Below are 472124 nucleotides of genomic sequence, written 5' to 3'. Positions count from 1 at the left end.
CGACGCGACCACCTTTCAGCCCGATGCTCCTCCTCGGAGGGCGCTCCGGGTCTGGCTTGTTGGTTTCAACGCGGACAGGCCGCTTCGGAAGGGGCCGTCGCGGCAGGTTGTAGTCTCTCTCTCTAGGTTTCAGGTGCTTGCAACCGGACTGCAGCCTCCCAACCCCGGGCATCGACCGACCGACCGACCTTTCCCGAGCACTGCCGCGTGGGAGACGAGCGCCGGGGGATTCCGTAGTGCTTTAAACATTGATTGCATGTTTTCATGGAGAAAAATAGCTGGTTTCTATTAATGTATAAACAAAAAAAACCTTAATCCTTAATAGCTTCTTTCCACAACTAGTTTATTTTTGTCAGTTACAGTCCTAGATCTACTTACTGCTGGTACAGTTGTACTCTGAGATTCGTATGTGATACTCACTTTACTCACAGTTGCGCTGGGACAGCGGCTGCTGGCAGGCCCTGGAGGCAAGGGTTCGGGGGTGGCTTGGTCAGTCTCTGTGGAGGATGCTGTGGGCCGACCGCGTAATTTACGTTCCTGTCTACTTGTTACAAAGCTCCCTCCCCAGACACAGGCCCCCTCTCCACCTGTGCTTGGCCGACCAGCGGATTGCCGACAATCTGTGATACGGTAGTTTGTATACTTCCTTGTAAGCTGGGCCAAGGCAGCACACATTCCTGACTTAGTTATTCTTGCATTTATTAGCGTTTGCTATGTTAATAGCTACTAACTAGAAGTTAGGTGAGGAACCTGTGACGGACAGCTGTGGGTGTCCCAGCTTCTTGTCTTTTTGTGCAGTGGACATCTGGTCCCCCCCTCTTGTCAGGATGCGACATTCCGGCCTCGTTTGGGGCTTACACACGTCATCTGATGAAGGCCATGCAGGTTTGGCCATCTGTGATGCTTTGGTGGACATAGTGGCCCTTGAGGCTGGGGGACAGTGGCTTTCATTTTGAGATTTGGCCTGAGCTGGAGGCTTGACCTTGGGGCAGGGGAACGGGCGGTGGGTCCTTGTACACAGCTGCTCAACCACCCTCCTCAGGCCCCGTACACATTTCACTCCCGTTTTACGGGCCTCCCAAGCTTTGGCATCCAGGCCCCCGTTTTCTGTAGGAGAGATTGTGGAGAATACTTTTTTATGTAGGTAACTTTAAGACCATCATTACGCTGTGCGTAAAGAATGTACAGAGAAATTTGTAGGTATTTTTTGAAGAACAATTAATTTGTTAATGATATGTAGCTATTTAATTTTTCCCTTTCCTATTGTAATCATTCTTTTTTGGTTTGGAAAAAAAAGTTGATCTTTTTTTGTCGTAGATTTGTCTGTAAAAGTGCAGGAAGACAGTTCTTTTCCCGGAACACTGCGTCTGCATTCATAGCCACTCGTTTGTTACTGCGACAGGCTACTGAGCGTCGCCACAGGAAAAGGCCCCGCCACCCCGTCTGCGCACAGACGGTCACTGCAGGGGACTGGGCTCGGCCCTGACCTATCTGGGATAGGCAGGACCGGCTCCCTGGTTGGCCACTCTCCTACGTGTGTAAATCTGTAATATAACATTCTCTGTGGCCTGTTTTTCCTGGAAGAAGAAAAAAAAGGTTTGGCAGGCCATCTTTTTTTTTTGTACTTAAAAGTAGCCTTAAGAACAATAATAAAGTGCTCTTAAACCACAGGCTTGTGTGTGCCCCTCTGTCCGGGGCCCTCGGTGGCGGCCCAGCACCCACGCTAGTGCTCTGCTCCGTCAGAGCTGTGGCACGGAAAGTGGCATCTTGACCCGGACTTTGTGTTTTCCATCTGCTTGGCCGGAAGCCAGCTGTTTCACATGTCAGACTCGGGCTCCAGGCTGGAGACAACCACAGATGGGGGTGGGGGCGCAGAGCCTCAAAACCTGCTCTGTGGAGGACCCCCGAAGAGGGGGGCGAGGGCTGGTGTGGCCTCACGTCTTCTGTGGGACTCGGGTGCCCCACACAGAGGTCTGCTCCTGGGATCTTCCCCACTAGCCAGGGCTGGCCTGCGGGGAGCCTGCAGCCCTCCGAAGGGAGGGTTGGGTGAGGTACATGTGGGTTCCCCCCACCCCCCAGGAGTGCCAAATGAAACACTTGCCACACTGAGGAAAGAGACGAGCTCATGGAGGACGAAGGTTATTATTCAGCTCAGAAGTGGCGGGAGGGTGAGGAGTCCGGAGAAACACAGAGCACGCTGTTCCTGGGCACAGAGGCGACGTGTGGGTCTCCAGGGCCAGGAGCAGGTGGCAGCCAGCACCGGTCAGACAGTCTCGTCGTCGCTCATATCCCAGATCTGCATGGAGAAAGAGTGACCATCAAGGACTGGTGCAGCAACACCTCTATCTGGAATGACCCGCTGTGGACCTTCACGCTGCCTCCCCGACCTCGCCTCCTACACTCCCTAATGGCTAAGGGGCCAGTTCCCCCAATCTTGTCAAATGAAAACACACACACAGGACCAAGCCCTTGCCCCTCAGTGGCAGAGCGGGAGACTTGAACCATGCCCGCTGCAGAGAGGCTGGCCCTGGCTCACCAGCCCTGCTGACTGTCTAGATGTGACCCCACCCCACCCCCATAATCTGGAACATACACTGGCCCCACCCGGCAGGTCCTTGCTAAGTGGTGGCTCCAGCCTGCTGGCACCACCGTCTCATGGTAGCCATCAACTATGGATACCATGCCTGCCCCCAGCAGGCCTCTCACCTGCCCACGGTTGCTTGGGGCAGGGACAGTGGAGATTGCCTGTTTCTGCCCCGGCACCTGGCTATGTGTCTTTGGGGCGTCTCTGACCCCAGGGATATGAATCTGGGGAGACTTGGCCCATCCCCAACCTCCACAGCCTCAGGCTCTTGCCCTCCACCACCAGCCTGGAACCTGTTTTGGAAGAGCCCCAAGGCCAACAGGCATGGTCCCAGCATGCCTTGCACCCTTGGCTCCCTGGAGAGTGGGTCCCTCAACATATGCTTTCAGATTTTCAGAACTGGCTGCAAAAGGCCACCTGAGGTGCTGGCAGTACTGAGGGAGAGGACAGCCTGTTTGCCCGAGGCTGACGGGGAGGCGGGATGGCCTGGCCAAGGTAAATAGTAGCACCAGCTTAGCTTTCAAAGTCAAGGACGAGGAAAATAAATAGGATCGAAGGAAACGTCCTCTCTCCTGGGGAGTCGGCTGACTAGACCTGAGGTGGTGGGGGGCAGGTCCTTTCTCCCACCCTGCCCTCATTTCCACACAACGAGGGCCTTGGGCCAGGATCACAAACACCCCCATGCCCTTTGGCCTCCCAGCACCCATCAACGGATATACAGGAAAGCCTGTTTGCAGGACACGACTGCTCAGGCTTTCTAGCAGAGACTGCATTCGGAGCCCCAGGACAGGGAAGGTCCCTGCTGGGCCCAAACCATTTGTCATCTGCTCACCATCGGCCTCTAAGCAAAGGAAGGGTGGCAGTTAATGCCCACCCAGTGATGGCATCACAGGGCATGGGTTGGTGCGCTTCTATGCTGTCGCTAGAGTCACCACGATGGAGCGCGCCAGGCGGCAGCAGGTTTGGCCAGATGGTTTCGCAGATCTGCCCACTTCAGTGGCAGAGGGAGCTAGCTGGCTCCACGTGTGGTGGAATTCCCCCTTCCCACTCCCATTCAATGCCCACCCATTCCTGGAGCCCCATCCATCCCAGGCACCGGGCAGCCCTGCCAGGTGGGGACAGCAGTGGGAGTCCATGAGCAGCGCCAAATTGGGCTGTGCCAAGTGGGTGATTCCCAGAGGGGTGAGGTGGGGACAGGTAGTGCTAGCGTTATATGGAGAGAAACTCCATAAAAGCGGGAAGAGCAGATCTCGGCCTGCTATCACCCCCTTGTTCCTGGGGTGCTTTGCACTTGCACTTCTATGAGGGGTCCAGCAGGCCCCCTACAATGCCAGTGTCCTGCCCAGAGGCAGCTTTGCCCTCTCCCTGCCCGAGGCTCCAGCAGCCTTCATCTTACACCTCAGCCTGGCCTCCTCGGTGAGTGAGGAGGACATTAAATGTTAATCCTCGGGGCTGGCAAAGACCTCGTGAAAGGCTGCCAGGAGGGGTATAAATCGGTACCACATTTTCTACAAGGAGCGATTTGGCTGTATGCAGCACGGCTGCGAGCATGCTGTTCACACTCGAAGGCTCCTCCGCAGACTCAGCACAGCTAGTGCACGCAGTGGGCGTGAGACAGCAACACAGGAAAGCCCCCCCTCGCCCCCCACCGTTAGTGCACGCCTACATACAAACAGCGCCCAGTTACCACACAACGAAAGAGGAGCCCAAGGGATCGACGACTAAGGAGTGAATCAACATGAAATGGACAAAATTTGTATGAAAAGTTGTAAGAGTGCCGACTCCGGAGACGCCTGGACGTGCCAGTGTGGAGCAGACATGGCTGCCTCCAGCGCGGCAGCTCAGCTCTGCAGGGACCCATCAAGAGTTAGTTCCCAGGGCGGCGCCAACACCCAATGCCAGCTCAGGTTTACACAATCAACAAGCACGTTTTCGTAGCCAGACAGGCTGCTTCTGACAAGAGTATGGCAAGAAGTACATGTGCAAGAAAACCCCTGGGAAAGGAGAGCGGGGTATGGGTCCACTACCTGCCTACCGGCGTGCACGTACCCCACGTCTCTGGGACTAGAGGAGAGTTGGGTTTGCATAGTAATAGACAGATGGCCCAGTGGAGTAGAAAGAGTCCAGAAATCGAGTCTAAGCACTTACAGAAACAGGATTGCAATGCTAAAGGGCTAGGGAACCAAGCCAATGTTACCAGGTGGCCCAGAGGGGGCTTTCAGGGCGCCTCTTAACTTTGGAATCAAGTACAGGTTTGGTATATTGAAATAACTTTTTTTTTTAATCACCATAGGCACAAGTAGCCAAAAGAGGGAAATAAGGCAAATTTAGGACTTCATCAAAATCTACAACTTTTGGGGGGAGTAAATAATGAAGGTGGGAAGAGGGGGGTGGCACTAAAATGGATTGTGGTTGCATCATTCGTGTGAAAGGCGATTTAGCCATGGGGGTGGGCATGCTCTAAGATTGATTGGGGGGGGGGGTGACTGTGCAGTTCTCCTTGATATGACTGAATGACAGAACTAGTGGATTATATGGTATGTAAATTTCTTGCCAATAACACTGTTGAAAACAAAGACAACTTTTGTGCTTTACAGAACAGTGTGAAAAGATACCGAATGGGAGACAATATCTGCAAAGTATCTAGCTCCTGAGGTACTCATATCCAGCATCCATAAAGGACACAATGCCGTAATTAAAGGAAAACTTACCCAACTAAAAAATGGACAAAGGCTAAGGAAAACGAACCCATTTTAAAAATAGACAAAGGCTATGAATAGCCATTTCTCCAAAGAAGTTAAATAGTCAGTCAGCCCATGAAAAGATGCTCACTGCCACTATTCACTGGGGAAATGCAAGTCAAACCCACGATGAGGCACCATTTCTTTACAGGTTGGCAAAGATCAAGGAGTCAGATCCGCAGCATTTGGGAGGAGGAGGAAAAGGAGGAGGAGTCAGAACTACCTTAGATGGGTGGGGGTGGGGGTGGGGGGGACGTGAAATGGTGCAACCACTTAGCAAGACTGTCTGGTTAAAAATAGAGTTACTGTATGACCCAGCAGTTCTACTCCTAGAATAGGTAACAAACAAGTTATCTGCCAGCAAGTCCATGCAGGCTCATAGTACCCGATGTGGGGTTCCTGAGGCTGTTATCTTTATGGGAGCAGACAGCCTCATCTTTCTGACGAGGAGTGGCCAAGGGGGTTGGACTCCTGACCTTGAGGTTAGCAGCCAAGGCTGACCCGACAGCCAGCACCACCTGGGGTCCTTAGGGATACCCAAGAGAAAGGAAACTGCATGTTCCCATGGAATCCCCAACACACGTGTTCATAGCAACAGTATATTCAGAATAATGAGCAGGCAGAAGCAATCCAAATGTGCATCAACAAACGGACGGGCATGCTGTTTTATCTCCTTAGTATGAAAACCTCATTAGCAATAAAGAGAAATGAAGTCCTGAGAACATCAGTGAACCATGAAAACTTCATGCGGACTGGAAGAAGCCAGGCAGAAAAGACCCCTATGCTATGATTACCTGTTATAAGAAATGTCCAGAAAGGGCAGATTCATGCAGACAGAAATAGAATGGAGTCTGGATGTCTAAAAATGTTCCAAAATTTACTATGATGATAGTGGTAGAATAAAAAAAACATTGAATTGTACATTTTAGATGAATGTTACTTTATGTCTGTTGATACGTCAACCAACCAAACACACTGCCATAGAGTCCGGTCTGACTCAGCCACTCTGCAGAACTGCCCTGTGGGTTGCCTAGGCTACAAATTTTTTTTAACAGTTTTATTGACCCAAAGGCGTCTCGACCCAGAGGTTGAGAGCCGCTGCACTATGCCACGAGGGCTCTATAAAATAAAGCTATTCTAAAAAGGAAAAGAAAAAAGAGAGCCAAATTCTGCAAATAAACACAGAAGCAAATCAAACTCACTGTACACTCTAGTAGTATCACGCCAAAGCCCCAGCCCCACGCTGTCGAGTTGACTGCGGAGAACCTCTAGGGCAGAGCAGGGATCTACTACCGGGCTCCCCAGGCTGCAGTGTTTGAAGGAGGCAGCCTGCCATGGCTCTCTCTCACAGGGGACTGATGTGCTCGAAGCACTGACCTTTTGGTTAGTAGCTGAATGCGTAACCTCTACGCCACCAGGGCTCCTCTCAAAGAACGCAGTGTCATCAAGTTGATTCATAGGGCAGAGCAGAACTGCCCCTGTGGGTTTCTGAAGCTTTAATTACTGGAGCAGAAAGTCTCATCTTTCTCCCTCAGAGCAGCTGGTGGGTTTGAACTGCTGACCTTGAAGTTAGCAGGCCAACTCTTAACTATGCCACAGGAATTTCTTAGTAATAACATAAAACCAAAGCTAAATCCACTGTCACAGTAAATTCTAACTCATAGCAATCCTACATAGGGTTTTCTGAAACTATAAATCCTCCCGTGGAGCAGCTGGTGGGCTTAAATCAATATTTGGTCCAAAGCTTACCTGAGAATACAGGCACACGGAAAAATAAAATCAGAAAGACACATTTGACCACAGAACTTTGGCTGTAACAACTTAATTGGCATCTATATTCTAAGTATAAAAAAGAATTGTGAAGAATCCTAAACTCACTCAGTTGGCTATTATCAGTAGTAATAAGACAGGTTTTTCTGTATTCAGGAGGATGAAGCAAACATACACATGTCAGGCCTACTAAACATGAAGATTTTCAGTGCAAGAGGAAGGGGATACAAAGAAGAACCCTGTGACAGCAAACGAGAACAAAATGGCAGTGGCAAGTCCCTGCTCCCCGCGTTGCTGGCCCAGCTCTGGCTGGAGGAGTCGGGGCTGGGGCCCCCGCAGCAGGGCTTGCTCTGTCCCTGCAGGGGCCCTTTCTGTGGAAGGGAACCGGAGTATCCAGTGGTGCTCCGGCAAGAACCCTGGTGTCTTGGGCCCACAGAGCTGGAGGCAGGACTGCAAAACAAAGGAATCGGCTTCTTGGGGCACCCAGTGGCTAAATGTGGGGCAATTTGAGCATTAAACATAAAAAAGACTGCTAGCAATTAGAACACACTGAATTAAAAAAACAAATGCACCCAACAGCCCATCCTGGGAGGGAGGCAGAGAAAAGAAGAAAGCACCTTTTTTTCAGAAGAACACCAGCTTTGGAAAAAGTAGCAAGAATGATACCTGCTGCCTCTCAGTGGATCCCGACTCAGAGAGAGCCTGAAGAAAGGAGACCGTTGTGGGCACAGTTTCACCATTCTCCCACAGTGCACCTGGGGGGCTCGAACCACAGGCCGTGCAGCTAGCAGTCCAGAGCTAATCTGGAAAATCATTTTGCTATCCCCAGTGTAACAACGGGCACAGGCAGACTTGTCCAAGGTCACCCACACTGCCAGATAGAAGGACAGTGGGGACAGGGTACCTGTATGCTGCCTCTCAGGTCACTTCATCACAAAGGGAAAGGGCACCTTGCAGTGACCGGATCAGCACCCTTCAAGAGGGGGAGTGCCCCTGCAGGCTTCTGCATCTCTTTGGGCGCGCAGGGCAGCTAGCTTCACCCCAAGAAGATGAAGGACTGACTCAGCTGTGAGTGATAGCTAACAACAGGGTAAATTGCGATCGCCGTCCTACTAGGCACCAAATGAGCCCTCTAAGAAGCAGGAAGCAGGCAGGAAATCTTACTACTAACTAGAGAGAAGAGTCAGGAGTGGCGTGTCCTTTGGGCCCTGAGATTCCTGAGCCAGCTCAGGCGCACTTAACCTCCTTAATCCAGGAGATCTGGGACACCAGAGAGTGGCAAACCAGTGGCAGCAGCAAAGCCAAGAACCAGAGCAGGAGAAAGAGGAGTGCGTTTTTTTCAGACCAGAGCAAGTACCGTATATATTCGTGATAAGCTGGGTTTTTCAGCACATTTTTTAATGCCGTTTTTATGGTAAAATTAGGTGCCTCACTGGACATCCCCTTACAGAAGGGTCGTGGGGAGGAGATGAGCCAGTCAGGGTGCAGTGTAGCAAGGATGAAACATACAACTTTCCTTTAGTTCTTAAATGCTTCCCCCCTCCTTCATGATTCCAATTCTACCTTACAAATATGGCTAGACCAGAGGATGTACACTGGTACAGATATGAACTGGAAACACAGGGAATCCAGGACAGATGGACCCCTCAGGACCATTGGTGAGTGGTGATACCAGGAGGGTGGAGGGAAGGTGGGGTAGAAAGTTGGGAACTAATCACAAGGATCTACATATAACCCCCCTCCCTGGGGGATGGACAACAGAAAAGTGGATGAGGGTGATGTCAGACAGTGTAAGACATGACAAAATAATAATAATTTATAAATTATCAAGGGCTCATGGGGGAGGGGTGTGGAATTAGGAGCTGATACCAAGGGCTCAAGTAGAAAGCTTTGAGAATGATGATGGGCAACAAATGTACAAATGTGCTTGACACAATGAATGGATGGATTGTGGTAAGAGTTATATGAACCCCCAGTAAAAATGATTTTTTAAAAATTAGGTGCATTGGCTGATATTTGGGTTGGCTTATACTCAAGGATATACGGTAACAAGGTGCTGTGCCTTCAGGCAGGAGGCGGGCTTGTGAAATGGGGTGCCTCCAAGTACTTAATTGGGGAGCTCAGGCTGAGTGCCATCGGCTATGGTCGAGTGGTGTCCCCTTTGAGCATTTACTGGTAGTGGTATAAGAATTCTGTAACATTGACTGGCCAGGCCAAGAGGCCGAGGCCCAGGGACAGGCCTGCCTGTGGGCACAACAGAGATTGTCTTGACAGAATAATTGCATGCTGACCATTTCTCACCTAAATTGTAACCTGTTAACGTCTTTATTAAACCCATAAGTGGGGGTATGTTCTCTGAGTTGTATGACCACTACAATGAATCACCGAGTCAGCTGAGAAGTCGAGTGTGCTGTGGGAGGGATGGTAGGTGTCTGAAATAGCAGGGAGGTTGGAGGTGGGGGGAGAGAAGCACGTGTGGCCTCAGCTTCACAGGAACTGGCCTTGGGCAGCAGATGCTGCTGAGGGTGATTCCCTCCCGACTTTGTGGAGCAGGAGGATGGGCAGTGCCACACACCATGCTCCCCAGCAAACGTTCCCACCCAGTAAGCCCAGTGCCAGGCGCATGCCCAGCAGTGAGGGCAGGCGTGCACACAGAAACCTAGCCACCAGTGTTCACTGCTGCGCTGCTCACTGGGGCCAGGTGAGGAGAGCCAGACGCTCAACAGATGACTGGATGGCTGGCAGCCACACCGCGGAACACCTCTCACGGACACTTGCTCTCAGGGACCGTCAAGTCAGTTCCGACTCAGAGCGACCCTGTGATATATATGTTTAGATACAGTTACACGTATAAAACTAAACACTGTCCAATTCCGTAAGCCTCACTGTATAGTTACGTTCCTCCCGCTGTGCGACCCATCACCCAGAACAGAAGCTCCGCCTCTGGGACCCACGGACAACCCAGGCAGGGTCGGCAATCTGCCCAGGTCAGAGCAGTGGGATCGCAAAGTATCGGCCTTTCGTCTGACTTCTTCCACTCAGGCTCCTCCCGTATGGCGCTTGTCAGGACTTGTCTCTCTTTATGGCTGAGTAGTCTTCCACTGTATGGCTGGACCACAAGCTGCTACCCCACTTATTTATGGGTGGATGGAGATGCTGCCATTTTAACCACCATTTCCACCAAAGACTGGAATTGCCGGCCCACAGCTTACTTATCTGGAAACAGGCCTCGGTCCCAGCGTTGTGCACAGCCTCCTGCCCGACACTGTCATTCAGTCAGCGACAGCATCCCTGCGCCCTAAAGCCAGGGCTTATAGTCACGCCAACAGGGCACGACTGAGTTCTGGGGTGGAGGTTGACACAAGTCCAAGGTCTGATGTGGAGCAGGCTGGTTTTGGGTTCTCAACTCCCAATTACCCAGCGAGGTTCCAAAATAGCAGCAGAAGGCCTGGCCAACCACAGGGCGTGCTAGTCAGTGCTCCCAGCAGGCCGCGGGGAAGACGGGATTATTTCAGGACTCGCTGCAGGAAGGAGGGGGTGGGGGTGGGGGTGGGGATGGGAGATGGTGTGTGTGTGTGGTGTGTATGGGGGGATGGGAGGTGTGTGTGTGTGTGTGTATGTGTCATGGCAGGCAAGCCTGGGCCATGTTTGCTTTTTTCCAAGCTTCAAAACACATTTTTTAAATTAGGTAGTAAGAATACAGGGTAATTTTTGTGGCACCAACATACTTTCTTTCAATGTATGATGAATATGTTTGGCCAGCGCTTTAAATGAAGTGGTTATTGAGATAAATGGCCATGCTGGAGGCTGCGAAAATGGTTTCCATTATGCACTTCTTATTTCAAACCCCTTAAAAACGTTTGGAAAAGTCTCTCTTCAACAAGCCGCTTGGCCTTCTTGTCAGAGCGAGGGCGCAGAGCTCGGGGCTCGCCAGCCATGAGCACGCAGGGAGCGGACGCCATTCGGAAAAAGACAGGACTTTAAAACTTGCAAATGCAGGTGACCGGTATCACCGGCGAACTCAGGGCAGGCACGCGCAAGATTAAACCAGAGCGGCACTGGCACACGTGTTCTGCTCCCGCTACCTGGGTTCCAAGGGCCCCAGCCTTGTGTACAAAGCACCAGGAGCCAGCCGGCTGGTGGTCAGTGCACGCAGACACACGTCCAAGGGCAGCCCTGGGCATCTCTGTAGCCACAGCCCCTGAGCCCAGGGGTGCACAGTGCTGCTCTGGCGGCGGGAGGTCGCTGTGACGGGGAGCTGACTGATGAGAGCAGCTTGGGACTGAGAGGAGGGTGCTCCAGGGCAGAACGGGGACAGGTCAGCTCTCCCCCAGTGCCAGCTCCATCCCATTTTCAACAAAATGGCACTGGGGCAATCGGATGCCGCCTGGAGAACCTCGAATGGCATCTCACAGCATACACAGTCGCTTGAAGTGGGTCACGGCTCACAGGTACCGGGAAGAGCATTCTCAGACTGCACACACCACTAGGGAAAAGTGCTCCATCCGACTGCGGCAACATTCGAACCTTTCTCTCTCTTCAATATCGCATTAAGGGAATGGAAAAGTAAGCCAATGCCTGGAGGCGGTGTTGGCAATACACACATCTGATACAGGAGCTGTGGTCAGGAGACATGAGAGCTCCTGCCACTCAATATCAGGAAGACAGTAACCCGACGGATACGTCGGCGAAAGGTTAGGTCGCGCTAGCACACAAGACAGAAGGCCATCGAGTGGAGTCTGGCTCACAGTGACCCCGTCACTGCCCCCTGTGAGTTCCCGAGACTGTGAGTCTTTATGAGAGGAGGAAGCCCCGTCGTCTTCCTCCCACGTAGCAACTGGTGGTTTAGAACTGCTGATCTTGCAGGTAGCGGCCAACATGTAACCACTCCGCCACGAGGGCTCCTTACAGAAGATGGACACAGGAAACTAAGTACAGGGGAAGATGGCCCCATCCACTATCATCAGAGAAGTACCATGAGAATGACAAGGACGATCCTTACAACCCTCACAGGTGGCGTCCTGCTGGGGTAGCGAGTTAGGTCTTGGGCTGCAAACAGCAAGACTAGCAGTTCAAACCCGGCTGCTCCGGGGAAAGGGAGGACGCCGGCGCCCCTATAAATACGGCCGTCTCAGCAACCTAAGGGAGTTCTTCTCAGTGGGTCAGGGTCGCTATGAACGCACTCACATGGCAAAACACTAGCACAGCTGGCGACTGCAAGCGTGGCTGAGCCTGTGGGGCAACCTGCACTCTCACAGATGCTGATGGGCTCCAAAATGGTGCCATCACGTGGAAAACAGCTCGCCAGCTTCCGTGACCAGTTAGCACTTACCAGTGACTTATTAGTTCCAGTCCTAAGCATCCAACCAAGGGAAATGGAAACCCCGTGTCCTCACAAGTTCATTGGAAACGGGTTCCTTGCAGCCCCAAACAGGAACCAACCCGAGTGTTCAGCAGTAGAGGCGTGAGCAAACAGCACAGTCCCCTCCTGCAGTGAGCTATGCACACAAGAACATGCAGGAGTCTCCAAAGAGATTGTGCTGAGCAAAACCTGCCAGCTGGAGAGTGCCCACTACCCGACTCCCTCCATTCATCTGGAGAAGATTCGCCCCACGGGCCGCGGGCTGTGCCACGGGGTATCTGACTGCCCAGAGCTAACAGTCATTCGTTCTTTGGGGAGGATGGAGAGCCTATCTTTTGATTACCATGGCGGTTACACAAGTGTGCCTGTTTGCCAACCCCCAGAAAAGTACACTAAAAAGGAATGGATTTTACTGTTCAGATATTATACCTCAAGTAAATTAAACAAAAACACAATGACAATAGCAGAGAAACCTACCAAACCAAACTCACTACTATTGACTGGATTTTGGCTCAGGGTAAGCTCACAGTAGGACTGAACTCCCTAGGGTTTGCTTGGCTGCAATCTTTTTTTTTTTTTTTGAGTTTACTCTTTTACTTTCCTCTAATTTCTTTCTTTTTTATTAAATACTTTTATTGGCGGCTCTTCCATCGCATCGCGATCCATACATCCATCTATTGTGTCCAGCACATTTGTACATTTGTTGCCATCATCATTTTCAAAGCATTTTCTTTCTACTTCAGCCCTTGGTATCAGCTCCTCATTTCCCCCCTTCCTCCCTCGTGAACCTTTGATAAGCTATCGATTATTGTTTTCATATCCTACATCGTCCCCTGTCACCCTTCACCCACCTTTCTGTTGTTTGTCCAGTATATGTGCCGTATCGATCCATGGGCACTATTTCATAGGTATTGTGTGGAACTGTTGGCTCAGGGGAGGCAACTAACCTGGCCAGCTGTTGAATGGCAGATTCAACCCCTGCTTACAACTTCTATGTTCTCTCTTCACTACAGCTTTTGTGATAACTAGGTTCATTCTAGGTCCAGGTGGATGTCTTGCTAAGAGAATGAGAGAGCAGGTCTCCTGGCACCCTTTGCCTGGTCCTTTCTACAGCCATGCCCGCTGCTCTGAGAGGCTTCCTCAGCTTAAAGACTGCGTACCAAAGAAACAGCACTGGGCATGGAGAAGACAGGCCCAAGTTCAGTCTGGGTCCTTCTCCTCACTGGCTCTGCGATCTGCATGCAGCAAAGTTAACCAGTGCTCCTCTGTAAAATGGGTGTGCCCGTGTTCCCATCGATGAGGGCTGCCAAGGGCTCAAAGTTGATGGAACCCGTAGGGAAGCACTACTCTCTCCCTCGCACCAAACAGGTGCTTAGAAAGTATTGCACACATTTGAGTTGTAATTAGAATCCAGCTCTCCTTGAAGCCACAGGTACCAACAGTAGGGTGTGGGGGAGGCCCTCTACTCGGCCTCGGTCCTGGATAGCTGGCTGGTTCTGTAAGCCTCCTCGTCAGGGTTACCTGCAGATCCTTGGGGGAAACCCTTGGGGTCTGAGACAGTTTGTCGTTATGTGGTGTCATCGCGTGGGGCAGAGTGTGGACTCATTGGAAGCCCAGGTGACAGAGCAGAACCCCTCATCTGGGTCCTAGACTGTAACCTGTATGGAAGCCGATCACCAGGTTTTTCTGCTCCCAAAGAACTGCTGGGAGGGTAGAGTGTTTCCATGAGCAGCCGAGGGCGTCAGTGCTGCGCCCCAGGGCTCCTTAGGGCAGGGGTCCCCGGTCAAAACGGAGCTCTTCTTGGAGCCCGCACCAGCCATCCATTCGAGCACTCATTCACTGAACCGCCGTTAACGGAGGACGGAGGGACCCCTGCACTACGCTAGGTGCACACTGCCTGACCGTGATCTACAGAGAGGCAGCCTGCGCCCGGGAGCCCCCACTACAACATAGCTCCAGTGGGTCTGTGTGCCACAAAGGAAAATAAACCAGGATGGAGCTGTGGAAGCTCGGAGAACTGACTTTAGGAAGGGTCGGGGTCAGGCGGGGCTGTGGCGGGGCTGCGCAAGCTGAGATCTGACTGGTGGGAAGGAAGCGTCGGGGGACCCATGGCGAGGAGGGGGGCTCATTCTAAGCCACTGAGAGTAAGCAGGGAACGACATGACCCCACATGGGGGTGTTCAGAGAAATGGAGAGGAGAGAGGCAGAATCTATAGGCTGCACAGAATATTTAAGCTCCTAATCCTGCAACGTCAGCGCTATTCAAGATCTCACACAGTATCAAGTTCGCCCCTGGCACTGGTACAGGGAAAATGTGGCCCAGGGAGGGGTTGGGCTTTCAGGGAGGTCACTGGCAGCAGTGGGTCTGGAACCAGCAGGGTGTCCCAGGCCGCCCTTCCAGGTCACAGAGGCTCGGGCCACGCCTGTGGGCTTGGAGGTGAAGGGTTGGCTCTCCATGGACTCTACTATTGGGCTGTGCCCACACAAAACATTGACTCTGAAAACAGACATGTGGCGGCCTGGTGGAACACAAACATCCTCCCTAGGTGTGCGTGAAACTCTGTGCTTCCCTTGGGAAACGGAAGTGCTAGCTTCTATCCCTGCCGCCCTGTGAAAGAGCCTGGGAAATCACAGACCGAGCCGAAGTCAGGCACCTGCCCCGGGAAAACAATGCTGGTGGCCTGCGCCAGGAACGGTGCTGGAAGGGGCCACCAACTGTCTGTTGGCGGGAATGGATCCTCACCCCTACATTTACACATGGGGTACATGGAGAGCCCGAGAGTTAGGAGGGCATGGCCACACTCCCTATGTCTCCGTCTTCCGGCCACACGACTGACTCCTCTAACCAAGCCCACTGGGGCTGCGTTGCTCCTGAGTCAGGAAGACCCTCCTGGATGCAGTAGACTGGCCCCACAGGGTTTCTACACTGTCATCACTGGGCAGACAGACTGCCCATCTTTTTCCTGTGAAGCAGCTGGAGGGTTTGAACCACTGACCTTTGGGTTACTGGCTGAACGCTCAAATCACTGTGCCATCCGGCCTTCCTCCTTCACCCCTCACATGTTACTGAGGGATTTTCAGTTTCCTCCTGCGCGTACTCAACACACCTGGGATAGTACTTTCAGACTCCTCTCGCCCAGGGACCAGCTGCCCAAAGGAGAGGCTGGGAGGAATCAGGGAGAGACTGCAGGCCCCACACAAGGCACACACTCAGTGGGAAAGGCAGCCAGCCTTGGAGTCCCGCCCCCCAGCAGCTGGGAGGTTTGGGGGCACTGCAGGCTGGGGCGCTGGGGCTTGGGGACATCCTTGGCAGAGGCCTCCCCCCACCTTCCATCTGGAGTCACCTCCCCTGCCCCACCCCCCGCCGAGGGAGAAAAAAACAAACCAAAGGACAGGAACTCACTTTGAGGGGACTGGCAGAAATTCTGGGGCCCAATTGTCACGCTCTGATAGGAGAGTGAGGGGACAAGGCTAGCAGGATGCCTTCCAAGTGCCCGTGGGTGCTTTGAACAGGGCAGTGGGAACAGGCCCTGGAGTAGTTGTCCTGAGAGTCAGAACCTGGACTCCCCACCATAGTGCTCACTCTATACCCCGGAGCCTCCACTTCCTACTGGAGTACAGGGGGCTGAGCTGGGGGGCTCAGAAGTCAAGCCCAGTCCAAGGAGACACTGGCTGCTCACAGGGCTTCCAGCTGTCCCACTGGGGAGCAGCTCACGCTAAGACCTACTCTGTCTCCACTCCTTCCCGGTCTCTCAGTAGGGGCTTGGACACTGCTAAGTGTTGATGGGGACACAAAGATAAGTAAGGGGGGATGGTCTTGCCCTCAAGTATTCAGTCTGGCCGGGAGGAAGGTGCCCACATCCGATACACCTGGCCAATACACTTGGGCCCGGGTCGTAGAGGATGGAACGACAGAGTGACACAGGGGAGAAGTCCGGTGTGGACATTCCAGAAAGGAGGCCCCTTGGAAGGCATCCCAGAAGGAGGGCATCTGCCAGGAGGTCACCAGCAACTGAACAGAAGTGGGTGGGAGTGGCACAGAGGGTTGATAGAGGGAGAAACGGCATTTGGGACAGAGTGTGCTGGGGAGAGGTGGGTGCCAGCTGGCATGGAGGCTCTTGGCAGGAGAGATGGAAAGCCAAGGCAGGAGGTGCTGGAGAAGGGACTGAGACAGGGCTCCTGGCGGGTGCAGCCCAGAGATTCAGAGCAGGTATAAAATAGGGGAGAGTGAGTGGGACCATCAGGGACCGGAGGCTGAGTCAGGGGCTAGGAGGTGGGGAGACACGCCTGGGTCATTCAGGGCTGCACAATGCTAACAGTTGAGCAGGCCAGCGACGACAAAACTCCAACGTCCAGTCCCTGCCCAGCAGCACGCAGCCACCCACCATGGAGGGACGGGCATTCAGGGAGGGCTCTGATGCCTTCCAAATGGCCTTTGGCTCTGCGGAGCCTGCCTCACCCAGGCGGCACGGCCTGGCCTGTGGCAGAAGATTGGAGGGTAGATTCGGAAACTCCTGTTCCAAGACAAACAGCCTGCTGGGGTGACTGATCATGTCTGTCTTTACCTTGGCACTCTTGCGTCTCATACCTAAATATAGATACCTTTGCAGTGTGGGCACCTGCCCGCTGCACGGCCTCACTGTGTCCAGTGTCCAGTAGAAGGGCACTGTGTTAAGACGCTAAGTCTTTACACCACGGGTCGCAGGCTCTCTGGTTCCTTTCTTACACGTGTTGAGCACGCCTAGCCTGCAGGTAAGGCTGGCAGTCAGTCCTGCAGAGGGACACGCCAGGTCAAGTAGACAGGCAGTTGCCCATGGGGTGGGGGGAGACCTGGTGGGGTCAGTGGTCGGAGAGCCTGGGTGGTGTGCAAGGTTAACATTACTCGACTGCAACCCCGAAGGTGATGGTTCCAGTCCACCTGGAAGTGCCTTACAAGAAGGCCTGGCCATCTGCTCCTGAACAAGGCCGAGGGGCGGAGTTCCACTCTGACACACGTGCGGCTGCATGAGTCAGAGCTGCAGCAGTGGCAACTGGTGTACTGGCTTTGGAGGAGGAAGGAGCGCGGAGCCACAGGGCCCCAAGGCAAGTCTCCCCTCTGGTCAGTACTTTCCCAGCCCAGGCGGCCAGGAGCGCAGCTGGGCTGGGATTCTGGCCTTATTCTTCCCTACCACACATTTCTGATGGGGGGAACCTGGGCCTCAAGAAGAGCCCTGTTTCCCAAACTGGCCATCACTTGAAAGAGCTTACATTGTTATGAGTTTAAAAGAAAAGTAAGAGAAGTTCATTCCCCTCATAAATGTTTACTGAAAAAACTACTTTCCGTTTTCTAGTTTCGTTTCCCCCCATTCCTCTTTTTGTCTGTGTTCATTTATAAACAACAGACACTAGCTTCTTTGGGTAACAGAAAACACAGAACTGTGGCTTGAAAAAAATCAGATCTGTGTATTCCATGTCCTCCACTGCGCCTTCCTGGAAGGGATTTTCCTCACGACAGTTTGAGTCTTTTCAGACGAGAGTTTATGCATCAGTGTATGTGTGCAAGGGCCAATGCTTCGTACAGACTGACCGTTTCTTCTCCCCGGGTCCTGAACTTGCCTGAGATGAAGCCAAATTAAAGTTCATGGTGGAAACAGCATTAAACCCAAACAGAATTACAGAAGGCCAGGGAATGTATGGGCCTACTCTTTAAAAATCACACTTAAACATCACTTTATCTTTCTTAATAAATTATTGTACAATAGACCTACCAAAATGAAATCATTCCAGAAGAGGTTTACAACAGAAAAACTGCTAAGAGCTAATTTTCTCTGTTTTCATTGGCATGGCTTTTGCTAAAGTTAAGCGAACACATACACACACACACACACACACACACACACACACACACACGATGAAAGGGAGCTGGAGAGGGCCGAGGTTTGGGGGAGTGAGCAGCTAGTGAGAGCCTGAGAAAAGGCCCCAGCCCTCCTGGAAGCCCTGTGTCAGAGCACCGTCCAGGGTCATGGCGATGCCCGCACAGCCTCTGCCTTCTGCTTTGCCCAGAAGCCACCCTGCAAGCTGCCTGGCCTCTGGCCTTTTCTTCTCTCCATCTCCCGAGTAACCTAACCAGTTGGCTCGGATCTCACCCTCTGGGAAATCTGGCAAACAGGAACCTACTAGATATACAAGCTGATGCTGACAGGAGAGCTAGGAGGAGGTAGGAAGAGAAATGCACAACACTCAGGCATTCGACCCTACAACAGAAAGACAACAAAGCCAATTAAAAGATGGGCAAAGGTCTGGAAAGGACATTTCTCCAAAGAAGACATACCACTGGCTGAGCAATGTGTGCAGCGACGCTCGCTGTCACCAGGGGCAAGAGTAGAACCCCAGCCGGATGCTACTCCATACCCACCTGGATGCTAGGGTCAGAGACAGGGAAACAGCCAGGTCAGGAAGGACACGGGAAACTGGTAGGGTGTCAAGTGGTAGTCACTATGGGAAACCGCCTGGCAAACGAATCCTCAGGAAGTGAGACCCAGAACGGCACCGGTCTAGGTCTACACCCAAAGCTCTGAAGGCAGGGACTCCGGCAGACACCAGTACACACACGTGCACCACAGCACTATTCACAAGAGGCCGAGAGGGAAAGAGCAGCGTGCCCACCAGCAGACGATGGATAAACACGATGTGGTCTGGTACAGCCACACGCTGGGCGGCAGAGAAAGACCATGTCCGGGAACACAACTCATCATGACGACACCCTTCTGGAATAGCCCCCGGAATAGTTAAGCACCCAGAGACCAGTTTGTTGGTGGCTAGCAGAGGTTGGGCAGGGAGGACAGGGAGTGTCTGCAGAAAGGGTACTGTGAGCTCCTGTGTGGGGTGATGACACACCTGGACATGGATCATGGTGACTGATGGCAGCCCGATAGTGGATGCAATGACTGTCACTTAAATGGTTAGACTGGCAGGATCTTGTCTCAGTGTACAAAGCTTTGCTTCGTCGTGCTGCGTAGGGGATGCGCTTTCCTGAACAAACTGGCTGGTCGGCGGCAACCCGGCGCTGGGCAAGTCAACGCTGCCATTTTCCCTCAACAGCCTGTGTCCTTTTCCTGTCTCCATGTCACGTTTTGGTAATTCTCACAATACTTCAAACTTTTCATAATGAAATGCACACTCAATCGACTACAAAAAAATGAACAAACAACCAAACTGCCAGTGAGTCAATTCCAACTCACAGGACCGGCTCAGACCACCCTGTGGTTTCTGAGACTGTAACTCTTTATAGGAGTACAGAGCCTCATCTTTTTCCTGAGGAGTGGCTGGTGGTTTCAAACTGTGGACCTTGCAGTTAACAGCCCTACACATCCCCACTAGCTTTTACTAGGAGACCAAAATATTCACCTGCCTATGATGTTTATTTACTCTAGAGGTCTGGAACTGTGGGGGAAGTCAGATGTTTATAGACATCCTCCCTGAAGGCAGTCAGTCCACAGACTACATGGTAGGCTCCCCTCCCTGCTGTTCAAGGACAATGGACACACTGGCAGTCATGGATTTGGTTCCTGTAGGTGGAGTTCACACCCTACTGATAATGGAATCTATCAGTTGAGCCAGGGAACAAGTCAAACCGGCTCTGTGACATCCAAAGTTAGGCTGCCATCCTAAGTTAGGCTGCCATCCTGTATCTAGGATCTGTCCATCTTGCCACATGTATACCCCCAGTCCCTCCTCTTCCTAGAGGATACCCCTAGATCACCTCCTCCCACTACTGCATTACCTATAGCACAACCCCTTCCTATGACATATGTCTTCACCTGTAATTAGGGGCTTGCATGTCCCCAAAGAATATAAGAGCCTTTGTTAGCATTAAAGATACACACACTCTCCCATGTCCATGTGGACCACCAAGCGGGGCTGAGGTGAGCATGCTTCTATGAAATGTGTCTGACTCCATTATTTCAATATCTCTCTTTTTTTGTCGAATTTTAATAAATCATTTTATTGGGGTTCATACAACTCTTATCACAATCCATACATACATCAATTGAGTAAAGCACCCTTATATATTTGTTGCCCTCATCATTTTCAAAATTTGCCTTTCACTTGGGATCCTGGAATCAGCTCATTTTCCTTTATTTTTTCCTTCCCCCTCTCTCCCTGTTCCCCCCCCCCCCATGAACCCTTAATAGTTTGTAAATTATTATTTTATCTTATCTTACACTGCCCGGCGTCTCCCCTCACCCACCTTCCCATTGCCCATCCCCCAGAGAGGAGGTTACACGTAGATCCCCGAGATCGGTTCTCCCTTTCTACACCCCCTTCCCCTCCTGGTGTCGCCACTCTCACCGCTGGTCCTGAGGTGCCCGTCCATTCTAGATTCCCTGTGTTTCCAGATCCCTACTGCACTGCTGTGCATTCTCTAGTCTAACCAGGTCCACAAGGCAGAATTGGGATCATGATAATTGGGGGGGAAGAAGCGTTCAAGAACTAGAGGAAGGTTTTGAGTTTCATTGTCGCTACACTGAATCCTGAGTGACTCATCTCCTCCCCACTACCCCTCTGCAAGGGATGTCCAGCTGTTTACAGATGCGCATTGGGTCCCCATCACGCACTCCTCTCATTCACGGTGATGTGATTTTTTTTGCCCCCCACCTTTGTTGTTTGAAACCTGGTCCCCTCGGCCCTTCATGATCACACATGTTGGTGTGCTGCTTCCATGTGGGCTTTGTTGCTTCTGGGCTAGATGGCCGCTTGTTTGCTTTCAAGCCTTTAAGTCCCCCGGACGCTATATCTCTCAATAGCCAGGCACCATCAGCCTTCTTCAGCACACTTGCTTATGCACACGCTCTTCTTCAGTGTTTATGTGAGGAAGGTGATCACACAATGATGGTTTTTGTTCCTTGGTGTTGTGTGCTTCTTCTCTGTGGGCTTTGTTGCTTCTGAGCTAGATGGCTGCTTGTTTGCCTTCAGGCCTTTAAGACCCCAGACGCTATATATTTTTGATAGCTGGGCACCATCAGCTTTCTTCACCACGTTTGCTTATACATACGTCTGTCTTCAGTGATCATGTTGGGAAGGTGGGTATCATGGAATGACCATTTAGCTGGGCAAGGTGCTATTGTATTGAGGAACTATGCGTGAGGAGGCCCAATGTCCACCTGCTACCCTACTACTGAACCTATAAATATATGTACATAGGTCTATTTCCCCCATAATCATAAATATATTTACATATGTACATGTTTGTATTTAGGCCTCTATGTATGCCCTTTGCTTCCTACTCCTTTCCTCTATTTCCTTATGCTTTCCTCCTGTCCCATTACCATGTTCAGCCTTCATTCTGGTTTCAGTAATTCCTCTCAGTTACCTAGCCCTTGGTCACTCCCTACCAGTCCTCCCTTCTCTGGCACTGGTTTTGAACCACTCGCTGTTCCCTTGTCCCTGTGTTGGCCAACACCTCCTCCCTTCCCCTACCTCCCACGCTCTCATGTCCCTCCAGGACCGTTGGCCCGTTATTTTCTTCTCTCATTGTTTGTCTAGCCTATCTTGTCTAGGCGAACCTGCTGATATAGTAATATGTACATATAAATGCAGATGGCTTTGACAGCACCCAAGTGGCACATAAGAACATGGCATCGACAGCAGCAACACCGACATGCTGATAGGCAAAAAATCCACTATCATACAAAATTTACAAGAAAACAAAAAAGAAAAAAAACAAAAATACAGCAAAAAAAAAAGTCTGTTAGTAGTTTGAGGTCTGTTTGTTGACCTTTAGGTGTGTTTTCCGGATTCAATATCTTTCTTTTACCTCTCATGCGCTCTATGACTTTACTATAATCTTATTCTTGCTGTATAATTGTGCCTACTGGTCCGGTAATGATGCGTTAGGGGCTGGCTTCCCCTCAATATCTCTCTTTTACCTTTCATGCTCTCTATGACTTTATTATAATTGCACCTACTGGACCTGTAATGATGTGTTAGGGGCTGGCTTCCCCTGGCATGGAACCAAGTCTGAACTATCTCCAATTGGGTATGTGGGAGGGTGTCTTCCAAACGTAAGTGGAAAAATTCTAGTACCCTTTAGTTTCATTTATCCACAAACTTTTTGAAGCCCCTCATATTTTAGTATAATAAAATTATTTAAAGCAACAACCAGACTCAACAACCAGCCTCTCCCTGATTCCTCCCAGTCCCTCCTCCAAAGTTCTTTTACTATAGCTGAGTGGGCTCAGAATGCCAACCTCTCGGTAAGCAGTTGAGCACAAATGACCTGCCACTCAAGGGGGTCTTCGATGTCTGGTGGGGACTTTGTAAAAATATAGATGGCTCTATCTGTTGGTATAAAACTCAATATTTCACTTTCTGAATGGTGATTCTTGGGAAGATGAAATAAAATTGTGTCAACACCGTGTTTAGAACACGACCTAGCCTACAACAAGTCCTCAATAACTATTAGTTGCTACGACTAGACCATTTAGCTCTTGGTCAGCCTTCAGAATGCTACATTTTCAGAGTAGTTACCAAGGAAAACCAACCCACAAAATGTGCCGGCCATCTGAGAGCTCTTTGGGGTTTGAGGACTTTTAGGGATGGGTGAGGTTCTCCTCTACGGTTCCCTTAGTGTGTGGGACTGACTGGCTCGCCGTGTCCTCCGCTGAGCAGAGGGCTGGGCCTCACCTGGGGGACTGGGTCTCAGCCCGGTCACAGACAGGCACAGAGGCAGGTGCCAACCAAGGATCGCAACTACGATGCCTCGTGTCCTTGAGCTCCTGCCCCAACTCACACCCTCTCAGGTGGCGGGCCCTCACTCCCTGGGCTCCCCCTCTTCTGGAGGCTGGGCTCTGGTCATAGTGCCCACTCCCCCAGTCTGCCAGGCCAACTGGGCTTTCATCTCAATAGGACTAGTGTGCTGAAGGAAGGCCCTTCTCATGTTAGAGGGAAATGCATTATGGTTCATGAGGAAGAGCAGGAGAGGGACAGGCTACAGGGGGCAAGGGGGCCTAGGTAGGGGGTGGGCAGGTGAACCGGAGACTCAGAGGATAGGATGTTAAGGCCCAAACTGGGGAGAAATGGGGGATATTTCTTACATTCCTGTTTTCAAGTAAAGCAAATCATTACTTCATAATGCAGCACCCAAGTTTCTCAGGAAATGGCGAGAGGCACCCTAGAAGCTACCTCAGGGTCAAGCTACAACACAGGCCATTGGCTCTTCCCATTCAAAAGGTCACACTAGCTAGCGAGTGTTTCTTACATGTTTAGCGCACAGGGACTGGCAAAGCTAAAGAGAATTAGGCTGGCCTGCAGGCCCTGGGGCTTTGGGGCTTTTCTGCAGACAGCATGCTGCTGCTTGCCACCCCCCCCCCCCACAGCTGCTCTGACAAACGTGTGATTGTTCACAGCCGACACCGTTTAGTCATGTCTGCTGAGGTGGGAAGAGTATGACACCATATTCTGGGTTGGCTCGTTCTCTGTGGGTCATCCAGTTCTGCCTTTCACCCACCACCCGCCACCAGTCGGGAGCCAGGGAGAGGCATCGCCACACAGGCCAACAGCAACCCACCGACCCCTGAAAAAGAAAGACGCAAACGTGGTACAAAGCTCAACAGTTTAAACCTCCTTGGCAGTCCCCGGGGGCTGGGGAGAAGGCCTGGCAATCTGCTAGGAATGACAGCCTAGGAAGCCCTGTGGGGGCCGTGCTACTCTGTCCCCTGGGCCACTGGAAGCCAGAGTCAACTTGGCACCAACTGACGAGAAAGCAAAAGAGGAGAGCGCAATGGTGGTGCCCTGGGAGGATTTTTGTCCTCCATGCGGGAGACCCATGTTCGGTTCCCGGCCAAAGCCGTGCATGCGTAGCCTCGTCCTCTGTCAGCAGAGCCTGTGTGGTTGACTGGCAGCTAAGACAGACTATACTTCTGAAGATCAGTCCATGAAAACCCTCCGGGTCGGGCTGTCAGGTCGGAGTGGATTTCAAGGCAGCCAGCAACAAGCAAGAGACGCTTTGAATCTGTACAAAACCAAGATTGAGAACAGAAATCTGTGCCTTGTGAAATCATTACCTTTGAAATGAGGACAGCAAACAGAACCTCCCTTCCCATGGCCAGGGAGATGAGGAGACCACAGAGGGTGCCCGACTGGCACCGAGATGACCACTTGGGTGGCCTCCACACAGCCTGTCGAGTTAATGGTTCCAGCCGTAGGTAGGCAGGGAAAGGAATCAGGATGCATCCCAATCAGTTGGCCATTTCTGCCCAGATAAGGGCCATAAACACTCTGTTTGCAGTCAGAGTCGGGGGAAATGAAAATATCTTCTTTGGAACAAAACCCCACATAGGATGCAATAGCTGATACAGAAAGGGTGCCTGGAAGCCCTTCCCTATCTGTACACAGTTGAGTCTTTTATAAAGACGAAGCGCACCGAGTAATCGCTAGCCTCTAATCTGTTCTTCCCACACAGATCGTAAAGCAGGAAGGTAGCCTGTGGTTTCTCAGGCAGTTGGAGCTTGCTCTAAGGTAGAGAGGGTGCTCACACGTCCATGTGCTTTGCCCTCTGCGTAAACTCTACACGGTCACCCATGTAACTATCACGCTTATGGCTGAGAACCTAAGCGTTCCTCTCTAAGCAGGAGGGAAAGTCAAAACACAATGACACAGGGTCACAGAAGCCACTCTCAAACACACACAGCAAAACGTACAGCTGTTGTTTCGTGAGACATTTCCTCCTTGTAGCTTTTAACTCTTCTCTCTGATCCTTCCCCAAAGGATTCTGTGCTGTTTTTCATGGACACCACACCAAAAATCCTCGAGGGATTTATGTTCCTCTTGCCATGATCTTTGAGTTTGGGAAACAAGAAGTCTGCAGGGGCAAGGTCAGCGATGCGGGGTGCTGGGGTAGGGTTCCCACCCAAATGCTCCCAGAACAGCCCCTGCGACCCACAGGAAGAGCAATCAGGTGCACTGTCTTCCTGGGAAACTGTTCCCTGCAGCAACTTTTCTGGCCTTTTTCTTTCTCGCTAGTCTGGTGTTCCATTGTCTTAAAATTCTTTCCATTGTCTTAAGATTTCTTCTGAAGAAGCCCTGTACTTGTCCTGTGTCCTTCAAGAAAATCAGTCAAGAAGAGTCCTTTGAAATCCCACACAACAGTTGCCCTAACCTTCTGAGCTGCCTTCCCTGCCTGGAATTTAACTGGATCAGCAGATCCTGCCAGAAGTCAGTTTTTATCGGACTTTTTAGGGGAAAGTACCCTAAGGGGACGGGGACAAGTGTATGACTGAGAAAACTTCTCTGCAGCCAAGTACTGAGGCCAGAGACATGTGTAAACATGGATTGTTGGAAAATAAACCTATGGAACTCTGGTGGTTTAATGGGTTCCACACTGAGTTACTGACAGCAAGGTCAGTTGTTCGAACCCACCAGCCCATCTTCCAGAGAACGATGAGGTTGCCTGCTCCTGTAAAGATTTACAGCCTTGGGAAATGCTGCGGAGTTCTCTGTCACTGTGAATCAGGATGGACTTGGTGACAGTGGGTTGGGGTTGGTTTATGTATGACCTGGGAACCTAGCGATTGGCAGGAAGTTTAGGGGAAAAGAAGTTGTTCCCCAAAGACCCACCAATCATCAAGAAATAGCAAGCCACGTCCATTTGAAGGGGAATTTTCCTAAGAGGTCCTGCATGTGCTAAAAGGCTACAGGAGGAACACTTGGGCTGTGGGAACCAGTTATGTCACACACACAACTGAGCACACCCACTTAGAGCCACGCCCTCCGAATGGATGTGGGAGGAGACCTGTCTGGGAGGGAGGGTTATAAGGCCAAAGAGGGGGATTACAAGGCCTTTTCCAAACCCTGCCTCTCCTAGGAGGGCCATTCTTGTCTGTGAGACAGTATTAACCAAAATATTGACTTTACTCCTTAAAATCTTACTTTCACGTTTGTGCTTCTGCCTTGTGAATTCTTTCTGTACCAAGAAGCAAGAACCAAGGGGAAATATCTCATAACCGAATACTAGTAGTCTTACTTTACAGATTGCCCTCATTCTCCCAACACATACTGGATGCTAGGATGGTTCAACATAAACATGAGTCCAAAAATCTAATTTACCATGTTCTTAGAGAATAGGGTAAAAATATAAACATCTCCATAGATTCAGGAAACAGTTTGAACATTCATTCACAATTTTAATAAGACAGCAAATCTGTACTATAAAGGGCCTTCCTAACTGAATGAATTCCTTCAGCAAGGACCATGGGAAATGGTAAAACTTCCGGAAAGTTGAGAATAATTCAAAGAATCCACTTGTTATCAGTGCTTCCATCATCACTCTGTGGTGGGACCAAGACGACATAGTAAGATAGGGAAATTTTGCCTATGATTATCTACGTGAAAAATCTGAGAGAAATGTCAAATGATTGAAGTAATCAATAATATTGTTGGGTGTAAAAGTCAATAAAAAACAAGTCTTTGACTACACTTACCAATTTGAAAGTGTATTAGTGCTCGCTTCGAAGCACATATACTAACATTGGAACGATACAGAGAAGATTAGCATGGCCCCTGCGCAAGGATGACATGCAAATTCGTGAAGCGGTCCATATTTAAAAAAAAAAGAAAGAAAGAAAAGTGTATTCGAGTTAGGGACATTATTAATCACCCTACTGTTATTAAGTTAACAACTTAAAAACGACAAAATTCTACCATGGAAGGATTTCTTGAGCACAGCCAGAGCTTATAGACTCCCATACTCTGCCCGTAACTGTGGGAACCCAGGAAGCCAGGAATGGCACTTCCATCGACACAGCCCTCCAATGGCCCTGGTGAAAGAGGCCGAAGCTCCATTTTTACAGGAGGTTACACACTTTGTCCACATCAGGGGGTGGGGTGTCCTTGTTCAAATGGCTAATCCAGATATGGGTACTGACTGCATTAAAAATGCAAGCAGGTCGACAAATATCAAAAGGACAATGTAACAAACAAAAAGACCATCTGGGATTTGCCTATGAGAAAAGTCTGTCAGTCAGGATAAAGAGGAGGGGCTTCGTTTCAACTTTTCGAGCAGTCACTGTGATGGAAACGGAATTGCCCTATGGCCCAGCAGCGCCGTGACTGCTGGCCGTGCGCCCAAACGCAGTAAGAAACAGATCACGAACATGTCTGCTCATGGCAGCACAGTTCACAATAGCAGAGCCTGGAGACAGCCTACGTTCCCATCAACAGAACCGTGGATAAAAAAAATACACATAATGGAACACTACACATCCTTAAAAACAGGATGGAACCATGAGACACCTCAGCTGGTGGAAGGATCTGGAAGGCTTTATGCCGAGTGAAGTTAGTCAAACATAAAACCAGATCCTGTAAGGAGCCCACTGCGGGAGGAACAAGCAGCAGAACAGGCACAAGCTCCAGCTTGCAGGCCGTCCGGTCCTCTGGCCGTGGGCCAGACAGCCTGGTAAAGAGCCGGACCTGTGCCAATGAACCACACGCCATCCGCTCCCGGCAAGGTGAGTGTAGGTCACTTAGCCGGAGGGCACCTCACGACAGCTGGGGTCTAATAGCCGGGGGCGAGTGGGGGATGCTGTCAGCTGAGTGGTAGCCATGTGGATCAAGGGTGAGGTCCCCCGGAGAGGGAGGGAGCCCTGTTGGAGCGCAGGAGAGGGGAGAGGAAATGGGCAGGTTGGGCAAACATAGGTGCATGTCTGTTGGGGGAGGGGAGGGAGGACCCACCCCTAGGGGTTAGGAGAGACTGAGGATTTGGGAGGAACCATTAAGTAGGGAGGGTCTTTAGTGGCTAGAGTGGGAGGGCAGAATTGATCTAGGGCATCTAGAGGTAACCCTGGAACCCAGCCTGGGTGCCGCAGAACACTGGGACACTGAATCCTGACCTTCAGGGTGCATCTCATGCTCCAAAGACCGCATCGGTGGGACCCCAAATGGGAACTCCAGTGAGTGAACTGGACTCTGCTGCAGACACACCTGTAACCTGAGGACTTCAGGCAGAAAGCACACGGTGTCTGAGGTAGAAGAAGACAGCTGTACCAAGAGCGGTGTACTGTTGGTTGTCGAACAAACACGGTCTTGGTACACCATGCCCAGTATGCTGTATAAAGACCCGCATGGTCCCGGCAACCCAGTGACGGCCAGTCTGCTATGTTCTGCCTATGCTCATTTACATTAGAGTGTCCCTCAGAGGTGCGTCGCCACTGGGGCTCACCCCCTTGAAGCTGTGTTCCCTGTTTTGCTATTTTTCAGTAGATGAGATGAAACCCAGGGATGTTGAGCCTATAGGGAAAGAAAATATAACAAGAGTTTGGGGTAGGGAGATAAAGAATTGGGGGTGGGAAAATGACAAGAGGGAGATGCCAAGAAGTCTAGGAAGGAAAAGTTTATTTTTGATAACGTGTGATTATGTGATTATGTATGAAATTGTGCAATTATATTTGGCATGATTGAACTATGGAATGATATGACATATGTATCGTCTCCAAAATTACAGCAAATTAATTTTAAAAATAAGTAAAGTAAAGGAATGGATTTTGGGCTTGCACTATACCATAGCCCCAACTTAAGAACAAGCAGTTCCTACATTATGGCCCTGCTTGATACTCACCTTCGTGAAATGGTCACTGGAGACAAGGATGCTCCTGCACAGTGTGGTGAAGAAAGCAGATGGTGCCCAGCTATCAATCAGAATAGTGTCTGGGATCTTAAAGGCTTGTATTCAGACAAGCAGCCATCTAAGCAAGAAGTCAACTAAGTCCACACAGAAGTATACCAAGTCGAGTGATCCAAAGATGACAATTACAAAACTCAAATATGGTGAAGAGAAAAGCACAGAGTGAGAATTATGAACACCCAATTTGTGGAGAGCTTTGGGGGACAGTGAGAGCCCCAAACCCATCTGCAGAGCATCTGGTCAGACTGAGCCCCTGGCAGATCTGCTCTAGCCCCAGGTAAGGGTCCCGATCAGCCTTCCTATCGGGCAGAGACCATGGTAATCTCGATTATGTTGGATTGAACTCGACACGTGGCCAGTTGACCTTCCTATAGAGGTGACTTGAACTTGTTCTGGGTGCAAGTATCTCTTACTGGTTTGGTGACAGAAGTTTCTTCCCTGGCTTTTGATTATTGTTGGGGGTCTTTTCCTTCTTATGCATTATTAGTATTTTTGTCTGTGTACTATTATGTTTTTACCCTTACCAACTTAGTGTGGTTTTGTTATTTATTGGGTCTCCCAGCTGTGAAGCACAGGAAGAGTGGGTGCATAATGATAATGGATACAAAGGGATATAAAGAATAAAGGGGTTGGGGTGGCAGGAGATAGAAGGAAAGGGGATTTCAGGAGTAAATAATGAAGATGGGAGGGAGCAGGGAGCACCAGAACAGATTGTGATTGCATAAATCATCTTAAAGGTGATTTGACCTTGGGAGGTGCTCTAAAACTGATGTGGGGGTAAAATTCCCCGTGATATGATTGACCTATTGAATTACATGATATATAAATTACTTGCCAATAAAACTGTTGGGGGGTGGGGTGGAGAATTAACTGTGTGATTTGCACAGACGGAATAAATGTCCCTAAGTCCCACACCAAATCAGTCAGGGAGAATACAGGGTATGTGAGGTTTGTTTCTGTGTGGCCTTGAACACCTGCTCTTTGATAGATGTTCTTAGTGATAGGTAAGCTACAAAGCCACAAATCTGCCCCAGACTTGGAATGCACAGTATTTACTTGTAACGTCAGACCCGGCCCATTGGAAAGAAAACCTGCAGCTGGGAAGCAGGGACTGGGAACAATCCATCTGATCATGGCACCACAGCCACAACCCAGGCAGCGTTCCTGCAGCCCAACACCATCACAACACACACCCCTACTAAAGAGTGCACCGGGGACTTGAGATGATATTTCTCCAAAGAAGATCCTCGGCCAGTCAGCGCAGAAGTTCCGCAGTCACTAACTATTAGAGGGATACACATTAAAAACATCCTGCACCCACGAGACGGCTGTTGTCAGAAAACGAACTCATACACAACCAAAAGGAAACCAGCAAGTGTTGGTGAGGATACGGAGAAACTGGAACCCTCATCTGTTGCATGTGGGGATGTAAATGATGCAGCCACTAGAGAACACTTGGTGGTGGTTCCTGAGAATTTTCATACGATCCGGCAATACCACCCCAACTACATGCACACCCAAAGGGACGAAAAGGCCAACTCAGACAGGTGGATGCCCACGTTCAGTGCAAAACTATTCACCAGGGCACAAAGGTGAACCAACCCAAGTGTTCATCAACAGATGAACAATCAAAATGTGGCTTAATACGGTGTAATGTCATTCAGGCATACTGAAAAAACTAAACTCACTGCCACTGAGTCAATACTGACTCAGCGACCATGTAGGACAGGGAAGAACTGCTCCTTCCTGTGAGTTTCTGAGACTTGAATACTTGTATTTATTTATTTTAATAAATCATTTTATTGGGGGCTTGTGGTAGTTATATAATCATTTGTCAATTTGAGGATTCAGAGTGAAGGGGTGGAGTCTAATCTGTCAATCAGATCATAGCCAATGATGGGTCTGTGTGGGTATGCCTTCTCCTGAGAATTCTGGAAACTCTGGATTTTCCTCCTTGGGGGCGGGAGCAACTCTCTCTCTCTGCTCACTTCCTGCGATACATCCCTGAGGAGCAGCCCTGGGAACTGGAGAAGCCACGTGGAGACCCCTTCCTGCACTGAGATGCTTACAACACCATTGGTTCCAAAGACTTTCTACCCACTGGCCTGTGATCATACCACATTTTGCATCATTGCATGTGTTACATGAGTCTGAAGAGGACTTTTATAGATTGGTATCAGACATATGGGCTAATATCAGATGTATGGGCTTGCATTGGCCTGGGTTGGGATACCTTCTAAATGTACAATTACCCTTTATATAAAACTCTCTCTTGCTCTCTGGTGATCAGACCAGCGTGTGGTTGCCTTAGCTAGTACTCTGCCCCAACTTGTGAGCTACACTACCTGTGGGACACCCAACCCATGGATTGTGTCACTAGAACTTGAGGTTCCTTTGAGACCTGCTTCACCATGCTGCTGATGTGTATATCGCTTGAGCTGGGGACTGTTGGATCCTGTCGTCTGGCTGATTGCTGGTGACCTGTCCTGCTGTTTGCTGCCTGTGGGTTTTTATTTAATTTTGTTTAGTTTCTTTTTTTTGCAATTTGGGTGGAGTAGGTATTAACTCTCCTGGGCTAAGATTATTCAAAACAATTGTGAGGATGGCAGAGAACCGGGCAGTGTTTGTTCAGAGGATCATTATGAATCTGAACAAACGCAACAGCACCTAACAGCAAGGTTGTTTGTTTTTTTTTGCGGGGAGGGGGGGGTAGGAGTCACTGCTTAAGAGACACTGAGTGTCTTCCTGGTCATGTGGAAATGCATAATGGGGATGGAGGGGGCCTGGGAGTGCAGTGGGTGGTGCACAGGGCTGCTAACCACGAGGTCGCAGTGGGAAAGCCCCAACCACCCCACTGCTCCCCAGGAGAAAGAGGAGGCTCCCTTCCATCCTGTCCACAGGGGCGCCAAGAGTCAGAATAAACTTGAGGGCAACGAGTTTGGTGTTTTGAGAATGGTGATGGCAGCACAATTGGTGACCAGAAGTAAGGTCACTGGAACTTAAAAGTTAAGAAAATGGCCCTTTTGGTAATATATATTCTATCACCATGAAGTAAAAATTTAAAAACAACCCCAAAAAATCCCAAACCAGGTTGTATGTTATTAGAATTCTGCTTTTCTGAGAAAGACGGAGGAGCCGCTGCCGCCACCATTTTGTAGGACACTTTTACTCCTTTTGAGCGGAGACTTGAAACCCGGCCGGTCTGTTCTAGCCTGCAGCAGCATACTTAAAATGATAAAAGCACTTCTTCCAACTCACTGAAAATCACACAGTTCCCACGGCTAGTGCCAGCTTGCAGCCCGCGAGTGGCTGCAGAGAAGGGGTGGTGCAGGGGTGGGGGCCGGGGGAGGGGTGACAGTGGGAGTTCTGTGGTGGTGGGCAACCCAAGGCCCCTTCCCTGGCCCTGGCCAAAACCTGCCTCCGGGTTTGGGCTTTACTGTGCGAACTGGATTTAGCAACCACTGTTTTGACTGTAGTCAGAGATCCAGTGTGGTATAATTAATCTAACATCACAAGGTGAAGTTTTGTTGCCAGAGCTGACATTTAAAAGCCTTTGTTGCTAGCTCCGTGCCAACACCACCAGAGTGCTTCCTTTCTAGGATGTGAAAGGAAATCAGCACCAGGCAGTGCCGTAAATCAGGTCTCGGTGGAACCCCGCCCTCTCCACAGCACAGCAAAGTTTAGGGCTCCCTGAGGGACAGTGGGAGCAGATTTCCCCATTATTCTAAATCAAACACTTCGGTGAAATTCACCTTGGTCTCCAGGTACAATGGGCTGTTCTGGTAACCAGTCATGCAAGTGGCAAACATTACAAATAACCCTCCCCTTCCCTCTCCCTGGGCGGGGATACAGACTCCATGGCCAGACCCTGGACATGGTGAGTGGGTCCTTACGACAGAGAGAAGATGGCCTTCGGCTGAGAACTGTGTGAAGATTATCCTTACAGAATTCAACATTCCCACCGCTCTGTTCCCATCCTCGAATGAGGCCAGGTGGAAAGGCCCTAATTTTAACTGGTAGGCCAAAGATTTTAAAAACAATGATCCTGACTTCCGACTGGTCTTTCCAATGTGGAAGTGTTCCCAGGATGGCTTGGGCTGGGCATTTATAAGCACTTCCAGGGGAGCAATTCCTCAGCAACACAAAACTATGTTGATGAGGCACTTGATCCTGTGGAAACTCATTGTCCAGTCACCTCTGACTCAGGGCGCCCCAGGTGTGTTAGACTATACAGCCCCAGTTATGTTACGTAATCAGGCTCTATGGGATTTTTGTAACTGCATTGCTTAGAGGCAAACAGGCTGGATGCAGACATCACCCGAAAGGGCCAGACAATGCTGAGAATCTTCTCTTACTTGTCTGTTAGTGATCAGAAGGCTAGTTCTTGCTATCTCTTTAGTCAAGAGAGACATCCTGAGACTGACATAAGACTTTAAAAATGTATTGTTCTGTCTCTTGCTCATGGCTGAGAAGTCTTTCCTCACGGTTACCTGAAACCTGAGTTAATATAAAACATCCCTATGTTTCTCCTGAGGGTGTGAGTTCCGAAGTAAAAAGTATATATTCTCAATCTATTGGTGTTCAAATGGAATACCATTAAGAAGCCACCTCCTTGCTCTTAGTCTCCCCGCTGGTTAAGCCTTCAAAAATCAACTTCCCTTTTTCTAACTCGGGGTTGGTGAATTGGCTCTGCTGCTCCAGGGCACATGCCCTTCTTAGCAGTGACAAAGAGAATTGTGCTACAGAGAACTGTCAATGGCTCATCTGGGGGAACAGGTCACTGGGCCTTTCTCCTAGGTGCTTCTGGGTGGACTTGAACCTACAACCAACCTTTTGGTTAGCCCAACCACTCAAACAAAACCCAACAGATTCACTGTCAACAAGTCAATTCTGACTCATAGTGACCCTACAGAACAGAGTAGAGCTCTGTCCCCATGGGCTGCCAAGACTATAACTCTTTACAGGAATAGAAAGCCTCATCTTTTTCCCCACAGAATGGCTGGTGGTTTCGAACTGCTAACCTTGAGATTGGCAGCCCAATATGGAACCCACTCTGCCACCAGGGCTCCTTCAGCCAGTGACTCTATGAGGGTTAGCTCCTCAGAAGAGCCCTTCAAAGTATCAGCATGTCCATTTTACAGATGTGGTGACCGGCTGAGGGAGGAAAGGTGAGTAGCCAGGGCTTGAGGGCAGGGCTCTCCTATTTAGAGAGCTGGTGCCTTGGAAGCCTGACTCAGAGCAGCGTCGGCATGCATCTTCCTGCAGCCCAGTTCGTGCCAAGCGCACAGGAGGGAACAATGCACATTCAGCCAGCTGCCTTGAAGCTGGGGTTGGTTTACACTGATACTTTATAGTCGTGTGGAAGTGAGGTGGTACGCTCCAGAATATGAAAAAGCACTAGATTTTAAGTCTGAATTCCATAAAAACATACCTATGTCTGCCACCTTGGGCGTGCATGGTTCCTACGTCCACAAGCCCTAAGAATCCCTTACCAGCAGGCCCAGATAAGCCTCAGGGGAATCATACGCCTGCCTACTTATCAGTAAGCCCCGAGCTCCTTCAGGAATCCCCCCGCATCTCCAAGCACACACACTCATGCTCCAAATCAAGGCAGACTCATCTTGTGCTCGGAGAAAGCAGGGGAGGGATGAAATAGTGAGAAGCTCCTAAAATATACGGTGCCAGGCTTTAGGCTCTCAGGGGTTCCTTGACATTCCATTGCAGAGTTTATGAATTTCTGCTGTGTTGGATTAACGCTTCACTAGGAATGTTCCTGAATAGAAAATAACGGAGAGAAATAAGCTGACTGGGCGACAGATATTAGGCAGAAAGACAGCTGTCTATCAAGACTAACCTGGTCACACTGGGATAAGGTTGGGTTCTGAGGACGGACAGATCAGAAGAGGAACAAGATCCATCACTTAACCTCTTTGACCCTAAATGTCCTAATGTCCTTTCCGGTAAATGGAGGTGAACAATGGCAGCGGCCCCAAGGGGAAGATCAGTGACCTATAAAGTATAGTACAATACACCCAGGAGCCCTGGTGGCACATACGCTGAAGCGCTCAGCTGCTAACTGAAAGGTCAGTGGTTCTAGCCCACCAGCAGCTGGGCAGGAGACAGAGGCAGCAGTCAGCTTCCATAGCGATTCCAGCCGGGGAAAGCCCTGAGGTAGCTCTACTCTGCCAGACAGGGTTGCTAGGAGAATCAACACAACGGCAATGACACAGCCACACCTCTGCAGGCTCGCCATCATTTCCTCTATTTCGCTGAGCTTTGTGGATGCCCTTTCACACGTGTATACAGCCATGTAACCGCACCGCAACCACTCTCACTTTGGGTTCTTCCACTGCCCCCGGGGCAGTTGAGACATGTGGAAAAGAGCTGCCAGTGCGCCATTTCTCAAGTAAGAAATGAACGCTCTGAAAAGGGGCAAGTTTTATCATGTGCCTTCCTTTTCTTGGATTAAAACTAAAATTTAAAACACATCAGATTCTCAGGCGGGAAAGAAGCCTTTCTGACCGGATACTCTTGGCTCCTTCTCTTGTTTGGAATACGCTTCTCTGGTCTCCCAGTTACACCCACATATGCCAGGACCCACGTCACATCCGCCTGTTTCTGCACATATTCCCCACGAGCTCGCGAGGACAGGGCATGCCACGTTGCTTTGGGGGCAGGCCCTGCGGAGATGAGAAAGGGGCCATCTGGGGGCAGAGTCTTGTGTTAAACTGAACAAAACTCACTGCCATCAAGTCGATGCCAACGCCTAGCGCCCCCATGGGACGGAGCAGAACTGTCCCAGACTGTCACTCTGTGAGGGAGTGGAAAGCCTCTTCTCCCTCAGTCCACAGCTCCACAAGCTCTGTGCTTGACTTGCCCCGCATGGCTCAGGCTGTCCCAGCCCCCCTTCCGGTTCCTTCAGCACTCTGGCAACAACACTGGGAGTGCGGTATTGGCATTAGCTGGCATCTAGCTGCTTCCAGTGTTGCCGGTTTCCCCAGCTCATTATTACTAGTGGCAGCTAACTTCTGGGCACTTTACAGATCTTAAATGCTTTACACCTATCATCTGCGATCTAGTGTCTGCTGGGATCACCTTCCCCCCACGGCCCCAAGAGTCCTGCTGCCATCAGACCCATGTTACAGGAAGGTTGGCAGTTTACAGTTTTCCACTCTGTGTCCACCAGCTGCTGGATGGACTTGGAGCCCCTGGCAATCGGCTCCTTAAAGATGACAGCTGAGAAAACACTATGCAAGCCCAGCTCTCCCCGGGGAACACACAGGGTGTGGTGAGAACTGGAACTGACTTGACTGCAGGGGAGTTGGTGTCTGTGCGTGTGTGTAGTTCGGGTCCCCCCTCAAGCCCGTATGTGTGGCCTGGAGCAACCACTACCCGTTCTCGATACTGACACGGCAGGCAGCCTCCCGTGGGCAGAGAGGACCCCATCTGGCTAATTCCTGGGGCTGAGAGTAGGGGAGACAAGGGGTGGAAGAGGGTGAGCGTTCTGACTAAACCAGGAGCTTTTGAAGGAGAGAAAAGACCCGCTCCCCAGTCCCAGTGCTGGCCACTCAGAACCAAGATCCACAGGACTGTTTGTCAGGGGTGTGTCATCGCGGCTGCGAGGTGGAAGGACAGCCTCAGAAGGGTGGCCTGTGCGTCCGGCAGTGCCTCGGCCCAGCTCTCACTAGGTGTCTGTCACCTGCCGTGGGGTTGGCCCCTGACCCATGGTGACATGCTGTGTGTCATTCACAGGATTTTCATTAGCTGTCCTTTTGGAAGTAGTCCTCGAGTGTCTCAGTCTGGGGGCTCCACGGAAGCCTGGCTAGCATCACGGCAGCATGCTAGTCTCCCCCGGCAGGAGCAGGACAAATAAATGAGGGGTGTGTGGGGTGGGTAGGGGACAAGGCAGGCGGCCGTGAACCTGGTCGTCCGGATGGAAGGTGAGGGTTCTACCACTGGCCCTGCTTTCACTACGGTGCTGATTGTTTCAGCCATTCCTCTGCAGGTCTGTGGGCCCATCCAGGGCAGGGATGGGGCCTTCCTCACACTTAACAGGTTGAATTGTGTCCCCAAAAGATATGCTGCCGTCCTAGCTCTGTACCTGTCAACATGACCTTGTTTGGAAATACTGATAAAGCAAAAACAAAAAATCTCACTGCCATCGAATTGAAGTCGACTCAGAGTGAGCATGTAGGACAGGGTGCAACTGCCCCTGTGAGTTCCCGAGGCTTCGACAGGGGTGGAAAGGTCCCTCCTTCTCCTGCAGAGCAGCCAGTGGTTCTGAACTGCTGACCTTGTGGATGGCCGTCCAACTTGTCATCACTACACCACCAGGGTCTTTAAAAATGTTCTCAGTCTCCACGGGACCGTGATGGAGTAGGGGATCCCCAAGGTGATCGAGTTGTCCTTGAGCCTTCAGAAAGCATAGCCCTCCCTCCCTACACCCTAACTCAGACACTGGCCGCCAGAACTGTGGGGGCTAGAAGGGCCTGTGGTTCTGGGCCACCTAGTGGGCAGTACTTTGTTACGGTAGCACTGAAAAGGTATTCCATGGGGTCGGGGAGGGGTGAGGAGAGACAATGAGCTGATACCAAGGGCTCACGTAGAAAGAAAATGATGACAACATATGTATGTAACAAATGTGCTTGACACATGGATGGATGGATGGATGGATGGATGGATGGATGGATGGATGGATGGATGGTGATAAAAGCTATAAGAGCCCCCACTAAAATGACTTTTAACAAAGTTATTCCCCGGGAGGGAAGGAGGTGTAGAAAGGGAGAACCGATCTTGGCGATCTATGTGTAACCTCCTCTCTGGGAGATGGGCAATGGGGAGGTGGGTGAGGGGAGACGCCGGGCAGTGTAAGGTAAGATAAAATAATTATTTATAAACTATTAAGGGAGCAGGGGGAAGGGGGAAGCGGGGAGGGAGGGGGAGGGAAAAAATAAAGGAAAATGAGCTGATTCCAGGATCCCAAGTGGAAAGTGAATTTTGAGACTGACGAGTGCAACGAATGTATAAGGGTGCTTTGCTCAACTGATGTATGTATGGATTGTGATAAGAGTTGTATGAGCCCCAATAAAAAGATTTTTTAAAAAGTTATTCCAGTTCTGTCCTCCCAAAAGCTAATCCACCTCTCCCCAACTTATCTAGGGCCCCATCAGGCACAGCAGACACTGCTAGCAACCATTAATAGCTCCTGTGGAGCAAATACTTACCGCCAGCTATACGGCAAGTCAAAAGCTATATAGATGGATTACCTCTCTCTCAGTCCTCCAAATGTGCTCTGAAGGAGCTCACTGTGTCATCCTCATGTGTCTACTGGATGAGCAAACAAAACGAAGACAGTGGCATTTCAGGCATCCCAGGGCTCTACTTGAAACTGCGGGAGAAGGAATGTGAACCAGGGTCTCCCAAGCACAGCAGAGTAGCTGCAGAGTTGAGGAGCATGGGTTTGGCCTCTGACTGAACCGGGTTCAAATCCCAACTCTGTCCCTGTTTAGCTGTGTGACTCTGGTAAGTTTGTGCCATTTCTCTGAGTCTAAAGTTCCTTGTCTCACAAGATTCTTGTGAAAATGAAGTGGCTTTAGGAGCAAAAGCCTCGTGTAGCTGGATGCCTCTTGGATTCTGACAGGCTCCCTCCTCCTCTTCTAGACTACAAGACTAACAAGGGCAGCGGTCCCAATGCTCTTTCCCTCTTAAAAGCCAAAGGAAAACTGAGGGTGACCTGGGTTGTAAACAAACAAACAAACAAACAAACAAACAAACAAAGCGTAAAGTGGCATAAACCCCCTCCCACTCACAGGCCTTGGTGATCGCAGCAAGTCAGGCTTTGAGGGCGAGTACGAGCTCGGGCCCACTTTCTCCCTCCGCACTGAGCAGGAGAGCGGGCCGCAATTGCTTCCCAAGTCGATCCCAGGAAGGGTAGCCGGGCAAAATCCTGGTAAGATTCCGTATCCAGAACGATTCCACCAAGGACACGCAGGGTCTGAGATAATTACCTTCACCCCTTTGCTCTTGTGGGTGCCCTGGTTTTATGTCTCCTGCCCTGGGGGCAACAACTCCGTGGTATACAGGGCTAGGATTTGGGCTGTTAACCACAAGATCAGCAACTCAAACCCAACAGGGGATCTGTGGGAGAAAGATGAGGTGGTTTGCTCCCGTGAAAATGTACAGCCTTAGAAACCCACAGGGGCAGCTCTACTCTCAGAAGTAGGAAGCAGGACCTCACTACCATCAAGAATGAACAGCAAGGAGTGGAACATGTCCTTTGGACCGCAAGATGCCCACACATTGAACCTCCTCCATCCAGAGATTGAGAGAAAAGAACAGGTGAATTGGCAGAACAGTGGCAGCAGCCAAATCAGGAACCAGAGCATGTGAGAGTGATGAATCCAGTAGAGCTGAGCACTTTACTTGTGGAGTAGGAGCCTCTGGGCACTTAACTGGAGGAGCTAAGTTAGCTGACCCTTGGAGGAAACTAACCACCTTTGGGCAGAGGTTTATGGTTGGAGTGGTGTGGCATTTGTATGTTTATCGGGAGCCATAAAAATGCTTTGTAACACTCTGAGCAGGGCAGAGGCCAAGTGGCACAGTGGCTGAGAGGCCAGTGACCAGAGAGAGAAGAGGCTGTCCTGACTGAATAATTGTATCCTGAGCATTTGCAACTTGCTAATTCCCTAACACTCCATTTACAGGATGAGTCATTTTGACACATTTTGTTTTCCTCAATGAAAATTACAGAAACCGTTTAAATTTACTTCCTACCATTTATGCCGAATTGACTCCATTTAATGAGACAAATATATATCCAAATCCATTTTCTTCTTAACCTCTTAATCGCAAAACTCTGTGTGATATACTTTTTCCTACGGATATGCATCAATTTGATGCAAACGTAAATTGAGTATTTATCTCAGTAAGTCAGTTTCATTCATGAAAGCAATACTAGTCATAAATATAAACATAGTCAAAAAGTTCTTAGAACATAAACATCAAATGTACAGACAAGCAGTACTGTGGACGGAGATGGTCATACTGACAGACCCAATCTCTCGAATATTATATAATATGAAATGTTATAAGCTTTATACATATAACCACATATTTAATAAGTTAATAGTGCACAATTGTTTTTAAAAGAAACCATGTGAGTTTGTTCATGTGTCCATTTGATGCATGTCTGTAGAAACAGGTGTATAAGAAATATCCGTCACCCTGTGTTAATAAACCCTGTCAGTGTGCGTAGTGTGAGTGGTGTGTGGTCATGTGATGCTCTCAAAGCCGGCGCAGAGCGCGGTGGGTGGGCCGTTGGTGCGAGCACTGGTGTGGAAGGTTGGAGGGTGGCGACTGGTCCCGGCAGCTGAGGCTGACCACAGGGTGTTTTCCTTCGCCCTTTCGAGGATTCAGAGATCAGATGACACCATCCCACACTTTTTAAAACCCGTTAATAGTGTGTGCCACTCTTGCTAAAACGCGTAGCTTTATTTTCTGTTTTGCTTTTTAAAAGACGATGGCAGAGTCTCAGAAGATGCAATCTTCCAAGTGCCTGTTCACTGGGCAGGGGCTTCGCATTCTGAAACAGCGGACACGTTGGAATGTGAAAGTAATCATTTCGGGTGCAACAATGGGCGGCGATGGTGCTGTGTTACTCTGGATGATTTCTTAAAACCTTGGTTAAAACTTCATTAGGATATCAGTGCAAGGCAACTTGGAGATCGATAGGTGGTTTTCCTTATTAACAAATGAGAATCAAGGTCAAGCGGGGTGGGAGGCTGTTCCTGTTGCCTAACTTACCGTTCACGTTCAATCCTTTCAGGAATATGGTTACAATTCTATCAGAGCCTCTCCTTTGTAATGAACTACATGGGCTTCTGAGCGCACGCGCAGCTTTCCCTCTGGGCTCCAGCACGCCCGGTGTGTCAGTCTGGACACGGGCCATGTGGGGAATGCCGAGGCTGTCAGACGTTTATTCCAGATGTCCATCCCTCGGGTTCTGGCCCAAGTCTGATGTCCGAGACGAGCAGGAACAACAGCAATTGCAACAACACCACACCAGGCATTTCCAACACCAACTCTCAACTCAGTGCCCTCCTGGTTTGGGTTCTAATGGACCTCCTAGCTTTAGTTCCTCTCCTCCCCGCTCAGTTTCTCTGCTGCCTGACTTGCCTCGTAGTGAGCAGCCCGCCCCACCAGGCACATGGACCTAGGATCAGGGAAGCCCCTTAGTTCCTTCTTCACCCTCATGGCCAGCCAATCCCGAGGTGATGTGAAATTCATCCACTCTAGCCTGTTCTTTGACAGCCACTGTCCTTTCCGACATGGTCTAATCCAGCGGTGCTCAACCTTTCTCATGCCGCGACCCTTTCATTCATGTGGTGGGGACCCTAACCCTAAAATTGTTTTTGTTGCTACTACTGTAATTTCCCTACTGTTTTGGATCGTAATGTAAATATCTGATAGGCAGTATGCATTTTCATCCTTACAAACTGTACATCATTAGAGCATAGTGATTCATCACAAAAGCAATTGTCATTCTATATTGTGAAATATTTATTTCTAATGACAAATCAGTGAAATTTTGTCTTGAAGCATAGTGTAGCATGGGTAACAGTCTTCACGCCAGGTACTCGTCTGTGGCCATATCTGCATGTGGGCGGACCTGCCAGGAGATGGATAGAGGAGCGGTGTCTGGGTTCCTATGACCATCGGAAATATGTATTTTCTGATGGTCTTAGGTGACCCCTGTGAAAGGGTCATTCGACCCCCCCAAAGGGGTCGCGACCCACAGGTTGAGAACTGCTGCTCTAAGCAGTCTTCATACCGATCTCCTTGAGCCACACTGCCCATCTTCACCCCAGTCTCCACACCAGGCCATTTCTCTGTCTCATGAATCCAGTCACACTACCCTACTCAACACTCTGGCTGTCCCCATGGGCCTCAGCACAAAGTCTAAGGTCCAAGTCTCTGGGGTCCAGGCCCACTGCTCACTCCACCCCGACCCACCTCTGCCCCAGCTCCAATGAGCTCCTTTCAGTTCAGATTGTCTCTGGGCTTTCACACATGGAGTTGCTTTGCCTCCGAATGTTCTTCCCTCTTTCGTTTTCTGTGGCTCTCTCGAGCCATACCTTAGACATGCTGCTGCTTCTGGAAAGCCATTGCTGACGTTCCCCAGGCCTGGCTTTGTCAGCTCCCTCTTCCCCTGGTTTTCTCTGGGTAATAAAGCCAATCCCCTAACAAAAATCCCCACCCCTAAACAGTGGCTGGTTTTCTCTGAAGTGGTTTGCCAGGCCTTTCTTCCCAGGCCCCCTGGGAGGATATGGCCCTCTGACCTTTGCGTCAGCAGATTGATCAGCTAACTGTGTGCACCTCCCCTGGACCGCAGGCTTCCCACAGTCTGTGAGTGGCTGTCTCACAACGGGGCGAGAGCTCCTTGCAGACAGGAGCGGTGTGTGTGTGTGTGTGTGTGTGTGTGTGGGGTGGGGGAGGGTAGTCCTCTCATCTTGGAGTCCCCAGGCCCTAACACTAACTGGACCTAACACTAACACAGGACTAACTGTGGTTGGCCCACAGTTAGTGTTCTTTAAACACCAGTGTCAGAAGTTGTGTCCTATGTGGCAAACAGAAAGGAACATGAGCTGCTCCTTAAACATGCCTCCCTGTTCCCATGCCTGCATTCTGGCCATTCCACACTCCACACTGTAAGATCGTGTTGCACACGCACTCCGCCGGGAAACCGCCGCTGACTTCCCGTAGCCAGTACTGCTCTATCTTGGCTTCAGGCCTCCACACATTCTTTTTGTCTCTGTGGCATAGGCCATCTTTAGCCATGCAAGATAGTGCACTGCATTGGCCGGCATTCAACTGTAAGCTCTCGCAGGGGAAAGGACCCATTTCACACACTTTTTAAAAGATCATTTTAAAAATATCGACATGGTGAAACTGGAAGCCTTTTGCTTTTGTTTTGTGAATTGCTCTTTGCATTTTAACACATGTACACATCCATGTAAGCCTAACCCCAATCTCCCTTCCTTTAGGTTCTCATTGCCTTGGGAATGTTTTGTAACCAGGAGGGTAAGTCAAGAAGTATGCTACTATCGTTCCAGATCATGCGCGCACAGGTTTATTCCAAACAAAACATTGTTAGCTTTTGTAAATGAGTGCTGTTGAAAATTCTGCCCTATCACCAACTCCCACTATTTGTGTAAATGGTCTCTGATCACGTTAAGAGTTTAATCGGTGTAAGTCAGTAATTCATGGATTACAGTCTGAAGTCAGCCTATACTTGTCTAATTTCCTTTTCTCAACAGTATTTAAAATTCAATACCACTGAATAAATTAAAGATACTATCAGCATCAGAGGGATGATTGATCATGTTCTTGATCACAAAATGATAATGATGTCTCATCAGAGGGATGATTGATCAGAGGGATCAGAGGGATGATCATCAGAGGGGTGATTGATCATGTTCTTGATCATAAAATGATAATGATATCTCTAAATTGGGCCTGACATATAAAAAAATGATCCTTGCCCTCAAGAAGTGATCACTGAAGACATGGGTGCTCTAGCAAAGTGTGGCGAAGAAACTGGAAATGGAATGGTGTCCACCTTTCAGGAACAACAGCATCTGGAGTCTTAAAACAAGAAGCCATTTAAGCACGGCGTCAGCTAAGTCCACACGGAAGAAGCACACCACCCCGTGTGATCCAAGGATTATAATGAATAGAATCCAAATCTGGAGGGAATGGGATCAGAGCCTCGACTGTGAACACTCCGTCTGCAGAAGGCTACGGATGCGAGCGGAAGCTCCACATCCATTTTCAGGGTCCACACGTGGGTGGAGCCTCCAGTGAGTCCCCTCTGAACACAGTCCGGGATGTGGGCAGCCTTGTCATCAGACAGAGCATTGTACAGCTGATGATGGCAGATGGAGTTAGGCTACAATGTCATTTCATCTGCCTTTTGACCCCCTTTTGAAGTTGTTTCACTTTTTAATCTTTTCTGCTTTCTTTTTCGGGTTTTTCTATGTTTTATCCAGTCGTTGTGTTTGATTTTTTGCCTCCTGTTTGTATGATTTTCTGCATGTGAAATCCAGGAGAGGTAAATCTATAGAGTCAGTAACTGGATTCATAATTACCTAAGGGCATGGCAGGGGAAGATAGATGGAAACGGTGAGCTAACAATGAGTATGAAAAGAAAATGCTCTCAGATGACTGCACAACTCTTCTTGATATGGTTGAACAACTGAATTGTACAATATGCGAAGTATATGCCAATTAAAACTATGAGCAAACAACGTGCTTAAACATGCCTCTGTGATCAGTGGATGGCTGCAGACAAGTCCTCTCAGTAATACCCTTCTCTTAGTCTCCTTAGGGTGCCTTAAAAATGTACACTCATATGATAAAATAATTGTTAAATTATCAAGGGTTCAGGGGGAGGGGGAGCGGAAAGGGAGGGGAAAATGAGGAGCTGATACCAAGGGCTCAAGTAGAAAGCAGGTGTTTTGAGAATGATGATGGCAACTTATGTACGAATGTACTGGACACAAATGATGTATTACGGATTGTGAAAAGAGTTGTATGAGCCCCTAATAAAATGATTTTTTTTAATGTACAATCGTAACAGTGGCTCCCAATGGGGTCTGCTGTTCAATTCAAGGCAGGAAGTCAGCTGTTCCATTCAAGGCAGGAAGTCAGCTCAGAAAGTTCTGGCGACAGTTTGGGTGGATTCCACAGAGGTCATCTTGATAAATTTTCTTGCAAGATACAAGATGATTGTGGGGCTTATTATGAAAGTTTTAAGAAAATGGAAAACTGCATTGGTGAGAAAAAGGCCAGAAAGTTGAATTAAAAAAATGAAACAAAGTCCTTATCGTATCAGTGCACCTGCTCATTCTTTGAGAGTGACAAAGGCTGTCCTAGGAGACCCTCCTTTGACCCATTATCCCACCACCTTCCAGCCTTGATTTTGCCCCTTCAGACTTTTTTTGGTGCTCAAACTTAGTGAATATTTAAAAGAAACACACTTTAAGTCCCCAAGGATACCCAAACTGCAGGGCTGATGCAGTACAAACCAGTGAGTGCAGTTCTATCTGCCTATCTATCTGCCTATCTATCTATCTATCTATCTATCTATCTATCTATCTATCTATCAGTGTTAGAGGGATGGAAATACTGCATTTAGAAGTGTATAGAGCTACATGGGGGGTATAAAATAGCTTTACCAAATGTTTTGAGAATGATGAGGGCAACAAATGTACAAATGTGCTTGACACAATGGATGGATGGATGGGTTGTGATAAGTGTTGTACGAGCCCCCAATAAAATGTTTTAAAAATAGCTTTACATTTTGACAATTGTGCTTATTAAAGTTTGCATTATTTTGTAGCAAGGCTTTTTTGGAATCCTTGTGTACTGTTAAGACTTGTTGAATAGACTCGCCAATGCTATTTCTCAGTTAAGACAGGGACATTCCGAGAAGTGGCAAGTTTTACCATGAGCCTTTCCTTAAATTAAAACTAAAGTTCACAATATATCAGATTCTCTCAGGAAGGAAGCCGTTCTGACCAGATACACTTGGCTGCTTCTCTTGTTTGGAATATTTTCCTCTCGTCTCCTAGTTCTACCCACATATGCCAGTGCCCACGTTCAATGTGTCTCTTTCCTGACAACTTTCCCCAAGTCCACATTAACCTCTCCCTTCTCTGAGCTCTCCTTGTCGATGAATGTAGTTCTGTGCTGCCAACTACACACAGCACTGTGAGGCACAACAGGACCAGGGGCCTACCCAGGAGCTATGCCATTCCACTCATGTGTTCCGTGTCACAGCTCTGTGCTATGACAGCAGCGCCATGAACTCACACCTGCCCAGTGAGGTGCAGGAGCACGGCCGTTCTAAATGCTTTCTTCACGTAGCCCCCGCCCACCACAGAAATGCAGAGGCCCTGCCCTTTCTGAGCTGTAGGCATCTGGCCAGCAAGCCGTGGCCTGACAGCACCACGGAGTCAGCTGGGGTGTAGCCGGCGGGTCGGATTCACGAGTGTGGGAGTGACAGTGGGACATGTGTCTGGACACCGCCAGCACAGCCCATGCCCCTCTCGCAGCAGGAATCGGGAGGGGACATAAACCCTGAGCATAGAAACTGCTCGCCGATCTGAAAATGGAAGGTGAAGGAGGTAGCCCGGGAAAAGAATTACAAATGTCCACTCTCAAAGTTACGTTTGCTCTGTGAAAACAGGAAGGAAATGTTTTGCTTAATAGGTGAGAGGGTGGCCCTTACAATCCCATTAGCTGCCCTCAAATCTGTGTGGTCCTGTGCCAGGTGTGGCGTCTTTATGAGCCTTGCTTCCCTTACCAGGAGCAGCCCTGGTGGCGTGGTGGCTACAAGACGGAACCAGAAGGTCAGCAGTTGGAAACCGCCAGCTCTCCTTGGCAGAAAGATGGGCCTTCTCCTCCCGTAGAAAGTTACAGTCTTAGAAACCCATGGGGATGTCCTATTAGGTAGCTAGTAGTTGGTATCAACACGAAGCCAGTGAGTGAGAATACTTCATGACAGAGGAGCTGTGAGGGTTAAGTGAGACCGATGGGGTCAGCAGTAATCACTATACCTGGCACACAGGACGGGTCGCTGCCTCTGAGCAGCCCCAACTCATGGCGCCCCATCAGGCTTCCAGTGGCTGGTTTTTCAGAAGTAGAGCGCCAGACTGTCTTCAGAGGCACCTCTGGATAGACGCTCCTAGCCCTCGCCCCCACCCCAACCCCTGCCTTTTTGCAACATCCAAGTCCAACCTTTGAGTTCGCAGCTGTCAGTACATAAAGGACTCACCGCTATGCTAATCCTTGCTGTTCTGTTCTCTACCCTTCACAAAGCATTTAGAACATGACGATGTTATCTCATTTGATCTTCGCAGAGCCTCTGAGATGGAGGCTTTATCGAAAGCAGGGAGAAGCAAAGCTCATGTATCACGGGTGACTTGGCTTTGTGATCCCTTGGCCAGACCACAACACCAGGGGCCCTTGACCCTGGGGTGCAACTCAGAGATTGGAACCAGTCTCTTTTACTTCCAGCATGTGGGCCAGGGAATGCGAAAGGGTCCCAGCACTCATGACCGCGGACGGAGCACCCTCAGAGGCCAGGAAACACTGGGTCGCTGGTGGGCGAGAACACAGCCACAGCCAGATCCCCCAGGGGAGTAAAGACTCCACGTGACATAGCTTCAACCAATTTAAACCGCTACACTTTAAGCTATCAACTCTTCTTGCAAGCCTAGCAGTCTCACTGCCAAGAACAACAGAGTTAAAAACACAACGTGATGAACAAGAGAGCAGATTCGGTTGTTGTCCTTGAGAATGTGCTGCTTTCAGCAGGAAAACCTGGGAAAGGGATGCAAAGACAAGACTGCCTCCCAGGCTGGCCGCTTCTGGCTGAGAGAATGCTGTTGTGGTGCCTACAGGCAGGGCACTCCCCTCCCTTCACCTTAAGAAGGCAGAGGCAGCTCTGGTGAGCTGCAGGTGGAGGCATCTTCTCAGGAGGCCTGGCCTGGCAACCCAAGGTCAGTGTCACTTGGGTGAAGGAGGCAGTGCTACGCTGTTCTTTTCTCCTGGGAACTAGTCGGTGGGCTTAGGGCAAACCAAACTCGCTGCCATTGACTCAAGCCCAATGCAAACTGCCCTGGTGGGTTTTGGAGGCTTTCAATCTTAATAGGATGAAAAAACCTCATCTTTCTCCCTTGGAGTAGATAGGTAGTTTCAAACTGCTGACCTGGTGATTAAGAGCCCAAGCAGTAACCCACTATAACACCAGAGCTCCTTGTGCGTAGAGCAAAAGAAATAAAACCAGCTGCTGCTGAGTCTGTTCCAACTCGTGTCCACCTCATGTGTGTTGGTGTAGATGGCCAGAACTTCTTTCTGAGGTGCCTCTAGGTAGAATGCCAACCTTCTCCTTAGAATGACATTTCATTCGTTAACTGTTTGCAGGTCCAGGGGCTCCAGAGACAGAGGAGAGAACCTCAAAGATTCATTAGTTGGAGCTCTACTTTTTTTTTTTTTTTAACTTGGGGCAGGGGCAAATGCACAAAGAGAACCAGGCGGCAATACTGTCAACTCGACGCTCAAGGATAAATGTCGGGAAATGTTCTGCTTGAAAGCTGGTGGTATCTATTTCAGGTGAGGCAGCTGGCCCCAGAGACTGCTGGTCTGCTGGGCGGGTGGGTGCCGCTCTTGGGCCGGATGAGTGAAAGATGATCCTGAAAGGGGGTAAGGGGATATGATTTCAGGCCCCTCTGTGCCAGGCACGAACTTTCCTTCATTTCTGCAGCTACCAGCTGGCTTGGGGAGGGGGAGAGAATGGCTGGCAGACAGGCTGGAGGAGTAAAGAGAGACGCTCTTGGGTGGGAGAGGGGAACAGGGGAGGCCAGGAGAGGGAGTCCTTCTGGGGTCAAAGAAATCAATTTGGAAAACTTTGCTTATAAAAATAGCAGCTGGCAAACCCTAGCTTATTTATATTATTCACCCAAGATCCTTATCAGGATGGGCAGCAGGAATTACAAGGCTCACGAGTGTCGGGCGCTGGCATCGGTTTTATGGGGCAAAATCTGAAATGTCTGCGGCACAGAGAGCCAGGGCCAATGCGAGCACTGGTCCCCAGCACCACCCTTGCCACGGGCTCTCCTTTTACAGAAACAGATAGGAGGTTTCTGGAACGCTGGCTCCAAAGCGAGGCAATGAGCAGATTCAGAGTTTCCCAGTGAATCACATTTTAAAATTAGAGACACATTTGGGGGAGGGGGGTGGCAAAAACCCATGACCCTCAGACTAAATAAAAATCACCCTTAATCTCACAAACTTTAAAATGCCACTTAGAAGGCCATTCCAAATGCACATGAAATGCAAACGGTTTGTTAGCAAACACCCATGCTAAATGGCTGTGCTGGGATCTGCCAGGCAGGAGCACATAGCGTGGCATTTCCAAAGAAAAGGGCACTGACCAAGCAAGCTGGCACAGGAAACATCCTCCCCTCCCCAACCCCCCGGGCATTTGGACGAGTGTGGGAAAGGGGGGGGTTGCCTGGCCCTTTAAGTGCTATCTAGACCTGGAACAGCACTCGATGCCAGCCAGTTCCCCTCTGAGGAGATCTTTCAAACCCTGTGCTTAGAAGCTCCAAGCTGCTGGTCATGTGGTGCTGCGTCATAACCGGTTATTTATTTAACTCACTTGAGAAGGGGAAAGGAAAAAAGCAGCAAAGCCATGACCAGAGTGCGTTAATAAAACAAGAACGAGTTAATGCATTTCAAGCTCTCTGGAAAGTTAAAGGCCTGCACAACCCAAAGGATTGTTATTTTAAACTTTAAAGGGTGTTTGCGCAGGGGCTCTGCTTGCTTGGAAAAAGCCTGCCTGTATCCTTCTGCTTACACGCAGGGGGCTTCACAGAACCGTGGACAACAATGGGATTAAAAGATAAGGGAATTTCCCGGATGCTTTGAAGTCTGCTTATAGATTACTGGGCACCGGTGGTCACAGGCGCTTCGATTCTTACCAGGTGCACAGTGTCGGTCATGGTCTACTACAAAGCTTGCTTTTAAGCAAGAAACAAATACACTTCTAACATTTATTACAATGTTGGCTTTCTGCAAATAACGTACGGGTGCCAGGGACAGAGGAGAGAACGGAGGAATCGGAGCTGCAAAGGCACTCTGCTCTTTAGATACGGTCTCTCAGACACTGGTACTGCAGTGAGGCCTGCCCACTGCCAACGCAAGGGAAGCGCTTCTGATCAGTACCTGCCGTAAACCTCGGAGGGCAAGAAATGGCAGAGTCAACGCGTTTTTGAGAAAATACTTCTTGTTGCACGCCACGGTGTAGTAGAGGCTGCTACTTAGCCTAACATCGACTTTCCCCTTTGTTCTTTCACTGGTGGAGCTTCTCTGGTTTTCATTAGCAGGGGACGGCAGACTACCTTTCCCAGCCTACCTGACAGTATAAGTGGCCACATGAGTAAGTGCTGGCTAACGGGATCCGCGGGACCCAGGTCCCGTCCTTTCGAAGGAAACGTAACCTGTCTGCCACTTCCCCTCTTTGCCCCTTCTCACATTCTGGACAGAGACCGCACTGCTAAGGTAGCGTTTCAAGATGGATAGTCCCTTCTAGATCAAGGCTGTCCACCAGAACTTCTGTGCTGATAGTCACGGTGAATGCTTGCTGTCCAGTACATTGGCCTCTAGACACAGAAGATGTTGACCCTGGAATTTCAGCAGTACAACCAAGGAAATACATTTTCAATTTTATTGGGATTAAATTTAAATAGCCACACACATCTACTGGCTACCACGTTAGACAGCACAACTCTAGACTGGAGAGAGAGAGAGAGAGAGAGAGAGAGAGAGAGAGAGAGAGAGAGAGAGAGAGAGAGAGAGAGAGAGAAACAATTCTCTCTGTTGTGAAGAGAGAAACAATTCTCTCTGCTTGAGCCACCGTATTTTGGAGTCTCTGCCCCAGCACCTTAGTCTGGACTTCACTAACCCACAAGCCTCGCTGGGCTCAATGATAACACACATTCTAGGGAAAGAAGACACATCTGTAGAGAGAGAAGCGTGGGCCAAAGAAGCTGATACAAGCTCACTGCAACCAAGATTTGTACAGGATTTTTTAAATAAAGTATTCTTAGATCTTTAAATTTTACCTGATATCTATAATCACCTTGTCTTGCTTGAATCCACAATCAATGCTCATGGAAGCAATAGTGAAGAGATCAAAAGATGTATTACATTGCATAAGATCTGTTTAAAGTGTTGAAAAGCAAAGACGTTACTCTGAGGCACAACGGGTGCCTGACCCAGGCCACGGCATTCTCTCCATCGCATCACAAGCTGTGAAAGTGGCCGTTGAATAAAGAAGACTGAAGAAGAATGGGTGCATTTGAACCGTGGTGCTGGAGAAGACTTTGAAAGTACCATGAACTTCTAAAAAGGACAAATCAATCTGTCTTGGAAGCAGTATGGCCAAAATGCGCCTTAGAGGCAAGGATGGCAAGAATGCATCTTACGTACTTTAGACATGTCAGAGACCAGGCTTTTTAGCAGGACATCATGCTTGGCCACGTGGAAGGGCAGCAAAACAGAGGAACACTCTCGATGAGTGGATTGACACAGTGGCTGCAACCAAGGGCTCTACCAGGAACAGTTGTGAGAATGGCTGAGGACTGGGCAGGGCTTCATTCTGCTATGCATGGGGTTGCTATGGGTCAGAACCGACCCGAGGGCACCAACCACCACACCAACGACCCAGGAGCCCACCCCTTCGTACCCAGGTCTGCAGAACTCCTACTCGGCCTTAAAAATCCAGTCTGTCCCTTGCGTAGCACTTCTCTTTTGCTTTGCCCGTTTTTACAAAGTTTGCATTTATTTCGAAGTGAAATATGGTTACAGTTTAAAAAGACAAATAATTCCAAGGCGTGTTAGGAAAACCAGCAGATCGCCATTTTCTATTCCTCATAGAGTTTGCTGATGTTTTTTAGCATGTAGCTCAGTATGCTAAAGTGACACAACTAAGGCAGATGTCTAATAATGCTGTCAAATGGCCTCGTGCCTTTTCAGGCTGAAGAATCACAGTATCTCCCATTCTGGTAAAGGAAGACTGAGCTTTCATTCACTGCCTCGTGTCCCTTCTCCATAATAATCACCAACCCTTGCCTTGTCCCATCCTTTCAACAAAATTGTAATTTTGGTAAGGTAAATAAAGTTATAAATTTGTTAAGTTAAACATCTTGTGTTGACCTTATTACGGCTACCCAATTGCTATGTCTAAGTGAGCCATATACTACACCAGGATTATTACTTTCTTTCTTGTACAACATTGTTTTCCCTAAGATACACACTAACAACTATCTACTTTTTGTTTGGTTTGTTTCTATGTGTTTATTGAGAACTAATGACGGACTATTTTGCCAATTGTCTAAGTTCCTAAATGTATCTTCAGACACATTAAGTATTTCATCAAGCAATTAATCCCATCTTACCAGTCTCTCTTTGGCCCTTCTGACCTGACTAAAGCGGTCCCAACTGCCACCCTGACTCTAAGTCTCTCTGACTTAGGTCGAGGAGTGCTTTGACTCTCTCCAACGGGAAGTCTTCATCTGCTGTATCACAGCAATTCCTCTTTCTTGTTTCATGTCATTGTTTTCCTGAAGCTCATCCGTCAATAATTTGCCACAAAAGGGTAAATAGATGACAAACATTTTGACGATCTTGTGTGGCTGGAAACATGACTGTATGTTTGGCTGGGTATAGAACTGCAGCTTAGATATTATTTCCCTTCATAGTCTGAAAACATGGTTCCGTTGATTTCCAGTCCCCAGTGTAGTTACTGAGAGGTGGAAAGGCATTCCAGTTTTTCAATCTTCGTATAGGCCAATGCTTGCCCGTTTTCTTTCCACTGTCTATCTTTCTTGGCTTCCATATTTTAAAATTCTACTATGCGCTTTGGGGCTGCCCAGGGTGTTCTGGGGGCACTGTTGGGCAAGCACTAGACTGCTAACGGCTGTTTTGTCTTAATTAGTATTTTCTTCTCTCTAGGTTCTAGTATCCAATGCAGTGGCGACACAGAACGCTCAGCCCACACTCTGATCAAGAATTTATTAAGGATGCTGACAGGTTGTATTCCAAGTGAGAAATGCTCAAGATAGAGTTATAGACGAGGACATGTTACACAGTTCTGTCAGGTGCATTAATAAATGCCCAAAGGGGCATACCACTCCATTGCAAGCCTCACCCCGGAGGCAGTCAGCTCCAGCTCTGTGGGCCAGCCAGCCCAGTTTCCCCAGTGAGACACCCCACTCTTGCCCTGAAGCACTCAGTTGTACTTGTTCCACGATGCTGGGAAGTCCACCATGCTTCCTCGCTGGCTCCTGGTGTTGCTGCTGCTCCTCTGATGTCAGAGAGGTCTTCTGGATCCGGGAGTTTCCCTGGGCAGGGATCTAGGGTCCAGAGGATGCCTCCAAGCCTGTCTCTCGCTGGTAAGGAGATCTCCCCTGCTTCTCAGAGGGCTCATTTTACACACAGTCGGATGGCATTCCAGGATTCTGTTCACAATGACTCACAGACGAATCCTATCAGCATCTTCCCTTACCTTCTTACAGGACCCGGGCAGGAACAGGTAGTTTGGTGAACGTTAGAGACTTTGGCTTGACGACAGCATTAAATTATTCCCTGTCTCTGCAACCCCAACGTTTAAAGCCACCAGGTGCTCTGAGGGAGAAACTGGGGTGTCTGCTCCTGTGAAGGCTCCATCGCGGAAGCCCTCTACAGGGTCGCTATGGTTCAGAACTGACTCGGTAACACTGGGTTTGGTTTGGGGTTTTGGCATCCCGGAAGTCAGCAGAATTCTCCAATCTACAAAATTATGTCTCTCCAATCTGGGAATTTCCCTTTATTTTATTCTGCTCTGCTTTCCCTGTTCTTTTCCCAATGGTGGATGTTAGACAGTTGGAACACCTAAACTGATCTACGAATTTGTGTATTTATTTTCCTCTCCCATTTTTCATTTGTATTTTCGCTTTCGGATTTTCTGAATTTCACGATGCAATGTTTTAAATCAAATTTTATATATCTGAATGATCTGTTTTTATGATTCTGTTCTTATCTCATGAATATAATGACTCTATCTTACTGAAAACATAAATGAGTGGGGGTTTTTTTTGAGTTAATAAAATTTTCCCTTCTACTGACAACAGCCCCTGGAAGGGTTCTATGGGGAGCTTAGGGGGCACGGAGTTCAGCTAGTGGGGGAGAAGTCACCCAGAAAAGGAAGCTGAAGCTGGCTGTGTAACTTGAAGCATGTGCTCAACGGCACTGAATTGTACAGGTACAAATTGCCGGATCGGTGTGATCTGTGTATCTTCCACACAACAAAAATGAAATCAATGAAACAAGCAACTCATCTCATTGTATAATCGGTTTCTCCAATCTAGTGTATCATTAGCAAAGACAATGGTCTCAGGTGAGGGGAACCAGCCATTCAGCATGCACACAGTATGGATGCCCAATGGACTCCACAGACCAGGACCAGGGAACTGATTGTATATGACATAAAACAAAAGAGTCATCACGGAACCACAGCTGGTGACAGGTGAGTTAGTTCATCACTGTGACAGGCAGGGCTAGGGAGGCAGGGAAAAACGATGGGAGATGTCCACTAGTGCAGATTCAAGGATTGGTTCCAGGGCTTTGACCACCTGCTACGTCGTGATCAGGGCATGACTCATGACCATGCAGCCCTGAATCACAGTCACCAGAACCTCAGCTTTGAACTTCAACGAGATGACGTATAGCTATATTTGGTAAATTATTAAAGGATATACTCAAGTTCCCAGTTCTCTGTGCAGCCCTGATGCCAAATTGCCCGATCTGTAGGCTAATTTAACCATTATCCATACGGCTGGTAACGGCCAGAAAGAACTCACGCAGCATCTGAATTTATGTCAAGACTCAAAATAGAGTTGGGGCTCCCACTTTAGGCTCACAGTTGGTGTGGTGTGCTTTCTGCTGCACGGGCGAGCTGATGACTCCTTTTAAGACAAGCGTCTAAGATCCCGGATTCTGATTTACTAGAGCACCCCATCTTCAGTAATTGTCTTATGGTGGTAAGCACGGCGTGGGGCCGCAAGAACGACTTCCCTTGTGGTTTAGCTACAAGCCTTCAAGTGGGAGCTCCAGCCTCTGTGTGTGTGTGTGTGACATGTTTCTGCCCTTAAGACATTTCAGCTTCAAGTGTGTGTTTCCAAGTGACTGAGGTGACTCCAAATCAACAGGATGCACAAAATATGGAAGAACTTCCCTGCCCAGTGAATCTTGAATAAAGCTTGAAGCAGCATGTTCTTGTATTATGGTATTAATGCACTGCTGTAACTGCTGCTGAATGATCTTCAGCAAAAACTCACTTGCATGTGATATTAAATGCATCATCTGATAATTTCTACACTGTGTCGAGTGCCTCTTTTCTTTAGAATGGGCACAAATAGACATCTCTTCCAGGTAACACTAGGTCCACATTCAGCTTTCCCAAACTGTCCCAAAGATGTCTCTCTTTTCAGTTGGCATGTATCAATTAGGTCCACACAAAACATTTGGTTTTGTTTCTTTTATTGGGTAAAAGTTCTCCCCTCCTCTTCTGGCTCCCTCATTTTATTTCATGCTGATTTGTGAGATAATTCAGGGAAGTCCCCTAGTTTGGATTTAACTGGCTGCTTCCTCACAGAATAGTTTACCTGGTTCCTCCTGGTCATTTCCTGAAAACTGGTAGCTTGGCCAACTTTTCAGTTAGCAACTGAGGGCTTAACCCTCTGAGCCACTCTGGACTCAGTGGGTTTTTGTAAATTCACAGAGTTGTACAGCCATCACCATGATATATTCTTAGAACAGGTTCATTATCCTTAAAAGAAACTTGCACCTGCTAGCAGTCACTCCCATCTCCTCACCCATCAAGCCACCAGCTTCTGGCAACTACCAATCACTCTCTGCCTCTATAGATGTGCCTCTTCTGGGCCCCGGCTTCTTTCACTTACTGTACTGTTTTCAAGGTTGCCTGAGTGCTTTTGTGCTGGACGGCTAACCTCAAGGTGGACAGTTTGAATCCACGTGGCAGAGCAGGGCAGAAACAAGGCCTGGCGATCTGCTTCATCCTCTGCCACGTATGGGTTCAACACGAGTCACCCAATGGAAGTGGGTTTGGAATTTTTTTCTGACCTTTAAAAATAAATAAACCACATTATGTTTCAACACTTGTGTTGTTTTAAAACATGAAAAGTCCTTGTGACACACGGCCTAGGGGAGACTTCCCTCGCAATAAAGGTGTACCGTTACAGGCGGCAATGCCAAGCACCACGTTCAGGGCAAGCTCTCCTTCGGGAGGGGGGGGGCATGGGATCAGAGAGGGGCTCAGGGGGAATGCCAGGGAAATGCTCCCTTTTTGTTCTGGTTGCATGATGGCACCCGAGTTTCCATTATGTCCACTGAGTCTTTTTCAGGTTATGAATTATTTCACAGTAAAATTAGTAGCTAAGATAATGTTCTCAAATGCTCTATCTAAAATCTTCAATGTACTGAGGGCAGAGCATAAAATGACCCCCCACTCCCAAGTTGATCACTCTCTTTATGGTGGCAGGTGAACTGGGGCCCTTGCCAGGCCTCATGTGGGCATAATATGGCTGGCTGTTCATGAGCCTGCCCTCTGTCCTCAGCTTGCTCCCCCTTCTCAGCTTTAGCCTGCACTGCCTATCCTTTCCTTCTGAGAACAAGCAAGCAGACCTTAAGCACTATTTTTCCAATGTCAGAATGACCCTGGACATGAACCCCTGTGGGCTTCCTGGGTAGGGGTGGTATAATGGTAAGAACCTTTGAGATAGCATACGAGATGTATGGTTACTAGTTGTGGGGCTTAGCCAGGTCACCAACTCTCCCAGGAAAAACTTTGTGGACCAGGCGCCATCTGTCCTGAATTCCTGCTCCGACCACTGTGAGCAAGGTAAACAGCGATTTATTAAGAACATCCCATAGAAATATTCTCCTACATGTCTGAGTCACAATGGGGGGAAAAAAAAGCAAATCCATGCCTTTACTCCTGAGGTCAATCTCATGTGGCCACCACCTTCAACCAGCTGTAAAAACCTCCCCATGAGCTCCCCCACCCACCTCAGAGTCAAGGCAGAGAGGGCTGCTCTAAGGGGTGTGGGGCCCCGGGCAGGAAGCACACAGGCTGCTCCCCTCAGGAGATCAGCCTAAAGCAGAGAAGTCAGCCTGCGAGAGATCATTTCCTAGGCAGCTCCTCCATCCCCAGAGTCTGGGAACAAGGTGTGAGTGCCCGATAGGAGCACACATCCAAATCATAAAAACATAAAACATTTTTTCCTTAAAATGATATGGGGTATTTTCACAAATGGCTATTAGATTGTTAAGACACAAATACTAAGTTGTACAGTATGGTCCGAGTTACTGAACGACAGAGACTGTTATGTAGTTTGTTTGACCTAGGGGCTCTGTCTAAAGAAACCCTGGGACTCCAAGGTCACTGTGAACTCCCAAGTCCTGCCTACGGATGAGATGCCAAGCCCAGTGGTCTTAGCATCCGTGCAGCCAGGATGGGGAAGGCTCAGTGCCAGGGGTTTCCAGGTCTCTGGGAAGACAGAGGCCAGTTAGGCTGCAGGCTAACCTAGGGCAGGCTCAAACACCTGTGATTCCCCCCTGGCCGCTGAGAGGTGGGGAGGGCATGGGCCACAGAAAGGAGAAGCATTGCAAGAGAGGAGAGGGAGGAGGGACCACGGCTGGTGTGGCTAGACTGGCCTGCTGGGGGCGCTGCAGGTCGGCTGCAAAGACAAGCTTCCATCTGGGGGCAGTGGGAACAACAGGCGATAGATAGCAGGAGGCTTCAAAAAGGCCACGGGAAAATTCCATCCTCACTGAATTCTATTTTTCCATGGATTTTTTTTAGTCGCCCACCCCCCTCCAATTTATTTATAGGAGTGATAGGGTAAAACACGGCCTTTTTAGATTAACCCAAGTGGGGGAAGTGGAGGGACTTGAGGGGGTTGAACATTGAGGCAGGTGGTCAGTTAAATCGCATGGAAGAAATTATATCACTGAAGAACAATTCACCTACCCTTACAAAAGCTGCGTGCCAAGCAGAGGCAGTGTTGGTCTCTTCCTCCGACAGCAGACCCCCACAGGGCCACTATGCTGAACGCTGGGCAAGCCATCATGCCTGGAAACAGGAGCCACAGCTCTTGATCATGGGCTTGGAAAGGTGCTGACTTAGAGGTCTAACTGGGCTACCTGGGAGTAAAATTGTCGGAGACGATAGGTTTGATTCTAGGAAAATAGAGAAAGAGGGAAGATGGAATGGGTGGTGAAAGGGTTCACATACCAAAGGGTTGACAGTTCAAGTCAGTCCAGGGGCTCTTGGGAAAAAGGCCTGGTAACTGACTTCTGAGAGGGCACAGGTCAACACACACCTGGGGTCACCATGAGGAGGAAGTAGCTCCACAGCAACTGAGTAAAGGACGTGATGACCGAAAACCCACACTCACTGCCACACAGTCAGCGCTGACTCTCAGCCAATAGGACAGGGTAGAGTGGCTCCCGTGGGTTTCTGAGAGCATACTCTTTAGAGCCTTTACAGGGAGTAGAAAGCCCATGCCAAGGAGAACAGTCAGCAACCCAACCCATAATCCGTTACTCCACCAGGGCTCCATACAGTACTCAGAGAGAACAATTGAACATTTGAATTGTATGATATGTAAATTATGTGCCAATAACACTGTTGGGGGGGGGCTACTTAGAAAGAGGGGAAAAAATAACTAGATTGAGAGTCAAGAGGCCTGGGGTTGAATCCCAGTTTGACCCTGACTCCCAGAGTGATTTTAGTTCAATCTTTAGTTAATTCTTCAAAGAAAAACGAAACCAAACCAAACTCACTGCTATTGAGTCAACGCCAACTCACAGTGACCCTGCAGCACAGGGTAGAACTGTTCCCGTGGGCTTCTTAGATAATAACTCTTTGCAGAAGCAGAAAGCCTTGTCTCTCCCCGTCGCGGCTGGTGGTTTCGAACTATAACCTTGTGGGCAGGCATTATGTGCTGAGACACACAGAGCAGTCAATTGCCAAAGTAGGTGAACCTGACTGATTCATTCCAATCTTTCTGTACACTGATAATAAAAGTCAAGTGTGTGGTTGACGTGAGAAGCAGTTACATCCACAAAGGGCTCTGTGTTATTAAAATATCACAATCTGGATTACTACTACGTAAATGTGTGCCACAGCCCTGAGCACTGGCAGAGACTTCTAGGGCAAAAGATGTCTTGTGTGTCAGAGTTGTTCCATGACGACAGTTCACACGACAACATCTAAAGTAAAAATTAAGCAACTGATGTGCTTCATATCTCGAGGGAAGAAATAAACTCACAGGAAAGACATCCAAGTGTGCCAGAGTAAGCGCTATGGGAAGAGCACCAGAGTGTAGAAAACAACATGCCTGGAACGTGAAGCACTTACGATTACACACGAAAGGTTGCATCAGAAATGAAACGGCTATCTCAGAAAGTCCTGGAGTTTTTAGTTTATTTTAAATTCAAGTGTTAGTTTTCCTCTCCAGGTTCCCATGCCAATACCAAACCATGATCCAACTGCTTTCCACTCACAGTACCCCTATAAAAGCTTTCTGAGACAATGAATCCTTAGGGGTGAAGACAGCCTCATCTTGCTCTCATGGAATGGCTGGTGAGTTTGAACTGCCAACCTCACAGTTAGGAGCCCAATGCCAGCCCACCTTACCACCAGGTCTCCTTTGTCCAGCTACAAGAGGTATGCTAATGTGTCCGACTGAACTCACTGGCAAAGCACTTGTGATTTTCACTCAAACTGGGTATCTGATTAAGTGAGGCAGGACTGGGGCTCCCTACAGGTGCTGGTGGCAGAAACCCTGAAGGGCTAGACCACTCACAGAAAGGTTGATGGTTTGAACCCACCCAGAAGTGCCTCAGAAGAGAAGCCTGGTAATGTGCTCCTAGAGGTCACAGCTTTGTTCTGCTTTGCACACGTGGGGTCGCCAGGGGTCGAAATGAACTTACTGGCACGTGGGTGAGCTTGGATTTGACAATGAGGACGTACACTGTGTATCACTCGCTCACTGACTGCCATAGAGGTATTCCGATTCATAGAGACCCGATAGGACAGGAGAGAACTGTCCTTGGGTCGGGGGTGGGGTTCCCGAGACTAACTCTTCACAGGAGTAGAAAGATTCCTTTCTCCCACCAAGTTGCTGGTGGCTTTGCATGGGGCTCAGCCGCCCACCCTGTAATCACTCTGCCACCAGGCCTCCATTCAGCTACGGGATGGATGATTTACGTAGTAGGGCTTGGTGAAGGCTCATGCAGGGATTATTTGATTTTTCCAATGGCTCCTAGCTAATGTGGTCTCTTTGGTAGCCCTGACAGTCGTCTCAAAGGGCTGACCGAGCAGGGCACAACCCTTCCCAGGCCAGGGTAAGCATGGCCCCAGCTCTGCCGGCCACACTGCGGTGCATGTCTTTGGTCTGGTGAGGGCGTGTGGGTGTGAAGAGGGAGGGAGAAGAAAAAGCACTCTCTCATCCTTGGGAAACTTGCAAAGTGACTTCTGTCAATGAGTTTATGCAAGCTCTGCCTCCACCTCCCACCTCCCCCTCACAGGTCAGCGAACCCATTCATGGATTAGGAAGTGACCCCGCAGCTGCAGTGTTCAGCGAGGCGGTGCCGTGGACCATGGAACATTCAGAGGAAAGAGGCTGCATCCTGTTTAACTTGGACTTGCCAGTACCAAACCCTTTCTCTGTGAGTATTTTGTTTTGTTTTAAAGAGTGATAAGATCCTTCCTCCAGTGGCTTTTCCTCTCATGGAGGGAGTTTGTCTCCACGTTCATGACATGATAGGCAGTGTGTCACTCCACCCTCCCAGAACTCACCTCTTCATCGTGACAGAGGCCCAAGTTCCTTACATGACAGGCTGCTGTGTGAAGACACCTCACACAAACATCCTGAGAGATCAAACTCACTTGTCACTCACTCCACAGGAGAAAGACAGGGCTGGCTGACGCTGTAAAGATTTACAGCCTCGGGACCCCCGGCATCGATGTGTTACATCAACTCCATGGCAGGGGGTCTATGGATGTTTCCATCTTACTCTGTTACGAGTGCACAAAAGGAGACGTGGGGAGTGGGCCAGCAGCCCCGGTGGTGCAGCAGTTAGGCATCTGGCTGCTAATGGTTGGAGACCCCCCGCAGCGTCGCAGGAGAGACGTGGCACTCGGTGGTCTGTAATACAGCTAAGGACACCTATGGGACAGTCCTCCTCAGTAACACAGTCACCAGGTGTCAGAGTCTACTCGAAGGCAGGGGTGTATGGGCTCCTTGTATGATACCATGTGAGAGCGAGGGTGCCCACGGGCTTCAGTGCCCACCTGCCCTCACGAGGGTGCGCCGGGCCCCTCGCAGTCTGTGGTGGCAAGCCCCTAGGTAACGGAGGCACGCCTGCCCATCCCGTACTGATGCACGCACACCTGTACCTGTTACAGCTCACCTCGTAAGCTCAGCCTCCTGTCTGGCATGGCATTGGATGCCGCCGGGAGTATTCCCAACTCTGCTCTATCCAGATTTGCTATCCGCCAGTTTTGTCCTCATGGGTAAAAACGGCGACAAGCAGAGTTTTAGGAACGTAAACCTTTGGGCCGGAGCCCCAGTGGCGCAGTGGTTAAGCACTCAGTTACGAACCGAGAGGCAGCAGATTTGCCACTTGCCAGCAGCCCTGGGAGGGAAAGCCTGGACAATGGGCTTCTGGAAGGAAGGGAGCACTGGGGGGTGGCAGTTCTATTCCGCCTCGGGAGGTGCCTCAGAGTCGAAGCCCATCTGGTGGCACCTGACAACAGCGACGCTAAATTGACACACCAGTCTCCCTTCAGCTGCACACTGTGCTTTGTACCGTGCTCGATGCCAAGTAGAAACGCCGGCTGCTGTCGAACCAGCGCCGACTCAGGGCGGCCGCAGGTGTGTCCGAGCAGCGGACCACATGCCACGGAGCTGGTTGTGATTGGTCAGAAAATAGAAGGCCGGGCCTCTCTTCTGAGGCATACGTTCAAACCGAGTGTGTTCGACCTCTCGGTGAGTAGCTGGGAGTTAACTGCTTGTTTCATTTAAGGATCCTAAATCAAAGCATGCTATAATTATGGTCTATTTTCATGGTTGTGAAATGTTGAGGTTCAGTTTTCTCTCTCTTTCAGCTCTCTGAACTCTGGGAAACAATACAGCTTACAAAGTCCAGGGGAGAAACATGTCAGTCCCATGTTCTGTGAACCCCTTACTAGAGTCTAGCTGTTTGCCTGCTAAGTCAGTGTGGAGAGAGCCCACTGCACTAAAGCAGATAACATCTGCCAAGTCCTCCGATTTCCTGTTTGGCTCCAACATCAATATAATAATAGCTTCTTGTAGATATTTTTCCTGCAGGACAGACAGACTAAGCTCCACTTTTAAATAAAAGGATTTGAGTGTAGTAGTACAGCCAGAAACGGGACTTCTGTGTGGCTCCTGGAAAGGAGCCTTCTCATTAGATTACTCACGAGTAGCAGCTCTGTGTGCTCAAAGCCACGTGAACCCAAGGGGCTGTGATGGCGCTTCTCCTCTTCCCTCCTAACCCCCCCCCCCGCCCCGAAGATGCATACCATCACCGGACAGGGCCCAGAAACCAACCCCAGCTTTGGCAGAGAAGGGACAGCAGGAATCTTTGCAGGCTGGGAGCTCAGTGCGGGTCTGATGAGTCTAAGAACCACAGTCTTGCTCAGCTCAGCTCAGCAAGCACCATGCTGTACGGTTCAGACGCCAGGCGAGCAGGACTGAGGCCCCCTCGTGTGTGTCTGTCTTCTCTTCCAGGTTTGGGACCTAGCAGGGCCGAGTAGTAAGGATGGTGGGGCGGTTAGAATTCATGTGGGAGGGCAGAAATAGCACACCTACAATTGCCATTGTTTGGGTTCTTTTTGGTGACAAGACAGGTTTAGAATAGTTCATTTTGAATTCTTAAATGCTACAAAGTAGAAGAAGGGGGTGTGCATGAGAAAAGGAGTCTCTGGCTGGTGCACATGGTGGGTGTGCTTGGCTGCTAACTGAAACGTTAGAGGATCGAGTCCACCCAGAGGTGCTTCAGCAGAAAGGTCTGGAGATGTACTTTCGAAAAGACAGTCCCTGCATAAGAACATGACTTTGTTGACATGCAGGGTTGACTTGACAGCAAATGGAAAAACCTGTAGGAAAGGTCAAACCCAAAATAATCCAGTGTACTGAGGTAAGAGGTAAGAACCATAGTTACCTTTGGGAGCAGCAGAAACGAAAACCTATGTCCACATAGAAACCTGTGCACGACTGTTTACCGCAGCGTCATGCATAATAGCCCAATAGTAGAAAGAACCCAAATGCCCAATCGATGGGTGAATGCATACACAAATGTGGTCTAAAGTCAAGGGAGCGCTACCTGGCCAGAACAGGGCATGGAGAACTGATACACGCTCCAGCAGGGATGGGCCTGAACACAGTGCACTGGGTGCTGTGTGGTGCCACACGTGCACAGGAGGCCAGTCGGCAGAAGCCACAGAGAAGACTGGTGAACGGGCTACAGGTGGGGTCCGTATAAGGCGATGGGGAGGTGGTGGCAAAGGAGTCTGGGGTTTGTTTGTATGGGGGGCAATAAAGATAAAAAAGGCAATAAAATTGGCTATGTCAATTATTACACACATTTTAAAATATACCCTAACAACTGAATTGTGCACTTTAAGTGAGTGAATGGTATGGTATATGCATTATATCTCAACAGACCTGTGGAAAGGGTGACCAGCTCCACACCACCAGAGGTTTCTATATAGAAAAGGATGCTCACCCCCGGGTTCATTAGACCACCAATCAAAAGACACTAGTCTTTCAACAAACTCTAGCTCTGAACTCCAGCTCTCAAGAGGGCTCTGAGGCAAGGCCAACTGTCCCCTAGGAACTAGGAAGCACACCATCGATCCACACACATCCCATGCCCCGCTGAGGAGGGCCTGCTGCGACCAAGCCACCTTCCATGAAGACAGGTCTGTGAACAAGAACAACAACAAAGTCCACTTCTTTGCTGCTGGCTCTAGAGTGAAGGACAAGAGGTCAAAGGGAAGAGATCCTAACCCAAGGGGAAGGTGATGAGTCTGAGGAGAGAGATGAGGTCTTGGAGTTGAGTCAGCGCAATAAACCCAAGCCCATTAGATCCTGGGCTTGGCCGTGTTTCCACAGCTGCTGCTGGAGCCGGGCCATTTCCCCTGCACACATCATCAATATATTCCGATCAGGAACTTTCCAGGTCAATGACAGGCACAACCAAGAGCAGCAGTGATGGAGAGGGGACCTGGGATTTTCAGGAGGCACAGCACAGCACCGCACGCGCCACCCCACCCGCCCATTTGAGAGGAGGCTTCCTAGAGTCCCCGGACTTGGTATGGTCTTGTAACCAGGGGGCAAAGGGAAGGTAAATGAGGTGCATTTGTCACCTACTATGTCCTCCGTGCAATGGTAGTCAGCACCTTACCACTTAGCACGGTTGCATCAGGGTGGCCCCCCTCCCTCCCCCTTCCATGATTATGGGTGTTTGCTAAGGAAGCTCATAGGTTATAAGCACTCCAGACACAGTCATTCGGATAGGACAGCCTCTTCTCAGCAGTGACCTGCTTGTCACTGAGGTAAAAAACTCTCTCAGTGCTGCCAGTGAATGCCCAAAGAACACACCACTCCACAATGAACCTCAGTTTAAAGGCGTTCAGCTCTAACTCTGTGGGTCAGCAAGCTTGGCTCCCATTCGTCCAGTTGACTAATGGGTCATACAAACATCACTCTCCATCACCCCGAGACCAGAAGAATTAGATGGTGCCTGGCTACCACTACCAACTGCTTTGAAAAAGGTCACATTAGAAGGGCCTTGATGGACTGTATGGGAGAAAACTATGGAACAGAATTCAAAATCATGAAAGAAATCAGTCTTACTGGTCAGACAGAGTCTGGTGGGACCCCCACGACTACGGCTGTTAGTTAGCTTTCAGGTTGAGAACTGAACTCACCCCCTCGTTAGAATACCCAACCATTTAAGATCAAAAGGGCAGCATTTGCCAAGGACAGAGTTCAGAGGGTTAGGAAAGGGGGAGGGCTAGAAACGGGAAACACAGGGATGAAGTAGGAATAGTGATGGTACATTGAAGGAACTGTAATAGATGAATTGAAACACAGGAGTGAATTGTTGAATGTACAAATGATTATCTTTTCTGTAAACCTTCCCTAATTCACAACGGAAAGTTAAAAAAATAAAGACAATATGACGTGGCTAGAGGCAGAGGCAGAGGCAGGAACGAGAGCCCACCTTACATTAGGCCTCAACTTGGGATCTGCATCCATGGCCTCAGAAGCACCACAAGCCTTTTCTGCTAATGACAGTAAGACAGTAAGACCAATGCCTAAGTCAGGGAAAAGCTACACAGTGTATTAGTTGAGATTCTATTTTTACTTCTATTGCAAAGAAATGATCATTTCTTTGTATAATATTCTAATAATAGACATAATCCACGAACTAATGACCTCACCACCTGCAAGGTGAAGTAAAAAAGACATGTGGAGTTGTAGATTCTTCTGGTAAGTCATGTGCACATCTATTTTACTAGAAACTATAAGGAGGCTGATCACTAAGGGTTACAGGGATGGTGCTGCTAACCAAAAGGGTGGTGGTTTGCACCCACCAGCTGCTCTGTAGAAAGATGTGGCTGCCTGTTTCCATGGAGATGTACTGTCTCTGAAACTCTATGGTGCGGGTCTACTCTGTCCGAGAGTAGGTTGGCATTGCCAACACAGTGGGTGGTTATGTGTATGAAGGGCCTTCAGCACGTTCATGGAAAAATGGAATTAAAAGATGGAATTTTTCCATAAACCCTGTAAAGCCCCCTTGTATATGCCCACGCACACCACACAAGTACACATATGTTCATGGAATCCCTGCTGGTATAAATGGTTAATGTGTTTGGCTGCTGACCAAGAAGTTAAGAGGTTTGCAAACATCCGGAGGCAAGTCAGGAGGAGGACCTGGTGATCTACTTCTAAAGAATCGGCCACTGAGAAGCCCGTGCGCACAGTTCTGCTCTGAACCACACAGGATCGCCCAGAGTCGGCGCTGACCCGACGGGAGCTGCTGTTTTCTGGTACGCACATACACACACAACAAAAAATGGAGAACTGGACAGCGAGAAGAAGTAATGAACTCTGACTTGGGAAAAAAAACAGGCCAGCACCCTAGGATTTTAACTTGCTAACGGGTGGCACGTTTGTGGGAGCCACTGAGCTCCGGCCTTGTACCTGCTCTGAAGAGCAGCCCTCACATAGCACTTAGCAAAGGCGCCTGCTTACAAATGCTTGTTGACGAAAACTGAACGCGACAGTGTGTAGGACGACCAACTATCGGATTGCATAAATAAAACTGATTAAAGAGAGCCTATTTTTCCATAACTGAAGACTAATAGTATCCATAGCTGAAAAGCATCGTGAGTAATTTATGACTTGTTTACACTTTTGGCATCAACTGGAATCATCTGTGAGGACCAAGGCCTCCTACTCGCTTGAGCTGCACTAGCAGGTGGTGGCTACACAGAGTGGGGGCGTGTGGGGGCGCGGGGAGCCCCGCCAGGCAAGCCAGCACACAGGTCGGGGATGGGCTGTCACCCTACGGACTAGGACTCCTAGGAAAGCCTCCCTGGACAGATTTGCGTAACTTGGCAGTGTCCTTGTGATGGAAATTCACCCGGGAGCAGGATTTCAAGTTCTGGTGAGCAAACCTTTCAAAAGTCTCTGTGTACAGTTGCAACCTAGAGAGAAGGCAGGGGGGCTTCCCAGTCTCCTTTTGCTAAGCTGGGATTTCAGAGAAGTAGGCCCCACACAGGGCGGTTTACTGATTCCAGGACACTGCAGAAGAAGGGGAGGGGGTAATCTGCCCATGAGAACCCACCGTTCCTGCACCTTCAGTATTCTATCATCTAGTTAAGCCACACAGGAGTCCCTGGGAGTTGCAAAGGGTTAGCAGGCTCAGCTATTACTTGAAAGGTCGGACGTTTGCGTCCTGAGAAGGTTTGTTGAGTTACTTAAAAAAAAAAAAAAGCAAACAAAAAAACACAAACGACTTTGAAACCCCCTGACGTGGAGAAGGCTAGATGTTGGCGATTTGTTGGCCGGGTTCCTTAAAACAACGAATCCGCCGGCCCATCCCCAGCATTGATGACCACCACTGATGCTTGGTGTTCTGCTGCTGCATTCCTCCATGGAGAAGGCCGGGTCTTTGTTGACACACATGACAACTTTTGGTCCAAAGGCCTTCCCTTTCCTCCCTGGAGACCTTGGCCGCCCCAGGGCTGCAGGCAGGGACCCCGAGGCCGGGAAGGTGATGCGGCGGGCTGCTTTGGGCTCAGCTATGGGGTAAATAGCTGGCTTTGCAAGTCATTTTATGGTGCTTGGGCTTGGGGCTGGCACCAGGCTCTGGGTTTTAAGCTCACGGCTGTCCCTTGGTGTTCAGCTGCTCCAAGAAAAACGCTATAAAAAGAAAATACTTTATTGCCGTGGCCTTTGACCCCTCAAGATGCACAAAGACAGTAATCTCTTGCAATATTTAATTTAAACTCAGTTCACCTACAGAAGAGATTCGTGCTGGAGCTAACCCATTCCACTTTTTAAAAAAGCACCAGTCTTCTCTATGGTGTCACTGTTGTGTCCTCTATGTGCCCACATGGTTATTTTATATATAGTGAAATGAGAATTGGCATCAAGCCCTTATGAACGAAACTACTGGCACAGACAGTGATGGAGCTTGCCATTCCATTAAGAACATTAGATTCCCAAGAAACTCCTTTGGCAATGTCTTCTGTCCACTAACTGAACGTGTGTGTGTGTGTGTGTCCGAAGAAGCCAATTCCCCCACCCCTGGCCCCATGTCAGGTAGGGCTACATTAGTCATGCAAGTCTTTAGCATCTCAGCTGTCCGCACACACCGCTTGCAAACCCATGTGTTTCCAAGTAGAACTGATCTACAGGGTTCCCAATGGCTAATGTTTTTAGAAGGAGACCACAAGGCCTTTCTGGAATGTATCTCTGAAGGCACTTGGTCCTCCGCTTCTTCAGTGAGCCGCCAGACAGGTTCACCCTTTGCATCACTCAGGGACATCCACATATACCCTTAACGAAGAATAAATTCAGATTGGCCAATAAGAGAAATAGAAATTGGGAATTACTTTATTTTTCTTCAAGTCTGAACCTGTGCATTTAAATGGTCTTATTTGCTTAATAAGTAGGATGAGTCATAATTTTCCCACCAGACTGATTAGGTCATGTTCAATGGAATGTGTGCATCTTTTCTTTGAAATTTTCTTTCTTTTTAAAAAAAATTTTATTAGGGGCTCATACAATTCTTATCACAATCCATCCATCGTGTCAAGCACATATGTACATTTGTTGCCATCATCATTCTCAAAACATTTGCCTTCTACTTGAGACCTTAATATCAGCTGCTCATTTCCCCCCTCCCTTCCCACTCCCCCCTATCTCATGAACCCTTCATAATTCATAAATTATTATTTTGTCATGTTACACTATCTGACATATCCCACCTGCCTTCTTCTCTGCTGTCCATCCCCCAGGGAGGAGACTATACCTAGATTCTTGTAATCAGTTCCCCCTTTCTACCCCACATTCTCTCCACCCTCCAGGCATCGCCACTCTCACCACTGGTCCTGAAGGAGTCATCTGTCCTGGATTCCCTGTGTTTCCAGTTGCTATCTGTACCTATGTACATCCTCTGGTCTAGCCAGATTTGTAAGGTAGAATTGGGATCATGATAGTGGGGGGAGGAAGCATTTAAGAACTAGAAGAAAGTTATATGTTTCATCGTTGCTACCCTGCACCCTGACTGGCTCATCTCCTCCCCACAACCCTTCAGTAAGGGGCATCCGGTTGGCTGCCAATGGGCTTTGAGTCTCTACTCTGCACTCACCCACATTTTCAATATGATTTTTTTGTTCCTTGATGCTTGATACCTGATCCCTTAAACAGCTCGTGGTCACACAGGCTGGTATGTTTCTTCCATGTGGGCTTTGTTGCTTTTGAACTAGATGGCCACTTGTTTATCTTTGATCCTTTAAGACCCCAGACGCTATATTTTTTTTATAGCTGAGCACCATCAACTTTCTTCACATTTGCTTATGTACATGTTTGTCTTCATTGATCATATAAGGGAGGTGGGCACCCATTGATATGATTTTTAGTTCTTTGATGTCTGATAACTGGTCCCATGTGGTCAGACAGGCTGGTGTGCTTCTTCCATGTGGGCTTTGATGTTTCTTAGCTAGATGGCCACTTGTTTATCTTCAAGCCTTTAAGACTCCAGATGGTATATCTGGTTGTAGCCAGGCACTGTCAGCTTTCTTCACCACATTTGCTTATGCACACATTTTTCTTCAGCCATCGTGTCATGAAGGTGTGCATCTGGAATGCCAATTTAATAGAACAACGTGTCCTTGCATTGAGTAAGTGCTTGAGTGGAGGCCCAATGTCCATCTGCTGCCTTAATACTAAACCTATAAATATATGCACATAGATCTGTTTCTCTACACTCATATAAGTATATTTACATAAGCACATTCCAGTCTTTAGACCTCTATAAATACCCTTTGTCACCTAGTTCTTTCCTCTATTTCCTTTTACTTTCCTCGGGGCCCACTATCATGCTCAGCCTTCATTTGGGTTTCAGTAATTTCTCTCGGTTACATTGCCCTTGCTGAATCCCTACCAGGTCACTCACACCCTCCTTGCTACTGATTTTGGATCACTTATTGCTTCCCTGTTCTTAGGTTGGTCAGCACCACCTCCTTGCCCCCTCCTCCCTCTCTCTAATGTCCCCCCGGAACCATTGGTCCCGTTGTTTTCTCCTCCAGACTATTCATCCAGTCTATCCTTTAAGAAAGGTTGTTTTCTGCCTTTGCATTCAAAGACTCAAACGTGGAACCAAAAACGAAGGGGGAAATGGAGACTTCTATTCCCCATTCCTGTGCTGCGTGGTTGAAAAGAGCTGAACGGAGTGCTCCTCCGAGCCACGTCCTATGTCCCTCAGTGAGGACGCAGCCAGGGTCGCCCCACTGTGGATTCACCATGGAAGAAAAGGTAAATAAAGGGTCTCTGCAGTTCACAGCAGGCTCTAGGGAAGATAAGGCATCCCTAGAAGAAAGATGGGGATAAAGTTTGGGGAAAACGGTCAGAGAATAAATACTTCTTAGGCTTGGATACTTCAGAGTTTCATGTTCGTTTTCTAAAATAATCATGGCACTTTTCTCACAGGGGACGCACCTCTTCTCCATGTCAGAGTTTCCACTGTTAATCACTTCCCTGCCCCGCCCACAGGAACAACACATGATCCAGGGTGGCCAATCACACTCTGCAACTAAGTACTTAGCAACAGGAATTAGTCCAGAGGGTTTGCATGTGACCCAAGTAAGGCTGCACAAAGTTCTTTCCTGAGGCTGGTCTATACAAGGTAGAAGATGGACGCTCACTTTCCCCGGGGCTGCTAGACTCTGAAGATGACTGATGCCCGGCTCCTCGTAGTCATGTGTCCTGCCATCAGGAAAAGCCTGTCCTCAGAATGCAGGCCAGCTCAGCGGGGAGACAGAGGAGAGTGAATTGAGGAAGTACTGATCCCAGTCTTTAACCTTGAGCCAGGGTCCTGTGGCTCGCCCCATACATTCTAGCTCCATAAGCCAAGGAATTCCTGGTGGGCTCAGGTTCCTTAGAGTTGGTCTCTCTCACTCAGGCTCACAAGGCTTTGTGCAAATATGAGCCTACTTCACCTTGGGAATTACATTGTGACTAATTTCTTTAGTGCCCAAGGCTCTCCAGGAGGGTGTTAATGAACACCACTCGCCTTTTATCTCAATTTTATGCTAAGGCATACCAAACCAGTTTAGATGATGAGAAAAACAAAGTGAAATGGATCAATTAGCGTGAAAAGAACAACGCATGCTTGTGTGAACAGCAGTATTACGGAAACGGGTTGCATGGAGTGTCAGGGTAGAATCTCACTCCATGGGGTTTTCAGAGGCTGACTCTTTTAGGAACGGATCGCCAGGCCTTTCTTCTGAGGTACCTCTGAGTTGACTTTTGGTTAGCAGTGCACCACCCAGGGCTCCTCTTACAATTACTGCTTCTACCCAGGAAGCACACTTCTGAGCACACAAGAGAGATTTGCATCTGTCTCTGAATATAATGCAGGACTTGAAAGTGCAGAATGTCCCATCCACATCTTCCTCCATGACCACTGATCAAAAGGAGGCCGAGAACTAGACAGGGGAAGAATCATAGCACAGCTCCCATTCCGCGTCTTCCTGTCCATGCGCTTATGTCCCGCCTCTTTGCCCTCACCCAGGGCTGAGCAGCTCAAAGACGCTGGCAGGTACAAACATGCTCCCTTTTAATTACATGACCAAATTGCTGCAATAACTGATTGCCAGTTAAATGATTATAATCAAGTGCCCATTGTGCACAACAATCATTTAATGACTGCTATCCGACAACACTGTAATAAAGAGAGCTTTAATGAAGAAAACTGGAGGAGGGCCAAGGTCTTATGGCGGTTTGCTTAAAGGGAAAGAGCCATAATCTGCAGTTAAGATGAAAAGAAGCCTTTCATCCAGATGCTGAACATTAAACAAGGGAATGGAGTCCCGTTTTGATCAAAAGTTACTGCATGCATAAAAGAAAGTAATGTACGGATTCTTCTTGGGAGGGGGGAGGGACAAAACAAAAACTCATATTAAGTAAATGTTTGTAATCATTTGCTTTGGGGAAAAAAGAAAAAAAATCTGATCTTCATTTTGGACAAGAATATTCACCTTGAAGAAAATAAAAGGCAACAGTATATGGGGGGGGTGTTGTATAAGCTTTTGAACATAGAGGTGCTACCTTCCATCTACCTTGTCCCTTCTCTTGGATCCTCTGACGGACCCTGTTTCTCTTTGGCTCTCACTTGGCTGGGGCAGGCCTGTATCTCTGGAAGGTATAATTACATTCTCACACAAAGTCCTAATTGAAAGGATTTCGATGATCTCAGCTCTCGCAAACAGTAGCTCTCATCTGAGGGATCGAGAAAAGAAAAGAAGAAAAAAAAACCCACTCAAAACAAAATACTTCCCACATAAAACTCAGACCGGGCAGCGACTGCTCTGCCGATACATGGTCACTGGCCAGCAAACTCGGCGGCTGCCCTTCCTAGAGCTGCAGCCATTTCCTTCGGCCTTGCGTAGCCTGGCCAGAGGTAAACAGCAGGCTCCGAAGCTTGCTGGTGGACTCTGGGAGATCGCAGAAGCGCCACGGTTAGGCCTGAACAAGGGAGCAGGAGGAACCCCCAAACAGAATGAAAAACCTTTCTAGATTTGAGTTCTCAATAGCATTCCCTGCGTCTGAGGGACAAAGGAGTAAAACATGACCTCATTCAGCCTGAGGCAAATGATGGGGGGTTTCTGTGCCCACAGAGAACACCCCAGTCCTTAGAAGTAGGGGTGATGCCACAGGGTTTTTAAAAGATCCAAGGGAAATGAGATTCCGTGTGTGTGGGGGGGGGTGGTGGGAGCTAGGGGGTGTTTCTTTGGCTCTTTGTAATGATTCAGGTAGTACCTGGTACTCTTGGGCTGGTGTTCTCTCTCTCTCTCGCTCGCACGCACGCACGCACGCACGCACGCACGCACGCACTGACTTGGGAGAAAGGACCTTCTCCTCTCTAGGACAGAGGACAGAAGCAACGACTGATTTTCTAAGACCATTTGGCTGAAAACGGAACTAAAAAAAGACATACGCATTCAAGAGTCGCTCTGACACCATGGTGTTAATCTAAGTTAAGGGCATCAACAGGACGTCCCCACTTTTGACTTGGTGCTACAGGTAGGTCAATTCGTGGACCCCCCCTGTCAATGGCTGGCTGGGGGCTGCATTGTGGGTGCATAGCTATACCAGCATCTGACTGATCTCAGGCTCCCCACAGGCCTACAACTGAATCCACACACGGGAGATGCCATCGGCTGAACGTGGGTTCCTGATTCAGGGGCTCGGCCAGGCACTACTACGGCATGTCCCCACCTCACCTCAACCTGCCTGCCAAACGCCAGCGTCCCATCCTGTCTTTCCCAGAAAGACTCTCACTGGCCTGGACAATCTAAATGCTCTAACTCCCGTCTTCTATCTCCAACCCCTCCAGCTCCCACCTCAAGTCACGTGCTCCCAGCACCCTGCTTTGATTTCATCACAGTGAGAATGAATGGCCGGCTGAGTACACCACGTCCCCTTTGTCCACGGAACTGAAATGGACGCACCAGGAAAAGAGGCCTTGCCTAGCCTGTCTCGTATAACCACGTGTGTGTGGTGCTTACAGGAGGGCCTGGCTTCATGGTTGGCTGCTGTCAGTTGCTGGTGAGTCTACTCTGACTCAGGGCAACCCTAAGTATAACAGTCAAAATGCTGCCCAGTCCTGAGCCATCTTCATTATAATTGATATGCTTAGAGTCTTCTAACCAAAGGAGCTTGCCTTCTAGGACTCTATCAGACAATGCGTAGGGGGCTTTCCAGTGTTTCTTGGTTCAACAGAATTCTGAGAAGACACAGTTGACTAAATCCACAGCACATCATAAATAGAATGAGGAAAGGGGAAGCTCGGGGCGGAATTCTCCCCTGTGGGAGACCCAGGTTCAATTTCCATCGGATGCACTTCATATGCAGGCACACCGCCTGTCAGTGGAGGCCTGCATGTTGTGATGCTACCTAGGTTTCTGCGGAGACTCTCAGGTGGATTAGGAAGAAAGGCCTGGTGATCTACTTCCCAAAATTAGCTCATGAAAATCCGATGAATCACAAGGATCCAATCCCATTGCACATGGGGTCCCCAGGACTTAGGACCGGCTCCACAGAAGTCAGCAACAAGTAGATAAAACAGCAAGGAACACACTGTGACACTAGGGCCTGGTGTACTTTAAAAACAAATTCTTGATTTACTATTTAGATGTCACATCAACTAGAAGAGGAGAGGGATTTGGAGGCAGAATTCACCCTTCTCTGAGCGTGAATGGCACCATGCACGATGCTGGATCCCTCTTGACTTACAGACAACCCTGCATCTTCAATTTATTCTCCTTGCTTCAAAAGTGTTAACCCAACTTTAAGCCCCAAATTACCATACACACTCATGTATAAGCTGAGTTTTTCAGCACATTAAAAAATAATTTTATTGGGGGTTCATACAACTCTTATCTCTCTCTATCTATCCTTCTATCTATCTATCTATCTATCTATCTATCTATCTATCTATCTACCTACCTATCTAGTGTGTGAAGCACATTTGTTACCATCATCAGTCTCAAAACATTTTATTTTTACGTGAGCCCTTGGTGTGAGCTCCTCATTTTTTCTCCTCCCTCCCTCACAAATCCTTGATAATTTATTATTTTTTTTTGCAAGTCTTATACTGTCCGATGTCTCCCTTTACCCACTTTTCTGTTGTCCGTCCCCCAGGGAGGGGGCTATATGTAGATCATTGTGATCTGTTCCCCCTTTCTCCCCGTACCTTCTCCTGGTATCTCTACTCTCATTAACGGTCCTGAGGGGTTTACCTGTCCTGTATTCTGTGTATGTGAATGAAACATGTTATCAATAAAGCATGTACATCAATGAAGCATGCATGTCAATGAAACAAAGCAAAAACCTCAAACCCACCACCATCAAATCAATTCAGACTCACAGCTACTGTTCAGGATAGAGTATAAGTGCCCCACTTCTGATTCCTCCCACTGAACAGCTGGTGGGTTTGAACAGCCAACTTGTCAGTTAGCAGCTCAACATTTTAAATACTGTACCATTAGGACTTCCTAAGTATATTAATCGTGACAGGGGAAACGATCAATTAGAAGAAATAAAACAAGGCCTAAGAGGCTTCTTTAGAGTGTTAAAAAGCAAGGATGTTACTTTGAGAACTAAGGCACACCTAACTCAACCCATAGCATTTTCAATGGCCTCCTCTGCATGTGAAAGTTGGACACTGAATGGGGAAGACGGAAGAAGAATCAATGCCTTTGGTTTATGGTGCTGGCCAAGGATACTGAGAGTACCACGGACTGCCAAAAGAACAAGTACATCTTGGAAGAATTACAGCCAGAACCTTCCTTAGAGGCAAAGCGGCGTGACTTCGTCTCACGTACTTTGAACGTGTTATCAGAAGTGACCAATTCCTGGGAAAGGACATCGTGCATGGCAGAGTGGAGGGGCAGCAGAGAGGAGGACCTCTGACAGGACACACTGACACAGGGTCTGCGGTGACCGGTAAGAGCACGAGGATGGTGCAGGCCCAGATGTGTTCCATTCTACTGTCCAGAGTCACTCTGAAGCCACTTGACGGCACCCAGCAACAACAACAAAGATGCCATCCCGCTTCCTTACCACTTACCATGTAAGAATAATATGGCAGCGGCAGTCAGGCTGTCCCCAGATATTAGAGATCCTTGGTTAATTACAAAGAGGAAATCAAGGGAAAGTGTGCTCCTGAGAAGAGTGCTTGCTTTTAAATCTGATGACAATCAGAGAAGTCATGGCAGGACTCCAGCGTTAAAAACCACGGACAATTTCAGTACTCCTTGATCTTATCACGAAGCACAATTAATCAGGAGAAACGGCTGCAACCAATTCCCACCATTTGGCATTGCAAGGGTCCAGCACAAACCAGGGGATGTTGGAGAGTGAAGAGAGAGTCAGAGAGAAGCGTGGTGAGCTACCTTCGACGATTACCGGGGAGGGGAAGCACTAAGGAGCCTGCCGAGAGTGAGGAGCAGCGGGTCCTCCCTCTGCTCACTCAGGACTGAGTGTTTTCCAAAGAAGGCAACGGGCTTGTAAAGTGAGTTTGAACGAGGAAAACAAACAAAAAAACTACTTATCACTTTACTGCTCTGAGAGTAACAGAAAAAAATAAAACAAGCCACTCTAACCAACCACTGAGTTCCAGGAAATAAGAGAAATATTAGCAGTTGGGGTTCTGGCTTGATACCTTGTTGAGAATGGACCTTTCTGGCCCAGGTAGATGGAAACATGTGGACATAAGATCTTGTAAAGCTGCCTGCCAGGAGGCGTCAACAAGTTTGTGAGAAAAGGGAATTTAAAAGTAATGGAATTTTTCCCATGAACTTTTTGAAATCCATGCCCCTTGATCGATTCTGATTCAGCATATCTGGGGTGGTAAGTGGCCTAGTGGCTAATCATCGGGCTGAGATTCGCAAGGTCCACAGTTTGAAACCACCAGCCACTCCTCGGGAGGAGGACTGGCCTTTCTACCGCAGCGACGAGTTACTGTTTCCGAGAGGAACCTCCCACAGCTGCTCTCCCTGACCCACAGGGTGGCGGGCAGCTGGCAGCGACACCATGGCAAGGAGTTCGATTTGGAGTTGGGGGAAGAAACCCTCGGCAGGGTGAACGGGAAGACTGGTTCACAGCCCTGTTGGCCACAGGCAAGAAGGCAAAGGTTAATAGTAGTAGCTCCTGGGATTCCCCTTCCTTAACCAAAGCAGGGTTCCACTTCTTCCCCATCTGACCTGACTCTCAGGCCATGTGATTCCAGCGAGGCCACTCCTTGGTAGTGGGTGGGGCACCATTCACTGAAAATGGTTCACGTGTTTGGCTGCTGACGGAAAGGTTGGTGGTTCCAGTTCCACCTAAGGGTGTCTTGGAAGAAAGACCTGGTGAGGGAGCGACTTCTGACAAATTAGCCACTGAAAACCCCATGAAGTAGTCCTGCTGTGATCTACATGGGGTTGTCGTGATTTGGAATGTGCTTTCTTCCACCTTCCACACCCTGAGATGGGAACATTCCCCAGACCTGCCCAACGAGAGTTACTCCTGCCCCTCACCATAGTGCCTGGATCATTAGTGGACCAGTAAAGCCAGGCATTAGCTAAGGCTACTGGGAACCAGGCCCTCTTTCTATTGGAGTTGCTAAGTTTGCTAATATAACACTAGAGCTATGTGGTAGTTACATAATCTGGCAACTTACAAAGGGGTGGGGTCTAGCCTTTCAATCAGGTCGCAGTTTGATGACCTCATTTGGAGGCGCAAAGGAGATAAATAGCTCACTGGAGGCCAGGTACACTTACTCCCTGTGAGACAGACATTCCTGCTTATAAGACACATGGAGCTGTGCTAGAGCCCTGGAGCTGGAGAGGCCATGTGGAGACCCACACCAGTGTTGAGATGGTTCCACTACTCCAGATCCACAAGACTTTCCACCCAAAAGCTTCCTGCATTTGGTATCATTGACTGTGTTGCATGAGTTTGGAGAAGAATTTATAGAGTGGTGTTGGACATCATCAGACTTCATCGGGCTTCATCGGACTTATGGACCTGTTCTGAACTAGACTGGGATGTTTTCATCCCAGTTATTCTTTGATAGAAAGTTTTCTCTTATACACATATAAGCATCTATGAATTTGTTTCTCTAGTCAACCCTGACTAATACAAGCTGCCAACTACTGTCTTGCTATTAAGAGAGAGTGCCTTCTTGGAACGAAAAAATGACAAGAAAAGGCAGGTAAAGAGGAGATAGAAAGGTCCTTATTGTTAGAAAATGTATTAATGTGTTTTGAACATTTGGATCTAGTGGTCCCCTAATGCTAGAACTCCCATGAATTTTCCTAGTTCATGAATAAATGAATGCTTCAAATAACTTAGGTCAAGGTAACTGAAAGAGTCCAACTGATAATCTTACAGTTCTATCCTAATGGAATTATCTTTAAAACAACAACTGCTTTTAGTACTTTTCTGAGCTAGCGCTCTCTCTCTAACAAAGGGTACAACAGTTACAATATGTGACATGCTGGGGAACAACCTGCATCTTGTCACACTGTCACATAGCAACTTCGTTTGATCAACGGCGAATGAATCTATGTGTTAAGGCAATTGTACTGTCAGGTTAATACAGACTGGGGACCTTATTAGAACCCTCCATCCTTCATATTCATGCTCATCCAAAGAAAAGTGATCTAACAGAATTCAAAAATTATCTAACAGAATCATTAATATCACATGCAAGTAAAATTTGGCTGAAGATATTTAAAACAAAAAATGGTTTCAGCAATACATCAACCCCTAAGGAACTGGCTGGAGAGTCAAGCTGGATTCAGGAGAGGATATTGAACATGAGATATCACTGATGTTAGCTGGATCTAGGCTGAGGGCAGAGAACACCAGAAATATGTTTGCCTGCGTTTCATTGAGTGTATAAAGGCATTTACTGTGTAGATTATAACAAATTATGGAAAACATTCAAAAGATGGTAATTAGAGAACATTTAACTGTGCTCATGAATAGCCTGTACATAGACCAAGAGGTAGTTATCCAAACAGTATAAGGGGGTGGGGTGGTACTGCATGGTTCAAAATCAGGAAAGGTGTGAGTTAGGGTTGTAGCCTCTCTTCATACTTATTCAGTCTGTCTGCTGACCAAGTAATCCCCGAAGCTGGACTATGCGAAGAAGAATGGGGCCTCAGGAAGATGGAAGAAGACTTCTTAACTTGAAATTTGCAGATGGTACAACCTAGCTTGCTGCAAAGGGAAGAGGACTTAAAAGACATACAGATGAATATTGTGTTAGTCTAGGTAGACTAAAGAAACGAAATTCATAAACACTCATATTTTATGAGTTTTATATAAAGGGGAATTGTACATTAAGCATCCCAACCCAGTCCAGTACAAGCCCGTAAGTCTGACATTAACCTCTATATCCAACATCAATCCACAAAGTCCTCCTCAAACAGAAAACACATGCAATGACACCGAATGCAGGAGGAAAGCCAAATCAGTGAACGTGTAAGCATCTCAGCGCTAGCAGGGGTCTCCAAACGGCTGCTCCAGCACCCAGGGCTGCTTCAGGGTAGGTCCATGTGACTTCTCCTCAGGGATGTCTCACAGGAAGTGAGCCTTGTCAGTTGAGACAGAGAACTAGCTAAGGCAGCCACAACTGGTCTGACCATCAGAGAGCAGGAGACTAGACAGGTAAGTCTCACTAACCTTTTATCTCTTTGCCCTTCAATTAATCCCACATGTGTTCATTGGCCAGGTTGGCACAATAAACCTTAACTCTCACAATACCCAAGACTATAGCCTTCTATCTGAGCTATACTGCAACATAAATAAAATGATCCTCACAACTAGGCCAACAAATTTATCATCATAAACAGAGGAGAGATGGAAGTTATTAAGAATTTCATTTCACACACTTACATCCACAGGCCCCGAAGCTACTCAAGACCTCTTTAAAGAGTTAGGAAGCAAAAATGTCTTTTTTTTTTTTTAAGACAAATCCTTCTCATATGCGTGTGAACGTTAGACAATGTGTAAGGAAGACAGAACAGTGGATGCCTTTGAATGACGGTGTGAGCAAGCAGTGTCCAACATACCCCAGACTGCCATAAGGATGCACAAATCCATGTCAGAAGTGCAGCCAGAATGCTCCTTAGAAGGAAGTGAGGCTGGTGAGCCTTCATTTCATGGACTTTGCACACATGGCCAGAGGGAACCAGTCCCTGGAGCATATCTTGTTTGGCAAAGTATAGGGTCAGTGAAAAGAGGAAGATTCGGAACAAGATGGACTGGCCCAGAGGCTGCAGCGATGGGCTCAAACCCAGGAATTATTGTGAGGATGGCGCCAGCACTGGCCAGTGTTCCGATCCGCTGTACACAGGGTGGCTGGAGTTGGGATGAACTTGACGTCACCTAACAACAGTGTCATCCTTTATCTGCACCTCCCCACCCCAGATTCAAACATGATATGATCCCACTTAGAAGAAATATCTAGAATAGGAAAATGTATAGAGATAAGCATTCACTGATGGTTACCATGGTAAGAGCGAGGAGGAACAAAAGGGGAGACTATTGTATAGGAAGTATTTCGTATCTATTTATGGTGACGAACACATGGCAGCAGATGCTGCTGATGGCTACACATGAGTAATACAACTGGTCTCACTGAATCAACTGTACGTGTAAAACTACAGAATTGGAAAAACGCTGAGTTACATACTTTATAGCAACAATAAGAAAATTTTGTGCCTAATATGTGCCAGATACTACACTAGGTCCTGGGGTTATAGAGATGATTGAGACATAGTCTTTACTCTCAAGGAACTCCAAAACGCTGAGTGACTCTGACTAGAGCAGCACATCCCAGCAGTGGAGGAGACCAGATGGGGAGGAAAAGGGACCCACAGAGCCCTCAGAAAGCGTAAAGGCTTGAAGAATGAGCAGGCATCTGCCAACGCAAGAGAACAAGTACAAGGGGCTAGTGTGGAGGGTAAGGGGTCCAGGGGTGAGGGAAGACAAGCCCGTGTGAAGGCTAGGCTGGCACTCGGCTGGAGGGTCATCTATGAGTCCCAGGCCATCCCTTGGGCCTTATCCTGAAGCTGAGGTGAGCCTCTGCAGACCCTGAGTAACATACTCAATTTGGTGTTATCAAAGGGGTGGCCTGCCAGCCACTGTGGAGGCTGGAGGGGACAGAGACCACAGGCAGGACTGTGCAGACTCCGGTGGTCTGCGAGAGTAATGGGAAATGGCCGTGGGGAGGCTCAATGGGGCGGAGACAAGTGGCTACAACTCTAACTTGTAAACCACTGAATGTAAACTCCCATGCAGACGGTTTGGGAAGAATTCTGGCCAAGGGGATGGCGTGATCTCAAAGGAGGACGAGTAGACAAGAGTACTGTGGTGAAGGGGAAGACATGCCGCCCGAGTGTCTACCCCTGCCCACCCACAAGGGTCAGCTCGACTCCCAGGGCCCCTCTGCCCCATTTCCTCTGGTGGCTCCTCTGTGCCAAGCAGGCCATGGCACCCTACACCATTTTTACAGACCTTACCATTGATGACACGTCTCCGAGTCTCAGCTCGCTCAGTTGTAAAGGGTGAATGATGACACTTACTTTGGGGGGAGGATGGACTAAGAGAAATGTCACAAAGTAAAGCAATAACTACAAGCTGCCACACTGCAGCTGAAGATGAGGCAGCGTGCTAAGAAACAAAGGCACACTCGTGCCAAGCTGTGCTTTTCACTTCCCAGAGAAGTCGAGAGCTCGCCGGTCATCGGATTCCGCTGTGAGCACTAGGCAGAGACTCCTGGCCGGGGGTGAAAGCCTGCAGATGAACACAAAGCCACTGTCTCGGGAGGCCGGCGGAGCTCAGGTCCAGCTCCAGGGCCGGGGCTGGAAGAGGAATCGCACGGCTCTGGACGTGCACATGCGGCTCTCACCCAGGCCTTCCTGAGCTCCCAGGGGCAACTGCATCATCACGCCTTCTCTAGTTTGGAAATACTCGGCTATGGTGCATCTGTGGCTGAGGGGGAAGAAAAATCACTAGCCCCATAGTTAGGTGTATTGATGATATCGTGGTGTTTACTTTATTCTTAAATCCAGACCCAAGCCATCTTGTTTGTGGTATTCCCTACTGCCCTCTTCAGCCAACCCACCTTCTGTTGACAAGTCAGGGCACAGTTACCAAGGGGCCTGGCTTAATTGAGCCATAATGCAAAACCCCAACAAGACCGGGCAGCTACACACGGCCTCAGCATTTCCATTCTCATCCCACCCACACTGAGTGCTGACTGCCAGAGGGGCAGATGTGCAGAGTTTGCAAACACTAAAAGAAAAACAGGAAAAAAACTCCACTTAAGGTAGTGGTTTCTAACCTACTTTAGATCAAAGATACTTCTTGAAAGTTAAGTAAAGCCATGCTTTCTGGCCCCGCCCCCAATATACATACATGTAGCATTTCATATACAATCTCTGGGCTGTTTATAAAAATTTACAACCCCACAGCTCAGTGCGATCCATAAGAATTCAGAGGAAGAGCTCACAGAGCTTGAATGATGGATGAGGTGGTGGCGGATTGGCGTCAAGCATTCTCCTCAGGGCCTCACTTGCCCTACGGCACAGCTGGCGGCCATGAACACCCACCTCATCACAGAAAGAGGGTACATGACGAAAGAAATCCAGAGCCCAAACTTGCTTCCACCTGGCAACCTGAGTAATTTTCTAGGTGCTAAGTAGTGGAAAAAATATTGCAGTTGTCAAGGGTTTTGTCTTGGATCCACAAGCATTGCTCATGGAAGCAGCAGTCAACAGATCAGACGACATGAGGTGTATTGCATTGGGTAAATATGTTGCACAAGACCTCTTTAGAGTGTTGAAAAGCAAGGATGTTACTTTGAGGACTGAGATGTGCCTGACCCAAGTCATTGTATTTTCAATTGCCTCACAGGCATGTGAAAGTTGAATATTGATCAGGAAGCCTGAAGAAGTGATGCGTTCCAATGAGGGTGCTGGCGAACAATACTGAAAGTATTATGAACTGCCAAAAGAACAAACACATCTGCCTCGGAAGAAGTACAGCTAGAATGCTCCTTAGAGGCGAGGATGGAGCAGTTTCATCTCATGTCCTTTGGGCAAGTGCTCAGGAAAGACAAGTCCCTGGAGGACAGCATGCTTGGTGACGATAGTGGGGCAGCGAAAAAGAGGAAGGCCTGTATAAGATGGCCTGATTCGTGGCTGCCACAACGGGATCACACATAAGACCGATTGTGAGGACGGCGCAGCACCAGTCAGTCGTTTGTTCTGTTGTACACGGGGTTGCTATGAGTTGGAACTGACTTGAAAGCATTTAACAAGAACAAGTATTGGTGTGTAAGAAGCCCTGGTGACTCACTGTGGTAGACATTGGACTGCTAACCACGAGACTGGTGGTTCAAATCCACCAGCTGTTCCCCAAGAGAAAGATGAGGCTGGCTGCTCTCAGAAAGTTTTACCATCTCAGAAACCCAAAGGGCGGCTCTACTCTCACATCTTCTAGAGTTGCTGGAAGTGGGAATTCACTTGATGGCAATGAACCTTGGTTTGATAGAACAGCTCAGTGGTAAAATTCTCACCTTCCATGGAGGGGACCTGGGCTCGATTTCAATGTAGCCACCACCTGCTTGTGTGACTGTGGTGCTGAACAGGCCTCTCAGCTAACATGGGCTAGGAAGAAAGACCTGGTGATCTACAATGGTCTGACCCTGTTGTGCATGGAGCTGCCGTGCGCCAGGGGCCTGCTCTATAGCTGTTAACAAGTAAATAAAAGTCGAAGAGCATGCTCTGGGGGTGAGGAGTGGGAGATGGGAGAGGTGTGGTCCAGGCTGAGAAAGCAGGTACGCTCCTCTAGGGAACTGGACGGAAGCCCGTTTTCTCCGCCAGGGTCTCTTCTACCCTCGCCTGCACTTAAGCAGAGATGACAGATTGCTCGGGTGACTCTGTACCAAATCCAAATGGTTAAAAATGATTTGCAAAATACCTTCCTAGATAAATTGAAATCCGAGACCTTTTTGAGCCCTGTCCAGTCTTACTTCAAAGGGCTAACCGGCCTGGGAGTCGTGCTCTTTCCTAGCGGAGTTTCTGAGTCAGAGTTCTGCCTGTCAGTCATCTGATGTCACTAGTCAAAGCTGAGTAAGCACCCCTAGGAAACAGAACACAGGTGTCCCCAAACACAAAACAACTCTGTCCAATTTCCCAGTTGGCAACTGTACATACAATTTTGTCTTGACACTAGAGGGTAAGGTTTTTGAATGTTTTATTTTAGATTCCATATCATTATGGCACAAACGAGTTGAAGGTGAAATGAATAAATAACAATAATGTACTAGTCACCGTTTTGTGCACTCAAGAGACAGTGCACTCAAGAGACAGTAAGGGTCCCTGGTGACACAGTGGTAAAAGTACTTGGGTGCGAATGGTAAGGTTAGTGGTTTGAACCCACCGGTTGCTTTGAGGGAAGACGTGGTAGACTGTTGCTGTAAGAGTGAAGTGCTGGAAACGCTACGGGGCAGTTCTACTCTGTCCCGTAACATCACCAGGACTTGGCATCAACCCAACAGTAAGGTTTCTCGTGTATGCGTTGTGTTTTGCTTATTGGTTCAGAGGGACATTGGTGAGGCACGGTTGAGACACAGAAGGTCTTTGTCCGGATGAGCTTATACTTGAGTAAGTTAATAATAAACTCGGGTAAATTCAGTACCATATGTAAAATAATACAGTTAATGGAATAAGAGTGGCATAACTGTTATTTTGACGTCCACTTTGCAGAGAAGGGAACGGAGGGGAGGGCAGCTGTTCACAGCTGTACAACAAGGAAGCTCTCCATGGGAAAATCATGTTGCAGTGGTGCTGGAAATGTTTCCCTGGCGCTTCCAGACAGATGGACTGGGAAGAAAGGTCTGGTGATGGATCTCTGAAAATCGGTCACCACAAGCCCTATGGGTCACAATACTCTGTCTGGACTGGCTATGGGGATGGCCAGGACCCAGCAGCAGGTTCAGACCACTGTGCATCAGATAGCCCTAAGCTGAAGGCTGACTTGGTGGCAGTTGACAACAATTCTTAATACAAGCGTTTGAGATGGGAATCACTGTCCCCAAATCTCACAAAAGGGCACTGAGGCTCAGAAGGCTTAAGTAACCTCTTAAAAATCAGAGCTGCAAAGTGAGAACGCTGGAGTCCAGGCCTTAAGCTCCCCAGTACTTTGCTTTTTCCATTACACCATACTGCCTTCCAAAAGATTCCCCAAGGAGCAACATTTTTCTCCCAATGGGAGACAAGGCCGTCACTAACTTGGCAATGCATATAGAAATGAGTGACTGTTTCGTGTCTCTGCCAAGCAAGTGTTCACACCCTTTGCAATAGGAATTGGACACAATACCTAATTGATCTGTAGCAGTTGTGCATTCTAGAGTTTGCTGATGAGTTTTCTCACCTTCTCCATATGGGGTCCACTACCGAGAGGGGAAATCATATTTATGTCTCATTCAAAATTTTTAAAGTCATAAATCGTTCAGGCCCTGGCAAGTTCCTCTAGTCCACTCTGATCATGTTTCCTTGTATAACAAGTCTTGGGATGTCTGCAGCAGTGTCTCGTGTTGTATGAACAGCAGCCTTGATGTGGAGCTCTTCTTCACGTGCCCCAGGGATTATCCCATTTTCCACATTAGTAATAAGCCGCAGACTTTAGGTTCTAAAACAGAGCCAGAAACATGGCCTAGACTCCAGATGCCATAAATATAATTAGAACTGAAATTTATTGCCCTCTGTGAGACACAAATGAGAAGAGCATACCAGCATCCAGGATTCTGGTCCAGGAAGCAAAATCGTAAGTAAGCCAACATAGGTTCTTTCTCACACTGAGGGGCTCCTCATAGCTATCTAACAACTTCCCAAGGCTCTCTCCTTCACATCCCTAGCTGCTTCCTTTTACAAAATCTAAACATACTACAGGAAGGGGGTTTGCGACAAGCTCTTTTTAAGAAAACTTCCACTTGGCTCTTGAACTTTCTGGAGGCGTTCTTTCAATTAAAAAATCATTTTAGCTTATAGGGACTAATTTGATAAATTTAAAAAATGATTTTTCTTTAACTACATTCTAAATCACTTCTAATTGTTAATAGAATGAATTCTACTCTTTTAATAGAAATTATAGCCTCATATTGTACTGTTTAGCATAAAAATAATTAAAATGGTATAAATATGTACATGTTTCACTGGAAGATGCTATTATAATGATAAAGATGAATAAAATAGATCTACCATTTATTGAGTACTTACTATGTGCCAGGCACTGTGCTAAGTGTTTTAAAAATCTGATTATTTGATCTCAGCAATATCCCGGTTACAGTAAAGGAACTGAACCTGCGACATACCCAAGTGATTCTGAGTGATTCTGCGACATACCCAAGATGACACACGAATAAGTGTGGAGCCAGGATTTGAATATAGGGATCAGACTAAAGCACCTATTCTGGAATAAAAAGTAAAAGTCCTTTCCTCAGAAAAAAAATTAGACAAAGAATTCCCAATGTCCCAGTAATTCAACTCCTGGGTATAGGTACTCAAAAGACTTGAAATCAGGAACTCAGACATACGGGTGCACCAATGTTCACTGCAGCACCGTTCACACTAGTCAAAAGGTAGAATTACCCCGGGGTTCATCAACAGATGAATGAATAAAAAACATGGTATATATCCATGCAGTGGAATATTATTCAGCCACAAAGAGACAATAAGTTCTGATACATGCTATTATGTGGATGAACCTTGAAACAATTAAGTGAAATAAGCCAGACATAAAAGGACAAATACTATATGACCCACCTTATATAAAATATCTAAGTAAAAATAAACAACAACAGTAAAACAAAAAATCCACCACCAAACTCACAGTCATGAAGTCAATTCCAGCTCATAGTGACCCTCTATCAGGTTTGTATGTAAAATCAGAACCCAGGTGAGGTAGTGGGTTATGCACTGGGCTGCTAACTAACTGCAAGGTGAGCAGTTTGAAACCACCAGCCTCAATGGCAGTGAGTTTTTGGTTTTTGAGGCTACACATATTATAGGAGCAGAGAGTCTAATTTTTCTTCCTCTGAGTGGCCGGTAGGTTTGAACTGCCAACTTTCAGTTTTAACAGTGCAATGCTTACCCAGCAGCACTCACCGCTAGGGCTCCTTATATTTAAAACAAAACAAAGCCCCCCAGTGCCACTGAGTGACCCTGCAGGGCAGAATAGAACAGGCTCTGTGAGTTTCCAAGACTGCAACCCTTGACAGGAGTCGAGCACCTCCTCTTTCTCCTGCTGAGCGGCTGGTGGTTAGCAGCTCAAGGGACCCCACGACAGCACCAGGGTTCCTCCCAAAAGAAAAACCAAACTGGCTGCCATCCGTCCTGATCCATAGTGACCCTAAGGAAAAAGTGCCCCATCTTTCTCCCTCGGAGCGGCTGGTGGTCTCAAACTGCCAACTGTGTGGTTAGCAGCCATTATGCTACCAGGGCTCCGGAGGCTCCTTCAGATAGCTAAAACTCCACGGAGACGAAAGACAAAAGCAGTCAGCAATGGACAGGATGAGTAGTCTCTCTTTCCTCTTCCCACTCCAGACAGCCACTGCTTCTAGCTACCTGCTGCTATCAAATCGTCCTGCATTACACGTGAGGTTCACGGAAATAGCTTTCTTTTGCCATGGTAGTTCACCTGGAAGCTATTTCATTAAATTGGATATTACAAGTCCACCTGGCACTCACAGGCCAGATACCTCATCCAAGGTCTCTCCAAGGGCGGATCCTCACCGATGGTGAAGTCAAGGCCCTAAGATACAGACTTAGGGCAGAAGAACTGTCCAGGAGTCCTAGCGTGCTAGAAAGATAAGCAGCGGCTCCTACACTGAGCTCCTGGAGGCAGTGGCCTCCAGTTATTGACCTTGAGTTGAAGTTGTCCCACTGGTCTCGGATTCCACATGTGAAAATGGAAAAGCACCGGCTAAGGTGATTTCAAAAGCATCCTTTAGGTTTTAAGGTTTTGTTTCTAGGTGATTAAATTATAGTGCAAGGCTAATCTTTCCAAGGGAATTCACATTCTAAGCACTAAATTTAAGAGTACCTGTGGCTAGCTTTGTAGGAAGCAAGATTCCTTGTGGTGCACTGGTTACAGGTTGGGCGCGATCTGCGTGGATGGCAGCTTCAAACCACCAAATGCTCTGCAGCAGGCAGACGGGGCTCTCAGCTCCCACAAAGAGCTACAGTCCTGGAAACCCACTGGGGCCCACTATGAGTCAGCACGGACTCAACAACAGGGAGCTTGGTGTTTTTGGTGACTTGCTCGCTCACAAGCCTTTGTTCAATGGTCTGAGTGATCTCCGACCTTTACTTCTGTTCCTCACCTGTAAAGGGGGCTCTGGGCGCCTGGCATCACCAGGCAATGAGATGGAGAAAAGGAACCTTGGGATTTCTCTTGAAGGCAATAAAGATGCTGTGAAAATCCCAAGCAGGATTACGGCAAAGCTCTTTCCGAATACAAAGGCTAGCTCCAAAATGAAATCTTATTTTGGGTTTCTCAGCCTCCATGATGCCATCTCTGACCGCAATCACTCTTCCCTTTAGCTTCTATTATTTCCAAAGAGAGCATATTTCCCCATGGACGCAGGACTGGCTTTGAGACCATGGCATGCTGGTTTGTCTTTGGACTTTTTGTTTCCCCTTCCAACATTCAACTCGGTCTGTCTGGTACCTACTCCTACTTCCTGGGTTTCCCATAAAGATTTGCAATCTTGGAAACCCTAAATAGGTTTGTTACATGTTGGAATCAACTTGAAGGCCATGGGTCTGGGTCTGGGCTTGGATTGCCTTGATAAGGAACTCTGGTGTGCAATGGTAACGTGCTTGGCTAACAGAAAGATGACCAGCCACTCTTTAAGAGGCCATAAGCAGCTTAGGAAACTGTGAGGCAGTTCTAATGTGTCATACAAGGTCCCTAACAGTCACAATCAACTCTATAGCACACAACATCACCAAGATAAATGGCTAATGGAACAGGTCTGGCAGGATGGCAAACTGCGACTATATTTCCCCTGGAGTCAATTGCTATAGCTGTTATTGGAACAAAGACTAGGTAATCCGTTACTTCCCCCTCTTTGCAATGGCTGCCAAGAACCATGGAGTTACATTTCCTGCTCAACTTTGGATGCTTTCCTTATTTTAAGTTTCCTAACAAAATCCCTCAATTTTGAAAACTGGCTCTTATCTTTTTATTCTCTTTTTTCAAAGTTTTGGATTAAATTATTTCTATGATTTTGAGTATAGTTCTCTGATTTTTAAGGTTTTGTATCAACTTGGCTAGGCCAGGATCCACAGTAGTTTGGCAGTCAAGACCTAGGAATTCCCAGGATGTGATCTAACACAATGTAGTCACCTCAAGAATGGGCTCGACTATGAGCAACCCATCGGTTGTAAGAAGATCAGGGTGAGATGGGACACCCTAAGCTCGCAGATTACAGCAATGCCCCAATCCACTGAAAGGACGTTTCCTTAGGGTGCTGTAGATGCCATGGAGCACCCTGCTTCTTGCTGGATCTGGGTCCTGCACCTGCTGCCTTTGATCTCCAGCTCTTTGAACTTGAGCCAGTAGCCTGGCAAGAGGCCTGCCTATCCTAGTCAGCAGGCTACCTACCATCTTACTCGCCCAAAACACTGAGAACAACTTCTGCAATCGTTAGTCTGTCATCCTGTGTTGAGTAACCCCTGCCACTATGTGTCAGGAGAAGCTTCCAGCTTAACACCCGACTCAGCAATTAGGAAAGTGCTGGTGTCTACAGCTGTGTGAGGAGCCCTGGTGGCAGAGTGGCTACCCATTGGGCTACTAACCACAAGGTCAGCAGTTTAAAACCACCAGCCAACTTTTCATGAGAAAGATGAGGCCTTCTACTCCCATACAGCATTATAGTCTTTGAAACGACAGGGGCAGTTCTACCCTGTCCTATAGGGTCACTATGAGTCAGTCGTGTAAGCCATCTTCTCGATATAAATTTTATCTCTATATATAAACATCAACGGTTTTGCTTCTCTAGAAAACCCAGCCTAAGGTACTCTCTGGGGTAGGGATGGCGAGTGGGTGGGAGGGGGGGTGATCAGATCGAGTATATGCACACAACATACAAATAAATATCCGTTGTGCTCCTAGAGTTAAAGGTCAGCCAAGAAATGTGTTGGGGCAACACGTATTTTTCTGTATGATATATGGGTATATCTTGTCTGTGAATCTCATTTTTGTCAGCATTACCTCCGATTTGGGGAAAATCTCATGTAACATTCCAGGAGATATTCAAAATGGCTTTCCTAAGTTGTAAACGATCATTGGTAAATACATCACCCCCGCTCCTTAGGAGAGGATCACCGTAGGAGAATGAATCTGAAGTGGGAGACATGATCAGCCAGAGAGAGGGCAGAGAGATGACCTTGTTGAAACCAGCCCCCTTTTTCGTCCCTTATCTTCGGTGTCAAACAATGCAAGAGCTTATTTGTTTCAACTAATTTTGTAGGTATTTGAGAAAAATCAGAGAACTGAGACCTAGTGTAAAGTAACCAGCTTAAGGTCAGAAGCATGAAGTGTGAAATAACAGCTTAAGATCCCAAGACTTTTAACCTCTCAGTGGAACATACAGCCCAGGTCAACTTCTAGGCTCAAGTTCTTTGGAAAATGCTAAGATGCCTTTCTGGACCACTGAACTAGAAACGACATTTGCCAAGAGGGACCAATTCAATTCTGAAACTTAAAACTTATTGTGCTGTTGTAGCAAACTGGAGGGCTATTTATAAAGCAAGGCTCCCGTTACACAAGAGTCACAGCATTCTAGGGAATACTTCTGTGGCAAAAATTCATAGGCTTTTGGGACATTTAATCTGCACTCACTCACTTAGAATCATGAGACAATTCTCAAAGTAGGGGATCAAATCAGTCATTCACCCAGTATACAAGGGTAAATAAAAAAGTATTGCTATAAAATAATAAAATCATAGAAAGTTATTACACACATACATCAAAATGTGAAGCTACTGGTCCTGCACAGATCTTCCATTTAGGTCTGAAGGTGGTGTTTCCATTTCTCTGACCTTTCCCTGCAGAATTCTGCGCTCTTCTATGTGCATCACATCAAAATAACACATTTGGCATCTTCAAACTGTGTTCCCAGTCAGTGTTCTTTGATGAGGGGAACAAAGGGGAGTCTGAAGGGACAAAATCCTGGTGGATGGAGGGTGGACAGAGTAAGGTTTCCCAATGAAATCTTCCTGGCCAGCCCGTGCGCTCCTGAAATCATGAGCAGGCGCATCATTGTGATTAAAAAAACCCCAAAACATGGAAGAAACACACCAGCCTGTGTGACCACGAGCTGTCGAAGGGATTAGGTATCAAGCATCAAGGAACAAAAAAATCATATCATTGAAAATGTGGGTGAGTGCAGAGTGGAGACTCCAAGCCCAATGGTAGCCAACTGGACACCTCTTACTGAACGGTTGTGGGGAGATGAGCCAGTCAGGGTGCAGGGTAGCAAAGATGAAACATATAACTTTCCTCTAGTTCTTAAATGCTTCCTCCCCCTCACTATCATGATCCCCATTCTACCTTACAAATCTGGCTAGTCCAGAGGATGTACATAGGCACAGATGTCAACTGGAAACACAGGGAATCCAGGACAGATGACTCCTCCAGGACCAGTGGTGAGAGTGGCGATGCATGGAGGGTGGAATGTGGGATAGAAAGGGGGAACTGATTACAAGAATCGACGTATAGCCTCCTCCCTGGGGGAGGGACAGCAGAGAAGAAGGTGGGGGGAGACGTCAGACAGTGTAATGTATGACAAAATAATTATCTATGAATGATGAAGGGTTCATGAGGTAGGGGGGAGTGGGGAGGGAGGGGGAAAATGAGCAGCAGATAGTAAGGGCTCAAGTAGAAGGCAAATGTTTTGAGAATGATGATGGCAACAAATGTACAGATGTTCTTAACACAATGGATATATGTATGGATTGTGAAAAGAATTGTACGAGCCCCCAATAAAATGATAAAGAAAAAACCAACAAAAAAACCCCAAACAATCCTTGGTGCCAACTTCAGATCTTTTTTTCACCAATGCAGTGTTCATTTTTCTTATAATTTCTTCGTAATAACTCCCAGTGATCATACCCCGTTGGGGCCCCAGGAAACAGTTGTAACCTTCTGAGCTGACCCGTCTACCTGCACTGAGCTGCTCCAGCGGACCCCCCTCAGAAGCCATGGTTCTGATTGGCTCTTCTGGAAGGCCCCCCACAAGACTAAGTGTATTATTGAGACTTGTCTGTATCCATCTGAGTAAATCTATGAACTGAAACATTAGTAGCATACTTTCTGATTAACCCTCATAAAGTTATTGGCTACTCCCTATGTGCTAATCAAGGTATGAAGTTACTTACAGTACTTGGCTCAATGGAACTCAATTTCAGGGTAAAGAAAAAAAACTAACACATGTGCTAACTCCTTTCCTTTACAACAGATAACACTAATTCAATTTATGATCATCATTTTAGAAATCATTTTATTGGGGGCTCATACAACTCTTATCATAATCCATCCATCCATCCATTGTATAAAGCACATTTGTACATTCGTCATCCTCATCATTCTCAAAACATAGAAATTCTAACTTTATTGTGCATTGGGTGAAGGTTTACAGATCAGATCAGTTTTCCACCCAACAATCCCCACGCGCTCCCCACGCGCTCCCCACGCGCTCCCCACGCGCTCCCCACGCGCTCCCCACGCGCTCCCCACGCGCTCCCCACGCGCTCCCCACGCGCTCCCCACGCGCTCCCCACGCGCTCCCCACGCGCTCCCCACGCGCTCCCCACGCGCTCCCCACGCGCTCCCCACGCGCTCCCCACGCGCTCCCCACGCGCTCCCCACGCGCTCCCCACGCGCTCCCCACGCGCTCCCCACGCGCTCCCCACGCGCTCCCCACGCGCTCCCCACGCGCTCCCCACGTGTCCTGCTTCTATTCCTTCTCCTTTCTCAACCTTTGGGAACGTTGTCCTTGAATAAATGTTGAGCTAAAACTTTTGATTCTACTAAGGTATGCATTCTTCCCTAGTGTTAATGCTTCCCAGGTGCTGTATCTACGGTTTGGGGGTGAGTTCATTTCTGGTCACAAGGATGACTAATGGCCATCCTTGGTGGTTCCATCAGTCTCGTACCAATAAGCCTGTTCTTTTTGATGACTGTGAGTCTGGCACCACCTGTTTCTCTCATTCTAGCCAGGACCTTCTACTGTTAGGCCTTTCAGAGGGGTTAGTTGTGGTTGCCAGGTACCATCTAAGTCTCGGGGTCATGACAGTTCATGTTCACATGGTCCGTTAGTCCAAGCTGAGTTGGGAATGGGCCTCAAATCATTGCCGCCGCCACCACCCTGTGAGTCGCCATGAGTAACTGTTCCAAGGAGAAGGACGCGTGACCTGGCATCTCTAACTCCTGGACTGGCAGTTACTGTGTAGTGAGTTGCCATGGGTCGGCTCTGGCTCATGGCACCCTTCCGGACAGAAGAATGAAAGACTCCCAGGAGTCCTGCTAAGTGCTTGGGGGCAAACTAACCAGTTGACGGCTGAACCAATCAGGGGTCCGAGGGAGAGAGCAGAGAGGTGTGGCCTTCTGCGCCTGTGAAGATTACAGCCTCAGGAGCTTTGTCATCCTCTGTCCGGTCGGTTGCTATGGCTGGAAGGGATTCCAGTTCTCTTTCCCTTGAAATTCCCATCTCGCTTAGGAAGCCGGCTCTCTATCTTGTGTCTGTCACCCTCACAGCTGCCATCTGCTGCCAGGGAATCAAAAGGCAGAGTTGCCCTATCACTCACTTCAAAGCAGCTGCTTATCATACCCAGTGATTTCCTGCCCCAGGAAAGAGGCGGCCTCTTACAGTTCTAGGATGCTGTGAGGGCTTGGGAGGAAACTCTTCTGACCTCCCCGCAAGGTGGACCCGACAGCTGTGGGGCCTCCACTCTGTAAACCTGGCATTTGTTTAAGCTGTTTTCTCTGGGATTAATCAGGGGAGAAAAAGCAGGAAGACGTCTTTTTCTTTTAATGGTTTTCACTGTCTTTAAACATTTTAATTATCGCTGATAAGTGGGTACAGCCCTTGTAAAAGGCTGCTTTGTAGAGGTGTGTTATTACTCCGCAGCAGGCCACTCGTGCACAGCCGACAACACAGGGCACTTGTCTGCCAGGGGACCTGCGGGCAGCACAGCTTTCCTTCCGCTCCAAGCACGCCTCCCGCAGAAGGCTCAGACCCAGAGCGCTTCGGTACCAATTACTGCATTGGCAGATCAGTTCGCCTCCGAGATCAATAGCAACGCCTCCTTATCTTTTAGAAAAGAGTACAGAAGCTGTGCAGAGAGGAAAACGTGCCGTAAACCAGGGTTAGATCACGAGTGTTCAGAGGGGTCCGACACGGCCACCCCTTTCTCCTGATGAGCAGCCGGGGTGGGGTTCAAACCACCCACCTTTCAACGAGTAGCTGAGCGCTTAACCCTGGCACCCCAGGGCTCCTGGTTCAGTCACTGATGGAGCTTTATTTAGGCACAGAGGTGGTGATGGAAGTGACTGGAGGACACGTGGAAAAAGGCTTCTTTTCTGCTCTACAGGTTTAGATGTCTTGGGGAAGACATGATGGAACACGTAAATTTATGATTGGCTTCATAAAACCGTCTCCATTAGTTTCGATCTCGCGGTAAAGACTGACAGAAAGGTCAGCTCTCTGAGCTAGCTGAGGTCTTCCTGACCTTCCTTAACACATTTGATTTGTCTAAAACTGCTGTTGTCTGTGGGGCAGCATAGTTGTAAACTTGTTGCCACAGTTCAATGATTTCGGAAGGTGTTACTTGTTTGGTTAAACGCTTGACTTGATTTGACCGACGACCTCAAAAGACACTCTAATGAGACCAAGACAAGTGTTGTCACGGAGAGGACTGTCTGCAGCCATCCACTCATCACAGAGACAGGTTTAAACATGTACTCTGGAATAAATCTGCTCGTGCATGAACTGGAACCCGACTGGGGATACTTCTTGATTTACTCTCATACCGAAATCAAAACAGTGGCTCTGAGAGGGCCTGCTGGACCAGTCAAATTCAAGGCAGAAGTCAGCTGAGAAGGTTATGGCGAAAAAAATTTTTTTTCAGAAACAGGTTATGGTCAGTTATTTAGAATTCCAAGGAAGTCATCGTAAATTTTCCTAAAGAACACAAGATAACTGATAGCAATGATGACTATAACCCCAGTCCAGGGGACTGAATAACAGAATACTGTAACAATAATAATATATAATCATAAGGGTTCTTGGGGGTTAGGGAGAGGGTAAGGGGGAGCTGATATCAACGAGTTCAAGAAGAAAGGAGATGTTTTTAAAATGATGGTTGCAGCAATTGGACACTATGGTTGATCCAACTGAAGTATCGATTGTTGTAATATCTGCAAGAGCTCCCATTAAAATGATAAAAAAAACAAAACAAAACACAGGATGGTAACGGGGGCCTATTACCAAGAAGCTTTAAGAAAACTGCAAATGCACTGGTGAGGAAAGGCCAGGAAGGTGGTACAGTACTGAGAAATCGTCCTCCATCACTGCAATGGAGCTGCTCCATTCTCCAAAGGTAGCAGAGGCTAGCCTATGAGAATTCCCTAGGAAAACCTTACCCTCCCTACCCTACAGACTTATTTCTATTCCCCAAACTCAAAGACCCCTGTAACGGACACTCTAGAGGAGGAGTCTAGATGGTGTCCAGGCAGAATCACCATGCGGTACTCCTGTTGTTAAATCTGCAAATTAAGATCCATGGGAAGCAAGCCAGAGGAGAAAGCAAGGGGACTGACAGGAGGGACCTGGAGGGAGGGGGAGGGAGGAAAGGAGGGCTGAGCAAACAACGCCATAAACAGAGCAACTAGGGAATGAAAAGCAACAACGAGGACGTGGAGATTCCGGTAGTGCTGGAGCAACAGCAATCTAGCTGAGAGGAATTCCTGAGAGGCAGAGGAAGGGCGAGCATGATGACGAGGAAGGTAAAAGGAAACAGAGGAAAGATGTAGGAAGCAAAGCTATGGATATAGGTAGAAACCTAGGTGTGCAGCTACATAAATAATTGACTCATAAAAACAGAGCTATTGGAGGGGGGAGAAATGAGGAGCTGATATCAAGGGGCACAAGTAGAAAGAAAATGTTTTGAAAATGATGGCAACTTATGTGCAAATGTGCTTAACACAATGGATGGATGGATGGATTGTGATAAGAGCTCTAAGAGCCCCCAATAAAATAATTTTAAAAAATAGAGGTATTGGTCTATGGACATATATTTATATGGCAAGACATTGAGGAAGTGGGCATACTTTGGGCCTCTGTTCAAGCCCTCCCTCAACGCAAGAACACTTTGTTCTAACAACCTGGCACTCTGTGATGCTCACTCTCCCCACAGGATCACTGGAGACAAAATGAGTGCATCAGCAAATGGTGAAGAAAACTGATGGTGCCCAGCAATAAAAAAATATAGAGTCTGGGGTCTTAAAGGCTTGAAGTTAAACAAGCAGCCATCTAGCAGAGAAGCAACAAGCCCACATGGAAGAAGCACACCAGCCTGTGCGATCATGAGGTGTTGGCAGAATCAGGTAATAGGCACCAGAAGACCCCAAACAAACAAAAAACATATTGTTGAGAATGAGGGGAGCCAGAGCAGGTCCCAAACCCATCTGTAGACAATTGGACATCCCCTCACAGAAGGTTCACAAGGAAGGTCTGAGTCAACAAGGGCATTGTACAGCACCGATGAAACACACAATATTCCTCTGGTTCTTTGAGGCTCCCTTACCCCCCCATTCTCATGATCCCAGTCCTGCCGTTCAGTTCTGGCTAGACTGGAGCATATGCGCAGGTACAGCTAAAAGCTCATGACATATCGAATCCAGGTCAGATAAACCCCCCAGGAGCAGAATTGGGAGTAGCAATACCAGGAAGGCAGGGGAAATATGGGGGAAGGGGGAACTGATCACAATAATCTACTCCGCACCCAGGGGGATGAACAACAGAAATGTGGGTGAAGAGAGACAGCGGTCAATATAAGATGTGAAAACAATAATAATAATTCATAAGTTATCAAGGGGTCATGAGGGGGAAGGGGAAGGAAAAGAGAGGAGCTGAAATTGGACATCCCCTTACAGAAAGGTCGTGGGGAGAAGATGGGCCAGCCAGAGTGCAGTGTAGCGCTGATGAAACACACAGCTTTCCTCTGGTTCTTTAATGCTTCCCCTCTACCCCAACTACCATGGCCCCAATTCTACCTTACAAATCTAGCTAGATCAGAGCATGTACATGGGTACAGATAAGAACTGCAAACACCTGGAATATAGGACAGATAAACTCCTCGGGGATCATAAAGTGGGGGTAGAAAGGAGGAACCGATCACAATGACCTACCTATAACCCCTTCCCAGGCAGATGGACAACAGACAAAGGGGTGCGGAAAGGCGCGGATGGTGCAAGACATGAAAATTTTTTTGTATATTATCAAGAGTTCATGAGGGTGGGGGATAAAATGAGGAGCTGATACCAAGAGCACAAGTAGAAAGAAGATGCTTTGAAAACAATGATGGCAACATATGTACACATATGCTTGAGACAATGGATTTTGTATGGATTGTGATAAAAGTTGTAGGAGCCCCAATAAATTTTTTTTTAAAGAGCTGATACCTAGGGCTCAAATAGAAAGTAAATGTTTAGAAAATGATGATGGCAACATATGTACAAATATGCTTGAAACAATTGATGTATAAAATGTTATAAGAGATTTAAAAGCCCCCAATTTAAAAAAAATTTTAAAGAAAAGGAATATGCTTTGAGTTCACCAAAACTGCCATTTTGAAGTTTACATTGAAGAGCTCGTAATTCTTCTGGAAAGTGCTCGAGAGAGAAACACCTTCAGGAGTACACAGATCTAGACAGAAGATTTGTCAACAGACAATAGCTTCCCATTTTGATAATTTTAAAGTTTAATAAAAGGCTTCCATAGTAACACTTTAAAACTTATCTTTGTATTATATGACACTGTTTCTGTGAAATGGCCGAGACATGAAGTAGAGTGTCAGTTGCCTAGAGCTGTGGTAGATGAGAGAAAATGAGGCTCCTGTCCTTTGGGAATATGATATTTGGGGGTGATGAAAATGTTATAACCTTAGAGCACAGTGGTATTTACACGGTTCTGAGGCCATATTACAAAACAATGTATATTTCATTTGGGAAAATTGTATGATTTGTTAATTATATCTTAGTAAGTTATAAAATAATAGTATGTACATTGCTATAGAGACTATAAACAGAGGAAAAAGAATTTCTGGGATAGATGGCTTAAAAGAATATCCTATGACAAGCTAGATATTTTAGTTCAACGTTTAAGAGAAAGGGGTGTGGAGGGTGAGGACGGCAGAGTCCCTGGATGGTATGAATGGGTACTCACACACCCAGCTGCTGACTGAATGGCCAGCAGTCTGGAGCTACCTGAGGCAGGCACGTCAGAAGCAAGCCCTGGAGATCTGCTGGTGAGAACCAGCCCTCGGAGTCTACGGGAAGGCCAGTGCCACTCAGGGGGCATCGTGGGTCAGCACTGCCTCAGCAGCTGGCCTTTGTTTTCTTTTTGAGGGGACTGGTAGGAACACACAGAGCGCCGGTGGCATAGTGGTAACGGATTGGACTGCAGTCTGCAAGGTTGGTAGTTTGAAACCAACAGCTCCTCAGGAGAAAGGTGGGGCTTTCTATTCCCATAAACACTTAGGTCTCAGCAACCCACGGGCGCAGTTCTATCCTGTCCTAGCTGGTTGCTCTGAGTCAGCATCGACGCGATGGCAGTGAGAGAGAGGGGGAGGGACACAGCAAAAGCCACATGAGAGGTACTCTGAGACAGGAATGACGTGGGACACTGAGTAAATGAGCCTGGTGACGGTGAGCGCCTGCAGGAGAAACCTACAGAGAGATCAGGCCTAAAAAGACAGTGGTGGGCACGTGAGCTAGGTAGGTTTGTGGGGCTGAAGAAAGCCCCCGCGAGGCCAATCCACTCTGTCTTCAAGCCCTCCTGGTTTTCAGGCCAACAGAGAGCGACAATGCATTCATGGTGCAATATAAGTATGCCCGAGGTCGGCATGCGCTCTGAGGGGAGTGACAGTGAAGAGTGGGCATGGAACACGGCAGAAGGGAAGAAGCGCCCTCGTGGGTGCAGAACTCAGCTGCCGGGACGGGAACCACTGCATCGCACCCCTTCAGCAGGGCTGAGCTTACGGTCTTCACATGGCAGGTGGGAGGCTCACTGGGAAAGGAGAGGAAACAAGCTCTATGAGGAATTGTAGGGCTTTCCTACTAAAGGGAAGGGAGGGGCCACTTCAAGTCAGTACCTTATTTATTGGAAATAAGAAGGCCCAAATCCACTGCCGTCAAGTCAATTGCTTCCTGGAAAAGCTCCAAAGCACAGTAAGGCATTCGAAAGATGCGTAGGGCCAATAACTCACCCTGAGAGGTGCGAACAGTTAGGTGTACCTAGCACTGTACAATGTGCGTCTTTTCCAGTGAGCTACCTCGTTAGCAGTTAGGTGTACATACTTGTTGATGTGGTGGTGAGGTGCCATCCAGTGGGTTCCGACCCACAGCGCCCCCATGCGAAACACAACGAAACACCACATGGCCCTGCGTCATCCGCATAAACAATTGTACTCCAGAGAAACAAAGCTGGCGATTTATAAATCAATCCTCAGGAAATTAGGCTGTCCTTCTCTGTGTTATGTTTTCCTGTAATTCTTGTCATTTCACAACAAACAGCCACCGGCACAGCCTAGTCTTGTTTACAGTTGTATTCTCTGGAGCAGTGCTATCCTATAGCATATTGTGTGACGACAGAAATGTTCTCCATCTGTGCTGTCCAATATGGTAGCTACTGGTCATATGTAGTTACGGCAAACTAGAAATGTGGTTAGTGTAACTCAATCTGCCCAGGGAAATATATGTTGCTTGTCTTGGGTCTTGGTTATAAGCTCCAACCCTCAGTCAAGGGTGGAGCCAACGCCATCAGAAAAATGCGTGTGATGAAAGTGAGGTCCTACAAATAGATTAAAAAACTGTGGTCTATACATACAATGGAGTACTACACACCCCTAAAACAGTGAGGAACACATGAAGCACATCACCACATGGGAAGAATGGGAGGAAATTGTGCTAAGCGAAGTAAGCCAAACTCAAAAGGGCAAGTACAACAGGTGTCCACTTAAAAGGCAAAGGGGCAGAGGGGAAACACTCCTGTATACATACATCCCTGGGTGAGGGCCAGGTACTATGGCAGGGGCCAGACCAAATCCAGGGATACATATGGCAGCCAACCAAAATGGAGGAGAAAAAAAAAGACATGGGTAGCGGGGGAACAGGGCACTAACCCACTCAAGGGGAGGGTGTTGTAGATCCACAGGAGAGGGAGAAAGGGACCAGACTTCAACCCAGTGCACCAAGATGTGAATGCAACATACTGGCATGAAGCAGGGAACCAAGAGAGAGGTCTGCGGGGCTGACCCCAATCCCAACTATATGAACACCCCCCATCTCCCGCCAGAAGAATTCACTTCAGAGGGCAGCACTGAAGCTACAGCTCAGGGAGACGGGCATGTCTGATCAGAGTACACAGGAGCAAACAAAGAGGGAAGGCAAGAGAGTGGAACACATCCCAGTCCACCAAGCCTTGAGGACAATATTCCTGCCCAGAGCAGCCAGTGCAGAGAGAGGACCATAGGGCCGGCCCCACCACGAGGCACAACATCCCTCACTGACCCATGGTGCTACGAGGGACAACACTGGAGGCACAGTGCAGGAATTGTGCCCAATCTGACCCCACCACAGCGGGGCAAAACGCTAAGGGTATACAACAGAGCAGCAAGGGGAACAGAGCAATGAAGTCCCTGGGGAATACCAAAAATAGACTTGGGGCTAGGGTGTGGCACCCCATCAGACTTGACCAGAAAACATTCCTAAATGTCAACAAACAAACCTGGAACTATTGATAGACTTTTCTTTTTTATGTCATTGGTTATTTTGTTTTGGTTTGTCTTGTTTTTGTGCTTCTTATTGTCTCTTCATGTCTATCTAGATAGGATAGGTGGGATAAACAATCCAAAGGAGAAAACAATGAGACAGAGGACTTGGGAGAGGGGAAGGCAGAAGAAAGGAAGTGGATGTTAACAAACCTGGGACAAGGGAACAACAAAGGATCTAAAACTGATGGCAAGGAGGGCGCAGGATGCCTGGTAGGGCTTGATCAAGGGCAATGTAACCGAGAAGAATTATTGAAACCTGAATGAAGGCCAAGCATGATAGTGGGGCAAGAGGAAAGTAAAAGGAAATAGAGGAAGGACCTAGGAGGCAAAGGACAATTACAGAAGTCTAAATAAAGGCATGTACATAGGTAAGTACATTAAATTGTAATGACAGGGAAATAGATCTATGTACATATATGTATATGTCAAGTATTAAGGTAGCAGATGGACATTGGGCCTCTACTTAAGTACTCCCTCAATACAATCAGCTACACTAGAGCATGTACATGGGTACAGATAAGAGCAGGAAACACAAGGAATCCAGGACAGATAAACCCCTCAGGCCCAATAATGAAAGTAGCCATACCAGGAGGGTAAGGGGAAGATGGATGGAGAAAGGGGGAAGAGATCGCAATGATCTACATATAACACTCTCCCAGGGGGATGGATAACAGAAAAAGTGGGTGATGGGAGACATCGATCAGTGTAAGACATAAAAAAATAATAATTTATAAATGATAAAGGGTTCATGAGAGAGGGAGGGAAAAATGAGGAGCTTACACCAAGGCTCAAGTAGAAAGCAAATGTTTTGAGAATGATGATGGCAAACAATGTACTTGACATGATGGATGGATGTATGGATTGTGGTAAGAGCTGTAGGAGCCCCCAATAAAATGATTAAAAAAATTAAGTAAGGTCCTGGATGGTCTCTCAGGATAAAATCAAGATAGTATCAAGAAAGGAGACGATTTTTCTAGGCAGAAAAAAAACAAAATCCAGCCATCAATTCTAGCTTACCTTCAAGGGGCTCAGCATCGTTCTAGGGAGGCCTTAAGCAAAAACACTGGTCAGACAGTAAGACAAGTACTATCAACAAAGAAAAGCTCAATTTAGTAAGAAACAACAGCCTCTGATGTCTCCTTTTTCCTGGACCATTCTCACAAAAGCCTTGGGAAGGTGGCTGGCCAGGGCCTGCTCCCGTAGCTTTCCAGGGCTGCCTTCGTTTTGGACTCTAGATGTGCCTGCCTGGGCAGTGCTCCACCCCTTGTCCTCCTCGTCACCAAGGGGACACTCAGACCTTAGAAGTCCTGACATGTGAAGGCAGGCAGAGCAGCCGCAGCACAGCCCACCCAAGGAAGGGACATACAATTGCCAATTCACACAATGCAATGTGAATTGTCTATTTTCATAAGGGCTACTCCAAGAGAGATTATTTGTGGGCAGAATGACTCATGGGAGAGCCAAATGAATTTGGCCCACAAAGAAGACAAAGAGCTTGGAACATCTCTAAAATGAGAAAAATTAGCCAAAACAGCTGCAGCATTTTAGGGTCTTTTAAATAGCCTCCTTCTGCCGATTTCTCCACTCTTTTCTAGCTGTTCTCTCCCGCTCGTTAAACACCGACTGAGGATTTGCTATTGTTGGCTCAAAGGGATGAAGCTGGGGCTGGGAAATATTCTTTCGAGCACACACATCTTTTTATTCCTCTGAGTTTTCTGATATTATCTGTGCAAAGATGACTCTGGATTACTCTGAGAGTGACTCTGAACCTTCTTGGCTCGTTTCTCAGTGGAAAAAAAAAAAGTTAATAAAGCTTGTGGACAGGCCTTTCCACACTTCAAGGACTTCAGCGTTCAGGCCACAAGGCAAGGAGGCCCACGCCCCAGTGTGTGCCTCTCCCTGGGCCAGTCCCTCACTCAGAGGACCACGCCCTCCCATTACTGTGCAGAGCGCTTTCCAATCTGAGCGTGGCTCTCTTGAAGCAAGCCTGCGTGGTCCAAACAGCTGCTAAACAAAAGGGCTGAGATGCGTCTACCCAGATGTGCCTCAGAAGAAAGGCTTGGTGACCTACTTCCGAGAAAGCAGCCTTTGAAACCCCTGTGGAGCAGTTCTTCGGCGACACACACAGGTTAGCCAGGAGTCAGCATTGATTCGACAGCAACTGGGCCAGGTTTCTCTTCAGGCATGGTGGGCAGTATCTGACAGGCCCGGCTTAGTAACAAAGGGAGGGTCATGGGCAGACCTCAGAGACCTTGTCAGTTCAGACCAGACCATGGCGATCCAACAAGTATTGCAGCCAAGCAAGTCAAACGAATATTTGGGTTCCCCAGTGCCTACGAGTTATAAGTATATTACGCTGCAGCCTATGAAGAGCACAGTAGCATTATGAAATATGAGACAGACACATGCGGTGACCATGTGCTGCTGGGAAATAGTGTCAGTAATGTCAGCCTCGATGCAGGGCTGCCACACATTTTCAATGTGCAAAAGGCACATCTGGGAAGCACAAAGGGTGTGCTTGTATTTCTTTCAAACCCTAGATCTGGATTTTATCAGATTGCTCACTCCGCTCAGCAGTACCTAGCCTGAGCCCCACTAGACTGACAAGGCACTTGCTGGGGCCCGGAGACAGTATGCTTTGTGAATGCTTGCAGGATGCACAGAAAAAAATACCAAATAGTCTAGAAATGCAGTCTCCTATCCAGAAAACAATTCATCTTCTTACTAGATCCAGTCTCCTATTCTTAAGAAAGACTCATCCCAGAAGTTAGTCTATTTTCAAAAGTGCTCTCAAGCCCATGTAAATAAGCTACTTTAGCTGGTTCTCCATTTCTAGGAGTCCTGATATTGTTGTGGTTTTACACGCTGGCTTGCTAGCTGAAAGGTCAGCAGTTCAAAACCACCAGCTGCTACAAGGGGAAAAAATGAGGCTTTCTGAGCCTGTAAAGAAAGAGTTACAGTCTCAGACAAACACAGAGGGCAGCTATGAGTCAGACTTGACTTGATGGCAGGCAGTGTTTTTCCATTCCCCAAGGACAGCTTCACCTTCCAAAGGATCAAGCAGGTCAGATGAGGAAAAATGAAGTGATTTTCAAAAACCTTCTAGTCTTTCCTCTTGCTTACTTTAGTGTCAGCTAAGATGTTTTGTGAGTTTCACCTTCTCATTTATTTTTTTATAACAGCTTTATGGAGATGCAATTCATCTATTCCGTGGTTTGGAGTGTTTTCCCAGAATTGTGTAATCATCAGCCTGGTCTAATTCCTGGACACTGTGACTGCCCCAGAAAGAAGTCCAGTGCCCAGTGCCAACAGATGCCCACTCCTCATTGCTCCCCAACACCCCCAGCTCCCAGCAAGCAAAAATTGGATTTCTGTCTCTATAGACTTGCCTTTGGACAATTCATTTACATGGAGTCTCATTCATTTCTTAGAGCATTTATGAGACTTCTGACGCATGCCAGCTCCTTTTCTAGGGGCTGGCATTTCAGACTTGAGTAAAAGCTCTAGTGCCCGTGTTTCCACTGCTCACAGTCCATCGTTACACTGGGAGATGCCTATGATGCCCTCTCTTGGGTCTGGAGCCACACTCATAGTAGCTCCACAGGCCTCTGAACCTATGACAAGATCAAGAGGCCCTTGATTTCAACAATACTAAGTGGGTGCTGCCCAGAACTGCACCTCTTGTGCTAACGGCTCCTAGGAATGTCTATGTTTATTCCTATTTCATCAGGTACCTGTACCTGACTAACCCTTTACAAAAGAGGTCCTCCTTGGTAAAGATTTAGAGATTGACTGATATTCACTTAAAACAATATGTATGCATCAGATTTTCTTTTCCTTTCCTGTAGGGTCAAAGGACTTCCCCCCTCCCCTCTGGGTTTCCAGTAGTTACCGCCCCCCCCCCCATCATATTGACTGTGCTCAGGATGCAAAAGGAGGCTGCCTGAGCACTCCCTGCAGAGTTTTCAAAATAAGGTTCCTTTCGGAGGGTGGCACGCCCTGAAGGACATCTGCCGTGGGCTGGAAGAGCTTCTGCAAAGCAGTCAGAAAGGTGCGGAATTTCCAATTTCAATCAGAGTGACAACAGAATGACCTCAGGAGATGTGTCCTTAACACCTACATAACTCGAGAAGACTGCCCATAGGTAGTAGCAGAGCCCATATGGAATACTGAAAGAGGGACCCCAATGTGCAAGTTATTTGTTAGTGTCTCCATCGCTGCCCAGAAACTAAACTGGTAAAATCAAGTATCTGGTCTCTTACTGGTACATGTGGTACCATAACTCTATAAGGTGATTTAAACATCTGATTATCATTTGTGCTCCTCTGTACATATGAATAGTGGCAGGCAGGACAAACGGAACTTACTAATGTATACATCAGTCTCTTGTGAGTTTAATTATTGGGAGTTAGCCCCCCAGAGTGTTCATGCACTAATTTCTGACCTGTAGAGGGAACAATTATGGACTCAAATACCTAACAAAGCAGTGATCTCGAGAACAGAGTTGGGACCAAACATATGTCAGGCTTGGCATTTAGAGCACCAATTCAACTAGCCTAGCTACTGTATAACAGAGGCCTGGTAAGAACACGATTCTGTGACTTTGGAAAACGTAATACAGAACCTAAAGTAGTTGTGACAATTACATGAAATAGCCCCAACAAAGACGCAGTCTGGGCTATAGCGCGAGCCCTCCAATGTCGGCCACTGCGTCAACATTGGCGCCATCGAAGAAAGGGGTCTCAGCGCAGTCAAGAGCAGAACAGGCCATCCTTGGATGCGGGACTCCCCACAGGTCCCAGCAAAGGCAGAGATCTGTCAATTGAGGGTCAGATAAAAACTCGATGCTGTTAGCATCAGTTAGCACCTCTTGGTCTCAGTTGCCGCTGAATAGCTTCGGACTCCTGGAAACTCTGTGTGCACAGCATAACTGTCCCATCGGGTTTGCAATGGCTGGTCTTCCAGAAGTAGAGCTCCAGGTTCCGAGGCACCTCGGGGTGGGGGTGGGGGTGGGGGTGAGGCTTGAACCTCTCACATTTTGGTTAGCAGTTGAGCACATTAACTATTTGCACTCCCAGCGACTGTAACCAAGACAACAGGGAAAACACTGTGCTGGATCACTCTTTTCCAGGGTATATGAACAGGTTTTCATTATACTGAAGTAAACTCAATCCTATTCTTCCTGCTTCCCCTTCCCTTGGGGTATGGCAAGTGAGCACGATGACTGGGATCTTTCAGCCTGTTTCTCTGGCTGGATGGACTTTGGGGCGGGCCCCGTGGCAGCAGTCAGTGACGGCCGATAGAGCAGATTCCAGGTTACAAGTTCACACAGCTGTCTTGGGAGTCACTGAAGGGCTTACCCTTTGCTTATTTGTACTTATCTGCTTCCCTGCCCATTTTCTCTGTCTGTCAGGAGGCAAAGGACACTGTGTTTCGTCAAGCCAGGCTTCAGGCCCCCAGAGATGTACTGACCTGGCCAGTCTTGGACTCAACGGCTACTCCAATCAGCAACTATAAAAAGAGCCACCGACTCCCATCTCTTAGGCACCTCCTGCGCTCACCCCAAGGAACCTGTGTCTAGAGCTGCTTTATTTTTGTGACTTTTTAACCAGTCTGGGTCTTCTCTTTGGCTCAGAGGCTCTGGCTGCCACACTTTAAGTGCATGACTTCTGTAGGGGAAAGGTTTCCAGGAGCCCCCTGTTTCAGCCTGCATGCTATGGACAAACTTCCAGGAACAGGGAGCACCAGGAGGCTCAGCTCTTATGGGAACGAACCCGACCCCCACCCCATATACACACACCCCATTTCCTGATTATTCCGTTGCCTCAAGGAAAGCATAGCACCTTCGGGCACGGGAACAACAGCGTGGTGTTTACTGAGGTCTACATCTGGTAGCAATTTGTTCAATAGCAACCAGCTTTCCCCCTCCTTTTCAAACTCAGTGAAACAACCCACAGGGGCCCATAACACCCCCAAACGGTTCATTTGTGCGAGGTTTAGACGGCGTCGTTTATGGTCCTAATTACAGATCTGGTTTACCGACAAGCCCCAGCAAGGTCAGGAAGCTTTCCCATGCCACGGATGCAGGCGGCAGTGCTGCGACTGACCGGCACCATCTGGTCCAAGAGCCAAAGCCACCTTCTGACCTCCACTCTGCCAGCTCCCTGACCACACTGGGGCCACGGCTACCAGAGGACTCCCCCACCCTCACCTCAGGAGGGGTGGCCCAGATGTTGTGCAGGAGCTGCAGAAAGGAGGCACTTCATCTTTACCTGAAGGCCTTCACTTTAGGTACTGCAGAAAATTTCTTTCTCTGGGCGTGGTGATGGAGGCTGAGTAGCTTGCTGCCTAGAGGGTTTGGCTTTGGCAGGTAAGGGCAAAGTCAGAAGTTCAAATCCACCACGGGAAAAGATGAGACTATCAGCTTTCCTGAAGATTTACAGTTTCAGAAACCTAAGTCTGTTCTACAGGGTCACCATCATTTATAATCAACTTGATGGCAGCAAGAACATGGGAGAAAGCCAGGAAACACATAAGAAGTACACAAGGCAAAGAGGAAAGAGATCATTTGGGGCTAGGGAGGGGGAGAGTGGGAACCACAGACATTTATACAAAGAGTTTAGCAGACCATGAACAACAGGCAGAATTTGGACATCTGGAAAAAGAAGGGCTGAGCACAATAAAAGGAAGGGGTCAGCATGCAGAGGGAAGGCAGCCAGGTGCCCTCCAACTGCAGGTATGACACAGAAGCAGGAAGCCAGGGGCAGAATCGGGGGATGCACGGACATGGCTAACTCTCTTTCTGAGGTAGAAGTCAAGTTCTCAGGTTAATTTGGTGTCTACTTATAAAATGAATATGCTGACCAGGTATCAATTTAAGCTGAATATATGCCCGGTACTATTCTTAGAAACAACAATCATTGATAGTGTTACATAAAAAGCTTGGAAAATTTAAATTTTGGTTAAAGGAAAAAAGTGAAGAGCGTTTTAGGCTTCTCAGTAAACTGCTATCTTCTAATTGCATTTTATGCCCAGAACCCACCTGGAGATCCCAGCGCTCCCTGGCGAAAAGGAAAGGTGCTAACACTCTGTCCTTGCTGTGTGTGTGTGTGTGTGTGTGTGTGTGTGTGTTTGTGCGCGCGCGGTGGTGGCTGCCATGCCACCAGTGCTCCAAATAACAGAAGGGTCACCCGGGGTCAGCATGTTGCTAAGACAGTCTAGGAAGAAAAATCGGGCATCTACTTCCCCAAATTTGCCATAACATAATATATTCCACAAAGAGTCACCAAAGTCAAGTCTTAAAAGTATAACAACTGGGTTTCCCTCCCCAGAGGAAAAATGAGCGACAACCAAAAGCACATGAAAACAATTAGTCCAACAGAGTAATGAATCTCACAAACCTCCGTCTCCTTGATCTGAGCTACCACTACCAATTGCTCTGCAGAGGATCCCATTAGAAGGTCCTGGACAGCACAGGAGAAAAGGGTGAAGCAAAACTCAAAACCATGAAAAAGATCAGACTCGCTGGTGGGATGGAGATGAGTGGAACCCTGAAAAACTGTCCCTTAGTCACCCTGCAGGTCTCCTACAGCTCAATGTTCAGCCAAACCATCGACAGGGCGAGAGGAGAATAACACCAGGGAGGTGCGCACACCTGAGAATAATCAACTATTTGGTATTAAAAGGGCAACATTTATCCAAGGACAACACTCAGAAGGAATAAGAAAGGGGGAATGTATACAGGAAACACAGGAAGTATGATTAATGATATTGATTGTGAGGATTATAATCAATGATATGAAACAAAATACATTTAATGAATTATTAAATAGAAAAGTGATTTGCTGGAAACCATCATGTAATTGTCAATAGCTACAGAATACTACAATACTACAGAAGTGGGAACAACGGGATCAAGATTGGGACACGTATATTCTTATGTTTGACAGGAAGAGCTTATAAGATTGACTTAGGAACCTCCAATCATGATGTGACCCGTGACTATGGGATCCTAGCACCCTAATTTCCATTAGGGGCCCACCCAGGCGAGTCCCTGGGGGCTGGCTGAAGGAGTGACAGTAATTCACCACAGTGCACTGTGTCTGAGGGTAGAGCTCGCCACACTGCTGGGTAAATGGTACGAAGGAATCCCATGGAGGCTGGACTTACTTGGAGACTCATAAATAGATTTCAGGCTTCCACTGTAACCCATAGCTTTCTGCAAACTCAGGGCCGAGAAATATAAGATCTACAACAGTAATCAAAAAGAAAGAAAACAAAATGCAGGATAAAAGAATAGAGATACAAACTCAACAGATAGGTGAAACTTAAAAATATGGGTGTGTGGCGGTGCTGGAGCTGAGGTGGAGTTGTGGTTGAAGGCTGCACCCAAGTACTGTTGGGAGCTGGGACCCCATGCTGGTCAAGTATCTGCTGGATTTGAACCTCTAACCTTTGAATAGCAGCCCAGCACTTACCTCACTGTACCACCAATCCCAGATGTGATCATCCCTTATCTGGAATATTTCAGGATCTTTCAATTTCACCGCACATTTGAGTAGGTTATAACTGTACCAGTGAGAACTAGCTGACATTCAACCATCTCAAGAAGTGGAATATGACCAAGAACCCATAAAAGAAGGATCCCAAGCTGTACTGAAGGCATGGACAAAAGACAAAGCTCCAAGAATTGATGGGATCCCCAGGGAAATCTGAATTGCAGTGTGAGTGTGTCACGGGCTGCCAGGAGAATCAATGTGTCTGTGGTGGAAGAGGTGCCGTCAGTGTGTCCTTGGAAGTGGAGATGGCAAGGATCTGTCTCATTAGGGCATGTTTTCAGGAGGGACCAGTCTGTGAAACGTGACATCATGCTTAGTAAACTGCAAGGTCAATGAAAATAAAAATTCCCCACAAGGCAAACTGATGAGGTCACTTAAGCATCCTAATTACTGTGAGGATGGTGTAAGACTTGGAATAACCTCTAGCACAGTGGTTCTCAACCTTCCCAATGCCATGACCCTTTAATACAGTTCCTCATGTTGTGGTGATCCCCAGCTATCGGAAATATGTGTTTCCCGATGGCCTTAGGCGATCCCTGTGAAAGGGTCATTCGACCCCCAAAGGGGTCACGACCCACAGGTTGAGAACCGCTGCTCTAACACAATGTGGAATTGAAGTGACACATGTAGACTTCTTTGTTTCCTGATCGTACAGGGTCTGACACGATTATGGAAGTATGTTGACAGTTTTGCTCTTTCACAGATACCATCCTGGCTTGAGGAAGTTTCCTTCGAATTCTAGTTTGTTGTGTCTTTTATTATGAAATGGTATTGCATTTGTCGAGTGCTCTTCCTGCTTTTAACAAGATGCTAGTATAACTGTGCGTTCTAATCTACACTTCAGGGCAGTGAGCTTTGGTAGGAATGTGGCTGTTGCCCTTTAGGGTGTATTAAAACCTTGTATTACATTGATTGACTTGCATATTAAACCAAGTTTTCATTCCTTGGATAAAAAAATTAACAGACATGTTTGAAAAGGATATAAAGCCATAGACACTCCCATTTACTAGCCAAGAACATTGGCACAGCTTAATGGGGCTGAAGACCCACATTTTCTACAACAGTAATTCTGGTCAAAAGTCTGTAACCCAAAGCAGAACATTCTCAATGGCAGAGATGTTGCCACCAAAGAAGCAAGAACTAGTTCTTAAGGGATGAAACAATTCTTACCTATTACAACAGTTTGTGGTCTTCCAAAGATCAACCCTACACAACAGAACCGTATTCGTTTGCATTACATTAATTAGTGAGTGGATTAATTAATTTTGAATTAACTTTTCTTCTTAGGAGGAATGATAGTGGGAAAAAACCCCCAACAAAACCCAGCAATAGTGCACAGGCATTCTCAGAGATATAAGATAAACACAGGAATGTACCAATCAGGATCCCTTACTAGTCCCCAAATCAGAACCACCACAAATACAAAAACCAGAAACGGTTGCGTATTCAAACTATGGAATGGTGCACAACAGTGAAAATGAACGCACTTCAGCCGCGTTCAGCGTGGGTCAGCTCCACAGGTTGACCAAGAGCTGCAGCACATGGGGCTCTGCAGAGCGTAGTTTCCCTTAATAAGTAGTTCAAAGGCAGGCACATGGAATTATACTGCTTAAAGATCCACGCACCACACAAAAACCGTGAAAAGAAGGAAATGACGTTCCCAGGGGTCTGGAGTACGCTCACCTCTAGGGTAACCAGGGGAGGGAAAAGGGGAGGTGGAGTAGAGGATAACACCATATTGGTTAATTACCCTGGGTCTTTACAATTATTTTTAGAATTTTACATAATGCTTATGCTTTCTTCTGCATAGAGGATTAACTACAACAGCAATCCAGCCCAGTGCCACCAAGTCCATTCCAACTCTTAATGACCTTCTAAGATAGAGCAGAACTGCCTCTGGGGTATCCGAGACGATGACTCTTTACTGAAGTAGAATGCCTCATTTTTCTCTCGTGGAGCGCCTGCGGACTTCAGCGTTCGCAGATCTACCCCCTCATCAACACACTACCAGGGCTCCCTACATGAGCATAGAGTATAAAAACCCAAACTCTCTGCCCCGAGTCCTCTCTGGCTCGTAGCGATCCGATAGGACAGGGTGGAACTGCCCCTGTGTCTCTGACACTGTTCATTCTCTACAGACGTAGAAAAGCCCCCTTTCCCCGCCGCATAAAATATCAGAAAGAAATAAACAAAACTCACTCTCACTGAGTAGATTCTGACTCATAGAGACCCTATAGATCCATAGAATGTTAAAAAACATTAAAATATAAAAGAAAAGGGGGTGGGGTGAGGATGTTCTTGATCCTTGCCATTCGGTTGGATCAAGTTATTCTTCAACTTGAAGAAGGTTGGGTGTGCACGCATTCTCATTTACACCACCCCCTTGGCATCTCGCCTCACCCAGCAAGAGGGAGTGAGTCAGAGAGCATTCCTTTGGAAACAAACAAACAATGAAACCCACACCAACATCCAAGCCTGTTGTTGGCAGCTCTGACTCCCCCGCATGTCCAGGGGTGTCAGAGGGGAGCTATGTTCCACAGGGTGTCATGGTTGTAACCTTTCAGGGGTCTTTTTCTCATTAATTGTACAGTCAAATTCTTAAGCATCTGAGCCACGAGGGACTCGTGGAATAGAAGGTATACCAACTTGCACAAGGGAGGCAACAGCTTTCTGGCAGGTTTCGTGCCGGGTGGGGACATGGGAGAGAGCACAGCACAGGACAGGAGCATAAACAGAATGCACACACCCACACTTTACTCACCTGCTGAGGAATGCCAACCAAGAGACAGCAATGCTCTTTTAAGAGTCACACTTCCATCAAGCAGTTGCATGTTTTACACTAGAAGGTGCAGTTGATTCATTTTGAGGAGATATCCTTCCACTGACTAAAACAGAATCGTTCATAGGGTCTTCTACCACGAAACCCCCTCCTCTGACAATCAACTAATATCAACCTAACATGAACTAAATTAACAGGCAGTGATTATATAACATTTAAATGGCAGACATTTATGGCCCGAGACCTATGGTATTATATAACCATAATGAATTAAATGTAAACAGTATCTAATTTTTAAAAAATTCACACCTTAGAGTTTTACACATTCCCTTGCTCTCCCACAGCTAATTGAGAAGCAATATGGATCCAAAACTGAGGTTTCAGAACCAAGAGCCAATTTAATTTTACAGTATCGCTATGTGGAAACCCCCCAACTTCAACACAAAGCAGCTGCCATGTTTGCAAGGGAGGTGGGTCAGCTGTGAAAATACAACCCAGAACAGGGGTGACAGGCAAACTGCACACACCTCCCCCAGAACCGTGGGTGCTCAGGAAGTCAGAAGTCAGGGGCTGCAGGGAGCTGGCTGGAGGCTCTCACCCTCCGCCTCCAAGAATTCCTCTCTGCTTGCGCTTCTCTCTCTGACTTCTCCCGTCCAACAAAACACACTACTTTATCTTATGGTTTCTTTCATTCGAAGCCATACACAACTGCCTGACAGGGCAAACGAACTCTTATGCCATCCCACTGAAGCAAGAGAATTCTTATTTGGGTGGGAGTTGGGGGGGGGGGCAGGGAAAGTAATGGTTTCATTGGACAATGTAATCTTTTCAAGTCTGAAATGACTTATTTCTGCTTTTTGTTTTGTTTTGGGTAGTTTTTTTTGGTTTATTTTTGTTTTAAATACCAACAACAATCTTACATAAATACCCAAAAAGCCTCAGACCAGGGGTTGGTGGGTGGTGGCTATGGGACTATTGTTCCTGACCTGTTGGTTATCTGTGGAGCCCGATATGGCCGCAGCAGTCCAACGAGGGTACCAGGTGATATCCAGAGATTACTTCACCTGGAGCAGAAGGTCCTCAAGGGCAGGTTACCTAAGAGGGTCCTCCTGCCTCCTCAGTCTCAATGTAAGAGCATCAGAGAGTTTAAAAGACACACTTCAGTCTATATCCCAGTTGAGGCACTTAGGTGCTACTGGGACAAACCAAATTGAAATATAAAGTTACCGACTTGAGGAAAAGACCAACGGCTGTACCTTTGAAGCCCTGTGAGTAAGCACTGGATTCTAGATGAAACTATGGAATCATTGCTAGTTGTTCCATGATGATCAAGGTGTGCTACAGGAAGAAGTCTACATGTTTAGCACATTCATGCTAACTTCAGGGAAAAGGACTGCGATGCGTGTTTTCTGAGAGTTCAGCGGGGGAAAATGTGGGTGTGCTGGGGTGTGGGAGAGAGGAGGAGAACAGGAAGAGGAGAGATGCGGTGTGGCCCAAAGTTCTCGTTGGATTTCGATGGGTGTTTATTTACAGGGAACCCTGGTGGTGCTGTGGCTACAGCACGGGGCTGCTCCAACAGCTCGATGGATGGTTTACATCCTTCAGCCCCAGAGACGACTCCAAGAGTGAGCCTCCTTAAGGGGCAGCTCTGCCCCATAGGGTCCTGATGAGTCAGAATCAAGTCGATGGCAGTGGGCAGGGGTATTCATTGCATTGGTCTTTCCATTTTTCTGAATGTTTAAAACGCTCAAAAAATATTCGGGGGGAAAAATAAAATAGTGAAGATGGAAATTTAAAAATTCAGACGCAGGTCTTAAATCTTCTAAGTACCTTATAATGATAAATAATATAGCATTTTCCTTGTTTCTCTTGTCCTAAAACCCTGAATCTAGGACAGCTAATGTTTTGCCTCTTTCCTCCTGGAAAGCATGCCCAGAAGGCTGAAGACCTCCTATGTTTATATTTTCTGACTATCTATGATTCAAATCTGACCTGAATGAGCAGAGCAGAGATCACTACTTTGAAAAAAGAGGCACAGTAGAAACGAAAGAGATTATTAAAATAACATACAAAGAATTCACTCCCATGAGCAATCATCAGCTAGGACCCGGCACCAGTCTGTCACACGTGCCCCAGAGAGAGGATGGGAAAGGCCCGAAAACACTGGTGTCCCCACTTTGTGGGCTCTGTGCTTGTTTTCTCTCCTTTTCCTAAAAATGACTTTGCTGAGATTTAGTTCACATACCATATACCTAACTTCCTAAAAGTACACAATTCCACGGGCTGGTCTATATTCAGAGCTGTTCTGCATAAAGCGGCTATACAGTTTTACATTCTCACTGCCAGCGTATGAGGGTTCTGATTTCCCCTCAGCTTCCAGAACACCTGTGATCCTGTCTGGTGGGTGCAGAGTAGTATTTAATTGTAGTTTTGATCTGTCCTTCCTTGATGGCTAATGTTGTCAAGTATCTTTTTTTTTCTTCTTTTACATTTTATTAGGGACTCATACAACTCTTACCACAATTCATACATATACATACATCAATTGTATAAAGCACATCCATACATTCCCTGCCCCAATCATTCTCAAGGCATTTGCTCTCCACTTAAGCCCCTTGCATCAGGTCCTCTTTTTCCCCCCCCTCCCTCCCCATTCCCCCCTCCCTCATATGCCCTTGGTAATTTATACATCATTATTTTGTCATATCTTGCCCTATCCGGAGTCTCCCTTCCCCCCTTCTCTGCTGTCCCTCTCCCAGGGAAGAGGTCACATGTGGATCCTTGTAATCAGTTCCCCCTTTCCAACCCACTCACCCTCCACTCTCCCAGCATCGTCCCTCACACCCTTGGTCCTGAAGGTATCATCCACCCTGGATTCCCTGTACCTCCAACCCTCATATGCACCAGTGTACAGCCTCTGTCCTATCCAGCCCTGCAAGGTAGAATTCGGATCATGGTAGTTGGGGGGAGAAAGCATCCAGGATCTGGGGGAAAGCTGTGTTCTTCATCGATACTACCTCACACCCTAATTAACCCATCTCCTCTCCTAAACCCCTCTATGAGGGGATCTCCATTGGTCGACACTTGGGCCTTGGGTCTCCACTCTGCACTTCCCCCTTTAGTATATATATATATATATACACATACATATATACATATACACACACATACACACACTTATATCTTTTTTTTTTGCATGATGCCTTATACGTCAAGTATCTTTTTATGGGCTTATTTTACTGGTCATTTGTGTATCTTCTCTGGAGAAATGTCTACTCAAATCTATGGCCCATTTTTTTTAATTGTGTGTGTGTTTTATTACTAAGTTGTAAGAGTTCTTTGTATGTTCAGCTTCATGCTTTCCAAAATAATAATTTTTTTTTATCATTCCAAAGGTTATCTTCACTTTCTTACTAGTTCCTTAGAAACACAAAATTCTTCATTTTGGAGAATGTTGGACTTTGATTTACCTATTTGTTAGGGGCTTCTCTGTTACACACTCATTGTAATTATGTGGAGTAGGAACTATTAGATCCTATTTTACAAATGAAGCCAATTAAGCCAATGAAGTTAAGTACACAGCCCAAGGTCCCACACATAGCACATGATCTGCCCAGCAAGGAGCAGCCCCAGTGCCTCGCGGGAAACGGGAGTCAGGATTTGAATGTGGAATGTTTCACAAACCAGGGTTCAGACTACTCAATCACTCATTGAGTATATGACTGATACTTAGAGAAACTCCTCCCCCTTCGTAAGAAAATAAGGGGGCTTTGGAAGCTCATCATTACAAAGTGTCTTATGAGGTTGTTGAATGCTGTCCAGTCACTTCTACCTCAGAGCAACGGCACAGGGCAGAGTAAAACCACCCCACGGGGTTTTCCAGGGAAGGCTCTCCAGTGGCACACTGGGCTGTTAACTGCAAGTTCAGCTGTTCAACCCGTCACGCTGCTCTATGGGACAGAGATGAGGCTGTCTGCGCCCATAAATGATTACAGTCCCAGAAAACCTAAGGGGCAGTTCTACTGTGTCCTACAGGGCCACCACGAGTTTGAACCAACTAGTCAGTAGTGGGTTTGGGGTTTTAATCTTCATGGGAGCACACGGTCGGGTCTTCACCCCACAGAGTTGCTAGTGGGTCTGAACTGTTCACCTTTCTGTTGGCAGCCAAACACTTAAAAACAAAATCGAACAAAACGTGTGGTTTCAGTGGCGTCTACAGAGCAAATTAGTTCCCTATTCAATAAGCATACACGGCTTATTCTGTCAGCAACCAAGCACCTAATCACTGCACTACTAATGCTCCCCTTACCAAGAGGTCGGGACTGTATTGTGAATACATTCAATTATGGCAAGAGTAGACTAGAGTTTATGAAGAAGCCAAAAATCTTGGACTCCATATACCACAACCCACATAAACACACACACACACACACACACACACACTATGAAGTATGCAAAATGTTCTTTTGAGGCTCAAATAGATGCAAACCTCAAAAATATTTCTAACAATGAAAGATACAATGAATAAAAGAATAAGTGAGAATGGTATTATCTTAAATGGTTTTAGTATATAAAAACAAACCACTTTTAAATGTTCCTGGTCATTCCTTATACAGTTGAGTCAAAATCACTGAATTATTCAAGCTAAAAGGATTTCATAGATGACTCATTCCCCCTCATTTTAGGTGGGGAAAATGGATGCACCAAATGTTGTTCTCACGAGGACATGAGCAGAAATAAAATTTTAGGCTGACTTGGCTCCCTGGCTTTATTTCTCAATATTCCCGCCTTTATAGCTGAAATCTCTGCTCTTGTCAAACGTCCCTCTTCTCTCCTAGAGGCCTCTCAGTGGATGACTCCATCCCAAACTCCTCTCCTGAGGGCGGAGAACTCTGCTCTCCACTGTCTACTCTCCATTTGGATCCTCCCCGAATACCACTTTATCGCAGCATCTCCCATCCGTGCAGCTAACTCACAGCAAATAAAAGGAACACATTTCATAAAGCAAGTTCAGTGGAATGTTGCCAAGCCTGGTTTCAAAACCAGGCTCTTGTTTCCAATCTAAGAATGAAATGGCTTTCTGCCTGTAGTTTCGGTGGCCCACTCCCACCACCTCCTGGATGAAGAGAGAAGGTCAAGGTTGTGCCTGGAGGGGCTGCTTCCTGAGGAACAATCAAGGCAGGGCAAGGCCCCTGAGGAGAACTCTGAGGAGAACTCTGAGGAGAACTCTGAGGAGAACTCTGAGGAGAACTCTGAGGAGAACTCTGAGGAGAACTCTGAGGAGAACTCTGAGGAGAACTCTGAGGAGAACTCTGAGGAGAACTCTGAGGAGAACTCTGAGGAGAACTCTGAGGAGAACTCTGAGGAGAACTCTGAGGAGAACTCTGAGGAGAACCGGCTTCGTGAGCAGGCCGGCTCTGTCCCCGGAAGGACCACTCGGCCCTGAAACAGCCTCCGTGCTGACCCGGGGTTTCCCACGGTTCGCCTTGGCCTCCAACGGCAGGTTTGCCTGTCATCGGAGGCCCTTGATGAAGCTGTCCGTAAATATCTGAGTGCTCTTAAATACAACAAAACAACAACAACATTGCCCACAGGAACCAAATCAAAACCAGCTGTGAGGAGGAGAGGCCAAAAACACAGGGTAAGTACAAAAGGCTCAGCAGTAACACTTGTTCATTGTGTTGTTTACTTTGCCGAGCACTAAATTACCATGCCAATGAAGTCATATCACACGACCATAATGTCTTTCATATGACGTTTACGTTATAAGAGAAGTGGTATCTTATTTTCTAGAATTCTGAATTCTGGCGTGCGTGCGTGAACCAGAACCTGAATTTCATTTCAGAGCCAACCCATCAGTTCGGTCCTGTTCATTTCTGTCAGCCGGTTTTATGACGTTACAACATTCAATGTTACATTTGGCACTAAACTTGCTTTTAAAATCAGCACTCATTAGTTTCCAATTCTCCAGAAAGTTCTGCTTAGCAAAAGCTTAACAGAAACGCAAACTGTATTAATGAACTACTGTAACTGCAATTCTAGAAGCACGACTGCCTGGCACAACATCAGAAACTGATACTATTAAGGCAGAGGAGTAAAACATAGCCTAAAATTAACTCTGGAATCATGGAGCTTGGAAATCTTCAAGAAGTATTTTAGGAAAGCTGGGCTATGGGATTTGGGAATCTCAATCCGTTAAGAATGTGCCCATCTAACTTACATTACTTTCTCATGAATGAGGCTTTCCTTTCTAGTTAGACCGAGTTTGAAATGTACTGGCACTTCTCATGACGCCATGCTGAGCCCATGGGTGGGACTAAGTGCCTATGAGCGCCGCACGCAAAGCACTGCTACAAGGATTCACGGTGGTGCAAGAACGGGCTTATTCTCAATGTGTTTCATCATGTCTCTTTGATCAGTGGATGGCTGTGGACAAGTCCTCGTAGTGACATGCAGGGCTTACTCTGGCTAGGTGCCTTCCAAAATCAGGTCCTTGTAAAACAGTGGCTGCAACAATGGGGTCACACACGAGCACCGTGGGCAACACCTGACAGCATCATCAAACCAGTGGATTCTGAGCAAATGTGCTGGGCCCACTAAGTTCAAGGCAGAGAGTTCAGCCCAGAAAGTTAGGGGGACTGTTTCTGGGGGATCCCAAAAGAACGTTCTTGATAGATTTTCCTAAAGGACACAGGATAATCATGGGGTTTCTTATGAAGAAGTTTAAAAATTTTTGAAAACTACACTAGTAAGGAAGAGTCCAATCCACCCTTATAAGGTACCCATCTTAATCCTTCAGATTTCTTTTTGTTCTGAAAACTCAAAGGGATGTGATTTGAGCCCTTTAAGGATTAAAACTGCTGTTTGACAAGGGGTAAATCACAGAGGGCAGAGTTCTCCATCCAGGGGTCGTTTAGACTTAGCAAGAGGGAAACACCATTACAGAGCTGTATAAAATAGATGGATGATGTGTTGAGAAACAAGGGTTTCACATTTTGATTACTTTGTTGAGTCAAGGTTAGTATGGCTTAGTAGCAGTCCTTTTTTACTTACTTTAGAACATGTAAACTGACCCATCTACTCACAGAATGAGAAACAGCATGAAAATGGTAAGTCACAGCAAACATGAAAAGATGGTTACAGTACCAAGAGGAATTACTGAAACCTAAATGAAGACTGAGCGTGATAGTGGGACAAGAGGAAATATAGGAAATATAGGAAAGAGCTAAGAGGCAAAGGACAGTTTTTTAAATCATTTTATTGGGGTTCATACAACTCTTACCACAATCCATATATACATCAATTGTGTAAAGCACCCTTATATATCTGTTGCCCTCATCATTTTCAAAATTCGCCTTCCACTTGGGTTCCTGGAATCAGCTCATTTTCCTTTATTCCCTCCCCATCCCTCATGAACCCTTAATAATTTAACCCCTCATTCCGTTCCCCCCTCCCTCATGAACCCTTAATAATTTATAAATTATCTTATCTTACACTGCCCAGCATCTCCCTTCACCCACTTTTTCTGTTGCCCATCCCTCAGAGAGAAGGTTATATGTAGATCCTTATATTCGGTTCCCCCTTTCTAACCCCCCTTCCCTCCTGGTATCCCCACTCTCACCGCTAGTCCTGAGGGGTTCATCTGTCCTAGATTCCTTGTGTTTCCAGTTCCCATCTGTACCGCTTTGCATCCTCTGGTCTAACCAGGTTTGCAAGGTAGAATTGGAATCATGGTAGTTGGGGGTAGGAAGCATTTAAAAACTAGAGACGGTTGTGAGTTTCATTATTGCTACACTGAACCCTGAGTGACTCATCTCCTCCCCACTACCCCTCTGAAAGGGATGTCCAGTTGTCTACAGGTGGGCATTGGGTCCCCATCACGCGCTCCCCTCATTCACGATGATATGATTTCCCCACCCCACCCCCCGCCTTTGGTGCTTGAAACCTGGTCCCTTTGTCCCTTCATGATCACACATGTTGATGTGCTACCTCCATGTGGGCTTTGTTGCTTCTGGGCTAGATGGCCGCTTGTTTACTTTCAAGCCTTTAAGACTCCAGACGCTATATCTCCCAATAGCCGGGCACCATCAGTTTCTTCACCACATTTGCTTATGCACACGTCTGTCTTCAACGATCATGTCGGGAAGGTGGGTATCAAGAAATGACTGTTTAGCTGAGCAAGGTGCTCTTGTATTAAGGGATTGCGCAGAGGAGGCCCAATGTCCATCTGCTACCCTACTACTAAACCTATAAATATATGCACATAGGTCTAGTTCCCCCATAATCATATATATATTTACATATGTACATGTTTATATTTAGGCCTCTATGTATGCCCTTTGCCTCCTACTCCTTTCCTCTATTTCCTTACACTTCCCTCCTGTCCCATTACCATGTGCAGCCTTCATTCTGGTTTCAGTAATTCCTCTCAGTTACCTTGCCCTTGGTCACTCCCTACCAGTCCTCCCATCCCCTCCCTCCACTGGTTTTGAACCACTTGTTGTTCCCTTGTCCCTGGGTTGGCCAATACCTCCTCCCTTCCCCTACCTCCCACACTCTCATGTCCCTCCGGGGTTGTTGGTCCTGTTATTTTCTTCTCACATTGTTCGCCCAGCCTATTTTATCTAGGTGGACCTGCAGATAGATTAATATGTGCATAAAACTGGGGATGGCTTTGACAGCACCAAAGTGGCAAATAAGAACATGGCGACAATGGCAGCAACACCGACAAGCTAACAAAAAACCCACTGACATAAAAAATTTAAAAGAAGAGAAATAAAAGAAAAAACAAAACAAAAAGACAGAAAACCAAAAAAAGCCTGTTAGTAGCTCAAGGTCTGTTTGTTGACCTTTAGGAGTGTTTTCCAGAGGAGTTTGAAGGGGTGCCACGTCCTGGCCCCACAGTCCATCCTTTATACTCCCTCAGGACCTCCTTGCTCTGCTTCCCCCGCCACTCCATTGCACGCCACCAGTGTTTTGCCTCAGCTCAGTCGCCACATCCCACATGTGTCTCCAGTGCTGTCCCGTGTAGGGCCATGGGTCAGTGCAGAGACAAAGGACATTTATAGAGGTCTAAATAAAGGCATGTACATATGTAAATATATTTATATATGAGGATGGGGAAATAGATATATGTGCATATATGTATAGGTTAAGTATTAAGGTAGCAGAAGGACATTGGGCCTCCACTCAAGTACTCCCTCAATGAAAGAATACTTTCTTCTATTAAATTGGCATTCTATGATGCTCACCTTACAGATACAATTTCTGAAGACAAAGCAGGTGAATAAGCAAATGTGGTGAAGAAAGCTGATGGTGCCCGGCTAGTAAAAGATATAGCGTCTGGCGTCTTAAGGGCTTGAAGGTAAACAAGGCACCATGTAGCTCAGAAACAACAAAGCCCACATAGAAGAAGCACACCAGCCTGTGTGATCATGAGGAGCCAAAGGGATCAGTTATCAGGCATCGAAGAACAAAAAATTGTATCATTGTGTGCTCACCTCCCTGATATGATCGCTGAAGACAAATGGGTACATAAGCAAATGTGGTGAAGAAAGCTGATGGTGCCTGGCTATCAAAAGGTATAGTATCTGGGGTCTTAAAGGCTTGAAGGTAAACAAACGGTCATCTAGCTCAGAAGCAACAAAGTCCACAGGGAAGAAACACACCATCAGCCTGTGCGGTCACAAGGTGTCAAAGGAATCGGGTATCAGGCATCATCAGAACAAAAAAAAAATCATATCATTGTGAATGAGGGGTGGAGTGCAGAGTGGAGACTCAAAGCCCATTTGTAGGCAACTGGACAGCACTGGGATATTCACTATACATGAAGCGATCACCAGTATTCATTTCCCAAGTTTTAAAATTATCCCAAACAGTAACTCTGTACCTATTAAGCAATAACTCTCATTGCACCCTCTCCCAGCCCCTGACCTCTAAGCTACTGTGTCTCTCTGAGTTTCCTTATTCTAGATATTTTACATACGTGAGAGCATAAGTAATTGTTCTTCTGTTAACTAACTTCACTCGGCTTGATGCATTCTAGGTTCATCTATGTCATAAAAAACCAAAATCACTGCCGCCGAGTCAATGCTGACTCATAGTGACCTTCTGTTGGTTTCCAAAACTGTAACTGTTGACGGGAGTAGAAAGCCCAGTCTTTCTCTTGAGGAGCTGCTGGTGGTTTTGAACTGTCGATCCATGCAGATCGCGGCCCAACACATAACCACTAAGCCACCAGGGTTCTCATGGAATATGCTCTAGGACTACAGTACTCTTTATGGCTAAAAGATATTCCACTCTGTATACGGTGTGTGCCTGTAGTCTCTGAATGTCTTCTACCAATTGCAAGTGCAGTTTTTCTGACCATAACCGCCCAGACTCGGTCAGATCCCACAAGCTCAAGGACAGAGTCTACCAGATTGCCAGCTCTGCAACAGGACTTCAGATACCAGTTGTGAGCTTGGGTCTCAAGCATTGCCACACGGCTGAGTTCCTGGATACAGATCCAATGTCCTCATTACTCCCTTGAATCTGATAATTTGCTAGAACTCAGAAAAGTGCTATACTTACGATTCTATCAAAAAAGCCACAAATCAAAGCCAGCATTACCAGGGACATTACACACAGGTTAAAACTTAGGAGGATCCCCAATGGGGCAGTCTTCACGTCCCAAGGCACACATCACCTTACCTTTCTTATCACCAATGTCTTTCACTCATCTGGATGGTCACCAAGCTTCAGGGCCCAGAGTTTGCATTGGAATTTTGTGTAGGTATGGTTGGCTTAATCATTTCCCACCTGATTGAACTTGGTCTCCAGGCCTCACTTATCCCTTCCAGGCCAGACTGATATCACATAATAGGTGTCTTGTCCAAACCACCCATCATCACACCCCTCAGGTAGTTGTGGTCTGGGTGCCTCAAAGATAACAAGGACTCTTCAATCACTCAGAGAATGCCAAAGGTTTAGACGCTATCTTACTGGCTTCTGGATCAAAGATCAAATTCTTGAGGTGAATGAATTCTTTACCCTACCACTTTTGTTTATTCATCTGAACCTAGGGTGACCATTAAGTCATTTTCACCTTTTGTATACTGTGACCAACGTCCAAGAGGACACTGCTGACAAGTACTTGTTTGAGTCTTCAACACTTGTTATTTTCCTTTGTTTGGATACAGAGCCATCCTAGTGGGAGTGAAGTAGTATCTGGTGGTTTTCATTTTCCTAAATGCTTACTACTTGCCAAAGGGAGAGCCGTTCACATCCCACCCACCACCTTGGAAGACAGGCCGAGAGCTCAGCTTCCCAAAAGTCACGACTGAAACCCCTGACAAGCTCTCCTCTGCCAACAAAGGATTGCCATTAAGTCAAGACTACCTGGCGACTAACAACATGGCCAATGATTTTGAACATAATTGTGTGTGTCCATTGACCATTTGTGTGTCTCTTTTGGAGAAATGTCTATTCAAATCATTTTCCCATTTTAAAACTGAGCTGTGATGGCTTTTTGTTGTTGTGTTGTGAAAGGTTGGCTAAAATCCTATGAGATAGGATTTCCAAATATATTTTCCAATTCTAAAGGCTGTGCTTTCATTTTCTTGATAAGACGGTTTGCTTTACAAAAGTTTTCAATTTTGATAAAGTCCTATTTACTGAATTAGATGATCCAATCTATTTGTTTTTGGTTGCTCCTGCCCTTAATGTTGTATCCAGGGACTCTAATTTTTTAATTTTAACATTACCAAAGACAATGACATTAATGAGGGATTTTAATATAGTATCCTCCAGCTTGTGATAAAAATTACTCTTGGAAATAGTCTCTTTTTTGGGCAATCTTTCTATATTGTCTATATTGTATCTCCTCATTACACTACATAGATTTGGATAATCTCTGTTGTCTGGCTAAATCAAATCAAGTGCTCTGTTCCCCATCTTCCACTTGTAATGTCATTCAGGCATTTTGACTGACTTACTGCCTTATTTAAGTAGTGCTACTACCTAACACAAGCTTGAGGCACAGTACCTTGCCCCTTAGCCTCTGCATTCCTTCCTCAGAAAAGGCATCTATTAGAGAAGACAGGCCACAAGTGCCAAAGAATATGGAAATATTTAACACCACCATAGCTTTTGTTTTCTCAATTAATTCAATGGACTAATGGAACATTCGAACATCAATCTCCATGACCCTGAGATCAGAAGAAGTAGATGGTGCCTGGCTACCACTATCAACTGTGCTGAAAGGGATCATGCTAGAAGGTCCTATATAGAGTGTTGGAAGCCGATAGCCATTAAGACCCTGGCCTCAGACACGTAGCAGAAACTTGGCCGCTTTCTAACAGCAAGGCTTTGTTTCCTGCCCAACTTCACCCCCACATTCCAAACTACGTGCTCAGTAGCATGAGCAGTTGCAATAACTGACCTTGTTGCCATTAGTCAAAGTACTGAGCACCCACTGAACTGCAGATATACCATATTAGGAACATAGTGATAAGTTCACCCGGTAAGCCTTGATTTGCATGCGGACGTCACCACGGACGTCTTTGAGTACTGTTGCGCACCCTTTGTACCTTATTGGGAACATGTGGCTGATTGGTTGTTGTATAGTGTGCGGTTGTTACACAGAGTGCTTCATTGGAATATGTGCCTCCCACTTCCTTCTCTGTTGTGAATATATACCCAGAGTTTTGGCAAAATAAACGGGCTTGATCAGCACTTGTCTTGCCCCATGTCTCTGTGTCTTTCTTCCATCCAGGTTCGTTGCCCCTCCGGGTGACCGCGTGAGGGTCTCGCTGGACGAGACCCTAACAATAGAGCTGATTGCATCCTTCAGTATGGATTACAACTCAGTGTAAAGAAGGCCAATAGGTAACATCATGATAAATGGAGAAAAGGTTGAAGTTGGCAAGGATTCTGTCTTGGTGAGATCCACAATCAATGCTCAGAGAAGCAGCAGCCAAGGCATCAAATGATGCACTGAATTATGTAAATCTGCTGTACAAGACCTCTTTAGAGTATTGAAAAGCCAGGATGTTACTTTGAGGACTAAGGTGCACCTGACCCAAGCCAGGGTATTTTCCAGTGCCCATGTATGTGAAAGTTTGGCACTGCGAAAGGAAAACAAAAGAAAAATCTATACATTTGAATTGTGGTGCTGGAGAAGAATATTGAAAGTACCAGGGACTGCCAAACAAACAAACTGATGTCTTGGAAGAAGTACGGCTAGAGTGCCCCTTAGAAGCAGGGATGACATGGCTTTGTCTTACATACTTTGGACATGTTGTCAGGAGACCAGTCCTTGGAGAAGACATCATGCTTGGTAAAGTGGAGAGGCAGCAAAAAAGAGGAAGGTCCTCAATGACATGGATGGACGCAGTGACTGAAAAAATTGGCTCAAGTATAGGAAAAATTGTGAGGATGACTCAGGATCAGCAGTTTCATTCTTAGTTACTCTTCAGGTCTGGATCAAAAGGTCAAAGCACCTACCCGAGGTCAAAGTTCAGAGGGTTAAGAAAGAAGTAGGAATGGAAGCAGGAAACACTGGAAGGAAGTAGAAAAAATAAGGGCACATTTAGGAGATTGCAAGGGATGAGCTGAAACAAAACGTATATGAATTGTTAGATGTAGCCTGATGACCTGCTCTGTAAACCTCCATCTAGTAATTCACAATACAAAGTTACTGGAAAACGCCATAAACTCATTTTCTTTAAATAAAGAATTGCCTTGCGACAATATGGATGGCCACTGAAAACACCAGAATAAGTACAGGAAGCCAGACATGCGTCCAGAGTAGACACAGCGATCAGAGGCAATGACAGGGTCTAGCGGTAAGAAGAATGGACAGAGACTGCTGCTGTCAGGGGCCATCGAGTGGGTTCCAGCTTCTAACGACCTTGTCCACATCTGAACGAAACACTACCCTGTCCTATGCATCTCACACGTGTTCCTATGCTGAGCCCGGTACTGTAGCCACGATGTCAGTCCAGCTACTTGAGGGCCTTCCTCTCCCACACTGCCCTCTACCTGGCCATGATGTCCTTCTTCTTCAGGGACCGGACCCTCCTGACAACATGCCCAACGTATGGAAAGCCAAGTCTCCTCACCCTTGCCTCTAAGGAGCCCTCTGGCTGTACAACTTACAAGGCAGATAGGTTTGTCCTGGGGTGGAGTGAGTATTGCTTACTGTGGTTCTGCTACCCAAGTCTCTGTAACTCCCACCTAATGATTGGGTGGAACTGTGCAAACAGAGCATGTATAACACTAATACGGGAGCTAGGTCAATTTTCATTACCAGTCCTCTGGCTATAAGGTTGAGCCAACGTGGAAGCAGCAGAGGGAGAAGCCCCATGGATCTTGGAAAAGCACATTCAAGATCTGTGGCTGCAGTAGTGGAGGTCAACAAGACGGGATGAGCGGAGACTACGGGTACCTTCTCCGCTTCTGGCCCGAGACTACGGAACTGTGCGACAGAGTGATGGGCAGGCTAGCTTCCGGACCCATAGAGGCAAAGGTCAAGGGACCACATGATTGAGAGGCTGAGAACTGGAGGGACACCTGACTGCTGGGTGAGAGGACCAATGACTGTATCCTCACTGTTCACTAAAACTGAGGTGTGGTGATCTATTACCTGCCCCCCATCCCCCAAAAACAAACCTCCCTTAACTGTGAGTATTGTCTGTGCGTTCTGTGTGGCCATTGCAATGAATTGTTGAACTCAGCATAGATGTAGAAAGGAGTGGGAGGAGCAGTTGGTGTCAGAACAGGTATAGAAGGATGGACCAAGGAGGCTTGTCTGAGCCCTGGCTCGTGGCAATAGAGAAGCCAGAGGACAGGTACGTCTACCTCCATGCTGTTTATTGCAGGGACCGCTAATGGGCATGAGGAACTGTAATAAAGTTAGACAGTGATGGTAATGATGCCACAACTATGTGAATATAAAAACCACTGAATTTTATGCTCTAAATAAGTAAATCTATGTGAATTATAACTCAGTATTTTTTAAATTCTTATTTTAATTATCTTGAATTCGGGTAACTCTAGGTCTAGTTAATCAACTGACTGCTTGTACTGAGTAGCAAACTAAAAGACTGTTGCCCTCTGATATCTTTATTCAGACTAGAACTTTCTACCCGCCTAATTGCCTACCTTTCCTCAGTCTTTGCAAATACATTCTCAAAAAATTTCCAATAATTTTTAGAAGACTTTTTTGGCAAATGCATATTTATAAACAAGTTATAGAATGTTACTGTCACATAATATTATCTGGTTGAATCTTACATTCTAATGTTGATTTATAAAGTAGCCCAAGTTGAGAACTAATGGCATATCCTGATTCTAAAATCCACTTCCACCAAGTTAATATTGACTAAGTGACTGTATGGGGTTAGGATGGAACCGCTCCTGTGAGTTTCTGAGACTTATGGGAGTCAAAAGCCTCTTTTTTCTCTTCGGAAGGAGCTAGTGGTGTCAAACCGTGGGCCTTGCGAATCCCAGCCTAATGCAATAACCAAAATGCCACCATTCTACTGATAAAATAAATAAGTTAGTACCTTTTTAGGAGTGAAGAAATTGGAATTTTTATCACAGAAAAAAAATCACATAAATCAAAACACTACCTTTACATAAATAAGTGTACTTTTAAAATATACTTGTTTTACTGAAACACACACGCTTTCCCCACAGTACTGTAAAATGGTGTAGGTGACACAGTTTTTGTTGCTATGAGGTTCTCTGGTAAGCATTTTAGTTGTCCTAGTTACTGATATTTAAGAAAAATAATCATCCTGTCTAAAACCCGGGTTGGAAACTCAAATACCTGTAAGAGTCATCAATGGAAGAGCATCATCAAGTGCATAATTTATCTATAAACTTTGATTCTTAGCCTCAACTGACCACTGGTATTCACAAATGCTTTCCCAGGGCTGCCATATTTGACTTTTCAAAGAAGCTCTAGAAATAGGGAAATTCAGAATTTCACATAAAACCAGTGATTTTTTTTTACATGTTGGCTGAATACAAAGTTTCCTACAGAGAGCAAGCCAAACAAAACACACCTGTAAGCCATATCTGGCTCATAGGCTAATCAGCTTACCACCTCTAATCTAAAATTTGATGTGTTAAAGGTTTATGATTCCAAAACTATAAATGTAATTTAATGGAAGAAAAATCTCCAAGAGAAAACTTTAATTTGTGGATGGAGCCATAACCCCTCCCTCCACCATCTGTGTTGTCATAACTATTTCCTCTTTTTAAATTTCCCCTTCTCTTCCTAAAAAGGCCACTAATCCAACTAAACTGCAAAGCACACCGGGTTACATGGAGGATTCTCTGCCTGTTATCCCAGCATATGCTCTCTTTTACAAAGTGAAATACGGGGTCAATTTCGACTTGTGATTCTTCTAGCTGACTCAGGAGAAATATGTGAATTATTTCTAGCTGGGTGGAAAAAAAATTCCCACAGCCAAATAGTCTAGTGATTGCATGGTTGAGAAGATCTAGAGGCTATTTCTCCCTTACCATCAAACTGTATGATACGGCTCCAAAGACAAATGGCTGCCACGGTCAGCACCAGGCTCGCAGTCCTGTCTGGAAACCCAATCAGAGGCCCAATCGACGCCCGGCAGAGATGCCATTCACCTTCTGAATCGGAATACAAGAGAGCTGGAGGTTCTAACTAGTGATCTTACCTGAAAGAGGGCTTCTACTGAAAAATCTACAAGATACCAAAGCAAATAATAGACTAAGTTTCGATTCTATGCCCAGCACTAGGGAATGTACTGCTTGCTGAACACCTGTGTATCTGAACATCTCAGGCCCAATCTACTCTGTTATTTCTGAAGAGCAGATGGCCCTTCTCCCCCAACTTGCTCAGTATTGGGTTGGCCATCTGCTCACTGACCACTTGGAGCCAATCCCAGTGGTCCAGCGGGAGCCTTATCAATGAACAGGGCCAATAGCAACATCGAACTGCCCCATTTCTCGGACGTAGGCAACCAATGAGGCTTTCCTAATGTCGCGGGGGGGGGGGGGGGGGCGGGAGGGGGGGGAGAGCACAAGGACAGCCTCTTCATCTGAGCAACCAAGGGAAAAAACGCTGAGCTGATAACATCTACCCATCTGTAGGAATGACCTGTTTTGCCCAGTGATCTGAATAGCTCCACCACCACATACATTGTTCCCTTTTCTAAGAACAGTGAGCAACTGGGGGGAAGGGAGATGATAAAACACAGTCCAAAACAAAAACAAACATGCTCAGTTAGTCCAGCTAATCGTGGTCTGAAAAATATTCTGAGTAATAAAAACGTAATGAAGGCACAGTAGAAAGAAACTAACACACAGTGGCCAGGCTTCCTGTGACCAATCCATACTTCCCTCAGAGTTGAATGACGTAATAAGTCCCTCAAGTCATGACTGGGAAAGTCATGCCGTGGGTAAGAGGTTCAGTAGCCTAAGAAGACTGGTGAAAATCTGAAATCCGGGCCAGGCATGGTCTTTGTAAAGACCAGGGGCGGAGTCCAATGTTGGACGGACTTGCATTCTGATGTAAGTGATCACAGGAAAATCAACCACCTGCCCTTTTATCAGCAGGCCCTGGACATTCAGCATATACTGGACAGTGGCCCATATGCAGCCACAGCCAACAGTTCAGGAAGTTCCTTCTCGGATGCCTAGCAGACTTATTTAGTCATCTTTTTCTCTAAGACCAAAAACAGCACAATCCACCGTGGCTTGCCTTTCCCAGACAACTGAGCATGGGCACTCTGTCCCCAACACAAAAAGCTGGTTCATTCTCATTCTTACCTCGGCAGCTTGGGTCTCCTGATGCAGCAATGTGAGACCAGTCAAGTCTTCTAAGAAGGAATGTGAAGAATTGAACACCTTCGCTAGGAAACTGAATCCTTCTCGTTCGTATTGGTCAAGGACCTGTAAAGGATTCATAGTGTCTTAAGAAAGGGCATGGATTTAAAATGCATATTTCAATATTTTTTTTCTGCTAACAAGCATAAGTCAAAAACATGGTGGTAGTAAGATAAGCCTAAAACTGGCATGAAGTCAGCGGAGGATAATACAATTTTGTAGGCAGAATACTAGGAGAGTTTAGGATTTATCATTCTTCCTTTTTAGGAAAAATGACTATCTGTCTAATCAAAGTACCATTTTCCCCAAGTATAGAAAGTTTCATTCAAATTCACTAAAAACAGTTCTACTTGCCATAACCAAGCACCTGGAAGGAAAAAGTCACTGGGTCCAAATAAGGTCAATTGGCATTACATGTGGACTGTGGGGTGGGGGGCAGCAACTGAGGTCCTATTGGGTTCTCCCTGTCTGGAACAAGTAAGAGTAAGGAAATCAAAATATGTTGGAAAACAATGTCTCCCTCCCTAAGAACCAAAGAACTAGATGTCGACTGCTGACTGTTCTAAACGAGATCTCAACAGAGTGGTGAGCTGGGGAGAGCGGAAAAAACTGTGGAACAAAACTCAAAATAACACACAACAACTAAGTTGATTGGTCTAGTGGGGATTGGAGTCACTCCAAGATGATAGCCCTTCTAGACAGCCTTTCAGACTGGAACAGAACTCTCCCCCGGGCTCACCTTCTAGCCGCACTGCAGTCGGGCCAGTAAGATCACTCCTTCCAACATTCACCCATATGAATTCAAAAGGGCAGCATGTATGGGGGGATAAGGTTTGGAAGGCGGGGAGCAGCAGGAAAGGAGGACCGTAAAAACAAGCAACAAATGAAGGCAGTGAGCAGAGTGCTGTTACACCATAAAGAGCAAAGTCGTGTGACAAATTGTGTCGAGGAATGGACATCCAATTTGTCCGTAAACTTTCACTCGGATCACAATAAAAAATGCTAAAACACCAAATCCACTAAAAGTTCTAAAAGAGCTGTATATTAGTACCAACTCGAAAGCTCACCTGGGGAGGGGGGCTGAAACTATGTGAAAGAAGAGTCAGGAAAAGTAATGGAAAGGGATAAAGAGAAAGGGGAAGCCCCAGGGATGGGGAAGTGCAGTCTATCAGCTAGCTAGATGCATTTTTTTAAAAGTTCATTTTAAATGATCAATTCCATCAGGAACTTCAAGAAAAGGTGGCCAAGTAATATATATAAACCAAAAAGCAGACTCGCTGGCATGGAGTCGCATGCTGACGATGAGCCTATAAGCAGGGCAAAACTGCGCCTGTTGGTTTCCAAGACTGTAACTCTTTATGGGGATGGAAAGGTCAGTCTTTCTCCCATGGAGCAGCTGGTGGTTTTGAACTGCTAACCTTGTGGATCGCAGCCCAACCCATAACTACTATGCTATCAGGATTCCTTAAATATATGTAAAGGTGCTCAATATTTTAAGTGGTCAAAGCAAAGAAATACAATTCAAGGTGATATTATTTCACACTCACCAGAACTAACATGGAAAATTCAGATGATACCAAGTGCTGCAAACACTTCTTCCATGGCAATGAAAGAGGAGGCAACTACTTCAGAAGTGGGTATTTCTATAACCTGTCCCCAGCAATCCACTCCCAGGCATACATTCAACACAATGTGCACACAAGTGCATCAGAAGACATAAATAATGTTCACAACAGCACTATACGTAATAGCCTCAAATCAGAAACCACTCAGTGACCATGGACAATGCAGGTTAAATAGGGGTATATTCACACAGAGGAAACTGTACAGCAATGAGAAGGAACAAACCACAAGTACATGCAATGATATAGAGGATTCTCACCAATGCAATGTTAAATGAATGAGGATAGAACCAGAAAATATTGTCCAGCTCAAGTTATATAATTTTTAGAGACAAAATAAATCTATGGTCACTTTATGAAAGACTTGTAACAGGAAGAGAGCATAAGGGAGGTGCCTGGGGTGCTGACTGATAGACCTGCTCCACAGGGTTTTCTTGGCTGGAGCCCTGGTAGGGTAGTGGTTCCACACTGGACTGCTGACCACAAAGTCAACGGTTCAAAATCACTAAGTGCCCCACAGGTAAAACACGAGGCTCTCTATGCCCGTAAAGACTTGGAGTCTTGGAAACTCACAGGGCAGTTCTGTCCCTGTCCTCTAGAGTTGGTAGGAGTCAGCATCGACTCCCTGGCAGTGAGTTAATTTTACAGAAGCAGAGGACTGGGCGTTTCGTTGGTGGCACCCATGAGTGCACTCAAACTACCAATCTTTCAGTGAGCCGAGTATAAACTGGTTGCCCCCTCCAAGGGCCTTGGGGTGATGGGTGTGTGTGTGTGTGTGTGTGTGTGTGTGTGTGTGTGTGTACACATGCATACATGAGGGGCTTCACCAGGTTTGCCAAAAAATAAAATGAGAAGCTATGGAGTTCTTCCACCAGTTTTAGGAAGACACTCTGTCTATATGTACATTTTTAATCACGTCCAGATACTTATCATACTTAGGAACTCAATGATCACAAGAACTGGATTTCAGAAAGCGAGCAGAATGCCTTAGAACTTTTCACAGAACAAAGAAGAATTAGATAAAGAAATACATGTTAAGATAACAAAAAACTAAAAAATCTTTCTAATAAAACAAATTAGAAACAAAACAAAAACTAGACATTAGAGACCAATCTAAGAAATCAATTATAGAGGAAGAGGGGTTTTCAAGGCAATAATACAAGTCACGGGGTGGGGGGAAGCTTTAAAAATTCTCCTTCAGAAAGTGAAAATTTATGAAAGTCTTCAATCCAGCAATTCCACTTCCAAGACTTTTCACACAGATACAGTTACACGAAGGCACCAAGTAGGCTGGGAAAGGGCACTCACTGATGGGGAAACAGTCTGAAAACAGCCGCCGGATAGACACTGCCAGTGGCATGTTCTGAAGGCGACAGGCTCTACATTACTGATGCGGATTGATTTTCAAGACACAGTAATAGATTTAAAAGCCACCTCCAGAACCTTGCCACAGTGTTTATATATATTTTAAAGGCAGATGGAGGAGAAGAAGAGGGGAAATGTACATAAGTATTTGCTAGTTCATGAATGTAATGTCTCTGGAAGATTACACACACACACACACACACAGCAGTTGTCTCTAGGGAGGGAAACTTCTACTGTACATTCTTTTGTAGTATTTGAATTTTTAAGGCCATATGCATGAGTTACTTATTTAATTGATATTGAACTTTAGTTTGGGACATCGAGAAAAATGATGAACCAATCGAAAACAGGTATCACTTCTCTAATCCCTCAGAGAACTGAGCAAACTGCTGCCTAAAACTCGCAAGATGGGCCACCCAGAACCCTCAGCCTGCGTGGAGCAGAAGTTCAGGAGGGGAACCCAGAAGGAGAGCGGGTACTGGTGGGAGCACTGATGGATTGCTAGCATGGACTATCTTGAAAGCCTAGACTCCAGGGGACCCAGCTGGGGCAAGGGTGAGGGTGGGAGAGTGCAGGGCCACACACTCATGAGCTTTACTTCCGGGAGCCCCACCAGGGTCTCACTGCGAAGACGAGAAAAAACTCCACTCCTGCTTCTGGCAGAGGAAGGAGAAAAGTAACTATTTTGAAATATGCCCAGAGTGCCCTGTTGGCTTAAAAAGGTACAATTTTCTAAAACTAGGCTCTACCACAGCCTGTCAGTGGTTGTGGACTGGGCTGTTAACCTCAAGATCTGTGGTTTGAAACCACAAGCTGCTCCAAGGGAGAAAGACGAGGCTTCCTTTCCCATAAAAAGGTACAGTCTTGGAAACCCACAGGGGCAGTTCTACCCGGACCTACAGGGCCTTTATGAGTCAAGACTGACACCATGGCAGTGAGTCTGGGTTTTTGGGTAACCCATACAGAAGGAGCCCTGGTGGTAGAATGGGCTATGAGTTCGGCTGCCAAACACAAGGCCAGCAGGTCAAACCCAAGAACTGCTCTGCAGGAGGAAAGAGAGACTCTACTCCTTTTAGAGAGTTACAGTCTTAAATCTATAGACAGTGCCTGCATTGGTTTCTTGGGGTTATGGTAGGGGGTGTTGGGGGGATATGGGGAGCTAATGATAGTGTACAAGGAGGAATAAAATGTTCTAAAACTGAGCAGTGCACAACTCTTTTAATGTATTTAAATAGTTGAATTGTATGATGTGTGAATTACATGTCAATAAAATTGTTTTAAAAAGAAATTACTGTCTTAGAAACCCGCAAGGCAGTTCTACCTGTCCTTCCTGGTCACTACGAATCTCGGAATCAACTCAAGGCAGGGAGTGTTTTTTTAAGCCATATAGGCGACCTGGTGGCAGTGTGAGTTCAGCATGTCAGTGGCTTCAACCCAGTAGCTGCTCTGAGGGAAAGCAGAACCCATATAAGGCTGCTATGAGTCAGAATCAACCCAATGTTAACAAGTTCATTTATTTTAACCCAGAGAGGGTTATTTTCATTCCCCGGGGGAAGTGAACCATTAAGCTGTTAGGTTTCCAGTAAGATGAAAGGAGAGATCATCTTGAAAAATAGGCAAAACTTTGGGGTAAAAACAACTGGAATAATGCCAGAGGTGATACTTTGTTCCCACCTTCATTAAGCTTCAAAGGTTTAGGCCTCTGTTTCCACAGAGGACCTCACAGTGAGGCCAGGCTGGCAGCGGAAAAACTAGCAGCCAGGACCAAAGAGGGTAGCCCCACCCCATCAGGATTACAGAAAGTTGACTGCTGGAGCATTATTAATAGCACTGGGTGAAAAAATATGTGGAAAAACGGAATCCTCTAGGGGCATATTTAATCTCTCAATTTTCCAGTGTTCTCTTTAAATGCTGGGGAGTTAATCTGTGTAAATCTAAGTGAATGCATCTTATGAAAATACAGGAATCCCCCCCCACCCCACCCCACACACACAACAGCTTAACCTAATGGGAAAATGTGTTTAAAACTATTCAAAAACCAATTAAAAATATTCTCAAAATGAATGTCAACACTGCAACAAGCTGTCAGTCTGCGTAAAACACGCCATGCCTTTAAGTGAATTATAGATCCACGTGTCCGAGAAGTATGCACATACTAAATCTTGGAAGGTTATAAATATTCTCCAGGCACTGGGCGAGCTTGAGCAATAGAGAAACACCAATGCCTCTTCCAGCAAAAAGGTAGACGCTCCCCTGACGCACACGTTGTCCACACCTGTCTCCTAAAGCTGGGCTCTCTTCATTCACAACACTCACGAACCCATCTCTCTGAATAAAAACAGAAGAACCCGTTTTAAAAAACACGAATGTTGTCTTATTGGGAATCTTCGCTTGCTCTTTCCTATTCCTTCGACCAAACCCATACACTCTGAGAGGCGCTGACTTTGTCCGTCACCTTCCAACTCCGGGTAGCTTTCTGGGGATGCTTGTCTCGGGGCCAAAGGCCCCAGACAGCACAAGGCAACAGTGTTTCCCTCATAGGCAGCAGGAGTAGTTTGCAAATATCAGGGATCGGATACCTATCCACAAACAACTTATCTATTTTTAAATAGGAAGGAAATGAACAATTTCTACAAACCTCTTGTTTCAAATCTCGTTTGCTTAGAAACCATGTTTACTCGTTCTTGACGATTTAAAAACACACATCGATACATCTTTCTCCAAAGATGAGGAGACCCTAGCCAAGTGTCTCAGATCTGGCAATAGGAAAATACGGCTGACAGTCGCTTCTGTCTTATGAGATTCCACCAAAGAAGGTTCCGGACACTGCCTTCTTACGGACAGTCACCGGTCACGTCTGCCAGGGCTTTGTTCTGAGTCAAAGGCCAAATCCTCTGTTTTCCACTCCAGTTGCTGCGGGAGCTATTCCAGAATCCCCATTTTGTATAATGAGCTGGAAGCAATGCTTATAAGACCAGGAAATCCCTTGGCCAGTTTGTCTCTTGACATCCTGGGATTTCCCTCAGAAAATAAAAAGGAATCACGGAATGGGAAAAAAAAAATCCAGTTTCAGCAGCCTTTAAAACACCACTGTCCCACCTCCAGTGCCCCAAGGCCCGCCCATGGGCCTCTCCCTGTGGAAATGCCAGTTCGTCTCTCACTGGCGCTCTCTCCTCTCTCGCTGCTGCTGGCCCCACTTATAAGTTTCCTTCTTTCTCGTCCCCGTGGAAGCTGTGCTTCATTGAAACTCAGCACGTATGACCTCTGGCAAGAAGCCTTGCTAACTCCACTCCCTATGGTCTCTTCCTCTCTTCTAACCCCTCCCCCTCCCCATGGCGCGGTGGGCTGCCTTGTCCCTCCTTGCTGATCAAGCGGTGATGGCATTTTCAAATATCAACCAGATGTCCGATGACCTGGTTTCTTTTTCTATGTATGTAAGTGGGAGAAAGCGGACAATGGGTGAGAACGTGACTTTATAGAAGAACATGTTATGCTCATCGCAATGACAGCTGATGCTGGTCATTTGTTCGATAGGATGCAGGCCGAACTCCTAAGAACAGGCTTTTTAAAAAGCACAGAGCTGAGTTCAAGACACGGAATAGTATGTCAAAAACGATAGCACTGATAAGGAGAATTACTGGCATGCTCAAAATAAGGACCAGATAAGTCTTCTGCTCTCTGTCTGAAGTCACTGAGGAGTACAATTATTCTTGGGCATCCAAATACAAATGGCACAAGGGTCCCTGAGAAGATGTGGAAGACATCCAACATCCGATAGCTGCGAAACTGAGGCAATTTATTCTAGAATACAAGTCCCAACACTTTCGTATTTTAATTGGATGTATGGTGCAACACATAATCGTACTAAATCGAAACAAAGAACGATGTCTTGGTATCATCACCCATGAGGTCAAGAGAGAAATTTGACTTGGACTTGGCGTTGACAGGTAGGGGAAGTAGTACTGCAACTGTGGGCAACCCTCTCCATCTCTGAGCCTGCTTATCCCTACAACTTCAGGCATGCCTTCTGACTTCCTAAAACAGACGATTTCCAGATTCCAATCACTGACAGAGAGGGCTTCGGCACACTTATTCATTTATGATACCACCAGGTTTTTTAAAATTAAAAAAAACTCTGCCATCAGGGTGCTACTGATTCCCAGCAACCCTATAGGGCAGGCTAGAAGTGCACAGGAGTTCCGAGCCTAACTGCCTAGGGGAGTAGAGAAAGCCCCGGCTGCCTCCCTCGGAGTGGCTGGTGGTTTCGAGCTGCTGACATTTTTGGACCGCAGCCCAATGCGTAACGACTAAGCCGCCAGGGCTGCCTTTACCACCAGCTAGAGCTTGGCGAGGGCAGGAGGGCGCGATGCCTGGAAAGCGGTGGAGGATGGGCCTCCGCAAATCCCCTCCTCTATGAAAGCAGATTCTAGCAAAGTCTGGGGAGAGCGTATTCGAAAGAAAAGCCCAATCTCTGAAAACAGCAGGCTTTGTGGCATTTTAACTTGTCTGGTTCTCACTCCTGCCTTGGACCCCGAGAAGCCTTGAAAACCAACATGCAATCCCAGTGATCTCTGGGTAATACAAATACTCTGGAGAGCTACACAACCTTACACTAAAAACCAAACTGACTGCCACCAGGGCTAAGCTGACCACGGTGATCCTGTAGGGCAGAGCGGAACTGCCCCAGAGGGTTGGCAAGTTTATAATCCTCACAGGAGCAGATTTCTTCAGGGACTTGCTGTCCTTTCTGTCAATAGCTCCCTGCCCCACTCAAGAGAAGATGGAAAAAGCTAAGAAGCTGTTGACGACTTTCTCTGAACCTGTAAAATTGCTCTTTTTTAACATCTATCACAGAAGTATAATAAGGTATTCTTAAATAATGTTTTCGCAACACTGAGTTGGTTAAAGACCCAGACATTGTACGACCAACAGATTTACAAATGGGTGCTCTAATTAATCTTTTTGGGTCAGAAAATTGAGGAGGGCTTATATTAAAGGGAGATGAATTGAAACAATACAAAGACGCTACTCCAAGAATAACTACATCCAAAGACATCAATACACCCATTCAAATTTGTACAGAGAGCCTGTTCTAGGTGCCAGGCTTGGCAGGAACGCGTAGGTGTCTGCCTAGGGTACACCTTTGGTAGAGGCGAGAAACAAATACCCACTGCATCTAGAACTGCGTTTGGTCATATTTGGACTCAGGTTTCCTTATGCACTAATATTTTGTTGGTTTAGATTTTATTCTTGAGTTTTTCACTGGCATTTTCATTAAGCTCTAAAAGGTAGGGGAAAAAGTTAAATAAGCGGCCCTCTAGCAGAGAAGCAACAAGCCCACATGGAAGAAGCACACCAGCCTGTGTAATCATGAGGTGTTGGCAGGATCTTAACAGGCATCACAGGGCCCCAAACAAACAAACCAAAAAATACTGTTGAGAATGGGGGGGGGGGGTAGGGACAACAGAGTAGAGACCAAAAACCCATCTGTAGACAATGGGCTATCCCCTCACAGAAGGGTCACAAGGAAGGGAGGGGTCGACAAGAGTGAAGTATAGCACCACTGAAACGCCCATGCCTCTGGTTCCTTGAGGGTCCTCACCCGCCACTACCATGATCTCAATCTTGCCTTCCACTGGGGGCTAGGCGGAGCATGCACACAGGTACAGACAACAGCTCAGGACACATGGAATCCAGGTCAGATAAACCCCTCAGAAACAGAAATGGGAATGGTGATACCAGGAGGTGAGGGGAAAGGTGGGAAGAGGAGAGGTAAAGAAACCCTGGGGGAAGTGAGACTGCGGTTGGTATATGAAATTATTAATGATTCATAATTTATCAATGGGTCATGAAGGTGGGAGTAGGGAGAGGGTAAAAGGGTGAGGTGATACCAAGGGGTCAAATAAAATGTAAATAGAAGAAAGAACTAGGAGGCAAAAGACATGTATAGTGATCTAAATACAGGCATGTACATATGTCAATACATACATAACAATAGGGATACATATCTATGTACATATATTTATATGTTAAGTGTTAAGGTAGCAAATGGACATTGAGCCTCTACTCAAGTACTCCCTCAACCCAAGAACACTTTGTTCTAATAACGCAGCATTCTGTGATGCCCACCTTCCTGACACAATCGCTGAAGACAAAGTGGGTGCATAAGCAACTGTGGTGAAGAAAACTGATGGTGCCCAGCTACCAAAAGATATAGTGTCTGGGGTTTTAAAGGCTTGAAGATAAACAAGTGGCCATCTCACTGAGAAGACAAAAGCCCACAAGGAGGAAGCACACCAGTCTGGGTGATCACGAGGTGCTGATGGCATCAGGTATCGGGCATCAAAGACACAGAAAAATCGTATCAATGTGAATGAGGGGAGTGGAGACTCAAAGCCCATCTGTAGACATTTGAACACCCCCTTAAAGAAGGGTCACAGGAACTGATGGACTAGTCAGGGTGCAGTATAGCACTGATGGCACATACAACTTCCCTCTAGTTCTTTAATGCTTCGTCCCCCACTATCATGACCCCAATTCTACCTTACAAATCCAGCTAGACCAGAGCATGTATACTGATACAGGTAAGAGCTCAAAACAGAGAATCCAGGACCAGATATTTATCCAGATAAATCCTTCAGGGCCAATAATGAGAGTAGCAATACCAGGAGGCATCTGAGGAGATGGCCACTTGGTTACCTACAAGCCTTTGAGACACTATATCTTTTGATAGCCGGGCACCATCAGCTTTCTTCACCACATTTGCTTCTGCATCTGCTTTGTCTTCAGCGATTGTGTCAGGAAGGTGAGCATGATGGAATGCCAGTTTAACAGAACAAAGTATTCTTGCATTGAAGGAGTACTTGAGTGGAGGCCCAATGTCCATCTGCTACCTTAATACTAAATCTATAAATATATGTACATAGATATATATCCCCATCATCATAAGTATATTTACACAAGTACATGCCTGTATTTAGACCTCTATAAACGCAAAAAAGAAACTTCTTTCTCCCTTAATTAAATGTAACTCACCAGGGGTGGGTTAAAATCAACAAAGTTTATGTAGCTACATAAAGTTTAAAAATCTACATAAAGTTTATATCATTTTTAAAGACCTCCCTTCATCCTTGAGTAGCAAAATAAAAATCAGGAAAATCTTAATTCTTAATATCCTTATGTGAACACAAACTGAAATGCCTACCAACTTAAACGCACACATAATCTATTATTCACCCATCTCTTTTTCTCTCTCCTCCCTAATGTACCTAACAGCAAAAACTCATGGGAAACATGCACTTCTCTACTTAATCTTCTCTTATCTCGTTAAATAGTCCAATGAGGCTTTCCACCCCCACCCACCAAAACCCCTTTTCCTGATGAACTAAGCTTGATGGCTGCACAACAGGATATATTTGCCAAACAATGCGTATAATGTCATCCATCCAAATAGAATTTTACAGTAGTGAATTAAACCTCAATCAAGCTATTGAATAAGAGAGCTAAAAAGAAGAGAGCTAAGAAATATAAATATGGCCACAGTACAAAAAGTTGTGTAAATGAAATGTATTACAGTGCCTCATCTTTCTCCCACGGAGTGGGTGGTGAGTTTGTATCACTGACCTTTCTGTCAACAGCACCCTCCCTCCCTCCTCCTCCAAATTGAGACAAATTATGGTAAGTTAGGTTCAGTATTTTAAACACAGAGAAGTCTTATTTGAAAAATTACATATTAAGTGGGTAAGTACTGGGTAAGTAAGTAACTGACTACTCAGAGGAACACTGAAGATGTTAATTATATTCTGCTTACAACAGATTCTGTATAAATATCCAAAATATATAAATGAAATGCCGAATATGAAACATTACCCTCTCTAGTGAGACTGAGTGGCAAGGAAGACATGAAACAAGAGCAGTGGTTCTCAGAGCTTCTAGAACACACCAGAATTGCCAAAAGCCACGTTAAAACATAAATTGCTGTGCCCTGTCCCTGAGTTTCCCCTTTGTCGGGTTTGGGTGGAGTCTATGGGAGGTACAAATTGTTACCGTGCTTGGCTGTTAACTGCAAGGTTGGAGGTTTGAGTCCACCCAGAGGTAGGTTGAAAGCAAGCTGGAATGAAAACCTGACAGAGCTCAACAGTACTGACACCCCTGGGGTGGCCGTGAGTCAGCACTGACCTGACTGCAATCGCTGCTGGTAAGAGGTTTGGGATGGGGTCTGTGAATGGGTATTTCTAACAGGTTCCCAGGTGAGAGTAGTGCTACTTGTCCTTGGACCATACTGAAAACCATTGCTATCTAAACAGGAGCACATCATCTTAAGAATCAAGTCATGAATTATACATTGTGAATGAGGGCGAGTGTGGAGTGGAGACCCAGAGCCCATTTGTAGGCAACTGGACACCCCCTCACAGAAGGGTCGCGGGGAGGAGATGAGCCAGTCAGGGTGCGATGTAGCAACAATGAAGCATACAACTTTTCTCTAGGTCCTAAATGCTTCCTCCCCCCACCCCCCACCGCCACTATCATGATCCCAATTCTACCTTACAAATCTGGCTAGACCAGAGGATGGACACTGGTACGTACAGACAGGAACTGGAAACACAGGGAATCCAGGACAGATGATCCTTTCAGGACAAGTGGTGAGAGTGGTGATACTGAGAGGGTGGAGGGAGGATGAGTTGGAAAGGGGGAACCAATTACAGTGATCTACATATAACCTCCTCCCTGGGAAATGGACAACAGAAAAGTGGGTGAAGGGAGATGTAGGATAGGGAAAGATATGATAAAATGATAATTTATAAATTATCAGGGGTTTATGAGGGAGGAGAGGTGGGGAGGGAGAAGAAAAAATGAGGAGCTGATACTAGGGGCTTAAGTGGAGAGTAAATGTTTTGAGAATGATGAGGGCAATGAATGTACGAATGTGCTTTACACAATTGATGTATGTATGGATTGTGATAAGAGTTGTATGAGCCCCTAATAAAATAATTTTTAAAAGAATCAAGTCATGAATACCATGTACACTATTCCCTTTAAATTGGATATGTTCCTCCTAAAACAATATTCTGGCTTATCTAATAGATCTACTCCATCGCATCAATAAAGTTGTTATGGTAAAAACAGTTTTTAATTCCCCTGCACCAGGAGCCAGCTTTCATTAAGAAAATTACTATCCTGAGTGACTTTTGTACAATGTGAATTTTGGTCCTACAAATCCCACTTAATTTTGAAATTCAGAATTAAGCAATATATAAGCACATATTTACCAGGCAAGCTCTATTAAAAAAATTTAGTCACCTGATCATTTAAATTTTTTTATACATTACTCTATGATCAATTTACATGTCACTGACAGCCTGAGCTAGAAATATCCCAGACACAGGTTGGTTTACTTATGGAGTATTTGGGGTAGGGAGGGAAGTCTACATTTGAACCAACACTTTAAAAATCTGGTGCTGACATCAGAACCCTATTCCCGAGAGCCGGTATTCCGAGCTGGGCCACAGCAGCCCAGCGGAGAGAACACCCTACACTCCAATCTGCCACCGCCCCAGTCCTTCCACACGCTGTCTGAAACCTGGGCCTGACAGTGGCGAGTTCTACTTCTACTTGAAAATACCTTTCAGCTTCACTGGTGCCTCCTCTTTCCTTGCGTTCCTGAATGGCATATTTTGATGGGTTTGAAAACTTGGGTTAGCTTTCTTTCTTTCAGTCTCGGGCTTACAACGTGCTGTTGACATGCCAAAGTGTCAGTCTGGCCATCACTGTTGTGACGTTAATGTCTTTTTTTTTCCCCTCTCACAGCTTTTAAGATTTATCGTTGCCTTCTGTTTCCTTCAATTTCATTATGTTGGGGATAGGTGTAGACTTTTATATGGAAAAGGGCTTCCAAAAGTTCATAGAGATTTTCCACTATCTTTTCATGCTATTTTTTCCATACATTTCTTAAAGTCCTACATATACTGATTTGGATTTGTTATGCTTTCTTGATTCTGAAGCTTGACGTCTTGTTTGGAAAATGTTCAGCTTTAATGTCTTCCAATATTGCTAGAGCACTGTTCTCTTTTGTTCCCCAGTACTCCAATTACACGAAAGCTCTGCCTTCTCACTGTATCCTCCTGTCTCTAATTTTCTCTATCGTATTTTCATCTTTTTGTCACTCTGTGCTTCACATTATGGTTTCTTCCAACATATGCAGGGGTACCCACCCCCAAAACTGGCATGTACATCCTGCCCCCAAAGCTATATATTTAAATTTTTATTTATTTATTTTACAAAACAACCTATCACCTTCAAAATATTCTTCCTTACACTTAATACACTTGTCAAATCTGTGATTCTGTTCTTGGAAACATTTTTCAAACTCATCCGTTTGGATGGCTGACAGCCCCACACCCATTTTTCACTTTGCCTCTTCTATGGCATTAAATCACTGTCATTTCTTCATTCGAAGAAACAAAAAGTTGCATGGAGTGAGCTCAGGTGAGTCAGGTGCATGGGGCAAGAGAGGCATGCTGATTTTTTGCCCAAATTGGCACACTGAGATGGCTGTGTGAGTAGGTGCACTGTGGTGGCAAAACCAGTCCCTCATGTGTCACCACTCAGGCCTTTCTTGGTTGCAGACTGTTAAGCTATCTTTTCAGAACCTCTAAATAGAAAGCTTGATCAACAGTCTGACCTGGTGGCATGAACTCCAAATGCACTACAAGTCGACATTTTCATCCATTCAGGAGACTGATGGACATCCAGAATAAGGAAAGTCATCCGTCAGCAGTTTACCCTTTTTGAAATGAGAAAATCATTCGAACACGAGTTTTCTATGAAAGCTGTGTTCAACATCACCACGGTCTCTGCATTTTTTCCTGATCAGGAAACAAAATTTCACAGCTGCACACTGTTCTCTTAAATCAGCCATCACAAAAAACAAGGTCTGTGTTTTGAATTCTAGAATTGAGTCAAATGCCCAAAATGTCAACAGTTTGAAACCCCAGTCACTATGTGGGAGAAAGATGGGGCTGGCTTTCTACTCCCATAAAGATCACAGTCTCAGAAACCCACAAGAGCAGTTTTACCCTGTCCAACAGAATCTCTCTGAGCCATCACTGACTTGTTTTTTTAATCAGGAATGTAAGGAATCCTGGTAGTGCTGAACTGCGAACTGCAATGTCAGTGGTTCAAATCCACCAGCTGGTCTGTAGGGAAAGAGGAGACTGTCTGCTCCCATCAAGGTCTACAGCATGGAAGCCTTACAGAGCAGGCCAACTCTGGGCTAGAGCCAGCTTGCTGACAGTGGGCTTGGCTGAAATTTGAAGGACTAAAGAGAGGTCCACTAATTCAGAATCAGATCCTTAGAAATCAGTCAATACAGTTATCTGAATGGAATATAAAGGGTGATAGAAGTAATTCTATGGAGGAAAATAATGGCATTGGATTAGCAAGAAATATTGTACCGGGCCCTCCAACTGTGCGTGTAGCCCCTATTAGTTACCAGTGAGTGGATTCCAACCATGCAGACCTTAGATGTGTAGCGGGCACCATAGAGTTTGCTGTGGCTGACTTGTGGGGATGTAAACGGGTGGAAGTTTTCTCTCAAGGAAGAACTGAAACCTCGATAAGGATTTATTTGGCAGACAAGCTCATTAAGCGTTTGCCCTATCCCGGGACTCCTCCTTGCATAAACATGTGGGTTTGAAGAATCGGGCATCCTGAATCTCTCTGCAGGGCACCCTGGGCCTACAGATCTGCTTCTAGGTTTGGACACTTAACAGCAGATTCCACCACTTGATCTAACTAAAAGATCAGACAATGTCCTGAAGCAAGAATAATGCTATGTCTGTCTCTACTGAATGTTTACGTGAGGAATACATTGAAAAGACCAACAGGCCTAATGACTAATTCTTACCAGGGCTAATTTTGGTTAATAAATGTCCATGTGTGCTAGCATTTGATCTGAGACTTGATTTCATGATAGCAGAGCATGATAATTCATAATCATCAGAAGCTACTGAATTTTACCAAAAGTCAATTGTACACAATTTTTACAAATTAAAATTAGTGAAACCAGCTCACCAATTTTAATTTACAACGGTGGTAAAATTCCCAAATGAAGCCTGTTGGAGCACAACCGCCAGGCGGAAATATGATGCTCCCGATCAAGCTGATGAACAAACTTGCCATCTTGGACCCTCCGAGGAAGAGGCTGTTTCTCTTCAGTGGAAAAACCACAGGAAGCTATGGAGACAGTCTTGGGCGTGGGCTATGCTGAGCCTGGGCGCCTGCCAAGAAATGCCATCACTCTTGCTTCTTGGCCTCGAGTATGCAATGATACCTAAGGTTTGTTATTCTGTTTTGTCTTTTAATTTTTCTCAGAATTTCCTCAAAACCACCTGGGCTGTCTGTGTATGCCACTCAAATGATGTCATTTCATATCTGTATTCAAAGGAATATATAGGAGGCAGCAATCCTGCTTCCTTAAGTAAATGCAAACCAGAAATATTTGCATTTTCAAAACAGTTCCATCTTGGTTTCTTTGCAGCTGCATGTGCCTTTCCTGAAATTTTTTAAAACTCAAGCTGAAAATTAACCAAAACGGGAAAGTGAATTATATTTGTTTTAGTGTCTCAAGAAAACCTTTTACAAGGATCTACATGTGACCTCCTCCCTGGGGGACGGACAACAGAAAAGTAGGTGAAGGGAGACATCGGACAGTGTACGATATGACAAAATAATAATTCATAAATTATCAAGGGTTCATTAGGGAGGGGGAGGGGGTAGCAGGGAGGGAGGAGAAAAAATGAGGAGCTGATGCCAGGGGCTTAAGTGGAGAGCAAATGTCTTGAAAATGATGAGGGCAATGAATGTACACATGTGCTTTACAAAATTGATGTATGTGTGGATTGTGATAAGAGCTGTACGAGCCCCTAATAAAATGATTTTAAAAAGAAAAATAAACAAATGCAAATAAAAAGGGGGAAAAAAGAGAGGACCTGATGCAAAGGGCTTAAGTGGAGAGCAAATGCTTTGAGAATGATTGGGGCAGGGAATATGCGGATGTGCTTTATACAATTGATGTATGTATATGTATGGCTTGTGATAAGAGTTGTATGAGCCCCTAATAAAATGTTTTTTTTAAAAAGAAAAAAATGCAAATAAAAAAAGAAACATATTACACAATAAAAAAAAACAACAACCACCTTTTAAACTCCCGCTCCCATGTCCGTGCTGGAGGACTCTACCCCCAGTGACCAGGCTAAGGATACTGGTTCTACAGTAAGCAGTGCTGCCGTAGGCAATGTATTCTTCTGAGTCCCAGGATTCCCTTTTAAAAGGAAAGCCACCCTTCCAAAGAGAGCCTGGAGGTGCTTATACAGAACACCTGTAAGCTGATGCCGAGGGGCAGAGGGGTGTTGCAGCACTTGAAACCCTGAAACCAAGCAGCTGATCTTCCTGGCTGGTCACACACCCTACCCTCCAACCTGCTTATAATCATGGCAAGAGAAAGTAACGTGGGGCAGGTTGCAGAAAGGCTAAACAGTGGAGCAGCCAGGGCCAGGAACATGGACTGCAATTCTGGGCTTCCCATGGCCCTGCTCCCAAATGCTTGAACCCATAGGGAACACAGTCAAGAAGCCTTTCCCAAAGTTTACCAGCTCCCCCAAAGTTGTTGTCCCGCCACTGTCTGCAGATACTTAGGGTGCCAGTAGCCTCTAAGAAATACAAAGATTCAAAGACACACACATCTGGGGACATTCAATCTCAGCTTCATCTGGGTTGATATTAAACTTCTGGATCAAGAGACTACTTGAAAAGCAAAAGGGGAAAAAGAAAGAAAAAATACAAGGAACCCAATAATCTGAACATATTACTATTTGTTCCACCTCGTGAAGCCATGCCCTTTTAAAAAGAACAGCTCCTCCTTTTTCCTTTCCTTTCCTTTCCTTTCTGTCACCTTCTAAGTTCACCAAGTGGTTTTGGGGCTGCAGATGATAAAGTGAGAACATTTATAAACGGAAATGGGAGAGGCACCTGCTCTCTGCCGGACAAAGGAGCAATCAAGAACACTCACTGAGCGCCAGCTCCTCCACACTTGGTACACTAGCGCTCGTCTTGTCTCCAAGGCCAAGAAAATGTCCTTTAGCTTGCTGGAAGGATGAGCTGCCTCCACCTCTCCCATCCAGGCTACCTCAGCAGGGGCCTGCCGCCCAGACACTCTCTGATAAGGAAGCCGGGCACTGGATTTTTCTCCACCCTTAGCCGACATGGCTTTGTTGCTGCACTAGACACACAGGGAGGTCCATCTTGCTCTTGCTTCTCCAAGGCATGTGGCTTGTCTTTTGTTGGCAAACTCCCACTGTGGCATGGACCAACATTTTACACCTAAGGAAACTGAAGTTCGGGATGCTGTATAACCTGTCAGAAGTCTCCCAAGCTGATGTTCATTTCCACCTTACCAATCACATCAAGGCCTCTTCCCAGCAAACAGACTGGCAAGGTCAATTGAGGAGTCATGGTCTAGACTCACATGTCATCGTATGCCCTGGTAGTGTTTTCTTATTATATATGTTCCATTCTGCAAATTGTTCATCCCTTGATTCATAACACAGTTTCTAATTACTTTTGGCTGTTTCCGAAAAATCAAACCTACCCTCAAAGGTCAAAAATTTCCCACTGCCAGGGCCATTATGAGGGAAAAAACAGAGCTGAAGCAATTTTCCAAGAGTTTGTACTGCTGCAGCAGAACTGGATCAAGTGCACAGCGCCCCCTGGGGGACAATGTTGAACAGGTCCATTCCTTGCAGTCCTTGGGCAGAGCATGTGGTAAGATGATTGCAGGACTCGTTTTTCCAGGTATCCATCCAGTGCTTATTGGAATATTCCCAGAACAGGAAGTAGCGAGAGGTTAGGCCACAACAGATGTCAGAGTGACGTTCTTATTACTCATCTGGCACAGCCCAGAGAGATGTGTATATGTTTTGTTTTACTTGTTTTTGTATATTATGCTGCCAAGTCGTTTGCACTCATTATTGGTTTTTTAAAACTATTTACATTATAATTGAACTCAGTCAGGTCCAACAGAATCACCAAGGAAAATCTGGATATGGGTATATTTTCAATTATCGTTTAACTCAGGAAATTACGAACTTCTTTAACAAAGCGTGGTATTGTACTCATGTTATACTCAGAAATGCGTGGTCTTAACACAACAGTACGCAATTGACACTTGCCTCAACCTCTCTTTTGCCACCTCCTTCCTTCAAGGAAAATCTGAAGGACAATCGAGAAGTGGGAGAAACTCAAGTCCCCGCTCCCACATTTACAAGTAACACAACAACATCGTCTCTATGGAGTTCCATCCCAAGAAAGGTCTTAAAAATATCTGCATGCTTCAGTGAATCCAGAGGCATTTGAAAAGACACACTGTCTAGAATTATGATACCAGGTAAGTTCTGAGTAAAAACGTTACTATTTAACAGAATCTTCAAAGTAGTCCTGTGGGGAGACCAGGCAGTTACCCTAATGACCGCCATTTCTCAAGACACGGTGGAATGGCCATGACCTTCTTATCAAAATGGCTCTCTAACTGGCACAGGAGGAGCCCTGGCAGTCTAGTGGTTCTGCTTTGGACTGCAACCCGCAAGGTCAGCAGTTCTAAATCACCAGCTGCTCCCTTTGGAGACAGATGGGCTGTCTACTCTCAGAAACTCAAAGGGGCAGCTCTACCCTGTCCTATCGGGCAGCTATGAGTCCACATCCACTGGCTGGAGGAGCGAATCGACAAAACTTGCTTTGGTCTATTTTCCCATTCACTGTTCAGAGTTGGCGCTGCTGTTGCAATTTAAAGACAATAGAGGAAACACCCTCCAATTTTAGTCCGATGGCCATAAATCCAAAATGTTTACACCCCTTTGGTCATGTACTTTGAACAGCAATTATATGTTCTAGAAAAGAAAAATATGGCTTTTCTTTGTTAAGATGAATTTTCCTAACAAAATTTTTACGATGAAAAATTCACTTAAACTAGGGGAGGTCAGATACCGCAGTTTATCATTATCATCACATAAAACATTATATAAACAGGTTGTAAGGACGATAACTTTGGGAATAGGATACTGTCACAATCTTTTATCACACAGAACATTGAGAGGTCCTTTAGAAATACAATAAAATCTTAAAACAAAACAAACGCGGCAGGAAAGTAAGCAAAAACTTTCACGGAGTTCCTGGCCAGAATGTGTCCTTTATAAAATACAACTCACTTTGATGAATTCCCAGGGCTTCTTGTTTTAAGATACTCTGGAAATTATCTTCCAGCACAATAAGAAATCATGGAAAAAATCAGCCAAAACCAAGGAGATAGGAAAGGCTGGAAAGAAGTGAGCTGAATAAATAGTCAGCATTGTAAGATTCGAGATCAGCTACCGCTTGCCGTTTGAAGATAAATCCTACCTCTATTCTGGTAGACAGAAGGCTTTCTGCTCATGTGTCTTAGCTGGCTGCCAGACGGTGAGCTCCCTGTGGGCAGGAGACTTCTTTAGAAATCCCTGCTGTGTTGCTCCTTAATAACCCACCAAACCACCCATTACTTTTTCTTACCATCCACAACATACCTAATCCATGGTGACCATTTGCCAGGAACTGGTTATGCCTTCTATGTGAGGGGCATTCCAGCCAACTTCGTATACCGGATTATAGCGTGTGTAACTGTACCACTCTGTCCAAAAGCATTTCGCTAGGATGTTCAGATGCCGTCTTATGCACATTATCTAAAACTACATCATGGAACAGGAGCTTACATGTTTGTAGAACTGAATAACAAGTCACTCAAGTGAGCTCATGTAAAGATAGGAGTATTTTAAAGACTATAGAAGGATGAACGGGCAGTTGCAAGGAAGTACTCGAATGCTTGCCTTCCATTCAGATTTGGATTTGATTTGGGGTCAATATATTTCAGGGTACACAGCCACCACATATCTGTCAGCAGAAGCTTGTATGTTATGGTGCTGAAAAGGTTTCAGTCGAGTTTCCAGACAAAGGCAGGTTAGAAAGAAAGGTCTGATGATTTAGCTTTGAAAAAATCAGTCAAGGTACGTCCTATGGTCCAATCCATAAAAGGTCTGGGGAAAGCACAGGACTGGGCATTTTGTTCCCTTGTGCATGGCATTGTAATGAACTGGGGGCCAACTTGATAGTAGCTACCACCAACATAGCATGCAACCTATTCATGTATAAGCATGCACATCCATAAAACATTTACTAGTTCACGCCGATGGCTCCCTTATTTCAAGAGTCCAGCAGTTAATACTATGTTGCACTCTCTCTGTGGTCCAAAGGTGTGGAGAGAATGCATGCATTACATACATAACAAGGAAAGAACAGATGACAAGTTAGGGCTCTCTGCCCACCGAGACCCCAATCAGTGTCCTCTACTGGTAGAGGGCGACCTACCCTCCTTAACTCCAGGAAGCCTATCTTCCTGGACTCCCCAGTAGGATGCAGTGGGCCTGAAGAGTGAAATGTCTGCGGTGGGGGGTCCGGGGTACAGTGGTGGTGGTTGGGGACAAGGGAGATGATGTCAAGGAGTCCATGTAGAAAACGAGTATCTGGAAACTGACTGTGGTAGCAATTATACAATTCTACTTGACATGATTGAACTATGGAGTGATATATGTATTAAATCCCTGGCCAAGAGACTATAGGATCTCCGATTTAAAAACAAACAAACAAATGAAACCTAGTGGTAGAGCAGGCCGATTTCCTCTTTTCTACAGTCCTCAAGGAGAGGCAGTGACTTCTGAAAGCCACCCAGAAAGACCTGAGGCTGAGGGAACCCCATCCTCTCCCAGGTTCTCCCCAAGGAGAGCTTGAGGATGCACACGAAGTGGAAACAGGAGCGCACGGGTGCCTTGCTAGGATTTTTACCAGCATGCTGAGGACTCCTGGTGGAACTGCCAGACAAACTGTGCCCGGGCCTTTCTCAGAGGAGCCGGGCTTACGATTTCCACCAGAGCTTGAACAAGGTCTACGACTCAAAATATTTAGGAACCACTGTGTCATGGGATGGGTTTGGGGAAAGGCTAACAATGAACGCCATCAATTCCAAATGAAAAGGAAAATAGTTTTTCAATAAATTGCAACTGTGTCTTGGCCAGTGGAACTGTCTAAACAGAACAGAGCCCTAAACTTGCTGGCCTTGGATACAAAGGGGATCTTGTAAGAAGTTGTGTTCACTAGGAATCCCTGCAAGGAAGACAAGAGAGCCACCTCCTCAGTTTCAGCAGCCACCAGGTTTATATCTTTTTTCCTGGTTTTTACTATTTTGGTAATATGAATTGAAAAAAGAAATACTAATATCACATGGGGAAGAACCCCAAGCAAAGAATTCTGAAATATATAGTGAATGCTTCCCCCCCCCCCCTTATTTGTTCATTTTGGATGCTGGTGCTAAACTTCCATGTGTCGAGATTTAAGAAAAAAATTTATACCACTTTTGCTTTCTGATGTCACTCGATTTGAAAATGTGCAGTATAAATTATGTTCCTCAAAATAAACTTTTTACCTTAAAAAAAAAAGAAATTGTGTTCAGGCAGGCTAGGTGTGTCCTTACAAACACAGGTGAAGAAACACAAACTTTAAGCATTGATTTGATGATCTTGGAAGACCAGAGGTCAGAAGTATCGAGCAGGGCTGAGTTCTCTGGAATCAGGAGAGGTTTGGGGCAGTCGTGGGCATGAGACCAGGGACCCCTGGAGGTACAGTGGTTAAAGTGTTGGAGCCCACCAGCTGCTCTCTGGGAGAAAGATGCAGTAGCCTGCTTTGGACATGAAACCCTTCAGGGCAGTCTTATCTGTCATTTAAGGTGACTGTGCCATGAGTTGGAATTGACTCAACAGCAGTGGGTTGGGTTTGGTCATGAAACCTGATGGAAAAAAAAAAAAGAAACCTGATGGAAGGTTCGGCAGCCTTTTAGAGCTGAGGCAGGGCAGATCTTCAATTAGGTCTTTCATTGTCTCTGCTTGTGAACAAACATCGAGCCCAGAAAGGGAGCCACACATCCCAAAAGACCTAATGTGATCACAAGGGCTCTCCTCCTCCTCCTCCTCCTTCTTCTGATGTCAACACCAGTCTCAAGAGTAAACAAAAGCCTTGATACTTGGTCACACAGAACTGGAGACATGTCAGCCATTGCAATTTCCCTGGGACACAGAAAATATTTCCCCCACTCTATGGATGAGGAAATTGAAGCAAAGGGAGAAATACCCGAGGTTTTTCAAGGAGGTGAAGAGCCAAGAGTTCTGAGGTTAGGGCTTGCAAGTCAATACTCCACACTGGCTCCAGCAGGATACTCCATCTCCTTTTGGGAAGCAAGCCATTCTGGACAATTAAGGCAACACCAGTTGCTAGGGCCAGGAGATGGGATACAGTTCCCACCACCCACCCGGACACTGAAAGGGAGACATGAGGCCTCACTGGGAAAGAGAACCTGAGGGTTACTCATCATTTTCCAAATCACAGATTTATGTCCCTTTGGGAGAAGGGAAGGACAACCAGGCAGGAGCCCAGAATTGAGTAATAGTGGCCACAGAGAAACTGTATGCAAAAATTCCTGGCACAACCTTTGGGGAGCTCTTCCGATTGGACTTCGGCCAGTCCTTCTAAAAGAATGAGATTTAAAACCCTATCAAATCCGATGAGCGGGAAGTACCCTTGATGTAGCACCACAAATTCCTCTGTCTCAAGCTAATTTTAAACTTACAGTAGGAATGGTGGAAAGAAATATCATCCACGTGTACCTATAGCTGCATGGATAAAAATAAAGTCAAAAAGAAGAGTAGAGATCAATGTCTGACAGTGAGCTGAGTAGGTGGAATCTTTGCTTCTATTCTACTTCAATACATTTTCTGATTTCTCTACAATTAAAATATGTGTGGAATATATGACAAAGTAAAATTAAGCCGCAGGAATATAAACCATTAAAGCTATTAGCTTAGAGTGCCAAAAGAGCCAGGGCTCATCTCAGCCAACTGACTCATTGAACAAAAGCAGCTGCAGAGACAGACAGTGGGGAGGGGGATGCACCTTGCTCAGGCCTTTGGCCAGTCGGTAAAGGAGGTAGGGCCAGAAGCCTGAAAACCCCGTCTTCCTGCCTTCCTCAATGCTACCTCACTGCAGCTGCCAGGTTGCTGCGTTAAGAAACCCCCGTGTGAGGCGAGAAAGAATCTCATGGAATTGTAAACATCCATATAGCACCATGGACTTCAACACATAGTATACCCCATTCCAAGTCAAGGAATAGTTTGAAGCTGAAATGGCACGCACCAAAGGGGCAATTTGTCAGGTGGTCTATAAGGCTCCATCACAACTGGGTAACTTCATAAGGGTGCTGAGTTTTCTTGCTTCTGGTTATTATACCGGCCAATCACTGTGTGGAATGCCTTTTGCCTCTCTCTTCCCTCTTCTGTGCCTCTGTCTTTCTAGAAATTTCTAGTCATCTTTAACACTAATTCAGAAGTCATGCTCTGCATGGTTTTTCCTGCTTTGTGCCCAACTTGACAAAAGCCAGCGGCTGGGGGGTACTCTCGCAGGGCCAGGTGGAGCACAACGCAGTGCAGGGAGCTCTGTGGAGCCCTGCGGTTATTTTAACCACCCGCCTGTATCTCTGGCATGCCACAGGGAAGCAAATGTCAGCTGGATAAATGGGTGCCTGCTAACTGACACACAGCAAAACTGGAATCTTTCCTTCCAAGTCCAGGGGCTGCTTCTCGGCCTGCCAAGCTCTTCGGCTACCAGTTCGTTGCTTTGGGACAGAGATTTTTCTTAGAGGAAATTTAAATAGCTGGGTTTGGTTTGGGTCCATCATACTCCTGAAGGGATAGCAGATGAGAAAAGGTAGGGTTATATCACAAGAATAGATCCGTGCACCGGGTGACAAAGGCAGAAAGACAGACCCATTGACTGTAGGGTGATGCCAGCGGGCAAATACTACTCATCCCTATACCAGTCTCTGCTGGGCGCCACAAAACAAGCAGGTACTGATGCACACAAGTCACATGGAGAAGCTTAAGCAGAAGCTCCCAGTTCACACAAACACCAGAATGAGTCCATTATTAAAGGCCTGCTAATCACGAACTGAAATCTCAAGAGCATGTTTCCGTGCACAACTTGCTCCGTCTGTGCAGCGGGCGGGACCCGGATGGCACACACACCACGTTTGGGGCCTGCATCCTCCAACAGTCTACTTTCGAAATATCACCAAGGTTGTGGGTGACAGAATTGGGCAACAAAAGCAAGCACATTCCACGCACAGTTTCCTCGGGCACAGCCTTGCTCCTAGCTTGGCAGCTGTGAGAAAAGTTTGACTTCTGGGTCCCACAGACACCAGAAGGTCCCTACTTATACTCCTTATAGAAAGAGAACACTCAAAATATTTCCATAAACACCTTCCTTCCACCTCCATCCCCAAGATCTTTTTGGAGTGATGAAAATGTTCTATAGGTTACTGGAGCAGAGGTTCTACCGCGTCTATGCTGCTTCCTGGAGACCCCCCTGCATGTTTCACAAGGGTTTTTGATGGCTGTTTTTGTTTTGTTTTCTCGGAAGCTGACTGCTAGTCTTTCTTCTGAGGCACCTCTGAGTACTGTCAACGTTTCTGTTATCTGACAAGCCTGTGAAACATCTGCACCACCTAGGGACTCCGAGATGGGTGCACAGGGCTGTCAGAATGCATACACTTGTTCGCTAACCTGTGCGCATACAGACTATAGTGGAATCACTGTATTAAACTGCACCTGGCAAAAAAGAACTATGCACAACTACGGAGCTTAACACCATACTATGAGCAAGTTCGTGAATAGAGAGGATAATTCAACCCAGATTTCTCACTATTGAGAAAGCAGTTGCAAATATGGAGAGGGAAACGTGGCATATCACCAAAGGGGATAAAATATATTATGTAGTCCTGATATGAGAACACAACAGCCCTTTGGTATTCCTGCCAGAAATCTATAATCTGAATCTAATCATGAAGAAACATTACTCAAATCCAAATGGAGGGAAATTCTACAATATAACTGGCCTCTGCACTTCAAGATGCTGAGGTTAAGAAAGACAAAGGAAGGCTAAGGAACTTTTCCAGCATGAAGGAAGCCAAAGAAATACAACATCTAAGTGCAATGCTTGCTCCTAATTGAATCCTGGTCTGGGGTTGGTGGGGCGAGACTATACAGAACCATTATTGGTACAAATAAGAGCATTTGAAATACGGACTATGAATTAGATTGTACCAACATTAAATTGTGTGGATTTGATAAGCATATTGTGTTTAGGTAAGAGAATGTTCTTGTTCTTAAAGTAGTATGTACTGAATTAGTTAAGGTGACGGAACATGCTATTTCCAAGTTATTCTCTCAAATAGACAAAAATATGTATACGTGTACATGTGCATGTGTGTGCATAGCTCATTGCCCTTGAATCAATGCTGGCGCATGTGCACACGTGGGCGCACACGCCCTGGTGGTGTAGTGGTTAAGACTTGGACTGAGAACTGCACGGCTGGCAGTTTGAAACCATCAGCAGCCCTGAGGGGGAAAGACTGGGCTTTCTATTCCTGCAAACCAGCGATTCTCAACCTGTGGGTCCCGACCCTTTTGGGGGGGGCGAATGGCCCTTTCACAAGGGTCTCCCAGTTCATAACAGTAGCAAAATTACACTGATGAAGTAGCAACAAAAATAATTTTATCAGTGGGGGTGTCCCCACCATATTAAAGGGCCACAGCATTTGGAAGGTTGGGAAGCACGCTAAAAACAGATAAAATCTTGGAAACCCACAGGGGGTTGCTATGAGCCAGCACTGACTCAATGGCAGTGCGTTTGGTTTTTGGTACACACACACATACACAGATTGAAATGAAGTAGAGGAGAGAATGTGCACACACAAACGGGCAAAATAAAAGCACTTGGATAATCTGGGTATAAAGCACACAGGAGTTACTTGTATTATCCTTATAACTATTCTGTACATTTGAAATGATATCAAATAAAAAGTTAAGTCACTTCTCAAATCCTAAGTTCAAGTGTGCAGAGCAGGATGTTCACAGGGCTGTTTTTAAGGCGGAGAATGTTCAGGAGGACACGGCAAGCCTTTCTTCGGAGGCGCCTCTGGGGGTTCAAGTCACCAGTCTTCTGTTCACGGCCAAGGGCACTGCTGTTTGTACCCCTAGGGACTCCTTGCAACACCCTTATCTATACCAAATTCCCTCTGAGAAGCAGAACACAGTTCAGAAACCGATAAAGCTTTTTAAAGTCCAGTGGTGGATCTGGTCATTTTAGAAAAGTTTGTAAGACAATAAGCAGAAACTGGAATAAAAGCAAGCCCCTGTGTGTCCCCTCTTAGTTCCTCAGTATCTTTCTTGTAAGATGGAGTATTCGTCCAGCTAGCGGTCAAGGTAAGAGACAACAGAGACTAGATGACTGCTGTGTAATGATAGGCCCTCCTTGCCACCCAAGCACCAGACTCCATAAAAGGTCTAGACTTACTATGTAAGTAAGGTAGTGAATGAGCATATTATTACTCAGTAAAGCTTATTCTACTTCTTAACCTTTCTGACTAAATTTGTGGTAAAAACAAGACACAAGTATGGCCTTGGTCCTATGAGTTAAAAAAACCCAGCAAAAATACAGCAAGCTGCAAAGGAAAAAATTACTTCATGAATGTCAAAGGAGAATTTTTTAAAAGTCATTTTTAGCCCCAAAGAATCTTTTTGAAACAATGACAACTATGGTATGACTCAGTATAAGAAACATCGTGCTAAGTATGCATGAAGAAAATTCACATGTACAGAGAAGAAAATGTAATTGGACCTGTCATTTCAGAGTACTAGTGCTAGGTTTGCAGATAACAGAGAACGACATTCTCCTAAGCAAATAAAGAAGTTAGCCAAGTGAGGAAATGCTGTGTTTCTACTGTAAGGAAATACGTGCACCAACGAAGCAACCTTTTCAGCACAAAAGAAACTGAATCCCCAGACCGCATGAAAAGTGATCGGCATGGGAATTGCACAGCTGTTAAAGCCCGAGTTACCCTGCATTAATCCCTCCAGCATGTTTACGTAAAGCAGGACTCCGAGTGGGACCACCAAGAGGAAATAATTTTGTTAGCAAAAATGATACCTATATTTAATCTAATGCTCACAGCAAGTGTGAAAGGAAAATGCAAACCTATTCTCTCGTGAAGAAAAGGGGCCTGGTTAACCTAGCATGCGTGTGAATTCTTTGATAAACAGTCTCTCAAGTGCCAATTTAATTAACAGAAAAAGTAAGGAGGAGCGTGCTCGCATTTCACTTGGAGGACCTAACAATCTTGATTTCACTGACGAGAGAGACCTACATAAAGCCATAGAGAAACTTCTGGCACCTGTACCAAACGATTTCAATATGAAACTAAACACTGCCAAGTTATTTTGAAACCAGTTCGCTCAGCCATTCAAGGAAACAAGGGGGAAGAAGCGCTCCGCTGGAGCGATCTTTCTACAACTCACATTGCTGAAGACAGAAGTGCACATGTCTGTCCTGAGGGCTGTGCTGAGGCGCTTACACCTTGCAGCAGACACCTTCCAGACACGACAGGAAAGCGAGCTCCTGGATGATACTGCCACACTGGCAGATCACAACCTCCCAGCAGCACGTACAGTACAGGGACTTTGTGTCACAAGAAGAACAACTTAATTTTTGAGCGAACCCAAGTCATCTCCATTGTTTGCCAGCCTTTAGTAGCTTCGTGGAGAAACTGGTTGGGAGGTGCTTCTCATAAGAGACAACCCATGGAGACTTTTCAAAGTCAGCGCAGAGGGGAGGCATTTCCTTAGAGTTCAATCTCGTCCACACTGCCTGAGGTAGGCTGCATCCATGGCAGAGAAGTCCCCAGAGATAACAGAGAGGCCACACGTTGAGATTCATGTTGCCAATATAATTGTGAACAGTGCTTCCATGGGAAAAGCGTTACTTATAGAGGATCCCGACTTTTAAAATCACACGGTTGAAAATCACCCTGGTGTCAGGAAGCTTAAAGAGCCACCCAACAGGACATCTGCAGTGATACACAGTGTACATGCAAAATAACAGAGACAGGGCCTCAAAGTCCATTTAAAAAAAATGCCTGCACCGTAGTCTTGAACTACATCAGCCGTTCCCATTACAATGGACAGCACACCAAGTCTATTTTTAGAGCCCCTGGATCAAAGCCCAAGAGGCCCTTTTATTACAGATCCAACCAGCCTCTTAATCTGCTTACTTTTTTTTGGTCATTATGTACCTCTCCAAAAGACAAGAGGGGCTGGTGTCCCCAACGTCTGAGAGACACTTTAAAGAGTGGGAGGGGGACCCCCCCCCCCCCGTACAACACAAACCACATTTTCTCAGATCTGGTTTCTCTATTGAGAATGAATACAGATAAATGAAAACAAGAATATCCTTCCAGGTGGTTCCATCCCCAGCCCTCCCCAACAAAGCCCTGTCCTCGCAATGCCTCTGGCTGATAAGGCAGCGGTCACAAGCTCAGGGGCTCACTTTTCAAACTGAGTGCCTCACATGCAAAATGACTTACTTTGGAAGAACAAGCGGTGCATTTGTCAAATGCCAGGCTGACAGGAAGGACATTATCAAACCGAGACAGGAATCCCCGAATCTAAAAAACATACAAAACAATATTTAAATCAAGCATGCCATGGCCACACCTATAAATTGCATTTCTAGTTTACTGTTTCAATATCATTTTATTGGGGGCTCATACAACTCTTATCACAATCCATCCATCCATCGTGTCAAGCACATTTGTACATTTGTTGGAAGGAGTTATAATAGGGTGGTCCAGAAAACAGAATCCTTGCAAAAATGACGCACATGAATATTTTCTGATGCATGGGTAGGTCAAAAATCCTTACTACTCAGGTTCTAGTTCATCCTCGCACGCCTTATTCCATACAAACTGTGTTTGTCTCTGCAGTCAGGGGCTGGCCGCAGACACAGTTCCTCAGCAATACACTTGCATTGGGGCCAATCCAAACAGTGACTTCGGAGGGGTCTGCTGGGCCAATTCAATAAAGGCAGCGACATCAGCTCAGAAGCTAAAGCAACTATCTCTAAGGATTTCAAAGGAGCCCTTCTTGATAGGTTCTCTTGAAAGACACAGAGCAATCACAGGTGTTCATTATAAAGAACTTTTAAGAAAATGAAAAACTGCATTAGTGAGAAAAAGGCCAAGAATGTTGCACCTAAGAATGCCTTCCCATCGTGACAGCGGCCCTGCTCAGTCCTAAAGGGTAGCAAGAGCTGTCCTGCAAGAATTTCACTGGGAAACTTTACCCCATCCACCCTACTGCCCTTTAGACTTCCCAAATTCCAAGAACACTTTCAAGGAATGAAAGTTGAGTTCTTCTAGGAAGTCAAAATGCCATTTTGAGGTAGTGAAGAGAGATGGAAAACCCTGCCTTTCAGGGGTCTAGAAGATGTGTAGAAAATAAAGATTCACATTTTGATGTTTTGATTTAGTAAAAATGTCTATGTTTTTGTAGCAATACTGTTTGACTTGCCCTCATAACTGCAAGTTTGGGAAGCTCTACACAGGGTCCGTGATTGCACAAGGAACCAGGACCTACAACCCTTTCAACTATTTGAGATCTAAAAAAACTAACTCCCAAATATGAAGGGAACTCCAAAGTGGTATTCTAAAAGGTGTCCTAAAACAAAATACTAAGGCTGAGTTCTAGCATGTAAGCTACAGTGAATAAGGGATAACTACTCATTTATATGATGTGATTTTGGGTGAGGACCAATCGGGGTGACACAAAGCAGGGATAGTCCCAATTATTTGCCTGATTTGGAACAGATAGCGATAACAAAAACTTCACCAATTTATGGGTGAACAGCACCACCTTGAGCATAAACTTCTGGACTACAATGGACATAGTTACAGAATGCCAGCTATAACCAAGCCTGAAAAATGATGATTTGAGTAATTATATTCAGAATTATACTTGTACAATGACACTACCTATGAAAGGGAAGTATTAATCACTGAAATATTATGATATGTAAATATCATCACTGAAAGTAAGACTGATAAAACTGCCAAAGTCTCTCCAGAGCTTGGCATTTGCAATGATCCAGACAGCACAATGAGCTCATAATTTGAGGGAACTTCAGAAAGTTCTGTGGAAACGTGGATTTAAAAGACAAAATAAAAAATATAAACACTATCTCTCAACATAAACGTCATCACATTTTTATAAGTGATATCAGTCCATCCTTAAAGAATGGAGGGTCCTGGGAATTTAGCCATGTCATGCAGCCTTTTGCACAGTGTTAACTGACGAAAAATGGGTGCCCTTTCAGTGTTTTTTCATATTACAATCAAGAAGTCAGAAGGAGTCAGATAAAAACTGGAAGCCTAAGGATTTCCCGTCAACACTCAAAGACTCAAAAAACTGCCCTGGTTTCATCAGAGGAATGAGCAAGCGCATTGCCTGGGTAAGTGAAGGGCTCTAGTGAAGTTTTCCTGGGCATTTTTCTGCTAAAACTTTGGTGAACTTTCTTAACACACTCTCATAGTTGGCAGATATTATCTTCCTTTGTCCAATAAGTCAATAAACAAAATGCCCTGAAAAACCCATGAAGCAGAAAATTTGCTCAACTTTAATTTTTCAGTCAGAATTGTCTAAGTTGAAGCAATTGAAATGTCTGTTGGCTATCGTTTCTGTTATTAAGCGTTGGTTCTCTTCAGTTAGGGCACCAACATTGCTTCCTTACAAATTGATGTGGATGGTCTGCCACAGACGTCATGACAACTTCATTTGTCCCTTCTGAACACAACTTAGGTGTTTGCTAACTGCTTTCACTGAGGCATTCTCTTAAGCTTTTTATACAGCATCAACGATTTCACTGTTCTTCCACCCAAGTTTCACCATAAATGTGGTACTTGCTCTTGCTTCAATTTGAGCAGAATTCATGTTGCCGATAGGGCTCTTTTCACCCTGATGTTTTAGCCTGGTCTCATCCTACACTCTGCTCAGACACGTTATAAAAATTAGTACAAATTTATTTTATAGTCCAAAAAGAAAACAACAATGAAATCCATGCATAGGTTTTTCAAAATATGCGTTTTTCCAGGAACTTGTTGAAGACTCCTTGGACTTGATTTTCCCAATTCAGATTCAGAAGTAGACTCCACACCTGGCTATTGTTAGGTCACAGCATGACAATATTTGATGTCTTTAAATATTTGATCTCATCAACATTTTAATAGCCTCACTTAGCTAAAGCAAAAGAACCACCCATCTACCTTCTTGGTCTTACCTACTCTACCAACACTACCAAAAAATAAAAACAACCAAAATCTACGAAGTTCTTCTGAGCTTGAATAGCTCCATCTTTGCACCCACACTGCAACTAACAATCAAAATAGTGTGTACACTAATAACTGGAAAATCTAATCTTAAAGGAAATGCCTACAGCAATTTTGTAAAGGTCCTTTATCATTATGAGACTTCCATGTAATCCTAGATTAAGAGGAATTTAGTAGAAAAATAGATTAGTTTATTTGCATTGTGAATCTTTGAACTTGTGATCATATTCCACTTCCATACATCACAGGAATATGGTGCCACTTTACAATACAAGTATTCAGGGCACAGTTTGGCTCATGTTGATGCTCTTGGCTGCTGCTGAGTGTATTCAATTCCTGGTGACCCTGTGCATGGCAGAACAAAAACATTGCCTGGTCCTGTGTCACGCTCACAATCACCAGCATGTTCAAGTCCATTGCTGCTCTCATAGGTCCTCAGGTCCGCCAAACGCAATGCCCGTTCCTGTGAACGATTTCTCCTGATGATGTGGCACAAGCAGGTGAATTGGTCAATATTCTGTTACGATCCATTAGGTTTTTAATGGCTTATTTTCAGAAGTAGATGATCAGGCCTTTCTTTCTCGTCTTTTAGAAAGGAAACTGCTGAAACCTGTCCATGACTAGTAATGCTAGTACTTAAAATATCCGTGGCATAGTTTCCAGCAGCAGCATAGCAACATGTAAGCTATCACAGTACAGAAACTCAGACAGATGTGACTGATTTTCCTAATGTGGAACCATACATGCATACTCCCATCTAATCATGAGGAATTATTATTTTTATATGCTGTTGGGTTCCATTTGTCGGCAATGAAAAACTTTTGTGCTATCACCCCTAAACCAGGAGAGCCCTGGTGACAAAGTGGGTAAGTGTTGGGCTGCTAACCGCAAGGCCAGCAGTTCCAAACCACCAGCTGCTTCATGGAAGAAAGATGAAGCTTTTTACTCCTGTGAAGAGTTACAGTCTTGAAAACCCACAGGGCAGGTCTACCCTGTCCTATAGGCTGCTAAGAGTGGGAATTGACCCAATGGATATCGAGTTTTGGTTTTTGGAGTGCCCCCATCCTCTAATCACTCCAGCACCCCCAGGGGGCAGCATCACCCACTCTAGGACACACTGCTCTACAGTAACAATTTCAAAAAGGACGTCAATAATACAATTGCCCCCAAATAATAAAATATCTAGAATAAACCTAACCAGGGATCTAAGATACTTATATAATGAAAACCATAAAGAGCTATTACAAGAAACAAAAAAGACCTATATTAATAAAACACATTCCATGCTCATGGAAAAGAAAACTCAACATTGTGAAAATATCAATATTTTTAAAGATAATTTTATTGGGGGCTCTTTCAGCTCTTATAACAATTCATATATCAATTGTATCATGCTTATTTGTACATGTGTTGCCACAATTATTTTCTAAACATTTACTTTCTATTTGAGCCCTTGGTAAACAACTCAACAACAAAAAAGATTCATTAAAAAAAAATGGGCAAAGGACATGAACAGACACTTCACCAAAGAGGGCATTTGGGAGGCTAAAGATGCTTACAGCCATTAGCCATCAGAGATGCAAACCAAAGTGACACTGATACGCCATATCACCCCCGACAAAAATTATTCCGAGTTAAAAAAAAAGAAAGAAAGAAGCATCAGAAAACATGATGATGCTGTGAGAAAAATGGAACTCTTATTCCATGTTTGTGGGATTGCAAAATGGCACAACCACTCTGAAAGACAGCATGGCAATTCCTCAAAAACCTCGAAACAGAAACCCTATGGTACAACAATTCCGCTCTTGGGTCTGTATCCTAGAGCTAGAAAAGTGGTGACACGAATAGAGACAGCATATCTTCACTGTAGCCTTATTCACAAAAGCGAAAAGATGGCGACAAAGCTCAGTGTCCATCAGTGGATAAATGGACAAATTATGGTACACACACATATATCAGAATACTAAGCAAATATGCAGAATAGCTGGTCTGTCAGCTGTCATACTGTGACGACTTGTGTGCTGTTATTGACACTGGAGGCTACGGCACAGGCATTTCAATTACAAGCAGGGTTATGCAACGTGACCAGGTCTCTCTCCGCAGAGGTTCCAGACTAAGAACAGACCACAAAGGAGGAACAGGTTTGCCCACTGCTGAGGAATTAGCGGTGGAAAACCTTATGTATCCCCTCATCTGCTCATGGGCACAGCTCAAAAGAAGAAACATGTGTACATCCATTAATAATCAGAACTTGGAATGTAGGGGGTATGGATCGTTAAGTTGAAAGTTATCAGCAATGAAATGGAATGCTTACACGGACTGGTATTGACCATTTTGAATCAGGTAGTCACATGGTTTATGCTGGGAATAACACAAGCAAGACGAATGACATAGTATTCATCATCAAAGGGCATTTTGAGATCTAGCTTGAAGTACAATGCTACCTGTGATACGAGATAATTGAGTCAATTTAAGATTAATTTAAATGTATGCATCAGTAACTAAAGCTACCGTGATGCACAAACAATTCTACCAAGGCTTTAAATCAGAAATTGACCAAGATGCATTGGTAATTACTAGCAATTGGAATGCATAAGGTTGGAAACAAACAGGAAGGAAAAGTAGCTGGAAAATATGGTCCTGGTGATAAAAATGAAGCTGCAGATCGCATGGCAGAACTCTGCAAGACCAGCGACTTCTTCTTAGCACACACTTCTCTACAACACCAAAGAAATGATGCACACGGGCTTCCCCAGATAAAGCACACAGAAATAAAATTGACCACATCTGTAGAAAGAGGCATTGGAGAAGCTCAATGTCAGCAGCTAAAACCAGACCAGGAGTCAATTACAGATCAGGAGCCAATCATGGGACAGACTATCCATTGTTCACATGTAAGTTCAGATTGAAGCTGAAAAAGCCAAGCAAGTCCATGAAAAACCAAATACAGCCTTGAGTATGTCTCATCTGAAATTCTAGAAAATCTCAAGCATAGATCTGATGCGCTGAATACTGAAAGAGACGTGATGAGCTTTGGGATGGCATCAGGATCACACATGAAGATGGCAAAAGGTCACTAAAAAGACGGAAAGAAAGAAAAGATCAAAGCAGATGTCAGAAGCAACTCTGAAACTTGCTCTTCATCAGAGTAGATATAGCAAATTGAAGAAATAATAAAGAGCTGAACAGACAAACTGAAAGGGCAGCTCAAGAAGACAAAGTAAAATATTATAATGACATGTGAAAAGACCTTGAGCTAGAAAACCAAAAAGAACATGCACAGCATATCTTAAACTGAAAGATATCAAGAAAAATTTCAAGCCTAGAGTTGCAATACGGAGAGATTCTATGGACGAAATAGTGACTGATGCAGGAAGAATTGAAAGATGGAAAGAATACACAGTCACTGTTCCAAAAAGAACTAGTTGACAGTCAACCATTTCAAGAGGTAGCATATGATCAAGAACTATTGGTATTGAAGGAAGAAGTACAAACTTCACGGGGAGCATTAGCCAAAAAACAAGAGTCTAGGAGTTCATGAAATGCCAACTGAAATGTTTCAACATGCTGATGAAGCACTCACTCGCTCTGCCAGGGAATTTGGAAGACAGCTACTTGGCTAACTGATTGGAAGGGAATCATATTTGTACCCATGCTCAAAAAGGATGATCTAACACACTGCACAAATTATAGAGCAATTTTATTGGTAATACATGCCAAGTAAAACTTTGCTGAAGATTATTCAACAGTGATTGCCTCTGTTCACTGACAGGGTTCAGGTTCAGGTTCACTGACAGCGGTTCAGGCTGGATTCAGAAGAGGACATGGAATAAGGGATATATATATCATTGCTGATGTCAGGTGGATCTTGGCTCAAAGCAAAGAATACAAAAGAAAAAATGTACCTGTGTTTTACTGACAATGCCAAGGCATTTGACTTTGTGGATAACAAACTATGGATGGTTTGGGAAAGAAAAGGCATTCCAGAATATTACATTTTGCTCGTGCAGCACCTGTACATAGATCAAGAGGCAGTTGTGCAAACAGAACAACGGAATACTGCATGCTTTAACATCAGGAGAGGTGTGTGTCAAGGTTGTGCCCTCTCACTATTTTTATTCAATCTGTATGCTGAGAAAACAATTTGAGAATCTAGATTATATGAAAAAGAACATGGCATCAGAATTAGAGGGAGGCTTATTAACAATCTGAGATGTATGTATGACACAACCTTGCTGAAAGTGAGGAGGACTTGAAGCACTTGCTGATGAAGATCAAGGACTGCAGCCTTGAGTATGTATTGCAACTCAGTGTAAAGAAGACCAATAGATAACATCCTGATAAATGGAGGAAAGGTTGAAGTAGCCAAGGATTTTGTCTTGCTTAGAACCTCAATCAATGTTCATAGAAGCAGCAGTCAAGGCACCAAATGACTCACTGCATTGGGTGAATCTGCTGCAGAAGATCTCTTTAAAGTGTTGAAAAGCAAGGATGTTACTTTGAGAATGAAGTTGTGTTTGAAAAAAGCCATGGTATTTTCAATTGCTTCATATGCATGTGAAAGTTGGACATTAAGTAAGGAAGGCCAAAGAAAAATCCATGCATCTGAATTAATGGTGCTGGTTAAGAATCTTGAAAGTACCATGGTCTGCCAAAAGAACAAGCACATCTGTCTTAGAAGAAGTACAGCCAGTGTTCCTTAGAGACAAGGAAGGCAAGACTTCATCTCATGTACTTTGGACATGTTAGCAAGCGAAACCAGTCCCTGGAGCACATCACGTGAAAAAGAAGAAAGATTTCAACAAGTTGGACTGATACAGTGGCTGCAACAATGGGCTCAAAATACGAACAATTGTGAGGATGGCAGAGGACCAGGCAGTGTTTGTATGGTCGCTATGAGTGAGAACCAACTGGACAGCACCTAACAACGTGCAGAATAATGAATAATGAAGAGTCTGTGAAACATTCTATAACATGAATTCATCTGGAGGACATTATGTTGATGAAATAAGTCAATCACAAAAGTACAGATCAAAAGTCCACAAAAAACAATATTCTTTGATGGTTCTTAGAGATGGGAAAGGGAATTATCTAAATAGTAAACACTTGCTGTTTGGGGTGATGAAAAAGGCAATAATAAGCAAATGTGGTGAAGAAAGCCGATGGTGCCCGGCTATCAAAAGATATAGAGTCTGTGGTCCTATAGGCTTGAAGATAAACAAGGGGCCATCTAACTGAGAAACAACAAAATCCACGTGGAACAAGCACACCAGACTGTGAGATCGCGAGGCAACAAAGACCAAAATAATCATAGCATTGTGAATTAGGAGGAGTGCAGAGTGGGGGCCCAGGGCCTATCTGTGGGCAATTGGACATCCCCTTGCAGAAGGGCTGTGCGGAGGAGACTAGCCAGTCAGGGTACAGTGTAGCAAGGATGAAACATACAATTTTCCTCTAGTTCTGGAACGCTTCCTCCCTGCCACCATCATGATCCCAATTCTACCTTACAAATATGGCTGGCCCAGAGGATGTACACTGGTGCACAGGGAAATACAGGGAATTCAGGACAGAGGAACCACTTAGGACCAGTGTTGAAAGTGGCGATACCGGGAAGATGGGGTAGAAAGGGGGAACATATTACAAGGATCTACATATAACCTCTTCCCTGGGGGACGGACAGCAGAGAAGTGGGTGAAGAGAGATGGACAGTGTAAGATATGAGAAAATAATAATTTATAAATTATTCATGGGGGAGGGGCGAGCGGGGAGGGAAGGGTAAAAAATGATGAGCTGATACCAAGGGCTCAAATAGAAAATGTTTTGAGAATCATGAGGGAAACAAATGTACAAAAGTGCTTGACATAATGGATGGATGGATGGTGATTAAATAAAAAGAAATCAATAAAAGAACATTAAAGCTTAAAAAGAAAGGCAATGATGTGGGTGAGTTATGCACAGTGGTAAATGAAGACACTCAGAAGTACCCAAGAACAAAGGACACCTTCATCAGTGCTAAACATACAATTTTGCAGTATCACTAATATGTACGTGGGTAGATATATATGCACAGATGCACATAAGAAGGCACATGGAAATATATACACATGCATGCTTACCTATCTTTGTAGGCATATGTATATTCGTATGCACTGTATATATAATGGGGCTTCAAAAAGTGTGTAGAAAATAGGGTGAAAAGATAATAAAAATTTCCCACAAAATTTTTGAAGGCCTCCTCCGACAAGTTATATTTATACATACAAGGGGGTACCTCCCCAAAACGGATTTTTCCCCCAAAGTTATGTATTTCATTTTTAAAAATAAAACAACCTTATCACCGTTAAAGTACTCTCCATTACACTTAAGACATTTGTCAAATCTGTGATTCCATTCTTGGGAACATTTTTCGAACTCTGTTTGGATGGCTGACAGCACCTCCTTTGTTTGTTATTCACCTCTTCTAAGTCATCAAATAGCTGTCCTTTTGTGTCCCTCTTCATTCACGGAAACAAAAAGAAGTCACACAGAGCGAGGTCAGGGGAGTCTGGTGTGTGGGGCAAGAGAGGCATGCTGGATTTTGCCAAAAACAGGTGCACTGCCACGGTGACAAAACCAGTCCCCCGACTGCCACACACTTTTTGTCAAGCCATTTTTTTGTTGTTGTCACACAGTGTTATGCTATCTTTTCAGAACCTCTAAATAGAAAAAAATTTGATAAACAGCCTAACCTGGTGGTATGAACTCCAAATACACTACAAGTCAACATTTTCATCTGTTCGGGAAGCTGATCGATGTCCAGAATGAGATTTGTCATCAATCGACATTTCACTTTTTTTTTTAATAAGAAAAACCACTTGTACACTTGAGTTTTTCCCATAGCACTGTCCTTGTAAGCTGTGTTCCACATCACCACAGTTTCTGCGGCATTTTTCCCGAGCAGGAAACAAAATTTCATAGGCGCACACTGTTCTCTTAAATCAGTCATCACAAAAGATGAGGTTTGAGGAAAGCTGCTTTTTCAGAACTATTGACTGTGCCCACAGAGAGCCTTCCCAGGTGACGCGGCTAAGTGCACTGACTCAGAGCAAGTGCTCCATGCTCGCCAGCAAGAAACAGCCGCACCAGGAGAGCTCTGCTCTGCCCAGCATGATTCTAGCTTTTTGGGGGGCTACCCATTTGTATAATAAAGCATGTGGGGGGCACAGTTATGGTACTTCCATGATATAACCAACTACCTCATAGAATTGGAATAGGACCTACTCTCATGGGAAAACTCAATTGACATGACATAGTTCATAAAAATAATATTCTATCCTAGTTTAATAAGTATTATTTGGGGTCTTAAAAGTTTTTAAGCAGCCACTTAAGATTTTATTATTGATCTCTACTCATCTGGAGCAAGACAGAATGAAGGAAACCAAAGACTCAAAGAAGAAACTTATCCATAGGACTAATCACTCACAGAAGCCAGGACATTTTTTAGCATGAGACCAGAAAATCTAGATGGTGCCCAGTTATCACTGCTAACCATTTTAACCAAGGACACAACAGGAGGTTTTGGATAGAATAAGAGGGGGTGGCATGGGGGTGGTGGTGGTGGTGTAGAACAAAATGTAAATTATTGAAAAGACCAGACTTAATAGCCCGATAAATAGAGGCACCCCCCGAGACGACTGCCCTAAGATAACCTTTGAACCTGAAAGTGAAGCTACTCCCGATAGTCACCTTTCATCCAAATAATAGATTGGCTTATACAATATCACCCATGAGTACCATGCTCCCTTAGATAACATAAGACCTAGTGATCAACATTTATCCTGCAGCCTACGAGGGTAAGGGACAGAGAAACTAGATGGAAACAGAATAAACAGATGGACTTTATAAGAATGTCAACAGATTGTGAAAAATTAACCAACGAAACAGAGCAATTTGTATAACAATTGTTCAATGGAAACCTAATTTGTTGTGTAAACATTCATTTAAAACACAATAAAATATTAAGAATTAACAACTTTCCTCCCACAGACACTCTGATCTTGCTTATGCTGAATTGTGACTCAATCCTATTCCTTTAGGAAACAGTTTCATATCCAAATCCTCCTCTTCCTAAAAGCACATACTGTGCTGTCTTTAATTAGTACTCTCTATTTACCTCTTCAGGTTCTAATATCCACTGCAATGGTTACACAGAACTCACAGATAAAATACATGATAAACGAGTTTTTAAAGGATGTTAATAGGTTATAATGCCAGTGAGAAAGACTCGGGATATAGTAGTTTAGGAGGACACATTACAAAGTTTTTTGGGGTCTGCTAATTAATGTCCAAAGGGGCACACCATTCCAGTGCAAGCCTCAACCTGAAGTTCAAGCTCCGTGGGTCAGCAAACCCAACAGCCCCAATTCAATGCCCAGCGGCCTCCCACTCCACAAGCCAGCCTCGCACAAAATCCCTCAACTTCACTTGCTTTGTGGCCTGGGAAGTTCACCACTCTGTCCCGTGCTCTGGCTTGTGGTTCTGCTGCGGCTCCTCCGATGGTACAGCTGTCTTCTGGATCCAGAAAGTTCACGGCACAGGGATCTCAGATCTGCCCCCAGCTCTGGCTGGTAATGAGATCGCTCCTCCTGCTTCTCAGCAGACTCATGTTATATACAGCAGGATGGCATTCCAGAGAATCCTAGTCTTAATTACTCACAAGTGAATCCTATCAGAATCTTCCTCCACCTTCTTACCGACCCACGCAGGAAAAGCTTATTTGGTAGGAGTGAGAGACTTGGGCTAGAAGAGTCACCTTCAAGAATTCACTGCCATAGCGCATACCTTGGTTCTCAGAGGAGCTGAGATGCCTGGCTGCACAATTGTGCACACTGTCCTATATGGTTTTTATGAGTTTAAATAGACGTAATGGCAGTGGGTTGGGTTTAGTGGTTTCCTTCCAACTGAGTACCTATGCATATCATCTTAAATAAATTCACCGGCTCTGTTCAAACTCTTTTCCTATCTTTCTTCTGAATACGTTCTTGCAAATTTGACAAAAAGTGAGCCTCCAGGGCCTGCAGTAACCTCATGATTAAAAGGTTACTGTTTACGTGATGATTTAAGTGCTGCGATTAATGTTATCATTAAAAATGATGGAATGTTGTTTAAAAAGACAGCTTCTTACAACACAATATCCATCATAACTGTGTGATTCAATTGGTATGGACTGGGGCTAATTTTTGTTGGTGAGCGTTAACTTAAAAACCACTCTCGTGCTCTCTAAAGCAGGACAGCTCACATTTTAGAAACTACGCGAGGAGGTGAGTGAGCAGCTGTCTAGTTACCAGGAGGAAACGCTTTCGGGAAGGGAAGATCACATGTAGCGGCGCTCATTTGGAGGGAAACTACTGAACCAACCCACTGCCATTAAGTCGGTTCCAACTCACAGTAACCCTGTAGGGCGGAGTGGGAGTGCCCAGTGGGTCTCCAAAGGTGTATCGCCTCAAGAAAGCAGCCAGACACATCTTTCTCCCTCAGGGCACTAGAGAGGTCAAACCGCCTCCTTATTTACAAGAAAGCTGGGAAAAACCACTTGGGCTGTAAGCCCACCCTCACCTGGCGGGTGAGCTGAGGCTCAGCACGCAGCAGCAAAGTGCCATCCTGGCAATATTGGCAACGCACAGTCTGCATAAAACAAAACTAATTCCAAACTCCAGACCCACTGGGGATGGTGACAAAACTTCCGCACACCACAGCGGTCTTTGTTCCTACCGTCACCTCACACCCACGTCTCACTCCAGAACCGGAATCACCAAAGGCAGAGAACTACGCTGGAAATGAGCCAGTGTTGCCCTTTGAAAGACTGCAGAAAAGGGGGATAGGGGAAAAGCTATTGTGCATATACATTCCTGGGGTGAGATCCAGGAACTATGGCAGAGGCCAGACCCAATCCAGGGATACATATGGCAGCCAACTAAAAAGGTGGGAAAAGAGAGAAAGAAAGAAAAAGACATGGGTAGTGGGGGAACAGGGCACTAACTTACCCAAGGGGAAGGTGTTGTTTACATCTCCACAGGAGAGGAAAAGGGACCAGACTTCAACCCGGTGCACCAAGGCGTGAATACAACATACTTGCATGAAGCATGGAACCAATAGAGGTCTGCAAGGCTGGCCCCAATCCAAACTTTGTGGACCCCCCCCCCCAAGAATGCACTTCAGAGGACAGCACTGAAGCTACAGCTCAGGGAGAGGGACATGTCTGATCAGAGCACACAGGAGCAAATGAAGGGGGAGGAAGAGAGAGTGGAACACATCCTGGCCCACCAAGCCTTTAGTATGATATTCCTGCTCAGAGCAGCCAACGCACAGAGAGGACCATATGGCCGGCCCCACCACAAGACATAACATCTCTCACTAACCCATAGCGCTACAGGGAACAACGCTGGAGACACAGTGGCGGAACTGTGCCCCATCTGACCCCACCACGCCAGGGTGAAACACTAAGGGTGACATGCAACAAAGCAGCAAAGGGAGCAGAGCAATGAAGTCCCTGGGGAGTACCGAAAATAGACTTTGGGGCCAGGGTGTGGCACCCCATCAGACTTGACCAGAAAACACTCCTAAAGGTCAACAAACAGACCTAGAACTATTTATAAGCTTTTCTCTCTTTTTTTTTGTCATTGGTTTTGTTGTCGTTGTTTTGTTATTATCTTTTGTAGTTGTTTTTCTCTGTCGTCTTGTTTTTGTGCTTATTATTGTCTCTGCATGTCTATCTAGATAAGATAGGAGGGATAGACAATCCTGAAGAGAAAACAACGGGACCTACGGTTCTGGGGAGACATAGGATAGAGGGGGAGGCAGGGGAAAGGAAGTGGGTGTTAGCAAACCCAGGGACAAGGAAACAACAAGTAATCTGAAATCGATGGCAAGGAGGGCACAGAATGCCTGGCAGGGATTGATCAAGGGCAATGTAACTGACAGGAATTACTAAAACCCAAATGAAGGCCGAACATGATAGTGGGACAAGAAGAAAGTAAAAGGAAATGGAGGAAGGACTAGGGAACAAAGTACATTTATAGAGGTCTAAATACAGGCATTTACATATGCCAATATATTTATATATAACAATAGGGAAATAAGATCAATGTACATACATTTTTATGTTAAGTATTAAGGTAACAGATAGACATTGGGCCTCTACTCAAGTACAACCTCAATGCAAGAACACTTTGTTTTAATAACCCGGCTTTATGTGACGCTCACCTTCCCAAGACAATTGCTAAAGACAAAATGGGTACATAAACAAATGTGGTGAAGAAAGCCAATGGTGCCCAGCTATCAAAAGATATAGTATCTGGGGTCTTAAAGGCTTGAAGATAAACAAGCAGCCATCTGGCTAAGAAACAACAATGCCCACATGGAAGTACATCAGCCTGTGTGATCATGAGGTGTCAATGGGATCAGGAATCAGGCATCAAAGACCCAGAACAAAAAAACAAACAAACAATGTGAATGAGGGGGAGTGGAGACCCAAAGTTCATCTGTAGACAGTTGGACATCCCCTTACAGAAGCGTCACAAAGAGGAGAGGAGATAGTCAGGGTGTAGTACAGCACTGATGAAACATACAACTTTTATTTAGTTCTTTAATATCCCCCCCCCACTATCATGACCCCAATATTACCTTTCAAATCTGGCTAGACCAGAGCATGTACACTGGTACAGATAGAGCTGGAAACACAGGGAATACAGGACAAATAACCCCCTCAGGACCAATACTGACAGTAGCCATACCAGGATGGGAAGGAGACGATAGAGGGAGAAAGGGGTAACCGGTCACAACGGTCTACCTAGAACCCACTCCCAGGAGGACAAACAACAGGAAAGTGGGTGAAGGGAGACATCAGTCAGTGTTTAAGACAAATTTTCTTTTATTAATTATCAAAGGTTCATGAGGGAGGGAGGGTGGTGGAGGTAAGGAAAAAATGAGCCAATACGACGGACTCAAGTAGAAAGAAAATGTTTTGAAGATGATTATGGCCATAAATGTACAAATGTGCTTGACACACTGAATGGATGGATGGAGTGTGATAAGAGCTGTATGAGGCCCCACTAAGTGATTAGAAAAGAAAGACACCTGGACTAGAGCTGACCCTTCCTCCTCTCCCCTACTGACTCCCTGCAGCCGGGGTTCTGGGAGACCCTTTGTCAAAGCACTGCTGAGCCCTATGTTAATGGGAAGGGAAAGACAAGACCAGCATTTACAAGTGCTCCTACGTGTCCGGGATTGTGTGAAGGCTCAGTAAACACAAAGCAATCCGTGTGTGAATCCTAGCCATAGTCCTGTGTATATTGCTATATCCTTATTTTTCAGTTATGGAATCCAAGGGTCAACGAAGTTAAGTAACTGCCCAGGCTCTTGCCAAGGGGAGAGCTGTCTCAAATCCCTCTGCAAAATGAAGCGAGGAATGAATGGATGAGCACCAAGCCAGGAAGCCAGGCTGGGACTCCAATCAGATCTGCACAGTTCACAAAGACCCAGGCTGCCCTCCACATGGGGCCTTACAAACTGGACACCGCATCAGGTGAGGGAAACTCGTGGTGCACAAGTGATAGTCTTCAACTACTCAAGTGCTGCCCAAGTTCTCTTGGGTCGAAAGAGGATCCCTGAAGTGATTTTGCACTTTGACCCTATCTATAGTTGTCCCAAGGAGGGTTGCTGGTGTAGTGGTTACACACTGGGCTCCTAACAGCAAGGTCAGCAATTCAAAACCATGAAGCACTCCGAGGGAGAAAAGTCAGGGATTTCTATTCCCACAAAGAGTTTATCTTGTTGTTTGTGGACCAAGGAAAGGAAGATCTTTTGTCTTCTAAGGCCTGACCTAAGAGACTCAGCTATTGCCAATATTGTACAGTTACCCCACCCCACCCCCTTCTGTTCAGGTCCCTCTCCATTAGAACAACATCCCCACACATCCACATGGCTTGAGGGATAGCTACTACTTTCGACTAAATTCCAAGTGACTGTGCTGGCTGCTGAACCTCTGAACCTTAGCAATAGTGCCTGGCCCAGAAGGGAAAATAAGTGTTAAAGTCCCAAAAAAGTAAATATTATTTCGTATATCATCCTGCAACAGTAGTAACAACAATAACCTACGAATGTATTTACAGATAGACACACGCTGAACAGGGGTGAGGAGGTAAAGGGAACTAGACTCACTCATTAATATAAGCGAGGTAGGATATTTCTCCACATGTATTCATAGGAGTTGCAAACACATGGGTGCTTCAGGAAGTTGGTGGGAAAATGGGATTAAAGGATAACAGAAAATTTCCATGAACTTTTTGAAGCTTCTTTGTCAATCTGTGAATACAGAAGGTGATGGTAAAGTTATAAAATCTTCTTAGCCATAACCAAACACGTTGAAGGAGTCAGTCACTAGATTTAAGGTTCTCACAGTCAATGGGCACAACATAATATGCATAATGTTTTATATCCTATTTTATAAGTAGTGACTGAGGTCTTAGAAGCTTGTGCATAGGCATTTAAGGTGCAACTATTGATTTATCCCCATCTGGAGCAAAGAAGAGTGAAGACAATGAAAGATGCAAGGCAAACATCAGTCCAAAAGACCAATGGACCACATGAACCCCAGCTTCCTGAGTCTGCAAGAACTATGTGATATCACTACCAAATGCTCTGAATGTGGTCATAATAGAAGGTCCTGGACACAGTGATAGAAAAAAATGTAAAATAAACTGAAAAATCGTTTAAAAAAGACTAGGCTTACTCGTCTTAAAGAGATTGGCTGAACATCCAAGAGTACGGCCTTCAACACCTTTCAAACCTGGAACTAATCTCAGCCCTGTGATGCAACTTTCAGCCAGCTGACAGGCCTGTAAGGTGGACACTAGGGAGGTATGCACTTCTGAGGACAACCAGCGCTGCAAGATCACAGGGCAGCATGTGCCCAGGGTACAGCTCAGATGGGAGGAATGGACTGGGAAGTTGGAAGAGTGCTACACCGTGCAGATTGCAGTCTATGACATGAAACAAAATTTGTAACAATTGTTGAACGGAAAACCAAAACCACAAGTTTTTTTAAAAAGTGCCTGACCCAGGGTCAGGCTTGGGATTATCTGCTGAAGAGATGACTGACTAGACCAATGGAGGGAAGGAAGGGAGAAGAACTGATTCCAGATCCCAACAGATGATAGGATGAAGCAGTAGATTTGGGGGCTACCTGTTTTTGCCTGTCAGTCCCAGAGCCATCAGCCTGATAGAGATAAAATGGAGGGGGAAGGATATTTTTTTTCACCCTGACCTACCTCTCAGGAAATGTGTTGCTATTGCTTGTTTTCTTAAACTCTGTACTCAGCAGTCAGTTTGTCCATACTCCTAGGTGCACACTGAGAGAGGTATTTCAGATCACAATAAAAGGGCTTTATCAAAAACTAAACGCCTGGGGCGGTAGCACCATGGTGCAGACAGGCGTGGTGTAGAAGCCAGCTCTCTGCCTTGGGTTCACTCAGAGGTTCCCAGGCCAAGCCCCTCCCAGAGACCTGCCTCTGTCCTCCCGCTTTGGGTTATGAAGTAAGTCAGGAAGTAGGGCTACTGGGTTTCCAGTTCACACACGGCACAAGTTTGTCCCTGACAGACCTGTTGAAATGCATCTCTGTGACCAGTGACCAGAGATGCTCGCAGTAATCCTCTTACCTTAGTCTGGTAGAAGCCCTGGTGACTTAGTGGATTAAGCATAGGGCTGCTAACCACGGGACAGCAATTTGGAACCACTAGCTACTCAGGAGAAAGAGAACTGGCTTTCTACTTAAAGAGTTAGAGCAGTTCTTCCCTGTCCTGTGAGTCAGAATGGACTCAATCCAGTGAGTTTGGCCTTGGAGTTTAGTGTCATTAGTGTGCTTAAAAGCAAAAGGTCCAATCTGAAGGGATCTGCTGAGCCAGTTAAATTCATGGCAACGAGGTCAATTCAGAAGGCTACGGCGACTGCTTTTTGGGATCCCAAAGGGGTCATCTTGATACAATTCTTTAAACACATAAGATGATCAAAAGGGCTTATTAGGAAGAAGTTTGAAGAAAGTTTTAAGAAAATGCAAAACTGCGTAGGTGAGGAAAGGGCCAGAAAAATTTACACTAAGGCATGTTTTCCCACTTCAATGATGTTCCTGCTCATTCTTTGAGGATGTCAAGACTGGCTGTATGAGAACTTCACTGGGAAACCTTATTCCTTCCACCCCACAGCACTGATCTTATCCCTTAAGATTTCTTTTTGTTCCTCCAACTCAGAAAAGAACATTTAATAGAAGCATGCTTGAATCTCTCGACGCTGTTTTGATGCCTCAGCCGAGGACTGCAGAAGTCTGCAGGGAAAGCTGAAGAGATGGAAGCGTCAACTTCAGAAGGCTTTAGACAGAGATGAGAATATGTCGAGAGGCAACAACTTCATATTTTGATGTTTTCGTTTCAAAAAGACTCCTAAGTTTTACCACATTACTTTAAAAAAGTATTTAAAACCTAACTCTTCCACTTTTCTGAAGGAAACTAACAGAAAGAACCCAAGGGCCAGGAAAAAAAACAACACGTGGTTGACAAGTCCAAGCTCCTAGAAAGGCCGTACACATCCAGGATTTTTATTCACCAGTACTTTGTAACCAAGAGTACAGTCATCCCAGAGTGACAACAACAAACAAAAAGCCCCAAACCAAAGGAAAATGAACTGCTGAACAGCAATATCAAACACCTGTGTGTTCAGAGAACTCTTGCATGGTCACCTTGCCGTTACCCTTCTCGGAAGGACGTCCATCAGGTCAAAGGCCACTACTGCCGGTCACATTCAAGATCTCTCCCAGCCTGCAAGTAGCGTCCGGTGCTGTGCGTCCACCAAAGAACCAGAGACAAGGCCAGGCCTCACAGAACTCAGCGCCCGGGAAAAGAGAACGTTAAGATCTACAATGAAAAAGTACTTTCTCCCAAAGAAGCCAGGCCCCAAAGAGCATTATATTCTAGGCGATTTCACATATAGTACATTGAACATGAGCCAAGTCCTCTATGACGTTGGAAGTCAAGAGATGCTACCATCAGCATTCATATGTGACGGACTAATAATGACTGGGAGAGGCAAGAGCAGGCTTCAGGGTTGCCTGATAACGTTGTTATTTGGTCTGTGTTCATTGAATGGTAATTCATCGCGTCATCTACTTTATGGTTTGTGTGGTTATCTATATGGGCTTTATACATTGATAATATGATATTTTAAAAATCACTCTCTTTATAGACAGAAAGTAACAGAACTGGATTTTTTGTTGTAGAATCGATTCCAAATCATGGGGACCCTATAGCATAGAGCAGAACTGTGCCTATACTGTTTTCAAGGCTATAATCTATATAGAAACAAACTGCTCAGGTTTTCTCCCATGGAGCAGCATGTGGGTTAGAACTGCTGACCTTTTAGTTAGCAGCTGAGTATATAAACACTGAGCCATCAGGAAGTAGTTTGTCCTCACTGCTTCCTGCTTATAGAATCTATTTCATGTATGAGCGGGCTAAAGATTATAAATTTTAAAAAGCCAGTAAGCTTATTTTCTCACCTTAAATGGTTTTTCATGGTTTTCAAATTCAGTAAGAGGTTTATTTGGCAAGCATGCAACCCTCTTACCCCAGGCTGAATTTCAGTACTTAATCAAGCCTTTTTCTGCACTTGGCCAATCTCTGGATGGGCCAACTTCTGCCTAGGGTCCAAGAGAGAGATCATTGCCGTAATCCTCAGGCCTCCCAGGGCTGAGCAGAGAGCAACTGGCTCCGAGAGTGCAGGCTGAGTGAGGCAACTTTCCCCACATTACACTCGGCCAAGGCTCTGCGGTTCTCAGTCCAAGGACTATCGCTTTTCTAAGACATCTCACTCCACAAGGGCCAATGAATAAACACTCTCCTTTGGGAGATGGAGACAAATGAGCCTGGAGAACCTCACTGGCCATTTTCTGTATACAAGGTACACAAAGAAATTGTCTGAGTTCCTCTCCAACAGGAAATCCTTTGTCTCTGAGAGCCAGGAAGAGGAGGAGGGAAGTGCTGAGTCTGTGGCGGGGCAGAGCAACACAGCCCCGTGTTTTTGTGGAAGCCAAGACTGCCTGTAATCAAAACAGTTGCATAAACGCACTCACTTCACACTCACAAAAAACCCCAAACCTAAAAAGGTTGAAAGCCGACAAACGGGGCCACACAACCCTGATTAGTTTTGAAAACTTTGTGCACACTGTCTTTTTCAGAGCGTAGCTAAAAATAAAGGCTTGAACTTGGAAATAATGTAAGCAAGTACACACACACACACACACACACACACACACACACACCATGGCTTTTCCCATATATGGCTGCATTATTCTCTGATGAAGAGAGGGCCCCAAACCAAAATAATCCTTCAGACGTTTGAAAAACGAGGAGAAAGGACTAGAGAGTCGGAGGACAAACAATTGGGAGGCTCAATGGGGATAAAGAACACGAAGAGGGATTAGTTGCCATAGTGCTTGGAAAACACGGGCATATGCAGTTTGACGCCGGACGCCTTCTATAAAGGGCCAGTTCTGCCCTCTGGCCTGAGCACCCAGAAACTACGGCTGCGGCGACTTCCACAGAAAAGACGTGGAGCAGGAAAGCACTGCAGGGCATGACTGAAAATTTAATCAAGGCCCTTTTCAAGCTCAAGTCTGTAATGGAGATGAGGAGGCATCTCAGGGGCAGAAAAGGATTCACGAGAACACGAGAAGAGAGCTGCGATTCCGACGCGATGGGGGAACATACATCGCCGCGGCCAGCTCCAAGACCTCCTTCCTTAGCACCCGTGCTCCTGAGGGTGTCGCTGGGGCCTATGTGACATGATCTCTAGAGAAGATTAACACACTCATGACACACCAATGCCACCTGTGTGAGGCCACGTGTGTGTGTGTGTGTGTGTGTGTGTGTGTGTGAGAGAGAGGTTTGCATGATATGGCGAAGTCCCACCACAGGCACACTCCTGTAAATGAAGCACTTGCTTCGTCTACTAATCCCAGAGTCCCCGGGTGGTACAAATGGCTAAGTCCATGATCACTCACCAAAAGGCCAGCCCTGAAAATGCTATGAAGAGCTCTTTCTACTTTGCCCGTGGCTCAAAAGCAATTTGATGGCAACTCAGGCTGGTTTTTAGAGTTTACTAATACAGAAACGCAGTAGATGGGCATGTGCTATTTCGTGAGAAAGGGTGAGACTGAAGAGTCCAAGCCAAGTGCTTTCCCTGTCTCATCTGCAGGACTGGGGCGTAAAGTTTAGGTTTCCAAATTTGTTTGGCCTACTTTTCCCTTTTGGGAAAAAAACACCACTCAACGCCTCTCTGGGGATTAAAACCTTTGGTACTGTAGCCCACGGTCCAGGGTAAAGTGTAGGCATCTGCTGTTGCAGCGCCCCCTGGATCATTTCATTCACCCCAAGCCCCACTTTAAACTCACTAGATTAAAACACTGCCTGCTGATTTCAAAGTCGCTCTTTCTCTTACTTCCATGTGAGGTCTCTAATGAACACGCTGTGGACAGCGGGTGGCTCAGTGGTGCCGCTCTGACCTTCCACCTGGGAAACTAATAAACCCACTGCCACTGAGCCCATTCTGACACACAGCAAGCCTACCCAGGTAAATTCCTAGTCAAGAGACCACATTCTATGCACAGCCATCAACACCTGCTGTCAGTGGAAGCTTGCATATTGATGGGCTAGGAAAAAGGCCTGATGATCAACTTCGGGGAACCAACCAATGAAAACCCTATAAATAGCAATGGTATGATCCCACTGGACATGAGTGTGCCATAAGACGGGGGCAGTTCCTCGGCAGCTAACAACAGTGTCAGTTTGTGACACACATCAGTGAATCTAGATAACGCTGTTTCTTCAGTTTCTTCTCACACCATCTCTCAGAATGGGGTCTCTTCCAAGTAGTCTCTCCTAGAAATTCAGGGAACTTGGAGGATCGGTAAGGTGGGCACTCCCTGATCATTCTAGAGCTACGATTTCATTTCTAAGCCACTGACCTGGTGAGGCACCAGCCCGAGGGAGGTTGGAGGCTCGTTCATGCGGTCATCACTGCTGCTGGCAATGGCGTAGCCGCTGAGAAAAGGAAACAGAGTTCTTCATTTAATAAAAGATCATGCTCAGCACATGTGAGGATGCTCCTGAAGGAGGTCCTTGTGAGATTTATAACGGTAACCATAGTGCCCTTGGAGCAGGGGTGGAGGGTGCGTGTGCGCCGTTTGGGTGCTACGTGGGAGGAAGAGGAGGCTGGACAAATAATGTTTAAAAGCACAGGTTTGGAGTCAGAAAGACCAGCGTTTGTGACTACCTGCCCAAGTCGTGAGGAATAGCTTATGGATACATTACATAAATGGCCATTTGGCACATGATACGTTAATAAGTAGTAACTCCCTTTCTCTAAGGTACTCTTGTAAAGCACTCTAGCACGTTTGGAAGTCATTCTAACCTTAACTTCCTGCGTTAATGAATGCCACCAAAATGAAGGAAGGAGAAAGAAAAATCGGGGATGGCCTTAGTGGGAGAACTAGCTCACCCCTTCCTGAACAACGGTGTGAAGTTTCTTTACACGTTACAGAGGCGATGCCACTCGGAGCCTGCTTTTAGCCAGGGCTTCAGGTTGGTTCTTCCAGGCTCAGGGATGGCTGAGAAAGAGGAACTGGAATGGTTTACAGCGTGGGTGAACCAGAACAGGAAAAGGGAAGAGGGGATTGATGCCCTGCTAAAAACTTAACCTCCCTCTCAGAACCCACGGGCAGCATGCATGTTTCACAGCACCCAAGTCCCTTGATCAGCAGAGTCAGGTACAACAGCGCTCTCGCCAAAGATGGTGGCCAATTGCGTCGTTCTGAATGCGTCCCTCTCCACGGCCCTAGAGAAGTGCAGTCTCCTGCATCAGGCCCGTCCAAGTCTCCCATTCCAGAGCTTTGACCTGTCATCTAGTCTGCTCTGGTTACCATTCTGCTTTGCACCTCAGTTTGAATTTAATGCCTGTTTTGATTTTGCAAAATCAGCCATGAATGAGCTGGTTCAAACTAGTATGACACTCTAGTTTTAACCCATGACCAAGACATATGCGGCAAAATGAGAACTCAGTGTTGAGAAATCATTGATTCAGCTCTCCAAATTCCATCCCAATTGCTTCCTGTCAGGAGGCATTGGTGAACTGAAATGGCAGAGAGCTAAGGGGAGGGCAGAGAAAGCTACCTTTTTCCATTCAACTCCGGAGTGTGGATGTCAACTTCATATGCGACCACAATACACCGAGGCCGTCTTTTCAACTGGGTAGAAGGGCTCTGGATCCCACAGTATATGGAATGTTAATATGAATTTTGCATGTAGCCCTTCTGAGAACTGGGGGGAAATGTTGCCTCTTTTACAAATGACAGAGCCTGGTAATTACACTCTGGGGCCAAGCTGGCCAAATGAAAGCCCAGCTGCTCCTCTGCTTACTAGCTGTGTGAACTGTATCAGCTTACTTATCCTTTTTCCTCTCAATTTCCCATCAAAAACTGAAATGAATACACTCTTTGTTAATAGGCTTGCTTTGTCAATGAAATGATTTCACGTTTGCAAAGTGCTTAGAATAGTATTTAGCACCAGGTGAACACTGTCTACGTACTTGAAAAACAGAAGAAATCATAGAACACGAGGGCATATACCACACACAATGGAATTACTGCGCACCCCCCTAAAAAAGCTCTGCATTTAAATTTTTTTACAAAAAAGCTTATCACCTTCAAAGCATCTCCCTTATACTTAATACATTTGTCAAATCTGTGACTCCAATCTTGGAAACATTTTTCAAACTCATCTGTTAGGATGGGTCACAGCGCCTCCCTTGTTTTGGTTTGTTTTTTAACCTCTTCTATGTCATCAAATCTCTGTCCTTTCATGTCCTTCTTCATTCAAGGAAGCAAAAAGAAGTTGCACGGAGCAAGCTCAGGTGAGTAAGGTACATTAGGCAAGAGAGGCATGCTGTTTTTTGCCCAAAACTGGTGCACTGAGATGGCTGCATGAGCAGGTGCATTGTCATGGTGGCAAAACCAGTCCCCCATCTGCCACAAATCAGGTCTTTTTTGTCACACACTGTTACACAATCTTTTCTGAACCTCTAAATAGAAAGCTTGATTAACAATCTGACTTGGAGAAATGAACTCCAAATGCACTACAAGTCCACATTTTCTTTATTTCTTTTTTTACTAGTGATAACATTTTATTTTGTTTTGTTTTATTTATTTATCTATCTACCTGCCATTTTATTGGGGGCTCTTACAGATCTTATAACAATCCATAAATCAGTTGTGTCAAGCACATATGTTGTACATATGTTGGCATCATCATTTTCAAAACATTTTCTTTCTACTTGAGCCCTTGATATCCACTCCTCCTCCCTCTCTCCCCCACACTCCCCCACCCTCAAGAATCCTTGATCAATTATATATTATTGCTATTTTCATGTCTTACACTGTCCGCTCTCTCTTTCACCCACATTTCTGTTAGTCTTCCCTCTGGGGGTGGGAGTAACATACCATCATTGTGATTGGTTCCCCTTGCTCCCATCCTCCCTCGTCATAGTGTCGCTACTCCCACTTGTGTTCCAGCTCTTACCTGTGCCGATGCATGCACTCTGGTCTAGCAGGATTTATAAGGCCGAACTGAGGTCATGGTAGTGGGGTGGTAGTGGCATAAGCATTCAAGAACTAGAGGAATATTGTGGGTTCTGTTGGCGCTATATTGCACCTCTGCTGAGGTTTGTCATCAGTCAACTTTTCACCTCTTTTGAAATGAGAAGCCCACTCATACACTTGAGTTTTTCCCATAGTGCTGTCCTTGTAAGTTGTGTTAAAAACACAACCGTTTCTGCAGCATTTTTCCCAAGCAGGAAACAAAATTTCCCAGCCACACAATGTTCTCTTAAATTGGCCATCACAAAAAACAAGGTTCAAGCGAAACTTTTTACGAAAAAAGATTCCACTGGGTGCACTTAAAGTGAGTTAGTAGATACTCGGCTAAGGGGAAAAATGCGTACTACGAAAGCTCTGCTCTGCCCAGGGGATTTCGGGTTGGGGAGGGGTGGTACCCCCTCGTATGTGCCATAGAAAGAAACCAAATCAATGGCTACTGAGTTGAAACCAATCCTTCCTTGGTGAGCCCGTGTGTGTGTGAGGGTAGGACTGGGCTCCATGGGGTTTCTAATGATCATTCCCGGGGAAGTAGCTCACCAGGCAATTCCGGGTGGGCCCCAACTGCCAGATCTCGGTTAGCAGCTGAGTACCTAGCCTTTTGAGGCACCCAGGGGCTCCTGTTTGTCACACATTGGGGTGTTTAGACCGGCTAGGCTTTAATCTGCCATGGCTTCCTGACACTCCACAGCATGGTTTGGGCTAGATACTGAGCGAACCTTTTCCTTTCGGTGTTTGCATGGTCCTGCCTTCTTTCTAACGCTGAAGACGTCACTTCACTCCTATGGAACGCAAGAGGATTTCATTCTATAGCTTATAAGTCACAAAATAAGACTTTCTCCTTGCTTAGAGAAGACAGGCTATCCAGACCACATGTGTGATCATTTTTACGTCTGGTTTCTAGAGTATAACATATTTAGTGTGTTACAGATTATTAAAAGAGCTAGGGCCAAGTTGAAAAAACAAACAAACAATCCCACAAGACACCACTGTAAGAGGAGAGAAGCCCGTAAAGATAAAAAATGCATTTTCAAGGATGACTTTTCCATGACATGACTGTTGACTGTCACAATGAATGGCGAAAAGGGTCAACAGCTGAACACTGATACTGACAGCATCCCAGGGCAGCAGGGAGATTGGAGGGTGAGGTGACCCAATAAGGGGGAATCAGAGAGAGAGCGGTTCTCCACCTTCCTCAGGCCACAACCCTTCCAACAGTTCCTCATGTGGTGGTGACCCCCAACCATAAACTTATTTTCATTGCTACTTCATCACTTTACGTTTGATGCTGTTATGAATCTCAATGGAAATATCTGATATGCAGGATGTATTTTCACTGTTACAAATTGAACATAATTAAAGCATAGTGATTAATTGCAAAACAATATGTAATTATAAATTGTGAAATCTTTATTTCTAATTACAAATAAATGAAATTTTGTCTTGAAACATGGTGTAGCATGGGGAACAGTCTTTACACTGGGTATTTGTACGTGGGCATATCTGCATGTGGGCAGACCCGCATGGAAACGGACAGCAGAGCGGTGTCTCAGTTCCTAAGACCATCAGAAATATGTGTTTTCTGATGGTCTTAGGCGACTCCTGTGAAAGGTTGTTTGACCCACCCCCCCCAAGGGGTTGAGGCCCACAGGCTGAGAACTGCTGATTTAAAATGGTGCCATTATACAATGGTGGTGATGTGTGTGTGTGTGTGTGTGTGAAGGCATTTGCCAATTCAATATATTTTTTTATGTTTAGAATTCAAGGACATTAATTCTATTTACCATGTTGTGCAACTATCAGCACAATTTCCAAAAGTTTTTCATCACCTCAAACAGAAACTTAGTCCCATTTAAGCAATAACTCCCATCTAATCGAGTGGGGTTTCTTTAGCATAGAAAGAGCAATACGGTTTTCACAAGAGCCAGACTCAAGAGAGGCCAAGAGAGGCACCGTGGGACAAGGGCTTACGAACGCTTCCTTTGTTTAAACAGCGCTCTCCAAACATCACACTCACCCTTCTGGATGCTGCAAAACAGAAACCATCAACTCCACCGCCAGGGCTCCTGCAATCATGGCCAGCCCCGGGCGGCTCACAGTGCACTGCTGGTCCAGCGTCCGGTCCCGGGTTGACTGCAGAGAAACAAGCATGGCCACATATGACGCAAGCTTTAGTCCATGTGACTCTAGCTAGCCGAAGCATGAATTGCCTCGATGGTAAAGCCATCCAATATAACCAAATGCTCGTCTTGGCAAAGAACACCCTGACTCAAATCACATTTATTGGTTATTTCGAGAAAAAGCAAGAGAGACAAGTTAGGTCATTAAGTGAGGCAATATTCTAAACAGGACTCGCCACTATAAGTAGATAAAGATCGAAGGATAAACATTATGGTCTGGATGCCTAATGCAGTGGGTCTGCATCCTAGGCTTCTCTGTTGCTGTCATTAGGTGGCACGGAGTTGGTGCCAACGTACAGTACAACAGAATGTGCACTGTGCACACGAGAGTGAGACGCCGCCCTGCCCTGCGCCCTCCTTACCATGGCGGCTGTGTGAGCGAACTGTCGCTGGCACCTGGGTGGGTCTTATTGAGGGCTTTCCTTTTTTCAATCACCCTTGACTTTATGCTCATCAACTAACTCAATCCATCTCTGTGCTTGGTGGTGAAGAGACAGAGAAAGGAAGAATAAATGGACAAGCACAAGTGATTCTGTCCTGACGTTTTAGTTAAGGAGTTAATGCCTCGGGGGGCGGGGTGTCATTAATATGCTATTCCTGCAGGTCTCAATTCCTGTGTACCTTTCACAGGGTGGGCATCTCATCACTCTGAATATGATCCCGTAAAAGCTTGGCTAGTGAGACCGGCTTGTTTACTCTGGACAAGGAAAGGCCAACGGCTAGGAAAAGGTGAGGCATTTGGTAAAGTGGAGGGCTAACTCAACCTAGTGCACATCCTGTTGTACTACAAGCTGGAATCGACAGCACCTATCAACAACAAAGAAGCATAGGATGGAGGTCCACTGTGTGATGCTTCCAGGCTATCACTGGTATCCTTCAATCGCTATTGCCTCACTTCATTCCCTAAATCCTAAGTGAGATAGGCTGACACGAGAGCAACAACATCTCAACCTTGGGCAACTGGTTCAGTTCTACACATGGCAGCCATCAACCAGAACCCCCTGATGGCAGCTAACAGCAGCAACATTTGCTACAATGTGGTTCCTCGGCATAAGGCTTCATTAGTTCAACCAAAGCAACCTCAGCCTTCCAGTTCTGGGCAAACGAAAAGGTGGTCAGGGATAATTCTGATCTGAACACATCTCACCTTGTGATCAGAAGTGACTTTTCTGTAATTGGTCTTTAATCTTAGTTGTTGGTAAGAACAAAATAACAGACCAACTATGCATGTCAGACCATAGCCATTCTTTTTCACATAAGGGAACACTTTCCACCCCACCCCCCTTTCATACTGGGAGCCAGTCATCCAAAGGACATATGGGTTATAAAGGAACAAGTTCATAGGGGGGGGTGGGATGGACAGAGTGAAGGGTACAGAAAGCAGCTGTTTAACTTCACTAGAAATTACTATCTGCCCTACAGATAATCCCTACAGACTCTTAACAAGTGTGGTGTCTTTGATGCTGTGGAAGCACCCATGTGGACAGTGTGATGCTTGCTGTTCAGAGAACTTTCAACAGTTGACCCAGCCAACACTGTGCTTCGTGAACCCTAGAGGCTCACCGGTGATGTGCTTGGCTGCAAACTGAAAAGACCAGCAAGTCGAATCCACGCTGCTCTGCATGAGATGGACCTGGAGATTTGCTTCCAGACAGATCACAGCTAAGAGACATGGGCTTACTATGATTCAGAGTCCACTCAAGGTCATAGAAGAACAACACATGGTAATCTGGCCGGACAAGTAACCCCACTCCCTCTCCCCACTAAAGTTGCCAGATAAAATAAAAGATGCTCAGTTGAATTTGAATTTTAAACTATCAGTTTTGCATGGGGCATGCTTACACCAAGAAATATACCTGGAATTCCAAGTTAACTGAGCACCCGTGGTTTTATTTGCTAAATCTGGCAACCTTACCCACCTACGTTGTTTCCTTAGCTGTCTTATTTTGCAGAGACACTGGGAGCCTGAGAGACTTGTTTGGAATTACCGAGTGAGGCAGCGTCCAATTCTAGGCTAGACCTGGGTCTTTAGACTGCTCGTTTCATGGTCTCTTCATTAAGATCAGCGCAGGACAATGCTGCGTGCAACCAGGGGCCAGGCTAGCCTTGGTAAGCCATGCCCGCCCCACCCAAGGCGTCTGAATTCACATCTACAACGGTGAACAGGGGTAGCACACCTGTGAACACACAGCTGATGATGCCAATCAAGGCTCATGGTGGGGCAATGTCCTCCGCAGAGAGACAGTGATCCCTTCCCTTGTTACACGACAGTATAAAACAGCAGTCATAAATGAAAGCGCTAGGTCTCTTTGCCCCAGTGAGCGAGCAGACCTTAAGAAATAACTGGGACCAGAAGGAAATCCACTTACATCTCCTGGGGCCACCACATCGTTACAGAAATAGCAGCCAAGTTTGTAGCCAGGGATGTTGGCAAAGAGGGATGAGCCTAGGAGGTCGGCAGATGCTGCAGGGTGGCTGGGACACAAGTCCCCGGCTGCCTGCTGTTTGGCTTTCTTCAGGCCGTGTCTCATGACCACAAATGTGTCAAATCCCAAGGCAGCATTGATGACCAGCTGCAGGTTTCAAGGAAGAAGAGAAAATGGTTAAAGTAAGAAACTTAGATATATCAAGGCATCACTAATTTCATATTGGGTCCCCTTGTTTACTTCGGATGTATTCATTCATCTCTACACATAATTAGATTTTGTAAGCTAATGGGAAAAGTTCCTCAAAGCAGAGGGTTATGAAGTGCAAAAGATTTGACAAGTGTTCGGCACAAATGATCTAATTTTGCTGAAACTCCCCACAAACACTTCCCACTTACAGAAGAAGGATAAGGAGAGTCGTGAGGTGAGTTCTGGCCACTTAGCTGGTAAGAAGCAGGGGAGGGTGTTCAATCAAGTGCATAGAGTTCTTTTCCACCATTAAGATACACTGTTATCACTTTAAATTTTATTTATTGAATGGTACAAAGTCATATACTAAACAATTCCCTCCCACATACATTTTGAGAAGAGTTTTTTTCACTTATACTATAAGACCATCTCTTAGTTGTAATTTCACTTTTCCCCCTCAAATCTGATTACAAAAAAGTTTTAAAAATTAAAAATCATGCAACAGATTGCTCACAAACCTCCAGCTCAAACAATTATTATTAACAAAGTATAGCTTCCTGTTATTTTCTCTTTTCCTCCCTTTGTTTCCCTTCCTCACTCCCTTTCTCCCACTTTCTCTATTTCTCTCTCCCTACATGCACACGTGCATGCATGCACGCACACGCACGAACACACGGATATACTCTCTGTATGCTATAGTACCTTACTAATTTCACACAAAGTAGGCTTTCCATATCATTAAAATGGGTTGGAAATATAATCATCAAGCCTACATACTATCCAGGTCCCTGTGTGGCACAAACAATCAGCACTTAACTACTAACTTGGAGTTGGCCGTTTAAACCCGCCCAATAGATACCTCACACGAAAGGCTTAAAAATCAGCTTCGACAAGATTGCAGCCAGAACAACCAATGAGCAGTTCTCCTCTAACTCACAGAGCGGCCAAGAGTTGGAACCAAGCTGACAGAAACAGGTTTGGTTTGGGGTTTATATACCATTCTGTTATGCACGTTCACTTGTATTTCACTATCAGATGCTTATTTCTTTAACTATCCAGTAGTTAGTTGCTCAAGTTGCCAGTGAGCAAAAGTGGTATGTAAACCAGAGACTTTGTCCCCTCAGAGCTCATATTTCAGTATGAGCACCCCTTCTAGTGCAGAGTGCCTCAAAGGGCTGTCGGACAGGTGAACAGCAGACAGCAGCTGTGATCTCTGAGATGGTGTGGGAAGCAAAGCCAGAGTCGCAGGTGGAAGCGCTTTGTGGCCAGGCTCCCAGATCACACAGTCACACCTCTTTGGGGGGAAGTGGGGCCTGGGCAGCCTTCTCCCTCGGGATGATGGTACACTGAGTCACAGCCAGAAGCAACAAGAGCCCTAAGCTTCACAACCCGGCCTACCTTCCTCTTGCTCGCAGCAATGACAGCAGGCAGCCACCGACTCTCCCTGGTGTCCATCAACAGAAACGTGACATCGTGGCTTTCGATGAGCTGTTCTAGTTGCTCCACATCCTTTCGGGCTTGCTCCAGGGTGACGCTGGAGAAGTTCACTGGATGTCCAGGCATGGGGATGCTCATATCGAAGCCTCGGGCATTCTAGGGAAACAGATGCATTGATGTCTGAAGCAAAGAGAACCCCACCGTTCATGTGTCCTCAGTGCTACAAGCAGGATTACTTGGCCACTTCCAACCAGAAATGTCGCTGCTTTTACTTCTCCTGCCCATGCCTCTTCAGCTTTTTCATGTCTGCATTAGAGCACCTAGGACTGCTGCCCCAGGACTCCTGAAATAGCAGGAAAACATGGATCCCAGTTCCAGAGGAAAAGGGGGGGGGATTACATGTCATGGAGCCAAGGAGAAAACGGTGTTCTGGCTCCCTCCTACTCTCAGAGGCCAAGAAACATCACTCATCACGAGAGTGCCACAATTAGGCACTCTGACTGTCTGACTGCCTACGTGCCCTCCTTCCAGGGGGGCTGCCTCTCCAAAGCTGCCTTCCCCTCCGCCATTCAGTGTACGGCATCTCCACACAGGGTGTTGGCACCTGAAGACCTTGGATTAAGAAATTCCCCTATGACTAGAATGACAGATTCTTGCCTTAAGACTCTCAAGGGCTTGTGCCTGAAATCACACGTCAACATGAACACATAACCAAACACCAAGACAACTCCCCTTGCTAACCTGCAGCCAACACAGTCTACGTAAAGTGTTTGGGAGTGGGAACTAGGGTCCCTGCTAGGACCCAGGGACTTTCTGAGGGGCTCCAGGGCAGCTCTATTTTTCGGTGGAAGGCCTCACAGGTCTTGACAGAATAACACTGAGGCACAAGTGGGTGCTACTGGACTCAGAGAGATGTACTTTCCCCAGAAAAGAAACGTGTGGCAGAAACACGAACTGTAATCACAGCCACCTGCCAGAGGGAAGCATGTAAGAAAAAGAAGCATTTACTAAAACCCCTCACCGACTGGAAATCTTTTCATAGTGCAGAGAGCAAGTGGGTCCTGCCTCCAAGGAAAGTCTGTTTTTGTAGCCCATGGATATTATTTCTCCATCATCACTTTAAACCTCAAATCTGAAAGTCTCCAGGGGGAGAGATAACAACAGCAACAACTTCTAAAAGAAGGCGGAGGGCAAAGTCATAAGCCAAGCAGGCAGCAGGGGCCACAGGAAGAAACAAGCCTTGCAGAGAAGTTCACTTCAACCACAAGGATGCCATAGACAGCCATCAGGATTCAGTGAGTGCGTGAGAGCTGCACATCCACCGGGTGCACTCACAAGACCACAAGCCACAGCAGCAGTAGCGCGCGCCAACACTACCGCCAGGCTTGTGTGTTACGGGAGAAAGATGAGACTGCTCCTGCAGAGACCTCGCCTCGGGAAACCTATACAGGGTCACTATGAGCCAGAATTGACTCGATGACACCGAGTCAACACATCTTACAATGGACAGAGCATTTCAAACTGTGCCAGCTTAAGCCAAAGGTTACTACTGAGGCATTTTAATAATCCAAAGATTCAAGCATAATTACTCAATACCAATTTTGATTTTTTGAGAAATATAGTAATAGATCCTTAACCGTATAAAGAATAACTCCGCTAACCTATAAAATCTCTCCTTGCTAAATCTTCGGGGGCCGTGGTGACCCAATGGCCAATGGCTAAGTGCTCAGCAATTCAACCCCAAGCAGGAGAAGAGACCCGGCAGCCTGTAATCCTGTAAAGAGTACAGCCTAGGGAAACCCCTGGGGCAGCTCTGCTCTGTGCCACAGGGGCACCACCATGAGCCAGAGCAGCCTCCCAAGCACTCCACACCCAGCCACTTAGGGCAGGGCTATTTGCGGCTGGAATGCAACACATCTAACACAGTGCTGCTCACCTTCAGCTGCAGGCTGGATGACGTCACCAAGAACGTTTAAATACCCTTACGGGGCCCAACTGGAGCCTGAGAGAGGGCCACGGCATCAGTATTCCCTGAAACGGCTTACGGGATTCACACACAGCACCTGAGTGAGGCGCCCTACACAAGTGGAATACACAGACCTGCTCATTTCAACGTGCAGTTATCAGACGCATCACTGCGCTCCTCCGCACTAAGGAGGCGCCAGCCCTGGGGTGCAGCGGTCACCAGGGGGGCTGCGATCCACATGGTCAGCAGTTGGAGACTACCAGTTGCTCCTTGGGAGAAAGACGAGCTTTCTACTCCCATAGAAATAGTTTTCTACTATTTACTCCCATGAATAGTTACAGCCTCAGAACCCCCCGGGAGCACTTCTATTCTGTCCTTTAAGGCTGCGAGCAGTCAGAATGGACTCATTGGCAGTGAGTGACAAGGCTGTGAGGTGTATCGCTGTCAAGACCGAGAGTAGCCCCAGCCCCTTAGAACACACTCTCCTGTCTCTTCTTGGTCAACCCCACTATCCTTGAACCACCCCTGTTCTGCCTTAACTGCTGACTGGTTCTGCTATTCTAGAGCTTCACGCCAGCGGGATCCTAGAGTACACTTATCTGTGCTTGGCTTCCTTTGGGCAGCACAATGCTTTTGAGGTTCATCCGGCCACTCTATATCAACACTGCACTTCTTTCTGTTGTATGAATATGCCGCAATTTGTCCATTCTCCTGTTGATAGCTCATTGGGTTATCTATAGATTTTAGTGCTTAAGAGTAATTCTTATATAATAGTCTTTTTATGTTTTCATTTTCCTTAGGTAACTACCTGAAAGTGGAATTCACTAGGGCATAGGATCGGTACATATTTAATATTCTAGATAACTGCTATACTAATTTTCAAATGGTTTCATTTAGCAAAGTATGAGCGTCTGGGTGGCTGGCCACATTCGTGTTTAGTCCTTTTCATTGTAGCCACCTGAGTGGGTCTTTACAGTTCCAAGTTGCATCTCCCTGCTGACTGCGGACTTTGAGCATTTTCATGTGCTCGGTTGTCATTCGCAGACCTTCAGTGGGCTCTTTTTTAAAAAATGCCCTTTCTGTCTCTTTATGATTGAGTTATAGGTCTTTTAAAAATATCAACAATTTTATTTTTCCTACTATAAAATTCAGTGTTCAAAATTCTAGCTATGTCATAATTTAAATTTAATTTTCTATTAGGTCCACACATTGTCATCAAGAAGTATATCCTTTAAGCAACTTATAATCTTTAAATTCTCTCAAAATACCCCTCAATTTTCTCTTTAAAAAATTTATTTTCAATCTACGCCTATTCTTCAATGATGGGCTATCTCCTTATCTGACAGTTTGCACTTATGACAGTAGTAAAATCACCCAGTAGCAGACTATTTGGGATATTAATGACAAAAGGAATGAAGAACCCCATCATGAAAGGGTGATAGCTAACAACGTGCCAACTGGGCTGGGCCTAGACTCTCAGTGATTTGGCTGTGAATTTAAGGAGCTCTTGATGGAGTCAAGATAAAAATTTTCATATATATGTACACTGGCTAGTTTCTGTTTGGTCATCCTCTTCAGATTCTTAATGTGTCTGAGCCTTGGAGTGATGGAAATGGTTACGGCTCAGCTGCTTCCTGGAAGGCTGGAAGTCTGAATCCGCCCACAGGCCTCAGAAGAAAGGCCTGGCAGTTCCTTCAGAAACATCAGCCACTGACAACCCTACAGGCCACAGTTCTGCTGTGACATCCATGGGGTCGCCTAAAGCTGGAGCGGACTCCAGGACAACTTCTTAGTTCATTTTTTGAAGAAGCAAAGCTTGCCATTTTTACGAGGTCCAAGTTAACAATTTTTCATTTATGGTCAGTATTCAGAGTCCTAAAAATGCCCTTGCCTACCACAAGAACACTAAGGTGCTTCCTTTTAGAAGCTGAGCACTTTTAATGTCCATGTCTAGTTTGATGGCCTTTTGGGTGGCAACCATGTTCTCTGTGTGTCCACACAGAATTCTCTGCTCTGGGCAGCAGCACCGCTGGAGTCTCCTGGCCGTGTGCGTGCTGGAGGGCTCATCCAGCCCACAGTGGTGGGAAAGAAGGAACAGTTACGGGGATTGCATCCAGGTACAGCTCACAAATTTCACAACTGGAAGGTCTGGGGCCAGAATATGGTTAGTTTAGGGCAGGAATGAGGGGGTGTCCAAAATTTCATAGAAAAAATCTGTTACCTTTTAATTTACTTTTCTGTGATTTTTGAAGCCCCCTCATATATTTTTGAGCCCCCTCAGGGACACAGACACACACACACACACACACACACACACACACCTATTTAAAATGTTTTGTTTTTTTTAAGTCAGCCTTTGTGATTCTGAAGGCGTGTGCCACAGGCTAAAACCACCTGCTCTCCATGGACGGTTCTGGGCACCTTCCTGGGAATGTATCCTCATTGCAAAATAGGGCATTTTTACAAAGTATGTGACCCACAAGTACTTTCCCCAAATCAAATATCGCTAGCCAACCCAACGCTTTCAATTTTCAACCCTCCACCAATACAAGTGTAGATCGCAGCTGACAGGTGTTCCTTCAGCTTGTCTTTGAGATACTAATGGACAGGGCAGACCGGAGCCCGACTCAAAGCCTGGAGTCCAGCCTAGCTCAGGAGCTGAATTGCAGCCAGCCTGCTGACCCCTGAGTCTGAAAAAAATGTTTGCAACTGTAAGCTGCTGGCATTTGGGAATTGTTTGACATGTACCACTGCCACAGTAGAAACATGCCTTTTCGATGTCAGGGCTATAACTTATCCTTATTTCTTGCAGCACTTAGTACACAGTAGGCCTTTAATCAATACTACTGAATTAAACCCAGTAAATGGTATTCCTCAATTCCATTAATGAAACCGACACACCATCAGAATTGTTTCTAAAGCAAGGGTTTTTTTAACTGGATGAGTGACTTTAACACGGAGTGGCTGAACAGAGAACCGCGGTGAAGGCAGGCTGTTGCTAGCTGGGGCTGAGAGCCCCTTGCCTCCCATTAAGTACAGACGAAGTCTATGTTTCAGAGACGCCCAATCTAACCTCTGTCAGATACGCTGGGTGAGCATGAAAGAATGTAGAATCTATTTTCTGAATGACCTCAAAACAACACAAACAAAACTGGAAAGATTTTCAGTCAAATGACCTGTCTTGTATTATCTGGTGCTTTTAAAGTAAGTGATACTAAAATAATAATAATAATAAAATTTAAAAATAAAGTGATGCAACTCAAAAATAAGAGACCGCTAGAGCAAAAAACTTAGGGTGCAGCCCACTCTTCCTTCTTCACGGCGCGCGGCACACTCATGCACTTTCATAGACCCGTACTCAGTAACTACCGAGCGCTCTGGTGGTGGTTCTTCTTGTGATTAGGCGCCGTCGAGCTGGTTCTGACTCGCAGCAACCCTGCGCACAGCTGAATGAAACTCCGCCCAGTCCCGCACCATCCTCACAACTGCTCGTGTGTGTGAGCCCCTGGTGCAGCCACGGTGTCAATCCATCTTGCCGAAGGTCTCCCTTCTTTTGCGGCCCTGCTGCTCCACCAAGCACGAGGGCCTTCTCCCAGGACGGGTCCCCCTTGGCAACATGCCCAACGTGAGTGAGACGACGTCGAAATGACGCCTCGCCATCCTGGCTTCTAAGGAACATTGTGGCTATACTTCTTCCAGGACAGATTTGGTAGCTCTTCTGGTAAGCTGTGGTGCTGACAACATTCATTGCCAGCCCTGTAATTCTAATGTGTCGATTCTTGTTTGGTCTTAATTTTTCCATGTCCAATTTTCATATGAATATGAGATGATTGAAAATGCCATGGCTTGGGTGAGCTACGCCTTAGTCCTCAAAGTAACATCTTTGCTTTTCAACACCTTAAAGAGGTCTTGCACAGCACATTCACCCAATCCAACAAATCATTTGATCTTTTCTTTTTCAATTAAATACTTTTATTGGGGGTTCTTACATCTCTTATCACAATCCATACTTTCATCTATTGTGTCAAGCTCATTTATACATATGTTTCCATCATAATTTTCAAAGCATTTTTTTTCTACTTGAGACCTTGGTATCAGTTCCTCATTTCCCCCTCCCTCAAGAACCCTTGATAAGTTAAAGATTATTATTTTCATATCTTACATCATCCTCTGTCACCCTTCGCCCATTTTTCTGTTGCTCGTCTCCCTGGGAGGACCCTGGGAGGAGGTTATATGTTGATCCTTAAGATCGATTCCCCCGTTCCCTCGCCACCTTCCTCTAACCCTCCTGGTATCACTATTCCCATTGTTGGCCCTGAGGGGTTTATCTATCCTGGATTCCCTGGGTTTTGGGCTCTTATGTGTAACAGTGTGTATATTCTGGTCTAATCTAATTTGTAAGGTAGAATTAAGGCCATGATAGTTGGCAGGCGGGGGGGCATATTAAAGAATTACAGGAAAGTTGTGCTTTTTTTTTCTTTTCATTTGATCTCTTGACTGCTGCATCCATGAGCATTAGTTGTGGATTCACGCAAGACAAAATCCTTGACATGTTCAATCTTCCTCCAATCCTGATGCTGCATCCTTCATGTACTCAAGCATAAAATACTGAATAAGGACGGTGAAAGGATACAACCTGATGCACACCTCCCTTGATTTTTAACCATGCAGTATGCCCTTGTTTTGATTTACACAACAGAGTATGAAAATGGAAGAGGCTGTGAACTTCTGAGGAATTAGCCATGGAAAACCTTATGGATAGTATCAGAATATTGTGAGATTATGAGGACCTCATGTAAATAAGCAGAGTAGCATCAGAGACAGTGCCTGAGAAGATGAGCTTCCCGCTGGAAGGCTCTCCAAGCACGAATGAGGAAGAGCTGCCTTCTCACAGCAGCGTCAACTTTGACATGGATGCAGTAACGCCTGAGGAAGCAACACCTTTGGGACTTTCATCTGCTTGTGTGGCACGACTCAAAAGAAGAGGAAACAGATGTGTACATCAATAACAAATAGGAACTTGTAATATACAAAGTATGAATCTAGGGAATTTGGAAGTTGTCAAAAATAACACGGCATGCATACAAATCGACATTCTAGGTATTGATGAACTGAAATGGGCTGGTGCTGTCCATTTTTAATCAGAAAATCCCATGGCTTACTATGCAGGGAATGACACGATCAAAAGGAATGGCATCACATTTATTGTCAGAAAGGATATTTCAAGATCTATCTTCAAGTACAATGCTATCTGTGATAAGATAATATCTATCAGAATTCAAGGAGATCCAATCAAGACAACTATTATTCAAATTTATACAACAACTAAAACTAATGATGCAAAACCTGAAAAATTCTACCAAAGTCTTCAGTCTGAAATTGATCAAGATGCAGCGGTAACTACTGGCCACTGTACTTCACACGTTGAAGACCAAGAGGAAAGGAAGAGTGTCTGAAAAACATGATCTCAGTGACACAACGGACGCTGGGGACCACATGACAGTCCTTTGCAAGACCAACAGCTTCTTCACTGCAAATACCCTTTTTCTACGACACAAAGCCAACTACAGACATAGACTTCACCCGAGAGAATACACAGAAATCAAATTGATTACACCTGTGGGAAGAGGCGCTGGATCAGTTCAATATCAGCAGCTAAAACCAGGCCAGGGGTTGACTGTGGGACAGGGAAGGGACCATCAACTGTTTGTATGTACGTGCAGTTTGAAGCTGAAGAAAAAGAAAACAAGTCCACTAGAGCCCCAAACAACCGTGGGTCGACCCCACCTGAATTTCAACAACATCTGAAGAACAGATTAGATGCACAGAGTATTGACAGCAGACCTGATGAGCTGTGGGATGGCATTAAGTACATAATACATTTTAAAAAGTAAAAAGGTTATTAAAAGGACAGGAAAGAAGGGGGAAAAAAATCAAAGCACATGTCAGAAGGGACTCAAACTTGCTCTCAATCATAGAATAGCTACAGCAAATAGAAGAAATGATAAAGTCAAAGAGCTGAGCAGAAAATTTCAAAGGGTAGCTCAAGAAGATACATCAAAATATTGCAATGAAATGTGCAAAGACTTTTAGTTAGAAAGCCAGAAAAGAAAAACACACTCAGCATATCTTAAACTGAAAGAACTCAGGAAAATTTTCAAGCCTTGAGAGAATCTATGGACAACATACTGAATGATGCAGGAAGCATGAAAAGGTGGAGAGAAGACAGAAAGCCCCTGTACCAAAAGGAACTAGTCAACATGCGACCATTTCAAGAGGTAGCATATGATCAAGAACCATTGGTACAGAAGGAGGAAGTCCAAACTGCTCTGAGAGAATTAGCCAAAAACACGCCTATAGAAACTGACAGGATACCAACTGAACTATTTCAACAAGCTGATGAGGCACTGGAAACACATACTCATCTATGCCAGGAAATTTGGAAGACAGCTAATTGGTCAAGTGACTGGAAGAGATCCAGATCTGTACCCATCCCAAAGAAAGATGATCCAGCAGATTGTACAAATCACAGAACAATATCATTGATAACACATGCAAGTAAAATTTTACTGAAGACTTCAACAGCAGTTACAGCAGCAAATTGACAGGTGGTTGTCAGAGATTTGGGTCCAATTCAGAAGTATTCGGTAGTAGAAGAAAAATAATATACTATAGTAGAGCCACAATAATACTATTTCTGAACAGTATGGGATACAAAAATATACACACCCCACAAATCCTCAACTTAAACTCACTTTGCAACTTGCAGTACATTTTTTCCCACATTCTTCATATAAACCTCACAATCCTATCTGAGGGTTTTGTTTTCTTTTTAACCCCCGTCTCCAAGATGAGGACACAGAGGCTCAGTCACTCGATGATTGCCTAGTACCAAATGTTGGACTCTTGTTTTCCAAGACTCAACTACTTAAAGAAGATGGGGGGTAAACCTCTGACATTCCCAAAAAGCATCAACATACCACTCCGGGGAATATTTTCTGGAGCCGATCTGCTGCAGCCAGGGCCTTGGCCTTCCCACCAGCTAGGCAATCTTCAAATTCATAAAGAGGCTGCCTCACAGGATTGGAGTAGGAGACCTTGGCGTTGTCCACAAATGTGATGTGTCTCACGCCCCAGCCCTGCAGGGAGAAAGGACATCATGATGTCTCTCTGATGAATGGTCCACAGCATATCTCTCTTGAGCTCCCTAGAGGTGGCTTTGCTTTGGAGTAGCTTGGGAACTTCAAAATAAAGGAGTTTCAGAAGTTAAATTGTGCACATTTCATTTTTAATCAACAGAATGCCAACTTCCTTTAAAAAACAAAGTAATCACATTGCCACTGCTGGGTTTCCTGCAGGAATGGAACTGGGAACTGTCGGATTGGGTCTGACTGAACAGCCAATTATTTTTGACAAGGGCACCTGAGAAGGATTTGAAGACACGTCCCATAAGAACTGAACTCCTCAGGAAAAAAAATAGCTTGTAGCTGATTTCCCAGTCTGAACTGCCTTGATGGCAGTGAGTGTTTGGAGCACTGTAGAATATTTTGTACTACATCTTCATGAGGCAAAATTGTTTAATTATCTGGGATGCTACATATCAGAAATCGTTTTCATGATTTCACAGGCTTAAATAATACCTCACAAAGTTTTATAAAGTCACAAAATTTTTAAGTGGAAAAGGATCTCTAAATTCCTTAGTTGGATCCCTTTGACAAACTGCAGAAAAGATGAGTGATTTCACTTTAGCAGAACATCAATAAGCACGGTGACCCCAAAGCAGCCTTATCGGATTGACTCCAAAACTAAGATTCTAATCTCTCTCATCTTCTAATGCCTTTCCATTATGGACTTTGAGACTGAACAGGGTTGTGGGGGCAGGGGTTGGGGGCATAATCAAAATGAATCCAAGGTTCTATTTCAGGGTTGAGAATGACAGACCAGAATCCTCCTTTCAAAAGCCGAGTTTAGATCACCTCCTTGTTTTGAAGCCTCCGGCTGACTGCAGTCTGTCCCCACGCCTGAGTTTTGTGGGTTTTCGCCAGCTAAGCAATTGACAACATACTGCTGCTGTGATCCCAGGGCAGTGGGGAAGCATCTTACAAAGGAGGGGAAATAAAAGTGTGGAAAAATCTAAATGGTTGGTTTGGAGAAAATTATTTCTGAAGTCGTTGCATTCCTTAAGCAATTGCTGAGAGGCTAGCAAAGGACGGCTGTCTGGGAACATGCCAGGGCAGTGGGCAGAAAGCCAGAATCATTTAAAACATGCCGTTGGTTTGTGGCATGCAGGTGGACACTCACTTAGCTTTTGGCTTCCTGGAATGCCACCCAGTTAAACGGCTAATCTGCAAGGATTAAAGAAAATTACAACACTCAGAGCTGGTGAGGTTGTGGCAGTGAGAAAGAAATCTTGCTGGTTGAAAGTGAAAATTTGAGCAATTTCTCTAGAAAACAATTTGGCAAATTGCATTCATATCCTTTGGCTTACTTCAAACAATCTATCTTAATGAAATCATCTGAAATACTGATGAAGATTTGAAGGCAAAAGAGTTCTTTGCAACATGATTTATGGCTGTGAAACAAGCGAGCATGATGCTGATGCCCAACTTGAGGGGAGCGCTTTGGTGAACTGTGTTTCATCCTGCAAGAGAGCATATTCTACATCTAGTAAAGGCGCCTTATGGTCATCATTTTCAACTACATGGGAAAGCATTTACACTGCTAACTGACGAAAGCGAGGAACATCATCAGATCTCAAGTAAGATGTAAGAATACGCATGAAACGCCGGAAGGAGGCAAGTGAAATGAGGCACTGCAAGTTTCTCACGGGTACAGAGTGGCGCCTTCTTTTCTTAATTTGTAACCGCGATTCAGGCGGTCCCCAGGCTCTGCGCCAGATCACTTCCTAACTATCTCTCAGTGGCAACAGGTGCATACAGCTCTTATTCAACCTTACTTTAGTGCAGGAGAAAGTTCAAAGCCATATCCATTATTTAAAAGCTGCATGAGCAGCCAAGTGACAATGACTGGGATAACGAATTTGTGGCAAGCAGGGCCTGGTTCAAGCCTTTCAAAGTGAGGGTAAATTAACAAACAGTAAAGGGTGGGGTTGTCTAGTCATAAGCTGGGGACTGCCTGTACTTTGAAATTTCCGTAATGGGGCTACACTGACTTTATAAATTCTGTTTATTGATAAGAGAAACTAAACACATAATTATATAAATGAGGAAAAACAATAAGATAGGGTCAATCTACATAGAAAAATTTATAAAAGTCTCCTAAGAGTCACTGCCCCTTAATAAATTCCAAAAGACACCAAGTCCTGCTGGACTTATAACTGAAACCATAAAGGAATGGATACTTCGCACAATGAAAAGAGTTGAGGAGCATAGATAAAGACAGAAAATTTGCTGTTATCTTATAAAGCAAGCATAAACCAGCTAATAGACAAAGATGTTATAGGAGGAAACATTACTATAGATTGACTCTACCTAGGTATATAGATGTAAAAATTACAAGAAATATTACCAATGGAATCAAATGACATACTGAAAGAATTAAACACCATGAATAAATATGGATTACTCTAGAAATGTTGAGCATTAGAATACTTTATCTTGCTAGATGTGTGTGCTGAAAGTCAACAATCATTTCTAATATAAGCTCATAGCAAGGTAGAACTAGAAATCAGCTTCTTCAACTTATAAAGAGCATTTAACAGAAACTGATACCAAATCCACAGGTTAAAAGTAAAAACCAAGAGCATTGAATTGAGAGATGGTCACTCTCACTGCTGTGATTCAGCATCATTAGGAGTTCTAGCCAATAGTATAATGCAAGGAAAAGGAAAAGGACACTAATCAACTGATAATTAAAAAAATCAAATAAAAAACTACTGTACCTAAGAGAGCTTAGAAAGATGACCAGATACAGTGTAAGACATGAAAAAAAAATTATAAATGGTCAAGGGTTAATGAGGGAAGGAGGGAAAGGGGAGGGAAGGAAAAAATGAGTGGATACCAAGAGGTCAAGCAGAAAAAAAATGTTTTGAAATGATGATGATAACGTATGTACAAATGTGCTTGACACAATGGATGGATGGATGGATTGTGATAAGAGCTGCATGGGCCCCCAATAAAATGATTAAAAAGAAATAAATTTTAAAAAGAAAGATGACCAGATAAAAGATAAACTTAAAAAACCGAAGCTCTTTCCTATTTGCCAGCAATAGTGACCTGGAAATACACTGTATTTCCAAAACTATACATCAATATTATAAAGATAAAACCTTCCCAATTTATCTAGAGTCATTGTAATTTCAATTAAAACAGTAAAAGTACAGAATACGTAAGTCAATGGAACAAAAAATGAGAATCCAGAAAGAAAACCAAGCATATAAGATTTAATATTTGATAAAGGTAACAAAAAGATGATTTGTGTTATAGAATATGAGTACTATTAAAACAACTGACTACTCATTTTATGGGGAAAAGTTAGGTATTTACCTCTCTTCATATTAAAAAATAAATTCAACATTGATAATGATCTAAACATAAAAAAACAAGAGTTCTAAAAACCATAAAGGATAAGATTATCAATAAGAGGAGAATTATGAATTTGTATATGGTGAAAGAGTTTAGATAAAAAATATTTATATCATATTACAGAAAAGAAACTAGCATCCACAACTGAAAAACAGAGTGCCACCACAGTGAAAGAACTAGCCAGAGTGTATGCATAGAGAAAACAAAATTCACAAAAGAAAAAAATTTACTTTCACAGTGAAAAGAAATTTAATGAGATGTTACTTTTCAATCAAGTAAATTAACATATGGATGGGAGAAAGCTCTGTAACATGTTTCTAGGAGAATAATGTTCTTAGCAGGTCATTTAGTACAAAAAATAATATATAAATTATATATATATATATATATCATGGACATGAAAAGATACAAGTATAAACATGTCAATTTCAACAGTCACTAATATCTAAAAAGTGGAAAATAACCTAAAATTGATAGTCACATAAGAAAATACTGTGTATATACAATATGGCAGATACCCATAATCATTTTAATTTAAAGATAAAAGCCTGCATATTATAAACAGTGTGCAGAGTGTGATCCAAATTTTATAAGTATCCAAAAAGTAATAACAAAGACACTAACAGCTTTCTCTATATAGAGCCCTACAAAAAGTGTCTGGGAAAGATGAAGTGTAGATTAATCTATGAAGTCTGGTTAATTCTGGGAAATGGAACTTGGGATTGGAGTGGAGGGAAAACGTACGGACTCCTACACTGATTGAATTTTGATAATAAAAGTGCGTAGGACGTTTACAATGAAAATGACTGTAAGAAAAGAAGGGCGGGAGGGGGGCGGAGCGGACAGGCCAGGATAAATCTGGGAGACCGGGGGCGACCGTGTGCAGTAAAACAAGGGACCCGTTCAGCACCCTCTCACTTACCATCAGTGTTCGAGCCACGTTACAGCCCAAGGTGCCAGCTCCAAGCAACAGACATTTGACTGAGACGACCTTGTCCAAGTCCAAAGTTGGGACCAATCTCCAACACATCAATTTGAGATTTAGATCCACAGATGATTCGGCTAGCCTAGAACATGGGAGAATTGTGGGTTTATTGGGCCAGTCACTCACTGATAGCCTAATCCTGTCCTCAAGCAGGAACCAAACCATGAGGAAACTGGGATCAAAGGAAAACAGGGAGAAGCCTGAGGGTAATGGGGAAGACTGCATACCATGGTGTTGTGGTTGTGTGCTGTGAGTTCATCCCGACACACCGTGACCCTTAGGTCAGAGTAGAACTGCCCCATCTGTCTTGCGAGATTGACATCTTCACGAGAACAGACTGCGACAGGTCTTTCTCCCACAGAACATTTGGTGGTTTTGAATGGTCAACCTTCTGGAACATAGTGCAGCACTTCACCACGGCACCGCCAGGGTTCCTTGCAGGCCATTACACCACTGCCATGGAGTCAATTGTGGCTCACACAAAAACTCCACACTTACTACCGTCAAGTGTAATTCCAACTCATAGTGACCCCGTAGGGCTGAGTAGAACTGTCCCTTTGGCTTTCCAAGACTTTAAATCTTTTATTTTTCTTTTAAAAATCATTTTATTGGGGCTTATACGACTCTTATCACAATCCATACATAGATCCATTGTGTCACGCACATTTGCACATTTGTTGCCCTCATCATTCTCAAAACATTTGCTTTCTACTTGAGCCCTGGGTATCAGCTCCTCATTTTATCCCCTCCCTCCCTACCCCTCCTCCCTCACAAACCCTTGATAATTTATCAATTATTATTATTTTGTCATGTCTATGCTGCCAAAACTTTAAATCTTTACAGGAGCAGACAGCCTCATCTTTTCCCTCAGAGCTACGAGTGGGTTCAAACTACTGACCTTGTGGTTAACAGCGCAATGCAGAGACCACTATGCTACCAGAGTTCCCTATTGTTCCTTATTCCTTTCTGTCATATAGCAAGGCTATATAGGGTTTCCAAAGCTTTGCAAATCTGTACAGGAGCCTCTTCTTTCTTCCCAGGAGCAGCTGGTGGGTTTGAACCACCAGCCTTGCAGTTAGCAGTCCTCTGCTACCTGACACCAACACAGGGGCATGATAATTATGGTCTTGAGCAATTGCTAGCAATGAACCACACATTTGACACTGCACTCCTGGTAGTCACCAAGATCATAGTGCCCACGGATGAAATACACCAGTTGGAAGTTGTTCCCTGTACTGAAAACTGAGAGCCTTCTTCCGTGCCTCCTCAAGAAAGGATGCATTTACCCCTTCCCCTCGATATGGCGTTCTTTGAAATGTTCCTGAACAGTATCAAGTTTGTGTCCAAGAGCACAAAGTTAAGGGTAGTGAGTGAGAACTGAAAGGTAGTGTCGTTGTACAAGTCTGCGAATGTGAGCTTAAACCAAGAACATAATTTAGAGTATCTAAAAGAATAGATGATCCACCAAGTGCTGCTGAGGATACCGATCATGAATATGAAGTCTTACAATCAAACTGAAATCAAGAATTAGCAGAGGGTAGGCTCACACGCACTGTCTCTGGGAATAATGCCCCCTGGAATTGGCTGATGCCATCACCCCGACAGAACCTGGTTACACAAACCCAAATGCCGAGAGCAGCTCCCCGAGAGTACCTTTTAGGGTCCATGCATTCACTGAGGTTCACCATCCTCGGTCCCATGCCTCCTTTCTGGTTCTTTTCCCACCCGACTGCTTTGGGACAATCTTAAGGCAAATAAAGCAACAAGTTTAATGAAAAGGGAAGAGGAAAACAAAATAACACAAAGTTTACTTTTAAAAGATCAACATTAAAATTGGTCCATGCATTCACAAACTTAATTTACTGCTTTCTCCAGAAGTCTGAGTTTCTTCCAACTTGCCACAGCTGCCTCCCAATCAACCACAGCTACTAGGAATCTTGTTCAGAGGTCCTCAAACCCAGGCAGTGGAGGGCCTCCTGACAGTCCTCAGCTTCTGCATCTACCAGACATTGCTCAAAAGAGAGTTCTCTGTGGAATGCTCAAGAAGCTCTGGTGGCAATGGTGGGCCATGCACCGAGATGTTTGCCAAAATGTCAGTAGTTCAAACCCACCACCTTCTCCAAGGGAGAAGAGGTTGTTGGCTCCCGGAAAGATTTAAAGTCTCAGCAAGCTAAAAGGACAGTTCCACACTCCCTTGTGGGGTCACTCAATTCCACGGCACTGAGTTGGAGAAGCTTTGGCATGAGGATGGGTGGCGGGTGGGGGGCATAACCACCAGAGGGTGGCCCAGAGAAGACAAGGGAATGTGAGGGCTGGACACTTTTCAGAGACGTTCCTGTTAGGATTTGGAACTTGTGAGTTCAGTGGGCCCCTTTGGCCCCAACCTTGTCCTTCTTCTCAGCCTGACAACTTCTTATGTGCACCTGTGTGAAAGTCACAATCCAGGGGACTGTCCCCCTGCCTTTCCTTTAAGCTCATCCTGGTCCATTCAGACTTGCGGTTTCCCTAATGTACCTCTTCTTCAATGACCTCTCTCTTAAACCCTGCTCTGCAGCCTTTTTAAAGAGAATTTTAAATCTCGGCAGAGAATTTAAAGATCCCGGCAGAAAGGATTAAGTCTGGGGCAGTTCGAACCCCCAGCCACTGTGCAGGAGAAAGATGAGGCAGCCTCGGCTCCCACAAAGGGGCACAGCCTTGGAAAACCCCAGGGGCTGCTCTGCTCTGCTGAGAGGGCCTCGATGGGGCAGGAGAGAGTGGAGAGCAGTGGGTCTATGGGAGCCCTCAGGAGCGCTGATGGTACAATGGTTAAGCGCCTGCCAGATTACCGAAAGTTCAGTTGCTGGAACCCACCAGCGGGTGTGGGGCCGAAAACACTTAGTCATCTGCTCCCATAAAAATGAATCAGTTCTCCTCGGCCATGAAGGGTTTCCAGGAACAGAATCGACAGCAACAGTGGAACCCTCTAGAATTAATTGCAGCAGAAAAGAAGCATCTTGTACCTCAGTATGCTTGAAGACGGCTTCTATGCTGACACTGTGTTCCCATGCCCTGCTGCCTAAATCTGGACATGCCTACTGCACATCAGGAAGATGGACACACGCTGAGACGCATTCAGCCACAACACCAGTTTGTTACACCAGTTTGTTTTATTTAACTTTGTTTACCAAACGTACCCAGCTCTCTCCCTATCTCCTTCCTTTGCGCTATAATACCAATTAATATTTCAGGAGTCACGTCAGAGAAATGCTGCTCCATTCTATTGTTGGAAAATTGTCTTTAAAAATCTCTGTTGCTCTGTTGAACACTTCTGCCACCTCGTCGCCTTAATGAAACCTGGTTACTGTATTCTTGGTGAGATCCCGGCTGGGGAAATCTTGCTCCTGGGGCCAGCTACCCTCTCATCCTTCTGACCTCTCACTGAATCCCCACCACTCACAGGAAAGTCTCAATGCCGCAGCTCGCAATTCCCGGGGCTGTTTCTTTCCACGACAGTCTCAAGCTGCAGTATCTGCAGGAAGAGAAACTCTGACTGGAAGTCAAGTTGCACAGGTCTGTGAGGGGAGAGTTTATGTCTGTTTCCACTTGTGTGATGGCTTTGTTTGGCCAGCACCCTATTATTATATTTCTGTCAACATCTCCATTTCCTTTCCTTGGAAAGTTTAGCCTTTGCTTTTTAGAAGACTGTTGCTCATTATAATTATGGCTCTTAGAAGGTGTTGATTTTGTTTACACAATCTTTTTTTTCCTGGGACATTATAACCAACTGCAAACCATGAGCTAATTAGCTTCGGCCCCAATTTTGCCGACGGCATCATTCGCAGCAAAACCCAGAGTGTGTTGCTTCTCATTTTGAGCTCAGGCACCTGGGGTGGTCCTTTTTATGCTAACAAAAAGTAAAATTAAAATAATAGGCTCAGGTTCTTAAAGAGTTTAAGATTTGGATGTTCTGTTTTTCTGGGGTGGAGGGGATATTTCCAAACTATAATTAATTCTTATTTTACTTGATTACGAATCCCATGTTAAATTAAAAATGCTTCTTGAATGATGCTGTCAAGTAAGCGTTGGACTGCTAACAGCAATGTTGGCAGTTCAAAACCACCAGCCACTCAGAGGGAGAACAAGCAGGCTATCTGCTCCCTTACAGATGTATGGCCTCAGCAACCCTTGAGAGGCTCACCATGAGTTAGAACCAGATCATTAAAGAGCCCTGGTGGCACACTGGTTGAGTATTTGGTCTGTAATCCCCAAGGCCAAAAGTTCAAGTCACTTCAAGGGAGAAAGATGAGGCTTCACTGCTTCCAAAAAGATTTAGTCTCCACATCAAGTGGGAGATGGAACCGAGTAGGGCAACAACTCATGGGCTGTGGCTCAAGGTGGAATTGTTTGTACTCCCATAGGAGAGTGTTGGGAGGGCTGTGTCATTGGGAAAATTGACAATGTGATCAGTTCAGTATACCCCAGGGGGATGACTTAAAATATTGTGCTTTTTATTTCTATGGGGTTTTGTTTTCCTGTCTTTAGGCTGATTTTTGTTTGTTTGTTCTTTTTTTCCTGTTTGTTTGTCTGCTGGTTGGTTTGTTGCTGTATTGGTGTAGTTGGTCTTATGAGGTTTTTTGGTCATATCTTGGCTACCAAAGTAAACCTGAGTCGTGCACATGCTATGGACATGCAGATGGAATCTGGGCTCCAAGTTAACTCTAACCCCCATCCAAGAAGAGTTAGTTCTGATCACATGGCCCTGCTTGAAATGATCACTGAAGATAAGGGTGCTACAGCAAAGTGTGGTGAAGAAAGCAGATGGAGCCTGGCTATCAAGCAGAATAGCGTCTGAGGTCTTAACAGGCTCGTATTCAAACAAGCAGCCATCTAAGTGAGGAGTCAACCAAGTCCAATGGAAGAAGCACACCAGCTTGTGTGATCCAATTATGACAATAACATAATCCAAGTATCAGAGCTAAAATGATGAACATCCAATTGGTAGAAGGCTTTGGAGAACAGTGAGGGCCCCCTACCCATCGGCAGAGTATCTAGTCAGACTGAGCCTCTGGCCGACCCCCCACTAGCCACAGGCAAGGGTCTCAAACAGTCTTACTATCAGAAAGATATCATTGTGATCTTGTTTATGCTGCATCGATCTTCATATTTGGTCAGCTGACCTCCCTATTGACCCAGCCTGAATTTGCTCTAGGTGCAATTATCTCCAGCATGTTCCATGACAAACATTTCTTCCCTGGCTTTTCAAATACTGAGAGTGGTCTTTTCTTTCTTACTCATGATTTTTATCTTTACACTATTATTAGTTTATCCTTACCACTCTATTTCAATTGTTTCATTGTTTCTATTGGTTTTCCCAGTTTGTGAAGCATAGGAGGAGTGGATGAACGGAGATAGTAACTGATGCAAGGCTTTGTAGAGGATGAGGGGGGGGAAGGGGGGAGAGGGGGAGGGATTTCAGGAGTGAACACTGAGGGCGGGAGGGGGGTTAGGAGCACTAAAACTGATAGTAATTACACAACTCATTTTAAAGGCAATTTAACCATGGGAGGGGAAAATGTCCTTCAATTGACTGTGGTAATGATTGTACAATTCTTCTGGATATGATGAAACGATTGAAATATTGAATTGTACGATATGTGGACTAAGTGCCAATAAAACTGTTTTAAAAAGCCCACCGGGGAAGCTATACCCTGTCCCATAGAGGTGGCAGGAGTCAGAGTTGACTCCACGACAGTGAGTTTGTTCGTTTTCTGTTTCGGAGTATAGCAGGGAGGTGGGAAGGGGGAATGGAGAGCTAATAATGATAAATACAAAAATAATGAAAATGTTCTACAACTGATTGTGGTGATAATTGTACAACTCTTCTTGATGCGCTTGAACTATTGAATTGCATGATATGTAAATTATTTGCCAATAAAACTGTCAGGAAAAAAAAACGATTTTGTTTCCCAGCTCTATGAACCATTCTGTTCTGCCCTATAGGGTTACTATGAGTTAGAATTGACTCACTACCAGTGGTGAGAATATTTAACAGGAACTGTGGACTCACAATCTAGTCCTATAGTTAGTAATTCCAATCTAATCTTCACCCTATTGTACAGACAAAACATTATGATACAAAATAAAACATCATTGCAAAAAAACACCTTTTTACTAATAATGTTATAGCCATTTCTAAAAAAACTTGACATACTTTAAGCTTTTAATGAATAAAAAAATACTATCTACAATAATATTTCAAATAACATATCTGCCTCCACACAATCTAAACCTATAAGACACACTGAACTGCATGGGTTTGTCAGCTTGTCCCCCTGCGTGGCTCACACGACACTGTGACATTGAAAGGGCTGACACTTGTATTCCAAATGCCAGCAGGGCTAACCATGTCGGACAGGTTTCCGTAGAGATGACAGACTAGAGAGAAAGGCCTGGCAAATTACTTTAGAAAATTAGACAATGAAAACCCTTGTATCAAATCAACAAACAGAAGCCACAAGATCACACAAGAGATGATCAAAAAGGTAGTACCCTTTATAATAGCCAAGCACGAATTGAAATATCTAGGGATATACCTGACTGAAAAAACAAAATATTTGTATGAGGAAAATTATAAAACACTACTTCAAGAAATCAGGAGTGACCTCAACAAATGTAAGAATATCCCATGCTCATGGATTGGCAGACTCAATATAGCAAAGATGTCAGTTCTGCCCAAGGCACTATATAAGTTCAATGCTCTCCCAATACGAATACCCCCATCCTTCTTCAAAGAATTGGAAAAACTGATTAGCAACTTCATATGGAGGGGGAAGAAGCCCAGAATTAGCACAGAACTCTTCAGGAAGAAGGACAAAGTGGGAGGGCTTGCTCTACCTGACTTTAGCACGTACTATACGGCCACAGTGGTCAAAACAGTGTGGTACTGGCATAATGACAGATATTCAGACCAATGGAAAAGAGCTGAAGACCCAGAAATAAAAACATCAGCATACAGGCAACTGATCTTTGATAAGGGCCCAAAAATATTAAATGGGAAGCAGATGCCCTCTTCAATAAATGGTGCTGGGAAAAATGGATATCTACCTGCAGAAAAATGAAGCAAGACCCTTACCTCACTCTGAGCACAAGAATAAACTCAAGGTGGATCACAGACCTTGAGATAAAACCCCAAACAATTAGGGCCATCAATGAGGAAATTGGAACAAATCTGAGAACGTTGGCACAGGGATTACATAGGCTACCAGATATAGGGAAGGATACAAATACAGAGGAGACACAAATAGACAAGTGGGATATTCTGAAGATAAGACACCTGTGTACATTGAAAGAATTCATCAAGAGAGTAATAAGAGATACCACTGACTGGGAAAACATCTTTAGCAATGACACATCAGACAAAGGCCTTATTACTAAAATCTACAATACTTTGCAAGCTTACAATAAGAGAAAAAACCTAACTGCCCACTGAGGAGGTGAGCAAAGGACCTGAAGTGTCACAGAGTCTGAAATCCAAATGGCCAATAAACAAATGAGAAAATGTTCCCGATCATTAGCCATAAGAGAAATGCAAATCAAAACAACTACGAGATACCACATAACACCCTCAAAGAAAGCCCAATTCAAAAAAATCAGAAAGTAACAAGTGTTGGAGGGGCTGTGGTGAGATAGGAACTCTCATCCACTGCTGGTGGACCTGTAGTTATGTACAGCCACTATGGAAATCAATTTAGCAATTTCTAAAACAGATGGAAATTGAGTTACCATATAACCCAGCAATCCCCCTACTGGGCATATATCCAGAAGAGGTAAGAAACAAACAACGGCCGGACATCTGTGCTCCAATGTTTAATGTGGCACATTCACAATCACAAGGAGTTGGAAACAACCCAAATTCCCATCAACAGACGAATGGATTAAAAAACTGTGGTAATACATACAAAGGAGTACTATGCATCGCTAAAAAGCAGTGATGAATGCAAAAAGCATATCGCAGCATGGGAAGAACTGGAGGAAATTATGCTAAGTGAAGTAAGCCAAGCACAAAAGGACAAGTACAACATGAGTCGCCTGAGGTAAGTTTATAGAAAAGAAAAATACAAAAGGGGCACAGGGAAAAAGCTACTGTATACAAACACTCCAGGGGTGAAGTCCAGGTAGTATGGCAGGTGCCAGACCAAATCCAGGGGTACATAAGGTAGCCAACTAAAAAGTAGGCGGGGCGGGGGGGGAGGAAAGGGGAAAAAAAAGAGGTGTGGTGGGGGAAAAGGGCACTGACCTACCCAAGGGGAAAGTACTGTTTGTGTCTCCACAGGGAAAGAGGGACCAGACTTAAATCCAGTGTTCCGGGGTGCAAATGCAGCGTGCCAGCATGGAGAGGGGAACCAGTGGAGGAGTCTGAGGGCTAAGCCCCCATACCAGCTACCTGGACAACTGCCCCTTCCCCCAGAAGAATTTACTTTAGAGGACAGCACTGAAGCTGCAGCCAGGGGAGAGGGACATATCTGATCAGAGCAAATGGGAGCAAATGAAGAGGGAGGAAGAGAGAGTGGAGCACACCCTGGCCCATCAGGCCTGGAGGACAATATTCCTGTTCTGAATAGCCAATGCACAGAGTAGAACATATGGCTGATCCCACTATGAGACACGCCTTCCCTTGCTGACCCAGGGCCCTACAGGGGACCACATTGGAGACTCAGTGTCAGGACTGGCATGGACTGGCCCCATGACACCAAGGCAAAACACTAAAGGCGTGCCACAGAACAACGGGGAGAGCAGAGCAGGGTGCTCCTGAGAGAGTACAAAGTCAGACTCTGGGGCCAGAGCATGGCACCCCATCGGACTTGACTGTAGGACACGCCTAGAGTTAAAAAATCAGACCTTCCTTGATCTATTTACATGTTTTCCTTTCTTGAAAATTTGTTTTCTTTTTTTAAAAAATTAATTAATTCTTTTATGGGTCATTGGTTTTCTTTTTGTTGTCCTCTCTGTGCTCTCATTCATCGCCTTGTCTTGCTGTGCCTTGTTTTTCTGGTGCATATTATTATCTCTACAGATCTATCTGGATAGGATAGGCTGGATGAACGGTCTGGAGGAGAGAACAGTGGGACCGATAGTTCTGGAGGAACATCCGAGAGGGGGAGGCAGGGCTAAGGAAGTGGTGTTAACCAACCCAGGGACAGGGGAACAACAAGTGATCCAAAATTAGTGACAAGGAGGGTGTGAGAGGCCTAGTAGGGATTCAGCAGGGGCAATGTAACCGAGAGAAATTACTGAAACCCAAATGAAGGCTGAGCATGAGGAAAGTGAGACAAGAGGAAAGTAAAAGGAAATAGAGGAAAGAACTAGGTGACAAAAGATATTTATAGAGGTCTAAATACAGGCATGTATGTGTGTAAATATATTTATATAAGATGGTGAGGAAATAGATCTACCTGCATATATTTATAGGTTTAGTACTTAGGCAGCAAATGGATATTGGACCTTGACTCAAGTACTTATTCAATGCAAGAACACATTGTTCTATTAAATTGGCATTCCATGATGCACACCTTCCCAACCCGATCACTGAAGACAAATGTGTGCATAAGCAAATGTGGTGAAGAAAGCTGATGGTGCCCAGCTATCAAAAGATATAGCATCTGGGGTCTTAAAGGCTTGCAGATAAGCAAGCAGCCATCTAGCTCAGAGGCATCAAAGACCACATGGAAGAAGCACACCAGCCTGTGTGATCACGAGGTGTAGAAGGGATCAGGTACCAGACATCAAAGAACAAAAAAATCATATAATTGCAAATGAGGGTGAGTGCAGAGTGGAGACCCAAAGCCCATCTGTAGGCAACTGGACAGCCCCTTACTGAAGGGTTATGGGGAAGAGAGGAGCTAGTCAGGGTGCAGGGTAACAACGATGAAACATTCAACTTTCCTCTAGTTTTTAAATGCTTCCTTCCCCCACTATCATGATCCCAATTCTACCTTACAAATCTGGCTAGACCAGAAGATGTAAATTGGTACAGATAGCAATGGGAAACACAGAGAATTCAGGACAGATGATCCCTTCGGGACCAGTGCTGTGTGGCGATACTGGGAGGGTGGAAGGAAGGTGGGGTAGAAGGGGGAACCGATGATAAGGATCTACTTATAACCTCCTCCCTGGGGGATGGAAAGCAGAAAAGTGGGTGAAGGGAGACATTGGACAGTGTAAGATATGACAAAATAATAGTAATTTATGAATTATGAAGGGGGGAGGGAGGGGGGAAATGAAGAGCTGATATTAAGGGCTCAAGTAGAAAGCAATGTTTTGAGAATGGTGATGGCAACAAATGTACAAATGTGTTTGGCACATGGATGTATGCATGGATTGTGATAGGAATTGTATGACCCCCCAATAAAATGATTTAAATAAAAAATAAAGAAACCAGATTGTCTAAGAAAGAAAGAAAGAGAGAAAGCCCTTTGTATCCACCTGAATGTTGTTTGCTGGTTGGAAGGCACTCAAGGGGCTCAGCACGTAGACATGTTGTGCAGTCCTGAGTCACCATCAGTCAGGATGGCTCAGACGGGACTACATTTCGTCCTGTTTTACATAAGGCCGCTGTGAGTCAGAGCTGACTCAATGGCAATTGAAAACAACACAAGTTAACAAGAAAATATTTTTAGGGGAAAATTCTGTTCCATTTTGCTGAGGTTGAGTAACCAGGTACACCCCTCCAAGGGGGGCACGCAGGATGAGGGCACGTCTCCCGAGCGTGGCAGTGTCTGATGCCTGATGCCAGCTCCCTGCGTACTCTTTCTGCTAGCTTTACAAAGATGCCTTGGCTGCATCACCAGGGAGCAAAGAAGGCATGCGGTATTTAAAACAATCCTTCTTAAAAGAACTGCCCTGGCAGTGATGGAATGGCTTAGAAATGCTAAAAAGCATCATCACACTAATACTGTCAGTTCACACTACTATTCGGAATCATGCTAAGACTTCCTAAGTACACACAATATAACGCTGTATTTATATATAAGGGTAAAAAAATACTAACCTATATGGAAAAAAAGAAAATCTGCCTTTTCTAAATGTAAGCAATCTGTATCAGTCATAAAGACGCTGTATTGAAGGCATTATTAGACAGCAAAAACCAAACCCCCTGACCATCGAGCTGATCCCAAATCACAGTGACCCTAGAGAGGGTTTTCCAGATTATAAAACTTTCCAGGAGCAAACAGCCTCATTTACCTCCTGCATAGCAGTTAGTGGATTTGAGCCCCAACCTCACAGCTAGCACCCAATACTTACAGAAACTTCTTTTTCAAATGAAATGTATACTATTTCCTTGTCTATATGCCAGCCTCACAAAATATTAGCTGTACTGTGGGGATCAGGGGGTAGAAGTAACTCAGCAACTTAAAATATGGAATCACCCCCCACCCTGCACTGTCCCCTCCCCCCGTTTATGGAGGGGTGGGGGGGGGTCAACAAGAAATCCATGGAAGGTAGCTCAGCGTTTGCCTGGACTGGAGGCACTTACGACTTGCTTGGCAACGTCACTTCAGCCCCTAAAATTATTTTTAAGTTCCAGTTTAGTAAAAGAAGATCACGTCATGTAAGTGAGCATTACAACCAAACTCACCCCAAGCCACTGCTGTGGAGTTGATGCTTAAAAGGCTAGAACTGCCTCACAGAATCCCCAAGGCTGTACATCTTTCTGGGTGTGGATTGCCACTTGGTTTTTCCACTGAGCAGTTAGCTCAGTCCGCTGTCCTGTTGGTTAGCAGCCCAGCGCGCACCCCACGGCTCCTTCAGCTTGTGTTGTCTTCAAGTTAACATTATGCAGACGCTATTTTAGAATGTGCCAGAAGAGGGTGCTAAATCAAATGCGAACCCTAAAGACTGCAGAAAGGCAAAGAATTTCCCAGGGCTCCAAGCACTTTCCTCCCTCTGGCTGAGAAGCAGAGCTCTCCGTCAATCTTTCTGAGCCGTCTGAGATACGATCACTTGGAAAATGTCATCAGAGCCAATCCTGAGTCCGTGTGACTTTTGCACTCCAGAAAGGACACGCAGAAGATTGTACACTTTGTGAGAGCACCTTTAAAAGCATCAAAGTCACACACTCGGAGGGATTACTTTGGGATGGGCCGTCTTAAAACACTTCATGGCAACTAGCAACAACATATACAAGAAGTTAAAGAAAATAAAATGGAATAATAGGGTTCTGCCACAAACTTTATTGCCTATAGAGACACGCACACCAAAGAAAGAAACAAAAACAAGCAGCAGTCACTGCGCTGAGCTTGAGCCTCAGCAACCCTTTGTGAACCGAGTGGAACTGCGCCTCAGGGTTTTCAAGAGGGTGAACTCTGGGGAGCAGATTGCCAGGCCTTTCTCCTGCCTTACTGTGGGCGGGTTCACAAATGCATATTTAAAATGTCACAGACGCCACGCTCCCTCGATTATAAAATGGGCACTGATGCTTTCCACACAAATGGCGAGTGGGAAAAGTAGCAGCGGCACCTTTGCTGAGGGGTTCGCTATATGGAGCACGGGATCGATTCCAATTGCCAAGTACGCAACAAATAGATAATTAAGTGCTGTATTAGTTCATCCTTCAAGCAAGAGAGGAATACAGATTTCTGTGTTAAATAAAAACAAAAACTAGGGAGAATAAATCCTCAAAACCTACGATACTGCCTGAAGAAAATGTTCTGCTGCCAATCGTTGCCATTGTTCTGTGTGAATCACAGAGAGGGCCTCTGTTCCAGGGCAGGGGCAAAGAGGCAGGAGGAGCCGCACCCCCTTCATTGTGAAGAAAAAGTACACCTGATTTGGCTTCTGAAAAGTGATCCTTATATGCATTCTCAAACACCAGTGAATTACCTGGACTGAAAGCCATTTCTGGAAGCTTCACTTCAAAGACGATGCTGTGGGTGATATCTCTCACGCCCTGCAAGGTACGGTCTCGGAAACACAGCACCTCCACAGACCGGACATGGCTGCTCCTGTGGCCAGACCCCATTTTGTTGTTGTTGTTGTTGTTGTTTGTTTTTAAAGGAAGGAAAAGAAGAGCTGGCATCAGAAGTACAGCAAATCCAGATGGACAAGGTTCCATTCACTTTAATTATGCCTCTCTGGCACCCAGGGATTCACTGTAACCTTTTTGAGATTCTGATTATATACATACAGGCTTCCCGGCCTAAGTGTTTAGAGGTTGAAATCTAAATTGGCTGTGGTTTCTTTCTAAGGGAGCTTTAAATAGCAATCACATTGTACATACATAATTCTAACCAATGAATCCTTTAAAGGCAGAAATATAAGTAGACAAAATTAAAAACTAAGGTTGAGGTATTTGAAAAAGAACCTCTAAGGTCTGGGCCCTTGGGTCCACTCTCGTCCATGGAAAACTGCACCTGTATACAAGGGGGCTTTCACAGCTTCACGCAAGAATGGAATCGGAAGATGCTGGACTGTTTCCATGAACTTTCGGAGCCCCCTCATGGATATATCACTGGGGACAAATTACAATTAGTCTCCTTCACTTCTTTCAAGTCAATGTTTTCAGTTAAGCAGAGCTGACGTACAGAAAAGTATACAAATCCAAAGGATAAAGGGGCTTGTCCGATGTCTTGTGCCAGTCACTCACTACCCCTGTTAACAGTTAAGTACTACGCTAACTGCTAAACACACAGGCTGTGTTGGCCTGTTTTTAAACTTTGGATCATAGCTTTTTACATCCAGTTTTCTCCTCTCAACACTGTATTTCTGAAATGGACTCATATTAGTACATGTAGCAATACTGCTTTCAGATTGACTGCAACGAAGTCCATTGTAATGAATACACAATTTAATCTCCATTTCCTTACTGAAGGTCGTCTAGGTTTTTATCAGTCTTCAGCTCTTATGAACCATGTTGTGTAAGCATGTTTGCACGCATTTGGGTTGCTTCCAAACACACAGTTCTGTAGGTTGTACACCCAAGAGAGAGGTCTCTGGGTCACAGGTGTTTTGGTCTCGGGTAGAACCCTGTTTCCCAGCCACGTCGGAGAGTGCCCTTTGCTGCCCATTGCAGACAGAGCTTGGACTTGTCGTTTTTCAAAAAATCAGGTTGGATGGCAGATTACTGTATTATTATTATTTTAATTTTGTTTCCTTAATGAACTTCAGCATCTGTTTAACTATGTACTAATTATTAGCCTTTTGGAGTCTCTGCTTTTGTTGTTATCGGGTTAGGAAAAGAAGATGAAGGTAGCAAGAGGGAAATCCTGTCTGAAATGACCGAGGCAGCAGAAAGGGAGGGCTGAAGAACGCCTGTGTTGGGACTTGGGACTTCTGGCTCTCCGTGTACAATACCTCGCGGATCTGCGGCTCCCTTACAGACCCAGCTAAGGGCTCGGCACAGATGGAAACTGGACTCTGACTGATTTACTACCTGACTCCGATGAAAAATGAATATATCTGATAAAAAATGGTGATCCAGACATAAGCACACACACTGTCAAAAACATACAGACAAACAGAAACACACACGTGGGTGCGCACTTATAATTACCATTTGTGGGCTGCTAAGACCAAAAAATTCCTCAAAGGCCATCCAGGGTACCGGGCTAAGTTACAAGGATCATATACACCAACTGATATCTGTGAACAGAAAGACTTTCAGAGTGAGCCAGGAATGAATTCACAAGAGAGACATTGTTGATACTTCCTAGTCCTTTCTAAAGCAGTAACCCTTAGATACCCAGTGAAGGAAGAAACGGAAGCAAAAAAAAAACCAATAACTTTATAGCAGAGAAAGAAATCTAGCACACACTGCCTTAACCATGTGACCGAGGTTAGCCTCCCCAGTGACATCTGGCACTCTTGATAGGATGCGGAGATAAGAATACTTTATGTCAGTGGTTCTCTTTCCCAAAACCCATCAACCCAGTCTAATCCCATGATAAACCCAAGCTAAAAATACCGGAGAAGCCTAAATTGATGGACATTCTCCAAAATACTTCACTCAATTCACTGTCATTGAGTCATTTCCGACTCAGGGCGACTCACAGTGCAGAGCAGAGCGGCCCCCTGGGTCTCCAAGGCTGCACGTCTTTCCAGGTGCGGCCAGCCTCACTTTTCCCCTCAGAGTGGTTGGCAGTCTTAAACTGCTGACGTGCTAGTGAGCAGCCAACTTGCCCACTGTGCCACCGGGGCCGGGGCGACCTAAGACTGCGACAGTTGTTAAAATTAAGGAAACTCTGAGACTGCCACAGAGCAGAAGAGATCAAAGAGACGGCGTAAGACGTAAGATCTTGGGAAAGCTTCTCATCTGTAAAATGAATGAGTGAATCATTTCATCTCAAAGAAGTATAGAACTTTATAGAAAATTGAAGAGAAGGAAAAAAATTCCTATATAGATTACAAAACTTCACAGATCATGCTAAGGTTTAATTTTATAGGGCATTTACAGGCTATGGGTTGGCTATTTTGGAAGAAATAGGCAGAATAGACCCAAAAAACGTTAGTTAGGTATAGAGATGTGACTTCAGTTTTTAAATGTGACTTCCTAAGTCTGGCTCTTAGTCACTATCCTAAGTCACGTGTTCTCTTGTGACCTTCACCAGTTTACGTAGCCTCTCTCTGACTTATTTTCTCCTCTGCAGTCTACAGATGACTCTTACCTGTACTCAACACAGAGCCTGGACACATGACAAGCACTCAACCAATGGTAACTATGGAAACAACATAAATAGATGCTATTCTGGTAGCTTCATTGACCTCTTTATTCAATCCAATCAGTTTCAAGGTTATCTTTTCGTAACTGGCAGAGAACAAAAGGGGATCCATTTCAATGTTCAAATAGTCTTTAGGCCTTAGACTTAGCAACTGTAGATGTGGTATGCAGACTAAATGATAAGTAAATCACATGAATTGGATTGAAGTTGAAATTGCATAAATGAGAATGTTATATGAGACACCACATACAGTTGTCTACTTCTGACAGTAAGTGCAAAGGAGAGGAGGGAGTAAGGAAAACAAAACTTTTCTTTTTAAGCTGAAAGACCAAGAATTCGCTTCTTAGAGCGACTTGACCCAAAAGCAGCTATGGAGCAAGAATGACCTGCTAAAGAGGAGAATCTGTGTTTTACACATAAAGGTCGGTCAGCATGGCAGTGCTTCAAGGCCACTCACTCTCCTACCCACAGACCAGGACAGGAAAATGATGGACTGCCTTTGACACCATATAATGTTTCTTCGATGATTCAAGCTTGAATCCAAAATCTTGATAAGTGCTTTGGGAACTGAACAAAGGACCTCAGTCATTGTAGTCATTAGTTGGTACAATTCTAAGAAAGCCAGCTCATATTATATGGGTAACAGGAAAAAAAATTTATGGCATTTAGAAACAATCCTTAGCTCAACAGTTCAGAGTTCTAGTAATGCCTTTGCTCTAAAGTTGTGTGAATTTGGACAAATCACTTCCTCTTATAATACAAATCAGGAAAAAACCAAGAAGTCTGTTGAGCCAGTTTATGAAATCAACGCTCTATTCTACTTGGCTGAAAGCATACATTTCATTGAAGTGATCTAGGCATTCATGATCTGGCTCCAGTCCATCAAGTGATTTGTTGAAAACGGTAGAATGTAAGAAAGAAAAGTGGGCAAAATTGTCAACCTAAGTGTCTGCAGCTAGAGAAATTTTCACAAGGAACCCATAAAACATATTTCTCTGGCAAATGGCTGTCTTTTTCGCCCAAGCACTTCATGCAATAGGAAAGATGGGACTGAAAATCCAAATACCTAATGTGCAGCAATGTCACAGACGGCTACCACAACGGGAAAAAACAAATTATTGTGTGAAGAAGTCCAGCTAGCAGCACCCAAATTGTTGCTCCTCTACCATTGCAAAGAATTAAGGGCTAATGTTAAAGTAACAGAGCACATTCCAAACATCCGATCAATAATAACTGCTCTGGGAAAAAGAGCCAAGCAAGCACCCCTGCCCCTTCTCCAACCCAAAAATGGGACAGGAAGTTAATGTCCTCCCAGAGCGACTGAGTATAAACCAATGCCACTCCTAAACCCGTCTTGACGTTTCTATATAAGTTGGTACACTTACATGTAGTTCGTCTCTATGCCAGTCAAATGTGTGTCATGATGTACAGTGGCCCTTTCTAGGCATAAAATATTAAAGAATCAATTCCAGATATACTCAGACACCTTTAATGTAATAATAATCATGTTTTGAAGTGTGTCACCAAGTTGCTTACGTTTGTTATTACAGAGTGTTTGTCCCAGCTCAAATGGATGCTCTACAGTGAACCCCTGCCATGCAATCTCAGTCGTTTGAAAAAATGCACAGATGACGATTAGAAAAAAGTATGCAAAATATTTACTAAGAAAACTAATGCTTTTTCAAAAGCTAAAACGGAGTACAATAGGAAGAGTGTCACACTGAGTATTGTTTTGTGAAGTTTTGCACACACACATTCAATGTCACACACTAGAGCACTGAATGAGAACATGACAGACATTTTTAACTCTAAGTCACAGTAAAAAGACAGCAATCACACTAACAATCATGTCCCAACCAAAGAACGGGAGGGAACCAGTCAAAGGGCCTTAGCTGCTGAGCTCTGAGTTGAAGAGGGCATCATTCATGCAGTGGTGCTGCCTTCCTTTAGGGGCTGAAGTGATAACTCTGTGAATCTGGGCAGTCGTCTCCCAAAGGCGGACCGTTTCTTCTGCTTTGTTTGGGTTTTTTTAAAAACATTTTTTGAAAAGAGCTAAGAACGTTTCCTTTTCTTTGGGAAAGACTGTTAGCTGCAGAACTGAGGACATCAAAACCCTACTTGTATAGAAGAGGTGGGGACTGAGGTTAAGTTCACAGAAAAGAATTTTCCTTTGAAGAGGATCATTTTCTTTGAAAAAAAAGATGTATTCTAAGAAAACCGAGCAGGGACTATTATGAAATGCGAGTAAAACTGAGTAGAGCCCGTTAGCACCCACTACCTCAACTCCCACAACCATTGCCGAGGAGGAAAGCGTGTCATTATCGTACACTTATAGACACGAAGGAAACTGAGGCCCAGAAGACTGCGTGCGCTCGAGAGGTGCCACTGGGTTCTGAAAATGGACTTCTTGAACCCAACCCATGGAGAGCTAGTGGGAGAAAAAGCAGCACCAGCGACCAGAGCCAGCTCTGACTTAGGGAGACGCCACGTGTCAGAGAACTGTGGGCCGGCCATGCAATTGGCACTGGCTGAAGCTTTGGCAGATGCCCAGGACTTTCCTCCACGGCACCTGGGGTAAAGCGTGGCTTCCAGCCGCTCACGCAGCCACTGGGTACGTGACCTACTGACACCAGCCAGGGCCTCCCGGAGAGAAAAGCATTTGTTTATTTTCCCATTTTGACATGTGAAGAAGCTTCTGTTTTCCCTCACCTCCCTTCCATTCTGCTCCTCCATAAAACAGGGACAACTCCCTCCATCCACTCTGCAGGGTGGCGTGAGGGCAGCACTCATGCATGTGCGGGACCAGCTCGGTGCTTAGGACAACGGTGAAGTTCAACAGTTGGCGGCTGCAGCTGTCTGTGGAGGGCAAAGCCTTCTTCAGGAGCAGGTGCCTATTTTCTGACGTCCACGCCAAGGTTCTAAACCTGAGAGGGCAGTGCCTCGAGTTTGGACCTCCCCGACCTCAGCACCCCCCCAAGCTCCCTCTCGAGCGGACAGCTTCCTGCCTTCTTCCTCTGAGCCAGAGGCCCAGACCCACCTCTGGTGTCACTGCTCTGAGTCCCCTGAGCTGAGATGCGGATGTGCGCCTCCTCGGGCAGGGAGCCATGGTGTCAAGCTGATCTAAGAGGTTACGTATGAGGGGGCTTCAAGAAGTCCATGGGAAAATCCTAATATGCTTTAATTCCACTTAATTCCACAAAATGTTTGAAACTACGTTGTCTATACCACCGTTCACCACAAATGAAGAACTGAACTACTGCACTACATCATCTATTGCATTAAATCATGCATCGCCCCGTAGTGTCTCCTGACAAACACACCCACATTCGTGACTCATAGGAGACATAAGCTTGAGGTGGATAAGCAAGTTGGGAAAGCCTTGGCAAAGGACACAGCCTTCATCAGACAGCAGCAAACCCACCTGAAAGAGAACACGCGTATTAAGTCAGGCTGAGTGACCTCTTGAAGGCCTACTGTGTGCCAGGTGCTTCATGTGTGGGATGGCCAAATTATCATGCATGCATATATCCTATCTTATTTTACATACTACGCACAAGGTCAAGTGAGGTGACGTCAATAGTGAGAAAGACCTGCCCTCGTGGAATTTATATTAAATGAGAGAAAAAGATCAATCGCCCAGTGAAATGGAAAATTACAACAACAAACGACAAAGGCTGGATCACAGTCAGAAGAAACCGTTTTTACAGAGGCTAGGGAAGGTTCTTTTGAGAAAACTAAGCTCTAATGTGAAGAAAGTAGAGTTGCCTAGACAAGGGGGTGAGGGAGACGACAAAGGAGAGACTCTTGCTCCAAGCAAAAGGCACATGTAAGGGCTGTGCCTAGCACCCGTGAGAGGGCTAAAGGCCAGAGTACAATGCGACAGGGAGCTAGGAACAGATTGGGGGCTCTGCAGAGGGGCCAGGCTACACACAATCTCAGCTGCCACATTAGGGAATTCTGTTCTTAACCTAAGAACCGAGGGGAGACCCTGAAGATGCGTGCATTGGGCAGGTGAACCAATGAAGACTGAGAGACCCCCACATTCGAAGGCAGAGACGTGGGGGGAGAGCATGTAGTCAAGACACTGGCTGCATCTTGGAGAACAGCAGGGCATGCGGCTACAGCGATAGACAGGATCGGGTTTTAGGAGCCTTAAATGTCAAGCAAAATAGTTCTAATTTTATCCTGAATAGGAACAACAGAAGGGTTTTAAGAAAGCACGTTTGGGCAGGAAGGAGTGTGAGGATGGATGTGGCCATTCATGACCCCAGTAAGGAGATGAGTAAACAACTACCAGGCTATCGTCTGCCCAGAGTCTGATGACACTTTCTGGAACAGGGCAGGATTTTGACCAACAGCCAATGTATAACCTGTCACTTCTCTTCCATTGACTGAATTCCCAGATAACATTTCATCTCTCCTAGACGACCTTAATTTCCTTAAGAACATGTACAAATGCGGGGAGCGGGGAGGGAGGGGAAAAAAAAGAGGACCTGATGCAGAGGGCTTAAGTGGAGAGCAAATGCTTTGAGAGTGATTAGGGCAAAGAATGTACGGATGTGCTTTATACAATTGATGTATATATATGTGTGCATTGTGATAAGAGTTATATGAGCCCCTAATAAAATGTAAAAAAAGAAAATGATTAGGACAAAGAATGTACAGATGCGCTTTCTACAATTGATGTATGTATATGCATGGATTGTGATAAGAGTTGTATGAGCCCCTAATAAAATGTTTTTTAAAAATGTATAGCCTTGGAAACCCTAAAAAAAAAGAACATGTACAATTAAACCTATTTCTGGTCCATAAGGAGGCAGTCATCACATGTGCGAAGTTACTCCAGGCTGTCCTGATGTACTGCCCTATCTGAGGAAGGAGGCTGGGTCTGGATTTCACACAGATGTAGCATCCTCACAAAAAGGGCACCTGTAACCTTGAACTATTTACAGGCTCTTCTTTTTTTTGTCATTGGTTTGTTGTTATTTTGTTTTCTTCTGTTGCTTTGTTTTGCTCTGTCTTGCTTTTGTGCATATTATTATCTCTGCATGTCTATCTAGATAAGATAGGCAGGATAAACCATCTGGAAGAGAAAACAATGGGACCAACGGTTCCAGGGGGACATGAGAGAGGGGGAGGGGGAAGAGGAAGTGGGTGTTAACAACCCCAGGGACAACAAAACAACAAGTGATCCAAAATCAGTGGCAAGAAGGGTTTAGGAGCCCTGGTAGGGCTTGATCAAGGGTAATGTGACCGAGAGGAATTACTGAAACCCAAATGAAGACTGAGCATGATAGTGGGACAAGGGGAAAGTAAAAGGAAATAGAGGAAAGACCTAGGAGGCAAAGGGCATTATAGAGGTTCAAATAAAGGCATGTATATATATTTATATATGATGATGGGGAAATAGATCTATGTGCATATATTTATAGGTTTAGTATTAAGGAAGCAGATGGACATTGGGCCTCTCAAGTACTCCCTCAATGCAAGAACACTTTGTTCTATTAAGCTGGCATTCCATGACGCTCACCTTCTCAACACAATCGCTGAAGACAAATGGGTGCACAATTTGAAAATAAGCAAATGTGGTGAACAAAGCTGATGGTGCCCCGCTATCAAAAGATATAGTGTCTGGGGTCTTAAAGGCATGAAGCTCAGAAACAACAAAGCCCACATGGAAGAAGCACACCAGCCTGTGATCATGAGGAGTTGAAGGGATCAGGTACCAGGCATCAAAGAACAAAAAATCATATCATTGTGAATGAGGGGGAGAGTGCAGAGTGGAGATCCAACGGCCATCTGTAGGCAACTGGACATCCCCTTACAGAAGGGTATCAGAGAGATGATGAGTCAGTCAGGGTGCAGTGTAGCAACGGTGAAACATACAACTTTCCTCTAGTTCTTAAATGATTCCTCCCCACCCACTATCATGATCCCAATTCTACCTTACAAATCTGGCTGAACCAGAGGATGTTCACTGGTACAGATAGGAACTGGAAACACAGGGAATCCAGGAAAGATGAACCCCTCAGGGCTAGTGGTGAGATTGGTAATACTGGGAGGGTAGAGGGAAGGTGGAGTAGAAAAGGGGGGCTGATTACAAGGATCCACATATAACCCCCTCCCTGGGGGACGGACAACAGAAAATTTGGTGAAGGAAGACATCAGACAGTGTAAGACTTGACAAAATAATAATAATTTATAAATTCTCAAGGGTTCATGAAGGAGGGGGGCGGGGAGGGAGGAAATATGAGCTGATACCAAGGGCTCAAGTAGAAAGCAATGTTTTGAGAATGATGAGGGCAACAGATGTACAAATATGCTTGACACAATTTATGTATGTCTGGATTGTGAAAAGAGTTGTACGAGCCCCCAATAAAATGTTTTTTTTTAAAAAGGGGAATCTGTACAGTCCCCAGAGAGCTGTAATATCCAAAATATCCCACTTGATCTCATAAGGTACTAATATTAATCAATAATAAATTATAACTTATACTCTAATATGGCATAAAACATGACTTATATGGTCTTTCTTTTTTTTAAATTTTAGTGTTTATCTATACAAGATAGGCAGGATAGGTGATCCTATGGAGACAGCGATGGGACCGACAGTTCTTGGGGATCGTGGGAAGGGAGGAGCTGGTGAGCAATAAGGACAGGGATGGGGAATAGGCAGGGTTCTAACATTGACTGTGAGGATGGTGTAGCTTTTCTGGTCATGTTTGATCAACTGAATTGTACCTGAGAGGAATTACTGAGAGGTGAACGATGGGTAAACATAGTGGGGTGGGAGGAAAGAAAAAAGATAAAAGAAGAAGAAAGGAAAATATATATGTAAGTATATAGAGTTTTTGTATAGAGTATACAAAAAAAAGCAGATGGACTTTGGGCTTCTACTTAAATCTTAACTCAGCACAAGAACGGTTGGTTATAATAATGTGGCATTGCATGATACCTTTCGACACGACTGCTGAAGACAAACGTGTGCATAAGTAAATGTGGTGAAGAAAGCTGATGGTGCCCAGTTATTAAGAGATATAGTGTCTGGGTCTTAAAGATTTGTAGTTAAACAACGGCCATCTAGCAGGAAAACAACAAAGCCCACATGGAAGAAGCACACCAGCCTGTGTGATCATGAGGGGTTGATGGGAATAGGTATCACAAGTTCAAAACCAAGCAACCAAATCAATACAAAGGAGCATGGATGTAGTGGAGACCCTAAACCTACTAAGATAAGGTAAGATAATTGGACAGTCCCCCTCAGAAGAGCCACACAGAAGGGATGGCAGATCCAGGGAGCAGTATAGCACTGATGAAACTAGTAACTATCCTCTAGTTCTTTAATATTTCCTCCCCTTATTATTATGGTTTTTAATTTGTTTTACCTCATTAATCATGTTTGATTTGCATATGTTCACTTATATAATTAAGATAGTTTGATACATGAAATCCAATATAGATAACTTTTCAGAAACAGTAACAGAGGTAATGGTTCCCTGTTGGAATGGGGAGTGCAGGGAGAAAGGAAGCAGCTGATAGTATTGATGAATGTATAACCCCACTCCAGGAGAGCAAACAACAGAATTGTATGTGAATGGATACATTGGATGGTGTACGTTATGGGTGTGTGTGTGTCTGTGCGTGCGGCATGTTTTCCTGGGGGGTAGGGTCGGGGAAGAAGGGGACTAAGGGGAACTAATATCAAGGAATTCAAGAAGAAAGAAAATGTTTTAAAACAGATTGTGGTAGCAATTGTATAAAACTTCTTGGTGTGATTGAACTATGGAATGTTATAATACCTGTAAGAGCTATCAAAAATAATTTAAACAAATTAATTTTTTTAAAAAAAAACATCATTTGCACAAAGTTTGTTATTGTTGCTAGCTGTTGCCATTGATTCTGATTAACGGCAGGTTGGTATGTTAAACATCATTAGACAGTACATGAAGATAGGACAGTAAGTGCAGGGAGCAGGAGGTGGGATAGATCACCACGGCCACACCCATAATGAAAGAAGGCTTCATGGTCAGGTAGAATTCAAGGTGAACTGAAGAATAGTAGAATTTCATTAAATGAAGCTTCTTAGGATGATGAGACAAGATGAGCACACACAGATCTAGAAAAAGACCTTGGGGGACTTAATGAGGGGCTGGTGAAAAACAGACCAGCTTAGCTGAAGCAAAGGTATACACAGAAAATGGTGGAAGGTGAGGCGGGCAAGCAAACTTGGGACTAAAAGGAATACATCAGGAGGCTCTTGTTCCATGAGTGGAAGTAAAGTATTAGAGAAAGGTATTTCTGGAATTGTGATATGCAAGATAGAAGCTAGAAGAATCTACCTGTTCAATAAACAAGATAATCAAGGCCTGAACTATAGCTCTGGAAACACAGTGAAGGAAGGATGTAAAATGCACCAGGGAGGAAAAACTGAAATCACTATTACACACCGGAAGTGAAAGGAGCCCTGGTGGCGCTATGAATTAAGCACTAGGATGCTTACCATAGGTCAGCAGTTCAAAAAGACAAGGTTGTTTGTTCCCATAAAGACTTCCAGCCTGAGAAATGCCAGCTAGGATTGCCACGAGTTGGAACTGGCGCAATGGGCAGTGGGTTTCTTTGAAACGGGAGGTAAGGAATGCCCAATCACACTGAGGTGACTGAGGTAGGAAAGTTAGTCGGAAGGGCTGATTTGGGAGGAAAAGGTGGACAGAAAGGAATGTCCTAAAGTATCCCATAGATGGCGAAAAGATTCTAAATGAGTTTGAATTCTGCATGCTAACTTCAGATTTTTTTCTCCTGGATAATATGATACTCAAAGTTTCTCTGACCTTTGTCCTTTGACCTTGGAAGAAATCACTGCAGTTTTTCAGCAGAGAAACCAGCACCGTGTTTTCGTCATACTTGATTAAGAAGTAAGGGAGGGCCGTGACCCCTTCAGTGTGGCAAAGATCATCATATGCATGCTCAAGGGCCTGAATCTGAAAACAGAGAACACGGGGTTATTGTGCAGACAAGTACAGGTGTACTTCTAGCTAAAAAACTAACATAAAGGGAAAGACACCTTAAAGTCAGAAAACCCTATACTCTTTTGCTGCAGTTGAACGTAACAATGCCCAGAGCATACACTGAGCTTCCATGCAACACTGCGTGCCTGGCGTCGTGCCTGAGACCGGGCACAACATGACACTGCACAGCAGCTCGTGAGGCTCCTCTAGGAACCATCGAAACACTCTTTCCTTTCTGCAATAACTACACAAATCTATCCCTTGAGAAGGTTACCCAGCATGACTCCATTATTCACACATTCTATTTTCCCATAATCTTTCTTTAAGGCTACTGGATTGAGACACAATTCACACACCATACAACCTGCCCATTTAACGTGCTCAGTGGTTTTGCAGGGCTGTGTAATCATACATGTTTGTCCTGCACCAACGAGCAATTATTCTCCCTCCACTCCTGCCCCCACCCCTCCATCTATAGGAGGGAGTTTCAAGAAGACTGTGGGAAAATTACATGAAAAGATAAAGGAATTTTCCCGTGAACTTTTTGAAGCCCCCTTATATTTCTTCTTGGAATCGTAGTGCCACAAGATCACCCTCTTCCTTGGTCTTTTTTCTCTTTTTAAATCCCTAAAGTCCACAGTGCTGTACGGTCCCTGGCTTCAGTGTGCAGAGTTTTAGTGGCTGACATGTTGCATAATTCAAATCATCTTGCTGCTCTGCTTTTGCCTTCACAGCAATACGGAGTCTTTGGGGTTTCTCATCTCCCCGCCGACTGTCTTCACTCTTCGTCTCAGGGCTCTACATGACAGGATCATCTTTCTTCAGCTGAAAAACCCAGCTCTGCGTGCCTCATCCCCATGAGAAGCTGGGGAATCTGGCATGAGGAGAGCAGAATGTCTTCAATGTTGTCTTGCAGACTCTCTGTAAAGATCCTGGGTGTCTGTGGGCACTACTACCCTTCACCTAAGGGCCGCCATGATTTCTGGCTCCTTTCCTGGGTCAGAACAGAGAGCACAGCACGGCACTGCCGATCAGGTTCACGGCACTGCAGATCAGCCTCTACATATGGAAGACTATGTTATGGTAAATTCTTGCCATTTCTTAAAATACTCCTACAATTCTTCCTATAACACCACTGGAAAATTATTGTTCACTATTTCCCCAAAGTGTTTAACAATATTTATGACTAAGTCTATTCTCCTACTACCATATTTCGAGAATTCGACAGTCACCACCTCTAATGTAGCACCTGTTTTTCTTCACAGTGAACAAGAAGAACTATTCTTGCACATCAAACCCAACTTTATTTGCATGGTGTTCTTTTTCTTTGATACCTGTTTTGGTGAAAACCTCTGATGCAAACCCTCTGGCCCTTGAATGAGAGGAATACTTTCTGGAAGACAGAGGGCGGGGTAGCAAAACCAATAGTAGAAGTGGTATTTCTTTAGATCCTAGGAGGACAAAGAAGAAGAAGACAGGATGTGAGAACGGCATCAACAGACAAAACTACATGACCCACTTACATGAACTATCTAGAATAAGTTAAATCCCTCGAGACGAAAGATGAAGGGGAAGCAGGAACTTCCCTGAGCCAGGATCACTGGATGGTCATTAACAGCAAAAAAGTCTTCAACAAAGACCAAAGGGAAAATAACAGCACCGATAATTAAACTGAAATGCATCTAAGAATGCAGCTTCTTCTTTTTTATACATAATCAACAGTACATTTTAAACACCGTGTCTTTTCATACCCTTCATACCAGTCTTGATAAGAAAGATAGATACAGATTCAAAACCCTTAGGTATCCAGAGGGAAAGCAGAATTATATAGTCAGGAATGCATTTTACATCTTAACCTTGCACTGAATATACTCTGGATGAAGGTCTTCACTGTGGAACATTTTTGCCATTGTAAATAATCTGCAGGAAATTGTTTGTACATTCACTTCACTTTGCTTTTGTGAATACAACAAAGAAATAGTTACTCTTGTTGTCGCTCCCACAAACACTTCCTCTCAAAGTCCAGGCAGCATTGCATTCGCGATTCGTGTGTGTGTGTGTGTGTGTGTGTGTGTATCTCACAGCTTTATTGGCACATTCTTGATTCGTTCTGCAAGGAAGTCCAACTCTGTTTGTACCTTACTTTGTAGAAGAGATGCCTGCTGCAACAGGAGATTTGCCAACTGCTTTTCATTCTATTTTAGGTGGTTAGAATAAAATGTGGAAAGCAACAATTGGGATTCCATATTTAAGGGAAGATAATTCTAAGACATTTATGATAATACTCAAATTATTAGTACTAGCACAAATACTGGGGGGAGGGGGATGACACTAAAATCCATCCCTGGAGGTTAGATTTTCAAAGGAAGCAGCTTCGTAGAGCCACGAAAGATCAAAAAACTGTCACATAGCAAATGAGATCAGCTCAGTGGATATTCTTATCTCCAGAACTTGACAGAATGCAGAACTCCCGTCTTTATCCCCAAATATTCCCCCATGCACTCACCACATACTACCATTGCGATGAAAGCATGATATACTTTATTGGCCACCTGCTAACAAGAAAAATGCTGATGGAGTGGGTGATGCTATCATGACCATTATTTAATACACAAAACCACTCTGGGAGGCAGCCATTTACATCCCTTGTTTTAAAAAGGAAACGGGGAAGTGGCAGGGCAGGAACCAGGACACTGCACCGAATCTGCAGCTTTCCCCGCTGGGATCAGACACACTCAGTGCACACACTCAATGTGGAGGCCTGACTCTACAACACAGTGCCCTTCTCTCCACAACAAACAAAGCAAGCCTGTTATAAATGAAGCTGCGTTCATTGTATACCTGCAAATAGATAGGCAAAATAATGTTGTTTTTAAAATGTCTTACTGGTAAATTTCAAGTCAACAACTATTAAGCACTTGCTAATGTACAAAAACAATCATCGATGCATTAGTGCTGGCTTGCATGTTGCTGTGATGCAGTATTTCATGACCAGCAGGACCACGCATGTTGGACAGGTTTCAGTGGAGCTTCCGGACTCCTAGAGACTAGGAAGAAAAGCCTGGGGATCGACTTCTGATACTCAGATAATGAAAATCCTATCAAACACAAGAGAAAATTTTCTGATAGAGGGTTAGAAAATGAGTCCTCTAAGTTGAAGGGTCCACAGAATACACAGGGGCTGCCACAATGGACTGGGGTACAGCAACGGTAATGACATAGGGCCAGGCAGTGGCTTGTTCTGTTGGATATGAAGTCATCATGAGTAGGAGAGGACATGATAGCAATTATAAAATTAACAGCATGCACAAAGAAAAGACTGGACACTGGCAATACAAAGACGAGTATAATCCATTTCCTGCCCTGGAGTGTACCACTGGCTGTCAGTCTCGGTACTAAGGAGCACAGATGATACAGGTTTCTGACTGCTCCTTCAAGGGAAGGGATGCGGGGACAGCATTCATCACACTATCCTTGACATAATCCCCAGTCAGACAGACTGCCTGTGCTGCTGAAATTCCCGAGCATCTGTGGCCTGAACTCCCATGTGGTAGGATCACACAGCTACATGGGCGTCTGGCAGATTCCCCAGTAGTGTGTGACCACTGATCGCTATCACAGTTTATCTGGCTAATTATTATTTCTTCTTGAATCTTGGTAAGAATGAAAACTGGGTGACTGTTATATAATTTATAGGAGTCCTGGTGGTGCAATGGTTACGCATTGGGCTGTGATCAACATGGTCAGCAGTTCAAAACCACCAGCACCTCCAAGGGAGAAAGTCTGGGCTTTCTACGACCGTAAAGCAGCTTCAGAAACTCCCAGAGGGAGTCACCATGCTTCAGCATTGAGGCGGTGCCAGTGAGTTTGGTTTGGGGTTTAGTTATCGTTTATTTCTTTACTGAGACTAAATTCACATGCCGTAAGACTAATCGCGTATGTTTTAGTGGTTCAGAGTACCATATATTCTCGAATATAAGCTGACCTGAATATCAGCCAAGGCATCTAATTTTACCACAAAAACTGCACTCAAAATGTGCTGAAAAGCTCGGCTTATACACGAGTATATATGGTATATTGATAAGGGAAGTCTGCTGGCACTGTGGGTCAGACACTGGCTGCTAACTGCAAAGTCAGTGGTTCAAACCTACCAGCCAATTTGTGGGAGAAAGGCGAGGTTGTCTGCTCCCACAAAGATTGGCAGTCTCAGAAACCCTATGTAGGCTAGCTATGAACTGGAAGTGACTTGTTGACAGTGAGTTTGGGTTTGGGATTTAAGTATATTGCCACCATCAATACTAGTTCAACAACATTTTCATCACCACCACCACCACCACCCCAAACCCCCCTTTCTCATTAACAGTTACTCCCATTCCGTAGCATCTTCACTTCCGGTCACCATTAATTTACCTCTGTCTCTATGGATGGGTCTATTCTGGACTTTTCACATAAATGGATCTTACTAGTATTTTTTTAAACATAAATTTATATGTGTGGCCAGATGAGAACACCAAAAATTACAGTTCCTGCAATCCCCAATTCTCTAACTAATTTATCAACTAAGAACCTACTCCCCAATGGCAAATCAAGCGACACAACTGAAACTAATGAAGCGGCTCTTCCTTTGAGTCCTAAAAACAGCAGGAAGGAAAGCAAACACATCTCCAGAGACTATCATCTCTCTGTAGTGAAACGATTTGTCATAACTGGTCTTTAATAAAAGGTTAAACAATTCAAGATCAAGGACTCCACAGTTTCTAAGATACTTTAGCAGGCCATCTTCAAAAGTCAAAAGGCTTGAATTTCTTGGGATTCTTTTTAGAATACCAAGGACCTCAATTAAATTAAACACAAAACTCTTTGTGTCTGACATAGACTTTAAAGGATATAGACCTTTATTTTAAAGCCAAGCTAAGTATGCTCAGTAAAAAGGGCTAAAGGCCAGTGTGCATACTCATCCTAGGAAACACCTTAAAACTGGAGCAAGAGCTAAAAATTATTTACCTCATTAAAAGCTTACTGTCAATTATGTTCTACCAATCAGCATTCTTAGAACAGAGAAGGTATTGATGTTCAACTAACAAAACCAAGGCTGTCTACTCCCAATCTTTACCTCTATCTAGCCCAGTAGAGAACCTAAAAAAAATTCCTCAGTGTTATAGACAAAATTACCAATGTCAACTTTCATCTACTAAGGATCTGTGGGTCTTAAACAATCTCGGTGGTACCAACTCTCTGAGAAGACAGGCCTGGGGTCTGCTTCTGAAAGGCCCCTGCCTCAAAAGCCCAGTGGGCATCCCACTCTGCCCACAGGGCCTTCGTGAGCTGGACTCTACCGGAGAGCAGCTAACAATCACCACCATGCTGATAACGAAGGTAGACGTCTTCCTTGTCCCCTACTCCCATCAGTGCTACAGAAAAGCTGATGTGAAAAACTGGCTTCCAGTAGACATCCTCTGACGTACTCTCCAGCATGCTTCCTGCTCTCCTTTCTTTTCAGTTCACCAGGAAGGCAGCGTTCAAAGAAAAGGAGAATTATTTCCTGGGGAATGCCAACCACTTGGCAAGAAAGAAAAAGAAATGTGGGGTGGAAGATGGATGCCCAAGCCTGATGAAATTATTGTGAAACAAACACATTCATATATATCCACATCACCATATGTATGGGCAACGCCTAACATTTATGCTACAGAAAAAGTCATTATGGCACGACTGTTCACTGTAGCACTTTCTAGAGTAAGAAAGAATGGGAGAGCGTTTGAACAGGGCTCAGGACTCTATGCAACATATATTTGACAGATGACTGTTATCATAATCATAAGTATATGAGGGGGGTTGCAAAGTATCCATGGAAATATTCCTTTATCCGTTTATTCCATTTCCCCAAGAACTTTTGGAAGCCCTTTCATATATAAAATGCCCACGTGTGTGTGTCAGGGAGGGGGGAGTAAGGGACACATGCCAGCTCCTGCATCTCTACAATCAGCCCCTTCCTTCCCCCCATTTCCCCTCCCACTGGGGCCAGGTCCTTTCTTCCAGCTCATCACCCCCACTTCCTTAGGTAGCAGTTGTTAAGTATTGGGACTCTTTTTCTCTTTCAGGCTGTCCTTCATACTCATTTTAATCCAATCTTATGTATATAAAACTCCCCCTCCCTTTCTTTCTTAAAAACAAAACAAAATGGGGAAGGTGGGTCCTTGAGACTCTGCCCTTTCCTTACGTTGAAAGATCAGCAACTAGTGTTAACAAACCCAGGGAGAAGGGAACAACAAGTGACCCAAATCGGTGGTGAGGAGGGTGTGGGAGGCCTGGTAGGGCATGATCAAGGGTAATGTAACCAAGAGAAATTGCTGAAACCCAGGTGGGGGCAGAGCATGATAGTGAGACAAGAGGAAAGTCAAAGGAAATGGAGGAAAGAGCTGGGAGCAAAAGGGCATTTATAGAGGTCTAGATAAAGGAATGTACATATGCAAATATATTTATATATGATGATGGGGGAAATAGATCTATGTGCATATATTTATAGGTTTAGTATTAAGGTAGCAGAAGGACATTGGGCCTCCACTCAAGTACTCCCTCAATGCAAGAATATTTTCTTCTATTAAATTGGCATTCTATGATGCTCACCTTCCAGACCCAACCGCTGAAGATAAAGCCAGTGAATAAGTAAATGTGAAGAAAGCCAATGGTGCCCGGCTATCAAAAGATATAGCATGTGGGGTCTTAAAGGCTTGAAGATAAACAAGCGGCCATCTAGCTCAGAAGCAACAAAGCCCACATGGAAGAAGCACACCAGCCTGTGTGATCACAAGGTGTTGAAGGGATCAGGTATCAGGCATCATCAGAACAAAAAATCCTACCATAGTGAATGAGGGGGGAAGTGCGGAGTGGAAACCCAAATCCCATATGTAGGCCACTGGACCCTTACAGAAGGGTCTCAGGGAGGAGATGAGCCAGTCTTGTGTGATGTAGCACCGATGAAAACTACAACTTTCCTCGCAAACTATCATGATCCCAATTCTACCTTGCAAGTCTGGCTAGACCAGAGGATGTACACTGGAACAGATAGGAACTGGAAACACAGGGAATCCAGGACAGATGATCCCTTCAGGACCAGAGGTGTGAGTGGCGATACTGGGAGGGCTGAGGGAGGGTGGGTTGGAAAGGGGGAACTGATTACAAGGATCTGCATGTGACCTCCTCCCTGAGGGATGGACAACAGAAAAGTGGGCGAAGGGTGACGTCAGACAGGGAAAGATATAACAAAATAATAATTTATAAATTATTAAGGGTTCATGAGGGAGGGGGAAAAGAAGGGAAAAAATGAGGACCTGTTACCAGGGGCTTAAGTAGAAAGCAAATATTTTGAGAATGATGAGAGCAATGAATGTACAAATGTGCTTTACACAATTGATATATGTATGGACTGTGTTAACAGCTGTATGAACCCCTAATAAAAAATAAAGAAATCACTCGGTCACAGATGCCTTTCAAAACTAAAAAAAATAAATCAGCAACTAAACTCTGCAGGACTACTTCCAACAAAGATGTGTAGCCTACAAGCGAACCCAACCCTTTGCTTCCCTTGACAACCCACCGCGAGAGACGATCGTGACTCACAGTGATCCTAGTGGACGGGTTAATGGTGTTCCCTAGGGATTCCGCACCCATAAATGTTTCTCTTGAGGAGTGGCTGCTGGGCTCCAGCTGTTGACCTTGCAGTCTTCACTGTGCAACCCCCTAAGCCACCAGGTCCTTCCAACAGTGAAACCACACCTTCCAGAGCTGGACGCCATCATGCCCCGAGTAACAGGATGTGCCACTGTGGTGACTCTTATCAGCGTCTTCAGACAGAATAACTGTGTGTAAGAAGCCAGCCCTGGGGCACTCTGGCCAGGAAGAGAATGACCATCTCTTTAACCACTGTAGCCTGACAGCTGGAGTTGGGCCTTGAGAGCTCTGGAGAGGACAGAAGTAGTTGGTGCTGCTGGTTCCCTGGGTGGAATCAGGGAGCTTCACTGGCTTTGAAATAACAGAAAGTGTTTACTTACTGCGAATGTCAAGAGGAGGAACTTGTTGAGGAGGACAGGATTTTCAAGAGCAGCGCCCGATTTTATTGATTCCCATATCTGTCAGAAGCAAGACACGTGTCAGGTGGGTTATCAAACATCTTGGAGCGTCTCTCCCTCAAAAGAAACATGAAGAAAACCCCACTGCCTCCTTCCCAGCAGGCTCAGCACTGCTCGATCCAGGCAATTCCTCTGCCCGCTTATCCCAGCCTCTCTTCCAGCCCCACTCCCCTCGTATTCTGAAGAGAAAGAGACAACCCGGAATTCTGTTCCCGGCGTCCCTCACCATCAGAGCAGCCAAAGGAACCAGTCACGATCCTGCCGCCTTCACTGTTCCCTACAATGAGGAGTTCCTTACTGTCTACTCAACACCGGCACGTCCGAGTGGCAGCGACCAGACACAGTCCCTAGCCTCTGACGCTCACAATCTAACGGGGCACACAGGGATTTGCCATCGGGAAAGGATGCAGAATTCCAGAAGGGCAGGGAGGATGGTGGGTGGAAGGAGGTGGGGAGGCAGGGTGCTCTGACCCACAGCCAGCAGAGCTGTGCTGCATAGGCCTTGCACCGTCTGACTTCTTGGAACGAGGTTACATCTAGCTAATTTCTTCACGTCTTACTTGGGAGCACCTTTCCCTGAGAGATGAGGAAAAGAGAATAAACTCCCCGCTTGTGTGCTCAGCAAGCACTGGGGCTGACAACAAGAGGAACAGCTGCGGCTAGTTGACAGCTGGTGGTTACAAGGTGTTTCAATAGCTAAGATTAGTTACTCGCCTTATGAGACCTAAGCAAGATAACAAACTATGCTGATGAGCCCATTAAGACTTATTCCACATAATGGTCTCAGAGGTAAATGAGCAGAGAGAGTAAGCTCCTGCTCTTGATATAACAGGTGTGGAGGAGCAGGTTCACTGCCAAGCAGGCCCCACTCTGACAAGCTGGGGAAGAAACAAGGGCTGGGAGCCCAGGAACACCCGTGAGCGGTGGGATGCCTGCTTTCCTAGATGCTAGATTGCCCTCGACTCAGCTCTCCAGGTTCCGAGTCAAATGTGCAGCCTCAGGAGCCACAGGAGCAGCCAAGCCACAGGCCGAGAAACACACAGCCCTTTGCTGCCTGAGGCCACTGGCTGTGGTCCATCGCCAGGGAGGAGAGGTCTTCCTGCTTGCCTGCCTGCCTGCCTGGAGACTGGAGGTGGAAGACATCCTCTGTCACTTCTGCACCCAAATATGTAAGACTCTTGTTTTTCAAGACCCTTCCTGTAGGTAGACTAAAGGCTTCCTCCTGCCCCTGGAGTTCCTTTGATTCAAATGTAAAGAAGGAAAGGAAAGATGTCCCAGGGAGAAACCCATCATGTGCAGGGGACAGAAGAAAGGACACAAAGCAGGTTAGGGGTTAGAAGGTAGGAGATTAGAAGCAGATTGTGATAATTCCAGTGATCACTCAGAGTCCATAGGGAAGGTGATGGGGAGTCTGAGGGTTTCTTTGAGCACTGTGGTGCTTGGCCTTGTGAAGTGTCTCCAGCACACACAAAGGACAGGGTCCAAAATGCATCCAGAAGCAAAAGCGTAGCTCACCTATGCGGGAGCTTCCAAAAGTTTATAGAAAAGCGCTATTGACTTTTCATCCCGTCTTCCATGAACTTCCCACCAACACAAAAAGAGAACTGGGAGAATGGGGGGCCGGGGGAGAAAGGAAACCAACACTCACTGGTAGAGATCGAACTGTCCTGTCCCTGTCCCTACCCCGTCCCGCCCTCCCCCCCCCCCAAATTAGGTTGTAGCTAGTGTCAATCTCTTTTGAGATATAAAAATGATTCAACGAGCAAGCAGAGATTAGAAAGATCTCAGTATCAGGAGAGTCAGGAACAGAGAATATTCTTTTGGACCTGGGGTCCCTGTGCTAGGAACCCCTAGACCTGAGGAAGAATGAGGCCAAGACACATGGAGCTCTCCATGGAACACTGGACCACAGATGCTGAAAGGAGGACCTTCCTCCAGAGCCACCAGAGAGAGAAAGCCTTCTCCTAGAGGGAGCAGTCTGCATTCAGACATTTGTTCTCCTAAACTGTGCGAAAATACATCTCTCTTTTTTAAAGCCACCACAAGTGGTGTTTCTGTCACAGAAACACTGGATAACTAAGGCACCCACAAGCACTTTTAAGCCCCTGCTCTATTTGTTTCTATGACAGAACCCAAGGCCCTCATCAGGAACACCACAGCTGTCAGGAGCAAAGAAAACATGACAGATACATTATTTTTCCGTCTGACCTCATTTGCTGCTTGTTCCAAAAGGAGCTTCTTATCTGCAGTCTTGAAGGACTCAAGTGTATTGGTGTTGTACAGCGTGCCAACCGCCGGGCAGCAACGGGCTGGGGTGGGAGTATTCCTAGAGACAAAAGAGAAATGATCAACCAAGCATGGCTAGGATGCAGAGAGCACCCCCACCCCCTTCTCTCTCCTTGCGCTGCAAACAAATCCCAAAACATTGCCATCAAGCTCATTCCGATTCATGTTGAACCCAGGAGCGTCAGAGCACAACTGCTCCCTCGGTTGTCTCAGCTTTGTAATCCTAAGAGGAAGGAGTCCCGGTGGGGCGGTGGCGAGGCACTCAGTTCAAACCCACCCAGCAGCTACATGGGAACATCTGCTTCCCAAGTATTATAATCAAGACCTGATGATCTGCTCCCATAAACCGTGCAGCCTCGGAAGCCCCATGGGGCAGTGACCCTCTTTCAGAGGCCTCGATGGGCTGGAATCCATTTAATGGCAAGAACAACAGCCAACTGCCCTGTTAAGGTGCTCCTGGTGTCTACAAATGAAGGGAAGGGCTGTTGGCTCTCCAAAGTATCTTGCTTTCCTCTCTTTCTTCTCTTATTATGAAGGCAGGGAGGAAGCTGAATAAGCATTTCTGAATAACAATCACCACTCTGCAGTTCTCACAGCACTGGGCACACTGTACTTCAGACCTTTGTTTTCCACCTCTCACACACTGAGAGCTCCCCCAGAGACCAGGCTCCCCAAGTCTTTGTACTCCAAACACCTACGCTAACGGAGTAGGCTCGGAATGTTTCATGCAAAGGTTTTCAAGGACTTTCCATATTCACCCATGCATGCATACAGCAAGAAAAAGAAATGTTACAAAATAAAAATCAGACTTGTTGCCACCTGGTCTTTGCAACTCATAGCAACCCCAGGAGTGCAAAGCGTAACTGCTCCATGGGGTTTTCCAGGCTGGGACTTCCAGAAGCTGAGTGCCAGGCCTTTCCCCAGGCACCTCAGGGTGGGACCAGGCAAGGACTTATCCATCGTAACCATCCAGGGACTTAAAAACTCTTCTCTCTCTTTTTAAAGTGAAGGCAATAATAATGAAAATAATTGGTATATAAAGAACTTGTTCCTTCTGAAGAATTATTTCATTAAACTTGCCAATGATCCCAAGAAAGAGGAACTCGGACAGCCTTAGACTTTTACATCTGCTCCATAGATTATTCAATGGCTTTTTCACAAGGAGATTAGAGATCTTTCTTCCTGGTGCCTCTGGAAGGGCTCAACTCCCAATCCTGTAGTTAGTAGGCAAGCCGTGTACCATTTGCACCATGAGAACCAGATGGTACCTGTTCGTTCTCTCTCTCTCTCTCCCTCACTGCCATCAACTGCCCACCCAGTAATCCTATAGGAAAGGTTAGAACTGCCCTGATAAGTTGCCAAGACTATATGTAAGTCGTTCTGGGAGTAGAAAGCCCTGTCTCCCTCAGGGCAGCTGGTGGTTTTGAACTTCTGACCTTGTGGCTCACAGCCCAACTCGTAACCACAATGCCACCAAGGCTCCAGTCCTGACACCTGTTAGGGAGTGGTAACTATCTGCTGAAGAAGAAATGAACCGGCTACTCTTTAGCACCTAGCATGTGTCCCTGTGCTCTGTAAGAAACAACAGAATCATGAGGTGCGGGTCCTGCTCAGAATGGAGCTTCCCTAATTTCCCACAAGACCTAGAGAGGAGGGGAATGAACATTCACCCCTTTCCAAAAGCAAGCTGTGTTCCTTATCTTAGATTCTGAGCAAATACTCACGTGTCAAATGCACTGTACTCCAATGTTAAACGAGTGGGCAGCCCCGCAGAATCACCTGGAAAGAATTATCATCACATTTTTTAAACACAACCAGAAACAGTATCACTCATAATAAAAAAATAAATGAGTGCATGTTGTTTGCTTTGCTGAACCCAGTGCGGCCTGCCTAATTCCTCCCTATCCCTAACACACACACGGGGGCTTAGCATAAGGTGGCAGAGCTCTTGTGAGAATGCAGAAATTCCCAAGATTACAAAAAAGATTTGTTGGAAAAAGCATTTCCAGGAAGGGAGGGGGGAAAATGAGGAGCTGATACCAAGGGTTCAAGTAGAAAGAAAATATTTTGAAATGATGATGGCAACAGATGTACAAAGGTGCTTGACACAGTGGATGGATGGATGGATTGTGATAAGAGCTATAAGCTCCCCCAATAAATTTTTTTTAAAAAAAAGCATTTCTAAATCTTTCCCTAGTAATACTAAAAATGGTATTGATTACTTAGATTTATTACTTGGTTTCAATACACCCTTTCTTTTCCTCACAACTGGGGAAACTAAGTAAAAGCAAGGTTGGATCAAAAGTCAAGAAGCAAAATAGAAAACCCTGACCAATGGCAATTACAGAAGACAAAACTTGCCACCCACTGCAGTCAAGTTGGTTTTGACTTATCGCAGCCCTGTAAAGGGTTTCCGAGGCTGTAAATCTTTCTGGGCACAGATAGCCTCATCTTTCTTTAGGGGTGCAACTGGTGAGTTTGAACCACTGACTTTTCGGTTAGCAGGCCCTTTTACCAAAGACAAAGGTGTGCTGTTCTAAAGAGAAGTGGGGACGATACCAGGGGGTAGAGGGGCAAACAGCAGATAACAGAAGATGGGAGTTTGCGAATGCTTACCATTATAGTAATAACCCTTAATGTCCTTGGGAGTTTCATCCAGCCGATACTCGTTCAGCTTCTTCTGGGTCAGCTCATGCCAGAACCCCACATCTAAGGCACTGCTGAAGGGGGCAAACTGCAGTTTGGAGAGGCCAGGCTCTCCCATTGCGGCTGCCATTCTGTGTTGCCCACTACAAGCAAAAGAGCAAAACAGCATTCCCACACAAATTCAATGAGAAAGATCCGTGGGACTAATGTTTTAAACAAGCAAACCAGACAAAACTTCAAAAATTACCCTGAGTAATTTTCCAACTGAAAGATGCTTAGTCTCCTCAAAATACACTGATTTTTCTAACTATCCCATTCTGATCTTCCTTTCTAGTTAGAATTGGCCTGACCGACACTAGTGTTATTCCTCCTGCAACACAGCACCAGGCCCAGCCGTTTTTGCCATTCTGTGTAGACCCAGAGGACTCTGCAAGTAGAGGATTAAATCCTACTCTGAGACCACTGAGGAAGAGCATGCTTTGGCCTCCCTGGTTGAGAAGAAAAACTAATAAGTACTTCCCATTTCTAAAATGCTTGAAATTTTTGTGAAATCTCCTATTTCATATTTTAAATGCACCAAAATGTCTCACTTAACCCACAACGTTTAGTATCTAATTTCCTTCTCTTAAAACCATAGAGTAAATCCGTGGTTCTCCACCTTCCTCACGCCACGACCCTTTCATACACTTTCTCCTGTTGTGGTGACCCCAACCATAAAACTATTTTCGTTGTTACTTTATCACTGTCATTTTGCTACAGTTATGAATCGGGCAACTCCTGTGAAAGGGTTGTTTGCTCCCCCGCACCCCCCAAAGGGGTCACAACCCGCAGGTTGAGAACCGCTGGAGTCAATGTTGAAATGTGTTCATGGCGTCACTGGAGAGAAGGGGCAGTGAGGGATTCTCATCAGTTTAGAGGGGCTTTAGGAACTCCCACCTACTGCTCTTCAAATCAGGCTGTCTCCCCTGAGGAGACGTGGGAAAGATGGACCTTAGACTACATTGCCATGCTACACACACTGCCATCAACCAGTTGCGACTCAAAGCGAAGCTCCACAGTGAGTTAGATAAACAGGGCAGTGTAGTTTAAGCTCCATATTCCCCACAGACCCTCAGAATATGCATCCTAGTTTGAAGAGGTTCCTTCACTTCCCTTCAAATTGTCATTTGGATGCGCCCTGGAAGCATAAAAGTCACTGCCCTGGGCCACTAACTGCAAGTTGAGCAGTTCGAAACCCCCAGCTGCTCCTCAGGAGAAAGATGAGTCTTCCTACTACGGTAAAGAATGACCGTCTTAGCATCCCACAGGGGCAGCTGTCCCCTGTCCCCTAGGAGAGCTATGAGTCTTCAGTGACTTGACTGCAGTGAGGAAAATGCTCAAATCTTGGGCTTGAGTGAGGAGTCCTGGCTATGGCAGCAACTTGAGTTAGACGGCTCACTTAGAATTCTTCCGCATATACAGACCAAGTAAAGATTTCATAGGTTTCTCATCTATTTCATTCTATGGGACACCCTGTCAGGCTATTTTGATAACTACTTTGACTTTGTTTTTCATTAAGCCCGTCTTGTCTTTGTTATTTAAGTGGCCCCTACCACCTCCGACTAGCACCATTGTAGTTAAGTGTCATAGTTGAATAAGGAAAGTTCCCTTAGGATTATACCAATTAATGCAGAACAGACATTTGACAATATCCAATACTCATTGCTGATTAAAAATAACAAACTCCAAAAATAGTAATACAAGGTAAATTCCTCAACATAATAAGAAAGATATTCAAAACCAATGGCCAACATTGCTCTCAACAGAGAGAACCTGAAAGCTCTGTGAACAGGAGCCAAACAAGAAAGCCTTGATCACCATTTCAATTCAATATTGTGCTGGATTTTTCAGCCAGAGCAATAAGGATCACATTAGACGGTCCTGGATCGAATGGGAGACAAATGTGGAACAGAACTTGACATCAGAAGAAAACAGGTTTGCTGGTTGGACAGAGACTAGCGGAGCACCCAAGACTAAGCCCCTTAGTTACCACCCAGGTCTGGAATTGAACTCACCCCCTGTTAGAATAAGCAGTTTAAGGTCAAAGGATAGCATTTAGCCAAGTAGAGTTAGGTGGTCAGGAAAGGAGGAATGGACACAGGAGATGCTGGGAGGAAGTGGGATAAGCGATGGTACATTGACGGGACTGGAGCACATAAAGTAAAACAAAATGTATGTAAGTTGCTGAATTTAAAGCTCATGACCTGTTCTGTAAACCTTCACCTAAACCACAAATGTTAACACACACGGTAAGAGGCTGGAGGGAAAGGTGTGGAGCTTCTGCTTGGGGTTGAAAATGCTTTACCAATAGACAGTTGTGCTGGTGGCACAGCACTGTGAATGTCACTAATGCCCCGAAGCGCACACCTAAAAGCAGCTCAAGCGTCAGGTTGTATGCTACATGTATTTTACAACAGTAAAGCTAAAGTAAGTGAATGAAACAATACGCACAGCGGGAAACAGACCTGAAGGGGCTATCACTTGAGGAGCGTGGAAGTGGTGGTGGCAAAGGGCGGCGGGAGGCAGAGAGGATGGGGGCTGGAGTTTCGTGGTTCCAAGGCACTCTGTGGCAGCTTTCTAAAACACAGTTTGCTTGTAGATGGTTAAAACGAAAGCAGGCCGTGGGGTGGGATCAGCACACCGGGGAGGGACTGAGGGTGTGCCCAGTTCCAGGGCAGAGGGGCAATTTGCCACTTTAGTCCTCCTGGGTAGCTGCTTGTTAGCAGACGGCATGCACTCTCCACATTTCAAATGCGCTTTGCCAACAGAAATCCAATTATGAATGAATGAGAAACTCACAAGGGGACCTGGGAAAACTCAGGGAAACAAATGGCAAATAAAAGGTAAGAATTAAAATAATTAAGTAGTGTTCTATATAATCGATAAACTTAGTGGGTCACACAAAATAGTGCATAAAGATTCCTGGCCCATAGGGATAAACCCAGGGAGAATTCCTGGGCCACAGGGATGTTTCTGAGGGAAAAGGAACGGAGAGGGTGGCTGAGGGTCAGCGTGTAAGATTTGGGGTCCAGTATGGATTTGGTTTCCAGGGCCATGTTATCTGGACTTTAGGGTGTCGGCCTTCTTCAGGGTGGAAACACATGTGCATTATCATAGCAAAGAGCTGTGACTATCCCCTGCCTCATATTAAACTTCTCTGGCATTTCATTCTTTGCTGCAGTAAAATTTGTTTTCCTCACTGTTATAAATCTGTGGTGATTTTCCCCTAGGATAGTGACAAATGAAATCTGCAAGAGAGCACTTTACCACCATCGATTGTACTGACATTTCTGTAACATCTTTTTTTTAAAAGTTAAATATATATATATATATATATATATATATATATATATGGCAGCAGAGCACACCGGTCTGTCACACTGTGGTGGCTTGCATGTTGCTATGATTCTGGAAACCATACCAACAGTATTTCAAACACCAATAGGGTGGGGGAGCTTTCAGCAGGGCTTCCAGACTAAGACAGACTAGGAAGAAAGGCCTGGAAGCTACTTCTAAAAACTGTGAGGATTCATGTGTCAGAGGCAGTCAAGGGGCCCACCGCTTGTGCCGCCCAGGTGCCGCCTTCTCCAAATTAGCCAATCAAAATTTTACAGACACTCAATTAAAACAACAGAACATTGTCCAACATGCTTTCTTTGGGTACCTCATCAGGAGGGATCAATCACCGGAGAATACTGTATCAGATTTCAAGTAGAGGGTGAGCAAGAGAGAAAGAGATGCTGGACTGACCCAATAGCCACAACCCTAGCCTCTAACATCTGGTGATTATAGGATGCTGCAGGACTGGATAAAACAACAATGGGGCAGTAGCAGCAGTAATTGTCATGACTGATATTTACTGTACACTAAGCAGGACACTAACATTTTACATACCATATATACTCAAGGATAAGCTGACCTGAATATCAGCTGAAGCACCTAATTTTACCACAAAAAAGGTATTAAAGTATGCTGATTCAGGAAGAGGGGCATGTCTGATCGCAGCACACAGGAACAAATGAAGGAGGAGGAGGCGAGAGTGGAGCACATCCTGGCCCACCAAAACTTGAGGACGATATTCCTGTTCATAGCAGCCAATGCACAGAGAGGACCAAAGGGATGGGTCCACTATGAGACAGGACATCCCTCACTGACCCACTACAGGTGGGCAACACTGGAGACACAGTGCGAGAATTGTGCCCGATCTGACCCCACCACACAGAGACAAAACACTAAGGGCGTGCAATAGAACAGCAAGGGGAACAGAACAAGGAAGTCTTGAGGGCCAAAATAGACTTTGGGGCCAGGGTGTGGGACCCCATCAGACTTGACCAGAAAACACTTCTCAAGGTCAAAAATCAGAACTTGAACTACTTACAGACTTTTATCTTTTTTGACATTATTTGCTGTTGTTATTTTGTTTTGTTCTCTTTTGTTGCAAAGCTTTGCTCTGCCTTGTTTTTTTGTGCATATTATTATCTCTGTATGTCTACCTAGGTAAGATAGGTGGGATAAATAATCTGGAGGAGAAAACAATGGGACCAACGGTTCCAGGGGAACATAGGAGAGAGGGAGGTCGGGGAAAGGAAGTGGGTGTTAGTAACCCCAGGAAACAAGGGAACAAGTGATCCAAAATTGGTGGCAAGGAGGGTATAAGAGGCCTTATAGAGCTTGATCAAGGGCAATATAACCGAGAGGAATTACTGAAACCCAAATGAAAGCTGAGCATGATAATGGGACAAGAAGAAAGTAAAAGGAAATCCAGGAAAGAACTAGGAGGCAAAGGGCATTTATAGAGGTCTAAATAAAGGCTGGTACATATGTAAATATATTTATATATGATGATGGGGAAATAAATCTATGTGCATCAATTTGTAGGTTTAGTATTAATGTAGCAGATGGACATTGGACCTTCACTCAAATACTCCCTCAATGCAATTACATTTTGTTTTATTAAACTGGCATTCCATGATGCTCACCTTCCGAACATCATCACTGAAGACAAAGCAGGTGCATAAGCAAATGTGGTGAAGAAAACTAATGGTACCTGGCTATGAAAATGTATAGTGTCTGGAGTCTTAAAGGCTTGAAGATAAACAAGTAGCCATCTAGCTCAGAAGTACCAAAGCCCACATGGAAGAAGCACACCAGCCTGTGTAATCATGAGGTGTTGAAGGGATCAGATATCAGGCATCAAAGAACAAAAAATCACATCACTGAGAATGAGGGGGAGTGCAGATCGGGAACCCAAAGCCCATCTGTATGCAACTGGACATTGCCTTATGGAAGGGTCACGGGGAGAAGACAAGCCAGTCAGGATGCAGTGTAGCAATGATGAAACATACAACTTTCCTCTAGTTCTTAAATGCTTCTTCCCCCACCACTATTATGATCCCAATTCTACCTCACAAATATGGCTAGACCAGAGCACGTACACCGGTACAGCTAGGAACCGGAAACACAGGGAATCCAGGACCGATGAACCCTTCAGGACCAGTGGTGAGAGTGGCGATATTGGGAGGGTAGAGGAAGGTGGGGTAGAAAGGGGAAACCGATTACAAGGATCCACATATAACCCCCTCCCTGGGGGAAGGATGACAGAAAAGTGGGTGAAGGGAGACGCCGGACAGTGTAAGATATGACAAAATAGCAAAAATTTATAAATTATCAAGGCTTCATGGGGGAAGGGGTGTGCAGGAAGGGAAGGGAAAAAATGAGGAGCTGGTACCAAGGGCTCAAGTAGAAAGAAAACTTTTTGAAAATGATGGTGGCAACAAAAGTAAAAATGTGCTTGACACAATGGATGGATGGATGGATTGTGATAAGAGTTGAGATAAGTGTTGTCAATGTGTTGAAAAACTCGGCTTATACATGAGTACATACAGCACCATTGTCAGACGACTCTGAGGTGGTCGTACTATGCTTACTTCATGGAGGAGAAAATTGAGTAACTTGCCCAAAGCCACCCAGCTGAGAAGTGATAGAGCTGAGATTCTAAGCCATGTTATGTTCATTCAACAGCCACTATGTTAAATTGCCTTTTTGGAAGAAACCCCTTTTTAGAACCTTTCTATCCCCACCAGCCCCACATACGCTAATAATAATAATCTATTTAAAATACATTCGCACACTAAACTTCCCTCCAGTAGAATCAAAAGAAAAAGGCACAGAGCCATCATCTGATAGGAAATGGGTCAGGCAGCACAACAGCAGACTCATAAAGTGCTAAAAATGGATCTACAATGTACTCCTAACGGCCAATGGTAACTTGCTTCCATCACCATCGGGATAGCCTGCCAAGGGCCTGCCATGCTGGGGAGATGCAATACTGCCACAGCTGGGAAAAGGGACTTGGGACAGCCAGTCAGACGAGGGCAGGCATGCCGGGAAATGTGCACAAAAGGCACTTCTCCCAAATGTGTTATGACTTTATTGGACTTAGAAAAAAATTCAACAGAATAAATACAGGAATCTATTTCACAAGAGAATATGGTTGGTGTTGGTCTGTTGAAATTATTGCCTGACAGGCTATGGAAATGGAAAGATCTTAAGCAACGGCAGCAATATGTGATGAGCAATGTGCTAGAAACATCCAAACAGAATAAGTGAAATGAAACCAAATCAATTGCTGTCAAATCAATTCATGTCCATCAGATTAGAACTCTTTCCACAATGTTTTAAGGGTATAATCTGTCAAAAACAGATGGGCAAGGCTTTTGTCCAGAGTGCCTCCAGGTGGGTTTGAACTGCCAAACTTTGGGCTTGCAGTTGAGCACTTAATCATTTATGTTAAATATTTACCCCACCCCACCCCAAAAACTCACTGCCCATCAGGTCAATGCTGACTCGTAGTGACCCTATAGGACAGGGTAGAACTGCTTCCTGTGAGTTTCCAAGACTCTTAACTCTCAGGAATAGAAAGCCCGTCTCTCCCTCAGAGAGACAGGTGGTTTCAAACTACTGACTTGGCGGTTACCAGCCCAATGTCTAACCACTATACCAGGTCACCCGAGGACTCTGTAATAAACTACTCTAGTAGAAATGTATCCTTTGTTATCCTAGCATTCCCTTCCTTAGGCTACAAGAGAAAGGAATGGTCAGAGGGCAATTCTGGGGGAAGTGAGTCCTAAGTACAAAGTTAGCTTTGTGTAACAGACCTAGATCTAAATAGTACTGGGCTTCCTACAAAGTAAGGCGCGCTCTCCAAGTCCTGACAGGGGCCCTAGTCTCTGTAATCCTTCCAGGAGTGCGGCAGTGCTTTCCAGTTACTGTTTTCCTAGGCAAGAGGTAGTTCTAATGGTGTCCATTTGGCTTTTCCTACTGTGACATTTCAGGGATCCACTATGGGGGTTCTGCCAGTTTCTGGGTATGTTCACTCCAATGATGCATTCAGGAGTGGGGAAATTACTACAGGATGTGTTACGGGGACACATAGGACCCACCACCAGACCAACCTGAGCTAAGACTCCATAATTAACTCAACTTCTATATGCCCCCATGCGGACCAGTGGGCCTTCAAAACATTTTGGAGCTCCTGGAATTAGTGTCAATTCACAGCCAGTGTCCAGTAATCCCGGAAAAGCCTTATTATTTCCTTTCACTCAGTGAACAGTCACTCTTCTAAAGGTCACAGGTCCCTGGGGGAGGCTGGGCGAAGACCAACAGTATGGGGGTCCTTCTTCAAGGGCATAGGGCCTCCCTTTTATCAGGAGGGTTGTGGGTCTAGAAACTGGATCAACAACTGAGAGCGGGGTGGTGAGGATTCTGGCAATTTGCGTTACGATTGCCATTCACCTGAGTTAGAATTCTTCCATCTAATTTCACTCCTAGGGACATACTACCTAAGTAGCCAACACCAAAGGTCCATATGAGTCAGGCTTTTGTGCTGTCCACTATGGTGACCACACCTGTCTTGTCTCTAACCATTGAATGCTGACACCTGGCCTCTACCCCCATGGGCCCCAATCAGCCCCACTGCAGGCAAGTGTCTTCATCCAATTAGAGCAGTTCCCATTGTCAAGCCTGGCTGACATAAAATCACAGGAGTCTTCAGAGATGCTGGGGCCCAGTTTACAAATTTGTTTCTTACTGTTCTGGTAAAAGTTGTGTCCTTGGGCACGCCCTTTGTGGATCTGTGGGTTTATCCTGATAAATCGACTCTAACATACCAATTTCCCATAAGATACCTTCTCCTATAGTATACCACAGGAGGTCTGGTACTTCAACTTGACTCAGTGTAGGCTATCGCACAATCCACGCTTCAAGGGACCATCCAAATACACTATTAAATCCTCTCCTAACCTTTCTACCTAAAACACTGAAGAATATGTGCTTAGTGGGTCCATATGGATTACCTCAGACGAATCAGATGGTTCTATGCCCCATTATCCCACACCCTTAATAACTGTTACTACACATATTCTCTAGGTTTCTGTCTGTACACATTAGAAAACTCTAGCAACTACTTAGGAGTATAGTATACCTCTTCCTAGGTGCCCATCTGGACTTCACCTTTGACACTGGCTGTGACTTCAGTCTACTAAGAGGTCTAAAAGCGGTAATGGGTGGGAAGGGTGTTTCCTGGAAAGCCCAAGGTGCCATAGCAACACACACAGTTGAGTAAATCTCAAGTGTGCATGGAAGGTACAATGGTTTTACTGAGAGTGGATAGGAGGGGTGGTGCTGGTGATTGGAAGGGCTGAATGGAATCTAGGGGCTCCATGTCCCCATCTTCCATGTATTCCCTAACTGCAGGGTTCTACTTATTTCCAATCAAGGCCCTCGCTTTAGTATCAGCACCCTTCTAGGTTGAGAATTAAGGTGTAATTCAACTCCTCATAATAAGACTCTGAGTTTGGTTTCCAACAATATCAATTCTGTTAGTAGAAGAGATAAGCCTTCTTTGGTGGTACAAGTGGACGCGTTTAAGACCTTTGATGTGGCATTGGAGCTTGGCCTCTAAAACTCTGACCTCATGCCTTTATAACAGCGGTTCTTCACCTGTGAGTCTCAACCCCTTTGGGGGTCGAATGGCCCTTTCACAGGGGTTGCCCGATTCATAACAGTAGCAAAATGACAGTGAAGAAATAGTAACGAAAATAATTTTATGATTGGGGGTCACCACCACATGAGGAACTCTATTAAAGGGTCACGGCATTAGGAAGGTTGAGAACCACTGCTTTATAAGTTTGCATATTACTAGTAGTATTAACCGACCAGCTTTTCTGTATTTCTCATCCTGACAATTGCAGAAAATATGAAACACATTACCCAGAGCTTCACTTCTCACCAACACTTCATCTATCAGTGGTGCTATTTTAAGGATTAACTTTGCCACATCACACCATGGATTGTAAGCACGCACCCTACTAAGAGTGGCAGGCTTATTCATACTGAAAGATGCAGAGACCCAGTTCTCAGTACAGGTAAGTCTAGTCAGGCCTGAAAAACTATTTAGAAAACTTACGTATCTTAACAGTTTTGTTTCTCTACAACCACTCCTGGCACCAACTGTGTAAGGCTGAGTTCTCTTGAGAAGCAAAATGAATGATGCGTATAAGTGCATGCATATGGAGAGAGTTATACCAAGAAATGACTCACACAGTTGTAGAAATGGGTACGTCCAGTCCAGTTCCAGTCCGTGGGTGAAATGGTAAATTACAGGCCTTCTCTGACCTCTGCAGCTGCAGGGGTCAACGAACCATGAATTTCAAGCAGGAAGACCACAGGTTGAAGGATGCAGAACCAAATGAATCCAAAATCAACGGTCTACTGATGACTCCTGGGAACAGAATACAGTGACAGGTTGTTGTTGTTGTTAGGTGCCATCAAGTTGGTTCTGACCCGGAGCACATCTATGCACAACAGAACCAAACACTGCACTGTCCTTTGCCATCCTTGCAATTGTTCCTGTGTCTGAGCCCATTGTTGCAGCCACTGTGTCAGTCCATCTCATTGAGGGCCTTCCTCTTTTTCGCTGCCCCTCCACTTTACCAAGCACAATGTCCTTCTCCAGAGACTGGTATTGCCTGACAATATGCCCAAAGTATGTAAGAAGAGGGTGTATAACAAAGGATATCATTACGGATGGCAGATGGCTATGCCAAGGCATTTGACTGTGTGGACCATAATAAACTTTGGGGAACTTTGAGAAGAATGGGAATTCCAGAACACCTCCGTGTACTCCTGCAGAACTGGTACATGGACCAAGAGGTAGTTGTGGAAACAGAACAAGGGAATATAACATGGCTTAAAATCAGGAAAGGCATGTGTCAGGGTTGTATCCTCTCACCATACTTATTCTATCTATGAATAATCAGAGAAACTGGCTTATATGAAGAAAAACATGGCATCAGGGTTGGAGGAAGGCTGATTAACAACCTGAGATATGCAGCTGACACAACTTCCTTACTGCAAGTGAGGAGGTCTGGAAGCACTTTCTGATGAAGATCATGGTCTGTACCCTTAAATCTGGATTACAACTCAATGTAAAGAAGATCCAGATCCTCACAGCTGAACCAATAGGTAACAACCTGATAAATGGAGAAAAGGTGAAGTTGTCAAGGACTGTGTCTTGCTTGGATCTACAATCAAAGCTCACGGAAGCAGCAGTAAAGAGATCAAAAGATGCATTGCATTAGGTAAATCTGCTGTATAAGACCTCTTTAGAGTATTGAAAAGCAAGGGCGTTACTTTGAGGACTAAGGTGCAATTGACCGAAGCCATGGTATTTCCCATTGCCTCATATGCAAGTGCAAGCTGGATACTGAACAAGAAGACTGAAGAAGAATCGATGCACTTGCATATGATGCTGGAGAAGAATACTGAAGTGTCATGGACTGCTAAAAGGACAAACAAATCTATGTTGGCAGAAGTACCATTCAGCATGGCTAAGAGGCAAGATTTTATCTTAAATACTTTGATATGACAGGCGGCTGACTAAAAAGATACAGGATCCATATCCAGTAGAAGTCAGCTAGCGTTCCAGAGTGTCAATTCATACTCCGAGTGGTACTCCACCCCATTCTTCCCACCACTGCTTGGCTGCTTCACAGGCTCCATCACGGAGTTGAGCACACTGTTAGATCACCAAAAACCAAAAACTAAACTCACTGCCATCAAATCAATGCCAACTCATAGCAACCCAATAGGACAGGGGAGAACTCCCCTTTGGGTTTCTAAGACTGTAACTCTTTATGGGAATAAAAAGTACAATTTTTCTCCCATGGATCTGCTGGTGATTTCAAACTGCTTGTTGACCTTGCAGTTAGCAGCCCCACATGCAACCACTACGTCACCAGGACTCCTTAGTGGGAGAACTTTGGTCCAGCCAAACTGAGATAACACCTAACTAACACTTGTCTGTCAGTTTGTCATAGGATGGGACCTTGTGTTGCTGTGACACTGTCACCAGTATTTCAGATACCAGCAGGGTCACCCTTAGTGAACAGGTTGAAGGATCCAGAGCTTCCAGACTCAGAACATATTATGAAGGAATAGGCTGCCACTTCATAGAAATTGACCACTGAAAACTTGAGGGATAGCCACGAGACATATAGTTCACTCCCCACTTGCCCCAACCTCCCTACCACAACCCCAAAGAGCCATTAATCCAGTTACTGTCTCTATAGGTTTACCTATCCTGGATTTCATATCTAGAAAAACATATTTTAAAAGCCTAACAACATGAAGTGAAACAGAAAAATGTAATAAAAAAGCAGAAACTATTAAAGACTAGAACAAATTTTAAAATGTCAAAAGGGAGAACAAAGGAAAAGGGGTTAAATTTTAAGCTAACTGCACCTGTCATTGTCTTCTTTCCAAGCATCTACTTTCCGCATGACAGCAAGGCTACTGACATCCCTGATCTATGGTCACAGGGGTTCTACCAGGGGTATGTAATCCATTCGTCATTGACCTGTCACTACTATTGTTTTTAACTGAAAGAACTTTCGAATGGGTCAAAGGGTGGTCAGATGATATCACATTTTAACCTGAGTCTGCCATAATCAACTCTGCAATGCTCCATGTCTGATCATAAGGCTACTCTGGTCACAGGAGGCTTAATCCCCATGTGAACTCTGCAACTGCATTTTGGGCATTCATGGTCATCCATTTCCTTCTGCAAAGCAGGTGTTCACAATTCGATCTCTGACACCATTCCCTCCTTCAGACTTATATTTTATTATTTACAATCCTTGGATCACACAGGTTAGTGTGCATCTTCCATGTGGACTTCGTTGACACCTCACGTAGATGGCTGCTTGTTTTAAGACATGCCTTTAAGACCCCATATGCTGTTCTTTCTGATAGCCTAGCACCATCCAGTTTCTTCACTACACTTTGCTATGCACCCATATCCTCGGTGACCTCTTCACTAGGGTGAGTAGCCCTGGTAGAATTTTGCAAGAACAATAATTTGTTCGTTGCAAATACCCCTTTTTCCCCCCAACAACACAAACAGCAACTATCCACATGGACTTCTCCAGAAGGAATTCCCAGAAATCAAACTGACCACATCTGTGGGAAGAGATGATGGAGAAGGTCAATATCAGCAGCTAAAACTAGGCCAGGGGCCTCTACTATGGAACAGGCCATCAAGAGCTCAGGTTGGAAATGAAAAGTTGAAAACACATTCACATAAGCCAAAATACAACCCTGAGTTTACCCCACCTGAATTTCTGACCCACTGATGAGCTGTGTGTGTGTGTGTGGGGGGGGGAGAGCATTAAAAACGCCATACGTGAAGCAAGCAAACGGCACTGAAATGACAGGAAGGAAAGAAAAGACACAAATGCATGTCAGAAGTGACTCTGAAACTAGCTAAAGCAAGTGGGAGAAATGAAGTCAAAGAGCCGAACGGAACATTTCAAAGGGCAGTTTGAGAAGACAAAGTAAAAGATTATAATAAAATAAGCACGTTCTTAGAGCTAGAAAGCCAAAATGAAGATCATACTCAGCATATCTTAAACTGAGAGCACTCGGGAAGAAATTCAAGCTTTGGGTCCCAATTTTGAAAGATTTTAAGGACAAATTATTGCATGATGCAAGGAGCATCGAAAGAAGATGGGAAAATAGTCACTGTACCAAAAAAACAAATAAAACACTAACCCCCTAGTTGATAGTCCATCATTGCAAAAGGTAGGACATGAGCGAGACAGTGGAAATGAAGTCCAAGCTGCCCTGGAAGCATCAGCCAAAAACAAGGCTCCAGGACTTGATGGAATAACCACTGACATGTTTCAAGAAGCTGATGAAGCACTGGCAGCACTTACTCGTCTATGCCAGGAAATCTGAAAGACGGCTGCCTGGCCAACTGACTGGATGAGATCTAGATTTGTACCCATTCCAAAGAAAGGTGACCCAACAGCATGCTCAAATTATATAGAACAATATCATCGATATCGCATGCAAGTAAAACTTTGCTGACAATCATCCACCAATGATTGCGGCAGTACACTGACCAGGTCTTTAGTATTAAGAATTGAAACAAATGGTAAATTTGTAATTTTAGGCCAGAAGAATAAGAATGTTTGATAAAGATTAACTAGACTTAAAGTTATTCCTTTGAGTCCCAGGGGAAAAGCAAGATAAATCATTCCATTGTACCATCACCACCCAAAGTATGACACCCACTACAGAAAGAAGCATAAGAGGACGTGGTATTTACCAACAGATACCCTGTAACTTAGTTACAAGGTTATTAATGTCCCTTTTCCAGGCCGGTTCCTTTCCTAATGTATAAAGATCCTCTTTCTCTGTCCAGGAAAATAGTTCATTGTTGGATTATTGTGATGTCCTAATGTCCTCTATTTTACCTCCCTAGATTCCACTATCCATTGCAATGGCTACACAGAAGTCATGGGTAAAATTCATGAGAAAGGGGTTTATTTAGTTATGTTAATAAAAGGGTTTATTAAGGAAGTTAACAAGTTGTAATGGTGGTTGAGAAATGCTCAGGGTTGAGTTGTTTATCAAGACATGTCACAAAGTTCTTTCAGGTGTGCTAGTAAATGCCCAAAGACCTATACAACTCCTCTATAAGCCTCAACTGGAAGGTACTCAACTCAAGCTCCAAGGTTCAGAAAACACAGCTCCCAGAATGAAGTGCTCAGAAGCAGCTGATGGACTCCAGGAAGCCTCAGCAGAGTGGCACTCAGCTCCACTCCCGTGGTCAGCAAGCCCAACTTCCCCAGTGAAGTGCCCAGAGGCACCCAGCCTCCTGCACCAAAGCCCTCCGCTTTACTTGCACTGTGGTTTGGGAAATCTGTCCTTCTGTTCCATGCCCTGGCTCCTGGTTCTGCTGCCAGTCCTCACATGTTACAGCTGTCTTCTGGATCCAGGAGGTTCACCTCAATAGTCTCAGCTACAGAGGGCGTGCTCCACTCCTGGCTTTGCTGGTACTGAGATCCCTCCTCCTGCTTCGCAGAGTGCTCATTCTATACACAGGATGACTCTTGCTCATACTCACAGGTAGCTCATACTCACAGGTAAATCCTATCAGTATCTCCCCCTCCCACCATCTTACCAAGGAAAAGCTTGTTTGGTGGGAGTCAGAGACTTTTGCTACAAGAGCGACATCGGATAACCCTCTGCCCCTGCAACTAAATCAATTCTGCCTCCTTGCATATCACAGTCAATAAAACTCTGACTACCCACACCCCTTGCCTTAGGAACGGATCATTACCAGCAGGCAGCCTGGATTACCTGTGTGGCATAAACATGCCTAGCACCCAAACTTGTTGCAAATGCAGATAATTATGAAAATAAAACTACAGAGTCACGCTCAACAGCGTAAACGGAGCAGGAGCTCAGAAAACATCATTTAGTAAGTATTTATCACACGTTTCTACCCAACAGCCTTCCACGGAGATTTCCTCCAGGGAAAGGTGCTAGGGAGCAGGAGGCAGGAGTCAGGAGAGGCTTATTTTCACTGTCTGAACTTGTGTGCCTTTTGGATTTTTTACTGTGTATATGGAACAACAATACAGAAATGAATAAGATAATTAAAGATAAAGGGTCTAGCCCCACAGCAAGACGACAGGGAATAAGGCACGTCAGGTGCGCAGCGCCACTGCTTGGGCTCCAACAGCAGCCCCTGGGAGATCCTTGCTGCAAGAACCAAGCCTCACTCATCTTTATTCAGCACTTAGCACAGTGCCTTGAATATATTAGGAGTTCAGCAAATGGTGAAATGAAATAATAGCTCTCTTCCCCACCAAAAAAGAGCCCATGGATGGACGCAACAGTAAGGCCAATTACACACAGCTCAGTTTTACAATTACTAGGAGCCTGAACTGTCCAAATAGGAAACAGATTGACCTGAAGGAAGATGAATTTTCCATTAGTGGAAGTGTTCAAGCATATATTAGATGGTTATTTGCCAAGTAATATTGTCCAAAGAATTATGGGTCAGGCAGTTAGACAAAACTAGGGCTTGGCAAGCTTTTTCTAAAAGGTCAGATAGTAAATAGTTTGTGTGTGAGGACCCTGAATATTCTCTCTCTTATATTCTTCTTTCCTTACCCACTCCTTTCTCTTTACAAACCTTAAACAAAGTAAAAAAAACATTCTTAGCTTATGGACTGTACAAACACAGGCCTTCAGCAAGATTTGGTCCAAGGGTGGAGTTTTCTAGGTTTTTTTTAATCCTTGAAAGTGCTAACCATGCATTTTGTTTTCAAGGAGACTGGCATTTCTGGCAGACTTCTTTTAAAAGATAGCAGTTATCTGCAAAAGAGTGGTGCACTGGTTGAAGCACTAAGCTGCTAGCCAAAAGGTCAGTAGTTCAAATCCCCTTGCTGCTCAGCAAGTGAAAGATGTGGCAGTTGGCTCTGGTACAGATTTACAGGCTTGGAAACCCAGTGGGACACTTCTACTCTGCCCTATGGGGTCACAGAATTGAAAGCAGTGGGTTTGCCTTTGAGGTTGACATCTGCAGAGGCTGCTGAAGGTGGTGCAGACTGCACAAACCACTCTCTGTAAGCACAGTCCAGTTATGCTCCACAGACACTTCTGAGCTGTTAAATCCAGACCATGCCAACCACTTGAATCGCCAAAGCATGACCAAGGTAATATGACTCATGACAGCCAGGAAAGACTGCATCTGCACCATTCCACATCCTAAACAAGCACCTGACCACATTCTGGTGGCTCCCTGCCTACCCCTGCACCTGGGCTCCTGCTCTCCTGGGGCCCTGGCAGCTACTCAAGACCTGCCCATGGTCCTACCACTGACCTGTGTTCATCTGGCACAGCTGCTCTCCTGCCTCTGTGGCTCAAGCGCAAATACTGAGTAAGCAAGGTATGCACGGGCTTACTTGCGTTTACCTGCTAATCTATAGTGATCAGTTTCAAATGTTTTTCATCACAAGCTGTGCTGAAACTCCTGAGAAAATGTTCACTACAGATTAGTTGGTAAAAATATGAACCCCCACTTACCTTGCTTGGTGAGTACTCTAACACCGCTGCTGCCCAGTCAAAAAAGTGCTTCATCCCCTGCCCCATCCCCCTTTGTCCCCACCCCATCACCTCCCAGCTAACCCCCATTACTTACCATAGCTTAAAACTCACCTGCTTAGGAAAGTCTCTCCAGTGCCAGCCCACTCTTCCCTCCTCCCCACTCTTCCCTCCTCCCCTCTCCACCCCATTGAGTGGCTTCCATTTCACAGTTAACTCTATAGGGCAGAATAGAACTGCCCCTGTGGGTTTCCAAGACTATAAATCTGAGAATCTGTATGTCCATCCCAGGAATAGAGAATCATGAGTTTTATGTACATATAAGCATAAACTGGTATCTCTAAGAGTCACCTGGGGATCTTGTTAAACTGTAGATTCTGATTCAGTCTATTAGGGATGAAAATGCAGATTCTCAGCAGGGTATTGACTTGTAATGAACTGGCTGGAAGTCCTGTTTGTTGATCACCTCTGCCTCTGTTTTTTCCAACTATTTGCTTCTCCTGCTTTGGTCAAATTGTGTCCCCCACCCCACCCCCTCAAGATGTGTTGGAATGCTAATCCCTATGGCTCATCTGTGTGGAAGCAGGACTTTCTTTGTTATTTCCATCATACCTGAGTTGGATGGATTCTAAATCTAATCACTTCTGAATTAGAAAAAGAACAGGTTAGAATCAGAGCATGCCAAATGAGGATCACTAGGAAGGAATCAACAGGGCCAAGACCTTGATTTGACTTTTAGCCCTCAAATTTAGAAAAAAATATAAATTTCTGTCCTTTAAAGGTGCTGTCTGTTACAGCAGCATTGGGAGACTCAGACATCCTATCCATGGCCATCACTGTGATATAAGTTCCACAAATATAGTCCTTGTGGTAGTTACCTAATCTACTGTCAATTTGACTTACAAGTAAAGGGGTGGAGTTTGGCCTGTCAATCAGGTCACAGCTTGATGATCTCATTTGGAGGCACTAAGGAGATAAATAGCTCATTGGAGGCAGGATACACACTCAGTCCCTGTGAGACATTCTTGTTGACAAGCTACAAGGAGATAAGCTGATGGTAGCCACAGCCTCAGAGCTGGAGAAGCCATGTGGAGACCCGCCAGCCCTGAGATGCTTACAACGCCACTGGATCCACAAGACATCCCACCCACTGGCCTGTGATCTTCCTGCATGTGGCATCACTGCATGTGTTTCGTGAGTCTGAAGAGGACTTTACAGATTGGTATCTGGCAGGTGGGCTAATATCAATCGGACTTATGGACTTGATCTGGACTGGGCTGGGATGTTTTTGTAATGTACAATTACTCTTTATATAAAGATGAGTGTCTTCTTTACACATATGAGTGTCTCTATGAGTTTGTTTCTCTGGTCTACCCAGACTAACACAGTCCTCGAGTTGGGCAGCTGACTGCAAGCAGTTGGAAACCACCAGCGGCTTCATGGGAGAAAGAGGGGCCTTTCTACTCCCCTAAGAGTCAGAGCCTCAGAAACCTACAGGGTCAGTTCTACCTTGCTTATGGCGTGGCTATGAGTGGGAATCGACTCAAGGGCAGTGTGTTAGGTTTCCTGGATCTAATTAGAAGGAGCCACTGGGAGTCACAAATACTTCAGTGCTCAGCTGCCAAGGAAAAGGTTGGCAGTCCAAACCCACAGAGGTGTCTGAGAAGTCTATGAAGCATGGTTCTATAACACGCATGGGGCCACCATGGTTCCAAACCAACATGACAGCAACTGGGCTTTGATTTTTAATCAGGAGAAACCACCAAACGAGCCCAAACTGAAATGCATTCTTAAAAAGGGCTGGGACTGACTGATATTCTTCACAAGTGTGCAGATCTGGAAAGTCAAGGGAAACCTGAAGAACAGTTCTAGGCTGAAAAAGCCTAGAAAGATAAGACAGCGATGCATGATGAAGAGGATGCTATCAGGATGAATCTGAATGGAATCTCAAGGCAAAAGTATATGAATCTTTCTGTCTTATCCTTCTAATGTTTCTGACAACTTGAAAGTGCTGCACAATGAAATGTTACAAAGAAAAATGTTAGCTTATCCCTCCCCACCCCAAACACACAGCTTTATGCTATGTTCAACAGACTAAACCAATCAGCATGTCTGAAGTACAGAACAGTGACTAAGGGATGGGATGGGTCCGGCTATTGACTGGGAAAGGAATGAGGCAGCCTTCTACCAGCTGGAAATGTCCTCTCTCTCGAGCTTAGTTGGGGAGAGGGTGAGATGGGGTGCATGCACACATAAAAATCAATGAGCAGGGAGTCAGACATGAAAGGCAACCATTGTATCATCCCACTTATATGAAATATCTAGAAAAGGTAAATGTATAGAGACGGGGGAGTGTGGTGTAATGGGGGAGTAACTGCTGAAGGGACACACAGTGTCTGTTTGGACGACTGAGAAAACTTTCAGAAACTGGTGGTGGCTGCACATTATGGTAAATGTAACTACTGTCGCTGAATTTTATACTTAAAAATTCTTTAAATGTTATACAAAGGGGCTTCTAAAATTCATGGAAGTGGAATTTAAAGGTCATGGCGATATTTGATCACAATAACCTTCTTCTTTGTTCTGAGTGTGGGAGCTCTGAAACCTGCCCCCTTCGTGTGCCCCTGCTGGCATTTGAAGCACCAGTAACTTAGCTTTCACCATCACAGCCACACAAGCCACCACAGTACAACCAACTGACAGACAAATGGTAGGCAATGGAGTACTGCTCACCCTTAAAGAGATATAAAGCCCTGATACATGCTAAAACATGGATGTAATTTAAACATCTTCGTGACTGAATTTAGACACACAAATGGAAAAATATTTTATGATTACTCTATAGGCAAATGGATAGACCACAGTTTATCAGATGTTACATCAAAGATGATCAAAATTTTAAAAAAATTTTTTTTAAGAGGATAAAAACCTATGCTCAAGCCAGGGCTTTGAAGCAAGCAGTTCACTCTGCTTCTATTCTCCACTGAAAACTTGTAGTTCCAATTCAGGTATACTGAATCGGGAATCAAAACGGTTAACAAGAGCCCCAACTGATTCTTAGATCTGCATTATGTATGTTTTATATATATATATATACTGTTAAAATGTACAATCTGATTTAGTACAGTGTGGGTGGAAATCAGAGACTGGTAGCACAGTAGGTTGCACATTGGGCGGCTACCCTCCACATCAGCAGTTCAAGTGCAGCAGCCTTGTCTAAGAGAGAAAGACGAAGTTGTCTACCCCTAAAGATTCACCGTCTCAAACCCCAGGGAGCAGCTCTACGCTCTCTTCCAGGCTTGCCAAGAGTTGGAATTGACTGGATGGGGTGAGTTTGGGTTTGTTTTGGCGGGGGGGGGGGGGGGGGGGGGGGAGGGTTGGTGGGGAGTTAGGGGTTGGGCACTTAGTAACACAAATTCTCAGCAGTAGGCCAATCCAGAATGAATTGATTCAAAAGTCTGGTTTAGTCTATACCAATCTTATGTATTCATCCAACAGTTATAGATGACCTGTTTAAATCTAGCTGTGGTGAAAAGCAATTAATTCCTCTAAATAAGAAGCCTACATAAAATATCATTTCCACAAAAATTTCTGGCATTTTGCTATTAAAGGTACTGAAGATAGAAGTATTTGGGTCTTGCTGCTTATAAAATTAATTGGAGCAGAAGTGCTTCCTGGAGTGAGACTACCCAACCACTCTCCCTCCACAGGGGTCTAATGGGATTGGACAGAGCAAAAATTAAGCCAGTGTGTAGGAGTTTTAGAAATAAGGAAGTAAAATTGGTAGACATAAACACAACAGTCAAAGTTGGGGAGGGGTAGAGATCTGTCTTTAGGAAAAATCGACCCTTGGGGAGAGAGATGAAAAACATCTGACTGATTATACTCAAAATTCTCTCACTATCATTTTTCCATGTATGTGCTGTTAGGTTTCCATGTGCTTGCTTTGGGAAGGCATGGGAATTTTTAACGGTTCAAAGATGAGAGAAGCTCTAAGCCAAGAGGATCCAGTTGATTTTAGGGGGCAATGGCTGCCGACTCATAACGGCCTTACACATAAAAGAACCCAGTCTAGTCCTGCATCGTAGTCGGTCTTTCGTAATGATGTGACTACATAAGCCGGTCAAAGTCTTGTCCTTTTCACGTCTAAGGAACGTTCTGGCTGTATTTCTTCTAAGACGGCGCTACTCCTTCTCTGGCAGCCCAAAGGAACAGCCAACATTCTTCACCACCACCACCACCACCATTTGAACACATCGACGGTGTTAGGGATGCAGAGGTAGAGAACTGGGGAGTTAGGAGCCTGGCCTCTCATCAAATAAACCCACGCTGCAGTTCTGGCTCCAATTCTCACTAGCTAGTTAGGCTTGGGCAGGCGACGTCACCTCTGGGACCTCATTTTCCTCATCTGCAACACAGCTTCACGTGCCTAACCAAGACAACTGTGAGGGCTAGGCAGGCATGTGTGTGACGCACAGTAAGGGTGGTGACTTCTCGCCACTACCCTGAACTAGCCAATGGTGCCTGACTCCTGTGGAGGCACTTTCCCAGGCTCACTTTGAAAACGTTCTTGGACTAAAATGTGCCTCATTTAAGTTCCACTTCCCTCGACAGGTACTGCAATTCACAGCAGCAGTTTAATTAATACAAAATGGTTGTTCTTTCTGCTACAGGTCACTGAGGGGAGGTCCAGAGGAACACGCACTGAGGGGTTCAGAGAGATCTATGTTCAATTTCTCTGGGCCACGTGGGGCTATTCACTTAGCACAAGTGCCAGCCTAGCTGCAATTTGGCCGTGAAGAACCTTCACTGGGCCAAGATGGAGCACACAGAGCAGGCTGCTAGTCTCATTTTCCCAGCTGTGGAGCTGTGAGCTCTGGCAGACATTAAAATAGGCACCGAAGCACATGAGCAAGACCCACTGACAAACAGAATCTGCTCTCAGCTGATGTGTAAAAGGGAAGTAGGGATGGCCAAGGAGGGCGGGGCTGCTCTGGCATATGGAACCAATGCACTGTGTACAGACTAATGATGCTTCCACAGCCCCATGAGTTTTGGAAACAATTTGCAAGGCGGCTAAAAGTGAAGGATAAAGAAAGTCTTCCCTTCTAAGAGGTGGGGAACAGAGTTCTAAACTTAGAAGGGAAATTAGGCTTTTCAAGAAGATGAAAACTTGGGACTCCTACAGGGAAACCAGCTTTGCTTCCTTTAAAAAAATTACATTCGCGTCAAGATGCTCCTGAGGCAAACTGCTATCTCCACAAGACATCAAAGCAGACAAAAAGGCTTTGTTGGTGACTCTGCTGTCAAGTGACTTCTGTCACAGCAGTGGCGTAAGCAGTCAAGAAAATTGCTATTGTGGGGAGTCGTCTCCCTCCCCTCCATGTATCTGTGAGGCTGTTTGCTGCCAGCAAGCTGGCCCCTGACTCTTAGTGACCCCACGATTGCAGAGTAGAACCACCCAGTGAGATCTTTATGCAAGAAGATCCCCAAGCCTTCCTCCCTTGGAGCCACTGAGTGGCTAGAATGGACTGGCAACCCTTTTGGTTAGCAGACCACTGGTGCCACCCAGGCTCCGGAAAAGAGACTCTTTCGCACCTCATCCAGGGAGCAGGCAATTATGCCCATAGTCCCAATGTAACCATCATTCCAATTGGTTATTTCCTGGAGTCCACTTTGGTTTTTTCCACTTCTGCCATAAAATTACATACCATCTGGTCTTCGCCAGTCTATTTTTACAACGGGCACAGCAGCATTGTAGGGGTGGGGCGAGCAGGCAGGGAGCCTGAAAGCTGAGAAGTGCCAGGGATGGAGGGAAGAGGCAAAAAATATACAAGAAAGATGAGGACTATGTGCCTAATTTTGCCTCCTTTTTATTCCTTCCATTAGTCGACAGTGCCATTCTGTATATAAAGAACCAACAGCTGGATTCACTCACCGGAATCACAACAGAGCCCGAACACCAACCAACAACTAAAACTCTGCCACGGTTTCCTGAAAACTGGCTGGCATATTCAACACCTCTGTGGTTTTCACCTCTGGTGATCTTTTGGCATCCTGGGGAATGGGAGAGGTATTGAAAGGCTGGGCCAAGCAGACACTTGGTTTCTGATTTCCAAACAATGATTTATTTCCAAATATGAGAATAAGAAAAAGTGACATGTGGGCCAACTTTCATACAGTTAGAAAATGGCGCCCATTCCTTGTGACATCAGACTTTCTTTTATAAGAATTACCGTATATACTCGAATATAAGCCGAGCCGAGTATAAGTCGAGATACCTAATTATTACCTGGGAAACCAGAAAAACTGATTGACTCGAGTATAAGCCTAGGATGGAAAATGCAGAAGCTATTGGTGAGTTTCAATAATCAAAACAAATGAAAATAAAATGACTAAAAATTGAGACATCAGTGGGGTAACGTATTTAAATATTTATTTTAAATAAAAAGACAAGTCATTTAATATTAGTAAACCAGCACAGTAAGTGGAAAATAGGTTCAACAAAAACAGTAAGATATCAACAATACCTTAAGAGTACGATTCCCTGAGCTCAATCAGCAACCAAGCTAAAATGTAAGGAGTTAAAATCCCTCAAAACTGGATTCCTCATCATCATCCGTATCCCAATGCAGAGCTTCAGCTTGTGTGAGGTCATCATAGATGCTGTCCTTACTGAAATCGCCGTCATCACCATCACTGCTGTGATTTTCATACAAAGCGCAGTCTTCACTGCCATTCAGAGCATTACTAATACTACATTTCTGGAAGGCACGTCGCACCATGTCTTCTGGAATGTCTTCCCATGCATCATGAACCCACTTTGCTACTAACTCTATGTCAGGCTTCATGAGATTTCCTCCTTTTGTTAGTCGGGCTTGACCAGATGACATCCATTCATGCCACTGGCCCATGTATAAGCCGAACCCCAAGTTATGCACAAGTAGATACGGTAGGTTATAAGATACTGATTCACTGAGGACCCGACATTTTACCCTGTCTACCAGAAATTTCCCATTATAGAAGCATACCCACAATACCACCCATTTACATGGAACCCCTCCCTTAGCTGTGGCCTCTTGTGCAGTACACAGTCTGCACGTCTGTATACGGCAACCCTGGATAATCACAAAAGGCTAGTGCAAGATCTCCGAGAACAAATCATGACACAGAACCGCATCACTGCCTTAGTCGGGATTCACAGACCCAGGAGATAAGCAGAACTGGAGCTCAGAGAAGTCTCTGACAAGGCTTCTCCTGATAAGTTAGTAAATAAAATGAGGAACACCCACCAGGATATGGACATAATTAGAGGGATTAAGAGCTAATAAAATAGTCTTACCCAAAGGGACTTGACTAAGGAATGAATTGATATTAATATAAAAGGAATAATAGTGCTTTCTGTTTGGTCTTTGGTCCTGTCCAGTTTACATTTGTCTACTAATTCATTCACTTCTCTATAAATGAGTACTCACTCACCCATCAGCATTCATGAATTATTTTCCTCTATTACCTGTAAGTTACTAAATGCAGTCCATGTAACCTAGAGGCTTACAGCAGGAGGAACAGATGCATAAACAAATATTCATATACTCAGTAAAGTACTCCTATTACATTTTGCCAGGACTTGGATAACAATATTGAAGGTTTCGTCTCAATCTTACAAATGACAAAAAACTGAACAGCCTTCAAATCACATTTTAGAAAGAAAATGTTTCAGAAATGATGATGGCAACAAATGTACAAATGTGCTTGACACAATGGATGGATGGATGGATTGTGATAAGAATTGTATGAGGCCCCAATAAAATGGTTTTTTTGTTTAAATAAAAAGGTTCTGATCTCCTGTAACGACAGGTCAATGTTAACAAGATTAAAAGCTTTATAGAAATAAATGGAGGAATATCAAAAATAGACTTTAGGGCCAGGACATGGCGTCCCAACAGACTCGACTGGAAAATACTCCTAAAGGTCAACAAACAGTCCTTGAACTAACTACAAGCTTTTCTTTCTTGTTGCAATTTTTTTTTGTCATTGGCTTGTTGTTGCTGTTGCGGTTGTTTTATTTTATTTTGTTGTTTGGTTTTGCTCTGTCTTGTTTTTGTGCATGTTATTATCTCCACAGGTCTGTCTAAATAAGATAGGCTGGATGAACAATCTGGAGGAGAATACAATGAGACCAACAGTTCAGGGGGGACATGGGAGAGGGGGAGGTGGGGGTAAAGGTAGTGGGGTTAACAAACCCAGGGACAAGGGAACAAGTGATCCAAAACAGTGGTGAGGAGGGTGTAGGAGGCCTGGTAGGATGTAATCAAGGGTAATATAACCGAGAGGAATTACTGAAACCCAAATGAAGACTGAGCATGATAGTGGGACAAAAGGAAAGTCAACGGAAATAGAGGAAAGAGCTAGAGGTCTAAATAAAGGCATGTACATATGTAAATATATTTATATATGACGGTAGGGAAATAGAGCTATGTGCATATATTTATAGGTTTAGTATTAAGGTAGCAGATGGATATTGGACCTCCACTCAAGTACTCCCTCAATGCAAGAATACTTGGTTCTATTAAACTGGTATTCTATGATGCTCACCTTCCCGACACAATTGATGAAGACATAGCAGGTGAATAAGCAAATGTGGTGAAGAAAACTGATGGTGCTCGGCTATCAAAAGATATAGCATCTGGGGTCTTAAAGGCTTGAAGGTAAACAAGCCACCAGCTAGCTCAGAAGCAACAAAGTCCACATGGAAGAAGCACACCAGCTTGTGTGACCACGGGGTGTCGAAGGGATCAGGTATCAGGCATCATCAGAACAAAAAATCATATCATTTTGAATGAGGGGGAGTGTGGCGTGGGGACCCAAAGCCCATCTGTAGGCAACTGGACATTCCCCTTATGGAAGGGTCACGGGGAGGAGATGAGCCAATCAGGGTGCAGTGTAGGAATGATGAAACATACAACTTTCCTCTAGTTCCTAAATGCTTCCTCCCCCACCACTATCATGATCCCAATTCTGCCTTGAATATCTGGCTAGATCAGAGGATATACACTGGTACAGATAGGGACTGGAAACACAGAGAATCCAGGGTGGATGATCCCTTCAGGACCAGTGGTGAGAGTGGTGATACCAGGAGGGTAGAGGGAGGGTGGGGTGGAAAGGGAGAACCGACTGCAAGGATCTACATATAACCTCCTCCCTGTGGAACAGACAGCAGAGGAGAGAGTAAAGGGAGACGTAGGACGGTGCAAGATGTGACAAAATAATGATTTATAAATTACCAAGGGTTCATGAAGGAAGGAGGAGCGTGGAGGGAGGGGGAAAATGAGGAGCTGATACCAGGGGCTTAAGCAGAGAGCGGATATTTTGAGGATGATGAGGGAAATGAATGTACAAGTGTGCTTTACACAATTGATGTATGTATATGTATGGATTGTGAAAAGAGTTGTATGAGCCCCTAATAAAATGATTAAAAAACAAAACAAACAAAAAAGAAATGGAAAGCTGTAAATCCGGATTCCAAACAAACAACTGCACAAAACTGCAGTTTGTTAAACTAGAGACTGGGAAGGGCATGGACTCATAAACCAGAGAGACCGGAATTCAAATCCAGCTTCTGCTACTTTCTAGCTGCACAGTCTTGGGTAAGTTACTGCACTTCTCTGAACTTTTTTTATTTTTAGGGGGGATGGCACTTAATCCACAAATCACATGATTCAGTAGTTCAATCATATCGAGAAGGGTTGTACAATCGTTACCACAATCAATTTAGAACACTTTGTTTTTTTACCAGGGTCAAATCACTTTTTAAATAAGTTGTATAATCACCAGTTCTAATGCTCCCTCCCCCTCCCATATACATTGTCTGCTCCCTCCGTATCTCCTACCCTCCAGCCCTACCTCCCCTATAAACCCTTGCATCAGTTCTTATCTCTCTGTATCTACGCCGGTGCTTCACAAACTGGAAAACCCAACAGAAACAATCAAACACAGAAACAAAATAAAGTGGTAAGGATAACATAATAATGTAAAGATAAAAATACAAATAGTAAGAAAGAAAAGGCCATAGAGAATATTTGAAAGGCCAAGGAAGAAACTTTTGTCACTGAACTAACAAGAAATACTTGCAACTAGAATTTCAGGTTGCATCAAGAGGGAAGTCAACTGACCAAGTATCCAGTTCAATCCAGCATAATCACCACTCCAAGGGTCCCTATCTGATGGTAAAGCTGTTCTAGACCCTTGCCTGTGGATAGTGGGGATCTGCCAGTGGCTTACTCTGACCTGATACTCTGCAGATGGGTTTTGGGCTCCCACTGTCCTCCATAGGCTTCTACACATTGGGTGTCCACACTTTGTGAGTCTCTCTCTTCATCTGTGAGACATGTCCCCACATGCCATGCAGTTATTTCGAGGATTCTATTAAAAGTGAATGTATGTGGCACACAGGAAGCATGCAAAAAGTGAGGCTATATTATCACCAAAATATGTGGTTTCTACTGAGTTATTCCTTTAAGAAACATTTATATTATCTATTTATTCCCTCTGCTGTATTTCAGGATTCACTGGAAAGGCTATGGCTGTTATTGGCTGCCATACAGTTGGCCCCTGATTCACGTTGAGTCCATGTACAATGGAATGAAATGCTGCCCAGTCTTTCACTAGCCCCATGATTGGCAGGGATGAGGTGGTTGTGACCCCCAAGTTTTCTCTGGCTGATTTTTAATAGCTTTCTAGGCTTTTCTTCCTATTTCACCTGTAAGTCTGCCAGTCCCACTGAAAGCTACATAGAATCATAGCAACACACATGCTTCTCTTGCTTTGGAGGAATCAAACCTAGGGCTCCCTCATGGAGGGCAGAGAGAATTCCACCACTGAACCACCACAGCCCAATTAAAGAAGCTGTGATGCCTGCCTTTAGGGACCAACAGTTTGTAGGGTAAGGCAGCCATATGATAAGCCATGGAGCTGTATTGTACAGAACATCTGCAGTGGAGAAAGGCATTCCATTGTCTGGGAAACAGAAGTGAGCGCTGGGCTGCTAGAGGCCAAGCACCCAGCTTGGTGCTCATAAAGAATACAGGCAGGGAGTGAGACCGCCTGAAGGAAGGCGCATGGAGAGGAAATGCATCTAGAAAGATTCAGGAAGTCGGCTCTGTATGGTGCGGACTGCCAGGCCTGGGAGGGAGAGCCAGGAAGGATGGTGTGAGAGGCTGGCTCCCAGGGCTCTACTTCTGCTTGATTCACTGGAAGGAGGGACGGTGGGTGAGATGAAGCATGGAAAAGAAGCATGGGCTTGAAGGGGAAACGCCGAGAAGCTTGATTTTAGACTGGCTGAGTTTGTTGTTGGCCTTCAGGAGAGAGATCCAGCCTTGAGCCACCATGCTGAGGCTCACAGGAACATGAATCAACACGGAAGCCACAGTGAAGAAAAGCACAGAGAGCAGAGCCCTGAAGACAGTGGCACTGAGGAGACAAAGGAGAAGAGCCCACAATGGAGCCTACAGGAGGAAAGGGCCAGAGAAACAAGGGTTGGTTTCATAAATGAAAGAATATAAGCAGCAGCGTGTGATATGCCGAGAAGTCAGGAAAACAGACAAGGAAACGTGCTCATGAGTGTTGGTAATGTAGAGGCCTGCTGACCTGGGGAGCAGTTTGGGTAGTGTAGAGGAAGCTTTCAGTCCATGGTGACTTAAAAAAGTGGAGATGGCAACTACAGACAACCCCCCAGAACAGAAGCTGGGAATGAGTGATGGGGGACGCCAGTGATTAATCGGAGGGGCTTTGTTTACACCACATTGAAAGGAAACTGAGGATCCTAGAAGGGAGACGTTGGTGAAACAGGAAAGAAAAGGAACAGGTGATGGAAACAGGTTCCTAAAGAAAGGGAGGAGATGGGATCTGAAGCGCAAAGAGGAAATTAGCCTGCTCCAGACAAACACTGTTTCTTTCACAGAATGAGATAAAAAGACACAATGAAAGAGTCAGCTGCAGATCAGTTTGTAAATAATAAAAGTTGAGGAGCCCTAACCAATGGAGTAAAGGACAAGGGAGTTTGAGGAGAGGGAGGCACACCTGGACGTTCCACAGGAAGACAGGCTGCCCGAGAACACACTGAGTCACTGAGCAGCTCGGAGGTCCTGCTGGCCTATCAGGTAACAAGACACTGAGAACCTGATGTGCCCCTGATGAAGCTGGGGGAGCCTTAGACTACTACAACCTACAGTCCACCCCCCATTGTCAGACATCCAAGGGAAGAGACTTCCCTAAACGCGCACACTAAAAGAGTGAGCACATCTGAGGTAGTTTATTGTGCCAACCTGGCCAATAAACACATGTGGGTTAATTGAAGGTCGGAGAGATAAATGGATCAGTGAGCCTTGCCTTTCTAGTTCTCGGGTCTCTTGCTTTGTGATGGTGGGACCAGGGTGCAGCTGCCTTAGCCAGTTCCCTGCTTCAGCTGGCAAGGCTCACTTCCTGCAAGACATCCCTGAGAAGCCACATGGACCTACCCCGATGCAGCCCTGGGTGCTGGAGCAGCCGTGTGGAGACCCCTGCCAGCACTGAGGTGCTTACACGTTCACTGACTCGGCTTTCCTCCTGCAGTTGGTGTCATTGTGTGTGTTTTATGAGATGGAGGAGAACTTTGTGGATTGGTGTCGGACATATGGGCTAACGTTGGACTTTTGGGTTTGGGCAGCACTGGGTTGGGATGTTTTCTTGATGTGCACTTACCCTTCATATAAAACTCTCTTATACATATGAATTTCTGTGGATTTGTTTCTCTAAAGTACCCAGACGAACACAACATCCAAAGGGTAATACCCAGGACAAAGAAGGCAGGAGGAAGTCCCAAAGGTGATCATTTTGGGCTGGAATGAGAGCTCGTGAACAAGCCTGTAACCAAGTTCTAATTGTTGCTGTAGTTGCCATGAGTGGCCTTGCTGGGCAACCCCATGGGCCCTCCCCACGAATGGTTTTGGATCAATCTTCTAAAGTGATCCAGAGGGTTTGCCTGGCTGATTTTTCAGATGTAGATCACCAAGCCTTTGCTCCTGGTTCATTGTAGACAGGAAACTGCTGAAACCCGTCAAGAATACTGCAACACACACGAGCCTCCGGTGTCAGAGGGGCGGTAGCTGTGCTTGAGGGGCACTGGCTGGAAACAGGCCTCGGGTCTCCCACGTGTGGTTGTTAGGTGTCCTCCAGCTGTTTCCAATTCAGGGTGACTCCAGGCACAACAGCTGGCAGCGCTGTCCAGTCCTGCCCCAGCCTCACCATGCCTATTTCAGAGCCCAGTGCTGTCGTCGCTCTGTCAATAAATCTCCAAAAGGGTCTTCCTCTTTGTCACTGACCATCTACTTTACCAAGCAGGAACACGAGACAACATCTTGCTGTCCTCGCTTCTAAGGAGAAATCTAGACAGATCTGCTCATTCTTTTGGCAGTCTATGGTACTTTCTTCTTTTTTTTTTTTTTTAGTCCATGGTATGTTCAATATTCTTCACTGGTACCATAATTCAAATGCATTGGTTCTTCTTTGGTCTTCCTTATTCTTTGTCCAACTTTCACATGCATATGAGGCAACTGAAGTGTCTTGGCTGGTGCTTGCACCAGGCGCACCTTTGAAGCGGTTTTGTGCAGATTTACTGAATGCATTTCAACATTTGATCTCTTGACTGCTATGCCCACATAGAAGGCAAACTAAAGGAGCCCCTGTTTATCCTCCCTTGACTACATAATCAAGCCTTAATTACACTGGAGAAAGGGGAAGACTGGGGAGGTACAGAAAGGAGGAGGAAAGACTCGGCAAGGCATTTACTTCTATGGCTATGAGTCGAGAACACAGGCCAATTAGGCTTCCAAAGAAAATCTCAGAAGTAGTAGTCAAGAGTTAAGCAATCAGCGTCCACTAATCAAAGAGGTGTAATTGCTTATACCACCTACACAGTGAATTAATCTTTTCCCATATCCTGATTCCTGTCTCCCCACGTTACCCAAACTTCACCGTATCCAGCAAATTCCCTCTCCTCTGTGTCTCAAATCCACCCAGCCCTCTTGATCCCCACAGCTACTGGGGATCATTCAGGCCTCGAGCTGAATTACTGCAACAGTGTGCACCCTGCTGGTCTTGCCCAGCTCAACGGATACTGCTGCCTGGGTCACTTTAAACAAAGACTAGCGCGTACCACGCCTCTTAAAAATTTGACGGTGCACCACTTTACAAAGAAAGCCCAACCTTCTTAGCATATTAAACTGTTAGGCTTTTTGAGGAGTGTTTACTATGTACTAGTACCAAGTAGTTAAGATAGCAATCATGCCCTTCAATGAAAGCAATACTGAGAGAAATTCACTACAACCTAACACAGGCAGTGTCACAGGCAGGTCACAAATCTTCACCAGTGGTAGAGTACACAGATTTAGATTCCAGTCTGTGCTCTTGATCACTTCATGCCTTTCCACTGTCACCTCTTATTCTACAACTCTTCACTCCAGCTCTGTGGACTACTTGAACCTCATGCCCTCGCCTACAGCCTTGTGCTGATGTCACTCCTACTATATGAAAAATCAAACTCTTCTCTTTTCACTTGGCAATTCCTATTCGTTGTTGTTGTTGGTGGTGTTGTGTGCTAGTAGCCTGGTTCTGACTTGTTGAGACCCTATGTACAACAGACACATCCCATCCTCACAATGTTTGAGGCCACTGGTACAGCCTCTGTTTTGATCTATCTCATCGAAAGACTAGGTTGCTGACTTCACCAAGCATGATGTCCTCCTCCAGGGACTAGATCCTCCTGGCAGCATGCCATCCTTGCTCCTACGCAGCATTCTGGTTGTACTTCTTCCAAGACAGATTTGTTCCCTTTTTTAGCACATTCAGGTATACTCAATATTCTTAGCTAACACTCATAATTCAAAGGCATCGAGTCCGTTTTCCTTACTCATTTCCTAGCGTTGACACTACCTTGCTGTGAATGGCACAACTCACACAATAATGTCACTTCATGCACAGCTTGGGAAGCACCCATGCATTGACAACTCTTGCTTCATAAATGTCTTGTAGGCTGCAGCCTCCACTTTGTTCTAATTACAAACTTCTTAATGGTCTTGTCTTTGAGCACGCAGTGGGCACTGTTTGTCCAGCGAATAGGCTGCACTTGGCCATGACCCTTTGGGGCATGACTATTGTTTCTCCTTTTCTTTGTTATCTCAGAAGTGAGGACTTGAAAGAGCAATACGTTGGTCAATTTGGCTGCTGCTTCCACAGGCATTGATTATGGATTCAAGTAAAATGACATCCTGGAAAGCTTAAATCTTTTCTCCATTTGCATGATGCTACGTACCAATACACTTGTGAGGATTTTTAATCTATATTGAGGTGTAATCCATACTGAAGACTATATAGTCTTTGATCTTCATCAGTGTTTCGAATCTTTTTTGCTTTCAGCAAGTAGGGTTGTTCATTTGCATATCATAGGTTTTAAATGAGCCTTCATCCAATCCTGATGCCATGTTCTTATTCAGATAGTGCAGCTTTTCAAACTATTTGCTCAGCAGAACACTGAAAAGTTATGATGGAAGGTAACAACCCTGATGCACAACTTTTAAACCACTCAGCATCTTCTTGTCCTATTGGAATAACTGGTGCTTGATCTACATACAGGTTCTTTATGCGCACAACAATGCATTCTTAAATTTCCATTCTGCACGATTCATAGTTCATTATGATCCACAAAAGGCTAATACTTTTACATAGTCAATAAAACACAAGTAAGCATCATTGTTGAAGAACAAAGATCCCTTTGAGGACTAAGATACACCTGACCCGAGCCATGGTATTCTCAATCACCTCATATGCATGTAGAAACTACATAATGAATAAGGAAGACTGTAGAAGAATTAAAATGTTTGAATTATAGTGTTCATAAAGAATACTGAAAGTACCATGGACTTCCAGAAGAACAAATATGTCTGCAAAGAAGTACATCCAGAATGCTTCTCGGAAGCAATGATGGCAAGACTTCATCTTATAGACTTTGGACATGTTAGCAGGGGAGACTGGAAATGGCATCATGATTGGTAGAGGGTAAGAGATGAAGAGAAAGACCCCAAGGAAATGTAATGACACAGTGGCTGCAGCAGCAGAGGCAAATCTGACAATTGTGGGGATGGCACAGGGCCAGGCAGTGCTTTATTTTGTTGTAAACAGGGTCACTATGATTAGGACAGGCTGATATCTTTCTGATATTCTGCTTTCAACCACGATCCATCTGACATCTGCAATCTTCTGAATCTGGCATGAATTCTTGGGAACTCCTCTCCTTTTGATGTATCACGACTGTTTTAAAATTATTTTTGGCAAAATTTTACTTAAGTGTGCTATTAATGATATTGGTATAATTTCTGCAGTCTCCTGAAATGATTGTTTACTAGTTCTTTTTGGTACAGTGACTATATTCATCTTCTTCTGGTGATTCCTATGCCATTCCATATTTTAACCACCGAACCCTTCAATATTTCAACTGGAGGCATGAATTTTTTTTCTTCAGCTCTTGCAACTTAAGGAATGCTGAGTGAGTTCTTCCCTTTTGGTTTTCTAACTCCAGGCTTTGCACATTTCATTGCAATACTCTGCCTTCTCTAGCTGTTCTTTGAAAGTGTCCACCCAGCTCATTTACTTCATCATTCCTTTTGATTATTTTAGCTTCTCCATGTTCAAGAGCAGGATTCAGAATCTTTTTCTGACATCCAGTTTGGTCTTTTCACCTTTTAGAACTTAATAAAAGAGCAGCTCCTCACCTTCTTGGATGCTTCAGCCTGAATTATGGGCACCTTTCAATTCTCCTCTAGAAAATGCCCATAAGAGCAACTCCTTGAGTACAGGAATGTTACACATGTTTGTATTTCAGATTGCAATACAGTGCCAGGCATACAAGAGTAGCTCAATAGATACTTGCAAAGGGGCTTCAAAAAGTTCGTGGAAAAAGATGGAATGAAGATACTGGAAAATTCCCAGGAACTTTTAGAAGCTCCTGCTTATGTATCTTCTCTATTATGAGCAGCTGTCTGGGAACAGAAAAGGAACCTGTGGTTACACAATGGAGAACACAATATTTGGCCCCTTAAGATTTCAAAATCATACCACAGGAGCAGGAAGGAGTTGGCCAATATTTTAAAAAGAAGAAGAAAAACAAGAATGTGGGGGTGGGTGGGTGATGTTCTGGGCAGCCACGAACAACAGGAGTACATAAACAAAGGGCTGTAGGTAAGTCAGAAACTGCAACTGCAAGCAATTTAACAAGACTGAGGCACAAGGCTGGGGAGTGGAAGGAAATTCAGGCAGGATGAGCCCTCAGTCCGCCTTTTTCATCAAACATTCAAGTGTTAGCCCAAAGCTCACCTCCTCAGAGACTTCCCTGAGAGATAGCTCTCTGCTCCCCACTACTCAACATGCTATTGTATTTTTTTTCTTCTTAGGCCCTATTAGGATCTGAAACATCTACCACCCTTTAAATATATTGTTCACTGATGATCCCACCACTACTACCTTCATCAAAAAGTACTCGGTGGAAACAAAATCCTTAATTTACTGCTATAACACCAGTCTACAACATTTATGTGCCTGGCACACAGAAGGCACAAAAAGTTTTATTCATTTATTCAACAACTAGTTTATTGCCTATCACATATTAGACACTGTTTTACATGCTGGGGATACGTTGTTGTTGTTAGGTGCCATCTAGTTGGCTCCAACCCATAGCAACCTTAGGCACAACAGACGGAAACACTGCACAGTCCTGGGCCCTCCTCACAGTTGTTCCTATGCCTGAGCCCACGGATGCAGCCACTGTGCCCATCCATCTTGTTGAGAGTTTTCTCTTTCTTTAATACCCCTCCACTTTACAAAGCATGATGCCCTTCTCCAGGGACTGGTCTCTTCTGACAATATGTCCAGTTGTAAGATGAAGTTTTGCCATCCTTGCCTCTAAGAAGCACTCGGGCCTTACTTCTTCCAGTACAGTTTGTCATTTAACAGTCTATGGTACTTTGTTGAGGACATAGCAATAAATGAAACAAAATTCTGTCCTTGTGGAGTTTACTGTGGGTAGCTTAGTTATATGTGGTTAAGATGCGACGACCTGCTTCTGAGATTTACAGCCTTGCAAAGTCCTATTCTGTCCTATAGAGTTGCTATGAGTCTGGCAACACGCGACAGTGGTTTTTCAGTTTGTTTTTCCTGGTTTAGCCTGGTTTAAGGAGAGAAGGTAAGAAGAGGAAGACAAACTAGCAGCTTTCAAAGATGTGCAGGACAACTAGGTGGGAGATTCCAATAGCCTCCGTGAGGAACAATGAGCTATTACTGGATAACAGCTTTCAGCTCAACATATAATTTTTAAAAAGCCAGAGTTTGAGGGAGACCAAACAAGAGCAACCAGATATAGTGAGCCCACTGGTGTTGTGGAAATTCAATCAAGAGGCAGGGGTGTCATATACTGACAAGCAGAGATAAGCCTAACTTAAGTTAAACAGTGTTCTTTTCAAAAACTGAATTAGCTGCCAATGTTAAAAAACCCAGATTGAATGTGCACTCCCTTACGACTTCCTTTCTCACACACATATTGAAGCTCTAGCTTCATTTCTCCAATATTCTATTAGAATTGGGCTTATAAAACTCGGTTCGGTCCAAATAAATTTTATGATAGAGCTAACATCGAACTTCTCTTAGACCTGCCGTTTGCTTACCATATGTGACCGATTCCTGATGGTCATTTAGCGTACAATCTCTGGACCAAATCCAAGAACCTCAGAGCTCTCGTTTCGCAAATGACGAGGGAGCACCCCCATTTCACAGAAGAGAAAAGAGAGGTTTGCTCTAGCGAAAGAGACGTGCCAACATGGCCCACACATCAGGGTTAAACAAGCATGAGCCCCAGGTGCCACATCACCTGGGTGCCCACCCCGGGGATTCCATGCCAAAAGACTGGAGGACTCGTTGAGGAAATTAGCAGGAGCTTCCCAGTCAGAAAACTCCGGGCTGAACCAGCCCGAGGGGACCCGGCTGGGGAGCAAGGGTGACAGCGGTAACGTATAACTCCCCGCCGATGGGAGGACCGCCCGGCGGAGGGCGGTCGAAATCCCGCCGCAAACGTCACCCTCACCGCCGAGCTCCCTTCTTCCCGCCAAACCTCCCCAACCCACCCGCAGGCCCCCTGACGACTCCCCAAGTAGCCACGGCTCACTTACCGCCTCTCAACTTCCGGCAACCGCGGCGGCGTCCGCAGTGCGCGCGCCGATGACGTATTGGCCCCGCCCCCGCCTGTCCGGAAAGGGATGCGCATGCGCGTACGGAGCCTGCGGCGCTCTGGGCAAAGGAGCCCCTGGTCCTGGGTTTGATCATTAATGGGAGGCACTTGAGGGTTGGGTCAGGGGGGCCTCTGGAGGTGAGCAAGGTCACTGGGTGAGAGCCATCAGAGAGTAACTTTTTGCCTTATGAGAAGTGACCATGTGACTATTTAAGAAAGAAAGAAAAAAATCCCTTTTTTTTTAAATTTTAGAAAATGACAGGAATGATCATCCTTCCTATTTTCCTGGAGATAAAAGCTCAGACATGCGAGGGGACCAGTAGGGAGGGAGGCAGTACAGAGACAGGAGTTTTCATCAAAACTGGTAAAAAGACAATGGAAGGCTTCAGTGACCAACCAACTTGCTCTTCCTAAAACAGCCATAATTCTCATAGCTTACCACTATTTTTTTTTTTTAATATCTGTTGGGGCACTGAGACTACTCCCCAGTCGACATAACCTTGTGTAATGCTGTAATTTCCACAATGACCGCCTCAGAAGTTATACCTGAAGCCCAGTAGCACAACTAGGTCAGCAATTGAAAACCACCAGCTGATCTGGGGGAGGAATATGGGGATTTCTACTCCACTAAAGATCAAGATTTTTCAGCCTTCAGTACTGATTACAACTCAATGTAAAGAAGGGAAAAAGAAAAAACTTCACTGCTATCAAGCCAATTACAACTCATAACAATCCAACAGGACAGTAGAACTGCCCCTGGCAGTCTCTCTCTCTCTCACCCTCTCAGTCTCTCACTCACTCACTCACTCACTCACTCACTCACTCACTCACTCACTCACTCACTCACTCACTCTCTCACTCACTCACTCACTCAGTCTCTCACTCATTCACTCAGTCTCTCACTCACTCTCTCACTCACTCACTCTCTCATGCAGTCAGTCACTCACTCACTCTCTCACTCACTCACTCACTCACTCACTCACTCACTCACTCACTCTCTCATGCAGTCACTCACTCACAAAAAAGAAAAAAATAATAAAATTTAAAAAAAGAACTGCCCTTGTAGGTTTCTGAGTCTGAAAATCTATGGGAGTAGAAAGCCCGATCTTTCTTCTGAGGAGCAGTTGGTTTTGAACTGCTGACCTCACAGTTAGCAGCCCAATGAGTAACCCACTACACCTCCAGTGCTCCTTATGTTGTCACATATTGCTAATGCCATGGACTCAATTGTCATATATACCTCATATATTGCCCATAGTGACCGTTCTTCCCTTCCTGAACACATATGTATCTTGAGCCCTGTCCTCCTGGGAATCATTTCATCACAGTTAGTATCAGTTATAATCAGATTTGGAATGTACAGGAAGACTCAGCATTACTACAGGTAACTTTAGAGCAAAAGAATTTTGTTCAGGAAATAAAAAACCTCTGGAAATGTCGCCAGACAAATTTGGACATTTGGAAGTGAGATGTCCGACAAGCCATTTCCTGGCCAAGAATTATAATAACCACCACCCTAATACATATTCATGACAATGCCTTGAGAATGTTTTACATATCAATAATCCTCTCAGTTCACTTCCCGGTAGTGTATTTTATAAAATTGCAGACTCCTCTCTCCTGTTTTTGAGATTGCTTTTTTTTTGGGTGGGGGGCGGTAGGCTTGCTCCTTGCTTGACCCTCTGAAGTAGTTTTGATATAGTCATGTCCTCTCAGTTGTGCATTGCCTGGGCCTGGACAAATTTTGTAAGCTCTTCTATCTAACAATGTACATGCCCCAATCATGGTCCTGTTCCTACCTCTGCAGTTCCACCCGTAAGTGAGATGTTACCAATCATGAATTTGAGTCAGTTCCCCTGTTCCCTGCTCTATTTATCTAGTGCCTGGCTGTGAATCCTTGAATACCATTTTGACCTCGTGCTTATGGCCTCCCTCACCCAGATGATGTGTCTTTGTCTGGGCCTTTTAAAAATTAATACATGGTCTCCTTTCATTGTATCTGAGACTAGGGGCTCTTTTGCACCCAAAACAGGGCAAATGAAATTGCCACAGAAGCTTAATTGGCAGCATAGCAATGTATCAGTTACAGTTAGGACTCGGTAACAGGACCGTGATGGGGCCACACACGGTATGTTAAGGAAAAAGAGTCCAGGACCCTCTGACCAAGACAGATCATGCAACCCCAGCACAGTGATCTCCATCAAGAACATACCCAGGCAAGCCCCTAATGGAAACTGTGCCTCTCTGGGTAGGGGACTAGGGGTGAAGGTGGAGGTGGAGGTAATCCACTTTCCAATGCACTCTACCTGAGGGCAAGACTGTTCACGTCCTTGGTTAATGGTTAGAAGGAATTCAATCAAGCTTTAGTCATTGGGAACTCTGTAAATGGATTTAGAGCTACACTGCTATCTCTAACCTTCTACAAACCAGGGGTTCAGAAAGGAACCTCTGATATATGGTTAGTATCTTCACCATCGGTGCTGAAAATACAATATGTAGTTAACACTGGAAATAATAGTTTGGAATTTGGTCTGTTGAGATTCAGTTTGTTAAAGGGACTCATCACTTTCTCTATGGTTTAAAAAAAAACTCCTTTTCTACCTGTTCTTCCAGTAAAGAGTTGGCATCTCAGAAACCCGCATGGCCAGTTTTACCCTGTCCTATAGGGCTGCCATGAATCAGAATCAACTTGATGGCAGTGAATTTGGTTTTTGAATTTGGGGTCCTTTGTAGAACCTGTTAACTAGAGGTTCTGATGCAGGAAAGGAAGAGGGGGTCATTTAGATAATCCATGGAGCCCCCAACGTTGGAGAGTGTGGGTCTGCCAGCCAGCAGAATAATGAAGATGTGCCAGGGACACGTGCTGCTCCAGAAACAGCCTCAAAGGAATGTGAAGAGCCCACTGCGACCTCTCAGCACCGCCACCAGCTCTGCCTGCCTACTTCTGCTTCCGTTACATGCTTGCTAGCCACTGGCCAGCCAATCCCCAACAGCCCTGTGTGAGCAATCCCTTCCCAATAAAGTCCTCAAGACTCCAGGTGCTGGATTCAGTCTCTGGATACAAATCCATTGAGCCTCATGTTTACACAATGAAGTTCTTCCTTTTTATATCACTTTATTGGAGGCTCTTACAGCTTTTATCACAATCCATACATCCACCCATTGTGTCAAGCACATTTGTACATATGTTGCCATCATTTTCAAAACATTTGCTTTCTCCTTGAGCCCTTGGTTTCAGGTCATTTCCCCCCTTCCCCACCCTCCCTTCCTCATGAACCCTTGGTAATTTATTAAATTTTTTTCATGTCTTACACTGTCCACTGTCTCCCTTCATCCACTTTTCTATTGTTCATACCCCTGGGAGGGGATGATATGTCAATCATTGTGATCAGTTACCCCTTTCTCCACCCACCTTACCCTTACCCTCCTGGTTTCGCTACTCTCATTATTGGTCTTGAGGGGTTTATCTGTCCTGGCTTCCCTGTATTTAGAACTCTTATCTGTACCAGTGTACATGCTCTGGTCGAGCCGATTTGTAAGGTAGAACTGGAGTCATGATAGTGGTGGGGGGAGCATTAAAGGACTAGAGGAATGTGTGTTTCGTTGGTGCTATACTGCACTCTGACTGGCTTGTCTCTTCCTTGTGCCCCTTCTGTGAGGGGATGTCCAATTGTCTACAGATGGACTTTGGGTCTTGTGTTAGTCTGGGTGGACTAGAGAAACAAACCCATGGACACACATATGTGTATAAGAAAGAGGTTTATATACAAGAGCAATTGAACATGGAGAAAACATCCCAGCCCAGTCCAGATCAAGTCCATAAATCCGATATTAGCCCATATTTCTGATATCAATCTATAAGTCCTCTTCAGACTCATGAAGCACATGCAATAACACTGAATGCAGAAGATCACAGGCCAGTGGGTAGAAAGTCTTTGGATCCAGTGGCATTGGAAACATCTCAGCACTGGCTCTGTGGCTTCTCAGCCTTCCGAGGTCTGGTTGCATACATGTGGCTTGTGTTCTGCAGTGTCTCCCAGGGAGTAGCAGAGACAGAGAGGTGTCAAGGCAGAAATACCAGATTTCCCAGAGTTCTCAGGAGGCCATGGCCACAGAAGTCTCATTGGCTACCTCCAGATTCACAGCCTAGACTCCACCCCTATACTCTTACTCCTTAAATTGACACCAGATTAGGTGACTGCCACAGGTCCCCACTCCCCCCTCATTCACAATGATATAATTTTTTGTTCTGGGTCTTTGATTCTTCCTTTTGTTATACTCTTCCTGCCCCGCTTGGCAAGTTGTGGGCAACTCCCTCAAGGCAACTCTGGTAACAAAAATATCAATTGATGGTCTGAAAATACCTTGGGAAAATATGAACTGTTTCCTGTGCCCCTCCCTCTGTTTTGTCCCATTGCTTGAGAGTCCTGTAGAGGACTTGTAAAGAGCCGTGAATTATCTCGGGGCTATTGCAAAGCCTGCTTCTCCTCACACGGTGCAAGGTGTATCATGTGCTGGACGTGGACCGAGTTTTCAATGCAGTTTGGAGGCAGAAACCTGTTTCCTTCTCTCTCTGCTCACAGGACGAAAACTTAACATTTCACACACCAGCATGGTCTGTGTCTTTTTGGCTAAGGCAGTGCCAGGCTTTCCTGGATCCCTTGACAGCGGCAACACAACGAGTACGATAAACTTCTCCATCTGGCTTATATAACCTGTTCTTAAAGTGACCCTGATGGGACTCTATGTTATTGCTAGGTGCCATTGTGCCAATTTCACCTCAGAAAAACCCTGTGAACCACAGGAAAAACCCTGTTCAGTCCTGTGCCACCCCCACAATTGTTCTTCTTCTATTTTTAAAATCATTTTATTGGGGACTCATACAACTCTTATCACAATCCATCCATCCATTGTGTCAAGCACATTTGTACATTTGTTGCCAACCTCATTCTCAAAACATTTACTTTCTACTTGAGCCCTTGGTATCAGCTTCTCATTTTCCTCTCCCTCCCCAATCCCCCTCTCCCTCATGAACACTTAATAATTTATAAATTATTATTATTTTGTCATATCTTACACTGTCTGACGTCTCCCTTCACCCACTTTTCTGTTATCCATCCCACAGGGAGGGGGTTATATGTAGATTCCTGTAATCAGTTCCCCCTTTCCAACCCATCCTCCCTCCACCCTTCCAGTATCACCACTCACACCACTGGTCCTAAAGGGATCATCCATCCTGGATTCCTTGTATTTCCAGTTCCTATCTGTACCAGTGTACATCCTCTGGTTCACCCAGATTTGTAAGGTAGAATTGGGATCATGATAGTTGGGGCAGGAAGCATTTAGGAACTAGAGGAAAGTTGTATGTTTCATTGTTGCTACATCGCGCCCTGACTGCCTTGTCTCCTCCCTGAGACACTTCTGTAGTGGGAGGGAGGGGGGCAGTTGCCTACAGATGGGCTTTGGGTCCCCACTCTGCACACCCCATCATTCACAATGATATTATTTGTTTTTTGATGCCTGATACCTGATCCCTTCAACACCTCATGATCGCACAGGCTGGTGTGCTTCTTCCATGTGGGCTTTGTTGCTTCTCAGCTAGGTAACCACTTGTTTATCTCCAAGCCTTTAAGACCCCAGATGCTATATCTTTTGATAGTCGGTCACCATCAGTTTTCTTTACCACATTTTCTTATGCACCCTCTTTGTCTGCAGCAATAGTGTCAGGAAGGTGAGCATCATGGAATGCCAGTTTAATAGAACAGAGTGTTCTTGCAATGAGGGAGTACTTGAATAGAGGCCCAATATCTATCTGCAACCTTAATACTAAGCCTATAAATATATGCACATAGATCTTTGTCCCTATCATCACATATAAACATATTTACATATGTACATGCCTGTATTTAGACCTCTATAAATGTCCTTTGCTTCCTAGTTCTTTCCTCTATTTCCTTTTACTTTCCTCTTGTCCACTATCATGCTCAGCCTTCATTTGGGTTCAGTAATTCCTCTCAGTTACATAGAGCTTGATTAAGCCCTACCAGGCCTCCTACACCCTCCTTGCTGATTTTTGTTCCTTTGTCCCTGGGTTTGTTAACACCACTTCCTTTCCCCTGCCTCCCCCTTTCCCATGTCCTCCCAGAATGTGGGTCCCATTGTTTTCTCCTCCAGATTGTTTATCTAGGCTATCTTTATCTGGCTAGATCTGCATAGATAATAATATGTACAAAAACAAGACAGAGGAAAACAAAGAAACAAAAGAAAACAAAACAACAAATCAATGACACACAAAAAAGAAAAGCCTGTAAATAGCTCAAGGTCTGTTTGCTTACCTTCAGGAGTGCTTTCCAGTCCAGTCTGATGGGGTGCCATGCCCTGGCCCCAAAGTCTATTTTTGGTATTCCCTTGGGACTTCCTTGCTCTGTTGCACCTCTGTTTTGATGCATGCTCTTAGTGTTTTGCCTCGGTGTGGTGGGATCATATTGGGTGAAATTCCCACACTGTGTCTCCATTGTTGTCCCCTGTCAGGCTATGAGTCAGTGAGGGATGTCATGTCTCATAGTGGGGCCGGCCATATGGTCCTCTGAGCAGGGATATCTTCTTCAAGGCTTGGTGGGCCAGGGTGTGCTCCACTCTCTCTTCCTCCCCCTTCATTTGCTCCTGTGTGCTCTGAACAGACATGTCCCTCTCCCTGAGCTGCTTCAGTGCTGTCCTCTGAAGTGATTTCTTCCAGGGGGGTGGGGGTGGGGGGGGAGGATGGAGTAGGGAGACAATGGTTCTTATGTTTGAACCCACCAATGCAGCCACTGTGTCTATCCAGTTTGTCAAAGGTCTTCCTCTTTTTCACAGCTCCATGAACTTAATAAGCATAATGTCCTTTTCTAGGGCCTGGTCTCTCCTGAAAGCACACACCCAAAGTACATACATGAGATGAAGTCTTGGCAGCTTTGCCTCTCAGGAGCATTCTGGCTGTGCTTTTCGGGACAGATTCCTTTATTCTTTTGGCAGCCCAGGGTGCTTTCAGTATTCTTCACTGAAATACAAAGGCATTGATTCTTCTTCAGTCTTCTTCAGTGTGTGTCAGGGGAAGCCAGCCCCTAACACATCATTATAGGTCCGGTAGGCGCAATTGTACAGCAATAATAAGTAAAGATCATAGTAAAGTTATAGAGAGCATGAGAGATAGAAGTGAAGTATTGAAATAAGTGGAGTCAGACACGATTCATAGTAGTATGCTCACCTCAGCCCCGCCTGATGGTCCACGTGGAGGGAGAGAGAGTTATTTAATGCTAGCCCAGGCTTTTTAACTTCTCTGGGGACATGCAAGTCCCCTAATAACAGGTGAGGACATACATCACAGGAAGGGGTTGTCTTATAGGTAATACAGTAATGAGAGGGGGTGGTCTAGGGACATACACGTAATAGGAAGAGGAGGGATTGGGGGTATACATGTGACAAGATGGGCGGACCCTAGATTCAAGATGGCGGTCTAACCTTGGTCATCCTTGGGCAGGTTTGACCTCTCTGGGGTCTCCTACAAGGAAACAGACAACTACTATCCTTATCAGAAGGGAGTGGGCCCTATTTGTTGTGGGATAAACAGTGTTGACTACTTGCTCTAGATGGTTGATAGCTCTCAGGGGGAATAACCCCTGGCCTACTTCTGATGACCTCCAAGTGTAGTCATTCCCAAGCAGCTGTCTCTCATATATTTGGGGGAGACAGCTTGGGAGAAATCCTTCTGTATCCCACAAGTGTGCAGCTTTCACGTGGATATGAGGCAATTGGAAACACTTGGCTTCAGTCCAGCACACCTTAGTCCACTTTGAAGTGCACTTGTGCTTGGTGCCCTTTGATGTCTTGGCTACTTCAGTTTTTCTCCATTTGCCATGATATTGCCTACTGGTCCAGTTGTGAGCACTTTGACTTTCTTTACGGTGAGTTAGGAGCCCTGGTCGCACAGTGGATTACAAGTTGGCCAGCTAACCACAAGGTCAGCAGTCTGAAACCACCAGCTGCTCTGACAGAAAAGACAAGGACGTACGAGAGCCTTGGAAACCCACAGGGGCAGTTCCTGTCCTACAGGGCCTCTGTGATTCAGAGTTGACTTGAGAGCAGTTAGTGTGGAGGTTTTTTGGTTTGATTGTTTTGATTTTTTTTTATGGTGGTGGGGTTAATTACATGGAGTTGTAATGCAGACTGAAGGCTGCAGTCCTTAATCTTCACCAGAAAGTGTTTCAAGTCCTCCTCACTTTCAGCAAGCAAGGTGTGTCATCTGCATACCTCAAATAGTTAATAAGCCATCCTCCAATCCCAATATCGCATTTTCTTCATATAATCCAACTTCTCTGATTATTTGCTCAGCATATAGCTTAAGTAAATATGGTAAGAGGATACGACCCTGGTGCACATTTTTCTTGATTTTAAACCAGGCAGTATTCTCTTGTTCTGTTCACACAACTGCCCCTTGATCCACGTACAAGTTCTCTGTCAGCACCATGAAGTGCTCTGGAATTCCCATTCTTCTCAAGGCTCGTCTGTCAGTGTATCACGCTATGTAACGTGTCTTATTTGTTGCACTGATGCGGGAAGCTCTGTCAGTGGAGTTTCAAATACCAGCAGGGTTAGCCTAAGACAGGTTTCAAAGATTCCAGATGAAGAACAGGCTGTGAAGAAGGAATAGGCTAAACATTCCGAGGAATTAGCCACTGTAAACTTTACAGCTAGAATGGAAACATTGTCCTTCGAGATATATGTTATATTTGTGTTATCGCGATTTTAGATATGAAAAAAATCCACAGCAACAGCAATTTCAAGTATATTCCTGACAACTTCCAGAATCCTGATTTCTGGATCCAGCTGGAGGGGGCCTGTTAGGATCCATAGGATTAAGTAAATTCCAAGCTAAGCCGTCAAAGCTTCATCATGCTGACAGATTTGATAGGAATCCAACTGGGGTTGGCTTGATCCACCCAGGCCATTTGCCCTTCAGTATCTGTTTTTTTAAACTCAAATCTTGAAGAAACAACTGGTTTTCTAAAAGCTACTTTTGAGTCAAACAAGGGTAATACCATTTTGCCTTGGGCATTGTATTCCTTCAAAGAATTCAGACACTTTTGGGAAAGAAACTGGGAGCTATGTTTCTGGGCAAGCTAGGAATTACTTTCATTGCTATTCAAAGCAGTGCTGTATGAAATGCTTCCTGACCAGTTCTCATTTCTATTCTGTGCCCCACACCCCTTTCCCCATGGCACTTCTGAAAAGGTTATTTTTGACTATGAGTCAGAATCAACAATGGCAGTGAGTTTGGTTTGGTTTGGTTTGGTTTGGTTTGGTTGACAGCAATTCTGGGATCCCTGAAGTTATAGTAGGTTTACTTATGCACAGAGCTGGTAACCACAGGGTCAGTGGTTCAAACCCACCTTGGGAGGAAGATGAGGCTGTCTACTTCTTTTAAAAAGGAGAAAGGCTTATGCGATCTGAAGAAAAACCAGAGTATTGTGTCTACTTCTTTAAAGCTGTAAGATCTCAGAAACCCAAAGGGAAAGAGCTACCATGCCCTTTAGGGTCACTATGTGTTGGGATTGATCAGATGGCAATGAGTTGAGTCAACAGTAAGGATCCCTGGTGGCAGTGTCAGGTGTCGGACTCCTGGTGTCAAGACTGCAGGTCAAACTCTGTAGGACAACAGCGAGGTCATCTGCCCCCGTAAACCTGTGTAGCCTCAGGAGTAAATCCCCGTAGGGTTGCTATGAGTCAGAATTGACTGCAGGGCAGTGGTCTTGGTTTGTTTGGATTTTAACAGAACTGTTACCCCTATTTGAAAATTGCATAATAAATAAACTTCAATTTCTTTAAATGGCTTAATATATTTTTAAAAAAACACTATGCATGGCAACCCTATGCATACAAAGTATACATGCACTTCATAAGGTTTTCAACATTGTAACCTTCCCAATCTCTCTTTAAAGGCTCCTGTGAGTCTATTGCAACTAATAACAACCCTGTGGGATAGCGTAGAATGGCTCCATCGAGTTTCCAAGACTGGACACCTTTATAGGAACAGATAGTCTCATCTTTCTTCCATAGAGTGGCTGGTGAGTTTGAACCACCAACCTTGCAGTTAGCTACCTAACACTTAATCTTTAACACGGTGCCACTGTGCCCTTAAATTGCTTCTTGTTAGGAGCCCTTGAGTGAGTTTCAACTCATAGTGACCATATGTATAACAGAACAAAATACTGTCTGATCCTGTGCCATCCCCACCATCGTTGTGTTTAAGCCCATAGTTGTAGCCACTGTATAAAGGAGATGGCTTGGCTCTGGACTAGAATTTAAATTCTGAGCATCCAATTTGCAGAAAGCTATGGACGATAATGAAAGCCCAAAATGTATTAGCATTGTCTCAACATGGATGTTAAACCTCCAATGAGTTCCTTCTGAAGTGGATTACCTCCAAACCTCTCTAGCCAGCCCAGGGAAGGGCAGTATCCCTTGGGGGTTTGTCTGGGTGTGTCCTTGATGGAGATCTACCCTGTTTCCCTGAAAATAAGACAGTGTCTTATATTAATTTTTGCTCCCAAAGATGCGCTGGGTCTTATTTTCAGGGGATGTCTTATTTTTCCATGAAGAAGAATATGGCACACATTTATTGTTGAACAACAAAAAAGGGAAATTTATTACCTGTATACAGTACGGTAGTAGTTGTCATCACAAATCAGCATAACCAGACAAACCGTGAATCCTACAGTGTCAAGAATTTCTTGTTACTACCATTATTTCCATGTACAACAATCTATGGTACATTTACTCATTTATTCAATGACAGTCATGTCATCATCTTCTGGAACATCATCATAACAATCCAAACCCTTATTTTCGGGAGGTCTTATTTTCAGGGGGATGCCTTATATTTCAGCGAGAGGCAAAACTGTAAGTAGGTCTTATTTTCGGCGGATGTCTTACTTTTGAGGAAACAGGGTATATACTGGGGTCAAATAGGCAAGCGCTTCTGTCTTGTAAGCACCAATCTTGTAAACACTTCAGTCTAACATAATGTACGTCTCCAGATCCTGATTCTGTTCCTCCTTTTGTGATCCCACCTACAACTATGGTGTTTTCTATGCTGCCAATCATGTGTTTGTGACCCTTTTTTTGCCCACCCCTGTCCTTTTTAAAGTCCTCTATCTCAGCAAACCCTTGGAGACCATTATGGTCTCATGCCAATGGCCTCCCTTGTCCACACGATGTGTTTCTGTCTTTGTCCAAACTAAGACTTAACAAACATGTTCCCCTCAAATTATATTTGGGATTAGGGTGTTTTTGTACGCTGAAACAACCCAGTGGTTGAAAAACACCTGTAGGTGGTGGGTGAGTCGTGTATGAGAGCTTAGATTCTCTAATAAAGCTTGTGGAAGGTTGTAGTTGATATGGGGACTCTAACTCTAACTCTGTTTTGAGTCTTGCAGTTTGTTCACGCATCACAGGTGATTTGGACTGCCTCCTATGAGTAAGCTAATTTATGATACAGGGGTGGGGGGAAGGAAAGTTTTATTGAGTCTGATATTCAAGGAGACAGAGTGGGTTTGGTCCAACAAAGAGCTGTCTTACCGAATGAAGAAGAGAGATAATTTTTATACATTAGGAAAGGAATGGGTCTGGAAAGGGAACATTAATAATCCTGTAAAATAAGTCACAAGATACCATTTAATAACTGTCTTCTTTTTTCTGCTTCTTCCTGTTCTGGAGGTCGGTAGTCATACTTTGGGAGGTGACAACACAATAGAATGACTGATTTTGCTTTTCCCCTGGGACGCAAAAGAATAACTCTCAGTCTTGTTAATCTTTGACCAACATTCCTAGTCTCCTGGCCAAAAATTACACACCAATCAGTCATTTCTATTCTTACTTCTAAAGGAATTACAATAAACTATACTCAAATCATGAAAATCTTAACAGTTCTGATTCCACTCTTCGCAGTTTTTAGTTTTATTGGCACACGATCCACATATCATGCAATTCAATAGTTCAATCATATCAAGAACAATTATGCCATCATTGCCCCAATCAATTTTAGAACATTTTCTCCCACTCTTTTTTTTAATGGTTAAAATGCTTTTAAAATGAGTTGGGTGATCACAATCAGTTCTCGTGCTCCGTCCCCCCCTCCCACATACATGTTTGCTCTCCCAACCCCCTCACGCTCCCTATCTCCCACCTGAAGCCCTACCTCCCCTACAGACCCTTGCCTTGGTTATTATCTTTATACATGGACTCCTGTGCATCATAAACTGGAAAACCTAACAGGAACAATAAAAAATAGAAACAGAGTAAAGTGGTAAGGTTAATATAATAATGCAAAGATAAAAATAATGAGTAAGAAAGAAAAGACCACCATCAGCATTTAAAAGGCCAGGAAGAAATTTGTGTCATGGAACAAGCAAGAAATACTTGCGTCTAGAACAATTTCAGGTTGGATCAAGAGGGAGGTCAACGGATCAAGTACCAAGTTCAATCCAGCATAATCATGATTACAGTGATGTCTGTCTGATAGTGAAGCTGTTCGAGACCCTTGCCCGTGGCTAGAGGGATCTGCCAGACGCTTAATCTGCAGATAGGTTTGGGCCTCCCTAGCCTTCTACAAAGTGGGTGTTCTCGATTTGGGCTCTGATACTTTTCCCTTTGTCATATTTGAATGTTGTCATTGTCACTGTTGGATCACACAACTGGCGTGCTTCTTCCATTGTAGGCTTAGTTGACTCCTCACTTGGATGGCTGCTTGTCTGAATACAAGCCTTTAAGACATTATTCTGATTGATGGTTAGGCACCATCTGCTTTCTTCACCACACTTTGCTGTCGCACCCTTATCTTCAGTGATCATTTCATGAAGGTGAGTATTGAGCAGGGCCCTGTTCTCAGAACGAACTCTTCTTGGATTGGGGCTAGAGTTTAGTGGGGGCCCAGAATCCATCTGCTGGTCCCTGGAATGTGCAGGACTCAGGCGGACTTTGGCAGTCCTATTATGGCAAAATCAAAACACCGTAAGACCAACTATCCCAACAATAGCAACAAACTAGATAGCAGACAATAAAAAACAAACAAAATGCAGGAAGCCAAAGACCCATAGAAACAGAAAAGTATAACACTGCCAATCACCTTATAACATCATCGATTTTTCCAGTGACCCGGCCCTCCAGACACTGTATGAGGAGTCTACGTAAATACAGTGCCACCCTGAGCCGCAACCCAGGAGTGGTTACCCCACACAGCTCCATCTCCCACTTGATGGAGCTCTGCTCCCCCTAAGCATGAGGACTGGTGACAGGGAGAAACCTCCTGGATAACGTCTTCCAAATGCAGATCCCTGCCCAACTGATTCAAACCTGTCATGTCACTGTGAGGGGGCATCAAGGTACTAAATACATGGTGATCCTATGTCCCTTTCCATTGGACACCCACCGGGGTTTCCCCAAAGGTCCAATGACTGCTACTTCCACAGGTCCGGGGCAGCCACTCTCTGCTTCCTCTCCCATCCGAGTACCCCAGCCCTCAACCCAAGGGGGCAGGTACCTCTGAGACAGGGCTCACTTTATTCAGCCTGTACATTAAATTCTTCTGATGTAGCCCAAGGTCAGCACCCAAGGTTATCATGGTGCTTAGTCCATGGTGGGGTTCACTGAGGGTTGGGTAGAAGCATATTCGTAGTGTCTACCCAGGAACATAAAATCTGGTCCACTGTCCCCCTGGGTTCCCTACTGATAGGTCCAGCTGAATGTAAAACTACGCCTAGCCATTCCAAGCGTTCCCTCCCATACTTCTTGCACACAGGCTCTCCCCACTCCCCACACCTTCCAGCACTCTCAAACAGCCTCCCATGTGGGTCATAGACCATTCCACTCCCTTAATTCAAACTTTCCAATTGTGGAACCACACGATGCTCTCCCAATACCAGCCACAAGTCTCCACCCCCAAGGGTATGTTTGTCCATGTCTTCTTTGTGACGGTGCTGCTCTTTCCATCCTCTGAGTCGATGGGCAGGCTGCGTTTCCCAAGAAAGCCTGTTATTTATAACCTGCATTTCTGCTCAGTTCTTTTTCTATCACTTACAATCATTGTTTAGCATCCCTTCCTGATGTGAGGTTACTTCTCCCCAGTCATCCATCATACTCACCAACACAACTATCAGTGTCTTCTCCAAAATGTAGATGTTCCTCTCCCCTGGTCTTGGCTTGATCTTTCAGCAAGTTTCTCCTTCCATTCGTGTGTGTGTGTGTGTGTGTTCCATTGATTTTTCCCACCCTTGTCTTGATGTTGTAGATCCTCAAGTGGATGGTCTTCTCCCATTTCCCACTTCTTCAAGGAGTGGCCCCAGACAACGTGAAGTCTCCTCCATGGTGGCTCTTATAAGATGCATAAAAGGGAGGTGATGGCCTTTTGTTCAGGAATTGGCCCTTAAGGTTTAATTGCTGTTTCTCCTTATAGTAGTGGACTCATACAATACTCCCTGTTGTGATTGATTTACTTCACTCAGGATAATGGCTTCCAGATCCTTCCATGTCATGTGGTGTTTCATGCTTTCATCTCTGTTTTCTAGGGACACATAGTACTCCATTGTTTGTATGCACCATTCTTCCACTTTCTTGCTATTGTGAACTATGCTGCTGTGAACATGGGAGAGCATGTTTCCACTTGTGTTGTGCCTCTTAGTTCCTTAGGGTAAATGCCTGTGCTAGTCTGTGTAGACTAGAGAAACAAATCCATAGAAACTTATATGTGTCTAAGAGAGAATTTTATATAAAGGGTAATTGTACATTAAGAAAGCATCCCAACCTAGCCCAGTCCAAACCTATAAGTCCAATATTAGCTCAGATGTCTGATACCAATCTATAAATTCCTCTTCAGACCCATGAAACACATGCAATGACACTGAATGCAGGACGATCATAGGCCAGTGGGTACAGAGTCTTTGGACCCAGTGACGTTGTAAGCATCTCATCGCTGACAGGAGTCTCCATGTGGCTTTTCCAGCTCCTTGGGCACGGAGTCTATCAGCATAGAGTCTTGTGTCTTGTCAGTAGAGCATCTCAGGGATTGAGCAGAGTGAGGGATAGTGTCTCCCTCTCTAAGAAGGAATACAGGATTTCCCAGATTTCTCAGAAGGAGGCCATGCCCATACAGAGGCCTCTTTGGCTGTGAGATCCAATTAACAGACTAGACTCTACCCCTTCACTCTTAATTCACTCAAGTCCCAAATTGACACCAGATTATGTAACTACCACAATGCTAATAGTGGTATTGCTGGATCACAATGGGTTTTGATTTCCAGTTGCTTTAAGTATCGCCATATAGCTTTCCACAGTGGCTGTATGTATTTGCAAGCCCACCAACAGTGAATATGAGTTCCAATCTCTCCATATCTTCTCCAGCATTTGTTGTTTTCTGTTTTTTTGTTTTTGTTTTTTAAAATTGGGCTAGTACTGTGGTATAAAGTGATATTTGATTGTGGTTTTAATTCATATCTCCCTGATGGCTAGCGATTATGAGCATTTTTCCATGAGTAATTTTCATTTTTTCATGAGTCATACCCCAATCATCAGTTGGGTAGCTAGAAGGCCCCAGCACAATCCCGCAGACTTCTCAGATCTGCAGTACTGTACGCATCCCAATCATAACCCTTTCTCTGCTTCTGTCAGCCCACCTGCAACAGTGATGGATTGATCTGACACCAATCATGCTGTTGTGCTGATTTGTGATATGTTTTCTGGCCTCTGTTATAAGGAGGCCTGGTGTCTGTCTGTCAGGTCCGTGTTGGACTGCCAACTCCAAAGTCGGCAGTTTAACCTCGCCAGCTGCTCAGAGGAGACAGACGAACATGTACAGAGTTTTTGACGCCCTATCTAGAGTTTCTATGAGTCGGAAGTAACTCAGTGGCAATGGGGTTGGTTTGGGTCTAAATTAGCTACATGGCTGTGGTAACTTTGGACACCATGATAGTTGAATGTTGATGGTTTCGCTCACTCAGATGGTTTGTTTTGTCTTGTCCTTGCCTTGTTTTACACTTAATAAAAAGGATCGCTCATTAACCTCAGTGACACCAAGGTCAATCAGCATAACAGTCCACACAATCTTCTACAATCCACTTTGGTGGTAGGAACTAGGGTCTTACAAACTCATGCACTTCGTATTTCAGGTACAACTATTGGTCTCTCCTCATCCAGACAAAGGAAAAGTGAATAAAACTGAAGACACGTGAAACAATTCGCCTAATGGACTCCGTCACAGCGACTCTAGGACCTGAGAACAGAACAAGTAGGTGGAACCCAGCCACCACTATCAACTGCTCTGAAATGGGTCCCCTTGGAAGCCAGAGTGGGAGAAAAATGGAGAACAGAACGCAGATTCAGAAGAAAGGTCATTGGTCCTGGTCAGACAGGGACTGGTAGGAACCCGGAAACTGCGTCCTTGCCCTTAGACTCCCTTCAGGTCTGGAAATGAGTCTCGTGACTCAACTTTCAGTCAAACAATAAGACAGATCTATAAGAGAGACAATACCATCAAGTATAATCAAGCAAGTGAGATCAGAAGGGCAGTATTTCCCAAAAGACATTGCTCAGAAGGGTTAGAAAAGAAGGAGGTATGGAAACCGGAAACCCAGAGGGGAAGTAGGATCCGTGATGCTACACTGTGGGGATTGCATTCATTGACAGGAAATAAAACATGTATGAACTGTGGAGCAGAAAGCCGATCTGCTCTATAAACTGTCACCCAATGAAAAGTTAAACTAGATAGAAGATGCCTATAAAACATTTTGCATTAGGGGTCTTTCCTCTCTAGACCATTAGGTGAGTGCTTAATCACCTGCCACCCCAGGACCCCTCTGAAAGAAGAGAGGCTGGGAAAATGTAAGTGGCTTGATGAAGAACAAAGGCTTTGGGGCCAAGACTCTAATGGAAATCTCTTTTAAATGAAAAACAAGGGAACAACCAATCAGAGACTGAACCCTCAACTCACTGCTATCTGGTTGATGCAAGATCATAGCGGCCCTACAGGACAGGGTTACCCCTGTGAGTTTTTGAGACTTTAACTCTTTACCAGAATAGAAAGCCTTCTCCTTTGGAACAGCTGGTGGTTTCAAACTGATGACCTCGCGATTAAAATCCCAATGCATATCCACTACACCACCAGGGTTCCTTAAAACAAGGAGAGCCTTTATTCAAGAAGATTATTGCAAAAGGGCAAAAGAACTATCACAGTAGAGCAAACTCTGACCACAAGATGGGCAACCCATCTCAAGGGTTAGTCAAATGTAAAGGAGGGTTTGTTGTTCTTGTTGCTGGTTTTCAATAGGAAGGAACAAGCAACACTAGAAAGGAATGCAGGGAAGTTGAGTTAAAGGGTAGATTGGTTGGATCTGAGAATGTTTTCTCTTGAGGAAAGCCTAGTCTCAGGCTGAGGATGGATAAAAATTCAGGAGCCTGCAGAAAGATGTGTTTAACTAAGGTTCGGGTAACAAGTATTTTGTTCCATTTCATCAACGGGGAGTAGTTCAGCTCATCACTTATGAGAAAGGATCGGAAAGTTGAAGTATCTAGGGGCAATGGAGCCCTAGTGGTATAGTGGGCTATAAGTTAGGCTGCTACCTACAAGATCTGCAGTTCAAAACCCCCATCCACTCTGTGGGAGGAAGATGAGGCTTTCTATTCCTATAAAGAGTTACACTCTCAGAAACCCACAGGGCAGTGAGTCACAATGGCCATGAGCTTGAAGTTTGGGGGATAATGATGAAGCCCTAGTGGAATAGGAGTGACGTGCTCGGACACAATGAATTCAGTTGATTTCTTGTTCTTGTTGTTGGGTGTGGTGGTCCTTGGGTGGTGCAACCAGTTAATGCTCTTGGGTACTCACCAAAAGACGGAAGGTTTGAATCCACTCAAAGGCACCTCAGAAGAAAGGTCTGGAGAGCTATTTGCTAAACATCAACTATTGGAGACCCTCTGGAGCACACCAGTTCCATCCATGGGACCACCATGAATTGGAATCAACTCAACAGCAACCGATCTGTAACAAACACCTTTTGGGGTTTCTGCCAAACTCACAATATTCTCTCTCTCTGGAATGCTTCACAAATTTGCATGTTACTCTTGTACAGGGGCCATGCTAATCTCTCTGTACTGTTCCAATTTTAGATATCTTCCTTTTTGGGTATCATCGCCACCCATGCAAGTACCACATGAGCCACCTGCCTGTGTATTTTACTGAAGCAGAAGTGGGCACATAACGATTCTGTGCCATGAGTTTGGGGATATTTGAATTGATACTCATGGAGAATAAGATTAGAAATAGTTCATACGGGTCCACGGCAGAATTCTGGAAGGAATGTCCTTGAATCCTTAATGCTGAGGTACCTGAGGCTGACAGGGTGCAAGCCCTTCCCAAAGCGAGGTCATTCGAAACTCCACTGAAGCCCAGAAGTAACCCAGAAACCATTCACCACCGTTTCTGTCACTTGCAACCTCCCTGTAGCTCCATGGGGTTGGAACCATGTCCGTCTTGCTCTTTGTGGTTCCTCCATACCTTGCATAAGCCTACCCCAAGAAAGACTCAAAATGTACTCGGTGAATTAACAGATAAGGTCTGAACTAATGCGAGATTCAGAACTAATTGTTGCTCAGGCCCCTTAGGTGGCCTCCTTGTTAGCAGGGAACTAGAGTGGGATTCAGAATAGAAAACCTGTCCCTATTGTCTTGGATGGGGTGGGGACCAGCTTTTGGTAGAGACACCATTAGGGCATCAAGACCGTGGAGTATGAAGCATTAATAGAGCTCTAGACCTGGGAGCCGCAGAAAGGTACAGAATGTTCTCAAAGATAGCAGGGCAGTGAGGCCCCATGACACAAATTCAAGGCCACGGTGAATCAGCCCAATCCACCGCGACTCTTGTTCTAATCGCAGTTACCGAGAGCCCATACTCTCCACAGGGGAACCCAGAGCTAAGCCAACCTGGATTTTGAAAGCTTACTGGCAAATTACATCTTAACAGCTTTGTTCCATCACATGAGAAGAGGCTCAGCATCATTTTGACTCATTGTTAAGCCAATTAAATCTATCTCCTGGAAGTTCATGCCATGCTGAAAGCCAAAAAGCCAGATGACCAATTCACCAGTGGTCAGTTTGGTAACTGGTATAGTTTCTGAATGAATGCTTAACTAAAATGACCAATTTATTTATTTTTATTTTTAAAATCATTTTATTGGGGGCTCAAACAACTCTTATCACAATCCATACATACGTCAATTGTGTAACATTCATTGTCATTTATACATTCATTGTCCTCATCATTCTCAAAACATTTGCTTTCCGCTTGGGCTCTTTCTTGGAATCAGCTCATTTTTTCATTTTTTCCTTCCCTCCCTGCTCCCCACTCCCTCATGAACCCTTGATAACTTATAAATTATGATTTTGTCATATCTTACACTGCCCAACGTCTCCCTTCACCCACTTTTCTTTTGTAAAATGACCAATTTATAAAGTCAACAGTAATGCCTATCAGATGAAATGACTTCGTGAGCTTTTAAAGATTTATGTGATACTGTAGTTGACTGGTTTTCAGTTTGTCTTCAGAGAAAGCAAAGTATTTTCATTTCATCAAAAGCTAAGGGTGGTTTGGTTTTCCTTGGGATATATTTCCTTATGAATATATTAATGAGAGATATGTTCTTGAATACAGATATTATTTTTGATTACATGAATATTATGCCACCCAGTCTCCTCTTTCTGTCCTCATCTTGCCTCTTCCCCCACCCCATGGCCCAGTGCCTCCCTGGAAACCAGTTACTATACATTTCACAAGGAGTCCTCGTGGCACTGTTGAGTAAGCATTGGTACGCTAGCTTCCAGGTTGGTGGTTCAAACTTGCTGCTCCTCCACGCTGTCTGCTTCCTCAAAGATTTGCAGTCTCAGAAGCCCCAGATAAGGGCCACGATGAGCAGGAATCAACTCAATGGCCATGGGTATAACTTCATGAAAATAGTAGAAAACAATGTTTAAAAATTTCATCCAATATGAATTATTGTAAGCCTTGTAATTAGTTAGTACCAATTTTCAGTAATCAGTAAACTTGGTACATCTGCCAAATAGGTCATTCTGGAATTGACTTTACACATATCAGCCTGAAGGCTGTAAGAAGAAACCTGAAGGGGTGACCTTATCCCTTAGAGCTCTTCTTATCCAAAGTTGCGATCTTATGGCAGTCTTCTCGCATTAAGGATCTGTTTTAATATCTTAGGCAGAAAGTTTGGCTTCAGCTGCATTTTGTGCACGCAACCAGTCATGTGTTTTTGCCTGGATATGCTGGTGCTGAATGATGTCAGCACCAGAATCCATTGCTTTTCATAAATTCACACAGTTAATTCACACAGTCAAGAGTAGGAAGAACAGGCTGATACAGTGGAAAACAAGCAGATTTCAGAATCAGATTCCTTAACCTTCAGTATTTCAGTTTGTCTATTTGTGAAAGCAAGGAGATCACCTTCATGGGGTTGACATGAATGTTAAACTAGGTCGCACATACATAGTATAGCCTCATTATAGTTAAACGACATATGTGAGCGTCTCCTGGGTATCTGACATTGGCCGGCACCAAAAACATTCTATAAAATAATGCCTGGGCCTTAATTGCCGTGCTTAGGTTTTGTGTCAACTTGTTGGGGACCATAATCCTTAGTAGTGTGGCAGGAAGGCTACACTCATAAGGTGCAGGTCACAGCCTGATGATGTCTCTCTGGGGGTGTGGCCTAGTCAATAGCTATAAATAGACTGTGGGAAACTGGCTATCTCTTCGTCCTCCTGCTGGCCTGGATCCTGTGTCTGGTTCCCTGTACTTGTTCATCACCCTGGTTGGTTGGCCCAGGAGCTGCACGAGTCTGGAAGAGCACCTCCCCCCCCAGCATCTGACCCACCAACCAGAGACAGACTCTAGGGCTTTCCTGTGGTACAGTTAAATGGGCCCCTCTCTTTATATACATTTCTTTTTTCCCCATTTATTTATTTTTAAACATTTTATTAGGGACTCATACAACTCTTATCACAATCCATACATACATCAATTGTATAAAGCACATCTGTACATTCTTTTTTTTTTACATCTGTACATTCTTTGCCCTCATCATTTTCAAAGCATTTGCTCTCCACTTAAGCCCTTTGCATCAAGTCCTCTTTTTCCCCTCCCTCTCCGCTCCTCCCTCCCTCATGCATCCTTGGTAATTTATAAATTATTATTTTGTCATATCTTGCCCTATCAGGCATCTCCCTTAACCCCCTTTTCTGTTGTCCATCCCCCAGGGAGGAGGTCACATGTAGATCCTTGTAATCGGTTCCCTCTTTCCAACCCACTCACTCTCTACCCTCCCAGCATCGCCCCTCACACCCCCTGGTCCTGAAGGTATCATCCGCCCTGGATCCCCTGTGCCTCCAGCTCCCATCTGCACCAGTGTACATCCTCTGCTCTATCCAGACTTGCAGGGTAGAATTCGGATCATGGTAGTTGGGGGTGGGGAGGGAGCATTTAGGAACTGGAGGAAAGCTGTATTCTTACTGTAAATTAGGCGAGGCATTACACTTCTAATGACAAAACTTTTAAAGAGCTCTCAGATAATGAAATGAACCACTGCTCAGTCCTCTGACAACTTCGCAATTGTTATGTTTGGGCCCATTAAGTTTCTTTCTGGAACATCTATTTCACTGGCTGGGTTTTCCAGAAAGTGTGGCCTAATACACTAACCATTTGCACTTATTTTTTGAGTTATTCTCAGACTCATATCAGGTCTTTTTGACCCCCAAAGTCAGTTCTTAATCCCTTCTCTTTACTGCTTTCCTGAATTATGTTCACCAATGTAAGTAAGGGGCTTTTTAAATGTTTTTGGATCCTGAGGGATCTTGATATGAAACTCATAGGTCCTTTGGACAATTGTTTCGTGACCTAAAGACAAACCAGCTGCGGCTTCTAAGCTAAGGTAAATATCTCTTAAACTTGTCTATTTTGAACAGTTGGAGGTGCAAGACAGAAGGCCAATGAAGCACTAGAGCACTCATGCTTGGGCTTGCTTTCTCTATGTACATATACACACATATACACATACATATATTTTCCTAAAAACACTTACAGCTTGACCAGAAACCCAAGAGAAACCCTATAGCAAATATTTTAACAGTTGTCAGTAAATCTGAATATGTCTGCTCAGTCCAGGACACTACAAAAGGTAGAAATAAAATAAACCACTGGACAGTATCGTTTTAAACATCATACTTAGGTAGGTAAAAAGATCTCATTTTAAAAGACCATGCAAACAAGGAACACAAGATACATTTTACTGGTTTGAACAAGCGCTCCAATTTCCTACACATGTACAGTTTTGCGTCAAGTTTTAAAATATAAATCACAATCAGATTGGGATATAAACGCCATGTTCTCATGCTTTTGTTGGTTTTACTTAGGAAGTATGACTATAAAAGTTCATGGTAACTTTTAAACAAGCACAACTGAACTCACAGGTCAGAAGAGGCCACGGATTTATTCTATGTCAGCTATTTTACTTACCAGCATAGGTTTTTAAGAATGGCTACCATCTCAGGAACAGGTGTGTGTGTGTGTGTGTGTTTAGAAAAACAAATCTTTGTCTTTTGGAGAAACTATAGTACAAGGCAGGGTTTTGATTCTAGCTCCCTCGCGTAGCTAAATATGTGACCTTTCAATCTACTTAAACTTGCTGCACCTCAATTTTAAGAGACAAAGGGCTTTGGGGTTGAAAAGAGAAGGAAGTTTAAGCTACTCGATTTCCTACTCCAAGACATGCGAGAGTAAGAACGATAAGGCAGAATTTCCAGGGTGGTTGCAACACTGGTTCTGGAGAAACTTCTAGAAGAGGCTCAGAAGAGAGGTGTTTTGAGAAGTGGTGACCACAGAGGGACAACTGTCCTGTCTCTCAAGACACCCCCTTTTAGGGAGCATTTATCTGTAAAGTACATACACAGTCTCCACACTGTCATCCAACTCCATTCCAGGAAAGTCCAAGCGCTCTAGCTAATTGTTCCAGTGAAACGCGACCAACACGTCCCTCCAGTTGCTAATTAGAACTGAACTTGAATTGCAAGCAGTCTGAAGCTCCCAAGTTTCCTGAGGTGCAAGAGAGTTGTGTCCAGTTCAGATTCCCTTGGAAATACTCTGCTTTCTACTTAGAGCACACTGTCTCTGCTGACCCCCACCATCTCCTGCTGTCCTTCTGGTGGTGCATAAGAACTTCCCAAACAATCCACAGCCCTGATGACTGTTGTCTTGACTTCAGAAAGTCCAGGTACCTGGCAACACACAGGCCTTCACCCTCTGTTACCTTGTAGGGCACCCTCAGCACTACTTTGTTAAAAAAACAACCTCAAAAACTCCTTTAGGAGTGAATGCGCAGGATTTTCTTGAAAGTCTTCTTGAAATTCTCATTGCACAAAGGGTAGATGAGGGGGTTCAGTGTGGAGTTGACATAACCCAGCCAGATGGTGAACATGTGCACGTAATCATTGCAGCATTTCTCGCAGAAGGCAACGACCATGAAGAAGACGAAGTAAGGAATCCAGCAAAGGATGAAGGCAGCCATGATGAAACCCAATTGTTTGGCTGCCTTCCATTCTCGGTTCATGTGCAACCCGGACACATACTGCCTTGAATGTGAGCGAAACCTCTTCCATGTGAGCTTGATATAGTCCAGGCCTGTGGTGGACTCACTTCTTGTTCGGTCTCTTCCAGATGCTGGCTCAGTGGGGGTGTCAGAGTCTGTCCGGGAGAAGGACTGGCTATCTACTATGGTCTGGTCCTCGGATGTCTCACCAGCTTCTTGTGTGTTTAGGACCTCCTCACCTATCTCAAGCTGACTCTGGTTGATGGATGCATAACTGCTACTGTTCCCTTCCCCCGCTGTCTGCCTCTGAACCATGTTGAGTGGCAAGCAGTGGAGCTTGGCTGCTACTCCATCCTCCTCTTGGGGGAAGACAGTTGGGGACTTGGGCTCGTGCGCATCTTGGGATAGTGGCCTTGTGGCGGCGGGTCCATCACTGGCAACTTTTGGCTTCCTTTTGAGAACCTCCATGAAAGACCTCTTCCCTGGTCTCTGGGCACCCACCCTGGGATTCTCTTGCCTTAAACTAATTTCAAAGAAGGCTGGGAGGGATCCATTGGTGAGCTCCCGGTGCTGACAGTGTTGCTGTACAGCTTTGTAGATCTTGGCGTAGAACCAGAGCATGAGCAAGGTGGGCAGGTAGAAGTTGATGATGGCAGTCATAACCTTGAACCAGGTGACATTGTAGAAGTCTGTCTCGCACTTGTCCTCCTGGCACCGTGTACCCCCTGGTATGAAGTGATGCCAGCCTAGAATGGGGATAACCCACAGGAAGGCAAGGAACCAGGCACCTACGATGGTGGCCAACGCTCGGCTCTTGGTGCGATACCTCAGGTACCGGAGGGGCTGCTGGACAGAGCGGTAACGGTCAATGCACAAGATGAAGACGCTAAAAATGGACGCGGTGCTGGCCACGTAGTCCATGGAGAGCCAAAAGAGGCAGAGAGGCCGTCCCAGGGACCACTTGGTCATGATGAGGTAGAGGATGTTCATGGGCATGACGATTGCTCCCACCATCAAGTCTGCCACCGAGAGGCTGACAATGTACAGGTTACCCACGGTGTGCAGGGTCCGCTCAATCCGGACGGCATACAGGACCAGCAGGTTGAGGCCCACTGTGACCAAGGAGATGGTGCTCAGGACCACCACCAGGGGCATCAGTTGGGGGGTGGCCATGGCAGTCTTGTTTCCTGGACACATCTTCTCTCCTACGATGCAGGAAGAATTGGCAAAGGTCATCAGCACAAGAGGGGCCTCCGGATCCAGCTCACTCCCTGGGGAGAAAGACACAAAGATTCAGATCAGGGATTTGATGATGAGAAGCAGCCCTGTGCGCATCACTCTAAGGTTGTATGTTTGATGGTACTGCTGCTTGCCGACCTGGTAGCCACAGTCCCCCTTTCCTCTATTCATCCATGAATTCGCTAACTCGCTCAGTGGCAGTTTTGTTCATGGGACTGTTCTAGGTGTTGGGGATTTACCAACAAACAGACAAAAGGCCTCTGGCGTGGTGGGGCTTACAGTTCAATGAAGCATCTGGTTACTAAAACAAACAAACAAGACAAATAGTTTGTACAATTCTGATTTTCCACATGTTCTGGAAAGGTGGGATGCATCCCGATCGGTCTTAACTGAAAAATGGCAAGAAATTGATCTAGGAGCAGGAGCCCTGGTGGTACAGGGGTTAAGCACGTATGTGCTACATGAAGCCTGAATCCTCCAACTGCTTTGTAGAAGGAAGATGGGCTGCCTGCTTCCATAAGGACAGACAGCCTCGGAAACCCTGTGGAAAGGCCTGCTTGGTTCCCAGAATCGACTCCATAGTAATGGGTTTGTTTGGGTTGGTCTAGGACTGGGCATGAGACACAATTTGGGCCAATGAAATAGGAGGAAGTCTGATGGTAGAGAGAGGGCCCTTCATCTCTGACACATAATCAAAGGAGGGATCGTTACGCACTAGTCCCCGACTCCTTGCTGGGAAGTGAGAGACCCGAGAGTCTGGGGCTAGGAGAGAGGGCCCTTCATCTCTGACACATAATCAAAGGAGGGATCGTTACATACTAGTCCCCGTCTCCTTGCTGGGAAGTGAGAGACCCGAGAGTCCGGGGCTAGTGGCAGCCATTCGGGAACCACAAGAGAGATGCCCACAGACTTGGGAGACACAAACACAGATGCCTGCTGTCTCTGAGCTGCTACATCAGCCCTGGAGGTCTCATTGCTCTAGACTTGTTCTGGAAAATTAGACATCTTTTTTGTTTAAATCGCTGTTAGGGGAGTTTTTCTTGCAACTAAAACCACCTTTAACAAACATGAAGGTTACAAGGGGATGCCCCAGGGCTACACAAGGCAGGCAATATATGTAGCATTCTCCTCTAGAATATTGGGTCTGAAATGGGAAAAGGGCTATGCTACTTGAAAAACATGCGAATCGTGTTATTTTTTATTGATCATAAACAGCAAATGGTGGAGTTTTTTTTTTAGAACACAAAGTCTATAAAGTAATGTGTAACAAAACCTCCTTAACTAGTCAGACTCGAAAAACAGTGTTCATTCTTGGCTAATTGGTGATCCTCAGCTGAGATATGTAACAATTTTCATTGTGACTTCCCTCCGCCAAAAATTATGTCTGAATCTTAATCCACAGACCTGTCTAGGTGACCTTGTTGGGAAAAGGGTCTCTGTGAGTATAATTAACTTACAGACCTTGATATGATTCATTCAGGCATACTCTAATGCCAGGAGCAATTATTGTAAGACAAAGGCCAAGGGAGATTTCAGACAGACAAGGAGGAGAAAGTGTAGATGCCTATGTATCTATAGAAGAAGGAGGAGAAAGTGTAAGTGCCTATGTATCTATAGAAGAAGGAGAAAGTGTAGATGCCTATATATCTATAGAAGAAGGAGAAGAAACTGTAGATGCCTATATATCTATAGAAGAAGGAGGAGAAAGTGTAGGTGCCTATATATCTATAGAAGAAAACGATGTGCAAACAAAGGCAGAGAACGGAGGGATGGATGCGGCCACAAGACAGGTAAGCCAACAATCTTCAGACTACAAGAAGCATGAAAAAGAATCTCTCCTATGCCTCTGGAGTGCGGCCCTGCCAACACCTTGATTTCAGACGCCTCGTCTCCAGAACTGTCAGAGAAGACATTTCTGTTGAGAGTCACCCAGCTTGTGGTAAATTATACAACTGCTGTTGTTAATGCTGTCGGATGCCACTGGATTGACGTCGACAGAACAAAATACGTACGACCTGGTCCTGTGCCACCCCACAATCATGGCTATGTTTTGAGCCCATTGTTGCAGCCACGGAGTCAATCCATGTCACTGAAGGTCTTCCTCTCGTTTGCTGACCCTGTCAAACAGGATGTCTTTCTGTAATGACTGCACCCTCCTGACAATTTGTCCAGGTATGTGAGAAAAAGTCAATGTCCTTCCCTACGAAGAATTATGGTTGAAAAAAAAAAAAAGAATTATGGTTGTAACTCTTCCAAGATAGATGGTCAAGACTTTTCACCAACACTCGAATTCAAGTGTATCAAATCCTTCCCAGGCTTCCATGTTCATTGTCCAATTTCCTTGCACATTTGAGGTGACTGAAAATATCGTGGCTTAGGTCCTTAAAGCACCTTAGTCCTGAAGCAACATGTTTGCCCTTTAATACTTTGAAGAGGTCGTTTGAATCAGATTTGCACAACGCAATATGTGGCCTTCTTTCTTGACTCTTATTTTCCTGGATGTTGATAGTGAACCTGCTAGGGAGCCAGAATAAGGATTAAGGGGGTTGTCTCCCCAAATGCCTGCATAGGGCCACAATAAAGGAGCTTCAGGGAAATCAGGCACCCATTAGACACCTATGGAAAAATCCAAACTGAGCCCTGGAAGACTAGGACCACCTAAGCGCAGGTGAAACAACCTAGTCACTACCTAGGCCAGTGGTTCTCAACCTTCCTAATGCGGTGAGCCTTCAATACAGATCCTCATGTGGTTGTGACCCCAACCATAAACTTATTTTCATTGCTACTTCCTGTCATTTTGCTACTGTTATGAATCGGGCGACTCCTGTGAAAGGGCTGTTCGATCCCCAAAGGGGTCACAACCAACAGGTTGAGAACCGCTGACCTAGGCACATGACACCACACAGGTGTGCCTAACTCCGCCAACAAGGTCTGTCAATACCCTCCACCACGCCTCCAGAGCCAGTGGGGACACAAGCACACAGCGGTCAGGCTGCCAGCCCTTTTTTCTCCGCTCTTGTTCTGGTGCACACTGCAGGTGGAGGGTGAGATGACTCTTGGCTTCCGATGTGCACGTGCCTGTGTGCCCACTCAGAGTCTTCTCTGGGGCGTCCCCTTTGGCCCCCAGGATTTCCTGGCTCTGCAAGTGTGGTTGCTGTGCTCCTGTTCCTGGATTCTTTCCATGTGGGTTTTGTTTTGTTTTTTTGCATTCAGTCTTGAAGCCCTGTGCGGTTCCATGCAGCTCCGTATACTTTCCTGAAACAGCATGTCCTGTACTTCCCCCAAACTTCCCTTTTCCTCGTAAAAGTCACTGGACCACAAACATGTTTCTGCCACATGAATTCTTCCAGCGTTGCGAAGCAAGAACAGAGGTATCCCAATCCAGAAACTAACAAATCCAAGCAAAATGAGATCCTCGGTAACTTCAGTCTTTTCTCCACGATGCTGTCCAGTGGTCCGGTTGTGGTGATCTTCGGGTTTTGCACATGAGGGTGAAATCCACACTGCAGGCTGTGGTCTTTGATCTTCATCAGTAAAAGCGTCAAGCCCTCTTGGCTTTCAGCGAGCAAGGAGGTGTCATTCGTACTTTGAAGGTTGCTAATGAGCCTTCCTCCAATCCTCATGCCATGTTCTTCCTACAGCCCGTCTTATCCAATCATCTGCTCAGCATGTCGATGGACTGAGGATGGTGACAGGATGCAACCTGGGTGTGTATCTTTCCTGATTTTAAAGCACGCACGATTCCCTTATTCTATTGGAAGGGCTACCTCTTGGTCTATGTACAAGTTCCACATGAGCTCAATGGAATGTTCTGGAATTCCCATTCTTCACAAAGTTATCCATCATTTGTTATGATCCACACAGACAAATGCCTTCATATAGTCAATAAAACACAAATAAACATCTGTCTGGAATTCTCTGCATTCAGCCCCCAACCATCTGACAGCAGCTAAGATATCCCTCCTTCCAGGCTCTCTTCTGAATCTGGTCTGGATTTCTGGGAGCTCCCTGTCCATGTACTACTGCTGTAACTGTTTTAAAAATGATCTTCAGCAAAACTTTACTTGAATGTGATTTTAATGATATTTCCTGGTAATTTTCACATTCTGTTGGGTCACTTTTTTTTTGAATAGGCACAAATCTGGATTTCTTCCAGTTAGCTGGCCAGATAGCTGTCTGTCAAATTTCCTGGCACAGACGAGTGAGTGCTTCCAGAGCTGGATCAGTTTGTTGAAACATTTCAATTGGCATCCCATCAGTTCCTGGAGACTTGTTTTTCATGAATATAGGATAGAAGGTGAGAGTGGGTATTAAAATTCTGGCAGAGTTAGATTTTTATATCCATCCAAAAGTGGGAGGAGTTTAATGAAAAGTTGTGAAATGCTAAAGAGAATGTAAATTTCCCTTGATGATTTAACAAAAATTAACTGTATATAGCTTTGCGTTAATGTAAAAATAGCATTTGTTCTAATTCTAATGTGGCAGATAACGCTCATATAATTGTTTTTTAATGGTGAAAACCAATACCTGAAGGTACTTGGCTTTTGCGGAAGGCACCCTTGGTGTGGCTGAGTTGGAAAAGCGCCGTTTGGACAGCACTGGTGTTGCCCTAGCCCTGCCACCGATTTTCAAGTGATCTCTAGGCGTTTGCATTCTCTTGTGTCAACGGTGTAGCAAAGAGTTGGAGAAGAGCTCAGAAACCTTCTCCAGGTCTCGTCTCCAGCCTTGTTGCAGGTATGTGTTGATGTGCTCCTGTAGTTCTGGTGTGTGGTAGTCATAGCACGCCACACTTCTGACTGCACCTCCTCGGACACTTTCAGTAGCACCACTTTCCCGTCCTGCTTCTTCGTGTTCACGGGCACCCCAAGCTCTGCCCTCTGCCCTATCTTCTCTGTGTTTAACCTTCGGGGTTCATCCATGCACCCTCCAATACCCAACCATCACTTCTTCCAGTCCTTTATCATCCATCTTTATCTCCATTTTTATCTCCAGTCCAATACCTCGTAGCTTGATTTCACTGTTAACCAAGTCTAAACCCTTGGAATTGCCCAGAGCCACCTCATGAAAGAAGAAAGCAAGCTACATGCGATGATTAATTTTGTAGGTCAATTCGGTTCGACTGTGGTTCGCAGTAATTTTTCCAAACATAAGACTACTTGATGTTCCATAATGTAATATAACGCAATCACCTTGTAATCAATTGTTAATTGAAAGGGGAGTTCCTTAGGGTGCAACCTGCCTTCAGACTAAAAATAAATATTTTGGCAGAAAGTATACTCTCTTAACTCTCTCCACACTCTTTAGGTCACTCAGTCTTGGAATGTCAACCTGCAGACGCCTTCAACCTGACATGCAGCTTACAGATTTTGGATTTATCAGCCCTACTATATGAGCCAATCCTGTAACATCAGTCAATCTTTCTCTACTCACTCACTGGCTCTCTTTCTCTAGAGAACCCAGTTCAAGAAGGTTTTGTTGTTGGGAGGAGGTAGGAAGTACTTCCCTTAAACCTCATATAGCTGGGCATTCATAAGGTGACTCTAACCCCTTACTATAGACATGTCTTATTTCTTTTTTCCTTATTGCCTACCTTCAGAGAAGAATGAAACTTTTATTAGTGACAAAAGAATGTTTTTGGGGGGAGCGGGGAGGGAGGGGAAGAAAAAAAAGAGGACCTGAAGCAAAGGGCTTAAGTGGAGAGCAAATGCTTTGAAAATGATTAGGGCAAAGACTGTACGGATGTGCTTTATACAATTGATGTATGTATATGTATGGATTGTAATAAGAGTTGTATTAGCCCCTAATAAAATGTAAAAAAAAAGAAAAAGAATGTTTTCCGTAAACATACTATTTTCATACAATACTTTTTAATAACAAAATTATTTTTATATAAACATTTGCATATTTTTCCTTTCTATTAAAAAAGAAAAGTTGTTATGATTAAGATTAACTAAAAATCAGGGTTCCATTTTTTCATTGTTTAGGTGTGAAGTTTACTACTGTTTACAACTTATATTAAAATGCATGAAGAATAAACTACTTGATGGTTGGCTAAAGGACTAGAGAAAGGAATATAAATCTATAATAAAGAAAGGGGAAAATATAGATTATATTCTGGGGAGCAGGTATGTGAGTGTTGACTATATAATTCTTCCAAATTTTATGTTTTACTGCTACTTTTCATAATTTGAATGTTGAGAAAAATAATGTAGCATACATGTACCTCCATCATTTATTACAATACGTTCAGTTTCTCATCACTTTTTCCCTTTGTAACTCGGTAAGCTATTATTGCTTAAGGATAGATGCAAAAGATCAGCCAATGCTTATTAAATTATTTATAGAAATGAATGAGGTGTGGGGCACTATGGGGCATCTGGGTACAGAAACTATTAATTCAACAAATATTTACTGTTAAAAGTTCCTGCTCAGTTCAGTGATCTGTTTCAGGAGCAGGAAAATCCAATTTTAGCCAAAAGTTGATCTCCAGGGTGGGTTCAGTTCCAGGCTTGAAAGGTGTCTACAGGCCACAGTTTGTGGGGGTCCCAGTACAGTCAACCCCATGAGACAAAATGGGCAGTATTTCCCCCCAAACAAACCAAAGCTCAGCAGGCAAGAAGAAGGAGAGACAGGCAGGCAAGAAGATAGCTAGACAGAGCAGAACTGTTCGCAGAGTAGAAAGTTTCGTCTTTACCCTACAGAGTGGCGGGTGCTTTCAAACTGTTAGCAGCTTGCAGAGTAACCACTCCACCACCAGGTCTTTGTAAATTCCACCAAATAACTAGGTGTAGCCATTCCGATTTTCTCGTTTCCTGGTGGGTCTGGGTAAAAGAAGATGCTGAAAGAGTGTATAAATCAGTTTGAATGATAATTAATAGGCATTTTAGTGTAAAAACAGGACCCTTAATCTCAAATATAATTTAAGGAGACTGTTAAATCTTAGAAATAAAAAGGCAACACACAACGGAGTCCATTAGCATGAGGTCCCACTGGCATCCAAGGGTTTACAGAGAATTAGATGCTTAATTAGGATATGTGAGGGCAAAGGAAACTGTTGGCGAAGCATGACTGGTAGCAGATTAATACATCACAAGCGCAGAAGTACAGAAACAGGACTGAGACACACGCATTATGGGAGACAGAGCAGCTCAGAAGATTGGTCCAGGGCTTTCTGACCAAGGGAGTCGGGGCATGCATGACTCATGAGCACGTGACCCACGAAAGACCGTCTATGTCAAGGACATATACCCTGGCCTGCCCCTAAGAGACGGCCCCTTCCTGGGCTGATTAGAGGAGCCATGGCAAACCACTTCCTAATGTACTCTGCCTAAGGGCACGGCTGTTTAGAGTCCTAGCTAATGGTCAGAGGAATTCAATAGTGGGGACTCTCCAAGTAGATTTTTGGGGTTTTCTCTGCTATCTGTAGCCTTCTGCACATCTAGCGCTCAGCATATAAGCTCCAACACCCACATTCATCGTGATCGTAAATCACACTTGGCACTCCAGCGTGCAGCTTGGTCATTTTTGTCATCCCACTAAGTATACAACGAGCCCCCTTGGCAGCAAGAAGGCGCTCTCTCACTGCCATCAAGAAAGACGAGCCAGGAGCGGAGTGCAGGCTTTGGGCCCCAATGTCCCTGGGTGTTAAAGCTCGTGCTTTATACAATTGATGTATGTATGGATTGTGATAAGAGTTGTATGAGCCCCAAATAAAATGCTTTTTAAAAGAGAGAGAGTTAGTTCTAAGATCAGAGACAGAGACATGGTGGTGATAGAGGCAGCAGCTCCATGAGCATGACAGAGCGGCAGACTGTCCTGCCCAAAGTAAAGCTGAGTGTCTCCAGGGCAGGTGGCTCCCCTGAAAAGAAGAGGTGCTTCTGATATGCAGGAAGCTTAGGAAAAGTCAAGCCATCCCCTCCAAAGGTACCATCAGCAAAGACTAGCTAGACATACCCATAAAGATCCTTTCGAACAAACCAGGTACACACTACAAGACTATTGGAAGAGACACACCCACAATAGTAAGGACCATAAGCTTGTGCGTGTGCAGTAAAGACACGAAGCATGAGCATGCGCAGTGAGGACCAGTTATATCACATGCGTGCTTATGCGTGTCCACTCAAAGGTTGGGCTTGTACAGTCAGAGTCAGCAATGCTATCCGTCACATACACACTTAAGTGCATCTAATAAGAAATTGGGAAGACACCTGCCTAGCCAGCGGGCTAGAAGAGATCCATATTTGGACCTATACCAAAGACAGGTGACCCAACAGAATATGTACATTATCGAAAAATATCATCATCATCCAACAATAGTACATTGACAGGGAGTTGCCAGAGGCCCAGGCTGGATTCTGAAAAAGACGTGGAACAAAGGATATAATTGCTGACTTCAGATGAATCTTAGCTGACGTGAAGAATACCAGAAAGATGTTTACTTGTATTTTGCGGATTATATAAAGGCATTTGACTGTGTGGACAGTCATAAACTATGAATCGCCTTTAGAAGAATGGGGATTTCAGAACACGGTGGTTATTTATTGGTTTCCAGAGTTGGGCTTTATTTTGCAGTACAGAAACCCTGTGGAGCCATGTTGAGGGATAGACAACATGGAAGCAGAGGCTCTGCCAATACTGCATTGCTGCTTGGTCCAATGGAGAAGCCACACCTGGGGTACAAAAGATGCTTCTACAGTTCACCTGCTTGATGCTAGGTTTCTTACCACTTTTGTCAGGTAGATTAAAACACCATGTAGAGCCATTAGCCACAAAGGCATCCCCAAATGACTCCCAAAATCAGGAGTGTGGTTCGAATTCTATGCCCACATAAACAAAATTTGTGGCTATGCTGCCTGGGCATTGTCATAAAACTTAAAAGGACACAAAATGTAAAACTTGAGGGATGCTGCCCCAAATATGAAATATTGAATTTAGAATCTCCTTAATGTCAAGAGGACAGACGGCACCACGAGTTATACTAATCCAGCTCTTGAGCAGCTCTTGGATCGAGAGGCAGTTGTGCAAACCGAACAAGAGCTTAAAATCAGGAAAGGTGCCTGTCAAGGTTGTGTCCTTTCACGATACTTATTTAATTTGTATACTGAGCAAATAGTTCAAGAAGCCAGGCTATCTGAAGGACGTGGCTTATTAGCAATATGCGGACGACACAACCTGCTTGCTGAAAGTGAGGAAGATGTAAAGCACTGACTGAAGAAGATCAAGGATTGCAGCCTTCAGTGAGGATTGGAACTCACTGAAGCAAACCCAAACCCTCAGACCTGGAGTAATACATCACATCATGAGTCCCGGAGGAAAGATGGAAGTGGTCAAGGATTTCATCTTGCTTGGGTCCACAATCAATGCTCATGGAAGCAGCAGTCAAGAGATCAAACGATGCATTGCCCTGGGTACATCTGCTGCACAAGACCTCTTTAAAGTGTTGAAAAGCAAGGATGTTACTTTGAGGACTAAGTTTGTCCGAGCCAAGCCACTGTACTTTCAAGAACAGATTTGTGGATGGCCTTGCCCTTGTATAAATTCTAAAGGCGCTTCAGTTGCTCTGGCAAACCAAAACCAAAGTCAGTGTCATGGAGCTGATGCTGACTCCTTGAGGCCCTGTAGGACGGGGAAGAGTTGCCGTTGTGGGGTTCCCAGGCCAAACTCTATATGGTAGTAAAAGGGCCCATCTTTCTCCCTTGAAGTGTCTGGTGGTTTCAAACTGCTGACCTTGCCGTTAACAGCCCAACACATAACCACTCTGCCAGCAGGGTTCCCAAGTCCCTTTGGCAGTAGGGGATAATCCAATAAGCCAGATAAATACGGGCTTACTTGTGCTTACTTACTAATCTGTAGTAAACAGTCTTTGATGTGGTGAAAAATGTGAAACTGTTCACTACCAATCAGTGAATACGCACAAGTAAACCCACGTTTACCTTGATTACTAGGTACTCTTATCCCAGTGCCCCCAAATCAAACCCACTGCCAACAGTCGATTCCGATTCACAGCAGTCTTCTATAGACATTCCAAGGATGCAAATGTTTATGAGAGCAGGCGCCTCATCGCTCTCATGAAGAACAGGTGGTGGGATATACCATTGCTTACTAGCCCACAGCCTCACTAGGGCTCCTTGTCAGGGTGTGTAAAGGGGAAAAGAGGCTTTGATTCTACAGGAAGGTGCTGTGGGGTTTGAAGAGAACCAGATGCCAGCCATGTCTAGAAGCAGAGTCTTTGAAGTGGGGAGAGAATGTGAAATTACTCACAACAGGTTAGTAAGTAAGCACAATTAAGCCTGTGTTTGTCATACTTCTTCAATAACTTGACACTAGACTGGGAGATATTTGGGGACATGGATCTTTGGGGGGCATGGATCTTTGCTGTTCACCTTTGTGCCCACACCAGCAGCTCCCTCTCAGGGGAGGGGCCTCTTTGAGAATCCATCGAGGGTGCTGGAGAAAGGGTGTGCTTTGGAGAGAGACCCATAGGAAGAGGAGGCCTTCAGGCAGAGCAGTAGTAGGGTAACAAAGAAGCAACAGAGAATGTTAGAGAAGGAAGCACCTGTTTCTCCATTTTCAAGCGGGGGAAATAACAATACTGCCTTGACTGGGCGATTGAGAGGGTGGGTTGAGCTAGTGGGCTGAGAAAGCTTTGCAAGCCCTGAGTGACAACGACTTGATGAAAAGCAGAAGTGGATCCTCTTCCTCTAAGAGGCGGGATACACAAGCAAACCATCATTTTTGAATTACGACAATGGCACCATTTCAAGGCTGTTAGCCTGGAGTGGGGCCGTTGAGCAGAGTGATTACGAACAGCCTAATCGAATCAGGCCTGGGTGCCAGCAAATAAACGGAAGCAGTCCGTGTTCCTCCCACTGCTCCAGGATGCCTGCTGTTCTGGGGCCGCCACAATGAGCCAAGCCCTGGGCTGGGCACTTCTCATACTTGGACTCTTAAATCCCCAACACATACCCACCAAGAGGTCTAATCATAAAAAGCTCTGGATACCCTTGAGAATAACAGTAATTCCAGAACCCTTTGTTATGCTCATGTGGAACGTGTACATTAATCAAGAAGCAATTGTGCAAACAGAACAAGCGAATAGCCCATGGTTTAAAATCAGGAAAGGTGTGCATCTCACCATACTTATTCATCTGTAGGCTGAGTGAATCAGCAAAGAAACTGGACTATATAAAGAAAAACGCAGCATCAGGATTGGAGGAAGGCTTATAAATAAACATTGACATGCAGATGACATGGCTTTGATTGCTGAAAGTAAGGAGGACTTGAGGTACTTGCTCAAGGTCAAGGATCACAGCCTTCGGTATGGATTAGGACTCAATATAAAGAAAACCACAGTCCTCACAACCTGATCCATAGGTAACATCATGGTAAATGGAGAAATGATCAAAGCTTCCAAGGATTGTTTTTCCCTTGGCTCCAGCATCAATGTTCATGGATGCAGCAGTTAAGAGATCCAAAGGCATGTTGCATTGGGTAAATCTACTGCATTCGGCCTGTTTAGATGTTGGTGTGCCTGGCCCAAGCCATGATATTTTCCATGGCCTCATATGGATGTCAAAGTTGGCTACTGAATTAATAAAAAAGAAAAATCAATGCATTTGAATGGTGGTGTTAGAGACTATTGAAAAGTCCCATGGACTGCTAAAGGACAAACAAATCTGTCTGGGAAGAAGTATGTCCAGAGAGCTCCTTAGAGGCCAGGATGTTGAGAGTTCATCTCACATACTTGGACATGTTGTCAGGAGAGACTGGTCCCTGGAGAAGGACACCATGCTCACTAGAGTGGAGGGGCAGCCAGAGGGAGGAAGGCCCACAAGGAGATGGGTTGCCACAGTGGTAGCAATGGGGGCTCAGACATAGGAACAATTGTGAGGATGGCACTGGACGGGGCCGTGTTTCACTCGGTCGTGCAGTGTAGAAAGCGACTCCCTGGAAACTAGCAACAGCAAAACCTCGAGGGGGTACAAAACAAAGTCCCATCTTTCTCTCTCAGAGAAGCTCGTCCTTTCAAACTGCTGGCCTTGCGCTTAGGGGCCCAACATGTAACCCACTACGCCAGAAGGGGTCCTCTTCACTTTATATGCTCCTCAAGATCACCAACTAAGTCACTTAAAGGGATGAGGTGTGTCCTCTATTTATACAGGACAGCACCTCAAGCAACAAGGCAGGGGCCACATCAGTTTCACTCACTGCCATTCCCCTGTGGCTGGTGCCACACTGGCCTGAGACAGATGCTCAGCCTCTGCTGGATGAGCACGGGAAAAGCGCGGCACTGACAGACCTGGAGCAGCAGGTGTGGAGAGAGCTGGGCCCGAGGTGTGGGCAGCCTCTTCATTGGGATGTTTACGCCAACAGAGATTTGAGCTAAGACTTATCCTACTGACGAATATTAGCCCACACACTTGACGACCTCTTCTCTAGAAACTTTGATGTTAGACATTTCTTTCATGGTAATCCAAAATATGAGTAAAGTTAAATGCACAAAGGTGCTTGCTCACTGCAATGTTATGTTTGATAGGAAATTAAAGGAAATACCTCAACATCCCACAATATCCTATGAATAGCAACAGAATAGCACAGCATGCAACTGTCAATAATCGCATTTATGGAGCACCAGTAATGCTAAGGAAAAATGCGTATGATGAAATTAAACGGGCAAAAGACCTTGTTTGTCCAGGATGACATCATTCTATTAAGTAACAGACTTAACAGGAAGGTGAGTCACTGCTAGGATAACAGTGGTTTTCTCTGGGTAGCTGATGATGTGCTGCCCGAGATTTCAGCAATAAGGATGTCTTAGTTTTATAATCAGGAAAATAAGAAATAATTACATTTAATGAAAGAAACATGACAGAGACAAAGAGATTCATTCCATTGAGAGAGAGAAAATGCCATCGACATTCTTAGTGCATCTTTTATTTTCTTAAATAAAAGAGGAGAGTTTAAGATTCCCCTCTTACTACCCCTCTTATGCCTTAAACGCCATGTCACTCTCTAGAGGGCTTTACCCTCCTCCCCCTTCTTCATTTGCTTTGGAGGTGAGTCTGGCTGGCTAAGTCAGCGCATTAATTTCTTTAATTCTGAGAATAAGGTGGCGTGTGTGAGGGTGCCCCACATACCACATATTCTCATTAATTTTGCACCAGTTCCATAAACTAGGCTTATCAGTGCCACTGGCTGTGGGTCTCAGAGCGGACGGCTGGGAGTAAAACCCCAGGATGAGCTCAGTGCTGTGGAAATCTGGCTGACATAGATCTAGTCCAGGGGAGTTAGTGCCCCAATGACTTTTTCAGGGAACAGGTCCAAATATCTTAAAAGTCAGGGAAGAAAACCGAGAGTCGTTGTTTGGGGAGCAAGAGGGAGTGATGTGGACTGGGGCCATTGGAGAACAGTCTGCCTGACATAGACACTGGCACTCAGGTGCCACCAGATATGTCTGCCCATCCCCACCCTTTCTAAAGCATTTTATTGTGAATTGGGGAACATTCACAGATCAGTTTTCCATACACATTTTTCCCCATCACTTTGATTGCAGTTCCTGTAATGTGACATCACTTAGCCCACTTACTGTATATACTCGTGTATAAGCCGAGTTTTCCAGCACATTTTAATGCCGTTTTTTTGTGGTAAAATTAGGTGCCTTGACTGATATTCGAGTTGGCTTAAACTCGAGTATATATGGTACTTTCTGTTTCTTGTATCCATTTCTCTTTCCCTTCTGAATTTTTGTCCTGAGGACGATGTTGACTTTTGGTCTCAAATGGTAAATTATTCTAAGGCTTCATTATGTCCCTACGGTCATTATTCCCTGTACAGACCTGTCTGTTGTTAGGCTGAGTCATAGGAGTGAGTTCTTTTCCAAACCAGAAGAGTGGCAAAGGGCTATAATGCCAGGGGTTCCCTATACAACCAGTAAGCTTGTTTTTTTCTTCACAATTTTATGTTGTGCCCCACGTTTTTCTCCCTCTATTTCGAAGACCTTATGTGATCCATTTCAGAGCAGCTGGCAGTGGTAGCTGGGCACCATCTAATTCTTCTGGCCTCAGCGTAGTAGAGACTGATGTTTGCATGGCCCGTTAATTATTGGACTGTTTCCATGTGTCTGATTACATTCACCCTTCTTTCCTCTGGACAGAGAGACCAACAGTTGCAAGTTAGAAGCCTGCTTGTACCGCCCTAGTTGCTACTCATCAAAGTAGGATGTGGAACATTGTCATTTGAACTATGCTATGCCCATTGATCTCAGTGTCCATGAGCCCCTAAGCCCAGGGAGGCATTCCATCTTAGAAGTTTTCATGACGTTGTCCTTGGATGCTCTCTCACCTTAGGGATATATCTGCAGAAAAGATACAAATGGGGTCTGTTAAATCTCTACAGTATGATTTTTTTGAAACGCTGTAGGATGCTCTTGGCTGGGATTTTGTTGAGAATTTTTGCATCTATGCTCAGGACCCGTATGGTCTATGACGTTCTCTCACAGCAATGTCTTTGCCTGGTTTTGATATCGGGGTTTTGCTGCCCTCATAAAATGAATTTGAGCGAATTCCATTTGTTTTGTTCTCTGAAATGGAAGAATTGGATTCAGAAGAATTGGTGTCAGCTCTTCTTAATGTTCGGAAGATTTTGCCAGTGAAGCTTAGTGGGTCTGGGCTTTTTGTTGTTGTTTGGGGAGTTTTTTGATGATCTGATTATTTTCTTCTTTTATTAAGGGAGTATTCAAATTTTCTACCACAGACAGTGTTAGTTAAGGTAGTGCATTTTTGGAAATTTATCCATTTCTTCCAGGTTTTCAAATTTATTAGGACAGTCGTTCACGGCATTCTGTTGTTATCTGTTTTATTTGAATTGATTCTGTGTTATTATCCTTCGGGTCTGTGGTGAAATCACCCACTGCATTTATTATTTGTGTGATTTGCTCTCCTCCTTTTTTTCCCTATGTGAGATTTGCCAGCAGCCTGTCCATTTTTATTAATCCTTTCAAAAGACTAATTCTAGTTAATTCTTTCTATGGTTTTTCAGTTTTATTTCTGTTCTAATCTTTACTGTTTCCTTTTCCCCCTGAGACTGTAGGCGTGCGGTGCTGCTCTTTTAAAAGCTGCCACAGAGGTTGGATGGAGGGCATTTTCTTTTGACTTGTGTATTCACTGCGGTAAATGACCCTCTGAATGCTGCTTCTGCGGAATCTCAAAGGTCTTGGTATGTTGGTTCCATTCTTGTTTGATTTAAAGAGTTTTTCCATTTCTTTTATTAGTCAATACTTTGAATCAGGCTGTGTTCTAAGCAGATATTCCTTCTTGCTGGTTTGTTAGCTACATTGAATCAGGAAAAGCCCCCAGTTTAACATCGGACTCACCAATTTGCACATGCCGGATTACCTGCGTCTACAGCTGTGTGAGCCACTTTCCTGAGATGAACTTTATATATCTATGTGTGTGTGTGTGTGTGTGTGTGTGTGTGTAGTATATACCTGTGTATAAGCTGAGTTTTTAGCACATTTTTCATGCAGTTTTGGTGGTAAAATTAGGTGCATCGGCTGATATTCAGGTCGGCTTATACTCGACCCAAATATCACACACATATGAGGGAGTACCCCCGGCAAAATGGAATAAGAACTCTATGTCGGGTGGAGCTTTCGTAGTACCTGTCTTTCCTGCTAGGCAAGCTTTGAGTAACTTTCTCTGAGTTTTGCACACCCAGGTTCTCTATGTTCACTGAATTTTTTCGTAAAAGCGGTTTTGTTTGAACCTTGTTTTTTTTTGTGATGGCCGATTTTAAGAGAACAGCATGCAGCTATGAAATTTTGTTTCCTGCTTGGGAAAAATGCCACAGAAACTGTTATGATGTTTGAACACAGCTTACAAGGACAGCGCCATGGGAAAACGAGGTGTACAAGTCGCTTTCTCATTTCAAAAAAGGTGACACGTCAATTGAAGACAAATCTCATTCTGGACATCCCTCAACTTCCCAAATGGATGAAATTATTGACAAAATTCATGCATTTATGCTCAAGCACTGATGATAGACCACCGAAGAGATGCGGGAGTTACCTGGAGTTACTGTCTTGGAGCTCGGTTCAGCAAATTTTAACGGGAAAATCGGGATGCTACAAAATGTGTGCCTTGGGCTCTGACTGACCAGCAAAAGGATCACGGAGTGGAAACATGCCGTGCTCTGAAAGAACAGCTCTGAAGGGACCTAGTCTTCTTTCCCAAGGTTATTACTAGTGACGAGACATGGTGCTATTCTTACCACCCTGAAGCCAAGCATCAATCAAGCCAGTGGAAGACACTATCATCACCTTGCGCCCCCCACCCAAAAAAAGCTCTTACAGTAAAATCAAAGATCAAGATGATGCTTATATGTTCTTTTGATATGAGGGGGATAGTGCACTTGGAATTTTTCCCACCAGGTCAGGCTATTAATCAAGCTGTCTTTTTAGAGGTTCTGAAAAGATGGCGTAACAGTGAGCAACAAAAAAGGCCCAATTTGTGGCAGATGGAGAATTTGTTTTGCCACCATGATAATGCACCTGCTCACGCAAATGTCTCAGTGCACCAGTTTTGGGCAAAAACAGCAAGCCTCTCTTGCCCCATGTATTGGCCTAAATTATAGGTGAAATTAGGAAATTTCTAGAAACTAATTAAAGTACAACATACCAAAGCCTATGCACTACAGCAAAGGCAGCAGAGGCTTGTTGACAGTTATAAATGCACATAGGAAGAAGGAAGAGAAATGTATGGTTGATACACTATTACAAAACCTTCAGCAACTGGAACACAGTCAACAGAATAATTCTTCCAACAAAAACAAATTTTAATGATAAAAATTGGGGTGGAGATAAATTAATGGGAAAGCAAAAAAAAAACTATGGAAAAAATCTCAGTAAAATCTGGTTCTTCAAAGGGATTAACAAAATTTACAAACCATTGGCAGATAAAACAAAAGATAGGAAGAAGCAGATGTCAATATCTAGGATGAGGGATGAAACGGGAAATTACAATGCACCCTAATGAAATTAAAAGCCTGATTACACAGTGCTACGAAGGCCATGCTCCAGTGAATATAACTTGGGAGACATGGACAAATACCTGGCAAAATAAATCCTGCCCAGATTATCTCATATAGATATTAAGAACCTGAACAGACCGATAGGAAAAGAAGACATAGAGAAATGTGGTAACTATATAATCTGGTGTCGGTTTGAGACTATGAAGAGTGAATAAGTGGAGTTTAGCCTGTAATTCAAGTCACAGCTTGATGACCTCATTTGACGGCACTAAGGAGATAAATAGCTCACTGGGGACCAGACCCACACTCTCTTGCTGCTTCATTTTCCTATTAACAAGCATCATGGAGCTTCGCTGATGGAACCAGAGCCCTGGAGCTGGAGGAACTATGTGGAGAGCCATGCAAGCACTGAGCTGCTTCTACCACCACTGGATCCACAAGACTTTCCACTCACTGGCCTGTGATCTTCCTGCATTCAGTGTCATTGCATGTGTTTGTGAGTCTGAAGAGGAATTTATAGACCAGTATCAGACACATGGGCTAATATCAGACTGATGGACTTGATCTGTACTAGGCTGGGATGTTTTCTTAATAGACAATTACTCTTTGATGTAAAGCTCTTTCTTACACACATATAAGTGTCTTTGGATTTGTGTCTCTAGTAAAGCTGGACTAACACTAGAAGGCTATCAAGGAACTACCAACTCAAAAAAGTCCCGGTCCCAATGGTTTCACAGAATTTTACCAAGAATTCAGGGAAGAGCTGACACCAATTCTATACAAGTTCTTCCAGAACATAGGGAAGGATGGTAAACTCCCAAATACATTCTATGAAACTCGTATAACACTGATACCCAAACTGGGCCAGGATCCCACAAGAATAGAGAACTACAGGCCAGTATCTCTAATGAACACTGATGTAAAATCCTTACCAAAATTTTGGCTAAATAGAATATGAAAGGTCATAAAAAACATCCATAATGACCAAGTAGGATTCATACCAGGGATGCAGGGATGGTTCAACATCTGAAAATTCATCAGCATTATACATCACTTTGCCAAAAAAAGGTTAAGAACCACCTGATAATATCAATAGAGGCAGAAAAAGCATTTGACAACATCCAACAACCATTTTCTAATGAAGAGGCTCAAGAAGACAGGACTGGAAAGGAACTTACCTCAATTTAATACAAGCCTACATATGAAACACCAACAGCCAGCATTACAATCAATGGAGAAAAGATGAAAACTCCCCACTGAAAAAGGGGACCAGACAAGGATGCCCCTTGTCCCCACTTTTATTCAACGCTGTCCTGAAGGACCTAGCTAACAATATAAGGCACCGGAAGGATATCAAAGATATATGCCTGGGGAAAGAATTATAATTATCATTATTTTCAGATGATATCATGTTATATTTTGAGAACCCCAAAGATTCCATAATAGGAGTGCTGAAAGCGATAGAGTGGCAGGATACAAGATCAACAAATAGAAGTCAACTGGATTGCTGTACGCGACTGATGAGATTACAGAAAACAAGATTAAGAAGGTGATATCCTTCATAATAGCCAAGCATAACTCGAAATATCTAGGGATATACTTAACAAACCCCCCTAAAATATCTGTATGAGGAAAACTATAAAATAGTATTATAAGAAAGCAAAAGGGATCTTCACAAATGGAAGTATATCTCATGCTCATTGACTGAAAACTCAATATTGTGAAGATGTCAATCCTACCTTAGGCACTACATAAATTCAATGCAATCCGGATACAAACACCAGTGTCTTTCTTCAAAGAAATGGAAAAACTGACTACCAAGTTCTTATGGAAAGGGAAAAGCCCAGAATTGGTAAAGAACTCCCAAAAAAAGAAGAAAGTGGGAGGGCACACACTACCTGTCTTTAAAAGTTATTTTACAGCCCCAGTTGTCAAAATAGCATGGTACTGGTATAATGATAGATATATCAATGGATAAGAACAGAAAATCCAGAAATAAAAATAGCAACATACAGACAACTGATATTTGATAAGGGTCCCAAAATATAAAACGGGAAGCAGAAGCCTTTTTTGTTGTTGTTGTTAACAAATGGTGCTGGAAAAATGGATGCAAAGAATGAAGCAAGACCCTTACCTAACTCCATAACATGAACACATTCAAAGTGGACCATGGACCTCAAGATGAAACCCCAAATTATCAGGATTATCAATGAGAAAATTGGGACAATCTTAAGAACCTTACACAGGAAATATATGGGCTATCAGAAATAAGAAGATGGAATAGGTGAGTGGGACATACTAAAGATAAAACACGTGTACCTTGAAAGACTTCCTCATGAGAGTAATAAGAGCCCACAGACTGGGAAAAGATATTTAGTAATGACATATCAGAAAAGCACCTATTACTAAAATCTACAGACTCCTGCAAGCCCACAACAGGAAACAAAACGAATAGCCCACTGAGGAGGTGGGCAATAGACTTGAACAGAAGTTTCACAAAGGAGGAAACTCAAATGGCCAATGAAACATGAGACAATGTTCACAATCATTAGCTATCTGGGAAATGCAAATAAAAACAACCATGAGATACCATCTTATACCCACAAAAATAGCCCAATTCAAAAACACAGAAAACAACAAATGTTGGAAGGGCTGTGGTGAGATAGGAACTCTCATTCACTGCTGGAGGTCCTGTAGCTATGTACAGCCCTTGTGGAAAGTGATCTGGTGATACCTAAAATAGATGGAAATTGAGTTCTACTACTGGGCATACACCCAGAAGAACTAAGAGACATACCACAACCAGGTATCTGCTTTCCAGTGTTCACCGCTGCACCGTTCACAATTGCAAAGAGTTGGAAACAGCCTAAATTTCCATCAATAGACAAATGGATTGAAACACTCTGTTATATACATACAATGGAATACTACGCATCCCTAAAAATAATGATGAGACACCTCATATTGTGGAAAGAGTTGGAGGATATCATGTTGAGTGAGGTTAGCCAAGCACAAGAGGTCAGGTACAACATGAGCCAATTGAGGTAAATTCAAACAGCAGAATGGTCACAAGGGAAATTGTACAAAACGCATAATTCCTGGGCTGAGGACCAGATACTCTGGCATGAGTCATATCAAACCCAATGATGCATAGGTCATGCAAACAAAACAAAACAAAAGATGCAAACAGCACCTGTGCTGAAAGACATCCCCTCCCCCCTCCATATGCCTTTAAGGGCCACTGAGGGATGGGTGAAGAAAAATAAAGATGGCATTGGAGGAACAGGGCACTAATCCACCCAAGAGGAGGATATTGCTATGTCTCCACAGGAAAGGGAGAGAGAGCAGACCTCATCCTGTGAGGCACAATGTGAGCCACTCATTCACAGAGAGGACTGCAGGGCCAGGCACAGCCCGAGACATAGTGTCCCCTCCCTAGATGACAGCACTACAGAGGACAACCCTGAAGATACATTTCAGGGAGAGCGGCCGTCTGACCCGCCCACAGGGCGACAAACCAAGAGGAGTGCAAGAAGCCAGCAATGGGAGCAAAGCCACAAAGTCCCTGAGTGTTCCCGAGCATAGACTTCTGGCTTGGGTAGCGCTTGGCACCTCCTCTGAATGGTTTGGGGTTACTCACAAGGGGGCCACACTGAAAGCCTAAATGTGTAACATGATAGAGGTGGGAGCGCCAGACTGCTCCATCCCTGTCCGCAGGAAAAGCAATGGGTACTTGGAGGATGCGAGCCTCTTGGAGACGAATGCTGAGGATGAACAGAACATAAATGCTGCTAAGTAAGTGGAACCTGGGATATGGAACCCTGAAAGGAAGGGATTGGACTGATGGATTATAACAAGTCCTGCTCATATTTAACACAAAGGTATTCATCTACTATGGGTCTGAATACCACTTAGACTTGGAACTATTTGTATTCTCTCTCTCTGTCTCTGTTTCTCTCTGTCTCTCGTGTGTGTCTGTCTATACAAGATAGGCAGGATAAGCAATCCCAAGGGGACAGCGATGGGACCAACAGTTGGGGGGGGCATGGGAATGGAGGAGGCAGGGGTGAGGTGAGCACTAAACCAATAACAACAGGGACAGGGGAATAGCAAGGATTCCTAACTGGACGGTGAGGAGGGTGTGGTATTCCTGGTCGTGTCTGATCAATCGAAATGCATCCAAGAGGAATTACTGAGAGTTGAACAATGGGTAAACATGATAGTGGGGCAGGAGGTAAGAAAAAAGAAAAAGAGGAAAAAGGAAGAAAGCAAAAATTATGTAAGTATAAACATGAATATATATAGGTGTATTTGTGTGTGTGTATATATATATATGCATACATACATACACACACAAGGAAGCAGGTGGACTTTGAGCCTCTACTTAAATTTAATTAAGTACAAGCTGTTTTTTTCTAATAATGTGGCACTGTAATGACACCCATCTATCCTACACTATTGCTGAAGACAAAAAAGGTGCAAAAGCAAATGTGGTGAAGAAAGCTGATGGTGCTTGGCTATTAAAAGATACAGTGTCGGTGGTCTTAAAGGTTTGTAGATAATCAAGTGGCCATCGAGCAGGGAAGCAACAAAGCCCACATGGAAGAAGCACGCCAGCCTGTGTGATCATGACAGGTATCAGAAATTCAAAAACAAGCAATCAAATAGATAAGAAGATGTGTGGACAAAGTGGAGACCCAAAACCCACCTGTAAGACAATAGGACAGTCCCTCACAGAAGGGCCACATGAAAGGGTTGATAAATCCAGGGTACAGAATAGCACTAATGAAACACATAACTAGCCTTTAGTTCCTTAAGATTTCCTCCCCTTACTATTATGGTTTTTGTTTTACCTCACTAATCTTGTTAGACCTGTGTAGGCTCAGTTGTATAATTAAGATTGTTTGATGTATGGAGGTCAAGATAGATATCCCTTCAGAAACAGTAACAGGAGTAATGACTCCCTGAGGATACAAGAAGAAAGAGGGGGAAGGAAGGGGGTGCTGATAGCAAGGATGGTTGTATAACCTCACTTGAGGGGAGCAAGTAACAGAATTGTAAGTGAATGGATTTATTAGATGAGTAAGATAAAGCAATAATAATAACAACAACAATAAGGGCTCCTGGGGGGGGGGAGGTTTAGGGAGGGAAGGAATAAAGGGGAGTTGATATCAAGGAGTTCAAGGAAAAAGAAAATGTTTGGAAACTGATTATGGTAGCAACTGTATGATTATGCCTGACCTTATTGAATTATGGATTGTTGTGATATCTGTATGAGCTTCCTGTAAAAGGACTAATAATAAAAAAGATTAATAGTAATTTTTAAAATCCTTAAGCATGACACAGATTAAAAAACAACAACAAATCCCCACACATCCTACAGATTTGGAAATCTCAGAGCAGCACACAGGAATCACGAGGGCTGATTATGAGATGCTGGCTCTGGGGCAACACCTCTCAGAGTTATTTGTCCAGCTCGCAACACACCTCTTATGAGAACATTCACCTTCTCTAGGGGTTAGTCGTGCAGTCATAGTTCTACTGGATAACCCTTACCTATAGACACATCTGACTGGACCAGAGGTGGTTGCCTGACTACAACTGGGCCAACCACAAGGCTCTTGCTCTCATCCCCTCCCTAACTTTTTCCAGAGGCATGCAGCTACCAAGTATTTAGAAATTCCAGTTATGCAAAGCCCTATTGTTTTTTGTCCCTGTTGAAAAGAGAAATTTACTTAGCAATAATTATAAGTAAATGAATATTCCTTAATGTGATAGGGGGAAAATGGACCAATTAGTCTCATTGTCTCTTCTGGAGAAATGGAATTAGAAACGTACAATCAGCACAGTCCCGTGAACTGCAGGGATGGAAATGTGGGAGCCGTGATTGCCACTTGGGGGCATTCTTGCTCATCTTGGTGCACTCTTAAGTAGAAGAAGGGCTAGAAGGAGGCAGACAAAGCAATGGTGTGCTGGGGCAACTGAATATCTACGTGCAAAATGATGACTAAACCTTTCCTTTCCACTGTGCCCCCAAAGGAACTCAGAATGAATGATGTTCTAAATGAAAGAGGTAAACCTCTTAGAAGAAATTATAGAAGGTCTTTGTGACCTTTGATAAGGCAAATATTTCTTAGATATGATTTTAAAAGCATGATTAATGTAATAAAATTGATACATTGAACTTCATCTAAATAAAAAATGTTTAGGCTGCCAAATATGTCATTAAGAAAATGAAAATCCAATTGATGTATGGAATGTTATAAGAGCAGTATAAGAGTCTCCAATAAAATGATTTTTTTTAAAGAAAGAAAATGAAAAGTCATGGACTAGTAGACAATACTTAAATATTATCTGTCTGAGAAAAAAACTAGCCTGTAAGAGAATTTTTTCAACACAATAACTACACAAATAACCCAAATGAAAAAAATGTGTGAAGGATTTGAGTAGAAATTTCATTAGATAAGTTATACCCATTGGCAATGAGTGGATTCCTACTCATAGCAACCTATAGAGGACAGGGTAGAACAGTAAAGTTTAAATTTGTTAATAGTTAAATTTTTATTTTGTTGTTGCTGAGAATGTAGACAGCAAAACATCACCTATTCAATAGTTTCTACCTGTTCAAGTCTGTGATATTGATTACATTCTTCCAATTATATATCCATCCTTACACTCCTTTTCTGAAATTAAAAAAATCGTTTTGGGGGCTCATACAACTCTTATCATAATCTATACATACATCAATTGTGTCAAACACATTTGTACATTCATTGCTCTCATCATTCTCAAAACATTTGTTCTCCACTTAAGCCCTTGGCATCAGCTCCTCATTTTTCCCTTCCCTTCCTGCTCCCCCCTCCCTCATGAACCCTTGATATTTATTTTGTCATATCATACACCGTCCAACGTCTCCCTTCACCCACTTTTCTGTTGTCCATCCCCCAAGGAGGAGGTTATGTGTAGATCCGTGTAATCAGTTCCCCCTTCTGTGTGAGCTCTTGCTGAGTGCCCGCAATTAACCTCTTAGTTGCTAACCTTTTCTGAATTGTTGTTCCTCCCCATGAATGTAAACTCATGGCCTAAGGTTCTTACCTGATCTTCCTAGTCGTCGTCCTCATAGAGCTAAATCTTGACAGATACTCAAGACAGATACTCTTTAGTAAACTATTGTTTGGTTTTCAAAAGACTTCAGAGCATATTTTTGGCTTAAAGTTTAAAAAGATTATCTCAGTTGTGGGGTTTCATTCACCTTCGTTTCTGGAAAAATCTGTCTTGCATTTTTCCACTTTGGATCCATGGAATCTTTGAGCAACATGTTAAGTAACAATACTTGGCGTGAACCAATTTTTCTGGTCCCATGGTATAGAAGGCAGTTAGCCACCCATCCCATATCTTCTTCCAATTCCTGGATTCTCCTTCTGTTGTTTCAGGTGAGTAAGCTCAAAAACTCACTGCCAGATCTAGTCAGTCCAGACTCACAGTGACCCTATAGGACAAGGTAGAACTGCCCTTGTGCATTTCTGAGACGGTAGGTATATACGGGAGTAGAAACCTTGTTTTTCTCCAGTGGAGCAGTTGGTGGTTTCAAACTGCTGACCTTGTGGTTAAGCACCCCAACATGTAACCACTACGCTACCAGGGCTCCCCTTTCAATGAATAGAGACTAATTATTGTGATTTGGATAACAGCTTACACATTTTTAGCACACTAAGATAGGAGATAAAACAGAAACACTAAACTTAGTATCCAGCCAATTAACTGGGATGATCCATGAAACCATGACCTTAAGCCTCCAAACCAAGAAACGAAATCCCATGAGATTTTTGGTTGTACCTAAGCAACCTCAGTATCTACTTTTTTGGGTCATTGTTATAAATATATCTATTACACGTTGTTTGGCAGTTCAGCTTTTTGCAGGTGTTCAGCTTAGTGCTGCATAATCTGCTCATGGAAGAAGCAGTCTAGAGATGAGATGACATTGGTAACTCTTCTGCAGAGACCTCTTTAAAGTATTGGAAGTGAAGGCTGCTACTCTGAGGACAAAGGTGTGCCTGAGCCAAGCCACAATACCTTCAATTGCTTCCAAAGTATGAGAAAGTTTGATATTGAAAAAAGAAGACCAAAGAAGAATCAATGCATGTGATTTATGGTGCTGGCAAAGAATATTGAAAGTACCATGGACGGCCATAAAAACAAACAAGTCTGTCTCAGAAGAAGTACAAGCAGAATGTTCCGCAGGAGGAAGGATGGAAGATATGGACATATTATCAGGACAGGCTAGTTCCTGGAGACGTACATCATGCTGGGCAAAGTAGAAGGGCAGCAACAATGAGGAAAACGTTCCACCAGGTGGACTGGCATAGTAGATGCAACAAGAGGCTCATACATAAGAACAATTGTGAGATTGGTGCAGGACTGGGGGGTGTTTCATTCTGGTGTCGAAAGGGTTGCTCTAAGTTGGAACTGCCTTGGTACATAACAACAACATGAGCTTATCGACACAGTTAGAATAACAGACGGTATAACTCTACCCTAATCAATATGATTTTCCCACCACTGTTACTACTTCCTCCCCACCACCACCTCCCTCTTACCCTTGATAATCAGTAATCAGCTTTTGTCTCTATACATTAAGTTGTAATCTTTACAGAAGCAGATGATCATATTTTTCGCCTGATGGTTTTGAACTGGCAACCTTTTGGTTGGGAGCTGAGCTTAACCACTGTGTCACCTGTGCTCCTTAAAGAAGATATGAGTGGCCAATAAGCACAAGAGAGGATGGCAAGCATCACTTCGTCATTGCGGTATGCCCCGTCAGGTTGACTCATCGCAACCCTATGGGAGAAGGGGAGAGCTAACCCATAGACTTTCCAAGGAAGAAATCATCACAGACACCAACTGCAACGCCCTCCTCTGGTGGAGCAGTTGTGAGGTCATAACTACCAACCTTTCAGGCAGCTGAGCCCTTTAACCACTGCACCATGAGGGAAATGAAAATCAAAAGCACACTGAGTTCCCAGGCAAACGTTAAGCTCTCAACTACTTGCTCAGAAGTTGGACGTTTGAACCCACACAGAGGTAACTCCGAAGATAGGCCTGATCTTCTTGTGAAAGGGCACAAGGTTAAACACTATGCAGCATTGCTACTGTGCACATGTAGGGTCTTTATGAATTAGAATGAACTCAAAAGCAATTAACAGCAATGGCACGACTATAATGAAAAACAAGGGTGTACCAAAAAAAACTGGAAAAAAGCTCACTGATGTGAGGTGTATAGTGCATTTGGAGTTGGTTCCACCAGGTCAGACCATTAATCAAGCTTTCTATTTAGAGGTTCTGAAAATATTGCGTAAGAGTGGGAGAAAAGTAACCAAGAGGAATTACTGAAACCCAAATAAAGACTGAGCATGATAGTGGGACGAGAGGAAAGTCAAAGGAAATGTGGGAAAGAGCTAGGAGGCAAAGGGCATTTATAGAGGTCTAGATAAAGACATGTACATATGCAAATATATTTATATGTGAGGATGGGGAAATAGATTGATGTACATATATTTATAGGTTTAGTATTAAGGTAGCAGAAGGACATTGGGCCTCCACTCAAGCACTCCCTCAATGCAAAAATACTTTCTTCTATTAAATTGGCATTCTATGATGCTCACCTTCATGACATAACTGCTGAAGACAAAGTGGGTGAATAAGCAAATACGGCGAAGAAAGCTGATGGTGCCCGGCTATCAAAAGATATAGCTTCTGGGGTCTTAAAGGTAAACAAGCGGCCATCTAGCTCAGAAGCAACAAAGCCCACATGGAAGAAACACACCATCAGCCTGTGTGATCACAAGGTGTCAAAGGGATCAGATATCAGGCATCATCAGAACAAAAAATCATATCATAGTGAATGATGGGGGGAATGTGGTGTGGAGACCCAAAGCCCATTTTTAGGCCACTGGACATCCCCTTACAGAAGGGTCTCAGGGAGGAGATGAGCCAGTCAGGGTGTGATGTAGCAACGATGAAACATACAACTTTCCTCTAGTTCCGAAATGCTTCCTTCTCCCCCCTCCCCCACCCCCGCCCACTATCATGATCCCAATTCTACCTTGCAAGTCTAGCCAAACCAGAGGAGGTACACTGGTACAGATAGGAACTGGAAACGCAGGGAATCCAGGGTGGATGATCCCTTCAGGACCAGTGGTGAGAGTGGCGATACTGGGAGGGCAGAGGGAGGGTGGGTTGGAAAAGGGAAACCGATTACAAGGATCTACATGTGACCTCCTCCCTAGGGGACGGACAACAGAAAAGTGGGTAAAGGAAGATGTCAGACAGGGAAAATTATGACAAAATAATAATTTATAAATTATCAAGGGTTCATAATTTAAACGATTTTTAAAAATGAATTTTTTCATATATTGTGAAATAATTCATGTAGGATAGGCATTATTTTTTCTTTAAGTTCTTGGTAGGAAAAAAAAATTTTTAAAAAAAAGTTCTTGGTAGGATTCCCCAGTAAGACCACCTGGTCCCATACTTTTTGATGTTGGGAGTTTTTTTTTAATCATTTTATTAGGGGCTCATACGACTCGTTACAATCCATACATACATCAGTTGTGTAAAGCACATTTGTACATTCATTGCCCTCATCATTCTCAAAACATTTGCTCTCCACTTAAGCCCCTGGCATCAGCTCCTCATTTTCCCCCTCCCTGATAATGTATAGATTATGATTTTGTCAGGGAATGCAGTATTTTAATTGTAACTCTGCAATAGCCTTATCTAGAGGCCTGCTATCACTTTGATCTTTTATGATTTTTTTCCTCCCCTGCAAAAGGATTTGTGTTTGTTTCTTTCTTTCCCTGGGTGAGTCAGCCTATTGTATTCTTGTCAAAACACTCAAGGCTTCGGGACTTAAAATTGGTAAGTATTCATGATGTGTGAAAAAATGCATGAATCCATACTGTGTGACCTCAACCACCTACAATGGGATGCTTAGTCATTTATATGCATATGTAGGATGTAGAAAACATGTCAAACTTCTAAATCATTGAAATGATTTTCGATGTCTTTGTGTTCTTGGCTTTTCAGTTTTCTAGAATGCACAAGAAAGCCCGAAGAGAGGGGAAAAAAGTTATTTTGAACATTTTCCTGAGTCCCACAGGTGTACAATAATGTTGGCTTGCTGACAACAAAAAGGGGCGTGGGAGGCAGAAATCAGACTTGGTGGATAATGAATTAGGAGCCGTTATAGTAGAATGGGGAACATGTGTATTTGCCGGCTAACCACAAGGGGAGTTCTTCAAGCCCATCGGCTGCTCGGCAAGAGAAAGCTGAGACTTTCTGCTCCCATGGCGATGTACAGCCTCGGAAAGAGAGGAGTTCTACTCTACCCTATAGGGTTGCTATGAGTCGCCATCAGCTGACTGGTCGTAAGTTTTCTACAACAAATAGCAATTCAAATGTCCTGAAACCCATTACGGGTCTGGCAGAGTTCAAACGCCTTTATTGAAATTTGAATGTTGCAGTCGCGTTATAAGATAGCACAATTTCTCTACGTGTGCTCAGAAACTCTTAAAAGTTAGACTTTTTCTTATAAAAAAGCTTGGAGTCAACCTCACTTCTAAAACACTTCATATGAATTATCCATTGATTTCTATAGATTACAATGTGTTCTGGGACTTTATTGCATAATTTGAAGGAGAAAAGGTTAGACTTTCATAATTTTATGAAAATTATTATGAATTCTTGTATTTTCAACACTCTGAATTGCCTTCATAGCTTCCATATCAGTGTGTTTTCAAGGTTCCTTTTTGTTTCCCACTTTGGCTTGGCCACATCAGCGTGTACTTTCTGTATTACACGGCCTCCTGGACCCAAAAGAAAACCCACTACCATGCAATCGATTCTAACTCATAGGGACCCAAGGACCGAGAAAAATGGCTCATTGGAAAGAGAAATCCAAAAGGGTTTCTAAAACTTTACATCTTTTAAAGGCTGTCGTGTGACTGGTGGGTGTGAACCACTGGCCCTATGATTGGCAGCTCATTGTGTAACCAACTGACCACTACAGGTCCATAAGCAGCTTCCTTAATACCTAATCTTTTCTTAATATTTTTTCTCTTACCCTATAATGTGTGGGCCCAAAATCTTCTCATATTTAAGGATGATAAATTAATTTAACTTTGTAGCTTAAAATATAGTAAAATATAGTAGAACATCATATCCAAGAAACTAGAGCTGATGCGGTCTATGCAAGGCAATTTTCTGAATTAATGCCCTAAAGAACCCCAGGAACAGGGCTACAAAAACAAGACACCAAGAAAAAAATTTTGTTGTTGTTGTTGGGCTGTGTATTCATTCTCCCTTCTTCCCAACTATCCATTTAAAAATATTTATTAAGCGATATCCGTTGTCAGACAGAGGTAATATGATAGGCCAGGGATGGATACAGTCCCTGCCCTAACGGAGAACACAGTCCATTCTTGGCGTTGTAACGATGGCTGCCAAGAGAGCTTTTAAAATATGCTAATACTCCTTGTAAGAAAATGAAACAGATGCACCTCTCCCTGTGTACCTCCCAATGGATACAGCTAAAAAGCTTGAGGGGTGCGGTGGGGGCTATATATAAGGAGGTATTAAAAATACTCCAAATTGCACTGGGCAGAGCAGAGCTTTCGTAGTACGCATTTTTCCCTGCTAGGTGAGCACTCAGCAAGTGGCTCTAAGTTAGGGCACCCAGCAGCACTGCCTGGGAAGCTTCTCTCTGGTCACAGTGAATTTTTTGGTAAAAGCAGTTTCACTTGAACCTCGTTTTTTTGTGATGGCTGATATAAGAGAATAGCATGTAACTATGAAATTTTGTTTCCTGCTCAGGGAAAGTGCTGCAGACACTGTTGTGATGTTGAACGCGGGTTACAAGAGCAGCGCAATGGGAAAAACTCAAGTGTACTAGTGGTTTTCTCGTCAAAAATGGTGAAATGTCGATTGATGACAAACCTCGTTCTGGATGTCTGGCAACTTCCCGAATGGACGAAAATGTCGACTCGGTGCATTTAGAGTTCATCCCACAGGTCAGACTGTTAATGAAGCTTTCTATTTAGAGGTTCTGAAAAGACAGAGTAACAGTGGGTGACAAAAAAGGCCTGATTTGTGGCAGACGGGGTTTTGTCACCACGGCAATACACCTGCTCACTCAGCTATCTCAGTGTGCCAGTTTTTGGCAAAAAAACAGCATGCCTCTCTTGCCCCACGCACCTTATTCACGTGAACTCACTCCGTGGGACTTCTTTGTGTTTCTGCGTGTGAAGAAGGACATGATGTATATGGTTGTTACATAATCTGTTGTCAACCTGAGACTTAAGAGTGAAAGGGTGGAGTTTGGCCTGTCAGTCATGTCAGAGCTTGATGACCTCATTTGGAGCCACTAAGGAGATAAATAGCTTGCTGGAGGCCGGACACTCACTCATTCCCTGCAAGACATTCCTGTTGACAAGCCACATGGAGTTATGCTGATGGCAGTCAGAGCCTTGGAGCTGGAGGAGCCATGTGGAGACCCACGCCAATGCCAAGATGCGTCCACCACCATGGGATCCAAAAGACTTTCCACCCACTGGCCTGTGATCTTCTTGAGCTCGGCATCATTGCATGTGTTGTGTGAGTCTGAAGAGGACTTTACAGACTGGTACGGGACATATGGGCTAATATCAGACTTATAGATTTGATCTGGACTGGGCTGGGATGTTTTCTTAATATAAAATTACTCTTTATAAAAAACTCTTTCCTATACACATATGAGTGTCTCTGAATTTGTTTCTCTGGTCTACCCAGACTAACACAATGTAGAAGAGGTGAAATTAAAAAAAAGGGAGATGCTGTCAGCCATCCAAATAGATGAGTTTGAAAAATGTTTCCAAGAATGGAATCGCAGGTTTGACCAATGTATTCCGTGTAAAGGAGAGTACTTTGAAGGTGATCGGTTGTTTTGTAAAAATAAATAAATAAAAATTGAAATACATAGCTCTGAAAAAAAATTCCATTTTTTGTGGGGGGCGCCCCCTTGTATATTCTCAAGGTGGTGAGAAAAAGGAAATTAGGTGAGAAAAAGGAAATTAGTTCCCTGATCACCATGCATCAGAATTGAATAAATAACTGCTTTTGGCTTTAGTTTTATCCAAGATCTGGAACTTAAGAAGCAAGCAGTTCAGAAATGGCATTGGGTACTATCTCTCTCCAGAAGAGCAGGAAAGTGATAGGCTAACATTGAGATAATATATGGTCTACTCCAGCCAAACATCACAGAAAACATTGCAGCCCCACCCCATGTCAACAAAGCTGAGTGAGGAGCTAGGACTTTTACCCCGTCCAGGCGATAGCAAGGTGATCCAATGCCCTAGGTGGAGTGGTGTTCTTACAACCCCAGGAAAGAGGTGGTGTTTTCATCTCTGCGGGGTAGTGACAAGACCTGCCTTCCCTGTAGTGTCAGTGGAAGCCAGATGTAGGCAAGACTCTCAGCCATGCTCATCAGTCACAAGGACCCCTCCCACTTCAGGTGTCAACCTAGACTTCACGCTTACCTGGAAGTAACTTGGGGAAACAACTCTCCCGTCCTCCCTCCACCCACACACAACCTTTCCTTGTCAGAGTGGTGTCAGGAAAAACAGCCAGCTAAAACAGAAAATTATTTAAATCAGAGTTCAGAGTCTCATAAAACAATACTCGAAATGTGCACATGTCAGTCAATGATCATGTAAAAACCTGGAAGATCTCACTTGGAATGAACAAGGCAATTAATCGATGCCAATGCCAAGATACCAGGGATGTTTGAATCTGATGACAAAGATGTTAAAGTAGCCATCATAAGAATGCTTCAGTGAACAATATGAACACCCATCCGACAAACAAAATTAAAAATCTTGGTAAAGAAATAGATGATGGAAAAAGAACCAAATGGTATTTTTATCTGAATATGAAATAACTCAAACAAAGAACTCAATGGACAAACTCAGAATGGAAATGAGAGAGAGAAGAACAAAATCGCCTATCTGAACAACAGAGGCTAAAAGCCTGAATTAAAAAAAAATCTAGCGTTCATGTCAAAAAGAGAGTCCTTGAAAGTGAGGAGAAAGATCATATGCCTTTCAGCCAAAATAGCCCTTTCTTTGCAAAAATAAGGGCTGAAAACTGAAAAATTAGGTAAAAGATATAAACTGACAGATTCAAGATGCATCACCATTAAGATTCTTAAGAACTAAAGACAGAGAACAATTCCTGAAAACAGCCAAAGAAAACCAACACTTCACTTATAAGAAAAAATAACAATTAGTATTATGTCAGTTTCTCATGAGAAATGATGGAAGTCAGAAGGCCATGGTATCATATTTTTCAGATACAGAAAGAATTTTCACTCTAGAATCCTCAGCAAAAGCATCTGTCAGAAATGAAGGAACATGAAGACATTCTCACATGAAGAACCTTTACAGGACGCATACACTAAACATTATAAAAGACTGATGAAATAAACCGAACAAGATACACACAAACGGAGAGATACATGGTGTTCAGAAATTGGAAAACCCCAAATCGTAAAGATGCGAATTCTCCTGAAAGTGATATACAGATATAATACTGACCCAAACCTAAGGCCCCTGAATTGTTCCTACTCACAGCAACCTCATATAGGGTTTCTGAGGCAGCAAATCTTTATTTAAAAAAAAAACAGTTTTATTGGCACTTAATCCGCACATCACATAATTCAATAGTTCAATCATATCAAGAATTGTACAATCATTACCACAATCAATTTCAGAACATCCTCCACTCACCCCCATATTAAATTGCCTTTAACATGGGTTATTAATGGAGCTTTGAATGGTGCTCCAAGAATTGGACATCTATCGGCACAAAATTGACCTTGACTTAAACTGCATGATTTATTAGAAAAAAAATAGCTCAAAATGAGCCAGAGACTGAAATATAAAATTCAAACCTACAAAACCCATAGAGGAATAGGCTCAAGAAAACATCCAGCACCCAGGGCGAGGGCACAGTTCTTAGGACTGACGTCCACCCTGGTCCGTTCGAGAGGAAAGCTGGCGAAGTGGGCCTTAGTGCAATCACAAACTTCTGCTCTGCAAAGATCCTGTTAGGAGGACGCAATGACAAGCTAGAGAGACACTTGCCAACCACATATCAAGAGAGGATTAGCTACCCGCAATTATGAGTCTCAGAATTCAATAATAAAATGACAAGTAATCCAATTACAAATTGAACAAAAGACATTTCCCTAAAGAATATACATATGGCAAATGAGCACACGAAAAGCGCATCAATATCATAAGCCATCAGGAAAATGAAAATCATACTGATCAGAATGGCTGAAATAATAAATAGTGACACCACCGATGCTGTTGGGGATGGGGAGAAACGAAATCACTCATGTACTGCTAGTAGGATATAAAACAGTTCATCCACTCTGGAAGAGTATGGCAGCTTCTTAAAATACGAAACAGCAATTACTCTATCACTTTTAATCTCAAATGGTTGATTATTCTAAGGTATGCATGCTTCCCTACCATTACTGTTCCCCTTATAGAGGGCTTATTAACAACCTGCAGTATGCAGATGATACAGCCTTGCTTGCTGAAAGCGAGGTGGACTTGCTGATGAAGATCAAGGATTGCAGGCTTTAATATGAATTATAACTTAATGTAACACAAGCTGGGCATTTATCCCTGAGGAAAAGCCTGTACACAAATGTCCATAGCAACGTGCTTTGTAACAGGCCCACATGGGAGCTAGCCTGGATGTCCTCCAGTGGTGAAGGATTAAGCATCCTGTGATATGTGCACATCATGGTATCCCACTCAGCTACTAAAAGCGACTGAAACAAGCAACAAACCCGGGGAATATGCAAAGACCTATGCAGAGTGTTTTGCAAAAGCCAGTCCCCCAAGGTTACCTACTGCACGATTTCACTCAGCGGACATTCTTGAAATGACAAGCTTATGGAAAGGGAGAAGAGGGAAGTGATTGCCAGGGATTGAGGAGGGGTCCGAGGGTGGCAGAAAGGTGAGGAGGGCAACCCAGTGGAAAGGTCCTCTCTCTTGAATGCATCGATGCCCACATCCTGGTCGTGATCATGAACTATCTGAACTACCATGTTTCAAAATGTGACCAATGGGCTGAGTATAGCGTGCACGGGCTCTGTCCGTCTTATTGCATGCCATGTGCTTCATATGCATGTAACTTATCTGGGCATCTTGTTAAAATGGTTCAGCAGGTCTGAGGGCGAGCCTGGGAGTTGGCACTTCTAACACGTTCCCAGGGGAGACCAACGCTGCTGGACTACAAACCTCAAGGCTCTCTAGACAGTGGATGCAGGGAGGTTGGCTTCCTAAGAATTGTACAATAATTTAAAAACATACAGTAGCACCCTGGGCCCTACGTTGGAAATTCTGATGCAGCAGGCCTGGGCTAGGGCTCAGGACGCCTTTGTATTTTAAAAATTTTTTATAACTCTCTTGGTGAATGTGGTGCCTCTTGCTCCCAGCTTCCTCTGCTTCCACTCTTTTGGCCCTAAGCACCAATAACGGAAGGCCACATTCTTGGCTTCCTGGCCAATATCTTCTTCGTCCAAAGTCTGAAGAAGTGAGGTCCCTGGGGCTTGGTCCTCTTCACCTGCCAATAGCCCTCCCTGTGGCCAACTAGCCTCCCCAGGGCGGCTTGTCCTTGCGTCAGTCCCACTAGAAGTTGGTGTCCTCTGCTGACTCTCCGGGCACAGGGGCTGCTCCTGTGCTCTGTGGATGAGCCCTCAGCCCAGGCTTATATCACCTCTTCCGTAGACGTCTGTGGCTGCTCCTGTCCCTCTCCTTCAGAGACCATTCACACTTTATAGAAGGTCTACATATCTGCTACACCATCGGTATCTTTTTATTTGATCTTGATCTTACTATATTTTCATTATACATATTTATGTACAAATTATATTTGAATGGATCTACTGTTTTTAGCTTACATTTATTTCAATGCCATGTATGAAAAACCAGTATCATTTGTCATCTACAATGTTCCATAAACAGATGACAGCAAAAGAATGCAATTAAATTCTACCCAGACACTGTTAGAAAGGCTCTGCTGTGTGAAAAAGCAAGATTAGCAAGTGTTAGATGCATGTAAAAGACCTATTAGCACCAAATTGGGATTCTCCTGGAGGTCAGCAAGAAAATTGAACTTGAATTGGCAACCAGGATGAATCAATATTATTTAATACCACGGCTGTGTGCCTCTTACAGTTACTTCTTATACAACCTAGAACACTCTCCCAAATCTCATCATACAATTATCTTTCTCCCACCTGTCTTTTTAAAAATTTAAATAATTTTATTGGGGGCTCATACAACTCTTATCACAATCCATACATATATCAATTGTGTAAAGCACACTTATACATTCGTTGCCCTCATCATTCTCAAAATTCACCTTCCGCTTGTGTTCCTGGAGTCAGCTCCTCATTTTCCTTTTTTCCCTCCCCCTCCCTTCCAACTTCCCCCTCCCTCATGAGCCCTTAATAATTTATAAATTATTATTTTATCTTATCTTAACACTGCCTGGCATCTCTCTTTATTCACTTTCCTTTTGCCCATTCCCCAGAGAGGAGGTTATATGTAGATTCCCGAGAGTGGTTCCCCCTTTCTACACCCCCTTCCCTCCCAATATCACCACTCTTACCCTTAGTCCTGAGGGGTTCATCTGTCCTAGATTCCCTGTGTTTCCAGATCCCATCTGTACCGCTGTGCATCCTCTCGTCTAACCAGGTTTGCAAGGTAGAATTGGGATCATGATAGTTGGGGGGAGGAAGCGTTTAAGAACTAGAGGAAGGTTGTAAGTTTCATTATTGCTACACTGAACCCTGAGTGACTCATCTCCTCCCCACTACCCCTCTGCAAGTGATGTCCAGTTGTCTACAGATGGGCACTGGGTCCCCATCATGCGCTCCCCTCATTCACAAAGATATGATTCCCCTCCCCTGCCCCCGCCTTTGGTGCTTGATGCTGCTACCTGTCTTTAAGAGAAAGTTTAGATTTCCTTCAGCTGCTGGCATGAAACTTCCTTCATGTTTTGACCCATGAAAGGAAGGTAAACATTGACACTCTTCTATTCATCCTACAAAACCCACCTTGAAAGCTCCTTCCTGTTTAAGGCTAGTCTTTACACATTAGTTATGTCTATCCATTTCTTTCTCTGGTTCCCACAACAATGCTTCCATATATCTATTAAGGCACATATAACTTCGCGTTTTACTAAATGAATGAATGAGTGAATGAATTCAGCTATCCTTCACTCGGACTTTGGCGTTTACAAGGGCAGTGATTCTCGCGCCCAGCACAGTGGTTCTCAAACTTGAAAGCCTATTGGACTGACTTGGAGAGCTTTTGAATCCTACTGATACCTGGATTCCATCCTCAGAGATTCATCTGCTTTGAAGGGTCTGAGATGTATCCTGGATATCATATTTTTAAACACTCTTCAGATGGTTCCAATGTGTGCCTAAGATAGGGAACCACTGTCAACCTGAAGCGGAGTGGGAAGAAAGGTTGAGTAAGTGATGATGAATGAGGAAGCAGATAAGTCTTGCCTTTTACCACCACAATTTGACGCAACCTGGCATGACCATTTTCAGAGTTTCATGTGATGCTAATGCGTTACTATATTCAAGAACTATTAATTAAGTAATCTCATAGTACCTGGTGCATTGCTAGGCCAAGCTGCTGGAGACGGAAACATGAGGAAGAGGGCTTCTCCCGTCAGTCCAGTGCAGCGCAGGAAAGCTGCGGCTGTGAGCTAGTTCATCCAAGACCTTTCTGTCATCCTGGGAAGTGAACCAATCCCAACAGCAGTGATCGCCTCAAAGACGGAGCGCAGGTCTTACTTCTGGCTGCTTCCTCTGGCAAGGCTGTCGCAGGACTGGCGCTCTTCACCGGGTGCCAGTCGAAACTCAAAAGAAAGTGGTTTCCCTTCCATCTCTGCAAGCACCGCCCCCGTGAGAAAAAGGGAGCTTGTCAAGTGAGAGAGCAAAGTCTGGGGCTGCTCAAATCACAAGTTTCCCGAAGGTCCAATCCTGGGCAGGCAGGCAGGCAAGCAGGCAGGCAGGCAGGCAGAGATCAAAGCTTCCTTCTGGGTGTGTATTTACATAAAGGAAAACGAATGCCTCAGGATATGGTTAACATCTTAATTACCCCTATGTTCAGGGGATTTCCTTCCCGGCTGCTGCTCAGACCAGCTTTAAAACTACACTCTAGACAAATGTAGCAACGATGAAAAATACAACTTTCCTCTAGTTCCTAAATTTTCCCTCCCCCACCCCCACTATCATGATCCCAATTTTACCTTACAAGTCTGGATAGACCAGAGGATGTACACTGGTACAGATAGGAACTGGAAACACAGGGAATCCAGGACGCACGATCCCTTTAGGACCAGTGGTGTGAGTAGCGATACCAGGAGGGTGGAGGGAGGGTAGGTGGAAAGGGGGAACCGATTACAAGGATCTACATGTGACCTCCTCCCTGGGTGAAGGGAGACGTCGGACAGGGCAAGATATGACAAAATAATAATTTATAAATTATCAAAGGTTCATGAGGGAGAGGGAAGCAGGGAGGGAGGGGTAAAAATGAGGACCTGATGCCAGGGGCTTAAGTGGAGAGCAAATGTTTTGAGAATGAGGAGGGCAATGAATGTACAAATGTGCTTTACACAATTGATGTATGTATGGATTGTGATGAGTTGTATGAGTCCCTAATAAAACGATTAAAAAAAAAAGAAAGCGCGCAAAGAGAACACCCATTTGTGTTACCATCGTCGCGGCAGCGCAGGTGCTCGCACCTTCTCCTTGCAACTATGGAAACAACTCCTGACTGGCTTCTTACTGCTCCTGGCTTCAGTTCCCTCCACCCATCCTATACACCAGCGGTTCTCCACCTTCCTCCTGCCACGGCCCTTTAACACAGTTCCTCCTGTGGTGGTGACCCCCAACCATAACATTATTTTCATTGCTACTTCATAACTGTCATTTTGCTGCCATTATGAATTGTATGTAAATATTTGATATGCAGGATATACATTCATTGTTACAAATGGAACATAAGTAAACATAGTTAAACCATAGTGATTAATCACAAAACAATATGCAAGTATATATTGTGCAATATTTATGCATTTTCCAATGGTCTTAGGCGACCCCTGTGAAAGGGTTGTTCGCCCCCCAAAGAGGTCACAACCCACAGGCTGAGAACCGCTGCTCTACACAGAAACCAGATGATCTCTCTAAAAGCACAAATCCTTTCAACGCTTTCAATCAAAACTCCTTAGCAGCTCCCCACTGCCCTTAGAATATAATTGCCCCCCCATCAAAACTGCATAATAAGAATAAAACTGGGCTGCCTTGTATCCAGTCTATATCTACTATCAAAATCCAAAGAAGCAGAATCACCATTTTCAGGAGAAGAAAAAGGGAAATGTCTTAGCTCCAAGGGCTTGGAAAGAGACAAATACCCTGAAGGCCTCTTCTCTCTCTTCTAAGACCCCACAGGGTCACCTACGTTGGCAATGGGTTCTCCTCAGATGGTTTCCTCCTTCTCAAAAACTTTAGCTTGAATTGGCTCCCCACTTTCTCTCCCTTTCTTTCTCTCACTTACTCTTGAATTTTTCTGATCTCCTGGAGGGTGCGATGTCATCTGGAATTTAAATTGGCTTCTCCAATGCCTTCATTATTCTAACCAGCTTAGAAAACGTCCAGGAAACAAGCAGTCAAACAGAGTGACACTGAGGGAGACCTGTAAGACCGAATTCCCCTCCACTGCCTTCCAGTTGAATCCAAAGCACAATGATCAGGTTCCCAATCATAAGGTTTCCAAAGTTATAAATCTTGGGGGAGGGGGGGAATTTAAAGATGGCAACATCTTTAAATCTTCTTCACTCATATGAAGAACACCACATCACGATTGGAGGAAGACTGATGAGCAACCTGCAATATGCAAATAATGCAACCTTGCTTACTGAAAGTGGGGGGGACTTGAAGCACTTGCTGATGAAGATCAGAGACCTCCGCCTTCAGTGTGGTTTACAACTCACTGTAAAGAAAACCAAAACCCTCCCAACTGGACCAATAGGTGACATTATGATAGATGGAGAAAGATTGAAGTTGTCCAGGATTTCATCTGGGTTGGATCCACAATCATCGCTCATGGAAGCAGCACTCAAATGACACATTGCGGTGGGTGAATCTGCTGCACAAGACCCCCCTAAAGTGTTGAAAAGCAAGGATGTTCCTGAGGACTAAAGGGCCCTTGACCCAAATCATGGTGTTTTCAATCGATTCACACGCATATGACAGTTGGACATTGAATAAGATTGAAGAAGAATCGAGTCTTTTGAATTACGGTGCTGACAAAGAATATTGAAAGTACATGGACTGCTAAGAAAACAAATGGGTCTTGGACGAAATACAGCCAGACTGCTTATTCGAAGCGAAGATGAAGAGACTTTGTCTTATGGATTACGGACATGTTGGCAGGAGAGACTAGGCTCTGGAAAAGGACATGAAGTTTGGTAAAGTAGAGGGGCAGCAAAAAAAACCCAACCAACCAGACCCTCATCAAGATGGATGGACCCAGTGGATGCAATGATGGGCTGGACCATACCAACTGTTCGTTCTGTTGCTCCTAGGGTTGGGATGAGCCAAAACTGATAGCACCTAACCACAAAAATAAACTGTTAGGGAAGCAGACAGCCTCATCTTTCTCCCAAGGAACAGCCAGAGACTGCAGGTAGCAGTCGATGCTTCACCCATAGGGCCACCTGTATGCTATGTTAATCCTATGTTACTAGGTGCTATCACACAGGGACCTTTTCTATATGGTTCTAAGGTATTAGGAAGCCTCTTCTGATACTTCATCTTCTCTAAACAGGTAAGTGGTGTCTTGGGCTGCGAGTGCAAGGTGGGCCACTGGACCCCATCAGTTGCTCTGCAGGAGGAAGATTAGACTGTCTCCTCCTGTGAAGACTTACAGCTTCCCAAACCCACTGGGGCTGTTGTGCCCCGTGCAGGAGGCTCGCCATGAGTTCGAATCCTGCTCTTTCACACTCCATACCTTTGCAAACACTGCTCTCTCAACCAAGGGCACCTTTCCATTCTGCATCCCTCTCACCCTCATGAGACCGCAATGAATTCTTCATAACGCAGTCCGGATGCCACTGCCTTGATAGAATTCTTCAGTTCCACCAGACAATCTCTGCTAAAGGCTTCCTGAACTTTGTACAGATCTCTCTTATCATCTTTATCAAGTTGGACTGCAATTCCTTCCTGACTGATCAGACTCTTTCTAGGCTATGGATGCCAAAGTGAGCTGTGTTTTCCACCCCAAGACCCAGGGGGTACTCGATAGTTCCTGAATGTTCCAGAAATATGCACCAGAGTTGACAGTTCCCTCTCCTCCTCTCCCCGCTCATTCCATGGGAGGCCGGTTTCACATCTGAATTTGTGAGATCGATCCTGCCACTTACATGGCTGTTTGCACATATCCTCCCTTATCTGGCCAGGTTCTCCAAAGGAGGGTCTGCCCCTCCCTGTGATGCCAGCGAGTCAGCAAGCAAAGGAGCTAGAGGCAGCCCAACAATTCGGCAAGAACATGAAGCAAAAGGCAATCTCTCCAGACAGAAGCAGCACAATTTCTGTGTCTTTTCAGATGTCATTAGCTAATATACAGAAAACCTTAAGCAATCCACAAGAAACCCAGGAAAGCTAATCAAGGAGTTCAGCAAGCTGACAGAATACAAGATCAATACAGAAAATTCCGGATACACTAGAAATAAACAATCCAAAAGTGAAAGTAAGAGAACAGTTTCACTTACAATAATCTTGAAAAGAGTAAAATATTTGGGATTAGCTATAACAAAAGACTAAAATTTGTACATTAAAAACTATAGAATGTTACTGAAAGAAATAAAGAAAAACTAAGTGGAAAACATTTCTGTTTATGGATTGGAACAACACTGTTAAGAAGACCATCCCAGAGCATGTATACAGGTACAGAGAAGAGCTGGAAACACAGGGAGCCCAGGACAAATAACCCCCTCAGGACCAATAATGAGAGTAGTGATACCAGAAGGGGAAGGGAAAGTGGGGGTAGAAAAGGGGAACTGATCACAATGATCTACATCTAACCCCCTCCTGGGAGACAGACAACAGAAAAAAATGGGGGAAGGGAGACACTGGTTAGTGTAAAGCATGAAAAATAATAATAATATATTAATTATCAAGGGTTCATGATGGAGTGAGGGTGGGGGAGGGAGAAAATGAGGAACTGATACCAAGGGCTCAAGTAGAAAGCAAGTGTTTTGAGAACGATGATGGCAACAAATGTACAAATGTGCTTGACACAATGGATGGATGGATGGCTTGTGATAACAGCTGCATGACCCCCCAATAAAATGATTAAAAAGAAGAAGATAATCATCCCTAAATTTATCTACAAATTAAATACAATCTCTTTTAAAATTCCAACTGCCTTTTTGCCTCCAATTTTTGTAGAAACTGATAAATGGAGGAACAAAGTAGAAGACTCACGTTCCAATTTCAACCTACTACTACAAAGCTGAAGTGTATGTGCTACTGGTATAAGGGCAGATGTATAGATGAATAATGGAGAATTGAGAGTCCAGAAATAAACACATCCATCTATGATTAACTGATTTTCATCAAGCAAATTAAATATAACTTAGTGGAAAAAGCAATCTTTTCAACAAATGGCACGGAGACAAATGCATATCTACATACATAAGAAACATTTGGATCCCTATTTCACACCATGTGCAAAAATTAAGTGAAAATAGATTGAAGACTTTATGTAAAAGCTCAACCTATAAAACTTGTAGAAGACAACATAGAAGTAAAGCTTTATGATCTTGGATTAGATAAAATGGATAGTTTCCCTATTCTATGGAAAGGCAAAACTGACTAGATTCCTATGAATAACACCCACAGCAGAAGCAACTAAAGGAAAAATAATTTGAAGATTAACAACTTTTGTGCATAAAAGGACACCATCAAGAAAGTTAAAAGCCAACTCAGTAAACAGGAGCATATATTTGCCAAGTCTTGTCTGCTCAGGGTCAAGTAATCTAGGGTCAATGTGAAATGGAATCAACTGGCAGTAGCTTTGGTTTGGACCTTTTTATCTGAGTTATATAAAGAATTCTTAGAACTCGACATTAAAAAGGCAACAAGCCAATTTATAAAAATTAGCTAAGGATTTGATTAGTCATTCTTCCAAAGAAGATATGCAAATAGTCAGTAAACACAGAAGAAGATGCTTAGTCATTAGGGAAATGCAAATCAAAGCCACAGTGAGGTACCACATCATACCTCACGAAGATGATCAACATCAGAAAGAGATAATAACCAGAGTCCTTTGCATGACATGTCCAGAAAAGGCAAATCCACAGGGACAGAAAGGGGCTGGAGGGCAGGTGGAATACAGAGAGACCGTGAGCAGGTATTAGGCTTCTTAATGGCTGATAAGAATATTCTGGAATTAGCTATTGATGGTGGTTGCACAATGTGAACCATTTTTTCTTATGTAAATTATTTTGTTGTTGTTGTTTTTTTCTCAAAAGCAAAAAGAAAACGAGAGAGGAGGGAGAACACAAGGCTCCCTGCTGTATCTCCTCTGGGTATGAACCCAGACGTCTTTGTATCTCTCTGATCCTCAGTTTGACTTCTTACAGAATGGGGCTAAGACTAGTACGCTATCTCACCAGGTTGTTGCAGAGACGAAGTGGTTGACTATCTGCTCACCGGTGGTGGTCAGTGAAGGACACGATTAAAGGTAATTCATGTCTGCTGGAAATCTTATGTAAATTTCCTCCTGGCGCTCCTCCCCTTAGAATCACTCTCTGCAGCCTCTGAATGCATAGCTCTTTATCAAATCGCCACTTCTGGCAATCAGGCACAACTGTTTAGTTACCTCTTCTCTGCTCACCAATAAACTCAGACCACCCGCCTCATCTTCCTATCACCTTCTCCCTGGTGGTCACTGGAGAGTCCCCTCTGTCCGCTGGCCCCAGTCCACCTTTCCTATGAGATGACTGCGTTCTCCTTCTGTCCGGCGCTCTTGTACCAACACTAGGACAACCAGCTAAAGCTGCCTGCCCTCCCCCTGCCTCTTTGCCGGGCAGTGCCCTTTGTCTGGGGTGCCTCTCTCCCACTTTCTGCTAAGATCTCATAGTTACATTGATTGAGACAAAGAACCAGACTTGCATTATCTCACTGAATCCTCTAGATAGAATGAGATAGGAATTGTTATTACCACCCATAATTTTCATATGAGTCTCTGGAAGCTGCATCCCTTGCTCCAGCTCACCCAGTAAGATGACCAGCTGGGCTCTGAAGCAAGGCCTGCCTGACTCTAATACCCAAATTCTTAACCTACAAGATGAGAAGGGAACAGATTGGACAGCTCTCACACCATCTCCACCCCTCCTACCCCCCACCGGCTAGATAGATCTCTTCCCTCTCTCAGGCCAAACTCCAGGCACTCAATCAGTCTGTCCATGTGGCATTTAGCACTGGCCCTGTGCTGTGGCCATTCGCGCAGAGCTCACCGGGCGGGAGCTCCCTGGGAGCAGGAACGATACTTCATCAGCTTTCAGCCTGCTGTGCTCAGGAGGCAGGACTTCTAGCAAGATGAAATGGGTGATGGCTGAAGGAGTTACCGAGCAGAAAAAATAGCTGTTTTCTTCTGCCTGCAGGGACAGCATATATTGGGGCTGTCCCCAGACTTCAGGGGGTGCTATCCCAGAGAGGAGCACACTATTCAGAGCAGGGGGCTCATGCGCTCACCTTTTTAAGCAACACACCTGGCCCCATAGTAGATGCTCAGTAAATATTCGGATGAATTCGTTGTGTGACTTTGAGTCCCTCTCCCAACTACGCGGGGTCTCTGCTGTCAATCATGGGAATTGTACTGATTAGAGGTTTTCAAACACACCCCCTTCCCCTGTCCCAGTAGCACAACTACTAGTTCATGTTTTATACAAAACAAATTAAAAAAAAAACCAGATTGCTCTAGTTGGCGTGGACAAGTGTGGGACCTGGAGTCCCATCTACTTGACTCTTCTCCCCTCTTTGTCCTCTCAGCACCATTTGAAAACAACAAAGCTAGACAAATCCAGACAACTCTTTAAGGGATTGACTCTGAAATGGGAAAATCCTTTCTGACGTATCTGGACAGTTATCGAGTGGCTGATGTGCGTGAGGTGGAGCCCTGGTGGTGGAGTGGTTACACAGTGGGCTGTGAGCTTCAAGGCCAGCAGTTCAAAACTACCTGCCCCTCCCATCAAGAGGTACAGTCTTGGAAACTCACGAGGACAGTTCTACCCTGTCCCATAGGGTCACGGTGAGTCGGCAGTGAGAATGTGAATGAAAAAGGAGACTCTCAATGAGGTGGATTGACACGGTGGCTGCAACAGTGGGTTGAAAAGCGAGGACCCTAGTGAGGCTGGTGCGGAACGGGGCGGTGATCCTGGCGGTTGGACATGGGATTGTCAGTCGTCAGAGCCCACTCTGGCACCTAACTCTGCGAGGGAACGTGACTGGAGGCCCGGCGGTGCAATGGTCAAAGTGCTCGGCCCTTCACCTCTCAGCCAGACCTTGGGAGAAAAGACCTGGTCATCTGCTTTTGTCAACATCAAGGGAACAGTTCTGTCCATCTGATGGGGTTGGCACACCATGACTACAAGGTGCTGGAAGGCCCTTGGGTGGCGAGAACGGTGTATATTTGACTATTAACTAGGTTCAAGCCAACCTAGTTGCACTGCAGAGGAAAGGCCTGGCAGTCTGCTTTTGTAAAGCTTTTAGCTGCCCCGCAAAACCCTATGAAGCAGTTCTACTCTGTTACCTATCCCCGGGGTGATCTGGAGTTGGAACCGGCTCGATGGTGACAGGTTTTTATTTTGTGTGCTTGGTTGCTGGGGCAAGGAGAGGCATCTCAACTAGAAGAGGAGAGAAGGGTTATCTCCCATAGAGGGTGGATGCATCCCGCGGCTCCGAACCCCACTGGGCAGAGGATTCCACCTCTTCTCTCTTCTGTCTCCACATCGGTAGGAGTCTGCCCCGGTGGTAGAGCATGCCACAGCTCTTAGATCACAGTGTCCACCCTGCCTGCCATTCTGCCACCTTCTTCCTAAATGAGCACTTTTGTGAGTCCCAATGTTCTCGATTGCTTTTCCTTCGTCTTGTTTTCCAGAACGCACGAAATGTCTCCACTGGTTGGAAGCGATTTAAACACAGGAGTGCAGTGAGGAGGAAGGAGGAGGCTGGGCAAACGGATGAGTGACAGATTGATCGCATTTCAGTTAAAATTCCACCAAACACCTGGGATTTGTAATCACCCAAGAACCGTTAGCTTCGTAAGAAAACACAAAGACTAGGAAATGGAAGACAATCACCTTTTCCCCAAGTTGTTGCCAAGAGAACTTTTCCCAATCCAGGGAAGTTGGGACTGTGCACAGACTGCCTGCTTTGATTTCTTGTGCTGGTCCAATCCGGATCCCCCACCCTCACCCCATCACCTTCCTCCTGCTGCTTTGTGACTCACTCAGTTCCTCAGAAGTAGGGGGCTTGGGGTAGAATTTTCACATTCCTTGTAGGAGATCTGGGTTCGATTTCTGATCGACGCAGCCCATAAACAGCCACCACGCACCTGTCAGTAAAGGCTTGTTTATTGTTATGATGGTCTGAGAGGTTTCCGCAGTGATTTTTGACTTGGAAGAAAGGTCTGGCCACCTATATTCAAAAAATCAGCCAGTGAAAACCCCATAGGTCCCAATGGTTTAGAGCCACAGTCAATGATGGGGATGGCATGAGACGTGGCAGTGTTAGTCCCACGATGCCAAGGCAGCTAACAAGAACACCAGCCTAAGGGGTGGGTGTTCACAAGAGGTCTGTCCTGCACACGAGGACCTAGTGGAGTGCACCTTACTCAGCCTTCTCCCCATACAGTCAGGAAACTATACAGTCGGCTCTAGCTCATAGGGACTAAATGTGTCAGAGCCAAACTGGGTTTCGTAAGGTTTTCAGTGGCTGATTTTTCTGAAGATTGCCAGGCCTTTCTTCCCAGGCACCTCTGGGTGGACTCAACCTCCAACTTTTTGGAGAGCAGCTAAGCATGTCAACTCTTTGCTCCAGTGGGCAGGTTACTTGAGATCGAAAGACCTCAGTGTCATCATTCTGGGGTTACAAGAAAACCAGGATGTGTTACCTCAGAGCTGCGTTTAGTAAGAACACCCAGCATGTCTGGATTAGAGGTGAAGTTGGTCCTCTGGGCTTCTTAAACCCAGCTCTTTCAGAACCAATAACAACTAACACTTTAAGGCTGACTCTTGGCGAGACACTGCGTTAAGGGAATTATATGCATTCTCTTACTAATTTCCCACACAATGTGGGCAGGAAGTATTATCAGAATTTCTTTTCCAGATGAGAAAACTGAGGCTTAGAGAGGTTAACTTGCTAAGGGTCACCGAGTTAACAAGGGTAGAACCTGGACGATACCCAGGTCTGTGTGACTTCGTGATCTGTTTGTCCCTGGCTTATCGAGAGGTGTTGTGTCTGTTTTAATATGAAGCAATACAGAAAACCATGCCAAATCGAGTGTGTGCATTAGTGGATTATCATGTAGCAACCACCAACTGGGTTCAGAAAAAGAACACCCTTTGCTGGTCACATTGGAAGTCCCATCTGGGTGACCCCCGACTCCCAGTGCCCTCCTTCCCTACCTGCAGCCCCTTTCTTGACCGAAGTCGTCACTTCTTACATCTTTCCAAGTTGTTTTACTACCCAAAGGTGCTTTCTTAGACCAATATGCTTCCCATTTTAAGATTTGGGATATGCGTTTCTAGGCTCCCAATTCATCCCTTTTATTTCTTTATAATGCTTTGATACACGCTGTCTTAGGAAAGCACGGAGAAGTCTGACCTGTAAAGTCATTCCTGGCTGACTGCACTGCGCTGTCGTCCATCTTCCTGCTCCGTTCTCGGCAGTTATCATGGAAGTGACTCCATGGGTGACAGAGCAGAACAAGAGGCAGTTGTGGGAACAGAACACGGGAAGACTGCATGGTCTAAAATTAGAAAACGTATTCTCTCACCTTGTGTAGTCAATCAATATGCTGAACAAATCATCAGAGAAGCTGAGCTACAGGAAGAAGAACATGGCGTCGGGATGGGAGGAAGGCTGGTTAACAACCTGCGATATGCAGGTGACACAAGCTTGCTTGCCGAAAGTGAGGAAGACTTGAAGCCCTTGCTGTTGAAAATTAAGGATGACAGCCTTCGGTATGGATTACAACTCGATGTAAAGAAATCAAAATCCTCACATCAGGACTCATAGGTAACATCATGATAAACGGAGAAAAGATGGAAGTTGTCAGGATTTCATCTTGCTTAGATCCACAATGACCGCTTGTGGAAGCAGCAGTCAAGAGCACAAATGACACATTACATCGGGGAATTTTCTCCTGCACAAGACTGCTTTACAGTGTTGAAAATCAAGGGTGTTACTTTGAGGACTGACGTGCCCCTGGTCCAAGTCATGGTATTTTCAATAGCCTCATATGTATGGGAAAGTTGGACATCGAATAAGGAAGACCGAAGAATGGGGCGTTTGAATCATGGTGCTGGAGAAGAATATTAAATATACCATGGACTGCCAAGAGAACAAACAAACCCCCCTTGGAAGAAGTACAGCTAGAGTGAGCTTTAGCCGCACGTATGGTGAGACTTCGTCTCGTGTACTTTGGACACGTTACCAGGAGAGCCCAGTCACTGCAGAAGGACGTCATACTTGGTAACGTAGAGGGCTGGTGAGAAAGAGGAAGGCCCTCCACAAGGTGGATGGACACTGTGGCTGCAACAACGGACTCAAACGGCAACCATTGTGAGGACGGCACGGGATTGGTCAGTATTTTGTTTGGCTGTGCATATAGTCCCTCTGAGTCAACCGCACCTAACGACAATGTCACTCGGCAAAATGCCTTCCAGTTTCATGCATGCTGTGAAGTGTTTCGGAGAGGAACTGTTGTTCTTTAAGGTTTCATGGTATTCTCAATGGCTGAGTTTTGACAGTAGATCGCCAAGCATTTCTTTCGAGGCATCTCTGCATCGATTCAAACTGTCAACCCTTTGGTGAGTAGCCAAGTGCTTACCCAATTGTGATTGGGTGACAACTATTTGTAGGACATAGTCTCTTAACTGAATTCTACTTAACTGATTCACTGGATTAACCCCCAGCCTCCCAGATATTATAAAGCACAGTGAGCCAATACAATCTCTGGTTTTTCAACCTTCTGTTCCAAACCATTGAGTTATTTAGGTATAATGAGTAAAAGTTAGTGCTATTTCCAAACTTCTATTCTAGTGGTATTCACTGGACATTTTTTTGTTTTAACTTTTTAAAAATTTAATAAATCATTTTATTGGGGCTCATACAACTCTTATCACAATCCATACATACATCAATTGAGTAAAGCACCCTCATACATTCGTTGCCCTCGTCATTCTCAAAATTCGCCTTCCACTTGGGTTCCTGGAATCAGCTCATTTTCCTTTTTTTCCCTCCCCCTCCCTCCCTTCTCCGCCTCATTGGACATTTTAATAGTGAATTACATAAAAACAAGGAAGTGAAATATGAATACCAAAAAAAGTGTGTGTGTTTTTCCCTATGGAAACAAAGTTAAATGCTTGGAGAAGGAACCAAATAAGTATCAAATTAGGATTGGTTTTTCTATTTACTGCAAAGAAGTCTGTTGGGATTTTGAAAAATCTATGGATCATGTTGGGTAACATTAACATCTTAGTGATATTAGCATTTCAACCCATGAACATGGGGTATCTTTCCATTTATTTCAGTCTTATTTAATCTCTTTCAGCAGGAAAATGTTTTCATTTTCCTTGTATAAGTTATTCACATCCTCAGTTCAATTTATTGAACCCAAAGAAGTATTTCACTCTCTTAGATGATTTATAAATGAAATCATTTCCCCATTTTCATTTTAGATGTCTCATTGCTTGTGTACAGAATTTTAGTTTGTTGGCCTTGTGCCCTGGACACTTGCTAAATTTCTCTACGCAAGTTAGCTCTAGACCTGGCGAGATGTTCAATCTGGGGACATGTCACTGGCAAACAGCGATACTCTTACATCTTCTTCTCCATTCTGGATGTCTTTGATTTCTTTTCTTACTGCCCTGCCCAGGGGGTCTAACACAATGTTGAATATAAGTGGGGAGAACTGGGCACTTTTCTCACCTTCAGTTCTACAACAGAATCAAATAGCTTCTTGACTCTACGTGGCTGGTGAGTGTGAGGTGGCTCATCATTCACTATGGAGAGCTGTGAAAATTAAAGGGAATAAAGGGAGCTGAGTAAATGCCTTGGTGCCAGAGAGGCGGAGCCTCTGGAAGAGGTGGCGTTCCTAAACATTTAACATCGTTTCATCCACCCCTCATTAAACAAGACCCTCCATCCTTCAGTTCCGTCTCGTAACAACTCACTATGACAGCATAGAACTGCCCCCTCAGAGTCCCTAAGGCTGGCATCTTCATGGGAGCAACAAGTCACATCTTTTTCCTGTGGATGTAGTGGTCAGTGGGTTTGAACCACCGACTGGTTAACAGCTGGGACGGTTAATCAGTGTGTTACCAGGGCTCCTTAACATAAACACGCACACACACACACACTCATGCACGCTGCGTTATAAAGTACATGGGGATTCTCTGTACTATCTTTGCAGCTTATCTGTAAGTCTACAATTATTTCAAAATAAAACATTAAAAGTCAACAAGAGTAACTACAAAATCAAAACAACCCTAGGTGAGCATATTATCAGTCTACACAGAGCTTGTTCCTCCAGTGGCAAGAGGTGGCATCTGTCCTACGATTTGGTCGCTAGGAGTCAGACTCAACTCTACGGCCGTGGAGCATGGAGGAGCCGGTGGTGGACATCACTGATCATCCCAGAATTCCGCTGGTCGAGTGGACACTGCAGTCTCAGGACCCTTCTCCCCAGGAGGCCACCACAGATCAAAAGGAGTTGACCCGTCAGATGAAGCCTACGCTGCTTCCCTCGCCCTCTTTAAGTTACAAAACCTTTGTCTTCTCTTTGATAATCAGAGAGAAAAGTAAACAGAGACAAAGTGGTTCAAGTCCTGGCCAGTGTGCCTTTGCTTGGAAGATCCTGTCCTGTGCATAGTAAGTACTTGGTGTTCATGAAAGAAATAAATCCATGTATCACAAATACATGGTTTTCCAAAGTTAGCTTTCCAAAGCTGACCACTCAGACTTCCTCCTTCATGCCATTCTTCTTAGCCATTGGACTATTGGAAACCTCTTTGTATCAGAGTAAAAGTTCCACAGGGTTTCAGTGACTGTTTTTGATTTTAAAAAGAAAAAAAAATTTTTTTAAAGTAGATCAGCAAATGGATGCAATGATTGGAAGCACCCACTTATCGATGCTAAGAAATTTGGAACACAGCTACCTGAAGAAATCTCTATCTATACCTGTTCAAAGAAAGGTGGTCCAACAGAATGTAGACAATATGGAATAATATCACTAATAATGTCATATGCAAGTAAAGCTCGATAAAGTACATTTTAAAAATTGTTTGCAACCATACATCAACAGGGAGTTGCCAGAAATTTAGAATATAGAACAAAGAATATCATTGCTGATGTCAGATGGACCTTAGTTAAAAGCAGAGCATATCAGAAAAATGTGTATTGGGGTTAATTATTAACTATGCAACGGTATTCAACTGTGGGGCTCATAATAAAGTATGGAGAGCATTGTGAAAAATTCCAAAACACTAAATTGTACTTTTGAGGACCCTGTACACAGACCAGGAGACAGTCATCCAAACAGAACAAGGGGCAACTGCATGGGTTAAAATTAGGAAAGGTGTACATAAAGGAGCTTTATGTTTTCTTTTTTCCCATATGTATTTAATCTGTATGCTGAGCAAATAATCTGCTAGACAGGACTATGTGAAGAAGAACGTGGCGCCAAGATTGGAGGAAGACTCACTAACAACCTACGATACGCTGATAACACATCCTTACTTGATGAAAGCCAAAGGAACTTGGATATGTTTGAATGATTGCACTTTTCAATTCTATGATATGTAAATTATGTGTCAATAAAACTGTAAGCGAGAGAACGTAGAGCATTTACTAATGATGATCAAAGAATGCAGCCTTCTGTGTAGATTACACCTCGATATAAAGAGAGCAAAAATCTTCACAATTCAACCAATAAGCAACATCACAATGGACGGAGAAAAGATTGAAGTTGCCAAGAGTTTCATTTTACTTGAATCCACCATCAACTCTCTTGATAGCAGCGGCTGGAAATGAAATGTTGCCGTGGGCAAATCTGCAAAAGGTGTCCAAAATGATCAAAAGCGATGCGGTCACTTTGGGGCTAAGGTGCACCATCCCAAGTCATGACATGTTCAAATGCATGCAATCGCTGAACAACGAATTAAGAAACTTGATGCATTTGAATTATGGCGTTGGCAAAGAATACTGAATATACCACGGAGCCCCAGGAGAACATAGAAATCTGTCTTAGAAGAAGTATAACGAGAATGTTCCTTAGGAGCAAGGATGGCGTGCTATCAGGAGGAACCAGTCCCGGGGAAGGACCTCATTCTGGGTAGAGTAGAGGATCAGGGAGAGAGAAGAAGATGGTCAATGTGGAGGGAGTGATACAGCAGCTACAAAGACGTGCTCATATACAATGCTAAGGTCGGCACAGGGCCAGGAAGTGTTCTGTCGGGTCATCTCTATGGTCACTATGAGTCAGAGCCAACTCAATGGCTTGTCACCAGCACAGCCATTCAAGGCTATTTGCCGGCAACCTTGGTATTTGAATAACAAACACCCATTTAATTCTATCGACATAGAGATGGGTTTTGACAAGCCAGTGAAATAATATTACAGAGGCTGGTTTACCCAGCTGCAGCAAAGTACTTGCTACAAGAAGGGAGTTTGTAAATCTTTCATGTTGTTCCATCATCATACAGCACTGGAAAGCACCACTCAGCTAGCCGCTCTTCTTCCAGGGCGATCAGAACTGTGTCTCCATCTGCTTATTGCTTGTTTCTTCTCGCTCTCAAGCGACGAGCTAATGGTAGTTTAGCAACCATACCTGACCAGTCCCTGAGATGTGTCCCTTCCGCTTCTCTGCTCACACGATTCCATCTTCCTGCACCATCAGACCACAAACCCCATACTGACCAGACTGAGATCCCACCCCAACCCAGAGGCCCAGCTCAAATGCCACTCCACCTAAGTCAACTCTGTATGGCCGTTACAAATCCTTCCATTGCCTTCAGCACTGAGTAATAGTAATAGTCCAAAGGCAGCCCGAGAAGCAAGTACGGTGAGACTTCTTTGGATGCCTGACACCGGTTCCAGAAAAGTGCTGCTTAGTGAAGTAGAGGGTCAGTGAAACAGAGGAAGACCCTGAACTAGATGGACTGACAGAATAGACTGACAGTGTGGCTGCAACAGGGGGCTTCAGCATCATAATAATTTTGATGGCTCAGGTCTAGGCAGTGTTTCATTCTGGTGCACACAGATTTGCACAACATGGGAAACAGGGGCATTCCTTCTGCTGTATAGAGGGTCTCCATGAGTAGGGACAGATTCAAGGGCACTGAACAACCACCAGAGGCAGGCAGCGCTTATGGAGAACTTGAAGAGTCTTTAATCCAATCCCCAGGCATGGCATCATTTAATAGGCGAGCCTCTATCAAGTGCAATACCAGAACCGTCTTCTAGTAGGAATGCCAGAACCGTCTTCTGGGAGCGTAGTGGGTTACCTTGAGGGGCTACACACAAAGTCAGCAGTTCAAAACGGTCACTCCTTGGGAGGAAGGCGAGGCTTGCTGCTCCTATAAAGAGAACTGCACCACGGGAGCGGCTCTGCCGCCCTGTCCCGTAGGTTTGCTGCGGGTCAAAATCAACTCAGTGGCAGTTAGCTATGTTGACTTTAGAACCATCTTCAATTTACAGGTGAGGTAACTGAGGCACAGAGAATTTCAAGAGCCCCAAGCCACATAACGAGTAAAGAAAATCCAGGATGCAATCAATTCATGCTTAGTAAGGGCGTATAAAAGGAGCCCTTGTGGTATAGTGGGCTACTTACTGAGCGAACCACAAGGTTGGTTGTTCGAACCCACCAGGGTCCTGCAGGGAAAAAGAGGAAAGGGTGTCTGTTCCAGTAAAGTTTTGAAGTTTTGCCAACCCAGGAGAGCAGTTCCGTTCTGTCCTAACTGGTGACTGAGTTTTTTTGGTTTTAGAAGGGTGTGCACTGTGCTTGGAGACCTAGTACGGTGCAAACAGTAGAGCCCTGGGGCTGCTCATCAACAAGTGGGGTTCAAGTCCACCCAGAGGCACCTCAGGAGTCAGACATGGGAATTGACTCCCCCAAACAGCCACTGACAATCCCACAGCGGCCAGCTCTGTTCTGACAAATGGGGCATTGCCAGACACTAGCTGGCATCAACTCACAGCAAGTGCACCCCGAGACAGAGTCTAGATGTTGGGTGAATAGCACTCCTGTCTCAAGGAGCAGTCGTCCTTGCAGCAAGAGACAGACGTGAAAGAAAAATAAAAGTTTGCAACCATGATGTCAGGTGGCAATCAATTCTATCTGAAATACAAAAGGCAGAAGAAGAGGTTGCAGATGGCTAGGATGGGTATGTCGTGTTCTAAAGCGTGATTGTGATGGGTGACACTTGAGCAGGGCGCTGAAGAAGTGAGGGGGTGAGTCATGCAGAAATCTAGGGGGAAGGGCACCAGAGGTGGAGGAAACAATCTGGGCAAAGGCCCCGAGGTGGCCTCACCCTTGACATGTTAATCAGTAGCGAGGAGGTTCCAGTGGCTGGTGCTGAGAGAAGGGATGAGAGAAGAAGAGATGAGAGGTAACAAGGGTTAGCTCCTACAAGGCCTTGAAAGTCATGGTAGGGCTGTCACTTTGGCTTTGAGGGTCCAGCAAGCCCCTCAGAATCAGGTGACTGTGATCACCTGGATGAATCTCAAAAGGCACCTAGCGACTGCTTGGTGACAGCAGCTGGATTGTGGCCCAGTAGTCTGAAACAAGCCAGTGAGGGGGCCAGACCTGCGCCCTCAGGAGGGCTGCTTATTAAGCAGAGAGTCACCATGCCCTGGCTGTCAGGAGTTTATGTGGATCCCGGAGCCCAGGGCCATGTGGGGTTCTGGGATGGCCTCTGACTGGCAAGGCGTCATGTCCCAGGTCTGCCCCGGGAGGCCTCACCTCTTCCTGCAGGGTGCCCTTTGCTAACAAGGAAACGCGAGGGGGCGGAGGGGAGGCAGCCTCTGCCATGACTCACCCGGGGAGACATGAAAATTGTGTTCAGACAGGTGAAGAATCCATTGGAAAGTGACACATTTGCTTCCAGAATATCTATGTAAGGGTTCCCCCCCACCCCGTCTCCTTTTCATCCGAAGAATGACTGACTCTCAGCACATACACAGTGCTTCCCAGCACAAGAAGGAACTCCTGAAGCGCCTGCCTCCTCCCTGCCTCCATTCCCTCAAAGGAGGGGGGGGGTAGCTGGCCCCCACCAACTCACCCTCAGTGGCAGGACAGCCGGCACAAACCCGACTGCCCCATTCTTGTAAGGGAGCCCCTCCTCTCCCAGCGCCCCTCCATCCTCAGAGGGCATGCAGAGGCCAGGCCCCGCCCCTTGGGAGCCCTAGTGGTTACCCATGGAGTGGCCACCCACTAGGTCAGCAGTGAGTTTAGAGGCTTAGGAGAAGGCCAGGAAGCTGCATCTTAGAAAACAAAGCCCCTTCGGTGATTTTGAAATGTGAGTTTTCAATGGTGGAACGAGAGGACCAGGTCTTTCTTCTAAGGTGTTGCTGGGAAAGGTCAATGGCCACCCTCGGTCTCTGAAACCTTAGCCATTGAGTGGCTTGCCAACTCATCGTGGCCTTGTGTGACAGACTACAATTGCATAATTGCACCAAAGGGTCTGCCAGCCTGTGAACCGCATAGGAATAGGCCACTGGGCCTTCCTTCGAAGGGGCTTCTGGGTAGACTAGAACCTCTCCACCGCCCAAGGCCTCTCAATCCAGTGCAGCAGCTCCCCACTAGCTCAATCTTCCAGGAAAGCCTCAAACCTTTTCTCAGACCCTGTGTGAAACATTTAGGCTCCTGGCAACTGTTCTGGGCAAATCAATCACCCCCTCCACCGTTCATCGCAGCCTCTCTATTTTCCAACCTGGCTAGGACTGCATTCTCTGGGCCACACCAAGGAAGGCCCAGGCTCCCAATCGATGGGGCTCCTGAGTACTGAAGCTGCCTGGCACTGGGCACCACAGACAGGTTCCCAGGGCACACCCAGGGCATTGATCATTATAAGCAAGGGAAATGCTTAATTGTGACGATAAATGACTTTGTTCCTTCAGTTATTTAATGCATCTGTTGATAGTCCATGGCTTCCCACAGCAGTTGGAAACTCAGCTCCTCTCATAATTCACTGAACTAGGGAGCGACCAGATGCTGGCTGGCACCCACCCGTGATGAATAACGAAGCTGGTGTGTGGCACATTAGCTCTTTCCTTTGGACAGCAAGGTGGCTACGTGAAATATTTCTGTGTGCTTCCTTCAGATCTTGGCTCCAATGCTACCTTCTCAAGGGGCCTTTCATATCCCCTAGATCTAATAGTTCTCCTTCCCCAAACCCCCTCTCTTGTTGCCCTTGACCTCTCGGCCTGCTTTAAGGTTCCTGAGTGGTGCAAATCGTCTGAGCTCACCCGATACTCTAAAGGTTGGCAGTTCAAACCCAGCCAGCAGCACTGTTGATATGCTTCTGTAAAAGTTACAGTCAAGAAAACTCGATAGAGCAGTTCTATTCTGCAAGGCCAAAGAACTGGAGACCAAAGAGCCAGATGCAAGATCCAGACCCAGCAAAAAGCAAGCAAGCTTCCCACAGCACCCACTTACATAGGAGGCAGGGCACACCTCTGAGGAAATTTCCTTTCAATTGCATCAGGACTGTGACCTGAGTAAGGGGATTGTACTCCATTCAAATCTTTTTACAACTGATTGGTTGCTCACAGCGGATCCCAGTGTGGAGTTGAATACATTATGTTCGCTCACTTCATGGGGGATTACAAGGCCTTAGTCCTATAAAACCACTGAGACTCCTGGTGCAGGCAAGTTGACACAAAGCCTATTTATCTCAGTGGGAGACTATTAATCTCAGGGATTATCAACTGTATTTCCAAAGCCAAGCTCGCTGCCATTGAGTCAATACTGACTCATAGCGACCCTGTAGGACAGGGTAGAACTGCCTCTGAGTTTATGAGCGTGTCACTCCTTGTAGTAGATGTATAAATGTTTGTCAATTTGAGGATTCAGAGTGTAGGGGTGGAGTCTAGCTTATAAATCAGATCATAGCCAGTGAGGCCTCTGGGTGGGCATGGCCTTCTCCTGAGAATTCTGGGAAATCCGGGACTTCCTCCTTGGAGGCAGGAGACACCTCTCTCTGACACTCCCTGGGAGGCATTGCAGCTGACAAGACACATGGAACTACGCTAGTGCCCTAAATTGGAGAAGTCACATGGACCTACCCTGATACAACCAGACCTCTGAAGCTGGAGAAGCCACGTAGAGACCCCTGCCAGTGCTGGATGCTTACAATGCCACTGGATCCAAAGACTTTCTCTACCCACTGGCCTATGACCATCCTGCATTCGGCATCATTGCATGTGTTTCGTGAGTCTGAAGAGGACTTTATAGATTGGTATCGGACATATAGGCTAATATCGGACTTATGGAATTGGACAGGACTGGATCGGGATGCTTTCTCAATGTTCAATTGCTCTTGTATATAAACCTCTTTCTTATACACATATCTGTGTCCATGGATTTGTTTCTCTAGTCGACCCAGACTAACACACTCCTTATGGGAGTAGAAAACTGCATCCTTCTCCCTCAGAACTGGTGGTGGTTTTGAACTGCTAAGCCACCAGGGATCCCACATCCTAATTTAAAATATAGGAAAACCAAGGCCGAAGCTGAACAGTCAGGTAGGGGCAGAGAAGTAAGAGTCCAATTTAAGTTATCAACTGCTAAAGTTCCCGCTCTATCTCTCAACAATGGGATGTGCCGTTATCTCCCCTGTGTTAGCGCTGGGGTAAGTCCTCCAGCCAAGAAAAAACAAGGCTCCTACACTCCAGACTGAGCTGGTCAGGGTGCCAGCGTGCTGATGCCCGAGGATCTGGAGTTCGATTTCAAATCTGAGCGCCATCCCTTTCCAGCGGTGCCTCCGTTTTTATGACTTGGTAATGTCTGCAAACTAAAAAGAGACACCTTGGAGGAAAGGTCTGGTTTTCTATTTCTGACAAATGAGCCACTGCAAAGCCCAGGGAGCACGGCTCTGTTGTGCAGCTTGTGGGCTTGCCCTGAGCCAGAAGAGACTTGGCCACCACTGGCTTGCTCGGGTTTGTCTGGTTTAGTCTCGTTCTAAGGGACTGCTTTAGGTTTTCCAGCACCCAGGGCTGGGGAGGTTGTGAGGGGTCTCCAAGAGAGAATGGTGGCAGGCACGCAGAGTTGGGTGGGCCTCACACCAAGGATCACTTGATCTAAGTTGGTTCTCCATAACACGCTCTCCGTGGGGTGGACTGCCCTTCTCTAGCAGGAAGTCGTTATCCCTGGAGAGGACCAGCTGCAGCCTGGTGGGTGGCAGCGAGTACATCGCCCATGTCCTCAGCCCTACCTACCCAGAAGAGGAGCACTGATGAGAGTCCTGTGTCGCCAGAAAAATTGCCTCCAAATTGCCATCTTCATTAACTGTACACATTTGCATCTTAATTAGGCTTAATGAAATACAATTATCAGACCCTAAGTTTCTCTCTCTGATTCCAAGGAAGGATGGCAGTCAAGCCAGAAGCCAAGACAGCCAGTTGGGAGGGGCCCTGCCTGGGTGCACCCTGCCGTGAGGGGGCATTTAGGAGAAGGAGGGGGAGGCTCTGGACTCAAGCCCCTAAGCAGCAGGCACCTGAGCTGGGAGTCAGGCCTGGCTCTGCCAAGACCCAGAAGTGCTACTGCCAGACTGGGCTTTGGGAGGGTGGGGCAATCTAGTGTGGCCACAAACCATGACAGATTGTATCTCTAGTTCCCAGAGGCCTCAACGCATGGCACACCCCTCAGTCCTATTTGTGGAATGGATGGAGATCACATCTGGATGATCTTCAGTGAACCCCACCCTGAGGATGCTGGGAAATGGCTCAACGGTTCCAGGCACCCTCTGTAGGCCATCTCTCCACTTCTTCACACACACACACGCACACAAGTCCCCACCCCAACTCCTTTTAATGCAGGAAGAGTCTGAGACTGAACGTGGCTGGGGAATGGAGGGAGGGAGGGAGGGAACCAGGAAGCCACCACCACGTGGAGTCAGGGGATTTCCAATCAGACTCCTTTTCATCCTTACTGCTTGGGAAATAGTCTTGTCTGCCACAACTGCATTTATTAAGAAAGACTCCATTTCCTCATTAAAAAAAAAATTACTCAAAGGCCTCCCGAGGCACTGGGCTGCGCTCAAGTGCTTCTGGCGAAAAGCAAAGACCCCTAACGTCTACGCAGCTTGAGCAGCAGGCAAACGATTTCCTTTAGACGGGCCCTCGGTCGAACACGGGCTGCGGTGTCCAGTCCGGGACTCCAATCCTGAGCCATCACCGCACAAAGGAGAAAGGTCCCTGTTTCGATTTTTCAAAGCATGTCCTGCTTCCTGCCAGCAGCTCCGCAGGTGTAAGACAAGGCTGAGGCAAAAGAGCTTTCTGCCCAGGAAATTCCCCTTGGGGGTCAGGAAAAGACAGTTGGCCCTTTCGTGGGCCTTTTAGGCTGTTTCTCGGGATCTTGTGTTTGGCAGCAGTCTCTAGAGAGTTCCTGCTCAGCTTCCCCCCTTACACTCACACCATGAAGTATCCTGCACACCGTAGTAGCTGTTGATTCATGCTGGTTTGTCCCTTCCACCCACCCGCCCCAAAGGACTTCCCTAATGTTATCTCCCTGCTGCGTTTCAGCCATGCCTCTCCACCATTTTCTCGACATTTCCATCCTGTTCAAGAGGCATGCTGTCCTTTCTGAGCCTATAAAATGCCTGCCTTCATGTGAGCATCTGGCGAACTCCTAAACAGGCATCAGGGCCTTTCCCTGCATGCCCCAGGCAATGTCAACTGATCTGTTCCCCTTCTAGATACAAGGGTCTTCTAAGAAACGTAACATTCCTTTTTTTTTTTCCCCCGTTGCCCATGTTCCAGCTCAGTGAGGGCTTTCATGAGAAAGCAAGTAAGCAATATTAATAGCATGGCCCAGTCATTTTTCAACAGCATCCTCTGTTCAAGGCCGACAGGTGACGTCACAGGAAGGACTGCTGAGCAGGCCCTGCTCTTGGCGGCTCACAGGCAACAGGGAGAGAAGAGTCGAGCACAGGTGACTGATGAACACAGATTGGGGAGCCCAGAGGGAGGAGTCGCTATCTGGGGAAACCCTGAGGAAGGCTTTGGGGGAAAGGGGCGTCTGAGCTGTACATGAAAGGATGTCCTAGGCCCCTCAGCGTCAGAGGGTGAGCCGGAGGTCTCTTGCTGGTGCTGTGATCACACCGAAGGCAATGTAAGCTGAAATGGCTTTAAAAATAAGCACAGGTGGTCTCTCTCACAAGAAGCCCAGGCACCTCTAGGACCCAACATCTTAAGGACAGCATCCAAGACTCTGGTTCTTTCGTTTTGCTCCTGCCGTTTTCAGATCACCTCCTGGTCACAAGCGGGTTTCCCCAGGCGTGTAGCTATTTCCAAAGACGGGCCTGACGTCCCAAGGAAGAGACCATTCTTAAGATCCAGGACATCTTCCTGGGAAGCACCATGACCTGAGCCCTCACCAGCCTCCCCTCAGATCTCATGGCTATTAGTGAATGAATCACCAGTGTTGACATTAGGTTTCCCAGGATATGCTGAGCTGAATCCACCGTCCTTTAGGGGTGGCTGCCCAGACACATGGAGGGAGGGGAGTGTCAACTGGGATGACATATGTCCATAAAAATGACAATTTTAACAGGATTGGGACAGATAAAAGGAGCCCTGGTGTCACAGAGGGTTACGATTTGTGTTAGTAACCATGAGGTCAGTCGTTCAACCCTGCCAGTTGCTCCACAGGAGAAAGTGAGGCTTTCTGTTCCTATAAAGATTTAACAGGGTAGTTCCTAGATGTCTCCCCACTCACCCCCACCCCCCACTATCATGATTCCAATTCTACCTTACAAATCTGGCTAGACTAGAGGATGTACATTGGTATAGATAGCAACTGGAAACACAGGGAATCCAGGGCTGATGATCCCTTCAGGACCAGTGGTGAGAGTGTTGATACTGGGAGGGTAGAGGGAGGGTGGGCTAGAAAGGGGGAACTGATTACAAGGATCTACATATAACCTCCTCCCTGGGGGATGGACAACAGAAAAGTAGGTGAAGAGAGATGTCGGACAGTGTAAGATATGACAAAATTATAATAATAATTTATAAATTATCAAGGGTTATGGAGGGGGAGCGGGGAGGGAGGGGAAGAATGAGGAGCTGATACCAAAGGCTCAAGCAGAAAGCAAATGTTTTGAGAATGATGATGTACAAATGTGCTTGACACAATGGATGTATGTATGGGTTGTGATAAGAGTTGTATGAGTCCCCAATAAAATGATTTAAAAAGAAAGAATTAAAGGTATTTAAAGAATAAAATGAAAATTTTTAAAGTTAAAAAAGGAAAGATTTAACAGCCTTGAAAACCCACAGGGGCAGTTCTATCTTCACCTATAAGCTGGAAATTGACTCAATGGCAGTGAGTTTGGTTTGGAGGGACCAGAGAATGTGGACATCAATGCCCATACCACACTACTCATAATAGCCAAAAGGTGGAAGCCCCAAAGCCCACCAACAGACGAGTGGATCAATGAGATGTGTACGCACAGAATGCTGTATTGTTGTTAGCTGCCACTGAGCTTGCCCCTGTCTTGTGGAAACACCATTCTTAATGGAATGAGATGCTGTCTGGACCAGAGTCTTCCTCAGGACCAGTTCCAGATCAGTTGATTGTGACTCACGGGGCTTTCATTGGCTGGATTTTGGAAGTAGATCATCAGATGTTTCTTTCTAGTCCATCTTAATCTGGAACCTCTGCCAAACAACATGCAGCAACATTGCAACCTACAAGCCCCTCCTGGGAGCCAAGCCCTGGTTTCCCACACGGAAAACGGACATTCTACCACAGACTCCCCACTGCTGCCAATAAACTATGACTCGGCCATCTAGAGATGCGAAGTCTCGACACACACAGGCTGCAACATGGATGAACTCTGAGTAAAATAAGCCAGTCACCTAGTTTATGATCTCCTTTATAGGAAATGTCTAAGATACACAAATTCCCAGAAACAGAAATTGTTATGATCTCCTTTATATGAAATGTCTAAGAGAAGCAAATTCCCAGAGACAGAAAGTAGACTAGAGATTTTGGGGGCTGCGGGAAGGAAGCCATGGGAGCTATTGCTTAAGAAACACTGGCTTCCTTTGCAGCAGTGAAAACCTTCGGGGAACAAATAGTACAATGCTTTTACAACACTGCAAGTGTGATTAACACCACACGTCTGAGCTAACCGTTAAAGCAAAATGAAAGTTAGTAGCGATGTTTTATGTTATGTATGTTATACCACATTTTTGGTCTGTTTTGTGATGCCTTCATTGACACATCATTTTTTTTTCAAATTAAAAAAATAGAAAAGACCATTTTTTAAGTTTTTTATCTGGAGAACATCTCAAGCAACCAACAATGGTGGCCAATGATGCAGTTTTCAGCCAAATACCCGTGACTCCATGAGTAGCATTCAAATCAACAGGCCTATGCTCCTACTACATGCCAGGCTCCGGGTAGGGGCTGGGAGGATGGTGATGGGCCAGGCACATACTGTCCTCCCAGGAAGGGAGCAGACAGCTCTGGCATCACCTGGTGGGTGCAGGGATACAGTGAAACCCTAGGAACACAGAGAGGGCAGTACACCCTGCCAGTGACAGGGAGGAATGTGGGCAGGGAGGGCTTCCTGGAAGAGGGGTAGTCCATACAATCACCTGAGAAGGAGTATGAGCAGGGAGGGTAGGCGATGATGTGGCATTGCAAGCAGCGGGCACAACATGTGCAAAGGCCCAGAGATGGAGGACAGCAAGGTGATTACTGAGACTGTCAATATACCTAATGGTGAAGAGAAAGGTTTCTTAGTTAAAGAAATGGGTGCTTGAATGCTGGGGGGCATCACTAATTACTGCAAACTGCTCACCTCTTTGTGTCTAATTGATTTCAAGCTATAAAATGGGGATGGTGGTACACCTCTCACAGGGAAGTTATGAGGCTCTACTACGATGTCCTATGAAGCGCTCACCACCACAGTGCTAATTCTCAGTTACCGCCATTATCGTATTATGAAACCGTACAATGAAGAGATGCAACCATGGCTGGATTTGCTCCTCCCTGGCACCAGGCAAACAGGAAGTGCCTCCACAGTTCAATATGGTGGCCACCAGGCCCATGTGGCTAAAGACTTTTTTTTTATGAAGATATGTACAGCCAATGACATACCGTTTCAACCATTTCCACCTGTGCTCCTCAGTCACACTGATTATATCCTTTGTTATGCTACTGTTCCCACTGCCTTTTCTAAGTCATTCCACCACCTACAGCCCATTGTCCCCTAAGCAACCTTGCAAATTCTCAATTCAATCTCACACAGATCATTCTTTAAAAGAGTGCAAGTTCCAGGTAGGTGTATTTCAATAATTATGTTAAATTATTTCTTGGCTCAAAGAAGACTAAAGGGAACAATTTTGATTTAAGGTTTAAATTTTCAAGATTATAAGGGGGCTTCCGAAAGGTGGGGAAATTCCATGATCTGAATTCCATCTTCCTATGATTTTTTGAAGCCCCCTGGTAATAGTTTGAGGGTTCATCCAGCTTCAATATGTCCATAACATCTGGATTTCAATGAGAATGTGGAATTCTGTTCCTCATCCCCCCCATTTTTGAGCAAGATTCTTTTATAGAACCTTTAATCAAGCTAATGACCCCTTGACTGTGTCTTGTTCTCATTGAGATAGTCTCAAATGCAAAATAAGAATTCTAGATTTCAAAGGCTTAGTTCCAAATGATAGTGTAAAATATCTTATTAATCTTTTTTTAAAGTAATCATTTTATTATGAGCTCTTACAGTATCATAACATTCCATGGTTCAATTAGATCAAGCATAATTGCACAATTGCTACCACAATCAATTTCCAAATATTTTCTTTCTTCTTGAACTTTTGTATATCAGCCCCCTTCATTCCCTCCCTCCTCCACCTTAACCCCCCCATGAACCCTTATTATTTTTATTATATATGATGATGATGATGATTGGGTTTTTTTGTCATATCTTACTCCATCCCATATATCCATTCACCTATAATCCTGTTCTTCACTCCCCTCAAGTGGAGCTAGACAGTCATCCTTGCTATCAGTTCCACCTTCTGCGCCCCCTTCCCATATCCTCAGGGAATCATTACTCCTGTAGCTGTTTCTGAAGGTTTATCTATCTTAAGATAGAAAGTTCTTAATTATACAAGTGAGGATACGGAGGTCTAACAAGATGAATGAGGTAAAACAAGGACCATACTAGTAAGGGGAGGCAATAGTGAAGAACTAGAGGAGAGTTATATGTTGCATCAGTGCTATACCGCACCCTGGAGTTATCATCCCGTCCACGTGACCCTTCTATGAGGGACTGCCCAATTATCTTACAGGTGGGCTTGGGGAAATCTTTTGTATCCTGATTTCAAACCACATCCATTGCTGGTGAGTGATTCTGATTCATAGCAACCCAATAGTAATTTCCTTTCATCTTTATGGAAACAGACTGCCACATCTTTCTCTCATGGAGCAACTGGTGATCTCAGACCTGGTGGTCTAACCACTGCACCACCAGGGTGCCTTCTTATACTGATTATATTGAAAGGTTAATGTTTTGGATACATTGAGTTTAATAAGACATGCTATTGAAATTAATTGCACCTGCTTCGTTTTACCTTTCTAACATGGTGACTAGGATATTTGAGATTCTGGATGGTGAAAGCAGTGTGCAATTAGCTACTAACCTAAAAGGTTGGTGGTTCAATCCAACACATTACCATTATGGGAGACAGGCCTGCCAATCTGCTTCTGTAACCATGGCAACCAGGAAACCATGTGGAGCACAGCTCTGCTCAGTAGCACATGGAGTTGCAAGACTCAGAATTAACAGCAAGTATGATGTTTGGTTTACTAAGATATTAAAAATTACATTTGGGTTTGAATCCTATTTCTGTTGAACAGTGCTGGTCCCTCGGTGGCACAAATGGTTTGATCCCCAACTACTAGCCTAAAAAAAATTGGCGTTTGAGCTTACCCACTAACTCTGTGGGACAAAAGGCCTAGTGATCTGCTGTGTGAAGATGACAGCCAAGAGCACCCTAGGGAGCAGTCTTACTCTGTAACACTGAGTTGGAATCAACTTCCTGGCAACTAACACCAGGGAGCACTGAGCTATGAAGTATCATCCCCACTGTAAAGGGAAAGAAACTAGCATCCTGGGACCTGTGAGGGTGAAGGGACCAGGAATGAAAGCATTCCCTTTCTGAACCAAAACGAGTCAAGGGTGCCCTTTAGCTCCTATTCAATGTTGTGCTGGAAGTCTTAACCAGAGCCATAAGATAAGAAAATGAAAATAGGACCCATAAATTGGCAAAGAAAAAGTGAAATTACCGTATATACTCGAATATAAGCCGACCCGAGTATAAGCTGAGGTCCCTAATTATTACCTGGGAAACCAGAAAAGCTGATTGACTCGAGTATAAGCCTAGGGTGGAAAATGCAGGATGTGAATTAACACAAGACCAGAGGGGAGAGAAAGAGCGCAGCCACAGACACATCCTTACCAGTTCAGCTGCTGGCGTAAGTGAATCACTACGGGTGCTTCTGTGAATTGGAGCTGTCCACGTCATAGGATGGCTCTGATTGGTTAGATGTGAGCAAACAAACATTCAAAGCCTTGCAGTGTCAGCAGGGCTTTGAATGAACAGTGGAGAAACGGCAATCACCCGCGAGATGTTACACCTCTCTGGGGTACCACTGACCCGTGCATAAACCGAACCCCAGTTTTTCAGCACATTTTTTGTGCTGAAAAACTCGGCTTATACACGAGTATATATGGTATGTCTATTTGCTGATGACATGGTCCTATACTCAAAGACTCAAAGAAACTTACTAGGACTAATTGAAAGATTCCGCAAATGGCAGGGTTTAAGACCATCATACAAAAGCCAATTGAGTTTACCTTGACAAAGAGAGTTCTACATAGGAGATCAATGCTATTTGCAATCCCACTGCCATCATGCTGATTCTACTCATAATGACCGAACGGAGTTTTGGAGACAGTAGAATCAGCGGTTCTCAACCTGTGGGTCGCAACCCCCTTGGGGGTCGAACAACCCTTTTACATCCTATTGGAAAACATATATTTCCGATGGTCATAGGAACAGAAACACCGCTCCTCTATGCGTCTCCAGGTGGGTCTGCCCACATGCAGATATGCCCACACATAAGTACCTGGCGTGAAGACTGTTACCCATGCTACACCATGCTTCAAGACAAAATTTCATTTATTTGTCATTAAAAATAAAGATTTCACAATATACAATTACATATTGTTTTGTGATTCATCACTATGCTTTAATGATGGTCAATTTATAACAATTCAAATATATCCTGCATATCAGATAGTTACATCAGATTCATAACAGTAGCAAAATTATAGGGATGAAGTAGCAATAAAAATAATTTTATGGTTGGGATCACCACCACCACATGAGGAGCTGAAAGGCTCGCGACATGAGGAAGGCGGAGAACCACTGCTGCAGATTTTTGCTGGAGCAGACAACCACACCTCTCTCCCGAGGAGCAGCTACTGAGTTTGAACTGTTGACCTTGCAGTTAGCAACCTCATGTGTAGCGCACAGTACCACCAGGTTTTCACCATTTAGAATAGTTACCTCAAAGATGGAAATACTTAGGGAAAAAAATTAATTAGACAAATAAAAGTTTAAATGCAATAAAAGCCAAAAGAGACCTCCATGAATGGAAGAATATAGCAATGTTCATACATAGGAAAACAACATTAGGAAAATGTCCATATTTCCCCAAAGTATCTACAGATGTAAAGCAATACCAATCCAAAGTCTACCACAGTTCCTTAAAGAGATGGAAAAACTATCGTAATCACTAGCTTTGTGCATGGAAAGGAAAGAGACCCTAGATAAGCAAAGAACTACTAAAAAAGAACAGAGTAGACTTCACACTTTTTTATCTCAAAACCTACTACACAGACACAGTAGTCAAAACAGCCTGGTACTTATACAACTATAGACACATAGCCCAATGGAATATAATTAAGAACCCCAAAGTAAATCCATTCACCTGTGGGCAGCTTTAAAAAAATTAAAAGTTTTATTGTCATCTAATTCACATACAAAATCCAATGGTTTTAACACAGCAAGAAGACGTGTGCAATTATCGCCACAGTTTTAGAACATTCTCTCCTTTCTGGTGCTTCTCCCATTTCCCCTGCAGCCTCCTCTGCCATAAGCCTAGATTACTGTCTCTATAGTTTTACCGATCCTGGATTTTATAGAGAGAAAAGCATACGAAAATGAACAACAATTCCAAACTAAAACCGAGAAACGTTTCAATGGAAAATAAAGCAGGGAACATAATAACGACAACAAATTTTAAATGTATCAAAAGGAAGAACAAATGATAAAATGCTACATTTTAACCGAACTATATCTATGTTGATTCACTTTCCAAAGTACTCCATCTGATAGCCAGGCTATTCACATCCCTAGTCAACAGGCAGAGAGGAAGGAGTCCCTTGAGGTTTAGTCCATGTGGGGACTCTGCAAATGGATTTTGGGCTTTCCCTGTCATTCCTAGCCTGCTGCAAAGTGGGTACTCAGAATGTAAGCTCGAATGCCATTCTAATATTGGATTTTAAAATTTACAATCCTTGGATCTCAAAGCTGATGAGCTTCTTCCATGTGGACTTAACTGATTTTTCACTTAGATGGCAGCTTTTTTTTTTTTTAAATTTTAACAATTTATTAGGGGCTCATACAATTCTTATCACAGTTCATACATATACATACATCAATTGTATAAAGTACATCTTCAATTGTATAAAGTACATCTGTACAGTCTTTGCCCTAATCATTTTTTTCTCCTCTTTTCTTTTTTTACATTTTATTAGGGACCCATACAACTCTTATCATCATCCATACATATACATACATCAATTGTATAAAGCACATCCATACATTCCCTGCCCCAATCATTCTCAAGGCATTTGCTCTCCACTTAAGCCCCTTGCATCAGGTCCTCTTTTTTTTCCCCCTCCCTCCCCTTTCCCCCCTCCCTCATGTGCCCTTGGTAATTTATACCTCGTTATTTTGTCATATCTTGCCCTATCCGGAGTCTCCCTTCCCCCCTTCTCTGCTGTCCCTCTCCCAGGGAAGAGGTCACATGTGGATCCTTGTAATCAGTTCCCCCTTTCCAACCCACTCACCCTCCACTCTCCCAGCATCGTCCCTCACACCCTTGGTCCTGAAGGTATCATCCACCCTGGATTCCCTGTACCTCCAGCCCTCATATGTACCAGTGTGCAGCCTCTGTCCTATCCAGGCCTGCAAGGTAGAATTCGGATCATGGTAGTTGGGGGGAGGAAGCATCCAGGATCTGGGGGAAAGTTGTGTTCTTCATTGGTACTACCTCGCACCCTAATTAACCCATCTCCTCTCCTAAACGCCTCTATGAGGGGATCTCCATTGGCTGACACTTGGGCCTTGGGTCTCCACTCTGCACTTCCCCCTTCATTTAATATGGTATATATATACATATACATATACACATATATACACACACTTATATCGTTGTTGTTTTTTTTTTGCATGATGCCTTATACCTGGTCCCTTGGCACCTCGTGATCGCACTGGCCAGTGTGCTTCTTCCATGTGGGCTTTTTTGCTTCTGAGCTAGATGGCCGCTTGTTCACCTTCAAGCCTTTAAGACCCCAGACACTATCTCTTTTGATAGCCGGGCACCATCAGCTTTCTTCACCACATTTGCTTATGCACCCATTTGTCTTCAGCGATCCTATCATGGAGGTGTGCAGTCAATGATATGATTTTTTGTTCTTTGATGCCTGGTAACTGATCCCTTTGGGACCACTCGATCACACAGGCTGGTGTGTTCTTCCATGTGGACTTTGTTGCTTCTGAGCTAGATGGCCGATTGTTTATCTTCAAGCCTTTAAGACCCCAGTCACTATCTCTTTTGATAGCTGGGCACCATCAGCTTTATTCACCACATTTACTTGTTCACCCACTTTGGCTCCAGCCGTTGTGTCGGGAGAGTGAGCATCATAGAGTTCCAATTTAATAAAAGAAGGTATTCATGCACTGAGGGAGTGTTTGAGTAGAGGCCCAAGGTCCTTCCACCACCTTAATACTTGACCTATAAATATAGACACATAGATCTATTTCCCCATCCTCCTATATATATTTGCATGTACATGTCTTTGTCTAGACCTCCATGGATAGATGGCAGCTTTTTTTAAACTCATTTTACTGGGGGCTCATACAACTCTTACCACAATCCATACATCCATTCATTGTGTCAAGCACATTTGTACATTTGTTGCCATCATTCTCAAAACATTTGTTTTTTACTTGAGACCTTAATATCAGGCTCTGCATTTCTCCCCTCCCTCCCCAGCCCCCTTCGCCCCTCCCTCCTGAACCCTTGGTAATTTATAAATTATTATTTTGTAATATCTTACACTGTCCAGTTGCCTAGAGATGGGCTTTGGGTCTCCACTCTGCACTTACCCTCATTTACAATGATATGATTTTTTTGTTCTTTGATGTCTGATACCTGATCCCTTCAACACCTCGTGGTCAACAGCTAGATGGCCACTTGTTTATCTTCAAGCCTTCAAGACCCCAGATGCTATATCTTTTGATAACCAGGCATCATCAGCTTTATTCACCACATTTGCTTATGCACTCATTTGTCTTCAGTGATCATATCAGGAAGGTGGGCGCCCACTGATAGGATTTTTTGTTCTTTGATGTCTGATAACTGGTCCCTTCTACACTTTGTGGTCACAAAGGCTGCTGTACTTCTTCCATGTGGGCTGTGATGCTTGTGAGCTAGATAACTGCTTGTTACCTGAAAGTCTTTAAGACCCCAGATGCTTTATCTTTTGATAGCCAGGCACCATCAGCTTTCTTAACCACATTTGCTTATGCACACATTTGTGTAAGACAAGCTTTTAAGATCACCAAATGTGATTCTTTCTGATAGATGGGCATCATTTGATTTCTTTATCACTTTGCTATAGCACCCATATCTTCAGTGATCTCTTCAGTAGTGTCATGTCATAAGCACGAACTGTTCTTAGATTTGAGCTAAAATTAAGTGTGAGATCAAAATCCATTCATTTATCTATGGTGGATATACATCCCTGGTCCACTTGAGAGATATAAATGTCATTTTATTGGAGAACATTATAATCATCCCCATGGGGCATATGGTAATTCTATTCATAGTATTATTAATTTAGCCAATGGTATAGGATTGAAAATACTGTTGAGAACATGTATCAGACACCAACTTAGGCTAAAAAAGATGGATTGTTCAGTTGTAGATTAAAAACTTAAGTGACTCATCACTATTTATGCAAACAATGAGGGTTGGAGATAGGGGGAAAGTTTCAATAATATTCATTCACTACGGCAGAACTATATGCCTGCTGGGCTAAGACGTAAACAGCTGATTTTTGACAAAGGACTAAAACTCATTAAATGTGGAAGAGATAGTCCCTTTAACAAATGGTGCTGGCAAAACTGGATATTCATTTGCAGAAAAATGAAACAGGATTCATACATCATATATACGTAAATGAACTTAAGATGCACCAGAGACCTAAAAGTAAAACTTAGAATAACATAGACCATCAATGAAAAAACTACGGGACACATCTAGGGGTCCTAAGACATGGCACACATATGCTACCTAACCCAAAGCACACAAATAGAAGAGGAGAAACAGGTGACCGGGACCTTCTCATAATTAGACGTTTATGTGGGTCAAAAGATACAACTAAAAGAGTTCAGAAAGAATCTATAGACAGGAAAACATTTTTTGCAACAATGTATCAGTCAAGAGACTAATCTCTAAACTTTGTAGAAAACATTCACACCTCAACAACAAAAAGACAAACAATTCAGTTTTTTTAATGGGCAAGCATGAACAAACATTTCACCAAAGAAGACATTCCAGGGGCCAACAAACCCATGCAGAACTGCTCAGAATAAGTCATTTGAGAACCGCAAATCAAACAATGAGGTATCCCTTCACCCAAACATTAATAGTGAAGTTCATAAAAAAGAAAGCAACAAATGCTGGCGGGAGGGCAGAGACACCAAGACCCTGACACATGCTTGGTGGTCCTGTAAACACGGTGTGACCACTGTGGAAAGTGACTTAACGCTTCCTTAAAAAATTGTAAGTATCATATGATTCAACAATCCCTCCACTGGGCATGTATCCTTGAGACATAGGAGTCTCAATGAATAGATACATGCCCACCCATTGTCATTGCCACAAGGAAGACATTGGAAACAACCTAGATGCTCATCAATGGAAGAAGAGATAAACACTGGTACATCCACACAACAGAATCCTACCTGGAATAGGCAAGCCTAAGGATGAAGCTGGGTGGCACCTCATATCATGGCTGCACCTGGTCAACATGGTGCTGAGTGAAATAAGCCAATCACAAAAGGACACATTTTGTGTGAGACCACTGTAGTAAAGTTTCCACACTAACAGAAGCATTCTTTGATGGTTACCAGTGTGGGAGGAGATGGGTAAATTACTAATTAGAAGGTAGACAGATGAACTTGGATGAAGGAAGGATAGGTAGGTAGGTGGGTGGGTGGATGAATAGAGATTAAATAGATAAAAGTGCCCCCAGGATATAAAACATCTGGAAAAGACCAGAGCAAAATTGAAGTGGCACACAGAACAACTCAATACTGCATCTGTGAGCTGAGGATAAGAGGGTGAAGGGGTGAAGGGATGGGCATGGGCTCTCTAAGTCCCTGACTCTTCCCACCCCCTGTCCTCTGCATGAGCCTCCAACTGTCTGGGAACTCAGTGGACTCCTTGGTGCTTGCCGAGAGCCCAGCACCAGCACTCTCCAAATGCCCCGCCCCCTCCTCACTTCCCCTTTGCTTAATGAGCCCCACTTCTTGGAACTGTAGCAGCCTTCTAGACAAGGAGAGGCAAAGGGCAGAGGAAGCAGTGAAGTAGATGCTGTGGTCGGGGAGCTGCCCCCTGGCACAGCAGCTTTGTATCTGAGATAAGCACATCTGCTGAGATCAAACCAGACCTGGAACACTGGGGACCCAGGAAACAGGCGCTAGACTTCTTGATGGCTACTACATGTCACCATCACCTGGCCTGCCTATCGGTTTGGAGACTTCTCCAGCTGGAAATCTGGGGTGACTGGGACGTAACTCATTTGAGTTGTGTTAATGCAGTTGGTGCCCAGACCGCACCTCCTTGGTCTACTCAGGCAGTGTGGGCACACACCAACGGGGTGTCTCTGCCTAAGGACATTCTATCTCCACCTTCCCCAACACCCGCCCACTGACCCAGGGGTGACACTCACCCAGTGAGGGCTGGGGGGGTGGGGGTGGATAACACTCTACCTGGAAGGGGTTGGGGGAAAATTCTGAGGCCTGGCCCACAATCTTTCAGAAAGCTCCACTGGGAAACGATGTATTCTAATGAATCTTTCTTCAGCTCTCCTCCTGTCTCTGGCTCACTGGCTCACTCCTGCTGGTGCTTCTAGGGCTCACCTCATCCCCAGGGACGGCGAGAAGGGTGGGGGGATGCGGGGGGCGGGGGGTAATGCGAGAGACCTGCTCATTCACTGCACAAAGCTCTTCAGAGCCCAAGAATTGTAAATCCAAACTTGGCCTTCCTGTCCTAATAAAACTATAATGGCCGAAGCCGAAGTCTAGAAGGCGCTCTGTTGAATGGGCTTGTCAGGTCGATGGATGCTCTTTCAATAGTTTAGCACACCGTGTGTGCATCTCCACTTGTGCACAACTCCCATACTGCACATGGCCCCCTGCAGGTGTCAGGGGTGGGCCTGGGGTGGAGATCCATCGACCGTCTGACCGGAAGTTCCCACTGTTTCTGAAGTGAGCGGTGCTCCCCAGAAAGATTCGTTGAAGTCCGACCCCCATACCAGTAGAGGTGACTTTATTGGGGGCAACAGCCTTTTCTTTCAGGTAGGATCAGCTACATTAACAAAGTCAGGCTGAAGTAGGGTGTGTCCGAACGCTAGGAACCCTTGACAAGCCAAGGATGTCTGAAGTTACTACCAAACACAAGAGCTGAGGAAGGTCTTCCTCCGGGACGCACAGAGAGCATAGCCCTACTAACATCCTGAATTTGAACTTGCAGCCTCCAAAACTGTGAGGGAATACATTTCTGTTCTTCAAAGCTGCCCACCGGGTGGCATTTTGTTGTGGTGGCTCTAGATAACGAAGACACCACCTGACTCCGTTCTCCACCCCAGAGGAAAGCCCCTCACCCACCTGCATGTCTAGCCTCAAAGCCAGGCCAAAATAGAGGCTCCATAAAGGGCAGCTGTGATTACATGAAAGTCAGCCAAAAGGTTTGCTACAGAATGATGGAAACCTTTACGTCAACATGGGACGCTAATGTTTCTTAACTGTCCGGTGCCACGCTCCTCACAATAGCAAGAAGATGGAATCACCGAAATGCCCATCACGGGAAGAACAGATAAATAAACATCAGTCCACTCACAAGGGAATCCTACAAGTCACTAAAGACTTGGATCCAAGGGCGAACTACTTCCTGGCCTGGCTGGCCTTGGAGGACCTTATGTTGAATGAGGCTCCCCAAAGTGCATGGTGCTGCAATGATGGACACACCCCAGGTGCCCGGCTGAAGCAAACCAGATTTGTTTGCTGGCAGTGTGGGAGCTCTGAGGCTGAGCTCAGGCTGCCTGGACGAAGGTCCTTGTCTCTGGGGAGCATCTGCTGTTGGGGGGAGAGGGGGAGGAGAAGATATTCCTGAGGCTCAATCCATCTCCATTTCTTTGCAAACAAATCTCGTTTGCTTCAGCTGGGCACTTGTGGTGTTTCTATTATCATAGCACAATGCACTTTGTGGGGAGGAGTATTTTTAAACCTTTTGTGATGAATTACGTGGAAGCTTACATTTCAAATCATCCCGTAACTACTCATCAAACCTCCTACAGGCTTGCCCCGCCTGCTCCCGTTTTCCTCTCTTCTTGTAGAACCCCAGCCTCCCCTTCCCCTAAGCTAACACCTGTCTACTCTCTGGCTTCCTATGGCTTCCTCTCCTCCCCCCACCCCCAACCTCCTCCCTTCCCTCCCAGCCCTGGTAACCTGCCAAAGTCTGTTTCTTCTCCTTTCACTAATCCTGTCCTAGGAACATAACAAAGACCACTGGCTCCAAATGGAATTGTGTTGTTGTTGTGAGGTGCCATCAAGTCTGTTCCGGACCCATAGCGACCCCCCTCTGTGGAACAGAAGGAAGCAGGGCACAGCCCTGCACCAACCTCCCTTTGTGCCCTGAGTCCCTGCACCAACCTCCCCTTGTGCCCCGAGTCCACTGCGTCAGTCCTCTATCAAAGCGTTTCTTGTAAGTGGTCTTTGAGATTGGGGAACAAACCCAGTCTGAAAAGGTTGGGTCAGGACTGCAGTATGGATGGGGTACTTTCTCAATGAGATTCATCTAGCTCAACCCTTCCTACCCTTGAAGAATGAGTAGGTGCACTGCCATGATGTAAAAAAAAAAAGTCCTCATGTAACTCTTCTGACTTTTTCCATCACCAATGCAGTTTTCCACGTTCTTAAAACTTATTCATAATAAGCTGATGTGATTGTCTTGTGTCCAACAAGGAAATCTATCAACATTATCGCTTTGAAGTTAAAAAAAAAATCCAGTCATTATAAACTTCTGACATGACTTCTCTGCCTTTAATTTAAGGGGCCCAGATGATCCTTTGGAAACATTGAACTTTTTTTAAAGGTATTTGAAGTGTATTACATCCACTCACTGAATGAAGAGACTTTTTAACACATGCTTTGTTCGGAATAAACCTGACCATCTGTGAACTGACAAACTCCAGAAGCAATCCTCTTTGACTTCCTCTCCTATCAGAGGTCCCTGGGTAGTATAAATAGCTTGTGGTCACCTACTAACGGAAAGGCTGGTGGTTCAAATACACCAGAAACGTCGTGAAGCAAAGCCCTGGTGATGTACTTCCATCAGATTACAACCAAGAAAACCATGTGGAACAATTCTCCTGGGGCCATGATTCAGTGACAACAGACTTGGGTTTTAAGGTATTATTACTATGAGTATCTCAGTCACTTATACATGCACATTATTGTAATACAGTTCTTTCAGCAATAAAACTGGCAGCAGGGTCCTGAATAAAAGGCCGGGTGATTGCTAAGTTCAGAGGGGAGAGAGATGTTTTGGAGCATGGAGAATGAGAAAGGTGGTGAAGGAAGGATGCTAGGTAAGGTCGAATGTTATTAGGGAACAGACATTCTGGGGCAATGAGCAAGACTGTAGGCTGAAGGCCTCACCCTGCAAGACGGCAGGGAGCCCAGGAACAGAAAGGAGGAGGAGGCGGCAATGGACTACCTGCAACTCTTGAGACCCTGCCGCTTTGTGGCAGCTGAGTGTGCAGTCCCCACTTCCCCTCTATAGCTGCAGAGAGCAGAGTCAGTGGAGAGGGAAGGGCTGAGGGTGCTAGTGGTGGGGAAGAGAGAGGGCCGAGATGCGTCAAGGCTGCAGATGGAGTTGAATAAAGGAGACAGAGAGCAGGAAGCAGACTCCTCGTGTCTGGGGACCAAACAGAGCTCAGAGGAATAGAAAGATTTGCCTGTAGTCACCACCTGAGAAAAGGCTCAGTGGGGACTCCTCGCCGTGCTCCCGCCAAGCAGGAGACTCTTCCCACAGCCTCAGAATTAATGCTGACACGCTATGGACCACAGGAAAGCCTGAGATGCACTCTTGTTTTGTTTTCCCATGTGCTTTGTTTATAAATTAACTCTGTGGCAATCTGCCACGTACTACAGTGCTTTATAAGGTAATCTTCAAAAGGCATGTTTACAGTGGGATGCAGGGATTACCATTGGGAAGTCAGGCTTTCCAGAAATAATTACTACTTTGGGTTACATTTCTTTGCTTCTTTCTTATTGAAGTCATCATAGCTGAAAGGTTTGGCTGTTAACTAAAGGTCGGTAGTGCAAACCCATTAGCTGCTCTGTAGAAGAAAGACGAGGCTGTCTACTCCCATAAAGAGTTTCCTTATATAAGGCTGCTCAGAGTCAGAATCAACCTGACAACAGGCTCTTGTTTTTAAGAAGCATCTTGAGTCCTTAGGTGGCACAGTTACCACACCTAGCTGCGCATCACAAGGCTGGAGGTTCGAGGCCACAGAGAGGCACAGTTAAAGAAAGGCCTGGTGATCCATGAAAAATCAACCCCTGAAACCCCCCAGGGAGCACAGCTGTGCTCTGACCCTGCGGGTCACAAGAGAACTATGCCATGAGTGGGGGTCAGATGGATGGCAATTGGTTTTTGTTTTTACCCATTACTAAGCCTCCCACCCAACATTAAGGCCACTTTCCTACAAATGTGCTTATCCCGGTATAATTTAGCCTTGTTCAAAGAGAAGTCTGGTCTTTGACCTTGGCTAACAGAAGGTGATCTCTGGATCTTTGGAATGTCCTGCCTGATAAGAATGTCTTTGTTTAAAACATGATGAGAAGGGGGGGGGGGGTGTCAGAGTGGAGACCCAATGCTCATCTGTAGACAATTGGACATCCCTCACAGAAGGGTCACAAGGAAGGGATGAGCCAGTCAGGGTGCAGTATAGCACCAATGAAACACATAACATTCCTCTGGTTCTTTAATGCTTCCACCCCTCCCTCCACTATCACGATCCCAGCTCTACCTTACAAATCCAACTAGAGCGGAGCATGTACACTGGTACAGATAAGAGCTCTCAACACATGGAATTCAGGACAGATAAACCCCCCAGGAACAATAATGGGAGTAGTGATACCATGAGGTTAGGGGGAAGGTGGGGGGAGAAGGGGGGAAAAGGGGAAGCCAATCACATGATTGATGTATTAACACCCCACACATACACTGAGGAGAACGAACAACAGAAACGTGAGTGAAAGGATACAACAGATGGTGTAATATATTGATATGAAAATAATAATAATTTATAATTTATCGTGGGATCACGAGGGTGGGGAGGGAGGAAGGAGCTGATACCAAGGGCTCAAGTAGAAAGAAAATGTTTTGAAAATGATGAGGGCAACACATATACAAATGTGCTTGACACCATGGGCGGATGTATAGATTGTTATAAGAGCTGTCAGAACCCCCCAGTAAAACGATTTTTTAAATGTCTTTATTTATCTGGACATTGGGCCACACTGGACAGTGGTTTATTATGGGGGCTTTGGGCTACACAGTGGCTTGTTCTATCTCCAGGGGGTTTGGAAACTATAGGTCAGACATGTGGTCTGAGCTTGACCTCTAGATGGGTTGGAGACTAGGTTCTTCCCATCCTGTAGGCTGATAGGAGAGCGGACTTCTAGGTAACTCAGGGGTCACACAGAGGTGCGGCGGGACCACATGGCAGAGATGCTTAGATATGGTCCCAGCACATCTGACTAAATATGAAAGGGCAAGCTGACCGTGAAGACACAGGGCCGACACTGTCCTGCAGATACCATTCAAACCTGTTTGCAATCCTCTTCAGGCCTCTGGGAGCTGGCTTGGTTTATGAGTGATTGGGGTGAATATGAATCTTTTCAAAAGGAAACCACGCTCACAGGAGCTGCAGGTACTTGTTAAATTGCTGTGGTTTCTTTGGCTAAAGGCAAGAAGAGGATTCTTGCTCAGAAAGACTACACATAAAAAGAAAATCTCCAGGTGGATCAAGATGGTAGCAGGTCAGCTATCTCTTGACATCCACTTATAACAAAGACCTGAACAAAACAAGTGAACTGAAGATAGCTGACAACTCTGGGTCCCCGGAGCATGAAAGGCAAATCGGGAATTATACCAAGTGTCAAGTGGCAGGAGAGACTGTACAAAACAGCTGACCTGTGCAACTGTGGATAGTTAGTGCCCTGACATGCAAGCCTGTACTGGGTGACCATACTGAGACTAAGCAAGCAGCGGTCTCCTGATGAAGGCCCCTCCCCTACCCCACCCACCTGGTGCAGACAAGCTGGAGTGTTTCTATGGACATCCAGAGCCAGGCAGGAATGGCCCCACCTGTGAGGTTTCGTGCACTCACCTCACCCACCGTGCCTTCTCCCATCTTCTTTAAGCTGTGGTGCCTCTCTCTCTTCCATTATCCCCTCACCTCTGAGAAGGGATAGCAATCTAGTGACACCTACCATACCACACCCTCTAAGGTAGGGGTCTGCAGAGCAATGCCTGACCCCTTCACTTAGCTCCTCATGTTGGGGACCTGTAGATCAAAGGCACCAGCCTTTCCACCTGCTCACTACTGCCAGGGTACCACTGAACAGTGGTGTTCCCTTCTCCACCTTCTGCCAGGGCCTGCAAACAGGTGGTACACGTTCCTAAGCCCGGCCAGTCTAGCCAAGGTCCACAGATTGGAGGTTTTTTCTTCTTCCTCTGGCTTCCAGTATTTGGGGTCCTCTCTATGTCCAGCCAACAACACTGTGGGCCTGAGGGCTGATGATCCCATCCCTATGTTCAGCTGCACACACTAGGGAATGGAACATGCATCAGTGGTGCCCACTGCCCACCCCCCACTCTGGTCATTGGCTCTGGAAGTCTACAAACCAGAGATATCCATTTTTACGCCCAGCCAACCATTGCTACAGACCCAAAGACTAGTGGCACCCCCTACTCTCTCAGGTCACCCGCACCAGGGGCCCTAGACTGGTGGATCCCCAACCCCATGTTGTGCATACTCTGGTCAGGAGCATACTCTTCTAGAAGGCACTGTGGAGTGGTGACATCCCCTCTGCCTTGCCTTCTGCACTGTCCCTTCCTGAAACCAAAAGGCTTGTGCCTACTGATCTCCCCCCACCTCTCCGACAACCCCTTCCCCGCTTCCCCCGCCAAATAGCGCTACCCTTCTGGGATTATCAGTGAGAGTTTCTATTTCATCTATTCAGTAGCCAGTGACCCAGGCATCCTTTTTCTGGCAACCCGGCAACCATTAATACACACATAACACCCAACTCAGAGGACAATAAGAACACTCCTTGAATCCACCCCAGGGAACCAGCAAGACAGATACATCACTTCACTAGCAATGCTAGCTATATGCTCAGCTGCCAGACAAGACCAGTTAATCGTCGCTGCCTCACCCATGTGGAAACAGACAGTGAAAGCTTTAGTGTGCAAAGGGTTATGAACAGAGCATTCTCAAATATATCAAAAACAAAGCACTACAAAGAGACAATACAATAAATGAAATAACACTTTAGGGCTTTGGAGATAACAGATAATATCAAGTCACATTAAAAAAATAAACAAAACAAAATACCCACCACCAACAACAAAACAGAACAAGAGGATTCCAGCAAGTGACAAAAATAAAGAACAGAAAGCCTACAAGATTAAGAATCAGTAAAGGAGCTACTTGATAAGGAATTAAAAAAACCCAACTAATATATAGGTGTTCTATAAGAGTTCAAGGAAACCACGGTCACATCAAAAAAAAAAAACAAACAAATAAAACCACAGACAAATCAATAGAATAATTTACAAAAACAATGCAGGGACAAAACAAATGGATAATTAAAGATCATACAAATATAGTATTTGGAAATCCAACCGATTAACCATAACATTTGGAAACAGACAAGTCAATAGAAGGATATAGGAGCTTACTTGAATCGATGGAAAATCAGGTCAATGAAATAGAGGACATATCTCTTGCTATGTATTTGTTAAAGGAAAAGTTTTTTTTTTTAATCACATTATCAGAACACCCCAACTGGAGGAGTCAAGCCCTTCAAAAATAAAAACAAAACATATGCACACAGTATGGTTAAATATTTGCTGATGGAAAACTTCCCAAATATCATGAAAGACAAGAATATAGTTATTCAAGAAACTCAGTGAACCTCAGAGAGGATAGAGCTTTTGTTAGTCACTAGAGAGGTACAAATCAAGAGTCATGAGATACTATCTCACCCTGTATTAATAACAATGGCTAGTAAAACAGAAAACAACAAATGCTGGCGATCATGTGGAGAAAGTAGCATTCTCATACACTGCTGGTATACTTGTAAAATGGTACAACCCTTATGGAAAGCAGTATATTGTTCTTAGGTGCCATTGAGTCAGGTTCAACTCACAGTGACCCATGTACAACAGAATTTAACACCACCCATCCAGTGCCATCCACAAAATTTTTGTAATGTTTGAGCCCATCCTTGCAGTCATGTTGTCAATCCATCTTGTCAAGAGTCTTTCTCTGTTTTGCTGCCCATTGGGTGCATGGAAAGGGAATATACAATAAGGGGGTGTTTAGCATAACATGAATTAGGCTAAGGAAGACACTGGGAGGTACACAAGAGTAGAAGGCAACAAACACAATCCTGAAATAACTTTAATAACACACAATTTATGAGTGGATACATAGGGAGATATGCAAATTCAACAGGTATGTGATATGGCATCTGGGGGACACCCATGAGTATACATACATATGGGCTTGGCAGATGATATTTCTGCATCAGTATTTGTATGTGTTACAGGTATATTCACATACAGTAGTAGAGCACATAAAAGGCAAAGGCGTCAAAACGTCTTAAGACACTTTGAGGGTCAGAACCACTAGGCTTGGAGGTTAGAACCATAGTCTTGGGGGACATCTAGGCCAATTAGAATAGCCCAGTCCCCAAGGACTGTTTTAATCCTACTTTGGTGAGTAGCCATGGGGTTGTAAAGTTCATGAGTGAATGTCTAAGGTGGATTCTCACGGTCTAGAGCAGTGGTTCTCAACCTTCCTAAGGCCGCGACCCTTCCATACAGTTCCTCATGTTGTGTTGACCCCATATGCGGGCGTAGCTGCAAGTGGGCGGATCGTCCTGGAGACGGATAGAGGAGCAGGTGCCTCGGTTCCTACGACCATCGGAAATATGGTCTTTACCCCTGTGAAAGGGTCGTTTGACACCCCCCCAAAGGGGTTGTAACCCGCAGGTTGAGAACCGCTAGTCTAGAGGAAAGAAGAGCTGGGGGGAAAAATCAAAGACTCAAGAAGACAATTAGTCTAAAGGGCTAACAGACCATGTGAACCATAACCTTTCCTAGCCTGAGACCATAAGAACCATATGGTGCCCGGCCATCCCTTCTGACCACTTTGGTTGGGGTCCTAGTAGTTCTTGGACAGAGTGGGAGAAAAATGTGGAACAAAATTCAAAAGCATCAAAAGAATCAGACTTATTAGTCTCATGCAAATTGTCTGAACCCTCGAGGGCCTCCAGGGTACGGACCTAGCCTACCTCTGAGACACCTTTCAATCAAACTCTAGATGAGCCTGTAAACTGAGCAACAAGGAGCGTGTCTATCAATAAGGAGACAGGAAACTCCTCCTCCAAACCACCAAGAAAAGGGAGGCATTTGTCTAAAAACGAAACTCAGAAGGGAGAAAGGAGCAGGAATGAAGGCCAAATGGAAAAGAGAAAATCCCAGGAGGAACAGGAGGGCGTGTTGTTACCCTGAAGGAACTGTAACTATGTGTGCATCAATTGTGAATGGAAAATTAGGGTGCCGTGTAGATTTTCACCAAAATCCTAATAAAAAAAAACAAACAAGAAAAGAAAAATAGCTTGGAGAAAAGTCAACCTGCCTTCACAGGCACCAGTTGTGTGCTGTTGATGGGGAAATTCCCTTCGTTATCTCAAACGGGGGAATGGTTTTGTGCCTCTTGAGAATTAAATACGACAATCTGCAGCTCCTTGGAGTGTAGTTTGCATGCTAATGTCAGTAAGCACAGTGAGTTTTTCAGTCATACAGAAAAGATGTTTTGATGTTATGCACATATTTTCAGGTATCTTGGGGGAAGGAAAAAGCACATCAAACTCTTAATTTCATGGCTACAATTGCTCAAGATGTGGCTTGATTTCAGTTAAAAAGTGAGATTAGAAACTTATTAAGTAAATAACAGTTCAGTTAGTATACAAATCCAGTGAAAAACTGTGAACTGTGTACAACATTGAGATGCTGGACGGGTAACCAGTTGGCATGGAGCCTGAAGCAGAGTAGAGTCCAGCTGATGGCTCCCACTGAGAGAGTGCCCACATCATGTGTGTGGCAGTGCTGTTCAGTGGTAGACTCTCTCCTTCCTAGTGGGAAACTCACGTGATTTCTGGCCAGCACACCTCATGCACTGCCCCCATCCGTCTGTCAGTGGAGGTTTGCATGTAGCTGCCACGCTGAGCAGGTTTAAGTACTGCTTTCAGATTAAAACAAATTAGGAAAACAGGCCTGGGAATCTACTACTGAAAATCAACCTACAAACTCGTTGGATCATTGCTATCTAATCAGGGAAAGCCCGGGATGGGGCAGTTTGTTTAGATGTGCATGAATCGGAGCCAGATTTGATGACAGTTAACCACATCAGCACCAGCACTGATAAGTAAGACGTTTGTTGCGTGCACATTTTGTGTGTTTAGAGAATGCCTGGAGATTCAGCCCATCCTTGTGACATCTCTTACGGAACAAAGAAAGGAAGTGTTTAAGACCTGACAGAGAGGTGTGCGCATGTTCTCAAAACACACACACTGAAATATTCACAGCAACTCCATTTCTAACGACTCCAAAACCAGACACTGACTCGCAACAGCAGAACAACATTCTGGTCAGTAGGCACCAGGGACATGAGAACACAGAGCTACAACTGCATACAACAATACGAATGAGTATCACAGACCTAAGGTTGAGCAGAGACGAAACAAGGACCCAAATAGGCAAATCTGACCTTGATTGTTAACAGGCTGGATAATGGTAGCTCGTGGTTGAAAAGAGGATGTGAGAGGGCACGACCTGGGTGCTAGTTACACTGATGCGCTCAGCTTGTTACGGTTCACCCAGCCGTGCATGTATGCATACTGGTTTATGTATACTACATAAAAGAGATCAAACTCACTGCCATGGAATCGATTTCAACTCACAATGACTCTCCCCAGGGTTTGAGGCTGTAAACCTTGAGGCGGGGAGGTAGATTCCTTCCCCTGAGAGCATTTGAACCTGTGCCCAGCAGCAGCAGCAGCAGCAGGCATAGGATAATCATACTTTTGTTGTCAGCTGCCACGGGGTCAGTGACAATCACGGTGACCACCTGTGTGCAGTCGAACTGGTCCTTAGGCCTTCCAAGGCTGTGTCTTTCTTCTGAGGCACCTCTGGGTGGCTTTGAACTGCTCACCTTTTGGCTAGAAACCAGTATTACATGAAAGTAATAAAAGCAGCCCTTTGGGTTCAATAAATCAGCACTCTGGTCCTAACTGAAAATTCATTGATTGAAACCACCAGGGAACAAGAGCTGGCGGGCAACCTGCTCGCATAAAGATGGGCAACACCCAAACCCAGACTCACTGCCTGTGAGAAGATTCGGACGCATCCAGCCCCACGTGGGCTTTCCAAGGCCGTACATCTATTTTTGAGTAGACAGCCTCATCTTGCTCACGAGGTGGATCTGGTGGGTTTAAACCACTGAATTTGTGGTTAACATCCCAGGGCCTAACCCACTGAATTAATTCACAGCCAACAAGACCCTATGGGGTAACTGGACTCTGGCTTGGAGGGGCGTTTGGGTGAGAATCCACACCACTAATAATGAAGACCCAGGTATCATCGAAACGTAACATCTGATAGCGAACACTTGGCTAGTGCATTTCCTGCGTACAGCTCAGGGTAGAGAACAAGGGGACAGGAGGTTCATACCACTTCCTGCTTTGTCCACCACACCCACTAACCAGGAGTCTTTCCCTTTAGCACGTCTTAGATGCTGGGGCCTGTGAACACTGTAGAGAAGCAGGGGAGGCATGAGTTCCTAAGAGGCGCGCTGCTCAGTTCCACGAGGTTCTCAACCGGGGCAATGCTGTCCCTTAAGCAATGCCTGGACTCCCTGGGTGGTGCACAGGGTTAAGGCACTCGACTGCTAACCCAAAGGCTGGAGGTTCAAGACCATCCAGAGTCACCTTGGAAGAAAGGCGAAAGGGTTGGCTATTGATTGCCCAAACAAATCAGCCCTTGAAAACCCACGGAGCATAGTTTTACTAACACACCTAGCATGCCTGTGAGTCAGAACGGACTCAGAAAGGGAGTTTGGGGAATGTGTGGGGTCCAGCTGGGTTGAGCTACCACATTTGGTGGGTGGGGCCAGGCTCCTCAGGACCTCCCACATTTCTTGGGTGAAAAATTTTATTTCCCAATATGGTAATCATGCTCTCTTGGAGAAACACTGAATTAAAAGGCGGGGGGGTGGGGGGGGGCGCTAGAGTCCTTTACTAGACTACAGGACGACCTTTACTTCCTGAAGTTAATTAGCAATTACACAATGGTGCCAGCTGAGCTGATTGTTGTCAGTTGGGCTATCTCAATGTTGGGCATCCGGAGCTGGAGACTTTAGTTCCACAGAGAGACTCTGCTCAGGTCTGGGGTAGAATGAAAGCTGGGCAGTTGCTCACAAGTTCAGCTTCTTGGCTCCGTTGTTTCTGTAGGCAAATCCTATGAAACTGTTTCTTAAGCTAACCCCCATCTCCAGACTTCCGACCAGCCACCGTTCCTACAGTTGGGCTCTTCCCTGCTATGCACAGCAGCTGAGATGGGTCTGAAGCCCTTCTGTTCTCTCAGACTCCCCTCCCCACTGGCTCCATGGTGCTGGCGAATGAGGTGCTTTTCATTCACAAAGTGCGCGTTAGATATGACCTATCTTAGTAAGCACGCATGCCACTGTGATGCTGAGCCCATTCCAGTGGAGCTTCCAGACGGAGACAAACAAGGCAGAAAGGCCTGGTGATCGACTTCTGAAAAATCAGCTATCGAAAATCTCCTGGATCACTACCACGTCTGGGATGACACCAGCTGAGCAGGGTGACTGGGGTCCCTGTGAGTCACGAGTCAGCAGATGTCAGCCACCATCAGCCTAGGTCAGGCAACCGTCCTGAGAGCTTTCTGTCCACTGCTGCTGTTGCCTTGTGCTGACAAGCCAAATGGCAGGAGCTATGGGCCCGGTCTTCTTGCTCCTACAACTCTTATCACAATCCATCCATCCATCCATTGTGTAAAACTCATCTGTACATTCATTGCCCTCATCACTCAAAACATTTGCTCTCCACCTAAGCCCTGGAATCAGCTCCTCATTTTCCCCTCCCTCCCCGCTACCCCTCCCTCATGAACCCTTGATAATTGATAAATTATTATTTTGTCATATCTTGCCCTGTCCAACATCTCCCCTCACCCACTTTTCTGTTGTCTGTCCCCCAGGGAGGAGGTCACATGTAGATCCGTGTAATCAGTTCCCTCTTTCCAACCCACTCACCCTCTACCCTCCCAGTATTGCCACTCACACCACTGGTCCTGAAGGATCATCCGCCCTGAATTCCCTACATTTCCAGTTCCTATCTGTACCAGTGTATATCCTCTGGTCTAGCCAGACTTGCAAGGTAGAATTGGGATCATGATAGTGGGAGGGGGTGGGGGGAGGAAGCATTTAGGAACTAGAGGAAAGTTGTATGTTTCATCGTTGCTACATCGCACCCTGACTGGCTCGTCTCCTCCCTGAGACGGGCCGGTCTTCTTGACGTCTTCTAGAGGTAGGCACTCTTCTCTGCCCAGTCCCCTAATTTCACACATGAGGAAACTGAGTCAGGGAGGGAAGAGCTGGTAAGTGGCTTAACTAATATTCAGGACCTGCACAGTTAGGAATCCAGAGCCGTCCTTTGTGCATGTATTGTGTGAGTCTGAAGAGGAATTTATAGACTGGTATCGGATATATGGGCTAATATCGGGTTTATGGCCTTGATCTGGACTGGGCTGGGATGTTTCTTAATATACAAATGACTCTTTGATGTAAGGCTCCTTCCAACACACACATGTGAGTCTCCCTGGATTTGTTTCTCTAGTCTACCCGGACCAACAGTCAGTATGGGCTAGGTCATGCTGCAAAAACAAAGTAAATCCCCTATCTCAGAGGCATTACAAAGTGCAGCTTAATTGCTCCTCTAGTCAATGTAGGCCACCAGTGGCTTCTATTCTCTGTAGTCAGTCACTCAGCTGAAAAGACTCCATAAGTTGAAAGGTCATTGATTGACACAACAGGGGAAGAGAGAGCTGGAGGGGCTGCTCTGTGCTTTGGACTTGGCTGAACAAGCCATATGGTCCTCATTAGCTGTAAGGGGGCTGAGAAATGTAGGGGAGCACATGAAATATTACCCAAGTCCAAACCCACTGCCATCGGGTCAATCTCGACTTAGAGAGACCTAGTGAGGGTCTTCAAAGTAGATAGTGATGCCTCTCTCCTCTGGTTTAGTTAGTGGATTTGAAGAGATGAGCCTGTAGTTAGCATTCCAACACTTACCCAAATAGCACCACCAGGGCCACTACAAATTAACTGCGCATTATTCTCTATGAGATAGGGAGCCAAATCCTGTCCAGTGTTGAGACCCTGCTAGTGCTTAACACCATGCCAGGCTTGTTAAAGAAACAAAGAGAAGTCACCAGACAGCGCCTCTGATGATGTAATCCTTTTCTAACCCAAATGTTTTTCTCTTCTTAACTTTAGTTAGCTTCTTGTTTGCCATACTCACCCCACACTTTATCCCTGAGACGAGTATTTCACAGTTTCATAGGGAGCCTTTGAAGTTGGCAGACATCCTTCGACTTCAGGGGAAAACCCGAGGTCATGTCTAGGGCCTGGCTTCACCCTTGGAAGAGGAGGAATGAGAAGAGGGGACAGTGCTGCCAAGAAGGAGATGAATAAAATGCTGGCATCTCCACGGTGCCTCGAGCCCTTCCCAAGCCCCTTCCTTTACGCGCCTGCTGGGATCCTTAAGTGGAGTCCAGTCATCCTCAAGTCAGCTCTGGAACACCAGGGGATGCAGAGTACACTGTGTTCTGGAGGGGCTTGCAGAACTGATGCTTCACAAGAGACGGTTAGCAGCTGAGTGCTTAACTGCTTGTGCCACCTAGAAACTGCTCACATGGGGGTAGATGGGTGGCTTTATGTACATTTCTTGCCTCTGGAAATTGTCCCAGGAGGCAGCATGACATGCCTAGAAGGATGGGAAGCAAGTCCGGGGCAGACTAGTATACCCTCCACTCTTCGCTCCTGCCAAACCCTCCAACTGAAGAGGTTCTCCTTCTTGCCCAATATTCCTAGAAATGGTAGGGGTCATTAGATGCTGTGGTAGTTACATAATCTGGTGTCACTTTGGGACTTGAGAGGATTAAGAGTGAAGGGGTGGAGTCTAGTCTGTCAACGGGTCATAGCCAATGAGGCCTCTGTGTGGGCTTGGCCTTCTCCTGAGAATTCTGGGAACTCCTATGTTTTTCTCCTTGGAGGCAAGAGACACTTCTCTCTCTTGGATCACTTCCTTGGGGACTCTCTACCGTCAAGGCTGATTCCCTGCGAGACATCCCTAAGAAGAAGCCACATGGACCTACCATAGTGCAACTCAGGTGCTGGAGAAGCCACGTGGAGACCCCTGGCAGTGCTGAGATGCTTACAACACTACTGGATCCACGGGACTTCCCACCCACTAGCCTGTGATCTTTCTGCATTCGGCGTCATTGCATGTGTTTGTGAGTCAGAAGAGGACTTTATAGATTGGTATCGGACATACGGGCTAATATCAGGCTTACGGACTTGATCTGGACTGGGCTGGGATGTTTACTCAAAGTTCAACTGCTCTTGTATATAAAGCTATTTCTTATACACATACTTGTGTCTATGGATTTGTTTCTCTGGTCTACCCAGACTAACAAATACCTGCAGTACATCTTTCCAAGAGAATTCCTGATTGCTGATGAATCCCCTCTCACCTTGCATGGAAAAGGAGGGCCAAGGAAAGATCCTTCCCACATGTAGTAATCACCTGTCATCGCACTCTCCTCTGGGCTTGTGATGTCTTCTGGTCTTGTCCCTGCCACCAAGTCCCTGGTTGAACTTGGCTATCTCATCCTCCTTCTGTGGGTCTCCCTGAAGGTAAGGCTTGTAGACAAGTGAATTTCAACTCACTGTAAACGCATGTGTGTCAGAGTAAAACTACACTCCACAGCGTTTTTCATGACTGACCTTTTGGAAGAACACCGGGCCTTTCTTCCGAGACTCCTCCGGGTAGACTTGAACTGTCAACTTATCAGTGAGCATTAACCATGTGCATCTTCCAAGCACCCGGGTCTTCCCTTTATCCACCTGCAGAGTTATTCAACAAGCAGTGAATGCCGGCCTGGGAGAAAGGACCTGAGTGTATGTGAGCAGGGATTAGCAGTACTGCTCTAGCAGCAGGCCAGGCAGAAGGCAGCCCCTGGTGACCTGTGTGGTTGACGGAGACCAGGAGCAGGTACACTGTGCTCAGCAGGCCAGCTGCCTTTCCACTGGGCCCAGTGTGCCAAGTAGGAACATGGACCCCAGGGTGACATGTATTGTGACTTTTCAAGAAAAACAGGAGATACAGATTTGAACAGGCCAACCATCTGCATCCTTCATTTAGGCTGTGGCCTATCTGACTGCAACAATGAATGAGAGTTGATTAGACATTTTTAGATCCTACAATTATACAAATTCTACTTGATCTGATGATTTTTCATAGGAAAAAATTTCTCTAAAAATATGTATTGTTTCGCCCTAATCACAAAAGTATAAGGGGGGAAGTACAATTAAAAAAATCTAATTATTCCAATTCCATCCTCTCAAAGTTAACATGTTGGTGTATATTTAGGTTATTTCCTTCTGGTCTTTTCACTATGCATACATTGCCTAAGTAACATTTTATATTATATAGCTGTAATGTATGCATGTCGGGAAAAGATGAGGTTGTCTACTCCTAGAAAGATCTAACGTCTCAGGAAGCCAAAGGGGGCAGTTCTACTCTGTCCTACGCAGTCACTATGAACCAGAGTTGACTTGGTGACAGGGAGTTTTGAGTGCACGTGTGTGTCATACAACATTGGGGGGGCTGGTGACGCAGTGGTTACCCACTCGATGTAGCAGTCAGCTTTTGTACAGTCCGGCCTTGGAACATGGCATCCATGGACACTAGAGTCAACTGGCATAACATACTTCACAAAGACAGTGTCACACATCCTACTTTGAGGGTCTTCAAAGCGCATGACCAGCCAACTAAGGTGCAACGATCGCTCTCTCCACATCCAGAGGAAAGAAGAGTGAAGAAAATTTAAAAACTCTCAGAAAGAATTAGTCCAAAGGACTCATGAACGATGGGAACATTAATCTCTACAATCCTAACACCGGAAGAACTAGATGGTGTCTGATGAGAGGGGCTGGCTTCGAAGGCCGTGGATAGAGTAGGAGAAACATGTGGAACAGAGCTCAGCATCATGAAGAGACCAGGCCTCGTGGTTAGATACTGGCTGGTGGAATCCCTGCGACTGTGGCCCTTAGGCACCCTCTAGGTCTGCAGTTAAACTCATTTTAATTCTGGATTGCTGCTTCCAGGAGCATTGATTATGGACCCAATGTTTTCAATATAATGTTAGGCAAGGGGCTTCCATCGACATGGTTTTGAAGGCTCGGGTTTTCACTTCATGTGATATCCTGAATTCTGCTTCAGGCCATCAGGCAAGGGGCTTCTCGAAGTCGGAGAAAATGCCATTATCTTTTAATTCCATTTTCCGTGGACTGCTAAAACCCTCATGTATATTCTTCAAACAATTTTAGTAGATATATACAAAAATTCCACCATGTGGATTTTGGTTAACTGTTTTTTCCCAGTCAAGATTTTTATTCCTTTGGTGAAATGGAGGCTCACAATAGAAATGAAGTTTATCTATAGATTTTTTAAAAAGAGAACATTTTTTTTCAACTGAATTTGTACCTGCTACTATCCATTGCTAAATCAATAAGATTTTTTTTCTAGCTCATTTACCTCATCAAAGATTTAGGAGAGTAGGGTTCTTTTTTTTTTCTATCCTTAAAAAATTTTTAAATCATTTTATTGGGGGCTCTTATATCTCTTATCACAATCTATACATTCAGCCATTGTGTCAAGCACATTTGTACATATGTTGTCATCATTTTCAAAACATTTTCTTTCTACTTGAACCCGATTTTGTTTAGCTGTTAAACTATTAATGAACATTCAAATGTATTTGTAATGTTCAACACACCAATAGAATGGCTATGCACACTGCAAATACGATTACTTCTTTAGAATAATTCCTATAAAGGGAATTACGAGGTTGAAAGGCATGACTGCTTTTAAACTCTTCACATCTATGTGCCCTTCACAGAAGCCAGAGCAGCGGGATGTTTTCAACACATTCTTAACCAACCTGGGAATTGTAATTTTTAACAACTGATGGTCAATGTGATAAGGTTTAAAAAGTGATATCATTTCATGGCTGTACTACTTTTACTGAATTTATTAGTGAAACCCAAATGTCCAAACCAATTTTTATCTACTTGACTCTAGATCATAGTGACCCCACGTGTGTGTCCACAGGGTTTGAAAGAACTACTTTCCAGAAATAGGTTAATAGATCTTTCTTTTAAGGCACCTCTGGGTGGACTGCAACGGCCAACTTTCCAGTTAGTGGCCAAATCCATTAACTGTTTCTCCCTCCAGATGTGTTCTGGCCACTTATATCTGTTGTCTTGTTGTGAGCTTGAAGACTCATTTTCATTGTTTTATGCAGGAGAGCTTCATGTCATATAATTTTTATAATATGAAAAATGAGATGAAATTTAGATGCCTAGAAGAGAGTGCTAAGTTAATTAAAGAATATATACTTCATCAAATGCTAAAATGTGTAGGTCATGGACTTTAGAAAGACACTCTGACATAATGGCAAATGGAAAAGGGCAGAATACAAAATGAAATATACATACACTACATTTACAACCACATAACAATACCAGTCACAGGAGACTGGGAGGCGATGTACAAAACCAGTAGTAAGCGTGTGCTGGAGGGTTGTGGTGCTTCTGAAGAAATTTATCTCCCCAATCAACTGAAAAACATTTTGTAATCGTGTTATGTTCTCATACCTTTGGAGTTAAATAATCAAAATTTATTTTCAGCTGACTTCCAAAATGGAATGTCCCCGTTTCTTAGAATTCTCGGCCTCGCTTTGCCAATATCTGTTTGTGTCACAGATGATTAAAATGTTTGATTTGTGTAAATCATGTTTGCTACTTTAATACGCAGAGACAAAAGTCGTTGGCATTAGTGGAGACAGGGCTCAAAGCATTGCCGCCTCTTATGCAAAATATGGGAGACACTCTGTCCTGGGGGCACTTTGACTCAGAAGCAACTCAATGGTACAAAGCAACAATAAGAGGCCCCAGCAATTGAATTGCTTTCAGGGTCTGTACTCGGTGTCCTTTAGTCAGGTCTTAGAAAAGACCAGTCCCTGGGGAAGGACATCATCCCTGGTAAAGTCGAGGGGCCACAAAAAACAGGAAGACCCTGGGTGAGACGATTGGCACCGTGGCTGCAACAATGGGCTAAAGTATAGCCACCATGATGAGGCTGGCGGGAGACTGGGCAGAGTTTCGTTCTGCGGTACAGAAGGACGCTATCATTTGGAACTGTCATGAAGGCACCTAACAACGAGCAGGGGGCATGTTGGCAAGTGTTGCTTTAAGATGTGTGCGTTGTTCATTGTAGTGAAAATTCTAGACACATTGGAAAAATAAACCCTAAAACCCTAGGGGGTCGGACACCCGTGCTCACTTAGGCCATCACAACGAGTGTGACTCTCTCCCTTGTGCTCACAGAACAGAGTCTGGGTGCTCCCATCAGTGATGCCTGTCTTGGGCATCAACTAGTGAAGCATACACACGTCAAACCCAACCCACTGCCTTCAAGTCGATTCCAACTCCCCGGCACTCTCGAGGCCAGGGTAGAACTGCTCCACTGGGTTTCTGAGACTAAACAGTTTTATGGAAGCAAACTGCACATCTTCTTCCTATGGGCCAATTCATGGGCTCCAACCCTGACATTTTAAGTTATCAGCTATGCTGTACCACCAGGGCTCGCTCTCTCTCCATATCAATGTATGAATATATGTAAATGTATGCATATGGTCCACATATATGTATATGTCCATATATGTGATGCATGTATGTGTGTATATATGTATGTGTCTTTTGGACACATCTCTTCAGCGGGAGGCTGTATTGCGGTCGCTGTGTTGACTCCAGTATTTACCTGTGTCATCAAGAAGCTACAGGGATTAAAGAAAGGCCACCAATAAGCTGGTGACTCACCTGTCCTCTTACTCAATCTGAAAGATTTGTTCTTTGGCCAACTAGCAGCCATGGTGAATTTGTTCAATTAAACATGCACTCGTTCTTCATGTCTCCTGGCAGTGGCCCCAGCTGGCATTGTGCTGGGCATTGGGGGTGGAGGGAAGAGGTTGGGATCTTGGCGATGAATCAGACAAAATCTCTCAAGTTGGTCATCAGCATGTGGGGAGGGCAGATCCCTGTAATCATAATACAAGGGGAAGTGTCATGGTAAGAGTTACGAAGGAGCATGTGAGAGACCAGAGGAGGGAGTTCTTATGCATCCCGGAGCATTTGGTGAACGAGTCATAAATGAGATGATGAGTGAATTGGGTCTTGAGGGTTGAGTAAGAGTTCACCAGGAAAAGAATGAAAAGTACGCAGTTTCAGAGCTATGCGGCCGGTGACTGGAGTGGTGGTTGACTTTGCATTTGCTCTGAAGGTTACGTGATTCTACCTATCTTGAGGCGGCCCTTCTGTTCATACCCCAAGAACATGCTTCATTTTTGAAAGTAGGGTACACAGTATCAGTCCATTTGAGTCTTAGCTTCATCTCTTATTAACAGTATGACCTTAGGCCCAGCTGGGAGTAGGTACTCATTATTTAATCATTCCTGATTAACTGCAGACTTGGCCTATGCAGTTCCTGAGCCAAATTGAGATACTGGGAACCTGTGGGCCCACCAAGAGGTGGCCCTTGGGGCTTTAGTGAGTGTCCTGAAATCCCCTGTGTATGGTTGGGGTGAGGGGCTGATACTGTGGGTTCCCATGTGCCTCTAGACCTCTGGTTCCCATACTTCCATCATGCTAGCTTAGGTGATCCATGAGGCATGACTGGCATTTAGTGGGTCATGGCCAGTGAAGGGAGTACCTGGAGAGTACAATCAATGAACACATCTGACTACGAATTGAAAAGTTGGGGGTTCAAGATTTACCCAGAGGTACCTTTGAAGAAAGGCCTGGTGATTTATGTGTGAGAGGCCATGAAACACCTTAGTCTTAAAAACCCGAGGACACGTGGTTTTACTCTGACACACCTGGGGTTCATGAGTAACAGGCCATGGAGCAGTAAGCGGTTGGCTTGCCTTGTTTGTGCTGGGCAGTAAAATCCTACCACATGATAGTCAATTGACCTTTAACTGACCACCTTGCAAAGGCTTCCTAACCATCCGTGTAGGCAGTAAAAAGCGGGTCATTATGATCTGAGTCCCGAACCTCTATTCCCACTTGTATATAACACATTAAAACAAGTCACAGTTTAAATATAATCCCAGCTTTTAAAGAATGCTCCAATCATGTAAGCTGAGGGAAGATGGTACATTGTTCTGCTTGGAACCTTACCAAGAGTTGAATCACACGGCACTATTAGAATGGCCAATTCAACACACCTGCATCATCTGCCTTTGTTGCTGAATGCTTGCTATGCTCCTAGACGTCAGACTGCTCCTGAAGCTCTTCTGTTGCGGTCATGTCCAAGGATGCATGTGGTGAAATATTTGTTAATATTTTATTAAAGGCGATTTTCCTTTTATTGTATTGCTTGTGTGTGTGTGGAGGGTAAAGTAGGTGGTCTTCATTTCAGGATGGTAAAGGGGGTGTTACAAACTATCTGTATGTAAGGAGGTGTGGCGTGTGAAGCCTTCTCAATACTAGTCCACGCGACTGGAAATCCGGCCCATTTCCTTGGGGATGACAGGCAGTATAGTCTATTGGACAGGAGCCAGAGTTTAGAGGACTAGGGAGAGCCGAGTTTACAACCCAGCTTCATTGCTTACTAGCTAGCAACCTGGAGGGATGACCTGGAGGGATGACCTGGAGGGATGACCTGGAGGGATGACCTGGAGGGATGACCTGGAGGGATGACCTGGAGGGATGACCTGGAGGGATGACCTGGAGGGATGACCTGGAGGGATGACCTGGAGGGATGACCTGGAGGGATGACCTGGAGGGATGACCTGGAGGGATGACCTGGAGGGATGACCTGGAGGGATGACCTGGAGGGATGACCTGGAGGGATGACCTGGAGGGATGACCTGGAGGGATGACCTGGAGGGATGACCTGGAGGGATGACCTGGAGGGATGACCTGGAGGGATTTGTGTCATCTGGCTGATCCTTTGCTTCCTCATTTGCAAAAATGAAGATAAGGTACCTATCCCGAAGGGTTGCGTTGTTGTTGTTAGCTGCTGTCAAGTTGACTCATGTCATGACAACTCAGTATGCACAACAGAATAAAGTGCTACTGGATCCTGTGTTTTGCCCATGATCAGAACCCTTGTGATCCACTGGATTTTCAGAAATATACCACCAGGCTTTTCTTCTCGGTTTCTCTTAGACTGGAAGCACTGTTGAAACGTGCTCAGCATCACAGCAACACACATATGTGAGGCAGGTGGTGACCTGAGCACGGGGAACATGGGCAGTTCTAGCCTCTTCTGTAGGTTGGTTATGAGTTGGCATCGACTGGGCGGTGAGTTGGGTTTTGGTTATTTAGAGTGATCTAAGTGGTCTTCTTTTGGCTGCTAATCTAAATACAGTTGGTGTGACACCTCCCCCTCACCCTCCCCACCCCCCTGCAGCAGTCCTGAGGAAGAAAGGCCTGACAATCTGCTTCCACAAGCATCGGAGAACACTCTCTGGAGCAGATTCCACATGTGACATGGCCTCCGTGGTAAGGGGGTTGGGAGGTTTTTTTTTTGTTTTTTTTTTTTTAATGAGACAGGTCTTATTGATTCATCATCCAAACTTTAGGTCATCAGTACTGCGATTGTTCCCATTTTACAGACAAGGACAGGTAAGAACAGCAGTTCATTGTTTAAGGTCATACAGTACGTGAGGGAGCTGAGATTTCAAACCAGGTTCTGTCTAACCCAAAGTCTGTGCTTTGGGGTGGGTATTAATCTCAAAAAGAAAAAGAAAGAAAAGGGGGCGGGGGAGATGACATACACATTTCTAAACCTAATTTGTAAAGGAGCCTCTTTTCATTTAGAGCTCCATGGAGCAAGTTCAGGAAACACTGTTCTAGAAGATTTCTAGAAAGATTTCAGAGGCCTTGCTTCTTTCTTCCTCCATTTTCTTAGCTTGACCTGGGGACCCTGCATCCTCCAGAAGGTTCTTCTGTCTTCACCTCAGGGGCTGGTGTGAGACTTACAGGGATGAGTTCCCAGGAAGGACTGAGAGTCCAGCTGGCAGCTGCTACTCTCTTGATCTTACAAATATCAAAGCTCACAGAGGAGAGGGTTCCAAATTCTATGGCTGGTCAGTTTATTTGCTGCTTCAAATATAGCGTTGTTCTTAGGAAGATAAAAATAAATGCCAGAGTATTCACAAATAAAACTAATAAAACTTCTCACCAAAATAAAAATGAAGAGCGTCCTAAGGCCTTAGTCATCTCAAAATCACCAACAAAAGAGATGAAAAGATCAGTGCACAAAAAGAACTCAGCAAAGAATTCATCACCATTAAAAACAACAACACCCAGCCCCCAGAAGAATGTGCTTCAGAGGACAGCACTGCAACTGCAGCTCAGGGAGAGGGGCGCATCTGATCAGAGCACATGGGAGCAAATGAAGGGGGAGGAAGGGAGAGTGGAGCACATCCTCGTCCACCAGGCCTGGAAGGCGAAATCCCTGCTCTGAACAGGCAGTGCACAGAGTGGACCATATGGCTGATCCCACTATGAGACACGCCGTCCCTAGCTGACCCAGGGCCCTATGGGGGGCAATACTGGAGACTCAGTGTCTGGACTGGCCCAGACTGACCCTGTGACACCCAGGCAAAACACTAAAGGCATGCGAGGGAAAACACTAAAGGCATGCAGCACAGCAATGGGGGCAGCAGAGCAGGGAGCTCCCGAGGGAGTATAAAAGATAGACTCTGGGGCCAGAGCATGGCACCCCATCGGACTTGACTGGAGGACACGCCTAGAGTTCAAAAATCAGACCTTGATCTATTTACAGGTCTTTCTTTCTTTTAAAATTTTTTCTTTTTCTTTTAATTTATTCTTTTATGGGTCATTGGTTTTCTTTTTTGTTGTCATCTCTGTGTTCTCACTCATCGCCTGTCTTGCTATGGCTTGCTTTTTGGTGCATATTATTATCTCTACAGATCTATCTAGATAAGATAGGCTGGATGAACAGTCTGGAGGAGAAAACAATGGGACCAATGGCAGAGGGGGAGGAGGGGTAAGGAGGTGGGGTTGACCAACCAAAGGACAGGGGAACAACAAGTGATCCAAAATTAGCAGCAAGGAGGGTGTGAGAAACCTGGTAGGGATTCAGCAAGGGCAATGTAACTGAGAGAAATTACTGAAACCCAAATGAAGGTTGAGCATGAAAGTGGGACAAGAGGAAAGTAGAAGGAAATAGAGGAAAGAAATAGGTGACAAAGGGTATTTACAGAGGTCTAAATACAGGCATGCACATATGTAAATATATTTATATAGGATGGTGGGGTAATAGATCTACGTGCATATATTGATAGGTTTAGTATTCAGCAGATGGACGTTGGACCTCCACTTAGGTACTTAGTGCAAGAACACATTGTTCTATTAAATTGGCATTCCATCATGCACACCTTCCTGACACGATCACCGAAGACAAATGTGTGCATAAACAAATGTGAAGAAAGCTGATGGTGCCTGGCTATCAAAAGATATAGCATCTGGGGTCTTAAAGGCTTGAAGATAAACAAGTGGTCATCTAGCTCAGAAGCATTAAAGCCCACACGGAAGATGCACACCAGCCTGTATACCGTGAGGTGTAGAAGGGACCAGGTATCAGATATCAAAGAACAAAAAAATCATATCAGTGGGTGCCCACCTTCCTGATATGATCACTGAAGACAAACGTGTGCATAAGCAAATGAAGAAAGTGGATAGTGCCCGACTATCAAAAGATAGAGCGTCTGGGGTCTTGGGGCCTTGAAGATAAACAAGCAGCCATCTAGCTCAGAAGCAACAAAACCCACATCGAAGAAACACATCAGCCTGTGTGACTACAAGGTGTCAAAGGGATCAGGTATCAGGCATCAAGGAACAAAAAACCATATCATTGTAAATGAGGGTAAGTGCAAAATGGAGACCCAAAGCCCATTGGCAGGCAACTGAACACCCACTTACTGAAGGGTTGTGGGGAGGAGATGCGCCAGTCAGGGTGCAGGGTAGCAACAATGAAACATTTAATTTTCCTCTAGTTCTTAAATGCTCCCCCCACCCCACTATCATGATCCCAATTCTACCTTACAAATCTGGCTAGACCAGAAGATGTACATTGGTACAGATAGTAACTGGAAACAGGGAATCCAGGACAGATGACCCCTTCAGGACCAGTGGTGAGAGTGGCGAAGCCTGGAGGGTGGAAGGAATGTGGGGTGGAAAGGGGGAAACAATTATAAGAATCTCCACATAACCTCCTCCCTGGGGGATGGACAACAAAGAAGTGGGTGAGGGGAGACATCAGACAGTGTAAGATATGACAAAATAATCATAGTTTATGAATTGTGAAGGGTGCATGAGAGAAGGGGGAGTGGGGAGGGAGGGGGAAACAGGAGGAGCTGATATTAAGGGCTCAAGTAGAAGGCAAATGTTTTGAGAATGATGATGGCAACAAATATACAAATGTGCATGAAACAATGGATGTATGGATTGTGATAAGAATTGTATGAGCCCCAATAAAATGATTTAAAAACAAAATGACAGGAGTAAAGCCTTACCGATGGATGATTACATTACATGTAAATGTATCAAGTACACCAGTCAAGAGACAAAGTGTGGCCAAAGGGATAAGACAGTATGACCTATCAATATGTTGCCCATTAGAGGCACACCTTAGACACAAAGCGAAAAATCAAAGGATGGCAAAAGTATATCAAGCAAATGACAACCAAATAAGAGCGGGAGTGGCAGTCCTCATTTCTGATAAAACTGACCTTAGGGTGAAAACTGGCCTAGGAGACAAGCAGGGTGTTATACCAGGACTTAAGGGTCAAATCAGTAAGAGGACGAAACCATAATAAATACCTACGCTCCCAACGAAAGAGCACCCAATACATAAAACAAACATTAACAGAATTGCAAAGAGAAACAGACAGCTCCACAATAATGCTAAAACACTCTAACACACTGCTTTCCTTTTAAAATTATTTTTTATTAACTTTTTATTGTAAGTTGGGTAAAGGTGGACAGAGTAAATCCGTTTTCTTGTCAACAGTTCACACACATCTTGTTTCATGTCATTGATTGCAGTGGCACAATGCAACATCATATATCCTACCTCTTCCCTATTTTCAGGGAAGAACAAGACAGCAGAAAGAACTCAACAGAGACATAACCAATCCACTTGATCTCACAGACATGTACAGAACACTGCACGCAACGGCAGCAGTGTACATATTCTTCTTCAGTGCATGTGGATCATTCTCCACAATAAACCATATGTTTGCCACAATAAATTCCAAATTATCATAATAATACAAAGCATTTTCTCAGACTGCAATACTTCAGCAATACTTTATATCAGAAATCAATAACAGGAAGAGTAAGACAATGGAGCTGTTGTCTGAAGACTCAAGCAACCGAGAGGAAATATGAACTCAAACTCCCCCGAGCCCTTGCCCACTTAGCAAAACAAAGTGTGGCACTTGGTGGCTGAGCTGCGTGACCATACACAGTCTGTGCCCAAGCTTCTCTCTCACTGGGGCCTAGATGACCCAATAAGCAAGATGATAGTCAAACCCATATGAAATTATTCACCATGGGTCAGTAAATGCGCAAAAATAAGCCTGTGCTTAGCTGGTTTCCTGGGACTGTCAGGGACTTTAAATTTGAAAAGAGGCTTTGACTCTGTAGGAAGGGGCAGTGGGGTTGGGAGAAAGAAAGATGGCAAGCAGACCTGGAAGCAGAATCCTTCATGTGGTGGGAAAAAAAAAAGTCAAGGTGTTCACTGAATATTAATAAATAAGCACAAGCAAGCCTGTGTTTACTTTACATATTGTGTCCCCCAACACTGCCTGGGTCCTGCACCAGCCTCCACACTGATGCCTTCAGGCCCCTCAGTCGGCTCCATGCTTCTGACAGGGCGGTCTTTCAACAAGCAGCACTCCCTCCCTCCCCTGCTACCAACTCTCCAAAGGATTCCTGTCGCCCAGCAAAGGTCAAAGCGCTGGACCTGGTTTTCAAGGCCCTTGGCAATGCAGGAAGCTCTGTATCATCACTCTCCCTTTCTCAAGAGAACACACAGAAGTCCACTCAGGGGCTATTAAGCAGTGACACACACAAGGGCTGGGCGCCCTGTCCTCCACAAAAGATCACCTCTCAGGAGGAGCCAAGGAACACCTACCTGGTGAATCTTGTGCCCAAGTGTCTTATTTGGAGATGATTCTTACCTAGGTACGGAGAGCAGCCTTCGGAATGAGGGAGAAAGGTGGGTTTAGATGATGTGCCCTTTGATTATGCCTCAGGCGCGATGTAAAGGTCCCCATAAGGACTAAGGGAGATCATTAAAGGGACTGGGACAGTTCCCCTTTAAAAGCTATCCCAGAATTGGACCAGCTCCTCCTAGTTCTCCTCTGAGACCAACCACAACCCGCCTACTGGTCTGTTTGAAGAGCAGAGAGCTCACCTTTCCCAGGGGACTGGAAGCAGAGTGAGCAATGTCCAAACACTTACTGATACCACATAGGCCAGCCCTGCCCCTCTCGGTCTGTACCTGACTCATCAAGTGAACTTGTTAAAATGCAGATTTGGATTCTGCCTGAGAGTCTTCATTTCTAATAATAAGTTCCCCAAGGGACCCGGTAGTTCAGTGGTAGAACGCTTGCCTTCCATGTAAGAGACTTGGGTCTGATTCCTGTCCAGGGCATCTTCTATGCAGTCACCAATTTTGTGTCAGACTTGAGTCTTGCTACGATGCGGAACAGGTTTCTGTGGAGTTTCTAGACTGAGAAGAAAGGCCTGGTATTCTACTTCTGAAGCTCAGTCAATGCAAACTCTATGGATAGATCGAACAAGGGGATGGTGCCGATCTGGTCAGTGGTTCGTTCTCTTGTGCATGCAGCCACCATGAGTCTGGAGTGAACAGCAACAAGCTCCCAGCTCCTGCTACTGCTGCTGGGCCAGGAAAGGCCCCATGAGGAGCAGGGCTCCAGAGGCTCAGTGGGCAGTGAACACTCCCTAAGTCCCCTTGGTGCCCCTGGGGTCTCCAGCACATGAATCCACTGTGATGACAATTCTAGGTTAGATCAAGACATGGAAGAAGGTGACCCCTAAGTTTGAAAAGTCCCTGAGCAAGCTGGCCATGTTCATCTGTCTAGCTTTGTTCGTCTCTCACCACCTACCCTTAGTCTTGGCTTTATGCTCTGGTAAGCAAACTGCTCACAGCTTCCTCACCCATCATGCTATTTCCAACCACATGCCTTTGGACCAAAACCAAAACTAGAGGCCATTGATTCAACTCCAACTCCTGCTGGCCTCATGCGCATTGATAGCACTGTGCTCTCCCATGTTTTCAATGGCTGATTTGGGGGAAGTAGATCACCACACCTTGCCTCCAAGGCATTTCTAAGTGGACTTGAATCACCAGCCTTTTGGTTCACAGCGTGAAGCATTTGTACCTCTCAGGATTCCGGCTTGGCTCAGGCTTGATCTTCTGCTACAAAGCCCTACTCACTTCACTTTGCTGAATTACATAAGTGCCCCTGAGAGGCAAAGATGGTGAGATTTCATCTTACATACTTTGGACATATTGACATGTTATCAGGAGAGGCAGTTCCTAGAGAAGGAGAGCATACTTGGTAAAGTAGAGGAGTAGCAAAAAAAAAAAAAGCAGGCCCTCAATGAGATGGATTGACCCAGTGGCTGCATCAATGGGCTCAGACATGGGATCAGTGGCGAGGATGGCACAGGACCATGCAGTGCTTCGTTCAGTCATTGTGCGTCGGAGCCAACTCAGTGGCACCTAACAACAGTAACATCTTGGAGACTCGACATGCAACACTGTGAGCCTACTTTCTGGACTCTCCGGTGGACATAAATCCTGTCCCCTCCTGTGCTTCCGTGTTGTCACGCATAGCTGCCATCAAACCAACCCCAACCTCACAGTGATCCACGCACAGTGAAACAAGACACTGTCCAGGCCTGCCCACAGTCATGGTCGCTTGGGGATCAGATTGTGTGATTCATAGGATCTCTAAGCTTTTCTTTCTAATCTGTTGAACATCACAACCCCATTGAGCACCACAGGGACACGTCACCTTCCATGGACCGAGCAGTAATGGATGCACATGAAGCGTGTTGGCCAGGGGTGGAAGCCAGGAGTCCTGCCCAGCAGGTGAGAGGGTGACCACAGATCTACCAGTGCGACTGTAGCCCGAGGCTAAAGAGATGTGCCAGATGGAAGTGCACAACCACCGTTTATTTGCAGCGGCTTCACCTGGGCTACTCACGGAATCCCTGTTATCAACCCGCTAGGGTGTCAAGGGGCTACTAAACTGTGATACGGCTCATATAAAGTAGCCAAGCAGGGATGCAACTCAATTCTATGTGACTCCCTCCAGAAGCCCCCCTGCTGAGTCCCAGGAGCTGTGGAGCTCTAAGGTTTGCACAGGCCACCTTCGTGTGGAGTTGGACACAACATCGTGGTCCCCAAGGAATGCTGACTTGACATGCAGAGAGGGATGCTGAACTGAAGCGATTCCCAGGCCACTGAGCACATCCAGGTGAACAAAGCCCCCCAGACGCACCACCGGACTTCACAGAGCTCATGATGGGATGAACCCAGGCAGGTGCTCCCCGGACACACAGAAATGATCCTGACTGCCAAGGAACAAGACTGTTCCCCAAACAGAAGAGGACATTGTACAGGAGAAAAAGATTTCCTAGAAGAAAGCGATGAAGCAAACACTCTGGCTCAGGAATAAATTAAGTTCACAATAAAAACCAATACAAGCTGAATGAATGAATGAATGAATGAATGGGCGTGATGCTCTCACAACAGTGATATGGTGGGGGAAGGAAGGGGTGGTAAGAGTTGTGGGCACAGGGTCCCAGAGAGCTGGGCTGGGGCCCTTCTCTAGGGGATCCAGTTAATTGAATGACAGGTGGGGTGGCGGGGGCAGGTCCAGACCTCAAAGAGGTATTATCAGCAAGAGAGTAAACAACTCACTTTGATGCTGATTCCCAATCCGGATCCACAGGAGCAGCTGGAAGGGCCCTCAGCTGTGACTGAAGAGGATGGATGGGGACTTTTTCCCCAAGAGCAAGGGTATTACCTTCTGAACACTGCAGAGGGGCGAGTGGGAGAGAAGGGACTCTGGCCTGAGTCAGATCCCTCTCCAGCCTGGCCTTGGACGCCTGGGAGGCTGTGAGTGGTCCCCACAGGGGGTCCCCTGCATTCCACACTCCCGGTTGGAACAGAGGCCCAGCTGGCCAGGGCCTGCTTTTGTCTCCTACTCCCTGCCTCACTTTCCGCCCCCGCTCCATCCCTCTGAGCCATCACCTGTTATAATGAGCTGGCCAAGGTGGGCTGAGGGAGAGAGGGAATGGTTCCCTCCCCTCCCTTCCTCTCCTCTGGGCCTCTCCAGTTTCCTCCATCTCTTGGTTTCCATGACAGCAGCTGGCAATAAGGCCTCTACTTCGAAATGCTGGTGGGGACAACACTCAAGAGTCACAGAGCACAGGCCCCAGAGGTGAAGTTCTTATCACCTACCTGCCTCCACACCCCAAGCTGTGACAAACCCTTGCCAGGTTTTTATAGACCGAGGAAAGGAGAAAGGACATGCCCAAGTTCTCTCAGCATGATATGTAACCCCAAGATTTCAATCCCTGTAAACACTGACTCTTAGCTCTGAGTCAATTGTTCAGGCCTCGGGGGAATCCCTTCACTTCTCAGAGACTCTGCAATGTGTGGTTGAGGAGGTCCCTGGCTCTAAGGGGCTATAAGGATTGAAATGGCTGCAGGAGCTCAGGAATGGGTTTGCCTCGGCTAGTTCCAATAGGAAAGACCCCCCAACCCCCAAGTACAGGATTTTTTAAAGGAGCAGAGTAGTCAAGGTTTGCCCAATTTGATGGAAGCACCCAAACCCAGAAACGACCTTTCCTACTGCCCCCTTGGTCCCTGTATTACTCCCTGTCAATAGTAACGGCTCTGCTTTGCTGGATATCCGCCAGAAGCCCTGCCTGGAGGCTGCGTGCTATGCTCCGAATGGCTGTAGTTGGGGGGCATGATTGCTGTCCTCTTGCTATAGGCCAAAGCCCCTGGGTGGTACTAATAAAAAGGTTAGAGCTCAAGTCCACTTCAGAGGCACATTGGAAGAAAGGCTTAGCGATCTATTCTCCCACCCACCACTCACCCCAAAAAAGCCCAGCTTCTGAACCCCCTGTAGAGAACAGTCTGTACTCTGGTATAAGTGGGGGTGCCGTGAGTCAGAGCTACTCCACTACAACTGGTGGGGATGCTGAAGATCTGTCAGCCGAAGCACTGCCAAGAGAAGCCCTTTGGGAGCCGAGAGGAGGCTGTGCTTACAGCCCTCGGGCCACAGGGAAGAGGTGTATCAGAGAAGCCTCAGTTTGCGCAGGTCCACCTTCAAGGCAAAGCTGAGGCTGGCAAGGCTTCATGCCTCCATGTCATTCCCCTGGTCTTGGCTATCACTGTTCCTGGCGCCAACTACTGAGTCACGGTTTCTGTTCTCCCTCCCTTTGATTCACAGCCAGAAAGGACATGTGAGCAATGGTGTCTTCAAGGGCTTTGCCAATGTTTCCTCCGTGTCTTGGACAGAAGTCAAATCCTCTCAGTGGTCAAGAAGACCCTGATGCCTTGGCCCCAGGACCTCTCTGCTGTCCATGCCTGGCACTCGTCCCGTCCCCCTCCCCCCATTCCATTGCCGTTGAGCACCCCCCCTTCCCACACACACACACTCACACACCAGAAGCTCCTGCAAGAGGAGCAGCTCTCAACCTGTGGGTCGCAATCCCTGAGGGGGTGGGGGGTCGAACGACCCTTTCACAGGGTTCACCCGATTCATAACAGTAGCAAAATTCCAGTGATAAAGTAGCAATGAAAATAATGTTATGGTTGAGGGGTCACCATCACGTGAGGAACTGTATGAAAGGGTCTCAGCATGAGGAAGGCTGAGAACCTCTGTGCTAGAGCTTTGGTGCCCCCTCAACCCACATGCTTCCCCTCCATGAAGACGTCATGTGTGTCCGAGTAGAACTGTGCCCAATGAGTCTTTTAGGGCTGGCCTTGCAAAGTGAATTACCAGACCTTACTCCCAAGGCACCGCTGGGTGGACTGGAACCACAAACCTTTTGGTCCATCCCCTCAGAAACCAGCATGCTTCAGCTGCCGCCCCTCTGAACTCCTTTCCCTCTCACCCTACTGGTCACCCAGTGCTCCCCAACAAGGCCCCGTTCATCTCTTGACTTGGTTATGCTTTAAAAATAGAGAGGTAATGTGCTAAGAGGCAAGCATCCCACAACATCAAGTTGGCATGTTACACCACCCACTGGGTGGCATCCAGTTCGTTCCCAACACAGCACCTCCACCAGAATACAAGCTCCAAGGTGCCCCATCCCGCATGACCTTGTGCCTCCAGCACCCAACACAATCGTGGGTTCCCAGTGGGCAAGGAAGGTGGGCCTGTCGACCTCAGGCATCTTAAGGCATGCCCAACCTGGCGACGGGCCCCTGGGAGCAAGCTGTGTGGCCTGGGACAACATTTCTGACAGATGAAACTGACACGATCCCTTCTTGACAGGTTGGATGTGAAACGTTCAGAGAGGCTGAATCAAAAGTCCCTCTGAAGTCCACGGTCAGAGGCAGTATGCTGCAGAAGGCAGCAGGCAGAACAGTCTCCACAAGGGCGGGGCCCTTGTGTGCTTTGTCCTACAGAACAAAGAGCCACGGCCAGGCCTGGAGCACAGTGTGAGCGTGGCTGCGAGTTTGGACTCACGCCGACCCCGTGCCCAGCAGAACAAAATGCTACCTGCCTCATCACCGTGGCCATGCGTGGATCAGGCCATTGTGATCCCAGAGCTTTCGCAGGCTGGGCTTTAGGAAGTAGATCACCATGTCTTTCGCTGGGACCTGTTTGGCCTCACAGGGATCTGTTCTGCCAGGTGGCGGCTGCTGAATCATAGAAGGCAAGACAGAGCGAGGAATGGGATGGACGGTGTTAATTGGTGTGGGCAAGAGCAGCAAGAGGTGGGAGCTCATGGTTGACACTGAGTCACTGTGCTGTTCTAGTGAGTGAGTGAGTCACCCAGTCCCTGGGCTGCCCAGGCAGCATTCTTCCTGTGACCCCAACTACCTGCAGCTGGATCAGAGTCCAGTGAAAGGGCATCACCCCCCAACTTCCAAGATCTCAGACCGGAGCCTCGAGCTTGTAGCTCCCCGAGCCCCCTCCCTTCTGACCTGCTGGCTCCTTGGCCTCCCTTAGGTTCCATCATTCACTATAACGACTCCCAGAATTCAGGGATGCTCTATCCTCACAATGACCCTTTGATGGTGGCCCAGGGAGCCCTGGTGGTAGTTAAGTGCCTCACTAACCAAAAAGGTGGTGATTCAAATCCACCAGCTGCTCTTCAGGAGAAAGAGGAGGCAGTCGGCTTCCACCAAGATTGACTGCCTTGGAAATCCCATGGGGGCAGTTCTACTCTGTCCTATGAGGTCACTGTAAATCAGAATCAACTCACTGATGAGGTGCTTAGGGCGAGGTCTGGGAGGGCTCCCCACAGGGAGTTTCCTGTCCCTCCAAGGGTCAGACTACCCTCCCAGGTGCATGATGTCCTCCACCAACCAGCAAGTCCATGGAAGAAGCTGCCCTGTCCAGACGTTTAGAGCGAGCTCTCAGTACGAAGGCTTGATGAATGGCACCACTGCCCCACGGCTGAACTCAGTCCCCAGCCCCTGCCCAGGACACCGTCATTGTCACTAGCACACCATTAGCACCACCACCCTCACGCACTCTCAAAAGCTCGTCTGAGCCTTCAGAGATGAGAGAGACACCCAATCCCCACGTTCACTCTCAGGAGCCAGAGTCCAAGACTGAATTCTTCGAGTGAAGCTAATTGTGGATGCCGACCCAAAGACGCAGACAGAGGCAGTGATGCAGGGGGAGGACAGGAGAGCGCCTCCAGCGCCAGGTGCTGCGTCTGACTGGTCTTCCAGCCCCCTAGGGGCGGGCACTGTGCGGATGTTTCCTATTACAAACCAAACCCTGCCGCTGAATTGATGCCGGCTCATAGCGACCCTCCAGGACAGAGTAGAACGGCCTCTGCGGGTTTCTGAGGCTGTAAATCTTTATCTTCCCATGAAGCAGCTTGTAGGTTCAAACTGCTGACCCGGAGGTTAGCAGGCCAACACGCAGCCCATTACACTACCAGGGCATTCCTATCTTGCTTCCATCCTCACATAATCCGGGGAATAAACCCACGGCCTCTAGCAAGTCTGTGCTCTCTGCAGCCTCAAAGAGCGCACCAACAGGAAAGCCTTCTGGCTTGTTGAGATGTAATTTACATCCCTGCACTTTGAGTGCACACGCCGGGTTTCCGGGCAGAGGACACGTCAGGCAGCAGAGACATGGCGGGAAGGAAGGCGAAAGCGTGTTTGAGGAAGAACTCGTCCAGACCCACCTGCCTTTTCCGTTTGATGTTCTGGGGTGGCTGATGTGGTGCTGTGAGTTTAGAAGATATGCCCATGGCTCCCTGGGGTGGACATGGTTCAGCAGAGCTTCCAGATTAAGGCAGACTAAGAAAGGCCGGGTGATCTACATTAAAAATCAACCCATGAAACCCCCAAGGGACCGTGTCTGATAGCGTGCTGGGGTTGGAAGGCAATCTGAGTACACAGTGGCTGCGGTGATGGCCTTGAGCAGACCTGCTAGAGGGAAGGCGGCACGGGACTGTTCTGTTGTACGTGGGGGGAGCGCAGGTCAGAGCTGACCCACACTTACCCAGTGCACGGGGGGGGGGGGGGGGGGGCAGTGAAGGCCACAGGCAGTGACAGGCACCAGGCCAACACAGCCCCTGGCTGAGTCTCACCAAGAGCACAACCTGCCCCAAACCAGGGTAGTGACTGTTGAGGTCAGGGGACATGAGTTCGAGAGTCAGCTCTGCCACTAACAGGTGTGACCGTGGGAAAAAAAAACCCTGCTTATTCTTTGTCCCCAGCCACTCTTTTAAGAAGACATTTGCCTCCGTGATTTCTTAAGGTCCTTGCCAATCCAACACCCCCAGATAAATATGGTCGAGAAAATAGTGTCGGCTGTGAATTCTGCCCCCTCCCATTTTGGGGGGGCCGTGTGCTCTTTGCTGCACGTTCAACCAGACACTCCAACACTCTGAGCTGTGCTCGCTTCACTCCTGAGATGATGGTCGCAATCGTCCTTTTGTGCTGTGGTTGGAGTCTGCCGTTGAGTTGACCTTGACTCAAGTCCACCCGCACACCTTGGAACAAAGTGCCGCCCAGTCCTGTGCCAGCTCCATGATGGGTTGCTGGTTGCACTGGGTGATCCACAGGGTTTCTGTTGGCTGTGTTGGGGAAGCAGATCGCCAGGCCTTTCTTCCCAATCTATTTGAACCTGGAAACGCCTCTGAGACCTGTTCAGCACCATGACAACAGGCAAGCCTCCACTGCCTGACTGACGGATGGGGCTGTGCATAAGGGCTATCAGCTGTGAACTGAACCCGGGTCTCCCGAATTGTGGAGAATATGAGGCAACAAATTTAAGGTGCTCGGTACAGTGTCTGACACAGGGCTCAACATCTGGCCATTGTTACTACCACCTCCATTTAGGTGATGCCAATGTCTGTGAGGGCAATGTTGTGAAATGATATGCATTCAAGTAGCGCCTGGTGCACAGGATGGAAGACACACAGCTCCGTGCCTGACTGAATGGGAGTAAAATGTATTCAGCAGGGAAATGCTTGATAATGGAGAGGTTTCTCTCAGTGAAAGGAAGTGCAGAACGTCCTCAGTGTTCCTAATAGCCCAGTGAGATTGCCACGCAGATCTCAGCCCAATGGGGCGGCTTGGCCCAGAACCAGCTCCAAACCCTGGACAGCTACATCCTATCTCACTCCAGGTTTCTGCTTCAGTCTGTAATTACTAAATGTCCATGTGATTTTTTTTCCTTCTGTGTGTGTGTGTGTGTGTGTGTGTGTGTGTGTGTCCGTGTCCCTGCCTATAGCAGGAAGGGAGACCCAAAAAATGCATGTTTTTCAGCTCTTAACATCAGAAATCCAAAGATGATACAGGTGACAGCATAGGTAACCCTTGACAACATCACACCGACTAAAGTCAGCCAGTCACACAGACGAATATTGGATGATCCCAGCTGTCTATGAAAGGTCCACAAGAGGCAAATGCTTGGAGTGTATCTGTGGGAATTGGGTGTGAGAGGGAGGGGAATGAGGGTGTGTGTGTTACTGCTTAGGGGGCACTGAGTTTCTGTTAAGATCATGGAATCACCTGGAATGAGTTTGGTTGCACAACATGATGAGTAGAATCAATGTCACAGAACTAGACGTGTAAAAATGCAAAACCGACGTAGGGTATGTTTTATTATATGCTTTTTTTAAAACCACAATTTAAAACAGGAAGAAGCCCGAGGATTAGCTTTGTGGCTCTTCTTCCTGCAAGCCGGCCTGGAACTCCGAGGAAGGGTCCAGTGAAGACACCTGCTTTACATTCATAGGCTGCCAGGCCGAATGGATGCAGGTGAGCAAGTGACCTAACAGCCATTTCCAAAAGTGCTTCAGGCAATTGGCATCATGCCTAGAGTGGTTTTGTAGCAAGGTGGAAAGGGGTCAGAGGGTCTGAGTTCAAATCCCAGCTGGGCTACTTCTTAGCTGTGTGACCTGTAGCAAGTCACTTAACTTACCTGGGCACTGTGATTCTGCCTAGCTGAGAACATCTGCGCCGAGTATGGGGCAAAGCCAAGCCCACCTTCCTTGCTAACTTCGTGGTGAGGGTCAGGATGGCAGTAATTCTCCAAGTGTGGAGATGAGACCACTTCTTACCTCCTTCTCCATGCTCACTGGCAGCTGTCTTGCAGCTCTGTCTCTCTGTCTCTGTCTCTCTCTCTCTCTCTCTCACACACACACACACACACACACACACACACACACACACACACGGTGCACCATTCTCATGCACAGACTCGGTCCTGTTTTGCCTAGAGCTGACTCAGAGCTCCCAAGTGAGAGGAACAGCTAGTCCTTCAGACCAGCTGCCCATGCAGCCCTTCTCTGACCGTAGCCACCAGGAACTAGGTCAGCTCTCATATCTTAGAAGGACTCCATCTTTTAAATAAGGCAGATGCCGGCACCTGCTGGCTCTCACAGCCCCTTTGGGTTCTGTAATTCACCAGACTCCCTCACAAAACCCTAGGCCCTCCTGAGTACACATCTATTACAGCTGGAAAGGACTCCCAGAGAGCCATACATAATGTGAGGTCTGGGAGGGATTCCAGCATAGTTTCCACATCCCACGGAGGCATGCTATCCTCCTGAGAGCAGAAGTACTTGCTAACCAGGAATCTCAACTGAGTCATAAGGTTCAGGACTCAAAGCGGCTTCTCCATGTGGCCAGGATAGATGACATCATGCTTCTTGGGGCTTAGTCAACATCAGGCCCTCAGTGGTCCTTCAGTCCCCACTCATTAGCATGTGATATGATGTTAATTAAGAACAAAGGCCAAATTGCCTCCTGCCAACCTCCCCCACACACATCCCACCCCCTTTCATTATGGTTGCTTGTCTTAATATCTGTCTCCTTCCTGTAACCTGTCTTCTGTGGCATCCCCAGCACACAGTAGGTGCACCATTCTCATGCACAGACTCAGTCCTGTTTTACCTTCCTGAACCTTGCCCTGAGGTGGGCACTGTGGCTTGGCAAGCGGGGTTTGGCTCAGGCCTAGTGAGAAGTTTGCCTTCTGCAGGCCAGAAGTCCTGTCTGTGCCTGACCTAGCCAAGGCTGTCCCTTGTGTATGCCTGGATTCAGGACTCAATACAGGCGCCAGGGTGAAGTAAGTTCCAGTGAAGGGAGAAGCTGGCATTCTAGTAGGAGCCAGGTGTTGGAATGCACAGTACACTCTACATTTGTGGCCCTGTGTGACTGAGAAAGCATGAAGATGGGAGGAGGAAATTACTGATCTTTGTCAGCAAGGAGACTTCTAGAAGCAAACAAACAGCATAAGCACACCATGCATTTCCTTCTCTTGAACAGTCTGGCGATGAAAGGGGAAGATAAACCAGATGCTTATGGCGATAGCTGGGTTTTCTTGGTTCTCGGTGGTTTGGCAGTAGAGGTCTACGGAGTCCGCATGATCTCGTCAAGTCCATGATAGACTTTGTCGGAAGAGTAGAGTGGAATGCAATGCCTCATGCAGGTCACAGCCCTGATACAGTTGAAAAGAGGTTTCTGCCAGGGTGCAGCCCGGTTCTGATAGAAGAGGACACTGTGGGAAGCTTGCCCGCTTGTTACTGGGTCTGGATTCCGTGTCTGGCTCATTGACCTCCAGTTCTTTGGACTTGCCAACAGCCTGCCATAATGCCTGCTGATCTCAGGAGCCATCAGTGGCCTGCTAGCTGACCAACCAACCTTGAATTCATTCATCCTCCCAACCACAAGCCTGACTTGCTGACCTTAGATTCACCTGCCTTTGCAGCCTGTGGTGTTGCTGCAGATCCTGCAGCTAAGTGAACCAGGAGAAAGCTCCAACTGACCATCTCACCCATGGGCTTGAAACCCGACTGGGCACTGGACTAAGTGCTCTACAGATATTAACTTCCTCAGTCTCCAGGACAACCCTCTGTGGATGGCACTATTCTCCTTCCCACTTTATAGGTGAGGAATCCAGGAGTTAAGAACTTGCTCCTGAGCACACAGCTAGTAAGTTGGGTCTTAGAGTTCAGACTTCACCTGACTTACGATGCCTGCTTGGATGGTCAGGGCTATGCTGCCACGAACTCATTGACTACTCCATTTACCACACTCATCTTTTCAGGGGGTGCAGCTCGGGTTTCATCTTGTTTTGTGGCTGCAGGGGGCATTGCTGGGTTTGGAGCAGGGACCTGGTGGGATTGGGTTCTTCGGTTGGGAGTGAGACCCCAGGGAACTAGGAGGTCTAAGGACAGGCTGGGTTCCAAGAGTCACAGGTGGCCAGTGCAGTGGGGATGCACAGGGAAGTGGTAGGTGGTCTAGGCTCTGGAGTGTAGCAACTGCCACCTATAAGGTAATAGTGGGGGGAGGAAGGAGATAGGAGGGGACTCAGAACCTCCTGTCCTATAGGACCACTTACAGATCCAGGATCGAGGATTTTCCTTTCTCCCCGAACGCTTTAATTCTCTCTAAGCGGCTCCAACTAGCACTGCTGATTAAGAGTGAGAGCTTATCAATTTCTGTTTCAGAGATGTGCCGATGAGGAGCCTGTGGAACTCTTAATTCTTTGAATAATCTTTGCCCAGGAGAGTTAACACCTACTCTACCCAAAGTGCAAACAAACGAACAAATAAATAAACTAAATGAAATAAAAACCCACAAGTTACCTGGGGGCACTGTTTTAACACTGTTCTGTAATAACACCCACACCAAACCCCACCACTGCCAACACCTGCCAAATCCCCTGGCTTCTAAAAGATTATCCAACCTGTCCATTTCTCCCCATCTGGAGGCTGCTAAGTGCCTCTTTATTGGTCTCTCAGGTCCACTCATCTTGGCGTTCCCACACAGAACAGGGATACTAATGCCTGTCGGTTTGTCCTCCTGTAATACTGGAAGCTATGTCATTGCTCTACAAAACACCAGCAGGATCACCCACAGTGGAGAGGTGTCAGTGGAGCCTCCAGACTAAGACAGACTAGGAAGAAAATCAGGTCAGTGATGACTCTATGGCTCCCGGCAGAACCTTGTCTAATAAAGGGCTGGAAGATGAGCCCTCTGGGTTGAAAAGTTCTCAAAACACGGAAAGACTGCTATGGACTTCAGCATTTCAACGATGGAGAAGATGGTGCTGCAGTTCATTCCGTTGGACACAGGATCGTCGTGGGTTAAGCCAAACGGATGGCAACTAACAACAGCTAATACTTCGGGCAGTTGAGGAGTCTGGGCGACAGAATGAAAACCCCTGGCTCTGAGTGCCTTCTCAGTGGGTGACAGTCCCTTTCCTACTCTGTTGGGGCAGATAATAAGCAGGCTTTCTGGAGATCATGCCCCCCAAAGGGCAATGCCAGTGGAGGGAGGAGGGAACCATCCCTCTCCCGTCCTCACTCCCACCCCTCAGTGTGATGTGCCTGTGTGCAGGTTAGAGGGGGAAACAAAGATAACTCATCCTCTTTTCTGTCATTCCCCAGCCAGCCTGCACCTCTGCAGGGGGTCTTACCCTGCCCAGCTCCCTACCAGAAAGTACCTGTGTGGGGAGCCATGCGATTCTGGCCACAAGCATGGGGGCACTGCCAGTCCTGGGAGGGATATTCTATCTCCCAGCTGTCATGTTTTTCCAGCTTAGTTGTCAGTTGGTTCTGAATGCAGGCAGGTCAAAGGAGAGCTATTAATTGGCAATTCACCGCCCCCCCCCCCCCCAGTAGGAGAAGCCAGTGGAGGGAGCCCTGTCCAGGGTTCCTCACTTGCTAATGGAGCCTCTCGGTGCCTCAGGCAAGCAGGGGCAGGGTGTTGTGAGAACCAATCAATAAATGGCTAACAAATATTTCTTCCACTCCTGATAGTACAACAGGGAGTGCTCCTGCTTGCTTGCTGTTTCTTATCCTTTCAAAATGCAGCTCTGTCAACGTTCTGAGGCAGAGCTATCAAGAGCCCAGCACGGAATTAAGTATCCAGCCTCCCCAGTTGAGATCTTCGCTGCCATTGACAGTGGAGGCCCCAGGAACACAGAAGGATGGAGGGAGGAGTTACCTTATTTCCTCCGCTCAATCAGTCAGCACCTACTAGGTGCCAGTGAAGACTTGCAGGCAAACTAGGTAGATGAGGTGCTGGCTCTGCAGACAAGTAACGGAGAGTGACTGGATTTGGGGGTGGGGGAACCAATTCAAAACAGTGGTCCTCACCAGGAGAAGACTTTGAATCCTCAATTTGGGAAAGCACGAGCCTGTGCAAGACCTGGGGTAAGGGCTTCTCAATAATACCCCGTGAGGTGAGTATTATTATTTTCCATGTGTCTTTGTCATCATTCATCTTTCCTCCAAACAGGGAGAGATCAATTGTTGCACCTTAGAGGTGCCACAAACAAGCTCTCAAGTCCCCACTCAGCCTCACCAAAGGAGGGGGTGTCTTTGTGGAGACCTGGCTGTGCCCTGAGACTATGGCCCTGAAAGCCTCTGGCCCAGAAGCTGATTCCCTCCCGGTGTTAGTTTCCATAACTCTGTCTCCTGTATATTCCACCACACTCATGGAAATATTTGCAGCAAATGTCAACACACATGTACAAGTGAAATAAGTATGGTTAGCTTCCTTTTATGGGTGAGGAAACTGAGGTTAATATGCTTTCGCTAGGCCCATAGAGATATATACTGACCCACAGAGACATCATGATCTGGTCAAGACTCTGACACCCCAACTTTTGCCACCAAACCCACTTGCTTCCAAGCATTTGTCAAAGACTCTGACCTGGGGCAGTGGTGGGTGGCTGGGTGGGGCTCCAGCACAGAGCAATGCAGCCTGCCCCGAGGCAGTCCACATGGGAGAAAACATCTTTATGCAGAAAATGCAAACAACAGGAGGCAGGTGTGAAGTATAAACGACTTCGATATTAATGTACAGATTTAATACAATTCCAAAACCAGTGGGATTTGTTTTGGAACATGTGTTCCTTGGGGACAAAGAAATCCATATATTTATCTGTTTGAAGCATGGTATCATAATGAAACAGACTGTCTAAATGGCATTTATAGAATGGAGTATACATAGACACATTTGTGTGTTTCTGCCTCACATGACTTTGTAAAGTAAGATTGTGGTGGTCGCAGTTAAATGCAGAATTCCTGTTATTGGTGTCCTTGATTACCATAGAGCAGTGGTTCTCAACCTTCCTAATGCCGAGACCCTTTCATGCAATTCCTCATGTGGTGGTGACCCCCAACCATAAAATTATTTTTGTTGCTACTTCATCACTGTCATTTTGCTGCTGTTATGAATAAGGCGACCCGTGGGAAAGGGTCATTCAACCCCCAAAGGGGTCATGACCCACAGGTTGAGAACCACTGCCATGGAGTCTATTCTGACCCAGCAACCCTGAGTACGCAGAGTGAAACTTCTCCATTGGGTTTTCAAAGCTGTGATCTTTTGGAAGCAGATCACCAGGCCTGTCTTGCAAGGCACTCTGGAAAAGTTTAAACAGACTATACTTACCTATCTACTCGAGTATAAGCCGAGTTTTCCGGTACATTTTCAATTCAGTTTTTGTGGTAAAATTAGGTGCCTCTGCTGATATTTGGGTCAGCTTATACTCGAATATATACGGTAATTGTTTGGCCCACCCTTTCTCTCAGGAGGCTGAAAGTAACGCCCAGTGGCCCATGCTTGGCTAATCACTCACGTGGACAGGAGAACAGGGAAAAGGCACCATTCTGTTAGCAGATACTTCAAACCACAAGTGTCAGCTGGTGATAAAAGTGCATCTCACAAGGGTGAGAGGTAGAAGGATTTATCCAATGACAATTAGCGGTTCTTTCCAGGAACTGAAAAAAGCCAGCTAGCTGGTTAAAAAAAAAAAAAAAAAAAAAGGTGGTGGTGTTTTTTTGTTGTTGTTGTTGTTGTTGTTGAAAGAATAAACTGAATGAAAAGTGCCTGGAAAGGTTTGAGAAGAAAGAAAGGAGGAGGAGGAGGGGGAAGACAGAGAAGAAAAGGAGTGAAGCAGGGCAAGAAATGTTCTTAACAGCTATTACTACATCCACTATAAAAATAATAATCAAATCCGCACAGCACCATGGAGGGCTACGTAGTTTCAGTTTGCACCTCCAGATTCACATGCTCTGTGCTCCGGGAGGCTGGAAGGTCCCCTCGCCCTCCAGCTCCTGGGTGAGTTTGGCAGGAGAAGTATGGCTGCTCTTATTTCCCCAGCTCCTTCCCCAGTAGGTCACTGTGAGCTGACCGCTCCTCATCCTTCCCCCAGTTCTCTGCAGCTTTCAAGACGTGCTCCCTTCCTGTGCCTTCAGGCTGTGTCATCCTCGAACACTGCCCTATGCTCGGCTGGTTTCCCCACAGCTAGCCACCCATCTTCGAAAAGAATCCCTTCATACAATTCTTCCCAATAATATAGTCTCAGGAAGCCATTTGTTTTTCCCTTGAAGCCCCGTCTGATAGAAACTAGAATCAGCAGATGGTCCAACAGACCAGAAAGGGAATTTAAAGGAGCCTCCGCTACAAACAAGAGTCTTGAGGTTGTATGGCAGGCCACCACCCAGAGAGCCACGTGGACAGGGCCCCTAGCTGCTGTGCGGTGCTATGACGCTGCCCACTGAGCGGTGAGACAAGTGAGCATCGGATCCGAGTGGCAGAGAAAAGGAAGGTGGTGAGAAAGGAATGGGGATAATTGGTTAGCTATGTGATAAAGCCCCAAGCCCACTATCACCGGGTTGACCCCAATGCTTAGTGGTCCCACAGGCCACCGTAGAACTCTCCTTAATGTTTCCAAGACCATAAATCTTTGTGGCGGGCAGACAGCCTCACTTTTCTCCTATGGGGTGGTTGGTGGGTTTGAACTGCCCATCTTTTAATGAGCCTAAAGCTCAACCCACTGAGCTACCCAGGTTCCTAAATATTTAATAGAAAACCAATTTCGATCCCCGCCCACCATGGCTGATTTTTGTTTGTTTTATATTACCGAAAACACAAGGAGGTCAGAGAGTGATGATGTGATGTCAAACGTGAAACCATTAGACCAGTGCTAAGCAGAAACTTTGTTTTCTAACCTGAAGAAGGGGGAGGATAGCAATGACCTCCAAAGAGTCTTCTGGGGATTAAGAGAGATGATTCAAGTCAGCACAATGCTTGGCAAATTCTTCAAAGAGGCCTGAGAGAAGGTTCCTGCTTAGAAGCTCACCAAGTCTAGCTCCCCTGGCAGGAAGAGGATCAGGATTAGTGAGAGGAAATGTGGGCTTCAGGGAAGCAGGGGTTCCACAGACTCAGACAGAGAGAAAGCAAACCTCTCCTACCGCTGGATGGGGAATTGCCAATGGAGACACAGGAGGTTTGCCCTGTGCTGAGCTGTCCTTCCTCCAGGACCACTGACTGCAGGAACCCTCACCACTGCCCCTTCTCTACAATGTGGGCAGCATCACATTCACAACTTTCTTTGCGAGGGAATTCCTTCTAGAAGTGAGCTGAAACCAGCTGTGGGGCCTGCCTTCCCCTTTAACTCCCAACCCCAGAGGGCTCACTGCCTGGTTTCATCAGACATGTTGGAAAGAGCACAATCTCTCCAGCAGAGAGACCAAGTGGGAGCAGGGCCCACTTCACTTGAGAGCAGCGTAAAGTAAAACCACAGACGATGAAGAGGGGATCTCGCTCAGAAACAAAGATGTCAGACATCTGTAACAAGATGTTAAGGCCCGAAACAAAATAGCTAGCAAATATAATCTGGCAACACAAAGGCTACCCAAGTCAAAGGTCTGTTGTTATTAAGGCAATACTAACTCATGGAGAACCCACGCGTGTCAGAGTAGAACGATTCCAGAGGAATCGATGGACTGGCATCTATAGGAAGGCCGGTTGCCTAGCCTGTCTTCCATGGTGCCAGTGGGCGGGTTTGATAAGCACAGACCAGGTGAGCCACCAGGGACCCTAAAGATGCTAGAAACCACACTTAATCCAGAAATGCAAACGTCAATGCATCATGCCATATGAACATTGAAAAGGAAAATCCAGGTGATCATTTCAGCAGATGCAGAAACAAAAGTATATCATAAAATGCTGCCTTACATTTTTTTTAACTAAAAAGAAAAGAAACACATAGCAGATGGACCTAGAAAGGAGTTTCTTTCATCTGGCAAAGAGCATATCTCCCAGAAATAAATGCACTGCCACGGAGTCGATTCTGACTCCTATAGTCGATTCTGACCCTATAGGACGGAGCAGGAGTGCCCAGTGGGTTTCCAGGACTGTAGGGAACTCTTTCCTTTTGAGTGGCTGCTGGTGTCAAACTGATGACCTTGCATTTAGCAGCCCACTCATCACCCCATCACCCCACCAGGGTTCCTTCTGGAAGAAACCTTACAGGCTAGTAGTAGTCAGATATGAACAGCTTCTCCACCAGACTCGAAAAAGACAAAAAATCAGCACCACACCTTCATCAATGTATCACTTAGAGCTCAGGCCTGGCAAGAAGGCAAGAAAAAAAGGGAGAGGGAGAATGAATCAAAAGATCAGAGATGAAAAAGCAGAACTGTTGTTTTCAATTACAACAATCATTCTCCCGTAAAGGGTCACAGTCTTGGAAACTCACAGGTGCCATTCTCCCCTGTCCGATAGGGTCGCTATGAGTCAGAATTGACTCAACGGCAGTGAGTTGGAGTTGTTGCTTGTTTGACAATAAAATTGGGTAAGCTTTGTACTGCTAATCTCAAGGCCAAGGGGCAAGCCCACCAGCTGCTGGTGAGAGAAAGATGAGGTTACCTGCTCCTGGAAAGATGGATAGCGTTGGAAACCCTGTGATTCAGAATGGACTCAGTAGCAGTGTGGATTTGATTAACAATCATATAAACAGGTTATCCCAAACAATCTACAAGTAACTTTTTACTTTATGGCTGTAAAATCCATATGCAAAATTCAAACACCTCTCTCTCAAAGTAACCAAGACACACGGATTGTAAATAATGAAATCCAAACCCAGAGGAGGGAATGGTATTAGAGCTTAAATTCCAAACACCTGGTTTGTAGAAGGCAATTGGTCTAGTAACTGAAAGGTCAGTAATTTGAAACCTCTAGCCACTCCATGGGAGAATGAGGCGGCTTTCTACCCATAAAGAGTTACAGTTTTCATGATCCAATTCTACCTTACAAATCTGGTTAGACCAGAGGAGGTACACTGGTACAGATAGCAACTGGAAACACAGGGAATCCAGGGCAGATGACCCCTTCAGGACCATCCTGGTGAGAGTGATGATACCGGGAGAGTGGAGGGAGGGTGGGATGGAAAGGGGGAACCGATTACAAGGGTCTACATATAACCTCCTCCCTGGGGGACAGACAAAAAAAAAGTAAGTGAAGGGAGACGTCAAACAGTGTACGATATGACAAAATAATTTAGAAATTATCATGGGTTCATGAGAGAGGGGGGAGTGGGGAAAGAGGGGGAAAAATGAGAAGCTGATGCCAGGGGCTTAAGTGGAGAGCAAATGTTTTGATAATGAGGGAAATGAATGTACAAATGTGCTTTACACAATTGATGTATGTATGGATTGTGGTGAGTTGTATGAGCCCCTAATAAAATTATTTTTTTAAAGAGTTACAATTTTATCCCCCAGGGGCGGTTCTATCCTGATCTATAGGGTCACTGTGAGTTTAACTCCACTTGGTGGCAGGGAGCATAAATGACAGTGAAAACCCATTCGCAGGCAGGGTCCCCTACATGGCTCGAGCCTCTGTTGAATCCCCACTGAATGCAGACCAGGAATGAGAAGGGCCTTGTTAGCAGAGAGTACATTGTAGGACAGATTACTGCAGCTTTGGTTATGTCAAGATGTGACACTATCACTTGATCTCCCTCTTCTTAATATCTCCTACTTTGTTTTTGACTGAGGTTGTTCTCTGTTTCGTTCTGTCATTGCTGGTGAGCCATTGTGTTGCGTTTTGATTTTGCGTGATTCCCTGTATATAAACCTGTTGCAACAACTGGATTAATAATTTCAAAAGGACATGGTAGGGAGGTTGTCGGGAAATGGTTAGCTAACAACGAGCACAAGGAAGATGAAATGCTCTGGAATCGATTGTGGTGATAGTTGCACAACTCTTATGAATGTGACTGAACTATGGAAATATATGCTAATGTATGGTATGTGAATTGTATGTCAATGAAACTGTTCAAAATAAATGAACTAAAGTAAAATCAAATAGATATATCTATGCCATGTTTAATATCATACAAACTACCAAGTGACTAGGGATATAGCAGGCTAACAAACAATGTGTAAGACCTCCAGGAGAAAGTTAGGAACCGGAGCCATGAGATGTTACAGGTGCCCTAAACAATGAAGAGAGACAATGCGCATGGAAGTGTTGCACTGCACCCATGTCCCTCTAGAGCAGTGGTTCCCAACCTTCCTAATGCCGCCACCCTTTAATACAGTTCCTCATGCTGAGGTGACCCCACCCCACAACCATACAATTATTTTTGTTACTACTTCACAACTGTAATTTTGGTAGTGTTATGAATCAGGTGACCCCAAAGGGGTCATGACCCACAAGTTGAGAACCACTGCTCTAGAAGGTCGTAAGAGCTCTGGGGTAACAGCCGGGGTTTGGAATCAGAGCAAATATCTGGTTCATATTCTCCTACCTCCTGCTGCTTCTAAACCGAGACAATCCATTAAGCCCTCTGAATCTCAGCTTCCTCACCTGTTAAACAGGGGTAGCCATTCTTGTCTAATTGTTAGGAGCCAATGGACACAGAAGCATTTTATGGGGCTGTATAGATACAAGAGATTCTTCCATTAGTATTATCACACCTTGTTTGGTCTAAGGGTGGGGAAAAAGTTCTCTCGTCCAGATTAGATGCCAGGTGCATCCTTGTTTCTGCCTGTCAATTTGTCAAGGGCACTGCTGAGTGCTTATTCTGTGCATAACATTTCCTCATTCAATTGTATCAATGACCTACTAGGTAGGTGCTATATTAACTCCATTTTACAGGTGAGAAATTTCAGGCTCAATCAAGCGACTTGGCATTCATATAGCCATTCATTCAACCTTTCTAAATGCCTGCTCTGTAGCTGCTATTGGGTCATCCCTACCTCATGGTGATCCCATGAACGAGACCAGATTATTGTGATCCAGAGGATTTTCATTGGCTGAGTTTTGGAAGCAGATCACCAAGCTTTTTTTTTTTTTTAAAGCCTGCCTTAGTCCAAAAGCTCTACTGAAACCCGTTCAACATCATAGCAACACCCAAGCCTCCAGTGACAGGCGGTGGAGGTTGCATTGCGGGTGCACTGGCTGGTATTCCAGCCCAGGTCTCCTACAGGGAAGGTGAGAATGTCACCACTGTGACACCACTACCCCTAGCTGCTAGGTGCTAAAACCTGTGGTACTCTGGTCAATAAGATACACATGGCCTTTGCTCTATTAGCACTTTACATTTCAGTGTGGGAAAGAGAAAAACAAACTCCTCCAACAATCTAAGTTCTCAAACCTAACAAGCAGGCAGGACAAAAATTCAAACACAAATCTATGAGAAACCAGAGATCATGCCTTTAGCCACTACCAGGAAGGCCCCCTTCAATCTCCTCAGCTCCGTCCTCTCTGCTGTGATGTAACAGTTTCCTACACACATTCTGCCACCAGCAGCTAGTTTCAATGGGTCTCACCAACCAGGCTGCGGCACAAATTGAGAGCTGTCAGCTTCGATCCTTGCCCATGTGATCCTCATGCATTATCGCTGGAGAATTACAGCAGAGAGGATGAATGCATAAAAGAGGCGAGGCATTCTAAACCGTCACACATACACACACACACACACACACACACACACACACACTCGTGGCATTGTTCCCGACCGACGAGTGTGCATCTTAGTCCTCTGCCACCAGTAATGGCAGAAGTGAGTCACTTACAAATAAGATACGGGAGCTGTATTATAATTGCATCCCGAGATTCAGAAATGCTTATCGTCATTGTTGAAAGGGAGGGCAGCAGGTGACTGGGACTTGAATGATCCTCTGCCAGGTATTCTTTTGGCTAAAACGTCTTGGATCAGCAGCAATTACAGCTAATGCCCAGCCTGAATACTAATGAAAATTACTTACAATTGCATGGAATTCTTTACCATTTATACTATCGACTTCCCCGCGCCGCCCCCCAACCTTCTTTTCTTTGCTTTTCCATCCTAGCATCAATCTTGAGAAACAGGTACTGGCAACTCTGATTAATGACCACTTTGCAGGTAAGGAAAGAGGCCCCAAGGTCACTCATCTCAAAGTCAGGGTTGGAATCCAGAGCGAGTTCTCCTTTTTGTACTCCATCATGCTGTCTTTCTGGAAACCATGTAAAAAGTTCAGATCTCAAGATGAGTCCTCCCTACCTGAACGATGAGCAAAACACTCCCCAAGACCAGCGCTTTCTGAAAGTCAGCAGAGGGGTGTGCTCTGTGGACCCCTTTGCTTTGATGGGCACAAGGCGGCTCTGGGCAGACTGAGCGCAACAAAAGTCAAAACCAGGTCCTGTCGAGCCATGGTCATCAAGAGACCCCCCCTCACCCCGTAGCGACCCAAGAAATGGAGGAGTCATTCTCCAGTTTATCCCACCTGGAGTTTCACTGAAGAACAAGTCAAGCCCTGGCCCACCCCGACCATTCTAGCTGTACCTCACACAATATCTGCTCATCCAACATTGCTTCTCCAAGTCAGAATACCAAGTTCAAGCTGCAGCATGAAGCATCAAGGTTGCTCACAATAATTGTGGTGAAAGAGGCAGCATTTGCCGACTGCCTACCAGAGTACCAGCAACTTAAAGACATCTGCACTAACAATGCTGGTCTAGCCTCTGCTGGCTGCCGCTGCCCCAGGATAAAAGCCAAGAGTGAGCCATTCAATCTGACCCCCGTGAGACCCCCAAGGTCCGTTCCTGCTCCAGAGAGAACCCACTCTGTGCTTGAGACACAGGGTCTACCAAACCAATTTCTCAAGCACATCTGCCCAGGCACCGTGCTCTCCTCGCAGCACCAGTGTTGTCCCTCCGAGTCAGGCTCCAGGTCTAGACAAAGCGTCATAATAGCAGCTAGCTCTTATGTATCACATGATGCTGTTCTGAGTAGTATTTGCACACGAATGCATTTAGGTCCCTCAGCAAAGACTTGCTGCGGCAGAGTTGATTCTGACCATAGCAACCCTAGACGACAGAGTAAATCTGCCCCATGGGTTTCTGAGACTGTGCATCTCTACGAAAGTAAAAAGCCTCATCTTTCTTACACAGAGAGGCTGGGAGTTTCAAACCGCCGACCCTGCGGTTAGCAGCCAGCCCGTTGTGTAACCCATTGCGCCACCAGGCTGCAGAGCCAGTGAAGAGGGTGCTGTGAGAACCTTCACTCTATACCTGAGGCAACTGAGGAATTGGGAAGTACAGCAACTCATCCCAGGCTCCCAAGAGCAAAAGTGACAGTGCCAGGCAGGTGAGCCCCAGAACCCACACTTTTAATCTCTTTCGTTCGTATTCACCTTCTGTGAAGACCACACTGTATCTTCTAGGCAGTCACAGAATGTGGGAGAGGTCCAGCTCCCTCTTCCTCAGTCATTCAGCTGGGTCTGGAGGGGGACCACTCCCAGCCAAGAACTGTCTAAACTCTTCCCAAAGCAGCCCCAGCTTCCAGCAATGCCATCATAGTTAGGCAGTGCCCAGCTGTATCCTGACTGCAAAAACCTCCGCCACACTTGAAAATGGTACCAGTAATCACCTGCCCTCTTTCCCCAGACGTCTCCGTCCACCAAGGGAAATTACATCTTGAGAGAGTAGGGCAGTCATGGCTCGAATGTGTGGGACATGTGCCAACCCCAAATCTTATTAGGGTCTTTATGTAGGGCTGTCTGGCACTCCTGTGAGTGATAGCCCACTCAGCAGCAGGAGACCCACAGAGCCAATGGGGAGCCCTCAGGGACCCTGTTGCCTGGCATCCCTATTATCTTCCCCTTTGTGGCTGCCAGTCACAAGCACAGAGGGACTTCAGATCTCCTTTGTAGCCGAATGTCATGAATAATCTGGACAATCGAGGCAAGAACAAGAGCTCAAATCCCAGCTCTGCCATAGACCAGCTGGGCAACCTCAGGCAAGTGACTTAACCTCTCTGAGCTTCAATGGGCAGGGGTAGTGCTAACAGCTTCAACCTGGCAGGCTGCTGAGTACGAAAGGGAGATAGCATCGTACAATGCCCTGATCTTGCCAGCACCTTTCTCTAACCTCTGCTGGCTCCTCCTGAGTGAAGTATCAACCCCCTCCTTGTCAGGCCCTCAATTCCCCTTCCCTTCCTTCTCTGGAGACAGCCCTCTCTGTGCTTTAGACATGGGGTCTAGCAAATGAATTTCTCAACCACCTTGCGGCCACCGACCTGACTCACACAGTAGCCCCAGGGCAGTGTCTTCGTCAGGTCGCGGGATCCGCACAGAATGGGATCAGGTCTAGGCGGGATCTGCACAGAATGGGATCAGGTCTAGGCGGGATCGGCACACAATGGGATCAGCTCTAGGCGGCTGGGTGCGGGCGAGGGACGCTCCCTCAGGGAGGGAGTGGCGGCGCGATAGGTCCTGCTGTCTTCCCAAAAATCTGACAGCGACGTCCAGAATGTGGCTCCTTCTCCCCCGAGCCCTGAAAGCGCAGCTCGGAGTGAGTGGCATCCATCCGTTGGGGCTTCACGCGGTACGGCTGGGAAAGGGTCCGGCGCCCCACCGCACCCCGGGAGCGAGCCCGATAGACTGGGGGTTCATTCGCTCCTCACTCCACCCCCACCCCCGCGCAAGCTGAGCTTGGGGCTCCCACAGGTGGGGTAAAGTGACTTGGGTCGACCAACTCGACTTGGCCCCTTCGGCACTGGTGGGCCTGGGCATAACTTTCCCGTCGGCGTGCCTCAGTTTCCTGCACTGTAAAATGGGTGAAATGCCCGGCGACGGAGTTACCAGGAGAATGCAGGGAGGCACCAGATGCCCAGCGCCCGGCTCATAGAACGCAGTCAGACCCGGCCTGGGCTGCGCTGGGGACCCCGCAGGCTGGCACTGTCCCCACCCGGCTCGGAGGAGACAGTCGCACCGCTCGGGGCCGCGGGAAGCCACAGGTGCCCGAGCCCTGGGGCGCGGGGAGCAGCTACGACCGCCGAACGAGCCGCGCTTCCCACGTCCTACCCAGCCGTTGGTCTTGGGGGCCCCGAGCGCACCGGCCCCGTGCTGCTGGCGGTCCCCGGGGGCCTCCAGCCACCCCAAGGGGTGTCCGACCCACGCAGCCAGCCCGAGAGCAGCCTCGCGCCGCCCGGGCCCCTGCACTCGCCCGCGCCCGGCTCTGACTCACCGGCGCCGCCGCTCCGGCTCCGGGAAAGTTTGGTGGCGTGGCGGCTGGCGGCCAGGCTCTCCGGTGCGGTGCCGCGCCGGCTGCCTGGGCGGCTGGGACGCCGAGCTAGCGGATTGGGGAGGCCGGCGCGAGAGGAGGAGCCCGGCGGAGCGGCCAGCTGCGGAGGGAGGGCGGGGACCAGTGAGTGGCGTCACTAAGAAGGGGGTGCGGTATGGACCACACTGGAGCGACTGTCAGAGGGGGCGACACCAAGACGACGGTCTGTAAAATTGGGGGGCAGTGTTCCAGCAGAAAGGTATGTTGGTTCGGGACCATGCCAGTCATGGTTGCTGAGAACCACAGGCGCATCCTTCCTAAGCCCGGCGACTAAAGCTCAAGCGGGCATTTACTTTGGTGAACCTTCTAACGCGCTCTGGCCAGAGCTGTGGTCATTAGCCAACCACTTGGTTTCAGCTGCACGCGCTGCGATCACACACCTGGTTTTCCAATCCCTACTTCTGTCAAGCTCTCCGGTGCTTAACGACGGTGTGGTGGTAGCTAGGAGCACAGGGTGGGGTGGGGGGTCTGGGATACACATTAGGCTGATGGTTGATCTCAAGGTTGGCGGTTGGAACCCACCAGCCAGCCACTTGGCGGGATAAAGAGGAGGCTGTCTACTCCCGTCAAGAGTTACGGTCGCAGCAACCCTTGGGGGGGGGGGGAGCAGTTCTGTCCTGTCCTGGGGGGTCGGTGTGAGTCAGAAGAACCCACTCCGTGGCAATGCGTTTGAGTTTCATGAGTGGGTTTGGATTGAGGTCGGTCGTGTTTATGAGCCAACACCAATAACCTTTTGAGAAGTAGTAGTTCAGGGAAAAAAAGAGAAAAACAAGTTAGTAATCATGTAATTCAACATAGATTTTATTGTTAGTCGTTGTCCAATCTAGGAAATATTACATTGAAGCAATTTGCAGCTATAGCAACCGCGCTATTATTCGATGATTAAAGTTGGTAACAAATATTACTAAGGATCCTGTATGGTCTACTAAAAGAGAAGGGCCATGAAGTAGGTGACCCTACGCTTTCCCATTCTGGGTGACACCAACCCTTGTGACGACACTGGTGAGGACACTGGTGTCCTATGAGTCTGTCACACTCTCCTCACTCTCGCTCGCTGCCTCCAGCTGCCCCCGCCTTGGGTGAACAGACACACGTACTTTGTCCTCACAGCACCCTGAATAAGTAGAAATGATCCTTACTCCCATTTTACAGATGACCACACTGGGGCACAGAGAGGTGAAGTAACTTCCTGAAGGGCACACAGCTAGTGTACAGAGAGCTGAGGATCTACCCAGTGCAGGCTGCCTCCAAGGTCCAAAGTTATAATTCCGGTGCTATTATCATCTCAGTGGGAATCTTGGAAAGTTCCATGAGGTTATTTATGGGAAGGACTTAACAAGTGCCCCATAAAGGGGAGTTTACGGACCACTTAGCCTGTCTGATGATGATGCCCAGAGATATGAGACTGTGGATTCAAGATAGCCAGCAGGCCATGTGACCCTCCTGGGTACCAGCTCTGGCCTTTATACATCAAAGTGGCAAAGAATTCTCTGTTTACTCCTCTGGCCAGACTTCAGCACAACGCCATCACCAGAACTCACCTGGAACCCACGCCACGGTCAGCACCTTCCCATTCACTGGTGATTTCCCCTTCGTTTTGCTGGAAGACTGCTCTTTGGAACTGAATCATCACCAGTAGAAACTGTTAGAAACGCCAAGAGAAAGGCCCTCCCTACAGCTGCGGCCTAACGGGAGTAAGAGGAAAAATAAGACTCGAAAATGACTGGGTCAGCTTCCATCCCTTCACTCCATCCCTTCCGCAATTCAGCAAAGCTGTGGCTACTTGGAATTCCTCTCCAAAGTTTCACTTCCTAGGCTGTTTTTAGGCCTGTTAAGCCCATGATGATCAGCATTTTAAGAAAAACCAGCCTTTAGAAATGGCATGTCAGACATTATTTGAAACCCAGGTAACCAGGGTAAATATTTTGATATGATTTCATGAGATACCCCAGACTAAGTCCAGGGTATGTATAAGGAGTGGGGTGGGGATGAACTATTGTTGAACTAACAATATACAGGCAAGCATGAGCAGAAAGCAGATAGCTAACCCTTCCGTCAGACTTACTGCTCTGTTCAAAGAACTTTACCTAACTTAGCTCACAATTCTACGTGGCACGTACTCTTATCAGCCCACTATGCAGATGGGGAAACTGAGGCACAAAGAAGTGCAGAGACTTGTTCAGAGTATCCAGTTTGTTAAATCATCCAGAGATTCCCAAGATCTAACAGTCTGGGACTAGGGTCAGACTGGCTTTCAGCCCAGCACCTACCTGGGCTGATTTGGAGAAGGAAGGAGAATCATTTGACCCCCTGAGTAGAAAGCAGAGGTAAAGAGAGGGGCGGTGGGGGTAGAGGGGAAGCACAGATGAAAAATTCTTTGCTCTAGAATCAGAAGAGGAAGTGGAATGCTTCTCTGTTTATCTCCATGAATAACTTGGCCTTCTTTGCTATGAGAACAGAAGAGCTGGTTGGTATCTGGCAATCATTAGCAAACATTTTGATAACAGATTCAATGAAAGAATCCCAGTCAAAAGGAGAAAAGCGTGGATCAGAATCTCCAATGCTCAATGGAAGCCAAATTTTCTATAGCCATGGAGGCTGGAGGAGCCCTAAAACTATTACCCTGAGATAATGTCTAAACCCTGGACCTCAAACTGAAACGAGTTTCTGAAGCTGTATTTAAGCCAAATAGCAGTTTGCTAGATTAGTCTAGTCTGTGTTGAGCCTCGTCTTCTAAGGAATTAGCTGTGTGGGATCAAGTCGGCAACAGCTGTAAGGGAACAATGAGAAGTTTAGCGGGCAATGAGTTCATTGAATGGCGGTGAAATAACTTGGAAAAAGTTACTGGTAATGGTGGTACATCTTCAAGAATGCAATGAATGCTACTGAATTGTACAGACACACGTGGTTAGAATAGTGTATCAATTGATGTGTGTATATTTTCAAACACACACACAAACACAAAAAAGTAAATTAAATTTTACAAAGGGTGCAAGAGAAGAGAAGGAATTATTGTTCTAAGCTAAATTATGTGACATCAACCGACCAATAAAAATAAAACTGAAACACATCCTGCTCTGCTACTTGCTGGGTCAATCCTCTGTGCGTCTCTGAACCTCCGTTTCCTCCTCTGGAAAATGAGCCGACAATTACACAGAATGCCCAGGGTCTTAGTGAGGATCATTATGATTGCAGGTAACAAAAATCCAATTATTACGAGCTGTTGTCAAATAGGATTCTTGAACTGAAAAGTTTCAGAGGAAGTTCCAGGATCAGAAAGGGGCCCTGGTGTTTTTGTGGGATTAGCCAGGCTACGAACTTCAGGGTCAGTTGTTCAAAACCATGAGTAATTCCATGGGAGAAGGAATGAGGCTATCTATTCCCATAGAGATTTACAGCCTCGTGGACCAGAGGATGTACACTGGTACAGATAGGAACAGGGAATCCGGGACAGATGGTCCCTTCAGGACTAGTGCTGAGAGTAGCGATACTGGGAGGGTGGAGGGAAGGTCGAGTAGAAAGGGGGAACCAATCACAAGGATCTACATATAACCTCCTCCTGGGGACAGACAACAGAAAAGTGGGTGAAGGGAGACGTCGGACAGTATAAGATATGACAAAATAATAATTATAAATTATCAAGGGTTCATGAGGGAGGGGAGAATGGAGAGGGAAGGGCAAAATGAGGAGCTGATACCAAGGGCTCAAGGAGAAAGCAAATGTTTTGAGAATGATGATGGCAACAAATGTACAAATGTGCTTGACACAATGGATGGATGTATGGATTATGATAAGAGTTGTAGGAACCCCCAATAAAATGATTTTTTAAAAGAGATGTACAGCCTCAGAAACCTTATGTGGGGTTGCTATCAGTTGAAATCAACTTGATGGCAATGGGCTTCTGGGTTCTGAGAGCCCATTCCAGTGACTCAAAGGGAGTTAACATGCATCTATCTCCCTTATATCTTAGCTCTTCCTTTGCACGGGTATGTTTAGCAAGTTGGGTCTGTCCATAAGGTGGCAGGCTAAGTGCTCACCATCTTCCTATTGCTGGCAATGGTCCAAGATTGGCTTTACTTTGGGCACATGACCAGGCCTGAAGTTGTCCTAGTTGCTGTGATTGGCCAGGCTGGAATCACATGCTCGAGTCAGGAGGTCAGGTCGGGACCTTCGAAGTCACTAGTGTTTGGAGTGGGTAAGGAATGATTCCTGAAAAGAAAACTGGGTGCTATTAGCAAAATAATTGGGTATTGCCACTTGGTGGGGCAAGAATAGAGTCCCCTCTACCAAATACTCCTGCCCCCCAACTCAAGCTGTGCCTTGCGTGCACACAGCACAGTGCTTTGCTTACTAGGTGCTCAGTAACTGAACACCCTGCCTTTTCCTTCCCTTCCTCACCTCTCATGGAAATAGGAACCACGGCCCACCAACTGCTCCCTTGTTCAGACGGGGAAAGGTTCAGATAAGTAATGTCCAGAGAGGAATGCCCAGATTGATCCAGCTAATCCTCTGAGAACCTATGTCCCCAGCTCTCAGAAAGAAATGCTTAGCAAATGGTTGGCATTTACACAGGGGACATTGAAAAATTATAAAGTCCCTACAATCCGGAGGAAAGAAATATCTCTTATGTTGGGCTCCGAGGCTGGACAACAAGCTGTGAACTTGTGGTTCTGGGCAGAGTGCCCAGTTCAGCTCCCCACCCATCGCATTATGAAGGTGGCCATTTCCTCTAGGGACTGAGCACTTGGGTGCTGGGAGACTCTACTGGCCGCTTTTCACGTGACTGCCCAAAGTCAGCAAGATGACCATTCTCTGATTTTATTTCCTTTGGGACCAAAGTGGGACAAGTAGCAAGTTCGTTATATGGAGTTGTTGAAATTGACTCTCTTTCAGTTTGACCTTGACTCTCAGTTCCAGAGTGTCTGGGCTTAGAATGTTGGTCTGGTTTTCCCATGTGGATGATAGCATTTGCTTAGAAAGCACCTGTGGAACTTACCTATTTAAAGGCTGCTGAGTAATAAGGGCAGAAAGCAATCTGGAGTGATTGGGTCCTTCAACCCCCTACCCTCCTTAAGTAAACTGGAGGCTTGGGAGCACATACTGCTGGTGGAAGTGTAAAATGATACAAGCTTCCCGAAGGGACATTTGGAACCAGTTGTTGAAAGTGTTACAAATATTCAGGTCTGTCATTCCATGTGTTAAGATATTTTTCCTGAGAGAATAATAGTCATAAGTAATACTAAGATAGATATAAATATATTCACTGCAGGATTGTCTATAATAGAAAGACAGTCAATGTGTCCAGTGCTAGGGATTGCTAAAATAAATTATGGTATGTTGTTCCAAACCAGTTGTTATTGAGTGATTTCCTGCTCCTGGAGTGCCCGTGGGGGGGGGGGCGGGGGGAACTGTGCACCATAGGGATTCACTGAAGTAGATGGCCAATCCTTCCTATTCCCAATGAGCACGTGGACCACCCAGGGACACTGACACAGGGCTCAATGGAATATTATACAGCTGTGAAGATCATAGAGGAGACTACAGAATTCTGTGAAAACAGTTCCATTAAAAGAGCAAGTTATAAAAGACATACATTGAATTCTGGCCTTGCAAAGAACACATCATTGTAGGGAGACAGACACAGTGGGAAACTTAAAATTACCTCTGGGTGTGATCTTTCAATAAATAAGACGACTTTTCTAAAAGGAAACAGAATACGAGTCCTTTCATTAAAAATACTGGATTTGTTTTTCTAATTACCAAAGTAATACAAATGTATGAGGAAACATGAGAAAATATGAGTACAGCTAAGTAAACATGAGTGAAAACTGAATGCCCTCACGCACTCACCCTTCCTCTCCATCTGTCCTCCATCTCCACTGTACTTGTGAAAACATGCCATGATCCAGCTACGATGGTATCTCCAGCTCCGTGAGACCGCGGATGCTCTGTTCAGTTTTCCGCCACCCCCAGCAGCTTGCGGATCAGCAAAGACCTGGAGGGAAGCAGCGCAGAGCAGGTCGGGCTCACCTCCCTGGTCTCTCCACTCTGGGCAGGCGACCCATCACGCCCTGACCTCCCTGGGAGCTCTTGTCTGCCTTCTTCAGGCTTTTACTTTACTTGTCTCTGGGGGAGAACTGCCCTCTGCCACACAGTGTGCCATAGGCAGGAGTCCCTTCAGATGTTAAGTGCAAATGGCCCACTGTCCAACGGATGTACAGTGACATTTTACTTCCATGTAAGACATGTAAATGTTTCTGTGTCGAATAAACGAGGAAGGAACAGAATCTACACGCCATGGCTACGTTTCCTTTTTTATGCCTATCTATGTTTTTCGAATTTTATAGAGACCCTGCAGTTGTGCAAACTGAAATTGCCCGATAACACCTGCGCTGGAGTGAATGTATTTTGCATGTGGAAAGGCACGAAATTTGGGGGGCAAAGGGTGGGATGTTATGGGTTAAATGGTGTCCCCTTCCCACACACACAAAAGTGTTGTGAGTTCTCATTTCTGCCCCTGTGGTAGTGTAGTGGTTACGCGTTGAGCTGCGATCTGTATGGTTGGCAGTTCAAAACCACCAGCAGCTCCAAGGGAGAAAGACGGGGCTTTTTACTCCGGTCAACAGTAAGTCTCGGAAACCCACAGCAGGTCTCTAGGAGTCAGCGTTGACTCGGTGGCAGTGAGTGGCTGTGAGTCCTTGTGGTGAAGGAGCCCGCGTGCTTGAGCAGTTGGCTGCCAACTGGAAGCTCAGTGGAAAAAGCAGTGGCAATCTGCTCTGTACTGGAGACAGCTGCAGCCTTGGAGACCCTAAGGGCAGACTCCTACTCTGTTAGAACTGACTCGGCAGATTCTGTTGTTTTTGCTTTGTTTTGTTGATATGCCTGTGGCTATGATATCATTTGGGAATGGCTTGTCCTTGTGACTTAAGGAGGCAGCATTAACATAGGATGAGTCTTTTGGGTTTTTTCTTCACTGTTTTATTGTGATTTGGATGAAGGTTTGCAGAGCAGATCACGAGTTTCATATTCAATAATTTATACACATGTTGTTTCAACTCATCCATTTCAATCCCTTCATAGTACCATCGATGATCAGAATTCCTCCTGAGTTTCGGGTTTGAGTTCTTCCTTCTTTCCTGTTTCTCCTTGAGTAAATGGTGCCCTGTTGATTATTCACTATGGAGGTGAGTTTCAGCTCCAGACTTGAAGGGTGACTAAGGGCCATAGTCTGGGGGTCTGATCAATAAGCTTGGTCTCTTGTGATTTTGAGTTCGTTCCACATTTTCCTCCCATTTTATTAAAAAAAAAAAAAGTTGATTCTGAGTCATAGCGACACTTTAAAACAGAATGGGACTGCCCTGTGGGTTTCTAAGTCTAACTTTTTATGGGAGTAGAAAGCCTCCTCTTTCTCCATGGAGCTGCTAGTGGTTTTAAACTACTGACCCCAGCTAGCAGCCCAACTCATAACCCAGTGTGCCGCCAGTACGATGTGATCCTTTTCAGAGAACTTATAGCTGGCGCCCTCTAGTTCCTCTGGGCTCAGGGTAATGGAGGCTGATGTTTGTGTGGACCCTTAGTCAGTCCATCGGACTAACTGTTTCCACGGTTTTTTATTTTCCTCGTGTCTCATTCCTCCTTATGGGACAATACCAGTAGTTAGCAGTGTGCAAGCTTCTAAGACCTCAGTTGCCTTTCACCAAAGCAAGATGCACAATAGACCTTATTTCCCCCTCCCAAGACTATGACCCAGATCCCCCAGGCTCAGTGACTCCCTCAGGGTGTTAGCTATGCCTAAATATTTCCATAACCAGAATTATACATATATAAGTTGTTGAATTAGTGAATGTTTCATTGTATATATTTTTGCCAAAATTGAAAAAAAATGGAATAACATGAGCATGGAGAAAAAGAAAATGTTCTAAAATTGACAGCAGTAAAGATTGTACAACTCTTCTTGATATGGTTGAACTGTTGAATCGTATGCTATGTGGATGGAATGTTAATAAAACTGCTTAAGGAAAAAAGGAAGCGTCCATAACTTTGCACTCTGTATGCTCCACATTCATGGACAGAGTAGCAGCAGAAATCAATACAAATGGCACCTGTGCTCTGTCCTGTGGGCAGAGTCCTGCAGTCCTTGTCACACCTGTTCAGCGAGTGTGCCGTCCGTGCATCTACTCCGAGAGCATCACCATTGGAGGATTTTGTCTTTAAAAGTATTTTCTCAGTTGTCTTAGCTCGTCCAAACCCCTCAGTGTCTTCCTCAGGCTCCACCATGTTTTTCTCACCTTCTTCTTACTGTATATTGCCTTCCCCTTCACCCCAGGAGCTCTGGGGGTGCTGCTGGACAAGGGCTGGGCTATTATGCACAAAGCCTGCAATTCAATCCCACCAGCCATACTGAGAAAGGAAGCTGAGGTTGTCTGCTATTCGATAAAGATCTACAGTTTCACAAGCCTGGTGGAAGCAAACTTGGTTTGAGTTTTCCCTTCAAGCAAGTTAACATATGTTCACCCTCCTTCCCACCCCTGGGCAGCCATCAAAGAATGTTCCTTTAGTGTGAAAAACTTCTTGACATTTATAATTGTGGTCACATACAACGTTATTGTTGTTGCTGTTAGGTACCATCAAGCAGGCTACAACCCATAGCAGCCCTATGCACAATAAAATGAAACACTGCATGGTCCTGTGCCATCCCCACAATTGTTCCTGTGTCTGAGCCCATTGTTTCAACCACCATGTCAGTCCATCTCGTTGCTGCCCCTTCACTTTAGCAAACATGAGATCCTTCTCTGGGGACTGGTGAAGCACTCCTGGCAACATGTCCGAAGTATGTAAGATGAAATCTGGCCATCCTTGCCTCCAAGGAGAACACTAGCCTTATATCTTCTAAGACAGATCTGTTTGTGCTTTTTGTGGTCCATGGTATTTTCAATATTCTTCCCCAGCACAATTCAAAGGCATTGATTCTTCTGTCATCTTTATTCAAAGTCCAACTTTCATATGCACATGAAGCAACAGAAAGTACCATGGCCTGGGTCAGGTGCACCTTAGTCCTCAAAGTAACAGCCTTGCTTTTCAATGCTCTAAAGAGCTCTTATGCATCAGATTTACCTAATGCAGCACATCCTTGATCAACTGACTGCTGCTTCCATGAGCATTGATTGTGGGTCCAAGCAAGACAAGATCCTTGACAATTTTCACTTTTCTCCATATTTGTCATACACTATCTGTTCTTTTTGAATCGACTCATGTCACTGTGCATAGTGTCCTCCAAGTTCATCCGTGTAGAGTATTTGGAAGATTCATCATTCCTTAGCATCCTATAGTATTCCTTTGTGTATTGGTTCCATAGTTGTTTATCTATTCGTCCACTGTTGGGCATTTACGTTTTTCTATCTTTTTGCTATTGTGAATAGTGTTTTGATAAACCTGGGTGTGCATATCTGGGCTCTTGTGTCTCTAAGATATATACAAAGTAGAGGAATTGCTGGGTCGTACGGTATTTCTATTCCAGACTTTTTGAGGAAACATCATACTATACTATTTTCTGCTGTGGTTGAATCATTTTACAGATCCACCAGCAGTATATGAAGATTTCCGTCCATCAGCACTCTCAACAGCATTTGTTGTTTTCTACTTTGTTTTTTAAATTTTGATGTTAACCTTAAGATGAGGTGATATTTCTTTTCTTTTCTTTTTTGAAATTTACATTTCTCAAGCAACTAATGATTAGGGGCATTTCTTCATGTTTATTGGCCACCTGAATATCTTCTGGTGTGGAGGGGTGTCTGTTCATGTCTTCTTCCTAATTTTTAATTGGAGTAGCTGTCTTTTTCTTGTTGATATATTGAAGTTTTCTATACATTTTAGAGATTAGTCCCTTGTCCAATATGTCACTGTCAATGATTTTCCCCCAGCTGGTGTGTTCTCTTTTTAATCTTTTGGTGAAATATTTTTAGGAGATCCTAGGCATCTAATTTGTTTCTGTTGTTTGTATGTTTCCCATGATCTTTGGTAGTATATCTTAATATCTTATTATGTTTATGTCATGTATTAGGTCCCTACGTTTGTACCCATATTTTCATTGATGACTTTATAGTTCTAGGCTTTACATTTGGGTTTTTAATATATCTTGAGCTCATTTCTGTATGTGGGGTTAGACATAGGTCCTGTTTCATTCTTCTGCAAATGAATGCCCTGTTTTGCCAGCACTGTTTGTAATGGAGACTCTCTTCTCCCCACTTAATATGCTTCAGTCTGTAGTCAAATATTAGCTCTCCATAGGGCAGTGGATTTACTTCTGGGTTTTCGATGGTGTTTTATTGGTCTACATGGCTGTCATTGTACCAACGCCAGACTGTTTGGACTACTGTGGCTGTTTGGTGGTTTTGAGATGAGGAAGTGAGGGGCTTCCTATTGTGTTGTTTTTCTTTAGTAGTTTGCTTATCTGGACTCTCGTTTCCTTCATATAAATTTGGTCATTAGTTTTCTATTTCTTTAAAGTGTGATTTCGGAATCTGGATTGGGACTACATTAGACCTGTAGATTATTTTTTGTAGGATGGACATTTTCACAATGCTAAGTCTTCTGATTCATAAGTTTGATACATTCTTCCATTTATGTACAAGGGGTACCCCCCAAATCGGATTTTTTTTCAAACCTATGTATTTACATTTTTTTACAAAAAAACCTATCACCTTTAAAGTACTCTCCACTACACTTAATATATTTGTCAAATTTGTTATTCTGTTCTTAGAAACATTTTTCAAACTCATCTGTTTGTGTGTTAGACAGGGTTCTCTAGAGAGACAAAACCAGATTGCTAATAGTTTATATATATATATATATATATAGATATATAACACAAGAAATGAACAGTTAAATTATATACAGATAGATAGATATATAATAAAATAAATGAACAAACAGTTAAATTATAAAGCAGTACAATTGGCTCAGTGCAACTCACTCCCATGAGAGAGTTGGGAGACACCGGCAGTCCTTCAAGACTTGAGGGCCGCCAGGTAGTCTTCTGTAGAGATTCAGGCTATCCCAGCACAGGCAGCAAACAACAAGGCAGGTCACCAACTGTCAGCCAGGTCACCAACAGTCAGGTCACCAACAGTCAGTCCCCAGCTCAAGAGATGTAAATTCCAATTGTGTGGCGAAGCAGGTCTTAAAGGGACCTCAAATTACAGCGACAGTTCACAGGTTAGGTGTCCCATGGTAGTGTAGCTTGCAAATTGAGGCACAGAACAAGCAAGGCAGCCGCACATTGGTCTGATGATCAAAGAGCGGGAGACAAGAAAGGTGAGGCTCGCTGAGCCATTTATCTCTCCGCCCTTCAATCAATCCCACTTGTGTTTATCGTCCAGGCTGTTACAATAAACTACCTCAGTTTGCATGTCTGAAGCACCTAACCTCGTGATTTTTTTCCCTTTACCTCTTCTACATAATCAAATCACTGTCCTTTTATGTCCCTCTTCATTGCATAGAACAAAAAGAAGTCTCACAGAGTGAGGTTAGGTGAGTTAGGTGTGTGGGGCAAGTTTTTTGCCCAAAACTGGCACAATGAGATGACTGCATGAGCAGGTACATTGTCATTGTGGCAAAACCAGTCCCCCCATCTGCCACAAATCAGTGTTGCACACGGTTACTCAATCTTTCCAGAACCTCTAAATAGAAAGCGTGATTAGTAGTAGTCTGACCTGGTGGAACAAACTCCAAATGGACTACCCCCTTCACATCAAAAACCAAAAACAAATGAGCATTGTCTTGATCTTTTATTTCACTTGAGGAGCTTTTGGGGGACAAGGTGACAATGGCATCTTCCACTAGCTTGATTGATGTTTGCTTTCAGGTGTCTGTCACCATTAATGACCTTGGGAAAGACTGGTCACTTTGGAGCTGTTCTTTCAAAGCACTGGATGTTTCCACTCTGTGCCCTTTTTGCTGGTCAGTCAGAGCCCAAAGCACAAATTTCACAGTGATTCTTCTCCTTCCCAAATCTTCCATTTAAGTTTGCTGAACTGAGATCTAAGATAGTCAGGTAACTTCCTTATATCTTAAATGGTTCATCATCAGTCTTGGAGCACAAATGCACAAATTTTGTCAACATTTTCAGAAGTTGACGGATATCCAGAATGAGGTTAATCATCAATTGACATTTCACCTTTTTTTGAAATGAGAAAACCACTTGTCCACTTGAGTTTTCCCCTAGCACTGATCTTGTAAGCTGTGTTCAACCTCACAACACTTTCTGCAGTATTTTTCCCAAGTAGGAAACAAAATTTCACAGCAGCATAACGCTCTCTTAAATCGAGCATCACAAAAAATGAGGTTCAAGAGAAACCAGAGAGAACCTTCTCAGGCAACGCCACTGGGTGCGCGAACTCAGAGCAAGTTGCTGGATGCTTGCCTAGTTAGGTGGGTGTGGAATTCATACTCTGAAAGCTACGCCATTGGAGCTTTTTTCCCGTTGTTTTAGGGGGGGGGGCACCCTCGTATGTCTCTTTTAGTTTCTTGTAGTAGTGTTTTGTGGTTTTCTTTGCACAGGTCTTATATTTTTCTGGTTATATTTTCCCCCAGTTACTTAACCTTTTGGGTGGCTATTGCAAATGGTGTTGTTTTCATTTCAGAGCCCTAGGTAACATAAAAGAATTCAATTGATTTTTGTTTGTTGATCTTGTGTCTTACCATTTTGCTGATTTTTTTCGATTAGTTTTAACAATTATCTTGTAGTCCTGGGGTTTTCTAATGAGAGGTCCATATTATCTTCCACTAGAGTTTCACTCCTTCTCTTTTCTTTCTTTCTTTTTTTTAACCAATTTGTATTCTTTACATTTCCCCTTCTTGACAAAGCGGGTGCGTAAGCAAATGTGGTGAAGACAGCTGATGGTGCCAGACTATCAAAAGATAGAGCATCTGGGGTCTTAAAGGCTTGAAGATAAACAAGCGGCCATCTAGCTGAGAAGCAACAAAGCCCACATGGAAGAAGCACACCAGCCTGTGTGATCATGAGGTATTGATGGGATCAGGTATCAGGCATCAAAGAACAAAAATCATATCATTGGGAATGAGGGGGAGTGTGGAGTGAGGACCCAAAGCCCATATGTAGGCAACTGGACATCCCCTTACAGAAGGGTGGCGGAGAAGAGACTAGCCTGTCAGGGTGCAGTGTAGCAACAATGAAACATACAACTTTCCTCTGGTTCCTTAATGTTTTCTCCCTGCCTCTCCACTATCATGATCCCAATTCTACCTTACAAATCCGGCTAGATCAGAAGATATACAATGGTACAGATAGGTACTGGGAACACAGGGAATCTAGGACAGATGAACCCCTCAGGACCAGTGGTAAGAATGGTGATCCTGGCAGGGTGGAGGGAAGGTGGGGTAGAAAGGAGGAACTGATCACAGTGATCTACATATAACCCCCTCCTGGGGGGTGGACAACAGAAAAGTGGGTGAAGGGAGACATCGGACAGTGTAAGACATGACAAAAATAATAATAATAATGAGGAGCTGATAACAAGGGCTCAAATAGAAAGATAATGTTTTGAAAATGATGATGTCAACAAATGTACAAATGTGCTTGACACAATGGATGTATGTATAGATTGTGATAAGAGTTGTATGAGCCCCCAATAAAATGATTTTTGTAAAAAAAAGAAGCTTAGAAGAAAATGATGGAGCTCGTGTTTTGGGGGTTTGTACAACTTTTTCCCCATTTTCTTTTTTTTTTGACAAAGAACAGAACAAAACAGTTCACAAGAGAAAAGCTTGTAGTTAGTTCAGGGATCGTTTGCTGGCCCTTAGGAGCGTTTTCCAGTCCAGTCTGTTGGGGCACCACGCCCTGGCCCCAAAGTCCACTTTCAGCATTCCCTGGGGACCTTGCCACTCCATTCCCTTGCTGTTCCGCTGCACTCCCCCAGTGATTTGCCTCGGTGTGGTGGGATCAGGTCAGGTGCAATTCCCACACTGTGTCTCCGGTGCAGTCCCCTGTATCGCCCTTAGTCACTGATAGGCATCATTTCTCATAGTGGGGTCAACCATGTTGTTCTCTCTGTGGACTGGCTGCTCTACTCAGGAACATCATCATCACGGCCTGGTGGGCCAGGCTGTGCTCCACTCTCTCCTCCTGCCCCTTCATCTGCTCCCGTGTGCTCTGATCAGATATGTTCATCTCCCGGAGCTGCAGAGTCAATGTCGTCCTTTGGAACAAATTCTTTTCGGGGGAGGGGCAGGAATCCACTTAATTTATGGTGCTGGGGCCAGCCTCCCAGACCTCTCCACTGGTTCCCTACTCCACGCCGGGATATTGCATTCACACCTTGCGACACTGGGTTGAAGTCTGGTCCCACTTTCCCTGTGGAGATATAAACAATACCCTCCCCTTGGGTGGATTAATGCCCCATGACCTCACTACCCTTTTCTTCCTTGTATTCATCCTTTTGTTTTCCTTTCCCCACCTCCTCCACCATTGTCTACCATGTACATCCCTGGCCCATTTTCTTTTTAAAATCATTTTATTGAGGGCTCATACAAGTCTTACCACAATCCATCAATCCATCCATTGTGTCAAGCACATTTGTACATTTGTTGTCATCATCTTTCTCAAAACATTTGCTTTCTACTCGAGCCCTTGATGTCAGCTCCTCATTTTCTCCTCCTTCCCCACCCCTTCCTTCCTCATGAACCCTTGATAATTTATAAATTATTATTATTTTGTCATGTCTTACACTGTCCAATGTCTCCCTTCACCCACTTTTCTGTTGTCCGTTCCCCAGGGAGGGAGTTATATGTAGATCCTTGTGATTGATTTCCCCTGTCTACCCCACCTTCCCCTTACCCTCCTGGTATCGCCACTCTCATTATTGGTCCTGAGGGGTTCATCTGTCCTAGATTCCCTGTGTTTCCAGTTCCTATCTGTACCAGTGTACATTCTCTTGTCTAGCTGGATTTGTAAGGTAGAATTGGGATCATGATAGTGGGTGGAGGGAGGGAGGATTAAAGAATGAGAGGAAAATGGCATGTTTCATTGGTGCTCTACTGCACCCTGACTAAGCCATGATATCTTCAGTCACCTCATATATATGAGAAAGTTGGACAATTATGAGGAAGATCACAGAAGAATTGATGCATTAAAATCATAGTTTTGTCCAAGAAGACTGGGATTACCTCTGATTTCCAGAAGCACAAACCAACCTGTCTTGGAGGAAGTGCAGCAAAAATACTCCTTAGAAGGGTGGTGAAACTGCGTGGCGTGGGTTGGGAGGGACCAGTTCCTGGGAAAGGACGTTATTCTTGGTAGAGGATCAGCAAAAATGAGGAAGCTCTTCAAGAAGATTGATGCAAGGCTGCAATAATGGCTTCAGACATATGAATAAGTGAGGAGGGAGCCGGTGAAGGAAGTGTTTCCTTCTGTTACACATGGGTCACTATGAGTTGAAGCTGGTTTGGTGGCCACTGACCACAACATCACTGTTATCGAAGGGTTTTCTATGTATCCATTTCACTAAGAATTTTATTAATATATTTTGAGTCTCTTTAATTGGGTACATCGATATTTATTGTTTATCTTCTCATGTTTAATTGACCCTTCTTTTTCTCATATACTAGATTATGCCTAAAAGTTTATTCGATCAGAAATTAATATTCCTGCTCTTTTTTCGATTACTGTTATCTTGAGGTATTTTTCCATCCTTTGATTTTTAATTTTTGTATTGTTTGTAGACAGCATATTAATGGGTCCTATGCCTTCTGCTACTCTAGGGCTCTTGATTGGTGCATTTAACTGTTTATATTTGATGTCATTATTGATAGGGATGAACTTATTGCTGCCATTCTGCTGTGTGTTACTCATGATGTTACTGGTTTATTTGTTCCATATAATTTTCTGTGCTGAGTTTCTTTTTGTTTCTGCAATTTCTTGTCATTTTATTTATTGCTGTGGTTGTGGTGATTACTTAACTTTTATGGTTTTCCTCATTTTTATTTTGTTGAAGTTTGTTAACTGCACTTGAGGTTACTTTGTATGTTATTAACTTCCTCCCAAGTTTAAAACAATCTGTTCGCTCTTGAAATTTACTTGACTTTCTCGCCATTTCAAAGTTCTAGTACTTACACTATGCCCTCTATTTTCTTTATAATTCTCTTCGTTACAAGTTGATATCTCCAGTTCCCTATGTCTAGTCTTAAACAGTGTTGTTTTACTGTGGATGCTTCACTATCTGGGTTTCCTGGTGGGTATAATAGAGAATATTAGTATGTACACTGCTCTCTCTGTGTACATTACAGCCGAGGCCTGGTTTGGCTGGTGCTTCCAGCTATCTGCTAATGATCAGGTAGTACAAGAAGAGCAAGCAGTGGCTCTTTCTAACTTCGTGTGGCTGCAGGTGGTCTGAATATGACTAGACCATGTGGGCATGGCTACCATCCCTTGTTGGGTAAGACAAGAACAGAAAAACAAAACAAGAGGAAAACCAACACCAAAAACAAACGATAGCCCCCAAAAGGGCAATATTATTTTTTTAAAGCATGGTAAAGAAAGCAAATGACCACATTTGAAAAAAAAAGAATTTATTAACTAAACAGAAGAATAAAGAGGAAAAGTAAAAAAAAATCTTTAAGTGGAAAGGAAAGAAACAAGAAAAGTAGAGAAATAGGAAATGTTTAAATGAATAGGAAAAGTGGAAGAAAAGAAATAAAGGAAAGAGGAAAGGCAGAGAGAGACAGGAAGGGGATAAAAGAGAAAAGCAAGGCCCAAAACAAAGAAAGGAGAGACGGGGTCGGGTAGGCACCTGGCGCTGGGCGCAGGAGCTCACAGAATGGTTGGGAGTGGGTGGGGCGCTAGCCCTAAAGAGAGTTCCTGCAGGCTTTTATGATATTTGAACATGATTGGGAAGTGCCACCTGATCTGGAAGCAGTTTGTGCCAGCCCAGATGGTGACTGAGGTGAGGAGGCTTGTTCCCAGAAGGATTTCTTCCAGGCACAGAAGGCAACTGGGAGCGGTGGCACCGGTTATAATGATGGAATAAACCACTGGGTCTTCCACGTCTTTAGATGCCCCGTGGTCCATCAGTTGATGCTACTCTACCCATGGTAAGTCTCTAAATAAATGTTAAATTGAAATTAGTTAAAATAATCATGATCTCAGCTTCCCCACTTATAAAATGGATATTTCTGTTTCAGTTTGGGGCTGGGAAACCCACAGGGACAGTTATAGTGCATTGCCATGTGTCAGACTCGCCTCAATGGCAGTCAGTTGTCTTATCCAGTGTTTTAATAGAAATATCACGAGAACAAAGGAGGAAAGGATGAAAGCAATGAACTTTCCCCTCTCTTAGACATCAAGGAAGTCAGAGGAGGTGTGAAGGTGGTGAAGAGTTCACCAATGAGCTGGGCAGGGATTGACAAGGAAGATAGTTTTAGGCAGAGTGGGGCATACAGGGCGTTAGAAAGAGGAACACGGGCACTGATTCAAAGTGCCTGGGTTCAAATCCCATAACAATCCTTACCATTTCACTTTACCATTGACCCGTAGGATGAGGATGATCATAATATCAACCTCATAGATTGTTGTGAGGATTATATGAGTTAATACATGTAAATTGCTAGACCAATGCCTGGCGCCATTGCTGAATGCTCAGTAAATGATGGATCATAATAAATTATGAGCTCATCTGTAAAGAATTCCCACAGTTCCCACCTGGAAGTGTGGCCAAGCTTTATCACACACTATTTGCCACTGTATTTCTCTCCCTTCTCTCGGGGAGCTTACGACTAATATTCCATAATTTCATCACATCCTTCCTTGTATCAGGCCTTGTATTAGGATGCTACTGACTCAGCCCCTCTCCCAACTTATTCCAAGACCCTTTCTAAGGACTCAAGAGCCATTGCTCCGTCCCATGGAACTTCAGTTCTTCTGCTCAGTCATTTTTCCTCTAGAGCATCTGTCTAGAAGAACACAGGCGTGTTCTGAATTAGTTTCCCAAGCGTATCTGTGGATGTTGAGATCTCTCTCTGTGGTGGTTAGATTTTGTCAACTTGATATACCAGGTGGAAGTAGAGATGGAATCCAGTCTCTCAAGCAGGTCACAGACTTCCGGGGGGTGGGAGGGGGTGCCCTTTTTATAAGAGACACACTAAGAATGTCTCTCTCCCTTGTGCTTCTTTGCCTTCTTGCTTGCTTGAGTTCTGAGTCTGGCTCCAGGCATGGCTGATGTGGCCTACCATCCTTGGGAGCTGTAGGTGCTCTGCCATATTCCTATGGATCGTGGATCCATGTGACTCTGCATCCACCAGCCTGTGGTCTCTCAGCTTCCTTGGCATTCCTATTTCATCCCCTGGGCAGCTGTGTGAACCTGAGGGTCTAGGGCTAGCATCTGATCCAAGAACTTGAGTTGGACTGGGCTGGGCTGTTTCTTGATATAAATTTTTTCTCAATGCAGTTTCTTCCTATAGATACACAAAACTATACGTAGTACGTACGTACATACATACATACATACTGGTTTGTTTCTCTAGAAATTCAGCTTTAACACACTCTCCAAGCTCAGGGCCATTCCTAAGGGATAGATCAAAGTGTTCTTTCCTCAAGAAACTACACTTTTTATGCTTCTCATCCTGCTGCTGCTGTCCCAACTCTCTTCCTCACCCTTCCCAACTCTTGACTAGTTTTAGGGGAGTGGAGCTTTGGCCCCCAATCCCCCGTATTTTCCCAAATTCATCATGTCATCAATATACAATAGGCTTTTCCTGTTGCCCTGGGCCCCTCAAAAAGCCCGGAAACTCAGAATCCAGGAAAGGCCTCTGGCTTAGCCTCTTTTCTGCATGACTCAAAAAAGACAATACCCTAAGAAAATAGCCAAAGAAAGATATATATCACTCCCAGAAACAGAAGCTCCCAAAATACAACCCCAGTGAGCCGAGCAGTAACAGGTGACAAAGTATTGCTGTCGGCAGCAACATACAAGACCGTGGAACTTATTATTTTAAATAAGAGTAGGTAAACATAAAAAACTCAACAGGATATAATTCTATGTATTTGAAGTTCAATAACCAAAAACCCAAAATCTATGGTTTTAAAGAAATCGTGGAAGATGGGACGCGGGGTGGGGGGTGGGGCGGTCCGTGCTCCAGCCCATTGCATGGCCACTATGGGGAACAGTCAAAAACCTACCGACTCAGCTCTGTAGACACTCTGAAAAATCAATTCAGTGACTGCAACTAAAGTGAATGCTGAGCCTGGGACAAGGGGGCTTTTAAACAGCTGGGAGTTTTCTCCGCAGCCTATACTACTCTCACTTGCCTTCCCTGTGGCCGTGGCCGTGGCAGCAGAGCACAGTTAGGTTCACAAAGAGGAAGCGTGCTCTCTGGAACGGGAGTAAGCAAAGCAGAAGGTGCTGGTAGATTATTGTATGCATCTGTCTGATCTGTCTGGGGACTGTCTGAAGGACATGAGTGGAGTTTCTGCCTTCGTTATACTTGCGTCAGAACTCCTGAGGGGTCTGGGGAGGGAGTGGCAAGCAATTCCTGAAGGGTGTGACCACCCTGAGTTTATGGGTTTGAGTGGTTGTTAATTGTTAGGTGCCTCAAGGTGGCTCAGACTCTCCATGCAGCACGAAACACTGCCCGGTCCTGTACCGTCTTCATCATCGTTCTGTCTGAGCCTGTTGTTGCAGCCACTGTGTCCATCCCTCTCCTCGACGGTCTTCTTTTTCACCGATCTTCTGCTTTACCAAACATCATGTCCTTTCCTAGAGACTGGTCCCTCCCAAGAACATGTCCAGCGTACCTGAGATGAAGTCTCGTCATCCTTGCCTTAAAGGAGAATTCTGGTTGGACTTCTCCAAGACAGATCTGTTTGTTTGGGCAGTCCATGGGACTTTCAACATTCTTCTCCCAAACCATCGTCCAAATCTTTCCCAGTCTTTCTTATCCATGTCTGTTTTCCTGGGATGCCTGTCCAGCTTTCCCTTACAGATGAGGTGATCGAAAATGCCATGGCTTAAGTCAGGTGCGTCTTAGTCCTCAAAGTGACATTGGTACCCTTTAACACTTTAGAGAGATCTTTGTGCAGCTGAGTTGCCCGGTGAAATACATAATTTGATTTCTTGATTGCTTTTTTTCATGAGTGTTGATTGTGGATCCAAGTAAAATGAAATCCATGACAACTTCAAGATGTTCTCCATTTATCATGGTGTTATCTATTGGTCCAATTATGAGAATTTTAATATTTTTTTCAAAACTATGTATTTTTAAAAAAAAACAACTTTATCACCTTCAAAGTACTCACCATTTACATGTAATACATTTGTCAAATCTGCGATTCCATTCTTGGAAACATTTTTCAAACTCATCTGTTGGGATGGTTGACAGTACCTCCCTTGTTTGTTTTTTTCTTCATCTCTTCTCAGTCAGCAAATCGCTGTCCTTTCATGTCCCTCTGCATTCGATGAGACAAAAAGAAGGTGCACAGAGTGAGGTTGGTGAGTAAGGTGCATGGGGCAAGAGATGCATCCTGTGTTTTTTTGGTCAAAGACTGGGGCACTGAAATGGCTGTGTGAGCAGGTGCATTGTGTTGGTGGCAAAACCAGTCCCGTCTGCCACAAATCAGGCCTTTTTTGTCTCACACTGATTTTAATGTGGTTTTTTTTTTTTTGCAGTGAGTTTCAATCATACTGAAGATTTCAGTCTTTGATGTTCATTAACAAGTGCTAAGTCCTCACTTTCAGCAAGCGAGGTTGTGTTGTCTGAATATTGCAGGTTGTTGTTAATGAGACTTCCTTCAGTCCTGATGTCATTAACTTTTTCATATAGTGTAGTTTTTCGGATCATTTATGCATCACACAGACTGAATAAGTATGGTGAAAAGATACAACCCTGATCCATGCCTTTATTGATTTTAACCCATGACATAGTACCTTGTTCTTTCAAATGAATGTCTCTTAGTGTATGTAGCGGTTCTGTATGGCCACCATGAAGTGTTATGGAATTTCCTTTCTTATCAATATTACCCATAATTATTTTTATGATCCACACAGTTGAATGTCTTTGAATAGTAAATAAAACACAAATAAACATCTTTCTGATATTCTCTTCTTTTAGCCCAAATCCATCTTATGTCAACAGTAATATCCTTTGTTTCATGTCCTCTTTTGAATCCAACTTGAATTTCGGATAGCTCCATCAATGTACTGCTGCAGCCGTTTCTTAAAATTACTCTCCACAAATGTTTACTTGTATGTGATATTATTGATATTGTTAGGTGATGTTTACATCCTGTTGGGTCACCTTTCTTTGGAACAGGCACAAATATGGACCTTCCCACGTTGGTTGACCAGGTAGCTGTGTTCCAAATTTCTTGGCATGTGTGAGTGCTTCTAGCGCTGCATCGGTTCGTTGGACCATTTCAGTTGGTACCATATTAATTTCTAGGGTCTTGACTTTCAGTGCAGCTTTTACCTCTCCCCTCAATACCATGAGTTCTTGATCATATACTACCTCTCGAAAAGGTAGAACATCGACCAGTCCTTTTTGGTTCAGTGACTCTGCTGATTCCTTCCATGTTCTTTTGATGCTTCCTGCATCATTCAATATTTCATTCAAAGAATTCCTCAAAATGACAAACCAAGGCTCAAATTTTTTCTTCAATTTTTGAGCTTGAGAAATGCTGAGCATATTCTTCCTTTTTACTTTCCAACCTCAGGCCTTTGCACATTTTATTATAATACTTTGTCTTTTCTAAGCTGCTCTTTGAAATGTCCTCTTTGGGTCTTTTATTTCAATGTGTTCCCCACTCGCTTTGCTAGTCTGTGTTTGAAAGCAAGCTTCAGAGTCTTTTCTGACATCCACTTGGGTCTGTTCTTTTTCCCCACTCTTTTGAATGGCATCTTCCTTTGTTTATGTATGATGTGCTTGATGTCATCCTATAGCTGATTAGGCATTTGGTCAGTGCATCGGATCTGGGTTTGAGATGGCCTCTAAATTCAGGGTTGGTGGGGGTGTTAGACTCAAGGTCATATTTTGACTTTGTGGACTTGTTTTCATTTTCTTCAACTTCAACCTGAACTTCCATAGGAGCAATTGGCTCTTGATCTTGTTTTGGCTGAAGATACTGAACTTCTCCGTTGTCCAGTTTGAGTGGTGTGTACAAACACTGTCTGTGGTGTCTTATGAAAGCATTAATTTTGCAAGAAACTCTGACTCTGGTTTCTGTCAATCTCTTAGGAGTTAACTGTGTGCTAGTTTGAGTAGAGCATACATTTAACTCCTGAAGGGGAAACATCCTGGGAAGATGTGTCTCTGGTAGGTAGCAGGCAGACAGATTATAATTTTATCTCCTCTGCTAATATTTTTATGGGATGAACAATTAAAAGAGACATGGATAGTTATGTAAATATGAGGAAAAATTGATTCTACATCAAATATTTATGAGACAAAGAAGACTACTATATAATGGTAAGAGAGTAAAAAATATATAGTAATTACAAATAGATATACTTAACATCAGAATCCTAAAATATATGAAACATACACTGGCAGAATTGAAGGAAGAAATAGATAAGTTTACAATGAACAAGCAGAATTGGGGTGGAGATTTGATTATACCAGTTTCAGTAATTGCTACAACATATAAGAAGACCAATAAAGAAATAGAGGATTTTTTGAATATATAAATCATTTTATTGGGGGGCTCATACAACTCTTATCACCATCCATCCATCCATCCAAATATCCATCCATCCATTGGGTCAAGCACATTTGCACATTTGTTGTCATCATCATTCTCAAAACATTTGCTTTCTACTTGAGCCCTTGGTATCAGCTCCTCATTTTCCCCCTCCTTCCTACCCCTCCCTCCCTCACAAACCCTTGATAATTTATAAATTATTATTATTTTGTCATATCTTACACTGTCCGATGTCTCCCTTCACCCACTTTTCTGTTTTCAGTCCCCCAGGGAGGGGGTTATATGTAGATCATTGTGATTGGTTCCCCCTTTCTACCCCACCTTTCCCTTCCCCTCCTAGTATCTATACTCTCATTGTTGATCCTAAGGGGTTTATCTGTCCTCAATTCCGTGTTTCCAGTTCCTATCTGTACTAATGTAAATCCTCTGGTTTAGCTAGATTTGTAAGGTAGAATTGGGATCATGATAGTGGTGGTTGGGGTAAGGGAGGAATTATAAAGAACTAGAGGAAAGTTGTATGTTTCATCATTACTACATTGCACCCTGACTGGCTCATCTCCTCCCTGTGACCCTTCTGTAAGGGGATGTCCAATTGCCTATAGATGGACTTTGGGTCCCCACTCTAAACTCTTCCTCATTCAGAATGATAGGATTTTTTGTTCTTTGATGCCTGATACCTGATCCCATCCACACCTCATGATCACACAGGCTGGTGTGTTCTTCCATGCAGGCACCATCAGCTTTCTTTACCACATTTGCTTATGTACCCACTTTGTCTTCAGTGATTGTGTCAGGAAGGTGAGCATCATTGAATGCCAGTTTAATAAAACAAAGTGTTCTTCCATTAAGTGGAGGCCCAATGTCCATTTGTTACCTTAATACTAAACCTATAAATATATGCACATACATCTATTTCCCCATCAACATACCTTTATAAATGCCCTTTGCCTCCTAGTTCTTTCCTCTATTTCCTTTTTACTTTCCTTTAGTCCCACTATCATGTTCAGCCTTCATTTGAGTTTCAGTAATTCTTCTCAGTTACATTTCCCTTGATCAAGCCCTACCACTCCTCCCACACCCTCTTTACCATCGATTTTAGATCACTGTTGTTCCCCTGTCCCTGGGTTTGTTAACACCTACTTCCTTTCCCTGCCTCCCATCTCCCATGTCCCCCCGGAAACATTGTTTTCTACTCTGGATTGCTTATCCCACCTATCTTATCTAGATAGACCCCTAGAGATAATCATCTACATATAAAAAACAAGACAGAGTAAAACAAACCAACAAAATAAGAAAAAACAAACAAACAAAAACCAATGACAAAAATGGAATAGCCTATAAATAGTTCAAGGTCTGTTTGTTGACCTTTAGGAGTGTTTTCCAGCTGAGTCTGATGGGGTGCCATGCCCTGGCCCCAAAGTCTATTTTTGGTTCTCCCTGGGGACTTTATTGCTTTGCTCCCTTTGCTGCTCTGTTGAACAACCTTAGCGTTTTACCTCAGTGTGGTGGGGTCAGATTGGGCACAGTTCCCACACTGTGTCTCCAGGGTTGTACCTAGTAGTGCTATGGGTCAGTGAGGGACATCTAGTCTTATAGTGGGGCTGGCCCTATGGTCCTCTCTGTGCTTTGGCTGCTCTGAGTGGGAATATAATCCTCAGGGCTTGGTGGGCCAGAATGTGTTCTACTCTCTCTTCCTCTTCCTTCATTTGCTCCTGTGTGCTCTGATCAGATATGTCCCTCTCTCTGAGCTGTAGCTTCAGTGCTGTCCTCTGAAGTGAATTCTTCTGTGGGGAGGGGGACTATCCACATAGTTGGGATTGAGGCCAACCCCTCAGACCTGAAATAGAAGATCTTAATAACACTTTTAACCAAGTAGACCTAGTGGATACATGGCAAACACTCCACTCAATAACAACATCACAATACACGTTTTTCTCCAGTGCACATGGGTCATTCTTCAGGACAGATGAAATGCTAGGTCAACATTGAAATCATTCAAAATATCTTCTCTGACCACAGTAGAGAATAACTCACCATTAAACAAACAATGGGTCAAAGAAGAAGAAAATCAGAAAATACATAGATATGACACATATCAACATACGGAAAACTTATGGGAGGCAGTGAAGAGAGTGCTCAGAGGGATATTTACAGTGGTAACTATCTACATTGAAAAAAGGAGAAATATCTCAAATCAATAATCTTATTTTACAACTGTAGTGAATGAGAAAAAGAAGAGCAAATGAAATGTAAAGGTCCCAGAGGAGAAAAAACCCACAAAGATCAGAGTGAAGATAAATGAAATAAAGGCCAGAAAAACCAATGAAGGGAACCAATGTAATGAAATCAGATTATCTGAAAAGATGCTGAAATTAACCAACCTTGAGCTAGACAAAGAAAAAAAAGAGAGAAGATGCAAATAACTAAAATCAGAAGTGAGCTGGGGACATGACTAATGAAATGGAGTACTGAAAATGGGTATTTGGATGGTTCTATACTTTATTCTTTGTGATGGTTCTCAGGTGCATTTTAGGTAAGAATTCATTGAGTGTAATATTTGTGCATTTTACCATATGTAAATTACAACTCAATTTTTAACATCTCATTTTTCTTGGAAAACAAACAGTGACTAGCATTTCAAAAATAATATTACAGCCTAGGTGTAACAAAGAAGCAAGCATGTAAGAAAGTAAATAAAAGGGGGGAAAGAATAAAAAACAAAGATGCAAGCATGTGGCACCAACCTGAGAATCCAGAAGAGATGTCAAACACACCACAGGTGGAGGTGGCAATGGACATGGAAGGGTACCAAAAAAGTTCCTGAAATAGCTAAACTGAACATTGCAGGACCTGAGCTGCTCAAACAAAGGAGAAGGCTAAAGACAGTCCAGTGATAAAGAACTCGCAAAGACATGAGTTCTAAGATAAACGACTGATGAGTGTGGGTACAGGAAAGTGACCAGACCACATCACCAACATAAAGAGGAATACGGTTCTCTAGGGCTTTATAAACCATTGGGGAACTCAAAGGGGAGGCCCTGGCGAGCTGGTTTTCTTGAGTCGGATTGATATCTCGTCTTGATATTTCTTCTGGGTTTCGGAAAAGATCACACTGGGGGATGGAGGAGAGTGGCTTAGAGGGGCAACACTAATCTAGGATATGAGGCTGTATAGCCTCGAATTAGGGCAGGGACAGTGGGAATTAGGGTGGAGGAAGACCTTCCAGGGATACTAAAGAGGAAGGCTTTGGTAAGTGGTAATATTGGAGAACTGGAGTAAGGAAAGCTAGGAGACTCGGGTTTTTGTTTTTCATGTCAGTGGGGGTTCTGGGGCCAGTTGCTAAGAAAAAGGAGACCGAAGAAGGCACATTTAAAGGTGCATTTATATATGCTTCCATGACTGACCAATGCTGTTTGCACCTATTCTCTACCCGAGTCCCCTTTTTTTATTTACTTGTGAAAGAACCTTGTTTTCCCTTTGAAGAACTATTCCTCCATACAGGCAGGCTATGTAGCTAAAGTGGGGGTGCTCTTACCTCTCAACTTTAGGGCATATGCTGTAGGTTTGACCAGTCAGAATATTCCAGCTTTCTGGCCACAGTGATGGGGTCATGTATCCTAGCCAAATTCCAAAATGATCCAAGGAAAATTAACCCTGGACATTTTGCTAGAGCTTTGGGGAAAGCTGTCTTTGTATCTGGTTGGTTTGCGGTGTTCGTAGAATGTAAAATGTCTCTTGGCAGAAAGCAGAGATGATCAGAAAGCTGTTTACTTGTGTTTTATTGGCTATGCCAAGGCATTTGACTGTGTAGATCCTACCAAACGATGGATAACCTTAAGATTACAGATGAGATAGTGAAGGTTTATTGTGCCAACCTGATCAATAAACACATGTGGGATTAACTGAAGGGCAGAGAGATAAATGGCTCAGTGAGCCTCGCCCCTTTGGTTCCCTGGTCTCTTGTTCTCTGATGGTCGGACAAGTGTGGGGCTGCCTTAGCTGGCAAGGCTCACTTCATGCAAGACATCCCTGAGGAGAAGCCACATGGACCTACCCAGATGCAGCCCTGGGTGCTGGAGCAGCCGTGTGGAGACTCCTGCCAGCACTGAGATGCTTACACGCTCACTGCCTCGGCTTTCCTCCTGCAGTTGGCTTCATTGTGTGTGTTTTGTGAGAGGGAGGAGGACTTTGTGGATCGGTGTCAGACATATGGGCTAATGTTGGACTTATGGGGTTAGACAGCACTGGGTTGGGATGCTTTCTTAATGTACATTTACCTTTTATATAAGATTCTCTCATATACATGAGTTTCTGTGGATTTCTTTCTCTAATCTACTCAGACTCACACAACAGAAATTCAGAAGCACTTCATTGTGCTCACGAGGAGCTTGTACGTGGATGGAGAGACAATTTTGTAAACGGAACATGGTTTAAAATCAGCAAAGTTGTGCAACAGGGTTGTATCCTCTCACCACACTTATTCAATCTGCATGCTGAGCAAATCCTCAGAGAAGCTGCATTATATGAAGAATGTGACATCAGGACTGGAAGAAGGCTTGTTAACAACATGTGATATGCAGATGATACAACCTTGCTCACTGAAAGTAAAGAGAACTTCAGGCACTTGCTGATGAAGGTCAAGATCAAGGATGGCAGCCTTCAGTATGGATTATAGCTCAATATAAATGAGAGGCAAACCCTCACAACTGGACCAATAGGTAACATCGTGATACATGGAAAAGAGGTTGAAGTTGTCAAGGATTTTGTCTTGCTCAATCCACATCAGTGCTCATGTAAGCAGCAGTCAGTAGATCAAAAGATGTGTCGCATTAGGTAAATCTGCTACACAAGACCTCTTTAGAGTACTGAAATGCAAGAATGTTACTTTGAGGATTAATGTGCTCCTACCCTAAATCATGGTATTTTCCATTGCCTTTTATGCATGTGGAAGTTGGACAATGAATAAAGAAAACCAAAGAAGAATTGATGCATTTGAAGTGTGGTGCTGGAAAGTATCGTGGACTGCTAAAAGGACAAACGGATCTGTTTTGGAAGAAGTACGGCCAGAGTCTTCCTTCAATGCAAGGCTGGTGGATGTGTTGTCAGGAGAGGCCCGTCCCTGAAGCAGGACATCATGTTTAGTAAGGTACAGAGGAAGCAGAGGGGAAGGCCCTCAAGGAGATGGATCAACCCTGTGGTTGCAATGATGAGTTCATGCATAGGAACGGTTGTGAGGATGGGCCAGGACCAGGCAGTGTTTCCTTCTGTCATGCCCAAGGTCACTATGGATCAGAACTGAATTGATGGCACCTAACAACAACAACAACAACAACAAGCCTAGAGCTGTTGGTAGAATGAAGCCAGCCCATGAGTAAAGAGAGCTAGAGAAATGAAAGAGTCATGTGCCCAGTGATATTGTTTGGGTGCCTAGGTCTAGCTGGGTCTGAGGACTAGGCTCATTTTTGTGAGCCAGTGGATTAGCTGGAAATAAATAGTTTGGGCTTTTATCACTTATTGAAAGAATTCTGATGAATACAGATTCCATTAAAAAAACTTTATTTTTATTTTATTATTTACACAACAAGACAAGCTTTATACAGATAAATCATGAAATGGCTTCATGGAAGATGTGGCATTTTGAGATATGACTTTGAAAGTTACCTGAGCCAAATATAGTTTGAATGGGGAAAGTCTTCCAGGTGGAGGGAATGGTACAAGCAAACACTTGGAAATAAAGGACTTTCAGTGGAAAGGGGATCATCTGATTGACTTTATTGGACCAAGGTGTGGTGGGAGATGAATCTGTGACTAAATAATTGAGTGTTAAGTGGAGAGGCCCTTAGGTGCTAGGGTGAGTGTGGATTGATTGACTCAACCACTGGTTCTTCTGCAGAAGAGACATCTGGGAGTTCCAGGGCTGTTTGGGATAACTTCCTGGGGACTTTAAGAAATAACTTCCCGAGTTCAGCTTCCAGGCTGTCTTCCCTGGACCTAACGTCCATCTTCCCTGGGCCCCCAGGAGCTGGATATCTGACTGGCTCCATGTCTAGTGGGTTGTCCCAGTTGTGTAGGATGTTGATGTCCTTGCCTTTCCCTGTTCTAAGTCTTACAACCTTCTTTGTCTGACCATGACCAAAAAGAAGCTTTAGAACCAAGATCCTTGTTTTCTGTTGCCTACTTTCCAGACAAGTGGAGAAGCCTGCTGTGCGGTGAATAATTTAACATGCCCCATAGCTATAGTCTTATGACTGTCACAAAATGATTGAGATGCTTGCAGCTCACCAAGGCAATTCGACAGTCTGCTAATAATGTAATAAAGGTACATGGGACCCTTGTGAGGAGTGAGATCATGGAAATAAAATGCATTGAATCCTAATTAGGAGATTGGTCAGTTTTACCATCCTGCTGAGCTTGAAGAGAGTTAATCCCAGAAGAAAAAAAAGAACCCAGTTTGCAGAAAACTGGATGACAGTAGAAGAGAAAAACCCATTGCAGAAGGATGTGGATGACCGTGGAAGAGCAAAATCCATGCAGGGTCGCCGCATGGATTAAGTAGTGGATCCCTTTTAATCATCGCCCAGAGATGTGACTAGCTTTGCTGTCGGACAGACAGCATGGTAAAGTTTATGATGGCAAATATAGTTATGCTAAAATGTAAGACCTTACCATGTGATCTCCTTTTTAAATCCATTTTAAAGTTGGCTCCGTTTTGAATGTTTTCTGCTTTCTTTTGGATTGAGGTGTGTCTCTGGTCAAGTCACTGTTGGGTTTTAAAATTTTTTCCCTTCATGTTTCGTTTTGTATGGTTTTCTGTACATGAAATTCAGGGAAAGTAAATCCTAAGCGATCGTGACTGGATTGATATTTACCTAAGGGCATGCTTTGAGTCGTAATTGACTTGATGGCAGAGAGTTTGGTTTGGGGTTTAAGGCATGGCAGGGAGAGTGTGGGGGTGTGGATGGGGTGCTAACAACAATAAGTATGAGAAGGAAATGTTCTGAAATGGATTGTGGTGATGATTTCACAACCCGTAACGTGATTGAATGATTAAGGTATACGATGCCACTAAAACAGTGAAAAGAACAAACCCCCATCCCTTCCCATCCCTTGAAGGATTAACTGCGCACACCTTCCCAGGCCCTACAGGCTCCATCTTTTTTGGCCTCCGCGCCATTCGTGGTCCTCACGTCTCACCCCGTATTTGGACTCGCTGCCCTCCAAGCACACTGGTCCCCTGGTGACTCTGCCAGCAAAGCATGCTCTCCTCCTGTCTCAGGGTCTTTGCAAGTTCTGTTCCTCCTGCTTGGAACATTCGAGTCCAGTTCGACCTATGAACACTTCATTTTTATAAAATCATTTTATGGGGACTCCTACAGCTCTTATCACAAGCCATCATCCATCCATTGTGCCAAGCACCTTTGTCCATATGTTACCATCCTTTTCTTAAACAGTTTCTTTTAACTTGCACCCTCAGTATCAGCTCCTCATTTTTCCTCCCTCCACCCTCTGTCCCTCATGAACCCTTGATAATTTATAAATTTTTTTTTCATGACTTACACTGACCGCTGTCTCCCTTCACCCACTTTTCTTTTGTCCGTCCCCCAAGAGGGGGTTATATGTCCATCATTGTGATTGATTTCCCTTACTGCCCCCACCTTCCTCTTCCCCTCCTGGTATCGCTACTCTCAATACTGGTCTTGTGGGGTTTATCTGTCCTGGATTCCCTGTGTTGGGAGCTCTTATCTGAACCAGTGCACAGGCTCTGGTCTAGCCAGGTTTTTCAGGTAGAACTGAGGTCATGATAGTGTGTGTGTGGGTGGGGGGGCGAACAGTAAAGGATTAGAGGAAAGTATGATAGTGTGTGGGGGGGGGTGCAAGCAGTTAAGGACTAGAGGAAAGATGTGTGTTTTGTTGGTGTTATACTGCGCTCTGACTGACTGACCTGTCTCTTCCTTTTGACCCTTCTGCAAGGGGAGGTCCCTATGAAAACGTCTTGACTCAATTCACATTCTTTGGAGAAAACTTCCCTGAATAAAGAAGTAGTCCCCACCATGCATCTTTCTCACCACAGTCAAGGATGTTTTGTCCTGTTTATTGATTGCCCTCTTCTTCTGTTTGAATGTCAGCGACTCAGGGCAGGAGCCCTACTTTGGTCCCCACTGTATGCAGGCCCCGAGGACAGTGCCTGCCCCGTAGAAACAGTGAGGGAAGGAGCTGCCAGCATGAGGGGCCTGCACACAGCGGCCCCTGCTCCTGAATGCAGTCAGTGGAGGCAAAGTGGCCTCCAGCCTGGGAAAGGGACCCGCCGAAGACCTGCACACCGTTGTCCGAGATAGACCTAGACAGAACTCCTGGCTCCAAGCTCCATTGATTTGGTAATCCGCCTTCACCCCTTTCTACCAAAGAGATTGTTTACAAGAGCAAAAGGATAATGGAAAGCAGGTGGGGTTTTTCTGAGGGAGGTCTTGGAAGAGTTGAGCTGGGTGGAGGGCGGCTGGAGAGGCTGAGAGGGGCCGAGTGAGGGTGTGTGAGGGCAAGAAGGGTGCGGAGTTGGAGTGAGAGGACTGAGCCATCTGGGTGTGTGTGTGAAAGAGGCGTGGTGGAAGGACCTGACTGTTCGGTGGAATTGCAGCAGTAGGGTGTGGGCGATGAGGGTGCTAACTTGGAGCTGAGGTCAAAGTCAACAGCGAAGGTCAGAAAGGGGCAGAAGTGGGAGGCAGGGGCTGATTTTGCTTCTTGCGTGGGAGTACGTCCTGTGATTCTGTTCTCACTCGAGGGCAGAGGCTGGGCTTCAACCAGTCTTGGCAAATGCATTGACACCCAAGCCATGAGCTAGCAAGGCTGCCTCTACCCACAGGGAGGGCTGCCTTTTCTTAACGTTTTGAAATACTGAAATGACTTCCACAGCACATGAAATCCACCATCATCCAGTGCACGCCGGGGCAGTTTTAGAACAGTCACCATGTTGTGCAAGCATCACCGTCATAGAATTCCAGAACAATTCCCTTCCCTTGAAGCACATTCCATGGTTCTCACTTGGACGATCCCTCCGTCCCTGGCAACCGTTCCTCTGGCTTCTGCTGTCTCTACGGGCTCTACTTCGGCTGGACACTTCAGCTAAGTGGCCTCATAGAATAGTCCTCCTCTCATGATTGGCTTCTTTCTTCCCATGGTGATTTCCAGGCCCATCACCTTGCAGCACGTACATATTAGAACTTCATTTCTTCTTACGGCTGGACAGCCTCCCATCGTCTAGTCGTCAGTGAATGGGCATTAGCGTCGTTTCCACTCCTTGCTTCTTATGATCAGTGCTGTTATGAAATTTGTGTACAAGTTTCTGGGGTGAACGTAAGTCTGTACTCTTCTTGGGTACATGTGTCTGCCTGCAAGTTTAATCGCAGGGCCAGCAACTTTATATTGAACGTTCTGAGGGACCACCAGTTTCCCATAGCAGCTGTGCTATTTTATATTCCTACCAGTAGTACACAATGGTTGCAAATTCTCCCCACTCTCCACAGCATTTGTGATTTTCTATTTATTATAACCATCCTAGTGGGTAGGCGGAGCCCCCGAGGGGTGCAGAGTGGTAAGCACTCAGCTGCTGACTGGAAGGTTGGAGGCTTACCTTCACCCAGAGCCAGGTCAGGAGCAGGGCTCGGTGATCCACTGCCTTGACATCTGTCGTTGAAATGGCTAGCCAGCGGAGCCTTCCCCAGACACGCATGGAGTGGCCCTGAGTCAGAGTTGACTCGATGGCTTAGGTAACTGGGAGTGGGTGTGAAGTGGCATCTCACTGCGGATTTTATTTGTATCTCCCTGATGACCAATGGTACTGGCCATCTTTTCTTTTTTAAAAATCATTTTATTGGGGGCTCTTACAGCTCTTATCACAATCCACCATCTATCCATTGTGTCAAGCACATTTGTACATATGTTGCCATCATCATTTTCAAGACATTTTCTTTGTACTTGAACCCTTGCTATCAACTCATTCTGCCTACCATCCTCCCTCCCTCATGAACCCTTGATAACTTAGAATATTTTTTTTCATGTCTTACACCGACTGCTCTCTCCTTTCACCCAATTTTCTCCCCCTGGGAGGGGGTTATATGTTGATCATTGTGGTCAGTTCCCCCTTTTCCCCACCTCCTTCCCCTTACCTCCTGAGGGGCCTGAGGGGTTTATCTGTCCTGGATTTCCTGTGTTTTAGCTCTTATCTGTACTGGGCATCTTTTCATATGTTTATTTATGGACCATTTCTACTTCAACTCTGGAGAAATGTCTATTCAAACCCTTTGCACATTTACTAATTGGGTTGTCTTTTTCTTGTGTGAGTTGTAGGAGTTCTCTATATTTCTGTACTCTAGATTCTTATCAGACTATGCTTTGCAAACCTTGTCTTCCATTCAGTGTCAGCTGCCTTTCTCTGATTCAACCAGGGCTCCCTTTGACTGTGTTGTAACCCTAACTCAACCAGATCTCTGGACCTTTACCTACTGTGACCAGCCTCCGAGATCTCACCCAGAAGGATCACTTCGTATCCTAGAACTTTCACAGAGGATCACCTCCATGCCAGGCACTGGGAGTATAAATCTCAAGATAGCCAGAGGTCCATCCCTCTCATGTTTCCCGTCTGCATGAATGACACCAATAGTTAACTACATTCTCTAGCCAGAAACTGGAGCACAGCTTCAAAAGCTCCTCCTCTATCACCAGAGTTCCAATCAGTCACGATGGCCTGTCACCTCTCCATCCTCATCCTCAAGTCTCTCTATCCCCCTAGTTGCCCCCCTTCCTCACCCTCAGACCCTAATCTCCTCACACCTGAATGACTAACTGCCTGCATGGCCAAAGACAAGCCTCTTTCACTCCGTTCTCCCCTTCACCCATTCATAAATCAGCAGAATGATTATTTCTTAAAGGAAATCCAATCATGGGACTCCCTTTGGGAATAACTTCTCAATGACTAGTCTTAAGATCAAAAACTCACAGGAAGCCTGCCACTGTGTGCCAATTGGCCTCCTTTTTTCTGTTTCTCTTTTTGAAGGATTAGTCAACTGTATTTCCCAAGTCTGCCCACCTCCCAACTCTACAGGCGTCATTTACTCTGCACCAAAGCATGACAAAGATGCCGAGTCAGGGGTTCCCAGAGTAGGTCCCAGTTTGGGCACAACTAGTCAGGCTGGCACTGAGAACCCATGTGGTGGACAGGTAGGGGTTAAGCTCGGCGGGATGAGCCAGATGCCTGTGTTCATCACACTCACCCGAGTAGCTGTGCCCAGAGGCAAGCTTCCTGGGAATGTGAAAACAACAAACCAGCCCCCAAAGGTTTGGGCGATTTTAGATGGTTTTTGTTGGATTTTGTTAGAATCCTAGAAACGAGACTCACCTTTTATAATGAGTGGGGAAACTGAGGCCCCAAAAGGGGAGTCAGTGGTTTCCAACTTGGCTATGTTGGAATTGATAGAGGGGGTGAAAGTTAACTTGCTGTTAATCAGAATACTAGAAATGTAACATTTAAGATTTAGTTTATTAAAAATCCACAATATAACAGCCTCTGAGCTAGAATTAAAAATTCCTTTAAAGCTTATATCATTGGGGATGTCCTGACTCAGGAGGCAAGCAAGGCATTAAGATAAGTAGCCAGTCAGGAAGCGCTCCCAATCAGAGGCCTCAGAGGTGGTGGTGTGGTAGGGCCAGGTGGAAGCATCGCCCCAGTTTAGATGAACAAGGGCCCATGAAGCATCCGTGGGGTGTGTGTGTGTGTGTGTGTGTGTGTGTGTGTGTGTGTGTGTGTCTGTCTGTCTAATGGCCTCTGGAGAAATGTAGAATATCCTAATGATCATTGTAAAATCTACCTTCCTAAATGATCGATTGTATCCTGTGATTGTGAAAAACTGCTACTCTCTTCCTGTGATGTTTGCTTTTATAAAAAAAAACACACACTGTTTCTGTCACACAGTTTAAGGTATATACCTTTCTTGATTTTGACTGAATTCTTGAAACAGTTTGGAAGAAGAAACTACTGTTTCCTTCTGTCAGCACTTGTAAAAATAAACTTAGAATTTCTCGAATCAACCCACTCTCCGTCTTTGGCTAACACAGTGCCAGGCATCCTGGCCTTCTTGTCCCCCAGACAACAGTTCCACGGGGGGAGTTGCTTGGAAACAAAGATCTCTCAGTGCTGCTCTGGAGCGCTGGTGAGGTAGTGGGTCACACATTGAGCTATCTTCCAAGTTAGCAGTTTGAAACCACCAACCTCCGGGGGAGAAAGACGAGGCTTTCCCCTCCTGTGAAGAATAACAGTCTCAGAAGCCCACAAGAACAGTTCTGCCCTGTCTGACAGCGTAGTTTAGAGTCAGAAATGGACTTGATGGTGACCGTGAATAAGTGAGAAGTATAGAAGTCTAAACCCTGGATGCTTGTTCTTGGAGGTACAGAAAGGCATGGGGGAGGATGGGAGGTAGGATCTCTTGCCCAGATCTATTCTCTTCTCAGAATCCCGGGATTAGAGGGTCCCTGAGCCCAGGCAGTGTGTGTGGCCGCCTGCCTTGTTTTTCCTGCTGAGGGGCCAGAGTTAGGAGCCAAGCCCAGAATACTGAGGTCCTCTGGCAGGCTGTGGTCTGCACTTGGCCTTTCAAGAATGAAGAAAGGTCTCCTGGCGAGTAGCTTTGAACAAGGGGCCTCTGACCACTTAGAGGGAAAAAAGGTGTGGAGGAGTGAGAAAGGGGCAGGACCTCCTCCCAAAGGCCAATGAAACTGAAACCAAATTTAGGGCTAAGTCTGTCCCTTTGACACTGGATTTCATGCCTGCTCAGGCTCCGGGCACCCCGCTGGCTCCCAGCCCAACTTCCAGGCCACAACATGCTTTCTGCAAGGTTTCTGAAACGCACACTCACTTGAATGGAAACATTTCCTTCTTTCTTTTCTCCTGCCCTCTTTGCCTCCCTCCTTCCTTTCTCCCTTCCTCTATCCATCTGTGCCCATTACCCTGCCCCCATCCCCTCCCCTCCGTGGCAGGCTTCTAATTTTGCCCCTTGTCTGGAGTTGTGTTTACTGAAGGGTCTACATGTCTTCGTGTTTTATCTCTCTTTTCCACACTCCTTTCCAGAACCACCATTCTGATTGTCTCCCTGTTCAAGGTCGCTGGAGGGTGGTTCTCACGAAACAGCCATGGCCTTGAATGTCGAGAGCCTCAGGTTGCCAGGCGCTTGTCACACACCCCCGCAGGCATTTTCTCCCGGCTCTGGTGAGCCGAGTCTCACGCCGCCCCTTGCTCTCTGCCTCTTATTCACAGAGAAAATGGAAGCAGCCACACATTCCACTCAGCAGCTCTGCCCTCCTGCCAGTGCCACCGAAGAACGGACTGTGCCCAGATGGACCCCTCCTTTTGTGCACCATACCCAACCCCCTTCATCTGCTCAGGGACATCTCAGCAGTCTGTCTCCTTTCACACAGCATTTCCCCTCTTCAGGATCATTTGCAGGGGCGTGCAGCACACTGGTATGTTTCCTATTAAGTGCACACGCACACGTGCACAACAGCAGCACAAAGAATACAAACTTTATTTTTCCCTCTTCCCAAACTAGTAACTACTTCATCCAAAAAACCCCAAACTTACTGTTAGTGAGTCAATTCTGATTTAGAGGACCCTCTGGAACAAGTGGAACTGCTTGTGTGTGTGTGTGTGTGTGTGTGTGTGTGTGTGTGTGTGTGTGTGTAAAATAAACACCATTTTTTATTTACCTCTAATGGGTACAAATGCAATTGTGGGATCCTGAGGGAATTACCCTGCTGCTCCAACACATGGAATTGCCAGGCCTTGCAGGTCTTGGGTCTGTTATTTTGGAAAGAGCTTAATGAGATAAATACTGGGAATTCTTATACAGTTTACTCCTAGAATTCTCTTGATCTGTATTTCAAAGCAACTGAGGTGCGGGGGGATTAAGGAGAGAAGTGATCCAGGTGTGAACCTGGGGATTTTTATGTAAGTCTGACACACCCAGAGATTTCGATGACTAAGCATCGAATCCATCCTGACTCATTGGGCAGCTTGCCCAGCGCAGCCCTGCTTTCTAAGATGATAACCTGATCTAGCTCCTGGAGGGTCAGCGAAGACTTAGAATGGAGCAGCGGGTTTCATGTTGGGTCCAGGAGACTGTCAGGTGTTTCTACGGGAGCCACTCGGAGGGTCTGCATCTGAGAACCCCACATGTGGTACTTGAACTGATCCTGGTAGTTTTCTAGGAAAGCCTGTAACTGTTGGCTGGAAGAGAAAGCCTCATCTTTCCCCTACAGAGTGGCTGGTGGTTTTGAATTGCTGACTTGGTGCTTGTAGCCCAATGTGTAACCCACGACACCACCAGGACTCTTTTTGAACCATTTCAGACTTCCCTGTTTTTTCCCTTATTTACGATTGTGCTGCGATCCACCCCCCAAGTTTAAAAACAAACCATCGCTGTGCAGTAGACTTCGATTCATGGTGACCCCCTATGTGTCAGAGCACAATTGTGCTCCACAAGGCTTTCAATGGCTAATTTTTTTTCAGACATAGATCACCAGGCCTTGTGTTCTACATCTGGTGAATTCAGTCAACCTTTTGATTAGCAGCTGAACACGGTAAGCATCTGTACCTCCCAGTGCCTTTACACCCATACTTAGTGGCTTGGATCTATATATAACCCCATCCCAGCAGGACGGACAATAGAAAAGTGGGTGAAGGGAGACATCAGTCAGTGTAAGACATGGGAAAATAATAATTTATAAATTATCAAAGGTTCATGAAGGGGGAAGATGGGAGAGGGGAGAAGAAAATGAGGCGCTGATACCAAGGGCTCAAATAGAAAGAAAATGTTTTGGAAAAGATGATGGCAACAAATGTACAAATGTGTTTGACACAATGGATGGATGGATTGTGATAAGAGATGTACGAGCCCCCAATAAAATGATTTTAAAAACTCATCATCATTTTGTTATCTCATCATTCTGTGGGCTGACTGAACTCGACTAAGTGGTTCTTCTGCTTCATGGACTGTCAGCTGGCATCATCTGAAGGCTCCACTGGACTAGGACATTGCAGGCTGGCGCTTGGTGCTGTCTGCCTGGGGCTCAGCTGGGGATATTGAGCAAAGCCCTCGGTTCTTTCCTTCACGTGGCCGCTCCATTGGCTGAGGCTTCTCATAGTCTGATGGCTGGGTTCCAAGAGTATAAAAGTTGATGGCCTTCTTAAGGCTTAGGCCTGCGACTGGCACCGTGTCACTTCTGCCACAAATCACACAGCTAGCTGAGACTCGACTGGAATGGATTACCCATTTTTTTCCAAAACCATTTTATTGGGTGCTAATACAGATAGCCGATCATTCCATAGTTCAGTCACATCAAGCAGTATTGTACATTTGCTTCCTCATCAGTTTCCAAACATTCTCTTTCTTCTTGACCTCCTAGATATCAGCCTCCATTTACCCAAGGCGCCCCCCGCCCCCCCCAGACCCCACAGAAACTCTTATTCCGCTTGTTTCCATAGGTTTATCATCCTGGGTTTCATACACCAACAAACATAAAACTTCAGGAGGGCTACCCACAATAACAAAATACATCAGAGATAAACCCCAATATGGAAAATCAGACAAACACAGATAACGTTGAAAGCCAGATCAGGCCCACTGTGTATCAGAGTGGGGATCAAGTGACAAGGTTTTACTGTTAGTCTGGTTGTAATTTTGAACTTCTATAGTCATCTCACCAATACTCTCTGGTAACAAGTTAATCCCCACCCCTCCATTATGGATAGAAGGAAGGAAAGCACGCAGGTTTATTTTCTGCGTGGATCTCACAAATGTACCTTGGAATGCCACTGTCATCCACAGCCTTCTGAAAACTGGAATCTCACAGTTTAAGCTCTAGTACGAGTCTCCACTTTGGTTTCAGATGATATGATTTACAATCTTTGGGTCACAGATATTGGTGTGCTTCTTCCATGTGGGCTTACCCAGCAATTTGAAGAAATGAGATGCACTGGGGCCATTGAGCATCAGACATCGCTTTGCATCCCTGGTCCATTAATTCCTCCCATTCAAATTTCTTAAACTCATTCCAATCAGGCTTTCCGTTCTGATGCTCAATTGAGGCCATTTTGTCAAGGTCGCTAATGACTTCTTAATTGAAAAATCCAGTGGTCATTCTTTTGTCCCTATCTGACCTGGCTTATCACAGTTGATTGCTCCCTTCTTGATTTAGTTCCAGGGCTCTGTTCTCCCCACATTTTTTCCCTGTGTCTATCACTGCTCCTTCTCAACCGCCTTGACTAGCTTTCTCCTCTTCCTAAGCTCTGGAGTATCATGCGTTTCAGAAGTTCAAACACATTCACAAGAGTTGTGCAGCCATCTCTACAAAGCTGTTCCAGTACATTCCTTCTTCCTTGTACGCATTGTTGCTAGCTCCCCATTCCCTGCCAGCTTCCCCCGTCATGTCCCTTTGAATCTGTTGATCCAGTTGTTATCAGTATACATTTATCTAATTTGGGTTTCATATATAAAGTTTGATAACAAACTTGATACAAAATCAAGACAGAACACAAACAGTCCAACAACAATGGTGCAATGAAACAAAGAAAACCCTTAATAAAAAACAAAGCAGAAAATATTTAAAATAGGAGCAATTACACATTGGATCGAGTGGGAGGTAAAGGCAAGGTGACATCTTTTAACCTAACTGTAATTGCAGTAATCCAGCCTGCAGTGTACACTGCTGGTAACAAGGCCGTTCTCATTTTTGGTCCATAGTCAAAGAGGATTTACCCTGAAAATGGGATTTGGGCTTTCACTGTCACCCACAGCCTTCTGCAAACTGGCTATTCAGAAGTTAAGCTCTAATACCATTCCTTATGTGAGGTGTGGATTTTACTGTTTACAGTTCTTGGGTCATATGTGCTGGTATGTTTCTTCTGTGTATTAAGACCCTAGACATTATTCTTTTTAAAAAATCATTTTATTGGGGGCTCAGGCAATTCTTATCACAATCCATACATCCATCCATTGTGTCAAGCACATCTGTATATTTGTTGCCATCATCATTCTCAAAACGTTTTCTACTTGAGCCCTTGGTATCAGCTTCTCATTTCCCCCCTCCCTCCCCATTCCCCCCCCCCCATGAACCCTTGATAATTTATCATTATTTTGTCATAGCTTACACGGTCCGACGTCTCCCTTTACCCACTTTTCTGTTGTCCATCCCACAGGGAGGAGGTTATATGTAGATCCTTGTAATCAGTTCTCCCTTTCTACCCCACCTTCCCTCCACCCTCCAGGTATTGCCACTCTCACCACTGGTCCTGAAGGAATCATCTGTCCTGGATTCCCTGTGTTTCCAGCTCCTATCTGTACCAGTGTACATCCTCTGCTCTAGCCAGATTTGTCAGGTAGAATTGGGATCATGATAGTGGAGGGAGAAAGCATTTAGCATTTAAGAACTAGAGGAAATTAGGTTTCATCGTTGATACCCTGCACCCTGACTGGCTCGTCTCCTCCCCACGACCCTTCTGTAAGGGAGTGTTCCACTTGCCTACAGATGGGCTTTGAGTCTTCACTCTGCACTCATGTTATTTACAAGGATATGATTTTTTGTTCTTTGATGCCTGATACCCGATCCCTTTGACAACTCATGGTCACACAGGCTGGTGTGCTTCCTCCATGTGGGCTTTGTTGCTTCTGAGCTGATGGCCACTTGTTTATCTTCAAGCCTTTAAGACCCCAGATGCTATATCTTTTGATAACCGGGCACCATCAGCTTTCTTCACCACATTTGCTTATGCACACATTTGTCTTCAGTGATCATATCAGGAAGGTGTGCCCCCAATGATATGATTTTTTGTTCTTTGATGCCTGATACCTTGTCCCTTCTACACCTCATGGTCACATAGGCTGGTGTGCTTCTTCCATGTGGGCTTTGTTGCTTCTGAGCTAGATGGCTGCTTGTTTACCTGCAAGCCTTTAAGACCCCGAACGCTATATCTTTTGATAGCCAGACCCTAGATGTGAATCTTTCTGATAGCCGGGCACCATCTGATTTCTTCACCACACTTTCTTACAGAACCCATGTCTTCAGTGATCGCTTCATGGGGGTAGGTATTTAGTAGGATCATGTCATAAGAACTAATTGATGATGATATCACTAGAGCTACCATTTGCCCCATGGAAATAATTTATAATGCCCTTCAAAAAAATAATGATGGTATCTTTAAAGTAAACAGAGACTTATATAAACCACATATATATGAATAGGTTTTGAGCTTTCACTTAATTGTAACCCAAATCTAAGAACAATTACTTCTTATTTCTCTTTATGGTTAAATAATATTTCATAGTGTGGATTTTGTTTGTCAATTAATTTTTGCTCTGCAATATTGTGACTAAGACAAGTATTTGCTTTTGTTTTTAAACTGTTTTATTACTATGAACTGGGGTAGATTTAAAGATCAAATCAGTTTTCTATTCAACAATTCATAGGCACTATGTTTTATCACTCTAATTGCAATTTTCACAATGTAAAATTACCTATCCAACTTCCTCCTGTGCTTCCTGTTTCCATCCTTCCTCTTTCATAGCCCTTTTGAACTCTGTGCTTGGGTGAATGTTGTGCTTTTGATCTTAAATGGTTTACTATTCTAAACTATACAAATCTCACTAATGTCTTTCCCCTGATAGATCTTTCTATGTGGGGGCTCCAGGGAGGTTCTCTGCCCCTGCAGAGTTCCAGTTGCAGAAGCCCTATATAGGGTGATTATGTTCAAATGGACTCAGTGGCAGTGGGTTGGTTTTGAGTTTATCGTTTCACTGAAAATTGTTCCACGAGGGTGAATTCCTTTCCAGACCTGACAGGTGGCAAAGGACCATAGTCAAGGATGTGGCATCAGTCTCTATCCACCAGTAAGGGAGGTTTGCTGTTGTTGTTGTTTACTATTTTGAATTTTGTTCTGCACTTTTCTTCTCCCTCTCCATCGAGGACCTTCTAATGTGATTCCTTTGAGAACACAACTGGATGTAGTAGTTCTTCGGGCTTCGGGGTCACGGCAACTGACATTTGTGTGGTCCATCAGTCCCTTGGACTACTTGTTTCCATGCGCCTTTGATTCTCATTACCCTTCTCTCCTCCGGACAGGGAGAGACCAATTGTGGTTACTTGGGTGGCTGCTCATGGGATTTTAAGACCCCAATTATGACAGGTGTTTATTTGAGCATCTGTTTTCCATTCTTCTGTTTTCCCCTGGAGTGAAATTAATGGGTCGTAGGACAGTTCTGCATGGAACTTATTGAGGAACTGCCAAATTTGCTTTCTCTAGTGACTACACCACTTTACATTTTTACTAACCATGTATGAGAATCCATTTGATCTACATCCATGTCGACACTTGCTATTTACTGATATTTTGATGAGAGTTGTCTTTGTGGATATAGTGTGGCATTTTATTTTTTATTTTGATTTGCATTTCCCTAATGATGAATGATGGTAAGCATCTTTATATGTACTTATTGGCCATAAACATCTACTTTGGTAAATAGCCTATTCAAGGCCTTTGCCTGTATTTTCACTGGGTTATTTGTCTTTCTGTTGTTGAGTTGTAAGAGTAATGTATGTGTTCGTGAGACTAGACCCAAAACAGATGTATGGTTTGAAAATATTTTCTGATGTATGTTTGTTGTTGTTCACACTCTCAATAGTCTTTGAAATGCAAAAGTACTAAATTTTATTCAATCCAATTTATATATTTTATCTTTTGATCTTTGTACTTTAGATATCATAGGTATTAATCCAATGTGTCATGTTATCATTTAATCCAAGATCACAAAGAATTATCCTTTTGGTTTCTTTTAAGAGTTTTATAGTTTTAGTTCTTAATTCAAGATTTTTGCTTCATTTGATTTCCTTGTTGTGTGAGGCATGAAGGGTCCAACTTCATTGTTTTGTATGTGAACACCCAGTTTTCCATGTCATTTGTTGAAAAGACTCTTCTTTCTCCCAGAGAATGGACTGGCACCTTTGTCGAAAGTCAGTTTACCATAGATATCCTGTTTTGTTTCTGGGTTCTTATTTCGATCTTATTGGCTTCTATGTCTAGCCTTGTTCTGGTTCCCCGCTCCTCTGGTTGCAGCTTGGCATTGCATTTTCCCCACTCCTCTGGTTGCAGCTTGGCATTGCATTTTTCCCACTCCTCTGGTTGCAGCTTGGCATTGCATTTTCCCGCTCCTCTGGTTGCAGCTTGGCATTGCATTTTCCCGCTCCTCTGGTTGCAGCTTGGCATTGCATTTGAAGTAGAGAAGTGTGAGTCCACTCATTTTTCCTTTTCCTTCTTTTTTCCTCCCCAGCATTGTTTGCCTTCTCAGGCTCCCTTATGCTCTATCTGAATCTGAAGATCATGGAGCCTTGATGGGTGTAGTCTTTATGGGTTGGGCTGCAATCCTCATGGTCAGCAGTTCAAAACTACCAGAGGCTCCTCCGGAGAAAGACTGGGCTTTCTGCTCTCATAAAGTTACAGTCTCGGAAACTCACAGGTTGACGCCATGGGTCAGCATTGACTCAATGGCAATGAGTTTGAATCTGAAGATTGATTTCTCCATCTCTGTAAAAACAGGTCGTGGGGATTTTGGTGGAGTTTCATTGCATCTGTAGATTGCTTTAGAGAGTATCTCTATCTTAACAATATTAAGCCTTCCGTGAATATGGAGTATCTTTCCTCTCATTAGGTCTGCTTTCATTTCTTTCAGGAATGTTTGTGCTTTTCAAGGACAAAGTCATGTACCTTTTTGGTTAAATCTCTTCCAAATATTCTATTATTATTGGTACTATTTTCAATGGAATTGTTTTCTTAACTTCCCTTTTGGTTTGTTGGTTGCTAGTATATAGAAATACAACTGATTTTTGTGTGTTCAATGTGTATGTCCCACAACTTGTTGAGTTTTAAAAATTGCTTGTCTGTTTGTTTACTGTTGATCCACAACTTATTATCCCGATTGGTTACTTGCTTATTGCTTCCTCCTCTGCTTTAAGAAAGTTCTGCAGTAAAATATTTGTAACCAAAATATACTATTTTAACTACTTTAAAGTGTCCAATTCAGTAACACTGATTATGTTCATGATGCTGTGCAACTATTACAACTAACCAAAGGTTTTCAACACCCCAATTGAAACATAGTATCCCTGAAATGATCGCTCCCACCTCCCCCCACTGTTGTTATTGTTGCTCGGTGTCAGTAAGGCAGCTCTGACTCGGAGTGACCTATGTGCAACAGAACAAAACACCAGGGTCTGCACCATCCTCACAATGTTCCTAATGTTCGCTCCCACTGCTGCAGCACTGTGTCAATCAATCCATCTCCTTGAAGGCCTTCCTCCTCTTACAATGCATCTGCTTGACCAAGCATGACGTCCTTCTCCGGGACTTGTCTCTCCTGACAACATGTCCGATGTCCCTGAGACAAAGGTTCATCATCCTTACCTCTAAGAAACATTCTGGCTTCTTCCCAAACAGATTTGTTCTTTTGGCACGCTATGATACTTTTGATATTCTTTGCCAACAAATTCAAATGCATAATTAATATGCATTGATTCTTCTGTACTCCTTATTTGATGCCCAACGTTCACATGCATCTCAGGCGATTGAAAACACCAGTTCTCACGACTGGACCAATAAAAACCATCGTGAGTAACAGAAAAGATTGAAGTCTTGCTTGGATCTACAATCAGTGCTCATGGAAGCAGCAGTGTAGAGATTCAATGACACGCTGTATTAGGTAAATCTGCTGCACAAGACCTCTTTAAAGTGGTGATAAGCAAGGAGGCTACTCTGACAGTTTAGGTGCTCCTAACTCACACAATGGTATTTTCAATCGCCTCCTCCCACCAGCTCCTGGGACTCACTGACAAACTTCTGTCTTTATGAGTCTGCCCATTTTAGATATTTCAGATACTGGTAAGTGAAGTCAGGCAATATTTGTCCTTTATTTTCTGACTTGTTTCACTTGGTGTATTTTCAAGGTTTGATTATATCATAGCAGGTATCAAGACTTCAGTCTCCTTAGAAATGAAGAATATTCTGTCATGTGGGGGGGTCTACCATATTTTGCTTATCCGTTCATCTATTGATTGACTAAAGTTGTTTGCACCTTTTGGTTACTGTGAATAATTCAATGAATATAGGATAGATGTACACGCAGATACTGTCAACATACATAAGATCATAGCATCTGTGAATAGATATCGTTTTACTGTTTCTTTTCCAATATGGATGACTTTTCTTGCCTAATGGCTCTATGTAGAGCTTTCAGTATAATCTTGAATAGCAATAGTGAAAGGCAGCATTCTTGTCTTGTTCTTGCTCTTAGAAAAAAAGCTTTCAATCTTCCACACTGAGTGTGATATTAGCTGTGGATTTTCCTTAAGTTACCTCTATCACACTAAGGAATATTTTCTTATGAAAGTGTGCTGGCTCTTGTCAAATGCCTTTTCTGTGTTGAGTTGATCATGTAGTTCTTTTCCTTCATTCTGCTTATGTGATGCATTGCATTGGTTTTCTTATGTTGAACTACCCTTGCATAAATTAAATTAACCACCCTGGTATAAAACTCACTTGGCTATTTTTTAATACCCTATGGGGTTTGATTTGCTAGTATTTTTAGGAGCTGTTTTTCTTTTTTGGCATCTACATTCATTACAAATATTCACCTGTAGTCTTTTTTTCAGTGGTATTTTTGTCTGACTTTGGCTCCAGGGTTATGTTGACCTCATGGGAAGCATTCTCTCCTCTTTTATTATTTTTGAAAGACTGTGAGAAGGATCGATGTTCATTCTTCTAAAAAGTTTGGTGGCAGTCCTCAATGATGTCATCTGGTTCTGAATTTTTCTTTGCATGTTTGTTTTTTTACCACCTTTCCAATTTCTTCCTTTGTTGACCCCCAAATAACCATGGTCATTAAGTTGATTCTGACTCCTAGGGAATTATGGGAAAGAGCAGAACTGCCGCTTAAGGTTCCTGAGACTGTAAGTCAAGTTGGGAGCCTAGTGCTTCCTCTTTCTCCTGCAGAGAGGCTGGTAGGCTTGAACCATCAACCTTAACTCACTCAAAACCTCCTTCCTTTGTTATGGGTCTACTGAAATTTTCTATTTCTTTTTGAATTAATTTAGGTAGCTTTTCCCTAGGGAAAATTTTTTTTCATTTCAACTTAGTTAATATACTGGCATTTACAGTTATAGGATTTTCTTATTACCCTTTTTGTTTCTTGAACGTTGGCAATGAATCCTATGTTTATTTCTAATGTTAACACTTTGAATTTTCTCTCTTTTTCCTTTGTCATTCTAGTTAATGGTTTGTCCATTTAAAATTATTTTCAAAGAACCAAATTTTGGTTTCACTGGTCCTTTCTATGTTTGTTTGCTTTTCTTTCCTGGTCTCTAGTTCATTTATCTCCATTTTAACATTTTTGCTAGTTTTGGGTTTTGTTTGCTTTTTCTTGTCTAGTTCCTTAAGGCGTAGATTTAGGATAGTTATTTGTGACTTTTTTCACTTTTAACGTGGATATTTATGGCTGTAACATTTCTGTGGCATTGGTTTGTTGCATCCCACAAGTGTCATGTGTTGTGTATTTGGTTTCATTTGCCTCAAGATATTTTCTAATTTTCCAATGATTGCTTCTTTGACTCATTAGTTGTTTAAGGCAGTGTTAACTTTTGACACTATGTGACATTTTATGCTTTGCTTCTATTCTTTATTATATGAGGGGATAACCACCAAAACAGATTTTAAAAATCCTGTGTATTTAAATTATTTTACAAAACAACTTTATCACCTTCAAAGTTCTCTCCATTATCCTTAATTCATCTGTCAATCTGCTATTCCATTCTTGAGAACTTTTCAAACTTATCTGTTGGGATGGCTGATAGCACCTCCTTAGGTTGTTTTTTTTTTTCTTCACCCCTTCTACACCGTCAAATTGCTGTCTTTTCATATCCCTCTTCATTCACAGAAACAAAAAGAAGTCCCACAGAGCCGGGTCAGGGGAGTAAATTGTGTGGGGCAAGAGAGGTATGCTGTTTTTTTGCCAGAAACTGGTGCACTGAGATGGCTGTGTGAGCAGGTGCATTGTCATGCTGGCAAAATCAGTCCCCTGTCTGCCATAAATCAGACTGCTGCACACTCTTAAGCTACCTTGTCTTGTTGCACACTCTCAAGCTATCTTCAGAGCATCTGAATAAAATGAACTCTGTGGCACTTACATAATCTACTGTCAACTTGAATGAAGGGCTGGAGTCTAGCCTGTCAATCTGGTCATAACCAATGAAGCCTCTAGGTGGGCATGGGCACACTCTTCTCTGCCACACATTCCTTTTGACAAGCGACATGGAGCCATGCTGATGGTAACCCAAGCCCTGGAGCTGGAAGCACCACGTGGGGACCCACACCAGTGCTGAGATGC

At 45.2% G+C, this 472124-nt stretch overlaps 2 protein-coding genes and 2 non-coding genes across 7 annotated transcripts; 1 reads left to right on the top strand and 3 right to left on the bottom strand.

The window, feature by feature from the left end:
* Positions 1-2116: 2116 nt before the first annotated feature.
* Positions 2117-275857, bottom strand: ATG7 (autophagy related 7). Of its 2 annotated transcripts, XM_075550029.1 has the most exons (20): positions 275797-275857; positions 249694-249872; positions 240023-240195; positions 239131-239185; positions 237329-237446; positions 235043-235120; positions 228326-228442; positions 226815-226964; positions 216822-216910; positions 215153-215274; positions 203948-204038; positions 202232-202376; positions 197746-197904; positions 188761-188955; positions 187117-187320; positions 184585-184700; positions 179886-179961; positions 158041-158121; positions 129397-129519; positions 2117-2296 (listed from the first exon to the last, which is right to left on the bottom strand). In XM_075550029.1, the coding sequence occupies exons 3-20, from the start codon at positions 240180-240182 to the stop codon at positions 2264-2266; spliced, it is 2112 nt and encodes a 703-aa protein (XP_075406144.1). In that variant the 5' UTR covers positions 240183-240195; positions 249694-249872; positions 275797-275857; the 3' UTR covers positions 2117-2263. The 2 variants fall into 2 exon arrangements, with proteins under 2 accessions (XP_075406144.1, XP_075406145.1); XM_075550030.1 differs by lacking the exon at positions 249694-249872 and having other exon boundaries at positions 275797-275819.
* LOC142449466 (U6 spliceosomal RNA) lies at positions 26935-27040 on the top strand. The gene has a single exon (XR_012784627.1). It is a non-coding gene; the product is annotated as a U6 spliceosomal RNA (small nuclear RNA).
* Positions 275858-293962: 18105 nt separating the features above from the next.
* Positions 293963-294064, bottom strand: LOC142449533 (U6 spliceosomal RNA). Its single transcript, XR_012784685.1, has one exon. It is a non-coding gene; the product is annotated as a U6 spliceosomal RNA (small nuclear RNA).
* Positions 294065-295115: 1051 nt separating this feature from the next.
* On the bottom strand, positions 295116-424981 carry HRH1 (histamine receptor H1). 3 transcript variants are annotated; one of them, XM_075550026.1, is made up of 4 exons: positions 424863-424981; positions 347811-347955; positions 346435-346539; positions 295116-300792 (listed from the first exon to the last, which is right to left on the bottom strand). In XM_075550026.1, the coding sequence occupies exon 4, from the start codon at positions 300755-300757 to the stop codon at positions 299297-299299; it is 1461 nt and encodes a 486-aa protein (XP_075406141.1). In that variant the 5' UTR covers positions 300758-300792; positions 346435-346539; positions 347811-347955; positions 424863-424981; the 3' UTR covers positions 295116-299296. The 3 variants fall into 3 exon arrangements, with proteins under 3 accessions (XP_075406141.1, XP_075406140.1, XP_075406142.1); XM_075550025.1 differs by lacking the exon at positions 346435-346539; XM_075550027.1 differs by lacking the exons at positions 346435-346539; positions 347811-347955 and having other exon boundaries at positions 424863-424977.
* Between the last annotated feature and the right edge of the window lie 47143 nt (positions 424982-472124).

This window comes from Tenrec ecaudatus, chromosome 5 (genome assembly GCF_050624435.1).
Source record: "Tenrec ecaudatus isolate mTenEca1 chromosome 5, mTenEca1.hap1, whole genome shotgun sequence".
NCBI classification, from domain to species: domain Eukaryota; kingdom Metazoa; phylum Chordata; class Mammalia; order Afrosoricida; family Tenrecidae; genus Tenrec; species Tenrec ecaudatus.
Note: the sequence above shows the minus strand (reverse complement) of the source record. Positions and strands in the feature narration are given on the sequence as shown.

Coding starts and splice junctions, on each gene's coding strand:
- ATG7 (XM_075550029.1), bottom strand. CDS start 240,182: ATGGCAGCCGCAATGGGAGAGCCTGGCCTCTCCAAACTGCAGTTTGCC. Junction 187,321..188,760: donor TTGCTGCGAGCAAGAGGAAG/GTAGGCCGGGTT, acceptor TGAAACCTGCAG/CTGGTCATCAATGCTGCCTT. Junction 184,701..187,116: donor ATGTGGTGGCCCCAGGAGAT/GTAAGTGGATTT, acceptor GTTTCTCTGCAG/TCAACCCGGGACCGGACGCT.
- HRH1 (XM_075550025.1), bottom strand. CDS start 347,952: ATGCAGTCTTCCCGTGTTCTGTTCCCACAACTGCCTCTTGTTCTGCTC. Junction 300,793..347,810: donor AGCCAGGAATGACTTTACAG/GTCAGACTTCTC, acceptor CTTTCTCCCCAG/GGAGTGAGCTGGATCCGGAG.